This window comes from Xiphophorus maculatus, chromosome 6, assembly GCF_002775205.1.
Source record: "Xiphophorus maculatus strain JP 163 A chromosome 6, X_maculatus-5.0-male, whole genome shotgun sequence".
NCBI lineage: Eukaryota > Metazoa > Chordata > Actinopteri > Cyprinodontiformes > Poeciliidae > Xiphophorus > Xiphophorus maculatus.
In genome coordinates, this window is record NC_036448.1 from 25,371,008 (window position 1) to 25,868,640 (window position 497,633).

The following is a 497,633-nucleotide window of genomic DNA, read 5'->3' on the forward strand; positions in this document are numbered from 1 at the left end:
CCAAAGGGATGAATGCTTTTAATGGCCACTACTGATTTTTGGTCTTCAATATTGTGGAAGTGTATGTAAATAAATGATTGATTAATCAAGAGTGTCGACAGGTGGTCATAATGTTATGCCTTATTGGTCTCTAAAGTCAGAAGTTTAAAAATGATGTGGGAAACTAATTTGGAAACATTCTTAACAGACAAGATTCATCCTTTTTTTTTAAAAAAAACGAATGCAGAAAACAACTTTATTGTTGAAAGAAAAATCAAACCCACACATGCTCCCCCAAAATGTTTTACTTTGAGGCCATTTTTTAATCAGGAGGCACAAAAACAAAAGTTAACTTGGTTCACTTCATTATGACCCATGTCATAAGTGTGTAAACATTTGCTTCTCAGCTGCATTGACAGACATTTGTCCAGTTTCACTCAGTCTTATCTACAAAGCTGATCAAAAGAAAGACACTGAACCAACCTGAACTTTATCAACTTGTTATTAAATTCACTTCAGAGTTAAGGATGGAGATAGTGTTACAAACTCCGATAATTGACACACTTCTCATCTTTTGCATTGTTTACACATGAGCTGCACTTGAGAAAATTCATTTTGATTAGAAGGATGTCTGCTTGGAAAATGTCTGATGTGCAGGTAGATGTGGACAAAGCGCCAAACTGTGAGAGGAGACGAGTCAGACAGGAACAGAATCAAAGCAGACTGGTGTCTAAAAATGGTCTCTGTGTGAAGCAAATGAGGCGACGGCGTTAAGAGTGCGCTGCTGCTGCTGCTACTCAGAAACCTCACAGCTGAAATGCATTAAGAAATCGAGGAAGGAAAGTTCCCTGCAAGCAGTTACTGTTTTTAGAGAAGTGAACAACCTCATACTTCAGAATCGGGGTGGGAGAGATGGACTTAGGATATTAAGAAACAGCAGTAAAATGGGCCTGGTCGTCAACATAACAAGCAGATTTCTAAATTGCTTGTCATGTTTGTGATTTTGTCTGTTTTATCAAACAGTCTCTGTTGTAAATGTGATCTCGGATCTCACAGAGACAACTTGTATAAATACAGGTAAAATAATAATAATAATAATAATAATAATAATAATAATAATAATAATAATAATAATAATAATAATAATAATAATAATAATAATAATAATAAAGAAAATGCTGGTCAGAACAGGAGCAGAAATGGTTTTGGTTTGAATTCTGCCAGACTTTCAGTGTTTCAAATCAGCTTTGTCACATGCAGTCATTTATCAAAATGGTGATTTAAAGGATGACTTGGCTCAACAATGTGCTCTTAAGTCCCTTCAAAGGGTGTAGGTTTGCTATGTCTCCTAACTACTGCTCTTGAAGAAAATGTATCCTTTCTCTTCCTCATTGCATAAATTAACCTTTCGGTTTCTAAACATAACATCATTCTAAGCTCTCACTTATTATCGTTTATGCTTTTCAATATTTCTTTCTTTTTTTCCTCTACAACCAGAAATGAAAAGTAAATGTAAAAATAATCAAAGCCTTTGACTATACCCCTTGGTCCATTGCTAGTTTTCAAAAGATACCTCATGCTTCAGACATCCAGGCTCAGGGGAAACTGCCCAGTTTTACAAAAAGATTTTCAAACATTGGAATGTATTAGGAGACTTCTTCCCCGTCTGCAGTGCAAAAACAGGCGTCCTTCACACTCACCAGATTAGTTTTGCTGCTCCAGGCACAGAGTTTCAATGGAACCTTTAGCAAAGTGTTTTAGGATCATTAGCTCGAGGCTGATGAGACTTTTCCTCATTAGCTTCGAGCTAAATCTTAAAATGTCTGAGCCTGGAAATGACGTACTAAGTCATGACTGACCATTAGATGCAATGTACATAATAGCGAATTTGGTCACTTTTAATGAAACCTTTTCCCCATATAACTTCTGAAACTGTCATTCTTCATGGGCTTTAACAAGATGCAAAACGGATCCCAACACAAAATGCAGAAATTCATTTCGCCTTTGCGAAAACAACCATAAAGATGTCAGTTACTGATACTTTTGCATTATTTGAAATTCTCAACCTATTTTAACTTCATGTGACATACTGCGATCCATCTTCTTGCAAAACACTTGTTTCTGTTTTTACTAAGCAGTTTAACCAATGCTTGCTGCATCAACTGAACCAGATCTGTGGTTACAAATGTTAATTACACATCAAAAGACTCAGAGTTGTGTTTTGTCTCCACAGTCTCTTAAGGACAATATCTCAAAGATCAGAAGCATTTTTGTCTCAGTTTGTCCAAAAAAAAAGAAGATGGAATGGAGTTGCTAAGGCAACTAAGATAAGCCTAACGCTTCACAAAGTCCATAATAACCTTTTTACATTGTGTTTTGGTACGATGTTTTTTAAAACAATACAAAATTTATATTCTACAGAATGTGTGCTTAAGTCAGGGGTGTCCAAAGTGCGGCTCGGGGGCCATTTGTGACCCTTGAATTGATTCTTTGTGGCCCGGCCAGCAAACGTGGTTGATGCAGATGGAGACTTTTTTTTTAATCTTTAACTTCTAGCAAATTAAAATGTTTCAATGGAAAATCTTACATAAAACACAAAGTATGTATTTAATAAAAACACTTTTTGATTTCTCTGACTCTGTTAATGAAACCAGATTTGCTTCTTTGTAGACTTTAGATAACCCAGATTTGCTTTTAATTAATTGATTAAACTTGGCTTAATATAGAAAACATTTTTAAATAAAATCCTGTTCTTGTTGCAGATAATAGGTTTAATATTTATCTTTTTTTTATCCAAGCCCAAAGAATTTTCAAACTGGATGCCATAAAACGTAAAACCCTTTTTAAATGTTGGATTTACAAAGATTTAAACTTATATTTCCTACAAAAAAACGACTTATTTATTTAATTAAAATTATTGTAAGTTTATTGTTGAGCAGTAAAATACATAAGATAAAACGATAAAAATTATAGGTTTTTTTCCCTGCTAATTTTTTTTACTTGGCCCATGTGACAAAAAGTTTGGACACCCCTGGCATAACTTGTGGAATAAATTTGGCAGCTGGTATAAAAAAACCAAAATATGCATTAAGGGAATTAAAATATGCACCTGAAAATTGGAGAAAAGTAAAACATTAATGAATATTTTGTGAACTCCCTTTAAACCCAAAAACATGAATCTGGAAATCGTCTTTACATGTTGCCACAAGGGGGCAGCACTTCACATTTTCTCCCTAGTACTTCAATAAAAGATTGACAACTTCAACACTGAAAAAGTAACAAAGTGAAAGCAGACGAAACTTGTGGCCAAGACACAAATCCCACATTTCAGTTTCTGTAAAAATGCATATTACCACCTTGAAGTCAAACACTGTTGCCTGTTTTTATCAGAATATCCACAATTTTACAGTAAAGCAACAGAAACACAACACCAAACTGTTTGCTTTTGCCTTCGCCTTGAAGTTGAGCCACTTTTGGTAACAAAGAGTCCAGGAGGCTCTTCAGTCGACCGACGAGTCCAGAGGGTCTTCAAGTCGTCTTCTTCACCTTCGACCCTGTAAAACAATGGCAACGTATCGGTTCGGTTCGGCAGAACTCCTGTTAGATAAAATACTCCTTTGGGTTTTCAGAAGACAGGTTCTGGGAGTCAGTCTGGTTGTTGAAAGGGAAATCTGGACTGTCTTCCTGTTTGACTGCGTTCCCCTCCTGGTTTCGATACGTGTCCTTCCTCCGGTAGAGGTACCGCGCGGCGACGGCCAAACCGGTCAGAACCACGAAGATGACGATCGCTATGATACCTGGAATTAGAATATCATGAAAATGTTTGTTTAATTCAATAAATAGTGTTTATTTCATGGTAATCTGACTGATTGTGGGAACAAATTAAAAAAGACAAAATACTGAAAAGTTTACAGTACAGATTCAAGAGTTCCTTCACTGCAAAAACACAAAATCTTACCAAGTAATTTTGGCCTACTTGGATTAAGTTAAGTTTACTTTTAAGTCAATAATTCCTTAATATTAATTTTAAAAAAGTACATGTTCTATTGGCAGATTGTTTCACTTCCAACAAGACATTTTTCCCATGATACAAGTGAAAAAATCTACCAATGGAACAAATAATTGATCAATATTGAGGAATTATTGACTTAAAACGTATATCATATTTCTTGCTGAAAGTTGCTTGTAAGTTAGTTTGTCTAATTTCAAGAGTATTGAGATATTTGCACTAGAAACTAAACATAAATGACTTGGTAGATTTTGTGTTTTTACAGTGTTCAGGAAGGAAAGGTTAAATTATCAGCTTCTCTGTTTTCTTCTGCGTTTACATTACAAATGTGCACCAAAATGTTGTCAATATATAAAACAACACAATTTTCTAACTGTGTTGTTATAAGAAATATGATTAAAATCCTACATAAATAAGTTTGTTTATGCAATAAGTCGTTAAAAACATGCTGCGCTATCATTGTCTAACTACTTCCTGTCGTCTCCATGGTTTCCGCCAGTGGAAACATCTGATTCATGATCATGTGATTAAATTCACATCTGTGGTGTGAAAGAAAAAAAGGGGTTTTCACTGCAGTTTTGTCAAATAAACCAATGTCAATTCAGAAAAACAAAACAAAACAAAAAAACATCTCAATCTAGCACCAAAAAGTGAAATTGCCATGATTCTCTTGAGCAACTTTATTTTTAAAATGTCAAATTGCACGATTATATGCAATGAACACATTAAAGCCATACATGAAATGCAGCTACTAGTTCATAAATCTTTTCAAAGTGGAAGCCACCAGGGGGCGCTAGAGTTTTGGAAGGAAGATGAGGAAAAAATATGCAAAAACATATATATTTTTTTAAATAATAAATTTATAATTACATCTATTTTTTTTAATGAAATATAACCAATTAGTATGAATCTCTCTCGGCTGTAGATTAACCATGTTGCTTATGCACATTTTTCCAAGTACAGTTTTTCCTTCCACTCAACTTTCCATTAACATACAGCCCTCTGAAAGTCTATCGTCTTTAGCAGTGACCTGGACTGTCAAACAAGTTGTCTTCCTGTATGAGCCATAACATTATACATTAAAACCATTTTTTATTAGTCGAATACTTTCTGAGAAACTGAAACTTGTTTTTTATTAGTTGTAAGCTATAATTATGAAAAGGAAAAGAAACACTTGAAATAAATGAGTCTGTGGGTTGAACCTATACAGGTTTAACTTATTGAATTGAGTTCTCTATTCTAATTTACATGGAGAAACTCTGGAATAACAGAACCGCAGCACATTTCTTTTATGCACAGCTGATTGAATTGCTAATCTAAAAAACACTTTAAAAAGTTTTCCATCAGTTAAGCTCAAACCTGAGCACTTTAGGGAAAACTAAATAGAGTTTAATAGTTGAAGCAGAATTTAAAATCAGTTTAATAATGCATTAAAAAATGACCATGTTTTGTGATAATGACAGAGGACGCTTCCTCAGCAGATTCCTGTAGTTCGATTAGGTTTTCTGCCCTTTGTGTACAACAGGATTGAATGGACAGTTTTAAATGACTTCCACAGTTCCCACCTCGTATAGTCTCCACTTTGAATCAATTAATGCTGGCAGAGAACCAAAGTTTAAATTGGTTTTAAATCGAGTCATGTCTTGCACATCTCTCGCTCCAAACGTTTTAAATGTCGCCTGAACAAACACATTAAAGCCAAGTTTTATAAAAGATGCTGTGCCTGATCTGAAACCGATAGTGTGAGCAAAGATAAACAGATCCCAGTGCAGTGAGAGAAATGGTTTAGTACCTCCAATCAGAGCCGAGTCGGTCCTGATGGCATTGACTAAAGGTTGACCTGAGCCCACTGAGCCGGACCGGTCTACAACAGAGACGGAAAAGTCAGGAGGAACAAATCAGAGCAAGAGAGAAGTTAGAAAGACCAAAATAAAAAGCCAGAAGTCATCACAGAACTGAGGAGGAAAATGAGAGAAGCAGAAATTATGTACAGACAGCAAAACCAGAGAAATACTGACGCATCAAGTTAGCTTTAAACTGACTCAAACTGGATTTACCTACTGGAAAGATGAACACAGAAAGATAAACGCCTCATTTCCCCCTTTAAAATGCACCAAAACTGAAAATAGTTTGTATTCTCATTGTTTTATGTTTAATAAAAGTACGATAAAGGTTTTTGTTTCCCGACACAAAAACCATACCGCCGTACCAGTACTCCACCTATCTTTGTGACAGTTACTTATAACTTGTATTAAGATATTTGCACTAGAAACTTGACCAAACTTTTGTGTTGTTGCAGAATGTGAAAAGAGGAGAAAGAAAATCCAATCAACAAAACAACTACCTAGAAAATATAGAAAAAAGAAGAAGAAGAAAATATGAACCAGAAAATTATGGCTAAAATGTCTCTCCGGAGAAATAAATGAAAATCGCATTTCATTGTTCTTCTAGATGTTCTGTATTTGACCCTGAATGAAATACTTTATTTCTTAAGTTTAATTGATAGGACCAGACACACAATAACAGACAAACCAAATAAAGCAGCACAAGGAAACACAAATCAAACTTCCATTGATAACAGAAATCTCAAAGTTTGATCAGTAACTCCATGTTTTACCTGATATATGGTGAATGTTTTCAGCTGCATAGGGATTGGCTGAGGCTGCAGAGCCACAGTTGGACCGAACCAAAGGTCCGGTGATGATGATGGGGCTGGTGTCTGGGTGGAGCAGAGCAGCTTTCAGAGGATTGATGGAGTTGAACTGAACTACTGACAGGCAGCCGGTGAAACCCAGAGACGCTAGCCGTGCCAGATGAGAGTCCAAATCACCAGACTCTGCAAAACAAAGTCAAAATATACATTATTCTGTACATCTGTGCAAAATAGGTAGCAGGTGGTGCGTAGTCAGACAACATTGCTACACTGATATCTAAATTAGCATGCACCTGACTTTCTGTTATATGTTTCTACTTATATGAATTCCTTAATATTCATGAAAAAAGTTCTAGTGAAATAATCTGTCAGTGAAACAGTACAAGTTAAAATATATTATTCCACTGGCAAACTATTCAGCAGCATTGTTAATAATAAGGGTAGTTTGCCACCGATGACGGTGAGCTGTTTCTCTACCTTTACAAATTTAGCAGCACATTCACAAGCTTGATTGACAGCGCTAAGATCCTCCTCCTGGCTCTGATTGATTGTTTTTGACTGGTGGCCGTGGATTTCTTCAGCACAGGGAGGAAGGAGGTCAATTCTTTCACATATTACCTGTCTCATATTCCACTGTCACAACATGGTGACAGTTTTAATAAATTTGTAGAAACATTTTTTTTTTAATTAAAATTGCATGCTGCAGTTTTAAGTGGTTGTAACATTACTTTTTTTAAAAGTTAAAGTGGTACGAATGCTTTTGAAATGCACAGAATATTCCTGGTTTTTAGTTTCTGCTGTTCCTCTGCATTGTGGAAATAATGGATGTTATATTAACTGAAAACTGGAAAAGTACCTGTAGATTATTTAGCTGCTCCTGGACAGAGTTCCCAAAAATTGTACTCAAGTAAGAGTAGCTGTACTTCTACATATTTTTACTCAAGTAAAAGTAAAAAGTAACTGTCCAAGAAATGACTGAGGTAAGAGTAAAACAGCATTTGGTAAAAAGTATACACTAATGCTAAGTAACTGATCAAATAAATCATTCAATATTTAAAAATTACATAATCAGATGGACCAAAATAAGTGAAAAATTTTGGTTTTATGAGAACAAAAATGACAATAATAAAATCAGGCTAAAGAAAATATTTCTTTCAATATTTCAATTTCTTTCAATATAAAATTTATGAAACTTTAACAAAAACTGCAGGTGTGTGTCTGTGTCTGGTGAAGTTTTGGTCAAAACATGCTTGTTTTTCATTCAGCGGGTAGAAAATCCAGAAATTTTACTCAAGGAAGAGAAGAAATACTTCATAATAAAATTACTCAATTAAAAATACCCCCAGAAAAAAAAAAAGTTACTCAAGTAAAAGTAATTGAGTAAATGTAACTAGTTAGTACCCAACTCTGCTCCTGGAACATAAATGAGACAATCACCAATGCTGACAGATCGTTAATTCATCATCGGCCTTCAATTCTTCCAATTTCCACCTGTATTCATCATATGTTGAGACAAATCTTCTCTCTCTGCCTTTATCTGTTAATTCCACCGACTCCATCCTCTCCATCACTCATCTGAACTCCTCACTGCAGCGTAAACAGCAGCTGCTAAAGCCGACACAAACAGCTGCATCAGATGAGTGAGAGCTGACTGTTACCTGAACACATCTGCATGTTGATGAGGAAACATTACAGCCGTCTTTCAGCTGTTGCTCTGCTCGCTACATCACGTCTCTCCCAGCCTCCCTGTGTTCCTTCTGGCTCCATTAGTTAGCCTGATGGATGACGAGGCTGGGGGGAAGCGACGGGAAATCCACTTCGCCGCTGCTTTTTCTGATTCTGATCAGAGTCTCTGCCTCTGTCGGTTTGACAGAGTGGACAGCAGGTTATGCGTCGACATGACAGGGTTGAAACGCGGCGCACTCGTTCAGCTGTGTGACAACAAACCTGAGCTTTACACCAGACTGCAATAAAATGAGGATTTGTTAAGTTACCTGAAATAGAGCTGTTGTAAATTTTATTAATAATTTACATCTTAGGGTGTTTCAAAGGACAAATTATTTCAACGATGTGGCATGAAAATCCTGTTGAAAACACACAATCTGACTATGTATATTTGTCTAGTTTCTAGTGCATATATTAGTACACCTAAATTAAGATAAAACTAACTTAAAAGTAACTTTTCAGTATGATGTAGTAGCTTCTTTTAAATCAATAATTCCTTAATTTTGATCAAGAAAAAATACTAGCTCCACTGGCAGATTGATTAATTTAAAGCAAGACATTTTTCCGATGCTAGAAGTGAAACAATCTGCCAGTAGAATTAGATCATTTTAATCAATATTAAGGAATTATTTTCTTAAAACAAGCTCTTGTATCTTGCTGAAAACAAACTTGTCAGTTAGTTTTGTCTTATTTAACTTAACTGTACTAAGATGTTTGTACTAGAAATTAGACCAAAATGTAACTATATAAAATGCAAGTTATTACACAGCTCTGCAAAAACAGCCGTACATACACTCAAACCTAAAAGCAGTTAGAGCAACCAGTTAACCTAACTGTGTTTTTGGACTGTGGGAGGAAGTCGGAGTACTCGGAGAAAACCCACATACTCATGGGGACTAAAAGCAAATTTCATGCAGAAAAAACCCAAGGCAGGGAATTGAACCCACAACTTTCTTGCTACCAGGCAACAGTGCGAAGAACGACACAACCATGTAGCCTACTAGGTCTTTTTTCAGTCTGTTCTGCAAGAAAAACAATCATAATTTCACATTCAACTCAGACAAACTAGTGAAATGTATAATTCTTCAACTATAATGACAGTCTCTTCAGACAAAGCTAAAATAAATACCCTTTAAAGTGGCAGTCTGGCTGAAGGCTGGGGCCTCTCAGCCCCTCATGTTATTTGCAACTTATATTTCAGACGCTCTTTGAAGGAGCCGCTTAAAAGAAACATGAATAAATCATGACGTGCTCCCTATTACTCTTGTCACCCTGAGCCTTTTACAATTCCCTGTCTACAAATGCGCATTTAGGTGGATAAATCATAGCAATGAAACGCCACACATTCCCAACTCTTTCCAATAATGCATAGAAATAAACACTTATGCACATGTGAGGAGTACAAAAATCCAAATTCTGTAAATACATCACCCAGAGGCTACGAGGCTTTTTATTTTTTTTTATTTTGGAAGGGCAAGAAGTGCAAAACGAAGCGGCATAAAGATTTCACCGGCAAAAAAAACGAGGCCCAAGCCTGCTTTTAAAAGTCCATTATGAAATACATTATAGCATTTTGCTAAACCTAGATCGTGTGGCAATGTTTCAGCTGACACATGGATTGTTGCTTTTAAAAAGCATTTAAACAGCTTTCATCAAAAACTGTTTACTCAAACAGTGATCCAACAGACCCAATGCATTTTCAGCATGTGGAAATGGATGACAACCTCACATTTTTACTTCCTGTGTCACGATTTTCATTCAGCTTGGCACCGATATGCTAAAACAAACTTTAGAAATACAAAATCTCACCAAATATTTGGTGTTTGAGTCCACCAGAAAAAAAACAAAACTAATTTATATGTAACTTTTTGTGAAGATATATGAAGTTGTTTTAAGTCAATATTGATGAAAAAGTACTAGTCATAAGTAAAATAATCTGCCAGTGGAACAATACTATAATTTAAAAAATTTAAAATGTTTAACTTATAGTATGTTTCAACAATAAACTAATTTCTTGCTGAAAAGTTACTTGTAAGTTGTTTTTGTCTTATTTCAAGTGTACTAAGATATTTGCACTAGAAATTAACAACAAATACTTGGTAAGATTTTGTGTTTTTTCAGTGCATAGAATAGAAGCGCCATGTTTCTACAATGTGGCATGTAAGCGGTAAAAATGGGGGTAAAATCAGACTCATCTGCTGCCAGTTTCACAATGACTAAAATCTATAGAAGCACCATCTTTTATTAATCTGGGACGCATCAATTTTCACCCTAAACTGCAGGGATTTAAGCATTCCTGTATTCATTATGAATGCATTTTAAATTGTTTCTTTATTTAACCTCAGACATAAATTCTGTTTTTTCTCCTATACTGGATAAACTCTACTGGCTAAGATCTTTTGCTACCAACATACAGTCTCTCTTTTAGCCATGTGATTCCTTCTGCAACATGGGGAGTTGAGGTCTGCCTGTAGTTTGCAAGAACAACGAGAAATGATCTTTTAATTTAAGACTAACGCAATGCATTTTGTAGAACTCAAGTGCAGAACTCCCAGAAAGTCCTCATAGGTCCGTCCCAGTGCAGTAACCAGGCCCATGTTAAGTCCTGACAAGTCATCAAATATTTGCTGGACATGACACAAAAAGAAAAGTTTTGTACAGAGCAGAACACAGCTGCCAGAACAGGATGAGAACTTTTTCTTGTTCTTTCATAAAATGAATCAGCTTTCACTGAAGATTAATTAGTTAAAATTTACCCATTAAGGGAAAAAAGCTAAAAAAAATAAAAAATTGATCTCTGTTAAATATGTTTATTTTCTCTCATCATTCTTCTTTTGAGCTAATTTCAACCTATAGAAGTGGTTTTCAGCTTGATTGAACAAACGCAGAAAAGTTTTTGAGGGTATTGGAAAATTGTGGTGAAAAAAAAAAGTTTTTCCATTGCAGTTTTGCAAAAGCCGCAAACCTCTTATAACCCAAAAACTTGCAATGGAAAAAAAAAAATTCATTTTAAAATTGCCGTGTTTCCATTAAGCAAATTTATCATTGTGATTCCAATTAGTGCAATTTTAAGGTCAAAGGAAACACAGAGATGAACTGGGACTCAGAGAAATTACAAACCAGGTGAAAACTAACAAACTACTCAAAGAAAACAAAATCCTATAAAGGAGTAACTAATAAATAAACTAACAAAAAATGAACTAACATGGCAAGATCTAAGAAAGTTAAAAAAATGACAAAATCAGCAAAAATTTTGCTTTCTGTCATTTTTACTGCATTTTTGTTCACTGTTGTAAAAACATCAGAACAAAGAAGGAAGGACTGAGTTAAGAAGAGAGAAATGTTCTCTATAAATCATGTTTAGAGGGTTTTTCTGCCACAGAATGACTTAACACACTCCCTCCTCACACTCTCCAGTGACTCCAGCATGGAGTTTATGACACGCTGTTGCCGGGTAGATAATCTTGTTGCTTCGTGACCAGAGTGTTAAACCGTTCTAAGGACTGGTCCCCAGGTGAGAGAGGGGTTTTATGTGACCCTGTCTTTTGATATGTTGTGTTTTTCTTTTTAGGAAAATATCCTGTGTTTTTTTTAAAACTTGTATGTATTTGTTTGGTCAAGGATTGCACACGCAGTCCAGGATGGGGAGAGACACCTCAGGAAATCTGGTCGTTTAGCAGAAGTTAAATTATCTGCATAATCTACACTGCAAAAACACAAAATCTTACCAAGTATTTTTAGTCTAACATCTAGTGTAGATATCTTATTTCACATAGAACAGGACAAAACTAACCTATAAGTAATGTTTCAGCAAGATATAAGATATATTTCCAGTAAATAATTCTTGAATATTGATATTTTTTCCACTTATAGCAAGACATTTTTCCACTTGGCCAGTTTTTAAAATTAAAATTCACATTACAACCACATACCTGAGTGTGATTTACAGCTTTGAGTGTTACACTGTCAGTACACTGCAAAAACGCACAAATCACACCAAGTATTTTAGTCTAGTTTCTAGTGCAAATGTCTTTGTTCACTTGAAATAAGACAAAAACCAACTTACAAGTTACTTTCAGGAAGATATGGGTGTTTGTTTTAAGTCAATAATTCATTAATATTGATAATAAAGTTGCACTGGAAAAAAAAAACACTTGAAAGACTTTTCCCAAGTTCTGCCAATGGAAGCAGAACTTTTCCATCAATATTTAAAAATTATTGACTTAAAACAAGCTCCTATTTCTTGCTGAAACATTACTTACAGATAATTTTTTTATATTTTAAGTGTTAAGTGATAAGATATTTGAGCTAAAAACTAAGCAAAAATACTTCATAATATTATGTGTTTTTACAGTGTAGGACTTTAATCAGGCATTTTGGATTGGTAATCAGTTCAGGAAGCAGGAGTTTTTTTATTATAGTATTATAATCTTGACTCAAACCATTTTATGTGCCTTCCTGTACATTAGTACTTCACATATGTCCTACTCTAGTCGCCTTCCCCACCTGCTCTGAACCCATAATGCAGCAGTTTTGTTCTGAAGGCAGCAACTCCCTTATCAACCCAGACTTGAGCGTTATCTAATAATATGGAGCAGAAATGTACTTTTTAACTCCAACTTTGCTTTTTAAAGACGCTGAAAGGTCTGAGCTGCGACTCTGCTGTAACTTTTGGAAAAGCACAACAAATTTGACCATTTTCATTTCTGTTGCACCAGGCGGTTTATTCAAAGACTCTTTATTAGGGACTGGTTGTAGCGATAAGGATGGAAGTTGATTCACAACAAAAGTTTCTTCAGAACAAAAAGAAATTTCTGAACAACTATGTTTTTTTAAATCAAACTGCAAGAAATTATTCAATATTGTTGATTTTTAATCAACAGAGAAAATATAATGTAAAAGAAATCAGTACCAGCTGCTCTAAAGTAGACTTTTGAGTATTTTTTTTGTGTGCAGTAACAATGCATTTAGTCCAGATTTTTCCTTTTATTCTTGTGAAATTGTACCTGCTGAGTGTTGGAGGAGAGCGAACAAGTCTGAGTGCTTTAAAGCCAAAAATATCTATTTTCTGCTCTCACTGCCTCCTCACTTACCATGCACTTTGCCCAACACCAGCGACTTGATGGCATTAAACTCTCCGTCAGACGTGAGGTTGAAGTCTTCTCTGGCATTTTGGTCAACCTAATGAATAAAAAAAGAGATTTGAATTCAGTTTTTATGGGTATTTTTCATAAGCTTTTCTGTATGTGGACACTGCAAAAACACAAAATCTTGTCCAATGTTTCTGATCTTGTTTTGGTGCTACCCAACTCTTTCAAGTTTACTAGGATATTGGCACTGGAAACTAAATAAAATAAAATAAAAAACTTGAAAAGATTTTGTATTTTTGCAGTGCAGTTTAATAGCCTCGACTCAACAAAACCAAATTTATAATTAATAATTATTCCAGAGGTTTCCTGGGAAAATTATCTGGAGAAAATGCTTCTAAAGAGTTTCATGTTGTTAAGTTAAAAAAAGAAGTATAATTTTATCTTCCCCTTTTTAACTGTGGAAATCAAACATTCATAATTTTCCAGCAAGATGAGTAAATTAACATTTAATTAGGTTATCAAAGTTTGAAAGTACTTTAACTGAAAATTTGCTTTTTGTGAGAATGCAAAGAAATTTTACTGACATTTATTTTTTGGTTTCTTTAACTTGACTTGAAATCTTAAGATTCTCAGCTGTAAAAAGATCCATAAAGAGTTTTAAAAATCAACTTTCAGATGTGATGTGGAGCACAGAAAGCATTGTACTTTGATTTAACGAATTCCCAGTCATACCTGCATTGTAAGAGCTGTCAGAAAATAAAAAGTGTATTTCAGGTGAAGCCATTACTGTCAAGGCTAATGACACTTTTTGATTTGTGCTTCTTCAAAATGACCCATAAGTCTTTTAACAACCATTAAAACAAACATCTAAATACCAACATGACATGTTTAGCACACATGTCAGGACAAAGCTTGTTTTTTCTATCAACACAAACTTTAAAATATGAACTTTTCTATAATCTACTTCAGCTTTTTGTTAACAAAAAAAAATCCCAGACTGGTCTGGACTAAAACAAAGGATCAATGTCTGGGAAAGCACCTTATGCCCACTGCTGAGTATAGTGATGGAGGTGTGATGCTGTGGGCCTGTTTCTTCTGGACCTATTGTTTTTTTTGCTATCTGACATAACGTCTCATGTGAAATGGCTTCATCTTTGTAGATAAAAGTCTGTACTAAATTCTTTAATATCAAACCATCAAACAGCAAGTCCTGAAGCTCACTTCTGATTCTTTGCTGAAATGCTTTTTTATTTTTTCATGGTGGTTCATACTAACAATTACAATAGGAACATTTTAAAGTGCAGTTTTTCTTTTGCTGTGCTTGTTTTTCTTTTATTTTGTTGTTGTTTTTGCTTTTCTTCTAATTCATGCAAAGCACTTTGCCTTGTTGCTGAAAAAGTGCTATATAAATGAAACTTCTTCATAATAATAATAAATGAAGAAGTCATTTCACATTTTGATGTGAAAAGATTTCACTTGCCGAAATGTAATTTTTGTGTTTTTATCATGTAAAGCACTATGAACTGCCATGTTGCTGAAATGAGCGATACAAGTAAACGTGATTAATTGATTAACTCATGCAGTAAATGTGTTAAATCCTGCTTAAAGTTTGACTATATTATTACAAGCAATGCCACTTTTGCCAGTTGAATGAAGCTTGTTTTACTTTACCGTTACCGGATTTATTTGACCATCTCCATGTTTCCTGGTTTGTTTATATTTAGCAGTCTGAACATGAAGCGCTCCTTACGTTGAGGCCAGGACTTTATTTTTCGCTGCCTGTCAGCCTGATCTACCGCTTTCCAGCCGTAATGAAACACCGTCTGTAAAACCCAAAAGAATCGAGAACAAAGGGAGCCCCGATAAGAGCCAGAACCCTGCGATCCGGCATACTGCTGGAGCGATTTCGCCTTTACTGGGTCATTTTTCATGAGGTCAGGGTGGCGGAGATGATTATGTCCACTTGAGAGACTGCTGGCCATCAGGAAATGGCTGCATGAAACCCTCACTAAAACCCGCCATGCTTCCGCAGAGCGTGTTGATAACAAAGCAATGATTCATGATGATGGAAGCAGACACAATGAAGCGCACTTCATATTTTATTGCAGCCTCACACGCAGCGAATCAGGATGAGGTCACCTTGTATTTTATCTCACATTGTTTATAATTAAAGAGACATTCAGGCTACTGACTCCTGGTTGTAAGTGCTGTCCTCATAGATCAAACCCGGCTGCTGTGAACAAGCTGGGAGAGTTGTTGGATCCAGATAAGATTACCGTGCTTCATATTTCATTTGAAGTGTAATTTAATTAGTTGGTTGATGTATTTTGTTCCCTTAGGGCCTGCAGTCATAACATAAAACGATTCTATGCTGGTTTTGGGGATTGCCAAGAAGGACTTCCATCCAAGAAGGCAGTTGCTTTTTACCAACTCAGACAGAAACATCATGTCACTACGCTGCAAAAATACAAAATATTACCAAGTATTTTTGTCTCGGGCTGCACAGTGGCACAGTTGGTCGCACTGTTGCCTTGCAGCAAGAAGGTCCTGGGTTCGATTCCTGGCCCGGGGTCTTTCTGCATGGAGTTTGCATGTTCTCCCTGTGCATGGTGGATTTTCTCTGGGTACTCCGGCTTCCTCCCACAGTCCAAAAACATGACTGTCAAGTTAACTGGTCTCTCAAAATTCTCCCTAGGTGTGTGTGTGTGTGTGTGTGTGTGTGTGTGTGTGTGTGAATGGTTGTTTGTCCTGTCTGTCTTTGTGTTGCCCTGCGACAGACTGGCGACCTGTCCAGGGTGACCCCGCCTCTCGCCTGAAACGTTAGCTGGAGATAGACAGCAGCACCTCCCGACCCCATTAGGGACAAGGGTGCACAGAAAATGGATGGATGGATTTTTGTCTAGTTTCTAGTATCAAATATCTTGATACAGTTGAATTAAGATAAAGCTAACTAACAAATAACTGTTCTAAAAGATATAGAAGATTTTATTAAGCAAATAATTCTTTAATATTCATAAAAAGTTGTAGTTTCACTAGCAGATTATTTACCGTAATCTACAACGAAACATTTTCCCATCTTGTAAATGAAATAATCTGCCAATGAAACAAGTACTTTTCATCAATATTAAGAATTTATTGACCATAAACAAGCTCCTGTATCTTCCTGAAAATATACTTATAAGTTAGTTTAGTCTTATTTCAAATGTATTAAGATATTTGCACAACAAATTAGACAAAAAATGTAAGATTTTGTGTTTCAGCAAGATTTAGGTGCTTGATTTAAGTAAATAATTCCTTTATATTGATGAAAACAGATTTGTTCAAGAAAACAAATATTTTTTGTGATTATATAACGACCAGATATCTGCATTAAGCACAAGAGATAAGCGTGATACAAAATGTTATATGGAAAAAAAATTCATAGAAATCTTAAGAGTATTTCATGTTTATTATGAAAAATAAACAGCAACATAAATTTAGATCGCTATTTTCTTTAAAGAAATGTCATTCGCATCTTAAAGAATAGAAAAAAATGTTTGTTTACCAAATCCTCTGTCCTCCCACCAAACCACCCACACTATATATTATTTAAGCTAAGAGTATTTTATTATTCTCAACTTTAAAAAACACACATCACTAATATCTTTGTGAGGTAAACATCTTATTTTGCATAATATAAAGGTCAGAAACATGCATTAATGATAAAGTACCTCCTCTCTCACACATGCATAGACTTCATGTATATAAACATATTTTACTGTCGTACGTTTTAAGAAATTCTTTACAAACGTTCTAATTTAACAATCTCTGATGTTCTAGGCATATTAAATGGTGTGTTTTCCTCTACCCGTATTTGTGAAAGGGCAAAATGTGGATTTTCATTTTTTTTCAACAATAAAGTGAAACTCTTGTCTCGTTGCCATGGAGACCACATCATATATTTTCCCGTCTCATCTCGTCTGAATGCCTTATAGCACTCCAACCCCACACTAACGATGAAGCTGATGGCAACAATTAAGCCTGTCGTTTAGTTTGCTGGGTGTAAATGCACTGAGCTTCGACTGGTTTTATTCCATATGTTTCTTTATATTAAAAACAGATGCAAAATCTAATCATCTTCCATATTTTTTTAATCAAATTTGACATTTTAAGACAACCTTTCAATGGAGGGATATTCACCACAAAATGACAATAGTTCATCGCTGTGTGCAGATTATTAAAAAGATCAGAGCTACGGGCCACAGCTGCCAATAGCACCAGTGCTACTGGCAGATTATTTCTCCTTTAATTGGGAAAAATGTCTGGTTAAAAGTGAAATAAACTGCTAACAAGCAGAGTTCTTAATGTTCATCAACATTATTGACTTAAAATAAGCTACTATGTTTTGCTGAAAAGTTACTTGTAAGTTAATTTCGTCTTATTTTAAGTATCATAGGATATTTGCACTAGAAACCAGACCAAAACTACTCGGTGGGATGTTGTGTTTTTGCAGTGTAAGTCTCTCCTGTGTGCACAGCTACCTGCACAGACACCGTGTGTGTCAGTCTCCTGATGGTAACGCTGTGCAGCTGTCCATTGGCCAGGTTCCTCGCGCTGCTGCTCCTCAACACTTCAGCGTCTCGGTTGCCCTCCAGCTTGTATCTCACCTCCAGCTTATCTAAACACACAAAAAAGTTTATTTTTTCCACCTCAATTTAAACTTCTTGGTGAAAATAGCCTCGTCTTTGTTCCTTAATCTCTACACCTCTGTTTGCAGACGCCCTTTTCACCTCAGCAATGAATCAGAACGATGAGTATCTGAGGTAATAACGCTTTTCATGTTAAGAGGATTAGTTGTAAGTCCCTATTTATGAAAATAACTCTAAATCTAATAAAAAAAATTATAATATTGAGAGCATTAGGAGTGAACTCAATGGAAGAATCATTTCTGGAGGCTTTAAGATTAGAAAGGATGAATTGCATCTTGTCCTTGTAATGCGCACATGTTTATTTTATTACAATTTTTATTATGATTAATCCCATTACGAACAGTTCAAGATTAAGATTTACTGAAGTTTTTCTTCACAGTTTAGAGAGAAGAAATCACTGTTTGCCACAGAGAAGGGAAAAAAAGGGAGAAATTCTTTGTCCTGGACTAAAAATGGTTAAAAACGGTGCAGAGGAAGTGAAAGAAAGCGCTTAGGGATTTACATGGACACTTTCTATTAAAAGCCTTTACCTGGTGAATCCGCGGCCAGCGCAGAACCTTAATGCCCTGCTTCCTATTAGCTTTCTGAGTCATTAGGACCACAGAAAGAATCTATTTAAAGCTAATCTAGGTGCAAAGTGCCAATTTTCCAAGACTCCTGGATGCTGAAAATGTAATTCTAAGTTCAAAGTTTCACTACTTCAACTCTTAAAAGGCACAACTTAATTATCCAACAAAGTTTGTGGCTGTTTTATTCAACATTTCCCTGCTCTATCACCTATTAGCAGCAGAACAAAGTCCCATTTCTGCAGCACTGTTTATGGTGTCTCTGTGATAAAAGCACAACATAACAGCTGGTGAAGCTGTACTGATGAAAACCAGCGGGGGTTAATGAGGTAAACCCAGATGGGGGGGAAGATCTGAAAGATTCTTGAGGAAATAACAAAGGTGCAGAAAGAGGGTAAGACATTAATGGAGGAGATGAGGAAACTTGAGTGGGAGAAAAGGAGAGGAAACTGAGAAATTCAGAAAATCAGCTGTTGGACGACGAGCATCTTATGGTGAAAAGGATGCAAAGGTTTATCCACTAAAATCAAATTTTATTCAGACATAAATACAACACCACAAAAACAAATTCCTACCAAGTATTTTTGGTCTACTACTTAGTACAATGTATTCGAGTGTATTAGTACACTTGAAATAAGACAAAAAAGACAGAAATACTAGTTCCATTGGCAGATTATTTCACTTATAACATGGGGAAAATGTCCTGTTATGAGTGAAATACGGTAATTTGCCAGTGCAACTAATACTTTTTCATCAATATTAAGGAATTATTGACATAAACAAGCTCCTATATTTTGCTGAAAATACTTTTAAGATACTACACTTGAAAAAAGACTAAACTAAGAGTATGAGTAAGAGTGCACTGATTGCAGTTTTCTGGCTGATTGCAGATTACCGATTTTTAAAAAGCCCTATCAGCCTATTGTGATTTTGGCCTATATCAAGTTTTTTTCTCTTAAATGTTGCTCAAAATAGCAAGAAAGAAACTGAGTTGACAACAGTTGTCTATTGTCAACAGCAAACGTGCAGACATGACCTGGTCGGCCGGTCGGTCAGTCAAACCTCTCTCACCGCAGAGCAAGAGGACAATAATTTTTAAACCTTTGCTGAGGTAGATGAGATCTGCTTCACATGTGAGTATCAGCCGATCATCATTCTCCCAAAATTAAAGAAATTGTTGCATCCGCTTACTACCAATACATTTTCAGAGGAAACTAGACCAAAAATCCTTGGAAATATTTTGTGTTTTTGCAGAGGAAGCTTTCCCACCGTGCTTGTTGATGAGCACGGCCATGTACTCTCTGTAGTAAGAGCCAACGTAAAGCAGCAGAGCCGGACTCTGAGCCGTCCTGAAACTCATGGAGACATTTTCTCCTCTCAGCGTTGTGTCGGAGTAGATGGAGGACGGCAGAGCGCTGCTGTTTCTAGTCAACTCATACGGCTCCTTGAAGGTGTATCTGACCGACGTTCCAGGTTTGAAACCGGCTGACAGCTCTGCAAAGGAAACAGTCAGATTATAATCCATCACTGTTGGTGAGAAGAAAGTTGTCATGAAACTCTGGCAGTGACTGAACCTGTTGAACCCAAACAGAGTTCACTGTGGTGGCATTTTTCTTCTGAAACAGGATTATGATTCACTGAACCTTTGATTTCATGTGGTATCCAAATGCTTTCAAATGAGTGTTAAGTGTTGCAAACACAGAAAAAGGCCTTGTGGAAATATATAGATGCTTAACCTTTAAAACACCCACACTGAAGCTGAGAACAAAACCTGCCGTGGTTTAAAAACATGAAACACTGCTCAAGTTTTCCTCATGATTTATAACACAAAATGTTTACTATCCTGTCAAATGTGGGAGAGCCCAGAAGTTAACTTTAGACTTCTAATTAGGTTATTTGATGTAAACAGAGAAAGCTGTGGGTCAGTTTAAGAAAACATATCAAATGCAGTGTTTCCTTGTGTGACATCATGGGAAAATCAGCCAAAACAACAAAACCAGTCAGTTTTATCCTTGGTTCCAACTTCCAGGAAGCTCAATTATTTCTTCACATTTAATGTTAACAAAAACAAACAGATATAGTTTCAACTGCAAACTTTCTTATCCACAGCAAGTGCAAAAAAATGAAAGATGCCTTCTGTGCTGGAGACACTTTACAGCAGTGGTCCCCAAAAATTTTCTGGGCGCCCTTATGGATTACAATAAAATCCCTCCACCACCCCAAAAATTAAAATAAAACTACTGGGCACACACATTGTTCAACCAGACATAAACCTATACACATATTTTGTTTTCTCCACTGAAGTTTATTTCACACTTCAGGTCACAATAAAACTACAAACCATCTTTACAGTGAAACACTTTTGTGTAACTGTTGTTTTCTTTTATTCATCCATACCGCTTCCCGCGCCCCCCAGTGGGGGCGCGCCCCACACTTTGGGAACCACTGCTTTACAGGAACATAACAAGCTATAAATATTTGCACAATAATCTAAATGTTGATTTACAGGCTAGTTTCTAATGAACATTAAGTGCTCAAAACGAAGTTCAATCAAGAATTTCTTAGTTTAAGTGTGTGGAGTCTTTTGTTGCACCTTTTTCATGCATTTTCTTTTGATTTTATGTTGAATTGTACACAATGAATATCAGCAGACACTTGGAAAATGTTTGTAAATGATTAAGAGTTTATATTTTAACCAGTCTTGTGAGAGTTGGTGTGGCTGAAGTATTTTCTCCAATATGAGTGTCTGAGTTGTTTTCAAACTATCAATGTTCCTTACTGATCAACAAAAAGATAAAGCCTATAGGTGTAATAAGAGCAGCTCAGTGCATCGAGGAGTGTTCAGATCTCTGCATAAGATGCGAATAATTATCCAGTTAACTAAATATACAGACTCAAAAGGAATGTGTTTGAGCCCCTTTAACATTTCAAAGCCTTTAGTTTTCTAAAGAATTTAATAAAATGGTGGAGTTTTTCTGATTTGGTGCAGCTTCAGGCTGCAGCGTGAACATAGTCAAAATGGTCTGGTGCAAAATGCTTTAAAATATAAAAAACCATAAAAGCAGTAATTTAATAAATAAAAAAGACAAAACAAATAAAAAGACACTGACTCAAATACAATAACCTACAGACAAAATTTTAAAATAATTTAAATTAAAACTATGCTAAATTGAATTGTGGAGGCTTACGGCAACTAATTAGTCTTTATATGTTTTAGTTTTGTTCCAGTTAGAAAGCAGATCAACACATTTATTCCCAGTTTTATTTAACATGGGTCTCACCAGTCTGGCAGAAGACTCCAGTGTAAGCCGACAGGCTGCAGTCGCAGTGGAACCCAGCAGCTCTCTCCACACAGCGGCCCTGGTTCTGGCACAACGAGCCGTAGCTGCTGCAGTGACCCGGGCAGCCGGGCCGAACGCCCGGCGTCATCTCTGCCCTTTCCTCCAGGTCCAGAGTAACACCGTTCAGCTGCAGAGCGCGGATGCAGCCTCTGAAACCCCTCTGCCTGGACGCCGTGCCTCCTGAAAACACGGGAGGAGAGAAGCCTGTGTAAGTGGCTCAGCCTGTGAAATTGGAAAATAAGGACAAAAGCATGTTAGAGCTACTTTTCCCGTCTGTCATCTTTGCTCAAGAGTCTCAATTATTGCTACCTGAGCTGAAAAGCCTGCATTTTTCTTTCCCTGTGGTTTTCTATTTATTCCACCTGACATTTACAACAAACCCACATGTCACATCAGCTCCTCCAGAAGCATCAAATTGTCAAATATAAACACAGAAATAGCAAAAGGCTGTAGGTGGAAAGGCGCATTCAAAGACAACACTAATCTGCTTTCCTTATGTCTGTCTATCGCATCTTTTCAGCTGCAGACGGGTTCATCAGGGAATGGAAACCACCAAGAATTAATGTGTTCTGCTTTTTTACCAGTTCACTCATTTTCTACGGTTTACATTTGTTTCAGAACTGACACAAATCATTAAGCACATTTTCAAACTTGACAAATTTCAGGTTAGAACTGAATGCATCTAAAGGCTCATATTTTTAGTGGGAAATAACAGATTAATGGTCCTAACAATAATGAGAATGTTCTATTTTGCAGAAGTTGAACGAACTTAATGAAAAATAGGGTTATGATAAGGAAATAGGACAATAATGCTTTCGATTAGTGTATAGTTTTGCCATTCATTGCAAAATCACAAAATCTTACAAAGTATTTTTGTCTCGATTTTAGTGTAAAACACAAAACTAACGTACAAGTAACTTTTCTGCAAGATAAACGAGCTTGTTTTAAATCAATAATTATTTAATATTGATGAAAAAGTTCTATTTATACTAGCAGATTATTTCATTTATAACATTGTGTCTTGTTTTAAGTGAAATAATTTGCCTGTAATCTAAAACTTTTTCATTACCGTACATTTCATTATTTGTACATAAATTTTGTCTTATTTCAAGTGTACTAAAAAATTAGACCAAAAATATTTGGTATGATCTTGTGTTTTGCAGTGTTCTTTAAACAAAAATGTTTATTTTTACTTTGTTGAACAAGTTAAACTGCTACAGATGAGCTAGTAAGATAGCTTCCATGAAAACAAACATTTAAACATTTAATTCACAAAAATGTATTTACATACCAGCTTCTTGCTGGTTACAATTGTAAATATTTAAGTGTTTAAAGTAAATATTTAAGCATCCAATGTTTTAAAAGCATCATTTACTTTTTCATTTACTTCTTTATTTGCTTATGTGAAATAAGGCCAATAAAAAGGTGAAATTTATCTGGAAAGGGGGACGTTATGACAAATAGACATTAATAAAAACAGGTATAAAAATCACAGCAATATGCAGATCAGTCTAACTCTGATGAAAGAAGGATGTGAGAGAATTTCACAGGTGAACAATTTATGATTTATGAGAAGCTCAGTTACTGTCCATGAGTTTATGACGGAGAATTCCTGCTCTGGAAAGCGAAACTGGAGTGAAACTGAAAAGGAAAACAAAACGGCAAACAAAATGAAGGCCAAAGTATCAACAGAGTTACCCTTCAAAAGCAAACAACCTCCACCTGCAGATTTAGAAAGTATAAAACTGAGGAATGAACTGAGTGAAAATCAATGGAGGGAAAAAAAACCTCATGTTTTGCTCAGAGCAAAACATGAGTCACTAAAGCAACAAAATATCTAGAACAGCATACAGCGAACAAATTGTTGAGACAAATCTACATGGTGTGGGTGAAAGTAACTTGTTTTGTTAAAAAAAAACATTAAGCACAGTTTTAGAAAGAATGTTTCATAAAACCTGCTTTTAGTTTTAAATGTAAAAGTTGTTTAAAAGGTTTGAAAAGTTGTCAACTTTAGATAATGACAAAAATAATCAAGTAGCAAAAGGTTAAGACCTAAACTATTCATACCCCACATGAATCTGGATTTATGGTGATTATCATCAAACAAGGAGTTTTTATTTGAAAATTATTTAATAGGAAAGTCTTTATCAGCACTACAGCAAAGAAACTTCTTATACTGTATTTTCTGGAAAGCTGTTTGATTGTTTGCACAAGAAGTTTAATTATTATTTTTTTTTTAGATGAGCTCAGAGTTATTGAGGTCTGGACTGAGAATTGGCAGCTCCAAAACATAAACATTACAGTTTCAGTCAGAAAAAGAAACAGCTTAGTAAAATTAAAACTAATTTTAGCCAAAATCAGCCAGGTGCTTGGAAAAAAAACAGGCATTGCCCGTGGCTGAAGAGAAAAGCAAAAAGTACATTTTTACCTCATACATGCAGCCAGACATAATCACAGCTGCATAATATAAGTAGAAACAACACATTTAATAAATGATCACATGACAGCATAAGTTTTAATCAGCACAAGTTTGACTAAAAGCATGTTTAAATGTGTGAATAAAAGAAATTATTTGGATGTTTTCTTCCTGCTAAAACAAAGACGAGATGAAATGATATTTAAAGATTAGATTAGACATTTACCATTAAGTATCATTTACTACTACTAATAAAAATATTACTTTTGTTGTTTACACCTTTTCTAAGTACTTTGTACGCTTTACAGGAGAACAGAAATACAAAATCCAATAATGCAACATATCACATAAAAACTCATTTATGTACATTTTTGTTTTTCGTTTGTTACAAAAGTAAAGTAAAGTAAAAAAATATATATAAATATGAAAGCTGACATTCATATAGCTTACCTATAATAGCGTCTAGTAGTGTGCAATAATAGCAAACCTGTCAAATTTTAAACCTGTATTTTTGATATTTTAAACCAAATATTATATTGTTTTAATTGACACAAAGTTCAAGAATCAAATCAAAGTCAGAGTAATGTTGCAGATCCAGATTTAGCTCTTTTATTTCTAGTCTGAGGAAAGCGTGCAGCACTAAATATTTATTATTAAGGTTTACAAATACTAGAGGTTGAAAACAGAAGTTAACATTTCACCACCTAAAATGTGCCTGTTAAATGTTTTACAGAAATACAAGCTGCTCTAATCCTGTTAAAGGTAGAATTATGGCTCATGAATGCGAATGCATACAATGGAGGCCTGGTTAAGCATTAATATGGGTTATAAATATGTAAACACTGAGCTCTAAACGCTGCAATAAAACCCCAAAAAACATCTCACTCAACTTGATATCCAGACACATTTTCTTTCAAAGCAGATCTGATGAAGTCGTTAAATTGTCTTTTTTTTCGGTTGCTGGCAACCTGCTGAATGTCCTATAAATACGTTAATATTCCTCCACAATTTCACTGCTGCTCCCTTGTCCAATTCCACTGTTTGGTCCTTTTGCTTCAAGTTTGGATTCACTGAGAAGAAGTGATGCCCAAAATATTTACTGATTGATTAAAACTGATAACGAATGATGGATTTTCATTACTTTTCGCTCCAAATCTATCAGCAGGATTGGAGAGCTCATGCAGAATGTGAAATGAACTGAGATAACCTGCAGTCCTCGTAAACCATGCAGCATCTCAGCGTCTTTGTAAGGAATTTACATAACCATAAAAATACTGTAAACAACACGCAGGCTCCGATTTGTTTTCATCCTGATGCGGTTTCCAGGCGGTAGGTTTTACTGCTGATATGCTTGCACAGCTAATGAATCTGGATGTCATTTAGAAATCAGAAAGCTTCACCTCAGCATTTTCCTATTCACTGCGAACAGTTTCTGCTGCAAGCCAAACCACAGAATAGCTCTAAAGTATTAACAGGCTTAAACAGCACATTCAAACAAAATGATTCAACTCCCCAAGAAACATTTGTAATCCTTTCAGAAACTCCTCTTGTCGGCTTGATATTGTTGGCTAGATTATATTTGCTCAATAGAAATACAGGAAATTCTGATTTTTCATCATAATGTCAGAAACCTTTAAAAATAAGTTTAAAAGCTATTAAACCTGTAGGCTTTGGTAAATAAAAATCAACAATAGTGAGTGAAGTTGCAGCTGCATGACAAAGTGGTAAATTGTTCTCCTCATAGTTTTTGACCAAAAATATGAGGACCAAACTAGTAAAAGAGCAATAAAAATTATAATCCTTTTCTGATGGAGCATATAATTTAAATCTTTATGCAGATTCATTTTTTAAAACAAACTTTAAAAATTACTTATCTACTGTTTCTTCAACTAGTAAAGTCTAACATCTGTTTTTTACGGTAATCTTTGTCCTCTAATAAAAGTACACAAACACACAAAATGTTTAAAATAAGACCATTTTAAAAGGAATATCGCAGAATACAAAACAGGGAAGAATGTAAGCCTGTCATGATAATAAATCTTTTGGGCTTTTGTCTTTATTTTTCTTTGAATTTTATCATGTACTCACTAATAATGTAATATTTTAAATCATTGTAGATGCAAAACATAAAAAATGGTTTTGCATTATCATAAGACAGACCCACAGTTCCTGACTTTTGAACTGAATGCGTTACGTTTGAGTAAAAGTAGGTCGATGTTTGTTGTTCTGGTTACTCCAAACCCAAGATGAAAGAAAAAAAGTTATTAAATGGGTGATTTATATTTCTGTACTCCTGTAAAGTGTACCTCATTTTTTTATTTGTCTGTAAAAAGTCTTTCAGTATAAGAAGATGGTGGTTGATACAAAAGTGTCCATTTGCATCAACCACATATGGTTGCATTGAGGTCAGGGGTCAAACAAAATCCTTCAGAGGGCCAGGAATGGCCCCAGGGCTGCACTTTGAACAACCCTGTTCTATGATTACATTAAAGCATACAGGCTAAATCAAAGATAATTTCAAAAGAAATGAATAAAGAAAACCATTGAGTTTGTCTTGTGACTAAAAATCCTGTTACCTATAATAGACTTAAATCAAACTGAATAGGAAAACATTTCAGTGTGCAGGAAGCCTGAGAGGACAAACCTAAAAGACATTTGTCTGTAAATTAATAGAAGCAACGCTCCTCACCAATGAACAGCTGGCTGTTGAGCTGCAGGTGGACGTGTCCGTCAGCCGGCGCCTCCTGCGTCGCCACAGGCAGGTCGTCCAGTCGCAGCGACGCCTCCTTGATGTTTCGCTCGGCTCGGACTCGATGCCATCGGTTGTCATTCAACGGGACCGTCGACTCGACTTTAACTTCCAGTGGGCCGTTACCAACATCGAAGGAGAAAACCACCCGAGCAGACGCTTGAGAAAGAAAAAAACGGACAGAAATATCAGACAGAATCTGTTATTTGGTTCTACAGAACATCTTACTGCTTGAAGAAGTTGAACATAACACAAAGCAATCTGATGAGAAGTCAAACATTTGACATGTCAGCTTCGTGTCAAACTTTAAAGAACAATCAGCATTTTGTTTATTCAAACAGCAAACATCAATCTCAGTCAATGAGAATTGGACTTCTGGGTTAAATCTCTATGATTCTGTTAAAAGAGACAGATGGTTCTTTCCAAATACAGCTGTAATTAAGCCTCACTCATGTTTCCATATGGTTCCCTGTGCAGGCCTGAAATGAGCCAATGAAACGAATGGGGAATTGAGACAGGAGCTGCAGCATCCAGCGTAGAGAGACGAACAAGCAGACAGGGGGAGCGTCGGCCTCTCTGGAATGAAATTTAATTACTCTACCACAACAAAGCAACAATGAAGCCAACATGGCTTCTAACTAAGCAGAGTGGGAACAGTCCTCAAAGGATAGCAAACAAAAGAAGACCAATTTGGGGCCATGAGCTGATTACATAAAAAATAAATAACAAACGGTCTCATTTTTTCCAGCCTGCCGCAATATTTGCCATATACTGCCAAGGTTAGCAGATCTGTTGGGATAAATTTCTCAGCTGACAAAGGAAGAAAAATTAGCAGGTAGTGAAAACGAAACCATATTTGAAACTTTTTCCCTGTGGCATTTCACATTAATATTCAGTACTTAATTTCTGAACTTTTTTGTTTTAGTTTCTTTACATGTGTCGATTAATTGGGTTGTTAAAAACACCTGGTGAACATTTCATGTCAACAGCATCTTTGGTATGGAATCAATTTGTAAAGTAGTAAAACAGGTTTATTAGTCTGAGTGTTCATTTCTCAAAGTCATATTGTCGTCTCACTATTCCTATATTTATTAATGTCAGAGTTCCAAATTAAATATTTCATTGATAAGTCAAATATTTAGTTTAGAACATAATGTTTAGCTTTCAAACTAAATATTTAGTTCCCAACTAAATGTTTAACTTTGAACTAAGTTTATTTATTTTGAAAACTAAATATTTACCTCCAAATAAAAGATTAGAGGACGCAATATTTATTTTATAGTTTGTAAATATTTAGTTTTTGCAAACTACATATTTGTTAAATACAAATATATAATTTGAAGTAGTTTAAACTAAAACTGAAACTACTTCAATATAAATAAATATGTATTTAAAAAAATAAATATTTAGTTTGGAAGCTAAATATTTAGTTTCAAATATTTAAATGTTTGAGTCTGTGCTAAATAGTTTGAAAACTAAATATTGAGTTGTAAAACTAAATATTGAGTTGTAAAACTAAATATTGAGCTCCAAATTATATATTTATTTGGGAAGTAAATGTTTATTTTTCAATGTTAATGTTTAGCTTCCTAACCAAATATTAAATTTTCAAGTTAAATCTTTAGTTTGTAAAATAAATATTTAGCTTTTGAATTAAACATTTAGTTTGGAACTCTGACATTCATGAATACAGGAAAAATATGGTGAAAATATGACTGAAAAAATGAACGCCTACATTTATTCTTTATGGCAGGCTAATTAAACCAAATTATTACTGTTAATTTTTTTTTACTGTGTAGTTTAGATATACGTTTACTATGAGAAACTGTGACGTATTCAATACTAATTTAACCCGTTTTATGTCCATTACAATAATAAGAAGAAACAATAGAAGTGAGAATAGGAAAGAGGACTGGCAATAATGATTTTAAAAGTGCAGAAGAAAGAGAATATGGTGTCCAAATCTCAATCTTATTTTTTCTTGAATACTTAAAGTATAATTTAAACATTTGTAATGTGAAAAATGTAATGTTTCATCCATTAGATTTAAAGCAGGCGCTGAATCTAATCTGTGTTGCTGAGTTTTCCTCTGCAGTCGGATTTCAGGACCACGGCCAGCTCCCCAGCCATCCTGCCCAGTCTCAGCACCGCGGACAGCTCCGCTCGGCTACAAGTCTTTATTTACTTCCTCCAGGGTGTCTGCTGCACTCTATTTGTTTCCCCTATCAAAAGGGAGAAGATTTAAGAGAGTGCAGAGGAAGCGCAGCGCCATCCCTCATGTTTTGCTGCTGGAAGTTGGGGATGTATTGCTTTGGGAGCGCAGAACAAGATGAAAAAAATACCCCGGCATCCAGCGGTAACTTCATTTAGAAATTTGTTCCTTGGCCCCAGCTACAATGTTACGGAGCAATCTGCTGGTGATGGAGAGGGAGGGGTTGGTATACAGAGGTGGAACAGCCAGACAGACAATGATTTCCCCTGAGAGGGATGTTAGGGGGTTGGTTTCCCTTTGCTGGATTTTTCTTCTTCTTCTGTTTGTCCTTTAAAGTCAACGACTTCCTCCAAAGTGGAACAAAAACAACTGCAAAATCTAACCCAGGCAGCCAAAAATGAAACCCCAAAAAAACAGTCAATCCATAACTGAAAAAAAATAATCCACCACACAAGTCTGTAGTAGTGACACACCTTTACCATAAACCTGAGTCATGATGCACTAAAACACATAAAACAGGCCGTGTCAGGTAACGCTGTACATCTTCTTATATGCTAACATTTGCAGTTGGATATACTTTTTATTTCCTGCTTGCTACTTTCCCACTCTGTCCTCTCTGTGTAATCCATCTTTGTCTAATTTTCTAGCAATTTAACATTTCTTTTATCTGATATTAACACGTCTAAAGCTACATTTAAATTGGTTACTATCTCCTTTGCAGTTTTTCCTTTTATCTTTGGTGTATCAGTGGAATAATTAGTAATTAAAAACATTAATTATTGTCACTATTAGTAGTGCAACTCTTAGAAGGTTGGTATTTATGTAGCTCATTAGCTATTCAGGGTTTGACAATGCCAAAAACTCACAAGAAAGAGATTTTAAAATTACTTTAAAAAACTTCAAAGATCAAATTTAGGCTGCCAAAAGTTATTTACTCTGCATTTTTTACTTATTTCTGCCACAAACTCAAACTGAAATCTCGTTTTTTCCCAAATTCCTTGTATCTCTTCATACCTTTATGCATTGTTTCTATGAAGCATGGTCTGCAATTCAACATTTATCATTTCGCAGCTGCTAATGATAGCATACCTGCAGCCATCGGTCGTCATAGCGATGCTTTCTGCCCCCTTCAACATCTGAACAATTTGCAATGCTAATGTTCATGTCTCGTCTGTCATAGACTTTGGATTAAAATAATATCTAATTTGTGAAATATTACATGAGCTTGACTTTTTCAGTCGAGTAAAACATGATTATTCATTCAGATGTCAAACTTATAAATACATTTCTTCATGGTTCGGTTCCAGCAGTGCTAAAATAATTTAAACAATTACAGTTACTAGATAATCAAACTTGTACTTGTGTAATTATTATTAAATAATTCTTATTTTATTCTTTTTGAGGTTTTAATTAGAAAGGTTTCCTGTAAATTGCACTACTTTTAGCTATACATTGAAGTCTGTCATAAATCAAAGGTCATGTATTTTGTTTTGCATTTTAATTAAAATCTTTTTAGTCTCCTCCATCAACCTGCCAGGTGATTACAGATTAAATTTGGCTCTGGCATATTTACACAATGTATTCATGTTGATTAATATGTATTGTCCCCTTTATAAAAACAAATAAATCAATCTAAAGTTATTGTTCCTACTGGAAACACAAAATGCTCCCAAACAAATGATTTAAGAGTAGTTGGCGTCTTCTATAAGAACTTCATGAGTTATATTCAGCCCTCTGGTTTCTCTCCCAGCTGTTGTCAGTCTCTACTCTTACCTAAACTACGACTTTTTTCCGTCTTACTGAGTCACATCGTTACATCTTATGTCTTCAGAAAACCTTTGAGAGAAATCTTAGCAATATTGATCCTTGCGTAACTAAAACTGAAACTACTTCATACTGTTACATGCTATCTGTACATTTACCTTTTATTCTCAGATCGAAGAAAATGCTGTTTAACGTCACAAATTGACCAGAACATATTTCAATCTGGATATTTTATGAGCTCTCCGGTTTATAGACTGGATCATTTTTATCTTTGTAGACCCAAAATGATGCAACACCATGCACAGATGGCAACATTAATAATGACAAAATGTTCGATTGATTAAATAATTTGTCTTTGGTGTTAAGAGGATTGATTTGCACATTCATTTGCTTTTTTTTTATTTCCCTTTTTTGACGAGATTTGCTTTTCTCTCTGTGAGTCAGCAATACTGGATTGATTTACTGAGTTGATAAACAGCTTCATAGCATCGTCTGATCCAGCCATCCATTGTCAGGCCCACTCATCCTTGCAGGGTCGTGGGAGGCTGCTGCTTATCTCCAGCGGTCGTTGGGCAAGAGGGGCCACACACTGTAGTGTCTGAGAGCTCATTAGATCTCATTAGATCTCAAGGCCTCAGGAGAATATTTCTACACCAGAGCCAGACTCTGAAAGTGAGCAAAAAAGGTGAGGAATCCTTGAACCTCTTGAAGAGAGTCAACGCTACAGGCTACAGCTTACATGAGTGATGTATTAACATGTTTATGTCTTCATATTAGTTCATTCCTTTATAAGAAGAAAAATTTGTTGCTATTTGAACAAAAACAGATGTTGGATATTTTTGGGGGTTTTGTGTGATGCGGAAAATTGACACATTTTTAGTGGAAATGCAGCTATTCTCCACTCTCCCCTCAGTAAAGAAGCTCACTGGTTTTCATTCTTCTTTGCTAGTTTATCATGTTAATCTACATCCTGTTCAACTTTTTCCATCTCTGGATGTTTTGTGTTTAATGATTAAACATTTATCCTGACATCCCATCTAAACCTGAAACATGACATATTGAGCCAAGGTCAGGTCCACAGTAGCATCTTTCTGAAGTATTTATTTCTCTGGTCCAGTCATTTATTCTTAATTCCTGTTGTTGCTTTATTGTTCTGGTCCAGCAACTGGTTTTTGATTTGTTTCAGTTCATCTAATTATTTATGGATTTTTGTCTCTTTTTCTGGATATTAAGCTTCCATTATCATTGAAATAATGGTGTGTTCCCATCATGATTAATCACCATCCCGTGTACTATTGACAGAAAATATGATAATTCTTTATTTATTTGTTCCTCAGTGAGGACATTTCTGTATATCAGCAGCAAAAGGACAGAAAGCAAACAGATAGATGCACTACCTCTCACTCCTCATTTTAAATAAGTACAAGTGTGCTGTGATGCAATGTGACAATTTAATTATAAGAAACACAAAAAGAAATCTGTTTTCGAGATTAAGTTAGCTGGGTGAGTCGTCCACAGATTTACAGCTACAAAAAAGAAAAGTTTGATTTATTAAATTCTGTTTTGTATCTTTCTGCATCTCCCCTTCAAGCAGACTAGTTACTGTTTTTCAGAGTGTAAAACATTTTTTAAGAAGAAGCAATTTAAAAACTTTAAATATGGAGTCTAAGATTTTTCTTTCTTTCTTTTTTCAATTTAAATAAATGCACATTTTGCAAACATTGTACTTCATATAAAACTCATAGGCTCAATCCTATCAGCTCATGTGAGTTATAAAAACATTTTAGGATTTTTATCAATATAAATAAGAATCGAGTATTTGAAAATTATGACGTCATAGTTTAGTTTTTATGGAACAACATGAAGCTAACGGCCGACGAACATATTTTACAGTCATATACAAAATATAAATACTTACTGAAAAGTTCATTCATTTCAGCAGCTCAATTCCCTAAGTGAACCATATTATACAGATTAACAGATTTATGTTTTCAAGCCTTTATTTCTGTTAATTATGATAATTTTCTGCTTATAGCTAATAAAAACAACATTTAAAATTTGATTAGATCAGACCATTAAAAAACTAAATTTTTAATAAAGAATTTGGCACTTAATTAGAATTAGGTTTAAGACCTACAGACAAAACTAATCTGAATTCATACTCTAATTTATGAAATATGACTGTATATCTGTAGTATTCTGTAATTTACATTCATAAAATAATGTTTCTTTAGTGGATAAGACACCAAATCTGACTCCATCCCAGAAATTTGCATTCAATCCTTGGAAATCCAACCTAAGTGTTGGATTTAGCAATTGCAAAATGGTGCTAAATGATACACAACTGCCATCTAAGTTTAAAAAAACTGTAATGTATAACTTTAGAGTTTTGACTCCAAGGTTTGGCCTGTAGTCGGTAACATTTCATACAGAAATTGCTCACTGATTGGTCGTTGTTTTGCTAAGGTGCCTGGCTTTAAATGAGTGGAAAAACTTCCAGCTTTAAATCCAGTTTTAGAAGTTTAGCTCAGAAAAATAAGGTTACACATAATGTACCGCGTGATGTAAAGCTGTACAGTCTTAAACAAACAGGTGAATTGAATTAAACTGCTTAGGCAATATCTGACCGAAGAGAAAAATGGTTTTAGGCAAAACAACATGGGACAAATTTACACAAAAACGTCAAAATTTGCACAAAAACTTAAAGATAGAACCATAAATAACCTATTTAGACAGTTTGTCAGCATACAAAGTTGATTTGGGGGCTAATTATACTTTAAAGGCAGTAAATCTTTTCTAATTCTTTTCTTTTGCCATCGCTCTCCTTGTTTCCAGTGCTGTCCATCACACTGAATTTGCTCGTAAGGGACTTCATTCTGGTAAAGATTCATACTAATCCATTAATTTCCTTCTGCTTGACTAATTTGTCAAATTAGAATTACATAACACAATCATACTGAGTTAGAAAGGCTGGAATCTGTAATTAATTTTATTTTTTTAAAAATAATTACATAATTGATTGATTTGGACCAGTTTTCAGTCGATCTAAATGAATTACTGTGCATAATGGCTTCAGATAATTTCTAAAAACAAAAAAAACTTATCTAAATTAGATAAAACATCTGACATCAGGTGCAATCACCCACAAACTACACAAGTTTACCACAGTTGTGATGTGAATGATCTGTTGCATATTACTCAAGGGAAAATACTTAATGAAGGGTTAGAGAGGGGAACATGATGGAACATCTCTAAAATTAAAAACATGGGCTAAGGTAATTATTAGCTTTGTTTTAATGGTTTTAATAATCCCCAATTTTCTGCTTGGGCTGTCAGAATACATTTTGGATGACAAACAATAAACAGGTAAACAAAACATTTTATTCTTCTCTGAAGAATAAAAAAAACAAATTTTTTCTGACATTTTAAAAGTACAAAGATCAAAGTTCAGACTCATTATAAACACAAAGAAATGTAACTAATTCCCTCCTGCATTCGTGTGATATTCAGTTTTATATTCCAGTTTCTACTCACTGCTTAGTTCGATCCGGATGAAGTCCTTAATGCCAAGATTTTCCAGGAATACTCCAGAGGAAGAAGTGGTCTTAAAAAAGAAGGAGATGTCTGCGCTCAGCTCACCGTGGAAGGTGGGGAAGTGGAGGTACGATGTCTCCTTGTCAAAAAATGCAGCGTTCCAGAAGTTCTCTGTGAAAAAGTGGGAAAAACAAATAAATTCACTGTCAAGATCTTCAGAATAAAACCAAAAAAACCAAACCACGACGGCAAACAGAGCTGAAAGTGTTTTATAATTATAATTGTTTATGGAAAATGTGGCTTAAATTACAAAACAGTAAATGAAATCCATGCAATCTTATTCAGCAAGTAGATTTAAAACTTTTTATTACCATTTTGGCTGTTTGTCTAATTTTTAGACATATTTGTGGAAGATTTATTGCATGGAGAATTAATTCCTGTTATGTATAAAGTGTTTTTAGTAGGAGGCAACTGGATTTATTGGGATATTTACGGAGGTTCACCTCTCATACAAAAGGCTTTTTCAGTTCTTTTTGCATGAGAGTGAAACCTCCTCAAGAAACAAGAAAAGAAGTGAAAATTCCAGTTTTTTTTTTTTTTTTTTACATTTTGCAGAGTTTTGTTTCTATTTGGGTCTCAACTGCTTCTAAAAAAAAAGACACCCAGTTGTTTTTTGGCAGTAAGCTAATTGTGGGGTTTTTTTGGTGTCTGGAAAATGAGCCAATTCCAAAACCTCCTGGTTGTTGAGTCAAACTGCACCATTACTTAGAAACCCCAGCAAAGCCCAGACTGTGAGTGGTAAAACCATTATACAGCTGGTTTTACCACTGTATAATGGCTGCTGGAAAAGGCAAATGTTTTGTTGTTGACTCATCCTCCAGAAACCACTTGCTGAATTCTTGTTGGTTGTACAGAAGGCTCTACTTCTGCTTTTCAAAGATGTACAATTGCATGATCGTGCATATTTTTGCAGCTATTTGCACCTGAGTGTAAACGTTGATTTGGCGAGTGTGGCCAGCAGCAGCTTATCTGGATTTAAAGTGACAGAGTCCCTAAAACCGCTCATTCTAAAACAAAGAAAAGAAAAGAAAAGCTCAAAATAGGAAGGATAGACCAGACTGAAGTCTGATTAAGAATGATTTTGTGCAACAAATATAATAAACATGTTTTGTATAGATCATAGTCCTATCAAGGAAGCATAATAGATCTCCTTTAAGCACTTGTAGATGTAAACCAGGGGTGTCAAACTCCAGTCCTCAAGGGCCACTGTCCTGCAACGTTTAGATGTGCCTCTGCTGCACCACAGCTGAATAGAATAATTAGGTCATTAAGGCTCTGGAGAACTGATCTACACAAGGAGGAGGTAATTAAGCCATTTCATTCCAGTGTTTTGTACCTGTGGCACATCTAAAAACTGCAGGACAGCGGCCCTCGAGGACTGGAGTTTGACACCTGTGATGTAAACTATAAGAAATGAGAAAATTCAAAAATTCAATTTGTTTAAAGGAAACAAACAATTATAGAAATAAATGCCTTTGCTTTTGGCTATAAGCTGCAAATAAATTTAACATAAACTATTTAAATTTAACTGGCTGTCCAGGATTTATGACCTTATATAGAAATCAGATTTTTAGGACCCTTGCTAGAGACCATGTTTAAGAAAAATAAGTTAGAGAGGTTTATGTTTTGTTGTGTGCAGGGTGAGTCTGATAGGAGAAAATGTTTAGGAACCACTGATTTAGAGGAACTTACTGTCTCCGTAGCAACGGAGTGGTCCCACGCTGTACGCTGCCTCTGACCCCGGCCTCTGGAGGTCACCCAATACCAGAGATCTGACTGGGAGGCTTTCCTTATGGGTAACCAGGCCTGAGTCCTCAGTCCTAAAAAAGAAAACATAAAAAAAGAGGGAAAAATAAGCAGAAAAAAATGCCAAAACTGCTCCTTCGTTGATAGCTTGCAGATTCACATGGATGTACAACACATTTAGCCTCAACATTATATGACAGGGTTTCCCCCAGTGCATTGTAAGCCTGGCAGCCCGCCATGCTTTCCTAACCTGCTGGAGCTGCTGACTTAACTTGGATTAAACAGAAGTCCAAATAATTAATATTCATTTTAATTGGATTTTTTGATTTGTTGTTTTTAACACTAGTTGTGGGTTTAGATAGCATTTCACTGGCGTTTTCCCGTAGCATATAATTAGTAAAACAAGCTTATATTTCTTGTTGAAAAGTTACTTTTAAGTTAGTTTCATGTGTACTAAGATATTTGCACTAGAAACAAGACAAAATACTTGGTAAGTTATTGTATTTTTGCAGTGTTGTTTCAAAATTAAACTTTTACGGGCATCTTCATCTTTATATTTGCTATCATTTTTGCAGAGTAAAAATTCAGGATTACAAAAAACAATGACCAGGACTGAAAGCAGAGATGCACAGAATATTTTATGCCTGATAAAATATCGAGGCGCAGCAGTAGTAGCTCTTTTCTGTGAAAAAAACATTGTAATGGACTTCAGGATTTGTAGGTGGGTGTCGCTCTGTGCTTACAACATGATCAAAGGTTAAAGCAGTTTCTTTTGTTTTTGCCTTGTCAGTTTATTCCAGATGATTTGGTGTTTGCTAAACTACTGAAGTTGCAAATGGTGCGTTGCCAGTCATTCGTGTGAAGCGGAGCGAGGTGAAAGGTTCAGATGTGGCAAGCGGCTCGTTTGTTTTCTGCGTGTTGATTTTGGCTGAGCGTTCGTATAACTTCATTCTGATTTTGACATGTTTTCTTCGCTGATCGTTAATCATTTCTGTGTGGCAAGCTGCACCGTGAGGCAGATGGGGTCAGAAAGTGCTGCTGTTTTTAGTCTGTATCAGCAGTTAGATGAAGAATATAACAGAATAGCGTCCATATTGTTTATTACTGGTCAAAAGATCAATGATGCTGATACAGCAGGGCATTTCAAGTCACTCCACAGTATCTCAGAAGGATATGGATCTGGCCTTTGACCTCATTTTGCAAGTTTATATTTATCAATAAGTCTTTGCACTACAAAAACAAAATCTTACCAAGTAGTTTCTGTCTAATTTATAATGCAAATACCTTAGAAAACTTAAATTAAGACTAAACTAACTAATAAGTAACTTTTCAGCAAGACACAGATGCTTGTTTTAGGTCAATAATTCCTTAATTTAGACAGAAAGGTACTAGTTCCAATGGCAGATTATTTCCCTTATGACATTGAAAAAATGTCTTGTTATAGGTGAAATAATCTGCCAAGAGAACAGATACATTTTCATTAATATTAATTAATTATTTACTTAAAACAAGCTCGTATTTCTTGCTGAAAAGTTATTTGTAAGTTAGTTTGTCTTACTTCAAGTGTACTAATATACTAGCACTAGAAACTGGACAGAAACTACTTGGTAAGATTTTGTGTTCTTGCAGCATATCCTGTAGATGGTCTCAAACCTAATGACAAGAAAAAGAGATATAAAATAATATTACTGACACCTATTGACATTTTTTTTTGGAAATGTACAATTATTATTTCATAGAAGTATTTCAAAACTGCTAAAATAGAGCTTGCTTTATGTCGATAATTTTGCAATTTAAAAAAGAAACTAGTTTCACTTGTAGATTATTTCACTGGAGTTTGAAATTTCTCCCTCTGCTTGCATGGGTCCTCAAGTTAATAGACTATAATAAATTATCTTTACATAAGAGTGTGTGTGTGTGTTTTTTGTTGTGTGTGTTTGTGTTGCTCTGTGATGGACTGGCAATCTGTCCAGGATGGTCCCCGCCTCTCGAATGATGGCTGCTGGAGAAAGGCACCATTAACTCCCCTGCAACCTTGCGAGGATAAGCGAGCGTAGATAGATGGTTGGATGGATGGATGTCCAAATATGATTGGAAAACCACATGAGAGACGTATATGTCTGTAATAGTCAGTACCACTCCAATCTGTCCGCGTCACAGTTGCAGTAGTGTTGTGGATCCACGCAGTCGCCCCGCAGGCCGCAGCCACACTGCTGGCTGCCTGGATGAGCTCCTCCCCAGTACGTCTGCTCACGGCCGGGGGCGCGGCCGCCGAGCCACCAGCTGAACGGAGAACCCTCTGAAACACACACACACAATGGACAGATGAAAATTTTGACAGAAATCAACTCTTTATCAATGTTTTTTAGGACCAGTTTACTCCAAATGTCCACGTGGACTTCAGGTTACTTTACACATAATTATAATTAACCAACATAAAAATCAAATATCAAACACCTGGTGAAGCTAGTTGTTAGTTTAGATGTTAATTATATATAGGGGTCTTTTGTTGACTAATTATAATTCACATCATTAAAGAAAATCAACTTGTTGAAATAACCCAGACTTGCCTTAAAATTCCCCACTAAGAATTTGATTTTATTATCAAGTCTAGCAGAAATTTAAACCTGTAAACAAGCTGTAGCACAGCAAACAGGGCAGAAAATTAAGATACTAATTCAATCAAAAGAACGGCGTATTGAAAGAATGTAGACCAAGGACATCCTCCAGAATAACATATTTTTCTTAACTGCACAAAACAAAGAGCTTGCTTCTTGATCAAACTAACCACAGTCTAATTAAACATAATATTTTAATACTCCTGATGAAAATTCTTAGTTTTTTTCCTTCTGTAAGTACATTTGTCTCCCACTTGAAGTGAACAATAAAGAGATATTTTGGCTACATTTACCAGTTTTATCCATCTCCTGGTTCATAATACCACTTTTAAATGTTCTGCCTTCAAATAATAAAGAAAACACAAGAGCATCTCTACCTGGGGTGTTGAGAAGGCGGGACTTCCTGCAGTGGTAGGATAGTTCCTGTTCACAGTGCTCTGATTGGCCGATGGAGCCTAAAAGCTGCTCCTCTTCAGATGAGTAGCTGAAGTGGAGCGATTGTTGGTCCACACCAGAAACCGGTCGCAGTCTGGTCAGCTCAGTGTTGTTGTGCTGGATAATCATCCATGTGTCGCTTTCTGGAAACATAAAAATGTGTTGGTTTAATTATTACTTTCTAATTTTTTTCGACAGAGAAAGCAATGGAGTGTAAATAATTCAGTGAAATTCATCTTTAAATTCAACTTCAACCTTATTTTTAATCATTTTAACCAGATCAATTCACTCCACACTGCAAATAAACAAAATCTTATTATTTTTGGTTTGGATTATAGTTCAAATATCTTAGTATACCTGAAATAACACAAAACTAATTCACAAGTAACTTTTCAGTAAGATATAGGAGCTTGTTTTATGTTTAGAATTTCTTAATGTTGATGAAGAAGTACCATTTACTTTTAAGACATTTGATCTATGACAAAATATCCTTTTCTATTGGCAAACTGTTTCACTTGTAATAAATAATTTTAAATAATATTAAGGAATTATTAACCTAAAACAAAAGCTGAGAAGTTACTTGTAAGTTAGTTTAGTTTAGAACCAAGTGTTTTAGTTAAACACTTGGTAATATGTTGTGTTTCTGAATCAGCAAATAATTAATTATGTAAGCTTGTTACAATTAACCAAATAAGAAGATAAGAGTTGAGTGGAAACACTTGCTGCTGTCAGAAATTAATCTACAGCAATGACTTTGAAATGCAACGTACCGGACTAAATTAGGTTCTAGATTATTGTATATCTTGTGAATTACTTTAATATTGTGAGTCGTACAAAACAAACATGTAATTAAACATAACTGAACTGACCTATAGATGAAAATATAACAGAAAAACACAAAACTCTTTCCATGTGGGTCCATTGTAGAAAATATGGATAAACCCTTTTTTTTGTGTACGCTGGCTGGGTGGTTCTTCTTTTGTTTTGTTTGTTTGGAACAGAATCACAAAGTTTTTGTATGTTTCTCCTTCTTTTTAAGTGTAAAATAATTCCAGATGTTCCGTCTTTTTGTTTTATCGAAACATAAAACCTGTTAAAGACAAGAGAGTGACAAGAATTTTCACAGATTTTATCCCTAACATAAAGTCTTTGCCCTCGGTCAGGTTAATATACATGATTGTGATCAATTCCCTCCAGACATATAAGCTACAACAATTTGAGTTTCACCAAAACTGCTGCATGTTATGAAACAACTGTCCTATCACTGTTTATATCATAATGTAAGCAGGTAAGAGGCTGGAAGGATGGATGACTGAATGATGTTATAATGGAGATTTAAAAAAAGCACAAGAAACATCAATGCTATCATAATAAAGATGATCGTGCACCAAGGGAGAAAAAGCATTTCAGGCAGGCAGGTAGAAAATAAAGTGAATCAGACTGAGATGAGTGAAGAATCATCACTTGCAATTATGCAAATTCCAAGAATTCAAAACAAAGTTACGACTTAATAGAGAGTTGGGGTGTGTGTGTGTGTGTGTGTGATACCTGTCATGTTGCAGTAGACCAGCTGTGGTTTGATGGGTCCGCTGCCGTCCACGTCAATGTAAAAATATCCCGACGTGTTGCCGCTGTGTTTGTACGCTTCACAGGACTGCTCATACACAGCTGGGAGGAAAAATAATGAGAACATCGTCAGGAAGTCGCCTAGAGGAGCAGAGACAGGGATGGAGACCAAACACTGCTGGAAAAAATTATGATTGCTGCTTCACATGGAAGCACACTGGACAAGAAATGTCTCTGACTAGAGTTTGCAAATAACCTCCTTTCGGATAATTGCTACATCAAAGATTAACTTTCAGCAGGCAACAAGTTGTTTAACTCCAACTGACTTCTTTAAAAAACATGTAGACAGACACATCCCAGGGTCCTAAAAAGATGTTTGTTTATTTAAAATGGGTCAAATCATTGAGAAAACATCTGAAGAAATTGCAGAAGCTACTAAAACTTGATTAAAAGTTGTGCAACACGTTATTAAAAACTGGAAGGAAAGTGAGGAAGATATGTGACCGGAAAAAAATCATAAATGGTCGGAGATCATTTAAACTTTTTGTGAACTGCAAAAACACTAAATCCTACCAAGTATTTTTAGTCTAATTTCTAGTGTAAATATCTTAGTACACTTGAAAAAACGAATTTTTCAGCAAGATTTAGGACCTTGTTTTAGGTCAATAATTCATTAACATTGATGAAAAAGTACTAATTCCATTGGCTGATTATTTAACTTATAACATGGGAAATATTTGTTCTTATAAGTGAAATAATCTGCCAATGTAACAAGAACTGTTTTGTGAATATTAATGAATTATTCACTTCAGCTCCTATGTCTTACTAAAGGTTACTTGTAACTTAGATTTGTCTTATTCAAGTGTTCTAAGATAATTGCATTAGAAACTAAGATTTTTTTGTTTTTGTAGTGCAATGTTTATACAGTTAAACTTATTGAAAATTGGAGTACAATATTTCAGAAATGATACACAGCCAATACATTATTTTAACCAAACAACAAGCAAAACAGATTTGTAAAAACAGAAAGCGAATAATTAAAAGGAACCGAGATTAAAAAAAAAATTTTTAAAAAGTCAGATAAAGTGTAAAAGTCTAAAAACACACCATGTAAGTTTAAAAATAAACTTTTACGGTTTATTCATAGGAATAATGGTCCAATCTCTCTGACTCACAGCTGTGGCAGGTGGCGCCGCTGTAGCCGCTGTCGGAGCAGTTGCAGTGGAAAACGGTCCAGGTCTGACTGCAGTAGCCGCCATGTTCACAGCGACTCAGAGAGCACCTAAAACACAAATACGGAAAGATTCTTCACGATTTTAACATTTCTTCAGTCCGCTGGTGCCTGTAATTAGTCTGAGTTTGGGGTTTATCAGATGTTTGCCCACTCAAAATTGATTTATTTCGCAAAACCGCGATGAAAACACTTTTGTTTAACATGATTAACAACCGGATGTTGACGCCGGTAAAAACAACGAAGAAGAAGATGACAGGAAGTTATTGGAGGATGATGTTTTTTAAAGACTTATTGCGTGAATAAACTTATTCGAATATTGAATATGGAAATAGGTTTTAATAAGGAACTGAAATTTGAAAATGTGGTTGCTTCATAGTAATGAAGGAAAGGGAAATATATCTTTATATATATATTTTTTAAAATACTGGTCTCATTAGGAGAAATTGACGAAAGGCAATGAGTAATAAAATCCAAGATAGGGCAGTAGTCCAACAGTGGATGCAAGGTACCGTTAAAATCTAAAGAAGAAGAAGAAACACAGTCACGTGATTTTAATGAAAACACCGAAATTGTTTTGGTTTTTTTTCATAATTTGCGGATTACGGCCAAAATTTTGCGCACATTTGCAATGAAAGCGCAGCAACTGATGACGATCAGACAGTCAGGTGCGTCTGATTAGCAGCAGCAGGCTTTTGTTTTGATCACTTTTCTTATTGATCTCAATTATTTAACTCTCTGCCTTTTGCTTGTTGAGCACCGCAAACGTGCACAAGTCTTTTCTGTGACCATAAAATATTTAAGTTGGCATAAAAATAGTCGAACAAATCTACAGTTCAGTAAAAAAAAAAAAACAACGCTTTCTGTATAGTGCTGATTCCTTTTATGATGGACTTCTGAAGAAATGTTCTTTTTTGTTCTGATGTTTTGAACAGACCTGTTTGTTAAGGTAGAAAAAGCTAAATGTGTGGAGTTGTGGGGTACAGAGGTGACGCAGAGCTCCCTCCGGATTGCATTCAATTTGGGCTGTTAATGGACTGTTTGTCTAATAATACTCTTTGCTGGTTGCAGCAGCACTAACCTGCCTCAGCCCTCCCCCTGCAGAAAATACAGTAATAACCTGCTGAGGAATATAAGGTACCATGCTGAAACAGTGTTGCTGAGTTCATTTTCCACCTGACATTCCTGCAGAAATTGTCCCAGGTGGCTCATATCAAATCAGCAGGGTAACACAGAGGGAGCACACTGTATATTTTTCTGTTTTTACAGGAAAACAGATTCTTTTTTTCTCTTTGTTCCAACTGAAAAGTCAGATCTGTGGAGGAGCTGTAGTCTGATGAATTGTGATGCAAAACCTGAGAGACATTTAATTAAAATCATTCAAGCAGTTTCTCCCTATCTGCCAAGGATTTGTGGATACTAGTGTCTGAGTCCATGTTCACATCCTGTGGTTGTTTATGTGGAGAGCAGCTGAATGTGTGTTTGGGTTTTTTTAGTGACTGTCTTGTTTCCTCTCAGGCTCTAAAATCGGGTTTATAATTGCTGCAATTGTCTCATTAATCGTGCCGCTGTTTGGTGTAAAGCCAAAACAGAAAAACGATTAGCTTTCCTTCGCATTTCTGCATCTTTCTAACCTCTGAGATTTGAGATAATTCTGAACAGTCATAAAATATGATACTTTCATTTTGTCACTTGGTAATAACTGTAAATGCAAAATATTATCCTGAGGTAAATACAAAAAATTCAGAAAGTAGAATTTGCATAACCTAATTATTTGTTGACTACAAACATGTGACCACAGTCGCCTGAACACTGTGGATTATGAATGATCAGAGAAAAGTCTTGGGGCTGCATATCTTTGATGAGATTTCACTTACAGATCCAACAATAAAATATCTTAAAAATGTAAAATGCTGAATTTGAGGAAGGAAGGAAAGAGCTAAGGAAGGGACAAAGGAGAACATGAATGGATGGATGGATGGAAATGGAAAGAAGGATGGAAGGAAATCAAAGCAAAGAAGGAAGGAAGGGGGAAATTAAGAAAGAAAGAAGTGGAAGGATAGATTTGTTTTCTGACTTATGTATAAAAACTGCATCTTAAAGGTTCAAATAAAGCTTTTTTTTTTAGGTGTCACACTTTCTGTGTCATGTCAGTGTAATCAACATTGTTTAAACTACAAACCTGTCAATTATTCCACACATGTCAATCTGCAGGTTGCTGTAATTTCCCAGCTGTTGCACCGCGATCAGGTCCATAATGCTGCCGTCCAGACTGAGTAAACGCATGCAGCCCTGGAAGGAAGTGAAGTGATTTCTACATCCTGGAGCATCTCCAGCAGGACAACCTGAGGAGAAGACAAGACCGTTATGATGCTGAAGTTTAATTTAGACTGATCTGCTCAGTTAGGATCTGTTTCAGCTCTTACCACCGAAGAAGACGTGACTTTCTACTGCGACAGGAAATGACAGGCTGGCCTGAGCGCTGCCGCCTTCATCTTTATCCACACAGACACTCAGATGACTTCGACCGGAGGTCAGTGCCACTGAATGCCACTGGCCGTCACTGAGTGCAGAACCTTAAAGACAGATTCCCATTTAAAATCCTTTATTACACTGCAAAAACATCAAATCTGGCAAGTCTTTTTGGTCTAATTTCTAGGACAAACATCTTGAAATAAGACAAAATTAACCTACAAGTAACTTTTCAGCAAGATACAGGAGCTTTTAATTCCTTAATATTGATGAAAAAAATTAGTTCCATCGGCAGATTATATCACTTTATAACAATAATTTTTTTCCCATGTTACAAGTGAAATAATCTGCCAGTGGAACAAAAATCTTTTCATCAATTTTAATGATTTTATTTTACTTAAAACAAGCTCTCATATCTTACTAAAAGGTTATTTATACATTAGTTTTGTCTTATTTTAAATGTGCTACAATATTTGCACTAGAAACTAGAAAAAAAACTTGGTATGATTTAGTTTTTTTGCAGTGTGGTAACTAATCCATACTGCAAAGACATAAAATCTTACAAGGTATTTTTGCCTAGTTTCTAGTGCAAATACCTTAGTTCATTTAAAATAAGACAAAATGAACTTTTCAGCATGAAATAGGACCTTTTTAAGTCAGTAAACCCTTAATGTTGATTTAAATCAGTTCCACTGGCAGATTATTTCAAACATGGGGAAAATGTCCTGTTATAATTATACTTAAAATAATTTACTTAAAATAAGGTCCTATATCTTGCTGAAAAATTACTTGCGAGTTTGTTTTGTCTTATTTCAAATGTATTAAGATATGTACACTAGAAACTTGTCAAAAACACTCTGTGGGATTTAGAGTTTTTACAGTGCAAGCCTATCACCAGCTTTTTGGAAATCATGTCTCATAATTAAGAAAGTATTTCAAGGCGCATTCATACATATTGACAGCAGAAACAGCAGCAGCAGGTTAGTTGCACTCTTTCTGTGATTGACTTGTTCCAAACCCACGCAGAGCTTCGTCAGCCCTCAGTATCTGTTTGTTGTTGAAGTGCATCAATATCTCATTATGTCCTTTGTCAATTTTTTTCCTCTGGCAACGATTTGGCAACATAATTTCAACATCTTGGGGTATTGTGCACAGCGTCCTCTTCCAGGGACCAAACAACATGTGTAATCTAATATTTATTCATAAAGCTATAGTCGTTGCTAATAAGGTAAAATTGTATATAGATTTTGTATGTACATTCTTCACCAAACGGTAAATGATAGAACAACTTTGCAAATCCATATACATTTACATAGAGTAACTAAATAGTAGTGGCTCTCAGAAGTTTATTTTTTTGTGTATAATCGGTGGGTGAAATGTGTTTGTATTTGGAAAGTTGTTTCTTATCTAGCCGCTCTTAAATTGCTTTAATAACATTTGATATGGTTAAAAGGAATGTAATTGAATTTTAATGTACCATCAGTAACTGAAATCTATTATGACAACCACAAATCAAAATTCTTATCATGATAAAATAAAATTTCATGATAAATGATAAACTGTATGATAAAATACCATCCCTAGGTAGGGGTCCTTCACACTGGATAGTAATGAAAGGATACAACCTAATCACATTTACAGCAGACTAAATAAAGTAGCATATTAAAGCAACACTTTGCAACATGGCTGCTGTGCGCTTGACTTTTATCCATTGTTCTGGCTGCAACACATGGGATCTCACAAAACAGCTGAACAATCCCACTCTACAAGCAAAAGTAAATAAATGCTGTGCTAAGGCCCCTGACAGAGAGGTCAGTCACCTCTGAAGATCCCAATGGGGGCAAAAGTATGCACCCTTGTAAATTGGGCAGGTTTCTGAGGGACAAAACCCATTTGTCATGCAGTCAAAGAGAAGCGCTGGCGCCGAGTTTAGGGACAAGATGACGTGAGGAAGAGGAAAATCAGTTGCTCGAAAGGTTTTTAACAGTTTTTGTGCTACTCAGACTAACCTCATACTTCAGGGTCACCATGTGATCAACTACCAGCAATCAGTAAAAAACATATGTTCAGATTATAATGCAACAGCAACATTGTCAATATGCATATTTGTTGGTGCGCTACATCTTTTTAAAATCCCCTTTAAAGTTGCAGTATATAACTTTTACAAAAAAAATGTTTTTTACATATTTATTCAGACTATGTCATATGAGTTATAAAAAAATCTAGCTCTTGGCAGTGCTACTATTGCAGTTTGCAGAAATGCATCACTCCCGGTCAAAAACAACCAATCAGATCCAGGAGGCGGGTCTTCGCGCTGTTAATCATGCTTGTGTATGAATTGTTCCAGGCGCTAATGGTGAAGAAACAACATACAAAGAGAATGGAGTTCCAACTGTAAAAATATTGAGTTAATTTGTTACGTGTAGTGAAATTAAGTTTGTCAAACTTAATTTATTTATGTTTAACATGAGAACTTAATAAATAAAATATATTGACCTGATATCAAAGTTGGAAAAAAAAATAGGTTCTGTAAAACATGCTTGTCTAACAAGATGGCCATTGTGGGGTGGATCAATGGAAATTGGACTGCATTAGAGAAAAAAATCCAGAATCTCCACAAATGAAATGTTTGAAAACAGACAATTTGATTACTCCATGAAATCAATTTATCGCCCAGCCTTGGCCTAGGGAAGATTGGGGTACGTTGAGCCATCCCTTGATGCTAGGAATCAGTAAAAAACATTGATCTTGTGGCTAAATAGTTAGGAGGAAGGCCTCATTAAACAAAGTTTCTAAATGTAAGAAACTAATGGGGAAAGTGCTTCGATTTCTACAGTTTTCACTTTTCAAAGTAAATTTATTCCATCATAAGTTTTATAGCAATTATGTGTAGACGATATTATATATTTTTTAATTTGTTTTATATATCAATCATGCTATGTATGAGCTGCAACATAAACCGAAGATAAAAGTGTAGCATTTTAGATGTGGGTACAAACAAAGTTGAAATTGTAGCTTTGGGGTAAGTTGAATCATGAGACAATTTATCTTGGAATCGTGGTAAGACTTTATTTGAAGGGGTTTGCATAACTGACATGACAGTGTCATAAGCATGAAGGAGTCTTCATGAATGTTTATCACTGTTGTCATGAAGTGTCATTTGGTAAATAATGACATTTTAATGCAAAATTGACACTTTTCATGCAGGTTTTAGTTAAATTTTGCATTAAAAGTGTAAGTATTTACAGAATAATGCAAAACTGACACATTTAATGAATTTCCAATGCAACGTTTAGTGCAACTTTACATTAAGGGTAATTATTTACCAGATAACACTTAAAACAGACATTCATGAAGACTCCTTCATGTTTATGACAGGTGTTATGTGAGTCTTATGCACTCCCCTTCAAATAAAGTGTTGCTGGAGTGGCTATATAATGGAAACAATTATGTTTACACTCGTTCCGATTGTTTTAAGGGATGCACAACATCCTGAAACATATGCAGATATATAACTGTGACCAAACTTTGCTACTTGTTTATGGTTTCTTATGACAATAGACTACTGATTAAATTGTAGTCTAGAAGTGGTGTTTAGCTGACCTGCACTGAGCTCCAGCAGAACCCGTCCTCCTTTCTGGATCTGGAGGCGGAGTTTCGCCTCGCTCAGAAATAACCAGGCCACACCTCCCTGTTGAGGGAGCTCAAAGGTGAGCAGAAGCCCCGCCTTGTTCCAGGTCCGAAACTGAAACCCAATCGACATGCTCCCCGAAGACAATGGCGTTGTCCATGGCAACTGGAGGAAGCTCTGGAGGCCGGGAAACGTCACGGCAACAGGAACTGGCTCAGCACAGGAAAAGGTCACATTGCCCTTGAAAAACAAAAAAGAAAAAAAAAAACTTAGAGTGAACTAAATGATTACTGGAGAGATAAAGCATTAGAAAACATGAATATTAATCAGCTGCAGAGGGCGCGTTGATGTGGCCTCTGTCACGGTGATCTCATCAGCGAGTCTCCTTTAGGAGGACAACTGTATTTCCATATTGATAACAGCAAAGCTTGGGATAAGATTAGAAACGAATACTTAAAAATACCAAAGTCACCTCACGCAATGGTAAAAGAGATAAAAAAAATCAAAAACAGAAAAAAGAGAGCGCCCTGCATCATCAGATTGTTGTTTTCAGTAGTGATGATGAAACTGTCCATTGCTCAGGCTGCAGCAGTAAACTATAACAGTGCCAGATATACGGGAAATTTTATCCCCAGTTGCTTTTACAATGCAATGGAAGCACCGATGACATGTAAAAACTCTTTGTGGTGCACTTAAAATGACGTGCAATGATTCAAGTCTCAGTAGGCTTCATTGCCTCATGAAAATGTTACCTTAAAAACCCTGGGAAATGACAAGATATCTCCTCCACCTCTTTTCTTATTAGGCGTCCTCCGCAGAACGTTAAAAAGCACTTTGTAGTTTTCTGCAGCGGAAGTGGCCGTAAGTTTGCTGACAGTCCCTTTCAGAGTTAGAGCCTCATTACAACACCTGACTTCAAGAGTCTGAACATGTTCGTCCACAGTCTGAATTTGCTTTTAATAACCCCAGCAGGAGTTCCTCACATTTTCTCCTAAGAGCGATGGCTCCTTTAATGTCTGTAGAAACATTAAAGGCTCTGATACAAGAAAATTAAACGGGAAAAACACTATTAGGACACTTTAAATGTCGAGTTTCTCTTTCTGCTGTTCTTAATGTTTTTGTTTCTTTACCATTTTATTTATGAAGAACCATCTTCATCTCAAGATGAAGCGAAAAAGTGTGAGCAGGTAACCAAAATTAACCCCAGCTACAAAAAAATAATAAACGATTCTAACTGGAACCTGGTAAATTATTTCTAATCATTTACAACAATGAAAGCATATAAAGAAATAGTTACACTGAAAAAAAACAAAATTTTACCAATTTCAAGTTCAAATATCTTAGTACACTTGAAATAAGACAAAACTAACTTATAAGTAACTTTTCAAACAACATATGAGTTTGTTTTACACCAATTCCTTAATATTAATGAAAAAGTACTTATATCTTATATAAAGTACTATTTCACTTATGTCTAATACTTTCTCATCAATATTAAGGAATTATAGACTTAAAACAAACTCCTATGTTGTGCTGAAAACTTACTTATAAGTTAGTTTTGTCAATATACTAAGATAGATACTAGACCTAACAGATTTGTGTCCCTGCAGATCTTTTCACCGAAAAACAATTCTGATGTGGATTTGATTGTTTTCAAAATGTCTGCCATGTCAATAGGCATGTCACATTTTACCCGGCTTTTATTCCTATGAGACATGTGTCATAATTCTGCACCAGAAGAAGCCAGACGCAGTAAATCAGGATGTAAACAATGACTGAAAATTATAACTATAAAATTATAAAAATTAATCGAATTGACCCTCAAGACCTGCTGTGTGAACGTAGCCACAGATCTACTTTTAAAACCACTCTGAATAGATACTCCTAGCAGAGGAGTAAGTCCTGGTGGTTGATTAAACTTACCACTAGAGAAACTTTGTGGTCCTTGACTTTAGCGAGTTCGATCAGGTTGAGACCGTTGAACAGCAAGTTTTCCAGGCAGCCATGGAAGTTCCTCTTGGAGTGAAATGGCTTGTGAGACCCGAGAGCCTGAACTGCCCCCACGCTCAGCTGTGATCCCAAACACAGATTATTAGCAACGCAGAACCGTGGATTTATGCTGTAAACTGAGGCAGCTTTTCAGTTCATCAAACCTCTTGTATGTCGAGGTGGTGGAACTGTGGTGGGATTTTAACCCTCAGTGTGTGTTTATCCACTGTGAGGTTGAGGTGAAGGCCGTGTAGCTCCACTGCCACATGGTGCCAATGCTGATCATCCAAAAGGCTTCCAAGAGCTGCAAGACGTTGAGGTTCAGCAGATAAAGTCCTACCTAAAATTACATAGACAAAAAAATGTAAGTTATTAAGTTTTCAATAGAGTAAAAGTTTCTTTTCTGCTCTGAATGTTTTCATTCAGTTCAGACTACTGGGGGGGATCACGGCGAGGTCACCTTCTCCAAATTCGCTGGAGACTCCTGTCAACATCTATATACCAGCAGCGAAAAACAGAAGCCAAATATGTTATGAAGCCTAATTTGAAAGACTACAGAGGGAACGCATCATTAATCATAAATGAGCACCAGCAGACCCGAATTAGTGAATGCATTCCAGAATCCCCAAAGAACGGAGAGAAAAAAAAACTTGTTTCTGCTGTAAGACGGAAGAGTAGAAAGAACTGAATACAATATAGCATTAAAAATGCATAAGATATTAGCAAGGCAACATCAATTTTAACTTCAGAGAGAAAATGTAAAGTTTGGTAAAAAAAACAGAAGAACATGTTTTAATATTTTGTGAGTTTACACTGCAAAAACAAAATCTTACTAAGTATTTTTTTTAAATAAGACAAAACTCACTTGGTTACTTGGTTCATGTAAATAATTCCTTTGTTACAAGTAAAATAGTACTTGATTAAAAGAGTTTTATTTCCACTATTTATAACATGGAAAAATGTGTTGCTATAAGTGAAAAATCTGCCAATCTAGCAAGTACGTTTACATCAATATTAAGGAATAACTGACTTAAAACAAGCTCACATATCTTGCTGAAAAGTTCCTTGTAAGTTAATTTTGTCTTATTTCAATTGTAGTAAGCTATTTAGACTAGAAACTGGACTGAAGTACTTTGTAAGACTTTGTGTTGTTTGCAGTGCAAAGTATTTCACTAAAAGTTTAAAGTAAAAAAATGCAACTTCACTTACATGGGGGAAAAATGCTGTGAAAGTTTTAGTATATTAAAAACAAAAAGAAGCAGCAGTCAATAAAAGACGACAGCACAACATGAAAGCAAATTAGATTTCTTGACTTGCATTGATTAATGGAACAGTTATTAGTTTGTATGAAATAGTGAGACCAGGAAGATGACTGCATGATAGAATCTCTCCAGAGGGAAGATTTCATTACAACTTGAATAATTGAAAAGAAAAAGTAAAAACGGGAATCAATATGAGAGTGCAAACAAGGAGAATGAATTGATATTCATTTATGAAGTAGTTTCTGTCTTTGCTCTTCCATATCACAGTCTGCAGCTCCACCCACCCATTACTGAACATTTTGCAAGTTGAAACAAAGGGTCATTTATTTTAGGCATCAACAAATGTACAGTTTGCAAAAAAAAAAACCTCGCACTATTTCAATTTCAGTACGCTTTATATATATATATATATATATATGCATATATCACAGTTGCAATAAAGTAGTGCATAACCATGAATTGAAAGGAAAATGATGAGGATAAATATGTGTGATTACAATATCGACTATGATTAACATACACTTTCAAGAATTTTCTTCATCAAAATGTCACTAACAAACTTTGTGAGATTCTGCAACTGAAATTATGCGTTAATGTGATGATTGACGGCAGTAAAAGTCAGTCCAATTAGCTAAATATATTATTAACGTGCAAAATTGGGAAGCTTTGCACTTAAACTGTCACAAGTTTTCTTCTTAAGTGTTATCTGTCCATATTTTAGCCCCTGAATCAGGTTTTTTGATTGTGGATATGAATGTTTTTTGACGCTGCCATCACAAGGATTGACAGTGATGTTTCAGAAAACGGATTGAATAATCGGCGAACAATTGTATTTATTTATACAAATATTGATTTACACAAAAATGGACTCCATTCACCAATAGGTGCATGACAAAACATTTTGAAAATTACTTTCTTTCCACTCTTATACACACAATTGCATTGGTCCATTACAGAAAATCTAAATAAAATGCATTGAAGATATTTTGTGGTATTGTGACAAAAAAAAAAAAATCAAGGATTATGTATACGCATCATGTTATGACAAGCATATCAGGGCTATTGTAGGTAGAAAAAAATAGTAGTAAATTTCCTCCAAAAGAAATCTGAAATTGTGATTTCGGAATTTCTTTTTAGAAAAAACAAGAACATTTCTGAGTTCCAACAGTCAAAAATTTGCCAAGAAAAAAAATTGAGATTAATCTCAGAAATGATCTAGGAAAGAAAAAATATGTTGAAATTTCTGAGTTTGAAAAGGGAAAAACGTTCTAGAAAAACTCTGGGAAATCTTTCCAAAATTTTGTAAGAAAAAAAAAGGAAATTTCTGAGTTTCAAAAGTTTAAAAATTTTGACTTTTGGAAAATTTCTGATTTTTTTCCTGTAAAATTTCTGAGATTAATCTGAAAATCTCTGATTTTTTGCTGGAAATGTACTACTCTTTTTTTTGTATCTACAATTGTCCTTATACTCCAATAATGAAGTGCTTTGAATTTGAAAAATTGAGGTGCAGAATATAAAAGCCAAATATTGCTCCAAGCAAATGAGTCCTTGCACCAGACTGTGATCTGAATTGTAATAGAGGTCACTGTAATCAATGAGCTCCTTGCTGATGGGATCGTAAATATTGAATATTGAGAAAGAGTCGGCAACCAGACATGAAAAGATGAAACATTGGTGTCTGTTTTATATCATCAGTTTTGTCCACTGTGTGGGGAGGAACTAAAAGAATTAAGATGCTAAATAAAATTAATTACTTCCTGGCTGTAAAACTGTCCCAACTTACTCAGCATAACTTTCACTAAAAAGCATATTTATAAATGAATAGATGCTAATAACCATGGGATGTTTTATTAAAGTTGCAGGTGGTCGGATTGGCTGTTTAATTGATTCCTGAAAGTTCTCCTAAATACTTTCAGTGAAGTAGCTGTAAATCACGTCCCACCATAAATTTCATTAGGCCGAGCAGGAGGTCTGATTATGCTGCAGCATTATTCCTCATACTCTAATATAGCCATTTTAATCACCTCCAACCTTAATTATCAAACACTGGAAAGGAAAATGTTGTGTGTGCAATGAGAAGGGTAAGCCATTTGGGTTTTTATTACATCACTTATCAAAAAGTAAATAAATAAATAGATCATCATAATTATTGGCCACAGCAGAGGACGTGAATATTAGTGTTGAAAATTTGGCAAACATACATTTCAGATGCATATCAGCATTAATTTGTTTTTCTAGCTTGATTAAAATAAAATGAATAAAATTGATATGAATTGTGAGTTGGTGTTTATGGGTAAACGTAACACACCAGGCTGATATATCAATGAATTTTACCATAACAAAAAATACAAAAATCATCCCTAAGAGGATCATAATAGTTAATTTATTTGTAACCTACTATTTCAGAAAACTTAACTCATGCAGATGATAACAGTGACTTTTATGACCAGTGTCTTGAATAACAAAAGATTTACTTTTTAAAAACTGTGGTTTGTATGTTTTAAAATAAATGTTGTATTAGGTCGTACTGTAGCTTTTTAAAGTAAAGTATATCTTCTCTGAAGGAGAATGAGTCGTCGTTAGCGCAGCAAAGTGGAGCATGACTGAGCTCCAGGCCAATGTACAAATCAGATGAACGAAATTACAAAGTCTGAAACCAAGACTTCTGATCCGTGGATGAAGGGTTTCCAAAGTAAAACAAAGAGAAAGGCAGAAACTGAAATAATGAGGATCAGAAATATAAAAATCATTCAACCAAGAGACCCAAATACAAAGTAATGTAAGAGGGAGACAGGATAATAGATAAAAAGCAGATCGGAAGATGGTATATCTGGAGATTAAAAAGACGAATTACCGCTTGTTATCAAGGAGACAACAAAGACTAATAATAATCAAAGAAAACAGGAAACTAAAAGAGAAACGTGAAGGCAGAGAGGAAGTAGTCAGAAGAAAGTATCTTCAGAACCGTCTTCTGCCTTTGTACTGTGATTTTAATGGATGGGTTTAATTCCCACTCACTCAGCCATAGTGTCTCTTTAATGATGTGGGCTTTAAAGAGGATTCTTTTGCCTGAAAATTCCTAAAAAAAAATAAACACAAAGTAGAGTTGTGCACTGCAAAAACAGAAAATCTTACAGTGTTTTTTGTCTTGTTTCTAATGCAAATATTTTAATACACTTGAAATAAGGTAAAACTAACTTACAAGTATCTTGTCAGCAAGATATGTCAGCTTGTTTAAGTCAAGAATTTCATAAAATTAATGAAAAAGTATTAGTTCCTTTGGCAGATAATTTCAGTTATAATAAAACATTTTTTAAATGTTATAAGTGAAATAATCTGCCAATGAAACAATTACTTTATCATCAATCTTAAGTAAATATTTACTTAAGACAAGCGCCTACATCGTGCTTAAAAGTTACTTATATGTAAGTAACTTTTTGTTGTGTCCTCTTTCAAGTGTGCAGAGATATTTGCACTAGAAACTAGACAAACACCTGGTAAGATTTTCTGTTGTTGCTATGTACCAACATAAAACTTTATCTGCAACATCTTGTTGTTGACCCCATGACTTGTGTGATGGAAATAAAAAGTTTACGTTGTAGTTCTGCCTCCCCCCCCCAAACAAACACCTCATCCTACCACAAAAAAACTTTTTTAGCAAAAAACATGAGTTTTGTCAAAATTGGCATGTTTCCATTAAACAAATTTGCATAATTCAAATTTGTGAAATTTTAAGGCAAATGGAAACACAGCTGGTGGTGAAAGAAACAGCTCTGTATCTGGTTGCTGTTTGTGAGACAGCATTGTTTCATTTCACATTTTGTTGTGAAAACAGTTAAAATTCTTGATTGTAGAAAAATATTTAGTTTGATTATAATTGCAGGGTTGCAGGGTTAAATTAAACGGGTTGAAATTAAAGTGGGCAAATAAAGAGATCTGAAACTTTCATGCAATCTTTATTGCTAATTCTGGAGTTTGTTGAAATCAGGAGAAAATCCAGGAAAAGATCTGGAAAAAAAGAAAAAGGGTTCAAAAACAAAAAGGCAGGAGGAGAAGCTGGATGTGAGGATGAAGTATTTTTGTGGTCAGCAAGGGTTTCTGGTGAGAGAGGTGCCAGATGGTGATGATTCAGCATGGGCAACATGACAACTGCTGGTGTAATCCTATTCAAACACACACACACACACACACAGAGACACACCAGGCATGCATCGAGACCAGAAGAGTCCAGCCCTAACACATGCTGCAGCAAATGGGCGCCATCAATCAAGGCTTTAACCAGAAAAAGTGCTGCATCCCAGCAGCACCTTACTTCCTGATTCAATCAGGAGTAAGGTGTGTGTTTTCCTCATCATCTATTTAAAAGGTAATCAAAGGTCTGAAAGATGTGCCAAATGACTGAAATGGAAATGCTCCTCATCAGAAGAAATGCCATCATGGATAGATTACACCAACTCTGCAGATTAAATTCTCTGCTATATTGGAATCAATGTAAATAGGTCATGATCTCTCTGCATCTGTCAATAGACATGAGCACCTTGTCTAAACAGCAGCAGCAGCTTTCCTCTGTCTAACTCCAGACGGAGGCCGAGTCCTTCCCTCCCCTCTGCCTGCAGCAGCATCCCGGAGTTTCTCAAGGTTTTGAGCTTCAATGCGATGACATCTCTCTGAGCCCGCCTTGACCCAGGATTTAGTCTGTACACCAAACTGCTGCTGCCATCCAAAGTCACCACATCAGAGGCTGAAAAATAAAACAAAGAGAGATAACAGCATGTTCGTGTGTGTAGAAGTGAGCCGTGTAGCCAAAGTTTGAGGACAATTTCTGACTGTTCATGACAAAAGAATGAACAAGTCCATTTTGGGGTGTTTTGGGTTATTTACAGTTTCTAAAAGCGTGGGTTCAAAGCATTCCAATGATGTTAAAAAAGGTATTTAGAAGATATGGCCATTTGAATGTTGGCACTCAGAAAACAAGATTTCAGAGAAATCAGCTCTGAAAGTTTCTCTCAAAGTTTTTAATGTGAACCAAACCTTCGGGATCATTTCATCTTAAAAAGCTGCTAAAAAGATAATTTTTTGAACATCTATATTCTTCTAACAAGAGGACATTTTTATCCCTAAGGAAGTTTTTGATATTCAAAATAAAAGTAAACTCATCTTTATTAAGTAAAATGTGTTCAAACTTGTAAACAAGCTGAATTCAAACACAAAATTCACACTGCAAAAACAAATCTTACCATGTATATTAAATAATGTAATATACTAAAACAAGCTCCTATTTTTTGCTGAATAAGTTATTTTAAGAAAATTTAAGTCATTTTTGTCTTATTTCAAATGTACTAAGACATTTGCACTAGAAACTAGAACAAAAATACTTGGTAATATTTTATGTTTTTGCAGTGTTAAAACCCTCCAAAACGTCTATTTAAAGTGTGGAGTGGTTTCTTCATGACTTGAACAAGTACATTTTACAAATTCCCCCCAAAAAACAAAAGTCACTTTTTACTCAGAAAATATTTTCTCCATTTCTGCTCCACCGATTTGCTCATACATTTGCCGTGGTGCATCACATTTGTATTTGTTTTTGCTGTTGTTTTCCTCTGCCATAAAATTTCCTCATATGGTATAGATTAAGATGTGAAATAAACTTTTGTTTGTTTGTTTGAAGCACCTGAAATATAAACACACAAACAATAATCAACAAGTTCATTAGTTCAGCCATTATTTGTTTCACCATAAAATTTAGAATCACTCAACAGCAATGCATTTAAAGATCCCTTAATTGTTTATTATCACCTGCAGCTCTGACCATTAAATCAATTAAAACCACTTATAACGCTCAATAGGATCCGCTATGTGTTAGACTAACGAGTAATTCTACAAGTGTGAGATACTGTGTGATTTTTTTCTTTGTTAAACCCCAGAGGCTCTAATGAGAGCAGTGAAGGATGCAGCACTCACTGTACGGACATCCGTAGGTCTCCAGGCGCAGTCCGATCCGCCCGTTGGGATTCCAGTCCAGAGGAATGAGGCGCAGGAAGCGGGCCACGACCGGCTGCTGCAGTTTGTACTGAACCACGCTGTCTGCATTAGAGTTACCTGGAAAAGACTGAAAACACACAACAGGGACATGATAAACTACCTACAGTTACTCAGGAATATCTTCTTGCCCCCTTACCCACTAGTGCATATCTCAGCAATCAGGAGCCTTGGGTAATCTGAAAATCTTTTCATATTTAGGATCAATACATGGAGGCAACTTTAGTTTGGTCGCCAACTTAAATATCTGCATATATTTCAGGATATTCAAACCATCAGAACAAGTGAAAACATAAAGGTTTTCTGACAAAAACTTGTCCTGCAGAAGTATTTTGAATAATTAGCTGTAGCAATTTGCTGATTTCTATCTGTTTTGTGCTTCTGTAAGCCTAAATCAACCAATTTTAATACTTTCAAATGTTTTGTAAAGTTTATTCGTATATGGTTTTTAATGGATTTTTCAAAATTATGCTGACTCAGTCATGCAAAGTCACATAGTTCTACATATTTTATCTGTACAGCATAAGTGTTGTCTATATTATCTACCACTCATGAGTGTTTTTTTTACACTAAATATAAAAATTATTAAAATTCAGACAAAACGGTAGTAACTGAAGGCACTCCAGTTGTACAGTTCAGAAAAATGAAGCAATCAACTTTACAGAAAAATGTGTTCCAGTACGTCCTATTTTTACTCTCTAAGCTCTGAGTTCACAGGAGTTCCTAAACACTCTGAAATGTCAGAGAGATTGTGAGAGTTTATGCAGAGTGTCAGGTCAAAATGCTTTTAATCCGTAAGAAGCACTTTCCTGGTCCGCCTGAGAAGATCCTTAGTACTTAGCTTAGCTGGATTCTCCCCGCATGAGCGAAGTTCCTCGACTCAAACTCTAGTCAAAATCCCCTCTCCTTAGCCCTGTAGCCTGCAGCGTTTTGACTCCGGATAAATGTCCTCCTTCACCTAAATGTACAATACAGCATGGTTCCTACCTGCTAGCTGTTGATGTACTGGAAATATATTTTAAACAGAAGATACTGTCCCAGTTAGACTGATCGGGCATGTTAAAGGGACCTATTAAGAAAAATTCACATTTTGCATAACAGGTCATAAACAGCCCAAATGCTTAAAACATAGATTATTATAGATAACTTATAATAATTAACATTATAAGTTAATAGCATTAACTTATTTAACTTAATCCAAAATGACTTGAAAACCAGCCGTTTCAAAAAACCTCCAAACTGTCGAGTCACAAACTGTGCCGTTACCTAGCAACCCCAGCCATGTCCAGTCCGTCACTTAGCAACCCAAGCAGTGCTCCAGCACGTTTGGTCAGCTGGTTTTACCACTGTACAATGGCTGCTGGAAAAGACAAGTGTTTTGTTCACTTACCAAACGGAAGCCACGTGCAGCATTCTTGTTGGTTGTGCAGAAGGCGCTACTTCTGCTTTTCAAAGATGTACAATTGTAGAGTTGCGCATCTGTTTGCAGCCATTTACATGTGCGAGTATAAATGTTGAGTTAGGGGCGCCACCAGCAGCAACTTATATAGATTTAAAGTGACAAGAGGCCCTAAAATGGCTCATTGTCAATAATTCTGGCTTTTTTAAACGATTCTGAGAAAAAAAAGTCAAAATTTTGAGTGCCAAGTCAGAATTTTACTTAATTTCCTAACCCTCTTCCCTAATCCTCTTTCATATAGAAATGTTTTGTATTAAACACAAATTTGATGCAGATTTTGTACAACAAACGCAACATCACAGCATAAATGCTCAGCCACATAGAGGTGTTGTTTGTCTTCCCTCTTTTCACCTCTGTTATAATTTCAACTGACTTCATTTGTACTTTTGACAGACTGAACATGAGGAAGTTCAGCTATGGAGTTTCTTCCAAATTCACAACAAAACACACAGAGTGAGCGAGCCAACGCTTCAGGCTGGTCTCAGCTCTCTCTGCAAACGTCAACAGGAGCTTCAAGTGTTTTGGCAGCAGGTCAGGACCATCAGCGGAGCTCTTTCATTGGTTCATCCATTATTAATGAAGAGTCAAAGAGTCCTGATGACTGTGATAATTTACTCAGGAAGGGCTGATCCCTGCAGACTAGCATTGTTAAACACTAAGTACTACATAAATACTAGGAGAGTTAAATTGAACTGAAATTTTTTATTCTTTTTTTATTACTTTATGGACTCACCCCTATGCTGTCCTCCTGTCTGTACTGCTTCCAGTTGTGTCCCGTGTCGCTGAACATCAGCTGGTAAGACGTCAGCCAATCAGAGCTGCCGTAGCGGCCCTGTGTGGCGACAGCTGTAATCTTGGTCCGCTCGCCCAGGTTCACCTCCAGCCACTGATGCCGGTCTGAGGTGAGGGGGGACCAGCCTCCAGCTCCTGCAGAAGAAAAAGTGTTTTATAGATGTCAGACTTTAAGGAATAACTGAAATACTTAAAGTAAATTATGTAGATGAGGGGAATAAATCACTTTGTATGGTCTATATTAAAAGTCTATCCTCATTTTTTTTTTTAGAACCTGGACTTCTGTAATTTATTTTTCTTATTGACTTGTTGATAAAACTGATTATGGTAATTTCAGACAAAAGTAAACAGTACTTTACATCTGAAGTATGTAACTTTTATTTAAAAATATATGTTTTTTAGATATTTGTTAAAACTATCATTATGTCATGATGATTTGTGAAATCTCCTCCTGCCAGTGCTGCTATTTTCGTCTGAAGAAATGAACCACTCTCTGCTAAAACAACCAATCAGAGCGGTGCACACACAGGCATGATTGACAGCGCAGAGACCCACCTCCTGGCTCTGATTGGTTGCTTCTAGTTAGCACTGTGAGAAGGCAGAGGAACTTGATTTTTTCACACATCATTTATCTTATATTGTATTGTCACAACATAATGATAATTTCAACAAATATAAAAAAATATTTTTTACAAAAGTTACATACTGCAGCTTTAAGAGTCCAAAACTCAAAGCTTTACCGTATATTTATTACTTATTTCATATTTCACTTAGTTCATTTAGCACTTATGCAGACTTCTACTGTAGTAAAGGCATCAATTTCTACCATATTGAAAGTCTACTTTTGTTTATTGGTCATGAAAATACCTGTAAAACTGTCGATTATACTGAATTTTAAACATTTTGCAGCTATTGTGAAAGGTTTTTTTAGATTTACTTCAAATATTGTACAGTCATGTGGCAAACAATTTACACTCCGTGATTCAGAAGATTTTAAGACCACATTTAGCAGCATTGACTCAATATTTGGTTTCTGTATAATTCAATCATTCATATTGTTGTGGAGGACCTTCGATCCTGTCTTCTTTAAACATTTCTTCAGGTTATTGATATACAGCTCAAAAAAATCGATTTTGCTTAATACTCCCTGTTCAGATCTACATTTTCAAAATATATGCTTACAATAAGGCAAGCTTATTTGCAATGTAAAATTCAAACAAGTTAATTTAAAGGAAATTAAAACATAAAGCTTAAAAGAAATTGATATTAAAAACTAGAAATAGATTTAAAAAATAACACCAAAGTTTCAAAACTCAATTTTTTTTACCTTCACCTATATGATTAGTTTGTCATTTAATGCTGAATTTGCACCTTCCTGAAGATTAAGAGGAACTCCCCAAACAAAGCATTACCTATAAAAGTTTAAATAGTAACATATTGAACAGTTGTAATGAATGTCAAACTGTCTGCATGCCTCCCCTGATATGGCTGTGCTGAAAAGCTGCACAGCGGTACATTGATTAGTGCTGCTACTTCTCTGTGAGATTGGTTCCTTATCCATTTAAAATCTCATCAATAAAGGGTTGTAATGTCAAGCTTTGAGTAGTTTCACAACCAACATAAAGGTTTGTTTCTTCAATTGAACATCACTACTAATAAGGAAAGCTTTATTTTCTGCATCGAGATGTTAATGTTTTGGCTTGTTCTTTGGTAAGGGTTGTCAGCTAAATCATTCATTTAGTTTCTCATTTGTTTGCTTTATTTTACCCGTTTCTGGCAAAAGAATTTACCATTTCACATATGACATTAGTGGAGAAATAAAACAAGCTAACCAAGAGAAAACAATTACTGTTTGATTTGAATGGATATACTTCCCCAATTTGTAAAAATAAAATAAAAATTACTTTAAACAAATTTATTTAGTACAGAAGAGGATTAGGGCCACTGAAAAAAAAACTGACTTTAATCTCAAAAATCTTAATTTTGATCTCGGAAGATGATAGTCGTGAAAAATGTCCGAATTCTGAGAAAAAAAGCCCAAATCCTGAGATTAAAGTCAGAATTTTGAGAAAAGACAGAATCCTGATTTTAAAATAATCTGAATTTTGTAAAAAAAAACAAAGAAAAACAAATCTGAATTCTGAGATTGTCAGAATTTTGAGAAAAGAACAAAAAACAAAAACAGTACTTACCTTACTAACAGCACCTATAAGGCCACACATTTAAATTTTTAATCCAAATACTGGCTGCTTTTTCTTCAATATTATATTATATGTATGCAGTGCAAAATCATTTAAAGTTTCTGTATTTCCTTTTTGTTTTAGGGGTTCAGAATCATGTTGAACATCTGAACATAAAAACACTGTGTAAAAATGAATCAGTGTCGATCGGGTGGTGGTTCAGGCTGATCTTTTCAGAGCTATAGGCCAGAGCTAATAAGCGCTTCACTACCAGAGGTGTCCAACGACAGCAGAACAGAAAAGTGCAGACATCCTGACCTTTACTTGTGACAATTAGACGGCAGAGAAAGAGAGCGGGATCTGAGACAAATGTGTCGGTGACTAAGAGGCGTTGCAAAGATTTACTGGGTCCTCCTGTCAGACGTAATTGAAACAGAGACAAAATGATGGCTGAATATTTTCTGTCATGGTGGCTCCTTCATATCAAACACAACGCCATGGATTCTGCTGCTCAGTGACAGAAACCAGTTATAATAAAAGAATATATTTCACATGATTGGATTTAGAAGTGAACTTTTGACTTACACTAGTTACACTTACAAAGCAAAATACATACATATTCAAAAATACATCGATTAAAGTATTTTGTACATTTTTGTTTTGTTCTGTCAAGTAATTTTAATACCTTGGAATGTATTTTGCTATCCGATGCACCATTAGATTTATGTGGATGAAGTGGCTCAAGGCAACCTCATGCAACCCAATTCTAAGTACAAAGCAATTTTAAAAACCTAACTAATTTCTTTGTTTTATTAATGTAATGTTTCCAAAAAATAAATAAAAAAGACCCCTGAGGTTCAGCTTGTAATAATTGGATTTGATTAGCTGGAATTATTCTAATTGACCACTGTGCTATTTTCTCCAGTTGGTACCCATTTACAAGGAAAATTGGTTTCCTGAAAACTTCTCTTTGGATTTGTAAAATGCAGTTAATTTAACCTTATTTTATCCTCCGATGCCTGATGACATTTAGTGAACACTGGTGTTAAAACATGTTGCAGGATTTAAGGGAGATTTGAGCCAACAATAAAACTTTGTAAATTAGCTTTACAACATATTATAATGTTTTTCTCTCATCAAAAACAAGCCCAAAGTGTTGCTTTGATTCTTTCATGCATGTTTGTGAAAAACTTAAATCTATATGGCAACTATTTAGCTGTGTAAAATGACTGGGTGAACCTAGATCCGAGTTAGAGACACAGCTTCCCCTTGGAGCTGCAGTTTCCAAGCAACTCCCCACTCAGCTCCTTCAGACTAGTCAGCAGCAATTAGCAAACAGCTGGTAGAACTGCACATTTGCTGAGCTCATTGTAGGAGCAGTTTCAAAAAGAGCAGAAGATTTTAAAGAGACAGAGGCCCAATTTCAGGGTCTTAAATTAGCAAATAGAATTTATTTTAAGTCACACTTGATATATACAGAATTTTTAAAACAACTTAAGCTCACGTATTTATTTAATTGTGCTATAAAATGACCTTGAAAACACATTGTACTACTTAAACCTGAAACCAAGAGGACTTTTGTCATTTGAGCAGTGCACGCTGTGTATGCAGCAGATAAGGAAGAAAGCCAGTCAAGGTGCAGTGGGAATTTTCTGCTCCACCTTTGGAGAAGAGATCAAGCCTGACAAAGTTGCTGTGGTCAGATGCATCACTGTACTAAGCAGGCAGGTAAACAAAAGACTGCTGAATCATTAATACCACCATGATATTCCACCTGACAAGAAAATATGAGAGGCTATAAAATTCAAAGAGACATGAGTTAAATGAAGAGCTAGTTACAGTGTGAGACAGGTGAGAGGAGACCGGTGGCGCTGCAGACAGCCAAGCAGCCGAAAAGGAAAGAGCGCTGGAGTGAGAGCTCATCATTTGCATTAGAATAGCAGGACTGGATGGTAATTTCAGCAGCCTGATAACATGTCATCCGGACGGAGAGACTAATAGGCTCGATACTGGCCAACACTGACTGTTTCCTGCAGACATGACATTTCCATTCAAGCTTCAAGTGCAGCATTGGAACTTTGAACACTCAACACACACAGTGATGTGAATAAGCACCTAATTAGTTGGCCATCCTCACACACCAAACATGTTCCAATTTAAGGTACAGCCTCCATTTTATATCAAATTAATTTGGAAATTGATTAAAAGCAACACAGTATTTTTTTTTTAAAAGGCTGTTCCAGAATAGTTGAACCAGAATTGCTGATAACCTCCCCACCAACCAGAATAAAAAAAGAAAATATTTGAACACAGAGAACACGATGAGCTTTTGGCAAGTTCACTCCATTCATTTTCACTGATAGATGGAGCGAAAACTAATGATTAAAATGTGAAAATGATTGCACAGAAAGGAGAAAATTAAAAAGATAATCTATGGAACAGAGACTGGAGATGGAACATTTTAGTAACAAGATAAAGAATGGATTGGGAAGAAATTAAACAAAAGCATTGAGAACTGGAAATCAAAATCTCACCAGATAGACATAAAGCCTAGAGTGATTCATGCTGCATCTGCTGAATATTAAAATAATCTTGAGGGCTGATTGGCTAAGCTCTTAAGCCATGGATGAAAGTAAAAGAAAAAAAAGACATGGGAATTCTGCAAACCAGTTTAATATTCACTACAAATAAAGTGTTAAATCAAAACGCCAGTCTGCAAATGCTGCATATTTCTGGGCTGAAAATGCATGATGCAACTCTTCCAGTTCATCACATCCTGAACGTTCTCTACTGATTTGAGTTCTGGAGACTGTAGAGGCCGTAGGAGAACGGTAAACTTGTTTAAACTTGTGAAATGTTGAATTATCCTGCTGGAAAGAGAAACAGAAGATGATAACTTAGTGCTCACAAAGGGATGAAACTGCTTAATTTGAGCCAAATACTGCAGGAACAAGCCTGCAAAAAATGAAGTTATGAACAGATTTGACCACCTGGAACCAACAAAACGTAACAACACTGAATATATAAAGTAAGCATTTAAAGTAAGCATTTCCGTTTCTATCTTAAAAGTCCAAAGTCAGGATATTTTGATTAAAAATAACACAAATTACAAATCAATTTTAAAGTTATGTGGTCATTAATAAAAATCTTGTTCATATATTTATCAAAGTTACAACAAAAAGAGAAATGTTTGATGGGTAAGAACATTACCCATCATTTACTTACTTATTAAGTAAATGACACCAGTTTATCAAAATATCAATCAAAATGTCAAAAGGATTAAGCCTGAGTATAATAAAACTAAATGAATAAAATTATGAGAAGACAAAATAATATGAAAATAAAGTCAAAGTATTATGAGAATGAAGCCATAATATTTAAAAAATAAAGTAAAAGTTATGCAAAAATAAAGTCATAATAATGAGAGTCATAATATTTTGAAAACAAAAATCTATTATTTATTATGAGAAGTTATAAAGTTACAAAGTGAGTATAATATTAAAGTCAAAATAATACAAAACACATTTACGTTATAATGTTAAAATTATTCCAAAATAAAGTCATAATAATATGAGAATTAAGTCACAATATCACAAGAAAAATGCTGTAATATTGTAACATTAAAAAAAATCAGTCATCCAACTGCTGTAAAATGAGAAATGTTGAGCAACTTGTGAAGTTATACTTCAGTATTAGTTTTGATCTCAGTTGTATTGTTTTCTATTTTAGATTATGGAGACCTGTTGTGTATGACAGCCTCAGCTCAATGTTTTCAAAAGAAAACGATTGACTCTGTTTAGTATTCTTCTCTGAGGTTACTAACTGCAAAACCTCGACCAGCTGAAATTGGGTGGAAATCACTTGACAAACTTTCTATTTTTGCAATATAGTTATTTTCCAGTCAGTAGATTTTCACATCTTCTCTCACCTTGATCCTGTTCCACCATCAACAAAGACAGAATGTTATGGAAAAAAACAAAACATATGCACATGTATAAATACAAATGCATGTGTTTTGTTGTTGCTATTGTGGGAAGTGAATCATTTCCATTCATTGAGGAAATAAGTGAACTGAAAGCAAAGCTGCTCCTCGGGTAACTAACAGCATTAACAGTGGCAGCAGCAATGGGAAATGAGACGGAGGCTTTCATTTATTCATTGATTTCCTCAGCAAACAGATGGGATCTTTTGGACATGGCACCAGTAAGTCAGGAGGGAAGAAACAGTGACACTCTTCTGACCTGCCAAGACATAAAGTTCTGAAGTGACACATCCACCCAATTTACGAGTCCGCTATGGGTTTGCAGTAATCCATTATTATTTACCTTTTAAACCTAAATGTATCACTTCACCTTAGCTGGTAATTGCTGGTTAGTCAGAATATCACAACTATAGCTAGATTTAAAAAAAAAAAACTAAACTTAAAACTTATTTAGTATAGAAATTACCCAGGTTTCATTGTGTGGAATTCTAGGCAAAAATACTGAGTTTCCAATAACTTAGCCATCCATTTTTCTCATTTTTCTAGTTTCAACTGAATCTCTACTGTTTCTAAAAACAAACCAAGTGCTTAAAAAATCTGCTCAGTTGTTTTTTCGTAACAAGTTAATGTTTTTTGGTTTTTTTTTTTTTTTGGCGTCTGGAATATGAGCCGTTTCAAAAACCTTCCGAATGTAAAGTCACAAATCAGAATCTCCAGCGAAACCAAGTCTGTTACTTAGCAACCCCAGTGGAGCTCAGCCCGTTACCTAGCAACCCAAGCTGTATGTGTTGTCCAATAGCTGCTGTAAAAGACAAGTGTTCTGTTGATGACTAAGCATCCAGAAACCACTTGCTGCATTGAGGAGGAGGCTCCACTTCTGCTTTTCAAAGATTTACAGTTGTATAATTGTGCATCTATTTGAAGACATTGTCACAAGTTTAAACGTTGAGTAATGGAGTGTGGCCAGCAGCAGTTTTATGAATAAAAACTGACCTTATACAAGCCCTAAGTTGATCACTTTTTCTTGAGAAACTAAATAACTAACCATTTATATTATGTTTATGGGGACTGTATTGTAAATACAACTCTACTTTACTCTTAGCAGCTTAGCCTTTTAAAAGGTACATAGGAAATTAATTATTGTAAAAAGTTCTTGCATTAATCCAGCTGTAGATCTAATTGAGGTCAGAGGAATCACTACAAAGCAGATTAGAAACTAAAATGTCTGCAGCAGTAAAAGAACAGATAATATGGAGAAAGTTTTGTTCATTTCCAATCAGCAATCATGATTCCAATCTGTCAACATTAAAGCACAGTTTTTAAATTACACGTGTATCAATTTAGCTTTTAAATGCAATATGCTAAATTTCTGACAGTATAAAAAATATTAATTTTAACCACTTGTGTCGAGCAAATGTGTTTTACAAATATGTTCACTATTTGAACAGTTTTTCAAGTCCTGCTTGTTCACATGTGAACAAACAAAGGCAGCAGATGGGCTGCTGCTGAATTTCTTCATGCTCAGCTTCCTTTGCCTTCCCAGGTGGTGAGAATCAGTCAGAACCAGATTAAACCCGCCTTGCACTCCCGGCTGATTCTGGGCTTTGATGTCGAGATAAAGCAGCGATCCCAAAATCTCAATTTTTGTCAAAGCCTCAAATCAGATTTCTGCACGAGACTTCCAGCTGGTGGAACAAACACCATTCACATTCCTGATACAAGCATCTGGTGCAAAAAAAACAAAACAAAACATCAGCTACAGCAGAGAATAAAGACAAAGAAAGCTTAATCTTGTTTTGTCTTGTCTCAAAATACATTCTGATCCTCTATATATTTCTACATCTCACTGCTGCTGTGATGTTTATCTGAGAGGTTATAAAAACAGATTTAGATTTTGATGTTTTGGCTTTTGTGCTGAAGGGTTTAAAGACTTATTCAGCCACTGTAGCATGGATTTTGTGCCTAAGTGTGTTTACTTTAAATAAATCTTGTTTGTGCAGTTTATTTTCGATGTTGCCTTCAGCCTGAAAGCTAAAAGTAAAGCTTTCAAATGACCATAAAATAGTTGAACAGGACAATCTACTCTAAAAGAGTTTTCTTGTTTCTGTCTGTTTGGCAGAGAATGAGTTTGTACTTTGAGAACTAAACTCTGTAGTTTCAATCCAATTATGGTGAAGAAGTAAAGTTAAGATCTAAAGTTAAGATCCAACTGGCTCTGTGTCAGAAACTGATACAAAGAGAAGAAAAAGCAATGAAAAAATAAATCCTGTCATTAGGAAATGGTGGGAAAAACATGATAAGGAAAATCTGCAAAGTATTTCTCACATGTAACCGTCAAAGTTAGCCATGTGTTGTCTAATGTTATACAGGTGGAGAATTACTCATCTCCACCTGTAGACAGAACAATATTTAAAGCCAATCAGTGAATGATTATCACTTATTACCAGATTAGGTCACAGACTGAGCTTTTCCTCACCGTCTCTCCGGTTGAGTTTAGCGAATCCCGGTGCGTGGCTGCTGGACAGCTGGGAGGAGCTCCTGAAGGATGAAGGCAGCAGGTTGGACACCAAAGGGCTGTCACACTCTTCTACAAAACAAAAAACACAAAAAACATGGTTAAAACTATGGCTTAAAATGGATTAAGTTTTAATTTCAGTGGTCAAACAGCTAAAAGTTGCTTCTGCTCTATTTTTATCCACTTATGACAGATCTTTCAAAGTCATTTACCAGAGTACACAAAATTTGACCAGAAAAATTATGAATATTCAGATTTTCTCTTCTTAATCATGCTGGATGTGGATTCATTCCAGTTGTGTTTAATACCCAATAAAATCTCCAGCCCCCTTCAAACTGTGATTCAGAAAGATGGCCACAGAGATAATCTCTATCTTTAGGTGTGAACCCATGTGAGAAAAGTTTGTCTCCCTAAAGTTGACTGGCAGCTTGTCCTTGACTTACCATGCTTCTTGTTTCCTGTTCGCTGCCATTGGATCCAGACTTTCATCTCAAACAGAGTGAAAACTTTCAGCAGCATTTATATCCAGTTGTCTAAGCAAAACCCAAACATGCCTCCGTCTAACACCTTCAAGCTAATAGATCTTGTATTTCTCCACTGAGACAAGAGCCAATTACTATGATTCATGCAGCAGAGAGATCCAGGCCTACAACTCTGACAACGAGGCTTTGGCTTCGATTTCTGTGTCAGCCTCAGCGATCACGTCATCCCAGCAGCACAGGTCTCTAATTTGAGTCCTCATAACCAGAAAATGCTTGATCAGTTTAATTGCGCAGAAACACAAAAATTGGGTTTATTGTATATTTTTGTTTTTGAAAGAAATGCTCCAGTCGTAACAGCAATTGGGTTTTGCCATATGCTGTTCATCTCTCCGTGTTCATTTTTGTCTGGAAGATGTTATCATATTAGTTCATTCTTTTGATTTTTGTTTATTTGTTTGTTATTGTTTTCTATTCTGTTCTGACACTAATTTTCTTAAATGAAATTATAACACACTAGGAGAAACCTTGTCTGCAAGCTAATAAAATCTATTTTGAAAGAACAAAAAGATTAAAAAGTTAAACACTGTCGATTAATTCCTTTTAATTTCACTTCATGTGAATAAATCAGAGCCTAGTGGCATTATAATTTCAATATGTTCAAACCATCAGTGTTTTAAAAAGGATATAAGTTTAGGAATGTTGACTTTTAAATTTGAGTTGCTTAATTATAAAAACTATACATTTCAACATATTCTGAAAATGTCCTAAACAGCTTAAAATAAAACATCAAGGATTTTAATTTTCACAATTTATGCTGAACTGCTTTTATGTAAAGAATAAGGGGATTGTGTGAGTAGAAAACTGTTTAATAAGCTTTAAGGTTATGACGCTGAACAGGGTGTTAATGTTAACATCATAATTTTATTTTTCTTTCTAATCCTATCACAATGTCCCAAACTCGATTCCTCAAAAACTTTAATGCATGACACCTGAAATGATACAGCCTACCAAATATTTCACTCGAGCAGTACTGCGATGCTGCGGATACTGTGAAGATGACGGGATTTAAAATACTGTGAAGCTCAAATGATGAGATAAGCAAAGTAAACTGTATCAGACAAAGTTCTTACATCTTTCATTACTGCTCCAGTTTTATCCAATTTGACTCACACAGCTTGGGTTATCCCACAGAGCTCGATCACAGCTGCCAAAAAACAGAAGTGCCAAATTTTTAGCAGAAGTCATTAAAAACCAGAGCAGCATAAAAATCTACATAATTGACAAAATGCATAGTTCAGCTTGCTGTTAAGTAAAGACACACAACATTTTCCTGTTTAGTTTGACACTTGCAGAACGTATTAAGGGAATTTTAATACATTTCTCAAACTGAGGAAGAAGAAAATGTTCCCAAATATTGTTGTTGGATTTTAACTGGGTGGAATTGGCAGAAAAGACAAAGAAGACGACAGGAAGTGGATGTCGACTTATCGCATGAACAAATTTATTCATGTGTGATTTTAATTACGTTTCTTTTTTAATGGAAACACTGTGATTGTAAAATTGTGTTTTTTTTAACATTACGTCAAATATCGACAAAGTTTTTGGCACATTTAACATGGAAACGCAGGTAGTGAAGACGGATAGTAAACACAAAACAACTGGGGACGTACTAAAACTGATCCAAGAGAAATAAATCCAAATGCACAAAGAGCAAAACCCAAATTTTATATCTAAATCATAAACAGAGAAACAAATCACAAAGGAATTAGCTAGTATGGCAACACCATTCTAGCAGTAATGAAAACAGAGCACTAACGTATCACAGCACAGGTTCTGTCATAATCTTGCAGATGATAAGGAAAATGGTTTTTGGCCATGGTTTGTTTTGTTGCAGTCATTTCTGATAAATACCATCAGTACTCAATCTGTCTGATTCTAGATTACTGGCGTCAAAACTGTATTCAGATGCTAAATGGGTTGTTTTCTAATAATATCAGAAATAATAGTTCTTACTTTTTACAAACGTATTTTGGGAAGAGAGCTTTCCAAAACTTCCAAATAAATTTAACAATTTTTTTTTCTCTTTCGAATAAATTCTCTCAAATTTACAGACTTTTAATCTTTTCCCAACTTTAAATTTAAACATTAATCCTGTCAGATTAAACTTTTTCTTCAACGTTATAATATGTACAAACTAGAACAGTTTGAACTCTCATGCATATTTAATTCCACCGGGTTCCTCTGAATAGATGGGGGATTTTAATCCCTGCAGGCTTTGCCCTGACACTCACTTGTTACAGTGGGTGGTGGGGAGAACAGAGTGTAAAAAGCAGGTGAATTACAGCCGTCTGAAAAGGTAAAATAAGAGGGACGGCTCTCCAGCGTGGAGTGCTATAATCCCCGAGGAGATAATGTGCGATGAGAGCACAGCCTCGCTGAGGTAGCGTTCAAAGAGAGGGCAGCGGAGTTAAAAACACACTGTGGGCTTTCCTCAGCGGAGCGTTGGCATTTAAGAGCCAACGTCTGGATCTTAAATGGAGTGACCCGGTGGAGCAAAAAACAGGCAGCTCAGAGGACTCACCAGCTTTGTGGAGGGTTTAACTCTCAAACCAACAGTTTCTATTCTTATTCACACAATTTTCAAGTTTTCTGAGAAACAAATGAATAACTAAATTATATAGCTCCGTGTGGATCTCCAGTTTGTTTGTCTAGAAAGTTTGGTTCGCTTGGGGAGATGTGAGTGTGTAAGCAAACTCTGATGCGGACCAAAAACTTTAAACTCTGATCTGCCTAAAAAACTAGCTCTCGGTTTGGTTGAAGTGAACCCTGGACCGGTTTGAATGATTATGTGAACATCAAGCCGACCATAAACCACTCCAAAAGCAAGAAGAGGACTACAGTGAAGGCATTATTTAACATAATAATTGACAAAGGAAAATAAAACTAAAGTGCAATGCTCTTCCAACAGTTTCAGGACTAATAAATTGTGATGTTTCTTTCATAAGACGAAGTTAAATTTGGCAATGCCAGCTACACAGTACAGTGGAGTATTTATGGACTCTTGGAACCACAGCCGCCTGCGAATATTTAAAATCCCCAAATACTTAAGACCTCCGTTAGAAACACTTTTTTTAAAAGTTAAAAAACCAAAGCTACTTTAATATGCATCAATACACACTGGAAACCATCTTAGCGCTACAATTGAAGCTAACATCTACAGTCCATCACCAAAGAAATGGTGATCAAGGATCGGTTGCTTTAAAAACACTAATCAATAGCATGTCGAGTAGCATTGCAGATAGATATTCCAGTTTCCCAAGCTGCAAATTGAAATTTTGAATTTATTTTTAAAAAGTCAGAGAAAAGCTAAATTTTCCATGAATAATTTGTAGCAGATTCCATGAATGAGTGAATCCGGGAATATTGAACGGCAAACAGGCAGGGCTCCAAAAAAAATAATTTTCTCTCTACCATTAGTTGTTAAGCTAAAACACTTTGTTGTCAGTTAAATGTACAGAATCTACCAAGAAAAGATCATAAAAATAAGCCTTTAAATCCACACTGCACATAAGAAAACCACATAAACCTATTTCCAAAAAGGAAAAAAAGCAGGCAATGTTATAAAAGCTCAGACTGGGAATGACAATAGAGACCTAAAACACTGTTATGAGTCGAGATAAGGGCACTTTAGAGCTGGGGGACCTTACAAAAAAAGGAAATCCACTTGAACTTCACAATAGTGAAATTTTTGATTTGTTCTGTGATACAAAGCTATAGGAGAAAAACTTGTTTTTTCCAAAAGTTTACTCTTTATCGAAAACACAGGTATATTTGACATATTGAGCTATCTCTAAAAAAAAAATAAAGTATCCCCCACCCCATCACATGAATATTTGAACACATCTGCTGTCACAGGAGGATTTAGGGGTAATGAGGTTTTTCTTGAAACAAATCAACCCATCCAAACTGTCCCTTTGATTAGTCAGAGTAAAGAAAGTGTGATTCTGACAGCACAGAAACTTGCAAAAGATTTTTTTTGTTTAAAAAAAACTCTGGGGAGCAGAAGCCTTGGCACTGTCAAGGTTGATTCATCTCCTCTAACACGACAGGCTCGCTAATACCCACTTCGGAGGAGAAAGGGAGGAAAATACGCTCATTCACGTGCGCTTTTCCACTTTTATGCTATTTCACTGAATTAAAAAAACTAGCCAGAGTCCGTGACAGAGGCTGAGACCCTGAATACCAATGAGCTCCATCCATCACCCCAGAAACTGCAATGAAGTGAAGGTTTTTACTCTTCTGAGCTATGCAAACCCTCTGCCCCCCTCCATCCATCCACAAGCCCAGAGTTCAGCAGTCCGCTGTTCGAGACGAGCCGGCTCACTTAGCCATTCAGGGAATGGAGCAGAGAACAGGATAATGAGGCTCCAGCAGAGCTTGTTTTTGCAGCTCACAACTAACAATCATCCTCCAGCATAAAACGTCAAAGTTCATTTTACTAATGCGCACAGCTCTACCTAAAGTTTCGCCCAAAGGGGTTGAGCCTTTGGGCAAACAGCGCACTTTTTCAAGTTCAGAGTGAAGCCAAAGTGAAAACGTAGGTAAATCACAACATGGGTTTATGCAGACAGGAGGGAAGTCAGAAAACATTGGGTGCAGGGTAAATCTTAAACTTTCAGAATCATTTTCTTGTTTTATTCGTTATCAGTTTTCTATCCACAGCAGAACATATTCAAGCTACTTCTATTTAGGGCTTAATTTTTTATTAAAACAGGAAGGTTTTCATCAAAAATTCAGACTCAGATGCACACCTGCAGTTTTTTTAAAGTTTCTTAAGTTTTTTCATTGAAAGGAACTGATCTGGAAAAATTTTCTATGGGATGATTGTTTTTTGTTAATTTAATGAATTATCATCACTTTTGTCCTTAAAGTAACAAAATATCCACTTATCTTTATATTGTGGTCCATCTGATTAAATCATTTTTAGATATTAAACCACTGATAATTTGATCAGTTACTCAGTACTTGTGTAGACTTTTTACCAAATACAGTTTTTCTCTTGAGTAATTTCTTGGACGGATACTTTGTACTCTTACTTAAGTACAACTTTTGCATTCTCAGCCGACCTGTGACTATTAGTCAGTTTACCTCAGCAATACTGTAAATAGTATTTTTACACTTTTTATTTTGAGGTCTGCTTTTTAGAGTCTCAGTTTAGATTAACAACTTGGGCCTCGGACCTCATTGTATATTTTAGTAATTGTTTTCAATGCACCTTCAATAATCAGTAAATTCAAGCTTCATTTTAAAAAAAGACTGATATCTTTCAATGAAGTTCCCCCAAACTAAATGAAATACAACACTTCGCTACTATTGGATTTGCTGGCTTAAGGGATGTGAAAGTCTACCTTTAATTTTCAATTTGCGTTACACAGTTTTAGATTTATATTCTGGCCTTGATAGATAGAGAAAGCTGATTAAAACTGCTGAATTATTCAACAAGAGTCAATGTCTGTTCCAAGCCGCCTGCGGCCCGAGTTGTTAATTGATTAATTGAAATTCAGAGGAGTGTAGTGAGCTAACTAATACCCTGAAGGTAAGGACATGGCAGGAGCGCCCCTATCATAGTTTAATTAGCATAGCTTTGACATGTAGTTAATAGTACAAGATGAGAGAATCTGATCAGACTTCAGACCAGCATATGGCACCAACTGCACCACCTACTGCGCTGAATAACTAAAGCTGCAAATACCTGATTAGTTTCAGTTCGTTTACTCAGTACAGACGACTCTGACTGACTAATTCAAACCCAAAAAGTGAGAAAAGAGAAGAACAGCTTTAATAAGCTTTATTTTTTTCAGAGTGATCTTGGGTAACAGGCCAACACCAACCATTACTGGATGTATTCATGTTACACAAAATATATGTAATAATTCCAGAGTCAAAGAACTGTTAAATTTTTTTTTAGTCACATTTTATAACTTCAAGGTGAAGCTATTTTAGAACTGGATGGATATTTGGTTTAATTAATTAAGAGTAATCAGGAATAGCCACAGGCTTGATGACAACAATAAATAAATACCACCTGAAGATGGTGAACATTTTGTGAGAATAAAAAGTGTTTACCTTACTTTGGAGTTGTTTTGACACAGAGACAACTGTCATGAGTAAAACATGACTGATGATGTGCAGAAAAGTGAGACTTTCGGGTGATTGTGCTATTATGTTTTATCAACAACTGGACAATTTGCTAATGTAAAATTTTGTCAGCAATGTAGTAATCCCAGTGAAAATCTGGGAAAGAGTGACCGGTGAAGGCTCAATATTTTAAAGGGAGGGATGACAATGAAATGGAGCTCTTGAATAAATAAATCCAAAAACCTGGATTTGTTCAAGGTCCATTACACATTAGCTGTGTTTCCATTAGCCATTTAATTGCGAGATTTGACATTTCTAAAGTAAATTTGCTTAATAGGAACGAACCTGTTTAGAGTTGCTCTTAACCATAATCAATAAAACACTGATTTTACGTTTTAACAATTTGACTTTACAAAATGTTATGTCTGTTACTGGTTTTCACAACTGTTGACTATATGATGTGTTTATTTTTATGATGTAAAGCAGTTTGAACTGCCGTGTTGATTAAATCTTCTTTACAAACAAACTTGATTGATTGATTTGCCATAGAGAACTTTTAATTTCTCTATTAAACAACTTTTAATTGAAAGGTGATGGTCTTTTTTTGGTCTCCAAGCTTCTGGCTCTCAGAAAATGTTTCTCTTCACGATTTCCTGCAGTAAGAATAGTTACATTTTTAGTGCGGTAAATCAGACAAGCCTGCATGTCTGTGAATGAATGAATTAAACATGTTCATTGGTTGATATGATTCTTTTCACGCGTGAATAAAATGATCCAACATAAAATTACTGCAACACAAGATTTGACGTCTTTGATAAGACGTCAAATCACAAAACAGCACAGTTTTCTTTGGAGACTAAGTACTCCAGAGAAGGCAAAGTGCCATAATAGCTTTTTCCCCTTTATCTCAAAATATCTGTCAGCATCACATAAAACAGAATCCCACATAAACCGATCGCTCATATTACCCTAATCTACTGTTGGCTTTAACAGCAGAATCCAATCCTCGTCCCGTCTGAGGGTGTCACAGCGAAAAGACATGTAGGTGGCAGCGTGGGAGACAGAAATGATCAAAACGGCACCAAGGCAACATTTTGAATTTCTTCATCTTCAAACTGCCAGGTCTAACTTGTTTACAAGCCCACGGAGTGGCGAACGAAGCTGCTGAGCTACATGACTTTTTTACAGGGTTCAGTTCAAACACCACTGCTGAAAGCCAAAACATGGCAGTGAATCATAATGGCAGAATTAAGCTTACATTGAAGGAACGCTGCTGGCAACATCCTCTGTACTAATGGCTCCAGCAGGAGATGTGCATAGTAAAATACAACTAATCTGCCGGCAGCAGTAAGTTAATGATTTGAATATATTTACCTCTTAATTGAAGACATCAACATATTTATGCAAAAAAAAAAACGCAACTTGAGTCAGTCTGGCAAAAAGTGAACAGATATTCAAATGATCCAGAGCTCTCAGACAAATTCATTTATATAAAAACAGAGATGTTAAATTGAATTGGACACAAGAGGCTCTCACTTTAACACAAAGCTTTTTTTGCACTCCAGTGAGCTACAACCTTTACTTTTAATAAAGAGAGTGAACTCATTTAAAAGTACTTAGAGGGTTTAAACTGCAAACAACTGGCAAAAGGTCATGTTGGGCGGTGATGGATCAACGTAAATGAAGAGCTGGCACAGGCGGAGAGTTGATGGTGAATTTTTACGGAAAGAATAATGAACAAGAAATCACAATACAAAAGAGAACACAGATAGAGAGAGCAGGCACAAATAAAACATCGTTAAAGAGGCTAACTAGCTTTAGCATTCACAGAAGGCTCTGCTGTAACATAGCAAAGAGCAAGCAGGGAGTAGCAGGTAGGGTTGTGAGCGGCGTACACACTACCATGATTGACAGCACTGCCTCCTGGCTCTGATTGCTTGTGTCTAGTTAGCACTGGGAGAAGGCATTTTTGTCTCACACTGTCACGACATTGTGTCAGTTTCAACAAATATGTCAACAAATATTTTGTATAAAAGTTACATACTGCATTTTTAATGTAAGGACAGAACACCCTCTGCAGTAAATGGCGTTCCTGCATGCTGGTTAATTATGTACCAAAGTATCCATTTTCTGAAAAGAAATTACTGATACATAATTGATTAATAAATATGCTGTACAGTAGTAAATAGCACTGTTCACTTCCAGCAGGAAGGTCTATGCGGAAGTTCTTTTCTGGTCCAACTTCCTCCCACAGTCCAGAAACATGACTGTCAGGTTAATTGGTCTCTCCAAATTGGCCCTAGGTGTGAATATCTGTCCCTGTAATAAACTGCCAACCAGTCCACGATGTACTCCGCCAGTCGCCCAGTGACAGCTGAAGATTGGCACCAATCCTCCCAATAAGTGGGTATAAATAATGGATGGATGGATGGATAAAATTTTTTATCTGTTTATACCTGATGACCTTGGATGACAAAAATAAAACCTGTTGCTTCAACATGTGTTGAAGAAATTAATTGCTTTTGGCACAAAGGACTGTTTTGTCCATTTTTCGGAAAGGTCTGGGTAGCAGTACCTTAAAGAAAGGATGCTTCTGATCAGCAAGAACACTTTTCCTCCTGTTGAGAGATTTTTGTTTATAGATATGTTCAAAGGTATCCAACCTATTGCTCTGCACCTTACTGGCAGTAATCACTATTTTCCTCAGTGTGTTCCTTTGTTTTTCCTTTATGCTACCCAAACAGCATGTAATGCAATTAAGTTAAAACATCTTTAGCACATTAATATCAAATAAAGCCAGCTTTTTCAGAAAGTAAAACCTTTGCTGTCCTTTTTTCTAAAACAATTCAACTTCAGTCTGTTGTCCAGAGATACTGATGCTCATTAACAGACTGTATTGAATATTCTCTGATAGTCGTCAGACTTGAAGCTGTGACAGTCTGATTTGGTTTAAAATCAATCAGCATCTTTTTTGTTTTTGAAGTATCTAAACACATGAAGACACACACAAATTTAAAGGCTCATCTGACTTACACCAAAACAAGAAACAAAAGAAACCATCTTTGTCAGGTCCAAACTGGTGTCAAGATTAAATCCGCAGACTTTCATTATTCATCTTCATTATTTCTGCTCACAATCAGTGCAGATACTTTTTGACTCAGAGTAATTTGACTCTGTACTGCTGCGTTTCTTCTTAATGATTTAGATCAGAGAAACTACGAAACACTGAAAATGAAGTGAGAGTGAGTGAGATGGTAAATAAACTCGACTTTATTACTCGACAACAGCTTTCAAGCATCTACAATAAGTCTTAAGTCAATTTTTTTGCCTTTGTTGTTCTTTGTTTTGTTTAGATCCACCTTTTTCTGTTTAACTTCTGAGTGTTCATTTAGTAAACATATATTTGTTATTTCTGTCATGTGTTCAGTTTTGATTAGATTTATGTATTATGCTGAAGACGAACTGTCGGAAAGAGCAGGAGATTTTATAAAAGGCAGAAGCCTATTTCAAAGTCAAAGTACTCATAAGTTATGTTTGATATATACAACATTTTTATAACAACTGAAGATAACATAATTATTTGACTGTTATATGTCCCTGAATATACCTAAAACCGCCCCTTTAAACATTACCCAAACCTTCAGCCCTGTGTTGTATCTATGTTGTTTCCAACATTGTTACTGTTTTATTTAAGTGTTAAGTGCTAAGAAAATGGTTCTCCAGCACTAACAATATCAGAATAAACACAAAAACATGCACAGTTCAAGTACGGCCATCTTTGATGTCTTTGATGGACAAAACAGCGCCTTCTGGTGGACTAAAACTTATCTCACAATCCTTTTATTACACTTCTCCCAATATGTGAGCTTACATCAACACCAACAAAGAGATAACACCTGCAGCGAGTGGAAATATCATCACCTTCCTAAAATAATGGCCAAAGTCATATTTTCCCAAAGAAGGTGGTGATTTGTTTTTGTTACAAAAATCCTTTTTGGTAAAAGATGACTTGGGTCAATATTTTAAGAAGGTGACGATATGCAAGTCTATTGTAATCAAACTAATGAAATGAACCTTTCTATCCTCTCTTCTGATGTAACTACTTTGCATAACAAGCTCCATTGCAAATAGAGTTTATATGTAAATGTCCTTTAGGTTCAGGAAAGCAAATCTTGTCTTAGAAATAATTCAACAGACTAGAAAAAGTCTGTCCCAATAGTTAAAATAAGCAGATTAATAATAAGAGAGTTTTTATCGACCAATCTTTCTTTAGCTTCGATTCGTGAAGGTGAAGGTGGAAGAAAGTGGAACTGTTCTTTTTTAAAAAGTTGCTGCAGATTAAAATTAAATTAGCAGAACTGGAACAGAAGCAAACTCAATGTCAAACAGGATTAGAGTCACTTCTGAATCATTCATAGAGGCATTTTGTGCAGTCTTGCAAAACTGAACGCTGGACATTAAAACACAGGCAGCCTTGGCCACTGGGGAGTGAAATTATGGAGGCAGTTAGGAATGTCGCAGCAGAAAACAGATAGGAGGGGGTGCTGAGAAAATCATCTTCTCATTACTCTAAATCAAATCCAGCTTTTTTCTTTTCCAACACTGCTAGAAATCCTGCTTCTCCTCCATCCTTCCTTCCTTCCTTCATTTGCCCATTCAGCTCCTCCTCTGTCTTCTCGGTCGCCTCAGTGGTGTGAAATGAGGCGCTCAGAGTGAGCACATGTTGGCCCACAAAAACAGAGGAGTCAATCTGGAAATGGATTGGCCAAAATAAATAACCCTGCAGCAGAGGTGTGAATTACTCTGGCAATACGACCACAGGTTATGTGTGGACTCTGACCCTTTAAATGTACCTTTTTCTGGTTCCACACTCCACTTCCCTCCTCCTCATATACCCAGTGTGCTGTTCAGTGGTTTCTCATGTTGAAATTCAGTCTTACCTCTCCACCTTTAATGGCTACTGACTCAGCTCTGCCGTCCCCTCTAACACAAACTGAGCGGCCCCGTTTCTTCTCATCAACACATGCTGCAGAGCATTACGGCAGCAGGCTGTAGAGTCGTGGTCACACTTCTGACCTCATAAAAAATACACCACTGTGACAGAATTAAGCTGTGACCAGCATCTATTTTAGTAATGAGGGCACATTAGAACCTGACTGTGAAGCGTGAACCAATCTTGATGCACTCATGTCGAACACTCATGTTGGGGCACTGAAGTATTGCTCAAGACAGGAGTACAATATGGAGGCCACCTTCTAGACCTTCAAGGACCTTCAAGGTTATACTTGTTATTCTAGTATAGAAAAGACATATGGGAATGTGAGGGTAAAACTCCCAAAGCTGCTTCTCAGAGACACCAGCTTCATGGTATAAAAACATTAAGTCATCATTTTTACTGGAGATCTGTAACCTAACATGATAATTGGCAAAGGCAAATGCAAAGCACTTCAATAGTTTTAGGACAAATTTGTCTTTAATATAGCTTTTCTATTGATAAGAAATGGAAGTTTAGGTGTCTGTAGATGTGTGGAAATATTAGCCACTGATATGTGTGGGTTAGAAAACTCGAATACTCGAGTCCTCGTCTAAAATCACCAATTTAATAGTCAAAACCCTTAATATGCATTAATATGCGCAGTGTAAACTGTCTTAGTTCTGCAGAGGTTAAAATAAACAGTCTCCGGTCTTGGGGTTACAGCCAAGGAAAATGATAGCCGCTCCTGGATTACCTGCTTCGCAAACTCCAGCCAATAGTTGGTCAAACAGCATTTGATCTATTATTTTATTTTCCTTAGTCAGTCCCAACTAGATTCATTTCCGTTTGCAGATCCTGGATGGTTTCGCTCCATGGTAAAATGGTTATACTAGTCAGACCTCTCCAAATTGTGCACAAGCGATTTGAATGACAACAGACTGCGTTTGTTGATAAGAACCTGCAAAGAGGTTTCAGTAGTAGTTGGTGAGATATCAAGCAACAAATCAATAATTCTTAGGCTTGAGGTTCAAAACTTTTTATCAATTGTGGTGGAAGAGTGCATACTTAACTGAATGGGTTAAAACAACACACAAATATACTGAGAGATTTTGGAAAAACTGCACAAAATGACATCATCGGAGCATTTAGCACAGTTTCAGCTCGCTCACAGTCTGCCAACCGCGTTTAGATGCTGTGTTTCTTATTCTTTTCATTTAAACTACAACTTTTACTCAAGACAGCTTGGGGATATTCATTCATTTCACTTTGCTACAGTAAGTGTTTTTAAAGCAGCTCACATCCTAAAATATCCAGACCAAGAAAATTGAAAAATTGACCAATAAAGTGTTTCAGATATTTTATGACTTTCTTTTAATAAGGCAAACATGTAAGACTGCTTATCATGTAGCGTATTTTTGACACGACAGCAGGCAAAACTAGAGGTGGAAGATGAAGTGACGAGTCTTTTAATGACAATGGGGCATAGGAAGAGATCATGGGCATGATACCAAGATAATCCAATGAGCTTATATATTAAACCAGAGGTGGAAATGACAGAGCAACCAGAAAGACTAATCAGAGAAAAATGGGAGCAGCTGAGGGAGAATCAGATGACAGAAAACAGCTGTGGAAGGAGAAAACTGGCAGGCAAATGGAAAATTAAAAATGAATACAGAGAAGCTGAACTAGGACTCAAATGACAACAAAACAGGGGGGAAGCCTGACTGCACTCAAACAACAGGGTGTATAAAACACAAGCCCAAATGATTTGAGCCTGCAAGGCAAATGGTTTGGAAACCACTGGTTGAGAAGAACATCTTCAAACTGTGGAAAAAATGAAGAGTTTTGATGACTTTCAACACAGTCATCAGAAAGCTAAGCAACATTCTTCTCCTTAAAAGGAAAAGTAGTAGCCACCCTTCTTAAAGCAGATGCTTTGGCATATTGCTGCTCTCCAGAGCATGAAGATTTGTGATAGCGCAGCAAAGACCTTAAAGAAGAAATTGTTGCTTACCAATAGTCTGAAAAAGGCTATATGGACATTTCCAAACAATTTAAAATCTATCATGCAGCAGGTTGCCAGCGGCAAATTTGCCTTAAGGTCAGACCCTGCAATGTTTACAGATTATGCTAAAAAAGCCTCTGTTACCATGCTAAAAGCTAAAGCAGATGTCAACACAATTAGAAAAAAAAGAGCAAATGTGTCTTGTTTAGAAGATCTCTGACTTTTAATACTGCTGGAGAGACTTTCTTCATAGAGTGTATTGCAATGTCAATTGATTGCAAAGAAGAGTGGGCCACAGTCCATCAATATTTAAATTGAATTAGAATTTTGCAGAAAAAAAGTTGTTTTAGAAGGTACTGAAGTATGAATTACTTTGTTCTCTCATGGCTGTAGATCATTAAAAGTGGACCACTGTGGTACTTTTGGAAAAAAGGTAAATTTGTAAATAAAGTCATTATTAAAAAACAAGACTATAAATAAATACCCAACAGTCAGGTTAATATTATCATGGTTAGAAACTATAACACTAGTATGTGTTCACAGTTTTTTATATGCAACAAAGTATAAATGACTCATCAGTTTCTCAAAATTATCACATTATAGTTTTAGTGGTTACTTACTAACTTTAAAAAGCAGAATATGCAGCTGTGAGTTTTGATTTCATCTTTGTGTCCTTCGATCCCCATATACCAGCTGCTCAAATGTTTAAAAACAAACAGCCAATTGAAGAACTGCATGGAAATAACCTGAAGACTTAGAGAGGGGAATCTACTCGTCCTTGAGATAGTCGCCCACATCCCACAGCTCATGCTACTCAAGGTCAACTACATAACACTTTGGAAGGTTCCTGATGGCTCCATAACATTAACTTTGATAGCTCAGGCTGATGGCAGTGAAGACTTGCACTTCACACCACTAAGAATTTATCACATCCAACAAATGTATAAGGAGGAATAGTGGAGAAGGGTGAATTTTGATTTTATGTTTATGGGGAATCAAACATTAACCTCAAAGTTAAGAGGTGCTGCCTGCACAGAGCTGCCACTCAATCATAGATAAGATAAGATAGAATAGTTCTGTTTTGTGATATATTAGAGGATGAGATATTGCGTAAAATAATGGAGTCCATAAGTCGCTGGGAAACTATTTTCGAAACAATTTTACTACAATACAAAGCATTTTGTTTCCTTAACAGGTGAAGATGTTCAGCTGTTAACTTTTTATATTTTAGTTTTGTGAGATGTTGAAACATGCCTTTAAAAATAGGCTACTTCAGGACATCTTACATAACCATTTTTATCTATATTTTTAAATATGTTGACAGTGGTGGCACATTTCTGCTAATTGCAGCAATTGTGGATTTTTTTGTTTAGCGCTTTTGCTAACTTTTAAAATGGTTAGCGCGCTTTGCTTCCCCTTAGTTTTTTTATGTTATCTTTTTAAATCTAAAATGCTAATTTAAATGTTTAATTTAGATGTTTTGTAAACCTTCAGTTCAATAAAGTACGACGTGTGTTGAAGTTTTGGTAATCGCCTCTTTCAGTAGTTAGATGTTTATGCTCTTATTTTGAAGTGGAACTATTTTGAACTGTTTATGCATCACTTCCGTTTCCTGTTTTCATTCTTTTTCTTTTTCTTCAATAACTTTAATTAAAACAAGAAACATACACTAACAAAATAAAACGTGGACAGTAAAGAACAAGATATAAACGTGAATACATTATCTAAGGGTATTATAAAACAAAGGCAGGTATAATTTGAATTGAAGTTAGCCCTTTAGCATTAGCATGAGCTAACCACCATGTTGGTGTACTGCTTTAGTGTTAGCAGAACTAATATTTTATGATTATTGCTTCAGGATTAGCACAACTAACGTTTTAGCTAGCAACTCCAATCACTATGTATTGATCTATTTATTTAATGGAAACAACAGTGGAAAAATATTAAAAGTAGGAATCATAACAATGGTTATTGGGGATTTTCAAAACAACTTCTATTGGAATTTTTCATCGTCTTAATAGATTCCAATTCTTATAACAATGAGAGATTTTGAGGATAGAAATAAATGATACAATAAATGCCCAGGTACTGTTAGTGATAAAGTAACAAGAGAAAGCAAAAACTATTCCAGAAATGAATGATCTTATACAAAATGTAAACTTAAGGCACTCTTGTGAAACCTGGAGTTCGGTCACTATGTTTTAAAATTAGCTTCCTTATTGTGTCAAGGGCAAAGAAAACCACAGATTACTGCTAAATAACCTGTTAGTAAAACCATATTTAATGATTAGCCCCTATGCGAATATGACGAGTTCTTCAACAGTTATTGCATGATGATATATTGCCCCTCTGTGGGCATTTACCTTGATGATTTGTAGCTAATTGCTTACCCATTAGCTAACATTTTTTCACTTGCACGTCTCATTAACTGTAGATTACCTTGCTGTTTCTTGTCAGTTCAGGTAATCAGTAATGCATCAGCAGTTCATAAATAAAACAAGTGACAAGTGTATTCTAACTGGAACACACACTGACCTTAATACAATAATGAGTACAATTAGGAAATGTGCTGTGGTGGCCGGACCAAGTTTCTGCTCTCATAAAAGGCAGAAACATCCATCAGAAAATGCTTTTTTTTTGGTCCATTTTCATAAACAAATACAGTTCTTTTCTCAAAATGTTTAGAAAATTTTATATATTTTTGATATCACTTGTAAAAAAGGTTGAGCTTTCATGTAACCTTAACTCATGGGGAAAAGTCCACTTTCAATTTTTTCTAAAAGCACACAGCTCTATAACAAAGAACCTCAGGCCAGTTTCAGGTTATAAAATAATATCTCAAGCTTTGAACATCTCACAGAGCACAGTTCATCACTCAAACGCAGAAAAAGTAAAACACAAACCCACCAAAACATGGCAGTGAACCTAAACTGACAGAAGATTAATCAGAGAAGGAGCCAATAGGCTCCTGGTGAAACTGCAGAGATTCGCAGCTCAGGAGACAGAATCTGTTGACAGGCCAGTTTTTAGTTTTACACACAGGAGCAGCCTTTCTGGACTTCCCTATTAACAACTTAAAGTATTTCTTAATTAGAAACAGAAGCTAAATCTTCAAGGTCAGTCAAAATATAAATACATCATGCCTCAACCAGCAGCACATGATCCTGGGCCTGTAAACCATCTTGGATGGGGCCAATATTCACTTAATATCTGGACATTTCAGCACCAAAGAAATTTACATATTTACTTCCATTCAGAACAATTTCTAGAAAATAATAGACTTTCACAAAATAAATCACCATCTTTCTTATTTGTTCTGATGGTCGCTCAAACTGTGTATGCTGTGTTGATCACATCCCTTCTCAAAGAAATTTGAATTTTTGCTATTTTCTTTTCACTTTCTGCTTTGCTTCTGTCTTTTCTGCTCTTTTGTAGTTTTTCTTTCTTTACTTTTCCTTCTGTCTGTCTTTATTTTTGTCTCCATCTTTGTTTTTCTCTCCTTTTTCTTCCTTCACTGTCTTTTCTCTTTTTTGGGAGAGATAACTTTACTTTGCTTCTTGCTCCTCTTGCTGTTGCTAAACAAATCTAAGTGGAGCCGACTAAGTCCAGGTGTGGAACAAATAGTTTTGCACATTTTCAAAGGAGCCTTTATTGCTGTTAATGCAACGTTGCTTTTTATTATGACATAAATAATTTGGGGCCTCCTCTCTGCAGTGGAACTATTTCCCCTTATAGTCTAAATCCCGAAGAGTTAGGATCATTTATAATACTAACATCCTTTATAACGAATGCTGAAAAAGACGCAGAAAAAGACTAAATTAATATTAGGCAGTCATGGTTGCCAAATATTCCATTGAGTATTAATGAACAAGCATATTTTTGACAAGATATCAGAGTTATCTAACCAATTTCTAAAAGTCGCGCCCCACAGGATAGATTAGTTTTATTGCTTTCAGAGAGTAGGCGTTGCAAAGGAAACATATACTCTCAAATGCATGAATCAACTGCTGTCCTTTCTGTGTTCCTCATTAACATATGTTTGTGATTCCTAATCCACTTTTATGACTGTTGGTTTTTCGTAACCTTGCCCTCATGAGACCCATTCCTGCTCCATGCTGCCAGCACAGATTTCCATAACTGACACTAAAAGAGAAATATGGAAAGATTTTATTCTGAGTTAATCTTTTCTTTTCCTCTTCTTGGTTCACTCGTATGTTGCTCGCACGTGAATCACAATCACAGGGGAGGCTTAAAAGACGTTTTGTTGGATATTGGCTCCGAAAGTTTCCAGTGAAAGCGTGAAAATGCCCTTGAGAGGCGAAACGGGCTGTTGAATTTAGACTGTCCTCTAAATTTTCTTCACTAGATCAACCCTGAAACGGATTGCATTGCGTGGACATAATTCCCAACAAAGGCCTCCGAGGACTAAATAAGATATTTTTTGTCTTTTGTAAGCTTGAAATGATTGCACTGAATTCACAATGTAGCCTTCAGGATTTTCAGATTTTATATGCAGAATCAAAGCGGACTCTTAGGTTGACGTAATTCATAATAACATTTGCCTAAAGGTAAAAAGAAAAGTAAAGCTGTTCACTGTATCTTTGCTTCTGTGCTTTGAATAATTTTTTTAATTAGCTTTCCTGGTATTCTTGAGTCTATTCCAGGTTAACTGGTATTTACTGGAAGCGTTAATATATTTAGCAAGCTTTTGCTTAAAGGTGACCTATTTTGCTTACTTTGCTTACTATCATTACTTGAACAAATTATGATAGGTCTATGTAATATACAAAACATGTTTGTTACAGTTTTTGCACAAAATAATTCCTATATAATGAGACTTTATTCTGGTCAGAGATCTTTTCAGAACGAGATATTTTAGGGGCTCTTGTCACTTTAAATCCAAAACGTTGCACCTCCAAACTCAGCGTTTATACTCGCACATGAAATTGCCTGCAGACAGATGTGCAAATATACAACCATACTACTTTGACAAGCAGAAGTGGAGTCTCCTGCACAACAGACGTAAACACAACAAGTGGTTTCTGACTGGTAAGTCAACAACAAAATGCTTATTTTTTCCAGCAAGCACTAAACCAGCACATACAGCGGTAAAACCAGCCGACCAAACATGGTGGAACTCAGCTTTGGTTGCTAGGTAACAGGCAACGCTCCAATGGGGTTGCTAGGTAATGGGCTAGGCTTCGCTGAAGTTGGTGATTCGTGATGTTACATTTGGAAGGTTTTTGAAACACTTCATCTTTTATAAGCAGTGTTGACCCAAATGGAAGTACATTTTTCATAATAAGTGCTTGTTAAATTTCTCTAAAAGCTGTATTTCTATTGTGTGGGCCCAAGTTGTTGATCCCAGTCTGTTTCAGGCCAACATCCCTGAGTTTTGTGACAATTTTACCAGCTGTTATCCTCTCCATGCTTCCACTCAGAGTGTTTTTCCCAGACCCAACAGTCCCTGATTACCAAAATCTCACAGGAACATCACATCACAAAAATACAGAAAAAGTAAATAATTTGTACAAACACATTCCCTAGTGTCTTATATACTGACATCTATTTCCAATTTGTCTTTCAAGTTGAACTAAGAGTAGGGTAAAATCACTCTAAATGCTAAATAAAACAGTACTTTGTTCTACTTTATTCCAAACTTCTTAGATAATTTGAATTATTACTATAATTTGAGGCATTTTGTGGCTTTTTAGATGTCCTTCACTGAAGTCAAACAAAATGCTCTTTTTGTTCTGATGCATTTAAGTATTAGGGGGAAAAATCTGATTTTAACCAATCGTAGCCAATAAATGGAAAATTATTTTTGCTTAATGCCACATCACTAATTATGTCAATGATTCTAATCTGAACTGCAAAGCTACAAAGAAAATCAGCCAGAAGCCTTGAAAACCACAAAGCATCTGACATTTACACAAATAGTTGGATAACTCTGCAGTTCAGGCAGAAATTTAAAAAATACTTAAAGCAAAATTTAAGAGACATTTCATCCTCCCTTTAGGGAGGGATTTCTGAAACTAAAGGAGAACTTTTTTCTGAGGACTTAAGCAACCTCAGAGCAAAGTGATGAGATCTAAATAACATTACCAACATAATTCAATCCTGAGGAAATTGGAAATCATTACACACAAGGGTGCATCCATCACTGGGGCTGGATTAAACCAATTAATTTTACCACAAATTATCTGTTATTAGGCAAAGATTAAAGAAATGTCTTATATGCCATGTCTGTCACTGTTTTTTTATTTTTACATAAGCTGTTACTTGTCAAATCTGAAGTGAAAAGAGCAAAAATGAATCTCAGATCTGTCATTTATTATACAACACACTGATGGAATCAGTGAAAGTTAAAACAGTGCCAACCACTGCGCTCAGAGGAGGGGACCGGAGCCAAAACAACTTAACAAAATATTGCCCGGGGCCTTAATTTGACCAGAACCAGTCCTGATGACAGCAACACACCAAGCGCTCAGGAGGAAGAAATGAAACAGAACAACAAATGAGACGGACTGAGAACATACCTGAGGTTGACAGCTGAAAAACGAGCCCAAAAATCAGTTAGGAGCAGCAGAAGAGTGATTGATGCAATACTCAAAAACCATTTCACTCCTGCTAAGCAGCGCCTGTTGGAAGATTCAACTCTGTATGAATAAATGATGGCTCATCTATTGATTGCAACTTGACTCCGTTTAGCCCACAGCAAGTCAGCAGATTAAAGAGCAACTCTCGACTGGAACTACAGACATTGAAGTAAAGTTGTTTATTGTTTCCTGATGTTCACAAATCTGCATTGATGAGATTTTTACACAGTCAGTGACGCAGTAAAACTCTGAAGGCTTCCTTATTGACTGAATTAATTTAACTTTTTATATTTAAATAAATATCACACTTTTGTAGTCATTTAAAAACACTTAAATCTGTAGAGTTACTGACCACTAACTTAAACCAGACGAGAGAAATCTTGTAAAGAGTGGCCGACTGGGCTGTTCAAAGTCTAACAAAATTACAAGCAAATCTTCAACAAGAAAAAGAAAAAGATCAAAATGCTCCCCTAATTATTATGACTAAAAGTAGTGATATTGTTATTGATTTATTGTCCAGTCCTATTAAAATCTAACAAATCCATAAAGCAAGACTGTCTAGTTTTTCCTATGATTTTATTTTAAAATGTCTGTACATGGATGTTTTATCTCTCTTGTTTTGCAACAAGCAAGCAATAAATAAAGAAATAAACTAAAAGTTCTGATATATTTATTAAAAACAGAAAAAGAGTTATAATTACAGAGAGGCAGGAAAAGCCCATCAGTACGGTAGCCTGCCACTTTGCTCTTTTTAAAAGCTGCAGCCAGACCTTGCCTCTGGCTATAGGAGAACCCTGAGACAGACAACATATGGTTTATTAAATGAATGATGAATGATGGGTGGGCTCTCTGAGGAATAAATGGCTAAAGGGAAACTTAATGGGTTTGAGTGAACTGTGGGTTATATTTTTTCTTTCCTTTACTCTGATTCTTTTTAAAATCCCTCTCATGTAAAGCAGTGTTGTTTTCATTCTGGGAATAATAACAGAGGTAATTTCTTCCTGATGCTATTATTAATATTCTTTATAACAAATAACTGCATTAATAATGTTTCTTACAAAAAGGAAATGTAATATTATTGAAAGGTTACTTTATTTCAGTAAGTGAAATAAATAAACATTCAAGACAGCATGATATATTACAAGGGTTTATTTGTAATCATTTTAATTAGTAGTGCTTATAGCAAACTGAATCTGAGAATTTTATTTTTGTAGAAAATTATAGTTTTATTACAAAAGACCAATAAAACAGAAATAACCTTTGGAATATTGCTGATTTGACATTTGTCCAACAGTCCCATTCACAAGGAAAGCACATTCTTTATACATCTTTACTTTCTACTAACAAGGTTTGTGTTTTCTTAAGTCTCTGCTGGTTATCTGGTTGCATAAATACACACTAAGGAGCTCTAATGGGCTTTTCTTCCCATTGTTTCTGACCACTAAAGCAGTAAAGCAAGCATTTAGACTGAAAACACTCAATAATTTACTGCCTCAGCACTAGGAGGCAGAGACACTGAGTATTAGCTTATCCTCAGAGAAACATTGTTGTTCTTAACAGGTCAGATGAGTCTAATTCAGGCAGCTGGATCTTGACATTAGTGTGTTTTCAGGTCTGAAATGCAATCTCAAAAGAGTTTTCCAAGTACAAACAGAAAGATGTGCTGATGTATCTCATTGGAAAACTGGAAAACTTGGATGAACCAATTCAGTCCCTGCTGTGAAGCAATAAAAGCCCAATATTGTCTAAAATGGGTTTTTACTTATTCATAGTTTGATATTCAGGGTTTCAAAAGGCCAGAGAGAAAGATTACAGTATGCAAGCACCAGCTAAATCCTTGTCTAACAGAAAGGTACAACAAATTTAAGCCATGATGCCATATTGATGTGCAAAAAGCCTGAAAACCAAAGCAAGCACAAGGAGAACAGACTTCACATGGAGAAGACTTGGACAATTACAGAGTTAGTTACACAAACCCTAAAGCACAAATCATAAACATTAAAGCGTTACATCAGGCATTATTTGCCCTTGAAAGACTGAAGCACCAATTTAATTTTTAATTTTATTCCCCCTAGATATTGTATTTATATATACAGTATATATATATTGTGTTCTCTGGTGTCTGTGTTTTATTTTGTTCCTGTATGTTTCTTGTTTGAAATGAAGAGAGGGGGAAAAAAGAGAGAGAACATTCAGAGAAGAGACGGAACTACAGCGTAAACAGTCTTCGACCCCTTCAAGTAAAGAGCGTGAACATAAACATGTAATTACTTGTTCTTACTGCTCAATAATCACCACTTCAACACAGATGTTTACAAAACTGATGAATTAGAATTTATCTAGAAAAATTAATTTAGGTGAAGCCAAGTGTGCTTAACGTTTTTAAAGTTAGCAAAAGCGTGAAATGAAAAATTAACTCAGCTGTTAGCAAACATTGGTGGAAAGTGTGCCTACTTTCTGACAACCAACGTCTTCAAAACCAAAACCTTTATGTTTTGCAACTCAATCATTATCCGACAGTCAGACAGAAATCTTTCCCTTGAGAATCTTTGACTGTTAATGAGAAGGTTAATAACTGAAAGTAGGGTTGTTGTTTTTCTTAAATGAAATAAATTGACTCTTAACCCTGTAAGCTCAGTGTAAATCAAAAAAGGTCCAGGGAAATATGAAAAAATTGAGCTTGGTGTTTTACTGGCCCGTTCAGATATCTGACCCAAGAGGGCAACTTTTGAATGAACTAAAGTGGAGATTGCACCAGGTATTCTCATCCTACATCAGTGCCTGACCTCACACACGTGTGAAGAACAGTTTTGAAAAATCCCCCCCAAAAATCCCAAAGTAACCCTTGTTGAAATCCTTCCCAGATGAGTTAGCTGCAAAGCACTTAAATTCATATGTATCTAAGGCAATTGAGCAAATATTTTTCTGCTAATACCAAGCCTGCATTATAAATTGCAGGTACATTTTTAACAATGATATAAAAATTATTTATTTCCTAAAAGCAAATAGCAAAGTCAGGTCTGTTTTACAATGATTCTTCAGGTAAAGAAATAATCTCTTTTGGTAAACTAGTAAAATATAAATATATATTAATACAACTGACATAAAAGCTGTATTACATGTTAAAACTTTTAGCAATGATTCATTGACTTAATTTACAGCTAACGTGTTTCCCACTGTCCTGCAGCAAAACCCATCTTTAAATAACAATAGCTTTATTAATAGTGCATAAACTCCATGAGGAAATCAGGTTATGTTGATCAATAATAATGTTTACTGCACTTGTACACATTTCTCTGTTTTCCCCTCCAGGCTCAATAAAAGAACAACAAAAAGATCTGTAATAATGAAAAAAAACTCTGATGTATTTACAGTAAAAAAAATAGCAACTACAATTTAAATGTAATCAAGAAAACAAACTGAACAACCAAGCAAATAATTTGTAAAATCAATCTTTGGCCAATGATGTTTTGCTTTAATCACAGTTAAGAAAACAGCAAATTATGGCCAACAGGAAGAAGAAAACACAATTAGTCACAGGACATGAAAAATTTCTGAGGGAACAATTAAAGTCAGCTGGTGAACAAAGAAACAAAAACACCAGAATTAAGATGATTTTTAGCTGTTTTATCAAACCAAAATGTTGTCGATTCATAATCCCTGCAAAAACACCTGGAAAAGTAATAAATCTCTCATACACTGGATTATGAAGTCAGATTAGACACTGAAAATCTCTAGAAACCAAATTTAAAATGACCGCCAGTGGAGCCCATGCAGTAATAAATGCTGATTTTTTTTGCTCTCTAATATATTCTTACATTTTAAGGGTATTGGAAACCATTTCAAACAGAAGAAAGTTCAATCAATAATCAATCCATTTATTAATCCATGATCCTCTCCCTCATCCAAGATCATGTTGCAAAGACTGAAAAAAATCCCAGAAGGGAAGGAAAACATTAATGCCTCTGATACTTTCCAGCTTCTAAAGGTGGATCCCAAGGCATACCTGGGCTGGAAGGGAAATAATCCCTAAAGGAAGTTGGAGGTGAGCCCTGGGGTGTTTTTTCACTGGGATTCCCCAGGAACCTGCAACAGGAGGCATCCAGCATGCATCCTAATCAGAGAACTGATTCCTTTCCACTGTGGCGTCCTGACCATTGTTTCTTTAACCCTTTCATGCATAGTGGTCACTACAGTGGACAGCTATCTAAAAGCCATTTTCTTGTGCTTCCTGTGGATTTTTATGTTATAAATGCACACAGACCACTGAAGTGGACACTAATGCATCATAAAATATACCATCAACTACTGGCCATCAGCTGCAAATGCAAGAAATTATTTTTGTTAAATACAATATGGCCGACAGACAAAAAAGCATGAGAACCGACCCGGTCCCTCCTTCTACTGTAGACGACTCTTGCAAGTAAAAAAAATATTGTGACATCAGATAACCCCTAAGGAACAATACTACTGATGTATTTTTCAAATAACAACTTTGTATTTGGACAAAATTACAATTGATCATATAAAAATAAAAAATAAAAAAAAAATTCTTTTTACAAAAAATTTTTCCTACCTTCTTTATGCCTTAAGAAAAGAATTTTAAAAAATGGAAAAAAAATTCTGACACAAAGGATCATAATTCATGCATGAGAGGGTTAATTTCCCAAAGCCTGTCTCTTTGCCTACACCACTTCTTGTTTGTGTTTTCACATAGATTACAACCCTGCAGCTCCTCCTGCTGCAGTGGTGCTACTGCGATCTGGGAAAAGTGTTTTACAGAAGTTATGGGTAAAAAGTCACAGACCGATACTCCCAACTGTCTGGAAAACTATTATTAGAGAGAATTTTAAATGAACTGAACCTGACATTTTGATATTTCATTGCTTGTTTTATAGGAGTGGTAATGTTACGGAGCCGTCATATTTCTCTCAACTGTTGAACTTTAATACTCCATCCAGACCTTTAAGGTCCACAAACCAACAGTTTTTAGGGACTTTCAGAGGGTTACTCAAAATTAGAGTAGCAATCTGACCAAAGCAGTGGAACAACCTGTCCTTGCACTGCAAAAACATGAAGTCCTACAAAGTATTTTTGGTTTAGTTTCTAGATCAAATAACTTTGTACACTTGAAATAAAACAAAACTAACTACAAGTAATTTTTCAGCAAGGTATATGAGCTTGTTTTAAGTCACTAGCTTCCTAATATTGATGAAAAGTTACTAGTTATAAGTGAAATAATCTGCAAATTCATTTTCATGAATTTTTCCCAAAGTGCTGCAAAGAATAAATGAAAAATATAAAGGTGTGTATGAAAATTTTTATTGATAATGTCACTTATAATTCGTACCTTTTCATCAACATTAAGGAATTATTCACGTTAAACAAACTCTTATATCTTGCTGAGAAGTCTTTCATAAGTTTGTTTTGTTTTATTTCAAGTATACTAAGATATTCGTATTAAAACTAGACCAAAACTACTTGGTAAGATTCTTTCAAAATTTCACTTTCACACTTTGGTTTTTAGTTCTGTTTGTACAAACTATTTTTAGCTTTTAGTGTGAAAATCCTCATACTTAATTGATATATTTTTCTACTTTTTGCTTGTTCTTTTACCGTTTTTATTTGACTGTTTATGCAGCTAATGATTTTTACCTTGAGCACCACTTTGATCAACTACGCTTGTTTTAAATGCACTATAGAAATAAACCTTGGCTTAAATTTGCTTACTAGTCTGAGATTTCTAGGAACAGCAACCAAACATGCATATGAAGGAGCAGCCACTGCTGCAGCATGTCTGCTCCATTCGAGCTTAAAATCGGTAAATCATCACCAAACCTGGGCAGATGTGATTGCTTTATATCTGCAGCTCAGCATATAATCTGTTAAATATTTCTACTTTGTCCGCTCAAATCTCTCCTTGATTAGAAAGTTACTTTCTCTCTCTTCACAGCAGCGGAATCTCTCCATTTAATTGCAAATAGATTTTAATTAAGGATGGATTATTTTATTATTTATTTGAATGCAAACTGAAGGTGGTTCTATTTAGATGTATGGTAGCATCAAAAATTCAGAATTCCTGTTTATCTTTTTAAATTTAGCATAAAATGTGAACTGCAGGGGAGTATAAAATAGGAGATTACTGAATATAAAATGTAATGACTTGTTGAACAGCAACAAATATTTAAGAACTTCCTACTACAGCACCACCTTTAGTTCAGGGTCCATCCAAAAGCTCTACCTCAGTTTTAGAGACATTTCTAGGATACCGTCTCTCAGGCTAGCAGCATGTTGGAGTAGCAGCTCTGATTTGTTCATCATTTTGAGTTTAGTTTTTCTAAGTTGAGGCAATGCTTATTGGACAATTATTCGCTACAGTTTGAAAGATTTTTGCTTTTACTGTTTATCTTTTAAACAGTTGCTATGCCTGTTGCAAAAAGCAGTTAATTTATTGTATGATAAATTAAAATGAGTTTTGTAATTTTCTTTCCGATTATTAATATTTCTGAAGGGCAATTTTGTTTGCAGAGACTTTATGATCCGTTTTATTCTTGGTTTTGGTTGTATGTAGGTTTTAATTTCTGTTTTATTTATTATTTTTGTTTATTGCATTTTATTTTGAATATTTAAAATATTTTCCAGCTCCAGCGTTAAGTGACCTTTACAAAATTAGTGTGTTGGTATTCGAGAGGAAAAACTTGCATTATTATGCCATTGTCAACATATTAAAAATGATCTCAAAGCAACAATATTATCATTTATCACAATCATTACAGGGAGAATTAATCATGACAGGCCTGACAGTCAGATTGTCATAAAACAGCAGTCTTCAGTCAGAGGTCTTTTCAGATTTGCTGCAAGGCTGACTGCTACTGGAGATCCTTCCTGCTCCCAGCCTCACCATCCACATCAACTCTTTGAAAACACTTGAATTATACCAGCTACAACAGTTAATTTCCCTTTGGCATAAATTAAGGTTTTTAAAAAAATTTGAATCTAATTTTCTGGTGCTTACTTCTGTTCTGCTCGATTTCACTCTGGTTCTGTAGAGGGAATGATGGCGGGGAGAAAAATGGCCCCAATAGTTGAGTTCAGTTAAACTTTATTGCCCCCAAAGGGCAATTTGCTGCACAGTCAGCAGTCACTCACATAAAAAACATCTGACAACCTACTCAACAACAATCTTTCAGCACAGAGAGGGAAGTCAGTAAAGTCCTCTTGTGCTGTGATTTATCAGTCTGACAGCAGTGGCATTGAAACATTTCCTCCGTCCATCGGCTTTACAGTGTGTCACTCTGTATCTCCGTCCTGATGACAAAAGTTGAAACTCAACTCATGATTTGGTGAAAATTAAAGCCTCTTGTCCAAGACCCCAGAGTAAAATACCAGGGAAACTGAAAAGAGGGATTCCCCTTTTCAAAGGAGCTAATTATGACTTACACTGTAAAAATTTCAAGGTGGTTTAACTTGAAAATTAAAGTCCAAATGCTGCCAAGAAAATTGCAATGCTTTTAACTCAGAAATTAAAGTTCATAAAGTTGATTTAACAACAAGAGACAAGTTGTCTAAACATTGATTTTTAAGCTCATTAATCTAGAATTGTGAGTTTTAACTTAGTGCTGCAATTTGCAATAATTATTTCACAATATGCAAGAAAAAGGTGCCTTCACCCAGTTGCAGATCAAACATTTCTCTATTACTTTTACTCATAATATCAAGTTAAAATAACTACTTACTTTACTTCAGAATAATTTAAATTCTTGTTTCAAATTGCATTAACAAAACTTCTGATCTGATAAAGTTTATTAAGCCTCACAATGAATTAAAGCTCATAAACATTTAGTGTGAACAGGACATTGTCCTCAAGATTTGCAAACTGTCAGTTGCATTAAAAGAAACATTTGCTTTAGTAACACACAAGAGTCAGTTCAATGTAACGCACTTCAAACTCAGGATACAAAAACATGCCGCTAAGCACTCTGGGAAATAGTTCCCATGCCCGTCTTTATATTCTCTCAGTTTTTTTAAGTGCTAACCTAAAAACTCTTGGAGGAATGACAAACATAATTAAAAGTTAACACAACTTATGAGTGCAAGTTAATCTTTTACAAACTCACACATTTAGGTTCAAAATTTAAAACTTGCTAAATTTATTTGACTTGAAGCGCAAAAGACAGTAGGCACAATTAAGTGTGGCTCAGTTGTTTTAAAGTGTAAAAAAGTATTAAGTTTATCACCAGTAATTGAATTAAAAGTTGTGTTTTTGAACTGGTCGACAAAATGCTTGCAAAAAAGAAAAAAAGAAAGAAAACAACAAATCCAAATCAATTAAAAAGTCTTTTCCAGTTGTACATTACATTGAGCAGGTGGAGTGCAGCTGAAATCCTGCCAAAATTAATTTGTTCAACATATGGGATTAAGACGTTTTCAGGAGTCATCAGTTACTTTCTGTAGTCTTCATGACTTTACAGCAAAACTTTTTATAGCTGAGTTGTGAGGAAACAAGGTACAAGTCAGCAAAATAACACAGCAGTGCCTCCAATCCTTCAGATTCATGCATCCACCCATTCATCTAGTTTACCCACTTAAAGGCACGGTTGGTAAAGACGTGCAAAAACAACCCCAAAATAAGCAGCAGCATGGCCTCCAATTCCTATTGAACAATGAAGAAATTTATCAAAATAAAGGTTTTTTTGTGTTTCTGTTTAGTTGATCAGAGTGAAGCGGAACATTTAGGTAGCAGTCCATCAATTGCAGAATAGGTCTGCAACAATATTTTGATGCCATCCACAAGCCAACTAATTATTTAAATGCTATAATAGGCAGATATGGAGTAAAACTAATATGTTTGGTAGAGATCTGTGATTCTCTGGGCCTGTTTCTCTTCCAGTGACATGGACTCTGCCCGAAAAGTAAGAATTTATCATTATTAGGTCTTTCAGCATGATGATGAGCATGAACATATCGTACAATCAACACAGAGATACTTAACCAGATACTAAATTAACCTTCCTCCACTGACGTCTCGATCCTCAGACCATCTTCCTGTAGAGCCATTTTTCCCGCCCTTGTTCCTCAGATCCCACTAAACATCCTGGATTTTTAGATATTTACCAAAACCAAGATATGAGGGGAATCCCAGAAAGCAAGCATAAAGAGAACATATTAACACCAAACATGAAACAAGAGCAACAATTAAACCTGGGATTATTTTTAAAATAAATCCAAATAAGAAAAATATGAAACACATTTAAAAAGGGGAAATATTATGCAAAATTCACATCTTGCACATTTTTGTACTTTCATTTGAGTCTCTGCCGCTTCTAAAAACAGCCCACACTCTTTAAAAATAGAGAAAGAAAAAAACATCCACTTAATGTTTATTGGTGTCTCGTAAATGAGCCGTTTCAAAAACTTCCAGAATGTAACGTCACAAATCAGCAGGCACTGCCCTCACCTAGCAATCCAAGCGGAGCTCCAGCATGTTTGGTCAGCTGCTTTTACCGCTGTACAATGGCTGCTGGAAAAGATAAGTGTCTTGTTGTTGACGTACTGCCCATAAACCACTTCCTGCGTTCTTGTTGATTGTGCAGGAGGCTCCACTTCTGCTTTTCAAAGATGTGCGGATGTATAATTGCATATTTGTTTGCAGCCATTTTCAGGTGCGAGTGTAAACGTTGAGTTGGGGGGCGTGGCCAGCATTTGGATTTAAAGTGACAGACACCTTAAAGCAGGTCATTCTGACAAGAGCTCAAAATACTCACAAGACTAAAATCTCATTGATTTTGTACAAGAAAGGCTATGAACATGATGTTTTGTATAGCCCATAGATCTATTTTAATCTGTTCAAGGAACCTATGTAGGCACTTTAAGAGGAAATATGAAGCCCAGATATAACAACATAATTAAAAGATCCTGGCATAACAATAAGTTCCAATATTTCAAAACCATAATGTGAAACCACACGTCCTATTTTTCAACAAACCCAGAAATAACAGTGTGTAGCAAATTACCACTTCATAGCAATAAAAATGATACAATCTATGAAAATACAAAGTTTTTATTATACATTTTCTGCTGCATAGCTACAAAACCTTGCAAACCATTTTTACAACTTAACCATTCTAAAAGATTTATCAGTTTCACCACTTCTACTGTTTTTTTTAGGTCAGACTATCTGCACAGGATTTATTTAACCACTTTTAGGTCACACATCACCGGTTTTTGAGCTGACGCATTTACTGTGAAGCTAAGATCTCTGCACTGCAAATGCAGGGGCAGCAAGTATAACCACTTCAACGATGCTGCAGCTCAGCAAGACTTGTTTTAAAACCAAAGTTGCTGTTTCTCCAACTTTTCCTTTTAAATGCACATATAGTTTTGTTTTGGGTTTTTTTCTTAAGAAATAAAAGTAGTTTCCTTTCCTTTGTACCGTCAGAGTTGAAATATTGGCTTTATTGTTAAATCAGAAAAAATATGAAAGCATTTGAAATATTAAAAAAAAAAATTTTTGAATATTTTTTAAATCGCTTTTTACTACTTTTATTGAGCTTGGACAAACTATACAGAACATTCAAGTACACCAACAATACCCTCATAGTTTTAATGCAAAACACAAATTTAAAAGGTTTCTTTGGGTCTTTTGTGGAGTTTTACTCTCCACATTTTGAGTATTTCTGCAGAACCAAATGCTTAACTCACTTTCTGATCCACTTTCTGCCAAAAACCAGCCTCTCTTTCTCAATATCTTCCTAACTGACAAATACTCTCCAGTCTTGTGTTTTCATGATTGACAAAAGCATGTCTTAGGGCTGTTTCTGTTGACACTGATATCTCTGTCCTCAATGAATAATATCACTGGAAACATATAAATATATCTATTTTATTCTCTGTATACTTGCTTTTCTTGTTCTCCATCTGGCCACCAGATGTCTTCAAACTCTCCTGTCTGACATCCATCTATTAACCTACAGGTGTTCACAGATTTTTCTAAATATAGGTTATATTTATTATTTTACCAATGTAGTTGGTGACTTTGTGTTTTAGCGTATTATATTTATGCTTAATTTAGCTAACTTGTAGCCATTTGAACAAATATGGTCATCCTGAAACAGCCTGTGTGATTATAATGCTGTAAAATTTCTAGTAAAACGTAATGAAAATGTAATTTCTGGCGGAGGATGAATTAGGGGACAAACATTCATTCAAACTTACATCACTTCAAGTATACATGATGAGAACATGATTAATCTGCATTATGAGGGAGATTTAAACATTTAATATGTTGCTCCTGTCTTTCTGGAATAATGTTCTTTAGACAGATGATTATAAAGCAGAATTAGATTAACATAAAACAGAAAAGGAACCCTAACCTACAACCTAAACCAGGATTAAGATGGATTTAATCAATCAAAAAGTTTTTTTATGATCGGATATGTGTCTGGTATTTCAATAAAACAACGTAAATGGAGGATTAATTTTTTAAATAAAATAAACTAAATAATCTGTTTGTATATACAATGTATTTAATTATTTATCCCCTTGTTGATTATTTACAGAAACCTTTTCACTGGCATTGTAGCAGTTTTAAAGTTCCTGACCTGCTTTTTGTCCTTCTCAACTGGAAACTGTTTATATTTAGTGTTTGGAAAGCCTCATTGCCATCACCCTAATGTTTGCTGCCAACACAGATTCTCTGTCAGACTCAAGTTGACCCTGGCCAAAATGTTAAGATTCTTTCTAGTCATTTCTGGACAAAATAAAGGATTTCTTCAAATCTAAGTCTGTCAGAAATGTGTTAATTTTAGGCTTATCTGTATAATTTTACACAAAACAATACACTGAAACCTGTACACTTGACTTATGTTTCAATAAATCTCCTTAAGTTGTTGTCCAATCATTCCACTTATGAAAACAAGCCGATAAATAAACCATTAAATCCATTAACATGTCGATATGCGTTCCGCCTTTTGATCAGAGTTGTACTTTAAAGAAATGTTGTTGCTGCAGATGCTAATGAAGCTTAAATTTCCCCCTTTTTCATCATCAGCCTAATCAAAAATCTACTCTAATATTCTTTTTTTCTGTACATTGAAATAAGAAGTTTCTCAACACTCAAAGACTCCATCAGGCTGTAAATATCAAAAGGTAATTACATGCACAGTGGCTTTGAAGCCCTGGAGGCGGATGTGTCAAAGAGCAACCTTCCTGAAATTTATCGCTTTAAAACGCACTCCAGTCTTCTCCGTCTAACGCGCCACCATCTGTGGCTCTTAAAATATGGATTTCTACTGTGTTGCCATTTAGCAACAATAATGAACACTGAACTGTCTTTCAGGACGACAGAGATGTGAGCTTTGCTCTGAAATCTGCAGCTGGGCTTCTTTCCCTTTTGCAGCCTTGTTTTATTGCGCTGCCTGCTGAGGTCTATGATCCTTGCAGGATTCGTCTGCCGCTGCGACACAAAAGGGGAAGCAAAAAAAAAATGTCCCTGTGACAATTTAAAGCGGGACAAAAATACACACGGATACAACTAAATTATCAGGATTTAAATGCTGCTGCAGCTTGACAGAAGGGGAGAAACAAAATCTGAGAATTGATTTTAGAAAAACAAACACACAACGAAAAAAAAAGTAGCAGGAAGGATTATAGGGAGGGAGGTATGAAGATGAACAGTAGTAAAGAAAAAAGAGGAACATGACAGCTCCTCTCTCTGATATACAGATGCAGCAGGGGAGCGGAGGGACAAAGGGATGGCAAACCTAGAAAGAGGAACAGGGTAGGAGAAAATAAAACCAAGGAATATGTGTTGATGACCGAATGGGAACTGGCAACAGGACCAGCAGGACAGAGAAAAATCAGCATCGAACAGAGAGAGGAGTTGGTTGTGGGCAGGAGGGGGGGTAAGGGATAGTTAAAGGCTCGTCTGAGTCAGAAGCAGCAGGAGGAGAGGAGAAACAACTGAAGCACAGAAACAGCAGGAGGTAAACAGACAGAGAGGAAAAGATTCACAAATCAAATCCTTCTGGAAACTAGTTTCTTGTGGGAAATGACATCAACCAGAAGATGTCTCCCTTCATCTCTTTCTCTGTGTCAATTGATTTACGCAGGGGAGAATTATTTTTTAAATTATCTAAAGTTGGCCTATTGTGTTTCCTTGAACAGGTTAGGATAGCTCAGCGGTCTATACAAAACACGTTCACATTTTTTTACAAAATCATTCTTCGATAAGGTTTTAGTCTATTCAGATTAGATTGTTTTTAACGTTTTTTATGGCTTCTTATCACTTTAAATCCAAACATGCTGCTGGCCACGCCTCAAACTCAGTGTTTACACTTGCACCTGAAAATGGCTGCACAATTATACAACCGTACATCTTTGAAAAGCAGAAGTAGGGCCTTCTGCAAAACCAATACGAATGCAGGAAGAGGTTTCTGGATGGTAAGTCAAGAACAAAACACTTGTCTTTTCCAGTGTACAGCACATACAGCAAAAAAACCAGCTGACCAAACGACATGTTTGGTCAGCTGCACTAGCAACCCTAGTGTAGCTTCACTAGGTTGCTAGGTAACGGACTGGGCTTCACTAGGGTTGCTAGGTAACGGGCTAGGCTCGGCTGATTTGTGACATTATATTCCAAATGTTTTTGGAAACAGCTCATTTTGCAGTCACTAGAAACCTTAAACTTATTGTTAAACAATGTCTGGGTGATTTGTTTTAAACTTTTGGCTGTTTTTAGAAGCAGCAGACACCCAAACGGAGTGCAAAATGTGAATTTCACATAATAGATCCTCTTTAAAACATTTTCTGTCACCACTATTGTTGCCTTGCAGCAAGAAAGTCCTGAGTTCCTGGTTCCTCCCACAGTTGAAAACACAACTCTTAGGTTGATTGTTCTCTCTAGATTGCTATTTGTGATGAATGTGTCCTTGGTTGTCTCACGTCAATGACGTAAAAGTCAAGTAAGATGCAACATGGTGGTTCACACTTCTTTGATAATCAGATATGTAGCCACATTTGTTCCACATATGGAAGTGGCGCAAGCCTCGTTTTGTCACATTATAAAAAGAAAGTAAAATATCTTTTATTGGATAACAATAGTGAACACAGCAGACAGGTAAGAGAAATGGAAAGAGTGGGAAAACTGCAAACTGACCAAGGAAAAAACATCAACCAGAAAAGAAGCCAAGACATGCAAAGCCAGGCATGGGAAACTGTGACAAAGTGGTTAAGTTTGTGTTTATTTACCACTTATCCCTTAAATATGTTTCTGATTTATTTGATCTTTCTATAGTTGGTCATTTTTTCACTTAAACACCGCTGTTGTAACTTTGCTTCAGTCAATGTACCAGGTTTGTTTGTGGTTCCATTATGTTGCTGTTCACATCTGAGCATATGTTGTTGTTTTTTAGGTTAACACTACCAAACCATTATGCTTTTGTCATAAAGGTAAATTTCCAGTAAATTATTTGTTTCTTTTTTTACTCACCATTTTTTGTCTCTTTTGAGGCTACAACCCGAGCAGGTGAATGGGCGGGGCCTGCACAGCATTTCCTGTTTAAGTTTATGATGTCACTGGTTGCATCAACCAAATGGAGGGTTTTCTTTTCTGTATCATATTGTTTGTTTCCTTCAAACTAACCTGTTGAGTTGCCCTGTACTAAATGTTTTATTTTGCAGACCGTTTATATATGTAGATGAGTTTGTAAATTAGATTAATAATTATATTCTTGTTTCTTTGTTTAGATTTTGTTGTTTGGTTTGACCTCTTCTTTCATGGTATGGTCTAATGAAATGTAGCTGTGTTGCCATTTTTGTATAAAATCTGTAAGATTTTGGCTACTTGAGATGAATGTCAGAAAACAAAGATGTTAAATAATAAATGACACTACCTCATTTAATATAGCAGGGGTCTTCAACCTGCGGCTCCGGAGCTGCAAGTGGCTCTTTGATTCTTCCACAATGGCTTAGATGATAAAGAAGCAACTGTTTCTAATTATGAATACAATAACAACAACATGCAGGTTTTGTATTTGTTAACAACGTGATATCTTTCTCATCATGAAGTTGGAATATATGGGTTTTTTTTTCTTTTACACAATTATCCATAAATATCACCATCCTATAGAGAGCAATGTATCCATCTTCTTTTTGCAAAGGTTTTATGTTGGTTTTTACTGTATTTTCATTTTAAGACCTTGGAATAAAAGTAAAATGTTGGTTCTTTAAAAATAACACCAGATTTTTTGTAAATTCATCAAAACTTAAAAGGTAATGTAGACTGCAGCTCTAAATGAGTTGGTTTTTTTTTGTTTGTTTGTTTGTTTCAGAGGGTAAAATTGGCTCTTTGAGCTGTAAAGGTTGCAGACTGCTGTTCTAGAATGAAATACAGCAAAATCCTGAATCCTAACCTAACAAAGGAGGCAAAAAAAATGACACTGGGTTGGAAATTTGACTTTCAGGACAATGCACGAAACATACAGCCAGAGTTACTGAGGTTAAGATTAAAGTACATGTCTTAAAATGGCCCAGTCAAAGTCCTCAGTCCAGGGCTAAGTCCAACTGAAAAACTGCAAGTGGCAAGATTTGGAAATAAATCTTCAAAGTCATCAGGAGGAGAAAAATAAAAGGTTCAGTCTCTAGAGGAGCAAAGCATGTGAAAACGTATCCCATCAGAATCACCATCCTTTGTATCTGCAAAGAATATTTATACAAAATATTGACTTAATAAGGCTGAATATATTCACAAAACACACCTTTTAGGTTTATTTTTGTAAACAGAGAAGTAAATTGTGTCTCCTTTTCTCTTCATGTCACAATTTACTTTTTTTTTACTCTAAGTTCATCCCGTAATGCGTTCTGTGAGCCCCGCTCCTTTAAATCAGAGAAACTTGACAACAGCAGGAATGCCTCTACATTTTCATGGTATGCTGAACACAGAGAAAGTTAACAGAATGAGATTATCTCGCCTCTTTCCCTTAAACATTTCCCACAGTGGCGCAGGACGCTTAAAACGCTGCGCTCTGCAGCAACACATCGCCCAAACACCGCGCTGTACTGTTGACATGCATGAGAATAAACCAACCACCACACTCTGCAAGTGATCTGGAAACCTTTGCTACCAGAACAACACTTCTATAGCTAAGGATCTTTTGTTTTCTTTACCCAAAAAGCGTCAAAAAGTGCAACAAACTGCGCTTCTCTTAGTGACTAATTAACAGGCGCGCAAAATGTTGCTGCACATTTCACAATTAAACTCAGGTGCATGCATTTCAAACAACTATTTGTAGGCTGTTTGCATTTTAAAACGCTCGTAATTCAAATCGAGGAGGAACTAGTAACCTCCACTCAGCGCCTGGATGCGCAATCTCATCCGGGAAGAGAAAAGTAGTAAAAAGAAAAGAGCACATCTGCCTCACCTTCTGCGGTTGTCCCGAACAAGCCAAGAAGGAGAAGAAGCCGGGCAACCCGAGGAATAATCCCAGCGACTCTTTTAGACTCCATATCCTTGGTAGAAGGGGAAAACCCCGGAGGCTGCTGAGAGTCAGAGCCTGCTTTCTGTTGCAGGAGGAGAGAAACGCGCACGACCTCTGTTCTCCTGCTCCGAAAAGGATCTGCTCCAACCCGACGGAGGGAGGAGAGGAAATACTGATGGAGAGGCAGCGGGGAGAGGGTGGAGGGCTTGGCTTTGCGAGTTGTACCGGAATGTGCTCAGAAATGGAAGGAATTTTTTGGCGAGTAGCTAGAAGGCTGTGTAGATTTTGCACCAAAAAAAAAATTAATGTTTATTTCTGTAAGTGAAACAGTAAGGCTAAGGGGTCATTGATAGAAAAAGACAAGGAGTAAATTTCTGCCAAAAATACTTGAAACTTGAACATTTCTGAGCGCCAAAAGTCGACAATTTGCTTGGAAAACCTCTGAAACTTTGAGATTAATCTCATAAATCTTCTACAAGAAACATGGAAATTCCTGAGTTTCAAATGTTTGTGTTTTTAAACTGGGCTGCATGGTTTCTGCCCAATTTGGATTCTTTGAACACGGTGGGCTGTGGGGAAAAAGTCATATTTGGAGAGTTTTTCTAAAAACGTGTTCATAGGGAATTCTACAGAAATAGTTGTCATTGTGTTGCATAAAAGCAAAAAACACGTATGTCTTTATAAACTGGTACTAGTTCATTTATTTCGAAATGTCTGGAATCTGTTGAATATGACATCATTGATGATTAATAGTCATTGGTTAATAGTAGTAGTGTGATAAAACCAAAATCCAAGTACAGCTTTGATTTAAAAGGACAAAGGCACCACAGAAAATTCTCATTCTGTTTCCAGAACCAAGTATATCACTTATATACAGACCTGGTGCCATTAAGATGAGTTTCAATAGAGGCTTAGATTTGGCCTGGGGTTTTTTTTAGTGTTGGACTGGAAACTGTCAGATCTGCCATCCCTGCTCCTAGCCTTTATTTACAGCTTTTCTTTTTCTCCGATTCTTTTGTCTTTTTTCCCAGGCTTCTTCAGTTTTATCAGCTTATTCTTGGTCCCATTTCTAGTTGTCATCACTTACTGGTTTCCACCCAAACACTCCTGGTTTCTGTTACCCTCCCAGCTGTCATAGTGGCTTTTTTCTTGATCTTCCGCTATGGTGCCTTCATTTCTCGGTTACAAGTTCATTAACTTCAGTTTGGTTATTTCTACCTTCAAATGTGACAAAGGACAGAGCTGTTATTGATTAAACTTAAATTCTAGCACATATTCATACTAGAAAACGTTCTTTTTTTGATATACTTGAAAGATATAAAAAAATAGATAAAGCTTTGCAACGACTGGTTGCATTTCTAGAAACCATGTAGTCATCCTTGTCAGTTCTGGCTCTTTTTGTATCAAAAATCACATTTTCAAATTACTTTGCTTTAAAAAAAAAAGAGCAAAGATTTATTGGGATTTGACATCTGATGACTTTCAAAGATTTTTAACTGAGATATGAAACACTCCATTTATTTTTGGTTATGAAAAAGAAAGACGGTAAAGACTTTTGATGAAGAGTTTATTCTTTTCCTTTAAAAAAAGTGTGTTTATACCAAATAAGGAACCAGGTATAGCGTTGCCAATTTGCTTCATTTATTATTTTGTATATACAGTAAATTACTTGTTTTTCCACATTAATGAGAAACTATGTGGACTCACCAGCTTGAGTGTCTCCCACTTCCTTTTTGTGTTGCCCACTTTTTCTGTCTTTTGTTTCTTCACAATTTATGCAGACGTGTACCTTAAAACATTTCCTCAGTCTTACATGCACGGCTGAAAAAAAGTCCAACAGATGTTGCACAAATTATGGTAGAAAATGAGATGGAAAAGAGCAAAGACAATCTCCTACTGAGATGAAGAAAACCATAAATTAGCCTTCCTTTGACGATGTAAATACACTGAAAAGCATTAGTTAATTGACCATTGTTACAAAACACCACTCACTGAAAAGTCAGCCACAAACCACAGGTTGAGTGTTTGAAATAAAAACAGTCTGAATGTAGCATTTACTCTGCAGGCTCAAGTTGGACATGCAGATTCTTTCAATCACCACAGATTTTCCATCAAGCAAGAAACGCAACACGCTAAAAGGATTTAAACCCTAATTTCAACTGGAGGAAAAAAAGGAGATGCACAGATGTGCTGCTATGCCTCTCATTGGCTGAGGATTTATGTCTGTTTATAAAATACATGGATTTAGTTTGTGGCAGATATGAGTGGCAGTATTCCATTAAAAATCAGGAGGCTGCAGTGTTTTAAAGCAGATAGATTGCAGAGGAAATGTATGACTGCATTGCCCCAGGGTAAATGTGACACGTTCAGCGTTTACTGTAGAATGGCAGGCGATAAACAAATAAATAGCAGGGAGATTGTATTCAGGCTTTACAGGATATAGAGAAACCCAGAACAGACTTGAGAGATTTTAATACTTGAGACTCAAGAGAGTCAGGATGTCATATTTAATAGAAGGAAATCCAGGAAAAACAAACCTTAACCCCAATTGGCAACCAGCTGAACAGCGACAGACTATTATGTAGAGCGAAGCGTAAAAACAAAACATTGTGTAAATTCAAGAGCAGAAAATCTTATTTTTGGTCTGGTGTCTAGTGCAAATATCTTAGTACACTTGAAATAAGACAAAACTAACCTAAACGTAACTTTTTAGCACGATTGTTACGGCCCCTGGCCTCCTGAGGCTGTGCAGGCTTTGTTTTTTTCTATTATGCAGGATCAGCTGTGCGGGCACAGTTTTCTTACTTATGTTACGCCCCCAAGGTCTAGGGGTCCAGGGGCGGTAACATAAAAATGTGTTCAGAGAAAAAAGTGGAATGAAAGAATGATTTATTACAAAAGAAGGTTTTCACAGAACCAAAACACAATACAACTTAAGCCAATTAAACAAAAGTAAAGAACCAACAAATTCAGAAATCACTGAGTGCTAATTAAATAACAAGAGGTGCAAACACATCAGTCTAAAGTAACTCAAATCAACCAAAAAGAAGGAACAAAGGGGAGCACCAAAAACCTCCCAAACACAAGCCTCTAGCTTGTTCAAAGTTTATCTAAAGCAGATTCACTACTTAACAAAAGAAACAAGAACAAAATTGCTCAAACTGTCCACAAACAGTCACAAAACACGGAAGGTGGGGGTCAGCTGTACACAACCTCTTCCTGCTAGCTGCCCCACTGGAGGAATGAACTCGGACGTCTTTTATATGATGCAGGTGGGTCTCATCAACGTCTGATTGGCTTTGCTGCTCCAATGGGGTGGCTGCTCTCCTGCAGCTCCTAGGCAGCCAATCAGAAAACTGTGCCCGCACAGCTGATCCTGCATAATAGAAAAAAACAAAGCCTGCACAGCCTCAGGAGGCCAGGGGCCGTAACAACGATATAGAGGAAAACGTATTGATTCTATTGGCAGATTTTTTTCACTTATAGCAAGAAATTTTTCCCAGGTTATGAGTCAATTTATCTGCCAATGGAGCAGATAAATTAAGTACATTCTGGTCAAAAGTCCGTTTTCGTTTTTGACCAGAATCAGTCACTAAGAGAATATCAGGCGGCATTTATGGCAGATTTTAATTCATGTTTTCACAAAATATTTGATCCTGTAGAATTTAAAAAAAAAAAACATTGTTTTGACAGGAATGTCCTCAAGAGATCTGTAAATAGGAAAAAATTTGAGATGGTTAGAAAAGTAAAAAAATTTCAGGGGGAAGAGCTGCTGATATGAGAATAGGTTACAAGACTGTAATTATGAAGCTTGATGAGATGATTATTCAGAAATGGAAGAAATATGAAATGACCATTAACTGTCCTCAGCCTGGTGCTCCATTAGGGGTGAGGGATGATTATAAAGAGAAATCAGTTCACAACTGCAAGTTAGTAGCTTATTAATGATCTGAAGACAGCTGGGACCAAAAGCATCAATCGTAACGCGACACCTTGCAGCCGTTTGCTGTAGAAGGTGCTAATGTTCGACGAATTTTAGGTATAATTCTGAACAACAAACTCATTTAGAAGCCTAACTTTGAATATTTTAGAGATAGAATTGCAAAAATTATTGGAATATTGTTTAAAGTAAAATATTTAATAAATGTAAATACTTGTATGTCATATGCACTATTTGTCAAATTGCTTAGAAATATGGTGACATGCAAATAAAACAACTATTGACATATTAGTAAAGTTACAAAGAAAGCTATTAGGCTTGTTAATAAAGTGGGATATTGTGAACCAATTAATTAGTAACGCTTTAAACTTTTAAAATAATAAAATTAATATATAGAATTTATTTCAGTAGATTGTTGAATCTATGAAAAGCATAAGGCTTGGCTTATACTGTTAGAAAATGTTGGTTTGTTAAACATTGTTTTATTTAGTTTCTCTTCTTGTATTGTAAATTTTCCTAAATAAAGCCAATCTGAATCTAAATCTGATGTACGGGTTCAGCTTGTGAACATTATGCAGAAAAAGCTTCTAAGAACTCTTTGTAACAATTAAAACGAGCTTTGGAGTAGGAGAAACACTGAATGTGACTTAAATGCTTTTACTGGCACAAAAGCATAAAAAATACCCAAATGAAAAATGTTTCTGTTAACATGAAATAATAATTTAAGTATCAGATTTCAGTGTGAGACTGATTGATACAGAATTAACCAAATTCTCATGTTTTTAGGTTTGTTTTTCTTTGAAATGATCTTTTAGTTTAATCTTTGTGTCTAGTATTTGTGGCCAAAATTGTATTTGTTCATAACCAAAAAATTGGATTTTAGTTGTGGTTTGGTCGATATGTATAAAAAAAACTGAACAAACCATCAGAAAACATCTGAAAATGATTTTCTGCGTCAGTTTCTAAGATGCAGAAAAGCATTTTCTACATCTTAAGAATGCAGAAAACATTTTTAAGATGTTCTCGCTGAGCACACAAAAAAAATGAACAAAAAGATTCTCGGCTGAGATCAGCTATTTTGCTGACTTTGTCTCCAGAATCAGTTCTTGAATGAGTTTTTCCTTAAAATGTGGCTATTATTTATTTAAGTAAAGACTGCACAACTTAGAAAACTAACAGAAAAGCCCACAAAAGCCATATTGCTTCATTTTAGGAAGCATGTTTTGGAGCAGAATGAGAATGCACTCTGGTGCTTTTTGTGATAAAACTAATTGACACTTGGAAAAAGAAAACACCACTCTACTTTGCATTCCAGCTCCTGAACAATTATTGTGCTCCTAGGGCCACTTTTTCATGCAGATTTGCTGGCAACCTAAGCGCTCAAATCTAAATTTAACTGTTTTATGCTAAATGAAAACTCTGCATATGAAAACAATAATCATAAAGAGTTCCACATTTTCTCTGGAATAAATTAAAACTGCAGGTACCAGCATCGGGTAATATGGAGCATTTTAAGAGAGAGGAAAAAGGAAAAATAAAGGAGGGTTTTCATGCTGCTCACGTAGTCGGCCGTGTAGAATAAAACAGCTCAGTGTTACCTCAGATTCACGCCCCTTTTAGGGGACGAAAGGGGCAACTGTGAACCCTCATGGGAGAGGAGCTCATGAAGGCATTCAGTTGGGTTTTATACCTTGAAATAAAAAGCCAGAAAACAAAAAGGGGAGAGGAGATTTTGCAGAGAAGAAGGGATAATGAACACCCACCAAGGGACAGACAGAGAGGGGAATCAGCAGAGAGTTGGTGCAGTTTGGAAGATCATATTTCGTCGATGGTGAAGTCTACAGGAAACATGAGAAATGTGCGTGTGCACATCTAAAATGCATGTTGCAAACCAGCTGGGTGTTTGATTCTGATGCTAGATGAAGAAACTGTTCAGGTGTGAATGTGTTGTAGCCCTCATGTTGATTTAAACCCGAGGGATACAACTTACAGTTTGATTACTAAAACAAAATGCAAGTTTTTGATTGGATTTTTCCAACATTCATTCATTTAACCATTTCTGTTTTTTTCTCCCTTTAAAAATAAAGTATTTCAAATGTTTGACAAAAATCAACCTGTGGCCTTCAAACTGGGCTACAATGGGAGATGTGAGAAAAGCAATTAATTTTATTTCAAAGAGAAACATCTTCTACCTCTTCGCCAACTGAGCTGAGGTTTCACAGATATGTGTGTAAAATGGAATCATGACCAAAACAGTGTATTTGTCACAGCTCAGCCCAGAGTAATGACTTTCTCAATTCATTCACTTTAATTTGTCCATGATATTTTCTTGGCTACTTTCAGCTTGGCCTCTGTTTTGTTGCAGAACAAAAACAGCCCCAGTGAGCTTCTTTCTAAATGAATAGGTTTACTTGTTTAGCAGAGCTATTCAGAAAGCAGAAGCCTCGGTGGATCAAATGCACAACTTCAACCAAACATTTAAATCATGAAAAGGTAGAAGCTAATTTAAATGGTGAAGGTTGTAAGTTAAGTGGCAGATCAAGTCTCTGGTAATAAAAGCAGGTCTCCCTAAGTAACCGGATCCTGTTACAATTAGCTGCAGAAACTCAATAACGCTTTGATCATTGCATCTTTACAGCGCATTCAACAGAACAATAAAGAGTTTTTTTCTTTTATGTTTAAACACTTCATGGAATCTGCACCAGATACAAGAACCAAAAACAGTATTGAGAAAGAAGTTACTGAATTAAAGGCGATGCACTGCACATTTTGCATGTTTTTATACTTCCATTTGAGTTTCTGATGGTTCTAAAAAAAAGCCCAAGAGCATAAAGACTCCATACAGGGTGTCGTGGTGGCGCAGTGGCAAAGCACGACCCACATATTGAGGCCTTAGTCCTCCTGGCAGTGGTTGCAGCTTCAATTCCCGATCTGGGGACATCTGCCGCATGTCTTCCTCCTCTTTCCTGTTAAACTACTTTCCAATAAAGGGCACTGGAGCCAACAAAATCTTTAAAAAAGATCCACACAGACAGTTTTTGTCAGTAAGTTAATGTTGTGGGGGGTCTGGAAAATTAGCCATTTCAAAAACCTCCGGAATGTAACGTCACGAATATTCCATCCAGAAACCACTTGTTACATTCCTATTGGTTGTGCAGGAGGCCACGCTTCTGCTTTTCGAAGATGTACAATTGTGTAATTGCACGTCTGTTTGCAGCCATTTTTATGTGCCAGTGTAAATGTTGAATTTGGTGGCCGAGCCAACAGCAGCTTATTTAGATTTAAACAGACAAGAGTCCCTAAAATATCTCATTCTGAAAGCAGAACTTTCTACATCTAGAAGCACAAAAAGTTAAATCTTCCCCTCCTCCAGCTTCTCTGGATGCACAGAAGTATGCAGGAATGTTCACTTTGGAGGCTGAGTTACTCCAATTTCTGTATAATGATTGTGAACAATTAAAAAAGCAATACTTATTCAAAGCAAATACAGGATTAAAAACATTAGCAACAACATAAAATTTCCAGCTAAAAATGATGTAAAATAAAACAAAAACAGTTTGAAAAGAGAGCAGGAAGAAGCAGTGGCTTATCCAGTCCTGTTCCTAAATCCTCTTACAAATTCTTAATCAATCTAGTGATTCAATATATACATAATTATACATGCATATGCAAATATGCACAAACCTATGTATGTATACGTATACCTACATTTACAATAAAAATTTACAAATCTAGAGAGCTTAATATTTTATTTAAGTTGTAAATTACATCTTTTATTTGATTGTTTGATTTAATTTAATGTTTTATATAATGTTTGTCCAGCACTTTGGTCAGTTTGCTGTTTTAAAAGCGCTTATAAATAAACTTGGCTTGGCATAATATACAAACACACAAAAATTAGAAATAAAATAACATTTTATCTCATTCATTTTATACATTATTTACGTACTCTTTATATATCCTCTTGAATTGTGCAATATTTTAACCTTGCAAACGTTCATCATCTAAGCCATTCGACAAAATCCACAGACTGATATGAACACTTTTAAGAGTGCTGAATTTATGAAATTATGAATTTTCTTTGTTAGCATGTTTATTGTAGCGTTAAACATTACATGTGTGGTTTTAAATTGTACCAAATCTTTGAATTTCACAAGCTGTGATTTGAAAACAAACATTGTGCATTATTCTTATTGCTCTTTTTTACATTGTTTGGATGCAGTTTTCTCAACATCACTCAATGAACCAAATTGTAAGGATAAATATCTTGATTACTTAAACAGAAGACTCCTGCTTAAATAATAAATTACATAAAATGGAGTAAACATAAAGTATGTATTTCTCCCTTAAACCAGCCAACTCCTGCTGCTTTGCTACTTCCACAAACTCCACCAAGCATGTCAAACATTGCTTGCGGAAATGTGCGGTCCGTTGAAGCCGCAACCCTTCTGCATCAGTCTGCATGCCATGTCACGTTGCTGCTGCCTACCTGATGTCTGCTTCTTTTCAACCCATCATCGACCCGCTGGGCTCTGAGGTCAGAAACCGTCTCCTGGTTCCCTGACATACTGGGAGTCGTTCTCAGGGGGTTGAGATACTCATCACTCCATGACATGCTGAGGAACATATGGCATGGATGGACGAGGTCAGAGTCTGGACGCCAAACCCAAACCCTGAAAAGAAGGCATGTATTTTACATAAATTGCCGTTTTATTATTAGGGGGTGCACGTTATCAATTAATGAGTTAATCTAATGTTGATTGATCTTATAATGATTAGTTGATAAATGGCCATTTTCTTAAAAACCTGAGTTTTGTCTTGTCACGAATATTATGATGATGATCAGCAGTGCCCTCTGCTGGATGGAGGCCAAACTACAACATTAAAACAAATTTTAATCTAAAATTAATCAATATTCTCTTTAACCCTAACTATTTTTGTATTAAATTGAAGAATTTGGAGTCTCAGGCGAACGTGGGTAGTAATATCTGAGATAAAGATGAGCAAACACGAATTTGTGACCTTTTGCACTACTCAGTACTTCATGAACAGCCTATAGAGGACAAAAATTTCTGATACACTGTGCCTTTCCATCGTGGACAGAAAAAAACATGAACGTAAAGCTCCGCGTGGATGAATGACAGAATTCCATCAGTTTATTGGACAGAGAGCTGCAATGTTGCGTGCTGCATGTATGAAAAGGGCGTCAGTGTGCAGGTTGCTCCTGGGAGCTGATTAGTTTCAGGCTGACAGCCACAGGTTAAAAGGCCAACATCGTCCAGGTCCGGTGGGGTTTTCTGTCGGCTTTCAGTCAGTCAGATAATATGCTGTAGTGAGCACATTTGGAGAAACATTGTAAATAAAGGGACAGCATCTCGTACCTCCTAAGAGGTTTTTTAGTTTCTGATCTGTCTCATGCTGTTTTTCCACAAGTAAATTAACATTTTCTTTCTTACTTTCTAAAATGTAATTCAGAATTTTAGCTTGCTAGGTCTTTTTGTAATAATTTTTTTAATATAATTTCCACTTTGCTCACCAAGAACCAACGTGTACGCTGGTGAACATGACAATCCTGAGTGACTTCTTCTCTTGTTTCTTGAGGACATTTCGCCTCTCATCCAAAGGTTTCATCAGATAACCAAGGTGAAGGAAATCGATATCTGGATATTATTCCTGTCGATACTTTTGTTAGACCTGCAAGGAGGAAGCATCTTTTTCTTGCCAAAAACATGTTTGGTGGCATTGATTATTGTATTTTGTACTGGATTCCTGCACCATATGATAAATAAATATTAAGTATCTTTCAAGTTGACAGATGAAAATATACAAGAAAGATTCTGCTGTTTTGATTTTGATAATACTGTGTATGAAAAAGTGAAGGTTTAATAAGCTTATTCTTCCGCCTACACTTTTTTCAGGCTACGCTTTGTGTTCTTACCATTGACAGGAATTTAAATATTACCTATTTCTGTATTAGGTTTCTCTTGTTTGTTTGTTTTTCATTCTTTTCAGCACTGTGAGTGTTTTTGACTTGTGTATGGAAAGGTTAAAAGTGTTCGTGGGAGATTTATGCACCACCAATATAAACATTATTATTATTTCTAATAATGGAATATATAATAATGCAGTTACAAAAATAATGAATCCTATTTCACTCTACTATATTCTGTTATGAAGGACCAAACTTCCCCTTATCACTAAGTAGAATTACTGGTAGCCTGAATGACTTCCTTCAGTCTCCAAGTAACCTGTGCAATTTGGAGGTGTGTGCATTTCTTCACAGATGGGACACTATTCAATAGCAGGCACAGGGTTTACAGATGTGTGTGGCACTGTAGGTTTTAGTTTGTTCACTTTATTGACAAGATTATTTTAGTTACAGTCAGAGCAGTGGTGGGTTAAAATGTCAATTTACGCCAGGAATAGAAAACCTAACAGAATATGCCTAAGCATTGAAGTTAATTGCAGAGGGTTCAATAAAATAAATTCTGTTTAAATTTCTATATTTCCAGAATTTCACTACCTACTTTGTAGGTAGCTAAACCTGAAGTATGGCTAAGATGGAGGAGAAAAGAGAAAATTCAAGAAAAATCACTAAAGAAAAACTCAGGTGGTCACAGATAGAAACAATAATTCACTGAAATATCTGTCTTAAATCATTGTAAATTGAACTAATAATTAAAGATAAATAAATAAATATTTGCTTTGCAAGAGGGATTAAATTAATTGAAGTGGCCATTCTAATTAATTTTAAATTGATTTCACCCACCAAACGAGGAAATTGCAATAATGTCTAAAGAGCTGGATTCTCTTTAACAGCAAGATTTCAGGTTTTAAGTCACAAACACCACTTGAGTTTTGATAAAGAGAAAATTAACTTGAAATTGCAGCTCTTTGTGTTAATTGCTGCCCTTTAAAGTCCGAAGGCTTCCAGTCTCACTTTGCTAAATGAAGTAAACTACAAAGGTAAATGACTCAGACACCGACTAAACCTCTGGTCTATTGACTTACTTCATCAAGCATAAAGGGCTATTTTAGTGCCTGAGGATGAGGTTCATTTGAGCGTCCAGGAGAAAAGATTTTAGCAGACAATTAAATGAACTGAATCTGTAAAAGTACAGATTGTCTCTGGTAAATCTGTCCACATGTGATTATGGTGGAGAGCATACAGAGTAAGCTGACGATCAATGCTCTCTGACTCTGTTTTATATTCACAGCAGCAGGAGCAGGTGTTGGTACAATGATTTATTAGGGCCAAAGAAGAAAAAGAGTAAATATCTTCCTTTAAAGCTCACATATTTTCTCAAAAAATCAAGGACAATTCTAAGTTTGAAAAGTTGAAAATTTGCTATCAAAAGATTCTGAAATTTTGAGATTAATCTCAGAGATTTTCTAGAAAACAATTTGAAATTTGACTTTTGAAACTTAGAAACTTCCAAGTTTTTCTTCTAGGGAATTTCTAGGAAATTTTTTTTAATAAAAAAAAAAAAAACCTTTAAAAAAGTTTTTCTTTTAGTAAATTTCTTAGATTAATTAAAACTAAATTTCAGCTTTTTCTAGCAAATTTATGACTTTTAAAACTCCAAAATGTCCATGTTTTTTCTAGAAAATTTCAGATTTTTTTTCTAGCAGATTTTTGACTTTTCAAACTCAGAAATTTCCCTGTTTTTGTTTTTTCCTCAATTTTGAGATTTATCCAAAAGTTTCTAGCAATTATCTTGCTTTTCAAGCACAGACATTTTTGTATAGTTTTCTAGCAAATTTCTGACATTTCAAGGCCAGGAATTTCCTTGTTTGTTTGTTTGTTTGTTTGTTTTTTCAAGAAAAAATTATGAGGTTGATCTCAAAATTTCTGAGTTGTTACTAGCAAATGTTTGGCTTTTCCTTTTGTCTTCTAGAAAATGTCTGATATTAATCTCAACTTTTTTCTAGCAAATTTCTGACTTTTCAAGCTTAAAAATGTTCTTGTTTTTTATATATATTTCTAAGTTTTCTGGCTGAAATTTAATCCTTTTTTCTGTCTACAGTGGCCCTGCACAAAGTTGTAAAACCGTGTTGTTGATCCTTTGCCTTCTTGCTTTGTCCACACATGTGATTACGCTGGAGAGCATACAGAGTAAGCTGGCGATCAATGCTCTCTGACTCTGTTTTATATTCACAGCTGCAGAAGCAGGTTGTTGGAGGCCTGCTGCCTGCAGACTGCCCAGTTGGCTGAAACTAAAAAGACACTCGAAGTTTCTTTGAGAGCGGAGCGGAGATCAAACACTCCAAGGCCAACGAGAAGAAGAGACGTCGGTTTCACCGAGACTTCAAGACACCGGTCTGATCAATTTACTGCAGCAGGATGGTTTTAATCTCAGTTTAGGAAATTAAGATGACTTTAAGTGTAAAACGCTGATGGTTGTCACTGGCTGCTTTTTCAGTTTCATTTCTATCCCTTTCTACAAGAAAAGAGCATTGCACCACAGAAAGCTTAACACACTAAAATAAAGGAGAAGTAAAAATAAATTTCTACACTACAAAATCCCAGCAGATTGCATCGAGTCATTGATTAAAGTAATCCCTCATACAGATCAAAGCATGTAGCAACAGTGGAGAGGAAAAACTCAATTTTAACAGAAAGAAACTCCATCATTAATATTTTTAGATCCTTTATATGACCTTTGTTTACAATTATGTGATACAAGCCAAAAGTTATTAACTCTTTATGCCGTTAAAATATGTTTAAACTCTGAAACTGTGGCTGAACAAAAGATACCAACACTTATTAATGTAATACAAAATGTGTAAAAAGTAAAAATATATAATCTTTCATCAACAAGTTTTTCACTGGGGTTACAGGAGAACAATTATGTATTGAAACAAAAGAAATTAAAGTTAAAAAGACTTAAGTAAAACAGAAAATGTGAATCCCAGATTTATAACAATAAAGTCGCTAATTTTACTAATAAATAGAACCAAATTGTGCCTTTTTTTAAAGAATAGGAACATAAGCAGATCATTTTAGATTTTCAAGGACATTGAAAGCATAATCCACAGATCTGGGGAAGTATGTAGATGTTAAACAAAAAGATGCTATTAATCTATCGATTTGTATGTTATTTATTAACTGAACCAAATGCTGCAGTAAGGACAACCATCACAGACATTTTTAGGAACAACATTCTGCTTCTGCCACAGTATTACCCACCAATAGAGATTTCTCTGTGCATGCTAAAAGCAGCAAGTGCAAAAGCTGTGCTAAATACAGGCTGTCATACATTCAAAGGCCGTCGCAGACAGCACAGTGGCATTTTAAATTTCCCAGGCAGAAAATGAACAGCTGACAGCTGCCACTCTCCCGTGAAAAGAGACAGGTAATGAGATGCTGTAGACCTATTTAAGGCAATATAAGTGACGCCTGCATGCGGTTTAAGCCGTGACCGAGGAATGACGCAAATGGTAGAACACATTTCTGGATTTGCAGCGACTGATACTCCCTACCGCAGCGACACACAGCATCACAGACAGTCATGAAGACAGAAACAAAAATCTTTTTAACCATCCAGATGGACAAAATTGATTTTTTTTTTCTTACGAACACAAAACCAACAAAAGAAAAAGAAGGAAGCAACAGCAGTTAATTGTTAAACACTTTTTTAGAATCAGACGAGTCACTTAATGAACAACTGGATGTTACTACTGGCGGAAATGATGAAGAAGACAACAGGAAGTGGTCGGAGGATGATTGAACGGCATGATTTTTAATGACTTATTGCGTGAACAAACTCATTCATATGTGATTTTAATTGTGTTTTGTATTTAATGGAAACACTCATATTGCAAAATTGTGTTTTTTCTATATCAGTGGAATAACTGCAAAGTTTTGCACACATAATGGAAAAACAGTTTAAGGCAACGAAAAGACAAAGCCTTAAAACAATACTTAAAATACTTGTGTCTCTACATATTTTGCAAGGTAAAATTTAATTAAAATTAATATGTGTGACTTTCAAATGGTGCTATAAGTTAAAATGCAACAAATATGAGAGCAAACATAATTTTTTATTCATTTTAAATTTTCCTGCTGCAGGAAGTTGTTGATTCACCTTGCATCAAAAGTAATACTCAGCTTCTAGATAAGATTATGTTGACTCATCCAAATGTACAATGGCTCTTCAGTTTTTTTCCACTGATGATGACCATTTTTATCCAATAATGACCTTGTTTAAAAAGGGAAATAAGAGTTACATTAATCCTGAAAATAGGATTTCAATTCACCGTCCCTGATTAAAAATGTTGTCAAAGGAAATTCATCCCAGAACAAATTGTCCGTAGTTAAAGAACAGCAGCTCAGCTATGATAAGAACATCAATCACGTGGAAAATAATTACCATCCAGGCTGAATCAGTGCATAAGGAAGTGAATGATTTCTCCATCTTTTCAGACACGTGGAACATGAATAACCTGCAGTTTTGTGTTGTTTTTCTTGTGATCCAGCAGTTTTCATTAAGGTCTTTGTTCATTTCAGCAGCATTGTGTCTGCTGTCAGTCAGCATAAATGTGCCTCAGAGAAATGGAGCCTCCATAAAGACTTCAGCTAGTCAGCACATCGCCAATGCTCAATTTATTTGGATTTTTGACGTATCCAAATGATCACTGTAAGGTGTAACAAAGAAAAACAGAATACTTTCCTTTTGGAACATTATCATGTCTTTATTCAACCAGCAAAGCTGTGCTTAAACATGGTTATTTGCCTGTTTATTTTCTTCATCCGTGTGTGATAGTACCTTTCCTGCTTTTGGAGAAAATGGGAAAAATGTGGCGCTTTAAGTGCTGTTATCTGCCAGCGGAACACATACTTTTTTTATCAATATTAAGGAATTATTTATTTAAAACAACCTCTTCTGTCTTGCTCTATAGTTACATGTCAGTTAATTTGGTCTGATTTCAGATGTATTAAAACATTAGCAATAGAAACTAAATTACTAGGTAAGATTTTGTGTTTTTGATTCACGTATCAGTTACAGCTTGATCGTTCCTCACTGATGACCAAAAATGAGAAATTATTCACACAGGTGCTTACTTTGCCAATACCAGGTGGTTTCTATGGTACCACCAAGTTCTAGGACAATATTCAATGTTTCTCTTATGAACAAAAACTTGTTTCATGGCTGCAGACAAACAAGTGCTTTTGAAGTCTCAAAGAACTATGACCTTGTGCTCAGACGACTGATTAATCATTTGATTTACAGACATAAAAACACTTGTTATTCCATGTTTCCCTTAGAAAGCCATCCTTTGACTGTTAGTTTACAGTGCTGTAAAGTTTGAGGTCTGAAATATTAAAATATTCAATGCCTAATTCTCTGTTTAGATGTTTTTGGGTCTTCACTAAATGTCCAAGTGAGTAATATTTACACTTTTACTCGTAGAGTTCCACTCAAGTTTACGAATTCATCGCTGGAAAAAAAGTTGTAATTTATTTGAATCCTTCTTTTTGCAGGATGGATATGAAGGTGAAACAAAAAAACCTTCAGGGACTTTTAAAGCAAGAACTTGAGGAATTGGCTTACAGTAACAAAAATGGTCCATTATGGTGCAAATATATACTTAAATCTGAACCTTTTGTTTGGACTTCCAGTTTCTTTCATGTTTTGTTTATTTTCTTACACCTTAACAGTTTTGGTTTATCCATTGTCTCAGTTCATTTATTAGTTTTATTGTTTTAGCAGTTTTTTTTTTGTTTTTTTTTAGATTAGTGTTTCTTCTGTTTACTTTTTATTTTAGTTTAAGGTTTATTTCCTTCTTTTTTCATTCTGTTTTGCTTCGTTTATTTTACACCTCACCCTTCGCTTCCCAGCTATTAATCATTTCCTTATTTGCTCCTCAGTCCAGCTGCACCCACTCACCTCTAATTAGCTCCTCTCATTCTTTTTGTCACTTCCTCAATACTTAATCTATTGATTGATTTAATCCTCGCTGGTTCCTCCATCTATATTTCTTTTATTTACCTATTCTCATTTCTAGCCCCTGAGTCTTTGTTTATTTTTAGACTGCTTTGCTGCATAACTCTCTCTGCATTTGGGTCCTTCCTTATTTCAACCATGACATTAGAAACATTGCTGAAAAATTGTAGGTTGTACTTTAAGTCCAGGTTTGTACCACAAATCAAGTGAATTCTATTAATTTCGCCATGAAAAGTGGTCAAATATGTAAGCAGAATAATTCAAGAAACTTTGTTGATGCATACAAAATGTTTGCTGTTAAGATGAGAGACATTCAACCAAATGATAGTAGAGGATGTACGGATAAACTACAGCCTATATGTATCATTTTGATCCTGCTTGCATTACAGAAAATACCAAATAAATTCAATTTCTTGAGTTTATAAATCCTCAAATGAGTAGGTTAATAAACAAAAGCTTAAAAAATTTTATGTGCTTCCACCTCTATCATTTTTCTCTTTGCTTGCTATTTACACACATTCCCTGATAAGATAAAAAAAAAACATACTCATGAATATGGTGTAAATTGCTTTCACATAAGAAACAGTGTTTGGTTTATCTCTCTCAAAACACTATAAGCTTCAAAAGTGAAAACAATTTATTTTAAGATCAGAGACAGTTCAGAAGATTTTCTTCTTATCTTACATAGACAATGTGGTGAAGTGTCTTGCATTTGTGCTTGAAACATCTAGTTGATGCGAACACGACTTTCATTTCTCTTGGACTGAAAGCAACTTATATCTTAACCAAGATTGAAAACCATCTAAATGCCATCTTTGAACTGTATATCATTTATTTATGGGGCAATAGTTTGTATTTATATTGTTTTCCGTGGAAAAAAAACACCATGCTAACTCAAATTCTTTGTTAGCAAACCGTCTGCAGAAAAAACAAGATGTTGCAACAGTTACCCAGCATATCTCACTGAAATCCATGGTCAGGCATTAGCCAGCACTGCATCTTTCAGCAGAAGATTAAAGCAGGTGATGTAACCAGAACTGTAGTAGCATCTCTGAGTTCAGCTGCTCATGAAAAGTAAGTTAAATGTAGATCAAAGTGGAGTGGGATTTCTTTTAGCCAGCTGCTGTTACTAGGAGAAATCGTACGTATGAAATCTCATCCATGTTCCATCATCCAAAGTCGTGTTGAAGGTCAATCATTGCCTTAGCTCATCTCGTCCACACAACCTTGTGCAAGACATCCAATCCTGTTGCTATTGGTGGTTCATTAAAAATCTAAAATGTGTTGCTTGCATCAGTATTCATCCCCCCACCGCGCCCAAATCAATACTTTCTAGACCTACCCATTGCTGTATTTACAACTCCTAGTCTAGCTATGTGTTACTTTACCAGTTTCCAACATCTAATGTCTAAACTTTCTGACTCATTTGGATTTATTTGTGTTTTGATTGGACCATTCTAACTTTATAAGCATTCTATGCTACACTGGATGTTTTGGGTTGTTGTCTTCTCAAGGCTTTTGCAGCTGTGCTGTGCTTAGCTGTGTTCTGCACTACATACTGGACATCTGTTCTGCATAAACCCACCAATAACGGAACAAGCCTCACTATACAATCATGATGGGGAAACCGAGCCATTTTTAAGGGTGCATTTATAGTTTAGTCTGGTATAATCAAACTCTGGCTCATTTGTTTTTAAAGTCCGGTTCGTTTGGGGAGATGTGAGTGCATAATCGAATTCTGATGCGGACCAGAAAAGTGAAATTTGGTCTGCCTAAAAGCCTAGATCCAGGTGTGGTTGAAGTGAACTCTGATACGGTCTGAATGCACATGTGAAGGCCAAGTGGACTGCAGACTGCTCCAAAAGCAGGAAATGGACTACAGTGCAGGGAATCGTGGGTAAATACAACCAAAACGAACACGAGTCAAGCACTAGCAGGAGAATCAGACAAAAAAGAAATCCTACAATCGCTAAAATCTGACACCATTCCATTCTTGTTCGCATTTCGTTAAGGAGGAAGCTGAGCTCACTGTCTTTTTCAGAGGTGTTTGTGTCGTTTCCTTCAGTGGTCCATGGGGCAGCGCCCCCATATGTGAGGAGGGGAACAAGTTTTGGGTTTGGTTCATTTCACACAGCTCAGTGTGAAAGTGAACTGCAGCAGATGAAAATGTAACAAATGTTGGATGCAGATAATCAGAATTCTTAGGTTCTCCATTTTTGCAGTATGGATTCCCATTGCTATGATTTGTAAAATCCTCATTGATATGTATGCATTTGCATCACATTGATTGAGCTACTAAAGCCATCGTCTTCAAATCAAGAAAAGTAGCATTTCAGTGCATTATGTTAATCCTCTGAGCATTTGAACCTTCACTTCTTTACTTACTGATGAGCTAAGTGGCTATTTTAGGGGCTGCAGGGTGCTGAGAGTCTTGCAGAGCATGACATGAGCCCCGAGCTTCACCACAGGACTGAATGAAAGTTTGAGCGGGTTGCTGCCAGTTTGACTGACTGATTTTTGAGATTCGAATGCAGCAGGGGAGACCCTGAGGAGGGCCATGAAGCATGATATTAGACCCCGAGGTTCACAGCGGGAAGCTTCAGAGTCCTAACAACCTCTCAGCTTCCCTGACCCATCAGAGTCTGACAGCTGCTCTCATCTGGAACAAAACGCTGCGGAAAGAAAGAAAGAAGTTGAATCAGCAGCATGGAAAGCAGACAGCAGACTGAACCCACTACTAGGACAGGGTGTCTGTCAACACATTACAGAGTGCTTTGAAAACACTGATGGGATTGGTCTGCCCCGAGATTCTGAGCTGCTAATCCCACACTGAACTGTCACAGATCACTGGATGGCATAAGTTTAACTTACTGCTGGTTTTGTCAAATTATAAATTGCCCATGTTTCTGAACAGATCTAGTAGTACATAAGATGACATAGGCCATTATTTTATGAAAGTGACGATATGCAAGCACTCAAGAAATTTAATCTAAGTTTATGTGTGAGTTTGTACAGCTCCAAGAATAGTCTTATTGTAATGTTGTCACATCCTTCTGCCAGTGCACGATGCTACCAGTTGTCCTTGTGGAAACACTGGTATGTACTGTAAGTCTTTTATAAGTTTTTAAGTATTGTTGTTGTGTATCATGTCCTTGTTATTTTTTTATGTCTATGTAGACCATCAGCCTGACAAATCAATCAATCAATATGCAGATTTCTGTGGCAGCATGAAAGAACTCCTTTATACCCACAACAATCAGGTCAGTAAGTTTGTCACGCAATTTGAAATTGTGAAAATAAATTAGTTTAATGGAAACACGGCAACTTTGAAAAAAACTTTTTTGATTTTAAAAAAACATTTTTCACTAGGAAGAGGTAGTTTTTCAGCCATATAAAAACACTTTTTTTTTTGCACCACATGAGTCACGTGACCAACTACCAAAATGGACGGAGAAGAGGACAGGAAGTGGTAGGAGGATGGTGGTTTGTTTTTGCTTTTTTCGGACAATGTGCAGCTCGCTCCACCAGAACTCTTACAGCATCGTACAGTTCGTAAAAAGTTGTGTGTCATTCCAAGGTGCTCCACAGCTCTTCTGTAAAATGGTCGATTACAATTTCCCTTGAATTGCCGCTCCCAAGTATAAGAAACGTGTCACTCCAGCGCCGCCAACCTCTCCTCTGATTGACTGATAGATGATGAGCGGTATCTTCGTGGCTGAATTATAAATATATCTCTTGTAATTGTTACATCCATCACTGAGATAATTTTTAACGACATGAACAAACTTATTCACGTGATTTTAATTTCATTTTTCATTTAATGAAAGCACCACAATTGCAAAACTGTGATTTTTGAGATTAGTAGAATATGGACAAAGATCTGTGCACATTTGTAATGGAAATACAGATAGTTATCTTTTTTGTTGTTGTTGTTATATTTATAAATTGAGGAACTCAATGTTTACACTTACATGTGAAAATGGTTGCAAACAGATGCACAATTATACAACTTTTCCTCTTTGAAAAGCAGAAGTAGAGCCTCCTGCAAATCCAACAAGAAAGCAGCAAGTGGATTCTTTGTTTGTGTACTTTTATGTTGTTCTTGTGTACTTTTATGTTTGAAATGCCTGGTTGAAAGCAAATTTCCCCCTTGGGAGACAATAAAGGAACTGAACTGAATTACAAAACTACTGATTTGATTGTTCATATGTGCAAACTTTACGTCAGCTGCATCATTTGCACTCTGCAAACGTTTGAAAAAAGAAACTTGATAGCTATCTTTTACACTATAAGTACTTCTGATTACATTTATAATAAATGGCAAGGGAATTAAAATGTAGGGCGATGCAGAGGTTAGATGTCAGCGTTGTCAGGGATTTGATTGATCGATGTCAGTTTATTCCAGCAGCATACTGCTGCACTGTTCTTTGGGCTTTAACCTTGACAAAAAAAAGCCAGTTCATCTACAAATATACTTGGACAATTATTCATTCTAATAACCTGTTTTGCACTCCTTGCTAATAACATAATTTCCTGCTGTTCTCTAAATCCTAATGCATTTAGCACTGCCCCAGGCTCCGTTTTCCATTCAAATTAAGTTTCTGCTTCATATTTTCTCCTCTGCCTTTTTTTACGTGCTCATGCCATCTTCGCCCTGCATATTCCTTCAGCTGCCTTTTCTTCTTTCTCCGTTTCCCTCTCTCCCCATATTTCCATCAGTCTTTGACATTTTCTCTGAACAGTCCCTCCTGTCAAAACTGACACTTGTTTACCTTCCACCAATCTCCTGCTGACAGCAGCAGCGCTGATCTGAGCAAGCTATTTTTCCTTACGTGTAAACATCCATTACGGACCACCGACGGAGAGGGGAGGGGTGGGTGGGGGGGGCATGTGAGATCACAAAAGGTGTTCTTGCACAGCTGATACATTTCAGGTGTCTTCAACTAAAACCAGCCTTGTAAAAAAAACTCTGACCTCAATTTCCCAACAGGTGCAAACGCTTCTGCTGCCGCCACAAAAGTTCAGCGTTTTGCTGGTTTTAGCAGAAGGAATGCTCATGTGTGCAGCAAATGAAAGGAGAAGATAAAGATGAAGCAGAATTGTAAAACACTGACAGTAGCTGTTTTTCCATTACAAATATGTGAAAACTCGGTCTATATTCTGTTAATGTCAAAAAACACCATTTTGCAACTGCTGTGTTTTCATTAAATAAGAAATTAAATTAAAAACACGTGTGAATGAGCTTGTTCACGTGATAAGTCATTAAAAATCACAGCAGCAATTGACATAAACAATTATATGAGATATAGTTATAATTCAGCCATCAGAGAAGATGCCAGTGTTTTATTCAGGCATTGGAGAAACAAGCCCCTTAAACTTAGGAACGACTACGTATTTGGCGTTTTGGGGAAATTGTAGTCTGCGATTTTACAGAGGAGCTTTGGATTCAAACACATTGGAATGACACACAGCTTTTTATGAACTGAGTGATGCTGTGAGAGCTCTGGTGGAACCAGCTGTACATTGTCCGAAAAAAAAAAGACAACAGCAAAAATACCCATCATCCTCCTACGACTTCCTCTTGTCTTCTTCTGCGTTTTAGACAGTAGTATTATCTGTCAGTTGATTATGTGACTTGTGATGTGAAAAATGTGCTTCTATGTAGCTAAAAAACCATCTCGTTCTAGCATCTAGACTTTTTAACAAAAAACCTGAGTTTTTCTAAATTGCTCTGTGTCCAGTGAACAAATTTGTTTGTGGAAATTTCAAATTGTGCAATTATATGGTCAATGCAAACATAGCTACGCCCCTCCAACTCAATGTTTACACTCACATGTGAAAATGGTTGCAAACAGATGCACAGTTATACAACCTTACCTCTTTGAAAAGCAGAAGTAGAGCCTCCTGCAAAACCAACAAGAAAGCAGTAAGTGGATTCTAAATGGTGAGTCAACAACAAAACACTTGTCTTTTCCAGCAGCCATTGTAAAGTGCACACAGCAGTAAAACCAGTTGACCAAACATGATGGAGCTCTGCTTGGGTTGCTAGGTGATGGGTTGGGTCTCTCTGGGGTTGCTAAGTAACAACGTAGTTCCAGTCAAATGTGGCTCTACAATATAAAAGTTTTTGAAATGGCTTATTTTCCAGACACCAAAACACTTTAGTTTACTGCCAAAAAACAGCTGTGTTTTTTGTTTTTGTTTTAGATCTTTGGCTATTTTTAGAAGCAATAGAAACTCAAATGGAAGTGCACAAGCATCTGTTATGCAAAATGTGGATTTTGCATAACAGATCCCCTTTAAGAAAATCACTTACAACATTGTGCTAACTAGTCGATCCATCAGCTGGTGTTGATTAGAAAAGAAAAATTCTGATTCTGAACTTTTAGCATGGGTGTGTTTTTTGTTTGCTTAGTTTTTGTTTTTTCTTCTTTGTGTCACATTCCTGCTCCGTCCCATCAAAGGTCAGACTCAATCTGTGCTGACACTAATGCTCATACTTGACAGAATATAAGTTAAACACCTCATCTCCCATCAGCACTTTACCACAAAAGGTCAAGCAATCATTGAACAATTCAGCGTTTTTGTTGCAGAGCTGCTGCATTCCTCTGAGCCCTCGACCATCCCAGCAGTCGCCACCAAAATGCCACCAATGGTCACCATCCCGATGCTTGACCTTTACAGCTATATCTAAATTGTGAGCTGAACATTTCTGAAGAGCTCAATTACAGCGCTGTAATAATCCTTCTTGCTGTTTATTTAGTCCACTGGCTGTTTGAGTTGTTTGAACTGTTGAGCGTAACGTGGAAATAATGGGGTTTTGAACTGAATCAGAGTGAAACTGTTTGTCCTTCAGTGGCTGCAGGTTCAACTGGTTAATTGATTATTTCTGCTTTGGTGCCACTGAGGTAAATTAGGACCTGAAATAGTGATGTAATGAGGTGAGCTGCAGATTCAACATGACGATGATGAAGTTTTAAGTCTCCCAAAAGGTGTACATAGGGAGAGAGATGCAGAAGCCATTTATTCATAATTACAGTCATTTGCGTACTGCCTCGAATAATTACCTGCTTAATATTCTCTTTCTGTCACAGCTGAGCTAATTAATGCTATGACCTCAGCTGAAAGGGGGAAAAGGCTCACTTTGTCATCTGTTTCTTCTTGTAATGGATAAATATTTAAATAAAATCTGACACCACAAATGTTGACATTCAGCAGACCTGAATTTAATTGTGATTGAATGACTGTTGTACTATAATTAAGGATTTTTTTTTAGCCTTTGGCTTTTAACAAACATTAGGAACCAAGTTTACCAAAATCACATTAAGTGTAATTTGCATATTTTGTTCTACTAGTCAGGAAAAAATTCCCCATGAATTTATTTTAAAATTAGAATATTTAATTGGGATTAAAGTATTTGTGGAGTTAATTAAGATAAACTGCACTCAGTTGCAAATTTAATCAGTTCTTTAATTTGGATAAATTACTTCCAATTTTTAAAAACGTGGTAGTTAGAATAACTATTGCTTAAACATTATTGTTCTCAGTATTTCCAAGGTAACTTGGATAGATAATTTTTACACACTAGGTACATCAGGCTTTGCATAAACTCCAAAAGTATCTTTGCTGACGTTAACATCACGTATCAAAAAATGGAGGTGAAAATATTGGTAATATCAATACCAAGTTGATATCAGCATCACATTGATACTTTAGTTTCAGATTCACACTGGAGATTTTACTTTAATTTCAATATTTTAATTTCTGAGCACTACCTTAGCAAAGATTTTATGATTTGCTCTCTCAGATTACTTTTTTTTTTACTTTTTTATGCAAAAAGCTATGCTCATACATATATTTAATTTTTATGTTGTTTTGTTTTTTGTGTTAATATATTAACACAAAACTCTTTGCAGCTGTTCTTTATCCCATGATTGAACTCACCTGTTTTGCAAACACAGATAAACTTAGTCCTAATTCTGTTGTAGATTTAACAAAACATTTAAAAAGAAAAACAACAAAAACTCCTGAAGGTTGATGATATATCAAACTTGAAAAAAAAGTATCGGTATCGGTATCGGTAATACTGGTGTTGTATTTACTTGGTATTGAATTGATACCAAAATATGCAGCAACAATTGAAGCCTCAACAATGTGCTATACAGATATCAGTAAATTTTAAATAAAAAGAAGACAATCATAAAATAATTTACAACAATCACAAAGACTTAAATACCATTAAATAAAAAGTGCAAGATGTGTTCACTAGTTTAATCAATACTTTTACCATAATGTCTCGATCTCTTTGCAGCTGTTCTTTATCTAATGATTGAACTCACCTGTGCAGCATTCCCGTAAATAGCATCACTAACATAAATGCTTCACAGTCCAATCAGACTTTTTTTTCAGATTTGTTGTTGTTGTTAGCAGCTTTTATGAAATTGCCTGCCCTGTTTCCTCTGAATTACATAATTCATAAAATCTTAATTCATGTTCTACTGGGAGATTAGCATATGCAAAAGAGCTGTAATACAGACAAACACATTGATGAATATGTTAAGTAAAAATCTAAATAATAAGAGGTGTCTATATTTTCTAACTTTCAGGAACATAAATAAATGAATCTGCAAAACCTTAAAAAAAGTGGTAATGGGGAATTTTAGATGGTGCTCTTTTTGTTATTATGATTCACTTCTTTCACCCACCAAATGATTAATTCAGGTTTATTCTGAGGACAAAATATAAAGCAGCCCTTTTTTGCAAAGTAGTTTATCATTGTACTCCTGTTGCTAGATGGCCAACCTTGGATTTTTGGATTTCTGTGGCAGCGTTTCAGGCGTCCTTACATTTCTTCCATTACCAGAGCTTAACTGGGTTTAGTTTTGTTGTTTGTAGAAGTGCGAGTCCATCAGCTCTGTGTAATTACCGGCCATTTGACACAGTCCAAGGCTTTCGTCTGGAATATGAATGAGCAAATAAACATACAGAGGATAGAATTAAAGAGACACCTCGAGTCCCATCTGTGTCTCAAACACAACATTAACCTAATTTATGAATTATTTCATATTCAGGTATGTAATCTACTTCCTCCAAGAGGGAAATTCCTGCTCTGATTTATTCATACTAACCGTCATACCACTGATGTTTTTGATGCGTTGAAGAACCCTACTAATACCAGTTTAATTGTAAGTTTCTTTTAAGAATATTTTAGTTAGACATTAATGGTTTTTTCCAGGCAATTGTACATCACATCCTGTTTATCAACTTTTCATGAACCTAAGAAGAAATCAGGCCTTTCAAGCTTACTTGGTACTGACCTCCATCTGGTATGCTAACCCTAAACTCACAAAGACTTGCTTGTGAATTAAAGCCTTTCATTGAAGTTCTCTCAAAAAGACTCGGCAGTGACAAAAGGAAGAAAATCACTTTTGAGATAGCTGACGAAAAGCGTGTTAATTGCTGAGTGTCTTGGCAGTGAAATTGGAAAGACATGAATAACAGACAGAATAGCTCTTATCCCTGGTATTTAAAAATGGATAAATTACCTTCCCTGCCTAAAATCATGCTCTAAATTTGACTCCAATTACACCCTGTAATGAAAATCAGAAGCAAGAAGGTAAAATAAATTGGGAAAGTTACCCATGACATGTTATCCTTATTGCATCTTTTAAAAAGAAAATAGGTTTCCCATGTGAGCTGCGCGGTCTTTCAGCTCAGATGAGCGCCATTAAGCCCTGCAGTGAAAGGCAACCAAAGACCCCCAGCAGCTCGTCAAGTCCCAAATGGCAGACTAATGGGCCTGCTGACTAATTGTATCTCATAAGCTTCAACTAGAGAGCCTAGAAATCATGTTGTAGGGCTCCTACACATCCCAGCAAACAGGCAAAACACATTTTAAAGTGGTACACTACAGATCCAGACCACAAAACAACCCAGTGCATCAACACACTTACAGTTAAATTGGAGGTATTCTGAAAAATTCACTTTATGCACATTTTGGTACCTCCATTTTGGTCTCTACTGCGTCTAAGAACATCCAAAGTGCTTCTTTTACAACATCAACTCTAAAATCCTTATGAAATAAATGCACATCACCTTTGGCATGTTTTTATACTTCCATTTGAGTCTTAACTTTTTCTAAAAAAAAACATTCCAACCTCTTTAAATAGAACACCCAGCTGTTTTTTCAACAATAAGTTGATGCTTTTTGGTGTTCCACACGCATTCCGCCGTTAGCAACCCCAGAAGAGTTCCAGCACATTTGGTCAGCTGGTTTTACCGCTGTATGTGTTGTACAATGGCTGCTGGAAAAGACAAGTGTTTTGTTGTTGACTTACTGTCCAGAAACCACTTGCTGCATTTTTTTTTTTATTGTGCAGGAGGCTCTGCTTCGATAAATTGTCCCTGTAATTATTGCAATGAATGATAAATGTTGGTGGGGGGGTTGAGTCTGTTTTCAAGAAATAATGTTGTGAGTTCTCAAAGACTAATAAACTTTAATTTTTGTAAAGAACACCTGGAAAATATTTCAAATATCCAAAATGAAGCACAACACCCAAAGAATTCATAATACATTAATTAAATTAATTAAACTTTCAGTAAACTGCCCTTCAAAAATATTAATAATCAGGACAGAAATTGAGCTCATTTAATTTATCATGTGATTAATTGATTAATTGCTTATCTTTTTTTTTAATCCAACTGACTGATTTTCAATTGTTCCTGAGGTAACAGGTCAAATTTATTTATGTCCTTTCTGTGACTAACAAAACTTTTACTAAACTGACCTGATATTATAAAAGAAATAATTGTCAAAAACAGATTGGGCTGCAAAGGAAACGAGTGCTTATGCAAAAAATCAAAATGAGTGACTGAAACTAAATTTAAATGACAGTCAAAGCCCATGTTATGAAAACTAATGGTGTAAATAAAAACTGCAACTAAAGTCAGAGAGAGAAAAAAGTTTCATTGCATCTAATTAAGCTGCTATAAAGTTTCCACCGATGCTGACATTACAGTGACATTCCTCACAGAGACATTCTTCTCTGTGAGGAATTAAAGTAAAGAAAATTGAGATGGGATGTGGTGCAAAAGGGATTAATTCTCATCTGACCTTTGACCCTTCAACCTCCATGCTACACAGCATCTATCTGAGGGGCAGAAGAGATTGAACTTGACTCTGAAAGTCTTCCTGTGTCACTCAGTCTGATTGAGAACAGAACTCGACCCACACAAAGAGCAGAAAATCAATTTAAAGCAAATTCAGATTCAGAAACTTCCTTCCCTTTTCGGCTTTTGAGCGAGAACTTCTTTTTTTCTGATTTAATGCAGAGGTAGAAAATTGCACATTTAATTTAAGTGGCACAAATGTTTAACAAGTCCTAAAATACATTTTATTTCTGTACAGTAATATCATTTAGATTCGAGTGTTTTCAATAATGTTCCTGCTGAAAAACTTAATGAGGATCAATTTCCAGATCATTATGGTTCCTCCAAAGTGTTTCACCTTTCAAAGTTTTATAGCAGATGTAAATAGACTCACAGCTTCCAAGACATTCCAGTTTCGTCTTGTCAATTCACAGAAGATGATCCCCAGTCTTAGTGATCAAAATGGTTTTGAGGTTTTATTTGCAGATTATTTTTGCTGTTTGGGTCAACGGTTGTTATAATTTCTGGTTAGAAATTACTCAGAAAAAAAAAACTGTGATCCAAAATTGATTGCTTTTAAAAACTATTGAAAACTTACAAAGGATGTTTTCACGCCTGAAAGTCTGGTTCTTATATTTTCAGCAGCAAAATCAGAAACATAGTAACCAACAGGTTTGAATTATCTGACAAATAGAAAAGTGTTCAAAGGATGATTTAAACATTTTGGAAAATGAGTCCCTCTGATTTCTCTACAAGCACAACAACAGAGTAACGCATCTCTTAGCAACAACCCTTTCAGTACGCAGATGTCTGCAGCTAATGGGGAAAATTCTTTTGTTAAATTACTCTGGAAACATGAGTACAGAAACGAAAACACCAGACTAAAAGCAAAACAATAATCTACTTAACCAGAACAATAAATAAAAATGTTATTAATATCCTAAAAATGTTTGAAAAACAAACAGTTAAGATTGTGTGTCCTGAATTAAAGTAAGCAATGCATTTGTTTAATTATCTGCAGACTAACCAAGAAAAATATGTTAGTGATTCAATCAGTAGGCCCTGCTACGACTGCGTATTAGGGTTATTGTAGATAGGTGGGGGGATGAAGAGGTAAACTTCAGCTAAACGAATTCTGAAATTTTGAGTTTAATCCCCAATTTGTTTTTGAAAATATTCTGAAGTTTCTCAGCTTGAAAAGTCAAAAACTTTAATTTTTCCACAAATCTCAGAAATTTTCTAGAAAAAATGGAAATTTGAAGCAAACATGGGATTGCTGTTCTGTTCAGTTTGTCTATGTCGATGTGGGTCTGTCCCTATCAAATAAACTTAAATAAATACATTTCAAACATGGAAATATTGGTACTTTTGAATTTTTAAAAGATGAAAAATGTCAAATTTTGAAGGTTTTTTTAGAAACCATCTGAATTAATTTAAAACCATCTTTTTTGTCCATATTTTATCAGAAAAAAACTCAAACTCAAAAGTGAAAAATTTTGACTTAAAAATTTTCTGTTAAAAGGTTTTTTTTTTATTACTTTTGAAACATAGACATTTTCACATTTTCTCTAGAAAATATCTGAGATTAATCTCAAAATTTCTCTTTTTTTTTCTCAGAAAAAAATTGTGTCAAACATTTCTGTGTCAAAGATTCAACATTTTTGGCTTTTGAAAAGTAAAAAAAAATCCCAGAGATAAATCTCAACATTTCTGAGTTGGTTGGCAGAAATCTTTTTCTACCTAGAATGGCCATAATACACCGTTGTACGTGCTGTCTGTAGAAACATATGGGTTTATTTTTAGTGGGACAAATGAAAGATTTCAATATAACTTCTTTTGTGAGGTTATTATGAGTCCATCTGTGCCACAACAATCTTAATGAGACAGCAGAGACCTTCAGCACATTCAGCTGCTGTCAGGTACAATAATGGTCTTCAGCCAAGAGCCACAGAAAGAGGAAGAGAAGAAAAAAGATAAGAGGACAGATTGCAGGTAATCGGAGAAGGAGACGGGGAGCGAGAGCAACAACATTCAGTCAACTTTTCTGAAACGTGCTACAAAAAAAATACAACTAAAGAGCATCGAATAAAGAGAGGAAATAGAAGATGGGAAAATAAAGGGTGTTTTTGTGAAGGAATAAAGGTTGTTTTTGTGTCGCACATCAGCCTTTAAGGTGCCAATGTGGAAATAAAAGACAGATTTCATCTGCTGGCATGAGGTCAACGAACTGAGACGAGACACAGAAGGTGTGTGTTCAAGTGGTGAATGGAGCTCACCGGGGAGATCAAACAAACACACACAGACACATTTATTCTGAATCTCACGTATATCAAGGTCAAATCTCAGTCATCTAATCTGCTGATGAGCTATTCATGAAGCCGGGAGGCGGACAGGCTTTGTGCCGATGTGAAAGACCGAGTCTAGACAGTCGGCAAGCATAAAGACTCTTACAGTAAGATGCTGAGCAGTCTGCGGTAACGTGAGAGATTCGTCCTCTGAAAACGATTCTCAATTAACAGAAAAACAACATCAAAGCGGAGGCACTGGTTTGATGTGTAACGTTTGACACAAAACATATTAAAGATACATAACGTATTCAGGTTCTGGATGATCTGCATCCCCAGAACCAGAACCAAACATGGAGAAGCAGCATTCAGTTTTATGCTCTAATCTCATACAAACTTTCAAAAACCTGCAAAGTAGCTGAAACACAGACTTCCTCTAAGTCAAAGCTAAAAGCCCACCTGTTTTATATGTAGCCATGTTTCCTCTGAAAACAAAACTGCACAAATTGGAATTACAAAAATTAATTTGCTTAATGAAAACACACCAATTTTTAAAAAGCTCATATTTTCCAATAAAAGGTTTTTGCGCAATGTTTTTCAGCCATATCAAAATTGGTGTATTTTGCAAAACTACATCTGAAAACCATCTTTACCATCTTTACAGCACGCAAGTTTGTGTTCAGCAGCAAGACACTCATTTGTAGCCACTTTGCTCTTTGGACAATGTGCAGCTGTAGTGATTTGGGTTCTCTGTGTTTATTTAGGTCTCTGTGTTCTGTTGAGTCTCTGTGTTGTCCCGTCTACCGCTGGATTAGTTACACCTGTTCCTCATTTCCCCTGATTGTCTCCCGGTGTATTTAAACCCATCTGTGTTCCTTGTTCTTTGTCGGGTCTAGTCTGTTCTTTTGTCTGCTGCTGTCGGATGTTTTTCCAGTTGCTACCAGTTCTGAGCCATTAGCCTTCTGCTCATCTGTGCTGCCTGGATTTTTGTGCTTTTTTTTTTCATTAAATCATCATTTTCTTCATTTCAACCTGGGTCCACAGCATCTTCCTCACCATCTCTAACCGCACTTTATGGCAGCAGCTGGCTCCACCAGAGCTCTCATAACATCGCAGGGTTCATCTGAAGTTAAGTTTGTCAATCAAAGGTATCCAATCCAAAGGGCTTGTCGCTCGAAGAAGAAGACGATGCCAATATGAACATCTCGTGTTTACATCCATGATTTTTAATGACTTATCACATTAACTAGCTAATGTGATTTTAATTTCCTTTATTAGTTTTTGGAAACATCGCAACTGCAAAATAGTTTTTTGACCATAGCAGAATATTGAAAGAGATATACGCACATTTGTAACAAAAACGCAGATAGTCTCACTGTCGGGTGTTTTAAGGTCACAGTAGACCTTCAATGTTCCAATAATATTTTACTGACAAATATTAAACAATAGTCTCCAATAACATAAAGTTATTTGTCATTAGAATTAACCCCAGATTTTGGGCGGATCCATCAGTCGACTTCCTTTCCACTGTGGCTGATGTTCAAGCTTCTGCAGAGATTAATAAGATCATTTTCACATATTAGTATCGACTGATCACCAAAAATCAAGAAATCCATCCACCAGTCTGCCGGTCCAAAATGCTTCCTACACAGGAATCCAAATTGAAATCATACATTTTAGGAAACACTTAATGTAATGTTGAATGAGTTTATAATTTTACGGAACAGATGAAAAGCTAAAGTGATCACAAATTGACTTTAAATAACAAAAACAGCTGTTATGTTTTGATTAACATGTTTAATTGCTTCCATCACTTCCTGGATTCACTTAGAGAAAGAAGTTCAGTTTGTGTCTCGTAGGAATTTTCAGTCTGAATGACAAAAATAACCTCCAAAATGTTAATTGGTTAAGTGGAGCGAGTTCAATTTGTCTCCTACAACTTCAATGGTAAGAGAGGATTAAAGACATTTAACACACAAAAGGACCTACAATAAATGAGACAGCTGCTTTGCAAAATTGGAAATGTGGGATAATTAGCATTTCTCAGAACTAATAGGAAGGATAATTCAAGATATGTTGGCATTTCTTGGTTTTGCTCTTGCTGAATTGTTCATTGTGGAAGTTTTGTCACAGCTTTTATGAACACTAATTTTTATTTCTGATATACCAAGAGAAAGAGCTCCAGTAAAATCATACATACGTTCACAAAATATCTGCAGCAGCCACAAACATTGACACTAAAACTATAAACTTGCTTAGTGATATATTTGTTTACCAGGATTCTTGAAGAGTAATTTATCAGAGAAGGAAAAAAACTTAATTTTGTTTTCCGTTTTCTAAAATATTTATCCACTATAACTGTCTGTTCTTTCATCCAGTCCATCTGTTCATTCATCCTTTCATCCAGATCTCATGGGGGCTTAAACAGAATTTAATTTAGACCTGGTGGAATCTGTAAGAAAGGGCCAAGTTTTTTTGGCTGAGCTTAAAAGCAATCAGGGATAATTGATGATTATTATTCGCTGAGACGTTTTTGTGACCAAGCGGAGCTCAAACACAAAGAAAAGATTAAACTTGTGCTGTCAGATTGTAACTATAGTAACACCTCCACCAACTAATGAGTATTATTTCATTGTTCTTTTACAACATAAACTCAAAAATCCTTATTACAGTTTAAGCATTATGCACATCACCTTTTGCATGTTTTTATTCTTCCATTTGAGTCTCAACTTCTTCTAAAAACATTCCAAGCACTTTAAAAAAAAACACAAAGCTGCTTTTTGGTAAAATAGTTTTTGAAATAAGGCGTTTCACAAACCTCCATAATCCTAAGTCACATTCAACAGGGTCTCTGGCGTTACCTAGCAACCTCAGCTGATCCCTGGCCATTACATAGCAACCCATGCACATTCCAGTACATTTGGTCAGCTGGTTTTATTGCTCTACGCAATGTACAATGCCTGCTGGAAAAGGCGAGTGTTTTTTTTTGTTGATTTACCATCCAGAAACCACGTGCTACATTGTTGTTGGTTGTCCAGGAGGCTCTACTTCTACTTTTCAAAGATGTACGATTGTATAATTGTGCTTCTGTTTGCAGCCATTTTCATATGTGAATGTAAACATTAAGTTGGGGGGGGGGCTTGACCAGCAGCAGCAGCGTCTTGTCATTTAAAGTGACAAGACGCAATAAAACAGCTCAAAATAGACAGAACTGGCCAGAGTAAAATCTCATTATCTAAGAATGAGTTTGTATAAAACACGTAATAAAAAAAATTGTCTAGCCTATAGACGTATCCTAACCCGTTCAAGTAAGTAGGAGGTCATCTTTAACTTATTTATGCTGAAATTTTCAAATCCAACTTAACAGTATTCTCATTCTCAATGCCCAAAAGGCATGCATATTTTTTTTTATCTGTGGTTTGTGTTAAAACTCAAACCTTTTTGAAAATCCTACATTTGGGGATTCTGTCAAAGTTAGAAACAATTGGATCTCATTTCACCAAACACTAACATTTAACTATGAAAATGCATGTCTCAAATATTCCTGTTGCTCTGACCTGAATTGCTCAATATTTGGATGTGCGACCAACACGGACTGACAGACTTTGTTCTCTTCTTCTGCTTCACTAAAACGACAGGCAGACTTCAATTCAGGAACAGAAACTCAATGTTATCAATCACAAATCCTCCTTTTGTTTGCTGATGATTCTTATAACAACACATAAATGGCACCAAGATTTAAATAAAACAGAAGGAATGTTGTTTCTTTCTTTGCTTTTCAGCTTAATCCCAGTTTTTATTGTCACATTAACAGAATATCGGTGAATTAATGCTGAGTGGAACGACACATTTCCTTTAGCTAAGCTGTAATCTAGTCATATGTTCCGGTTAATGATCATGACTGTGGCCTGTGGAAATGTTTTAATGATTATTCCCTTCCTAATTCTTTTTTCTCAGAATTTCCACTTTTGTCTCAAATTTTCAACATTTTTCTCAGAATTCTGACTTTGTTTCTTAGAAATCTGGCATCTTTTCTCACAATTCTCACAGTCCTCTGAGATCAAAACTTCTTTTTGATCTCAGAAGATTTTTATTTTCTTTTTCAGTGGCCCTACTACTCTTCTATGCCCAAACATCGGAGGAAAAGGAACAAGTTGAACTGAAATATACGACTTGAAAAGGACCTTCACTAAAACTAAACCAAAATGTAAAATTTTCTTAGAGAACGGCTTAGAAATGTCGTAAAATATTAAGTTAAAATATGATGCATAAACATTACATTTTTAAAATTTCTTATCCAGATTGCAGTTTGGATGTGAAAAACCATGAATCTTGATTATTCTCCCTGCCTGTGGTCAGTGCAGTGGAGCCGCCTGTGTTTTTGTTATGTATTCAGAAATGGGGGCTCTGTCATGTTTACTTCAACTCAGTGTAAAATAAATCAATTCCCTTTTCCCCACTGAGACCATCAGCTGGCTTTGAACACCAAAGCTCAACAAGGAGGCCTTTTTGTGTATTCGGAGCTGCAGGGCACAGAGCACACACACGCAGAGAGAAAGCAGCACACACACTGGGCTCTGTGGGATCAAGTTTGATGCTGGCTTAATTAATGATTTTATAACTGTTGAGGCGTTAAACGGGCTGCAGGGAAACGCATCGCAGACGAGCGGCGTGATCATAGCGGAGCTGGATGGATGCGTAATATGATGGGAACGTTTTCTCAATGCAACACATGCTGCTCGTCTGTCATCAGCAAAGCTTTTTGTGATAATTTAATCTAATCTGTCCTTTATACTTTGGTTTGACTTTATTAAATGTAGAATAAACAAAGTTGTATACAAAGAAAATCAATTTAAAGCAAGAAATTAAGTATATAAACGTTCAAAGAAGTGGGTAGAAGTATGAAGTTATTTTTACAGCCACCGCTCTTTCATCTGTGGCATCATTATTTCTCATATTGGTGTGCAGTGATGACCATCTTCTTCAATGACGTTTTAAACTGTTTTATGTTTAAATAATGCTTGATTTCTCTGTTTAAATTATTCAATGTACTGATATAAAAAAAAAAAAAGCTTGTTCTCGTGGCTCTGAAATTTAAATTTTTTTAATTCACATTTTTCCCTTAAATAATCCTTTCTTTAAGAAGAGCTTTTGAATGTTTCCTGATTCTGAAGTATATTGTCCCAAACATTAGCAATAAAACCTGAGCTCTAGACAACGGCTGAAACGATTAATCAACTAATCATTATGAATCAAACATTTAACACATTTAATAATCGATGGAACATACGGACTAAAAACACAAAAACATTTGCTGAAATAAGCACACCCAAAACAAAACTGCGCAAAAATATACATTTTCCATTTTAGATAAAAAACAAAACATTTTTGTCAGTAAATATTTTAAGTCTCATAGTTTTAGCTTCACCTGGTTCAAATTCAAATCAGTAAATTTCTCCCATTAAGCAATTTTGCTTTCTAATTATTAATTGGTTAATTGGAAACAAGTAATCATCAGATCAGCCCTACACTGTAGTAATGCTAAGTAAAGCATTTATTTACCTGCAGATGCATCCTTTGCTACATATGTTATTGTATTTTAGGCAATAAAATGTTCTTTTATCTAGAAAAAGGAATTAAGCTATTAGTTTATTTGCATTTTCACATATTTTTATGTATAAAATGGTTAAATAAAAAATTAGCACAATTTGAATTTTTATTTTTTTACTAAAATAATAACTGAAGCCCTACTCCAGATGTTTTAACTTTGAATTATCTTCTGTTGTACAGTGTTTTAATGTTTTCATTGTTGAAAATGAGAATTTATTAATGAACTTACCTATTTAAATAAAACTGACCTGGACATCTGTCTATTGTCTATGCTCTCTTTTCCATGCATGGTTCAGGAAAGATGATGCTTATCTCCAGCAATCATTGGATGAGAATCACGGCACTTATCTGCTTTTATGGGGTTTTTAAGCTCCTAGTTTCTGACCTTTAAATAATTGACTTTAAACAAGCTGGCCAGGATATGACTAAAAGTCAAACTCATTTAACATATGCTTCACCTTCTGCAAAAGGAAATATCCCTGGTTGTAAATTGTGATTAAACTAAATAAAGCTTCCCATTAAAGTAAATTTATTGCTAAAAGCAGCAAATGCACTCCTTGTGTTTTAACGTGTTTAATTCACACTTGTTCTGCGTTTTGGTTTATTTGAATTTCTAAGTGGTTGGAAAAAACACTGCCAGGTTTCTAGATAATGTGGAGAAATTAAAATGAGAGCAGATGATGAAAAGTCCCAACTAGTGGACTAGTAAACCAAATTATGGGTGGCTTTACAACTTTTGCACATTGTTTCTCAATTTATTTCTCATATACTGTAGGTGATTATTTTTGACAAGTTTTACTTCTAAGACATGTATAGAGACAGTTAGTGACAGAGGTAATAATGAAAATATTAAAATGTGCTCATATCTGCTCATCTAAAAAGGACATTATAGGAATAAATCGCCACATATTACAATTCACCAAAGTATAAAATGGACTTTGAGATGCTTCCAGAACCATTTTCTCTGTGAGATTCCTGAACTTCCAGTCTGTTCTCTGAATTATGATTACTTGATGTGTTTTCCAAGCTGCAGGCAAAGTCAGCCAATAAAGAAACGGGACAATTACGCACATAATGAACGCTGCAGAGAGGAGAAATTAAAATTTTAACTGAGCCAGGTGCAACACTGAAAGACAGAGTCATGCAAGCTGATAAAAATTAGACAAAAGGATGTCGGGGAGCAGCTATGGATGAATGAATGGATGAATAATGAAATGGAAAGAGAGGGAAAATTAGTGAAACATTTTATGAATTTAGATTTTCTTCCATCGGCTGCTGATTTCAGATCAAACAATTGACAAAAAATAAATAATACAGCTTTTTCTCCCGCAGATATTTGTTGTAGTAAAGACCTTTTAATCAAACATTTGTTTAATTAGCTTTTGTAGATTTTATTTCTTTGAGAAAGTCAAAAAACTCTTAAGAAACAAATATTGTTCAGGGAGAAAATCTTCACTCGCTGCAGTGAGAGAGCCAGTTAATTAACTCTCTGCCTTTCCTTCCTTTGACCTTAATTTCTCCCAATTATAATTCAAAGTTCTTGAGTTAAGCAGCCTTTATATCCAAATGATGTTAAGTAGCTCTTTAAAGAGAGGACAAGAATGACCTTCATGATAGGAGGGTCAGAGTTCAACATGCAGCCTCTTCGCTTCTTTGACATTTCCTGCTGTGCAGCTTTCTTCCTCTGATGTTGCTTTTTAACCCCGTCTCCTCCTCATTTGCCTTGTTTTTCACTTTTTCTCCTGAATGTTCAGCACATTTTCACTGGATTATTCCTCAGTTCATTCTGCTTTGTTCAGCTCTCTAGCTCAATAAAACACAAATTCACCACAAAAACTGAACAAAAGCAGCCTTTTTTAATTGCTATTCATTTGAACATCTCAAGTCAACAGGTATGAAGTCATGAATAAGTAGCTCTGGTGGAAGTGGCATTTTCAGCTTAAACCATCTGCTGGTCTGTTTTGATCCCTGACAAAGAAGGAACTTTTATTTTAATGAAATGTGGCGTGATTAAACTACTTTAAGCTGCATTAAAAGGGGACCAATTATGAAAAATTGATATTTTGCACATTTTTATGCTTCCATTTTGGTCACAATTCCTCATAAAAACAGACCAAGAACTCAGAAAAAACCACCCAGTAAATTTTTGGCAATAAGTTCATGTTTTTTGGTGTCTGGAAAATGAGCCGTTTTACAAACCTCTCGATTGGTGAGTCACATTCCATGGGCATAGCAACGTCATTGGAGCTCAAACGTGATTGGTCAGCTGGTTTTGCCACTGTTTACGCTCTACAATGGCTGCTGGAAAAGACAACTGTTTTGTCGTTGGCTTACTACACAGAAACCACTTTCTGCAATCTTGTTGGTTGTGCAAGAGGTTCTACTTTTGCTTTTCAAAGATGTACGGTTGTATAATTGCACATCTGTTTGCAGCCATTTTCACGTGCGAGTGTAAACGTGAGTTTTGGGGGGTTACTTGGATTTAAAGTGAACAACTCAATCTGAACTGACCAGACTAAAATCTCGTTATGTAAGAATTCTTTTGTGGAAAAAAAATTGAATGAACGTGTATTATATAGACATATCCTAACCTGATCAAAGAATCATAATAGGTCACCTTTAATACCAATAAATCAATCAGCCTATCACAATTAGTTTGAGGGATGAATGCTTGACCTTTCCATTAAGACCAGGCGCCCTGAATTCAGAGGCTATTAGTTTTCAATGCAGCCATCAGGGTTGAACTCCTGACCTCCTGACCTTTCCTGCTTCTCTTCCCCTCTAATCTCTCTCCGCCTGTTTCCTTATTGGCACAAAAACCTTTAAAAAATCTCTGAATATATTTTCAGGATTTGTTCAGACTGAACATTAAAATTAACAAGAATGGCAAGTAAATAATATCAAGAAATAAACGTGTAACAATAAAAATAATGTTGTACGGTCAGTTTAATATTCCTTGTTGGATTGGGTAAATTTTAAGTTTGACATGTATGACATCATGTGTAATTTCAGCTCTATAAACCTCTAAACCTTCACATGTGACTCTCTTAGATCATCCTAATGAGATGAACATGACTTGAATGGATTTGTTAAGTGGTGCATGCTGCAAAAATACATACGTTTCTGATCCTTCCACTAAAAACCATCACGCAGAGCTTGAAATTTATGTCAAGATAAAAATTATTCCTTCAGTTGTAAAATATTTTCTCCATTACATAAATTAAAGGAATAAAATACAATAACATTGTAAAGTTTTCAACGCACGTCATTTTTGAAGCAGGAAAGATGTGACAGGCTTTATATTGGATCCTTTCTCATGTTTTTCATTTATTCAAAGAAGTTTATTGTTCTTCATTTGTAAGTAAATGCATATAAATTGATTCTTTGCTGCATTGTTTTGTCTACAACAGCAAATTAAATGCACATTTACCTGTTTATCTTCGTTTCTGCTGCTTAGAGAGGTGGACAGGTGGGAGAGAGAGAGTGCAACGAGGGAGAATCATACTGCTGTCTCTTCTTTTTTCTCTTTTCCACCCCCGAGTCTTGACACCGTTTCAAGACCATGTCCAAACACAGGTGTCTGCTAAACATGAGGAAAACTTGAGGGTGAAACCACAGGGGAGTCTGAAAAGAAAAAACTGCACAGGAGATTCATCTTTTTCTCACTCAAATATGTTATTTTTGTATTGCTTATATTTATTAACATGCTTTACACTTTTTTTATTCTGAATATGTCGTTATTATAATTACTGTAATTATAATGGTTTTTCACAAGCCTAATTTTTTTTGTGCACGATCCGACAACGCCAGCACCGGTTATTAAGATTCAAGAAGGAATGAAATCATAAAATCATAATTAGAGCCTTCCAAAGACAGAAAAATGAGACGGTAGCAAACCGGTCAATCAGAGCAGCAGCCTGTAACTTTTGCTGCATAGGTGAGATTTTTACAGAAACCATTCCTGATTAAATTAGTTTTCAGGCTGCAAAAACATCAGAGTTGATAACCAAACCATTTCATTATTATTAATAAAACAATTCTGCTGATGTACGCAACACACAGCTTTGCAAGATTTAACACAACAAGCAAACTGGTTGCACATATGCAAGCTCTTGATTTTAATACATTAAATATTATTCGTTTTTCACGAGTTCCTTTACAGCATTTTCTGTGATTCACTTTCTAACTTGTAAAGACAATCATAACTCAGAGGAGAAATGGAAATACTAGAAGACATGAAGGAAAACCATCTCTAGCAATAATTTTAACAGTCAATATACTTATTAAAATGCTCATATGATGAGTATTGGTTACACATTTACATTTCTCTGCTTGATTCTCTGCTAAATGTTGTTAATGTGCCATCTTCCTGTTCATGACAGATAAGTGATTTCCATCCCACACAGGACAACATGGATCAAGAAGATATAAATGTAGGTGGGAAACTTCGCCTGGAGGCTGAAAACATAAATGAATCTGAGATTAAGGCACAAATTCAGCTCCATGTATCTGTGGTCTTTTTTTACTCAAAGGTTAGATCAGAGTGAAGACAGGGAGGAGTGGGTTATTTTTTTTGGATGTTTTGTCCTCTGCTGGCTTCCTCTCCGGTGAAATAAAAAGTAATCTGCCACCACAAAGGAAGAAGACGGGGGGCTGAGATTCTGTTTTTCCTTTCTCTCCTCGGTTTTCATGAAAACGGAGGAAGCCGGTGTCCTGCCCAAAATTTCTGAACAGAAAAACCTGAGATAAGATTAAACTATTGCGGATGCTGTTACGAGATAAAAAGCTTGTCTGAAATTGCTGCTGTTAGCAGATGGAAGGGTACTTCTAAAAATGTTGGAGAAAACTGATTGTTCATTAGATCAAATCAGAAAACAAATGTAAATTCTTCCATTTTTATCATCCAAAACAATTTCTGCATCAAATCTGTTCCATTTTCTTAAGTTGTTTATTGTTTTCCATTAAGATGAACATCAATTATTAGTGATTTCTTCCTCCTCAGTTCTGACAGAGCAGTTTGTGCTATCCTGGAAAAAATAATATTTAAGGTTAAAAAATATTTACTATCTTGATAAAAAAAAATGTTTATAGATTTTCACATAGTTTATTATCTTGCCACATATGCTAATGTGTCTAAAAACATTTTTGCAGGTATAAACATGAAGAAATTGTGCATATTTTGGATCAAATTAAGTTTAGTCAACTATGTTAATATGTTTATTGTCTATGATGCAGCCTAACGACATCAGATAGTCCTTGTAGATTTTGTTTTTTCTGTTCTCTGCTTTAAAATGTGTCTCCTGGTTTCTAGTTTTGTAAACTGTTCTGTTAAATCCTCAATCTGTCTCTGTTTCAGGATGTTTTGCTCCAACGTTGCTTCACGCTGTTTCAATAGATAAACATTTTAAACATGCGTTTGCATAAAGACAGAGTGAGTTATTTTTGCTATGGCATCACTGTTGATATTTTTTTCTGTATTTAATAATCCTCTGACTATTTTGTGGTGAAAGTTATTTATTTAAGTTAGTTAGAATTACCAAAATGAAGCTGATCCTTACAGAAACGTGCACAAAATTTGTCTTATGTCAAATGTACTAAGATATTAGCATTAGAAACTACACAAAAAATGGTTGGTAAGATTTTGTGTTTTTGCAATGAAGTAGCCATCCAAGAACTTACTCAAGAGTAAAAAAGTATTTGGTAAAATATCTACTCAAGTACTGAGTAACTAATCAAATTGTCAATCATTTAATATTTAAAAAACATATAGACTGACTAAAATATAAAGTGGAAAAGTTGGTATGGGCCAAAATGACACCAAAAAAATTTACATTAAAAAAAAAGTTACTCAAGTAAATGTAACTAGTTACTACCCAACTTATTTTAATATTTAGCGTGGTGCCACATCAGTCTTTGTCTAATATCCCATTTTAACATGAGTTGTTTGAATAAACCAGAGTATCTTGATACTGTAGACTCGGCTCACCTTTCCTCTGCAAAATTACTTCAAACAAGCAGCCAAGACGACATTAAAGCGGCTTTGAAGAACGTCTCTGACTGCCATCCAAAACCCAAACGTGAAGCTCACACACCATCTGTGGAGGGATCAGAAAATGGCAGCACCCAGTCTCTCCCCATCCAATCTGCGGACGTGAGTGACAGGACCTGCCAGGAAGAGCAGGACAGACTGTAAAACTTCAAGAGTACAAAGCTGTTAAAAAGGTTTGGAGGAAATCATTCTGGGCTGATTTTATGGAACTGCAAACTTGAAGCGTGTGGTATTTTTGTTCTAGTTTATAGTATACAGTTAATATAAGATAACACTAACTTACAGGTAACTTTCCAGCAATAAATGTCAGCTTGTTTTAAGTCAGTAATTCCTGAATGAAAAAGTTCTAGTTCACTGGCAGATTTTTTCACTTGTAACATTGACATTTTTCCCTTGTTTTAAGTGAAATAATCTGAAATGGAACAAGAACTTTTTCATCAATATTAAGGAATTAAGTGATTTCAAACAAGCTCGTATATCAGGAGTGTCAATTTTAGGCAACACGCTGAATGTTCTTAAAGGGCCGGTTGCATCAGGATGTATTGATAAAACCCACTAAACTGTTAAAATATGAATATATAGCTGTTCCTCCAGGATTTTAATTGTTTTTGTGTTTTTTGCTATCAAAATCACAGATTTTGTGGCGCTAATTTAGAAATATGTGCAAAAAATCTTTTACAATATTTGCGCTAATTTTGATGTTATATGTAATTTTTTTATTATTATTCACCGTTCTGATCTGATTAACTTTATATCAAGAGCTTTTAACTTATTGCATAAAAAAACTAATAAGTTATTATTTTTAACTTAAAACAAGTTTCTGAAAAATGCTTGGTAAGATTTTGTGTTTTGCCGCGGGGGTGAAAATCTGCTGGAAAATATTGATGAACAAATAATCACAGATCTTTATCCTGTTTTATCAACAGCATGAAGTTTTCTAGTTTAGGTTATAAACCTTTAACCCCACAAATTAAAATGTTATTTTATAAATTTAAACAAACCCAGAATTTTAAACTGCTTAATGAACTAGTTATGATTAGAGTTGGAAAATGTTCATATTATCATTTATCATAATAAAAAGTTTGACTCATTGTTGTCACAATAAATTTCAGTTAATTATTTTAAACCTCCAAAACTATCCATGTTTTCAACCGTTTTCTATTCATTGAGGTTATCAATCCATATGAATACATTTGAAGGTATGATTAAATGCAGTTACTGTGTGCAGTTTACTGACTAAAGTCACACTCTTTATGTGACTGTTGCCCTAAACCAACATATTATAAATTTGTTTGTTTTTAAACAGAAATGTTTTTGTTTGTGGAGCTATGATTGCTGTGACATTCAGTCACCTAGTTACCTAGAAAAGAAGAAATGAACAGATCCTATTCTCATTTTTATTATTGTCACAATAGTACTATAAAATATTGTGATAAAACTTTTAAGTCCATATTGCCCACCTCAAGTTATGATAACATTTCTTTGCTCTAATCAACCATAAAACGCCTCTAGCTAGCTTCAGGCAGCTCTTTTCCCGTTAACTTTAACTGCTTCATTCTGCTATAAACCTAAAAGGACAAACAGGTTTGGATGAACATAAAACTCCACAAAAAGGCTTGAATATGGATTAAAGTAATCCTTGGTTCAGATTTTCCTCAAAGCAAATGCAAAGTGACTTGTGGAGTTGTCAAGTAGACAAGGACGTCCGTCCACTTCAGAACAACTGCAGCTGAATGAAAACGCCTCCTGCTGTTTCTTTTGATGCTGCTGGTGAGAACTGACCTTGGACTTCCTGTGTTGGGAAAATTTAAAACGTGAAAACGAGGCTTTTTGAGGCTCGCTGTTGAGCTGTGACAGATAAGGATACCACTGAGAGGCACGCATTGTTTAGGGCTTTTTTTATGCCAAAGTTGCATATTATTTAAGATTAAACAGATGTTTCATTCACTCTTTATATTTATCCCATATTATGGACAAGGTAGATGTGTCTCTGTCCATGGTGCTGAAACAGTGGTAACATATTCCCTAAAACTGGAAAAAGGTTCTTGTTATATCGGAAAAAAATCTCTGTTTAATCATGGAGTACATTTAATAACATTTTCTACTTTTCCAGACATTTTCAGACCAATTTGCTCATGTGAAATCTTTTGTTGTTATTTTACAATAATACACTGCAAAAACTCAAAATCTTAAGTATTTCAGGTCTAGTTTAAAGTGCAAATATCTGAGCACACTTTCAATATGACAAACTAACTTACAAGGAAGTTTTCAGCAAAATATGGAAGCTTGTTTTAAGTCAATAATTCTTGAATATAAATAAAAAGTACTAGTTCCATTGGCACAATTTTAAAACTTATTTTAACTTATTACATGAAAAGAAAAAAAAAAGAATCAACAATCAATTGTTGTACTTAAAACAAGTTTCGATATCTTGATGAAAAGTTACTTGTAAGTTCAATTTACTTTATTTCAAAGATATTTGCAAGAGAAACAATCCAAAAACACTTAAGATCTTGTGTTTTTGCAGTGATTATATCTTAAGAGGGTGTGTCAACTTCTGAGAATCACACAATGTCAACAATAATGTGTTATTTATTGTGCACAGCTTCTGTTTGACAAAGGAAACACTCCATTAATATAATTGTTAATAATTATCCTGCAGAACAATATTTATCAGCCAAAAATCAATCCTCTATTTTCTACAAAATCTACTTCTTTCTTTTTTTTTTAAGCGGCAGGATTGAACACACCAACGTTGGGCTGTGGCTGAGATTACAAACTAGTTTGTCCATTAATCCACTTCCCACTCTTTACTCAAACTGAAGTGTCCTTGTCCGAGACACTGAGTACACTCCCAGTGGGAGGGAAGCTTCTTGCATGTCAAACAAGCGTAAATAAAGCTAAAGAAGATTTATACCTTAAAGCTCTTCACTTCTCAGGCTGAAAGAGAAAGATTAAGTTCTGCCCAACTATTTAATCCAGAACTAATTTTATGTTTTAAAAGTCAAATTGCTTTAATGTAAATATTGTGGACATACGAGAAACAAGAAATACATTTACACAATGTTTTATAAGTTGAATTACCTTAGTCATAGTAAGTTTAGTTTTGACCTTCTGAAAGTTTACAGGACGGACAGAGAGGCCTGTTTGCAACGTTTGCTGGACAATAAATTGTCCCAGAAGTCATTGCGATAAATGATAATATTTTTGATTGGTGACCATTTACAAGTAATATACTGGTAATGGAATAATAATGGAAGTACACTCCCTCAAAGATCAATAAACTTTATTTATTATTTATTCTGGCATCCTTTTCCCCCCTCACTTTCTCACATCTAACCCAAATATATCTGCCTGACTAGGAATATTAAAAACAGGAAAACAATTTTTTTAAATCAAAAAATGACTGCCAAGATGAAAAAATACAGTATATATATATATATATATATATATATATATATATATATATATATATATATATATATATATATCCCCGCCCACATTTGTAAAATAATTCCATTTTTGTTGTTTTGTGTTTTATCTTTTTCTTAAATCCACCCATTTTAATTTTTACACTTTTTTTTTTCTTTGTTGTTTGTTCTCACATCTAATTTGTTATTTTCTAGGTTAATATCTCTTGGTTTCTAGTCTGTAATGTTTGTTTTGTATAGACTAGTTGGTGAATTGGAAAAAAACAACTTTAATTTCTAACAAACATTTAACACTGGAACTGGCAGACATGTTAAATATCTAAAATATATAAACAAAACAACTAAAACAGATACAAAAACAAAACTGCCCTTCAAAAATAGGGATAGTGGAAACCAAAGAACCAGACTGAAGACTTATTTCATCCAGTTTTTGGTAAAAAGAGAGAAAAGAGAAAAACAATCATGCAAATGAAAATTATCAAGCCTGTTCTAACTTATCATGCAATTAATTTACTTATTGCAACATGTTTACAGATGGATGACTTGAACTGAAGTGATCTAAATGCTCTGAATTAGCATAAAAATGTTGCAGTTTGCGTCCATCACCATTTTGCTCTTACATTCCAACTACATTACTTCTTGCCACTTGAGATCAATGTTACAATTTAAATGTAACTTACACTTGAATGAAAAGCTGTATTTTATCACAGATGCTGTTTGGATCCAAATGTGAGAACCATGAACAGTCTGAGCACTAATATCTCAGGTTATTTGCTTTTTATAGTGTTTTATTTAATTTCGGTCTCAAATTCTGAGACTGGTGATCTGCTGGGATGTTTCCCACCTTTCACCCTCCAGTCCAGTCATATGGAGCCACATGAAAGGAATGAATGAGTGAATAGAAACTGAAGAGCCTCCAAAAATATAAAAGGTTGGGCAGTTAGACATGTTTCCATGAGGTAATGCATTTTTTGCTCATTATTTTGTAAGGTGACATGCAGAAATGTTCATTTTGCATTCAAGCATGATCAACTATGACAAGCTGACAAAAGTAGCACAGCTCTTCACTTTTAAAGTCCACAATTATTATTATTATTATAAATACATACAATTTGTACAATTTTCTGTCTAGTTCTAATATTTACTGAACCCCTGCCTTGGCCTCCATGGATATTACAACCATAGAGTCTAACATTTGCGTGAACTCATCCTTTCAGATTCATTACAGAAGGTGAAGTGAACCTTTAAATCTTAAACAATTATAAATACTTCTGAATGTGTTCTGCATGCTTTCGCTTTAAATGCCCAGAGTAATAATGATTAGGAAAAGGTAAGAGACTGAAAACCTGAATGGGTTTATGAGCTGTGTTAAATTACAACCAATTAAGCTGTTAAAGTGTCACATTTTAGTAGCTTCTGTGCCACTGAAATTGGCTGCTTTTAATCAAACTCAAACAGAAATACTCACTGTAATATCCTGAGCCTTTTGTCAGTCCTTTCAGAAAACCGCTTGACTTTTAAAGCTGAGAAATATTAAAGCAGCTCTTTGTTAGACAAATTCATCGGATTAAGAGAGCAGCTGTTAAAATGCCCTTACAAAGCAGCAAACAGTTAGTTGAAGCTGCTGGTGCCTCTGGAACCTCAAGGTGGAGGATCCTCAGAGGCTTGAGGTGCATCAACCTACTATTGGGCCCCTAACCAGAGCTCACAAGCAAAAACGGTGGCAGTGGGCCCAGCCGGACATGTACATTGATTTTCAAACAGACTTGTTCACTGATGACCGCTGTGCAACCCTGGCTGGTCCAGATGGATGCAGTAGTGGATTGGTGGTGGATGGCCACCACGTCCTAATGTGACGTCAGCAAGGAGGTGGTGGAGTCATGCTGTGGGCAGAAATCATGAGGAGAGAATCATTGGTCGGCCCCTTCAGAGTCCCTGAAGGTGTGAAAATGACCTCAGCACTATGACTGATCACTTTCTTTCATGGTTCAAAACGAAGAGTAGCAAAATTATCTTCATGCATGACAATGCACCATCTCATGCTGCAAGGAATACCACTGTGTCCCTGGCTGCTATGGGCAGGAAAGGGGAGAAACTCATGGTGTGGTCACCATCCTCCTCTGACCTCTGACCTCAACCCTCTTGAGAACCTTTGGAATTTCCTCAAGCAGAAGATCTGAGGGTGGAATGCAGTTCATATCAAAACAGCAGCTCTGGGAAGGTTTTCTGACATCCTGCAAAGAAATTCAAGCAGAAACTTTCCACAAACTCACAAGTTCAATGGATCAAGAATTGTGCAGGTGATATCAAAGAAGGTTCTATGTTAACATGTAACTCGGTCTGTTAGGATGTTTTTGATTGAAATAGCTTTTGATTTTAGTATATGTGACCACTTAATGCTGCACATTCAAAGAATGACAATTTGTAGTTCTTTATAATCCATAAAATGTTTAGAAAATCTGCTGTGCATAATCATTTGGAACAGTGCATTTTGAGTTTTTTATTTTTGAAATAAATGCTGTTTTGATGGGGAGCTTTGTTCAGTAAAATTTGATTTATATTGTAATAGTTTATGACTTGAAAATTATACTGACCATCATTCGCATTGACCATTTAATAAAATCTGAGAAATTATCACTTGCATAATAATTTGGAACACGATGTATATTTTTTTCTATGTATAAATGTGAACATTGTGTATGCAATGACAAAATAAAAAATAAAAAAACTGAAAATATATTTAAAAATTTCCTATTTTTCCACCAGAACATCAATTATTTAACACACTTTTCCTTCAGCCCCTGAGGCAACTATCTGGTGATCTGCACCAGCCTAATTTTGGATTTTTTTTTTCTTTTAATTATTACTCTAAACGTCTTCGTTTTATTTCTTTTTCAGTGTCTGTTCATGCATTATGTAAAGCACATTAAGCTGCCTTAAGGCATGAAATGTTGAAATTACCGTACTTCATTCTTTCTTAGTGTTCGACTACTTTTCTATTTGGTTTCACCGAGCTGCATCGCTTTCTTTTCTTTAATTCAGTGAACTAAATCCTCTGAGTTTGTATTTCTGAAAAGCTGAACGTCCTCTTGTGATTATCCTCATTTCAGTTCCTTTCATAAATCTACCTTTAGTCCTGTGGAGTAATTATAAATATTAATTCTGAATGGCTTAAAGCCACCAAGTCACCGCGCCTGAGTTACTTTATTTAGAGAGAGACGGATTTTCTTTTCTTTTCTAAAAACCATTGATCAAAGCAAGTTGGAATAAAAATAACTGGTAGTAGACTGAGAGGATGATTCAAATCAGGGAGTTAAATGCCAGTTATTTCACATTTTCAGGTTTGTTGCGGTTTATAAAAGTAGTGTTGTTCTATTATGACATTTTTCAATTGCTGAGTTTTCGCGTTATAATTATATTACTTACTAGACCTAACCCTGCCTTAATTTATGAATATTTATTCATTTTTAGAAAACATATCCAATGTTAAAATGTAAGTAGCTTACCAATAGCAAACTAATTGGGACTCCAGTGTTTATTAGACTTTATAGGAACATCTGGATGATGTAATGCAAATGTGATGTAATGGTCGACTTTTTCCATCAGATTAAAATTTTACAAATTTAAGATTTACTGGAAAAATTGACAGGATTTTATGTTATTGTGGGAAGATGCTTCTTACATTTTTTGTACAAAATAATTTTTCATTAATGACAATTTAGTTTCCTCGGTTGTGTCTTTTTTAAGCTGTTTTAGGGCATTTTGTCATTTTAAATCCAAATATGCTGCTTCTGGCCACGTCCCCAACTCAACATTTACACTCGCGTGAAAATGGCTGTAAACAGATGGTTAATTATATAACCGTACATCTTTGAAAAGCACAACCAACTAGAATGCAGCAAGTAGTTTCTGAATGGTAAATCAACAACAAAGTTGATGGCTGCTGTCTTTTCCAGCAGCCATTGTACAGTACAGTGCATACAGCAGTAAACCCAGATAACCAAATGTGCTAGAGCTGTTTGCGTTGTCAGGTAATGGGGCTGGGCTTGTCCAGGGTTGCTTGGTAACGGCATAGTGCCCATCAAATGTAATTTATCAATTCAAAGGTTTTTGAAATGGCTCATTTTCCAGACACCAAAAGCATTAACTCTTTGCTAGAAAACATCCAGGTCTTTTTTAAAGAGTTTAGGGTGTTTTTAGAAGGAATTCAGACCCAAACGGAAATATAGAAATGTGAAAAAAATTTATTTGGAATAATAGATTCTCCTTAACAATGGAATGAGGTGCTGTACTGTGCCAAAAGAACTCTCCACAAAAAAGTGTTTGTTCAAAGTAAAATCTTTGAACACTTTCATTGACATTTACTCCAGCAAAGATAACAGACAGATTTAAAAAACTCTATTTTTACCTTCACTGATCCCCTTCATACATCAGAGAGCCAACTGTCAGAAAAGTTTCAGATGAGTCTGCTGACAGGTTCACAGATCTTAACGAGTGGCAGAGCAGATCCACGGTCAGTGGGTTTTTTATTTCCACTGGGATGATCTTACTGTTGGTACCAGCTGCTAAAGATAAGAGCGTACAACATGCTGCATGTACGTATTTGTACAAATAAGGTGTGGATATCTGTCTCAGTCTGCTGCCTCTGTCGTCTTCTTACATGCTGCGTCACCTTGTTGCTGCAGAGACAAAGGCGACAGAGTGCAGATGCTAAAGCAGCCAACATTTTCAGCCTGACTGTTTCCTGATAGAATCCAGAGGAGACTGGACTCTTCCCCACGTTTATCAGCAGCAAGCAGCAGAGCAATTACACCACAAACTACAATGGAGAAGATTACTGGAAACAGCTTCTGGAAATTAACATAACTCAGAGTGAAAGCTTCTCTCTCTCTCGCTCTCTGTGAGAAACATCCCTGCATTATCCCCGACTCCTCGGCTAAACCTGTTAAGTTGAATTACATGCAGTCAAAGGAATTCCCCTCTTTGATTCATTCTGGTGACTTTCAGGAGTGTTTTGTTGCTGTCTGGCGGGTTTTAGTTTGCAGAGATTTATGATGAAAAACAATGTTCTTTCCAAATCAATACACCCACTGCAAAAGTACAACATCGTACCAAGTAATTTTGGTCTAGTTTCTAGTGCAAATATCTTTGTACATATGAATTAAGACTAAACTGACTTGAAACTAACTTTCCAACAAGAAATAGCAGCTTGTTTTAAGTAAATAATTCCTTATTATTGATTTTAAAAGAGTACTAGTTCCATAGGCAGATAATTTCTCTTATAACAAGATATTTTTCCTACTTTAAAAGTGAAATAATCTGCCAGTGAAACTAGTATTTTTCATCAATATTAAATAATTATTTACTTAAATCAAGCTCCAATATATTGATGAAAAGTTACTTGCAAGTTTGTTTTCTCTTATTCTGTGTTAATATAGACCAAAAATACAAAATAATAATAAAATTTGTAGTGCTTTTTTGGACACTCAAAGATGTTTCACAAGAAAAAAATAACATATGAATTAATATATATAAATAAGTGTGTGAAGGCAGAAAAGGATTCAAACTTTTACTTGGTAAAATTGTGTGTTTTTACAGTGAAATTCTCACATTAATCACATCGACAACACTGCAAAACACAAAATCTTACAAAGGATTTTAGGTAAAGTTACTAGTACACAACAAATAAGACAAAACAAACATGTTGAAAAGTTACTTCTAAGTTAATTCTGCCTGATTTCAAGTGTACTGAGATATTTACACTGGGGTCTAGACCAAAAATGCTTGGTCAGATTTAATGTTTCTGCAGTGCACAAACATTTCGTGCCTCCAAACTCTACTTCTCCTGCTGTTAGACAATTTCTTGTCTCATTTACGAATCGTTTCAAGTTTTGAAGCTCCAAAGAAGAAGTAAGCGCTGATATGGATGTCTGAAAGTGATGTATTTGAAAACATCCTGGGAAAGCATCTTAAGCTGGGGTTAAAAAGGAAAGGTGGCAGTGTTTCTGCAAATGATGTTTTCCGCTGGAACTTGTCGACACCAAATGACTGGAGAAGTGGAACTTGTTGGAGGTAATCAGGCAAGACAGCGAGGCTCAAAGCCGACACGGTGGACAAACTTAACAGAGCATGTAAAATCACAGCGTTTGTTCGACAGTCTCCCAGTGGAGCAGGAAGCTCAACGATCTAACAGAACATGCTGCGCTAGCAGATGCTGCTTCGCTCTGTGTCGGATTTATTCATAGATTTTAAAGTCAAGGATCTGCTGCCAGTGAGTCTCAAAACAAAACCCAAAGCAACTATTCAGCTTCAAAGTTCATTTTATGGGAACACGCTCAGTCTTCTTGTACTAGTTGGAATATTTCACCACAGTCAGCAGAAGCGTTGAAAAGTTCCTGCAAAGACTCTTGACATTTTATGCTAATCGTCACTTATTTGCCTCCATTTGCCCTTGATGGAGACAGCAGCACCCTCAGGCCTGCAGGAGAAGAGTTGCCACTGATATGATTCCAGCACAGATGTGCAGCACAACTGCATTCTGCACAGATTTCAGAGCAGAGATATGCTCTCATTAAGGTGGATTTTATTTTTAGAACATATCCAAAACATAATGAATGAGCATAAAAGCTAGTAATGTGGAACAAAAAGGGACCAGCAAGCATTGCAAGAGTTTAAAAGCTCCAATATGGCAAAAATGTTGTGACAAAGATCCTTACTTCACTGCAAAAACACAAAATCTAACCAAGTATTTTTGGTCTAGTTTCTAGTGTAAATATCTTAGTTCTCTTGAAATAAGTGAACCAAGTGAAATAGTTTCTGAAACTATTTCTGTTTCAGAAAGACACAGGAGCTTGTTAAAGTCAATACTTCTTTAATATTGAATTTAAAAAGTCCTAGTTCCACTTGCAGATTATTTCACTTGTAACATGGGAAAACTGTCTTGTTCTAAGTTAAATAATCTACTAATAGTACTTTTTTTAGCGATATTACAAATTACTGACTTAGAACAAGCTCTTATACCTTACTGAAAAGTTACTTAAAAGTTAGTTTTGTCGTATTTCAAGCGTACTAGAAACTCAACCAAGATATAGGTATGATTGTGTTTTTGCAATATTTTGACCATTTGATTAAGGCTGCAAAAACATAAATCCTACCAAGTATTTTTGGTGTAGTTCTACTGCAAATATCTTAATACACTTGAAATAAGACAAGACTAACTTATCAGTAACTTTAATCAAGATGTAGGAGCTTGTTTAATATCCATAAAGTCTTAATATTGATCAAAATATATTTGTTCCACTGGCAGATTATTTCTCTTAACATGGGAAAAATGTCTTGATATAAGTGAAATGATCTGCCAGTGGAACAAGTACTTTTTTAAATCAACATAAAGGAATTATTTGTTTAAAACAAGCTCCTATATCTTGCTGAGGAGATGCTTATAAATTAGTTACAAAAAAATACTTAGTAAGATTGCATGTTTTTCAACCCTTTCTTTTTAACGTGATTCAAAAAAAAAAACGCTTCACTTCAGATGTTGTGTTTACAAGAATTTAAGCAACAGATTTTTCACCCTGAGTGTGTTTGTCCATCTGTTGGTTGCACAAGTTTAAGACATTTTTTGTAACCAGAAAAGCTAAAAGCAACTCCAGCAGCAAAATCAAACCAAAACTGAAGGTGAAATAAAACGAAACAACAAACTGCCAGCTGCAGATTTAACTGACCGTAGATGCCTGTGCAGTCATGCATTCAATAACAGAGTAATTCCTACTCTAGGATGTAATTTAAAGAACTGAAAGTTGAAGTTAAATTTAGTTGACTAAATTTACAACCAATGTCATCTCAAGCCTCTTCACAAGACAAACAAAAGAGGACCAGAAGTGGTTACTCTTGGGTATTTACCATAAAATCAGAGGCAATAAACTGGAATAATTTCATGGGAAAAGAAAACAACCAAACAATTTTTTGCAGGGTTGTTTGGAGAAATGTTTCTTTGAATTGATGGGTGAAACCTGAGTACTGATGTAAGTTTGTGGAAAAATGTTATCACAAGGTTTCTTGGATCGTTCCCAGCATGTAAATTAAAGCAAAACGGGAAACTATTGCCAACCTTGGTGCCCATCAAACCCTGGCACTCAGACGCGAGGTCAGAATGAATGAGGTTTCATTCTGATCTCCCTCACAGAATAAAATATAAACCCGACACTGTCACCTGGTACACAAAACCACCTCTGTGATGTTTCTGCGACAGTAGGATGACATTTTGCCATGATGGCTGCCAAACCCACACAGCCGTATTCACCTGAAGAAAACAATACCAGTCACGCTGGCAATAAATCACAGTATTGACATAGAAAAGTCCCCCAGCTCCTGCAACCTGTCCTCCTCCTCTGTCTTTTGTTGGAGTGTGGTAACACCCACCTTCTCGTCCTCTGACAGGCGATCATTTAGCTCATTGACAGCTTGTCGCCATAACAACAGAAACACAACGGAAAAAGACTGGGGAGGTTTTCTCTCCCCGTTCCTCTCTAAGTGGGTGTGTAAATATTGTTTTTTGGTGGCTTGTTGACAGTTGGTTTGGGCAGTTTCAAAGAAAGAAAAGCTAAGTCTCATTATAGCTTTGCTAATTGTGGCAGCTGTGACAGAAAGCTTTTCATAAAATATTTAAAATGAATGGAGTATTTTAATTGCTTCCAAAACTTCAGTATTTTCTTTAAAACGTGTGGTTGTTTGCCATCTTTTATCAACTTGCGGTCACATGTACTCCTTTTGATAAAAAAAATCCCTTAAACTCCTTCAAACTGCATTGGAAAGTTTTTTAAAGTATATTTTAAGAACTAATAGATTCTGGTAGAGGACTTTGTAAAACTGATTCTAGTCTTACTTGGCAGATAGAAACTACTTTGTATTATTTTTCAATTATAAGGATGAGTAAACAAAAGATCACAAGGCTCCAGGAGCAGGAAACAGATACAGAGAAGGGCATTGCGGGTAAATTAAAAAAAAATATGTTATCACAGGAAATGGCTCTCGCTATTTTACAAAAAACAAAACAAAAATCCTACAACCACTAACATCTGACGCCACTCCACTTTTATTTATATTTTGTCAAGAAGGAAGTTGTGCTCGTGTCTTCTTCTGTGGTTTTTGTGTTGTTTCCTTCAGTAGTCCTTGGTGCAGCGCCCCCACAGGTGAGGTGGAGAACTGGTTTTTGATTAGTTTAGTTCATTTGACACAGTCCAGTGTGAAACACAGCAGCTGGAAACTTAAGAAATCTTACAACTTTGGTCCCCAAATGACTCGGGTCAGGTGTAAACAAATATCACAAGACTCCAGACGCAGGAAGCGGACTATAGAGCAGGGCACTGTGGGTAAATTCAACCAAAACAAGCAGTGGGAAAGAAGTTTAAAAATGTTACAATTTTTGTCGCCAATTCAACCAAGTCTACTAGACTATCAGATGTAAACAATAGTTTTCCTGTCAACATTTATGTATTAAAATCTGAGGCCAAATGAAAAGCATTCATGTAGATTTTCTAAGATTTTATCCATTTGCAGAACATTTTAGCTTTCTGCTGCCTCCCCACCCATCATATGAAATTATTTGTGTCATGCACTCTGAAAAAAAGGTTTTAAGAAATAGTATTAGTAGCCAAAAATAACCAAGTCAACTTTGAAAGTTATATTATTTAGCTCTACTGAAAGAATTATCATGCATCTGCAAGTAAAAACACAAAAGCAATATTCTAAAATAATTTTTTTATTACTTCTTTAAAGCCAATGGATATAAAAACTTTTCTAATTTCTTTCCAAGACTGAGAATTTTATTTTAAATATGACTGCCCTCTAAAGACAAGTGATAGTATTCAGCGTCTTTTTTAATATTTTCTTTAAATCTGTAAATGTAAGCAAGGACGAATAAATGACGCAGCAGAGATTACATTTTTATCTCCCTTCTAAATGTCATTCCAGAGAAGCAGCCAAGGTTAAAATGTTCACCTCCCTCCGCTATCTCTCCGAGTTCCTCAAAGCGCATCATTCCTGAAAGCAAAGCCGGAAAAACGCTACAACCGAGAGCAGCCAGGAGGTCATCGGATTTCACGGGGAACTAAGTTCAGCTGTGAAGATGGGAGCGCAGCGCTACGCTGAGCATTAAATTTCCATTCATTAAAGAGTGAATTGAGACCCAGCATTTCACAGACTGTGAGCCAGTTTAGTCAGGCTCAATTTAGTTTTTATTAATCCCTTCATAAAATGAATATTCACACCGACACGCCGCACCCAAGTAAATTTCTACAGGGATTTAAATGAAAGAACTGCAGATGTGTCAACCAGTGAGGAATCTCCAATTTAGGTTATGTAGTTTATACAATAGCAGCTATAATATAGATGATTAAAATTCAGCCTAATGTGCTAAACATTATCTTTTCTAACAACAACTTTTTGTTTACAGGTAACCGGTATAAACTGTTGACAGACTATACCTGTTATAATCTGTCAACAGGTAGTTTTTCTTTACTACTGTTTATTACTGTACTACTGTTGACAGATTATAACAGCACTCATGGTGTCGAGGTCTACAGGTGTTTGCGCTTTTATAATTTCCGGAGATTAAAGTTCTTGGAAAAAAATTGATTTAATTGCTACTTAAGTTCTGAGTAACTGAGTAAAACATCCATCATTTTATATTTAAAAATGATTCAGACCGACCAAAGTATAAAGTTAAGTGGAAATTTAGGTAATTTAAAGACTAAAATGAAAATAATTTAAATAACATAATTACAAAATAACATAATTAGGCAAAATAAAAATGTTTGCAAATCAGTTTGTACATCTTTGCAAAGCAGAAGTGGCGCCTCCTGCGCCACCACCAAATATGTAGCAAGTGGTTTCTAAATGGTAAGTCAGCAATAATAATAATAATAATAATAATAATAATAATAATAATAGCACTTGTCTTTTCCAGCAGCCATTGTACAGTGAATACAGCGGTAAAACATGTTGGGCTAGTTTGAGGTTGCTAGGTAACGGCAGTGTGACTTAATCTTAACAGCTCATTTAAAACATTAACTTATTGCCAAAAAACAATAAGTTAATGTTTTTGTTAAGCACTTGGCTGTTTCTAGAAGCTTTTGAAATCCAAATGCATAATAGATCCCCTTTAATTTAAAATATTTTCTATTTTGGATTTTATAGATATGGATGACTTCAGTAATCTCATTTCTACTTTATAGATATCAGATCTGAATGCCTTATTTGTGCAAACAAGACGCATAATGCATGGTAGGTTACTATTGTGTAGTCCTCTGTAGTGCAGTGGGGGCAAGTCGTGTTCTGACAAATCTGAGGTTCAGATTCTCCATGAGTGTTTTGATGAGGCTTCAGGATGACTGAGCTGCACGCTGACATGCAGGGTATTGACATGCAGCTCACTGTGAGGGCTGTGATCATCATGCAGATCTGGTAGTAGAAGTCTACAGAAACCTGTTGAGTTCTAAGTGTTGGTTTTTAATGATTAAGAAGAGTACAATTACCATTCAGACCTGGTAGCAAGAAGCCAGAGAACAGGGTTTGTGTTTGAGTGTGCAGAGGAGAGCGAGAGTGTTTGCTAATAAGCTTTAAATGTGAGCGTTTTATTCTTTCCGAGGATGTTTTGCGCTTGGAAGCTTAAAGAGAAAAAAAATAATCAAAACAAATGCAAAAACATACCATAATAGACAAGCAGAAAGCCGACTTCATTAGAAAAAGCTATTAGCATTCATGGGGAAATAATGTTAATAATGATTTTTGTTTGAGTCGGTGAAGCTAGAGACTAAAACGTCATGGTTGGAGCGCCGAGAGGTAATGACATGAAGAGAATATCTGCCAGATCCGCCAGAGATGAGCTTCGTTATCTTTAGCAGTAAACAAACTACTTGGCAGAATCTGACTTTTCTCACTAATAAGAGACATTTAAACAAATCTCCTTTTGAAGATTTAAATATTATTTCTTTTACATTAAATTCACAGATGCAAAATGTAAAAAGGCAGCTGCTTTTGCTTCGTACTTTTGTGACTGGATTTATTTTCTGACTTTTACCATTGTGTTGAATTCTGACACTTTCTTAAAGTAACAGATTTTATTTACATCAATACTGATAAAAGGAAATATGGTCAATGTTTTATGATTGCATAGTTAAAAAAGATGAGAGTGACTGAGAACTTATTCAAACATCTTTAAAAAAAACTTTACTTATGTTGTTTGTAATTTTCTATTTGACATGTTTTTCAATCATGCTAGTCTCTGACTTGTGGAAGAAACAGCTAAAATCTGACGATGTCCCATTTCTCTTTACATTTTGTGAAAAGGTTGCGCTCAGTGTCTTCTTAAAAGGTTTTTATGTCATCTCCTTCAGTGGTTCCTGGTGCAGCGCCCCCACAGGCGAGGAGGGGAACAGGTTTTCAATTAGTTTTGATTGACACAATGCAGTGTGAAAGTGAACCGCAGCAGCTGAAAATATAACAAATGCTGCAACTTTCATCCCAAATCGAACCAAGTCTACCGAACTACAAAATGTGAAAACACCCTAAAAATCTTCCAGCAACTGCCAATAATTTATGCCTCTTTAATGGAATGAACTATTAAAGAGGCATAAATTATCAGGAGCGTAAATAAAAAAAACATTATTTTAACTTTGATTATCTCAAAGTTTTCAATACAAGTCAGTACTGTTGGATTTGGGAGTTAATAAGAAAACGCTGCTCTCCCACTTGAAACACCAACTTCCAGGGATTTTATTGTAATTGTTTCAACTTGAAGACAGAGAGTTTGTAATGTAAAGATGCAGGTATAAACTTAGGCTGAACTTGAAAAAAAGTGAAATAAGCTTCAGGTTGTAATGTGGCAAGAACTAAAAGACTTCAAGGAATATGAAGGCATACATCTATAAATGTGATTGCAGTCATATCTGTATACCCATCTGTATTTCTTGTGTGCTTTGACCCATCTAATCTAAAATCTAAATCTAAATCTAGCAGAACTTTGTGGGTGCTTTGTGCAGACATGAAAAAGATGCAATAAAGCAACTTTCAGAGAGAAAAAATCTGATTGTCAGATGTGAAACGAGCAACAGAAATGTTTCTTTGACCTGAGTTAAACCTTGATGATGGATTCTTTTGTTAGTTATATATTTTATAAGAAAAGAAATGCAAACCATCTGGAAAAGGCAAAGGGCCCCTTTTATTCATCTGTGAAAATATCCCTGCAATGCTGAGCCTGCCAACATTTTGAGGTACCATGCTCATTTCCTCTGATAACACATTCTGGCTGCTATGGTGCTTCAGATCCCTCAAAGATATCTCCTCCTAGAAAGATCTATAATGAATGTATTAGATATCCCCCGAGCCGCCTTTTTTCACAAACTTGATTGCTTTTCTGATTTAAGATGTCTGATAGCTCAGCGGAGAAGTAAAGCGCCTAAATCCAACTTCCTAAATGTTCCACAGAAGTCGTGCCCTCCTTCGTGTCTCTCGGGGAAGCGGACACATGTGAAATAAGACGCACAGATCAGACAGATCCACAAAGAAACGCAAGAAACAGACTGCACTACCTGCTATATGTATCTGCTTCAAAAGCTCTGATGCCTTTTCATGTCAGGAACCCCACGAAGAAGCTCCAGAGCAAAGAAGAACATTTTCACAACATGTTTTCCTCACAAAGACAAGCTAAGGGCATTGTTGTCTCTACACATGATGCTGAATATGAAGCATAACGGTCTGTGCTGCTGGAGGGGAAGGACTGTAACCGTAGTAGAGATTAAATTCATTATCCAAAGTGTTTTGGTCTCAGCATGATGCTTCAAAGCCACAGAATGATGAAACTGACTGTGGTTTGTGAGGAGGCCTTTTGCTTTGCTTGTCTCTGTTGTCGATGGTTCACTTCAATGAAACATTTTGACAAGATATTTCCCTTTAGTTGAGAAAGATGTCCAGATTGTCAGAGCACTTTGGAGAGTTCCTGCAGAAAAGAATTTACCGCTTTAAAGTTGTGACAGCTGCAGAAACTTTGCTTTCAGCTCTGAGATCACCGCACAAACAAAATCTTACCAAGTATTTTTGCTCTTGTAGTTTCTAGTGCAAATATGTTAGTACACTTGAAATAAGACAAAACTAATGTACAGGCAAATTTTCAGCAAGATACAGCAGCTAATAATTCCTTAATACCGGTGAAATGTACTAACTATATGTGAAATTATCTTGGAACAATAAAAAAAGGAAGAGTAAATTTCCACCAATAAAACAGAAATTTTGACATTAATTTATCTTAAATTTTCTAGATAAAGAAAATTTCTTAGTTTGAAGAGTCAAAAATTTACAAGAACTCAAATTTTGAGACTAATGTCAGAAATTTCTGAGTTTAAAAAGTAAAAAAATATTACAAGAAAGACAGAATTTTCACATTAATTAATCTGAGACATTTTTTGAAAAACACTAGAAACATTTCTGAGGGTTAAATGCTGACAATTTTATAGTTTTGTAAATGTCCAGCTTTTTTCTGGAAATTTTCAGAGCTTAATCTCAAAATGTCCTTGTTTTTTATAGCAAATTTTCAACTTTTGATACTCAGAAATTTTTTTGTGCTTTCTAGGAAGCTTCTGTGCTCAATCCCACAATTTCAGATTTTTTTCTAGTAAATTTTCAACTTCTCAAACTCAAAGATTTCCTAGTTTTTTCTAGAAATTTCTGAGATTATTTCCAAAATTTCTGAGTTTTTTTTTTTTGTGAAGATTTACTCACTTTTTCAATCTACAACCGTTTTATGAAGAAGTGGCTGTGAGGCCCAGGAAATACCTTTGTTATTTAAACAATCATTCTGATGTGGTCACAGTTCTCTCTGAGTGTTCAGAGTAACTTCACTAACTAATTACCAGCAGACGTCATCAGACTGACAGCAGCCATCATTCATGTGTGCAGCTGTCATTTCCCCCTGCCAGTTTGATCCAGTGACCTTCCAGTCATTTGTCTCATTTTAAAGCCCCTCAGCTTCTTTCACCCTGAATTTTAATGACTTAGTTTGTCACTCACTCTGTGTACTTTATGTGGTGATTTTTATTGAAATTACACGCTAGCTGTTGCTATTGGTTTTACCCAGACAGGCAGTTGTAGCTGTGCCTCGGGCCCAGTGTTGGGCTCAGTGAGCGAGGAGGATCATTAGCCGCCTCCCCGAGGATCTGGTCCCCGCTCCGCTTCACCCTCAGCCCTTTGTGGTGCCTGCTGATAAGGCCAAGCTAATATCTGCTCAGTCTCAGAGTGCACTGGAAATGATTAGCACAGGCTGAGCCGCTGTCCACTCCATCAGGACAATAGGAACTGGAATCTAGCCGCAGGGCTGTTGTTATTCTGAGAGAGAGCATGTACAGCACAAATCCCAACCAGGTGCTCAAAACAAAGAACAAAACACTGAAAGCGTGAAAGATAAACCTAACAGCTGCGTTGTAAACAAAGTGCAACGATTTCAACCGCTCACACAGTCTATGCCCAGACTGTCGAAATGCCCTTGAGAGAAATAATTTTAATGGTCGCTTATATTGACAGGTGACAAAATGAAGAAAGAATTCTCTAAAACAAAAAAAAAGAAAAATAGCTACTGTGAATAGGATAATAGAACATTATCCTCTCAGAATATATTCAGTCTTAAGCAGAGCTGGGCAGTAACTAGTGCTGGACAATAAATCAATAACAGTATATATTGAAAAAGGCACATGATCAATATCGGTAGATAACACAATATATAGCCCGCTGTGTTCCGTCTGTTGCATGATTCTCCACCTGTATGCACACACCTACCGCGCACTTCACCGCCATTCGCAGCCACAAGGCAGTAGATCCGAGAGAAGAAAGGTTGTGGTACTCCATGTGTGACCTCTGTGTTTCTGATGGCTTCTCTTGGTGTGGAAAAGAAACACAAGGAGCTGCTCAAGCTGCGGCATCAGTTCTCTTTAATTCTCCATCTGTATTTTCATACAATGAGAAAAAAGGTAAGGTCAGTCTGGTAGTAAAACAAGCTCTCCTTCTCGCCAGTGATCATCATGGCTTTTTAAAAAAAATAAAATAAATCAGAATTAAAATGACAATAACCACCATAAAATTTGGGGGGATTACAGTGATCGTATAGTGGGTTTCTTTTACAATAAAGAAACAAGTGAGTGTCGAGCTCAAAGAAAATAAAGCAATTAATTAAAATCTTCTGAAAATACTGACATTTTATTTACCGGATGCCTTTTTTGTTGTTGTTTTAGATTTCATAGACTTAAATTACTGAAAATTTTAAAAAAATAATAATAAATAATTAATTCAATCTTAGTCCTAACCATCTGCTGCATTAATAAAGCGATTTGGTAAAAACATACCTGCATTTTCACACAATGAGCGCCGATGTCAGGTCCGTCTCTGGCAGGAAAACAAGCGTTCCTGCAAGGGAAGCCATAGTGTTACAGCGTGGGAATTTCCCACCATACTTTCACACGAGCTAAACGATTCTAAAATACGAGAATAACAGCAGAACAGCAGAACTATCATGACCTTCAATAAACATATTTCAATGATATGCAAAAATGAAAACCATAAACATACTTCATTAGCACAATAATAATGTTTCTTTTCCAGACAGCAGTCATCTTACCTCGTCAGTAATCGTCATGGCTTTGAGGATTACCCATAATACCTTGCTTTCTAAGGGTGATTGCAGTATAACTTTTGACCAGCAGACGGAGCATTTTAGCAGGATTTAAAATTGGACGTTATGCTGCTAGCACCATGGCTAGCACTTTGTCAACAACTCATAGGCGGAAGTGAGAACGTTGCGTAACCCAAACACCCGACCGGAACACGGTGCGCTAAATAGTAAAAGATCATTTAACGAAGCATTGAGGCAAATAATTTGTCTCGAGGAATAAAAATAATCGCGGTACTCTCTCTTGATTTGGAAAAATGTTTCCTTTTGCCTGTATTTTGTAATTATGTTATTTATATTAATAATTTTTATCTGTGTCTTTAAAATACTCAAATTTCCACATAGTTTTATATTTTTGTTCATCTGATGATGTAATTTTTTAATTTAAATGATTGATGTTTTGGTCAGATATTCAGAACTTGAGGAGCCTTTTTCACCAAATACTATTTTTACTCTTACTTGAATATTTTTATTTATTCATTTATTTATTTATTTATTTATTTATTTATTTATTTATTTATTTATTTATTTATTTATTGAGTAGCTACTTACTTGAGTAAAAATATATTCAAGTATTGCTATCCTTTCTTGAGTACAATCTTTGGTTGTCTACCCACCTCAAATCTTAAGACGTTTGTTTTTACAAACAGGCATTAAGCAATATTAAAATTTAAGACTTATTTAAACTTTTGTGTGTTTTATTGAGACTTATATGTGACCAACACTATGTAGTGCATAATTGCACACTGGGAAATTATTCATTCTGTTTTACAAATAAAAGTCTGAAAAGTGTTGCATGGAATTGTATTCAGACTCGTTTTTATTGTGCACTCCACACAAAATACATTTTGATCGACATGACATAAGCAATTTAAAATGTAGGAAAAAGCAGAAAATTGCACACAAACACTTGCATAATGTACAAAAGCATTGCATTTTGCACAAAGGAATGAAAAACTGCTTGTTTTTGCTTTGCACAAGTGACACAATGATTTGAAGACTGAACAAATAGTTTTAAAAATTCAATTTTGTACTGAGGAATACATCAAAGCGACTGAGAAAAACTGTATTAAACTTTTATTTCACTAAGCAAAACATTAAGAACAATTCCTATTTCATTAAAGACAGATTTTCATGTGCATGTCTGAAAATAATGGAAGGATTTTTTTTATACTTCACAACAAGGACGGAAAACCAACAGAATAACCAGGCAGCATGAGTCACTTTGGTAAAACTCATTATTTGCATCACTAATTCCTGCAGCTGTTTGGCATGTTTCCCTGAAAAACTACGTCTGATTTATGCAGAGTTGAATGTGTTAGAGCCAGAAATCAGATGATGGATAGTTTCCACATTGAGAAGGCGTTATCTTATTGCGCTTTGGAGGAAATGACATCTGAATCTGTGTTCGATACGACTCAGATCACGTACAACTGTGACTCATCCTCATGTTTGTGTGAAGGAGCAGGTTAAAAACAGCTCAGATATTGAGTTTCTTTGGTAACTTAACAAAGAGATTAGATCTGTAATTAAAAACTGTAGACTGATGTTCTTATCTAGACATAGAAGTTCTATACTGGCTGTTTGTTCAGCAAGCACAGCAGGGAAAGTAAAACCCATAATTAATCTCCACATTGACATATTTCAATTCAATTACAGTGGAGATGGTACTTCTTTATATCTTTTTAATGTTTTCACCCTTTATTAAGTTGAAACACACACAGTTAAGGAACTTTCAAACAATTTATTTTCAAATATATACATGACAAGCAATGCATGTATGTTTATATTCCATCACTTTAACTGTGATACCCCTAAATAAAACCCACTGCAGGCAAATAAATCATGTTAAAGAGTGAGTATTATGTAAAATCAGTTTTTTTTAGCTTTATTTGCCTTTATTTACCTGGCAAACCCTCCCCTACATAGCTCCTCTAGACTAGCAACAGCGGCAATTATGAACTACTTCATTGTCCAACTACTGTAAACGGCTGTAAACGGGATAATGGAGGTGCATTGTTGTGATGACGTGTTGAAGGCAAAGTGTCGGAAAGAGTAGGAGCTTCTTAGAGAGACAGAGGCCTAATTCCAAGACATCAAATTAGAAAGTTAAATTTCTTTTAAGTTATTTTTGGTATATGCAGCATTTATAGAACAACTGAAGATAACATAGTGCTGAAGATTGCACTATATGCTTGGAAAATAAATAATACCGCCCCTTTAAGATACAACCATGAAGAAATGTAGCTGTAATTGCAACAAAAATGTTGATTAAATGTAGATTAAAAACAAACGCATGCCACACTTACACTATAGATTTATAGATAATTTTATTTATGACATGATAAAATGCTATGAGAACACAAGTACTTCTGCAAACCTCATATGTTTGGTTTGCAAACCAAACCACTTTAAACAACTTGTATTCCTCAGACAACTTGAGGAATACGACTTGTATTCCTCAAGTTGTATTCCAACTTGAATACAACTTGTGGAGGAAATATTTGGTGGGTACTTTAATCTGGTGAATCAATTTTCATTAAATGTAAAAGAAAAAGGTTCTTAATGATACAAAATAACTTGAAGACCATCATCTGAATCGAGACAGATCCACTTGAGGATTTTGGTCTGCTCTGCATCTTCAAGGTCAGACAATTAGTCTTGTTCCTCGTCATCATTAGGGGAATATTTTTCCCGCCTCTGCAGCACGTCTTTGCCCTTCTGTTTGACATTTCTGTTGGAAGTGGTCACGCAGCAGCCAACATCACAGCAGCAGCATGAATAGAAGATTATCTTTAAATATTGCATCGCATCTTCTGAGCGCAGAAACAAACAGGCATCAAACAAATTCATCACTCTGCGTCATGCAGGCTGGGGAAAACACGTTCCTCCAGTTAGCTGAAATTTCTATAAAATAGTCTCAAAAATGTCAATTTTCCTCAAGTTGATTTTTAAAGCAACATAAATGTGACATAACTTCAATTCATGCTCTTCCATTTCAAACTAAGATGAGTGAATCAAGTGAACATATAACTGTCCACTAAATCTGTTAGCATCACCAGCAGCCAGTACATCACGGTATAGAATATTTAGACAATTTTTCCAAGAATAATATTAATCTCACAATATCTAATTTGGATTTAGGTGTAAACTTTGACTAGAGAACTACAAAAACAACAAACAGATTTTCCATTGCTTTTGTTTGTTTGTTCCCATTAAACAAACTGAAATGATTGCTTAATGTCAAGTTGTTGTAGTAGCAGCAGTAAATTGTTTACCTGTATAATCGAACATTTGTGTTAGTTAGTCATTTCACTGTTCTGTCCTCTTTTTAGGAGAATCTGTTATTTTTATCATGGGGCGAACCTTAAATCAATGTGTGGCTGGCTGCATTGGCGCCTGTCGGCCTGTAGAGGGCAGTCTACAGCTTCACGTTGCGCCGGAACACGATGCAATCACGTGACTGTAGGCGGAAGTAAATAAACTGCTTTCCCGCGCAGTCAAATAACTACAAGCTAGGTGTTTGTGGAAAATCCGACACAATGGACGAGCTTTATTTGGATAATATTGACGAATATGTCAACGATCACAACAAAATAGTGAGGATATTTTAAATTTGTGACGTGTTCCGTCATATTTAATGTTTGATTTTAGCTTTCGAATTGTGCAAACATGTAGCCGCGGAATTACGTTGAATAATATAACAGTTAAATGTCGTATAGCTTTCAAAACAAAAGACTTCCTTTTTCTAGGGGAGTTAATTGTACAGCATGGAAGGTTTAAGTCGTCTGACTCATTCGGCTTTAATATTACAGTATAAATTTCGCTAACAGTCGACAGTTTTTTTTTTCTAACGGTTGAGTTGTTTCACTGAATGCATTGAAACCCCAACAGCTACTTTAGAACAAGACTCAACAGCAGATAGCTATACAATATAACGGTTAAATAAACTGCTTTTCACAGCTTCTCATCTGAACACAAAGTAATCATATATTTTCTTATTTCTCAGGTAACCTATAAGTGGCTCAGTCTGACTCTCGGAGTCCATGTTAACACAGCTAAACAGTAAGTAGTACTGGTTTTCTCAAAGAGAGAAAGAAGTATTGAAAAACATTACTGTGTCTGTCTTCATCTTCCTCAGGGATTTCTAGCAATAAATCCCCCATCTGATCAGGAACTGCAAATTCATGTGAATACTAAAGACAAAAATATACATGGTATAATCAATACTAAATGTTATAGTTTTATAACTTGTGCTTTTAGTTATTATGGGGGGGGTTATCTGATAACTATTTTTGTATCGAGTTAAATTCTAAAGCGTTTTTAAAAGGGATATTTTATTTTATTTTAAAAAGGAGATTCTTAGTTGTGTTCATAAGGTTTGACTTTTTTCCAGAAAATTACAGGAGAAAGCTTATTACACCACACAGAATAACAGGAAATGTTAACTTCTAGTTATTGATCTCATTGTTTTTCAATCCCACCACAATTATGTACTTTTGGGTTAATAAATTTGGTTAAAATGGGAAAAAGTGGAATTCAGAGGCGGAAAAGGTGGGATTGGGAAAATAATAAAACATATTTCATATGTCTTGAGTTAAATGCATGTAAAATGTGTTTTCAGGATGCTTTACCATTACTTGGAGCACAAGAGGAAGGAGAGCTCACCTCAGCTCCACGCCACATACCTCGTGTCTGGGAAACTTGAGGACAAAGGTCAAATGGTGAGTAACAGGAGTTCCTCTGACTCTCACATCATCTTTTTTTTTTAAAACAGAAAATGTCAAGTTGATTTTATTTTATGATATTTTTAGTGTCACAAGGTGTCTGTTGTCAGAGAAGACCAATTGGAAGGTAAATATCCCATTCTTGTTTTCGTGTAGTTTCAGTCCTAAGTAGTCTTTACAAAGTTTATTATAGTTGACTAAAACTAACGAAATAAACAATCAATTTACGTCAGCAGTGTGCAAATTATGGCACTTTTTAGTAGCGACACTTACACTAGTCTGCAAAATGGAGACAGCAAATGTCAGTTGGTTCAACAGTAATTGAATAATTTTTTTTGAAAATGGTGTCTTGTGTTAACAATCAATTAACCAATTGATGTGTACATAATCATAATACAATAGTTTGGAAATTTTTAAAAGTTGCAAAATTTAAAAAGGTCAAAGTGTGAAAAAAACTAAAACTACTACTATAACTTATAAAAACTAAACCTATAAACTAAACAATATTTAATGAATAAAAACAACAACAAAATAAACACAATTCGTTTTAATTGCAATTTTCACTAATAAAGCACAAAAGAAACCAAAATTTGTCTTTAAAATTTGTTTTCTTCTGCAGATTTCAAATCCAAAATGAGTTTGATAGTGAGCGTTCATGTCTACAGCGTCCAGAAAGCTTTGCTCAAAGACAGCGGCCCCCTCTACAGCGTCGACTACGATGCCATTAAAGACAACCTGAAGAATTGCAGCAGGTTTTAAGATTTATTAATAAAAAATATGCTGGTTCTAATGCATTTAGCTGATAAAAACCGTTTGGCTTCCTGTAGATACAGCGCGATCCGATGTGCCGGAGCGGTGCCCATGTCTGCAGCGGAGCTGCAGCAGGTCCAGGAAATCCAGCGAGCTCCTCCATCGGCGCCTGAAAATAAAAAGTCCGCCATGAACGGAGACGCCAACATTGCCTCCAAACCATCAAGCAAGCCGCAGAAAGGCATCATGGGAATGTTTGCAAATAAATCTGCACCCAAAAATCAGGATAACAGCAAAGAAGTCAAGCCTGAACCCAAAGAAAAATCTCCTGTGGTAGGAGTTTTTGTTGTTGGGCATAGTTGGTTGTTATTACAGAAAAGTAGAGATTTAGATTTCTGTTTTGTCTTTTAGCCAGAGGCTCCAAAAACCAAACCAGCAGCGAAGTCCAGTCCGATGGCCAACTTCTTTGGAACTCAAACAAGTGAGTTACAGTATATTATTATTAAAATGCAGGAATCATCTGTAGTCTGGAAAGTTTTTTCATTTAACGTCTTACGCCTTGATAAATTGATTTGATCAATTAATTGTATTTTTTATTTTTGAAGATTTAACTTTTGGAGAATCTGGGTTTTTATTTTTACCAACACACTTTTTGGGTTTCCATAATTCAAAGTTATGTTATCACACCAAAGAACTACCATCTTGTTTCACAACTGTGTTTTGCAGCTTGGTCTTTAAAGTCAGGTCAACTCACAGAAGGGATGGTACAAATAGCGTTGTTTTGTTCCACAATTGCCACTGCTTGATGAGTGTAAGGGATTAGCATTGTGTGATGTACAAAAGCATATCATACTTTATTGGAAAGCTACGATTCTCGAGATTCCAAGGATTTATGCCAATCACTGATACAATCAGAAATGTAGACACTGTAAACACTTTTGTCAAGCCACTTGGAAATGCAAAATAATGTCCAACTCACCGTTCAAAACCTCGTATTATTGACAGGACAGAAGCCCTGCAAAAACTGTATTTTCTGCATCCAGAAGAGTCCAATTAATGTACTAAATTAAAATAATTAGTCCACAGCAAGTCTTATATCTGCAATCCAACAAAATCTGCTGCTGAAAACTTTTCAAATTTCTTTCAGATGTGTCCATTTTTGACCATTTCTTTGTAGCATCTATAAGCAGGATTTTTTTGGGAGGGTAAAAATTGCAGGAAATTTAAGGGATTATGGTATTACTTCAAAGTTATTGACTTAATGGATTGTATTATTACTAGAATTGACCTAAGTTTATATGGTTTTATGATTGGATTGATTGTTTTTCTGTACATAAACCAAATACCTGTCGTCTTGTAATGCACTGAGATTATATTTGTTCTGAATTGGAGTTGTAGAAATAAACTGAATTGATTTGTCACCTCCAGAAAAACCAGAGAAACCTGTGGAGAAGCAGCAGGAGGCTCAGTTGGCCATTGCATCAGAGCAGCAGCATCAGAGAACGACAGCGGAGGAACCTGCAGCCGTGCAGCTGCACAAAGAAACCAAAGCAGACTCCAGGAGGTTTGATTCACAGCCATAAATGTATATTTTTAATTATGAATTAAAGTGTGGCTGCAGTATGTATTAAAATATAAATGTTTTGAATTTGTTTTTAACAAAAAAGCAAATCAAAGCGAATGGAAGAGTCTGATAGCGAGGAGGAGAAAATGGAGAAAAAGAAGAGGCGAAGGATCAAGAAACCACAACCAGACAGCAGCGATGAAGACGGTCAGTGTTTTACTGCTACTTTCTTTAATTCTGATATTGGATGAGGGGAAGAGAAAAATCTTCATATTTACAATTTCTTAAAGTCTATGTTCATATTTAAAACTCTGATGAATTAATTTTAATTGGAAAGGTTGACATCACCTGTCAGATTTATCTAGAAAACTGTCTGAAGTTCATCTCTTTTTTTTACCAGTTATTCCAGATTCTCCACCTCAGATGAAAACAAGCGAGCCGAGTCCTAAAAAGGAGCCTGAGACTGTCCAACATTCACATGTGAGTGAACAGAATCAGGTCATTCATGTAGCAACAAATACATTTTTCTGATGGACCTGGATTGTTTCCTGTTGCATTCAGACGAGCTCTGGAACCAAAATAAGGAGGAGGAGAAAAGTCCTGAAGTCACGTACCTTTAAGGATGAGGAAGGATGCATTGGTAGGAACAAAATTATGAAATTAAATTTGATCTTTTTTACTTTTTTTAACATCCTTTGATTTTTACCTATACATCCATCAGTTCATCCATTCATTTATCAATTCTTCCATTAATCTTTATGTCTTCTTGGCCAACAGTTCAGTATTTTTCAGTTCATCCAGGAATCAATCATCTTTCCATACATCTATTTAGTTTTGTCCATCAATCCATCTCTTCATTTATACCTGTTCATTAAGACTAATTAATTGATTATTTACATAACCAGCAACATTCAAAGTGATTTTTTGCATCAATACTTTGGGACATAACTAGTTGATTTGAGAAAATTTGGATTATAAATATGAAAATAACTTTTAATCAAATGACTGTATTATTGTTGCTTTGTTTAGATAATTTACACATCTTCCTGGTTCAAGAAATAAATCCATAAACAAGATATTTGCCATTTTAGTCTGAAACATTTTTATTAGGGATAATAACTATACATTCATCTCCCACTCTGTTCTTTTTTAACACAGTAACAGAAAAAGATTACGTGAGCGAATCTTACTCTGAGACAGAGGATGACTTTCAGAGCACCAAACAAGCTCCACGTAACAACAATAAAGCAAAGCCAACGTCGAGCAGCAAAGACGACGACAAAAAGACTCAGAAGAAATCATCAGCAAGCTCAAATAAAGGAAGTAAACAAGCTTCCATTATGGGATTCTTCCAAAAGAAATGAGACATTTCTGTTGGCACTGAGGGACAACACCGAACTGTTGGCAGACATCCTACGAGGACGTTTAGATAAACTGAATTAGTTCACTTAAACGGACATAGTTGAATGGCAGAAAAACACGTCTCAAATGGACTTGAGCCTTTAAACATGTTTAATTCAGGAAGATCAAGTTTTTATGACACTTTGCTGATTAATTCAATAAACATGGAAATTAAACAAAGTGTGTTTTTATGTGATTAAAGGGGAAGGCTTCTGTGATTATTGTGAACAAAAAAAAGTTACAAAACAGACTGATAATATTGGGCCATAACAAGTCTAGTTAACAAGTGTTTGTGTGTTTTTAGCAAATGGAACCAAATTGCATTGAAGGTTTGGAGTTTCTAATGCGTTACTTTACATTACTGTTCTAAAATAAGTAGCGCTGAAATGATTGATCGGATAAATTGTGATGAGTCAATTATTGAAATGATTGTCAACCAAGTTAGTAATCAGTAACTGGAGTATACAGACTCAGAAAGACAATTTACTAAAAAAAAAAAAAACATTCAAAGAAGTAATAAAGTGAAAACTGCATAAAAATATGCATTTTGCCTTTAAACAATCTAATTAAAGCGCTTTATACTTTACACAATTGGTCATGTTGTGCTTTACCACCACAACAAATAATTTAATTGGGGTTTTATTAAATATGTCAACATTGTGACTAGCTTAATTTATTGTTTGTGAAACATGTCCGCCTGGAATAAATGTGTGCGAAAACATCCTTGCTGATGCTCTCGATCCATCGAGATACAATGTCTAACATCTTATTTCAGAGGACGATAGTAGAAGCAATTGAAACTAATGCAGAATTTTTGTTAAAGAAAATGGTTTGTTGCTTTCCAGTGGCCATACATACCTTGTTTTGTTTCAAACTTATGTAGACGGTTTTATATTGTTTAGGTTTAAGGCAGGCTTGCAGTACTAAATACGAGGAGACTCCAGGAAAGAAAATCATTCACACATCAGATGTGACCTCCACCACATTTAGCTGAAGAGACCAATTGTTCAGGATGTAAGATTAAAGAAATCTGAATACTTTCCCAGAGACTTTACATAAAGGAAAGGAAGACAGGTTGCAGGAGTTTTCTTAGAGTTCAAAGTTGGCTCAGAAGCCCTTCAGGAATGTGTACTCAGTTTACTTTATCTGTCACATGACTGTACTGTCAAAGTCAGCACAAGACAAGTGGTGGGAAATTGTGCATTATGACTTGGCAGTACACCTGTATTAGCCACAGAAAATATTCAATGATTTTCATGATTTTATAATATACATGCAAATGTTTACATGCAAATTTTGACATTTGAAAACACCTCTGGCAAAAGAACCACAGCAATAATAGTTTTAATAAAGTCACAACTGACTTATTTATTAATTTTGTTTTCCAATTTGAAAGACCTTTATTGTTAAGGCCACAGAAGAAGGACATGGTTATATTGTCATCTCTTTTCACTAAGTCTCATTGATGCCCACGGCCTAACGCTTTCACAATGAAAATAAATCTCCAGTACAAGCTACATGACTGTAATGAGCGAGACACAGCTGTCGACTAAGAGGCTTAGCTGGATGCTGAGCTGTATCGTACACAGAGTGGAGGGGGGCTCAAATAAATATGTAACTGTGTGGTAAATAAATCTATCAGTTGTTTTCTTTTCTACCATTTTGTTTAAAGTGGCAGAAAATTTAATACGGGATGAGACAAGAGCCTGGAAAGTAGAGCTTTCCTTTTATCCCAGAGCACCAGGCTGACAGATGAGATGCAGCAGGCAGTGCGGTCTGCAGGGATGTGTTGTTCTGTAATGTTTAGGCTGCCCAGTTACCCCACCCTCTCACTCTTTCTGTGAACACACAAGTGGGCCAGTTGAACTGGTATTTGGATTAGCTAGGCACTGTTACATGAAAAAGGATATCCTGTGGTGTTTCTGGGAGTGGTCTGCAAATGTGAGCAGACACTGGTGGTTTACTGTGGCTTTCTGCTCCATAATGGCATCCGTTGAATGAGGTCAGACATGATTCATATATTTTTTCTGTACTGGAAGAGGAGCTTACACAGCTGCAGCCAAAAAGACAGCTGATTCACAGGCTGAAGTTACTGTGCATCCCACGTTGGGTGTAACAAAGACTAGTGCTGTTCCTAATATTTCCCTTAAAGCAAATTAGACAAACTCAACTTTTACACAAGCTGAACGTATCAGAAATGTGTTAAATTATCCAACGTGTCACTGAGAATTCAGGAGAGCATTTAAGTTAAAGGGGACTTATTGGGGTGCTGTGGTGGCGCATGGGCAAAGCACGACCCAAGTATTGAGGCCTTTGTCCTCGTGACGGTGGTCGCAGGTTCAATTCCCAGCCTGGCGACATTTGCTGCATGTCTTCCCCCTTTCTCATTAACCTGTTTCCTGTCAAACTACTTTCAATTAAAGGCCACTAGAGCAAACAAAACCTTTAAAAAAGGGAGGGGGGGGACCTATTATGTTTTTTAAAATAAATCAGGATAGGTCCATGGGCTACATAAAACATATTCATTACATTTTTTGTTCAAACTCATTGTTAGATAATGAGATTTCATCTGCTCAGTTCTGTTGATTTTGAGCTCCTTTGAGAATGAGCTGTTTTAGGGCTTTATCACTTTTAGGCAAATGAACTGCTACTGGCCATGACCCCACGCATCAATATTTACAATTGCACTTTATACAAAAAGCAAAAAGATGCACAATGGTCAACAACAAAACACTTCTCTTTTCCAGCAGCTGTTGTAGATCCCATACAGTGGTAAAATCAGACTACCAAATGTCTAACAATGAAGTGGGTGGAGCTTTGGTTGTTTGGTAACTGGGCACTACCCGCCCATGGACCTTACCAGAGGGGCCGCTTTTCATTGGCTGATGCCCATTCTACGTGGTCACGTGCGTGGCCGTCTGACAAACACACTTAGCTTCCCGTTAGCTAAGTACAGCATAATGGCAGAACTGATACAACTTCTACACCTTGAAGCCTGTCTGCTACACAGTCTTACGTTAGCTAAACAGATCAATATGCAATGTGTACTGTATCTGACATACACTAAAGATTTTATTTTAGCAGAAAAGGCATTGGACTAAACTGTTCCTCGTGTTAGCCACGTTAGCACCAAGTACAGCTAGTCAATCAACCATCGCTGTGTTCAGGGAAGCGCTGATTAATAATCGAGAAATAAATATCAAGCCTGGAAACTTGATATCGTAACGGACTGAATGTTATGTTTTTTGGGGGGGTTTTTTCTCCGAAGAGTTTTTGCGGCGCTAGTGGCTCGTATTTCTTTGACAGTGGGCAGACAAGAAGGAGGGTGAGGAGACGGGGGGGGGGGCAAAGGTCGCCGGGACCGGGAGTCGAACCAGTGACGTCCGCGTCGAGGACTAAGGCCTCCAAACGTGGGGCGTGCTAACCCCCTGCGCCACCACAGCACGCCCCTGAATGTTATGTTTTTAACGTAATCTTTGCTCGTCTTGCCGCCTTGAAATGTTCGGTTCGTTTGCGGAGGTGTGAAAGCGTAATCAAACTCTGATGCGGACCAAAAAACCGAACTCTGGTCCACCTAAAAACCTAGATCTCAGTTCGGTTGAAGTGAACTCTGGTGCAGCTCGGACACGTCTCTGCCTGCCAAGTGGATCGAAAACCGCTCCAGAAGCAGACTATAGAGCAGGGGATTCTGGGTAAATACAACCAAAACAAACACGCAAGTCTAGCAGGAGAAATGGTTCAACAACAAAATCCAAAAAACGCCCAAATCTAATTTTTGATTACATTTTGTGAAGAAGAAAATTACACTTATGTCTTCTTCAGAGGTTTTGTGTTGTTTCATCCAGTAGTTCTTGGAGCAGCACCACCACAGGCGATGGAAGGAACTAGTTTTTCAAAGGTTTCCATCCGTCCGTCCGTCCATCCATCCATCCATCCATCCATCCATCCATCCATCCATCCATCCATCCATCCATCCATCCATCCATCCATCCATCCATCCATCTATCTATCTATCTATCTATCTATCTATCTATCTATCTATCTATCTATCTATCTATCTATCTATCTATCTATCTATCTATCTATCTATAACAGAGTAGAGGGTGGAGTTATGGTGAAAAAAGTCTGGTCAGGAATTGCTACCATAGCTTTAAGGCTGCTTTGTGTTTTTGTTGAGGGGAGCGCCCTTCGGGATGATGTCATTGTGATCCAGAGCAGGAGGGGCAAGGCGGACAGCCGCTCATCCACCGGTATCATGGCTTCCTAACCGGTGGGGGAAGTGACTGAGAGGAAAACAAGGACTTTTCTCTGTTGAATGCCCGAATTACCACTGCCCTTTCCAGAACCCGAGATTTAGGACAGAGGGGTTCGGCCTCCCGACTCTCCGCCACCGGCCGCCCCTGGGATCCAGGCACTTACTTTAGTTTTCGTATCGGTGAATTTCCATTCGTAAACCGTGGAAGATGGCCGACCCGGCGGAGTGCACCATCAAAGTGATGTGCCGTTTCAGGCCCCTGAACAGCTCCGAGGTTACCAGAGGCGACAGATACATTCCCAAGTTTCAAGGGGAAGATACTGTCGTTATCGCGGTGAGTTGTTTTATTCTGAGTGCCCGCAGGCGGTTACTTGACAGAACGCTCTGACACATCTCGCCATTTCCGATTGTCCTGTAGCTACCGCGGTTAGCACCTTAGCTTGTTAGCTCCAGCTAGCAGCGCTGAGCTGTCATTCAACAAAGCCACAAGCTGCAACAGGCTAAATTATTAACAATGCCAGTCCACCAAATTAGTATGTAGATTATTTATCAAGATATAATATATTTCGTTTCTATGCACCTGTAACTGTAAAGCTGACGGTTATGAACCGTTTGCGTCAGCATGAAGGGTAAACCAGCTTTGATATGGTGATGGCTAGCAAACAGTTAGCTAACAGGCTAGGCTAGCTTCTTCATTGAAGATTAACTGGCCCATGCTAGCAGGCTAGTTTTAATGCTGTAGCTTAATTAAAGCTAACATGAGCTATCTGGCCAGCTGGACACGTAGCGGACCCTCCTATAAACCGTGTCGTAAAGGAGGTCTGGCTATCACAAAGAAGTGTGTTGTCATTAGAGATAAGAGAACAGCTTTGGAGATGTAGTATTTGTCGTGGTAATTAGATGTAGTGTTGATCTAATTTCATGCATTTAAAAAGCCAATTCTCAACATGCGTCACTGTACAGTAACAATTCATTGCCAGTGATGTTCAGTTTTGTCAGATTTTTCCAACCTTTTACATTTAGAATGGGGAAAATTATGACAAGTAGTTCAATTCCATCCAATTATATTTACTACCATAGATATTCACTCATGTTTTTCCCAACTGGTACCATGTCTGATCTTCTGACCTGCCAATTTATTTATTTTTTTATCGATTTTTTGGGGATTCTTCCCCTCTCGAAGGACTATAACTATGAAGTACTGTGTAGATGAAGTACTGTGTAGATGATACTAAATCAATTTCTTATGATATGCCTGGCACAGAAACCAATGCTAATTGCTCCCTTGGACCAATTTAATTCCTTACCTTCACAGTTTTACTTTAACAGTGAATCAGAAATTAAGATGGTGCACTTTTAGTTTCAGCCTTTTTGAGATCTGATTTCAGTTTTCGTGTTTCTGCAACGTTCAGCTCGAGAGCCGTGACTAGTTCTTTGGCTCTGTGGCTCACTTAATATATTAAACAAATGAAATATTGCTCTATTTTCATGAAAAGCTTTCTGAAATATGCCGCCCATTCAATTATTATATAATACGATAAAGCACGCTTTCATTAAAGACAAGGAAACTCATTCAATTCGTGTTTAATTTAAACAGGATTTTATTCATAGAGTTCATGCAACAACATATTAAGTACTGCGTGAAATTAGGAAACATGACATTGTTATATTATTCATGCATTTCATAGTGAAAATATTGATTGGGGCTGACCCACCTCAGTATGTCTTTTTTTATCATTGCAATGTCTCCACCACTCTTCCTTTGCTTTATGATCGAGGTCACATCATGCCCAAGAAATCCAGTTGCATTTTTTGCTCTCATTAAGATTGATGTTGATGATGGTTGTGATTCAGTGTACTAACATTTCTGGCTTTACTTTAAGAGTGTTGACTTTATATGAGTTGTGTGGTTGGGACTCAATCAGCCGTGTGCTGTCAGCGCTGTCATTCGCTTCCTGGTGATACAAACCCTTATCACGTTTGGTCAAGATAAAAAGCTTTTATGTAAAGAGGAAGTTTTATTTTCATTGGCCTGTACAGAAGAATATAAATATCCTCGTTTACACAAATTTACTCTGGCATGCATCAGTCCAGATTACGCCTGTAGCCCCTTGTCTGGATGATAAATTGTCCCAGAAATTATTGTAAAAACAATAACATTGTTGTTTTGAGACTGTTTCAAGTAATATGTTGATAATGACCTAATAATGCAAGATCTTTGATCTTTTATTGATCTAAGATAAATAAACTTACATTTTTTACAGAACACAACACCATGCTGGAACTGGAAGATATTTTAAAAATAAAACACATTAACCCAAAACGATAAATAAATAAAAAAAATAAAAACCACACACAGCTAGGTTTGGGTGATATGTACTTAGAAATTTGTCACAAAACTTTGTGGGACTATTGTGATAACAATAAAAAATTATAATAGATCAGGTAACTGCTTTTGAAAAACATTCCTATTTAAAATTGACTTCTTCAGAATGCTAGTTATTTAAAAAGTGATGTCTCTAAGCTGCACACACTGTATAATCATACTTTCTATTTTACTGATAGTCATTGACTGTCTTATGAAACAAACGGGGGAGAAAATAGTAAAAATTCAGATGATGGTGTCAAGTCATTAATTGAAATTTATCTAGACAATAAATCCTAAATCTTATGATTCCAAAAATTCAGGATAATTGATAAACAATATGAAAAATGGCTACACAAAACCAGAAATAAAATGAAGTCTCTGTAAGCAAAATTGCCCTTCAGAAAATATTAATCGTAAGAATGGAAATTATCACTCATTTTGATTTTTTTATTAGATTAATTGATTGATTGTTTATTGCCTCAGATTTAATCCAGATGTGTATGGATGAAATGAACCTTTTAAAAAATATATTTAGTTTGTTTCGTCTCATCCTTTTAGCCGTCTAAAACTGTGTGTATATTATGCCATAAAAACATGGTTAAATATTAGAATTGCCTTGTGGACTTTGACTGCAATATGCTAAGTCATGCAAACTCATATAATCTCATGTTAAACAGAGTACAAAGCCTTAGAATTTTTCCTGTTGGGCTGATCAGATATTCATCCCATTCCTCTTTTATTTAAACTTTAGTTGTTAAATGTTGAACACAACAGAGTTATTCATTTGTTTCATAACAAACAAAGGCGACTGTTGTAACTGCAGCCACTTCCTGAGCAGCCGTGCCGACTCTGGCTGCAGGCCTTTGGCTCTCAGAGCTCCTAAGGCGTGGTGCAGCCCTGCCCAGCTCAGAGTGCCAGTCATGCTGCTGGAACAGCAGTGCACGTTGGTGGAAACGCATGTGTTTCAAAGCAGCAGCCTGTTCCCTCTGATGGTGCATCTGCTTTGGCGAGTACAGCACTCATAGGTAGCAGCAGCATTGCCTCCTGGGTAATCTCCTTGTTTTCTCTCCTGGTTACCAGCTGTTAGACCAATCAGGGTAGGCTGCTGGCCTGGCGCTGGGCAATCTCTCGGGGTGGGGAGGATAATTATTATTATGGTGATGTACTTTGTTTTGCTGATGCTCTAGAGTGAGTTTGCGTTTATTTTTGGTTCATTTTTAGAAAGCTGAGGTTGTGGCTGGGCAATATGGCTTAAAAATTAAATCAGTTTTTTCATAACAGATTCAATTTCCAATTTTAATGGGTTATTTAAAAAAACAAATTCTAAAGACAAAAAATATTCACAAAAAGTGAATTTTTATTTACTTCTGTGAGTTGTAGGACGGAGTATCAGGGAAAAGCTACGAGAAGGTTTTTATTGCAAGAATATAGATATAATATTAACAGAATAAATATGCAATTATACGAGAAGAATATCTTCTTCTCGTATAAAGAAGAATTACAAGAAAAAGTTGTTTTAATGAGAAAAAAGCTTCAATAGTTATCAAAATCTGACGTGACCAACTCTGTTGTTCTTTCTTTGAAAAAGATACAGTAGTTTGTTCAGTTCTTTAAAAATAATTTGGTGAGTTGAGTTGACTTGAAAACATTTTTTTTAACACAGACAAAAATGTAAAGAGTTACAAATATATTTAATAACTCTGCACCAGTAAAGCACACTTAAACACTCCAATAGCTTCACAAGTTTGGTCAAACATATAAAAAACAACCAAACTTTAATTTGTTCAGTTACTGTAATTAACTGACAAACTTTGTCCACTGATACTCAAACTAGAGTTATTGTCAATATTGGCACCGATGCAGATATTATCAAATCGGTGCGGCTTTATATATGTATGTATGTATATAAAAATAATATATATATATATATATATATATATATATATATATATATATATATATATATATATATACAGTACAGACCAAAAGTTTGGACACACCTTTTAATTCAATGAGTTTCCTTTATTTTCATGACTATTGACATTGTAGATTCACACTGAAGGCATCAAAACTATGAATAACATGTGGAAATATGCACTAGACAAAAAAGTGTAAAACAACTGAAAATACCCCTTATATTCTAGTTTCTTCAAAGTAGCAACCTTTTGCTGTGATTACTGCTTTGCACACACTCTGCATTTTCTTGATGAACTTCAAGAGGTAGTCACCTGAAATGGTTTTCACTTCATAGGTCAACCTGCCCTGTCAGGTTAATAAGTGGGATTTCTTGCCTTATAAATAGTCATGAAAATAAAGAAAACCCATTGAATTAGAAGGTGTGTCCAAACTTTTGGTCTGTTCTGTATATATATATATATATATATGAAGTTCTATTCTATTAAAATCTTATTCTCATAATACTATGACTGTAATCCTGTAATAACATGACTTTATTCTTGGAATTAAACATAATAAACATAGCCTTTCCCTAACATTTCGTCATAGAGTTGATGTGAGTTCAAAATCTAGATATATAAAAACTGTAAAACATGTCTGTGAAACAAGATGACGTTGGGTGGGTTGACTTTGGTGAACACAAATTCAGATTTGGGTTCACCAAAAATTTGATTAATTGATAAGATGTATTTATCGCCTAGCCCCTACTTGAGGTTTTGCCTTTACCACATTGATATCACTTGTATCTGAGTGAATATTTCTGCTACAAACTTTTGTTTATAAGAATCTCATTACAACATTCTGCTACTTTTTTTGCCTGAAAGGTAGAAAGATTAAATTTTCAGATGAGGTTGTACTGGTGGTGGAGTTACAAGCTTGATTTGCTGCTAAAGGCAAACACGTTTGTGAATTATTCATTCTGCTGCTTCTCCATTCACTTGTAGGCTAAAATATCAGATTATTATCCTATGGTTTGCTGTCATTTTCCTGGTTTCCATTCAGGAACCCAGGGAAGTCCTATCGAACAGAAATGAGCTATTTTTAGAGCATGACAGATAACCTTGTGCACTGCAGGATGGCCTAATTAGAGTCTGATTTCTGTTATTCAAGAAGCAAAGATTTTACCTGAAAACAAATTGAGTGATTTCAATTGATTTGGAGGACAACATTAGACTATGCCATGAGCAAAAGGAAGAGGGTGATCAATCTCTTATCACTCCAACAATACATTCCAGTGTAATTGCAATTTACAACAGTAACCCAATTAGTGAAAAGTGTAAGTAACGAGGCCAATAGCTGCAGTGACAGTGAGGACGTTAAACCTCCCATTGTTTGCGCCCAACCTTTTGTCACTTTGGATATCAGCCGCCTGCTGCGGTTAATGACCAGGATGTAGATAGATAAATCTTTATTGTCATTGTCACAAGGACAACGAAATTTAAAAGGTGCCATCAGTCAGTGCATATGCTTAAAAACAAAAAATAACTGTCTCACAGTTCACACACAATGTAAGAATTAACAAATAACTGGTAAAAAAAAAAAAAAAAGTAGATCTCTGGAGGGAATTACTGCTGTTTCAAAATTGTGCTAGGCGATACAGTAAAAAAAAAAAATAATACAATGACGTCTTTTTTTCTTTTAGCTCAAATTAGGAGTGTGTTATTATCCCCAAACCTGTAAGCAACGATAAGTGGCAACTTCAGTGTGACTGTATTTTTATGGCTGCCTGTACAGAAGGCATGGGCTGAAATGTAATTTCTACAGCGCAACAATATAACCTCACATTTTTTTATTTGGGTTGATATTGATATCGGATATTAATATTGCTGCTATGGCGGATAGTGATATTTACCGCTATTAAATATATACATTTTACTACTGTTTTAACACCTTTTTGGGAAAAAAACAACCAGAAATGGACGGAAACAAGATATAAATAAATACAGATTCTTTATATCAGCCCAGTTTTATTTATTGGACTGATAATATTTTTTAAAATGACTAATATTGGCCAACACTTGGATGTAGCCCTGTCACAATAAGCAATAAATCAATTAATTGTATGGTAAATAAAATTTCCATTTGTATGATTTATTGTTTTTCTCTTTTTACCAAAAACTGGATGACAAAAGTCTTCAGTTTGGTGTTTTGGTCTCAACCAAGCACACCTTTGTTTATAGAGACTAAATAATTAATTTTATTTATTTTTTCAGTTTTATTTAGTTTGGATATTTAAAATGTCTTCCAGTTCCAGTGAATTTAAAGTTTATTGATCTTTGAGATTGTGTTCTCGCATTATTATTACATTTATGTGACTTGAAAATGGTCTCAAAACCACAAGATTATCGTTCATTACAATAATTTCTGAGATAATTTATCGTCAAGCAGAGTTTGTCGTGACAGGCCTACTTGGATACTTTTCCAAGTTGTCATGCATCACTCCGACAACCACACCTCTTCACAGCCAAAGATGAGATGAGTCAACTGGAAATGCGAATCCCCTAAACAAGACAAACCTCAGAGTTGCTTATAACAACAGATTCATTGCCCTTCGCTTTCCATCTTAAATGCAGCTGCATCGATCGTTTCTTCCTGGAATTGTGCCTCAAAGTTTTGATTGGCTCACAGGTTGCCAACATCAGCTACACTGTCCTCGATCCAATAGACTGTCTTCTAAACTGCTGCTTAAAGCTCATTAGCTGGTTTTGGGTTTTAGGTCCTTTTGCAGAATTTAGGTTTAAAATAATCATTAATGTCAAAGCTTTATCACTTACAACAACTTCTTGTATCACAACAGTGACAGAGATTAGCTGAAGTAAAACAGTCTACTCCCAATTTCTCTACTGTACTCAACTTTGCCAGAAATATTTTAAATATTCATTAATAAAATACTTTTTATATATATATATAAGTTGTGGTATAGTTTAAGCTTTGGCATAGTTAGCTGAGTTATGTCCCAGAAGAATTCAACATATATTTGTCAGGTTTATGTTAAACACACACCATAAAACGGGTAGAAAATATGGGTGTTCATTTACTGCATTGTTTGTCATTTATTGTGATAAATTTCTTATAAGATTTTTGATTTATTGTTGTCATAATATAATTCTAATTATATTTAAAAAAACAAAACTGTCCACAGTGTTGGGATTATTTTGACTATTTTTTCACAATTTGTTCGAGAGCATGAACAAATACATAAATATTGTGTGGAGTTTTGTCATAAAAATCACACTTTAAGAGGCTGGTGTCCTGAAGAAGCGCATTAGACATGGATATGGTTTTCAAAAGCAGGATTTGTATGTTTATGATTTATTTACCATTCAGCCAGGACCATACAGTTTGCTAAAAAATAGTAAAATGGTTGTTGTTGTCATTTTTACCACTATCACAGGAGTGATAATGATATCAAAATATCACTCACCCCCAAATGAAAATCATCCTGTTTTAATGTGTTGTCAAATACAAAAAGTCAACTATTTGAAACAATAATCCTTGAGTCAATAAGAGGACAGGTCAGATAAACTGTTGCTCATGGTATTTTCCTATTTATTTCAGGGTAAACCCTACATGTTTGACAGAGTGTTTCAGTCAAATACAACACAAGAACAAGTCTACAACGCTTGTGCCCAAAAGATTGTAAAAGGTGAGATTTACAGCTTCAGCTAAAGCCAAAGCCAATTGAATTGTCGTTTCACCGTTTTATTTTTGACCATTCTTCTAATAGATGTTCTTGAGGGATACAATGGGACAATTTTTGCTTATGGACAGACGTCATCTGGGAAAACACACACCATGGAGGTAAGAAGTAACTTAATACTTTCAGGTCATCATATTTAAGATTCTTCTCTTTAAATTGTTTTTGTTTTCTGTTTTTAGGGGAATCTCCATGACACAGACTCAATGGGCATCATCCCCAGGATAGTACAGGATATCTTCAACTACATATATTCCATGGATGAAAACCTGGAGTTTCATATTAAAGTAAGGATATTATTTTGATGACACATTTTCAGAGACCCCCAATAGAACTGGAAGTAAAGTTTTGTAACAATGTGGCTTTTCTTCATGGTTTGGTTTTTCATTTTAAGAGATGACATGCAGTTTTGTTCTGCTGCATCATGTTTCCTGTGTTTCTCAGTTTATTTTTTATAGTCATTTCTGTTTTTTGTCTTGCCGCTCATAGTGTAACAAACAGTGTCTTGACAAAATATAAAAAAAAATTCTGACATTACAAACACAAACCTTAAAGTATTTTATTGGGATTTTCTGCAATCGACAAACAGAAAATAACATTTAATTGCAGTTTGCCAAAAGGAGACCAAAATGTAACTTTATGATCAATATGGAAAACCTTGTGTGTAGCACAAAATTAGCATTGCATGTGGCAGCATCATGCTGTGTGGATAGGATAAATGCAGGGCAATGATGTGAGAAAACAGTTCAGAGGCTGTAAAAGCTTTGACTATGCAGTTGAGGTTCATCTTCCAGCAGGACACCTAAACGTAATGCGGGACTAAAGCATATTCATGACTTTTAACGGCTCAGTCAAAGTCCAGGCCTAAATTTAAATCAGAATCTGTGGCAATACTTGAACATTGATGTTCACAGATTTTTTCCATCCAAGAACAGGACAGAAGAAAAAACTCAGAAATTTTGAGGATAAACAAAAAAAAAATTGGAAATTTCCAAAATTTGAAAATTTTCACTCTATGATCTCAGACAATTTTCATGTTTTTTTTTCTAGAAAATTTCTTAGATTAATCCAAAAATTCTTTTTGACTATTTTTCACTATTTTTTTTTAATTTTGGGGCTTAGAAATTTATTTATTTTTCTAGAAAATCTGAGATTAAATTGAAAATGTTAGTTTTTTGGTAGATATTTACACTTTTATTCTCCAAAGGCCTGCTATGCTGTCGTATTAATATAAATACACACCATCCAATCAGTTTTTTATTTAAAATGAAAGGCAATCCAGGTTTTCTCTCCTTCCTGTTAAAATACATCATAATTAATGGTTGTAATGTAAAAGTTTATTAGTATTCATGAAAATTACTGTATCTGAAATAAAAATGAAACCAAAATGAAAGAAAACCCACTTTTCTTCATCTCAGATCTTGATTATGTATAATTTTTTAGAAGATGCAAATACTTTATCAACAATAAACAAAACAACCAGTAAGCTATTGTTTATTCTCTCTGCTGAATAACTAAATAATGTGGATCTTTCTCTGTTTGCAGGTTTCATATTTTGAAATCTACTTAGACAAAATCCGAGACCTTTTGGATGGTAGGTCAATCCCTCGCCATTCCTTAATTATTCCAAACTGTGGCAGAGAAAACTGCCAACAGCCTAAAAATATTGGAACAGAGTGAATAGTTATTATAATCACTTGGAGGCAGACTGTTTGAGCAATAAATGCGCTTAACTTTAATTGTCAGTATTCCACGTATGTGGCTCTTACTGAAAACAGGGTGTGGAAAATGTTTGGTAGTTTCATATTAGGTGGAGTTCAGTTGTTTGGTTTTTTGTTAGCTTTTTTATTAGAACAAACATTCTAGGAAAAGGTCAGAGATTCATAAATGGTGTGCAGATATTTAGGAGAATCAAAGAGAAATGCACTGATGCAAATAAAAATTGTTTGTTTGACTTCATATCACCTTTATTTTTGTTATAAAACAACAGTTTTTACTTTCTTTCCAGTGTCGAAGACCAATTTATCAGTGCATGAAGATAAAAACAGAGTACCCTATGTCAAGGTGAGACCTGCTTTTCTGTGAAATATCTGGTGAAACCAGCTAAGGGAGCTGAATAAACTTGTTTTATTTCCTGTTTTCTTTTTTTAAAGGGCTGTACTGAGAGGTTCGTGTGCAGCCCAGAGGAAGTCATGGACACGATTGATGAAGGCAAATCTAACAGACATGTAGCAGTCACAAGTAAGAAGCCATTCTGATCTTTGCAGCAACTCAAACTATTTATTTTCAGGCTTATTTGGTTTTATTGCAGATGGCCTTCTGATATAAACCGTTTTTGCTCCTTAGACATGAACGAGCACAGCTCCAGGAGTCACAGCATCTTCCTGATAAACGTTAAGCAGGAGAACACTCAGACGGAGCAGAAGCTCAGTGGGAAACTCTACCTGGTGGATCTGGCTGGTAGTGAAAAGGTAACAGAAACGTCTGAGATAATGAGCCGTATTTGTTGCACTCCAACTGCGTTGCTTGAATTTGTGATTATGTTTGCAGTGCCACTTCTGTGCTTTGGGTTTTTTATGTGGTTTTGGTGTTTTTCGGTGGTCTGCAGGTTAGTAAAACCGGTGCAGAGGGAGCCGTGCTTGATGAAGCCAAGAACATCAACAAGTCTCTGTCATCTCTGGGAAACGTCATCTCTGCGTTGGCTGAAGGAACGGTGAGTTGCTTTGTTTTGTTTTAATTCACCACAGAGCCTGGAAAAGTCAGGATAACTCAGGAAAAGATATTTAAATTTCCAGATTCCATACACCCCATCTTTAATCTATCCCTCCATAGAGCCATCATCCTTCTAGGTTTTGATTTATACATCCATCTGTCCAGGCTTCTATCCATCCGTCCAGTCTTTGATCCATCTATTCAATTTGTATCTGTTCAGTCAAACACATGAAACATTGCATATTCCCAATTATTGACATTTACAAGCAAGATAGATGAGTCAAGAATGTACAAACTTGGTTTTAAAGAATATGTATTTAGTGGAGGATAATGCTGCTCTGGAAACCTACCTCAGCAGTCTGTCACTTTATGATTTGTTGAACATGCAGATAATGGAGAGTAATTTTGTTTTTTAATACTCAAATGTCCAGAACGTCTTCAACATTGGACTTTGGATAAGATAATTTGAAAGAAAAATCTGTACTAACATTAATGGGTATAACGCTTCCTGACAACTCAGATTTGATCAGTAAAATTAATACGAACTGTTACTCCAAACGAATGAACATGTTTTGAGGTAATTATTCTGCTGAGCACTGAATCTCTTCCATCCTGAGGCAGTGATTTTTATTTAAATTGTTTTTATTTAAATTACATGTTAAACGTCTTAATATGAGACGTTGCTACTTATATGAGCGGAAAGAACAGGAGCACAGACCGTTTGCCAGCTGCACAGCCTGGAGCTTGAGCTTCCATGATGAAAACAGACATGTTTTCTGTGTTCTTTGTGCTGAGTTTCCATTTTAAGACATCTACAGGTCCTTTGTGTCGCAGAAATAACTCTGCACAGATAAAAACTCTCCTCCTAGCAACGCCTCGCTCGAGCTTTTCTTTCTCATTTCACCCTTTTCACTTTGATCAAGTGTAGGTTTGTTCTGCGGCTCATTCGCTTTGTGAACAACCTGCGGCAGACAGCTGCTGAGATATTTATGATGCTCTGAAACAAATTAGCTATTGTCCGGAGATGTCTCCTTCCCCGCTGAGCAGAATATGTTGTAAGGAGTGATGGCGGCCCGCTGCAGCTTGGCTGTTTTTACTCAAAGTAATCATATATCAGGTGATTTGGTTTTGACCAGGTAGTTGTGAGAACAGGAACATAACCTGCTAAAGCTCAGCGTTTCAGACTGGAACATCTCAGTTCAAGAAATGCCAGCTGTGTTTGAGTTTTTGTTCTCTTTTCTAACTTTGGTTTTTGCTATTTATAATGTATAAATGGTATGAATTAGTCATTCAGCTCTGTAACAATCCAATCTTCTGTGCGTGTTTTCAGGCCTACATTCCTTACCGAGACAGCAAGATGACCCGTATCCTGCAGGACTCTCTGGGTGGTAACTGTCGAACCACCATAGTGATCTGCTGCTCACCTTCTTCCTATAATGAGGCTGAAACCAAATCTACATTGATGTTTGGACAAAGGTAACCCAGAAGAACAGACTGAACAGCTTTACTTTTTGGCACAAAAGAGCGACTGAATGTTGGGTTTCTTAATTTGTTTGGAAGTCAAATTTATTTGAATGTCACATTTCATGGATTGTTCAAAGTGCTCTGCACGTTAAATGCATCACATGTGACAATCGAGGAAATACACATTAGATATTTTAATCAATTTCAATTATGAGTCCAAATAAACTCTAAACATGTGGGTTTTTAGCCTTAATTTACAGGTACTCAGTGTTTCGGCTGGTTTGCAGTTTTCTGGAAGTTTGGTCCACATTTGTAGTGTCCTGGAAATGTGTTTCAGGTGATAGAAGGCTGATTTTGTAATGGTCTTTGTGTCTCTGAAGGTCTGTCACTACGCCCAGATTTTGATGATTAGTTTCTATCTGTAGTAACTGAAGCTGTGATCTGACTCTAGATCATTTTTCTTTAGGAGAACCTCAATATTGTGAATTAGTTTCAAAAACATCTAAAAATAAATTAGTCTTTTTTTATTTTGTTACTTTCTTGTGATCCTACACTGAAAAACAGCAATTCAACTTTAATTTGAGTATAATTTGGAATTCAGTCTGTAGGAATGCCAGTTAAGGGAATAATTAACTGTTATTGGTTTGTTCAGCTCTCTTTTACCAGTAAAACAGCTCTTTAATTTTTCACAAGGTTGGACCATATAAAAAGAGGGATCTTTCTTCATTCCTCTTTGCACAATCTCTCTCAATCATCCACAATCGAATTTGGGTCGTTTTTGCCTGTTGTGTAAATGTAACCAATGTTGTTAGAATCACCGTACCAGTCCAAATAGTTTAGCAAACTTAAAATGCATTTACTGTTGTAGTGGTTGGACTACAAAAGTAAAGTAAGACATTGTGTTTTTTCCAGGATAAATTAGCCTTTCTGTAGCATCATTTATAACCCCAGGGAAACCAAAAGATAAGGATTACTAATTAAAAACTTGCATTATTACAGTAAAGTATGAAATTTTGCTCTCGAATTGAGATATTAGGAGCTTACCTTGGGGTGCCACTTTGCTGATTACATTCATTCCAGTTTCCTGGTTTTTATTTTTTTCTTATTTATTTATTTTTTTCAAACATCCAGAGCGAAGACTATTAAGAACACGGTGACGGTGAACATCGAGCTGACGGCAGAGCAGTGGAAGCAGAAATACGAGAGGGAGAAGGAGAAGAACAAAACTCTGAGGAACACCATCACCTGGCTGGAGAACGAGCTCAACCGCTGGAGAAACGGTGAGGCAGAACCCGCTCCGGGTCACTGGTTCTGGCCTAAATCGCCTCTCCGCAAACCTCAATGGTTTTTTTTTTGTTTGTTTTCTTTCCTCTACACCAGGAGAGAGCGTTCCCGTGGAGGAGCAGTTCGACAAAGAGAAGGCCAACGCTGAGGTGCTGGCTCTGGACAACATCATCAACGAAAAGTCGGCCTCTACACCCAACGTGCCCGGCGTTCGTCTCACCGACGTAGAAAAGGACAAGTGTGAGGCGGAGCTGACGAAGCTTTACAAACAGCTGGACGATAAGGTGAGGCAGAGCAAACTGCAGCAGTCTGTAACGTAGATGAATATAGTTTAGGTTTTCATTCAAGTCTTAAAGAAGTGTGGAGCTGTGCTGCTCTGCTGCAAAAACCACAGGAATCAACATTTGGTTTAGTGGTTCAATGAAAGCAAGTATTAAAATAATTGGAATTCAGCTGCAAATTTTGGTGTTTTTCAGGCTCTAATGTTCCCTTTAGTGATAGAGTTTATTCTTAGACTCATATATATATGCTTCAAGTATCAGTTAAGTATTTCTGGGTTGCTTGAAGGGATCGATTATGTAAAATTTTAATTTTTTGTATTTCCATTTGGATCTGTACTTCTTCTACAAATAGCCCAAGCACTTAAAAATACCCAGCCATTTTTTCGCAGTAAGCAATAAGTTAATAAGTTTTTTGACGTCTAGAAAGTGAGCCGTGTCAAACACCTCCTGATTAAGACGCATTCACAGGCACTGTGCCGTTACCTAGCAACCTCAACCGGGCCCAGCGACATCACCTAGTATCCCAAATGGAATTCCAGCATGTTTGGTCAGCTGTTTTTACTACTGTACAATGGCTGCTGGAAAAGGTGATAGAGTTGATGATGAAGAAGAAAAGCTTTGTTTGTGTTATTTATGTTAGTCGGGGTTGTTGTTACGTCAATCTTGTAATTTAAATTTGTTTTAAAAAAAAAATCTTTTTAATATTCAGGATGAAGAAATCAACCAGCAGAGCCAGCTGGCGGAGAAGCTGAAGCAGCAGATGCTCGACCAGGAGGAGGTGAGATCTGGAGGTCCAACAGAAGGGAGGGACGAAATGATCAATGTAGTTTAACAGATACTGGGGGTTGCAGGCAACAAGTCAGTGAATTAAACTGAGCTAAAATGGATTTATTTAATATTTCTGACCTGTAAGAACAGTAAAAATGTTTTATTATTTCTCTCTTACTGAGAAGTTTAAAACCTAATGATCCGTGTTGTTCAGCTGCTGGCTTCCTCCCGGAGGGATCACGAGAACCTGCAGGCGGAGCTCAACCGCCTTCAGACGGAGAACGAGGCCTCCAAGGAGGAGGTGAAGGAGGTGCTGCAGGCCCTGGAGGAGCTGGCTGTCAACTACGACCAGAAGAGCCAGGAGGTGGAGGACAAGACCAAGGAGTTTGAGTCCATCAGTGAGGAGCTCAGCCAAAAATCTGTAAGGATGGCACAGAAAAAGTCCCTTCAAATTAGTTGTTTTTACTCACAGATACCTTACAGTAGCAGAGCTACAGTAGATGCTTCATTTATTAATTTTATTTACGGTTTAAAATTGAACATAACGAAAGTTTTGAATGAAAAGAAGTAGTTGGAACAAATAAATCTTAGTCAGTTGGCGATTCCATAAGCAACTAAGCAGCAATCAACCATCCATATAGATGCAAAATAGTCAATATGTTTATGTGCAAATAACAAAGAAAAGAAAAACATATCTTTTGTAATGATACAACACGTCTCAGTCTAACATTTAAAATTTTAACTTGTAAGAAACTTTTAAATCGATCTGTCAAAACATTAATGGGTCAGTTTAAGGCTTTTTTTTGTTTTGTTTTGAATTAACACTATATCTAGTCATGTATAATGGCCACAAATATAACCTGGAGTGAAATGTTTAGAAACTCTTAACTTGTGAAGGAAATAACTATCCATGATACTATTATTCGCAAGTCTGAAGTCAATTGTCCCTTAAAATATATATATTTTCAATGTGGTTTCAGTTTCAAACCAAAGCAAATCCTTTTCAGACAATGTAGCAGTGGAGACAGGAAGTAATAAGTTCATCAGACATAGCTGAGTATTTTAATTTTCAGGTGACTTAGTTTTTTTATTGTCACGAGAAACTGTCAAAAGGTTAAACTTTAACTCTGGATGGGCCAGATTATTTATTTTTCAAACAGACAGTTTCACTATGTGTCGGTCATAAATACACTGCAAAAACACAAAACCTTACCAGGTATTTTTATCTAGTTTCTAGTGCAAATATCTTTGTACACTTGAAATAAGACAAAACTACCTTACAGGTAACTTTTCAGCAATATACAGGAGCTTGTTTTAAGTCAGTAATTCATTAATATTGATGAAAATTTGCTAGTTTCATCGGCAGATATTTCACTTGTAAGAAAACATTTTTCCTTTGTTATAAGTGAAATAATCTGCCAGGGGAACTAGTACCTTTTTGTCAGTATTATATTGCTGAAAATTTACTTGTAAGGTAGTTTTGTCTTTTTTTAAGTGTACAAAGACATTTAGAAACTAGAGCACAAATACTTGGTAAGACTTTGTAATTTTGCAGTGTAATGAATAATGTTTAAATGTTTTATCATCTCTTGTTGGCTTGCAGTCCATCTTGTCCTCTCTGGACTCTGAGCTCCAGAAGCTGAAGGAAATGTCCAATCACCAGAAGAAGAGAGTGACTGAGATGATGTCATCTCTGCTCAAAGATTTGGCTGAAATTGGAATAGCTGTGGGCAGCAATGACATCAAGGTACCAGGACTGTTTCTGCATTTTTTTCTTTCTCATGTTTGACTTTTTCTTCCGTCCATTTAATTTAATCTCATCCTTTTTGATTCTTGGGGCGATTTCGTAGCAACACGAGGGCGGCAGCGGCCTGATAGATGAGGAGTTCACAGTGGCTCGTCTCTACATCAGCAAGCTGAAGTCGGAGGTGAAGACGATGGTGAAGCGCTGCAAGCAGCTGGAGGGTATCCAGTCTGAGAGCAACAAGAAGATGGATGAGAACGAGAAAGAACTGGCTGCCTGTCAGCTGCGCATCTCGCAGGTATTTAAAACTTTAAAAACATCTATATGGAGGTACAAATACCTCTGTTTCTGAATGTTCTTGATTGTTATCTTTGTTTTAAGTATGAGGAATGTTGTCTGTCCACAGCATGAGGCTAAAATCAAGTCCCTGACTGAGTATCTTCAGAATGTGGAGCAGAAGAAGAGGCAGCTGGAGGAGAACGTCGACTCGCTCAATGAGGAGCTTGTGAAGCTCAGCGCTCAGGGTATGGCTGTTTATTATCGAGTCAGCGTCTACAAGCATCCTTCAAAACTCTTACATTTATCTATTTGTCAATTAAGGCCTTAAAATGTCTTAAAGTTGCACTATGTAACTTTTTAAAAGAATTTTAGATATTTGTTAAAACTGTCGCCATGTTGTAATAGTGTAATATGAGACAGATTATCTGTGGAAAGGTTGATCTCCTCATAAGTTTGAGTTGCACTGCGTACGCTGTTTATTTATTCAGAGATGGACAACATTTCACTAACGTTTTAAAAGGAGAGATGATTTTACCAAGTTACTAAGACATCTTCATTGTGTTCTGTGACTTGAGATGTTTGAGGTTATCGCTGTCTGCTAACATAACCTTGCTAGCTAGCCAACAAGCTTTTTTTTTTTTTACATCTGTCATGGGTTAGTGAAAATTTATCGACAGTTTGCGTTAAATTGACTATGACCTAACATAATCTGGAGTTAATTAAAGAACCTGGCAACCAGAGTTGTGTTATGGAAACAAGCCACCTGTTATTTTTATTTGGAATATTATTAGGTACTTGGGAATGTTTTTTGCTTGTAAAACGGTTAAAAAGGTCAATTAAAACTTTGTTTCACTGCATTTGATTATTTCAATATGTTGACCTTTTTTAACCAGTGGGAATCTTTTCTTTTACAGAGAAAGTTCATGCAATGGAGAAGGAAAATGAGATCCAGACTGCTAATGAAGTTAAGGTAAGTCTCAATTAAATCACAGCTTTATGGGAACTGAAGTTAAATCTGCCTCTAAAATGTCTAAAATTATACTTATGTTTGTGTTCAGGAAGCGGTGGAAAAGCAGATTCACTCCCACCGTGAAGCCCACCAGAAACAGATCAGCAGCCTGAGAGACGAGCTGGACAACAAGGAGAAACTCATCACCGAGATGCAGGAGTAAGACGTCTTTTAATTTTTAATAAAATGAATTGCAGGCTCTGTAATTAATCGTAATTAATTGAAAACTATATGTTGACTAAATAAGCAACATTTTCAATCCAATAACCTTTTTTGCTGCTAGATTATTGAATAAATGGACAGATAGGCTCAACAAAGAGGAAACATTAAAGAAAACTGATTATTCACTTTTTCACTTTGGGTACTTCCATTTGGGTCTGAACTAGGGCTATTGTAAATGAATATTTTAGTAATTGAGTAATCTATCGATTATTCTTATGATTAATCGGATAAAAAAATTTTATAAATTAAAATATTGGTAAATCTCACTCAGAAACTCATCTACCAGCCATGTACCGCCACGATAATTTCCGAAACCCGTTTGTTCTGACCGAGATTACATTAAATTTATTGTGTGGTTTGTGCATAAAGTTACACTTACACTGTAAGCATCAACTGCTCAGCCGCTCGCCGTGTTCAGTCTATCTGCTCACCTGAATAAATACTCCCGCATCGCTCTTCTCGCCGTTCGCTCTGAACCAGCAGCTCCCGAAGGAGAAAGGCTGCCATGAAAACGATGAAAACCCAGGGATTATCATCAGTCAATAAAATCCCCATGGGCCGAACTTGAAAATTGGCGTTATGCCGCTAACACTTAGCTTTCGTCAACAACTCGGAGGCGGAAGTCAGAGCGCCGCGCAACGCAAGTAATGTTGCGACTGGAACACGGTGCGTTAAATAATAAAACATAAATTAACGAAGCTTCCAGGCAGGTAAATTTTCCTCGAGGAATCTTTTTTTTTTTTTTTACCCCTCCAGGGGGTCTTTTTGTGGGCTCTAGTGTCCCTTATATGACAGTGGGCTGACAGGAAACAGGGAAGGAGAGTGGGGAAGACATGCGGCAAATATCGTCGAGTCCGGGAGTCGAACTCGCAACGGCCGCGTTGAGGACTGAAGGCCTCCAAATATGGGTCGCGCTAACCCCTACGCCACCACAGCACGCCCCTCCTCGGGGAATTTTAATAATCTAGGTACTCGAATTATTCGAGGAATCGTTTCAGCCCTAGTCTGAACTAAAAATCTAAAACAGCCCAAGTGTGTTTAAAAATAACACCAAGCCATTTTTGGCGTTAATGTTTTTTGGTGTCACATTTGATCGGCATTGCGTTGTTGCCTGGCAACCCCAGCAGAGATCCAGCACGTTTGGTCAGCTGTATGCGCTGTACAGTGGCTGCTGGAAAAGACAAATGTTTTGTTGTTGAATCACTAGCTAGAAACCACTTGCTGCATTCTTGTTGGTTGTGCAGGAGGCTCTACTAATGCTTCTCAAAGATGTGCACTTGTATAATTACGCATCTGTTTGCTGCCATTTTCATGTGTGAGTGTAAACGTTGAGTTGGGTTGGCATAGGCAGCTGCAACTTATTTGGATTTAAATTGACAAGGCACCCTAAAACAACTGAAACCAAGCAGACAAAAATCATTGTCTAAGAAAGATTGTGTGAAAAAACTGTAATGAACATGCTTCGTTTACCCACAGATCTATTCTTACATGTTCAAGAAAAAATAGATCACCTTTAATTAATCAGAATTAACGTGTTAAAGTTCCAACCCTACTGTAGTTTGTCTTAGTGCTGCTTTACTCATATGAATATAAAAGGAGTATTAAACTTTAGATTTACTCTTAATAATTGAGTTGAGATGGTAACTCCATTTTGTTTCCCCCCAGCATGAACCAGAAGATCATGCTGGAGCAGGAGAGGCTCAAAGTGGAGCACGAGAAGCTGAAGTCTACCGACCAGGAGAAGAGCCGCAAGCTGCACGAGCTCACGTATGTTTCACAGACGTACAAAAAGCCCAGCATGGTGCAGATTCATCAGTTTGACTGCTGGTCTGCATGTGACTGCTGACGTCTTGACACTCTGTTACTTTTTCTGATTCGCTTCCTATTATTCAGGGTGATGCAGGACAGACGGGAGCAGGCCAGACAGGACCTGAAGGGGCTTGAAGAGACAGTGGTGCGTTCAGTAATGAGTTAGGTTGCATTACTTCTACTTGTTTTGAGTTTATACCTCATTTTATCTTTTTCTGTTGCAGGCAAAAGAGCTGCAGACTCTCCATAACCTGAGGAAACTCTTTGTTCAGGATTTGGCCACCAGAGTGAAGAAGGTGATTACTTTTTATCTCATATATGTTTATGTGACACTGATTTATTTCGGGCTGCAACTGTTTATTTTAACAATTAATTGGATCAAAATAATTGCCACATTCTGCAAATTTTTTATGCAGCATTAGAAACGCATTAAAAAGTGCAAGTAAACATAATTTAGTCCCTAAATAATCCATTAAAATAAAGATTTTATTGCTTAAAATGCAGTAACAGCGTTTCTTTAGTGAACGTACGATCATTTGTAGGATTCTTCTGCAGCTAAAAATACTTCAGTGTGTGATGTTGATTATTTTTTTCAGCTAGTAAATTAGCAATTGGACAGCAAAAGGTGCTTAATATGTTGTTTTTTTTAACAGAATTTGATGCAGGTGAACCTAAAAATAGCAACTGAGTTCTGGGTAGAACATATTTACAGACAAATGAATTTTTTTATTTTAAATTTAACATATATATGTATTTATGTACTTTTTTGGCTTTATTATTCCTCTGAGTGTGTAGTTCTCCCAACATGTTTTTTATTTTAGTTTTTTTGTATAATCCAGTTAGCGATTAATCAATTATTAAGTTAGTTGATGATTATTGCAATAATCGATTTATTAATCCGATTAATCGTTTCACCCCGACACTCACTGATTTTTATTTATTTGTGTCTGTAACTCGTACTTTATTGATCTTTTCAGAGTGCTGAGATGGACTCTGATGACACAGGAGGCAGCGCGGCACAAAAACAGAAAATCTCCTTTCTTGAGAACAATCTTGAGCAACTCACCAAGGTTCACAAACAGGTAGGACTCATATTTTTAAACGCTTCTACCATCTTGGTTGTCACGGTAACCACTTCTCTGCTGCTCAGTTAGCTTTATTTACCAACCTGATTTTTTTTTTCCTGTCATCCTTTTCTTTTCTGATGAACTGAATTTGTTTCCCCAGCTGGTTCGTGATAATGCAGACCTGCGCTGTGAGCTTCCAAAACTGGAAAAACGTCTTCGCGCTACGGCTGAGCGGGTCAAGGCGTTGGAATCTGCACTGAAGGAGGCCAAGGAGAACGCCGCACGCGACCGCAAGCGCTACCAGCAGGAGGTGGACCGCATCAAGGAAGCCGTCCGGGCCAAGAACATGGCCCGGAGGGGACACTCGGCCCAGATCGGTTAGTAGGCGGACGAGCTGGGAAGCTCCTCTATTCATGTTTTCTGGAGCTGTAATAAAAGAGGAATCTGTTCTTGTTCACCACTTCACTAGCCAAACCCATCCGGCCCGGACAGCCGCCAGTTGCATCTCCAACCCACCCCAACATCAACCGCAGTGCAGGCGGATTCTACCAGAACAGTCAGCCGGTGGCCATCAGGGGAGGAGGCAGCAAGCCGGACAAGAAGTGAGTGCAGAAGACATTTTGTTTGCTGTTCTTACACATGAATTCCCACATTTACCACTGCAGTATTTAACTTTTATAAAAATATGTATATTTTTACATAGTTTTGGAAACCAACACCATGTCATGACAGTGTAGTATGAGGCAGATAATCTGTGAAAAGAATAACGCTCCTCTGCCTTTTCCCAGTGCTGGCTAGCAACAACCAATCTGATCCAGGAGGCGGGTCTCAGTGCTGTCAATCATGCCCATGTGCGCTTCTCATCCTATCTCTCACTTTCTTCCTCTATGATACTTTTAGCCATCAACAGAGCCTGTCATGAATGCTAATGCTAGTTAGCATAACCACCGATGCATTCAGGAGATTCATTGACAGCACTAAGACCCGCCTCCTGGCTGTGATTTTGGTTTTTTGGTCTTCAGAGGGCAGCAGCAGCTCAGAGAGGAGGTGGAAAAGATTTTCACAAAATATCTGTCTTATTACATACTGTCACAACATGGTGACTGGCCTATCAAATATTAAAATAACATTTTCTAAAAGTTACATGCTGAAACTTTAAAGTATACATTCATGTGCTTTTTTTTGTTGGTTTATCACATAAATACCAAATAAGATACATTGAATATTTTGGTTGTAACAAAGTTAGTAAAAAGTTCAGCAGTGCTTCTTTCAAGCTGAAACAACCAGCAGCTTGATGGTTTTTCATTCTTTAAGTGTGATGTTTTATGGACGCCATCTTGTTTTTTTATACTCCACAGCTGAAGAGCCGCAGAACAGAAGAATGACACCACAGAAGAAGAGCAACGTCACCCACCTGCCCACCCACCCGACAACCTGTCATTCCATTACAGCAAACTGGCGCCGCTGCAGAGCCACGAAGGAGTTTCGGATTTATAAATATATATATATAAATATTCCCGGCCTGTACAGCTCCCCAAACACTTCCACCCACCCCTCACTCCTCCAGTTCTCAATATGAATATCTCTCTTTCTCTTATGGGATATAATAATTTAAATAAATGGAAAGAAACAGCAATTTTAATTTACAAGAAGCAGGATAATATTCTTATTCAGCAAACCAAACGGATTCTCGAGCGCAGCCTTTTTTGTTTGTTTTTTGTTTTTTTTGAAGTTTTGTTTGGCGAGCGAAACCGTGCACGATCTCGAATGTTTAGCTTCGGTTTCGTTTTTGTTTTGCACAGTCTGTCGTCACCCGTCGTCTTTGTGCGAGTAGTTCTGCACTGTGCCAAGCTGAATGTAAACGGTAGCAAGAAAACAAACTCCTAAAAAAGAAAAAAAAAGACCAAAAAAAAGAAGAAAAGAGCTCGACGTTATAGGCTAACTTCTGTACATTTTATTACGACTTCTGAGTTAACCACAGTTTTCTCTGTATAGATTTTACATGCTTCATAAAGGAGGAAATTAAACTTATTTTGCGTCAAGTAGAAGGTGTCGAACACTACTGTTTCTGTGCTTGTACAGATGTAAAATCGGCACTACTGCACACGTTTCCCCGGAGAGAAAACTGCAAGGAAACGGCTAAAAAAAATTTTAAAAAGAAGGATTTAAAAATAAAAAATATAATAATAATAATGATGATGAAAAATAAAGCCGTGCAACAGTTGTACTGTAGATGTATTTAACTAAATACCTGTGGAGGCCATTTGTTTTTATCATTAAGTTAAATTAAAACTATACTTGTTGGTGGCTTCGTTGGAAGGATTTGAAAAATGCAGAGGGATGAAGTGGGAAAATGAGAATGATCCGGTTAACACAGCAAACTTCCACCCTTTTAGCTTACACAAAGTTGCTAAATGTAATGTTTTTAACTAATATAAGTGGATATTGTCGCTGTTAATAGACTATTTATGTATCTCGGCACACAAACTGCAGCCGATTAGACAGAAATTGACACTCACAATCGTCACACAATCGTCGTCGTCCAGGAGCTAAAAAAAATAATTTCTCTACAAGGGTGCCTCGCTTCTTCAATCATCTTCTTCCCTACTTTTTCTTCTTTTTTTTTGTAGATGTAAGACCGGTTCTATGCTGGGTTTTATGTGCTGTTATTGTTCAATAGATGGTGTAGATGTTTGATCGATAAGTTTGGGAAATGAGTTGATGGATCGGATCCTCGCTGCTGATCAGCCAGTCAGGAAAAGCGGGGTCAAAGGAAGGAAAAACACAAATTGCACATTAATCTTATGTCGTCACATGGGTAAAAAAAAAGGGTTTATTTAACTAAAACTAACCAGCGGGTGTAGGATTTTTATTCAGTGTTGTATTTGTTGTATATTTTTTTTATTTTAGTTTCCACCACGTTTGTTTTTTTTGTGTTAATCCTTTAAAGCCCCAGTGCATTGGCGAGAAAGCTGAACCCCAGCATGAGAACACTAACACCTTGCATAAGTGCAATATACTGTAAGATACACTGTATGTCGGTCAGTTTGCTCCTGCCACTCCTCTTTTTGTTTCTCATTGAAGACTTCTTTCATCATTAGAAACCTGAAACAGCTGTTTTTAATGCTGAGACGAAGAAAAAAGAAAGCTCCTTTCCTGTCGTTTAATTATGAAAACAGATGAAAGAATCCTCAATGGAGAGGAAAAAGTGAGAGCACTGGAGCAAATCCAGCTCCAAAGGGAGGATGGTGTCACGTTAAGGCAGGAAAGTCAGGTTTTCTTCGCACTATTCTGACAAGAAAACGAATAAAAATAAAAAGAATTAAAAAGCACTCCATTATGCGGCTGTTTTAGCTTGGCGGTGTAAAGAAGCTTCCAAAGCCCTGTGAAGAGAATAAATGACTGTCATTGTGTTTCACCAAGTGCAGAGAGGAATATCTAGACGTCTGTGATAATCTGGACTACACTGCAAAAACACAAAATGTTAAATATTTTTGGTCTAGTTTCTAGTGCAAATATTTTAGGACACTTGGAATGACTCAAAATTAATTTAAAAGTAACTGTTCAGCAGGATACAGGAGCTTGTTTTAAGTTCATAATCTCTTAATATCGACAAAAAAGTACTAATTCCATTGGCAGATTATTTCACTTCTAACAAATGAAAAATGTACTATAAATGAAATAATCTGTCAATGGAACTAGTATATTTTCATCAATATAAAGGAATTATTGACTTAAAACAAGCCGCTATATCTTGCTAAAAAGTTGTCTATAAGTTGTTTTTGTCTTATTTCAAGTGTATTAAAATATTTGCACTAGGAACTAGACCAAAAATTCTTGGTAATATTTTGTTTTTGCATTGTAGATAAAACTTCTGAATCGTTAACCTTAAAAAAATGTTTATCCTATGATCTTCCACCAAAAACTGGATATGAAATGGGTTGCAGAGATCACTTACGGTGTTTGCCGAAATTAAGTTTTTGCATTGATTCTAAATTAAAACAAAAGTGTAGCCTTTTTTTATTACTGTGTAATAGTTGGTCGATTTTTAAAGGACAGTAGTTTGGTTTTTTTTTTGCGGGGGGGTGGGGTTTGGGTCAGACGCGGTACTGGATCATTCCTGGAGAACTGGGACACAAGTCTAACAGGGCTCTGATGATATGGACAGAGACAGGAAGTTTAATGAGATCACAGTTTTGGATTGACTGCATGATGTAAATGTATGTGTGATTAAATAATTATGAGAAAATCTGTCACTTTTCCTGTCTGGTTACTACAATTTCAGTTGTCAACAGTTTTATGGTTTCTATTTTTTGTTTAAATTCAACAATCTTGTTCAAAAACGAACAGGAAGATGAGTTTATGGGCAAGGCAGTTTTATTTGTAAACTATGTAAATGAGAGCTTTATGATAAGGAAATGAAACAAGCTATGATTACAATACAGTGGAAAAGTAGAAAAACTGACACTTTATGACTAGTTCTGGTTTGCTCTGCATCTCCAGAACCAAAAAGGGAGAAGCAGCATTCAGATTCTATCCACCACAAATCTGGAACAAACTCCTGAAAACTGCAAAACAGCCGAAACCCTGAGTTCCTTTAAATCTAGACTAAAACCCCACCTGTTTAGAGTTGCTATTGAACGATAATTAATTAAAAATTGATCAACATGTTTAATGTCTATGATGGCACTTGATAAAGTGTAATGTTTGTTCTTTAATTGGTGACTATAATATTTTGGTCACTTTTTGTGTTTTTATGATGCAAAGCACTTTGAATTGCCTTATTACTGATATTAGCAATACAAATAAATGTGATTAATTGATTTATGATGGTCCAGATATGATTCAAAAGCAACTCTGAACAGGTGGGTTTTGGCCTGGATTTAAAAGAACTCTGTTTCGGCTGTTTTGCAGTTTTCTGTAAGTTTGTTTCAGATTTGTGGAGCATATAAACTGAATGCTGCTTCCCCATATTTGGTCTGGGACAGTTGCTATGACAACAGCAGATTTTTAATGTATTGTGATTCTAAGCCGTTCAGTGATTTATAAAAGGGAGTATTTTAAAGTGTTGTCTGAGTACAGGAAGCGGGTGGACAGAGTTCTTTTTAGGTAGACCTGTGAAGACAATTGCACAATGAAACTAAAGATGAACTTGTAGATGAGTTTTTCTACTAGTCCGACTCCTTTAGTCCTAGAAATGTTTTTCACGTGTTAGAAGACTGATTTTGTAATTGTCTTTATGTGACTCTGAAAGTTCACCCAGATTCAGGCCGGATCACTAGTTTCTAGCTGTAATAACTGAAGTTGTGCTGACTGAAGATTCATGTTTAGGTCCAAAATTAACTCCAGTTTTGTTTTTGTTCAGTTGGAGAAACTAATGGCACCTGCGTGTTTTGTTTTTAAGCATCTATCTAGCACTTGTAGTTTCACATTATTACCGCGAGAGAGCGCTTATTCCCTGTTTGCATCTTTAACACCTGAGGGGCTCGAACCATGTGCATTCCTTATAAAGACGATGCCTCACTCTCACCGTATTTCAGTGACAAATATCTGTAAAGAGCCTCTTGGGAAAACACACACACTTAGTCAACTGGTAATCCGTTGTGCAATGGACGCGCAATATCACACAGTTAGCGAAATAATGACATCTTAGCACAGCGGAAAATAAATCCTCTTTTCGTTTCCGCTGAAAGGTCTTCACCGTGAGATGTCGCGTGAGTAGACGATCTTTGCTGAAAGGTGGTTGCCGAAGTTGTCAGAAGCAGGCGAGAGTGCACGAGAACGGGAACTGTTGTGGATTACCCACCCCACACATACCGAGCAGGGAAGGACGGGATTGTCCGAGAAACTTTTTAAAAAAACATACGAAAAAGACAACCGTTCAGTTGGACACGGTTGGCAGCTCCAAGGGGAAAAGTTTTGCGGGATTTAAGTTCACAGAGGAGCGCCGGAGTTTGCCGTCCTTTCCCGGAGGACTCACAAGCGGAGACACGTTCAGGTGCGGATCTTTGGCTGGGACACTCAGGAATGTTTTAGCCACAAAGCTAATTAGCTAGGCTAATGTTAGCGACAGATTAAGGCAGGACGGTTGACATTTAAGACGAAACTTTGCTTTAAAATTCATGAACATGAACTACAATTAAATCTGTAGCCTGTTCTTAAAGCGCATAGATTAATTTGAACATTTTGTAAATATAAGAACAGGAGCAGGAAATGTAATTTTCTCACTATATTTGGCGAACTCGTAACATTAAGTCAAAAATAAATAATACAAGTCAAGACATATGTTTATGTCTTTTTGAAAAAGTAAAACTGATAGAAACTGTATAGTTTTGTGACAGTAAGTAAATAAAGCTGTTTAAATCTGTTTAAAGCAAACATCCATTTATACTCCCTAAAGGTTCAGTTTGCGTCACAATACATCAGATTTATGTATAGTGTATTTTTATCTCACATTGACAGTCAAATTATAACGGCAAACTCACTTCATAAATCATAGTTTTACATTTAAATGGTTGGTTGATAGTCAAAACTGGAGCACAAAACCTTCACTTAGAAAAATGATTATTGGTTTTGGCTCAAAATAACTGTGGTAACAGTTCAAACTAAACTGATAATCACAGTTCAGTCTGTCCTGTCCATTTTAGTCCAGAAAGAACAATATATATAGATACATATTGATATATCAGCAGAAGGTTGTGCTTTAAAAAAAATATATTTACAATTAGTAAAACTGGGTCGATAACATGCGGTGTTTATTTATTTCATGTTGCAATCTGTGTTAACCGAAGCAGAGAAGCGATGTAGGCAGTATATTTGTTTATTTCACTTTGTAGACATCTATAATTTAAATAATATATAATATCATTAAATATTGGTTATCAGCAACAACAGCAATATTAATATCAGATATTGTTATTGGCCCAAATGTTGTATTCATATTTATTATACTTTTTATGTAATGATGCATCAATCAAGCTTTTGTGGGCTGATACTCTCTATTTTTTTTAGATCTGATCTACCAGTTTGAATGAATCTTTTCACACTATGACACATATAATTTACTTGTGTGAATAAGTTTTAGTTTAATTAAAGTTGAAAATAAAATAAAAACATGTTTCAGGTTCTTTGATATTTTAGAATCCAGTGAAAATTAGGTAAAGCAAACAAACATGCAAAAAGTACTTGCCCATAATTAGACTTAGCTGAATGATCGGTGCATTGCGAGATTTGTAGGTTTAAGTTTTTCATAAATCACAATTTAAACTTTGTCCATCATTGTTTTTCAGTTTTCTTTTCTATGTGTCAAATAAATAATGCATTATTTGCCCTAGATTGTAAAAAATTGTCAACGTTCTACTGCTGTAGTTTTTCAATTTTCTCCCAATGACACATTCCTATCAAACTATTATGGCAAATCATAACTTTACTTTCTAATGCTTGTGCTCCAACCTAGTCAGATTTATGCTAAATTCAGAGTTGGGCCGATAATCTGCAATATAATTGAAATTGAACACTGAAACCAATATTTTCCAGTTTTCAAATAATGATTCCTGTCGTTAACAATAATTTACATCTGTGAGCATTTTAGCATTTGCTTTGGTTGTGAGGATGTAAAGAAGAAAAAAAACACTCTAAGCTCAATAAAATATAACAGAGCTGGTTTGAATATTGGCAAATCAGCTGCACAAATTTCATAAAATCTTCGCCATCAAACAGATTTTTGAAAAATTCTGTATGCTAAAAACATTATATGAAGAGATCATGTGTTTTTCAATTTATTTTTTCTGCTTTTCAACTTTAAAGCTTAAGCTCAGGGAACAATAAGATAGTATATATAGCACATTTTCCAAATAATCCCAAGGATAACTGACATTAAGGACCATTTTTCCGTTGAGATATTGGTTGAAGTAACAGTGTGTGGGAGGAGAAATGTGGGAGAACCTGCTCCAATGCCTCCTCCAGATACGGCCTTCCTGCTTGTGCGCTGGCAGGTTGTGTGTGTTCCCGTTTAAGTGGGCTGCAGCTGACTGTGTGACAGATTGTGGTTATACTCGTCCTAATGAACCTCGGGGAGCTGGGTCTCCTGGAAAGTGGTGGTGTGACGATCCTAACTGGGGCGGTTTGTGCGTAAACAGAGCTGTTTGGGGCAACTTGGGGCCTATATTTGGTGTGGCTGCATGCATGCATGCAGAGGTCACAGCTGGACTGGCTCTGCTAATTCCTAATGTTCGTCATTTTCCATCCAGGGTGTCAAAGAAACATAAAAAGTCTTAAATTTATTTTAAAAAAGTAATTTGGTCTTGGGCTTTCTTTGTAATCTCTGTGACTGGAGACAGTTGAGGCTACACTAACTAGCTGCTAACATACCCTTGCTAGCTAAGCAGTTTTTTTTGCGTCTAACATGTATAAAGTGCTCATTTATTGCCAGTTATCTGGATGAAGTTTATCCATTTCTATGGAAATAGAGGTCTTAAATTTTATTCATAATGGTCTTTAAAAGTCTTAAATCTGAGTTGGTGAAACCTGCAGGAACCTCGGTTAACCACCTTAAAGGAAGCGGTTAGGCATGAGTTAATACCAGTTCTGACTCTCTCTAGGTTTTTTGTGAGAGGTCATGAATAACAATGCCGAATCCCCCACAAAATGATCCTGAAACTGAAACTCCAAAACCAGCAACTTTGAAATGAGTTGAAATCAAATGTTTATTTGGTGCATGTAAATGTATGTTAATTAAATCACAAGCTTTGTGCCAAACCAGTTTTCCTTGAGGAGATAAAAACCATGTCGCTAAAAAGTCTAGACTCAGAAAAGTGTCTGTTTAAAAATATTATAGCAACAATGTGACAATTAATATAATACAATAGATTTTAAAAACTTCAAACTGTTGATTTAATTTTGTTTGGGTCAAATGTAGGGCAATTAAAACCAAGGAGTTCCCATTGGGTAGAAGTTAGTAATTATTTAATATTGTTGACCTAACTGATAAAATGTAATTAAATTCTACTTAGTATTTTTGATAGCATGATAAATAATTTAAAAAAAATTAAATCAACACATTCTACAACAGTAATTTTGTTATGAATAGGCTACTATTTATTTTGTAAAGTTAATTTAGCCCCGTCTCATGTTTTTTTAAGTGTAGTGTTATGCATAGATGTATATTAAAGAGGAAGTTCAGATTTTTTTTTTATTTTTATTTTTTAGTGCAAAATCATTGTCTTCTGTCTTCTCCACTTAGATAAAATATAAATAATTTCCCAGGTAAATATAGTCATAAAAGTGGTTTTCCACCACCTTTAACACCTTTATTTTCTGTAACACCAATGCATCAAGAAACCTTTTATCTGCTGTTATGTTCGCTTTAAAGAGTTATTTACCAGAAATCAACCAATCCTAGCAGACGCTTACTTCCTACTGCCTTTCTTTTCTGTCCAAGAATTGCAGCAAATTATGGAAAAAAGCTGCTTCAGGTGATGATAGTTCTGAATCAGATGATGAAATAAGATTATCTCAATTTATGCATCAAAAAATATGTTTACAACCTTTATCTGACTTCTATCTGTTAAACTCAGAAAAGTACATCAAGGGAAAAATGGATGATTGTTTGATGCTTTATGTGTTATTTATATAAAATTCTGGTAATAGCCATTGATGTAAGCATGTTAAGAAAATGTTTTAAGTGTATCCAGCAACTTGTAGTCTATTAAACAAAGGATGCACCGAAATGATGATTTAGGCCGATACCAATATCTGATATTAATTCTGCTGTTTTGGTTGACAACTGATATTTACTAGGGTTGCACAGATGAATTGTTCAGCTGATAAATCTGCCTTGATTTCGGTAATCAACCAATATTTTCATGAGAAACTGATCTCATCCACCGATATTATCGACCTCTACAAAGGTCTGAAAATCAGCCACCTTGTCACCTTTTGACAACTGTGCAACTTTGTCAATATATCAAGCGACAAATCAGTATCAGAATTAGGAAGTCATGGTTTTCAAAGGTCAGTGATCAGCCAGAAAACTGCAATTGGTGCATCTGTATGTGATTCCCAATCTGGAGACCTTTGCTGCATCTCATCCTCACAACAAAACTTTAAAACATAAAACATTTTTTTTTCTTGTTTTGGACATTGTGATCACCTGTCAGAGCCGGTCATGGGAAGATTGGCTGAACCTGAAGGAAATGCAATTAAAAGGAAATGAATTAATGTAGTTTAAGAAAAAAAAAATTATTTGGTATGGAAAAAAAATCTGTGATTTTTATTTTTAAACAATACTGCCTGGCCTTATCTAGTATTTAAACTTCTGCTTTTAGGAAATGTTTTTACAGTTTCTTTCCCTTAAACTATGCAAGTCTGTTTTCATTCTGTCATGATAAAATTATTCACATTGGCCCTCATGATTAGAGACTTTTTAACACTCCTAAGAACTTCCCATCATTATAAATAGATTATTATAATGCAAATGTCCAACTATTGCTCTCGCTGTAACAAAAGTCCAGTGTTACTTCCCTTCTCTCAGATTTCACCACAATGGGTGAGTGATTTCCTCTGTGTGATGAAAGCAACCAAATCAGAGTAATCAGTGGCATCCCGGCCTCAGAGCGCCGCAAACAGGAATCATGTGAATCAGCTGAGACGGGCGTGCTTTTTTTTTTCTACATGTTTCTTCACTCTGTTGTTCATGTCTCAAACCTTCAGACCACGCCTCTCTGTAAAGCTTATTACCATCACTTTAAATTAACGTACCGCCTCTGATTTTGCTGATTGGACTCTGGGAAGATTTGTGCGGTTTGCTAAATACCGACGCAGAAGCCGAGGCTTAGTCTAGGTGGGGATAAGTAAAAAAGGCAAGCAGCCTGAGGGTATTTAATCTTCCTAACGCCTTTCTTTATGAAGAATAGAGGCTGGGAAGTATCCATTATTTTATCTGTACATCTCAAATTATTTTCAAAACTTTCTATAATTTGCTTTAGAGAGAGAGAAAAAAAAAGCAAACTACATTGTTGAAAGTGTTTGTAATGGTCCATTTTTTAAAACTTTTTTTATCACTTGCCTATTCACAATTTTCTTCCAATGCTGTGGAAAACTTGCATTTCTCACATTAGATCCTTAAGTCTGAACACATTTCCGTTTGTCCAATAATTAAAGTGAATCAAAGCACTTTTCCAGTTACAAAAAATAACTGTACTAAAAATATTTATTATTTTGAAAACTTGACTCAATTGTATATTTGTTATACAGATGGATTTCAACCATCTGTATAAAATGAGGCGTCTTCTTCTGTTTCCTTTAAATAAGAGGTCTCCAAAGGGAGGTCTGAGGGCCATTTGTGGCCTTTGAATTGATTTTGTTTGGTCCCTGACCACAAATCAAGAATGGCAAAAAAAAAAATTTGGTCAACAAATTAGAAAAGATCAGTGACATAGAAAAGTAGGAAATTGTCTGTTTTTCTTTTAGTAAGGCGATTTTTATGTTTCGGATTACATACAAATTTTATAAAACTTTTGTTTATTGTTAAACAGGTAAGTCTAAAAAAGGAAAAAAGTCAAAATAAACAAATTTTAGCATTTTTAATGAATGAATTTTGTGTCTCATCAGTAGTTTAAATTTGCCAGTTTTGGGCCCAGGAAACAAACTTTGGACATCACTGATGTAGATCAAGAAACAGCTGGAAAATAAGCTTTTTTCCCCCCAATATTTATTCTCTTTGATTACAATGCATCTCTAATTTCCATCCAGAAGTGTCAAAGTCTGACATGTTTCTGTTTTTGCATTAGGAAAGAATTTGATTGCTTCGGCACAAATAGACATTGTCTTGCTTTATTTAATCGGATGTATTCAAGTAAACAATTTAAACCTAACTCATCAAGACAAAGACAAAAATAAATTGTTACTATTGATGTGCTCAAACAAATTGAATTTATTAAAATTTTTTGGTCTTCCTCTATCTAGTGCAGCTGGTTGAAATATTAAAAGGTAAAAGGTGAACAAGGAAAGCTTCCTCTTGTTCGTTGTATTTTTCATTTGGTTAATGGATTTCTGTCCAGACCAGCCATTTAATCTGTGGGGAAATTATCCAGCGGATCGGGAGTAATCCTGGCACTTTTAGCCTAATCACACCTAATCACTGATCCTCATAAAGCTACTGTCTAGCAGCTGATCGAAAATGCTGCTTAATAACTAGAAACATTTTACTTTTTCACTGCAGTAGCTTTTAAATTCTGTTGGGGGGCCACATGAAACCAGTTTTGGGGCCCACAAATGGCCCACGCGCCGCACTTTGGACACCACTGGCATAAAGTGCGTGCATTGCAAGTTAGCTACGGCTAATGAAACCTGGAGATGTAAGTATTATTAAATCAGTGCAGTGCCCACAGCAATGGGAAAAATAACACAGAAGAACCATTGAAGAACAACAAAACCATTCATATTCTTCTTTTTTTCTTGCGCTCTGTGTTGGCTGCAATACACGCAGACTTGTTGCCATAGCAACTGACTGACAACAATGCTACTAATGTATCAGGATTCAACACCCAAAAAACACGCAAACATTTTCCACATAAGGAACAGAACATTCAGTCCGTTAAAAATTTTACGTTTTCAGGCTCGATTTTTATTAATACAATTATTAATTACTGATCACTGTGGTTGATTAGCTAATTTAAACCCCTGCTCTACTGATGATGTGTCAGAGTTATTGTGTGGGTCGCCTCTATGTTTTTTACCTGAACCGAAACAGCAAAATTCTGCAGCACATCTACATGGTTGTAGATTTTGTCAAAGTCAAGCTAGCAAAAGTGACCTACTTCCCTTCTTGCCATTGTTTTGTAAATCAAACTTTTTCCTCACCTTGTTTTTTAGTTGCTGAAGTGTTGAAAATTGGTAGCAAAGCACGACGTCCCTTTATCTTTTTATATATCACACGTACATTTCAGATTTAGCGTGTTGACAACTTGACAGCTAAAATCAATGGTAGTCATCATCAGCAAGCAGGTTTTCTTCCTTTCGCCACTAGTATCTTTGGACGTCACATTGCAACGGGTCCATAGAAATGTTACGATTTGGTTGTTGATATCACCTGCTAGAATGACTTTAGTTTTACTTTTTTAGCTTAAACTTCTGCTGCTGATTGTGTTTTTGTTTTCATTTCTTTCAAATAGGGGAAAAAAGCTGAGTAAACTTTTGCCGCTTTGACAATTTTGGTTTTGCAAAAAGGAGGGAAAGCACAGGCTGTACAGGAAGTAGCGCTCTGAATTTACGACACAAGACAACATGAGATCACCACCGAGAAACAGATTGCGGCACAACAAATTTTTTCTCTCATTCTTTGGAAACTCAAGTTGTATTTAGAAAGAAAATGCCTCATATTAAAGCTTGTATATTTTATTCAATCTGCTGCTAAGTGTAGATAAATAGTTGAAACAATGGCTTATACTTAAATGGCCTACACACAAAAGGTGTGTTTGTGTGTTTATAAAAGTGACTTCAGCAGAAAGCTATGTGAATGACTCTACTGATCTTCCCGCTCAGCATCAACATGCCTGAGTTGTTACTGTATCTACTGTCCTTTAGCTCAGCGCAGAGCAAAGTAAATGAAGACTGCATGACTCGCCTCTGTCTCCTTCTGGCTAATCTCATGTGATGATTTCAAGTTCTGAGCTGGACGGTGCATTCAGCCTTTTAAGAGGATTAAATCTTCTCTATTTGTTCACTGTGATTGGTTTCCCTGAGTATTAGGCTTCAGAAACCGATTGCGCCTTTGTTAAACATTTGTTGCATAAGAGATTAAAAATAGAAATTATTTCTGATTTCTTCTTTTTTTCCCAGAGCATCAAAGTTTTAACATTTCTCCACCTTAAATTTTGAACTTTCTTTACACATGGCCACATTTTTTAAATTTTCTTTAAGTTAAAGTTTCTCAAAGTGACTAATTTAATAAATGTTTTGCTATTTTATGAAGGTAAAACATCTTCACAGCTAGATCAAAAGAATCAGGAAAATAACAAGAAACTGCTCCTAAGTTTCTTGTTATTTTTTGCAATAATCAGGTGCATTTATTATATTCATCCTGTTGTTTATAAATGTGGGATCTAAAATCTTCTATTCAAAACTCCTAAGGACAACAAAATGGCATTAAATAGGAATGTCATGATAACAATTTTTTTGCTGTGCAATAAATTGTTTTTATCTGATTTTGTGTTTTCTCTGTTTCCAGGTCTGCTGCTGAGCCATGCTAGTAAATATTTTCCTCTTATGCTGAGCCGCCTTGTGGGACAGTCGGAGGCATCATGGCGGATCTGCCCATCGCGCCGGGCGAGGTCTACATCGAAGTCGAGTACGACTATGAGTACAAGTCCAAGGACCGTGTCATCACTATTCGGGAAGGGGAATGTTACATGCTGATCAAGAAATCTAACGAGGACTGGTGGCAGGTGAGGAAAGACGAAACCGCAAAGCCGTTTTACGTACCGGCTCAGTATGTGCGTGAGGTGCGGAAAGCCCTCATGCCGCCACCTAAACCCATCTCACACTCCCTCACTGCATCTGGAAACTCCAACCCGCGCAGCGCTGCTGCCCTCTGGGTGAAACCAACCACTCTGGACCTGGGGAACCAAGTCACTGACGCCCTTCACCGACATGAGTCCAAAGCCCGGCGCTCTCCTTCCGCACAAACTGCCTCTTCGTCCCACTTCAGTCCCCCGATCCACCGCAGGAACAGTAACCACCACCACACTCCCAGTACGCCCACCGAGCAGGAGCGCTGTCTTGCAGAAATCCTTGTTCAGGGCGGCTTCCCCCAAAAAGGCTCGTCCAGCACCCTGCCTCGCACCCGGGCCCGGTCGCCGGACTCGCTTAAGGTGCCGCCGGACGTCACGCAGCACTGCGACTCGGCAGGAGAGGAGAGACGCACCAACGATTCAGAGTCGGGAGATGAACTGAGCAGCTCTTCGACTGAACATCTCCAGGTCAGAATCGTCTTCTTCTGTTGCTTTAAGCACATTAGTCAGCAGTAGGGATGCCGGGTTTCCTGCAGTGTTTTATAAGCCTAGCGTTGGGTTTTATAAGCTTGGCATGGGTTGTTAATTTATTTTAGTTTTGTCAATGTTAGCATTACAGTTGTTTAGATTTTGTTAATAATGTCTTCCATTAGTGCATAATTACTAGTGATATTTTAACATTTTCTGTCAATATAGTAGATTGCCGAATGATTGCCCTAGCGCCCCGACCACCGGGCTTAGAACATTTTTATGGGGAAACCCCGGGGATGCAAACAGTTAATCAACTTGGCATTAGATTAATGGTTTATTAGATTAAAATTTGTTCCAATCGATTAGCAACCTACTTTTAGTGTTGTAGTTTGGCCTCCATCCAGTAGAGGGCGCTGGTGGTTATGGGAATGAGAACCTTTCCAAACAGAAGAATTCTCTTTATGTGAATCTGTTTTGAAATGTAAATATTTGGCAAGCTCCTTAAAGCTACACTATGCAACTTTTATATTATTTTTTTCTTTTTTACATATTTGTTGACACTCTCACTGTTGTGACAATATAGCAGATAATCTGTGAAAACAATCTACCTCCTCCACCTTTGGCAATGTCCCAGTGCTAACTAGAAATAACCAAACAGAGCCAGGAGGGTCTTAGCGCTGTCAATCACCGTACATGTGGAGCTGCTGCTAACCCCCACCACCTTCCTTCTACTATCCTGTTGTAAATGCTCACGCTAGTCAGCATGGCCGGAAAAAATTATTTTCTCGTAACAGTAAGTTTTTTCTCCACCATTAGCACATTGAGGAGCACATACACATGGTTGGTTAACAGCACTAAGATTGTCCTCCTGGCTCTGATTGGTTGTTTTTGGTGCATTTCTTCAAATGGTAATCGTAGCTCAGGGAGGAGGTGAAGAAGATCGATCTATTCACAGATTATCCACCTCATAAGCTGTCACAAAACATATTTTAAAAAAATAAAAGTTACATACTGGAGCTTTAAATGTGCAGTATGTAACTTATTTTTAAAACGTGTCAAAGTTTTTAAATTAAGACACAAAACCTTTTCAAACATCTTAAAATGTCTCCTTAAAATAGTTTGAACAAGGTTGAAAATATTTAAGCAAGTAACACAACAAATACAAAAAAATACATATCTTATTGATATTTAAATTGAAGATGTGCAGTTTAGCTGAAAATACTGCATACAGTTTCCCACAGAAGTGTTAAAGTAACTCTGTAATATAAGGTTATTCTTAGTGTTTTATCTTGGAAATACTGAGCCAACTCTCTTTGTATTGACTAAAATACCAACTCCTTTGTTTTTGTTTTTGACCTTTTCTTTTTGCTGCGGTGTTCAGCATCATGTGTCCTCTCTCACCGGCGTCACGAAAGACTGTGTTTTTTCTGAAAGGTTATCAGAAACTCAACATATGCAGTTTCAGTACATAAAGCAGAGCTTGTTCCTTCCTCAACCTTTCTTTGTCTCAATTTAAATAGCAACAAAGGTCAAAGTAGTTACGCTCGTTCCAGTTTTGTCCTCAAGCAGTCCGGCTTTGGGTGTCAGCAACTCGTCTGTACTAGGCTCATTCCTGGGTCAGGTTAGTGTTAGGTTTAGCATTTTTAAAATTTTATAATTTATTGTTTTAGACTCTGAGCACTTAAAAGAAATCAGAGGTACTGTGAATGTGAACGCTGGATATCATTGCGTGTTTCCAGTCCTGCTGAAATGCTGCTGCAGCTAAAACTCCTGAAAGCAATCACCAGAAAGAGTAACGATGCTCAACTGTGTGCCAGTTTAATTACGTAATGGTTGAAGATGCAGTTGGTTTGAAAGTTTAAAACATGCAAATATTTATAGCTGTTTGACAACAAGGGCAATAAATTATTATTATATGGGGTTTTTTATGTTTTAGTTGAGTATTTTTGGGTTCAGAACAACCATTTATGAAGCAAATAAATTATTTATCGGTAGTATTTTGTTTTCTTTGAACCCGTTTGTCTAGAGCAGGGGTGTACAAACCTTTTGTCACTTTGGGCCAAGAAACTAATAAAAAACCCAATTATTATAAATATTATTATTTTGTAGTTAGGTGATGTTTTTCATTATGGATCCAAACCTTAAAAATGATTTAGCATGTTTGCTATATTAAAGAAAGATGTATAGTTTTCAGATGATTTTGGTCTTAATTGAACAAATTTATTCTCAGTTGTAAGAACAGGATTTGGGTCGCTTTCTTTCAAAATGCATGCTAATATTTCGCCAAGTTTAATTATTTAATTAGGAAAATGAGAACTTTATGGCCTATGGGATAATTTACCAAGAAATATAGTGTACTAAAAAAAATAAAGTGAACTGATCTAAATAAAAGCTGATTTTCAGTAAAAGTCTCTAGATAAACGAGGTTCTATTTATGATAAAATCTTGTGATAAAAAGATGAATACTTAAATTTTCTGGCCATGGAAAATGTTATTTTCTTATTTAAAAGCAGTAGAATTATGTTTATTTGAATCTTTTAATGTACTTCGAACGCTGCATAGAAAGACTTACATGGTAAAATGAAAAATTTGCAGAAAGTGATGATTTTCATCACAATAGGTGATAAAATAATCTTTAGTTTATGCTCTAATTTGTTGTATTTAAAACATCCAAATAAGCTTCATATTAGCGAAAAACAGGAGCATCTCTTTGTTATTTTTAATCTTGACTTTAGATTTTGAATTAATCTTTCCCTCTGTATTTTGTTTTGGAAAGTCTTCCATCATTGTGCAATCTTGGTGTCATGGAGGAGATTTATGAATGGTAAACAACACTAAACTCTAGATTGATTGTCGTTCAGTCAGTTTGGTCCGCAAAGCTTCATGTCAGACAAACATGGGAGTTTTCCACATCGACTTTCTGATGTGAAACCAGTCGAGTTTCATCTGCTTGCTTGTTCGGTTTTAATAACATCTGATTTCTTCTTCTTCTTCTTTCATGTATTACGGTAGCTTGCCAGCTTTCTAATGTCTCTTTCTTGATGGGGCAGTATTATGTAAAATCAACTTTTTGAGCTCTACGTTATGTAATAATGTTATTCCTTCGTCAAAAACATACCCGGAGTGTTGCCTTCATTATTTTATGCATGTTTGAGAAATCTTTTAATCTCCATGGCTCCATTCGCTTGTGCAAAGTGCCTGGGGGATCCTAGCCCCGCCTTCCAGGACAAAGCTCCTCCTCATTGCTGTAGTTTCCAAACTACTGAGTTTCGGTAACACAGAGCAGCCCTCTCCCACTCTGCTCCTTTAGACTAGCCAGCAGCAATTAGCAAACAACTGGTGGAACTGCGCATCTGCTGAGATGATTATATCAGCTATTTCTCAGTGAAATCTTGGTAAAAATGTTGCTAAAGGGTTAATAGAGGAGTTGGAGTTGTGATGACTTCCTGAAGGTGGAGTTTCAGAAAGAGCAGGAGTTTTTAAAGAGACAGAGGCCCAATTTCAAAGCATTCAGTTAAGAAGTAAAATTTATTTTAAGCCACATTTGATATAACAACTGAAGCTAACAGATAGTTGATTATGTTATGAAATGACACTATATATATGGAAAAAACATAATACTGCCCCTTTACAGGAATTAAGAACAAATTTAAGGCAAGGAAACCCAAAAGAAGTATGAAAATGTTCTAAACCAGAACCACAATGTAAATGGAACAGAGTAGAGACGTGTGTGTTTGTCCGGCGGTTGGGTTGCACTCCTTTTGTCAAGCTTCTCCAGCTCCTGCTGACATGCTGCTCAAGTGGAGAGTTAAGAGTGGGATGTGCCGAGGTTGCCAAGCTCTTATCTGCTGGTTGGAGCAAACACAGAGAACCACTTTGTCAACAAGCACTTGCCTCTGCTCTTTCATTGTTTAATCCCCTAGCTGTTGTCTCAAACGACTCAACTGATTTCAATTAGTTACGGCCAGTAAAAAGAGAGAGGTTTGGTTTGTTTTTCAAAAATATGGAATATGAAAAAATTCTATATTTTTTGTCACTTACGTCAATTCGATGCTGCATTAATGCAGTAAATAACACAAAAAAACGCCCAACCAAATATGGAGTGCATGGAAAAAATAATAATTTTTCTGACATTTCTTACTTAGAAAATCCTTTTTTGATCTTATGTAATATTGTAAATGTCCATGACCCAAATTTTCTAAAACAAGTGTCAAAAATTGACATTTTCAATAAGGTTGAAATTTTTAATCGGTTTAATCGTGATTAATCAATTATTGAATTCATTGTCAGCTAATATAGTAATCATTAACTGGAGTATACAGACTCAAAAAAAGGACATTTGCTGAAAAAACAACACATTTAGAACAGTAATTAAGAGAAAACTACAAGGTAAATATATACATTTTGCATGCAAGATGAAAACAACTTGATTTGTAAAAATGTTTTACTCAAAACTTCTCAAGTGGCATAGTTTTAGCTTCACTTGGTTCAGATTCACGTTTATTTAAAACAAAACTGAGTTATATTCTTATTTTAATGCAGTTTTGTATGAAAAGGGCTAACTGGTTAAATGAAAAATCTACACAAAATGCTAATTTGTTTATGCAATTAATCGATAAATCGTCAGTTTCAAAATCTTTTTTTAAAATCTTTTGTAATATTCTTAATATCTGAAACACAAAATGTTGCATTTTCACTACTTATAAGTCATAATCATCAAAATTACTAGAAATATTTCACTGGATATATACTGAATCTTTTATAAAACAAGTGACTTTCTCACAATGTTCTACTTTGTTTTTGCTGTTTCTGCATGTCAAACATAAAACATTAATGAAGTGATGCCTGTAAACAAGCCAGTCATGATATTTCTATTCCGGTTGACCATAAATTTTAAATATTTCAAACTCACCATCTGATGCATCACTGTACCAACGTGCTTTCGCCACCTGAAAAAGCTTCCAGCCGCCTTGGATTGGACAGTGAACTCAGTGAAGCAGACGCTCCCCTGTAGCCACTTAATAGAATAGCTGTCAAGGTCTCAGTGTGTTTTAATTTGCTGCTTCGCTGCACTTTCTCGTCCGCTGCTTTTCATCATTCCGCTGCCTCCGGGATCATAATAATCCTTCGTCATTTGCTGTAAAATGTTTGTAAGAACCCAACATGATGAGTTGAAGCTAAAAGTCACTTTTCCTCTATAAAGCATTCTGTTTAGAGCCGTCTCTGCTGGAGCCGACTGCAGGACAAGGCATCAGTTTTAAAAAGTAAACTTTAGGTGACGGATAACTCTGCATCGTTTGTTTTAGTGTGATTCACCATGCAGAGTTCAAATATTACATGTTTCATATGAATGTTAGAGGCATCGGTTTTGATGATTTACACCCACTTAAAGTGGAGGTATCTGTGGAGAGAATGGTCTGACTTTTGGGTGTTAAAATTGTGGTTGCTTGAAGAAAAAATCAGATTCCTGTTTGTTTCTTCCAACTAGTTCCCAGTTGCCTGAGGTGGCATAAACCCTGAAAAAGGCTGACCCAAAAAATGAGGTCAAGGGGGTGGGGAGTTGAGTGCGTCTCGTTGGACTGTCAAATTTGTTTTAGGATGTATTCCCACCTGATAGTCCAGTCTGATTGGTAACCAAAATTGCAACATTTGTTACATTTTCAACTGCTGTGTTTTGCTTTCACACTGCACTGTCAAACAAACCAAACTAATTGAGAAACCTATTCCCCTCCTCACCTGTGGTGGTGCTGTACCAATAACTACTAAAGAAAACAACAACAAAACTTCTGAAGAAGACACTGAGCGCAACTTCCTTCTTAAAGAAAAGCGTAAACAATAATGGAGTAGCGTCTTTTATCTTTGGTGAAAAACCATGAGCCATTTCTCCCACTGGCCCTAGACGTACGTGTTTATTTGGTTAAATTTACCCAGAATGCCCAGTGCTGTAGTTCGGAGCAGTCTGCGGTCCATTTGGCATTCACATATGCATTTGAACCGCACCAAAGTTCCCTTCAACCGAACCGAGACTGAGATTTGTAAGTGGACCAGAGTTTGCTTTTTTGGTCCTCACCAGAATTTGATTGTGTATTCATACATAAATTTTTAAATGCAGCTTAAAAATTGGGTGCAACATCAACAAGCTTACTCGCAATTTGGAGTTGTGTGTTGCTTGCAGACCCTGCACCCTTGGTTTAACTGAAATCTAATGTCGTTGTAGCTGGGTGTGCAATACATCTTTTATCTTTTGGACAATTAATCATAAATATTAAATCTGATATTCTATAAATCAGTTGCTTCATGGCACTTTTAACTTCTGTCTCACCATTTGAAGTAGTTTGAGACTTCACTTATCCCTTCTGAACCTTGATTGTCACAGTTAATAACACCTCTCCACCCTGATGAGTCCCATTGCTCTTTATGAAATGAAATATAATCAGCTTAAAACCTCCAACTACTCCCAGACACAAGATTGATTGGAGGAAGCAATTACTCGTGCATTTGATTGCCTCCTTATAGTCACACAGCTTCTCGTGGCCTACTTAGATCTTTTTCAATTGATTTGCAAAAAGTGACACAAGAAATAAGTTGAGCCAAGTAAAAACACTGATTCTGGGAACACCTGAGTGGTTTGCATTCTCTGTTGATTCTCCGTTTATTGAGATGTCCGATGGTAGCAGCAACCTGTCGATCCCAAATGTCTTTAAGCTGAAGACCTTCAGATGGAAACGCAACAAAGCTCAGGTCGTAATTTGGAAAATGCAAGATTGTTGTTGTTTTTTTATCCGTAGACTGTTTTTTTGGTAATCTTTTAGTATACTTTGTATTAAAAGAAGATTGTGACTTTGACCTAAACTAGGCCACCACCAGTTTTCTAAGTTCATCCCGGATCTCATCTTAGTTTGAAACAGTGTTGATTTTTCAGGTCCCAATTGGTTTTAATTTAAAGTTTCCGTATGATTTCTGTTGTGGGTTTTATATTATTAATAGGGCTGAAACGATTAATCACAATTAATCGTGATTAATCGCCAACTAATTTTGCAATTGATTAATCATTTACAAACTCAAAACTCTTTCAGTAAATGGAATGTTTTGAGTTTGTAAACATGCCAGAGCAGTAGTTAAGCCAAAACTGTGAAAAAATACCTACATTTTCCATTTTAGATTAATAAAACCTCTTTTGTAAAAATAATTCTCCCCAGACCTCTTCAAGTCTTCAAGAGGCACAGTTTTAGCTTCACCTGGTACAAATTCTTAAAAAAATTAAAGAAAAAGAAATCTCCTGGATTAACCAAATATTAATTCCTTAATCTAAAACATAGTCAACAGATAATCCGTTTATCTGTTGACTATGTTTTATCATCAATATGTGAAAAGCTTAGAAACCTGAGCTTTTCACATATTAATGATATAAGTATTTTTTTCAGCTGCAGATGCATCTGTTGCTACAAATGCACTGCAAAACCACTAAATCTTCCTAAGTTATTTTGGTCTAGTTTCTGGTGGAAGTATCTTAGCGCACTTGAAATAAGACAAAACTAACTCACAAGTAAATTTTTAGCAAAAAATAAAAACTTTTTTAAGCGTCGGCGAGAGCATCGGCGGTGGCGAGAGCGTGGCGTTGCTGGAACCCACGCGGTCGCCACGGGGCCGGAGGCGCGCTTCACTGCGAGGCCTCCAAAGCCGCTTGCGGCTTGATTACTGTAGTACTTACTAGCAAAATTAGCTTAACTAACGTAGTTTTTATCTGCTAACTAAGTAGCCTACGTTTTTGTTCTTACATGTGCTCACTCTGCCAGTCACCAGAACCTTGTTATTCATTCAGAGTTCAAACGTCTTTTACTTGTAATTGTCTTGTATGGTGAGACAATCCGAAAGCAGCCATTTTGTCCATGCATCTTTCTCTCGCACATTGCTTGAGAGTGTTCACATATTTTCTTTTTGTCTGTATCGAAGCCATGTGTCTGCTATGCATTGTGCTCCACTTACCTACCAAGATGGCGCCACTCACTTCCGGTTCAGACTTGTGGGAACCAGAAGCTGTACACTTACCTAAATTACCATAATTTTTGTCCCATTATCACAGTACTACCGCAGCATATCCTGATAGAATAAGTCCATATCTGTCCTGTTTACTAGTAATTAGGTATGATCTAGTTTAAAAATTTTACCGTTTCCAGTGATTTAAGGAACAGATCTATGTGTGGTAGTCTTTCTGTCTTTCTGGAGATTTTTGTAATCCCAATGGGAGCTTTACAGCAATATGTGTGTGTGTGCACATGTTGGTTATTATGTCAGCTGCTGCGTGTGTGTCAGGGCAGCATTTTGGCATTATGAAAGGACAGGTCAAGCTACGTTTGTTGTGGCAGGGCACCACTGATTTTCCCCTCTCCCTCTCTGTTTATGTAAGAACCAGTGTGTTAGAGTCTATGTATAAGAGGAGGGTTTGAGGGGTTTCTCATAGAGGGATCATCTGGTTTGCCACAGGGACAAGTCAGACACACACACACGCACACACCGAGAGAGAGAGTTTGTGAATAGGCAGGAACGGCTGTGTTCCTCTGCATCAGCAGCATCCTTCGTCAGTGCTGCTGGCTGCAAAGCTTATTGTTTCTCTGCAGCTTTGACTCTGCTGTTGGACAGTATGTACCCAGACGAGAATGAGACGGTAAGCCACCTTCTTTATCTCTGCTTTTATTCGCTGCTGCAAATTTATCTGCTTGTTTGCACAGCAATTTTTTTCTGCAAAGTCAGTGCAACCTTAACTTTTGTTGTGTGACATTTTAGTTCATGTAGGTGATATGGCTGATTCATACTTTTTCGTTGCACACAAAGACTTAGTTTTAATTTTGTGCTCTTTTTGTTTTCATTGATGATTCTGCTGCCAGTACAGTAGAGAATATTTACCACTGAAGTTTGCCTCAGAGAAGATTTTTGAGTGTAAAGACATTGATTTAATATGTATTTCAGAAGTTTTGAGTTGACCTGAAATGCTTTATCTGAGTGTGGGAAGCGGCAGGGCAGCCCAAAGGATGCACTCAGCGTTTGACTCGATGCATTACATAACCGCCAGCTACGTAACGTTTGTTTGGACAGCTGCCTGGTGAGATGAGCTCTGGGCAGAACCGATGATGACACAGGAGTTTCAGTGAGGACAGATCATTCTGTGGTATTAATTTTGGGATTTTCAATGAACTCTGCAGGTCATTCAATAAATAATATGAAAGACGGAACAATTACTTCTCTGAATTGCAAATGAAATTCTCAGCACCAACTCTCTTGCTGATATTCTACCAACATAAGTGTGTTTTGATGATGTATAGAAGCTGGACCAAATTACTTTATGTGTTTGGGTTGTTTCTTTACAGATTCATCTCAATAAATTATTTTATAATTGAAAAGTTAATTTATTTCACAAACTAAAATACATTATATAGGCTAACTATACACAAGCTGATGTTTTCAAACCTTTATTTCTGTTTTTATAATTATGCTAAAATTAATAAAAACATGACTAATCAAATATAAAAAAACCAACATTTTTATTCTGGAATTAGGGCTTGATAAAAAGTATGTTTAATATCTGTTTAAAGATTATTTTCAAATGTTACTTTTAATCTGAACTAGGAATAATCGGATTGATTGCTATGAATCGATTAATTATCAACTAATTTAGTAATTGATTAATCACTAACTGGAGGAAAGAGACTCAAAAAAGGCATTTGCAGAAAAAAACAACACAATCAGAGCAGTAATTAAGATAAAACTGTACAAAAAATATCAAAATTTTAAATTTAAGATTTAAAAAATTAATGTTTGTTTCCTTAATTGGTCATTTTAGCATCACCAGGTTTAGTTTAAAATAAGAAAATACTGCTAAGCACCTTTTTCTACCAATTATTAGGTTTATCCAAAAAATAACAGAGGGATTGATGTTAAGTCATGCAGAAAGTCCTGAGTTTTTCACATGTTGATTTAGAAGTATTTTTTTAGCTGCAGCTGCATCCTTTGCTACAAATGATCAAACGTCACCAAAAGGAATGCTATGTTACTGCACTTTAGGCAACACATTGATTATTTATTCGCGTTTCTTGGCATTTTTAATGAATAAATAATGTTGTATAAACAGGCATAAGTGGTTAAATCTCCAGAATTTCTAAATTATTTGTATTCGATTAACTGTCAAGAAAATTGATTACTAAAATAATCATTAAATCTGACAAATGAGCCTCATCTGAACACAAAATTCAGATTTGCTGAGACGTAGCATTCATGAAACCTTCTTTATCTCTACAGCCATTCTGACATTGCACAAGACCAGATCAGTTCAAAGCCTAAACAAAACGATCAGTTTCCTCTTAACAGACTTGTACATCTGTGCAGCTGCTAAGCGATTAACGATTAACTGCAGCTCCATACAGTAAAATCCTCTAATGTAAATAAAGGTGTGCTTCCTGCCCAGCCCATGTATACTCTTGCTTCTCTAGCTGACACTGCATGCATTACGGTTTCCTTTATCCAGCCGAAGTGATTGTCCTGGTGCACTTTGTTCTTTGTCAAGTCGGAAAATCGGATAATTATTTAACACGCTAACTTGGAAGCTGGTTTTTAAATGAGTGTAAATTTCTCTTTCAGAGTGTCTGTGTGTTGCTGAAAATCTCTTAAATAAAAATTATTGCTCTTGAGGCATTAGTAAAGTTAAAACATGAGGTCTTGCAGAAATAACCCTCTTCACAGATTTATTGCACTTATTTTTATTCACACTTTATCAAAATGGACGTTTTCTAGCTTCTCTGCATGAAATAAATTAAGTGTTTTTCAGTTTGTGTTGTGGCTGTGTCAGCAAATTCAAGACGCAGAGAAACGTTTTTTGGTGGAAAAACAAAGTATCTCAAGTTTTTCCAAACTTTTACTCATCTGAGTTCTTCTTTCTAACAACATTTTTCTGTTTTGGGTTTGCAATCCCCTATTTTCTGTATACAAGTTTTTAAAAAGTTATGGTTTCTAAGCTACAAAATATTTCCGTGATTTTGTTTAAGCTGTTTAAAATCCTTTGATTGTTGCAGTTCAGAAACACTATCAGCCAGCTGACTGTACAGTGTTTTTGCAGCATTATGGATGATTATTACTTTTTCTGTTTCAAACTGAAACAAACAGACATTTTGGTTTAAAATTTTGCATAATTACATGAACTGCCATGCCATTAAAATTTGGAGGTTGTTTCGTGTGATTGAAAAGTAGATTTAAGTTGTGATTCACACCTCTAGAATTGGTTAAACTTTTGGTTTTATTTAAATCACATTTATGTGACTTTAAGTGAATTTCAAAACAGTAAATGTTGATTCTAAAAAAAATTTCTGTTTGCCTACTTTTAATGCCTTTCTTAATGTCTTTATTGCAAAGATTTTTAGTTTGTTTCTCCTTCTGGCACAAGCATAACTGCAACTTAAGATATATAGAATGGATGGTTCATATCCGAGGGTCTGCAGCCTGCAGCTTTAGCTCGCATCTGCTGTGCTTTTATAAAACCAAATAAAAAATGTTTTTGATTTAAGAGGCAGTAAAAAATTGTGCTTTTATCAATTTTTCTCTATCTGCATAAAATATCTACCAAGGAGCACCAATAGAACAAGGTTTTTAAATTAATATTTTTTGAGCAACTTCTCTTTCTTCACTAAAGATCTTTCTTTAGTTTGCAGATCTGAAAGTGCTTAAGACTGAAATGCGAATGCTTTATTGTAAGTTTATCTTTTGTTTTGTTTTTCCATCTCTTTAAATGCAGACAGTCTTCAACAGATTTCTCTTGTAAAAGAGATTTTTTCACCTCAATGAGACAAACCTGGTTAAATAAAGATTATTATCATAGAAAGGGCTCACTCAGATGGCGTTATTCTACAAAACAGTTATTTTTCATCATTATGTAAGTTAGAAGACTCATGTTGTTAAAATAAAACTATGAAATTATAATATGTTTTGGCTCTAGCAGGTTGATTTTCATTTCCTACTATGCAAAAGCTTAATTTTAGTTTCTAGATTTGTTGTTAATTGTTGATATAGCCTTATGGATCAGAGGTCAAAGGTTGGAGAAACCAGTTTACACATGGCAGCAAACTGAAATGGTCAGATCATCCCAGCTTGAGCCTTTTCAATCTCTTTTTCTGACACCGGTCTGGTTAATGTGTTCTGCAACACAAGGTTACAGAAACAAGATGTGGACCCACCCAGCTGGAGTTACGGGAGTGGCTAAGATAATGTGCAACCTCTTTTATTTCCAGTAGCGTTTCTGCTTGCACAAAAGTTTCAAAGCCTCTCTGTGTGTGAAACTTGATTGCCTCATTTTTGATGAGTTGTGGCGCCCTCAAGACAAAACGGGTTCCAACATTTCCTCGTAGCTGTAGCCCTCCTTATTTGGAATTTAACCATAGATTTACTCGGACATGCCAGGGCAGGTGTTCATAGGCATGATGGCAGCAGCTTGCAATGTGAAGTAATGGCTGGCTGATTCATCTTTTAACTAGACTGCTACAAAACCAAAACCCTGGTGTCTCTTTAAGACCTAGCTTAAGTATAAAATGCTATCATTTTGAATTTGATCACAACCAGCAAGAAACTAAATTAGTTTTTAACAGACTTACACAGTCGTAGGACACATTGTTTCGAATAAGGCCTAAACATATTTTGTGCTGATGTGTTCTTAGTTTACTAAAGTGATATTATAGCTAATTAATTAGCTGGTTTAGCTAGTTAGCTTACAGAAAGACACAGTATTTTTTTAGGTAGTTACCTGTGTTTCCCTTTTGTAAACATAAGTAACTACATTACTGTGATCCTGCTAGTTCAGATTATTACAAGAAAAAAATATAAGTTATCCTAGTTATGCAGATGATACTCTGCTCTATATTGCAATGTCTCAACATGACTGTGAACCCATTAAAGCAACAAATAAATGTGTGGATGGGCCATAACTTTCTTCAACTGAACAGAAAGAAAACTGAAGTTATTATATTTGGACCTATTAATGGACGATCACTAATCGAGAAACCTCTGTTAGTTTATTAATTGTGGAAGTACTCAGCAACCCAGAACAAGAATCAAACATGGGGAACCAACATTTAGCTTTTTCTTTTTTCTTTTTGTGGTTGTTACCCTTGCATTTTTGTCTTTCTATTGGTTTTGTTGTTTTGTTTATATTTTCTTTTCATTAATGTAAAGCACTTTGGACTGTGTTGTTGCTAAAAACGAGCTATTTATATATATATATAACACCTCTACCTCTACAACTGAAAACTAATGATCAGGCTTGAAATCTGGATGTAGGGATGGACTTTGACCTGAACCTTCAAAGTCACATAAAGAAGGTTACAAAGTCAGCTTTCTATCACCTGAAGAACATTTCCAGGATTTAAAGACTAAAGTCTAGAGAAACTCCTCCATACCGTTAGTCACATTGATTACAAATAAAATCTTTTGTTTTTTTGTAATCACTGAATGTCAGGCACCATGTAGCCACCACTGTTACTGGTGATTTAGAAAAGCATTTAAAATAGGGCTGCACCGATCGCCAATTACCGATCTTTTATAACGCCTGACCGATTTTGGCAGATACTGATTTCTTTTTGTCTGAAATGCCGCTAAATATAGAAAGAAAGTCAGTGAGTTGGTAACTGTGGGTGACTATTGATAATTGCAAACGTGTCAGTCAAACCTCTCTCTTTGGAGAGCAGAAGAGGGCAGTAGCTGATTTTTACACCTTTGCTGAGGTAGATAAGATTGGCTTCGTGTAAGTATCGGCCAATCACGGATCCCCCAAAATTAAGAAAATTGGCAGCGATAAATCAGTGCACCCCTAATTTAAATTAATGAACACTTTGACTGGCGGGCGGCAGGCTGTATTATCAGCCTGGTGGCCCTCCAGGCTGATAATACACTGGGGGAAACCCTGAGTCCATATTGCCCAACATTATCTCCTGTAGTCACACCAAACTCTCTGTTTTCATGAAAACAGCCTCATATCAAACTGACTTTTCTTAAAAAATTGACTAAATTGTCTCCAATTTAAATAAATGCATAGACTGGAAGTATACTGGAGGCTTGAGCTGTGAAAAAAACCTCCAAAATGAGCCAGTGCTGAATGTAAAACAGCCTTTGAAGTATCCGTGTCACATAGTCGATAGTGTTAGCAGGATAAGTCGGTCCATCATGCGTAGAGTCTTCTCTCCAAAGCTCTTGTGTTCACCTGCCAAGCTGACAGCGGCTGTACAACCTTGAATGTCTGCCGGCTCCCAGCGTGTCAGCCTTAGTTTGCACATTTCACAGTGATCTGTGCAGAAATTCCCTTCCTATGGGAGGCAGCGATTGAATTGACTTGACAAAAGATTAAAAGAATGGACATTATAGAGTGAATATAGTGCTGAGTCATTGTGGGAAAATGGATGCACACTGACAGCTTTCTCTTCTGTACTTTCCGTTTTGAGGAGATTACTTTATTTTGGATTCGATTAGCAGATTCATAAGATCTTTACTCTTTCTTTTTCTTCTTTTGCTTGATTTCTCTATGGAGTTAAAGTGTTCACATGATCCTTGGTTTTCTGTCGTTTTGCACAGCTTTTCCTCTTGATCTTGTTCAACCGGTTGGACCTGAACAGGTTTCTGTGCCTTGCATCTTTACGTCTCAGAAACCAGAAATGTGATTTCAGTGTTTTACAGTTTGTGTTGTAGCTGTGTCCGCAAATTCAAGACGCAGAGAAACATTTTTGGTGGAAAAACTGAGTATCTCAAGTTTTTCCAAACTTTTACTCATCTGAGTTCTTCTTTCTAACAACATTTTTCTGTTTTGGGTTTGCAATCCCCTATTTTCTGTATACAAGTTTTTAAAAAGTTATGGTTTCAAAAATAATTTGGATATAAAACCAAAATTACAATTTAAAGCCAGGAAAATTATGGTTGATCTAAATGGGAAACAGATTTTTCTCATCAATAAAAAATAGAGTTTATAAATCTAAAGTTAATGCTTATGGTTACCTGCGCTTTGCCAAGTCATGTTTAGATCTGTCATAACAAATTTTGCTGGACGATAAATTGTCCCAGAAGTTATTGAGATAAATGATAATATTGTTTAGAGACCATTTTCAAGTAGTATAATGGCAACAATAATGCAAGAACACACTTTGAAAGATCAATGAACTTTGAATTCTGATGAACAGTTAATACTGGAACTGGAAGACATTTAAAATATGCAAAAAAACAACAGAAATGATGAATAAACAAAACATTTCCTTAAAAAATGGCTAGTTGAGACCAAAGCAACAGACTGAAGACTTTTGTTGTTCAGTTTTTGGTCAAAATAGACGAAAGAGAAAAATGATAAATCATGCAAATGGGAATTATTGAGTTTGTTTTAATTTATCATGCTACTTATTTTATTTATTGCGACAGGTCTAGTCAGGTTCTCACTGGGTTTACGTTGTAATTTAAATTGAGCCCATCTGATGTTTTGGTTCGCTGCTCTTCACAATTTAGTTTAGTAAATGTATCTTGGTTGGATATAAAAGGTCTACAAACATATTATCTAACACACTTCTGTGTGAGAAATGATTATAGTTTGTTTTTTAAACCGAGTGAAAATTATTTCAGTTTTTTTTTTTTATCTCTAAAGCTCCCATTAGAATGACCTTGCAGGTTTTTGCTTTGCTACCAGAGGCAATCACAGCCTGTTTCTATCTCTAGCTGCTTTTCTCCGCTCTGCTTCAACCCCGACTGGAAGCTATGAGATGGAAAACTGCCTGCAGTCATTTTGAAGTCAGGTTACAGCAGCACCTGTGCAGTGCGGTTTTCTCTATTTGTGGATTTTCTTCAACCTTTTCTGTTGTACATTTTATACAGCTTTGCAACCCAACTTCCTGCATTTAAACATATTTATTATGATTTACATTATTAAAAATCCTCTGAATCTGATTACTAGATCATTTCTTTTGCATTGCTCCTCCTTAAGAGATGGTAATCCTTTTATTTTAGTGTTTAACTTTAATTGGCAGTGTTGATCACCGCTAACTAAAAAATTTGTATCGCTAACCCTGAAGCACTAATCATAAACATTAGTTCTGCTAACATGAAAGTGCTACATAAATGCACTATTTAGAAGAAGCTAATGCTAAAGCAATAACTTGAATCCAAATTATATATGCCATTGAAACACTCCAACTCTAGAGAACCAATTTAATGTTTACTTAACAATTTACATGTTCATTAAAGCCTTCAGATATTGTATTTATGTTTATATCTCGTTCTCTACTGTCTGTGTTTTACTTTATTCCTGTATGTTTCTTGTTTGAAATAAAGTTAATGGACAAAAATGAGAGAGAACTTGAAGAGAGGAAGCTGAACTGCATCGTAAACAGTCGTAAACCCTTTCAAAATAAGAGCATGTATATAAATGCCTAACTACTTCAAAAATTCTTAAAAGTCGATAACCAAAACATCAACGCAAATGTTAAACTTGTTTCAACTGCAATTTTAGAAAACAGCCAAGTAAATTAGTGCTTTAGAAGTTATCTGATTAAATTAGTTTAGGGGAAGCTAAGTGCGCTAAACGTTTTCAAAGATTAGCTCTTTTATTAGCAGAAGTGCCCACCACTATTAGTTAGCATTATTGGTACCAATGAGCTCTTAATTTGCTAATCAGTCAATTTTAAGGTTTTTTTCTACATATTTCTTTTTTCCTAAACAAAATATAAATTAAAAACAGAGTTAAAAAATGTATTTGGAAAAATATCTTTGAATCACATTTTGAGCCGGATGGTGAAAATATTTTTCCAATTAACATTTTGATTTAAAAGGGCATTTATCATTTATCGTATAAACTTATAAGAATTTTTGATTTATCGTTTTATCAATACATTTCAATTACTTAAAAAATTATGTTTACTATTTTCTCCACTGCAATATATTACCTGAAGTGTGGTTTTTCTAGAAAAATGGGAATATTTTTCTAGAACACTGTTTGTGGTGCTATAAATATTTTTCCATGCAGTCTAAGAAAGAAGTTATAGATTTTAACCTGATTTTTATTGTTATCACAATAGTACCACAGAATATCACAATAAAAGTCTTGCCATCTATAGTACTAAAAAGCAATACATCTGTGACCAATACAATAAATTTATATTCAATTCAGTTGTTTACCTGTTTTTTGTCAATACTGTCCTGTTAACTAGCAGAAGTCCTTGCATATTTCATGCTAGCCATACTTCTAGAGAGATTTTTTTCCTCTTTATCGTTCTCCTCCTTATCTACGAAAAGCTTCACTGTCGGGGCATGTGGCTGCAAGGAAGCCAAGATTTCTCTTCTGTGTAGCCAGTGGAGAGAAATATTTGAGGATGGTGGAAAAAAAAACAAAAAACTTTTTTTCCCCTCCTTCACCTCCGCTGCATTCTTTAAGGTGTGCAGAAACAAGTCAATACAGGATTCTGCTGTGAATAAATCTTGTATCTGCTAGAATGAGCTGCACAAATGACGAAGAGATGAAAACAAAAGTGTTGACTTCTGATAGTCTACATTTCACTCACTCTGATTTTGATTCGACAAGAAAAATGGCATAAAATAATAACCACTGCTAACTGATAAAGGTTTCCGCAGCAGCGACCGTGAATTATTAATGACTTAAATATCTAACTTAGTTTTACAAGGAAATCTGCTGACTGTGGTTCTGTTTAAAAGAGAAAACTTTGCTGTTTTTGCCATCTAACGACATAAAAGTTTTCTTTAAATGTTGCAGCTGAAAGTATTTTAAAAAGATGATGATCATCATTTGGGTCTGGTAGGAAGACCAGATGATTCTGGTAAAAGTAGTCAACAGAAAAAGCTTTTATTGTAAAACTACATTTCACAATTTCCCAGAAAAACAGGTAAATCTGGTTGTGTTTGTCTTTTTTGCAGTTCATTACTCTCAACCAGTTCCTCTGCTCTGCTTCAAACTAAATATTGTGAACTTTTTGTGCTTTGTGTCATTTCATTCAGCAGCTGCTGACCTCTTGACTTGTATTGTTTTTGCTAGAGTTTAGTTGCTTTTAAATCCACAGATAAAGAAAAGATTAATTCATGCACTTCTCATATTTTATGTGGACAACAAGTGTAAAATTACTATTCGATGCTCTGATCTCCAGTTTTTAAAATTTTTTTGACCTTCATATGCTAACTTTAGCCCATTTCAAAGCTGTAACAAAAGAGGATTTAACGTTATTCAAAAATAACTTGAGTAATTCATAATTGATATTAGGGGGAGGTGAAGTAGCTGTAAAACAGGGTTTTACTGTTATTTTAAAACAGATTATTTAATAGCGGGGTTCTCATTTTAAACGGTCTCTAGCAGTTGGCATGATTAGCACAGTTAGCATTTTCCCTCTGCATTTCTCAGAGATGTTGATTAATAATCATAACTAACTGTAACTGATAGACTTCCAAAGTGTTTGAAATCTGTCTATTCATCCTTCTTATGTTCTGGAAGTCTTGCTCTCTCTCCCCCCACCCCGCAGTTTGAATGAATCGCAGCGATGTCTGAGGAAATTAAGTTTCCTTTTAAAGACCATATTCCAGCTGACTTCCTGGTTTGACTACTATTTTTAAAGAAAAAGATAAATACTTTTGTTTTGCAAAATTAATTTCTCAGTACCAAAACTAGAACTTTTATATTCCCCAAGTTATAAAATAGGACTTTCATCCATTAGACATGAGGAATGGGATCTAAAAAATTTATAAATCAAATTAAAACATTAAACTTTTTTTAATGTTTTACAAAAAGATTCTAAACATCTAATATTTCTCCATCTAAGCTGGAGAAATGTTTGCAGTCTGTCAGACATGGTGTTCTTCTGAAAGAGTATATTTAATGTCTGAGAAGCCGCTAAGTTGGCAACAGTAGCTGCATTTCCATTACAAATGTACTGAAAAAACACAATTTTGCAATTGCAGTGTTGCCATCACATAAGAAACACAATTAAAATCACACGTTAATAAGTTTATTAGATAAGTCATTTAAAAGAAGCATGCCATGCTGTCAACATCCTACCACTTCCTCTCCTCTTCTTCGTTTCCACCAGTAGAAACATCCTGTTGATCATGTCACTCGAGTGATGAAAAAAAGTGTTTCCATTTCAGTTTTGCCAAGTACACTGATTTCTGTGCAACCAAAGAAGTCACCTCATCCCAGCCCAAAAAACAAGTTGTTTTTTTTAAAATGAGCGTTTCCATTAAACTAATTTATTTTTGTCATTCAGACATGTGTAACTATATGCTCAAAGGAAGCACAGCCAGTCTAGTGAATAATTAGTTTTTAAATGATTATTAAGGATATCATTAATTCTGACTTGCCATTTTTAAAAATAAAATGTAAATAACATCAGACTTTTTTTCTATTGTCTTATCACTGAAAAATGCCTGTTTTATTTTATTGCAGAAACAAGCCTCTTGGTTAAAGATGATTTTGAATAAAAAACATGCTAAAGGAATTAATAATTTAGAGTTTTATCTGTATCTACATAATAATGCAGTGATTTGTGATTTGGCAGCACAAACCACCATCTGAGCCCCAGTTACAGATTTACTGGTTTTCCTTCCTGTAAATACATTTCCAAAGCACTATTTAAAGCTTTAGTTGTTCAGATGCTAAAACTGAGCCATTGTTGTGTCACAGCTTCCCTTTTGCACAGTTGCAGTAATCCTTACTTTGTATTTCTTTTATTTCTCCTTCCAAAAATAAAGTTTCCTCTGATTCAGATGCAGCTGAAATTGTTCCATATTTTCTCTCTTTAAATTACAATATTCACGATTGACTAAAAAACATCATTCAAAAGTTGTTTTTGTTTGCTTTTCTGAAGTTAAACTAGTAGTAAAAATGTATACACCCGTCTGAACTGGGTCCATCTGTAAGTAGGTCCTATTCAAAGCATACGTCAGACCAGTAACCCAGTTAGCCCAATTAGGCCAGCACTGTATCGCCCTCATAAATCTGGACTGGTTTACGATCATTTCTCCCTAAAGGAGCGTCATAACCTCCGGGAATTTAAAGTTGAATTTGGTTTGATTAGTGGAGTAAACTGGCCTCATTAAAGCCAATATAAATAGAAAAAAGAGAAAGTTTTTGTTATTTTTAGTGTTGTAATATTTGTCTCGCTCTGCTTCACTTACAGTAATCATCTAATTTCTGGGTTTGGTTGTTATTTTTGGTCAAGTTTCTTGTGTTTTTGCCTGAAGTGTGACTCGTTGTTTTTCCACAGCCCACTCATCAGTGTGATCCATTCGCCCACTTTGGGTTTCTGGTACTTTCACAGTTTTTTTTCTCTGATTTTCTGTAATTTTTCTGGTTTCTTTTTGTCTTTCAACCAGGTGGTGAAACTTTTCTTCACAGACATCTGGATAAATACATTCCCACTTCACTTATAATTTTATTAATTTTTTGTCACTTTGTATTTTTTTCTTGTTGAAGCCCACATTGCATCTGAGAAAAAGCTAAAAGTGACATGAAGCAGAGAAGTTTTGCTCATTAATCTTAGTTTTGTTATTTTTAAAGGAAGCATTTAAGTAGGCGATGTTTTGCTTTTCTATGAAGATGAAACTGTTAAATTGTTTTAGCATATTATCATCATTATTAATTTTAAATGTGTTATGTGGTTTCTTAGATATTAAAAGATAGAAAAAAATGTATTTATGAGGCAAAATAATGCTTCAACTTTTGACATGCAGTTAGGTCTTGATAATTACATTTAACTGATTAAATTATTTGATATTTAGGGTGTTTTAACACGGTTTGATTGCAACACTTGTTGCATTTCAGCTGCTGTGGTTCCCTTTCACATTGCACTGTTCCCCTCCTCACCTGTACCAAGAACCACTGAAGAAAATGACACTGAAAAGAAGGCACTAAACACAACTTCCTTCTTCACGAAATGTAAACAAAGATGGAGTGCCATTAGATTTTAGCGGTTGTAGGATTTCTTTTTTGTTTTTGGTAAAAGACGAGTCATTTCTCTCGCTAGCGCTAGGCTTATGCATTTGTTTTGGTTGTATTTACCCAGAATGCCCTGCACTGTAGTGCACTTCCTGCTTTTGGAGCGGTCTCCCGTCAGCTTGGCATTCACTTATGCATTTGAATTGAACTGAATTGAAATTGAAAGAGTTCACTTCAACCAAACCGAACCCGAGGTTTTGTAGATCAGTGTTTCCCAACCCTGGTCCTCAATGCACACTGTCCTACATGTTTTAGAGGTTTCTCTGCTTTAATGTGCCTGATTCAACAGATTGCAGTTCAACAAACACCTGTTAATCAGTCATCAATTGAAATCAGCTGGACTGAAGCAAGGCAATACCTAAAACATGTAGGACAGTGTGCCTTGAGTATCAGGGTTGGGAAACACTTGTAGATGGACGAGAGTTTTTTCTCATGTTCACTCCACCCTAAACTGACATTCTCGACAAACAAACTAGAGTTTGATTAAAGCGAACTAATCAGGGCGGGTGCAAATGCACCCATAAATTTTAAACTATGTTCCTCAATGAAAATGTGTGAAATTAAACAGGATATACTGCAATAATACAAAATCTTACCAAGTATTTTTGCCTAGTTTGTATTGTAAATGTCTTGGTACTTTTGAAATTAGACAAAACTAACTGACAAGTAACTTTTCAGCAAGATAATGGAGCTTGTTCTAAGTAAATAATTTATTAATATTGATGAAAAAGTATGAGTTCTATTTGCAGATTGTTTCACTTATAACAAGACATTTTCCAGTGTAATAAGTGAAATAATCTGCCAGTGGAAATAGTACTTTTTCATGAATCTTAATGAATCTGATTCATTAAGATTCATTAAGAAAAAGCTCCTATTTTTGCCTGAAAGTTACGTATAGGTTAGTTTTAAATTATTTCAAGAATAGTAAGATATTTGCACTAGAAGCCAAACAAAGGTAAGCTTTTGTGTTTTTACACTGTAGAGGAATAGACGAAGATTTTCACATAATTTTTTTATATTGTTTGCAGCCACTCACTCATTCTGGAGGCCATTTTTAATGCCTGCACTGATAATCTGCGGTCAGTAACTTATTTCCAGAGAACGATGTAATCCTTGAGGACATTCTTTCTTATTTAATTGAGATTATTGCTGCAGACATTTTGGTTTCTATAAGGATTTGTTCAGAAAGCAGCGAGCATTTAATTAAATTAAGATATTTTCTCACTCGCTCTTGTCCCCTTTTAAGTCAAGAAAGCCTTCTTTGGTAGCTGCAGCTCCCTCTGAGCCGTCTTTCATCTGGTCGTTGATACTGTGCTAAGCTAAAGGCAGCGCGTCTGTGTTGTGGCTCTGTTCTCTGGGTCAACATGGCCTCATTCATGTTCCTGAATACACAAACGCCACATTGGGTCTCCAAAAGACCTTCGTCTGCATCATGAAAAATAGTTGCCAGTCCTGTTTACAGCTGCTGGTTTTGGTCGTCAGGCACATCTGGATCTAACAGCTCTGTATTGAAACTGTGTGTCATTATATGACCCCAAACATTAGAGAAAAACAGAAATGGTTGCTTGTTCTTATCGTTGTTTGGACGCTCAGTTTCTGCTTTAGTCTGTGATTTGAAAACAGCATTTTTGTAAGTTTTTATAACAAACTTTTTGTTTAATTAAAAACTAACAAAATTGTTATGAATCGCATAATAAATCAAAACAAAATCAATCATTTCTATTTGGATAATTGATCGTTTTTCTCTTTTCTATCTTTTCCTTCCCATTATTGAAACTACTGTCAACTAATTTAGGAATGAATTAATTGTTAACTTGAGTAGACTGACTTAAGAAAAGGCCCCTTATTACTATTCAGAGTAGTAATTGAACCCAAACTGTGCAGAAGATTTATAAATATCGCATTTTACATAAAATAACCTGCTATTTTGGTAAACATGTTCTACACAGAACTACTCAGATATCATAGTTTGTTTCTCCTCCTTTAAACTCTGTACAAAAAGAAAGTAAGAAAAAGAAAATCTCAAATTATAAATCAATTTATCAAAAAACCCCCCATAAAGAAACAGATCAGCCCTTCACTGTTACAAGTTGAGTATAAAAGTTGAGCTTTTCACATGTTGTTAGAAGTATTTTTGTTGCTACAGATGCATCAAATGAATGATATGTTGTTGCATTTTAATCAATAAAACAATTATTTTCTTTAAATCATTGAATTGCTTATTTTTATCTTTTTACACATATTTCTAATGGTACATAAAATAAGCTTAAGTAGTTAAATGAAAAATCTTCTAGATGTGCCATATTTTTAATCTGATTAATCAATTAATCATCAGAATAATCAATTTCTAAAATAATCATTAGTTGCAGCCCTACTAAGAAGTACTCATTATTTACAAGATTAAATATACATTCTAGTCAATCTTGTAAAGTAGCTTCACTTGCTGCTGAACCTGCAGGTCTAAAGTTTTTTTAGAGGATAAAACCAGGAATGCTTTGCAGCATTTGAGCTGAATGCGGCGCCATGCCTGCTGCAGGGGGATTATGCAGCATCGCAAATAAACACACAGCCATGTATGCAGCCATCTGCCTTATTATGCTCCACTCCAATCACTTTGGTGCTTTAAATTAGTCAGTACCTGACAGTGAGTTAAATGCTTTCTCACTCACAAAACCTTTTCTTTTATTCTCTAACTTTTACACTGTGTCAGCGCTGCGCTTGCAGTTTGGGGAGTTAAACTCTTAAGAGACGCTTAAATGCAGCCAAGAAAACTGCAAGTTGTGTAATTGTCCTGCCACTAATTGGTCGTTTTTTGGGACATAAAGCTGCAGGTGTTCTTCCTTTCAGTCAAGGTTTCTCCGTTTGCTATTTAGTGGGAAATGTTTGGCAAATTGTGTGAAGGTGTTTCTGTTGACGCGCTCTGCTGCAGGCGGAGAGAAGTAAACATCGCTATCTGGGTGACGCTAAAACCACCTGCGCTTGTTTTCCTTCTGACAGTTTTTATATTTGTTGTTTACACGTTAAAATCCCCACCGAGGAGGCTGAATGTGTCAAAAAAACATTGGCAAATTTATGGCTTTAAGAAAAAAATATCTTGTGTTTATGTCTTTAGATAACTGTGTGACTGTTTACTGTTTGCTGTTTGGTTTCCTAGGTGAGCTTGAAAGGTTCAAACTGGGGTCGAAAAAGTAAATCAGCTTCCTATTCTTGTTCTGTTTCAGCAGACAACCTTTGAGCAAGGCATTAATACCAACTACGAGAATAACCCAACAGTAGCTTGTGTTAGAACAGAAAAGCATGTTGCTGCCACATTTGTACCATGTCCAACATAAACGTTGGGATTCCTTTATATACATTTTCTTTAAGTATTTTCCAGATTAGTGTAAAAAGAAAAAAAGGAAATGCAGCAATGTTTGTTTCCAAATAATATTGTTTATTGTAGGTTATAAAAACATCAATCTGCATGATTTTCTCAACATGGACTCTCAATGGAGAAACAAAGAGAAGCATAAAAATCAAATGAGAAGGATTAGCAACGCTTGCTAACAACTGATGACGTCATTCAGAATATTACTATGAAATTAAATATAGTCTCTGGTGATCATATACAGTATATAGCAGCCAGCATGTTGCACAGCAACAAGCTTCAGTCAGAGACTTCTTCAGATTGGTTGGCACTGACTGCTACTGGAAACCATTTCTGCCTACAGTTTTACCACGCAAAACAATTTTTTGAAGACACTTGAATAATAAGAATTACGAAAACATTTAACTCTAAGTATTTTTGTAATTTAATTGTTTTTAACCTGATTAATTTTTTTATCTGTCTCTTACAGCGGCTCTTTAGTTTTAGGTTTATATTTAAGGCAATTTTCAGAAAACGCCTGGAATAAACTTATTCTAGATAAAACCCCTGATGAGTAGTTTGTGTAGCTATTAAATATTAAATGGTGTTTTATGAAGCTCAGTGTAAAGCGGGGCGTTGAACTCTTTTTCTGGATGGTGATTTTGTGAATAATGCTTATTTTATCAGAAAAATTGAACAAATCTGGAGAGTTTCTCTATCGTCACTTTAAATCTTTATCCTATTGTGCTGTGTTGGCACAGCAGAGACAAAAGATAACCATCCATCTGTGTAAAACATTCATTTTGAGATTGAATTTAAACAGTTTTAGCATTTAAAATGTTTTAAAACCATAAATAAAAGCTGAGATCCTTCTGTCTTCTTAAATCATCTTTATAAAGTAATAATTAGCTGCTTTCTGGTCCAGTGTCTGCATGTTCGGTGAAGCAATAAATCTTAAACTGAGCGCAGATTGGAGGTGAGAGCTACATGGATTATTTGTCTTGTCGAGTCACTTCCTGTTTCCTGATGTGACCTGAGCCGCCACCACACCTGACATAGCAGCTGCTCACATCTACCTGCATATCTACTGTTTTATTCACACCTCTGGCACTTAGTCAAACAAAACACGGTATTGTTAATTACACCCTGATGAAATTAAAGGATTAATGACACAATTCAAGCTTTCTGTTGGCCTGAAAAACAATGAAAGTTTACATCTATTACTACTAATGTTTTAAAGTTTATTTTAAAAAAAAATTAACTTTAAAACGAGCGAATATAGTTATTTGAAATCCTTGGATTTCAATCAGTTGTTTTGAGGGTTTGGAAAGTGCTTGATTTCTGCATAAAGTCTTTGAAAGTGCTTGATATTCAAACTGTACAGTTTTGTAATAAAGTGCAACTTAGCATTTGATTAATAGCCTAAGTTTGTAAAACATCATTTACAGCTGAAACCAGATATTTTCATTTTTGCTCACTCTCTTCAGTTTAAATCTGACCAAAAAAAATAATCCTGTTTTATGTCATGAATTATTTTTATTTGCTAAACGTGAGAAAACTTAACAAGAAAATTTTTAAGACATCTTTTTCCTAACTTTGATTATTATTGTGTTTTAGCATTTACCTCAACACGATGTGTTTGAATTGTTACAATGCAATGAATGTTTATTATTTCTAATGGCTCAATTATTACTCATTGATCTGCGTATTTGAAATAAAGTTTGGCTTTTATTTTAAATAAATTAGTGTTTTGTTCTCTGACCAGTCAGGTGGATAGGATGTTAGAGAAACACTTCAAAACAGTGTTTTGTTTTATTTTAGTTTATCCTCTCCTAAATTAGAGTATAGAATTCTATTAGACATTATTATTAAGAACTGTAGTAAAATATATCATTTAATAGTGAATTGAACTAAAAAGCTTCATTTTTAGTTATTTTGTATTATTTTTATCTCCAAAGCTGAAAAGGTTTGAAAACTTACCCTGAACAAGCTTGAAAGCGTTTGAATTTTACAATGGGAAACGTGTACAAACCCTGACATATACAGTTTCCGTAGCAACAGTTGTGACGCCGTCTTTGCTCTTCGGTGACTGTTGAAGGACTTCAGCGCATTCATAAGCTCGGCGGCCGCATGTTTGCGTCCACGCCTGCTGGGAATGTCCCAGACAGCTGCCGCTCCAGACTCCTTAAGCGTGACGTAACTCACATCTGGAGAATTACGCCTCCGCTGCGCATCTGTTCAGCGCCGACGTTAATCACTCCGGCTGCCACACTCCTGTTTAGTCATGCTGATCTCATGATGTTCTCCACGGATGTGAGAAATCACCGTAAACAGCTCAAAATGTCAAATATTCTCAGGCTTTACTTATTGAAGAGATGCGGGAAGTAAACAAAAACAAAAACTTTTTACTTTGATGGAGGAAGATGATGATATCTTCGCTCTTTTTTTGTTATTATTTACTTGAGCTCTCGATGTTGAGTGCTTTAAACTGTTCCCTTGTGCAGTTTCTAATTTGATTCCAGTATTTTTCAAGTTATGAAATGGATAAAAACAAAGCCAAAGATTTCAAACCTTTCATACAAAACCTAAAATCCAACGTGTTCGTTAAAGGATGAGAACAGCAATATCTTAATTTATGACGTTACTTTGCAAAAGATGGTTTTATATTTATTATCGAATATTTTATAATACTTTGACAAACATAAGTAACATTTAGACCAGCAGTGTCCAAACTTTTTGCACCGAGGGCCAAAATCAACAAGTTTAAAATATTCAGGGGCCAAATTTTAATCTGTTTTGCCCAATTAAAAAAAATATTTGAAAGATAATATTCTCTTTCTTACCTGGAAAATAATAAATAAAACATAATATTTTACGCTTGACTTAATTTTTAGACTCGCTTAACTTTTTTGGGCTTATTATTTTCCATTTTTCAGTACATGAAACGTTTTTACTTTATTCTCAGCAACAAAAATAAGAATTTTCTACTACAAACTTTGCTGTTTTTAAAACTCGCTACATGTTTTGTGGCACAACTTATGAGAAAAAAATAAAAACAACCAGGCTAAGCGAAATGCTAACTTTTTGTTGAATCTTCTGTTTAAGAAAATATGAACTTGCCACAGAAAATCTCACCCTGAATAAAGTGTTGGAGGGCTAAATTTGTGCCGTTCTTGCATTGTGGTCATGGACCACACAAAACTAATCCAGGGGCCACAAATGGCTGCACTTGGCCCCCCTGGTTTAGACCGCTTTCTGTCCTCTTTTTATACAAACAGTCATATTTTTTCCCTGGTTTTCTCTTTCATTCAGTTTCTTCTCTTTCCTTCACTTTTATTGTTTCCGACGTTTGACTCATTTGTGACTCATTGAGAAACAGAAGCTAGTCAGTGTTGGAGTAAAAACAAGAACACGAGTCACATTTTGGGACCGTTTCTGACAGAGTTTGGTACTGTGACAAGTCTACTTAAAAAATAAACTCCACATTGATCTTGATTTACAACATATTGTCAATGTCTCGTCTTTTGTAGACAAACTACAGTAGTTTGTTGTCTTGCAGCCTGTTGGGTTGTTGCCTTTTCCTGATTTCAGCTCCATAGAGTCACTTGGAGTTCAGACTTCCTGCAGGCTGGTCATTGTTTTTTCTCTGCTTCATTTAGCTAAAACCAGCCAACAGAAGTTTTGTTTTGTTTCTAATCGTCCTCGCTTTTCGACCCAGGCGGATTTACTGACGTCACTGCATGGAAAAGACATAAACGGGTCTGAACTAATTCAGGTTCTCTTTGGGACTTCTCTGTAACCTTTCTGTTCAGTTTGTTTCTGCTACTTTCCTTTGAATGTTTTCCATTTTATGCAGTCAGTGTTTTTGACGTCCAAGTGTACTGGGGTATGGCAAGCTGTTCTAGCATAAAATCCATAATTACATTCGAGAGATCTAAAAATGAAATAAATCTGTGTTTTGTTTTTACTAATTCAGGATGTCAGTAGTGTTATTCTGACTGTAGTTAAACTATTAATTCAATATATCTGAAATGCAAAAACCATCGAATTGCAGACAAAAATACGTCTGTATTCATATTCTGACCAATAATTCAAGATTATCTTAAATTACATTATGATGAATCAAAACTCCATTCAAGATATTTTATAGAATAATATAGACATTTTATTCTCTTCATTCAAACACAATTCAATTAAAAACGCCTTTGAAAAACTAAAAATGATACTGACAACCCAGTTCCAAGCTGAAAATGGATGCATTTTAAAAAACCTTTATTTAAATTTCTTTTTGAGTTTTTTATTGTTTAATTTAATTTCACAATGTTAAGTAAATCTGTGGTGATTATTTCTTTTACTAATTCAAGATATCAGTAATGTTATTCTCTAATTCATTTGGAGATATCTTAAAAGAAATTTTCACTAGTCAAATTTATAATTTCAGATATCTCTCATTTATGTTTGCCTTGTCATTATTTGCTTTCAAGATATTTGCAATTTAATTTGCACTAGTCAAATCTATGTACATCTTACCTAAAAATACATTTAAGATAGCTTTAATTAGAATTATGACTAGCCAGAACAAAAAGTGAGAACTTAAAATCACTATATGACTATAGTCATAATTTTATAGTGACTGAAATATATGTTTCAGATAACCAATAATTAATTGAGATATCTTGAATTAGAGTTTAGGTACAAATTAATAGTAAATCTGATGTCATTTATACTAGTATTAGAGATATCGCAAATAGGTATTTTGTCTAGTCAAAATATAATTAGAGACATCTTAATTTACTAATTAGTCTAGTCATAAACCAACTTCAGATCTCTAGAGTGCAAGTGTGGTGGATTTGATTTTATGCTTAAACAGCTTGCCATACTGGGAAACATTTAGTCAAATATAATAGAAAACCCAGCTAATACATTTTCCAGCAGTTTGCAGAAGTTTTTCTCTCCTGTTGTAGGTTACTTCAGAGAACACAGCCTGGGTGTGTTTGATGTGTGTGATCAGCTGATCTGATAAAAAACCTGACTTCCCGTTTCAGGCTGGTGATGTCACAGCTCCATTCTGGTTTCACTGGTCGGATAAAAACTCGTAGAGTTTGGCAGCAACTACTTCCCAACATTTAGAGAGAAACTAATGACGCAAAAAGTGACTTCTTGTAGCTCAAGATACTTCAATAATTTAAATTATATCTTTGAAATCTGGAGAAATTAATTTCTAGAGATTCGATTTCATGCATTTTATTTAAAAAATAAATTTTTGTAACTGGTGTGATGTCTTTTCCAACAAGAGGAATGCTAAAAGGAGGAAATCCCACCAGAGTTATAAAGGTTTTGGGTTTTCATTGTAGTTTTATTTCATTTTTGTCTAATTTAGTTAATTTTGATTACTTTGTAGAGTGTTTTTAATCGTTTTTATTAGTTAAATATTGTTACATTTTTATTAGTTTGTAGTTTTTCCATACTTTGGGTAATTTACTTTAATATATACTTCAATACATTTTTACTCTAGTAAAAATAAAACATAACCATCAAAGAAATTACTCAAGTAAGAGTAAAAACGTATTTGGTAAAAAAAAAAAAAAAAAGAAGTTTCCTCTAGTTCTGAGTAACTGATCAAATTATCAATCATTTAATGTTTTAAAATTACATAAGATACGATTAAAATATAAAGTTAAGTGGAAATTTTGGTATTTTAAGGACAGAATTACAATAATACAAAGTAAAAATAAAATCAGGCTAAAGGACATTTTTCCAAATTAGTTGCTTTCAGTAAAAAAACTGCAGTGTGATTTTTGTTTTTCATTCAGAGAGTCCAGAAATTTTACTGAAGTAAAATTACAAATACTTCATAATAAATTTACTCGAGTACAAGTAAAAAAGTACAGAGTAGTAAAAGTATTTTTTTTTTTTTTCAAAAAAAGTTAGTAGATGTAAGTAGTACTCTGTTCCTGGTGGGATTAGCAGCTCTGCGTTTATCAGGGGGAAATGTTTTCTCTGACTTGTTGTGGCTTGCAGAAACGGTTCATGTGTCGCTCGGCGGAGCTGCAGGATTGCTGTGTTTGTTTGCTTGTGTCCTTTTTGTCCCTGCGGTATGCAGCAGAGCAGGTTTTTCTGGGTCAAACAGAAAACAGGAGGGACGATGACAAACGCCGCCTCTTCCTCTTCCTCTTGGGTCACCAGCATGTCCTGCTGAGGGCTGATTTTGTTGTCAGTCTGCCCCCTACAGGAAAAACATGACATTTCTTCTCAAGTGAATCAGTGATGAAGGATTCATGTTGCAGATGAAACAAACGGGAGTTTCAGTCATTACTCTGGACTTTTATTAAACCTTTTCTTGTGATTTTCTGTCATCTTGTATTTAGAGATGCACTGATTTTACCGATTGATGCCAATTTCTACTTTTCTGAGAACCGTGACAGGATTTTAGGTCCAGTTTTAAACTGGACTTTATCCATCCATCCATCCATCATCCATCTGTCTAATCATCCATCCCTCCATCCATCCAGTGTTGTTCCCAGTTTGATCCAGTGCCCAGTTAAATCCTTTGCAACCTTTTTACAGCAGCAGGCATTTAGCAGCTCTGACTGAAGCGAAGCTGCATCTGAATTCACTGTCTCACTTCAGAGCCACGTTTAATGAGCAGAGCAAAAAATACCAGCAGAGATGAAACTGCTGACTTTTCTGAATGAAGAGCAATTGTCTTATCAGTACAGCCTGCAGCGCTGCATAATAATCAAGTGGTTCAGAACAAAAAAACTGACAAATTGGAGGGTTTTTTTAAAAATAAAAAAAATTAAAATGGTACTATTATTAGACTGAGTACAGATTTAGTATTTCATCAAGTCTGTAATTTTTACAGTAAATGTTGAGTCTAATTGTTTAAATCTGTGCCCATGTTTCAGTTTTTACTGCAGCACAAAATGCAGTCATCCTGGTGTTTTCAGTTGTGGTTCCTGTGGATCTTTCAGTTGTGTTTGGTTACCTTGGTTTCCTTTTCTGTCCTCAGTTTGCTCATTTTATTTGTCCAAAGATTAAACAAAGAAGACACAGAGAGGCGCTTGAGCGTATTAATAATACTTTTTTTAACTGAGCAAAACTAAACATTTTGTAGTTTGTGCTGGAGATGCATTGATCAGGTTTTCATTCCCTGAGACTGATTAAGTTTTTTTACTCTGAAGTCTGATCAGATTCTGGAATAATTTAATTTCTGCTCTAGAGCAAGAAAAAAAGGAGCTAGTGTTATTTTCTAATTTATATATTTTTGATGGATGGATGGAACATTGGATGATGGATGGATGGATGAATGGACGGATGGGTGGGCGGATGGATGGATGGATGGATTAATGATTGGATGGATGGATTGATAGATAGATGGATTAATGATTGGACCAATGGATGGATGGATGATGGATGGATGGACAGATGAATGGGTGGATGGATGGACGGGTGGATTAATGATTTTACCGATGGATGGATGGATGGATGGATGGATGGATGGATTCAGAACTAATCTGCAGAATGTGTCTTTTTTTCATTGGACTTAGTCAGAATATTCAATGAAATAACCGATTACTAAAATAAGTGTTAGCTGCAGAGACTCTTATGTAGGAGTTGAGTAACTTTCTTTTAAAGTGGTATTTTATGTTTATTTGCAGAAATTATTTGCTTCTAGTTGGCAGAAATTTGCAGCTTCAGGGTTGAATAGTTTTAGGTGGAACTGTAAATACAGCACAGATTTATTGGGACAGAAGTTGAACACGTGTCCAAACAGTGTTTTCCACATCTTGAGACATAATGTGGTTCTGCGGGTCACCGCCCCTCTGCCCACCATGACTTCCCCTTCGACACATCCACTCTAAGTCACATGCTAAAGGAAGACGGAGTCAGTACGGTGTCATCACGGTTTCACGATGGACTTCCTGACATGAAGTCAAAACAAAAAGCAGGAGCAAATGGCAGCGACGCGTTTCAGGAGAAGTCTGTTGCGAGCCATCTCGATGCACAGAGAGGACGATGAGGCGTTTGCTAGTTTATCACCAGCAGAGCCGGAGGTAACCTTTTACTTTGTTTGATTTCTCCAGCAGGAACGGCTGTAAATCCTCCGATATACTGTACATGCAGCGTGTGCTTCCTGAGGCCGGGTGCCTCATTAAGCCGTGGCTGAGACCACCAGGCGTTTCATTCTCATATGTTCCTCCAGGCTGTTTGTTCGGCTCCTGCATATTTCATTTCTATTGATCTCCATGCAATAAAAATCATCACAGGACCCAGTGTTAGCGCCTTGGAGCTCTGGTATTATTTATGGCTCCTAGTCACTGTGACCAGGCGACTTTAAATAATTTTGAGACGTCCCTCATTGAATTAATCAGATTTAGTTTTTTATATTTTATTTTTTACATTTATTTTTTTTTATCAACAGAAGAATGAGTCTGTTATTTTGTTTTTATTTAAAAAATTTTTTTAATAAAAACATTAGTTTTTATTTTTAATCTATTTGTTATTTTTTTAATCCAGTTAATAGTATGAATATAATATTTTAGATTTTATTTTTGTTTGAGTAGAATTCATTTTTATCACAAAAAATCAATTTTAAAAAAATTATTTAAAATTTTATTTATGTCAAAAATGGAATAAATCTTTAGTTCTTTCTTTATTTTATTTTATTTATTAATTGTATTTTTTTTTGTCTATTTTTCTCCAAAATATGTAATGAAACAACAACAAATCTGCTGTTTTTGTGGGTTGTGGCTGATCTCTGGCCACAGATAGTCCTTGTTTGTGTCATTCATTTATGATGCAAGAAGTTCATTTAACTGATTAATAATAACTGCATTTGTTACCCCAAAGCATTTATTAATGACATCTGTGGAGAAACTGAACTGATAAAACTAAATAAAACTAAAAGCTTGCAGAATCTCCAACTTATCTGAATAGCGACCTTCACTCACCAGCTGTCCAACCTTTAACTTTTACTAACCTACAGTTTAAATCTAGTTAATTTGATCTATTTTAGCTTTCATAGCTTATAAATTTATATTACCGGTTAAAAAAAGATGAGTCTGAATTATGTTTTATTGACCCAGAAAGGTTTCCTCAGACAGTGTGGCAGACACTGTTTGCCACAAGTTAAATTTAAAACAGGATCTGAAACGTAAATAATATCTATCTTTGTAATCCTGAAAGGACAGCAAGTAATGTTTCTTTCAGTGAAGTTTCAGTGAAGTTTCCTGATTTTATAAAAAGAAAAATCTATTTTAGCTTAGCATAAGCTGGCAAACAATTTAAATTCCTAGTTTCCTAATTTGTAATTTTTGTTCTTTGTTTTGCCTTAAGATATTTAAGTAATTGTGGGTGTTTAGCTGGCAGATCAAATAAATCTTTATATACAGATTTTTTATGAATGGCAGCTTTATAAATTTTAAATCTCAGGCTCAAAAAGACGTCGTCAGGTTTTACGGTAACAGATTTAAAGTTTTTCTGTTTCTAGCTGCAGGGATCAGTGTGTCTAAACTGTCTTCCTAATGTTCTGCACACGTCTTGAGTTTTACTTCCTCTTTTCCAAACCTCACTTACGTCTGTGGCATCCAGAGTTATACAAAAGCAGCTTCTCTTCTTTCTTCCTGCTCTGTGCTCAAATTATTACTGATCCCTACAAAAAAATCTCATAGTGTAATTTTTCTCTAATATTTTACCACTTAAGTATACAATAAAGGAGACACTATTTTTTTTTTAACTTTTTTTATGTTTATGGGATTTAGCAGCCAAAACTTCTTTCCATGAGAGATGAAATTTTAAACACAATTTGTTGGGGCCAAAAAGGTGGGGGAGTTTTTCAGCATAAATAAAAATGATTACAATTTGTTTTACAAATTTATACAGTTTATATTATCTTTTTTATAGCAAGCTAAGTATGCAAGATTTTATTTAAAACAACACGAAAAGGGCTGCAACTATCAATTATTTTTGACGATTAATCGGATTAAAAACTGGCACAATTTAACCACTTAAACCTTTTTATTCAATATTACAAATGTATACTGCATATCTTTGTACAGTTTTTTTTAATTACTCCTCTGAATTAGTTGTTTTTTCCATTAAATGGCCCTACACCAGTTAATGATTGTTCTATTACTAAATTAGTTGAAGATTATTTCCGTAATCGAGTAATCATGCTTAATATATGGTTATTCGTCATTATTTGATTTTAGTCATGATTAAAACATGATTAATCACCATTAATGTGATTAATTGTTTCAGTCCCAAAGTGACATGTAGATTGTATGATTTTGTTTTAACAAATACACATTTTACAATTTTTTTTAGGTTGGTTTTTGTTTTTCAGTTGCTGTTACCTCAGAAAACGTTCACATTATGTATTGATACTGAGATCAAATTACACTCAACTGGACTCTTAATTACTAATTATTGAGCTTCTGATGATGATTGGTTTCACTGAATTTTGTTTTTAGTTATCAGAATAAAATGGTGCCTTCTGCATTTTTCCGGTTGTTATTGATTAATGAATAAATAAATACACAGAGACCCATTTATCATTCTCTTTCCACTTCATGTTTACTCTCTATCAGATCAAATCCCATTTAAATTTAACATTTCGGTTCGTAGAAAATGGGGAAAATATTTATTTTCAGATAAGTTTCCACAGGCTCACTTCTACACATTTTGAATTAGTTTAATTGTAGAAATCTCATTCAGTTTCCAGAAACGTATTCATAACCAATTTGCTTCCTTTTTTAATCCTCAGACTGGATCTACGTCGGGCCAAGGCGTCTCCGAATCTCCGGTCTACACCAACCTCCAGGAGCTGAAAATCAGCAAAAAGAGCCAACCACCCCTGCCGTCCGGCTCGCCTCTTCACGTCACCGGCGACTGGGAGACGTACACGGACCACAGCGGCAGACATTACTACTGCAACCGATCCACCCACGAGAGGACCTGGAAGCCCCCGCGGACCAAAGATGGCGTCGTCGGGAATGACAAACACAGCGCTGGGGAAAGCTCTGAGGTAAAGTTCACGTCCATCAGGACAATAATAACCAGTGTACGGCATAGTAAGGATCATTGACTGGCTTTTAGTTGTTGTGAAGAAATTTATAAATGATGGAACTGCAAAAACACAAGATTTTACCAAGTATTTTTGGTCTAATTTCTAGTGCAAATAACTTTGTACACTTGAAATAAGAGAAAAATAAGCTAAAAGTAACTTCTCAGAAAAATGTAGGAGCTTGTTTTAAGTCAATAATTCCTTAATACTGATAAAAAGATCCGTCATATTATTTCACTTATAACTAGAAATGTTTCAATATTAAGAAATTGTTGACCTAAAATAAACTGCTCTATCTTACCAAAAAGTTGCTTGTAAGTTAGTTTTGTCATATTTGGACTAGAAACTAGAATACTTGGTGCTTGTGTTTTTGTAGCGCAGTTCCTGTAATAATAATCATATTATACTCTTAAGTTGAGGGAAAGTCTGAGAAAGCTATTTATGTTCCCTCAACCTGGATCCAAATGGATTTGGAACCATTTTAAAAGCTTCACAACAATCTTTTAAAACTTCACAATCTGTGTATTTTATTATATAGTAAGGAACACCTATAGTACCATAGGCAGTATGCTGTATGTATGTATGCTCTTCCAAACGCTTATTTTTGTTAACTTGTTGGACTTTGTAGAAGCTTAAAACTACCTGGATTTCTTCACACTTTCCATAAATCTTTTAAAGTTCTCTTTAGAGCTGCTTTACGTTTTTAGTCAACGATTTTCCAGCGTTTCACTGCGAAGTATCTCACGTAACAAGCGCAACTGATGCGCAGTTCCACCAGGTGTTTGCTAATTGCTGCTGGCTAGCCTAAAGGAGCAGAGTGGGAGCGTCGCGTGTGTGAGACGGAAACTTGGTAGCTTGGAAACTGCAGCTTTGAGGAGGAGCTGCGCCTTGAAGGCGGGGCTAGGTCCACCCAAGCGTTTTGCATAGCTAAATGGTTGCCATGGAGATTAAATGATTTCTCAGACATGCCAGAAAGAATTAAAGCAACACTCCAAGTACGTTTTTGTTGAGGAAATAGCATTATAACATGATGTAAAGCTAAAAAGAGCTGATTTTGCAAAATACTGCTCCTTTAAGTCCCTGTAGGATCGTTGTCATACAGGAACTCTGATTTAAAGAGATCAGGCCTTTTCTGTTGTTGCACCTCAATAGTGGAACAACTGTTAGATAAACGTCTTCTGTTGCTGCTTTTAAATCTCTCTTTAAAAAAGCACGCTTTCAGTTACTTTTGTTGTATTCTATTTTGTAATTTTCTGGTCTTTTTAATACGTCTTATTCTGTGCTTGATGTTTTATTTTATCAATATTTATTTCATCCTATTGCATAGCACTTTGGGTAAACATATTGTCTTTTTAATGTACTTTATAAATAAAATGAAATGGTTTGTTTTTATGTTTCTAACAGTTAAATAGCTTTACCAAATATTTAAAAATGTGTCTGAAAATGAACTCAAAACACAGGTAAGAAATAAAAATAAACCTTGTGGGATACCACTGATCACAGCGGAAGAAAAACCAGCTGCTTTAAGTAAAAAACAGAATAAAATAACAGAAGATTCAAGATTTTTTCACAGTACTGTAAAACTGTGAGGCTCGGTGAAAACGCAATGCTAGCATAAACCAAACAGAAAGTGACAAAGTAACGTCCTTTGTTGATTAGTTTCCATGGTTACCTCTTTGCTGCAGATTTGTACGATTGCAAGGATCGCTTCCTCTCGTTCTGTGTTGCTAAACACGCACAGAATAATTTTTCTCCATCTGTAGAGTTTGCAGAACTTAGTGCAGAATAGTTTAAAGAGTTAACAGCCGATTTATTACATAATTATTTTAGTTATCAATCATTCTATGGGTTATTCTGACAATTAATCAGATAAAAACAGACATTCGTTTTTTTTTTTTTCAACTAATCACTTAAGATTATTTTATGTAATATTAAAAATAAAACTTAAATAAGCCCTTAACATCAGTACAGTGTTGGGCAGATTTTTTTTTAAATTAACCAATTCATAAAAGGATAGCAAAAGTTTCTTAATTGGATAATTTTACAGAATTTGAACCATTTGAAGCTAAAACACTGGATGAGTTGGAGGTAGAAAATACTTACAAATAATGTTTTTTATCTAAAATGCTTAACTTATTTATATATATCTATATATAGATATATATATAGAGAGAGATATCTATGTACTGTATATATAGATATATAGATAACTATATATATATACTGTATCTATATATATATAGATATACGGTATATATACTGTATATAGATATATATAGTACAGTTTCCGATTAATTACTGCTTTGACAATATTGTTGTTTCAGTAACTGCCTTTTTTTTAGCCTGTGTCCTCCTAAATTAGTTGATGATCATACAAATAATCGATTATTCATGATTAATCCGATTAATCTTTTCAGCCCTAGTGACTGCCATGTTAAATTGTGTGCAGTATTTGTCACATAACTGCTTTCTGAAAACAACTAGCATATCTTATAAATACTTTCTACCCTCTACTCCAAATTATGCCTAAATACAAGCTGGATGAAATCAAGATTTTATTGTTCATACCATTAATCTGACAGAATGAAGTTGCTGTCAGCTCTGACTATTAGTTATTTGGCTCATCAGAAGGAAAAAATAATAATCTGACAGAGTAGAAATTTCTTTTTTTCTCTCTCTTTTTGACAAGCATCTCATTAAATCCTTGCAGCAGCGTAATTAGTTCCTAAACTGATCTGAAATTGGACTGCTGCGTTTTCCTTCTAACGAGCTGACTGCAGCTCATCAGCAGCGAGTGTGATTACAATCAAAACACACTTTCTGGTTTTTTTTCTCAAAACGCACTGTGGAGTGACATCCCATCAAATAAGTTTGCTTCCCTTGACTGTAAGATCACTGCAAAAACACACAAATTAAGTATTTAGGTCTACTTTCTAGTGCAAGTATCTTATTACTCTTCAAATAGGACGAAAATAGCCTGATAAATAAAATATGTCTACATGACACTTTTGAAAAAAAAACTGAACAAACCTTTAAAAATACACACCTTATAGAATCAGTCTATAAGGTTTCTTCTTTTAGGTTTAAGAAAATGAAAAACAGAAGTTTGTGAAAGAGAGAATGTAGAACAATTAAAAGTTAAGGATAAAAATATGCCATAATTTGTGGTAAGATAGCAAAACACACAGAGAAACTATTATTATTATTATTATTATTATTATTTAACTTCCTAATAGTTTTATATATTGTTTAGAAAAGACTATGTAGGAAAAAATGTTGCAAATTAACTTACTATGTAAGCTCCATGATATAGACATGGGACTGCTGTTTTATTCAATTTGACTGTTATTGTGTGTCTATTAAATAAACCTAATAAATAAATAAATAAAACATAAAATCCCAAAACAAGTAAATGTGAAAATTACAGCATAGTAAAAACCCTCCTAAAAGTACATTTTCAAGTAAATGTCCCTGAGTAAATGTAACCAGTTTCTACCCACACAGAATTTAGATGTGTGCACTAGAAACTAGACAAAATACTTTGGTGTTTTTGCAGTGATAAGTTCTGATTCCTCAAACGACTGCACCACACTGCCACCTACAGGCCAAAAGCATAAACTTTACTCAGTGTCAGTGCCTCCGGTTTACACTTCCTCCTCTGTTTTAATGGTGGTGGGCTGTTTCTGCTAAATCACTGCATGACTGTCCTCTGTCCCTCTGGTGAAAGATGCTCTCTGTTTTCCCTCTGATGGTAGACTACTCCTCTCTCGCTCTCGCCATCTTTCCTTCCCTTCCTGTCGCTGTCCGTCGGAGGACTCCAGCCTCTGTCCTCAGAGGACGCCTGCTTCAGCGCCTACTCTAGCCAGTCGGACAGCCTGTACGGCTCGCCGCTGAGCGGCTGGTCAGAGGAGATGGACGAACACGGACACACGCTGTACGTCAGCGACTATACGAACGAGAAGGTACCGCCGAGCTGCTGTCTCTGCTGGGTGTTTGGTACTGCATGCTGGACCTGGTTCCTCTGGTTAATTAGAGTAAAAAACTTCCTCTTACAGGGTGGGATTCTGACTTTTTTAAAATTCTGCATTGCTTTGACATTACAAGAGGGTTAGGACCGCTGGAAAAGAATTTTGACTTTTTGTCTCTCCAAATTCTGACTTAAATCTGAGATCAAAAGTCAGAAGCCTGAGAAATAATCCTGAAAAAAGGTCAGAATTCTGACAGAAAAAGCAGAATACTGAGAATTAAAGTCGGAATTCTGCAAAAAATTATAACAGAATTTAATTTTCAGATTAAAATAGAATTCTGCGAAAGAGTCAGAATTTTGAGAATTAGTTGGAATTCTGCAAAAAAAAAAAAAAAAAAAATTTAGAGATTAAAGTCAGAATTCTGCAAAAAAAAAAAAAAAAGTCGGAATTCTGAGAGTTAAAGTTGGAATTTTGAGAATTAAAATTGGAATTCTGGGAATAGAATTAGAATGATTAATTTCAGTCAAAAATTAATCTGTGAAAATTCTGAGATTAAATTTGAAATTCTGTGAAACAAAGTCAAAATTCTGTGGAAAAAAAGTCAACATTCTGAGATTAAAGTTGGAGTGTTTTTTATTTTTAATTTTTTTTAGCGGCCCTAGTCCTTTTCCATTAGGGCAACACAAAAGAAATGACAACCAAATTTCTATTTCTACCAGAAAACTTAGCAAAACGATTTTTGTAGGTTTTTTTTGTAACATCCTCTGTATATTGTGCATTTAATTTGAGCAGGAAGGTCATTTATCCTTAACACAACTTGCTTCAATGTAATGAGTATTTATTATTCCTAATGGCTCAGTTGCTTATTGATTGTATCATATTTTAAACAAAGTTATTGAAATAGCTTTTTTTGTTTATTTGTTTTTGTTAAATTTGTGGTTTGTTCTTGGACCAATCAGGTTTATAGTGTGTGTGTGTGAGACATTTACAAACCACAAAATGTTATATTTTAGTTTCCTTTGACTCTATCGCAGAATGTAGAATACTATTACAAGATATGGTCAATAACGGTATTAAATGATATTGTATAATAGTAAATTGAAACTTCTTTTTTTGGTTAATTTGTATAGATTTTATCTCCAGTGTGGTGCTGGAAAGGTTTTAAAGCTTACCTTGAAAGTGCTTGAAAAGTGCTGATTGACCTAGTTTTTGTGGTTATTATAGTAAATTTCCTCTTGCAGTGTAACTGATTTTTTTTTTTTTTTTGCACTGGCTCGACCATCCTGGGACAATATTACAAAACAACAAAGTTGCAAAATAGAAAACAGGAAATTATTTTCTCTTCCGTGTCTGTTTTATTATAATTTTCTTTATATATTTTATTTTTTCTTTACTTTTTGCGCTGCTAGTGGTTAAAACATGTCGATGACCAGGGAAGGCCTTATTTCTACAGCGCTGACGGCTCCAGGTCAGAATGGGAGCTGCCGAAGGTAAGACGCTGGGAAATAAAAGTTAAAAAATAATAAAAAATTTAAAAAAAAGATGAAACACCAAGTTTTAACTTTGCTGATGATTTTTCTAAATATTAATTAATTTAATAGTTTTAGTTTTTATTAATAGTTTGGTGAAAAAAGCAGGAAAAGGTGGCGACTAATTTAATGTTTTGTAGTTTGTCGGAGGAAAAAATTTAGTTTTTTATTTTTTGGTTAGATTTTTATTTGCAGGGTGAAAAAATATTTTCTTCTCTAAACTGAAATTGTTGGAAAAAAATATTTTTAATGACCTTCGTTCAGTAGATGCACAGACTGATCATCGTATCTTTTTTACATCAACTTTTCAAAAGATTTAAAGTTAATTAACAAGAAGTGATCATTTAATTTTTTTTAGTGTTTATCCATTTTTCAGTGCATCTGTCCATCCAACTGTTCATTCATCCGTTTATCAGTCCATTCGTTAATTTTTCCATCCATCCATCCATCCGTCCATCCATCCAGCCATCCATCCATCCATCCGTCCATCCATCTTTCTGTTGATGGATGGATGCATCCTCTCATCTTTGTTTTTCTCTTAATCCATCCATCTGTTTATCCTTCTATTCATCCATCATCCTCCCATCCCTTCATTTTTAAATCCATCCATCCATCTAAAATTGATTTTTTTCCCCATCTATCTATCCTTTCATGCGTCTTTCTGTTCATCATTCTGTCATCCCTTCATTTTTCAATGTATCCATCCATTTGTCCATTTTTCTCTTCACCATCATCCTCTCATCTCCTTGTTCTTCCATCCGTCCATCATATTTTTAATACTTGAAGGTAATTCTGTCATTCCTTAGAAACTCTGGGAACAGAAAATTTACCAATTTGCTGAAAAATCTTCACATTTTCAGTTTCATTCTTTAATTAATATCTCATCATATTCAGAAGAAAAATAATTTCAGTTTGGTTTTTGTTTTTCTTTTTTCCTCCTCTCCTGCAGTACAACCTGTCGCCACCTCAGCCGACCGGAGACGGACCGAAGAGCCGCAGTTTGGACCGGAACAACGTCGAGCCCATCGTCTTGACAAAATGGAGGCACAGCGCCTACGTCCTGGAGTCGAACGAAAAGGTCTCTGCCTTCAAAAATATAACCCAGAAAACGCCGTAGAGAACAAAACAAATTAAGCTTTGACACAACCAGATCTTAGCTGCAGACTCATTCCTTTGCAGCAGCTGTTAAAAAGCAGGCGGGCCCGCTCGGCCCGCTCCGGTTCTGCTCGCCAACACCCGTACAAACAGCAAGTCAGTAGTCGGCCCCTTTGGGGAGGAACAGTTCCCCATTCATCTGTTCAAACACAATCAGCTTGCATGAAGATGATCGAACAACTAAAGTGACAATTTGATCTGTTCACTGCAAAAACACAAAATATTAAAAAAGTATTTTTATCTAGTTTCTAGTGCAAATGTCTCAGTTTTGTCTTATTTCAGGCATACTAGCTTGCAAGTAATTTTTCAGCAAGATATAAGAGTAAAAACTCCTGTAAATTGATGAAGAAGTTCTAGTTCTACTGTCGGATTACTTCACTTATTACATGGTAGAAATGTCTCGTTAGAAGTGAAATCAATATAAAGGAATTATTGACGTAAAAAGCTCCTGTATCTTAGTGAAAAGTTACTTGCAAGTTAGATTTATCTTATTTTAAGTGCACTAAAATATTTGCACTATATACTGCACCAGAAATACTTCAGATTTTGTGTTTTTGTAGTGTTCTGCTGTTACCTGATACACACACTGCAAAAACACAAAATCTTACCCATAATTTTTGTCAATTTTGTGGTGCGGATATTTTAGTACACTTGAATTAACTTAAAAGTAACTTTGCAGCAAGATGTAGGAGCATTTTTAAGTGAATAATTCCTTGATAAAGTTCTACTGGCAGATTATTTCACTTATGGGAAAAATGTCTTGTTATAAATGAAATAATCTGCCAGGTTTCATCAATAGAAAGGAATTATTGACATAAAAAAGCTCCTTTATCTTGGTGAAAAGTTACTTGCAAGTTAATTTTTTCTTATTTCAAGTGAACTAAGATACTTGCACTTGAAACGACAAAAATACTTGGTAGGATCTTTTTGTTTTTACAGTGCAGAGTAAATCAAGTCAAATTGAATCAAAAGTATTTTAGTGATCCCAATGTTTTTGCAGCTCATATTAATTCAAAGTTTTTGTAGATGGTGATTTTTCAGCTGGATTAAATTTTACATGGATTCTACATGCTGGGTTAATATAAAAGTGTTTCTCTGAAGAGCATGAACAGATTTATTAATAATCCATTTCTGCTTTTTACTCAGAGCTTCTTGACACTCTGCAGTTTTATAATCTCACTCCTGATTACCATCGGTCTCTTTCAGCCGCCTCCGTCTTCTTTAGCTCACATCGTTTTCCATTAACCTGCTTTTCTTTAAACCTTGTGAAACTGCTTCTGTGTGTGTTTTTTACCCATGTTTGTTCACTAGGAAGCTCCTCAGATCCCCAAGTCTTCCTCTTCTGACCCTGATCTGAGCCCTACGTCTCCCCCCGCCTCTGTTAGTACTCACCACTAACCTCACGGGCCGCGGCGCCGCGTCAGCCAGCTTCAGCGGTGACATGCATCGCAGCTTTTCCTACAGAGTTCCTACACAGGAAACCTCATTGAATATAAAAATATTGGACGTTTAAGACTTAAAAGTAAACTGGAAGAATATCCTGTGTAGGAATTGGTTTGATTCTTGTTGAAAGAAATTGGTTTAATTTAATTTTTAGTTGGATATTCTGTGCAGGAATTGTTATTTTGTGTAGATGGGTTTAATTTAATTTGCATGTTGAAAACATAATCGAAAATCTGAAATTGCTGGTCTGAATCAATTCCTACATGGATTTCAAGAGAGATGTTTGCAGAATTCAAGATTTTTGTGAAAGCACAACACAAAGACATTAAAATAAATATTTTGATATCTAAATATTCAGTTTAAAGATAAATATTTAGCCTAAAACTAAATATTTATCTAACTAAATATTTTGCTTACAAGTTGTGGTTGTAACAAACTGAATATTTAATCTGAAGCTACATTTGTATCTCTAATCTAAATATGTAGTTTAAAGCTAACTAGATATTTAGCTTCAAACTAAATATTTACTTAGGAAACTAAATAACTTTGAAGCTAAATATTCAGCTCTGAACTAGATATTTAGTTTGAAGCAAAAATATCTCTAATCTAAATATGTAGCTTGAAGCTATAATTTGGCTGTAAAATCATTTAGTTTGATGCTAACTTGCTAACTAAATATTTAGCTTGCTAACCTTACTTACGAAGCTAAATAATACAATTGAAGCTAAATATTTAGCTCTAAGCTAAATAATATGATGCTCAACATTTAGCTCTAATCTTATTAGTTTGTTAGCATGTTAGCCTCAAACTAAATAATTAACTCTAGCTTGGAGTTAAATATTTAACTTCAAACTGAAAATATTTACCACGCTAACTAAATATTTAGTTTGGAGCAAACTGTGACTTTGCAAACAGCAACCTATATCTAATCTGGTAGAGGCACAATAATAAAGAGTTGCAGCTGTAGTTGCAGTGAAAAGTGATTTTTTCTTTACAAAGTATTGACTGCAGGGAGTTTTAATAGAAATCCACATCACATGTTTTGTAGTTATTTTTGAAAATAGGGAGGAAAAATCCATTAATCATTTTTTATGGTTAAGTTTTGCTTTGTGTTGGTCTGTCACATAAAATCTCTAAAATACACACAAGTTGTGCTTGTAACAAATTAGAGGAATTAAACTTCACCAAAGCATCGTATATTGATTTAATATATATTGATTTAATGTATATATATTGATTGCGTTTATTTAAATACATATGGACATTTTGATTGGTTTTTGGACTAATCTGAGTGTAGGTGTGCTGTGGTGGCTTGGTGCTTACTGGGTTTTGTTTTCATGAGGGAGCTGCAGAAAGCTTTTTGTTTGTGAAGGTTTTTGTTTTCCTGTGATCCAGCTGTGGGTGTCAATCAGAGCTGCTTGTGGAAATGTTTAATTCTCTGAAACTCTGCACCGCTGCCTGTTTTCTTCCTCTGCAGCCGTCTGAAAAGTGTGGCGTTCTGAACGTGACGAAGATCACTGAGAACGGGAAGAGAGTGCGGTGAGTATCACTGCCGTTAAAGACAGACGATGAGGATTTTATATTTTTTATCAATCAGCTCACTTTATTTTGGTAAATTGTCAACATTAAACACGGGAAGCAAAAAAATAAACCCATAATTTACCAATAAAGGAATAGGCTGAAGCCATAGCTTTTACTTGTCTATTTATATACTTAGCATCCTACCAAGATATCTTCACAAAACATATATACATCTACATAAGAGCGTAAGATTTTATCATTTTACATTTTAAGGCTCTTTTAAAGCCCACCAAAAAAAGGACAAAATTTAAAGTCATCATTCAATTCATTCCACAGTTTCACACCAATAACTGAAACACATCTAGACTTTACCTGGCTCTTCTGTTCAAATATAAACAAACCTTCAAATTATATGTATTCTCTCTTAGCTTAAATGGTTTCTGAATATCAGAAGGAAGACTTTTATTCAGTCCTTTATACATTATTTCCAATAAAATATCTTTAAACTTTAAAGTATTGCTTTGAATAAAGAGTTTATTAGTTGGTTCACGATATCCCACTTTATTAATAAGCCTTATAGCTTTTTTTAAAACTAATATATCAATGTTTGTTTTACTTGCATTTCCCCAGATTTCTGAGCAGTAAGACAAATAAGGCGCAACCAAAGAGGAATATATAATATGCAATAATAATATGACTTCTTTTACTTTGTTTAAAAATCCTAAAAAAAAAAAACTGTTTTCCACATTGTTGGATATTAAAATTTATTTTTCTAATTTTTTCTGCATGCTGTAACTCAGTATTTGCTAAATTAAGAGTAAGAATGTACAATAATAATGTAGGTAATTCCAACTTATCTAAAAGTAGACGTTTCCTCTGGTCTAAGTCTCCCCCCGCCCCAAATAAAGCTCTGATATTTTATGCCTAACCCCATTTTGTAAGCTGTAGAAATAGATTTAACCTTATTTGTTAACTTTAGGTGTTTTTTTAGTGTCGTTTGAATCAATCTGTGCGTTTTGCAGGAAGAACTGGACGTCCTCGTGGACAGTCCTGCAAGGTTCATCACTGCTGTTCGCCAAAGGACAGGGAGGCGGAACGAGCTGGGTGAGCTTTTCTTAATTCAAATTATTTCAAAATTATGCAGTTATCAGAGATGTCAGTATAATTCAGACTTATTTGTACTGATGAATTGATAAAGTTATAAAAATATGTTGCATCTGCGAAACCAAGATTTCAGCTAATTGCTCTTTTTAGTGCAAGAATATTCATATTATGTGTATAAAACTATCATAGTTGATATTTTTCATTGATTCAACTAAGAAAATTGGTATAATGTGTTTTGACAGAATGATAAGTTAAGAAAGTTCAAAGTTCACCTCTGAAAAATCTTCAGACAGTGACAAAGTCAGACCTTTTTGCACACAGAAACGTGGAGATTTTTATATAAATCTTTCTATTTTGATTTACCATAATTTTTAAAAGGCAAAATTGCTGCAAAAAAACAGAAATAAATCAGAATATCCTGATTGAAATAGATGATGGTATTGACACTTTTACAGTGGAGGATGTTTATCTGCATGACAGCTGCATTCAGATAAATATTTTATTGTTTTTCATCCATAAATATCAAACTCTGACAGCAGAACAGTGACTTTGATGCTACAAACTCTAGTTTTTCTCCATATTTATTCATGCTTTTTTCATATTTTTTTCATATTACTCCATATTTTCTCCATATTTCTTTGTATGTTCTCAATTTTTCTTGATATTTTCTCCATTTTTCTCCATATTTTCTCCACATTCTCCATCTTTATTCATATTTCTTCATATTTTCTTCTCCATGTTTGTTTATATTTTCTACACATTTATCTATATTTTCTCCATCTTTTTTCATATTTTGTCCATATTTTCTTCATATTTATGTCTTCCCCGCCCAGTTTGGTGGCAGTCAGTCCAAACCAGAGTTCACTGTGGATCTGAGGGGAGCGTCAGTGGAATGGGCCCCAAAGGACAAGTCCAGCAAGAAGCACGTTTTAGAGGTGAAAACCCAAAAATATTCCATCTACTTCTGAGCTCTGCCTTTATTTTTATGCAAAATTAACTCAACTACAGACACATCAAGTCAAAAAGTGAACGATCTGATCTTTACCAGGTTTTAAAATATTTTAATTCAATCCAAAGTTTACAAAAACACAGCAGATTTCATACCAGCTGTAATTACTAGACAAAGATGAAACCAAAGCAGAAAAGTTTTATTTAATATTGTAATTTTCTAAGAAACCATTTTAGGTCTTCAGTAGCCGTGAGCCATGATGATGAAAATATACTGTTCAATAATATTTTACATCATTGGGATGCTGGCTTTTATAGTATGAATTTTACTTAAGATGATTAATGCCACTGAAATTCTGACTTTAATTTCAGAATTCTGACTTTTCCTGTGAGAATTTTTAATTTTTCTCAGAATTTTAATCATTTTATTCTCAAAAGTTCAGCTTTTTCTTTCAGAATTTAGTCATTTTTCTCATAATTTTGACTTTTTTCTCAAAATGCTGACTTTAATCTATACATTCTGACTCTAATCTCAATTTTGCCTGCAATTTCAGAAATCTGATTTTATGTTCTGATTTTAATCTGCTGATTTTAACTTCAGAATTGAAACTTTTTTATTATTAAGATTTTTAGTTTTTTTCTCAGAAAGCTGATTTTACTCTCAGAATTCTTTTTTATGCTAATTTTGACTTTTATTCCTTACAATTGAAACTTTTTATTTCAGAATTTTAACCTTTTAATCTCAGAATACTGACTTTAATCAAACATTGTAACCCTTTGTGAGATTAAAATTTTATTTTTTTCTGTGACCCTACACTCAGGACACTTTTACTATTTCACAATAGTATTTATTATTTGTAAAAAAAAATAAATTAGGAAAAAAGAAAGTTTTAAAACAGGTTCAGATAAAAACAAGATATTTACAGGTAAATCAGACATTTTGTAACGTTACAGAAAATGTATGTTAGGAGTGTTTTTTAAAGTTGATTTATAAAATTAACTAACATTTTCCCTTTTTTTTGTCTGCCGCCTGCAGCTGAAGATCCGTCAGGGCACGGAGCTGCTGCTCTGGTCTGAAAACGACACCGTGGTGAACGAGTGGCTCAGAGCTCTGCAGGAAGCCATCAGCGCACATGTGAGTGTTTGACCCCGCCGCTGCACCGTCCGTCTGCTTCACCCACAAACAAGATGGCCGCAGCCGAACGAGTGCACACAAAGAGGAAGAGTTTGAGACTGTAGATGGACAATAAGAGGAACAAATGGAAACGATTTGGTTCCTGCTGCAAACTGAACTTTATTAGATCAGAGAATTCAGACCCTGCACTGCAAAAACATTAAACATTACCAAGTAATTCTGGTCTAGTTTCTAGCACAAATATCTTGGTGTGCTTTAAATAAGATAAAACTAACTTACAAGTAACTTTTCAGCATGATAAAGGAGCTTGTGTTAGTCTATAATTCCAGTCAGTGGCAGATTATTTCACTTATAAAAATGTTTGTTTTAAGTGAATTAATCTGCCAGTGGAACTTTTTCATCCATATTGAACCTTTTTCACTTAAAACAAGCTCCTTTATCTTGCTAAAAAGTTACTAGCAAATCAGTTTTGTTTTATTTCAAATGTGCTAAGATTCGAATCGTGTCTAGCAATTTGATTCTGATTTTTAGAGTTACAATTCAATTCAGAAGCAATTTTTAATTGAGAAACCAATTTTTTCTGTTCAAGCGGTTTTGAGATTCTGTTTACACACAGCGTAAACAAACATTTATTTAATTCATACTGTATCAAATTCCATCAGTTTATATTTAAACATAAATATGTGCATAAAATGCTGCAACTTAAATTACTGCCTGTTTTTCCCCCATAAAAAAAGCAAAAAAACTTCCTAAATATTGCTGAAAAGTTACTTGTAATTTAGTTTTGTCATATTTCAAGTGTACTAAGATTTTCACTAGAAACAAGTCCAAAAATACTCTTTTCTGTTTTTGCAGTGCAGTTAGTTAAATAAAACATCATATTTTACCCTCTACTTACAAATTAAAACCCTCAAAGATAATTGCTGAAATGAAACAAAACAACATCTTTAAACAACTCGAGAATAAACTTCCTGATTTCCTGTAGAGAGAAGCCAAAGAGCAAACAGTTGGACCTTTACAGCCCCTCGTATCTTATTTCCTCCTCCGTGTTTCAGGCCTGGGAGTCCGACGAGGCCATCGAGGAGGACATGCCCGAGTCCCCCGGCGTGGAGAAGCTCGAAAAGGACAAAGACCACAGACCCCCCAAGAAAGACAAAGGTCAGAGTAAAAGTTAAACCTGAAGGCGACTGAAAGTGAAAATCGAATATTTCTGTTTGATTCCTTTGCCTTATTGGACCGTAAATAGGCTTTATAGGAAAAGAAACGAAAGACCAAAGTCCAAAAACTTTATGAATCCGGAACACTTGCTTTATCAGTTTCAGTCTGAGGAAAACATTGAGACATGGCGCCCAAAGTGCTGAGGCGAGCGGTGAGTAACGGCGTCTTCTCCCATTTTTCCTCCTCAGCCATGAAGCCGGCGGCCAACGTTGAGGCCACCGACACCAAGAAGACCCGACACAAGCTGAAGAAGCTGCTGAGCCGCCGGCCCACCATGCAGTCCGTCAGGGACAAGGGATACATCAAAGGTCTCCAGTCCTTCACTGTTTGGGCCGTTTTATCCATTACATGTTAAATCTACTTCCTGTTTAATCATCAAGCAGCTTTATTAAGGGATCCATCATGAAAAATCAAAGCATCAACAATTCAACTTTTTTCTCTCTTTCTAATTTGGCTGAACAAAATATCTAAGGACAATGCTACTTTCTGTTTTCTTATGATTTTTGTATATTTTTGATGGCGAATTGTGACTTTTTTGGTGTTTTCAACACTGAAAACTCTTTAGCTGCGCAGACATTTCCATTTAAAAACTACATGCAAAACATTAGATTTTTATAAAACTATAATATATAAAATAAGGGATCTGTTTGCTAAAGCTGCTTAAATGAAGACAGTTTTCTCACAGTTGAGACAGAAGTACAAATAATTTAATTCAAAACTGTTCCTACTGGTTCTAATTTAAACATATTTATGATATTTAAATAAATGCATCTTAGCATCCACACACTCTTTGTTATGGAGAAGGATTAGGGACAATAGTAAAAAAAAAAAATATGACTTTAATTTCAGATTCTGACTTTTGTCTTGAAATTAGGACTTTACTCTCAAAATGATTATTTTTTCCCTCAGAATTATGACTTTAATCTCCTAATTATGACTTTAAATACATCTGTAAACATATCTGTTAGTACAGTTTTGCAAATTCATACTACTGCAGCAAATTCCTTAAAGTTATAGGATGTAAAATTATGCAAAGACAAAGATCCATTTAAATAAATCACAAAAAGCTCCAGATCAATTTGCATTCATACCCAAGATGAGTGAATTTAAAATTTAAAATGCTTAAAGAACATTTTCAGCTGACGGTTTTTGCATTAAAGGAGAGAAGTGACCCATTTCCTGTCATTTGTTTCCTCAGATCAGGTTTTCGGCTGCAGTCTGTCCAGCTTGTGTCAGCAGGAGAACACCACGGTGCCGAACTTCGTCAGGATGTGCATCGATCACGTGGAGAACAACGGTGAGTGTCGAGGTGGAACGAATCTGGCTGCTGTTTACCTGCAGATTGTTTCCTGATGAGCTTCATAAAAGTCACTGACCCATTTTTTCGTGTTTGGTTCCTCCGCAGGTCTGTATGTAGACGGGCTGTATAGAGTTAGCGGGAATCTGGCGATCATACAGAAGCTGCGATTTGCTGTCTGTCATGGTGAGTTGCTGTGAAACACTTTGTCCTGTTAGTTGTTAAACACTGCAAGTATTTTTGGTCTAGTTTCTAGTGCAAATATCTTAGTTCACTTTAAATAAGATCAAATTAACTGACAAGTAACTTGTCAGCAAGATATAGGAGCTTGTTTTAAGTCAGTATTTCCTTAATATTGATTTTTAAAAGTTCTAGTTCCACTTAATTCACATTCAACAGTCACTGCGCCGTTACCTAGCAACCCCAGCCCAGCCCAGCCCGTTACTTAGCAACCCAGTTCTAGTTCCACTGGCAGTTTATTTTACTTACAACATGGGAGGAATGTCTTGTTATAACTGAAATAACAAGACATGACTGGAACTAATCATTTTTTAAAACAATATTAAGAAATTATTTACTCAAAAGAAGCTTATATATACATGCAGCTCTGGAGAAAATGAAGAGCCCAGTGCACTGACCCCCATTGAAAACCTTCTGGTTTTTCCACCAAATATTGATTTCTTAACTCTTCCTGGGTTAAAACATTAGTATTGTTATTTCTAAATGAATATGTACTTGTTTTTTTTTTTTTTTGCATTATTTGAGGTCTGAAAGCATTTTTTTTGTGCATTTTTTTCATTATTTTGACCATTTCTGATTCTCTGAAAATAAATACTAAATTTTTGCTTGGAATTTTGGAGACATGTTGTCAGTAGTTCATAGAATAAAAGAACAATGTTCCTTTTGCTCAAACATGTATCTAGAAAAAGTAAAATCAGAGAAATTTATAACTTTAAAAGGTTTCTTAATTTTTTCCATAACTGTATTGCTGAAATGTTTTAACTTATTTCAGATGTACTAAGATATTTGCACTAAAAACTAGACCAAAAATACTTGATAAGATTTTGTGTTTTGGCAGCAAAGGAGGCTTTGAAAAGTGGTTTTTTTTATTCAGATGAGAAGTTGAGCCTCTCGGACTCGAAGTGGGAGGACATCCATGTGACGACCGGAGCTCTGAAGATGTTCTTCAGGGAGCTGCCCGAGCCGCTCTTCACCTACGCTCTGTTCCACGACTTCGTCACCGCCATCAGTACGCGTCACACAGCTACACTGCAAAAACACACAATCTTACCGAGTATTTTTGACTAGTTTCTAGTTCAAATATCTTTGTACACTCCAAATCAGACAAAACTAACTTACAAATAACTTTTCAGCAAGAAATAGAAGCTTGTTTTAAGGTGATAATTCCCTAACGTTGATGAAAATATGCTAGTTTCAATGGTAGATCGCTAAACTTATAACTTTTTGAAAATGTCTTATTATAAGTGAATTAATATGCTAGTGGAACTAGTTTATTAATATCAATATTAAGGACTTGAAACAAGCACCTCTATTTGGCTAAAGAGTTACTTGTCAGTTATTTTTGTCTTATTTGAAGTGTAATACAAGATGTAAGATTTGCACTAGAAACTAGACCAAAATGTTTGGTAAGATTTTCTGCTTTTGATATGAATATCAATAAATTGTATCATACAATAGTGAATTGGAGCTCCTTTTTATTATTATATTTGTATTGTTTTTATCTCCAAAGGGTAGTGCTGGAAAAATTTTAAAACTTCCACTGGACATGTTTGCATCTTACTGCTGTCATTCCTCTGTTGTTAAATGAGTTTTCTGTTCATGTTTTAGATGTGTTTGTACTGCATGAGTGAGAGAAACTCATCAGAAACATTTTGTTTGTGCTGCAACCAGAATAACTCTGCGGTGGATCCAGGTTTTGATGTTGTTTTTCTTCTTTTTCTGCAGAAATCTCGGACTACAGGCAGCGGGTGCAGGCCATCAAAGAGCTGGTGCGGCAGCTGCCCAGGCCCAACCACGACACCATGCAGGCTCTCTTCAAACACCTCAGGAAGTAAGAAAGTCACATGTTTTACAGTTTATTCTTGTTTTATTACCCCACAGCAACAAGTGGATGAAAGAATGTGGAAAGACTTCAAAAGTTGGATCTTATTTGATAAAGTCGTACATCTGCAGTGATGAGGAGGCGACATTTTTGATTAGCGTGTGAATAAAATTCAGAGTTTGATTCTGGTATGAAAACAGTGAAAATATTTGTTTTTCCAAACGTGATTCGGTATTTTTCTTTCTCTGAATGCTGCATTATTTTTTGATCTTCCTTGTTTACATCCTTCAATCCTTCCTTCCATTTGTCCTTTATTTTTTCTTTATTTCCCTCAATGTGTTCTTCTCTCCTCATTTTTCTTCATTCTGTCATTTTTCTTCCATCCTTTTTCCCCCTTTTGTTGTTTTTCCAATCTGCCTACATTCCTTTCCTTTCCTATACCTTTCATTCCTTTTTTTGTGCTTGTTCCCTTATTGTGTCCTTCCTCATTTAATGTTTCTGTCCATCATTTTTGTATTTCCTTCCTCCCGCTCCCTTCCATCCTTTCTTCTTTCATCTTTGTTCCTTCCTTTTTGATCCTTTTTTTCTTTCTGTTTTCTGTTCTGTTTCTTCCTTATGGCCTTTCTTCCCCACATCCTATCTTCCTTCCTCTTCATTTGTTCCTTCTTTTTTCCTTCCTTTCTTTTTCCCTTCCTTCTCTGTACCCTGTTTTCCTTCCTCTTTTTTTGTTTCTTCCTTCCTTCCTCACTTCTTTCCTTCCTTTGCTTGTTCTTTCTTTGTATCCTGTTTTCCTTCCTTCTCTTTCCTTTCTTCCTTGTACCCTGTTTCATTCTTCCTATCTTTCCTTTCAGATTAGAAACAGAAACTGGAATGTTAGAGATTTAAAGCTTTCTGTGTTGAAATCTCTGCTATAAATTCACATTTTTATTTTTATTTTGCATTGTTAAACAATCATGAGACTTTTTGAAACACATCTTCAGAAACTCTGGAGGCCAATTGTGTCAGAACCCTGAAGTTATCATTATATGAACCACTAATAAAAGTTCTGTCTCCACGTTTCTTCCCGTTTTCTTTCCTAGAGTGATCGATCATGGGGAGGAAAACCGTATGACCACTCAGAGCGTGGCCATCGTCTTCGGTCCCACGCTGCTGCGGCCCGAAACGGAGACCCTGAACATGGCTTTCAACATGGTTTACCAGAACCAGATAGTGGAGCTCATATTGCTGGAGTATGAGAACATTTTTGGCAGGTAGATGCCAGAATCGTTTCTCCTAATGCAGAGCTCTTCCCAACCCGGCGTCGCTGCTCACTGCAAAACATCGCAGAGCGACCAACCGACTGACCGTGTTCCTTCAGAGAAACGACCAAATAAACTTTTGACTCTTTGCACTTTTCAGTATCTCACTTTGTCCTGCAGCTGCATTTGTGCCACTTCACTTCGAAGGCGACGTCTTCCTAGTCCCGTCACTGGATTTCTTCTTAATGTGCAACAAACTGCACAGGCTGAGCGTAAAAGGAGGAAGCAGCTTAAGTTGACTGTATTACAGATGAGGCGTCAGTGTTGGAGATGTACGATGCTGAACGGGATCTGTACGCGCTGCGCTGTAAATCTCATCACTTATACTCACTCCTGTCATGAATCAAAACCAGACGGTGGTTTCACCTCAGCTTGGCTTTAGATGTTTATCAAATTAAGCAGAAATAAACCAGAAAGTGATGGAGTGGGGAGAACATGTTTTGGCTGTTTTTATTGTATTTTTTTTATTATTATTTTTGAATGTTTTTTGTCTCTTTTATTTCCCCCTGAATGTGCTTCTCTTTATGCTCCTGAGAAACAGAAGAAAGAATGTTCTCTGTATTAAATCTGTTAGAAGAAATCATCTCACACTACAAAAACACAAATTCTAAACTATTTTTGTCTCCTTTCTTTTGCAAATCTCTTAGTACACTTAAAATAAGACAAAACTAACGTTCTAGTAACTTTTTGCAAAGATATAGGAGCTTGTTTTAAGAAAATAATCCTTGAATATTGATTTAAGAAAAACAACTGGCAGATTATTTCATTTATGACATAGGAAAAATGTATTATAACTGAAATAATCTGCCAATGGAACCAGTACATTTTTTAATATTAAGGAATTATTTACCTGAAAAGTTGTTAAAAAGTTAATTGTAAGTTAGTTTTGTCTTACACTTCACTGAAATGTAGACAAAAACACTTTAAGTTTTTGTGTTTTGCAGTGCACGGCCTCGGCTTAAAACAAGGGTACTCATCTGCTTCTTTAAGACTTAATAGACTAAAATATTTCAGCCTCTGAACACTGTACAGTGTTTATGTGTGTATGTGAACCAGGTTTGGATGGATAGAGTGGAGATCGAATGGACTTACTGACAATAAATTGTACAAATAGCAAATGTAAGTTTGTATGCCTTGAGTGTTTATAACGTGGAGAGGAAGAAATCACTGTTTAGTGGTTCATGTTGAAGCAACAGATGAGAGGGATGAGTCCATAAACTGGGAATGATGGTTTACATGCGAGTCAGTGACTGTTGGATGCATCAAACTGGAATAAATACCTCTAAAAAGAGATGTCACGTTGTAGGTTTGTGTTTTCTTAATGTTTGCATTCGCACCAGACCCAGTTTAATCCACTGTAACCCAACTCTAGTTTGTTTGTCTAGATCAGGGGTGGGCACTCCTGGTCCTCGAGGGCCGGTGTCCTGCAACTCTTAGATGTCTCCCTGGTCCAACACACCTGAATCCAACAGCTGAATCTCCTCCTAAGTGCAGTCAAGTTCTCCAGAGTCCTGTTAACGACCTCATTATTTGACTCAGGTGTGTTGAAGTAGAGATGCATCTAAAAGTTGCAGGACACCGGCCCTCGAGGACCAGGAGTGCCCACCCCTGGTCTAGATGGTCTGGTTCATTTGGCGAGGTGTGAATTCGCATTTAAACTCTGATCCGCCTAAAAACTGAGGTTTCGGTTCGGTTGGAATGCATATGTGAATGTCAAGCGGACCGATACCTCTTCAAAAGCAGGAAGCAAACTACAGCGCAAAGCATTCTGGGTAAATAATCAAAACAAAAGAGTCTAGGCTAGCTAGCGGGAAAAATGGCTTATGACAAAAGAAAAATCATCAAGCGATAAAGCATAATTAATAAATTATAAAACTAAGAAAAACATTTCCAAATTATGTATATGTGATGCAGAACACCAGTTCTTGAAATAAACTGAAGTAGCTTTTCATTGTTAAGAGTATGAGTGGATATAGAACTGGGGCACGAAACAGGTTGCACATCCTCCAATCAGCAGCAGTTGGCTGTTACCCAGCAACAGAACAACCAATCACAGCATACCCATCGAAGCCGTCTCTCTTACAACCGTTACGGTTTAGGAAGCTGACAGTTTGTTATTTCGGCCTTGTAAAAACTGGTTAATTAAAGCTGTTATAAAACGTAGCCATAGCTTCAGGTAGTGATTTAGTATTGATCAGTTTGTTAGTTTAATAATTATAGAAGCCCGTTTCCGCCACTCTGTTAAAAAAAATAAAAATAAATTATCAAAATAATGAGATACTATCTCATTATAATGAGATAATTTTTTTTTTTTACAGAGTGGCAGAAACGGGCTTCCATACAAATCAGACTGTCACTCAAGGATTACATACTATTAATAAATAACCGTTCATTTTAAATAATCAACACAGATAGTCTGATGAATTTTACTTTTTGAATTATTCCTAAATAAAATCAACTAAATCCAATTGAACTCATATTTCTGCAAATTTCAGCAAGAGCATTCAATGAATGCAACATGTGCCCTTTTAACATACAGTTACGAAGCTACTTGTTAAAGACACTTCCATTTTTATAGAAAATGCAGTTGTTCTTGTTACGTTCTAAGACTTTAAACATATATCTATAAAAGAATCTTTAAAAGAAGACAGCATCAGAAATGAGAAAAATTATACAATTAAGATGGGAGACACCAAATTATTGAAGACAATAATCACACATTCTTTGTACAATCAAGAATAATAAATGCATGCAAATAGTTTACAGATGGTATTACATTTCTTGTAATGGACAAAGGTATCTTAATGTATTAGAAAAGCTTGTAGACAGCTAAAAATAAGACTGTTTAATATAATTTGAAACAAATGACAGCATCGGTTTCAATCTCATTTTGCATTTAAGACAAACCTGTCAACACTTCCTACCCCCTCCCCTCATCCCTTACCCCCCCTAATTATTCATATTCATAACCTGTCATATTGAAGTTTGACGAGAGGCTTTACCTACTGTACATGTTGGTTCCACAGCTTCCCCTTAAAATATGGATAAAATCAATCATTACAGAGTAAAAGTAATTTGAAGAGCGAGAAGCATATAAACAAGTCAAGTCAATGACGAGTCAATGACATGATGCAATCTGCATTTTTAACTCGGATAACTTAATTTTTTTTTTGTGTGACTTGTATTATACATTTAAATTGCTGCACTATATAAAAAGTAGAATAGAAATTACTTTGTTTTGGTAAATTGTCTTGAGATTACCTATTGTAAATTAGTGTTATACAAATCAACTGAATTGAATTTAGAAATGTGACTGGACTTAAGAGAAATTATACAGTGTTTTATAGGTTGATGAAAGCAAAGATTGGTATTTTTTTCTGCAGAGCCATCCTCTCAGCAGCAGTGCAGCTGCTGTGCCACAAGTGATGCAGACAGAGAAAGCTCTCCACCCCACAGCCATAATAGCTGCTAACCGTAACAGGTTAATTTACTGTTAGCCAACATGATGTAGCATTTAACGTAACATTAGCTTTTGTTTAATTGGGACAAAAAAGCTAAGCTAAACTTACTCAATGGATTGAGTTAATGTTATGCTAACATACCGCAACATGGTAACCAAAGAATTTAAGCTAACATTAATGTTTTTTAACTAAAACCTAAACCATCCGTATTTAATGTGTTAAGTCGTGTTAACCAACACGCTAGCGTAAGCCAACATAATATTAATATTTAAGCTAACAGCTTTCTTTTTGACTAATGTTAGCTTATACACTCTTGTTACTGGAGTATGGGTTAAAAGTTGTTACTCTCTTTAATACTGAAATACTTCAAAATATATTATACTTTACCTTTGTAAGCATGATCATGCACTTAAACTCAAATATTTATGCAAATTACAGCAGTAGCGTTCAGCACTCACTACATTTTCAAGGGAAATGCAAGTGATCATGTGACTTTGTAAGGAATTAATCAAACATATATCTATGTGTAGAGATTAAATTAGTTTCAACTTTAAGAAAAGATAGTGATCTTTAATAGAAAACAGCCACAGCAGAAAATAGAAAAATTATACAACTACGACAAGCTACACACCAAATTATTGGAGAGAATAATCACACATACTTTGTACAATCAAGCACAATCAATGAAGGAAAATATGTATATTGCATTTTCTAAGCAAAAGGACATATTAATTTATTTGAAAAGCTTTTATATAGACTGGTTAATATAATTTGAAACAAATAACAGCATCAGTTTCAGTCTAGTTTTGCTTTAAAGACAAACCTATCAAAGATTTTTTTTTAATACAGTAAATTTCAAAGTGCAAAACAATTACCGTAATGAAAATCTACAAAGAATGCACAACAGCACATTTTATTTTGGATTAAAAATTTATTAAAGTAAACCTCATTCACCCCACTCATTCTTTCCACACAGAATAATGCAAATCAATACTTCAAATTCATATTGTACATCTCTAAGTATCCAAATGCCAAGATCCAAATTATCACATTTTACAAATTAGAAACTTAAACCATTTTCCCACTTTATAAACAAGAAAGCCCTCCAGTTTTCATCTAAATGACTGTTATAATGAACCTCAACATAGGACAAATATGGAAAATAGTTCTACGGCTTTTCACCTGTGTGACACCTCATGTGCTGAGTTAAATTCAGCTTTCGACTAAAACTTTGTCCACAGTTCCCACATGAAAACGGCTTTTCACCAGTGTGAATCATCATGTGCTGAGTTAAATTCTGTTTTCGACTAAAACTTTGTCCACAGTTCCCACATGAAAACGGCTTTTCACCAGTGTGAATCATCATGTGCTGAGTTAAATTCTGTTTTCGACTAAAACTTTGTCCACAGTTCCCACATGAAAACGGCTTTTCACCAGTGTGAATCATCATGTGCCGAGTTAAATTCTGTTTTCGACTAAAACTTTGTCCACAGTTCCCACATGAAAACGGCTTTTCACCAGTGTGAATCATCATGTGCTGAGTTAAATCCTGTTTTTGACTAAAACTTTGTCCACAGTTCCCACATGAAAACGGCTTTTCACCAGTGTGAATCATCATGTGCCGAGTTAAATCCTGTTTATGACTAAAACTTTTTCCACAGTTCCCACATAGAAACGGCTTTTCACCAGTGTGAATCCTCATGTGCCGAGTTAAATTCTGTTCTTGACTAAAACTTTGTCCACAGTTCCCACATGAAACCGGCTTTTCACCAGTGTGAATCATCATGTGCTCAGTTAAATGATGCTTTTGACTAAAACTTTTTCCACAGTTCCCACATAGAAACGGCTTTTCACCAGTGTGAATCATCATGTGCTGAGTTAAATTCTGTTTTCGACTAAAACTTTTTCCACAGTTCCCACATGAAAACGGCTTTTCACCAGTGTGAATCATCATGTGCTCAGTTAAATTCTGTTTTCGACTAAAACTTTTTCCACAGTTCCCACATGAAAACGGCTTTTCACCAGTGTGAATCATCATGTGCTCAGTTAAATTCTGTTTTCGACTAAAACTTTTTCCACAGTTCCCACATGGAAACGGCTTTTCACCAGTGTGAATCATCATGTGCCGAGTTAAATCCTGTTTTTGACTAAAACTTTTTCCACAGTTCCCACATGGAAACGGCTTTTCACCAGTGTGAATTCTAATATGATCATTGAGAGCATATTTGGCAGTGAAACGTTTTTCACAGATGACACATGAGAAAGGTTTGCTTCTTTCCTGGTTTTTCTTCTCAGCTGCAGCAGCTTCCTGGAAGTTTGCTTGGTTCCCGTTTGGTTCTGATTCAGAGTCTTGTGTTTGCTCATAAACAGTAGCCCCCATGCAGGTATCAGTCTCCTGTTTTGATGCAACCTGTTCTTCACTCTGACTGCAGTAAACGTCTTTCTTTTCCACTTTTTTCTGCTGATGTTTTAGATCCTCCTGCTCTTCTTTTCTCTGTTGATCATCTGGCTCTTCCTGTTCTTGTTTCCCCTGCAGAGGTTCTAACTCCTCCTGGTCCAGAGTGGAGCTCCTCTCCAGGTCACATAGCTTCTTATAAACGTTATGTCGTTGGCGATCTAGAGAATAAAACAGAAAAAAGAGGAATTGTTAACTTTATTTATTGAAGTAAATGAGAGAAGACTTTAATTTAATCCCAAATTTGTAATTGGACATTTTTAATTAAGTGCAAGTTATAATTATTTCTGTTATTTAGGAATTATTACATTTTATGTTGGTTATGTTAGTTAAATGTCAGTTTTATATTCAGGATTTATTGTTGCCAGTGGGAAACTACGTAAACTAATTTACACTAATCTAATCTATTTATACATACAATAGATTAGATTGTATGTATAAATAGATACATACCTTTTAAAGATACTGAAGACCTTTAAAAGGTCAGTAGAAGACCTTTAAAGAACATATGTACAAGATATTTTACTTATAGTTGATTACTAAAGTATTTTATGGACCTTACCAAGCTCCGCCCACAACCGACCCAGGTGACCGCAAGTCTCACAAGCAAAGCCTCACAGCGCGTTGTTTCTATGTAAACATGACTAATTAGTGCATCATTTCTACTGGATTTTCACAATATATCAGCTACTACAATGGACAGAGGAACTAACAAGTTCATGTCATCATCTGGGAGGAGGTTACTGGTTTCTCAGTCACAAGCTGGTTGCAAACCTGAGGCCAGCAGGTGTCAGTCAGTTATGGTAGATCTGAACTTTGACCTCAATATGAGAAGCTACAGACTGATAGGAGGAACCAAAGAGCTCTGTAAAGGTAAAGGCAAATCTTCTGAAGTTAGGATATAATTAATTTAATTTCACATAATTACCACGGTAGAAGCCTTTTGTTTGTTATAATTTTATGAAATATATTTGTTCTATTTGATGTTTGTTGTGAATGACGTAAACTCATAAACAAACGAGGTAATTAGTCCAACGTTTAGAAACTACAGCGGCTGTAATGCCACAGCAAAGGGAAACAAAGGTAAAATAACCCGAACAGGTGATCAACTCAAAACTACTCATACCTTTTTACTCTCTCTCTCTTTGTAGTTTAAGCAAACCTGTTACCGTGGCAACCGCCTGCGCCCCGCAAGATGAGCAAAGATTACTTTAAAAACATAACATTCAGTCCGTTACCATATCAAGTAACAGTTTAGTCCAAAGCCTTTTCTGCTAAAATAAAATCTTTAGTGTATGTCAGATACAGACACATTGCATATTGATCTGTTTAGCTAACCTAAGACTGTGTAGCAGACAGGCTTCAAGGTGTAGAAGTTGGATCAGTTCTGTCATTATGCTGTACTTAGCTAACGGGAAGCTAAGTGTGTTTGTGAGACGGCCGCGCACGTGACCACGTAGAATGGGCATCAGCCAATGAAAAGCTGCTCCTCTGGTAAGGTCCATTGACTTGCTCCTGTACAGGCAAAACGTAAAGATGCCTGGTCATGCGACGATTCGCCGTAGCTAAATGAAACTGATATAACTTAAGAGTAGAGAACCCATTATATTATTTTAAAACTTTAACCAGGACCCAAAATGTCAAAGCAACATTTCTAGATTCCGAAAGTTAGAAAAAATGTCTGGCCACAATCGTTGCCGGCGAGACGGAACACCAAACGTTGGTGTTTCCTACCTATTCGGTGTAAGATTATCTGGGGAGTCCGGAAAAAAGCCAGCAGTCTGCGCTGATCGTCCATCTCTTCCTCCGACTCGACGGTTACTTCGTTAAACTCTGTGAATGTTTCTTCCGCAGCACTTAACCACTTGTTCATGAACTTGTTTAAGCTGGACCGAAGGAATTTTTAAACATTCACACGGTAAACAAAACAGACCATGTGCCCTCCGTCTTCTGCTTCTTCTTCTTCTTCGATTTTTTTTGGCGGTTGGCAAATCTATGGAAGCCCGTTTCCGCCACTCTGTTAAAAAAAATGATCTCAAAATAATGAGATAGATACTATCTCATTATTTTGAGATACTATCTCATTATTTTGAGATACTATCTCATAATGAGATTTTTTTTAACAGAGTGGCGGAAACGGGCTTCCATAAATAATGTTCCAAGGTTCAAAATTAACCGGCAAATAAGATTCGGAAGGGATACCACCCGGCTAAGCTAACTTAGCTAAGCTAATTAGCAGTTGTGGGTGAGCTACAACCTTCTCAGCAACTCTTGTTATACCAAAGAAGAAGGTGAGTGTTTCATTTTGTACACATTTAATTTAATAGTAATAACAATACAATATGTTACAATTTTATTAATATTACCAACACATTGGCTTCTTCATCCGGTTTCTAACAACAGGAAGCTGAAGCCATCCTTTTTATAAAGCCATTTGTATCAGACATTGTTATACACCTGAATGGATAAATCGAGTAAATGTAGTTCCCAGTGACTAACTGAACTTCTATAATCAATCAGTTAATTTGAATTACAGTTTTCAGCCTCTGAAAGTAAATTGTCATTACGCAACTTAAAATGACATTTGTTGACATACTGTATATGTGTGCTTAAACAAAACATTCATGTTTAAATATATTACAATGTGGCAGAAGTGTGCTTAGTACGTACACGTTTTTGCATCATAGTTATAAATATTTAATATGAAAATATTCCCAGATAAAATGGCTTTATTGTCAGTGTTTTCTTTTTCCTACATTTTAAGCTATATCAGCATTTGCACAATAGATATATAAACCCACCTTGTTAATAAATAAAAAAATATATTTAAGAGTATACATGGGATTGATTTATGATTTAAATGTAACATTTTTTCTTTAAGTGTGGGAAAAGAGTAGAGAGTAATATTGAAGTTTACGTTAACTAGTTCTGTCTTTTTATCCACTTTGGTGCAATGTTTTGAAGGTTAAACTCACAAGTAGATTCAATACCAGTTTCTATTTAAAAAAAACACATTACAGGCATAAAACCATGGAAGAAATGTAGCTCATGAAATCTTTGATGTCGGGTCAGTGTTAAACCGTGATAATAAATTCTTTTATCTGTGAATACAAAGCGTTTTCAGAAGGCTAAGGGCTTTCTTCTTTATTCAGCTGTGCAAATATCTTCTGTGTTGTAGAAATTTTCAACATTTCACTGCAGCTTTTATGCGGCCTCTAGCTTCACATCTGACTGCTCAATTCCACAGAAAAGAAATTTCTGCTCTTCACAAAATGCACATGAAATGTAATCATAGAAAATCTGCATCAAGTATATAATTTAAACTCTCCAGAAACAGGAGCTGTGAAAGAGAGGTATCTACTCAACGTAAAAGCTGAGGTCACACCCTCCTTCCAGAGAGTTCAGAGGAGCAGACGTGTGTGAAATTACATGCAGTGGTCACATGAATTCAGGCTTCTCAGACAGCAAAGGGCAGCTGATATGATGTGGAGAGCAGCATTGAACATTAAAAACGCACTGCATGTCAGACTTCGCTTCAGACAGACTGAAAAACACCATATGAGACTTTTTGTTCCAAAAAGGTTCCAACCTTTTATTTACACTTTTGTTCTCTGGTGCCAGTTAGCTAGAAAGTTGTTTTTCCTCTTTAAAGCTGCAGTAGTTCTACAAAAATTATTCTTTTTTAATGCATTTGTTAAAATTGTCACTCTGTCCTGACACTATAACATCAGACTAGTGCTGGACTATTTGTCTGAAAAACGTACCACAATATAATCGTTTCAGATCAGTTGATATCTGATTGATTAGTTTTTTTGTTTGTTTTAAAAATCTGAAATACTATCAAACTAGTAACGTGACCTTCCCTCTTTCATCCAGTTTTCACTTCATGCCGTTTTTTTATTTTTAAGCAGCTATGTAGCACAGTAGTGAAACCTTAAACTGCTGCTGCACAAGTAGTTGCTAACCAGAGAATGAGAGTTGCTAGGAAACCAAAGAGTGAGTGAGTAAGTTGATTCCACCAACCGGCTGAAGGTTTTCCTCTGCTTAGATCGCCCAGAATGCTGTGCGGTTCTGAAACCACCGTGGTCGAGTGAAATTATTGAAAATTCTATCAAACGTATTAGCTATTGATATTGATAACATCTATTGCGATACATGTTATTAATTTATTAGTAATAAATTAATACATTTCTGACTTCCCCCTCTGAGTTGTTGACGAAAGCTAAATGTTAGTAGCATAATGTCCAATTTTCAAGTTTGGCCCGTGGGGATTTTATTGACTGATGATAATCCCCGGGTTTTTATCGTTTTTAGGGGACCAATAAGCATCCTTAAAATGACTGGCGCAATGTCTGGAGGGAGTATGGCAGCCTTTCTTCTCCGGGAGCTGCTGGTTCAGAGCGAACGGCGGGAAGAGCGCTGCGAGAATATTTATACAGGTGAGCAGATAGACTGAACACGGCGAGCGGCTGAGTAGTTGATGCTTACAGTGTAAGTGTAGCTTTACGGACGAACCGCACAATAAATTTCATGTTATCCCGGTCTCACTGGTAGATGAGTTTCTGAGTGTGATGAACCCATATCCCGTATTGCTCCCCCCTGTTCTTACTTTCGTCCCCTGGTCTACCGGTCGTACATTAGCTTTGTTCGTTCGTCTTTCCCTCACTGACTTTTTTAAAATGTTTCTTTTTTTCTCTCCGAAGAGTTTTTGCGGTGCTAGTGGCGCGACAGTGCGACAGTAGGCAGACAGGTAAGAGGGCGAGGAGAGGGGGGAGGACATGCGGCAAAGGTCGCCGGGATCGGGAGTCGAACCCGCGACGTCCGCGTCGAGGACGAAGGCCTCCAAACGGGGGGCGTGCTAACCCCCTGCACCACCACAGCATGTCCCCCGCACCCCCGACTTGTACGTTTGTCTGTTCCCCCTTCACCCCATTTTACGTTCGTTCGCTCGCCTGCCCCCCACTCCCCACCCTAAGCCCCCCTACTCCAGGTGACATTTCCCATATTCCAAAGCTTGACAGGTATGGGGCAAGGTGAGAATTCATCTATTAGACTGACTGAAGATGAATACATAAACTAAAAGCTGGAGCTGGAGACATTTTTTATAAGCATATTTGTGAGCCTGCCTCTTTATTGTTAAATTGAATATAATTTCAGATTTTGTATTACTTCAGGTTAACTTAGATAGTGAGCTATTATTGTTACAGGTTAGTTTTCTAAACTACAAAAAAGTTACTGTTAGAGATGCTCAAAAATGAAAAATTGGACTGATATTGATATCTGATAGTATTACCGGTATTATGCCAGATTTACCAATATTTTATTTTATACATTTTTTATCCGATTACTTGATTAATCGTAAGAATAATCAATAGATTACTCGATTACTAAAATATTAGTTTACAAAAGCCCTAATAGAAACCAGACCAAAAATACTCTGTAAGATTTTGTTTTTGGAGTGGGTAGTTGAATAGTGGGTTTATAGTGCAGTATAGTGTGCTTAGAAAAATGGATAAAGAACAAAGTGGATTGTTAAGATCCAACAAATGGCTGATACAGAATATTTTCCCAAGTGTCAGGAAATGTTCAGGCCACTTTAAAATGAAGGAATATTAAAGTTTGGGAAAATATCTTTTATTTAATGAACGGCAAAGTCGTGTTTCGGACATCGAGGTTGATCTCTTTTGTCTCAAGGTCTGCATGGACTTCTTTTTTCCCATTAACAGAGTTGTGCTGAGCATGCAGGCTCTTTTAAGCTCTGCCCTACTTTAAACTGTTCCAGTTACAGAGTCACATCTGCAAAGAAGAGGTCACACGGCTACTTTTCCCTCAGTGTCGCTCTGCTGACTGAATACAGATTTACAGAGTTTGGGACGTCATTGGAGAAGCGAAGGACTTTCTCTGCACTATAATCACAGAATGGTGTTATACAGATGAAAAGCTCCTTTTATATAAATGTATTCATCATTTCCATTTATTGCAAGTAAATCTGCAAAGACTACATTATCAACATAATATTAGGAATTCCAGTTTTATGGACTATTGTGATTACTTTTAACTCATTACAAGAGAAATAATCACAACTATTCTTAAAATTAATTAAACAAACAAATGAGTTAATAGTTGAAGTTTAGAAGAGGGGTTACCAAACTTTTTTGTGCCGCAGCATTAGCCTGTTTGCAAACCAGGAGATAATTCTACAAAATATGAAAAGAAACATAAACTTAGGGAAGCAAAACAGCTTGATAAATTTGACTGGAAGCCAATCAGAAAGCTGAGGATGGCAAATAACATTTCAGTAAATTAGTTTAATTTATATTTTATAATAATAATTGAAAAATAGATTAGATTTTTTTTATTAAAATATTGATTCCTTTGTGATTAAAAATGTATTGGATATTTTTTTCCCCCATCTTCCTTGATGTTTTCTGAGGCGCCCTCTGGTGGCACCCCATGGGTCCCCGGCCCCCACTTTGAGAAACACTGGCTTAGAAGATTGCAACAGAGAAAACTTTAAGGATGCAAACTCGGTTCTAAAGAACTTAATCCACGATTTGAGCACTGACTTTGCAGAGTGTCCTGTGAAATATATTTAGCTGAATTTTGAACATTATTACCAATACTCTTCAACTCGGACCGTTCAGAATGAGCAGATTGTGTGCCGTCTTTGAAATTAGATAGCGACAGTTGCTATTGGTCGTCCACAGAGACGCTTCAGGCCCGGCGTCAGCCTCCATCAGTGGGGAGCATCATTAACCGGCTCTCTGAGGAGCTGCTTCCCTCCCAGCACCCGCTCCGCTTCACCCTCAGCGCTTTGTGGCCTTCGCTGATAAGGCCGGGCTAATATCTGTTCAGTCGCTGACTGCAAAGGAATGATAAGCACAGGCTGAACCGCCGTTCGCTTCCTCACAACAGGAACGGGGATGCAGCTTAAAAATCCACTTAAACTTAAACCTTTTAGGAACTAATTAATCACGTCCGTCCTGTTAGAGTTAGTGCAGTAAGAAAGTTTACTGTAAATGCATCTGTTCCAGAAAGTAATTAGATCATTTGGACAATATCAGCTGTTGTTTTAAATATTCACTAAAATACATTTAGGTTAGTTAGATTATAAATTCAATGTTCAAAACTATTCATGAGCTATAAATACACTGCAAAAACACAAAATGTTACCAAATAATTTTTGTCTAGTTTCAATTGCAAATATCCTAGTTCACTTTAGATGAGACAAAACTAACTTAAAAGTAACTTTGCAGCAAGATATAGGAGCTTGTTTTAATTAAATAATTCTTTGATATTAATAAAATAAAGTCATTATAGCAAAATAATTCTCCCATGTTATAAATGAAATAATCTGCCAATGAAACGAAGCCTGCCACAATAAGAAATAAATCAATTAATTGCATGATAAATTAAAATGAAATTGATAATTTCTGTTTGCTTTATTTATAGTTTTTCTCATTTCTCTACCAAAAACTGGATGTTTTGGTCTCAACTAGCACCTTGTTTTAAGTTCAATTTTGTTCATGAGAATTCAGAATTCAATCTATGTGTTGTTTCTGTTGTTTTGTTTATTTATTTTGGATATATAAAATATCTTCCAGTGTTAAATGTTTGTTAGAAATGAAAGTTTATTGATCTTTGAGAATGTATTCTCGCATCATTATGCCATGGGCATTATTGAAAATGGTTTTAAAACAACAATATTATCAATTATCATACTAACGTCTGGGGCAATTTATCATCCAGCAAAATTTGGTAATGTCATATTCATTCACTCATTTCATAAGCTAATGAAACTGATTCTATCGTTGGGATTTTTAACAATATTATTATCATATTTTCATAACTCTGCAGCTCTGCTATTTACATAATGAGGCATTTCACACTGTAGTGATTTCTGCCGGCAGTGTTTATATATGATGGCAATAAGAATACCGACCATAGGTCATCCACATATCTGCAGATTCAGGTCAACATATCTTGTTTGCTATCTTGAACTGCAAAATATCAGGAAAATATGTAATCTCTGCTGCTAAAATTGTCCAGCTACATTTCTGTTATCTATTCTCTATTGAAAACAACCTTTGACATCATCTACCATGTGTGCATTCATATGTTAAAAAGAGTTATTATTGTCCTTTTAAACAGCTAACTGAGGGTTTGACCAGGCGATGTTTGGAGTGACCCGATGATCCAACGGCGGAGGAAGAGTGTGAAATCAACTGTTTACGGTACTTTGCTGAAACCCAACACATAAAATCCAACAAGTGCCCCCCAGGGTCTTTTTTCTTTTTACCACATTTGCCAAGTAAATATGTTTTTCTTTCAATATTTAAATGCAGCACATGTGTGCAGCCTTTCATGATGATTACAGTGCCTGTGCAGCCTAACAGGCGGGTTGCTCACTGAATGAAACCCACTGAGAGAAGTCTGGCTTTACATGCACCCCAGCCATATTGACTTATTGAATTTACCTTGAAGATCTGTCAACTGCAGAGTTTGTGCAAACCAAACATATTCTGTTGTTTACCATTTTCATTATTCAGTGAGGGCCGCGCGCCCTTAAAATGTCTTAAATTTATTTGTTAAAACTAAGTTGGCCTTTAATATGTTAAATATGTTATTCACAAGTCTTAAATTTAGTCTTGACAACTATTTAATCTTAAATATTCTATTTATTAAAAAATTTTTGTCATTCGCACTCATGCATTTTCACTGAGGTTGAGGCTACCGCTAACTAGCTGCTATTATACCACTGCTAGCTAGCCAGCTTTTTTGCATGTATCATGGGTAAGTGCAAATTTTCTCCCCAGCTGCCTGGATGAGGTCCATACATTTTTGTGGAGATTTATTGTTAAATCCATTCATAATAATCTTGAAAAGGTTTTAAAAAGTATTTAAGTTGAGTTGGTAAAATCGGCAGAAACTCCGTCTGTTTACATTTATGAAAATACCTGAAAATCATCCGCCATTTTGAAAGATTAAAACAACACATTAACTTTTAAATGACACAATTCACAACAACACTGGTATTTGCACAACATACTGCCTATTTGCTGGTTTTAGGTCCTACAACAGAATTTCAGTAAGACTTTGACTAGACCGTGTAACACCTTCTTTACTTTTCCAGCCAGTTTCTTGTAGATTTAACATTTGTTGCTGAGTTTGGTATCATTGTCTTGTTAAAGCATCGCTACGCCCTCAGACACATTTTGGACAATTCCATCAAAGTGGTCGGAGCCAAGAAACTCTGGTGGGCGTGGCCAAGTGTGGGGATGAGTGGGTGGGCTTTAGTGGGGCTTTGGACAGGATGAAGGAAGCCCTGTTGCCAACCTATTGACTTATTCTCTATATTTAGCAACTTTTCAGGCCCTTTGAGCGATTTTTGTTTCTCATAAAGCGAATAGCAACAATTTTGCCGCTTTTAAAAATTTTATTGGAGACTTTCATGCTGTGCCTCTCAGTTTGCACATAAATCACAAGTTGAATACTGAGAAAATAATTTTTTCAATGCTCGCTATTCGAACTCCTGTCTCGCCACTGTTGGTGTGTTTCTGAGTGAGATGGTTTTACTCTCCAATGTGGCTGAACTAAAGTTACCAATAGAAAAATTCAGCTGCAGTAACCACCATTCAACCCAAAGAGGGCAGCACTGAGACAGTTTTAGGAAAAACATAGCAGAATTAAACAAATTCACATGAAAATGTCCACAAATTTGACCAGAAGCATAAAGGCAACACTCTTAAGAACTTATTCAGACAGTTTATATGCAAAAAATAAAGTTTATTTGGGTTTTAGTCACTGACCAAATTTAAATAAAGCTTCAGCTGTAGGACAGTCGGCATCACCTTTAACTCAACAAAACTATGGGTGACCAACAGTGACATGCAGAGGTCCAATGCTGAGGAACAAGAGGTGTGTGGCTACAATCTTTTCCCAAATGTCATAAGCTTTATTATTTAACATTCTGGCTGAAGCCTTTTAGGCTGTGTTCACACTGCAGGCTGAAGTGACCCAATTCCAATTATATTTTGACGTAATGCGACCTGTATCTGATCTTTTCATGACAGTCTGAACAACACAGGTCAGATTCTTTTCGAATGTGACCAAGGCCACTTGGGTATCCGATATGTATCCAATTCAAATGCGACCTAACATCCATGTCGCATTCATATGACCTGAGTGTCATTGATACTCGTCAAATATCACTATTCTGCGCCCTGATACTTGCAAGCGGGAAGAAAAACAACCACTATGACGGACTATAATAAGGATTGTTGTTACTATACTGCTCCGGTTGGACAACAACTTCAAATGTGTAAGCTATGCTCCACCGTTAGCCTCCATGTTTACTTCTACAAACACTGAGCACTTCTTTTTATGGTGGTTGGCAAAACACTGTGAATGCTGCTGACGTTATTGCACCCACTACTGCACATGCAGGACACTTTCAGGTCATTTGCCCATTCACACTGGAGGACACATACAGGTTGCATTTATTTGGAAGTGTGAACGGCCACGGCAAAAAAATGCAATTTGACAAAAAAATTGGAATTGGGTCGCTTCAGGCTGCAGTGAGAACTCAGCCTTAGAGTCTGAGATGTCGCTCTTTCTGTAATTGCTGCATGGTTTGACTATGTGGTGAATTGCTGGGATTTCCATTGATGGGAAGTTAAACCTTCTTGCTGTAAAACAATCCTTCAAACTTCAGACTGTTTGGAAATGATCTGATAATGCTTTTAAAAATTCATGGGCATCAACCTTTGCTTCTCTAAGTTCACTTCTGATGTCTTTCTGCCTTGACGTTGTGTTAGCCGTACATCAAGCTGCCAAACCTCCTGCATTTTACAGATTCAAACCACTGCAGATCTGAGTATCGGGGTTCTTTGTTAGCAATTGTTTCCACAAGGCTTTGAGGTTTAACGGTTACTGCAAACTGTGTGGGGGATCTCTTTATAGATTGACCTGAGTGGCAGCAGCTCCAGGTTGTTAGCAATACGTGTCTGTCTCCTGCTGGTTGGCAGAGATCGGACAGAATCAGCCTTTCAGAAGAAAGAAACTGTGAAACATCGGGATAAAGCCTCTCAAAAACATTATGAGTTGCCTCTGTGTGTTTATTTCCCGTAGAGGGCTAACTCTTGTCTGTCAGAATGCACTGGAAACTTATAAAAGATTAATTTCCCACTTTTCCACCTGGATTTATCTCCCTGTCATCTGTTGTTTTCTGACAGAGAATGCGTAAAGATGCTGTGCTCCGAGTTGATGCTTTAAAAGAATCACAGTTGTTTTTGTTTTTTGTTGTTTTTTTAAAAAAATAGCAGTTAGATGTTCATAAAAGTCTGTTACAACATAAAAAACAAATCAGTTTCAGGAGGATTTTATTTAGTTAAATTTGCATACTTCAGAACTGTTAAAGTTGCAATACTTTGGAATAAGAAATAGTGGGAAGAGTTAAACTTCTGGTTTTTATTTTTATATAGATTCTTAATTCCATTCATTATCATATACTTTAAGACTTAGACTTAAACTTAGACTGACTTTATTGTCATTTTGCATGCACAAGGTATATACAGAACGAAATTTCGTTGCATTTAAAATTGTTAACTTCCAAAAAAAACTACCTGCAGTCTCTCTTTGTATCAAATTACATGCAGGTTAATTTCATATGCATCAAAAGTTTTATTTATTTCAGTAATTCAGTACAAAAGGTGAAACTAATATGTAATGTGTCTATATTTGTTTATATGAGTTTATTGTACTTGTAACCCATGACTCGCCTGATAGCAGAATTAGATGGAGTTGAAGGATTTACTCTGCCAAATTAAAATTTTGGGAGTTAATTGATATTTTAAAGATGCAGCTTAATTCTCTAAGCAGGATTGGTGATTTTAATACTAAACAAGCTTTAACAGGATTTTTTAATAAGAAACCGTTATTGAGTCAGACTTCTCTACAGACAAAGCCCAAAATTGCTAAACGATTCGGCTTAACCAGAGCAAAAACGACGAGGTTCATGTCTCCTAACCATTTGACTCCCTTGTTTGGTATTTCTCTCTGCTCGGAGCAAAGGTCCCAGCTTTCTTTTTGGCATTTTGGTTTGTTGACTGACAGCAGAATGGCAATGTTGCAAAGTTAATGAGATTTATCCTCAAAGGCCAGTCTGCTGATCCACAGCGATGCTGTGACATTTCTCCCACTGTAGATTGATCGATAAGTGGTCACACCGTCCTCACAGGACAAACACTGAAAACAAAACTCAAACTCCAGAAGCTTTTACTCCTGTGAAAGGAAACAAAGAGCGACAATAGAAATGGAGCGTACCAGAGCAGGTTATTTTGTTCTTATGCCTCCAGACACATGTAGATTTTTATAACTTCTGGGAGGCGTTTGTCTTCCTTTTCAAATTATTATCCCGTCAAAGAGGAAAAGTAGACCTGTGATCTTATTCCGCAGTGGTGGGAGAGTTTTGCTTAATTTGGTATCTTTGAGCTTCCTCAGAGTCATTTCACAACAAAGTTTTCCGTTTTGAAATGGACACAAATGTTGAAAGTAGGCCTGGATGATACGATGTTTTATCACAATAGCATTTTTCTATCATTCAATATCAATATATATAATGATTAGGCCAATTGGGCCGGTATAAGAAATTTAGGTAAAAATATTACAGTACGGTATTTTGATTACAGTTGTAAAATGTGTTCTTTTCTTTAGAATGCTTTGATGTAAACCTTTCGCAATAACAAATTTCGCTGGTCGATAAATTGTCTCAGAAGTTATTTCGATAAATTATAATATTGTTGTTTAGAAATCATTTTATAATTCAAGAACCCATTCTCAAAGATGAATAAACTTTAAATTCTAATGAACATTTAACACTGGAGGTGTAAGACATTTTAAATATCCAAAATAAACAAACAAAACGACAGAAACAACAAACAGAATGAATTAGTCTAAAGAAAAGTCATTCTTCAAGAAAACGGGAAAGTTGAGACCAAAACACCAGACTGAAGACTTTTATCATCCAGTTTTTAGTAGAAAAAGAGAAAAACAATAAATCATGCAAATGAAAATTATTGAGCTTAATTTATAATGTGATTAATTGATTTATTATTTATTGCAACAGGTTGATCTTCACCCATTAACCTTTTCTTGCCAGAGCCTCCGCACAACTTTTTCATACCTTGAAACCAGTATAAATATATATTATAATCATCGAGAAAGATTCCAGCACTGAGGATTCAACAACTAACAATAGAAACCATATTATCAGTGTCTGCTAGCTGAGGTAGTGATACAGATCAGTGCTGAAAAATATATTCAGCTGTGTGTGTGTGTGTGTGTGTGTGTGCGTGTGTGTGTGTGTGTGTGTGTGTGTGTGTGTGTGTGTTAGGCATTAATCCAGACAGTTTCTCCAGCATGCCTGAGGCTGCAGCTGTCTCCATCAAGGACAAATCGAGGCAAATAATAGCAGATTAGCATAAAGCGTCAGGAATCTGCTCTGCCGTTTGTCTCCACATTTTGCAAAAGGAGAAATATGCATTTAATGAAAGAAATCACTGCTGCAAATGCTTATGAACGCCATTTAACCCTGAATAGGTATTATGTTGTGTTTTTTTACTTTGCTTATAAGAGACTGGCAGTACCTGGACCTTGACTTTTAAAACCTATGACTAAATCATGCAGCATCTGCTAACACAGCATGCTGGATTAGATCACTGAGCTTCCTGCTCCGCTGGGAGAGCGTCGAACGCTGTGATTTTACATGCTCTGTTAAGTTTGTCCACCCTGTCAGTTTTAAGCTTCGCTGCCTTGCCTGATTACCTCCAACAAGTTCCACTTCTTTGGTCATTTGGTGTTCCGTTGAAAAACATCTCACGCTTTGATTTTCTCTCTCATTTACATAAATGCTTCCTATTTAATCCCGTTAGCGTTCTGTTTGAAGTTCTACTTTGATTAAAATGTTGTACTTTTTTAAGTACGGTCCAAAGTCCAACGTAGAAAATCCGAGGAAATATAGATGGGTCACATCTGTTTGCAGAGACAGAAGATGTTTCTGTTGTTGTCGTTTAAAAGAAAATTACATTGTTCTCTGTCAGTAATCTGTGTTTGACTGAATCCTGCCAGACAAGCAACATAACACTCCTGAAAATCACCAGAGTGTGAATTCAAGCAAGGGATTCCTTTGACTGCATGTTAACAGGTTTAGCTGAGGAGACGGGGAGAGAGAGAGAAGCTTTCACTCTGAGTTATGTTAATTTGCAGAAGCTGTTTCCAGTAATCTTCTCCATTGTAGTTTGTGGTGTAATTGCTCTGCTGCTTGCTGCTGATAAACGTGGGGAAGAGTCCAGTCTCCTCTGGATTCTATCAGGAAACCGTCAGGCTGAAAATGTTGGCTGCTTTAGCATCTGCACTTTGTCGCCCTTGTCTCTGCAGCAACAAGATGACGCAGCATGTAAGAAGACGACAGAGGCACGGTGTACATTTAGGACATCCTCAAACATTAGAACGAATGGCCTCAGATGTCAGATGACAAACAAAAAGCCATAAGACCTCTGATGAAAAAATCTCAGAAAGAAAGGCATCAGACAAGAAGATCTCAGCAAAAACAGTTTGAGACAAAAAAGTCTCAGGAAGAAAGGCATCAAATGAAAACGTCCCAGAAAGAAAGGCATCAGATGAAAAAGTCCCAGAAAGAAAGGCATCAGATGAAAACGTCCCAGAAAGAAAGGCATCAAATGAAAACGTCCCAGAAAGAAAGGCATCAGATGAAAACGTCCCAGAAAGAAAGGCATCAGATTAAAAGCTTTCAGCAAAAACAGTTTCTGACGAAAAGGTCTCAGCAAAAACGGCTTCAGAAAAAACAGCTTCTAAGGAAAAGCGGCTTTGGACGAAAAGGTCTAAGAAAGAAAGATATCATATTAAAAACTTTCAGCAAAAACAACTTCAGACGAAAAGGTCTCAGAAAGAAAGGCGTCAGAAAAAAACATCTTAAGAAAGAACAACTTCAGCAAAAATGGCTTTGAATGAAAAAGTCTCAGCAAAAACGACTTCAGACAAAGAAGTCTCTGGTCTTTTTTTTCCTTTTCCATTTTGTCATATCTATTATTACTTCTGGAAGAATCCAAGGTGGTAAAACTGTTATAGGTATTGATTGGCTTTCTTTCTGAGACCTTTTCGTCTGAAGCCGTTTTTGCTAAGACTTCATTCTGATGCTGTTTAGTGAGAGGTCTGATGGCTTTTTATCTTTGCTCTGACATCTGAATCCATTTGTGTGAGGATAAGGATCTAAAATATACACCGTACTGAAGCAGCAGACTGAAATAGACATCCACACCTTATTTGTCCAAATACGTCCATGCAGCAGCTAGCTGTACCAACAGTAAGATCATCCCAGTGGAAGTAAAAGCCACTAAATGACGTAGATCTGCTCCTCTGCTAGTTCAGATTAGTGAAACTCTCTTTGGTCACTTTAAGACCCTTCTCTGGTCCACCTACAAACCTTGGTCTCAGTTTGGTTGAAGTGAACTCTGGCACAGTTTGAATGCATATATGTACGCCAAGCGGACCGTAGACCGCTCCAAAAGCAGGAAGTGGACTATAATGCAGGGCATTCTGGGTATATACAGCCCAAACAAATACGCTAGTCTAGCACTAGAGGGGGAAATAGTTTGTGTCCTATTACCAAAGACAATCGAGTAATCCTACAACCACTAAAATTTATTGGTAGTCTATTTTTGTTTACATTTTGGTAACAATGTCTTCTACAAAGGTTTTTGTGTTGTTTCCTTCAGTTGTTTGTGGTGCAGCACCCCAACTGGCGAGGAGGGGAACAATTCAAAGTAATTAAAAATATGGAGGCTTTCTCCTGGAAAAGCTTTGTGTCTTTTTAATTGTACTTACAAAGTTTTCTTAGAAAGTTGGACTTCTACAAAAATTCAAAGTTAAAACTATGACCTGAAAGTTGATAAGAAAGATATCACAAAGTGATAGCAAAAACCATTTTTGTCAGCCTGTAATTGACTGTTTTGATGCTTGGTTGGCACAATTTGCTAAGCTGCTTAGCTCACAAAATCCATTATTGCTCCTTATCAGTGCAGAAAATATTCAGTAACCAAGTAAGCAGTATAAAGTTGTGTGCCCAGTCAGTGCAGGAATAAAGCAACGAGATTTGTGTACTAGGATAATAAACATGTCTGAAATAATCCAGGTCAGCTCTTGAAATTGTAAATCAGAAATTAGTCTTGTGTTTGCAAACTGTCAGTTACTTTATTTAACGTCCTTGATTGTTTTGGGGCAAATCTTAGAAAATATTAGATTTCCAGGTACCACTATTATTACTAACAAACCAAATACCTTATCGCCATGACTACACATCATAGCAACCAAGAGCAAAAATCCTTTTAGCTGCACAGCGTCCAAAACCAGAGGAAATTGTTATCCAAACATGCTAGACCTTAACCAAAACAGTTATGAACAAAAGTCAACAAAAAGAACAAACTGACAGAGCTACTCCAACAGACTGCCATAATACTTGAATTGGCCTAACCAAACTCCTGACCTAAATTCAGTTGAGTATGTTGTGGCATGACCTGAACTGATTAAAATTATTATTTATAATTGAAAAACCCTCCAATGTGGCTGAATGAAAACAATCCTGCAGAAAAGAATGGGCCAGAAACCCCACAAAATGTTTTTGTCACCATATATTTTTCACAAAGTCTCAGATTAGTTTGATTGGCTTCTTTTTCTTTACTGAAATTCTAATTTCAAAACTGATTATCATATTTAGTCACTGCATATTGATCTGATACTAAAGTGTTTTGATGATCTGACCATTCTCACTTTATTTGTCCAGTATCTGATACTTAGGCAGATACTGGCGTAAGTATCAGATATAAAATATAAATGGGCAGTATAAGTTGCCCATTTATATTTTATAAATGAGCAGATATCGGCCTAATTCATCATCCTACCTTCAAAGTTTGATCAAAACATATAAAAACAGTTACATGGAGGGAAATAAGTTTAAAATAATGTTCTGATTTTGTAGGGGTTTTTTTTTATTTGCAGAAAATACTATGAAATGTACAGAGATTAAATACAGACCACTGTAGAATAATTATATCTAAACCAGTTGAACAAACTAACCCATTTCTCCTGGTAGAAGAGAGAAAACCTAACAGCAAAATGTGGCTTAATTACATTTTGCATAGTCTTTGATCGACAATTAAACCTATTTTTTAAGATTCTGTGAAGTTTTATTTTCCTGTCAAGTTGTGTTGATCAAAACTTTAAATTATTTCAGTAAATCATAAATATTTTTAAGATGAAAGGGTGCAGAAACCTTCTGCAGATAGTTCAAAGGGAAGCTGGTGTGTTTTTATGGAGTGCTTCTGTAAATATATCATAAGTAAAATCCTCACACCTGTGAAGCTGCTGCTAAAACTGCAGTAATTGATATCTACAAGTTTTAGAGCTTCATATTTTAGGGACAAACTGTCACCCACTGAAGATCAGAGTAGCAGCCTGAACCTTCAGTTGTTTAAAATTATATAAAGTAAAAAGAAAAAGTGACTCGTTCAATGATCGAGAAAAATAAAGAATAAAAAACTTGTTGGTGTAAAAAGTCCAAGTTATGTTAAAGTGCTCTTAAAATTTTTTTTATTTTAATTATGGAAGACACTACCAAACTGTATTCAGTATGTACTACAGAGTGTTCATTTTAATTCAAATTCAAAAACACTTTGTTGATCCCAAAGGGAAAATTAAATCAGATTAGTGCATAAAAACAGAATATGAAACATTTATAAATAGATATGAGTCTCATTGAGTAAAATTAGGTTTTTAATGTCCAGTACCGTGCAGTTTTTCGTGCACTGTAAAACTGCACGGTAGTTTTACCATCTGATGCAACAGGTGTCTGCAAAATCAACAGACACCTGCATTTTTTTTCAACTAATAAACAATTGTGGGTATTTTGATAGTTTTCTGCAAATATAGTGAAAAACATTGGGTTTAAGTGACTGCTAATACTCACCTGCAACAATTTATTGTCTAGTGACAAGCACAAGTGGAAGTAGTACTTTTTGAAAGTATTAAGGAATTACTGACTTAAAACAAGCTTCCATTTTTGCTGAAAGGTTCCTTGTAAGTTAGTTTTGTCTTATTTCAAGTGAACCAGAAACTAGACCAAAAATACGTGGTAAGATTTTGTGTTTTTGCAGTGCAGTTCATAAAACTTGCTTACCCTGAACCAAGTGTTTTTTCTTGTTTTTTCTGGGGGGGATGTCAAAGTTTCAGGATGTTTTATCACCCTGACTGACCATTTTTTCCCCTTGAGACCTCAGCTAAATTGACCATCACCTTATCAGGTGAGGACATGTACGGGAGCTGCAGTGACCAAAATACTACACAAACTACTATATAGTCTTTGCTGCTTCCCGACATCAAAAATTCAATGAATGCACAGAAGTGTAAGAAGCTACTTACCAGCAAAACGTTGGTAAATAAAGACAAAGGATATTAAAATAATGAAGCAGCTTAGCTTGTCTCCAGATCTCAATCGTACAGAAATGTGAAGGAAGGAAGTTGCCTCAAAGAAATTCTAGGTTTTGTAGGTTTTGTAACGTCGTGACCCGCTCGCCCTCCTGAGCTGAGTTCAAACTTTGTGTCCAACTTTAAGAAACTTCCCTGCTGTGCTTGTAAACAAACATTTCTCCACCAAGTACTAGGTCAAGTTTTGCTTTGAGGTCAAATTCCGCTTTCACTCACGGATATGCAACTGGATTTGTTTGTGAAATTAAAATGATACAGATGTTTTTTTCAAACGGAGCAAACTTAAAAGGTCAGATATTCATTTCCCCCGTTATACAAAACGCAGCAAAAACAGCTGTGAACTGTTGAACCTGAAACAGACAACATCTCCCCTGTGAAACTAACTAAATTCGCAGTCTGAATTTATCATGCTCTGAAAATGTGATTTTCAAATAAGAGATGATGCAAAACAAAAGCAAACAAATCCACCCAAACACTTTTCTCCAACAAGGGGCAAACTCTCGCTGTGCATAGAGTTCACTCTAAAAGCAAAAAATATATATTTATATAACTTGACTAAATACAGGGTTATGGTTTTGCTGTTTCTTTTATGTCATTATACAGAACTATAGACGACTTTAGGTAGTTGTATGAGATGTCTGTTGTGTTGGAAATTTAGTGATTTAGGAAGTTTGTGCAGTGATTGATTTGGTTTATTCTTATCTTAGTTCCTTATCTGTAAAACTGATACTAAGGTATAATTTCACAAGATGCTCAATTAGGCCTGTCGAAATAAGCAATAAGTCAATTAATCGCATGATAAATCAAAACAAGCTCAAAAATTTTCAAAATGATTTATCGTTTTGCTCTTTTCCTTCTTTTTTCTGCTAAAAACAGAATGACAAAAAAAAAAATTCAAAAACAAGATAATTTTTTTTTTGAAGGAGTCCAAATAATTACAAGCTGTAAAACCAGTTTGTCAAACAAGATAGCGGCTTTGTCGCGTTTACATTGCTAGTCTATGGAAACCCCAGGAGAGAATTGGTGAAAATTTATTTTTTTTTTAAAAACTTAGATGTTCAAAAAAAAAGTTTGATTAATCAATAAAAGTTGGTCTATAGCCAGCAGTCTGCTTCACTCAGTTGTTTTAAAGGATATCCAACCTTTCTTTTCTCCCTTTTCCACTATCTGCTCCGTCACATAGGCAGGACTAATAATCTCTCCTCTGGAGAATCAAATTTTTTTCTTAAATCTTTTCATTCTTGAATGTCTGATATGAAGAATCTTCTTCCATCGCTGATGCTACACACTTCATCGACATATTTATCCTAGATAATGCAGGCACACACTCAAATCTGATAGCTATCACTCTGGGAAATTATCAGCAACTAATGAAGCATCTGTGTGCTGTACAATTAAACAATAAGCAGCTCCACTAATGAAAGGCTTCCTGGAGTCCCAGACAAATTTGCTGTGACAGAGGATGGCCATCTCTAAGGACTTCTCGTTATTGGAAAACAAAACTTTTGCAAAGATTCAAAATGTCCCAGAACAGGAAGTCCAAGGTCATTTCATCCCGGTAACAACAAAACAACACGAGGTGTTTGGATCCGATGGGACGGGGATTTGTTCCATGATTTGAGCCCGTTGAGGTGGACGTGTGTCCTTGGCTAGACTCCCGTTTCTTTGTCTTAGCAGGATGAACAGTGAGCTCAGCTGCTGAAACTCTGGCTGGATTTGCGGAGACTCTTGGGAATTAAAACTACTTTGTGTTGCTGTAGCTGTGGATTATAAGTAACTGCTCTGAATTGCAGATTGTCTTAATCTAAATTCAGTGTGTTTTTTGGGAACAGTCCAGGGTTGCCTCTCAGTTTTCTGCTGCAGCAGATTAAAACAATTTGTTGCTCTGTTGAACAGAAGAAGGATGATAACTTATGCAATCCTGCTTTCTGCCTATTGAAAAGAAGGCTTATATCAATAGTTATTACAAACTTTACATAATACATAAAATCTCAGGCTGTAACTTTCTAGGAACTTATTGCAATTCAAAGTTAAAGAAACACTAAATCTCTAACTAAAAGCCTTTTCATTTTAGTAAAAGAATAGTATCAAGTCATTTGGACTCAAGTCAGATCCCTCCAAACACTTTGAACTTCTTTTTTGTTTGTCCAATGCTAGATAAGAACTTTGTTGTCCAAAGTTTTCAAGGTTTTTGATACTTATGTTGAAACTTTTACTTTTAGGGTGTTTCTTTCCTGATAGTCTCGTTGGCTCGGTTCAATTGGGGACCAAAATTGCAACGTTTGCTACATTTTCAGCTGCTGAGGTTCTCTTTCACTCTGGACTATGTCAAACCTGTTCCCCTCCTCACCTGTGGTGGCGCTACACCAAGAACCACTGAAGGAAGCAACACTGAAACTGAGACACTGAGCGCACCCTCCTTCACAAAATGTAAACAAAAATGGAGTAGTGTCAGATTTTAGTGGTTGTAGGATTTCTCTTTAGTCTTTGGCAAAAAACCTCAAGCCATTTCTCTTGCTAGCGCTAGTTAGCCCATTTGTTTTGGATGCATTTACCCAGAGTGCCCTGCACTCTAGTCCATTTCCTTTCCTCCAGGTTTGAGTCCGGCTGACACTCGCATGTTCACCCCAACCAAACCAGAGTTCACTAGATACTGACTTGAATATTGATGCAATATCCGCCATTTTATTCACTTATAATGTTACATATTTTATTTCTCATTTGTGTTGTTTTCTTGATAATATTTTTGCATAAACAAAAGGAAAACAAATTATGGTGATCATTATTGATTTGTAAAAGTAATAAAAATCCAAACGAGTGAATACTTTTTATAGAAACTGCATATCTCTGGGAAAAAAAACTTTATTTGGATGTAAATTTACAGGACAGTTCCTGCAGAACTTGCACTAATTATGAGTAAAACAAAATGGACTTTCAGTCCCAGTTAATTAGCTCCTTTTGATTGTTAGTGTAACCCAGTGAGTCATTCAGCTGCAGCATAGCAGCACCACACAGCATGCAAATGCCTTCAGGCAAACCCTTAGTTGAGTCAAAACTTTCCCGTAATAGAATAAACAAATCTTTGCTTACGGCTTAAATAGGCGAATCCACATGATCCTGCAAGGTCTCCAAACACTAACACTAAATGTATACAGTCAGTACTAAATGTTACTGGATATTTTAAAAACTGAAAACCCTGCTGGGGACTGTCATTTCTGAAAAGTTTTACAATAAATACACATTGTTAGCTGCTGTTGTCTACATGTAAATGTCACTTTTTTCCACCTGAAAAGAAATACCTTAAAAAATTCAAGACACTTTTCACTTACAAATTTACAAACTTTCTTCTGCATCAACAATAAGCTTGAAGCATTCTGGGCTCAAAACAAAAAATAATCTAAAATGGACAATAAAAGACTAATTCAACAAATCAGGATTTGAGACCTTTGCTGAATGAGACTTTGTGTCCATGCAGCACAGGCTGAATCAGAGATTCACACTTCAAGGATGGTCGTATCTGTGTGGAAAGGTACTTTAGAAACATTCGCTGCTTTCAAGGTGACATCTTTCCCTAACGTGGCTCTGCATTTTTACAAGAACAAAATGCAGAAACACATTTGGCAAATATTACAAGTCCATGCTGAGAAAGAAGAAGGCAAGAGTAGTGGGCAGTCGTAGCCTTGATGATGTGAATATGAACGTGGTGAGACTACTTAGACTGCGATGTGTTTCCCTACACACTATGATGCAATTTATGGTATTAACTGGTACTTTAAATTCATTTTTAAATAAAACTCCTGTTCTCCAAAGTTTCCAGCACTGAAATTTTCTGGTCACTGAGAACAAAAATTAAATTATTGTAATTGTTTTCTAGCTTAAAACAGACATCATTCTGAGCTCTGATCTTATATCAGTTTTAATATCAATACTATTAATTTTACTGCATCTGTTTTGACATTTGGTGTTTCCCTCCGAACCAGAGACATCCTGTTGTCCCATCTGTTTAATGAAGTCTACTGAGAAACATGGGATTGTCTCATTTGAATCTTTTTGTAGAGAAAATCTGCTTCTGACACTAAGGAAATCTGACTCACCACAGTTTGCTGAAGTGATCAGGACTCACAAAAAGATCAGACTTCCAAGACAAATGGATGCAGTATCTTTACCAGTTCTGTATTTTTATTTTTATTTTTGTTTTGTCCTTCGTTTGTCCTTCCATTGAATCTCTGAACTAGAAATGAAACATGGAGAACCAACATCTAGCTTTATCAGAACAACAATGCAGAGAAACCCTACTAGTTTATAAATTATGAACTACTTATTATTATTCTTATTAAACATGGGGAACCAATATACTTTTATCTTTTTGTCTTTCTTGTAAAGCGCTTTTAACTGCCTTGTTGCTGAAAATGTGCTATATAAATAAAATGACCTTATCTTTAATGAGTATATTTTTCTTTTTCACTTTTTAAAATTTTATCAGACAACATATTATGTTTGGATCATCTAAAAACACTGCAAAAACACAAAACCTTGCCAAGTAATTTTGGTCTAGTTCATAGTGCACTTTATTTTATTACACTTGAAATAAGACAAAACTAACTTACAAATATCTTTTCAGCAAGATACTGAAAACAAACAAAGAAGTTTGTTTTAAGTAAATAATTCCTTAATATTGATGAAAAAGTACTGGTTCATTTGGCAGATAAAATTACCGGTAACAACATGTTAAAAGATTAATTAGATTAATTTTATCTGAAAAAAGATATAATAAATAAAATAATAATTAAAATTCTTGTAAACGAGACCTTGGATCTCAACCTCTATAAATAAAAGTCAAATAATAAAAAAGACAGTATAATAATAATTTCTCAAATATAATTTATCTTGTTTTGCACTGGCTGCTAGAATGCACTAAGACTCTCTGAAGTTAGGAAGGCTGAGGGATTTCTCTGCTGGGATTTTCTACCTACTGGGAACATGTGTTCTACAAAATGTACAAAAACTTTAGATGAAAGCATCCGAAAAACATTATTTTTTTGGTTCTGTTTTCTTGTTCACTTCCAAATCTCCCATCAGGCGAGTAGAGAAAGTGGAGGAGAGACAGAAACGAGGGCAGAGAAAGAAGAATCCACTGAGGGGTATGAGCGCGAGGCAGGAGGTGGGAGAAGGAGAAAAGCAGCATGTTGAGCACGACTCTCTCATTATAAAGGTCGTTTATGGTTCTAGCCTCCAGACGCTGATTAATAACATCATTTAGATCAAAAAGCAGCTTAACTGGGGACCTGTGCATTAAAGCTGAGTACAAAATAAGGTCGTCAAGGAGAGGAAAAAGTTTGTGCAGTTAAATTCAAATCTTATCTTTAAACATTCAGACTAGAAAAAGTCTAGATTAGTTGTATAATTAGTAAAAGCTTGTATGAGGCTTCAGAAACTAATTGTAAAACTGTTGGATCTTTATCTTCTGTTGTGGGAAAATTAATGTTCTGTTTTAGTTTCTGTATTATTCGCTTCGCTCTCTGATCTGGAAATATAAATCCCGGCTGTTTATTCAGTCCCAACTTTTCCCAATATCGTTTGTCTGATTTAATAAACCTGCTTGACTCTTTTCTCATTCAGCGGTGCACCTGGCTCAGTTTAAAATTTAATTTCTCCTCTCGGCAGCATTCATTATGTTGGTAATTGGCCTGCTTCTTTATTAGCTGACTTTGCCTGCAGCTCAGAGAGCGGAACAGAGCTGCGGCTGGCCTTTTAATAGGAGTTCAGACCGAGGGATCAGCAGACTGTTGCTGCTGCTCTGCTCGGTTCACTCATGACGTCAGAGACATGTCGCTTCACAGCAGGAAACTCGTATGTCACCGTTTGTCAGTAGTCAACCTCTTTCATACTGCGAGACTTAGCATGACTCAGTGCTGTAATTGTTTTATCAACTTCCACGTTGGTTTGCAGGAATCGACGGAGAACACGCCTGAGGATTCCTGCTCTGTTTACTTAGAGAATTAATGGATAGCTTCAAAAAACATGACATTAAATGATAATGCACATCTTTTATGCTAAAAATACCACAATTCAGTGTGATTTAGATGTTACTTTGTGCACTTAACGGTTAAAGTGTGTGAATACCCTAAGACGTGTTAATATGTGGAAGCTGTCTTAGAACTACTGTAAAAGCTAACATTACCGGTCCTCCAGTATGTAGTTCTCATGATTTTTTTAAACTTTATTTCAAGCAAATAACATTGACATATATAAAGGATCCTTAACACAAAGACAAAAATAAGGAATAACCTCAGACAATGACAGTGTTGGTGTTTAGGCCTTGCAGTCTTCAAATGAATAAAGTAAAAGAATAATAAATAAGTAAATATATACCGTACATAAACTGGTAAAATAAAATAATGTATACTTTTTCATCTATACTATTTTCTTAACAAAAAGTGTCAACAATACATTCAAATACATATATTAAAGGGTCTATCACAGCAAAAGAAACTACATTTTTTGTTGTGTTGTCTTTTCTCAGTTGGAAAACTTCCAGTCAAAGTAGCTAAGTTTCATCAGCAGGTTCTGTTACGTAGTTCTCCTGTGACTTCACATTTCCATGAACTTTGTAACTGATAGCCATCTTGGCAGACAGTTGCTATGACAACAATAAACAATCCACAAGCTTAAAATTAGCTCTCGCCTCATTCCTATTTAACTTATAAACAGTATAAGTGCAGGGTTTACCCCAGTTTATCATAAGCCTGGCAGGCAAGAAACTCAGTGTTTTGTTGTAGATTTGTGGTATATAGAAGCTGAATGCTGCTTCTCCGTGTTTGGTTCTAGTTCTGGAGATGCGGAGCAGAACCAGAACCAGAAGACCTGAGAGGTGACCTGTCGTCATAGGTTGCTATGACAACAGCAAATCTGTAATGTATTGTGGTGCTACGCCGTTCAGTAATTTATAAACTAACAACAGCAATTTAAAGTCTATTGTCTGAGCTACAGGGAGCCAGTGCAAGGACTTTAGGACTGGGATGAACCAAAACCCCAGTTCTAAATCAAAACACAAACGCTCTAAGAAAAAGCAAAGAGCTAAATGACGGAGTGATAACTAACAACTCAAACTCCCAACAGATTACGACGAGATGATGGTGAAAGTGAAGCATAGAGCAGAGGAAAAACTGCATACTGAGTCCTTAAATGCAACAACCAAAGTATTGATTGATGTTGCTTCCATTCTGTTATGGCTTTTACTTTTCAATTTCAGCTCATAACTGTGCCTCGTCAAACAATTGGCTCGGTCGCTTTTACACTTAATGAATTATTGATGGTTTTTCTGTTGTTTTGAGCACTGAACTTGACTTTTTCTGTCCTTAAAGCCTTAAAAGCTGTACGACCAGTCACCTTCAGCCGGCTGCATTAACGACGTCTTTTAAAAAGTTTCTGCAGTGGCCGGTGTCAGGACGGACCTTCCCCCTCTGAAACTGCTAGAAGAGCTTTTCTTTGAAGTTTTTCATTGAAATGATTTCATTAAAAACCCGACCCTGTCCAGGTGAAAGCGCCGCCGCTGCTTTCTAATGAAACAGTCTGAGAGAGCGCCGAGTCTGCAGAGACAAGAGCTCTCCTCCTCCACTTTAGCTGTATCACCAGCAGCGCGCTGCAGGCGTCCTGCTCGCCTCTCTGACTCAGAGATCAAGCAGAAAGAAAGGAGGGAGCCACAGATAGATTGATTCAAACCAGGGAGAAATGTGTGATTCAGCAAGCGGTGAGAAACACTTCGCTTTATATTAAAACTCATTTCTGCCTTCACATCTCATGTGGGGGTCCCTCTTTTCCCCACGCCCCGTTTAATGCCTCATGAGTTATCAAATCATTAATTAAGACTCCATCAAATCTGCTCCCAAAGAGCCCATTATGTGTGGGAGTGTGACCTGCAAGCGGTTACTCCCCCCTCCTGACTTTCAAATAGAGAAATTATCGTTTTGTCAGCGCTGTTATCGTCTCCTCAAGGAAAACATGTTGCCATCAAATTAACATAATTTTCTGTGATTTAAATGAAAAGAAGGAATGTTTTGATTTCCTTGAATTTCCGTCCCAGTTATCCACATTTTTTCAGTTTCATGATGTGTTTGTGTTGATAGATAGTCCAGTTTAAAAAAAACTGTTTAAAATAAATGAATACAACAATATATTAGAGGTGCACCGATTTCAGTTTTCCGGTTGATCGCAGATTACCGATCTTTAAAAAGCCTGACTTACCGATTCCGATTTTGGTCAAATTCGAAATTCTCCAATAAATCCAGTAGAACTAGCACTTTTTCATCAATATTAAGACATTATTGACTCAAACTAAGCTATTTTGCAAGCTCATTTTATCATATTTTAAGTGTAATAAAATATTTGCATTAGAAACTACCAAAAATGCTTGGTGAGATTTTGTTTTTTTGCAGTGCTCCATTTGACTATTTTCCATACAGCAGAAATGGCTGATTTCAAATTCATGTTCCTACAATCTTGTTTCTGAAAACCTCAAACTTGTATTCACTCTGACTTTAACAATCAGGCGGGCACCGAACTAGATGTCTGAGGTTAATCTTCAAAATGCCAAATTATCATGTTCTCATCATGTGCATCTTATGTTTATGCCTGTGTGCAATTTTGATCATTTTAAGTGGCAGTAAATGTGTGGAAGTTCAATTTATTCCTCACCAGAAATTGTTTTTTATTATTACATATCACATAAAATTGTTTTTGTTAATGTTTAAGTAATTTCTCCAACCTCTGTTGTGTAATTATGCTGCTTGAATTGTTCATTATTGTTTAAATGCATATCAAATATGTTAAAAAACAAATACAGCTGAGTGTTTATTCAGCATTAAACCTTGAGCTCTGGATGTGAAATGTCATCTGAAAGGGCCAGAGTCCTGGTTGTGTGTGTGAGTGTGTGTGTGAGCACAATTTTCTGTCCTCTTGAAGATGATGATAAGTTGAAATTGTCCTAATCAGACTCTTTGGAAAGGAATCTCAAGATGACACTCAGAGTATCCTTTCCGTAAGCCAGACATGGTGAAGATTTTTTGTTTCTGAGGAGTAATCAGAGCAGACTGAAGGGCGCTGATTGGATGAGCATCTAAACTGACAAAGAGGCTCTTCTCTCTCCAAAGACACACGCTGAATGTTAAGATGCCTTTAGAGGACTTCCGTGACCGTTTGCCAAGGATAGAAAAGGAATTAATCTGAGCTGCATCAGGGAATTTCAAGTCTACTCAGTTTACTCTCACTATCATTTGTGTAAGCATCTATCCGACTTTCAAGAACGCATTGTTTAATCAACACAAGAAATGGAAATAGTCACCCCAAGTGACAGAGAAACAAATTTAAAGGATCATCACTGATTTATCTATAATTTCTCCATATTCCCTGTCTTTTATTTTAATAAAAACAGCTGACATCTCTTTCAGCATCATCTCGCCATCATACTATCGCTTTCCACTCTGGTCTGTGTAGCTTTATTTCTCTGCTTTGTTTTCAATGAAACCCTCTACCGTACCTGACGGCAGTGTTTTGGAGGTCCGTTAACTCCTGAATGGAGCCGCGTTAACCTCCGATTCAAGGAGTTCAGCCAGACATCTGCAGCGCCAAACAGCAACAGGGTTCATTGATTAACCTTCAGTTAGACTCAGGAGGTTATTGAAGGATGGCCATCTGTTTCAGTTCATCACAAAAGCAACAAGATAAAAAGTAAATTGGTCACAAAGATATCCAAAAAGAGTGAAATAAAATACCTAAATTGGTGTTTGCAGAAATGCTAAATATTTGTGGAAAAACACCCAAATACACAATGTGTCTTATACCTTTGAGCAAAAATATCTATGTAGAAAAACACATTGAAGCCTGTAAAGGGGACCAATTATGCAAAATTTACATTTTACACGTTTTTATACTTTGGTTTTCAACTGCTTAAAACAATAGCCAGATGTTTTTTTGGCAATAAGTTCATGTTTTTTGGTGCCTGGAAAACAAGCAGTTTCAAAAACCTCCGATTGTTGAGTCAAATTCGATTTAACATGCACTGCACAATTACTTAGCAACCCAGGCTGTTGGAGAATATAACTGGTTAGTTGTTGTACTACCATCCAGAAACCGCTTGCTGCATAATTGTTGATTGTGAAGTAGGCCCCACTTTTGCTTTTGAAAGATGTACAGTGTAAATCTTTAAAATGACTTTAAAATGTAAATCAGTGTAAAATGACTTTCTGTTTAAAGTCATTTTCATGTGCAAGTGTAAATATTGAGTCGGGGGGCCGTGGCCAGCAGCAGCTAATTTGGTTTTAAAGTGACAAGACGCCCTAAAACAGGTCAAAATATTCAGAACTGAGCAAACTAAAATGTATTTATGTTGCTGTTTAGTTTAAAACTCCAAATGGGAAAATATTCAGTATTGTTTTATAGCCCCTTTTCTACATTTAAAACTAATATGTTTGTTTTTTATGGAGTTTTTGTAGATTGTCAACACTAAGCATTTTATACTGCAAATCACCACATTGCTGTGACTTTTCCAAGCATTTAATGAAAAGATTTAACCATTAAACACTTTAGATAATCTAAAGTCAGTGTATTTTCTACCTTTCTAATTCAAAAAGTGTGCAAACATTTACCATATTTCTTCTATGTTATTTTACACCCCATCAGCTTTTTAAAAGGCTTAAGTTGGACATTTGGATTTATTAACACAGATGTTGTTTAGATCTGGATAAATTAGGATTGATAAAGTTGTGCAAAGGCTTAATATTTTTATGATTCATCAAAGGTCAGAAAAATGACAAACTGCTCATTCAGCCTCCTCATAAATGGGACAAACATTCCCAGCTGAGCAAACATTGAAACGCTAAACATACAACATCAGAAATCGTTAAACTGTGATTAGATGCATCACTAAAACCTACACACATCAATAGCATGGCTGGGCTTCATGCCAAGCAGACTCTACAAACCTGCAGTGGTGGCAAATATTTTCCATTTGCAGCCGGGATTCACGTTCAAAAGAAGCCAGAAGATGGAGGGAGGCAAAGTGGCCACAGATGAGCTAATTGTTTGTTAGCAGGCATTTGATGAGAACACTAATGGGAATTGGGGTGCCGCTAATTCCTTTAGGTATGAGGCTTTAGTTTACTGTGATCTCTTTATTTTTAGCTTCTCATTTATATTTCAGACAGGATGCTCTGACTGTGTCTAATGGGCGATAATAACACCGAGCTGAGAGAGTTCACCTTAAAGAGACAGGCATGAGAACGTGATGGGAGGATATCACGATCATCATCTAATTTCAAATCTAGTTTAGTGTCATTAAGTAGGAGGTTATGGGGTAAACTAAGTGCACCCTTGCTGAGTAATATTTATGAGGAAATGTAGCAGCTAAATGCTGCTAATCAAATGTAATTGATTAATTGACCATCATCAGTGGTCAATTCAATAAAACTGGGTTTGGTTAGGAGGCCATTTAAAACAATCTAACATTTGTTGTAATTAAATAGAATGGATGGAATATTCTTTATTGCCCAACAGTGGTGAAATTCAGGTGTACCAGCAGCAAGTTGAAGCATATTTTCCTTAGGTAAAAATATAAAAACAAGACTGTATGGACATGATGCAGTGCTCCCATCTCCCTGATGGAGGGTAAAAAACTGCTTACCGATGATGACTAGCATTGGTTGTAGCTGTCAAGTTGTCAACATAACAAGCTGAATCTTAAATGTATCCATGATAAATATAAAAGAAAAAGGGACGCAGTGTTTTGCTCCTTATTGTTGACACTACAACTGCTTGATAACAAGGTCAGAAAAAAGTTTTAATGTAGAAAAAATAGCAAAGGAGAGGAAAGTACGTTAGTTATGCTAGCTTGACTTTGAAAACCATAACATGTAGATGTGCTGTGGAATTTGTTGTGTTTTGGTTCAGTTAAAAAATAAAGCAAAGGCGACCTAAACACCAACTGTGACAGATCATCAGTAGAGCAGGGGTTTAAATCAACCATTGCTGTGTTAGATTAGCAATACAGCTCACTCATTCACTTATTAAGAATTGCAAAATAAACATAAAGCCTGAAAACATAATACTGTAACTTAATAATGTAATGCTTTCAAATTGGACCTTTGTCTCTGTAAAAACTCCTGCTCTTTCTGAAACTGCCTCCAGGAAGTCATCACAAAATGGCTCCTCTATTATCCCCTATTATCCTCTATTTAGTAACATTTTTACTAGCGTTACACTGAGAAGTGTCTCATAGAACGAGCTCAGCAGATGCGCAGTTCCACCTGGTGTTTGCTAATTGCTGCTGGTTAGTCTGAAGGAGCTGAGGGGCGGAGTCACGGGGGAGGACTGCTCTGTGAGGCGGAAGCTCAGAAACTTAGAATCTAGAGCTCTGAGGAGGAGCTGCGTCTTGGAGGCGGGGCTAGGTCTGTCCAGCTGAATGATTGCCATGGAGATTAAAGGATTTCTCAAACATGCATGAAAGAATCAAGATAACAGTCCAGGTGTGTTTTTGATGAGTGGAAAACATAACATGGTGTAAAGCTCAAAAAAGTCAATTTTACACAATACTCCCCCTTTAAAATGCACTATTAAACAATTTAAAATAAATGACCAGCTGCATTCCGGCTATTTAACACCTTGAAGAAAATCAAGAGGCCGCTTAACCTTTGGATGGAGAGTAAAAGAGTGAGAAATAAATGAAGTGGAAGCTCTCCTTTCTTCGAATTATTTCACTACATGATTTGCCTTCCTGACCCTGAAGCAGAAATGATCCATTAACCCTTTGTACCGGCAGCTACTGAAGCACAAAAAGCTTCACTCCGAGTCATTAGTGTTCCCATTAATCACACCCTCAGCAGTTCAGCTCCTGCAGACAACAGTTTAAACAGCCTGTGGACTAAATACGCCGGTCCACAGCAGAGTCATTCCTTCACACTGGGAGCAAAAGTAATAATTCAAACAAAACAGCACGGGACAAGCATCAGGTACCGAATGGAAAGATGATCAGTGACATTTTGAAGGTGGCTGCTGTGTTTGTGCAGAGCTTTAAAACATGCAGCAGCATGCCAGGGAAAATGCTGAATTCTTCCATAGATTACATTTTAAAGTGCTTCTGGGAAATGAGCTATCGACTTATTTTTGAGCTTGTTTTGAAACCTCAGTGTTGGCAAATGATTTTATTCACCTGAAAAATGACTTGACAATTTCATGTTAGCACGTAGATCATAAGGGAATGACTAAGCCTGCACAATATTAAACATCCAACTTCAATATTAATGTTGACTATTGCAGTTACTGTAACAAGTGTGATTATGGAACATTTTACTAAATCTTTCTCTCCCATCATAACAACACTGAACCAATCTTTAGTTACCAAAAAGCAGGAATTGCAGGCGGCCAAGTGCAGCTCTGGTAAAAACTAAGAGCCCATTGCACTGAATCCCATTGAAAACCTCCTGGTTATTCCACCAAATATTGATTTCTGAACTCTTACTGAGTTTAAACATTATTATTATTATTTCTAAATCAATATGAACTTATTTTCTTTGCATTATTTGAGGTCTGAAAGCACTGTATCTTTCTCATTATTTTGACTGTTTCTCATTTTCAGCAAATAAATAAAAATTTTTACTTGGAATTCCGGAGACATGTTGTCAGTAGTTCATAGAATAAAAGAACAATGTTTATTTTATCCAAACATATAAATATAAAAAGTTAAATCAAAGAACTGATAACTTTGCAGTGGTCTCTGAATTTTTTCCAGAGCTGTGTGGAAGTCTTTCAATAAACTGAAGGCATTAATGTCTGCAAGATGCGCACCATGCTGACTAACTGCATCTAGCAGCTGTAGCACATAAAATAAAATTACCATCTATCTCAGGGGTTCTTGGATTGAAATAAAACATAGTCCAACTAATGTATTTTTTATTATCCTCCTTTTGTCTTGGGTTGGGCTACAGGACTTCATGTGATGTTCACGAATGATCCAGTTGTTTTGAACGGCTGTTTACCCTGAAAGAGTCTCAGATAGTGTCAGCCGTTCTTTGTGCTTTACTGCTTTGCTGTCTTGTTGGGCTCTGCACATACATCAACTGTTTTTTTCATCTAACATATTTATTTAATCAGTGAATGAAAAAAATACAAGAAAATGGTTTACCTTTTATCCCAAGGCCAGCCGAGAAACGTAGTGTATTTAAGCTTGGTTTAATTCCACCGAAGTTAAGGGTTAAAAAATGACTGTGAGAAAAACTCACAAGACAAATATGGCAAAAGCGGAAAACTTTCAATATATATTTATTTCTGAGTCAGACAGAAGCTCACTTTTGTCTGCACACCTTCCTAGTCTGCTGTGGTTGGAGCAAAGTAATATAAATAAAAAGTCTTTGTTCACATCGCCAAGTTGCTAATCAGGTTTATTGACATCTTTCTGAAACGATGAGAGCTGCTTTCTTGCTGATCTTGCTTGATGAGTGCCAACATTCAAATAACAATATCTTCTTTTTTATGTGTTTAAAATCTTTAGAAAGCTTAGAATCTACACTTTCAGAAACGTTAAACAATTCAGTCACAAATACATTATCTTACGAATGAAAAATTTAAAATGTGGCATCTATGAACGCCCTTTACTTTAATACCTGTAAATAAAATCTAGTTTTTTGAGTCAGTTGGTAAAGAAGAGTAGGAAAATTTAGTAGAGATGTATCCTTTGGTAAAAATTTCAAATACGTTTAACATAATGCGATTAAACTGCATATCATACTATGCGGTATGAATACTGACATTGTGATTACCCCTGTCGAAATAAGACATTAATTAATCAATTAATCTCATGATGAATTAAAATGAGCTCAATCATTTCCATTTGCATGATTTATTGTTTTTCTCTTTTCTCTCTTTCTACCAAAAACTAAATGACAAAAGTTTTCAGTCTGGTGTTTTGGTCTCAACTATCCCTTTGCTTGAAGGACAGTTTTGTTTACAGAGACTTCATAATTCACTTTTTGTGTTGTTTCTGTTTTGTTTATTTATTTTGGATATTTAAAATGTCTTCCAGTTCCAGTGTTAAATGTTCATTAAAATTTAAAGTTTATTTATCTTTTAGGATTGTATTATCGTACCAATACCAACATATTACTTGAAAATGGTTTCAAAACAACAATATTATCGTTTATCTCAATAACTCCTGGGACAATTTATCATCCACTAACATTTGTTATCGTGACAGGCCTCCCTGTAATCCTCTGCTTTAACAACAGCTTTTTTAATGTTTTTCTGTTAATTGCACACCAAAAGGAGAGGCTGATATTTGAGCGTAAGCTGGTAAAGTGTTAATATTTTGAAGAAAAATAGTTGAATTTATGCAGGTTTTACTCATCTCATTTCAGTTTCTGCCTCCAATGTATGTTTTTGGTAAAGTGCTGCTGCAGCCAACTGAACCTCAGAGTTTTAGTAATAGAATCAGGCGTCTGCAAAATGCCACTCTCACCTGTTGCAAAATTGAGGTCAAAGCTTTCAGCGGGTTTGTTTTGTTGCCGATGCAAACGCCTCGTGGCATCTTACATCCTCTCCCCACCTGTGACTGGCTCGCCGCTGGTGGTCAGTAATGGATGTTTACAATGGAGGAGAAATAGTTTGCTCAGATCAGCGCTAGGGCTGTCAGCAGGAGATTGGTGGGGGGGAGAGACAAGTGTCAGCCATGACATGAAGAGACCCTGCAGAGAAAAATGACTGACAGAAAGACGGAGAGAGGAGGGGAAGAGGGAGAGACGAAATCGGGCTGACTGATGAGAGACGGGGAGAAATAAAAACGGATGAAGACAGGGATGGGGAAGGAGGGAGCTATACATGAAACAGAAACTTAATGTGAATGGACGATGCCGCCTCAGGCTCTTCTGAACATATCGAGTTCTAGCGAAGAGCAGGAAAGGTTTTTAGAAATTAATGTTTGTTCAAATAGTTATGTAAGAAAGTTTGTTTGAATGGATTAGAGCCCAATCACCAGCACAAAACCATTCAAACCAACATGTGCAACAATCCAATCCAGTAAAGCAACCAAATGTTCCTTATTTTATGTTGTATGACACTTTTTCACAAAGATACTTGTGGTTGGTAAATATAGGGATCTGTATCTGGGCGAGTCACAACAAGAAACTTTGTTGGATGATAAATTGTCCTGATAAATTGACCTTTTTCTCGTTCTGCTTTTTTTGCAGCTCTACTATTCTCTACTAATTAAATTTAGTGGTATGGTGTAAATTAAGTTTTGGTAAAAGTTAGGAATAGGCTAGTAATGGTTAGGGTTGGGAAAAATGTCTGGATTAGGCATAGATTCAATTATTAAAATGAATGGAAATCAATGCAAGAAGTCAAAATTAACTATTAATATGTAACTAATGTCACATATTAGAGGTGCTCCTTTGTTTTCCACTTTTAAAACTTTTTCTTAAGAAACATTTTTATTCTTTGGCTTTTAACAAATGTTAAGACTTTTGCTCTTTGTTATCACATTTTGTTGTTTCTCTTGTTGTCTTTTGTCTTTTCTATATTCAAAATGTTTATTTTTTTCTGTACATCACTTTGTCTCACCTATTGTTGTTTTAAAGTTATTTATAATAGAGGTGGACTGATTTATCTGCACCGATTTTCTTACTTTTAGGAGATCGGTGATCGGCCAGTATTTAGATGTGAAGTACATTTCACACAAAAAATTGACATCAGCCAAAATGGGAATCAGCAGGTTAGACTTTTTAAAGATTAGTAATCTACTAGAAAACTGCAATCGGTGCAGTTTGTAAATAAAGTAGTAGTAATACCACTGGGAGCTGTTGGAAATAAAGCTGGACATATAAGTCAATATAAGTCTATATATAACAGAGATCTAAATATGCATGAAAATGTGAATGTCATGGCTGTTCTTGCAGAGTTTTCTGGTTTTCAGAAGATCGTTTAGCTTTACTTATAAAAATAACTAAATATTATCCGAGCTGACTTCACACAAAATTTAGTGGTTTAAAAACTGTTTCACTCCTCACTCCTTCACTGCAAACAATCAACCACAGCAGCTGCCTTTTCTGGTTAATCCCAGCAGGAGGCTGATCTGAAAAGGATCAACAAAATAAAATAGATCTACCATTTGTAATCATTAGCATATCTTTTGCCACATGTAGAAACATATAATGTATTTTCTTTACATTTCATTGAAGAACATTTTATGACATCAAGATATCAACCAATAACAGTAAAAATCTCTAAGAGTGTATCATATGTTTTTACAGATAAATAGAAAGGAAATCATCAGTTTCATCCTTTCAATGAAGCCATGATTCTCCACATCTCCAGACGCAGTGGGGCGTCTCTCCCCGTCGGTTTTACTCTGAGCAGCGCTACCACACTGTCCACCGATCTGTGTCCACTGTTCCAACAACTCCGCTCAGCACCATTTAAAGCAGACAGCGGTGTCAGTTTGTTCAACAACCTGCAGACAGTCTCTCCTAAAGGTATGTTCGGTCTGCCGACCTCCTGCCCTTCATTTCACGTGATTGGAGCAATGTTTTGTTCCAGCTGCCAGTCAGTGCTGATGGGTCGCAGATGCTTATAGATCGTTAGGACTCCTGAGCCTCCTGGTGTGAACTTCGGGGTCCAATATCACGCTTCATAAGTCCCTTTAGGGCGGCCCAGCTGGATACAAACTGCACAATACAGTAGTCCTGACAGTCAGGAGGGTTTTTTTTTCTTCAATTGGCATTTTAGAAATTGAAGAGCTGATCCAAAAATACAAAAATGAGCTGAAAATTTGTAAAGTCCTGGAAGAAGTCAGTTGTAAATTAGGAATGGAAAGAATTAAAGTTGTAATAAGTGTCTGAATTTTATTATTGAAGTGCTTTTCTACACAAATAACTTACATTTTTTTCTATAATTTTAATCCACTGAATTACTGAAACTACATTATGATCTGAAGCATTCTGTGCAAAAAAGAAATATTAGTTTATTGTGTGACGTCCTTTATGACTTTGTATTTGTGTTTTTTGACGTAAGGCACATTGGTTGAAATTTGCGATACAAATAAATGATTGATGGATAGTAAAGCCTAAGCCTGCAACAATAAAAAATAAACCAGCTATTTGCATGATAAATTAAAACAAGCTCAATAATTTTCATTTAAGGGATTTATTGATTTTCTCTTTCTACCAAAAAACTTGAAAGTCTTCGAATTATGTTTTTTTAAGGACACTTTTGCTTGCAAAGATTTCATAATTCATTTTATTTGTTATTTCAGTTGATTTGGTTATTTATTTTGGATCTTTAAAATGTTTTCCAGTCCTGTGTTAAATGTTCATTAGTGATCTTTGAGAATGTGTTCTTGCATTATTATTACCATTATAATATTTAAAAATGGTCTCAAAACAACAATATTATTGTTTATCGTAATAACTTCTGGGACGGGTTTTTTCTCTCATAATATGCTGCCTAAGTATATATTAATAAAAGTTCATAGAGATCAGATTGTCTAAAATAAACAGGTTTAATAAACTGGTTGAATAAGTATGAACCAGTACTTCTATTTGATGGGATGCCTAACAAATATTTGTTCTCTAGGTGATTATAAGCAGCTACAGTCATTGTAATGATATTTAGCTGTTTTCTTTTTTAACGTTATAATAAAAACACTGCAGCACTAAACAGATGCAGCTGCTGTTGTTCTGTATTCTCAAGCCGTCTCGTGTCGTTTAAGAAGCATATGTGACCTGACATGACAAATCACATTTCACTTCTCAGCTTTCAAGGTGAAATTAGTTTTTCTGGCAGATTTTCAGCTATTTTTATTTAGAAACGCTCCAGCATTACGAATGTTAACCCACATTCATGACCGACGGGTCTGCAGCTTCTTAAGATATTTGATCTTTAACATGTTGTCATATAAACTCACTAAGTAGTTAGTAATGAACGTTAGGCATGTCTGAGCGATGTGCTCTGCAAAACCATGAAATCTTACCAAGTATTTTTGGCCTAGTTTCTGTTGTGAATATCTTAGTACACTTGAAATAAAACTAACTCACAAGTAACTTTTCAGCCAGAAATACGGACTTGTTTTACGTAAATTTTCCTTAATGTTGATGAAAAATGTATTTTTCCATTGAAGATTGTTTCACTTATAACGGGAAAAATGTCTTGCTATAAATGAAATAAACTGCCAGTGTAACTAGCACTTTCTCTTCAATATTAAGGAATTTTTACGTAAAACTAGCTCCAATATATTGCTGAAAAATTTCTTGTTAGTTAATTTTGTCTTATTTCAAGTGTACTAAGATATTTGCACTACAAACTAGACATAAATACTTTCCTATTTTTTCCTATACTTTTTTACGTTATCTAAGTAAGATGATAATAAAAAATAGCCTTTTTATTGCTGAAACAGCTCAAATTAAAACCTGTTCAGGAATCGTGACACCATAATAATTATAATTTTCAATCAGATTTGCCGTTTCTGCAGAAAAATATCACATTTTGTTCAACAAACTGTCACTACTTCCAGTGGCATCTGTTTGCCCCTCACCACCCCAGGCAGAGAGAAGAAACTAATCGATAGTCCACATTAATGTAATGATCAGATTACAGCATATGTCCCTAATTTAAGGAGCTAATTAATCCTAATGTGATGGCTGACAGCGCTGTCTGTTCCCTTAGTGCATTTTTTAATGTTACAAATCTTCACTTCAAACAAAAGTCATGGAAATACTTACTGTTGAAACCAGATATTTACATATAGAAATTAGCTCTGGGACTTTAACAAGTTAATTTTGATTAATTAATTAGATATGTTTTAACATTCAATAACATTGAAATTACACTTTGACCAAAGTATAATTATGAGAATAATTATTCAATAAAATAAATGAGGAAATTGTTGTGTTTTATATCCTCATCCTCTTTAGTTTCTTCTTTTCACTTGGAGGAGATTATTTTCTGCAAAACCACAAAATCTTATCAAGTGTTTTTGGTCCAGTTTCTAGTGCAAATATCCTAATACACTTGAAATAAGAGGAAACTGACTTACAAGTAATTTATCAGCAATAGATAGAAGCTTGTTTTAAGTCAATAATTCCTTAATATTGATGAAAATGTTCTAGTTTCATTGGCAAATTATTTAACTGAAAACATGGAAAAAATATTGTTATAAGTGAAATAATCTGCCAATAGAACTAGTAATTTTTCATCAATATTATGAAATTATTGGCTTAACAAAGCTCATATGTATTGCTGAAATATTATTTGTAAGTTAGTTTTGTGTTAATTTAAGTGTATTCAGGTATTTGCACAGAAAACTAGACAAAAACTACTTGGTAAGACTTTGTGTTTTTGCAGTGTACAAGCTGGTCTTGTAAAATGTTTTTTTTTTTAAATGATTAGTCATTCTTATCTTTCTTGCTTTGGTTGTTCCCCAGCCATCCATCACAAAAATCAGTTTGACTTCTTTTCATGCCGTTCTCTCTTGCTGCCTGTCTGCACACTTTGTTCTCTTGCCAATACTCCGGATAATTGAGTCATTTTGGATGAAGCTATTCTCCATCTTTGTACAGATACATGCAGTCATACTGATGCAGAGGGAGAACGACACATGGCAGCTGTGACTGGACCAATCAGCTCCACAGAAATACACAACCCAAGCAAATTCATGCAAAACTCTTAGAGATTATTAATTTACTCCTTGTAATTGAGTTGATAATTCAGGCTAAGACACGGTTTTGTCTTGAATGCATTTTGTTTTACGGCGGGTCTTTGAAATATTTAGGTCTATGGATGCTGTGGAATCCATTTAAACTGCAAAATCACAACATTTTTGCAAGTATATTTAGTTTCAACTGCAAATATCTTTGTACACTTGAAATAAGAAAATAAACTTACAAGTAACAGCAAGAAATTAAATTACAGCAGAAAAATAGAAGCTTGTTTTGATTTAATAAATCCTTAACATTAATTTAAAAAGAAGTACTTAGTACATTGGCAGATTATTTCACTTACAATAAGACATTTTCCCAAGATGTAAGTAAAACAATCTGCCACCGAAAGAAATACTTCTTAATCAGTATTAAGGAATTATTGACTTAAAATAAATATTTGATGAAAAGTTACTCATAAGTTATAAGTAACTTCTTTTAAATCTCAACTAAAAGCCCACCTGTTGAGAATTGTATTTGAAATGTAATCAATTACAAATTTATTGATGGAACTTGACTTAATGCTGTGTTTTGATTATTGATTCTATGTTGCTTTGTGTTTCTGTGTTTGTAATGATGTAAAGCACTTTGAAATGCCTTGCTGCTGAAATGTGCTATACAAATAAAACTTGATTGATTGATCGATAAGTTATTTTTGTTTTATTTCAAGTGTACTCTGTTTACCCTAGAAATTAGACCGAAATACTTGGTGAAATTTTGAGCTTTTGCAGTGTACTTTGTAAATAAATAACCAAATAATGAGTTTCTTTAAATATAGACTAAAAACCCACATGTTTAGAGTTGCTTTTGAAACATAATAAATAAAACATTAATCAACAATTTGATGCGTAACGATGACACAAAATGCAATGCTTCATTTACATTTTGTTTGTACTATGACTGTATTTTTATGACGTAAAGCTCTTTGAAATGCCTTGTTGCTGAAAGGTGCTACACAGATAAACTTTGATTTATTTGATAATTTGGCTATCTGCAGATTTAATCCAGAGCACCAAGCTAACCGAATTTCCAAACTCTGCAGCCCTCTTATTAAACACTAAGTGATTTTATTTTTAGCTGAGCTAAAACGTGACTGTTCCAGTAAGAGTTGGTCATTTGATTACATTTAAGGATATCATCTTACTTTAGTAAGTGGAATTATAAGCAAAGGATGATACAATCTATAGAAAATAAATTATCCGCCCACCTCTTTCACAACAGCATTGACCTTGGTTAATAATAATCTTGAATTTTCCATCTATTTGCTATTTTTACCAAATAAATGTACTGGATCCTTGCAAGTTCACAAACAAAAATAACACTGGAAGAAAAGCATATTTTTGATTAGTTTTCTAATTTAATTATAGCCTCCAGCTTAATGTACAAGGAAAAACACAAAATGAAAATTTAATTTAGTATGGTGTTATTCATTTTGCTGGGGAATTGCATGGTTGCAAGGTGGAGATACAGAGAGATGAGCTCTGATTTAATCTTCCAGAAAGCCTCAGGTTAGATCAGCTTTGTTTGAAAAACAAGAGAGACCCAAAGTATTGAGAAATCAGACGGATCAGTTAGACAGTTGTGCAACAGTCCATCACCGGTAAAGTAGATGAAAGTTACAGAAAGTTGGCTTTTAATCCTGTTTTCATTTCTTCTTGTTTCTTCAGCCTCTGGGTGTTTTTGAGTCTGGCTTCACAAAATGTAAAAACAGCAAAACTATTGTCGAACCAAACAGCTTGGGTAACAAAGAATCATTCATATTTATGGAATCGGACAAAGTCTGAATCGATACAATGAGATGAAGGCAAGGTCAGACAAGAGAGCTCAGTTTTAAATAGTCCTTTGAATACTAATTTAAAAACGACACAGTGGGTAATATTTAAGTAAGTCAATAAATTGGGAATTAAACGTTTTACTACAGTGTCTGGTAAGCATTTGAAAAAAATATATCTGCAACTAATTGTTGCAATCAGTCAATCAAGTTTATTTGTATTGCACATTTCAGCAAAAATGCAGTTCAAAGTGCTTTGAATCATAAAAACACAAAAGCAGCATACAGCCAACAATTGAGAAACCAGTAAACATTACATTTTGACGAAATCATCAATACACGCCAAATATGTTGGCCAATGTCCATTAATTATGGTTCAAAAGAATCTAAACAGGTGGAACTCAGTGTTCCAGCTGTTTTGCAGCTGGAACACTGAGTTCCAGCTGCAAAACTGGAATCAATTTTTATAATCAATAAAAATTGATTGATTATAATCAATATAAAATAATCAATAATAGTAATGATTATTTTCTGGAAAACAATCATTACTAACTTACTTTTTCAGACAGATTAAACGCACAAAGTCCTGGAGACAATCTTCATGTAAACGCTATTGACCCTGGCTGTAAATGAACATCTATTCATTGAAAATATTTTATTACGTTGCCTTCACACTTCATTGGCGTATCCAATAGACAGTAAACACATACAGTGGCCTTTTTGCAAAAAGAACTTGCATTTCCATTTTTACAATATAGATTTTTCTTGTGAGAATCAACTGTATTGATCAACCTTCACATGGTTCTGTGCTTCTACTGATAACTATCCACTGAGAGCGTTTGACCAGATAGTGAATTTATATTTAGAGGTAACAAGGTTTGTGTTTGACGAGCCGTTTTAACACAACTTTAGATAAGAACTTGTGTGATAGTACTGTGATCATACTTATATGTTTTTAAACTCAGAAACACAGATTGACAATCCAACAAAGGTCTGGTGTTATGTCTTTATTTTCCATTACATTCAGTAAGTTTCCTAACTGAGTGAAGACTGAACTCAGTACTGAATAGTCGCTCTGTGTTTATTCTTTGGGTTTCCAATCCTTTTAATTAATTATTTTTGGGATTTTGTTTCTAATGTCCTGTTTTTCTGATGGAATGAATATTATAAGGCATCTGTGAAGTCCCATTCAAAGGACTTATCTGTTTTATTAGCTAAGAAAATGTAATTTTGGTGTTTCAGACTCACATTGTAGCATGAGTGCTGAGAACCTTTTAATCTCACCTTAACCTCTTGTTGTCTTCAAATAACATCAACAACAAAAGTCTAAAAAAAAAGACAAAATAATAAAGTATGGCTTCATATTAGAAAATCATGCAACATTTGATAATATTGGTGAATTTTGTCATGTTAGCATTTGCAGTAAATAACACCTAGAAAACATTTGTTTTCATAGCAAACGTAAACCTGACAAAAAAATAATTAATTTCACCAATTCACTTGTGAGACAAATACAACAGATACATTAGGCCCAATTAAATCAGGCCTAAAGTTTAAATTTGATTAAAACTTTCAAAAATTGCCTTCCTTTACGAAACCAATTATTTTATATACATTGCAATAACACAAATTCTCACCAACTATTTTTGCCTGAGTTTTAGTGAAAATATCTTAGTACACTTGAAATAAAACTAAATTAACGTACAACTAACTTTTCAGAAAAATATAAGGGCTTGTTTTAAGTCAGTAATTTCTTAATCCTGATGAAAAAGTTCTAGTTTCTTTAGCAAATTATTTAACTTATAACAAGACAATTTTTCCATAAGTGAAATAATCTGCCATTGGAATAAGTACTTTTTTATTAACACTGAGGAATTATTGACTTTAAACAAACTGACATGTTACCTATAAGTTAGTTTTTTATTTAATTCAAGTGTATTTGCACTAGAACCTAGACCAAAAATCCTTGATGAGACTTTGTGGCTTTCTATTAACAGCACATGTAAACTTAAAACACTAAGCCTGACATCACTCCATGTTAGATGAGATGATAAGGAGCCATTAAACATGTTCTGTCATGCAATATAAGCCAATTACTGGACTCCGTTCCTTCTGAACTGAGAGCTAGAGAAAGAAGCTAGCTTTAATCTTTGATAAAGGAGGGTTTTGGAGCTGAGACGAAGCTTTTCTAATCATCATCTGCTGCATTTAAATTAGAAATATGGAGAAAATTTGGTTATGGCTCAGAGATATAATCAATCTGTCGTCTCGTTCTTCAAAAGTAACTTCAAAGACAAACTAAAAGCTGAAAAAGAAAAATGGATTAAGTTTTGACCGACAAAAACAGGAGTGCAATCTCAGAGGGAAACTTTCTGTGTTGCTGTGCCAAATCTAAATGTGTTAGATTAATTATTTACCCCAAATAAAACTGGAACAAAACAAGCTGCTGGAGAATGGGAGGCAAAGCCTTGACTGAATCGAAGCTGAGAATGTTTTTGGTTTTTTAAAATCTTTTTTACAAGCTTATAAAGCAGAAACCCAAGAAACAACCTTTAATTGAATTCCGGCTGTGAAAACACGATTTAAAACATTTGTTAGATTTTAAACATTCACTCTCAGTAATTCACAAGTTAGACATGTGGCGTGTAAAGTTTGTAAAGGCTGCAGGAATGTTTTTGATCTACCTAAATATCAAGGATAAGGACTCTGAAAACACATTACTACACCTCCAGCCTGCACCTCCGTCCTAATGTGTTATTTATAAGGCGGTGTGCCAAAGCAAAGGCTTTTACTGGATTTCTGAAGGTTATGACTGCAGCTCCTTCACCCACTAACTTGATAATGAAGCAAGCTCCTGGGAAAATCACCTCTGCTTGAAAACATGTAAGAAAACATATGATACTTGGCAATGCTTTGTACCAACACCAGAGTCAAATAAATAATAAAAAAGAAACCCTTGAAGCCAGGTTTCAAAAGACGTTTGGAAAAAAAACCAGCATGAGGTTAAGAAAATAAATAAACAACCAAGTAAAGACCTGTTATTCTATGTTAAATTTAACAAACACAATTAAATCCAATTACATACTTAGGCTATAAAAAGACACAACATTTTCTTTCTCGCTGCCTGACATTTTCTGGTTTTGGATTTTGAATTATCTAAATAATCTTTATTTCATAGATGCTAGAAATATTAACAATATTAGATTATTTCATTAATCGATTTGGTAACACTTTATTTGAAGGGATGTGCATAAGACTGAGGTTACATTGTCATAAACATGACACAAGAGTCATTATCATGAAGGAGTCTTCGTGAATGTTTATGATTGGTGCCATGAAATGTCATTTGGTAAATAATGACACTTCCAATGCAACTTTGACTCTTTTAATTGATTTTTAAAATAAGTTTTAACTTTGCATATCATTGTAATTATTTATCAAATAATGATAAATTGACATATTTGATGCACTTTTAATGCAACCTTTAATGTATATTTGCATTAAAGGTTCATCATTTACCGAATGACACTTCATGACAACAGCCATAAACGTTCATGAAGTTTAATCTTTCTAATCCTTCAATCTTTGTCATCTTTGGTTATGTACAAGTCTTGGTGTAAAACTTCACTATCTATCTATCTATCTATCTATCTATCTATCTATCTATCTATCTATCTATCTATCTATCTATCTATCTATCTATCTATCTATCTATCTATCTATCTATCTATCTATCTATCTATCTATCTATCTATCTATCTATCTATCTATCTATCTATCTATCTATCTATCTATCTATCTATCTATCTATCTATCTATCTATCTATTACAAATTGGCACAAATCTTTGTCTATGCTCTGCTAATGTCGAAAAAAACCCCACAATTTTGCAATTGAAGTGTTTCCATTAAATGAGAAATTAAATTAAAATCACTCGTGAATAAACTCGTTCATGCAATAAGTCATTAGTACTGATTGTTAATGCTATTTGACTGTAAGCGGTTTTTAATGATTATAATGATTTTTGGCTTAATTCAACTATTTTTGATACTTTTTAAGGACATTTTATTAAACACAGGGTCTCTAAGTCCTTTTCTGCTGTGGGCGGTGTAACAAACTGCAAACACCCAAAAGCCTGCTGCAACAACAAATGTTGCTGGACGATAAATTGTCCCAGAAGTTATTGCAATAAATGATAATGTTCTTTTGAGACCAGTTTGAGTATTGTTATGGTATGGCAAGAACGCATTCTCAAAGACAAATGCATTTTAAATTCTAATGAATGTTTAATGCTGGAACTGGGAAACATTTTAAATATCCAAAATAAATAAACCAAACAACAGACATGGCAAATGAAATCAATCATTAAGTCTCTGTAAACAAAAGAGCTAGTTGAGACCAAAACACCAGACTGAAGACTTTTGTCATCCAGTGTTTGGTAGAAAGAAAGAAAAGAGAAATCATGCAAATGGAAATTATTCATCTCCTTTCAATTTATCATGTGATTAATTGATTTATTGTTTATTTTGACAGGCCTAAACACCACATAGCTTTATATGTGGCAAACCTTTGTATATGTAGAAATACACAGAAAACTCAGTTGTTTCTTCTTCTTCTCTGGATCCTCAAAGCTTCATCTTCTCTTTTACTATGAAAAGCAAAACACAAAAATCTCTTCATCGCTTTTTTCTTTCATGCCATTGGCTGAGTGGTTGGGCAGCCCGAGCCGATCATCCAAGCTCGCGGTGATTCTGCCGGTGTCCGAGCACCAAAGAACTAATAAATCTTTCTAACTGATGCTTTTTCTCTGTGTGAGTCTCTCCAGAATGAAATGAAAACTAGCAAACACACCCTAAAAACTACTTAAAACTAACTGAGCTGTTTAGTTTTAACAAAATAAAACTAAACTACAAAGAAAACCCCACAAACTATTATAACCTTTCTAAACACCCAACCAGACCAGATTAATAAAAACTTAAAAACTGATACTTTTAGGCACATTCACTCCTCTTTCTCTCTCTCACCTCATTTCTATGCAGCTCTTCTCTCTGCTTTTCAGACGTCCACTCTGGATCTCCTTGTAGCTGTTCCCTTTCTTTTCTCTTTTCTTTTTTTTTTTTTAGATGTTTCTATGGCAAAGCAAAAACACACCATCAGTGACAAATGTGTCGCTTCACCACGGGGATCATTTGAATCGCCTGTTTGCAACCTAAAAGAGGGTTTTGACCGGCAAACTTGGCAGGCCTGAAACAGAAATTCCTCCTCAGTGGCTGAGATAGAGGAGGATAGACTTTAGTGATGCTTGGTCCAGCAGAGCTGAATGAGCGTTCAAATATAAACAACTTGGAAGGAGTTTGTCCACTGCTGCAGTTTGGCTGTTTCACTTAATAAACTGTCGAAATGTTTACAAACATCTAAATAAGCTGGAGGTTTTTCAGGGAATACTTCGCAGGGTTCATCCGTAGTCTGGAAAAGAATATTAATTAGGGCAGGATAATTATCGGAAAATGTTGCCAGAGAAGCAGCATTCAGCTTCTGTCTGGAACAAACACCAGAAAACTAAAGGCTGAAAACTCACCTTTGAGTTTTGAGTCATATCGGATGTGTAAATGATTTAGATGATGGTGAAATGTACAGTTTGCTGCTTTATTGCCACTATTATCTGAAGTCTTAAAGTTTATAAAACGCTATTCACTATTCACCTGGCTGTTCATTCATTGTTTGGCTGTTTAGCAAATCCCTCCTCTTTAAAAAACAAATCAGTGGGGTTTAGTTTGGCTCCGTTCCTGCAATCTGCACGCCTCCAGTCTGGACAGCAGGTTGTTGAATCACTAAACCACTTATTAAACCTCTGCTGTCACATTTTTCCTGCTTACACCGTGTTCCAAATTATTATGCAAATTGTATTAAGTGTCATAAAGATTAAATTTGTTGCTGTGCTATTAAATTAATAGATGGTATTGTGTGTCAGGGCCCTTTGAATCACTATAATTAATTTCAGAGAGCTGGTTGATTAGTTTGTCTGGTGAGCTCAATTAAAGGAAATCTACTAAAGAAGGATGTTCCACATTATGAAGCAGGCCACAGGTTTCAAGCAATATGGGAAAGAGAAAGGATCTCTGCTGATGAAAATCATCAGATAGTGTAGTGTCGTATGACAAGGTATGAAAACATTAGATATTTAACGAAAACTGAAGCTTTATTGTACTGTGAAGAGAATAGTGGCTGATTCAGAACAAAGATGGGTTTGTGCAGATAAAGGCAGAATGAGGAAAGTTTCTGTTAGATAAATTCATCAGATTAAGAGAGCAGCTGTTAAATGATGGGCCGCTGGATGAATGACTGCCCTACTACCCAACCACCGGGCTTAGCAAGTTTTCTGGGGGAAACCTTGATGTCTGAACCCGTTTATCAGCTTTTCAGTAAAAATTGAATGACAGGTTACTTTGGAAACATTCTCTCTCAAATGAAATAAATTACATCAAACTTGTACTGTATAACTCTTTATTAGGACTCTTTACATGAAATAATTTCACTTTGTTTCAAGTGCGTCCTTTATTCTCTCTAAATGTAACATGTTTCATTTGGATCTACACAATTTGTCGCTTAATAATTGGAGCACATTTTCCAAAGAAATCCCGACATGTAAAGAAATAATCTTTGTGTCTCGGTTCAGATTCTCTGACTTTACGCGTCGCCGTCTGTATCTGAACTAATCCGTCACATTTTCCCCGGCGCCGTGAAGCCTGCTGTTTGATCGCATCTCATTCTTCTGTTTCTTTGTTTCGTTTTCAGAACATTGCTTTCTCTGTGTGCGAAACATCTGCAGACCGTCTAAGTGTGTGATGGCCATGTTGAGTGTGTGTTATCTGATTCCCATGCTGCGCTTGCTCTCAACAAGTTTTTTTTTTATCATCTCATTGCATTTGCCATCCACACTCTCAGTGGCACTTCATTATCTAATCCCCCTGCTAACTCTCGGCATGCCCCCCTCGCCTTTCTCTCCATCTTCACGACTCTTTTCTTGCCCGTGTATTATCGACTCCAGGCCTTTTCTCTCCAAATGCGTTCACTTGATATTCTGCCCCAGACCTGATGTGTTGAATGTGACTCCTTCACCTCATCCCCGGCTATTTCTGTGTTACATAAATTGGTCCAAAGCCCCCGCTGCATGGAGAACGGCGGCTGCTTCGATCAGAGAATATTCAGTTATGACTCGCACAAAGCCGGCCGCCAGCTGTGCGGCACGACTTTAACCGAGTTTCCAGAAAATCTAAGATTTTTCCGTCTGTTATCGTTGGTGTTAGAGAAAAAGAGGTCGCAAACTAACGCCTAAAAATTTTTTACCTTGACAAACAGAACGTTTAGTTCTTTAATTCACTTGTAACAAGCTTTATGTCATCTGGAGAAAGAAAAAAGTATTTTAACGGTATATCAGGGACAGTTTGGGAGAACAAGTTTGGTTTCAGACGTTTGTAAACATCAGAACACTCTACAAAGGAAACCTTTAAGCTTCTTCTACAGTTGTTTCATCTTTCAGAGTAGGTAAGTATTTACTTTTTATTTATAGAAATGTAGAAATAACAGCCTGAAATCATCCTTAAATCATATTTTGCTATGTTAAATCTGAATAGGAGAAATTAGTTCACAGTTATCTAATAAATGTATGGCACTGATTGCAAATGACGTCAAACCATGGCTATTCTACTATCAGACAAACGAGAGCGGTAAGTTGTGTTTTGGGGAAAACTTTTGTCCATTTGAACAGCTGATTTTGTTTGTGATCGCTTGATTTAGGTTATTAATAATATGCCCAATTTAATGCCCAACTCAAGATGAAAAACTGTTTTATACAATGTCGAGCTGATATATAGCTATAGTGACAATCTGAGCTGCTTATGACGGTGTTGCTCACCATGGTGGCAGAGGAGATCTAATCGATTCTCAGGCTTTTAAGAATTGATATTTAATTGGAGAAATGAACTGTAAAGCCTGGGTTAATCAATGTTTTTACCTATACAGATTGCTGAGCAGGAATTTAGCAAGGTAGGCCCAGATAACGTAGTGCTAGCATGTACTAGCTACCACACCGTCTGTAGCCAGAAGAAATCAACGCTGCCTTCTTTCTGCTCACTTTGAGGTTTCAGCCATCGTTTAAGTTTGTCCACTCTGAGCTTCTGTATCAAAGAGTATTTAAATGAAGTTCCCAAGAAGTCCTCATCTTCCAACATTTTACTCTCTTGAGATGTTGTCTGAACAGCCTCTGGCAACAGTGACGTCATTTGCAATCATTGAGGATTTTAGCTTTTTCTGTTGACTTTGTACTTATTTTAAAATCCTTGGACATACCAGTGAGAAAAACACAAACCCTTCTAGCACAGTTGGCTGGTAAGTAGTTAAATCTACTCAATTACATTTACCTTTTATTATTATTATTATTATTATTATTATTATTATTATTATTATTATTATTATTATTATTATTATTATTATTATTACTTTTAGGAGTATTTTTACTGTGCTGCACTTTTTATTTTTATTTGAGTAATTTTATTGTGAAGTATTTCTACTCTTACTTGAGTAAAATTTCTGGGCACTGAATAAAAAACAAACATGTTTTAACCAAAAATTCACCAGACTTGGACACACACCTGCAGTTTTTGTTAAAGTATCATTAGTTTGTAAACATTTTCTTTTGCCTGATTTTGTTATTTTTTTTACTTATATGAATTATTGTCATTTTCATCCTTAAACAAACAAAATGTCCACTAAACTTTGTATTTTGCTCTGTCTGTTAATGTAATTTTAAAATATTAAATGATTGACAAGTGGATCAGTTATTCAGCACTTGAGTAGACCAAATACTTTTTTACTTTTACTTGAGTAATTTATTGGACGGCTACCTTTTACATTTACTTGAGTAAAATATGATAAAATAGTGCTACTTTTACTTGAGTACAATCTTTGGGTACTCTGCCCATATCTGCCTTCTCGCAGCATCAAAAAACAGCTAAATGTAATAAAACTGATTTTGTTTTTCTGCCTTATTCATCTTTGCAAATGTATTAAATGTTACAAAGAGGTTTTTTCCCAAGTTACTATTTTCCTTTTTGTTGTTTTTTTTTTACAGCAGCTTAAAGAACACCAGTTTTCTATTCAGAGGAAAACGAAACATTGATACAGAAATCTGCTGAACGCAGATAACAGATTAACTCCACAGATTAGTGAACAGCAGCGCAATTTGGAAGACCATTCATCTGAGACACATAATGGAGTTTCTAGGCAACTTCATATTTCTAACACAAAGAATTAATCTGTTTTTTTAATTTGCCATTCCCTGCTAACAAACGATGCAATAAATTATATTTCTCTGGCAGAGTTTTAATCACATATCCTTACTCTGAATGCCTAATGCATGTTGCAGATGTTATTTAAAACCTGAGTTTTAAATTAGTTTTTTTTAGTTTTTACTGTTGATTTGGTGAACTTACAGTGCAGAAAAAGTGATTATTTTTAAAAAAGTTAGAGCTGGTTGAAGTTTATTCATTGATTGATTTTTCATCTCCTTCTTGTCTCCATGGGCTTCATCTGACGCATCCTGATGTTCCTCAGAAATGTATCTGAAAGATGCAAATTAAAGTATTATTTGTTATGAATCTTTGAGATTTTCTAATTCTTTCCATGATGTTCAAGTAAAACATTTAACTTCTTTTTAAGCTGTTTTATTGGACTACATTCATAGTGCAGCCTGAAGTGACTCAAATACAATTTTTGTGTGTGTGTGTTTGTTCACACTTCCAAATAAATGTGACTAGTATGTGATCTCCTGTGTGAACCACAAATAACATGAAAGTGTCTCGTATGCGCAGTAGAGGGCGCAATAATGTCATACGTAGAGAGCATGATCGATGGATAATTTCAAAATCTCACAATTTTGAAATTGTTGTCCGATCGGAGCCTGCATATTAACAACATGATCCTCATTATTTATCGTCCACATTATTGTCCACCATGGTTGTTGTTTTTCTTCCTGCTTGCGTGTTATTGTAACGCAGAATAATGACGCGTGTCGTGTATCGACGATGTTCAAGTCCTGGCTGTTCAGACTCAGGTCACATTTCAAAGATTCGATACAAGTGCTGGGTATCCAAGTGCTGAAAAAAATCTAACCTGTGCTGTTCAGACTGTCATGAAAAGATCAGATACAGGTCACATTAAGTCAAAAAAATTGGAATTGGGTCACTTCCGCTTGCAGTGTGAACGTAGTCTTTGTTTGACATTATTGCGCCCTCTATTGCGCATGCCGGGAGACTTTCAGGACGTTTGCGGTTCACTCAGTAGATCACACACAAGTTGGACATTTTTTAAAATCTGAACAACCACGCCACAAAACCCTTGTTAGATTTCACAAAAAAATCTGAATTGAGCATTAAAGGCTACAGTGTGAACATAGCCTTAGAGAAAGTTTGATTCTTTGTTGTTTTTTGTTTTGTTTTGAAAACACACTAGCAGGATTTTAATAAGTTAAGATAATAATTGGTGAGGTTGGGGAAACTTTGCCAACCTTTAGATTGGAAGGTACATCAGAAAACATCCCGTTTTATTTGAGTTGTAAGTTGATGAACTCCTGTTGGTGATTTCATCAAAGCTGCTGGGTTTTTTTTTACCATCAGAATCTACTTACTGCACTGGTTCTTCGCCGAGTCCTGCATCATTTCAAGCAGCTCAAACTCCTTCAGCCTGATGCACAGCTCGCAGATTTCGTCCTCGTCGCTCCACGAAGCCGAGCTGGGATCCTCTGTTGTCACGACGAAGGCGTCCAGAGGCCGGTAATCAGGAACCTTCAGGAGCAGGTTCGATGCCTGGCAGGCGGACGGGGCTTCGGCCCGCTGACCCGTCGAGCAGATCCAGTTAATGGAGCCGGTTTTATTCCGGGCGTCTCGCCTGGCGTTGATGGGCAGTGAGTTGATCTGTTTCAGTTTGGTGTCGAAAACAGACCGAATGCTGTGGATCTCCATCTTGTCATGGATGGAGGGGAAGTAATTGCCAGCAGCCATTTTCCTCAAGGTGCATTTGTTTTGTTTGGATTTAAACTGGACTGAGCCCAGCTTCAGATGTTCTAGAACCAGGAAGGTTTCCAACCCTCAACAACAAAATACCAAATGATGGTGAATTTCAGAAATTCCCCCAAAATAATCTTTTATTTTTACTTTTTTACTGCTAAAAACTAAATGTACAGAACATTTACCAGATTCAAATGAAATAAATATCAATAATTTCTATTCAAGTGATTTTATTATTTTATTGTAGTGTCTTTTAATTGATTTTTGTGTATTTTATACGGAGTTCTTGAGTGAAAAGGCGCCTAAGAATAAAATGCATTGTTATTATTATTTATTAAAAAAACTAAAGGTCAGGATGAATATTAAAAACAATGGTACTCCAATTACAGGGATTCAAGTGTGGAAAAATTGTTGTGATGAGTAAAATCTGTTTTTTACTCTTTAAAAAAAAATTACAAAAATAATTTGCTAAATAAATACACTACACTGAAAAAAGAGAATGGATTGCCAACTTAAAAAAGCTCAATTAATTTGTTACATTGAGTTTGGCAAACTTACTTTAGTTACATTTGTTAAACATGACAACTTAATGAACCTTGTATCGTTGCTCGGATAATCTTAATTTTATTACTTGTGGCAATTTTTTTTATTTGGATCACCTGTTTTCTTTTTTCAGTGTAAGGTTTGATTTAGTTTTCTTTCATGAGTTTTTCTACACACTTTGCTGGAATTCCCTTGGAAATATGTTTTAGAAAATATACATAACAAAGTATAATAAAAACCTTTTTCGTTCTTACCATTGGCAGGAATCTAAATATTGTTTATTTATGTACTAGTTTGGTTTTGTGTTTTTTTCAATGCTGTGTGTTCTTTCTTTTTTGACTTGTGTATGGAAAGGTAAAAAATGATAGACACATAAAATAAACTATTATAAACACATGAAAAATTATGTGATGAAGTTTTTTGGCTTGTAAAATGTAATAAATACATTAAACCACTATATTTTCTGTATAGTGGTTTGAAATTGAAATAAATCAGTGTCTGTGCTCTGTATATTTTCCTCCTTTTGTTGGTCTTTATAGTTTTGGTCAGGCTTGCTTAAATATTGTATTATTTATTACATAAATAAGTAAACACTGTGGCTCACGCTTAGCAAAGCAGGAGGGGATCTTCATGTTGAGTTAGTTAGAAGTCGAAGCAATGCTTTTTAAAACTAGATTTCTTCCTTCCTCCTGTGTTAACTCGAGGACTGAATGCTGAAGTAAATCAAAACAAAAATTAACATTGATAATTTGCATTATGTAACCCTCGTTAGCAAGCTAAACATTTAATTTACAAACCAAATATTTAGTTTCAAACTATTTTGTTAGCAAACTAAATATTTATTTAGTGTAATATTCCATTTGACATTAAATATTAGGTCTCAACTATTTATCTCGGAGCAAAACAAAAAAGTAGCTAATACACAAATTCACTTGCCGATAACCGGAAATGTACTATCCGACTGGCTCTCCATAAAAACCAGCTGGTAAACTGGCGCAGTCTCTGACGCTGTACATCCGGGAGTAAACGTTTATATTGCCATTAAAATGCCTCATCATTTGTTTTAAGCTGTAATATTCAGCATGTCGAGAGGAAAAGAAAGAATTATGAAGAGGTGACACTAGCAACATAAGTTAAAGGTTCGCTAGACCCGTCTTTTATTTCGGTAGTCCACTTCCGCTTATCGACAAGCCAATTAGCATATTAGCTTAGGTTAAAGCTAACGAAATTAGCTAACTAAATATTTCATTTCAAGCTCAATATTTAGCTCCAAATTATACATTTAGTTTGAAGGTAAATGTTATTGTGCTAGCTAAGTATTTTTTGAAGCCACATGTTTAACTTGCTAACTAAATAGTTTGAAACTAAATATTTAGCTTGCTAGTTAAATGTTTATTCGGAAACTGTCACGTTCATAAATGAGTTAGCAACATAGGGAAAATATAACTTTAAGAATTAAACCGCCGTTTTTTCTGTTATGAAATCCTAAATAACCCAAATTATTACTGCTAACCTTTGACTGTTACTTTACAAACTGAACCTCGAACCTGAGAGGAGTTTAAAATGAACAAATATGTGTCCTAAGCAGCCTCTACTGCCTTTTTATACCTAACTCGGCTGTTTTTCAGTTGTTAATACACGTTAGCAATGAAAAGATTCACCAAGGAGGGTTATTTTTCCTGTAAGCACATCTTTCCAGGCTTTTATTGCCCCCAACTGTTTGAACATATGTTTACAGCCACATTATTAAAAAAAAAAAAGAAAAGAAACGTAAATAAAACTTTTCCAGCTTTTATAAGTGGGTTTATAGGTTTTGTCACGCAGTTCTTCAACTTTAAGACTGTTGTTTCTGAGAAGTAAAGTTTTAATTATTTTTTGTAATTAAAGGGCGCATTCCTGCAAAGCTCCGTATTTTCTCCGGTGGAGGAGGCGTTTCACCCTCTCTCTCTTCCTCTCTCTGTCCGTCGCTCTCCTCCCTCCCTGGCTGTCCTCCTCCAGCTGGATCAGAGGAGATCTCAGTCGGAACCAGAGAGGAGAGGCGGTCTGTCGGCATCTCTGCTGCCTCCCCCCACCCCGCTTCACCATGGATCTGCGGACTATAAGGGTGTTTGGGATTACCGCTCGGGTCGCCCTGCTGCTGTGCGGGGTGAGCGGGACATCAGCGCAAGGTGAGTCCGAGCTCTGCACGTCTTTGTTTTTATTTTTATTTTTTATTTTTTACTTAGTTTCTGGATGGAGGCAAACCGGACTGAAAGAGATTTATTCAGGAGAGTTTTCAGTGCGCAGATTGCAGCACATTTTGCGCAGCTGGGAGTTTTGACTTCGAGGACAAATCGCATTGATTATCCCGCTAAAACTCATTTGTGTCCTGCAATTACCAGAGTTGCAGTTGTGGTGCAAAGGAGTGCTCTAATCCCTTCCTAGGATCTAATTCCTGCGCGTAAAATTTGTTTAATCTGTTCGCTTTCTGGTTAGTTTTGTGCTCACTGCAGCATGAGGAGCATCTTGGGTTTTGCTCCACAAAGCAGGTTGGTGAGGTGAGGCTTCAGGCAATGGCTGTGAATTTGACACAGAGTCCTGTTTGACCTGCTGATGAATCTGAGGCGAAGTGGTGCTGTTATGATTAACCCTGTCACTATAAGCACGAAGTGGTGCTGTTATGATTAACCCTGTCACTATAAGCAATAAATTGGTTAAAACGTATGATAAATTAAAACAAGCTCAATAATTTCCATTTGCATTATTTATGGTTTTTTTTGTATTTTCTATCTTTGTTTCAACAAAAGACTGGATGATAAAAGCCTTCAGTTCGGTGCTTTTGTTTCAACAAGCCCTTTTTTCTGAAGGTCAAGTTTGTTTATAAAGACTTCATAATTCATTTTATTTCTTGTTTCTGTTCTTTTGTTTATTTATTTTTGAATATTTAAAATAACTTCCCTTTCCAGTGTTAAATGCTTATTAGAACTTGAGAATGTCTTCTTGCATTATGATTGTTTGAAAATGGTCTCAAAAACAGCAATATTGTCCTTTATCGTGATAACTTCTGGGACAAAGCCTAGTTGTGATGATGATGATCCGAAGGGTTTATGTTCAAACTCATCTGTTTTTGCTCCCTTGAATATCCCATGCAGCTCATTTCTTCCTCTGTCGTGATTCTCACCCAGCAGCCGCTCTGCATCTCCTTTTCCTGCTCAACCTAAAGCATGGGAGTCAAACTCGTTTTCATTTTGGGCCACATCAAGATCACAAATATTCCCAAAGGCCCAGTTGTGCCGGAATGCATTTATAAAAACATCAACAAGCTAATAAAATATTAATAAATAGCTGTCGCTACATTTGATAAGTTTTTCTTTTCACATTGATCAGTCGCAGGAAGTCAGTGCTCAGGTTAACTATGAGGGGGACGAACAGTAAAAGCTGAAGGACGCCAATAAAACCTGCTGCTGTCCTACAGAGTGAAGGCTACAAAGCAACTTATGCTGTGTTCACACAGCAGATCTTAATTCTCAATTCCGATTTTGTTGCTGAAATCCTACTAATTAAATGCGACTAATGTCAGATTTCTGTGCGAACGATTTACGACCCCAAAGTGACCCGCATGCGCAGAAGAAGAACGTTGATGTCACACAGCAGCGTAATGTTTTCAAAAGCAATAACAGACGCCGCCATTGTTGGATCGATTTTTAAAGTTTTTTAGCAACGCAAGCCGACAGTATCATCATAAGATAACAAAACGAAGGAAGAAAAATGAAATAGAAATAATAGAAACAGCCTTTTATGGAGCTGTGACTTCAGCGTTAGTTACATTTACTTGAATAACTTTTGGGAAACAATTTACTTTTAGGAATATTTTTACTACGCTTTACTTTTTACTTTTATCGCTACTCTTACTTGAATAAAACTTTTCGATTTTCTTCCCACTGAATGAAAAACAAACGTGTTTTAACCAAAATGGGTTTTTTTTTAAAGAAACTTATTTGCAAAAATGTTTATTTGATCTGATTTTAAGGTTGTTATTTACATGAATCATATTGATCTTTAAAACACCAAAATTTCCACATAATTTTCAAATTTTAAATGATTGACATTTTGATCAGTTACTCATTACTTTTTGCCAAATACTTTCTTTAGGCTTACTTGAGTCATTTCTTGGACTGCTACTTTTTACTTTTACCTGAGTAAAAATATGTGGTAGTAGTGCTACTTTTACTTGAGTACAATTTTAAGTACTCTACTCTCATCTGAGTGATTGTAACTTTTGTAGAGAAGTCTGTTTGGATGCATAGTCACAACCAAGACTGGTGGGTTCGTTATGTGATGCGCTTCACTGATGCAGACTTCCTTCATAATTTCGTAATTATAATTTTTAGTCATTGTTTACATGTGGATTAACCACGTCTGGCTTCTTCTGGTGCAGAATTCTGACGCACATCTCATGTCAATGATGTAAAAGTTGAATAAAATTGTTTGAAAACATCAGATACGCATCACTTCCAGTGATACAACTGGAAGTATCACAATCCAAAAAAGGTGGATATTGGCACAAAAAAAAATTGCCTGCAGTTTGAACATGGCTTTAGGAACCTGCTCTCTGATGCTTGAATTAGATTTAGAAAGTCCAGCTGCTGTATCTGCAACAATCAGCGATTTTACATGTCTATTATCAACTTACTGTAGCTCTGTTACAGTGTTGCATCGGTCTGACCTCCAACATTTACGTGTTTCCTCACTATGAGCAGGTGCCTTTTCATAACGGGTACAAAATAATCATTAGTTGAGATTGAACCAATTTGCCAGTAGGAACAGGCCAAGGCGGAGAGGCTGAATACAAATGCACACTACAGTTTTTAGATTATTTTTTGTTGAAAATGTTGAAAACTAGTTCATCCTTCACTCTGAAAACACAAAATTTTACCAAGTATTTTTTAGGGTGCACTGATTTAATTCCTTAATTCTGGAAGATTGGTGATCGGTTGAGACTTGCATGTGAAGCCGATCTTATCCACCGATCTTATCTGCCTCAGCAAAGCTCTAAAAATCAGCCTCTGTCCTCTTCTGCTCTGCGGTGAGAGGTTTGACTGTTAGCTCGGCCCACCAGGTCATGTCGGCACGTTTGCTGTGAACAATGAATCCACTGTTGCCAACTGACAAACTTTCTTGCTATATTCAGCGACATTTCAAACGAAAAAAAAATGGTATCGGCCAAAATCGGAATTGCCAGGCCGGGCTTTTTAAAGATCGGCAATCGGTGCACCTGTAGTTTTTTGGTCTAGTTTCATTCACTTTAACTTTATTTTGGTAAATAAACAAATTAACACTAATAAAACAAAAACAAAATTCTGCTTTATAAACACATAATTTACCTAAAAAGGATTCCTGAAAAGGAATGACTGACTTGTCTAACCTGTAAGTTATTAGTTCAAATATCTTAGTGGGCTTAAAATAATACAAAACTTAACTTATAACTAACTTTTTAGATCTTATTTAAGTCAATAATTCCTTAAAATTTATCAAAAAGTTTAACTGCCAGATTATTTCACTTATAAAAGGGAAAAATGTCTTAAAGGTAAATAATCTGCCAGTGGAACAAGTACTTTTTCAATCAATATTATGGTACCATTGACTTAAAACAAGTTTTTATAGCTTGCTGAAAAGTTACTTGTAAGTTAGTTTTTGTCTCATTTCAAGTGTAATAAAATATTTGCACTAGAAAAAAGACCAAAATTACTATATAAGATTTTGTGTTTTTGGAGTGTTGCCCTTCCACTCCTCAATTATCCACTACTTTATGTTGTCCTATCATGTAAAATCCTAATATTTCAATGAGCATTGAAATTTGTGTAAATTAAATAAATTAGAGACTTTTTAAGGCATTACTTCCTGACACTATCGGTGTTAAATCCCTAAACTTAGAGGATCATGAAGTGAAACCTGAACTTGAGTTAAGGAGCGGCTCTGGATTAGAAAGGATTTGTCACTTCTCTGTTTGATTGTCTGCTGCTTTCCCCTCAGAGTGGAGCATCTTCACCTTGATAGATGATCTTGGTGAATGTAGTCAAAGCTGTCTGGAGACTCTCAGAGTTGATTTCTGTCTGTTTCCTCATCCTTCATCTCTCTGTTCTTCCTCTGTGAATAAAACATCTCCAGCTCCAGCTGAAATGTCGCCTCCTTTCTCCTTCTTTTCCACCGGATATTTCTCCTCCCTTCCTGCTTTTTATTAATTTTTTTATTCTCTTCCTGCTGCATTTCCTTCAAACTGTTTTTGAAGGAAAGCTCCATCCTTCTTCCCAGCTCCATCCTTCTTCTCCTTTGACCTCTGAGACACTGTGTCTCTCCGTGTCTCAGATCTGTACATCACAAAACCTCTTCTCTGTTGTCTCTAATTCAAAAAGTCCCCTCTGGTTTTTACTTATGTTGCTTTTTTTATATATAAAAAACATATTTCCCTTTCTCCTGTTTGGATCTTATTTTTCTGGTTTCTTTTCATTTTAAGCTGGTCAGAAATTAAATCTGATGATGAATAAGTGAGGAAAAAACTCAAGTTGATATAAACAGTGGAGTCCACCTGTTTTATATTTGATTTGTTCCTTTTATTATGTTTTTAATGTTTTTACTCCAGTATTTATGAATAGTTTGATGTATGCAAGAAACTTTTCTCCCTCACTTACTTTCCTCCTTCCACCTTTTCTTCCTTAATTCCTTCCTCTCTTCCTGCCTTCTATATTTCCTTTCTTCTTTCCTTCTAAAGTTCCTTCATCTTCTCTTTATTTCCTTCTTTCCTCCCTTTTTTCATTTTTTCCTTCATTCTTTTCTTCTTTCTTTCCTTCCTTTTTTCCAGTTTTCCTTTCTTCCTCCTTCACTTCCTTCATCCCTTCTTTCCTTCCACCCATCAGCTTTTCCTTTCTTCTTTCTTTCCCTCTTTCCTTCCTCCCTCCCTCACTTCTTACCTTCCTTGCTTTCTCCCTTTTTTCCTTCCCAATATCAGCCTTTTTTTCTTCCCTTCCTTTCGTTCTTCTTTTCTTCCTTCCTTCCTTCCTTGTCTCTGCGTTTAATCTCGTTCCAGTAAATCAACGTTTCAGACTCCCTCTTGGATCAGCGACCAAATGGCAAAACATCTGAAACAAAGTGAAACTTAAAGCTGCCAAGATTTATTGTTCACTCACTTTTTTTGGCAGAAAAGTTTTGTTGCCAAGTTTTAATCTGTTTCTGCTTGAAGGAACAAGAAATATTTTATGTTTGCTTAAAAAGATAATTTGGTGTTTCATTATCCCAGTTTAACATTCTTGATTCAAATAAATCTGAATAAACACAGAATGTTGGAGATCAATGAAAGGCATAAAAATGTAAGATTTAGAAGAAGGAAAATATAAAATACTCAATTTTCCCTGAATTGCATTGAGACAAACAACTCCATGTGTTCTTTGTCACGTTGTGTTTTTTATATATATATATTTCATTAGCTACAAAAGTGAACGGAAAATAAAATATAAGCTCACTTTTTTAACACTCCCTCCAGTTTTTCACAATTGTGAAAAATCACTTAGAATCATCACAGCCCTGCAGTTCTTTGTGCTAATGTTTAATTGTGAGTTTAGTTCAAGTTTTCCTCAAAATGTTCAAAGACTTCAGGTTTAAGTGAGTAACTCCCACCTGCAGGTGGCAGTATTTCTTACCTGATTTGAAGTTATAGACTGTAAATAACAAAAATGTAGCCATTTAAATTCAATTTTGCTTATTTTTGCCATTTTTTTCTTCTGTATGTAGATTTTGGAAGTTGTTTAATTGGGAAGTAACAGGTAAGGCCATAAATAAATAAAAAATATCAATAATCTGTCTTGGTAGCCGCCAGATATTTAGTAATCTTTGTAACTATTTCACAGTGGGACTGCAATATTAATATGTCAGTTTTTCTGATGTGGTCAGTAATTAATTCACGAATCAAGTTTCTCTCCAGATACTCTCAAAACATAGCCAACGTCTTTATAAAGACAAAAAAAATTATACAAACTAATCCAAAAGCCAAATTCCTTTATAAGGAACTGAAGTTAAGCTTAAAAAAAACACTCTACTGAGCCGCTGCTTTAATATCAAAGGATTCTTTTTTTTTTTTTTTTTGCAAAGCTGACAGTGTATAAATGATGCAAAATGAAGCAATGCAGCCAGAGAGGTATGCAGTTCTCCTCTGAATGATAATAACAGCATCATTAAAGTTTTCCGTCTTTATTCTTCACCTTGACTACCTTCCTTCTCTCTGGGTCTCTAACAACGGCCTCCAAAGGCTCGTTTTGTTCTGGTCGGCTTTATACCCGCCCACATCCTGCAGTGGTCTGCATGTTGAACAATTTGGATTATTTTCTGAATTTAATTAGCTTTTCTGAGTTGAAGAAGTCTTCATTTCACTGAAATTTAAAACGTCTGTCATTCTAAATATGCTTCTGTCAAAGATGTTAGCTTTGTTAGCTATTGTTAGCTGGCTAGCTAACTTATTTGTGTAATGGCGCCATTACACAAAAAACAAAACAAACATGAGTCTAGTGCTAGTGGGAAAAAATGTTACCAAAGACAAGAGAGAAATCCTGCAATCGTTAAAATCTCAGCTTTGTTTACATTTTGTGAAGAAGGAAGTTGCGCTCAGTGTCTTCTTCAGAGGTTTTTGTGTTGTTTTCTTCAGTGGTTCTTGATGCAGTGCCCCCACAGGCAAGGAGGGGAACAGGTTACTCAAAGGGTTTGGTCTGTTTGACACGTTGCAGTGTGAAAACAAACTGTCCCAGCTGAAACTGTAACAAATGAGTTTACCGGAAAATCAGGTGTGAAAACACCCTAAGAATTTAATGATATGTTCAGTCAATCTCACAAGTTAACATATTTATATTTGCATGCCATTTCCTTTTGTGCAGTTCTGTCTTGATACAGGTCTTAAGTTTAATTCATAATGGTCCTGGAAGATTTTAAATATGAGTTAGTGAAACCTGGAGAAACCTTGAAAGTGTTTGCAAATTTAAGATATTTGCTAGCGGCTGCGGTTCCTGTCCACAGCGAATACCACCGGTTCGCCGTAAATAAATAACACCAGGTCGCTGAATTAATTCTAATACAAACACTATCACTTTACACCACCACAGTTTGCCATTAGACGCTATAATTATAAAACAGTTGTTAATTTTTAAGCGGTTAAGGACTAAAAGAGTTGATGGAATGCTAAAGAAGAGGAATGAAACTAAGTATACCTGGAAAAAGCAGCTTTCACAGAGGAGTCTGGTTTACCTTCTTGTTAAAGACATGAATAAAAGAAAAAGACTGTTTTAATGGAGCTTTAAGGTTGTTACTCTGACTCAGTTTCCTGATTACAGTCTGGGTTATGATGCTGTGAAACGTAGCTCTATCCTGGCTCAGTCAGCGCCGTATATCAGTGCAGGATCGAGTTTAATGGACAAGTAGCAAAAGCTGTGATTAAATCTGCAGTGAGTCATGTGAAAACCAAAAGCCTCTCCGTTGTGCGGCGAAAAGCTCTCAGACCCAGAGGAGTTTTTGCCATTTGAAAGCTACGACCAAAAAGAAATCCACAAACCTCGGCTCCCTCACACCAATAAGTTGTCTTTCAGCTATTTGCTCCTCAGAGAGCCCACCTATAGAACATCGCTCACTTAATAATCATCCTCGCCAAGTTTTCCACTCTATTTTTCATTTGTTTCAGCGCTCCAACAGAGCCAGGGGCAAGGTCTGACTAGAGCTGTTTATCAGAGAGCCAGAACGGGTCTCAAACACGTCCGGAGAGGTTTGGTGTTCATGTTCCTCTCCTCTCAATCGTTCAGCACCTCGGTAGCTTAAATTACTTCTAAGTTGGATTACTTTTGAAACTACTTCAAAACTATATGTCCAGCTCATTCTGCTGTTGGGTTTTAGACCATTGATTTAGTTTGTTTACTGCGCAAAGAACCTTCTAGAATGCTGAAATTGCCCTCTGTCCTCTTACAGTTGATAAAATGTAATATCCCCCCTTCAAACGCAGTGATTTAAGCAAACTAGTTTAAATTGCAGCCTTGTGAGTGATAAGCACTTTGATGCAGAGGGACAGAGAAACCCTGAAAATTGCACACAGCTGTTGGGTTTAGTTTAACATAAAGTAGGAGTTCAGTGAGCTTTGACACAGGATATTTAAATCTTAAAATTGGCTCCGGTTTAGATGCTGAAAGCTGTTGATGACTTGTAAATTGCAAATAGTTAATTTTTTAGAGTATTTGGGTCCAGTGAGGCGTTTATGTGTATAAACGAATCAGTAAATGGTCACTTCAGATGTAAAAAAGTGGATATTTTCTTATTATATTACTCCCACAGTACAAATACATGTATGTTTTCATGTACGTATGTTTATTGTTTTGTTTAAAAAGCTATTTCTATACAAAAGTGTATGTGTTTTATATATGTTAAATTGTTCTTTCAAAAACAATAGGCAGTCAATGAGTAGTTTCATGTTAACTCACATTGATGCATAACTACTTAAAACTAAAAGAGATCAAGGTGGCATAAAAGGAGAAAATAAGTATGGCAAGTCAAGAGGAAGTTGTTCATAAAGTAGTTTGGCAGTATTTTGAATATTTAAAACAAATAACGAATTAATTATTATCAATATGGACTGATATTAAATATTGTGATGTGTTTTTTTAGCCATATTGCCCTACCCTATGGCATGCTACATGTTGCTACAACTTACCTACTATTCTTGCACATTTTTATACTTCCATACTTCTTATGCAAACAAACCAAGCCCTTAAAAAATCCCCAGACATTTTTGGCAATAAGTTAATGCTTTTTGGTGTTTAGAAAATGAGCCGTTTCAAAAACCTCCTGATTGTTAAGTCACATTTAACAGGCGCTGCAGACGTTTGGTGGTTTATCACTGCATGCGCTGTACAATGGCTGCTGAAAAAGACAGTTGTCTAGTTGTTGGCTTACCATCCAGAAACTACTTGCTACATTCTTGTTGGTTGTGCAGGAGGCTCTACTAATGCTTTTAAAGATGTACAGTTATATAATTGCTCATCTGTTTGCAGCCATTTTCACATGTGAGGGTAAACGTTGAGTTGGAGGGCGTGGCCAAAAGCAGCTTAATTGGATTTAAAGTGACAAGAAGCCATAAAACAGCTCAAAATAGGCAGAAATGACCAGATTATATTCTCATCATCTTAGAACGATTTTGTGCAAAAAATCTAATAAACATGTTTTGTGTAGCCCATAAACCTATCCTAACCTGTTCAAGGAAGAACAATAGGTCACCTTGAACAGTTGCCTGACCATCTTGGGCTGAAAGTTCAATGTTTTAAGCACATTTAAAGATTGCTCCCTAGTGGTGAAAGAAATGTTACATTTACTTTTTGATTTAATTCTATTGCTGTCAGCTGTTCAACATGACTTAAGGAAGTCTTCATTGGTGCAGACAGAATGTCTGCAGATTGTGCAGTACGGTAATATCAGGTCAGAGGAACAATCTAGAGTCAATGCACAGCTTCAGTAATTACTACTGAAAACCAGCGATCAGGCCCGAAACCTGGGAGTAGTGATGGACTCTGACCTGAACCTCCAGAGCCACATAAAGACAGTTACAAAGTCGGCCTTCTATCACCTGAAGAACATTTCCAGGATTAAAGGACTAATGTCTCAGCCAGATCTAGAGAAACTCATCCATGAGTTCATCTTCAGTCGTATTGATTATTGCAACAGCGTCTTCACAGGTCTGTCCAACAAATCAATCAAACAGCTGCAGCTGATCCAGAACGCTGCTGCTCGCGTTCTCACTAAAACCAGGAAGATAGAGCACATAACACCAGTTTTAAGGTCCCTCCACTGGCTCCCTGTAGCTCAAAGAATAGACTTTAAAATACTGTTGTTAGTTTATAAATCACTGAACGGCTTAGCACCACAATACATTAAAGATCTGCTTTTATTGTATCAACCTTCCAGACCTTTCAGGTTCTGGTTCTGCTCTGCATCCCCAGAACCAGAACCAAACGAGGAGAAGCAGCTTTCAGCATCTATGCACCACAAATTTGGAACAAACTTCCAGAAAACTGTAAAACAGCTGAAACACTGACTTCTTTTAAATCTCAACTGAAAACCCACCTGTTTAGAATTGTATTTGAAATGTAATCAATTACAATTTTATTGATGGAACTTGACTTAATGATTGATTCTATATTGCATTGTGATTCTGTGTTTGTAATAATGTAAAGCACTTTGAAATGTCTTGCTGCTGAAATGTGCTATACAAATAAAATTTGATTGATTGATTGATTGGTCATAGCTGTAATCTGTGATGCATACATGTTGTTGCACACATTCACGCTACTTTCTTTCCTAAAAAAAATAAACCTGTGTCTCCTCTGAATAATAATAACAACATCATTAAAGCTTTCACCTACACCTAGCCTGGTGTAGGTGAAAATCATACCTATCTATTTCCAGAAAGTATTTCATACGCTATAGAGTCTATAGAGATTCAGGACTTATTTACACACTGAATAAATGTAAGGATTTTCACACATCTGTTCAGGGAAAGACAACACATCTGTTAACACTTATATTTTTGCGGCAGGATTGTTAAAAAGTATATATACTGTATATATATATATACATATATATATATAACCTGCCAACAAAAAGAGAAAGCATTACTCCTGAATCATTCAGCTGTAAGCGACGGTTTCATTACTTGTCGTCATCATAACGAAAACTCTGAGAGATTCATCAGTCTTCCTCGAGGTTTTTATCTCCCCTCTTAGCCGCTTCAGAGCCACTGGAGTGTGTGCTGTAATCATAGCCTAATGACAGATTATCTCTCGAATACTAAATGACTTTAATCCTGTTTTAATGACAGCTAATACCACCACACTCCAACTGTGGGTGCATGTGTGTTTTGCATGCTGATTTGCGTTTTCACCCCTTTTTTTCCCCGGCTGTTTAAACGTTAACGGCTCACTGGTCGAGGTGATTCATTGTGCTCACAGTTGGAGTAATAAAACCAAAAGTTTTTAGTCGTTTTTCTCCCAGAATGGATCAGACACACACTGTCCTGTCTGAAGCTGTATACAGGGTTCGTTCGGGTGCTTGAAATCCTTGAAAATGCTTGAATTTTAATTAGGTTTCTTCAATGTTTGGGAAGTGTTTGATATTCAAATAATAAAATGCAATCTAATGTTTGATTTGGAAAACATTATTTACAGTTGAAATGAGACATTTTTATACACCTAATCAAAAGACACAAGTGGAATTTCTTTCCCGTTAACTGAAGTTAAATTATATTAAAATGTTTTTGTTTCAGGTTAGAATCACCAAAAATATTTCTATTTGCTAAATGCCAGAGAAAACGTAGCAAGAAAATTATTTAGAGATTATTTTTGTATGTATCTTTTTTAAAATATTGTGTGTAAGGATTTAATTTGAGCAATTGAATAATCTTGTTTCTCCATATATTTCAGACGTATTTCATCTGTTGATCAGTTGATTTTGTCCCAAAAATTTGGCGGAAACTGAAAGGAGATCAAGATTTCTCTGTTGTGGCTCCTAAACCTTGGAATTTGTTCACAGGTATCTTTATCACTTCCTGTTTTTTAATCTCATTTTCAATATTTACTCAATAGCGTTTGGCCTAGTGTGAGTTGATAAGCTCTTTTTATTGTTTTGTTTGATTTTATGTGTATGTTTTTAATATTTTATTGTTGTTTTATGTCTTGACATTTATTCCTCAATTCGCCTTGATTTTGTACAGGACTTTGGGCAAAGGTCTTTTTTAAAATGTGCTTTATAAATAAATTGGATTTGGATTTATATTTTATACGTTAAGCAACATAATTGAAATCTGCAGATTTTTTTTGTTGTTAAATTTGTGGGTTTTTTTTTTTACTTGAACCAGTCAGTAGTAAAGAGACATTTCAAATCATAAAATTGTTATATTTTAGTCTACCTTGTCCTTTCCAGATATTGAATGCTGTCACAGAAAAAAGATTATTAACTCTACTAACTGATATTACATAACAATGAACTGAAACAGTCTTTTTTAGTTAATTTGTATTGTTTTTATCTCTAAGTTGAGGTGCTGGAAAAGTTTGAAAGTTTGCCTTGAAAGTGCTTGAATTTTACTGCGGGAAAGCAGTACAGTCTTTGTGTAGAGCCGTAAAGATGATCGAGTTTAGTTAGTTTCCATTCAGCTGTGCCACAATTAAACTCCAAATTGGTGGTTATGATAGATAGAGTGTCTAAGTTAATTATGCTGTAAAACCTGCATGGTTTGGCCATCTACATGCTCAGTGTGGCAGCACAAAGTTTTATTATTCCGCTGCTTCAGGCTGCAGGGACCTAATATGAGTTGCAGTAAATTATTGAGATGTTGGAGGCTGAATGGCAAAGTCAGAGGTGTTATTACTCACCCACTGAAGGCTATTGGGTGCCTTTAGAAAGAGTTGGTTATTTAAGCTGCGGAGGCTCCCGGGGAATATTAGGACGGCTTGATTAAATCTCCCTGCTCCTGAAGTATCCCTCATCTGCTCCGAGATTAATCTGGTAAACGCTGAGGGTGGAAAGTGTAAATCTGAACTCATTTTTGAGTGTTGCAGAGTCCCGTCTTGTGGGAATTTATGGCTTTTTGGCGCTCTGGCCGAGAGGAACAATACCACAGCTATTTTGTGTTAATATGTGTTGAAGTTTCCTTTTGAACCCCTGGGCTGTTTATGATTCATGAGAGGACTGCATGGCAGAGAAAGGAAAGTAACTGAGGATAAATCCCCTTTACACTTTTCTTTTAGTGTCATTTATGGAAATGAACAGAGGAAAACTGGAGTCACGAACTGGATGTGGGGAGGTCAAGGTTACAGACCAAAGGAGAAACCACCCATCATGAACTGAACCAGGGATCTACATGACTTCCATCCATTCATTTAATATCAGGAACCGGTGTGTTTGTTCAAGGCCAGCCCCACAACGATTGGCACCTGGAAAAACAACAAAGCCATTTATCAAACGTCATCTTCGAAGATGAGTTGCTGTTGCTCCACATATCAGTTTTCATGTGTGCAGGTCATCGTACTTCATCACTGGGGGTGACGAGAGTCTCACACCGTAAATGGATTTTACCCTCACAGCTCTATTTGCAGCAGCTCATGTGTTAGTTATGACTGGCATTATTTGGGGATGTTAAACTTACCAAGTGAATCGGCATTAGTCACTGAGGTGACCGTGCTGCTACATTTATTCTCCATTACATTAGAGATTAGTCTTTGATGGATGGCAACACACTCAAGCATTACATGTTATTCTGGTGAATGAAACATGATTACGCTGAATAAAACAATGCAAACAAATTAAAAATGAATTATTTCATGGTGGGGAACCTGCCAGAAGAGTGCTTCAAGCCAATATCTTAATGCTAATGTTTAGTGCTAAATGTTTACAAACCTGAGTTTGCACATGCTCCCAAATCTAAACAAAATGGATGATCTGCTCCCAAAATATCTCAATCAAACTCTGATTCAGACCAATAAAGGGAACTCTGGTGTGGTTTGAATGCATATGTGAACACCAAGCGGACCGGAGACTGCTGCAGAAGCAGAAAGCAGACTACAGTACTTGACATTGTGGGTAAATACAAACAAAACAAACACAATAGTCTAGCGCTACCAGAAGAAATGGCTTGCGATCTTTTGCCAAAAACAAAAGAGAAATTCTTCAACTGCTAAAATTTGGCGTTACACCATTTTTGTTTACATTTCATGAAGAAGATGTTTGTGCTCAGTGTCTTCTTCAATGGTTTTCCTGTTGTTTCTTTCAGTGGTTTTTGGTCCAGTGCCCCCACAGGCGAGGAGGGGAGCAAGGTTTTCAATTGGTTTGGATCGTTTGACAGTGCAGTGTGAAACCGAGCCGCAATAGCTGAAAATGTAACAAATGTTTCACTTTTGGTCCCAAGTCGAACCGAGGCTGCCGGACTATCAGGTGTTAAAACACCCTAAAATCCATTTCAGCATCTGTTAATTATTCATCAACTTTGTGTAGCATAGAATATAAAAACAGTAATATATTCTGCCTCAGTTGCAGCGTTGGAGCAGCTGGTGTGTCTTCAACACTTTATGTGCTGCTCCAAGCTTTATGGTGTGCCTCCTCCTACACATGCAGATAGACGCTGATCACACTATGATTTTCTGTTGTGTAATTCTCATGAACCGAGTGACCACAGCTCCCCAACGACTGCTAATGAGGAGAAGCAAAACGAGTCAGTTTCTGTAGCGGAGAAGGACAGAACTGAGCCGGTGGTCATTAAAATCAGAGGAGAGGGATTAAAATTTTAACAGAACAAGGAGGCATAAAGTTCTGAGCCGAGCAGTGAAGTAAAACAGAGCAGAACCAGCAGAGGAAGTGGGCAAAAGAGAAAAATGGACAGGAAGCAGAGTAATATCAAGTGTTGAGGCTCAAACCTCCAGGCTTTTTAGTTGTATTACTCCCTCTGTGTTGCTCACAGACTCAGTGACATTTTCTTCTGCCAAGTTTGTGTCGCAGCCACCATCCGCTCTTAAGATGCACTGCCTCACATCCCTGAGATGATTCGCTTTAATGAGATGAAGGAGGAGGATGACAGAGGATAGCAGTTATGATGAAGACGAGCAGAAAGAGGCTAAGTGAAGAGGAACCAGGTGGGAGAAGAGGATTAGGCTGAGGCAAGGGAAGAAGAGGAAAATGGGAAGATAAGACTCTGTGTCTAGCTAATAGTTCCCCATGTCTTTTTTCCCTCCTGTCACATTCTACAATTTCACCCCTGCTGGCTTTTAAGGGAGCGTAAATTTCTTCTTTCCTGTTCACCGTTCGATGCAGAAAAGGAACATGAATTTTGCAAAGCAGCAATGCTAAAAATATCAGTGTATGGAAAGAAAATATAGTTTTCTCCAAGTGGTTTGATCTCTGATATTGCTGTCACTGTCACCACTAGGTTTAGAGTTTATTTCTGATGCAAAAATAAGTCATGGTTTTATTTTTTTTCTGTTCTCAAAGTTAAATCCAGACTGTATAGTTTCTGAGGACATGAACATGAACATGAGTCATGCATCAATATTCAGGCCCATTCACAAAAGATTAAGATTGAATCTTTGCTGGATGATGGGGAGAGCTTTCGGGGAGTATTGTGAATGCAAATGAAAATAGAAAAAGAAAAAGTCGCATATATTTGCTTTCTACATGAAATCGAGTTAAAATACTTCAGAAATCATCGAATTATTAAATACTTTGAAACCTACAAACCTGACCTCTACGAAAGAACGACAGGAAGAAAGTCATTGTTTGAAGAAAGCCATAAGAAATACAGTTAGATCAAGACTTGTTGATATGTTAGAATGGCCAAGTCAAAGTCTAGACCTTGGTCTAATTGATTGACTGTGGGAATGTGTTGACATTCCCACATGTTGTTGACATCGCTGTTAACGTGCACTCTGCAAAGATGTGCAAAGCTGGCAGAGACATAGCCCAAAGGACTTGGCACTGCAAATGGAGCAAAATGTGGTACTTAAAAATATTTCTTTGCACTGAAGGAGATTTTCTTCCAAATTTGCAACATTCTAATGGGTCATGCAGGTAAAAGTTCTCAAAGTGTTGTCTTCATCTACTTTAAAGACGAGTGGTAGCACTTTATTTGAAGGGGTGTGCATAAGACTGACATGAAACTGTCATAAACATGACATAACACGTCATCAACATGAATGTCTCTTCATAAATGTTTACGACTGTTGTCATAAAGTATCATTCTGTAAATAATGGCACTTTTAATGCAAAGTTCCATTAAAACCTGCATTAAAAGTCCATTAAAAATGTCAACTTTTGCATTAAAAGTGTCATCTTTTACCGAATGACACTTTATGACAACAGTCATAAACATTCATGAAGACTCCTTCATATTCATGACAAGAGTTATCTGATGTTTGATAGTCTCATTTCAGTCTTATGCAGTCAAATAAAGTGTTAATAGACAAGTTTATCATAACTACTCAAACTCACTGATGCAGAAAGTAACAGAGGGCAAATGTGTAAACCAGAGTTTGCACATCAGTCTCAGGGTGTATTCACACCAGAAATGATCAAAAACATAACATTTCTGTCCTGGTATGATTGAGCTGGAGATTTTTTTCTACCGTCTGAAATTATCCATGGCAGCTGCTGGAACATTTTATTGTCCCTAATTTCATAACTTGCTGTACTTTTTCCCACCATATTCCAAAAACTATTATCCTCGCGGACAACGCCATATAGCTGCAGGAGGTCCAGGAGCCAATCAGTTATATTGCAACAGCGTGATAAATTCTCACCCCCTGCAACCAAACAGCAAAAAATTGAATTCTTGTATGGAGCCTTATTATCAACTCGAAGATAAAACACTTTGAGTCCCAGCAGGAGATTAAATTTTAGCGAGGCAGAGAACAAATGTGTGTAATACTGGTCTGGAGCGATGCCATCTGCAATCCTCTGCCCCATAACCTCCAGCAACACCATCAGCAAGATTGTCCTGGAGAGGAACTGGAGTGAAACTTTGGTCCAAAGACTCCCGCTTATCAGCTTATGGCTCAACCGGATGTAAAATGTTGTTAAAATGTGTGTTGCTTTAGAACAATTCTTGTTCAAAGCACATTTTATGAAGTAAAAATCTGTAATTTTATGTGCTTTTTTTTTTTTTACAGTAAATCTACAATTTGACCCACTTATAAAATTTGTATCTTGAGATATCATTAATTTTGATGAAAAGCAGTTTAAGTATCAAGTTCTTGGGGGGAAAACACAACTTAGATAGAAAAATCAAATAAGAAGGTTTAAACAGACAAGACTTATTTAAAAGTGCCAATTAATTAAAAAAACATTTAAAAAACTTACATTTGTCCAATAAAGACAGAAAAGATGCTAGATGAGAGCAGCTAGAATGGATCTAATTTCTTTGATAGCATAAGAAATCTGAAGAGACAATCTGACCGGACTGTTAATTAAAAGTTTGTAGACAAAATGAGGAAGAACAGGTCGTCCTTACTGAACTTTCTCCATTATTACATACAATTAAAATCATCTCTGTCAAATCGACTGCCATCTAACAGACTGACAATTTATTCTCACTGCATCATTGTTACTGAGAAAAATTCTGATTTTTACATGGAGAAAGCGCCGCACCAAGGTAAAAGAAGTAATCACAAAAGGTCAAGTCACCAGTTTGTCAGTGTTTGGGATATGTAAAAAAACAAAATCAATAATTATTGATGTCGACTAATATGAAACACATATGTCATGATACGTTTTCAGCCATATCATCCAGCCCTAGCTGGTCTGTTTGCCTATTGACCCTTTGCATGTGACGTTACGCTCTGCTAGCGCCGCCATGATGGACGTCAAAACAACTAATGCACTCCTATAAAGCCTGTCAAACACAGATACCTGGTAGCCTAATATTGCTTCTATTTAGTTGATTTCACTTAAGAAATGGTCATAGGGTGCTGTGTGGTCGGCTGCACCAACAGACAAGGATAGAAACCAAACTTGTATTCTTGTTTTCCTTTTAATACTCGGCGATAGCAGCCGTTAATCATAATGACTGTCAGCCCTCGGTGTAATTGCGAATTTGCAGTGAACACTTTTACAAGGTAAGAAGACTAACGTTCATACAGTTTATAAGTAAGTATAATTAGAAAGATATCAAGTATTGCATTGTGGAAAAGGTACGCATCTAACCATTAGTAACCATGGAGACAATGCCACACCATAATGTAGAATAGCATGTATAAAAAAAATGGTTAGCATCTCGTTTTTTCCCCATGTTTTTAAGGCTGCTCTGATGAAAGGGGAAACGCCATTTATGACAGTGATATAAATCATGTGGTGTGAACTCACGCCACATGATTTGGTGGTGTGGAAGGCAAAATTGGTCAAGTTTGGGTCGGTTTCTAAGCTAGCTATTTCAAACTTTTACGTTCACAGACAAATTAGCTCGACTTGAACAAGTAGAAACCATGAAGGGGAAAAACAACTTGGAAAACAATTTCAGTTGCTCTGTTCAATACTCCCGTCCCTCATTTCAGACGTCCATCATGGTGCCTAGAATGATGAAGTGACGTAGTTGCAAAGGGTCAATAAGTTGGCTCGGTGCTTTCCAGACACTGCTAACTTATCAGACCGATAACTCTCTGAAAGGACTATATGTTCTTTCTAGGATCATCTGTAATAAGATCTAAAGAGTTGTTTAAAGAGATGTCTGGGTTCCTCTCCTGGATCTGTTTGGACGGAGGAATCCCAGATCAATCACCTGAAGAAAAAGGAGACCATATCCAAGCACAAAATCTGCGACTCACTTTTAACAATTTTAAAAACGTCCGTTTTCTTTTTCTGGATAAATCCAGCAGATAACCTGCGTTTCCCTAAGAGATTCATACTCACCCTGTCCTTCTGACAGAATATCTATAATTTAAAGGAGAATTTGGCCAGCATGCTATGACAGCACATTTCCTCTTTTTCTTAGCGGTTTCCTGAACAGAGACAGGATTTTAACCCTATATCCTACCCAATTATTGCTTCCTGCGAAGGCTTACATGTTCAGCCAAAAGTTCTGCTTCGGTTCTCGTCACCATTAGTTTTTGAAAATCCCAAGTATTCCTTTGTGAATCAAAGAAATCCGCAGATTTTACTTCAGCCTCCAGGCGAGCTAAGCTGGGATTGTTGGAGAGGGGGAGGAAGGCGGAGAGCATCAAATTATCTGCAGAGAAGGTTTTTTAAGGAGCACTTATCTTTTAATATTTCCTGAGGGAGGACGGCTGCAGATGAATTCAGCTGATGCCGCGGCGGCTGCCGTTGTGGTTCAGGAGAGGTCTGGAAGCCGTGCACACAAACACACGAGGGCACAGACTGTGATTCATGCATTCCCTCAGTCAGTCACAACATCCCATTTTTCTTCTGCACAGCTATTTCTTATTAGAGTCTCAGTGCTGTTGGGGCTTCTGGTCTCTGTGGAGCAGACTGATCTACAAACCGCTCCTTATCTTAACAAGAGTTTCCACGCAGGCCACTTCCCAAGACTTCCAACAGCTCCTACTAATGGATGTGTGTTGCTCCTGATAAATCCAAAAATAGGCTCATGGTGCTTGAAATCCTTGAAAATGCTTGAACTTCATAAAGGTGTTTAGAGCTGAAACGATTAATCGTGATGATCGTCGACAAATTTAGTAATCGATTCATCGTTAACTTGACTCTAAAAAAGACAATTGGTTAACAAATAAAACAATTTCAAAGCAGTAATTAAGCCAAACTGTACAAACTATATACATTGAAGATAAAAAATATCTTTCTCTGTAAATATGTTTTAGCCAGAGTTCCACAAGAAGTAAACTTTTAGCTTCACCCTGTTCAAATTCACTGAAGGAAGAAAGTTGGACTAACTTTGTCTGGCTAATTGTTCTTTTCTGCTCACTTAACCGTGACGATATTTTCAACATTAATGCGCATGCTGTCGTACCAAATTTCAAGGACATTATTGCAGTGACAGGGCCCTTTCCGACAGACTAAAATGCATAATCTGGGTCAAAGGTTTTACATTTAATGTGCTAATTTCAACTCTGAGTCCAAATTCACTTCCAACAAGCCACCATCATGTTGTCAGGGTCGCTTTGCGTCAAGCTGCAGCTCATTAAGCATCGTTTTTAGCATCATTATTAAAAAAAAGTTCCTTTAAAGCAAACAAAGATGCTTCTGTCCCCCCAAACAAATTATCTGCATCTAAATATTAACAAGTGAAGAAGATGAAGAGAACATTTCTGAAACAATTATTAATATTTTAGGTTAGGATTTAGGTTAATCCACCACTGCTGTTAGGCAGGGCAAATTGCTCAATTTAAAGTGCTTAACTGGAAACAGAATTATATTAAAGACAGAAAACACAATAAAACTATTGAGGTAATATTAAAGCATTGTAAAAAAGGAGAGAAATAAAATCAAGCATGTTACAAATCTATGTTTGACATAAGTAATTGACCAAAACTGACGTTCTCTTGATTATATTGACACTGCAGATGCAATCGCTATTATAACCCCTACAACAAGGTTTACGGTTTCCCTATCAAAATATGCAGAAACTGAAGGTTTGAAAAAAGAAATGAAATAACTTTTAGCAGTTCAGACGGCTGATGAAACAGTCTGCTGGATCTTTATGCATGATTTTGCAAACCAATTAGCAAAATGGGCTCATTATACAAATGTTGAGGAATATGCATAAAAGGAATCACGACGAGCGTTGTACTATGGAAAATCTCTGCTGTGCAAGTTAGAGTTGCCAATTAACCTACTATCCCTCCCACACTGCGACACGTCTGATGAGTAAAGCAGCTTCAAGTACAAAACCCTCCAGGTTTGCTTTTACATCACATCTCGTACGTCGTTTGATCCCCAGCTAAGACCAGATGGTTGAGGATTTTTTTTGTACGTCGAAGCGATCCGTGTCGTGACGAAGAAGCCCTGCAGACTGCAGATAGGCGATACTGATATGAGTGTTGAGGAGTTAGCAGAAGTGGCTCAGTGAAAATGTTGCTTTATCTCATGCTGCACCATGCAGATGCTCTGTCTGCGCCGATGAAGATTCATTCAGCTCTGACAGCCATCCAGCTCTCTGTCCATTCATCAATCCCAACAATGTTTGTCTATCCATCCATCCATCTATCCACCTATCCATCCATTGTTTGTCCATCCACTCATTGTCTTTCGTCCGTCCATCCATCTATCCATCCATTAATGTTTGTCTGTCCATCCATCCATCCGACGATGCATCCCTCTTTCCCTCCCTCCCAACAATGTTTGTCTGTCCATCCAGTCATCCAACCCTCTATCTATCCATTGTTTGTCCATCCATCCATCCATCCATCCATCCATCCATCCATCCATGGTTTAAAAAAAATAATAGTTATTATTGCAAACCAAAGACTTTTTTAAAGGTAAAACAGATTTTGGAAACGTTTCCAAAAATGAAACCTTGATTTTGTGTGAGGGAAGGACATGGAAGTTAGTAGAAGTTCTTCAGGCAGCAAACAGATAATCTTGACCTGCTGTTTTTGCATTTTTTTTGTTTTGTTTCCTTCAGATTAATCCCGGCAGATGAAGACTTTGTGAAAATTTTATACAAAATGTCCATATTTAAAACCTTGGGAATAGCAACAAGTTTTATTTCCATCGCATCATTGTCTCTGCATTAAAATACTGTTTCACTTTATTTGGAATATCCCCATAAATTCTAAATCTCTGAAGCGTTGCTGTTTAATTAGTTCACAGATGTTTACAGTAAGTTAAAACCAATCCCAGAACAAAAAAAGGTAAAATGCTGAATCTGCACTTAATAAATGATGCAGCTCAGATACAAAACAACACTGGATCTGGTCTCACATTGCAACATAAGCATTACATTGATGGCTGCAGACCCTTTACAAACACGCCATGCAGCCCCTAGAGCTCATTTGCATAAAAATAGTTTGTAGTATAAGCTTTTCTGCTGCTGCAATGCAGAGTTTTCCATTTTATGAATCCCCAGCATCCAATTTCGTGTTTCCTTTCCAAAATAAATTACATTTGCAGAGGTGCTTGGGTGATGTGTGCCTGTATTTTCATATGAATAAGGAAAAAGAAAACAGTTTTCTGTTTCCCACTGAACCTTGTTGGCCTGCTGCCCTCCATTAAGAGAAATTTATGTCAACTATGTTAGCAGCATTTACTTCCCGGGGCTTGTGAATTAGCAGATATTTTATCGTTTGTAACTCCTGGTGGGTTCATTGGTATGGATGCTGCAGCGCACAGCGTTCCCTCCACATCTGCATATTTCTGGCTCCATGGTTCTTGGATTGTTGTGCGTCTCTGCAGTGAAAGCGAGCGTTTCGCCGTGTCTCCCGGCTTCTCTCCGCTCCTCCGTCAGTCACGCCTGGCAGTTTAAGGATGAAGTGATTTAAGATAACCACAGAAACGCAGCTTGTTGTTGTTTTGATCATATCATTTAGCTGATGTCTGTCTCCCACGCAGACGCCCACGCTGCTGATCAGTGTGATTATTTTCAATAAGAAGGAGAATTTTCTTTCTGCTTCCAGGGGCAGTGACAGATTGGTGAATGCGTGGATTACTGAACATTCTCATATCTGGATATTCTGATGAGCATAATGGGCTTGTTATTGACTGTCAGAAGAAGAAATCAGGGTGATTTAGCAGTGTGTTTGACTTAAGGATGCAGAACAGAATAGTTCTTTTTGTTACTCTGAGTCTGAAAGACAAAGTGCTGAACCACTCAGTTTAGTAGCTGTCAGACAGGCAGACTGTTATCTGGCCAGTGGTGTCAGCTCTCCTGAGGAAAAGACTGTCAGAGAGGAGGAGAAGGTCAGGGCTGAAGTATTGAGGTTTCACAACCGAGCGAGTGCCTCGGAGCAGAAGCAAACACTGAACAATGTTTTTAAATCTGAGTGTGTGTAAGAGAGCAAAATCGTCTGAAACAAGAGATAGAAAGCTTTGGAGGTGAAAAACCCTTTTTATTTTCACTTCACAGGACGTTCCCACCTTTTGGTCCCTACATTGTAAGAACTGTGGTACGGTAAATAACCAATGCCTTCAAATAAGCAGCAAAGCGCCCTGTGGTGACTGGAAGAGCTGCAGAGATCTACAACTCAGATGAGTATTGGCAACAGGGTTTCCCCCAGAAAACTAGCTAAACTCAGTGATAGAGGTGCTATCGTAGTCCACTAGATTATTCTTATGTTAAAAAGTGTTAAATGTAGACTGGAAATGTTAAAGTACGACTAAATATTATTGACAATACTAAGGTTAGATTTACACCTGTCATAAGGTGCGGTGTGAGGTGGAGAGGCAGACGCTGAGGATCCAGGTTTAAGTGAAAAAACGGAGTTTAATGATGATAATGTCTGAATATTCAAACCAGTCCAAAACCCTGTCAGCACAGCAGAACGGGAAAACAAAGCTCAGCACTGGTAGCACAGGTACACGAATGGACATGAATGAAAAAACAAACGACTGACTGTTGGTAGACAAGGACCCGACAAAGACACAGACACACAGGTGACACTAAATACACAGGAGGTAATCAGGGAATGAGAAACACTTGGGAGTAATCAAAGGGAGACAGGACAACACGAGACACAGGAAACTCAAAATAAACACACAGAAAAACACGGAACATGACAACACCATCCCAGCTTAGTCCACTTAGTCTAGTTCGTTTGTAAAGATGTGAACGCTGCTATCGCTAGCAGTAGAATAGAAATGGCTCATGGCCTTCAGCCAAAGACAAAAGAGAAATTCTGCAACTGCTAAAATTTTATGCTACTCCATTTTTGTTTACATTTTGTGAAGAAGGAAGTTACGCTCAGTGTCTTCTGAGGTTTTTGTGTCGTTTCCTTCTGTAGTTCTTGGTATAGCACCACCGCAGGCGAGGAGGGGAACAGGTTTTTCACAGAGCCCAGATTCAATGAAGTTTTTAGCATGTGTACTGATAGAGAGAGGCAGTACAGCGTTCTGGTGATTAAAAAAAGACTCCAGAGTTTGTTTTTGTTCACGTACAGACCATAATATGTCGCCATTACGCTTTCAGCTTTACCAAAGATACTCTTTAAAGGGGGATCATTATGTAAAACCATCTTTTTGAACTTTATGTCATGTTGTAATGTTATTCCCTCATCAAACACATACCAGGAGAGTTGCTTTGATTCTTTCATGCTTGTTTGAGAAATCCTTTAATCTCCCTTTCAGTCATCCAGGGATGCCTTAGAGCCTGCTAAACAGAACAGATTTTTAAAACTATGTATCATTCTTTTCTTTCACTTCAATCATTTGAATCTTATAAGACCTGCAGTGTTTTATAATGATGTGGTTTAATTGGCTTTTTGTCTATTATCCCAGTAAGGAGGAGACTTGAACTCTTGCAGGTCAAACTGGATTTAAATTTGCCCAGATTAGTTAAACGCACTGGGATGTTTTCTGCTTGAAGAAATCTTATTGGCCCCAGACAGAAAACAGCCGTTCCTGGGTCTCATTATTGTTTACTGCGATGAGCTCTGAGCCGATAAATAAGCCGAGCGACGTTCATACGGAGAAGCTCAGAAATCTGTGTTTGTGGGGCTTACAGGTTCCCAAATGCATGACTTCATGTTCTCTGCTGTTTGCTGGGTGATGGATGGCGCTCATCAGTATTCAGGGTTTCCCAATCTGTCATGGACTCTGTGGACACGTTGTTATTCAGTGAGAAAATGTGGGAAGAGCTCATGAATAAGGCCAGATCTTCCTCCTTATCTGTAAGGGTAGCCTGCCTCTTCAGGTTGAATTAAATGGACTTGGCTTCTTCTCTCCAAATATTGTTTCAAATATTCTTCTGGACTTCTTAATGCAGTCAAACTTACCATTTGTCACCTCAGCAAAAAGATAAACTTGACACTGTGCCAGCCGACGAAATGTCAAGAGGCTGAGTGATGGATGTCCAGGTGGAAATTTGAATGTACAAAAAAAATATTCCCCATCAATCAAATGTCACTGCAACTTTATTTGGCTGGCAGAAATGATCTTTTAAAATTTCTATAAGAAAAATAATATTTTTAAAAACTGAGAAAATGTTTTGTGTTTTTTCTAACTAAAAAATAAGAAAAAAAAAACTGCAAACCATTTAAATTTTAATGTAACTTAAATGTCCCAAATCAAGTAGTGTGCCATTAACATTTTTAATAAATGTCAAAAGTATTTACTCTCTTCCATTTTTCCTTTTTGTCAGATCATCTAAAAGTTTTATTATTACATAAAGATAACTTGAGTTTATAAATGATGAGTTGACTTACAAATGGCAACAAATTGTGTTGTGTAACTATGTTTTTAGTTGGAGATGCAGGTTGTAAATGCCACGGAGGACGCGTTATTCTCCTCAACATCACATGAACAGTATTGTTTGCTCAAAGGACCTATTTTTGTTTGAGTCAAAAGGCTTAATATTCAGGGACGCTCTTGATTCAGCATCGCCAGGGTCAGCGTTGAGGTTGGTTGGCTGCAGAGGCCAGCAGGTATTCAACATTTACCTCCATTTTCCTCTGAGCTGTCTGTGTTTGTGCTCCACTGGTCACACCGTCAGGGCCATCGGCTTCTAAATGCCAAAAGAGAAAAACATCTCTGTGCTTTTTAACTCCACTGCCCCCTCTCTCTCTCTCTCTCTCTGAGTTTCCTCGTCAAGGCTTACCACATGTTATCTCCTTAGGGATTACAGCTCTCCTGGTTGGAGAGCCAACCTCTTATTTTCCTCTTTAGGCCACTGTAATTCACCTGCTTTTCACAATAAGAGCTCCCCACCGCCTGCTTTAACAAGTATCTGTCAGATCAGTAGCTCCAGGGATAGAAACTATAAAAAGGACCATCAGAGAACCACATAGTTGAGGGTGAAACAAGAGGAAATAATCTTCAACCTAGTATTTTAACAATTTATTGTAAGTTTAACCATAAGGAAATATGTGGTTACACATTCTGGAAACTGCAAACTTGAAGTTTAACCATTTTGTAGGAATATTTGCATCCTGCAAACATTTTCCTTCAACTATTAGCTGCTGCAGGAACTTTTTTTTTCTCAGTGTCTGAGCCAAGTGACAGAGGACACTTCTCTTTAGCTGCTCTCTATCAACATTTGTACATGTAGCACCTGTTTGGAGTGACTTTTTAAGGCAAAATGAAATGTTTCCAAATGGACTTAGAAAGTTTGAGTGTGTTGACAATATTTTGACACCTGCATTACTATAGAGCAGTGAAACCCACATACACTGTAAAAACATCTTACTGAGTATTTTAGATCTAGTTTCTAGTGTAGGTATGTTACACTTGAAATAAGACAAAACTAACTTACAAGATCTAGGAGTTTGTTTTAAGTCAATAATTCCTTAATATTGGTGACATACTAGTTCGACTGGCAGATTATTTCACTTTTAGCTAGATTTTGTGTTTTTGCAGGGTAGCTATAGAGGTGAGGCTTGCATCTGCTTTAACTTACCACCACAAAATTTTCCACAACTTAGAATTAGAATTAGAATTCAACTTTATTGTCATTGCACTGTCACAAGTACAAGCAACGAGATGTAGTTTGCATCTATCCAGAAGTGCTCTACGAGATATAAATATTTATTTACAGATGTACAAGACTATGTATGTATGGACTATAAGGGGTTATAGCAAAGAGATATACAGTAGATATTGTGTATAAATATAAATATGGGAGCTATATGCACAGATTATACAGAATATACAAGAATGTTAGGCTTGGCAGAACCTGCTAATGAAAAGTACTCAGCTGTATTGAATTCCTACTTCCTCTGAGTTTTGAGAAATGCACGTACTGATGGTCACAAACACTGATTTCAAACATCTACAGTCAATTCAGGACAATGATGCACAGATTGTTTCGGTCTGTACATTTTGACTGATGTAAGTCATGACTGGTGATCTAATTAAATAAATCAAACCATATTAAGGTGTCAAATAACGCTGGAAAACTATGGAGTTTTGACGGAAAATGTTGTGGAAATCCTGCTGTGTTTTACAACATAAACTCTTAACCTTAAGTTAATTGTGCTGCTTTGATATAATGTTAATTTTGGTCCTTTCAAATGTGAGTGTGCATATTTGATGCTCTGAGGCCTAAGGAAATCTGGAAACAACTTCTGGATGTAAAGTCTTAAAACATTTTTTAAGATGGTGTGATATTATGCTTTAGTTTTCCAAATGATCAGGTGGCAGGGATTATTTATTAATACATATAAAATATGTATACATGTAAAATGTGTATTAATGCTTGTAAGTGCCTTGATGTTGACAGAGTTATCAAACCCTGAAGCTTTGTTGTCAGAGTTGTGAACCCAATTCGCTCTGCAGGGTGAGTCATGTTAATTAGCTGTTATATCAGTAGAGAGGCATTGTTCTTTTGAATGTAGCTTAAGGATAGCAGCGTGAGAGCAAAAACAAATATTCACGGTGCTGAAGGTCGCTTTTCACACATTCTATCTTTGATCCAATCAAACACAAAAACAGACAAAGCATAATCCAACAGAACAGATCTTTCCTGCTGACAAAATCTAGAAAAATGTTTAAACAACTCAATGAGACATGTTCTGTGGCAGCAAGTGAAACAAAATGGTGAAAACAAGTTTGGCAATTTTTGTAATTTTTAAAATGTGCAGCTTCTACTTTTCATTTCAAACTGTTATAATTTACATCACTGTCATTCTCTGTGTTTTCAATCTAGCCTTTGTTTTTATTGTTTTTTATCATTTAATGATTCATTTTCTCCACTAATATTTCTCCTTTTAAAAAAACAACAGTGAATGCAATAATTCATTACCAAAACAAATACAAGAGTAAAGAAATAACATACTTATGTTTTAAGTTTTATATTCAGAAAGATTTAATGAGTCAATTTTTTATTACATTTTACTGACTAAACCTTTATTACATTTGTTAGCAAAGTGATTTTTGAACCTAACAATTTCTATATTTCAACATTTACTTCCAACTTTGGCACTCCTGGTTTTCCATATTTTCCTTTATGTTTTTGTAACTGGACACTCCTGAAAATCCTCTTTCCTTTCCCCCTTTATATTTCCTTATTTTCAGGGAGTAAAGGCTTGAGAAACAGATTAAACCCAAACCTATTGGAATAAAACTATTTTCATTTAAAAAGCTGATGGTTTGGAGATAAACGTGTCTGACTTCTCAGCACTAGTGAGCTCCCATCATGCTGCGTTTAACAACCTAACTGTCTTTCTCCTCGGCTGGGAAAAAGACCATAATCCATCTCCAGCTGTGTCACATTTTGCGAAGTCTTCACTTTCATGACTTTGAACAATGGGACTGTTTATATTCCTGCTAAGAGAAACAACAGGGATTGTTTTCATTTAGCTGGCATTAACCAAAACTCAGATTCTGGGTTGTTTAAAAGGACTTCTGGAAGCTGAAATATTCATTGACTTCTGAGAACTTGACTTAGATCAAAATATTGATACATTTGAACTCACCTTTGGGGGTAGGGCGAGAGGGTTTTGCTCTTCAGGGAAAGCTCTGGGGAAGTTCAGGTATTTGATAAGGATGCCTGTCTTAGACATTTCCCATTAAGAGGAAGCCTGAGGAGGCTGACCCAGGACTGCTAGAGAGATTTTAACTCATGGCTGGCTTCATTATGTCATACAGGGTCACCGATTTTCTTAATTTTGCCACCAAGTCACACGATAGTCACCTCATTGTTGCTAACTCAGCAAGTTTGTTGCTGTATTTAGCTACTTTTTTAGTCAAAAATGCATTTAGTGACTTTTTTCTGTGCTATTGGGGACTTTGGCAACAACACCTGACCGTATTAATTATACACAAGATTGTTATTGACCAAAATCAGAATCGGCAGGTCAGGGTTTTTAAAGATCAGCTGGAAAAATGCAATTGATCCGCCTCAAGAATACCAAAGAGTCCCTCTTTATCAGATTATCAGATGGAAGTGGAGCTGTTAAAGTTTTGAGTGGCAAGGATGCACTAGAGTGCTGATTGAACCTGTGCAGTGATGTTAGATTTAGGGATGCAACAGTTAAATGACTTAAGATTAACTATAAATCAATGGTTTATTATATTGAAATTAGTCCTAATCTGGCCGGGACTACAGTGAAATGGGATGCAAACAATTAATTGACTTACGATTGTCGATTAACGGTTTAATAGATTAAAATTAGGTTTGTTCAGTTTAATAACATCGACTTAGACCTTATTGTAGTGTTGTGGTGTGACAACCATCCAGCAGAGGGCGACACTGGTTATCAGAGCCAGTTAATACAGAAATAATAATGGCGGTGCAATACTTGAACAGGAAAGAGAAACGGTCCAAACAAAGTCTGATGGGGGATGCGGAATGCACTTTATGCGGTTCTCTTCTCAGAATTTTAAGAAAATCTCCACTTATCAATGAATCGCTACTCGACTTGTAAGATCAATCAACTTTAGATTTACTCCTTCATCACTAACTTTAATCCCTTGTTGGATCGTTGGTTTATGTTTACACCTGAAGTAACACAGGCAGTTCTGTTGTTTTCCTCCAGGAAAGAACTTGTATTGATATTTAAAGAAAAAAATTCTTATAAACTTTCTAGTTAGAAGGTATCATGAAGTGTTGATGTCTGGAAAAAGATTTTTCATGATTTCTACTCTTCAGTTTCAAGCATGGGTTAACCAGTTTGAATATTCCTCTGCAAAACTCCTAGTTTAATGAACAAATGAACTAACTTTTAACATCACCTGTATGGAATCCGGGAAGGCTTTAAACAAACTCTTTGTATAAGGATCACATGAGAAACATCCTCACAGTCTCTGCTTCATCCTTCTTGTTTTGCAGAGGTGTGTGACAGCGCGCTGGTTTCCAATCTGCCGCCGTCATCCTTCAGAAGCTCCTCCCAGCTGTCCAGCAGCCATGCACCGGGTTTCGCCAAGCTCAACCGGAGAGACGGTGAGCCCCAACAGTCGCTTGATGATGCATGTCTGCCTGTGTGTGTCTGGTGTGTGTTTCTAAGTGGGCTGAAAGCTGAAAGCACTGTAATTGCTTTGAGTATTAGAGCCTGACGCATTGTTGTGTTTCTGAGAGGAAATGTGTGGAAGTGGAGAACATGTAACTAATAGAGACAACAGTCTGGAGGTATTAGAACCGATCTATATGTCTCCTACTGAAATTCTGCTCTTTCTAAATGGAAACCTGTCATGAAGTTTGGTTTTGTGGTTGGGCCAAAATGCAGACTGGAGTTGGGAACGAAAATGATGAAAGTTTATTAAAACCAACAAAAACTCGCATAAAAAACCCCAGCAGAGGTCAATGGTAGGTCGTAATGGCCAGTGCAGAACTTTATTAAAACCAATTTCTCCACAATCCGATTTCTCCACATCGGATAAATATTAATTTTGGTCACATGGGATTTGTTTGAGATAAGCTTTTACTAAGCCTATCGCAGCAAGCAATAAATCAATTCATCGCATGATAAATTAAAACGTGCTCAATTGTTTGTACTTCCATAATTGTTTTCTTGAGTTTCTATCTCTTTCTATCAAACACTGTATAATAAAAATGTTCAGTCTGGTGCTTTGGTCTCAACTAAACCCTTTTTTGAAGGACAATTTTGTTTACAGAGACTTCATAATTAATTTTATTAGTTTTTTTGGTTGTTTTGTTCATTTATTTTGGATATTTAAAATGTCTTCCAATTACAGTGTTAAATATTCATTAGTATTTAAAGTTTTTTGATCTTTTAGAATTGCATTATTATACCATTACCATTATAGTACTTGAAAATGGCCTCAAAGGGTTAGGATTGATTGGGAATAATGTCAAAGAAGTATGTGGATATATTGGCAGACTAGTACGCAGGACCCTAAATTTTGGTTTAAATAAATTATCTTTTTTAGTGATATTATACGGAGATTTCATGTGGGTGAAAACCCAAAACATATAAAAATGTATTGGTTTCTCAGATATCCGGCTATGTGTGAAGGAGCAGGTTGTGACAAATGAAGAAATAATTAACAGTTGGGATGGTAAGGTGAAAAAATAAACAAACAAGAATAAAAGGGGAAAGAAACCCTGAAATAAATACAATTCTAACAAAATAAATCGTTAAATATGTCAAGATATAAACAACAAAGAAATGATCAAAAGATAAAAATAACACCAAAGGGTCATAAGAAAACCTCTCCAATTAATCATAATGAAGGAGATTCTTCTTGAGTTTATAAAAGTTGAAAGGTGAGTTTTAAAACAACATAAAAGAAAACCCAACACTGTATTGCTTCTGTCTGTATTGAAGGCTTATATAAGGAGGATAAATGTGGATAGTATTTGCCCGTCCAGCATGAAATCCCGACTGAGAGCGGGAATGCGGCTTTGACAAAATAAAGATTGTTGTTTCACTGCTTCATCCTGACATCAAAACCCAGAACCAGCTGGGAAGGAAAGACAAGTTTATCCTGGATCAGAAACATTCCCACCACACGGGACACAAAAACCTGGTGAACATGAAGAAGACTGACACCATTTCAAGCTTTTTAAAGTTTGGCCTCTTAGTGGCAGAAAGTATCAACCTGATATCTGTGAACCGTTTAACTTTGAATAGTTTTGTATTTTACTGAGCATTAAATAACCTTCAATTTCAGTTTAAATCTCCAATGCTTCTGTTAGCAGTAAATTAAATGAGGTCACAGCGGTCCTTCCTGTACTTTCTTAGCTTGAAAACCTCATTTTTATAGTTGCCCTTTCTTGACACTTGCTGCTTTAAAGCCTAATGCTATAATGAAGCTAGCATTTTCTCGTCTTTGATTAACCAAGACTGGTCAAAAATGTTCTACATCTGAAAAGATTCGTACATCTACTGACTGGGTTGCTAAAGTTCAAATCAATTCAATTCAGTTCAGCTGTAATTGACAGAAAATGTCATCACAAGCACAATAGATGTACAATTACATTACAGCTTAGATCCATTCAACCAATAAGATCTGATCGAAGGCCACAGATTGTATTGCTATTTGCCAGCCACATGGAGCTGACATCAATGTCTGTCTGTCTGTCTATTCATCTATATCTGTAGATCTGTATATTTATCTGGCTTTACATTTTTAGATTACTTATGGGTTTATTTTTACCCACGTAAGCTTTATTTCAATTACATTTTCTCAGTAATTTTACAGAAAATACAAAGTACTTCAAAATTTTAAGAATTGCAACAAACAGTAGAGTATAAAACAGTAATCTTTAAAGGTCGTACTTCTCAACAAAAGATAATACCTGGAAAACATGCGAATTGTACCTGAAACGTGTCTGTGAGCTGTAAAATCCAACAGACGGAGGATCTCCAGGACGTCTAGCTGGATCTGAATCTGGCTCTTCTGATTTGAAGTCAGCAGATAAGGAAGTTACTGATGCAGGATCCCAGGGAGCAAGCCCTGCTGTTTGTTGAGGAAGCTGATGAATAGATGAATTTCTCTCTTTTTATTTCCGTTTCCTTCTGCTGCTGCTGTTTCTGTCAACGCTCAGATTTCACCAGTTGTTCTCTGAGGAACGCCCTCTGAGTTCACTAAGGCTACAAACATTAGAAGAGTTTTGTTATCAGTGTTAGTACGGATGTTTGAAATCCTTGAAAATGCTTGAATTTCAATCAGGTGTTTTCAATGTTTTGAAAGTGCTTGATTTCTATATAAAGTCCCTAGAATTTCTTAATCCAATCTGCACAGTTTTGTAATAAAGTGCAAACTAACGCTTGAATAATGTTTTGTCCTTGGTGTGTGAGACATTTCAAGACATACAATTTTGTTATATTTTAGTTTACTCTGTCTCTTATATGTAGAATACTGTCACAGTATGTTATGTTATTATTGTCTTTAACTCCAAAGTGTGCACTGTAAAAAAAAAGCAACCACAGCTACTGGTATTTACCATAAATTAGAGACATTGTTTTCTTTTCTTTTTTTTACAGTGTGGTGCTGGAAACGTTTGAAAACTTACCTTGAAAATGCTTGAAAAGTGCTTGAATTTTACTGTGAGAAAAGTGTACAAACTCTGTGTTATGTAATCCACGCATGAAAATGATATCTCTAAATGATTTACCCTTTTAAACCAAACTGCCTGAGACATTAAAACAGCTTTACTTCACCTCCAGTTTTTATTTTTTTACTTTTATCCCTATATCTCTCGTTCGTGTCAATCTTCTGCTTCTTGTACGCTAAGTTTCATTTTCTTTAGCAGGAACTAATTTAGTTCCGCCGTCCTCTTGCCAAATGTTAATAGCACTCTTCATGTTTAAACATTTTCTTTCTTCTGTAGGCAAAGCTGACAGTTATCAGTGACTCTGCAACAATTATGCTGAAATGTGACTTGAAAAGAATTGCTGCGGCAGAGTTATCTTTTTTCCCTCAGAGATTTGAAGGCTGAATTAAAGTTTAATTGAAGCCTGTGTATTGGGGCTGTGTAAGAACAGCCGACGAATCGGTTGTTGATGTTCATATTCAGTTATCCTTTCTGACCTCCACGGCGGCTCATTGTGCAGCATGATTAACATTTCATATCTGTAAAATATATCTGCATCTATTTCACATGTTTACAATAACAATAAGCAGAATAAATAGTTTCAATTCATCCAAAGCTGAATGTTTGCAGTTTGGTACTGAATTGACAACCGTTTCATTCAAAATAAAATAAATACTGTTGTTAATGTATACAAAATAAAACACCGTTATGAAATTAATTAAGAAATAAACCACAAAATAAATACATAAAACCATGACAAAATAACCTCACCCTTAAAAAATGTTAGTAAAATATTAATTTTGTTTTTTTTTTTTCATGGGGAATTTTTTTATTTGGAATAATTATGGATGGATGGACAGATGGAATGATGGATGGATGGATGATGAAACAATGGATGGACGATGGAACAGTGGGTGGATGGATGGAATGATGGATGGATGGATGATGAAACAATGGATGGATGGATGGATGGATGGATGGATGATGAAACAATGGATGGATGGATGGATGGATGGATGGATGATGAAACAATGGATGGATGGATGGATGGATTGATGGATGGATGATGAAACAATGGATGGACGATGGAACAGTGGATGGATTGATGGATGGATGATGAAACAATGGATGGATGGATGATGAAACGATGGATGGATGGATGTATGGATGGATGGATGGATGGATGGATGATGAAACAATGGATGGATGGATGGAATGATGGATGATGAAACAATGGATGGATGGATGGATGATGAAATGATGGATGGATGGATGGATGGATGGATGATGAAACAATGGATGGACGATGGAACAGTGGGTGGATGGATGGAATGATGGATGGATGATGAAACAATGGATGGATGGATGGAATGATGGATGGATGGATGATGAAACAATGGATGGATGGATGGATGGATGGATGGATGGATGGATGGATGGATGGATGGATGATGAAACAATGGATGGACGATGGAACAGTGGGTGGATGGATGGAATGATGGATGGATGGATGATGAAACAATGGATGGATGGATGGATGGATGGATGGATGGATGATGAAACAATGGATGGATGGATGGATGGATTGATGGATGGATGATGAAACAATGGATGGACGATGGAACAGTGGATGGATTGATGGATGGATGATGAAACAATGGATGGATGGATGGATGATGAAATGATGGATGGATGGATGTATGGATGGATGGATGGATGGATGATGAAACAATGGATGGATGGATGGATGGAATGATGGATGATGAAACAATGGATGGATGGATGGATGATGAAACGATGGATGGATGGATGGATGGATGGATGATGAAACAATGGATGGACGATGGAACAGTGGGTGGATGGATGGAATGATGGATGGATGATGAAACAATGGATGGATGGAATGATGGATGGATGGAATGATGGATGGATGGATGATGAAACAATGGATGGATGGATGGATGGATTGATGGATGGATGATGAAACAATGGATGGACGATGGAACAGTGGATGGATGGATGGAATGATGGAACAGTGGATGGATGGATGGGTGGATGATGAAACAATGGATGGATGGAATGATGGATGGATGGATGGATGAAGGATGGAATGATGGATCGGTGATAGAGATGGAATGATGGATGAGTGGATTAATGGATGGATGGATGGATGGATGAAGGATGGAATGATGGATGAGTGGATTAATGGATGGATGGATGGATGGATGAAGGATGGAATGATGGATGAGTGGATTAATGGAGGAACGGATGGAGGGATGATGAAACGATGGATGGACAGATTTTTCAGATTACACGTATCACCAGCTCTCTTCATGTTGTCATAGCAACATTGTAGCTCAGTGCTCTACAGTGGAATAATGCAGAATGTAGTTTTAAATCCTAAAACCATTTTAAAATGTAACATTCTTCTCGCAGGCTGTCAGTGAAACATCCTGAAGAAAAAATCAGTTAAAGTTTGAACCGGTTTGATATTCTAAAAACTGAGTGAGTGAATTGAAACTATTGTGTTTGAGGTGGCAGGATTTTTCAGGCTGCAGTTCGGCCCTCTGAGTAGTGATGTCACAGTCCCGACCTCCATTAATCTTCACTTTCAGCTGTGGGTGGTTGCATCTGCCACCTTGACAGACACATGGGAGAAAGGAGCCAAAGATATCTCTCTGATTTAAAGTGACAGCCGTGACTTGAAGTGTTCAGACCATCTACCGGAGGTTCACCTCCATTATATTAGTCGCAGTTATTCTGACGGCGAGGACACAGAGTCTCTGTACGCCTCTCATTCCCCAAGTTGTTTTTCTTTAATCTCCTTCTCCTTTCCTCTACAGTCTAATCGCCATGTGGAAAGGTCAAAGTGTCTGCCCTTTTCTTCTCTGCTGCCACCGAACATGTCTTTTAGTCAAGTGGTTATTAGCTCTGGCCTTTAGCTCTTTAGAGATCGGCTACTCGACCGACGCTGATTCATTTTCACTGCTTTTTGTTCTCTGCCTGTCACACAGCGATCGCAGTTATGTCTCACTGGCAGAAACATCAGTAGTTCAACCTGTTGCTGCCTTCAGCTTTACATGACACACAAGCTGAGAGTTCCTGCATCAGCAAATGCAGATTTAGCAATAGATAAACAAAAACAACCATTATATTTTACTCAGTCTGTCCTGTCTGTTAAAGACCTATTATGCTTTCTTGAACAGGTCAGAATAGGTCTGCAGACAGTGCAAAACATGTTAATTATGAGTTTTTTGCACAAAATCATTCTTAGATATACGGTTTTACTCTGGTCAGTTCTGTCTATTTTGAGGTGCTTCAGGGTGTCTTGTCCCTTTAAATCCAAATAAGCTGCTGCTGCCCCCCCCTTAACGTTTACAGTCACACTAATTACTCAAACAGATGTGCAATTATGCAACTTTACAGCTTTGAAAAGTATTAGTAGAGACTTTTGCACAACCAACAAGAATGCATTAAGTGGTTTCTGGATGGCAAGTCAACAACAAAGCACTTGTCTGTTCCAGCAGCCATTGTACAGTGCAGACAGCAGTAAAACCAGCTGGAGCTCAGTTTGGGTTACTAGGGAATGGGCGGAACTTCACTGGGGTTGCTAGGTAACAGGTAGTGCCTGCTGACTGGTGGCGTTACATTTGGAAGGTTTTTGAAATGGCTCATTGTCCAGACACCAAAAAACAATAACTTATTGCCAAATAAAGAGCTGGGTGGAGTTTTTTTTTTAAGCGTTTGTGCTGTTTTTAGATGCAGTAGAGACCCAAATGGAAGTACAAAAATGTACAAAATGTACATTATGCATAATAGATCCCCTTTAAAAAGACAGAATTATGGATGTAAACCACAAGTTTCCCCTAGTAGAAATCAAAACCAGATTCAATATAGATCTTCAGTGTCCAACCAAAGAGCTAATGTTGTTATTGTAAGACAAAATATATTTTCATAATATATTCCCTTTTTTCATTAGGTTTGCAAGTCAGGCTCCCTTGCAGTAATCATTTTCTCTTCATTTTTCTCTTATTAAAGATTCAGTTATGGGGGGGTGACACTTTGTTTATCAAGATCATGCATATCAGTACTAAAAATCTATTTAAAATATGTAATCTTTGGCTGTTCAGAACTTATGATGTTTCGTATGAGTAATATATTAAAAGGAAACCTGAAATCGACTGGAGATAATGTGTTAAATTATCTAAAAACAGGTTGTCACTAAAACAGGTTCATAGCCAGTAGATTGCCTCCAGTCCTCAAAAGAGTTAAAGATTGTAATTTCAGGCGCAGCAGTTGGTTTGTGGCCATCTGGGTACATAAATGTAGACTCATACTGATCTATGGTGGTCTAGATATTCCTATCAAGTTGCCAAATATTGTTTAAATACAAATAAAAAAAAAATATAGTTTTTCATCTATTTTATCACTTTTTGAGGGATTTTTTTTATCATGTTCTTGCAGGTAAAGAGCAGCAGGTTGTCAGAGAACTGGCTCCACGTTGGAAAAAACGAAAGAAGTCCCTCTGAGTGTGTTTGTGCTCTGTACAGCTTTCTGCCACTCGTTTTATGAGCCTGTGTGTGTGCATGTATGTGGGCTCAGTGGGTTTCTGGTCTGCAGAATCCGTCCATCTGGTGTTTAAGCTCTGTGTGTCATCGTTTTGGCCCGACTAAATATTTTCCACGCACGCGCTCACATTTTGCATTTAGATTTATTTATTTCCAACAGGTTTTGAAAAACAAGAAAACAAGTAATCACTAGGATGAGAAAAAACGTGTATACATAACCAAGAACAAAATAATTAGCTTACCACTACTTTTCTGTTTGAAAAAGACAATGAAGCTAAGAAGTGAACACTTATTTAATCCTATTTCAATTTAATAAGATATATCACTCAGTAATTACCAGAAACTTGTAATTAAAACCATGCTATGGTATTCATATGCCTGTATAATATACTGCCCTAAGGAACAAACAAATAAATGAGATTACATAAACAACATTATTGCAAACTAACTCTGAATCTACTGACCCATAATAATAATAATAATAATAATAATAATAATAGCAGTTGTAAATAACAACTCCTTGCCAAAGTGCACCCTGCAATTCTTCATAATCTGTTATATAACAACAAATACAATAGCAATAATATAAAAACAGAAACAACTAATGTTAATAATGTTAATAAAATAGCAGTAATAATCTGCTAACGAAGGTAATAATAACAAATAACAACAAACCAACTGTTTTTGTTTTATTTTTTTAGACTTTACTGCCCTGCAGCAAACATGCTCAGCTAACCTGAACTGAACCAACCTGCATCCTGTTTTATTCATGCTTATCTGGTTTTATTGCTGCCTTTTCAGCAGGTTGCTGGGAGAAGTTGGTTCAAAACTCCTGCAAATCTGTTTCTCACATCTCAATAATTCACACTCTTATCTCGGTTTTTATTTGTGTGGGAAAACTTCTCATCCTGGGAAATCCAGCATGAAAGCAGTCAGCATGAATCGCAGCACAGCTTCTTTATAGATGACATTCAACATGAGGAAGGATACACACGTTAGGAGGTACTGTAAAACTAATCAATGCTTCTCATTGATTTTCATGAGAAATTAAATCACCTAGCTGCTGCAAGCTGTAAGGTTTTCAGGTCACTGTCAGTGTGTTGGTGAAATGGATCTACATCAGTACCTTTAACTTGATGCTTCTTGTACGTTTCGACTCAGTTTATAAGTTAACAAAATGTTTCGCTTAGCTATTAATCTTTATGCAACCCAGCAGACTACATACCAGCGCTATTTCAATCCTGTTTCTACTTGAACAGTACTGAAGAAGTTGAAGAAGCTTTATTTTTCTATGTTTTCTTTTTGTTATAAAAAGCACAATTTCTTGGGGCTTATTGGTGTTTATTCATCTCCCCAAGAAATGCTCAAATAAAACAAGAATCTAAAGACATGATTTTCTTTCAACTTTTGTACAACGTTATACTGTTTTTTCTTCCTGCTAACATGCTAACTAGTCACATACCTAGCGTTTTAGCATACCTGAAGTGACCAAAATGGAACAAATTCCAGTTGGTGTTGTGGTTTTAAAGCACTACTTGTTGTTTGTTATAGACACAAAATGAATTTTAAGGTTTTCGCTGAAGTTTTATTTCGATTTTCATTGTTCTGGTTGTAGTGTAGGAGTTTGAATTTAGCTGAGAGGCTGCGCCAGATGATTTATTATTTTAGTTTTTTACACGAACATATTTCATGTCCTCCTGCGCAGATAAACCTAATAAATCACACGTCTCCTGCTATTTTCTCCTCCTCTCTGCAGGTGCTGGAGGCTGGTCTCCTCTTAGTTCAGACAGGTATCAGTGGCTGCAGGTCGACTTGGGTGAGCGAACCAAGATCACAGCTGTCGCCACACAGGGCCGCTACGGCAGCTCTGATTGGCTGACGTCTTACCAACTGATGTTCAGCGACACGGGACACAACTGGAAGCAGTACAGACAGGAGGACAGCATAGGGGTTGGTTTATTATTTTATTCATTAAAAACTATGAATGTAATCATGAGATGTGATTTTATTTTTATAGCTTTGCATTCTTATAGACTCCATTTCCTTTCTGGCATCTGCTGTGCTATGCATAAAGATAAACTCAGTCATCAGGAGTTTATCTTTTCATTTGTAATGTGTCAGCAGGTATAAGGGAGCTCTGCTGACAAAACATTTGGCTGAACACAACAAACTCAGACGCAGTCAAGTGGGACAATTTGTTCCTTTTTTTACGTCTTGTTTGTTGCTCTCTGTCATTTTTGTCAAGGGTTTAGCTGGCGTCTTAAGTTCAAGAGATGATTTTGCCAAAGCCTCAGATCACTGCTTTACATTTTCCCTTTTGATTTTGTGAAGACAGAGTGAAGAGAAACAGACACGGAGGTAAACAGATAAGACATAAACTGAAAAAAGATGCTCCATACGCAGTTAATAGACAAGCTGTTACATATGCAAATATAGCTATTTATCAGGAAAATGCTTATTAAAACCAGGGCTGCACAGTGGAGCAGTTGGTAGCAATGTGCCTTGCAACAAGAAGGTTGTGCGTACAAATCCCAGCCTGGGGTTTGTGCATGGACTTTGTGTGCTCCCCTTGTGAAAAAGCACAACTGTTTAGTTAATTGGTTGGTATCTAAATTGGTGAGTGTGTGTGTTGTTGTGAGTTGCCAGGCACACACAACAACACACACTGATCTAGCAACCTGTCCAGGGTGCATCTCACTTTTTAAACTATTTTAAAATACCTAATGCACGGCTAAATAATATTGTAATCCCTTGATTCTGATGTCCTTTTTCTGTTTCCATAACAAGTGGAGTCCTGCAAGGGTCAATTCTTGGTCTTGCACTTTTATTTTTCCCCTACAAGATTCTAGTTGGATCTTGCTCTACACAGGCATAATCTTTCAATTCCTGGTTCCTAAATCTATCCTCCTCTCAAAAGGTATTTACATGAGAAATCAGTCTTATCCATCACATTATCAATAGTCTCCCAACTGTTGCCAACTTGGTGACTTTTTTGCTATATTTAGTGACTTTTCAGACAAAAAAAAGTTTTGTATTGGCCAAAATCTGAATCAGCAGGTTAGGCTGTTTTAAAAATTATTGATCTGGGCGTGCTGTGGTGGCGTAGGGGATAGCGTGACCCACGTTTGGAGGCCTTGAGTCGGTTCGATTCCCGGACCCGGCGATATTTGCCGCATGTCTTCCCCCCTTTCCTGTCAGCCTACTTTCATCTAAGGGACACTAGAGCCCACAAAAGATCCACTGGAGGGGAGAAAAAAAAATTATTGATCTACCAGAAACCTGCAATCAGTGCACCTCTACACCGAAGTCTGAAAGACCTTTGCTATGCTGTGGTATTTAAAAAGCATTTATGTCTAAAAACTTTCCTAAAGTCAAAGAACAGTGAAAGAGTTGTACTTTATAGCTTTATGACTTTCCCTCTTTTCTTTGTGGTGAACTTGGCCATTTGGAAATGTTCAGAAATTATCCTTTGGAGTAATTTTTGAATGTTCAAATTATTTTTTCATTCAGATATTGTCAATAGTCAAAACTAGTCTTTTTAAATTACTATTTAATCCAAACTGTAATAATTAAGCCAGCCCATGTTTTCTCAACAAGGACCGCAGCTCATCTATCTTAGCTTCTTTGCATTGGTTGTTATCATTATAGAATGGATCTTTTAGGTCTTATTAGTTGGTTTTAAGTCAAAACATGTATTAGCAGCGTTGCATCCCTTTGGCCTTTTGATTTCTTAAAAGGTCAGTCCAGTGACAGGATGCTACTGATGTACAAAAGAGCTTATTAAAGCTTTTCCAATAGCAATTCAAATTCTTTTTCTGTTCCTCAAGTTCAGGTTGTGCTCCGTACTAATCCTTACTAAGCTTAATTACATGCAAATGTTCCTATTGTTATATGGACGTGATTTGAGGACCCAAATGCAGACGCAGAGAGAAGTTCATATGCACAATAAATCAAGTGGAATGGCTCAGTGGAAACAACCCAGGCATGCATAAACAAACAGGAAACTTCATCCTCCAGGGTATTCTAACTCTTGGAGCTGTTCTTGCACATCTCTACATCTTTAATTGATATTATTCCTTAGAATAATATCAGTTATTCTAATTATTAATCGATTGACCTGATAAAATATCAGTTCTTCAGATTTTTCATTTTATTGCTTAATCAATTTTGTATACAGTATTAGAAATACATGAAACGATGCAAATAAACAAGCAATTCAGTTCCCTTTTTAAATAGGAAATAAATATTTTTTTGCATAAAAAGAAACAATACCTTGCCAATGATGCATTTGCAGATAAAGAATTACTTCTAACATCAACAAGATAAAAGTTCACCACTTTCTGCTTGATTTAACATTAACAGAGTGTAGAGCCGATCTGTTGATATTAGTAATTGAGTAGTAAAATGTGCTTAAAATGAGATTTTCTCACAAAATCTTAACCAGTTAATGATTACTAAATCATTTGATGATTACTTCAATAATCAATTAATCACAATTAATCTGATTAGTCGTTTCAGTGCTAATATTTTTGGATTACTAATTGGATTGGAAAGGTGTTTAATAGAAGATTTCTTTGACAGATTTTGCACCAGGTCAAGGTAAAGTTCTTCCACTTAAGGAGATATGGGCAGAAAAGATTTATAAAAAAAATTTATTTTAGATGTAATACAGTATATAAAAATATTTTGTACAGTTTTGGCTTAATTACTGCTCTGTGTATGTTGCTCTTCAGTAAATGGCCTTTTTTGAGTTTGTGTACTCCAGTTAACGATTAATCGATTGTTAAATCATTTGATGATCGTTTAAATAACCAATTAATCCGATTAATCGTTTCCATCCTGTCACAGACTGTGAAGTTTCTGCCTTCTTCTCGCCACATTTCTCCTTATTTGTGTTTTGTGGGTGCGTCTCTCATGCTTGTCGTGTATGTCCTCTGCTGTAGCGTTGCTGCTGTTTATCGTCCAGGAATGCCAACTAGCTTTGATGTCATAGCAAAACACAGCGGTGCATCCATCAGCCCAGTGAGCCCGCCTCAGATTTGTGGAGTTCTGCATCTCGTTTTCTGCAGAAACTCCAAATAATGAAACAAACTTACATTCCCCCCCCCCCCCCCCCCCCCCCCCCACTCTGAGCATGAACATTAACCCAGGTTGAAGCCACATTTGTCACACTGCTGCACGGAGGAGTTTTCTGATTAGAAGCCCAGCCGAGGCAATTTCCTGTGTGGAGGGAATCCGGCTAATCTCAGCGCTGGGGATCCAGCTTTAAACATGTTGATCTGGCACTATACATAAATTCTGCAGCAGCCCAGCCGCATTTCAAAGTGTCTCTGAACTTCTCTGAAGGAGTCAGCTTAGGGAGTCTGTCAGAGGGGAAAAAAATCATTTCAGAGCCGCTGGATCAAGCACAACACATTACCTACTGGGCTTCAGATCTCAGAATGGTGGGATGTGGACCAGAGGAGGCAATATGTTGTTTTCCTCTCTGTGTTAGAGGATGTCTTCCTCCCTCCTCTTCCTTCCTTGGAAGCCTGTTGGTGTTTGAAAATGCTGCAATCCATCTTTCCTTTACTTTTGCTCCTCTATCTGTTTGTTTCTTTCCTCCTGGAGGGCTCAGGAAGTGAGAGCGGAGTCCTGATTGTTTTACTTCTCCCCTCTTTCTCAAATTTCCTTCATCACTTCCTTTGAAAATTGAATTTCTCGGCAGTTCATTTCCATCTATTTTCTTAACATGCGATGTTCTGTTTTAGTTTATTTTTGTGACATATTTTCAGCAATCCATCTCTGCAACCTGCTGGTTGACTGAGGTCCAGTTACCATCTGCACTGCAAAAACACAAATATTTTTGTCCAGTTTCTAGTGCAAATATAATAGTACACTTAAAATAAGATAAAACTTACTTTTCAGCACAGTATAGAAGGTTGTTTTAAGTCAATAATTCCTTAATATTGTAGACAAAGTCTCGTTCCATTGGCAGATTGTTTCACTTACAGCCTTTTTTATCAATATTAAGGAATGATTGAGTTAAAATAAGTGCCTATACTTTGCTGATTAATTATTTGTAAGTCAGTTTTGTCTTATTTTAAGTGTATTTTACTAATACTAGATACAAATACTTGGTAAAATTTTGTGTTCTTTCATTGTAAAAGTAACTAATCTCTGAATCAGCTCTAAATTGGGTTTCTATGGTGCTAGCTTTATGTGACATGTTTGTATAAGTTAGTTTTAGATATTTGCACTAAAAATGAGTGCAAATTAATAATTAATATTTTCAAGCAAGAAATTAATATTTTCAAGCATTAAAAAAGAAATCTGATGTTTTCCCATATGAAAACATATGAAAGTAGCAAGTATATGTTTTTATTTTTGTACATAAGATGTAGTGTTTATATAATTAGCTGCAACCTCATGAAAGCTATAAAGTTTTCATTAATTTACTCATCGATTTGCTGCTGCAGAGCAAATTAGACATAATTTGTTCTTTCAATTGTTTTCTAAGAACATGTAAAGCGAATCAGGAGGATTATTCATGTGAAAGAGTGAATCAGAACGAGGAAGAACGGGAATGTTGGGTGTGAACGACATGAAGAAAAGGGGAGCAAACATTTTATTGCTTCAAACATCACTTTAAGTCTCAAGTTTAAAGTATGAAAAATTGGTTTTAAGTTTAAAAACAGATGAGAAACATAACTTTTTAAAAGAAAACTTAAATTGAGGTTTTAGTAAACATTATGTTTCACTTTCAGTCTCAAGTTTGAAATATGAAAAAAACTTTTATGAAATATATATTTCATGTTATTACTGTTCTTGACCAGCATCTGCATATAATGTTAGCTAAAATGTATTTCATTGTCCATGTACAACATGTCAGATTCTGTTCTGATTCTATTCTGCTCTGAAAAATGATCATTTTTTATGTAGTTTAAAGTGATCAATCAGTTTTGAAACTTTTTCTCTATTTCTTGGCGCCATTTTTTTTGTCCCTCCTCATTTCGCTTCATAGATGCTAATAGCAATTAGCATTCATCATCGGACCATTGCCAGAAGTGAGAGCATTGTGCAACACAAATAATCATCTGACCCGAACACAGTCCGCTATATAGTAAAGCATACATTTTAACAAAGCATTGAGGCAGATGATTTGCCTTGAGGAATGTTAAATCATTCAATGAATCATTTCAGCCTGTATTTATATAATGCCAATGGACAACAAATAATGTCTCGGAGCAGTTTACACTCATTTGATTTACAAAAATATGCTGAAAAATTCAATCTGATCATATTTATTCCAATTATAAATATTGGAGTTCTGTCTAAGGAAGCATATTATCCACTGAAATTTGTACGAAGTTTGTGCATCAAGGGCTCTGAAGGTCCATTTATCTGGTCATATACATGTATATTGAAATAAACTGACCTATTTAATGTTGCCCCAAGGTTACAGTTATGACATTGCACTCATCGATATTTTTTGTCAGTCAGTATATTGTGAAAAGTTGATTAAGCACAAGAAAGAGGAGAAATAAAACATTTCACCTTTAAAAAAATTGTGCTTTAGTCCCACTTTGCAAACTTTCTAAATCCCAGTCGGCGTAAAATGATAAATTAGTTTGATTTTTTTGGCTCAAATTAATTTATTTGGTGATTTAAAAACCAGTCGATTGAGTCTCAAACTGATTTGAAGTAACTAAAAACTAATTTGCGATCGCGGTAAAATTCTCTTCATTATCAGACGAATCAACTCTGCTGTCATTATTATGAGGGGAATAAATGAGTTAATTATGTGTTTAGGCTTGTATTCAGCAGTGGGGAGATAGTTAACCTGCATGTCAACGTCAAGGGAGCTGAGCAATTAGGACAGATTTCCAGATGAAGAAGTCTGAATGAGCTAAGAAAGAGACAGAAAGCAATCCATCAGACATTCAGCTCGTCATTTCAGAGATCAGTTTCTAACTTGTGCTCATAATTCTTTGTGTTTAGAAGCATTGTGTTAGTAGTTAAGCAATGTGAAAAGTGAAATATTATGCATCGTTGAACATGTTAGGTCTATAGGTTTTTACAAAACATGAACTGTACATTTTTTGCACAAAATCATTCATAGATAGTGAGATTTTATGCTGGTCATTTCTGACTATTTTGAGCTGATTTAGGGCGTCTTGTCACTTTAAATTCAAATGAGCTGCCGCTGGCCACGCCCCCACAAATCAACATTTACACTCACACATGAAAATAACTGCAAATTGAAGCACAGTTATATAGACATACAAATTTGAAAAGCAGAAGTAGAGGCTCCTGCACAACCAACAAGAATGCAGCAAGTGGTTTCTGCAACAAAACACATGAATTTTCCAGCAGCCATTATACAGCAGTAAAACCAACTGACCAAACATGCTGAAGCTCAGCTTGGGTTGCTGGGAAACGGGCAGAACTTTGCTGAGGTTGCTAGGTAACGGTGCAGTATCCTCAATTGTGACTTAACAATCAATAGGTTTTTGAAATGACTCACTTTCCAGACACTCAAAAACATGAACTTATTGCCAAAAAACAGCTTTCTTAAGCATTTGTGCTGTTTTTGGAATCTATAGAAACCTAAATGGAAGTACAAAAACATACCAAGTGTGAATTTTCACTATAGGTCTCTTTCAAAGGAAAGGTAGCCATAAAAAAACCAGAAATTAAGAACTCTAGTTTTGTTAGTTTGTTGAGTTTGAGGAAAATATGCAAACATCTTTTAAATAAATGGTGATTATTTAAATTATATTTTGCAAAAAGACCAATTTTTTCATTTCATTTTTGTCATGTCTGCAATGTTTCTCTAACCCACCTGAATCCAACAAATGGATTGTTTCCACGCCTCTTCATCCTGATAAGGGAATTTAACCATTTGACTCAGATCTCTTACAGAAGGAATGCATCTAAAAGTAATACAGTGTTTAATATTAACAGGAGGAGTCATGTTTGAAGCTTATTTAATGATGTGGTTTTTATTATAAAAATATTTAATGTGTCTGTACATGTGTGTGGGTTTCCAGTCTTTTCCAGGTAACTCTAATGCAGACAGCGTGGTTCAGTACAAGCTGCAGCAGCCTGCAGTCGCTCGCTTCCTGCGCCTCATTCCTCTGGACTGGAATTCTGCCGGGCGGATCGGACTGCGCCTGGAGGCCTACGGATGTCCTTACAGTGAGTCTCAAACCATCTCGACTTCAGCTACTGCAATATTCAGCAGCTCAGTGATCAGAATTAGCATCTCTTTTTGTTCAATCTATTCCTATTGATAACATCCATCTTTCTGCAAAAAATTTTCACTACATGCATATGCAAATAAGTTTATTTAAAAATGGCATATATCAAGTTTTATTGTTATTCTTATGCATGTTAAATGAGATTTCTGAAGGTTTTTACCATTTTGTACAGAATATATGAGTCAAACAGGAGCAGTTTACCACCCTAAGGTTCGATTTGAACAGAAGTATGAGGTAAACCAGCTTTTATGACACTACAACCCGGCGCTGAACATGAAGTTACTTCACTGAGCCTTTAATCCTGCTTTGTAGTAAAAGCCCCAGGTTTATGTCTGCTGCCAAGCACTCAACTCGAGGTGATGTTCCTCTCTGTCACCCGCTGAACGGCGGAGAGAATTGCACCTGCAGGGGGGAGAGTGAGACCTCATGCTGACACTGTAGCGCTGCTTGCTGAATTTCACTGGAAAGCTGCAGCATTTATCTGCAGATGCATGCTTTGTTTTTCCTAGAAGGTATTAAAAAGTATTACAAAGGGCTAAAAGTAACTACATTTCATGTATATAAAATTTTGGAATGTTTCTAATGTTTGCATGAAGGTAGTACAATGCTAAAGCAGTCTTTTTAATCTGTTCTCAGACCTACTACTTAAAAATTTTTGATGAATATACTCTGATAAAAATATTCAAATTGTTCACCCTCTGCGGACCAACTATAAATCAGATTTTTGCTCAGTTCATTTTTTATTTTTTTTTTTTATTTGCGTTTTTGCGTAATTAAATGCCACCTCAATGGGACTTCTGTGTGAACAGTTTGCAACCCCAAAGCAAAAAAATGTCTTATTGCAAGTGAAATAATCAGCCAGATGAACTAGTACTTTTTCATCAATATTGAGGAATTATTCACTTAATAATAAGTGAATAATTGTTATGTTGCAGTTTTGCTTGTCAGTTACTTTTCTCTTATTTCAAATGTACTAAGTTCTTTGTACGAGAAATGACACAAAAATGCAGTGTAAGTAAATAATTCCTTAAGATTAATTTTAAAAGATTACCAGTTAACTAACAGATTATCTCAGCTATTACAAGACATTTTTCCATGTTATATGTGAAATAAACTTCCAATGGAACTAGAATTGGGTTGCTAGGCAACGGGCTGGGCTTGTCTGGCGTTGCTAGGTAACGGCGCAGTGACCGTTGATTGTGAAATAAGTGGAACTAGAACTTTTTCATCAATATTAAGGAATTATTGAATTTAAATAAGCTCCTGAGTTACTTGAAATTATTTGAATAAGACAGGTTTGCTTGTCTTATTCAAACGTACTGATATGTTTGTTCAAGAAACTAGATCAAAAATACTTTTTCAGATTTGGGGGTTTTGCAGTGTAGGTCAATAATTTCTTAAGATTAATAAAAGAAAAATTACTAGTTTTATTGGCAGATTATTTCATGTATACCAATACATTTTCCCCATGTAATAAGTGAAATAATCTGTCAGTGGGACAGGGACTTTTTCATCAATATTAATTAATTATTGACTTCAAACAAGCACCCATATTTTGCTGAAATGTTGCTTGTAAGTTAGTTTTGTCTTATTTCAAGTGCGCTAAAAACAAGATCAAAAATACTTGGTAAGACTTTGTGTTTTTACAGTGCACAGACTGAGATTCAGCTAGAAAAAATCTGTTGTTTTGAATAATTACAGGGTTGGACCTTACTGCAGTTGAATAAAACAAAAACCTTATCTAGGGGCTGGATGAACATGTTCGGTTGTACATAAAGGAAGCTGGAAACAGCATTTTCAGCTCCACACAAAGGATGAGTCGGGCAGTCGGAGCTGCTCTGTAATCAGCAGGAAATGCACTGTACAGTGCAATAAGCACATTACTGCAAGCTAAGTGAGGTCAAAGACTTGCCAACTTCATTAAAAAAGAGAAAGGGAAATTAGTTGTACAACTGAAGAGGAAACTGATGCTGAGCTCAGCAGCTCTTTTTAACAGCAGTCCATTCTTTCCCATCTACACCGTTCGTCTCGCCTCAGTCTAAATCCCCAGCCGGCAGAGGACACCGGCAGAGAAAGTGCTTGATAAACAGAAAACAGATTTGTAACCCAGTAACAAGCTGAACTCACTGCAAGCGTTAAGGCTGAGAATCACAGCTGAAGATGCTTCTGTCTTATTTTTATTTTCAGCCTCAGATGTGATGAGCTTCGACGGCGGCAGCAGCCTGACGTACCGACCGGGTCCGGTGCCGAGGCAGGGGTCGAAACAGGTCATCTCCCTGAAGTTCAAAACCCTGAGGAACTCCGGGACGCTGCTGCACGCCGAAGGGCGGGAAGGGTCGGGCCTCAGCCTGCAGCTGGAGAGGGGGAAGCTACAGCTGCTGCTCAGAGAAGGTAAAGCACTTAATATTAGTGCTGGGAATTTAAAGTTTATTTGTTTTTGCTGCTAAATTATTGAATAAATTAACATATAAGCTTAACAGGTAAGATATTTATTGTTTTTAATCTGCTATTTAGGACAACGGTTCCCAAAATTTTCCATGCCACAAACCCGCAAACAGCGTTAGCTTCTGACCGGGATCCCCCTTTACAAAAATCCAAAGATAATGCTACAAAATATGTAAAAAAATATCAGCTTTTAGAGTGTTTTTTTTATACTTTTATCCACTATTAAATAATTTCTACATTCTTTTAGCATAAATGCTGCCTCGTACTTTCCAGTTTTAAAGTCTCGTGAATTGCTAGGTGTTTTTCGACAGAGTCCTTCTGTCTTTTTCTTCTCTGAAACGTTTTCATTTCATGCTTGCTGGCTATGCTGTCTATGCTAGCTGTACTGTCAGGTAAACAGAAAAAGGAGCCTGCCAAATAACATTTTTAAGTTACATTTCATAATAGTAATCGAAAAACAGGACAGATTTTATGAAGGAAAACAATAAAAAAATTATTTAAAGAAAGTTGTAAATATTTTTACAGTATTTTCCAGACTATGTCTATTTGGCTGGTATTACAGGTTATACATGTTTTTCCTCTTCATAATAATTTCTTGACATAATTCTAACAAACGACTAATTCTGGGGTGACTAATAGTCCAGAAAATACATTACTATTTATAAAAAAAATAAGCCAAAAAATGCATTCAGCCAAGTCGGAACAGAGCATACTTTAACATTCTTGGAGGCTAATTAGCAGCCAACGCATCAACCGCTCACACAAACAGGACGCAGTGAGACGGCCAGAGCTCCTCAGGTGTTCTCCTTTGACTGACGGCTCTCTCTGGTGATTGGTCGGTTTGAAACCACGGGAATCCAATTAGCAGCCAGACCATCTGAGCAGAAAGTAATCAAGTTGTTAACACCTGAAAAGAAACCAGAGAAACAGAGAGGAAGGAATAAAGTGGTTTTCCTCCAGAGAAAGATTTCCTCTGTGTGTTGTTGGGTTCGCCCATACAGAAACAAAGACAGAATCAGCAATTTACCCCAACCCTGTCAAAGTTGGTGAGCTAAATGGAGTACCTCAGCACTTTTTCTATCATGCCAAAATATTAGACATTTTATTACTAAGAATTAAGACATAATGGTCCATATTTGACCAGCCAGGACTACAGTGAGATGGGTTAGAACTATGGATGAAAACAATTAATCCAATTATGATTGTTGATTAGTAGTTTATTAGATTAAAATGAGTTCAATTTGATTAACTAGTGACATCCACTTAAGAGCTTCTTTTAATGTTGTAGATTGGCCGCCATCCAGTGGAGGGCATCACTGGTCATCCTTAAGTGGAGCCAGTTCATATAGAAATAAAGGTGGGGGGACCATAGCAGAACAGGAAAGAGAAATGGTCCAAACAGATTCTGATGTGGAATGAAAAGCAAACTTTAAGTGGTTCTGTTTTTTTTCCCTTAATAGCTGCATGACGGAGCAGCGTCAACTTCTCAACCAAACATTACTGATTTTCTCTGAAAGCAAGGATGTGATGATGACAGAAAAGCTGAAAATAACGGAGCAAAATTGGAAAAAATATGCCAATAAGCAAGGTTGATTTTGAGGGGTGTCGTTAGTTAAAACACTTCCTGAAGTGAAGTTTTAACATTGATTTAAGATCCACTGCAGACAGCACTTCTGTATGAATATCTCTCTGTTAATGAGAAATTAAGTATTTCACATATTTTATTCTTTTCAGTGGTAATACTACAGAATGTAATACAGCTGACACAAAATATTGTTAAAATTTAATGATTTTTCTTTCCAATTCAGGAAATTCAGAAAAATTAAACCCTTTATGTTATAGAGAGATGGCTGGTCCTCTTGAAATAAGAGAAATCTCATCTGTAAAGCTAGTGGATATGCACCCTAGAAGCCTTACAAGCCGCACTTTTCAGATTTGTTTTTGCGTAGTTTTACTTACAAAATAGCATTTATGCGCTATTTTATGTTGGACAACCAGATAAAACCCCAATATGCCACTCTAAAGTTTGAGGTTAGAGCAGCTAGGGAGGTGCTATATGTGTAAGTTAGCAAGATGCTGAAAAATCTTGCTAAAGGTAAATAAATATTTACCTGATCCAGGAAGAAACTGGACTTCCAGGTCCAGATTAAGACCATATCTGATACAAATAGTTTCAGGCATTTGTTATAAAAATACACAGTCTGTGTTTGTACTAGAAACAAAAATAAAACAAGCTGAAAACCTTTAAAATATTAGTCTATAACAGGAGGGTGTAGAAAGGAACTTCAAAAGTGAGACTGTAAAAGAAAAGAAAACAGCTTTGGCTTTTTTGAATCATCAGGAAGAAACAGTTTATATATGAAAGGCAGATCTATTGTTTGATTCATCGTCACAGAGGTCCGTGAACAAAGCAGAACGAGATCCTGTGATGTACGTTTAAGTGAGAGTTACTGCCTGCCAGCTAACATGCTGGCCTCTGATTGGTTAATTCCCGGCTCTCTCTCGGCGGCTGCATCGCCGTCTCGTTTCTGCCATGATGGATGGTTCTGGTTCGTGGCACCATGTGTTACGTCTGGACTCACCAAGACTTTCTGCTCTGGTTGTTGTCTGTACAAAACCATTTGTTTATATGAGCGGCGGACATTTTGAGTTTAAACCAGTTTCCAACTGGCATTAACATTAATTTTCATCTTCCAAGGGTTGTTTTTGCTCAGTTTCTTCCTTTTTAAAATTTTGTTTTACATTTTCAAGCGCTATGGAGCATCTAAAAAGACATAAAAGTTTCTAAACAAAGGTTCTGACATTGTGGAAATAACTAATTTATGTCACCTTGAGCGCTCTCTGTAGGACCTTTATCCCCTGCATCTGTGTCACCTTTAAAAAAAAATGACCCAAGTACTGTTTTGGAAAGTCTCTGTTTCTGTAACGAGTAGATCACCTTGGAAAACTGTCCAATTAGGAAGATGAACTGCATAGCCTTGGGATGAGAAATAGATTTTTCTACATCCATCTACTAGAGTTAGAAAATAATTACCAGAAAAATAAATGTTCAAGTTTTGGTCCATCCAACAAACAACAAAAAAAAACATTTTGTCTTTTGTCTTTTCGTCGGCTCTTTTTTTACCTCCTCCACAAATTAAAAAACATTCAGCAGGCAGCAAAACTTTATGAGGTTAACTCTCATATTAAACATCAAACTCTGGAGTGTTTCTTCTTTTAAATGGTTTCCTGCTGTTACATTTTAGATTTATTGTTTCTTTTCACATATCTAAATATTTAACCCAGATGGTTCACGGTGGAGGAAAGTTTTTCCTCCTATTCATTTCTAGCTGCGTTTTCTTTTACAACTTTATATCGAAAATAAACGTAATAATATATCGACTTTATTCTTGTACAGCATTGCTCTCATAATATTCTGAAATTTTTCTTGTATTATTTTATTTAATTTCCCTTTGGGATCAATAAAATCTTTTTAAATTTGGATCAAATTTTGACTTAATTCTCGTACTACTTTCTCACAATATAATGAATTTTTTCTTATAATATTATGACGTAAATCTTATAATATTTCTTCTTACTATCATGCGACTTTATTCATGTAATATTGTGACTTTAATATTACCTAATTCTCTTAAATATTTCTCACACTTTTGACATTTTTCTTGTAATATTTCAACTTATGATTGTCCACCTTTATTCTTGTTATATTAAAATATTTTTCCTCACAATATTATGACTTTTTTTTTCTCATAATCACTTTTTTCTTGTAACATTTATTTTTTTAATATTTTGACTTAATTCTCGTATGATTTGCTCACAATATAGACTTTTTTTTCATAATTTTTGACTTACTATCATGCGACTGTAATATTTGACTTAATTCTTTTACAATTATTTTTCTCGCAATATTATTACATTTTTCCTGTAATATTGTAACTTTAATCGAGTGACATTATTCTCATAATATGACGTTTTTCTCGCAAAATAACGTTATTCTTGTATTATTATGACTTTTTCTTGTGTTATTACAGATTTATTCTCATTTTATTTTGATTCATTATTGTACGACTTTATTCTCGTAACATTGTGACTTTATTTTTCGATGCTCCATCATAAGACTCACAGCCCATTAAACTCTTATCTTATCTTAATTTCTTGGGTTTTCTTCTTCTCTCATTGCTTCTCAGAAGCAGCTTTCTGCTTTTTGTATATCTTTCAGCTCTCTGCTTCACATTACCTGCTTTATTTATCACCCGTGTTACTGTTTTGCTCATAATTCAGGTCATCTGCCGACCCTGAGTTCATGCCTGCTGTTCTCTGCAGCGCCAGCACATCCAGGCCTCTTTTCTCCTCCCACCGTTCACTTCAGATCTTGCTCCTCTCTTTATGAGGCAACACTGAGCAACAGCCCAGAAACTGCAACATGATCCTGAATAACGGCGGCACCAAGATCTCCAATTAGAAACTTCAGAGCTGATTCATTTGGAGCAGAAGCAAATATCTTGCAGAGCCTTTCTGTCATCTGAAGTTATCTGCCTCGTAAACTCAGTTCTCACCCTGTTATTTTTGGTTCATTTGTTCGTTTTCAGCTTTAGGGCATGTATTATAATTATTATTATTCAACCTTGTCAAGCCGAATCTGATCCTTCTTTTTAAAAATAGAAGTGAGTCCTTTCTGTCGGGGAATAAAAAGAAACGGATCCAGCTGCAAGCCTCCCACTATGTGATCTGAATTGAATCGTTAGAGGCCATCTTTGACGGAGGTTGAGCTTTACGAGAGTCAGCCGGTGAAGCGATGTAACACCAAGCGGTTTTCCCGATAAGAGCGATCAAATTTAGAGGCGTTTTAATAGGAAGGCAGAAGAAATACGATGAAGCGATTTTCCCTCGAGGTCAGGCGCAGAATGATAAAACAAACGGCATCGACTGTAACAAAGAGGCAGCGCAGTCAATCCTAATGTCCTTCAGATCAGCATTCAATCTGAAAAGCACTTATACTTTCACTTAGTCCAAAATTACTTTTGAGATTCATTAAAATGGATTCAGATTTTAAAAGTAAACATTCAGTTTTCAAAGGAAGACAGGAATGATCTTGAGTCCTGCACTTTCTGAAGGACTTTGTCAGTAAATCAGGAAGTTTCAACAAGTAGCATATCTTTATTAAAATGATTTTCATTGTTTGTTTTCATCAAAAAGCCTCAATTACATATGTTTTGGTTTATTTGTTTATTTAAGGATCCCCGTTAGTCTCTACTGTAGTAGAGTCCACACCAGACATTACTTTAAGAATCCTTTACAAACATTCCTAAAAACACACAAAATATTTTTTAAGAAAAAACAAAAATAGAAATTGTCAGTTTCTGTCTGTTTATTTAGTGGAGATTTTCTTTGGTGAGTTTTTGTCGTGATACAGGTCTAATATCATTTATCATTTTCATTAAAAGTCTTAAACTTGATCTTGTAAAATCTGCAGAAACCCTGGTTCTGTCGAATATGTAGACATACTCAGAACATATTAAAGTACTTCTTCAATAAATGTTAAATGTATGTTTTGTTCTTTTAATGACAATCAGTTCTTCTACAGAGTGATTGCTGAAAGTAGGGGTACACCGATTCCAATTTTGGCATTAAAAATGTATATAAATGGACTGTAAACAAATATGTGTATTTTGTATATTGTGTGATTAAAAAGTATTTATTTATATACCTTATCTTTGATGATAAACTCTAAATCCTTGTTGTCTGAACGCCTCTTTGCCATCACCCTAATTTTTAGCTTCATCCACAGATTTTGCATCCGATTAAAACAAACAAATGGACCAGACCTAAAATTATGATACGCACTGAAGAGAACATAACCTGTTTCCAGAGGCATTAAAAACAGATTTATTTCATTTTTATTCATTCTTGCATAACTCTGCCTGTAAGTGTTATAATCCTGTTTACACATGGCTCATTTGAGATTAAGATTCCGCTAAATTACATAGTTTGGTTGATTTTCTGCTTGACCAATCAGGACTTCTCAAAACGAGTTAAAACTGCTGAATTTTGACGTCTGAAAAAGGTCCCAGCATTCATATTCAGTGTTATCATGAGGGAAATTTTCTCAGTTTGAACATTTAATATGTGAGCTCGATCTCTGTCTTTCCCTTCACTTATGAAGTAATCCAATCATCCATTTGATAAAACATCCATCCAGGGAGGTCTCCCTCTTTAAAACCTGCAGCATATTAATTGTCCTATTAATCAATGCCAGAGAAGATATCTAATTTGTTTTGTCTTTCCTCTCATATTGATTACTTTTGTCTCTTTCTGCTCATTCACACTGAAATCAAATAAATCATCACAATAGTTGCGCTGACAGTACAGCGGTTCCTCTCTATCATGAGGTGAAAATCATAACTTTCTCTGTCTGGATGAAGTTGTTTTTCTGAGGAAAATCTATCTTCTCCTGGAATGAGCTCAAATATCAAAGGTACATTTGTCCGTCATCCTTCGAGCTGCCGGCTCGTCTCTTTCTCTCTCTTTCTTCTCCGTCTCTGACGTTGGGATTGCCTCCCCCCCAGAAGAATGCACGATGCATTTTTAATGCGCCTTCTCGCCAGTTTCTTCTCTCAGCAGAACCGCAAAGTTTTCTCTCACATCCCAAGTGGAGATCCACTTATTAGGACCGGCTGCTGCTCATTCATCATTAATGATGTCTCACCATGTTCCTTTGTATTCACATATTTAGCTTCGGCTTCCAGACAAGTATGCAGATGTACTCAAGGGTTTCTAATGAGATGGCCTTGCAGTGACCCTCCCTGCTCTAATCGAAGAAAAAAATTATTTCTTTATTTATCTTAAAGGATTTTTTTCGTTGCTCTGACTTCAGGTCAGATTGTCAGAGAGCAGCAGATGAACAGGTCAAATAACGAGGATGAAAACAAACATGGAGGTCAGGTAACCTCTATCTCTGATCTCAGATCAGAGATAGACAGAAAACATGTTACATAAAAGGAACAGAGGATAAAAACTACACATCCAAACAACAAACCTGGATGGAAACCTGAAAAAAAAAAAGTAAAGTTATAATTTTTACTGTTATGCTTAAGAGGACAAAATAACACGAGAAAAAGTGGATCAAAACATAAAAATAAATCAGAATTTGAGTTTGGTTTCACACGCTCGAGTAAAAATAGTATTATTTACTATGTAACAAGACCTTTTCAGTTAAACATTTCAAGAAAATTTTCATTCAAAAGATGTTAATGCTGATATTTAAAACTTGAAAAAAAAAACCATAAAAATAAGTCATTTTTATTTTTACCAGCTAAGCTCAGCATTTACGTTAAGAGTTACAGTTAGCGGTGACGTGCTAATAGCGAAGCTAATATTTCTTTTAGCACCTTTGCTAATTCTAATGTTTAGCACACTTAGTTTCCCCAAATTTAATTTCTAAAGCATTAATTTGCTTTGCTGTTTTGTAACATGTCAATTGAATAAAGTTTGATATCTATGTTGAAGTTTCGTTTTTCGACTGTTAAGAATCCTTTTTAGTAGTTAGACATTTATATTCATGTATTTTATATATATATACCGGTATGTATTTTGAAGGGGGTAAAACTTATTAGACTGCAGCAGTTTAGAGCTTCAGCATTAGGTTCCACTAGATAGCATGTTAGCATAGCACTTTAGCTTTAGTGGAACTAATGCTATAATTAGCGCTTTAGAGTTAGCGCAACTAACTTTTTATTTACTTACAGTGAAAAGAGTGAAACTTGTTCTCCGAAGCTACAATTTGACTTTAAATTGTCAGACTGTAAAAATTTAAGTTAAATAAATAAAAAGATTCAGTTGTCAGTGATGTGGCTCATAGTTTGGTTTTCCCACATTCTCCTCACCACGTGGTTTCTATCTTCTTTTTTGGTGCTCTGTTTTTTCCAGTCACCTCTTCGTTCTCTGAGCCCCGTCTGCTGATGTCCCTCGGCAGCCTGCTGGACGACCAGCACTGGCACCTCGTCATCCTGAGACAGAGAAATTCCCAACTCAACCTCACTGTGGACAAACACACACAGACGGTCCAAACCGCTGAAGAGTTCAGCCTCTGGGACGTCAAACTGGTGCGTAGGAACCAGGAAACATCCACATAAACCTGATTTGAACTCACTAAATCCACATTATGTTCAGCTGATTGTAGGAGCGTCGCAGAATCCAGGCACCACCAGGAAAAACTTCCAAGGCTGCCTGGAAAACCTGATGTACAACGGTGTTAACGTAACAGAACTAGCTAAAAACAACGACCAGCAGGTTAGCATGAAGGTAGGTAAAGTTTACATTTATTTATTTTTCAAAAATAAAGAAAACAATGCCGAAAAAAAATACGGTGCTAGTATAGAAACAGATAAACAATACTTAAATTCCTGCCAGTGACAAGAACACAAAGTGTGCACTGAAAAAAAATGAAAATAGAAACAAACTTATTATTTCACTTTTTTTACATAACGCAGCAGAATCTCTACTGTATATTTTCTAAAACATCTCAAGGAATTCCAGCTAGATCTGCATACAACCTCCTAAAAGAAAACCAACAAACTTTAGTGCATTTGTTTAGTAGTTTATTTCTATAACTTTTTTTTATAATTTTAAGAGTGAAAAACAGTTTTAACTCCTCACAATTATTCTGCACCTGAATCCCTCTAACTGAAGTACAATTTTTTTCAATATTTGTCCTGACATTTGTTGTTTTTTTTTTAAAATAAATTCTTCTCTCCTAATTCATAGTTTGTTTAAACCACTTTTTATACACCTTGGAAGATTTTATTAAAGACTTTCTACATAGTGAGTGCTGTTCTGGGCTCTACTGCATCATAAAAAGTTGTGTCAAAATAATCATAGTTATAAGCGTAAGGTTTTGTGTTGGTTTTATAAAAGTTTCCCCAGATCTCCACACAATAATTTATGTATGAAAGTATTAAAAAGCAGTACAATATGTATAGTTTTTATTATTAAGTACACTTTATTTAAAAAATCTCTGATTTTATTTTTATTTTAACCCTCCACACATCAATGTTTCCATCTGACTGGCCTTCATTTAATTCTTCTAGTCACTTTTTCAGTTTTGAAGTGTTGCTGCTTGTTAAATAACTCATTTCTATATGAAACTTTTTGACTCCTAGTTTGTTTCTTCTTTTATATAAATCCATCCAGTACGGAAGAGAAAGACCTGTGTAGACAGACGTCCAACACAGGGGACACACGTCCAACACAGGTTACAGACATCCAACACAGGGGACAGACGTCCTACACAGGTTACAGACGTCCAACACAGGGGACAGACGTCCAACACAGGTTACAGACGTCCAACACAGGGGACAGACGTCCTACACAGGTTACAGACGTCCAACACAGGGGACAGACGTCCAACACAGGTTACAGACGTCCAACACAGGGGACAGACGTCCAACACAGGTTACAGACGTCCAACACAGGGGACAGACGTCCTACACAGGTTACAGACGTCCAACACAGGGGACACACGTCCAACACAGGTTACAGACGTCCAACACAGGGGACACACGTCCAACACAGGTTACAGACGTCCAACACAGGGGACACACGTCCAACACAGGTTACAGACGTCCAACACAGGGGACACACGTCCAACACAGGTTACAGACGTCCAACACAGGGGACACACGTCCAACACAGGCTACAAATATTTTCCAGTCTTTATCTTGTGACAACAAGATACTTATCTTTTTCTTTCAGACTAAGACATTTTCTTCTGATAATCAGATCATTGACTAGGAACCTTTTTTTAATCTTATTATCTGATTACAGTTTAAATCCAGTGTTTTTTTGTCTTCAGTGTCTCTTAATTTAGAACCAGCTAGTTTTTGTTTTTGCTCCTAGAGACATTTTTGTGCTATTTTTCTGAAACCAAAGGTTACATATTGAGTCCATTCGCTGCTGGAGAGGATCTTATTCATGTTGGTTCTGTTTTTATTTTACCTTTTTGCTTAAATTGGGAGTTTGTGATCAAAACTGAAATATACTTTTGTGGTAAAAATGAAAAATGTGTTTATTCTAGTCAGTTTAGTTGGTTAATTTTTTCTCTGACAGTACTGTAGGACCACAAAAATGGATGAACCAGGCCAAAAGATGGAGAAAGTGAGGGACTAATTTAAAAAGATTGAAATTTATTAACCTATAATCAAAGCATTTCCCATCAGAAAACTATCACAACTAGATAACTTTTTTATCCAAAGAGAATTTTCCTGCCATCGGAAAATAATGCAACAACAGTGAATACAGTTATTATAAAATATCTTAAAAATTTAAAATAACTAAAAACTGGAATCTTATAGATGTTGGAGAAAATTACTTTATTTATTGATGCTGTAATTTTGTATTAGGGATTCTAGAATTGTGGAAAAGTTTGGAATATTGCCATGAAAAATCTTGAAGATTTATTAACCCTAGTGTCACAACATTAAAAAATACTCAATTACATGTAAATGAGTACTAACGAAGTTAGTCAAGTTTGCTGACATCTTCACTGCAAAAACACAAAATAATACCAAGAATTTTTGGTGAAATAATCTGCCAGTGCAGCAAGTACTTTTTTATTAATATTAAGAAAATATTGACCTAAAACAAGTTCTTATTTCTTGCAAGTATAGCTATAACGATTCCTCGAATGATTCAAGTACCTCGATTATTAAAATTCCTCAAGGAAAATTACCTGCCTAGAAGCTTCGTTAAACTATGTTTTATTTTTTAGCACACCCTGTTCTGACTCTGTGATTATTTGTGTTACGCAACGCCTATGAGTTGTTGACGAAAGCTAAGTGCTACTAGCATAATGTACAATTTTTACATTCAGTCCTAAATTAATAATTTACAACAGCCCTACTTGTAAGTTAGTTTTGTCTTATTTCAAATGCACTAAGATATTTGCACTTGAATTTATACCAAAATGACTTGATAAGATTTTGTGTTTTTGGGGTGATTAATCCAGATCTCCGTCTTTATCTCCATCTTTTAGAAGGAGATAAAGTTTTATTTCTCTGTTGTGAGGCGGACACATCACATATAAACCATCTGTAGAGGCAGCTTTGATGTTCATCTCCTCAACTCCCTGAGCGCTGAGCTTTCATAACAGACAGTGAAGGCAGAAAGAATCAATCGCAGCAACCGAACCTTCTGAAAATAAATAATACAGGCTGAAAATGACTCTTCACAGAGTCAGCACATGAAACGAGGTGCTCCTTGTTCCTTCAGTTGTTTTCAGCAAAAAACAAAAACTCGACACCAACGGATTTCCAGATATTTTCAGGAACAACTGCACTTTGTTAAACATTTGAGCTGCATCTAACTTCTGTTTAAGCTTCAGATTTTGAACTTAAATGTTTGTCTTTTCGAAAGATACACTCACAGCAGTAAGTTGTGTTAACTTTTTCAAATCTCCAAGAGTTGAACAAATGAAGGTTTTTAAGTTAGCGTTAGGATGAGGTAGTTTCTCGTCTGTAGCAAAATTAGTATATTTCGCAAAACAGCAATGGAAACACTTTCTTCAAATCATACAAGTCACATGATCAAAAACCGGTTGTTACTATTGGCCGAATAAGAAACAGGAAGTGCTAGGAGGATGATGGAACAACATAAGTTTTGGTGACTTGAACAAACTTATTAACATCTAATTTCTTAATTTATGGAAACATTACAATTGCGAGATTGTGATTTTTCAACATTAGTGGAATATAGACAAAGTTTTGCACATATTTGTAAGGGAAACGCAGCTACTAGCAAGATCATTCAAGTTTATTAATTTAAACCCAGAAATGTACCATGTCCATTCCAGTGGACATGAGCTTCCAGAACTAAAAAACAAACAATGTTTACATGACTTGCCTTGTAGTTAAATCAAATTTATTAACTAATTTCTGAGTAAAAACCACAATTTTCCTGTTGACTTTACTTCCAAGGCAGCACCTTGACTTTCAAGTTAAACCACCTTCAAATGTTTTACAGTGCAGCTGTTAGCTGGTTCAGACTCTCTGTTTCTGTGTTAATGGCAGAAAAACAGGGAGCAGCAGCAGCAGTAAGTGTGAGCTGCTTTTCCTTTCAAAGTGCAGAGCAGCATTATTCCTGACAGAAGCTGTTGCTCTCTCAGTGATGGCGTGTTAACTCAGTTACTGCCTAATTTAAGACACACCTCTAATGCAGAACCCTCATAGGTGCTAACATGCAGAAGTGCATGCCGTTCTGCAGGTTTAGTGAGAGGTGAGTAGCTTTGCCGGGTTTTTATGGTCCAATTTTTACTTTATATTTTGCCGTGATGATGCATTCTGCAGCACACGCGTCCATATATCACTTTAACAGCTCTACAAAGGGCTTTTAGATGTCATCTCTGTTTCCAGAGCATTATAAAGATAGCTGGGTGATATTCCCAGCAGAGAGCCGGCGCAGTAATATATTACAGCTGCAGCTTTAGCGGCGGCTGCTGTGTCATTACGCCTCAGAACAATGGACTGCAATGAAGTGACGGCCGAGTCCACACACTCCGCCCTGCCGCCGATGAAACGTTTCAGTTTGTGCTTCTGTTCTCAAGGAGACTCGCTGATGAGACACGCCCCCTGCAGCTGATTAATATTCATGTTTTCTGTTGTTTTATCCCTTCAGTAATCAGTTTTTATTCTTTACTGTCAGGGCAACGTGACCTTTTCTTGTACCGAGCCAGTTCACGTTGCCGCGACGTTCCCGGGACCCAACAGCTTCCTCCGGTTGCCGTGGACGATGCCGTCCACGTCATCTGGGATGTCCGTAGGGTTTCAGTTCAGGACGTGGAACAAGGCTGGGCTCCTGCTCACCTTTGACCTAACAAGGCAAGGAGGCGAGGTGTGGCTGTTCCTGGCGGAGGCGAGACTCCGCCTGCACATCCAGAGAGGAGGCAGAGCGCTGCTGGAGCTCAGCGCCGGTCAGTCTGCAGGATGCATCAACTTTGTCACTTTATAACCACAAACTTCCATGTATTTCCTCCTCTGAAGCAATTGGACTGCACTGTAAAAACACAAAATATCACATCTCAGTTTTAAAAAAAACTAAAATTCAGGCAGCTGTCATGCATGCATTAAAATCCGTACCATCGATATTTGCCCTTGTGTATTTTTCCTAGGATCTGGGTTGAATGATGGTCAGTGGCATTCGGTGGATCTGACCTCCAGGCCCGGCCGCCTCACCATCTCTGTGGACAAACAGGAAACTGGTGTCGCTCACACATCTCCCTCGTTTCCTGTCTTGGTGTCAAACCAGATCTTCTTTGGAGGTAAATGTGAAACACTGCGGGAACCGACCAAACCCAAACCTGAATCCTGCTGCTGTTTATATTTTACTCTTAACAAATCCAGGCTCATATTTCTGATGTTCCTTACAATAGAATAGAATTGTGTTCACTATTAGATTGTATTCAGGTAAGTAAAACACAAATGGAAACATTCATATTCACATACGAAGATAAAAATATAAACAAGACACTCTACAGCAAAGGCAAAGTTACCAAATAAGAAATGTTTTAGTTTTTCCTTTACAAATTAGTGATGGTTATCAACACAGATATAAATATAGCAAGCTAAATAATCTTTATTTTCCTGAAAATGTGATGCACATCTTCTTATGTATGTTAAATGAAAGCAAACATAATTAACAATTTGTACTGTTTTCATTTTTCCTCTCTGATATGTTTTTTATTAAGCTTTTGAAAAAGTTTTTTTACATCTGACCTAATATGTTAAGTATTAACATATTCTCCTATCTATCAATATGTAATCATACAGATTTTTTCCTTTTTGTCTTTCGTACAGTTTGAAGTTGTTAGTCAACAACAGTCCTGCACTTTATATTTTATATTCATATTTATATTCATATTTTATACTGTATTTTATTTTATTCTGGAGTAACCTCACAACATTGGAACCTCAAACATTGTCCTGAGCCGTATGCAACAAAATTTCGTTCTGTATACACCCTGTGCATGCAAAATGACAATAAAGTCAGTCTAAGTCTATGTCTAATATTTCACTTGAGAAGAAACTACCGCTGCTACTAAGCTGCAGCCAATGAACTTAAAACATTTAATAAAATGCTGCAAAGAGAATGCATGAAAACACTTTGAAAGCTGATGAATCAATCACAAACAATATTTTACCATTTTTCAAAATGATTTGTTGCTTTTAAATTGAACAAATTGTTCATTGTTTATGCTCCAGGAGTAAATATGTAAAAAAAGAAAAGCTAGTACTAGCTTAGCATCATTACCAGCTCATCTGTATCCCAGTAAACCAACATGAACCCACTGGCTTCATCAAAACAAACATTTACACTAAACATTCTCACAAAAGTCTGAATTAAACTTTTACTCCTAAATATTAAGCAGAACTTACAGACAGTGGTGATGATGCAGATGGATGGAAGAGCTTCATACTGAGAGCTAAACAAGATGGCTGACTTCCAGCTACATGCCCAAACAGACAAATAAAATACATCACTAAATTAACATAAAGTACTTAGCCTACCACAAATTTAAGGCAGTCTACCTTCTCTTGTAAGTCAGGGAGCAATTAAAGTTTGAGTTGAACATCATTATTCCTCATGATGCTTACCAGGAGTGGGGATCGAACCCACGAGGACATCTGTCCATCAGATCTTAAGTCCAACGCCTTAACCACTCGGCCATCCTGGTGGTTGTAGTTTCTGTCTCTCAGGTAGATTTTGTTTGGCTCCCAACTCCAACTGATGACAAATTTAGCCTGTTTGCTCAGGCGGTTGATGCATATTTAGACATTTTATTTTTAATTAGGTACAGTATTTGTCATTTAATAATCATGTAGAGTAAATAGAACCACATCCATCTAATGATACCCAAACGTTTTTTTTGGCAATAAGTTAATGGTTTTTGATGTGTGAATAACAAGCCGTTTCAAAAACCTCCTGATTGTTGAGTGACGATCTGTGGATACTGCCCCATTACCCAGCAACCTCAACCCTGTTACTTAGCAACAGAAACTGAGCCCCTGCACATTTGGTCAGCTGGTCGTACCGCGGTATGTCGCTGTACAATGGCTGCTGGAAATGACAAGCGTTTTGTTGTTGTCTTACCATTAAGAAACCACTTGCTGTATTATTGTTGATTGTGCAGGAGGCTCTACTAATCCTTTTCAAAGATGTACGGTTGCATAATTGCGCTTCTGAGTGTAAACGTTGAGTAAGGGAGCGTGGTCAGCAGCAGCTTAATTAGATTTAAAGTGACAAGAGGCCCTGAAACATCTCAAAATAGGCAGAACTGACCAGATTAAAAACTCTTGATCTCAGAATGATAAAAACCAATTAGCTCATAAACTTATTACAACCTGTTCAAGGAAACATAATAGGTCACCTTGAAAATATTAATGTTTTGTAGAATTTTTTTTTTTTTTTGTGTGATATTAAGTCAGGTTAGGTTTGAATATCAGTGCTTTTGACTTGGTGTCTTTAGCCCAAAGGTTTGGGCTCGAGAACTGATTGTTCATTTCCCATAACATGAATATCTGATACGCTTCCACTGGTACCCTTATTACAGTTATTAAAGTTAAAGGTTTACCTAATTTTTCTCCCTTTTAATCTTCCTTTTCTTAATTTTAAGCCAATTTTCTTTCTCCTGCTTCCTTCCTATTATCATATTCCACCCTTTTGTTCGCTCTGTTCTTCCATTGTTTCATTTTTCACTGCCTAAACAGCCGTCCTATTTTCGCCCACTAAGCAAGATTCTAGTCCAGACATATTCTTATATCTGCCTTGGAGCTCTTCATCATCTCGCACATGCAGATTCACAAGTTTAAACACTATCTCCTTCTCCATATTTAATGGACTACAGAAGGAGAAAGTAGTTCCTCTTGTTAGAACGGTATCAACTTCAACATGATAAGAACCAAATCAGAGGGTTACTCCAACTTAGAGCATGTCTATCAATTTAATTTCATGTTAGTTTTGTATATAATTTTACTTGGTATTTACTTCCATTACGTTTAATCGATATAATCTTTCCTGCTGCATTTTAATTTCCTCTCTGCTGCTTTTTCAAGGTTGTCCTGCTGAAGATTATAATCAGGAATGTAAAAACCCTCACGACACTTTCCAGGGCTGCATGCGTCTCCTCGCTTTGGACAACCAGCCAGTCGACCTCATCGTGGTGCAGCAAAGGCTTCTGGGAAACTACAGCCAACTCCAGATCGACATGTGCGGCATCATCGACAGGTCAGGGTCTCCAGAATGCTTCCTGTCGGTCTGTAGTTTGAACGGGATTTTCCAGATGGTTTCAGTAAATCTGTGTTTGCTGCAATGATTTTCTGGGAAGTATGGTTATGGATTCTGTTTATATTTGGTACATAGTTAATGTACTATTTCTGCTGGAAAATTATTTACTGTCCAGCAGTAGTGGACGGTTTGGCAGAAAACCTTAGAGATACATTTCCTCCTGGTTACAACGATTCACAAAATCAATTAATACGATTGTATTTGCCTTCATTTTTGATGTTATCTGAAAAATTATAATTCCTTTCTAATTATTGATGTACAATCAATGAGTAATAATTCATATCATGACCAACATGTGATCAAAATCAATAGTTTGATAGAATATTCAATATATAAAATATTCACTGGACTCTGATCCAAACCCAGCTGCTAACCTGCTGAGTAGCTGGCGCAGCAGCAGTTTCAGGTTTCCCAACCTGCCTCCTAACTGCTTAAAAACATAAAACAGAGGCCAGGAGAGAAGGTCACGCCACCATTTTAAAACATAAAATTAATCAATAATATATCAACTCATATGAAACACTTAGATCGCTTTAATTATCTTGTCCAGCCCTAATACTAATGTAATTTAAGAAGGTGGACCATCAAAAGTGTCCAAGAATTATTTTAACTCAAATTCAGTCTTGTTTCAACTGCCTCTGCTAGGAAGACTGGAATACAGTTTATCCTTTAAAGATGGTAGCAGGAGTTGGGTTCAAACCCATGAGGACATCTGTCCATTGGATCTTAAGTCCAACACCTTAACCACTCAGCCATCCTGATTGCTATAATTCAATTAACTTGTTACACAGTTAATTGACACCAGATTCATTTGATTTTGTTAAAGTTGCGGAGCTTGTTAACATTCGATGACTTCTTGAAACATGTATCAATATCTTTAAAAAATAGCAAACGTCTGACACCAATTTTGTTTGATTTCACTCAGGTTTATCCCTCTACACATACTATCTAGTAACTCTATATAGATTATAAATGCAGGCTCAAAATTTACCTTTGGTAACTTTCAACAACGTTATCCAGGTTGCTTTAGTACTATATTTAACATCTTTTGGTTCCCATTGCCCCTACCAGAAGAACTGGATACAGTTAATCAAATACCAGGAGTGGGGATCGAACCCACGAGGACATCTGTCCATTGGATCTTAAGTCCAACGCCTTAACCACTCGGCCATCCTGGTGCATAGTATGGTCATTGCAAAAACACAATTATTTTTGGTCTAGTTTCCAGCAAGTATTTTAGAACACTTGAACAGTACATTTTCAGCAAGGTACTTTAAAATGATGTACTAGTTCCTCTGAAAGATTATTATTATAAGACCTCGATATCCTCCAGTTCTGTTTACTTCTAGTACAACATAGACCTCAACACGTTTCAGGAGATAACCGGTGAGGATTTACCGCAGGAGTGGGGATCAAACCCACAAGGACATCTGTCCATTGGAGCTTAAGTCCAACGCCTTAACCACTCGGCCATCCTGGTGCTCTGATGATATAAGCTCACTTGAAACCTGACATTAAAAAAAAGATTAATTTTAAAAGCTGATCCTGAAAACCTTCAACAAAATTGAAGGACATTGACTGAACATCTTTATTTACCATTAAAGTAAAATGTTTAGGAGTTACCCCTCACCTGAGTGAAGTTGGCCAACTCACCTTCTTCAAATTAAACAAAGTTTGTGTCAAATTGCCATCACACATAAGCGCAACACTCCCATATAGTGGGAGAAAAATGTCCACACCTTAAAATAAGATCCTTTTGGAATGGAAAAAATATTAGCAAAAATATTTTTTATTGCTAAATGATGATAAGAAAAAGCTTGTGCAATTTTATTGTTTGTCAAGTTTTATCCTGACTTTTTTGGTTATGTCCCAACCCTAAGAATGTCAGATATAATAGCTGAGTACCTTCTTTGCTCTGGATTATCTGAATTGCTTTGACCTTAAATCTTTTTTTCTGGAGCCTTTAAGGCCAAAAAGTTAAGAAACAAAAGTACAAGAATGTCACCGCTGTGATGTTCAGCTCCCACACACAGATCTGACTGCTCACTGAAACAGAAAAAGAGAAATAAAATCACAGCTCTCCACACTCCCACTCTGATTAAATTCAGGGTCCATGAGATATGAAGTTATGAGGAAAATTGAGTTGCGGACCCACCTTCCGTACGCTTGTCTGACCTCAGATCAAACTATTACATCTGTGTTTGCGTGTCTGTGTCCAGTCTAAAGGGCAAAGCAACCCCCACAATAAGCAACACACAAAAGCAGCCACGCGTTTAATTGATCAGAGCGATCAGTCTGATGACAGGAACTGGATCAGCAGCTCTGCTCTTATTGCAAAACTTCTGACAGAAATGCTTTGCTTAGCTTCTTTGATGCATTCTTTGGAGAACCTAAAAACTTAAAATTTTTGTCTCATTCTAAAGAGCTTGGTAAGTAACTTTACTGTATTTTAACTGTAGTATGTGCTGCACTCGCTTTAGTGTATCTTTATGAAAAATAAGCCTTGCAACATCTACTTTTTTTAATGAAATCACAGGTTATAGAAGGAAGGAAGATGCACTCAGTGTCTTCTTCAGAGGTTTTCATGTTCTTTCCTTCAGTGATTCTGGGTGCAGTGCCCCCGCAGGTGAGGAGGGGAACAGGTTGCTCAATGAGTTTGATCGTTTGACACAGTGCAGTGCGAAAGAGAACTGCACCTGCTGAAAATGTAACAAATGTTGCAGTTTTGGTCCCCAGACAAACCGAATCTACCGAACTAGCAGGTGGTAAAACAGCCTTAACCTCTTTAGGCTTAATTTTCATCCGATATAAGAAGTTAACTCCACTCTTCCGCATGTCAGAAGTTGCTGATAGTATGTGTGATAAAATTCTAACAGTTCTACCAGGAGTGGGGTTCGAACCCACGTGGACTTTTGCCCATTGGATCTTAAGTCCAACGCCTTAACCACTCGGCCATCCTGGTTATACAGGCCAAAGGTCATGTTGATTATCAAGCCTTTGATTGTTCTGTTTTGATATTGTGAAGGCCTTCAATCCATTTATAGTTGTCTGCAACAGAGTGATTTTAGTAGATGAGTCTATTTTGCTGATTATTTGATTAATTTGCTTGTCAGGTTTGGTTGCAGTGTGAAAGAGAACCATAGCAGCTGAAAATATAGCAAATATTGGATTTTTGGACCTCAGTCGAACCGAATCTACCCGACTATCAGGTGTTCCTTCGAATCGCACTTAAAGCATCAGCATGCAGTCAAACAAGCAAATTTATCTGCTTTCAAAAAGCACGGTTATAGAGGAAAAAGAAACTTCTGAAAATTTCTGTTTTCTACACCCATCTGTGCCCTTTGCATCTTCTTTACTCACCTCTAAATATAAAGCTACGGCTTTTCATCATTAGAACCATCATTGCTAAACTTTCAGTGCATGTGGAGCGTTGAGTTTTCAGTGATGAAGGTAGTTTCTTTAGGTACAAAGCAGCAAAATGCCTCTGTTCTTTGCCATGATTTTCTGTCTGTGATGTTGAAAGCTTGTCAGATCTTTTGATCAAACATTTGAACGCTAGAAGTTTCCATTGAGCCCATTTGTTTGATTGTATTAACTGTCTTTTACTCTCAGAAGCTTTCTGAGTTTCTTGAGACTTTCTTCAGCTCTCTGAGACAATTTACTCTAATCAGAGTCACATTTGCACATGAAACAGAGAAACTTCTAATTATTTTATAGCTGTAACTAAACTTTAAATGTGGTATTTTACTATTTTTTGGATACGAATGATGCGTAAACTGTCTTCATCAAAACAAGAGCATCGATGTAAAGGTCTAACTAATGAAGGAATTCTCAAAAGTCAAACTGATGTCGAACTTTATTCAACTGAAAGTTTACAAAATAGGCAAGTAAATTAGCACTTTAAAATTTATTTAGAAAAAATCTTTTAGGGAAACTAAGTGGGCTAAACATTTTCAAAGTTAGCCATAGTGCTAAACAAAAAACGTAGCTCTGCTATCAGTGGATTAGCGGTTTAGGAGACTGATACTGTGAATCACGTGATGAGCATTTTATAGATATTTGAGATACCGTCTGTTTGACACCAAGGACGTCTTCCTCTGTTTCTCTTCCATGCGGCGTCACACAGGGCTCAGTTCTTGAGCCTCTACTTTTTTTCACTGTATCTTCATCCGTTTAGCTCCATTTTTAGGAAGCACAAATGAGCATTTATTGTTTTGATTATGACTGCAAACAAAAAAAGTAATGAGAGAATGACACTTTGAAACTCTAATTTTATATGTTTAAGTAGATTTATAGTGTCTTTTCTGCGTCTTCCTGTATTTGTGCTTTCATAATTCTATCTGTTCATCATTTTTGGATGATTTAAATGCACTTTGCTCCACATAATATTTTAGAGTTAATGAGAATGTCTCTCGGTAAAAAGATAATCTTCTCCTGTTTTAGGTGCTCTCCCAGTCACTGTGAACATGGCGGCCTCTGCAGTCAGACCTGGACCGTCTTCCACTGTAACTGCTCCGACAGCGGCTACAGCGGCGCCACCTGCCACAGCTGTGAGTCATGTTATTTCATCCCAGATTGGCGCAAAGTGCCTTTCTGGAGCTTCTTCAGCTGTAGAAGCTGATATTATCGTGCGTCATATTAATGGGTGTACCAGAAACACACAAATTCAAAGGTTCCAGCTGGAATTTTCTAACTCTTCATTGTGTGTGTTGAATAAAAGTATTTTATAAACTGATTTGGTTTACTGATGTTCCTCAGACATAAAACCTCAGATTATTTTTCTTGCTGTGATCTCTACATATGAAGTAACCCCTGTGTTGAGCCGTTTACTTCCTCCTTTTCCAGCCTTCTGACGATGTTCTCATTATTTTTCCTCCCAGCGGCGTATGAGGAGTCCTGTGAAGCGTACAAACACAGCGGTAACACGCCGGGATATTTTTACATCGACGTGGATGGCAGCGGACCCATCAAACCACAGCTGGTCTACTGCAACATGACAGGTGACACACACACACACACACACTCAGTCCGTCATTCCTCATTAATGTTTTACAGGATTTTATAATTACAGCTGATCTTCCTCATCTTTTATTCTACATAACCACGTCTGTCCTGTTTGTTTATTGGTTGTATAAACAGATTGGTGTTGTATGTTTGATATTTGTTATCTCCTCAATCGAAGCAATTTTTAATTGCTTTGATTGTCTTCGATTTGTCCCAGAACATATTTAATATAATGTCAGATCGTTGACATGTTTAACAGAGTCAACATTTATTTGACACACTTTTAGATAAATAGTTATTTCATACAAATTTAATGGATAAAGTTATAAACTACTTTTATTTCAACTCTTCAGAAGCACAGAGTTAATGTTCGGAAACAAAAAGAAGAATGATTTTCAAAGCAGGAAGTTTTTCTCCCTCCACATTTGTCTATGATGAGGTCACTTCATTGTTTATATATTTCTGACTTCCTCTGCTTCTGTTGGACATAAGTTTTACGCTGTAATGTTTCTTTCAGTGATAATCATTAATATTTATCACCTTATCGTCACCAGATGAGAACACCTGGATGGTGGTCCAGCACAACAACACAGAGCTCACCAAAGTTCGATCCTCTCCGGGGGAAAACCAGCATTTGGTTCACTTTGACTACATGTCTGAAGAGGAGCAACTAGTTGCCATCATCCACCAATCAGAGCATTGCCAACAGGAACTGTCCTATCAGTGCAGGAAGTCCCGCCTACTCAACACTCAAGGTAGATTTGATGTAATCAATTATGCATGTTGGCAGTGATTGGCACCACAAACTATAAGGTTAGTTATGCTAACACCATATTTAGCAGAAACTAATGCTAAAGTGCTAACTTCAATTTAGCTTATATCGGCCAAGGAAAGACTACAATTCTCAAGCACCAATTTAACTCTGACATTACAATTTACATATTTTATAACACCCTTAAATATTGTATTTATGTTTATATATTTATGTTGTTCCTGCAAGTTTCAGAATAAGAGCATGAATCTAAACAGCTAGCTACTTGATGAATTCTTAACAGCTGGTAACCAAACCTTCAACACAGATGACAAACTTTATTCAGCTGAAAGCTTACAAAACAGATGAGTAAGTTAGTGCTTAAGAGTTTTCCCTAAAAAAATATATGAGGGGAAACTAACACATAACAATTTTAAAGAAAATTAGCACCACTATTAGAGCATTAGCAGATTACTGGTGTGCCCACCACTCCATGTTGGTTGTCTAGGTTAATTAAACTTTTTCTAAAACTTAAATGGTAAAGCCTTTAAAACAGACACTTAAAAGAGCAACAACTGTAACACAACAAGTTAAAGTAAAAGTGATTGTTATGATCATGTTAAAAGAAATAAGTATTACGAAGCAGGTTATGATCAGAATGAACTGTTCTTTGCTAAATAGGAAAAAAATTAAAGAGGGAAAGTAGCTGTCAGCAGCTGCTAATCATATGCAAATGCTCTTCATTAAGTCATGATTAATGGTGTCGCCACCTCAGTAAAAGTCTGAGTTTTTGCAGCTTGCTACTTTGAGTCACACAGACATGCTAACGCAATGTTAGCTAAGAAAAGCATCAGCAATAATAAAGTTTCTGCTCATCCCATCTGGGAGAATCAATGTCCAGCTGTGATCTCCATGTTGTTGTGTGATTAAAGGTGTGATCATTAACTACGTTTAAGGTTTTTTGCTAAATTAGTTGATTATTTTAATTAATATTGAGCAACTTAACAGTTATTTATTATACAATTTTGATTATGTTTGTAAATCAGTTGACCAGGTGCTGAATATTAACTTTGAATCAACCAGGTTCCCTTCAGGTGCTTTTATTTGTTTGTATTTCAGTTTGTGTATGAGGTCATATTTTAATTATTCAAAGGTTGATCTCACTACTCAACCATATAATTCTAATCCCTTTAATCTCCTAATCTTATCTGGGGGCGATAAATAATCTTATTTCACAGCTTTTCCTTCAGTTTGCCCAAAGTCTGGCCTCAAATATTAAACGATGGTCATGTTTGAAACAGAAATAAAATCTCTTTGATCATCAGGTAGCTTCAGATTTCTGAATTAACAACACAGATCGCTAAAAAACAGATTTTGTTCAAATTGACAGATTTTACTCCTTCAGCAGTATCTTGTTTGGTATTTTAGCATCTTGTTTATTATTTTAAAGCTTTTATTGAATGAAAAATGCCAAGTCTTTTCTAAAGATGATGAGCTAAACTTAAAAGTGTCAGGATCTCAGGTTGTTTGAGTTGGTTTTGAGGTTTTTTTATTTCTTTGATTTGATCAGTCATGTTTCTGTTTTACTTTAGTTCAATCCTTTGTCAGAGATTACAGTTTATTATGTTTATTTCTTGTCTTTTTTATTCTTTGTCAATTAAGTTTCTTAGGTCTAATTAATCTTTAGTGTTAGATTTATTTCCCTCTCTCCCCTCATACCTGCAGACTGTTTGTAATCAGAAACAGTACTGATCCTTGTTCAGTAATCAATACACCCAGTTTGTGCACAACTTATTCTCTGTTATTCCCTGCTGATTCCTCCCTTCACACCCTGTTATTTGCCCTGGTTCTTCCCAGGTTCCCTGTTGTCTTTTTGCTTGGATTTATGATTTTTGTTCTGCTCTGGCTCCCTGTGATTTGTGGATGTTTATCCATCATTTATGCAAAGTCTTTCTGCATATGGATCCACCATCAAAACATACATCATGACAAGAAGGGCAGAATTTACTTTTTCTAGGCACATTTATAGCACAATCAAGTAACTATGTTACCTTCAGTTGTTTTGAAAATGCTGTAGGTATACAGCGTTTTAAAAATAGAAATCTGACTTTACAATTCAACAACTCTGTCTCTTTAAGAACTGTTCTTACCAGAGTTTCACTGAGAAGTAGCTCGTATAATGAGATGAGCTGATGCGCGGTTCCACCAGGTGTTTGCTAACTGGTGCTGGCTAGTCTGAAGGAGCTGAGCAGGGGAGCATTTTAGGTCTAGTATCTAAGTATATGTGAAATAAAATGAAACTAACTTTTAAGTAATTAATTCCTTAATATTGATGAACTATGACTAGTTCCACTGGCAGATTATTTCACCGTACAAAATATTTTTCTCATTTTATAAGTTATGTAATCAAAATTTTTCATTAATATTAATAGATTATAGACTTAAAACAAGCTCTGAAACTCCTGTTATGATCGTCAGAAGTGATGATGATCTGCTCTTTGTTTCTGCTCTTATTTACGCCTCTGAGATTTGGGGTCATAGTTCAAGCATTATCTGAGCTTTTTAGATGCTAATCAGCTGTTAAAAAAACAACACCTTGTTGCCACAGTTATTATGCATCACAGCATCTGTCCAAAAGTAAGAAATTATAAGAGAGAACGTTACAGAAATATGTGAGGCAAAGCAACGTTTTCTCTGTCATGTAATAGAAACGTTGGTTGAAAGCTTAGCAGACAGTGATATATGAGTAAGAAAGAGACGAGGAATAGAAGTCTCAATATAACCTCCTTGCTGCTTGCTGGAAAACAAAAGAAGCGCCGACTGAGCGCCTTCACAGTGTGTATTCTGTCATCATCTGCTGTATCGCAGCATTATTTTCAGGAGCTGGCAAACATCCCTCTGTTTCAACTTCATATAGACTTAGAGATGAGGACGGCTGCCTGGTCCAGTCCAGATCCTTCCAAAGGGTTCTTCAGTATTCCTACTGTTACGTTTTACTGTAAATCACTTTAGATGGCAAACATAAGCAGAGTTTAAAGCCAAAGTTTGAGTTAAAAAGCCTCTGGATGATGAATAATGAGGTGAAGGGTGCTGTTTGTGTTCCAGAGGGGTCTCCATTCAGCTGGTGGCTCGGCGGGCCCGGTACCGGACTGGTCCAGACCTACTGGGGAGGAGCTCATCCAGGCAGCCAGCAGTGTGCCTGCGGCCTGCAGGGCGACTGTGTGGATCCACAGCTTTACTGCAACTGTGACGCCGACCGGATGGAGTGGTACTAACAACCTTTAACACAAAAAAGTGGCACATTCTGTAGAAACTTTATGTAACAATTTTTTTAAAATTACATAATTTTTAAATAAATAAATAAAAAATTAATTAATTAAAGTAAAATATTTATAGTTTGCAGAATTTGATAAATTTTTCTGCAACCATTTAAGGGTTTTATTATATTAAAATTTTTTGTAATTAATTAAATTATAACATTCTTAATATTAGAATTTAATTAAAACATTTATGTTGTAATTCAATTTTTAAAAATATTTTTAAAATATATGTGTAATAAACATAATTAAATTTTTGTTCCTCTATGTTTTATTGCCTGAAATGTTTTTGTGCCCTTTCTGTTTTTATCTTAACATTAATACAACAAAGAGCTAATATGTTGAATATCTTTTAGATTAACTGGTCAATAATTAGTTGGAAAATGTGCTTAATAAGATATTTTATTTAGTGAATTTGAACCAGACGAAGCTAAAACTGACACTTGAGCAGTTCTGAGTAGAATATATTTAAATAAATATATTTTTTTGTACAGTTTTGACTTAATTACTGCTCTCACTGTGTTTTTGAGTCTGTATGCTCCAGTTAACGATTAACCGATCACTAAATTAGTTGACATTACAGTCCAAATAATTGTCCCTTTTATTAGTAGAGTCATATTTCTCCTACCATACTTCACTATAAAACCTGTCCTGCTCTCAGGTAGATTCTCACCTGACACCTGAACACAGGTGTAAATGCACAGAGCCGCTTGCTCGGCTGAGACGGAGAATTAACTGTCAGATCTGACTCAATCTGGCTGGCTAGTAAGATTGTCATCCTTAGGAGAAAAAGCTGAACAAAAAGCCAAATCAAGCTGTTGCTGCTGTAGTTTTGTTCAAACTAATTAGACTAATTAGGAAACATGTGAAAGCATGAGACAGTAATTTATCCTGCGGCTTCATTTCATTTTACTCCCATCTTCCTGCTTCTCATCTCCTCTTTTGTTCCTCCATGTTTGACTCATTTTTTTCTTTAATCTTTTACTTTCCAACATCTCCCTTTGTCATCATGCTTTCATGCCTTCATCTCTTTTTACCTAATTTAGCATTTCTCTCTCTTACTTCCATCAGTTCTTGGGATTTATATTCTATACAGGTGCTTGAAATCCTTTGAAAATGCCTGAATTTCATTCATGTGTTTTCATTGAAAGTGCTTGATATTCAAACTGCTCAGTTTTGTAATGAAGTGCAATCAAATGTTTGACTAAAAGCCTAAATTTGGAAAATGTTATTTACAGTTAGTTCCACTTTTTTCTCACTCTCTAAAGTCAAGTCAGACTAAACTTTTGTTGTTGTTTTTTGTTGGTTAGAATCACCGAAATAATTTTTATTTACTAGAAGCCAGAAAACATAGCAAAAGCCTTTTTTAGATTGATCATTTACCATAGCGTGACTTGTTTGGATTGTTTCACTGTAATATTTATTATTACTAATGGATCAATGACTTATTGGCATTTTTACATTGAACAACACTATTTAAATTGTTAAGTTAGTGTTTTGTTCTCCGACCATAAAGTGCATAAAGTGAAAGAGACATTTCAAAGCATAAAATGTTGGTATATTTTAGTTTATTTTTTGCCTGCTGTACATGTATAATACTATAACAAGACATTATTAATAACAGCAATTAATAAATAACATCACATAATCATAAATTGAAACTCTTTTTTTGTTCATTTGTATTGTTTTTATCTCCAAAGTTTTGCTGAAAAAGTTTGAAAACTTACCTAAAAAAGCCTGAAGTGTGCTTTAATTTTACTGTGGGAAAAAAATACAAAAGCTCTGTTTACAGCGATTCTTCTTATCTGTACCAGATGTACCGTGTCAGTTTATCTCATCCTATCTGATCTTTTTCTCCTATTCCTCTCAAAGGAGCGAAGATTCGGGTTTTATTTCCCATAAGGAGAGCCTGCCGGTCCGATCGCTGGTGCTCGGTGACGTTCAGAGGCCCGGTTCAGAAGCTGCTTACAGGGTGGGGTCGCTCCAGTGTCATGGCGACAGTAAGTCCATCACTGGTTTAATCACTGGTATTATAGCTTTTTGGCAGCCCATTTAAGTTTAATGTTCTGTCTTGTGAATTTACTGGGGGAGTAATTAATTGTCTGGACAAAAATACAGAGTCATATAAAACGCCATACAGCCAACAATTGAGAAAAACATTACATTTTGATAAGTGCCATCATCAAACTCATAAAATATGTTGGTCAATGTTTTATTTATTATTAATCAAAAGCAACTCTAAACAGGTCAGTTTTTAGTCTTGATCTAAAGAAAGTCAGTGTTTCAGCTGTTTTGCTGTTTTCTGGAAGTTTACTCCAGATTTATGGTGCATAGAAGCTGAATGCTGCTTCTCCATGTTTGGTCCTGGTTTTGGATGCAGAGCAGAACCAGAACCAGAAGACCTGAGAGGTCTGGAAGGTTGATACAACAACAGATCTTTAATGTATTGTGGTGCTAAGACGGCCAGAGATTTATAAACTAACAACAGTATTTTAAAGTCCATTTTCTGAACTACAGAGAGCCAGGGGAAGGACTTTAAAACTGCGTTATGTGCTCTATCTTCCTGGTTTTAGTCAGAACACCAGCAGCAGCGTTATGGAACTGATTGATTTTTTAGTCAGACCCGTGAAGACACTGTTGCAGTAATCAATGCGACTAAAGATAAGCACATCTGGACATCGAGATCTAGAGTTTCTCTAGATCTCGCTGAGACTTTAGTCCTCTAATTCTGGAAATGTTCTTCAGCTGATAGAAGGCCGACTTTGTAACTGTCTTAATGTGGCTCAGATGGTTCTGACCTGAACATGAGCCTTAATGTTCTGGCATGAAGGTACAGTAGGTATCATGTCGGATCAGATGAAAACCTGATCCCTAGTTTCCGGCTGTAATAAAATCTGAATAATTATCAATGTAACTCTGAGCTATTTTGTCAGATATGGCTGCTCTGTTGGTAGTTGTGTGATAGCCATATTTCTGTTCTACAGAAAACTTCTGGAATGCGGCATTTTTCGACCAGGAGACGTCGTACCTCCACTTTCCCACCTTCCACGGAGAGCTGAGCGCAGACGTCTCTTTCTTCTTTAAGACCACTGCTTCCTTCGGGGTGTTCTTGGAAAACCTGGGCATCAAAGACTTCATACGCATCGAGTTGAGCTGTGAGTGCGGCAGAAGCCCAAGGGCACGGATTTGACGCGGATTAGGATGATGTGCCAGTAAAACCTGGAAGCTTTAATCTGCTCACACCCAGGGAATGCAGTGTGGTTGGAAAAATCCAGCAGAGAAGGAAATGTTGTTTTTTGATTTGAAATTCCCTGAATGAGACGGACTAAGGGGCCTGGACTTTATTTGGGTTCTTTTAATTGAGATTGATTTCACGCCGGATAGTCTAGTAGATCTGGTTCAATTAGAGACCAAATTTGCAACATTTGTTAAATTTTCAGCTGCTGTGGTTCTCTTTCTCACTGCACTGCATTGAAAAACCTGTTCCCCTCCTCACCTGTGGGGGCGCTGCTCCAAGAAACACTGAAGGAAGCAACACAAAAACCTCTTCAGAAGACACTGAGAGCAACTTCTCAAAATGTAAACAAAAATTTGAATAGCATCAGATTTTGTCTTTGCTAAAAGACAAAATGAGCCTTTTCTGCCGCTAGCGTTAGACTTACATGTTGTTTTGGTTGTATTTACCCAGAATTCCCTCTTCTGTAGTCCACTTTCTGCTTTTGGAGCGGGAAAGGTGTGAATATGCAATCTAGCTCTGTTGTGGACCAATAAATAAGGTTTCATTTTGGTTAAAGTAAACTCTGGTGCAGTCTGAATGCGTATGTGAATGCCAAGTGGACTGGAGATCGCTCCAAAAGCAGGAAGTGCACTACAGTGAAGGGCATTCTGGGTAAATTCAACCAAAACAACCTTGAGAGTCTAGCGCTTGCGGGAGAAATGACTCTTGGCCTTTTGAGTATAACTACGAAAATCTGATGCTGCATTTTTGTTTATGTTTTGTGAAGAAGAAAGTTGTGCTAAGTATCTTATTCTGAGGCTTTCCTTCCATTATTTTTGGTGCAGCGCCCCCACAGGAGAGGAGGGGAACAGGTTTTTCAAAGTGTTTGGTTCTTTTGACAGGACATTGTGAAACAAACCGCAGCAGCTGAAAATATAACAAATGTTGCAACTTTGGTCCCCAATTGAACCAAATCTACTGAACTATCACGTGTGAAAACACCCTAAATAAAACCCATGTGGTCAAGTAATCTTTCTGTAGATCTAAGCTGAAGTAGAAGATGATACCTTTCTTTTCACATAGACTTAAATAATTCAAGCCGTTATTTCTTGTAATTTTGATGATAGTGGCTTGAAATTTAGTGTGTAAAAGTTATATCGAATTCATAGAAAGTTGAGTGGAAGGAGAACTCTGGTAGGAAAAGATGCAAGAACAGAGATAACCACAACCATGAAACATGCAAACTCCATGCAGAAAGATTCAGTCCCAGGACTTTCTTACTGCAAGGCAACAATGCTGCCAACTGTTCAGCTCTTAGAAGTGATTCACAAGGGGAAAACATTGGGCCCATGTTTCATTATTGTTTTTCTTTTTTAGCTCATTATGTGAACCTTTTTATCTGTTGCTTTTGGCGGCACCTCCTGACTAGGCGCATTATTTGTCCCTGCTAGTGTTCTGCATTTCTTTCCTTTTAGATTCCCTCTGTCTCTGTTCTCAGTTATTCACTCAGCTGCTCTCACTCTATCTCGGTCCATTAATCATCTCTCCTCAGGATAAATTGCCCTCTGGTTCATTCAGTCTCTGCTAGTTCTTTCTCTTACTCTCACTTCACTCTCTGTTCTCTTTCATGTCTTGTATTGTTGGATTTCATCTAATAGTTTTACTTTTGGAGGTCAGGATGACAGTAGAATGTGTAGAATACTTTAATTTAACAAAATTACTTGATTTCAATCATGAGTTATTGTCACAAATTGTTCTATTACAGCAAAGAATATTAGAATAAATGTATTTTATGTCTCTGCTGCTGATAAAAATGAAGGAATTAGATCTTCATTTCCTATATTTGTTAAATTTAAACTGTTTATGTGACTGTAAAGTGACTATTTTAACATCTAATTTAAAATAAAAACATTAAGTATTGTGCCAAATTATGATAAATAACACTTATCAAATAATTATTTAATTGTGTCATTAATCTAGTAGAACTGGATATAAAAAAGAATTGATTAAATATGGAATTAATTACATGTGCTTCAGTTAAACATATTGATCTAATTTGAAAATCTAGTTTTAATTATTTTATGATTTAATACATTATTTCATGTTCCTGAAAAAGTTAGAACCAACCAATCAGAGCCAAGAGGCGGGTCTTATTGCTGTCAATCACCCTCCATGTGGCACAGCTTTTTATGAGTACCAATTAGCATGGCCAATGACGACAATGATGAAACGGGTTTTCTGTGACAGTAAGTTGATTTTCTGCCATTAGCACATTTAGCAGCGAGTACATGAAATTGATTGACAGCACTAAGACCGTCCTCCTGGTTTTTATTGGTTGTTTTTGGAGCATTTCTTTAGATTATCTGTCTCATATTATACTGCCACGACATGGCGACAGTTTTGACAAAAATGTAAAACACATATTCTTTATGAACGTTACGTACTGCAGTTTTAATGCGGGATTCCACAGGGTTCAGTTCCTGAGCCTTTGCTTCTTTGCTTCTTTAGCTTTAACATCTCTTTTTTCATTATCATTTCAGCCTCCACTCAGGTTGTTTTCTCCTTCGATGTTGGAAACGGCCCACTGGAGGTTAGCGTTGAGTCGAGTTACCCGCTCAACGACGACCGGTGGCATCGCATCCGAGCCGAGCGGAACGTGAAGGAGGCGTCGCTCCGTCTGGACGACCTTCCAGTCGCCACCCAGGAGGCTCCAGCTGACGGACACATCCACCTGCAGCTCAACAGCCAGCTCTTTATAGGTGAGGACGGCTCGTTTGTCCCCTCATTTCTCTTCCTCAGCTGTAGCGTCTGTGGCTTTTGATCTCTTTATCCTTTAATTCTCTCGAGCTTTTCACCGTCTCATATCTCTCCACTGAACGCTTCCTGGATATAAATCTAATCTACTGTTTATTTTCTCACACAATATCTTCTGTGATCTCCAGGAAATTTGAGGTTCACCACATCTGCTGAAAGCTTTTAGCCTGTTTTTCCCAACAGTAAATTTCTCTGTTTCACATACATGTTAACAGCAGGAGTCACTTTATGAAAAAATCCCTTGTACCATGTAGAACAGATCAGCTTCATGGCAGTTCATGCAAAGATTTTTCTAAAACAAACCGACTGGTTTTACCAAGTTTTCAAATGTTTGTTGTATATTTAAGGTCACTTTGGTTACTCAGATGTGGAAAGTTAATTTTTTGTAGTTAATAAGGCACTGGTTTATTTTAAAGGGTTCCTATTATGAAAAATTCACGTTTTGCATGATTTTGTACTTCCGTTTGGGTCTATGCTGCTTCTAAAACCAGCCTAAGCGTCGTAAGAGAACACCCAGCCAGTTTTTGGCAAAATGTTAACATAACTTAAACATAAGATAATGTTTTTGGCAGCATAAGTTGCTAAAAATCCAATATAAGTTAACCGTAGGTCACAAGCCAGCAGCTACTGCCCTTCACCTAGTGACCCCAGCGAACTTTCGGCCGTTACCTAGCAACCCAAGGAACTCTAGCACTACTAATCAGCTGGTTTTATTGCTGATGCAATTCTTTTCTAAATACTTTAAAAAAATATTTATTAATATCAATAGTTACAGTTGGTAGAAAGGAAAAGTACTTCCGGTAACAATATTTGGTGTTTACTGTATAGTATAATATAAAAAACTGAAAAGATGTGAAGAGATTATAACATGATAAATACGTATATTTTTATTTTATTCTTAGTCTTTCCAGGTCAGATGCAGCTCTGTTTTTCTTTTGCTGGGTTAACAGATGTAAGCGTCCGCAGATCCGTTAACCCTGCACACACTTACGAACAGATGGAGCCCGAAAAAAATTTACTGAAACCAGAAGAAATTAGCATCAGTGTTGTAAACAAGCAGACGCTGCAATTAAATTATTAACTTGTTACTCGAGGCTACCACACTGAAGTTAACCCTAATCACTCCTCCTTATGTTATTCTAAGTACGATAGCTGGGCTAATACGAGATTGTTTGGGTTTCATTTTATTACAATCCTACTTCACCAAAAGTTGTTCAATTCTCAACTTATAAGCATTTGAGTTGATAATTTTACCACATTCTCATATGTTCACATAAGATTATTTAAAATTATTACAGGCTAATAATAAAGTTTAGTAAAATGGTGTGAACTTTACTTATACTGCAGTCTTAAGGGCAAACTCAGTTCCTAAAATTTGGTTAAATGCCTGAAAATCCCTTCTGTTTTGCTTGTGAGAAGAACGTTTTACAGCTCACTCATTAGCAGTGGTTAAGACGATGCTGCGAATGCTGGGAAATTGAGTCCAGATAAACATGAAGACCTGTATATGGAGGCCCTATACTGTATATGGAGTGCTTTGCTAAAATATTCTCTCCACTTGATTTTTTTTTCTCATTTTGTCACTTTGGAACTACAAATTTCAGTCCATATTGTAAGGGTTGGTTCTCTTACATTTAAAGGAAATTGGTTACACTGTATTTTATTTAGGGGTATCATAATAAAAGGGTCTACATATCTTTGATTTAATTCTCAGATTTTTATTTGAACTAATTAATTGCTTAAAAACTTTGCTAGATTTTGTGTTGGTTTGTCACCTGTCATACTAAAGGAAATGGTTTGAATACTTAACAACAACAATAAGGGAACAATAAGAAAGAGACAGCAGTTTCTGACCACAAAAACTTTATAATACCAATATGTTGTCAATTGTTTTATTCTGTTAAATCTCATCACAGTAATCTTAAAGATAAGTAAAAAAAAACAAATCTAAGTGATCAATATTTCCAAATTTCAAGTCAGAAAACTTGGATAAATGGAGAAACTAATTGTTTTTTAAGTGTTCTTATTGTTTTCTTTAAATGAAGACCATTGAACATTTCCTGTATTGTAACTTTGGAGCAAATCCCCTCCCAAAAAATTAAAACATAAGTTGCACCTTGCGTGGTTTCACAAAATGTTTCCAAACACACAAACCGCAGTCTGAACCAAAATCTCCTAAACTTTTCTGAAACAACTTAGTTTATGATTCACCAAAAAAAGATTCACATCGAATGAACTGTCCTGCTAAACAAGCCACTCCTGGGAGAACAGGCATTTCTCTCTGTGCAACTAATTAATCTGCAGGCTGTTCCTCCCCACTGACATGAGTTATGTAAAACTAAACGTTGGGTTATTTAAGTTTGGTCTCCTTAATGCTGTTGTTTAAATATATTTCAGTACATGAGTTGTATTTACAAGACTGCAAACTATTCCATTGTTTGAGTTATAAGATGCTGTGTCTTCTTGTGTTTATTCATCAGCTGTATTTATAGGCCGTAATCCTGCTCTGTTTTACATGGCGGTGTAGTCTATTGTTTTGATTAATAAGCCGTGTTATTGCCTTGCATGGATTCAGAACCGACATTGCACCGCTGCTTCTGATTGGTGCTAAAATCTGCCGCAGTAAGAAATGAGCTCAGTATTGTTTCCACTGTGAAGCTTTCCAGACAATCCTCCAGCTTTGTTTTGGTGTTTTAAAATGTTTTTATAGAGTTTATGCTCTTTAAAAAAAAACTAAACAGCATCAAATTCTGGGATTCTTAAGCTTAAAATACTGAAAAACATCTAGCAATTGTTTATTTAATCTATTAGTCAGACAATGAATCAGTTAATTGACTAAAAATTGGCACAATTTACAGAATTTTTATTTAATCACTTTAGCATTTTTTATACAATATTATAGGTATATTAAAAATGCACATAAACTAATAATTATTGGCTAAAATGCAGTAACTTAGCATTCCCTTTGAGAACACTTTATCACTTGTAGATTATTTGACAAATTAACTGATAATTAAGTGGACAGGTAATGGTGCTTAATAAGAGATTTTATTTTTTACAGAATTTGGACCAGGTTAAGCTAAATCTGTTCCACCTGTTGAGTTCTGAGTAAAATATGTTTACAAACGCGGATATGGTTCAACCTGATCACAGTTTTTAATCACGTCATTTTCAGAGTCTGTAATTAATTTATTAATCGCAATGAATCACATTTTAATCAAAAACTGTGTATCATAAAAATAAACTACATTTTCAATTCTAAGGCAGTTTTTGCTCTCAAATTATTGAATAAGTAGACATATGAGCTCAACAACATAGATAGTTATTGTTTTTAATCTTTTGTTTATGTTATTCAGCCATCAGATTGGTGCACAGTGTTATTAATCAGCTGGTTATTTTCTTCTCTGGATATCTACCAACTTTAGTTTCATCCTTCATAATAACAAATGTGCTCCCACTGCAGACACGGTTATCTCTGTCTGTCCAGAACTGCAGCTCTGATCACTCACAGACGTTTTATCTGTATTTTCTTCACTCCTTTCTCTGCTTTGCTTTATTCCCACAATGCTTCTTGGCTTTAAATTCCTTCTTTTAGTTGCATATTCACTATTGTCGCTGTCATTTTCATTTTACCAACAGATTTCTGGTTTGATCGTCCGGTAATGTATGCAGACTGACTGAGATCGTTGGCGGTGCATTTAATCACACGTTTATCCTTTCGGCTCTGCTAAAAGATTCTTTACTGACAGAAAATGAGATGAGATATTTCTTGGTTCTTGAACAACATTAACAAGGTCAAGTGAAGAGTTTCTGAGGCTTCAAAGCCTTGCAGTTTCCTCGAGTGGATTGTTGTATGAAATATGAGCAGCTGTGTTAAAAGGTATGTGGCTATTGATGAAATTGCACACGTTCAACAAAAACACAGCTGCAGCTGTGATCTGATGCTAACTACAATCATCTGCAGACATCTGATATGTTCAGCCTCAGGGTTGATTTTCAATGACTTTTTATATCTCAGCTTCATGGTTTTTACTGGTGAAATCTAAAATAAATCATTTAAATGTAAAAGGCACTCCAAGGCAATTAGCCAGCCATGTGCCATCATTTAATTTGCACAGAAAAAATATGTAAAACAGAACAAAGATTCCTGTCATTCCCTCACTTTTCCTACTGATGCACTAGAAATTTCATCTTAATGTAGAAATCCACCCGTATAAGCAAATAAATTAACCTCAGGTTGATTTTTTATGGTCCTAAAAGCTGAAAAAGTCATATGGTAATGTAAATGTATATCAGAGGACTTGTTTATTAAATCTTCCTTTTTAATTTCTACATTAGGTAAAACATCTATGAGGCATAAAGGGGCGGTATTACACATTTTCCAACCACTAAGTGCCATTTTGTAGCACAATCAAGTAACAATATTACCTTCAGTTGTTGTAGAAATATATGCTAAACATATATTTTTTTAAATTTGACTTTGCAATTTAGCGCCTAGAAATTGGGCCTCTGTCTCTTTAAGAAGCTCTTACTCGTCAGAACATTGTTTCTCCATTCTTTGTGGAAATAAATGTTTAGTCATCTTGAATGATTGCCACAAAAAAATTTAAGATTCCTAAAACATGCATGAAAGAATCAAGACAAAAATCCAGTTATGTTTTTGATCAGGAAATAACATTACAACAAAGATAACAAAAATATATAAAACATAAAGCCTTCCCTTAAAAAATTGAAAGGTTCATTTGTAGCCATTAAACCACTTATGTGTAGTTAAAATTTGTCAAGCTGTGTCTCCATTGACTATAAAATCGCCCCAATTTGAATTATAAGAAAGATTCTCTTGTAAAAGTCTTTAACTTTTACAAAAATATGTTTTATTACATATTTGTTAAAACTATTGCGACAGTATAATATGAGAGAGATAATCTGTGAAAACATTTGTCTCCTCCTCCTTTTCCCTGAGCTGCAATGGACCTTACGAAGCTCCGCCCACAACCGACCCACGTGACCGCAAGTCTCACAAGCAAAGCCTCGCTGCTCGTTGTTTCTATGTAAACATGACTGATTAGTGCATCATTTCTACCGGATTTTCACAATATATCAGCTACTACAATGGACAGAGGAACTAACAAGTTCATGTCATCATCTGGGAGGAGGTTACTGGTTTCTCAGTCACAAGCTGGTTGCAAACCTGAGGCCAGCAGGTGTCAGTCAGTTATGGTAGATCTGAACTTTGACCTCAATATGAGAAGCTACAGCCTGATAGGAGGAACCAAAGAGCTCTGTAAAGGTAAAGGCAAATCTTCTGAAGCTGTGATATAATTCATTTAATTTCACATAATTATCGCGGTAGAAGCCATTTGTTTGTTAAAATTTTATGAAATATATTTGTTCTATTTGATGTTTGTTGTGAATGACATAAACTCACAAACGAACGAGGTAATCAGTCCAACGTTTAGAAACTACAGCGGCTGTAATGAGCCACAGCAAAGGTAAACAAAGGTAAAATAACCTGAACAGGTGATCAACTCAAAACCACTCCTACCTTTTTACTCTCTCTCTCTTTGTAGTTTAAGCACACCTGTTACCGTGGCAACCGCCTGCGCCCCGCAAGACGAGCAAAGATTACGTTAAAAACAAAACATTCAGTCCGTTACGATATCAAGTTTCCAGGCTTGATATTTATTTCTCGCTTATTAATCAGCGCTTCCCTGAACACAGCGACGGCTAATTGACTAGCTGTACTTGGTGCTAACGTGGCTAACACGAGTAACAGTTTAGTCCAAAGCCATTTCTGCTAAAATAAAACCTTTAGTGTATGTCAGATACAGACACATTGCATATTGATCTATTTAGCTAACGTAAGACTGTGTAGCAGACAGGCTTCAGGGTGTAGAAGTTGTATCAGTTCTGCCTTTATGCTGTACTTAGCTAACGGGAAGCTAAGTGTGTTTGTGAGACGGCCACGCACGTGACCACGTAGAATGGGCATCAGCCAATGAAAAGCGGCTCCTCTGGTAAGGTCCATTGCCATCTGCATGTGGAGGGGGGGAGGAATGGCGGAAGTATCGAGTCCGATGCTGTTGGGGGGCGGGGGGTGCGCGCGCAGTACTCCGATGTCGTTTTGTTACTCATTCTGCTGGCTCAAGTAGCTTCAATTTTGACGCGCAAGACGTAACCGGTAAAATCCGGTTTAGGATTTTCAAAACAATAGATCCGGAAGTAGTTCATTATTTCTTGCGTGGCCAGGTACCGGTCGGCGGACCAATTGGTACCGGGCGCGGCCCGGTGGTTGGGGACCACTGCTCTACGGTGTTGAATCCATCTGATTTTTGATTAATTACTGCATGGACGAACATATTCACCTGTGGTTTTAATTACATTCATTTAATGGAAGTTTCAAAATTGTTTTTTTCCCAACATTAACAGAATATCGAAAAAGTTTTGCGCATATTTGTGTTGTGTTGTTTCAGCAAGACCATAAAAACCATCCATCCATCCATCCATCCATCCATCTTCTTCCGCTTATCCGAGGTCGGGTCGCGGGGGTAGCAGCTTCAGAAGGGAGGCCCAGACTTCCCTCTCCCCAGCCACTTCTTCTAGCTCCTCCGGGGGAATCCCGAGGCGTTCCCAGGCCAGCCGAGAGACATAGTCCCTCCAGCGTGTCCTGGGTCTTCCCCGGGGCCTCCTCCCGGTGGGACGTGCCCGGAACACCTCACCAGGGAGGCGTCCAGGAGGCATCCTGACCAGATGCCCGAGCCACCTCAACTGGCTCCTCTCGATGTGAAGGAGCAGCGGCTCTACTCTGAGTCCCTCCCGGATGACTGAGCTTCTCACCCTATCTCTAAGGGAGAGCCCAGCCACCCTACGGAGAAAACCCATTTCGGCCGCTTGTATCCGCGATCTCGTTCTTTCGGTCATGACCCAAAGCTCATGACCATAGATGAGGGTGGGAACGTAGATCGACCGGTAAATCAAGAGCTTCGCTTTTTGGCTCAGCTCTCTCTTCACCACGACGGACCGGTACAGCGCCCGCTTGACAGCAGACGCTGCGCCAATCCGCCTGTCGATCTCTCGCTCCCTTCTTCCCCCATTCGTGAACAAGATCCCGAGATACTTAAACTCCTCCACTTGGGGCAGGACACCCCCCCTGACCCGGAGAAGGCACTCTACCCTTTTCCGGCTCAAGACCATGGCCTCGGATTTGGAGGCACTGATCCCCATCCCGGCCGCTTCACACTCGGCTGCGAACCGCTCCAGCGAGAGCTGCAGATCACGATCTGATGAAGCCAAAAGGACCACATCGTCTGCGAAAAGCAGAGATGAGATCCTAAGGCCACCAAATCGGATCCCCTCAACACCTTGGCTGCGCCTAGAAATTCTGTCCATGAAAGTGATGAACAGAATCGGTGACAAAGGGCAGCCCTGGCGGAGTCCAACTCTCACCGGAAACGAGCCCGACTTACTGCCGGCAATGCGGACCAGACTCTGACACCGGTCATACAGGGACCTGACAGCCCGTATCAAAGGGCCCGGTACCCCATACTCCCGGAGAAAACCCCACAGGGCTCCCCGAGGGACACGGTCGAACGCCTTCTCCAAGTCCACAAAACACATGTAGACTGGTTGGGCGAACTCCCATGCACCCTCCAGGACCCTGCCGAGGGTGTAGAGCTGGTCCAGTGTTCCACGACCAGGACGAAAACCACACTGCTCTTCCTGAATCCGAGGTTCGACTATCCGACGGACCCTCCTCTCCAGGACCCCTGAATAGACCTTGCCAGGGAGGCTTAAGAGTGTGACCCCTCTATAATTGGAGCACACCCTCCGGTCCCCCTTTTTGAACAGGGGGACCACCACCCCAGTCTGCCAATCCAGGGGAACTGCCCCCGATGTCCATGCGACATTGCAGAGTCGCGTCAACCAACACAACCCCACAACATCCAGAGCCTTAAGGAACTCCGGGCGGATCTCATCCACCCCCGGGGCCCTGCCACCGAGGAGCTTTTTAACCACCTCGGTGACCTCGTCCCCAGAGATTGGAGAGCCCAACCCAGAGTCCCCCGGCTCCGCTTCCTCAGTGGAAGGCATGTTGGTGGGATTGAGGAGGTCTTCGAAGTACTCTGCCCACCGGCCCACAACGTCCCGAGTAGAAGTCAGCAGCACACCATCCCCACTATAAACAGTGTTGGTGCTGCACCGCTTCCCCCCCCCGAGACGCCAGATGGTGGACCAGAATCGCCTCGAAGCCGTACGGAAGTCTTTCTCCATGGCCTCTCCAAACTCCTCCCACGCCCGAGTTTTTGCCTCAGCAACCGCCCGAGCCGCATGCCGCTTCGCCCGCCGGTACCCATCAGCTGCTTCCGGAGTCCCACAGGCCAAAAAGGCCCGATAGGACTCCTTCTTCAGCCTGACGGCATCCCTCACCGAAGGTGTCCACCAGCGGGTTCGAGGGTTGCCGCCGCGACAGGCACCGACAACCTTGCGGCCACAGCTCCGATCGGCCGCCTCGACAATGGAGGCACGGAACACAGTCCACTCAGACTCCATGTCCCCCACCTCCCCCGGGACGTGTTCGAAGTTTTGCCGGAGATGGGAGTTAAAGCTCCGTCTCACAGGGGATTCCGCCAGACGTTCCCAGCAGACCCTCACAACACGTTTGGGCCTGCCAGGTCTGACCGGCTTTCGCCCCCACCACCGGAGCCAACTCACCACCAGGTAGTGGTCAGTGGACAGCTCCGCACCTCTCTTCACCCGAGTGTCCAAGACATACGGCCGCAGATCCGATGAAACGATGACAAAGTCGATCATCGAACTGCGGCCTAGGGTGTCCTGGTGCCAAGTGCACATATGGACACCCTTATGCTTGAACATGGTGTTCGTTATGGACAATCCATGGCGAGCACAGAAGTCCAGCAACAGAACACCGCTCGAGTTCAGGTCGGGCGGGCCGTTCCTCCCAACCACGCCCCTCCAGGTCTCACTGTCATTGCCCACGTGAGCGTTGAAGTCCCCCAGCAGAACAAGGGAGTCCCCAGGAGGAGCACTCTCCAGTACCCCCTCTAAGGACTCCAAAAAGGGTGGGTAATCTGAACTGTCGTTCGGCCCGTAAGCACAAACGACAGTCAGAACCCGTCCCCCCACCCGTAGGCGGAGGGATGCTACCCTCTCGTTCACCGGGGTAAACCCCAACGTACAGGCGCCGAGATGGGGAGCAACAAGTATGCCCACTCCTGCCCGACGCCTCTCACCTTGGGCAACTCCAGAGTGGAAGTATGTCCAGCCCCTCTCAAGGAGACTGGTTCCAGAACCAGAGCCGTGCGTCGAGGTGAGACCGACTATTTCTAGCCGGAACCTCTCGACCTCACGCACTAGCTCCGGCTCCTTCCCCACCAGAGAGGTGACATTCCACGTCCCAAGAGCCAGTTTCTGCAACCGAGGATCGGACCGCCAGGGTCCCCTCCCTCTGCTGCCACCCATCCCACACTGCACCCGACCCCTTTGGCCCCTCCCACGGGTGGTGGGCCCATGGGAGGGGGGGCCCATGTTTCCTCTTCGGGCTGAGCCCGGCCGGGCTCCATGGGTAAAAGCCCGGCCACCAGACGCTCGCCATCGTGCCCCCCCTCCAGGCCTGGCTCCAGAGTGGGGCCCCGGTGACCCGCGTCCGGGCGAGGGAACACCAAGTCCAAAGTTCTTGTCCATCATAAGGGGTCTTCGGGCTGCTCTTTGTCTGGTCCCTCACCTAGGACCTGTCTGCCTTGGGTGACCCTACCAGGGGCATGAAGCCCCAGACAGCATAGCTCCTAGGATCATTGGGACACTCAAACCCCTCCACCACGATAAGGTGGCAGCCCATGGAGGAGGACCATAAAAACATTATTTTTAAACATCTAAATGAAAAGTTCTAATTTAAATTCTAATTCTAATTTAAAACCCTTTAAAGCCAGATTGTTTTTTTTGTTTTTTTATATCCTGGTACGTTAAACCCTAGAATTGAAAGAAATGTTTCATTAAATCTGTAAATATGAATTTTTTTGCATGTGTTAGAAACTGTGTTAGTTGCTCTTCTGGGAACAGTGGAAGTGAGCAGGTGAATTTGCAGCTTAATTATCTGAATAATTATGCAGAAAGCTGGATAACGGTAGCTGTGATTCTGACACTGATGAAATTCTGTTGATATTTGCATAAAAAGCCTGATTGGTGCACGTTAAAGAGGATCAGTGTCACAACAATTTATCTTTCCATGCATTAATGCTGGTCATTTTGTAATAAACTGCTTTCATTGTGTTTTCTCAGACAAGATGTTGAAGGAGGTTTTCTGTCTGCGGCTTTGCTGCTTTAATAATTTATGAGTAATATCAGAGCGCAGACTGTGGGAGAGTCGCTCTGTGATTTATTGGTGTGAAAATAAGAAGCTGTCATGTTGAACCTCAGGGAGCAAACAGCTGCTTCATGAGTTTGTACTTCGAGGACAATAAAAGCTTCAGCTCCTGATCTCTGCTTTGAAAGGTTGCCATGTTTGAACAACAACAACAACAGAAACCCATCTGAATGAAAAGGAAAACTTCCTCACTTTTCTGATTGCTACATTTTCAGCTGCGAAAGTTTTTCTCTGAGCAAAATGAAACTTTTTGAGTCGCTTTTGCAAACAAAGCAGAAACAAAATCTGCTTCTTTTTGCATTTATTGGCGAATCTGTGAAAGTTTGCTGCTTCTTTGAATGTGCTCAAATAAAACCAAGGGGACATTTTAATTTTATTCACTTGCATAACAGCCAGTATTATCCAAAACTCTTCAACCATTACCGTCTTATTTTGCTTGTAAGACTTTCTTTTAGGCTTATTAAAAGTCTCTTAATGTTTTGGGGAGTTTTCCTTACAGTTTTTTTTTATCTCTGTTTTTAATCATACAGCCAATCAGCTGCAAGGAAAATAAATGCAGCTCTTGGATTGGCTGCTTTGCAAACACTAGCCAATAGCGTGTCAACAGCTTTCCGTCTAAGTGGTTCAACTTTATACTCTGTAGCTGTGTTTCTATTCCTAATTTGCGCAAAAAATGTGTCAATATTCCACTACTGTTGAAAACACAAGTTCATAATTGCTGTGTTTTTAGTAAATAAGAAATGTGATTAAAATCATTGAATAAGTTTGTTCATATGATAAATTATTAAAAGCCATGCCACAATATTGTCCTCCAACTACTGCCTGTTGCCTACCTCTTTGTGGTTTGCGTCAGCGGCAACATCCGGTTGTCGATCATCTGGCTTGAGTGTTTCCATTGCAGTTTTTCGAACCAATTTCGATACGGCCAAAATAACACCTCCTACTATCAAGAAAACTTTCTATCAACATTCCCTTAAGCAATTTTTTTTTGCTTAAGGGGAAAAATGTATTTTATATTTTTTTCAAAATATCAAATTGTGCAATTATCTTGTCGATGGGACTGCAACTTATGAAAAAGATCTACGAATAGGCGAATTTACCAAAAATAATTTTGAATTAAATTCCACAGAAACATCTGAGAAAAGACGTTAGTTCGCTGAATCTTTAATTTCAACAACCTGTAGTTTTATTTTCTGAATATTTTTTGTTTTCAGGAGGCACGGCGTCCAGGCAGAGGGGTTTCAGAGGCTGCATCCGCGCTCTGCAGCTGAACGGTATTACTCTGGACCTGGAGGAAAGGGCAAAGATTACGCCCGGCGTTCGGCCCGGCTGCCCGGGTCACTGCAGCAGCTACGGCTCGCTGTGCCAGAACCAGGGCCGCTGTGTGGAGAGAGCTGCTGGGTTCCACTGCGACTGCAGCCTGTCGGCTTACACTGGAGTCTTCTGCCAAACTGGTATAAATCTATGTATAAATAATAAGTGCAGAAAATGCTTTGGACATGTGATATCTGTGCTAAAGTACATGTAATCTGCTATATTTATTTATATTAGATATTTTCAGATATACAGTACATGGCCCCAAGCAAAGCTTGGCTGTCACAGTCATATTCAATAAATTAGAAAATGCATTCTGGTGAGGCTAATTTTGTCAGATTAAAATTTTGAAAATTATTTTTAAGCAGGTCTTAAACATACTTCTCATTGTCTGTATTAAAATGTCTTTTTTTCCTTAGGAAATATTATAATTCATTAACTTTAAGCTGAAAATCATAAATTCAGCTAATTAGCTGATGTGCAAATAACAGAGCTAATTTTTCATTTAGCTCTTTAGCGCATATGCTAACTATGAAAACATAAAGTGCTAATTTATTTGGCTGTTTTGTAAACTGTCAGTTGAATAAACTTCAACATTTGCGTTGACGTTTTGGTTATCATCAGTTAAGAACTCATCAAGTAGTTAGATGTTTTATATTCTACCTCTTAATTTGAAGGGAGTGAAGAATGCTAATGCAGCAGTTCCATTTCCTCTCCTCATGTTCTTTCCCCATCATTCCCATCCAATAACTTCATTTAAAAAAAGAAACATACATGAACAAATTAAAACAGGGACAGTAGAAAACATGATATAAACATGATTACATGTACATTATAAAGTCAAAATGACATTGGTACTCGAGGGTTGTAGTCTTTCAAAGGCAGGTATGATTTGAATTGAAGTTAGCGCTTTAGCATTAGCTTCTGCTAAATACTGTGTAAATGTTGCACTTTACTATTAGAAGTAATTTTTATAATGAGCGCAACTAACTTTTTATTTAGCCGCACCCCCAACAGATCATAACTAATTGTAATAAAGACTTGAAATCATTAATCTGTGTTTAAACAATTTATGTTTTACTTAGTGATGAAGTTACTGAGATAAATGAGCTTTTTGATAATAACCTAATTGATTTATTTATTTTGCACTAATTTGGCATTTATCTCCTGAGAAAAAAAACTCATAAAATCCCTCTTAAAGCTTCCTTAAATGTGTCAACTCCCCACCTGTAAAGCCGAATGAATTAACACAGATTCTCTGAATAGAAGAAACGTGTGAAAACCATAAAGATGTGAAACCAGCCAACTGGTTTCGGTTGGAGCTGATAGAACAGATTTTATATTCACAGAACAGATTTTTGGTCGACTTCACCTCTGTTTCAGAAGGTGGGTGGTGGTGCGTCTCTGCTGCTACACCCACTGAGAGCAAAGAGAATAACAATGCATTGTTATTCTGACCGTCCGTAAATCCTTTAACTGGAGAGTTGAGCCGTCTCTGCGCTTTGAAAGGACCCTCTTAACCCCCCGCCCACCGACTATTGACATGCTGATGCACACCCAGTGTGAGTCACACTGACGCACTCACTGCTTAATATTTCACACAGAAAACACAGTTTTATGCTTAAAAAGCTTTCAAATAGCCTTAAGAAAACTTTCTTTCACTCAACAGTCACACTTCGTATTCCTACAAGCTGCGTTAAACTGCTTAAACTATTTTGACTTTTTGTCAAATGTACATGTTTCAGATCATCAAACTGAATTTTATATCAGACTAAGACAAGTCGTGTAAATTTAATGGGTAGTTTTTATGCAATGGTTTCATTTTACATTACTAAAGGCAAAAATATATCAATCAAACCCTACTGACCTGTTTTACCTCCCTGAAAACATGATATAAACATGATTACATGTACATTATAAAGTCAAAATGACATCTTAGCACAGGATCTATGGGGATACAAGACTTGTTTATCATATTTTTTGCACAAAATCATTCTTGGATGAAGTGATTTTAGTCATTTCTGCTGATTTTGAGATGTTCTTGGGTCTCTATCACTTTAGATCCAAATGAATTGCTGCTGGCCACGCCCCCTAACTCAACGTTTGCACTCCTATGTGAAAATGGCTGTACATGTACACGACAGTGCATGTTAGAAAAGCAGAAGTGGAGCTTTCTGCACATAAACAAGAATGCAGAAAACAGTTTCTAGAGGCTACATGTCTGCAGCCATTTTCAAGTGCATGTGTAAAAATTGTGCATTTATATCTAGTCTAGAAACTGCTTTCTGCATTCTTGTTGGTTGTGCAGAGGGCTCGAGTTCTGCTTTTCTAACAAGTACGGGTGTATAGTTTCAAATCTGCTTACAGCCATATTCAAGTGTGAGTGTAAACGTTGAACATGGACATAATTAATTAATTTCATACTGTATTCTCTTTACTGATTTTAAAGGGATTATTTTTAAACTAAATGTTGGTTTTATACTTCGATTTTATTTCGACCTATACCTGCAGGCCCCAGTGTCCTTATTTTAGAAATGGTAGTCTGAAGAAAATATGATTGCAATATCATATTTCATATATTAAAACAACTGAATCCACATGTATTAAAGGGTCTTGTATTAAGTCATCCCTAGCAAGCACGAGAGAGGTTTTTAAAAATCTAATAAACAACATGACCTTTTTAGTTAATTTACGTTTAATTACTGCCTGGCCAGAACTGTAAATTAGAGGCTGAATAACAGCACTGAACAATGAGTCAGAGACACTGAGGTTATTAAACCTGTTCTCAAAATGTCAGCGATACCTCAGCTAAACGTTTTGCAGGAGGAACACTGCTTCTGAAAATCTTGGAAAATTAACTTTTCTCCTATTAAAGAGAGAAATTGATAAAAATCTAAATTAAATTTGACCTGTTACAGGTTAGGATGCGTCTTTCATCGATACAAAACATGTTCATTACACTTTTTGGATGAAATCATTCTTAGATAATGAGATTTTTGTGACGTTTAAGTAAAGTCAGCCAGAACCCAATACGTAGCCAAGACAAATGACCCGTTTTATTAGAAATAATGAGATGGTGTTGAAGGGGTTCCGCAGGCTGTGGTTACACTGGCGGGTCAGGAATGGGGAATCCACAGGGGCTGAGAATCCAGCCTTGAGGAGGTTGGGCGGGTGGACAATGGGACGAATATCCAACCAGAGGCTCAGTAGTCAAAACGGTCCAGGGTCAGGCAAGGAAAATCCGATATTCAGTAAACTGGAGGCAGGGTCAGAGGCAGGCAAGGTTCAGCAACAGGAGGTCAGAAACTCTTCTCAAGGTTGTAAGGACTAGGCAAAAGCAGTGGTCAAAAACAGGCAGGATCAGAAAACCAGAAACTCCTCGGACTTGAATCAGGGCTTGAGAGCTGTGACAGAGCAACAGACAATCTCGCACTGAGCTGGTGACGGGCTGCTGTTTAAATAGAGAGCAGCACAGTACAGGTGAGGATAATGAGTAATCAGCCTGAGGGAGGGAAAGTAAGCAGCACAGTTAAGGTAGAGCTGAAATTATCACAATTTTTGTCTGGTCAGTTCAGAATTAGCTGTTTTAGGGCCTCTTGTCACTTTAAATTTAAATAAACTGCTGCTGGTCACGCCCCCGTTCCCCCAACTCAACGTTTACACTCACACGTGAAAATGTCTGCAAACAGACACACAATTATACAACGATACGTCTTTGAAAAGCAGTAGTGGAGCCTCCTGCATGACCAACAAGAATGCAGTAAACGATTCCTGAATGGTAAGTCAACAACAAAACACTTGTCATTTCCAGCAGCATATGTATTGGTAAAACGTGCTTGAGCTCAACTTGGGTTGCTAGGTAACGGGCGGAACTCCACTGCACTGGGGTTGCTAGGTAACCACTCAGTGCGACTTAACAATTGGGAGGTTTTTGAAAATGCCACTAAACAGCTGGATTTATATTTTTAGATGCTTAGGATGTTTTTTTAGAAGCCGTTGAGACCCAAAAGAAGTATAAAAACCTCCAAATTGTGAATTTTGCATAATAGGTCCCCTTTAAACATCAAACATTAAATCTTTGTATGTTGAAATAAAATCTGACATTAAGCTGGCTGTTTTTCTGTGGGGCATCAGGAAACCAGACGCCTCCCTCTGAAGGGATCTCCTCTCTCTTTTCCAGAGGTGTCAGCCGACTTTAAATCTGGGACGTCGATCAGCTACGCCTTCAAAGAGCCCGACGAGCTGAGCAGAAACAGCAGCGACCTGCCCTCCTCCATCTACTCTGACCCGCTTCCCAGAGGAGAAAACGTCTCTCTGAGCTTCAGGACGACTCAGAGTCCAGCGCTGCTGCTCCACGTCAGCTCCCACTTCAACGAGTATCTAGCTCTGCTCATCAACAGGCACGGTAAGGGTCAGGAGGTCATTCCAACAGAGGGCCACGGTCGAATGTAAAGGATAAATTATACAAAATACAGTTATACAGTGAATAAATTGTTACATCATAAATTAAATAATTTTTTTCTAAACATTTGGCATTTAAACATGTTCTTCATTAAATTTCTTAAGCAGTAAATAAAATTTTGGACAAAATCTAATTAAAGAATGTTATTGGAAAGTCTGAAGGATTTTCTTCATGTTGTTTTTATTACTTTTGACTCTATAAGTGATCTAGAAACTGCTTTCTGCATTCTTGTTGGTTGTGCAGAGGGCTCGAGTTCTGCTTTTCTAACAAGTACGGGTGTATAGTTTCAAATCTGCTTACAGCCATATTCAAGTGTGAGTGTAAACGTTGAACATGGACATAATTAATTAATTTCATACTGTATTCTCTTTACTGATTTTAAAGGGATTATTTTTAAACTAAATGTTGGTTTTATACTTTGATTTTATTTCGACCTATACCTGCAGGCCCCAGTGTCCTTATTTTAGAAATGGTAGTCTGAAGAAAATATGATTGCAATATCATATTTCATATATTAAAACAACTGAATCCATGAAGTAAATTAATAACTTATTCAGAAATAATTCGTAAACTTCAAGTTCTGTAAAAGTAACCTGTAAATACTTGTACTTATTTTCACTGTGTATTTTAATATTGTCTGTGATTGTCCTCCAAGTTTTGTGAAAGTTTTCTGTAGGTTCTAGAAAACCGCCTGTAAATAATGAAACATAAAGTGTAAATTTTCTAAAGTAAATTTCAGAATGGATTCTGTAATTTCCGGGCTTGTGGATTCTGTGAATGTAATGCAGTTTCTGTGTACCTGCTAAATCTTTGCATTTTCTTTCAGTTTTGACAAAAGTTACAAAAATTGGTTAGTACTTTTAAGATAACTTTCATATTTGAGGTCAGTTCCAGAAAGTAACCTGTATATTATTGAAAATTATATAAATTATATACATAATATAAATTATGTGGAGTTAACCTTAAAACTAGCCTTTGAGTACCAGAAATTACTATTTTAGTTGTTAAAAATATTGTGTAAATTCTTGAAAATTGTTTATCCCTGAAAACCTCTTCAAAGCTAGCATGAAGTCCTGAGAAAGCTCTGTGAAATACGTAAAACTAAACATATAAAAACATGGTAAATTCCAGAATATAACCTGGGTTTTTTACAGAAATAAGTACAGTCTGGAAAGCAACCTATAATCTCTAGAAAGTAACTTTTAAGTTCTTAAAAAGTAACTTGTTTTTGCTCTTTTTTGTAATTTTCTTTCCTTTGTAACGTTCTGATAGTAACCCGTAAGTTTTAGAAAGCAATTGTTTAGTTCACATATTTCATAGAAACGGTTTTTGTTCTTTTTTCATGAAGTCAAATGCTGTAGAAAAGAGAAGCCACTTAAAGAAACGACTGGAAACTTGTTTTATCTGTAAAATATGTCCAGAAGTTCAACTTCAGCCTTTCATTATTCAGGAGTCTAACACGGATGGCAGTTTGCAGCTTCATTTGCTGTTAGTGGATTTTTTTCCTGTTGTTAATCACTTAAGGAAGCTGATAGGAAGTGAGGCATTACGATTTTGTGCTGACATCCTAAAAGTAAAACAACCAATTAGGAGCTTTTTCCTTGTTTTGCCTTCAGATAACCAAGACTCCAGATAAAAACACTGGAGCTCAAACACAAGAGTTTTACTGATTATCTATTCATTTTAAATTAATGTAGCAGCATCAGGTAGGTTGATCATTATCTAATACTTTTCAGGCAGAGAACCACTTAACCCATTTAACAAACAATAACACAACATCTTCATATATACAACCTGAAGTTAGAATATTACTCTCTTAATGCGCTTATTGTTGTTTTTTTATTTGTTCATCCTAAAGACAACGGTGATGCTGCTTGGTAAATGTGACCGGCTGCAACAAAACCATGAACAAGTCTGGGACGTTTCCAGATTCTGAAAGTTTTTAATTCTAAGATTTCCAATGATGTCAAACACATGGAAATCAAAAAAAGAAGTTGTGCTGTGTGCATTAATAATGTTTTAGGACTATTTGCACAGTAAAAGAAAGGTAAACTTGACTGGCTTTGGCAGAAACAAAAATCTTCTGCTCTTTTAAATATAAAAATTATCCACACATTTCTGTCAATTGTATTTAATCACCAATTAAATCACTTTGAATTAGATAAAAATAACAATAGGTCCTAACACGTGATCAGCACATGCTGATTATGTTTTCTTATAAGCAAGAAAAGTTGTAAAAAACTAAAGAACAGTTCTCACCAACTGAGACTCGTTCAAAAGAATCGAATTGTTCATGAACGACAAAGCAAAACTCTCAGCAGGTCTGAATTGGTTTCCTCCGATCTTATAAGTAATTCTGACTTTGTTTTCTTTCCGTTTTCTTTGGAATGACCCAGTTCTAACCTAGCTATCCATTATTATTATTAACCACAGCCATTTTGTAATCAGCCATTTATTTGCCGCATTTTGAGCTCAAGTCGCAGCAAATAAATTGTCATTTACATTCAGTCCCATGCTGACCACTAGGGGGCAGTTGGAGAAAGACTGTTGTAGAGAAATATTCTCTTGAAAGTATTTGGTTTCAGCTAACACTCTCAGTAATGACCAAAGTGTTTTTGTTAAATCTCCACTTTAGAAGAAATAAATCCACTCTGATATTGAGAGGGAATTATCCTCCTAATCCAGCAGTTATCAAACAAATTAAACACATAATCCTAGTCTGTTGGCGAAAAGACTCAAAGAACAACAAGGCCGCCTTCTCACAGAAGAGAAAACATCTCTGGTTTTGGAGATTTAAATTGTTTCTTTGTTTTGTCTTGCTTGTGAAGATGAGCTGGAGCTGAGGTACAAGCTTGACAGCAGCAGAGCTGCAGAGGTGCTGAGGAGCAGCATGAGGGGGCTGGCCAACGGGCTGCTGCACGCCGTTACCATCAGGAGGTCGGCTGACTCTGTGTCCATGCAGGTAAAACCGCCTCATTAGTGTGCAACGCACTGACACCGAGCAGCACCTGGATCCCCGTAGAGCTTCCTCTCTTTCTGCTTCTACGCCACAAACTCTGCAAAACACATCAAAGCTTCGCTGAGATAATTTACCCGGAAACCAGAAGTTGGACTAGATCAAAGGTCTGCAACCGGCGTCTCTTTGGACCTTCCACAATGGCTTCTAAAAACAAAATTATAAAAACTAACTAGTGTTTTAAAAAAAAAAAAAAAGGTTGGTATCATGTAAAACAGATATTTTATTAGCTTTACATCATGTTATATTATTACATCAAAAACATAGCTGCAGAGGGCAGCATAGTATTAACTGTTATTTAAAAATAATATGTATGTTATTGTTGTTGTTGAACATATGAAGAAGTGCTAAAAATCTTGGTTCATCTCAGCTTTCCAAAGTAAAATATCTGGAAAGTTTTTACGCTTGGATGAGGTAATTTTCTTTATGCATTTCACACGATAAACTACCGGATTACTGAGGCAAAGGATGGAAAAGATGTATTATGGCGCAACATGTTTTTTAATGACTTATCACATGAAGTAAATTTCCGTTCTGTTTTTAACATTCAGATGAGGTGGAGGACGAATCGTTGTTAACGAGATATAAGGCTAATTAATGTTAAACCTGTTCAGCCTTCGTTTGGCAGTGAGATTCATATCTCAAGGACACTTAAAATTATGCAAAAGTCCAATGGAGAACCAAGGTGCGTTTTATTCCTGAAGCTCCGCTCAGTACTAACGTGTCACTTCCTGGAAGAAACTCCGACAGAGCAGCCGAAAGCCATGAAATATGAAGCTTCCTAATCATATCTGGGCTTACTGAATCACAGATCTTGTTAACAACCTCGGATGATATACGAGGGGAAATGCATCTAAGCAGCAGCCAGTGTGTGTGTATAATTATAAACATAGTGAGATAAATAAGAAGGTGACCTCGTCTTGCTCTGGTGCAGCCTCCTGATTCATGCCGTTTGTAAGGAATCGGTGAAATATGAGCCCCTTCTTATCCGTTTATATCATTGTGAATTGTTTTTATCTTTAGTGTTCTGCAATAGAAAGCAGGAGGCTTGAAGTGGTTGTGGAGAAAATTATCTCCTACAGCAGATTTACTTTTAAATCTCCTCATGTTTGAGGTGTTTTTCTCTCCTTTCAGATAAAAATGATCTTCAACCTTTTTCTTTACCATAAATACTGAGCATTATTCTTTTTATTTTCCATCAGGTCGACGATAACGCCAGAGAGGACTTCAACCTGAGCTTCGCTGGAGAACTTGGCAGGCTCAGGTCTCTCGTTCTGGGCCGAGTGCCGGGTAAGTCGGGATGGATGAAGATCCATTTGGTTAAAAAACACTTTGACTCGTTAGCTCAAACTCTGGGCTGCTTGGCCTTGTTTTTCTCTCAGCTCTGAGAGGTAAATATATACGTTACCAGCAGGACTAATCCAGATGATTTGAGAGAAAAGTTTGAGGTTGAAACAAGAAGTGAAGATAAATCCACCCACACAAATTCATTTTCTATGAGTTTTGTGTTTGCTTCTAGATTCTTCCTGCTGAGCAATGAAACGCAGATTCTAGTATAATTTTAGACTTTTGTTGCCTAAATCCACTAAAAGTTTTCAACCTCATTCTGCAGCAAATTATCCTTTTTAGATTTTTCTTCCAAGAAGCCAAACTGTGTTATATTTTAAAATAGTATTTTGAGAGTTTCATTTTCTATTAGCTATTTCTTAAAATTGTTTATAGTCCACTTTTTTGTTACTAAATATTACAGCATATGCACACACACACCTAGTGGAACTGCATATCTGCTGAGTTCATTATATGAGCTACTTCTCAATGAAACACTGGTAAAAATGTAAAAATGTAGTTAGATGGTTAATGTGAGGATTTTCTAAAGGTGGAGTTTCAGAATGATTTGGAGTTTTTAAAGAGACAAAGGCCCAATTTCAAAGAAATTGGGCCTTTGTCAATTGGGTCAAATTTCTTTTAAGTCATATTTGATTTTTGTAGTTGTTACAATATGTCTTAAAAATACATTATACTGCCTCTTTAATGGAAACGCTGCAATTGTGTTTTTAAACATCAGCTGAATATCGATAAAATTTTGCGCACATTTGTAGCGAGTGACAGACCTAATGATATTTTGTAGATAATCTGCCTGCACAGCACTTTCGCCACCCCAGCTGGTATAAATTTTATCTCCTCTGATGTAAAGTTCCTCCGAGCTCAGTGCTGTCCGTAGGGTTTAACCGCCTTCATGTCAAAATGTGACCCACAATCCCCTCTGTCGAACCAGAGCGGGTGCAAAGTCAAATCGGAATCAGAAAAAGCAGCGGCGAAGTGGATTTCCCGTCGCTTCCCCCCAGCCTCGTCATCCATCAGGCTAACTAATGGAGCCAGAAGGAACACAGGGAGGCTGGGAGAGACGTGATGTAGCGAGCAGAGCAACAGCTGAAAGACGGCTGTAATGTTTCCTCATCAACATGCAGATGTGTTCAGGTAACAGTCAGCTCTCAGTCATCTGATGCAGCTGTTTGTGTCGGCTTTAGCAGCTGCTGTTTACGCTGCAGTGAGGAGTTCAGATGAGTGATGGAGAGGATGGAGTCGGTGGAATTAACAGATAAAGGCAGAGAGGGAAGATTTGTCCCATGGAGTGATGGATGCAGACGTTAAAGCTGCATATTTGGCAGCTTGTCAGCTGGATTGAATGTTTTTATGAGCTGAAGTGAGTAATAACACGAAGCAATGAGCTTTGGTGACAGCCTAATGTTTGTGCGTATCATGATTAACAAGACCAAAGGGGTTTTCAAACAACCTTTTTGAATTCTCTGTCTAAAAAAAAAGATGCATTCAGACCTGAACCTTCAGAGACACATAAAGACGGTTACAGAATCAGCCTTCTATCAACAGAAATAAAACTAATGTTATTATCTTTGGACCTAAGAACAATCTAGAGTCAAACAGCTTCAGTTATTACAACTAGAAACTAGAGATCAGGCTGAAATCTGGGTGTAGTGATGGACTCGGACCTGAACCTTCAGAGCCACATAAAGACAGTTACAAAGTCGGCCTTCTATCACCTGAAGAACATCTCCAGGATTAGAGGACTAAAGTCTCAGAAAGATCTAGAGAAACTCATCCATGTGTTTATCTTTAGTTGCATTGATTACTGCAACAGTGTCTTCACGGGTCTGACTGAAAAATCAATCAGATCCATAACGCTGCTGCTGGCGTTCTGACTAAAACCAGGAAGACATTACCCAGTTTTAAAGTCCTTACACTGGCTCTCTGTTGCTCAGAGAATAGACTTTAAAATACTGTTGTTAGTTTACAAATCACTGAACGACTCAGTGACCACCACAATAAATTAAAGATCTGCTGTTGTTGTATCAACCTTCCAGACCTCTCGGGTTCTGGTTCTGGTTCTGCTCTGCATCCCCAGAACCAGAACCAAACATGGAGAAGCAGCATTCAGCTTCTATGCACCACAAATTTGGAATAGACATCCAGAAAACTGCAAAACAGCCGAAACACTGAGTTCATCTAGATCAAGGCTAAAAACCCACCAGGTTTGAGTTTTGATGACAATTATAGAAAATTGATCAACATATATGATGATTGTAACGATGGCACTCATGTAAAGCACTTTGAACTGCCTTGTTGCTGAAATGTTCTACACAAATAAACTTGATTGACTGATTCTCAGATTCGGACTCCTTGGATCCGGACCTGGCCCGGCTCGGCGCGCTCGGCTTCGCCGGCTGTCTTTCTGTGGTTCGGTATAACTCCGTCAGCCCTCTGAAAGCAGCTCTGCTCCACCCAGGCACCAGCCCAGTCGTCGTCCTCGGACCTTTGGTCCGGTCCAGCTGCGGCTCGTCGGCTTCAGCCAATCCCTACTCAGCTGAGAACACGCACCACCTGTCAGGTAAAGTGTGACTTCAGTGTTATCAGCTGCAAATAGCTAAAATCTCTAAAATACTTATGACTGCACCCTCTCTCTCGCTAAATAAAGGCCACTAGAGCCAACACGGCCTTTAATAAACAAAACTCTATCCAGTCCCTCCAGTTCTTCCCAGTTCCTCCATCATGGAAATTCATGAAAAATGAATATATATCATTTTTTCAAGCTAATTCACAATTGTAAGTTTACCGTAAATTTTCTGTAAAAACTGTCGAAATCATCGGATTTAAGTGGTGCAAACTCCCACCTGCAGGTGGCAGCATTTCTTTCTTCTACCACACTGCTGCCTCAGCCGTACTTGAAGTCAAATTATAGTTTGTGATCAATGTGGAGAGTCAGAAAAATCGAGCTACTTAAGTACTTAGTAAAATAAATATGATGGTGTATTCAGTCTGTCTGCTTGTTACTTTTTCAAGCTATTTTTTTCTACATGCAGGTTTTAGAAGAAAAAAATATTGCAAATTTTCATGCAAATATTTGTAAAGTAATGGCATTCTGATTGCTAAATAAATCACAAATAAATTGCGAAATCCTGGAGGGAACAATTATCATACCAGAGAAACTTTATGCTCACAAACAACATCCACAGTCATCTCTATGGTCTGGCTGTTGACTCCAAACATTGCATGATTTGTGTCATAAACAATTATTATATGACCGTGCAGAAACAAACATTTTGGACAGAGAAACTTTTATTTTGCCGAGGGGGAAGGTACTCATGAAATTTATATTTTGAGTTTTTCCAACTCTTACTGCAGAGAGAATCTGACATAAAAGTTAAAACGCTCACTCCGTCTTTTTCTGTGTCCTAATAAGTGACCACACACCTTTTTCTATCAGGAAATTGTGTCTTAAAATCTCTTATCTGCTTTGGGAAACAATAGAAAGTTGGATTGTGACGTTCGTGTTTTATACAAGCAACATTAAATGTTTTCTGGTTCCAGTTGAAACCAGTTAGAATGACAAATTAGATTTTCCCCTGCCTGATTTAATGTACTTTAATGTTCAGAGTATTTCATTTTCTCAAATGCCTGCATTTAAATTGTCTTCTTTCTGTTTATGTTAAAAATAACCCTAAATGACGGATCGATCTGTGCATAAACAACGCGTCTTTGGACAGGGTTCTGTTAAACAGCAGATGGGCCTCAGTAGGATCTCAGTGGAGAGTTTTTATCCTCAGGCCGCAGCTGTAAATATGATTCAAAAACAAGCACAGGCCCTTTTTCCTTGTTATATATTGCCCAGCCTTATGCTCTCTTGATTCACAGATGGTGTTTAAGTTATCAGCAGATGGGCAATACGTTAATATTTACTGAGGAAACAACAAAACAAATGTTTCTTAGACAATATTTTCATCGTCTTCTTAGAGATTGTTCTGCTCTGATCCCAAAAGGTTTGAGATTTTCAGGCTTGGAATGATTTTTAACTAGACGCACACACTTCAATGTATTTAAAACGTTCTTTAATCGACACAGGATTATAATTATACAGGATGTAAATACAGTAACTATAAAACGTATTACAGCCACTGAAGGGCTTTATCCTTTCTACTGTTTTTACAAATCTATTACGATCAACAATATTAGGCATTAATACACACACTGGAAACCATCTTAGCAGTAGAATAGAACAGAATAGAATAGAATAGAATAGAATAGAATAGAATAGAATAGAATAGAATAGAATAGAATAGAATAGAATAGAATAGAATAGAATAGAATAGAATAGCCGCTGCCCAAACGGACAATAAATATACATGCAATTCATATACACATCTAGAATTGTAGACGATGTACACAACAGTTTAGAAAACAACAGAACACCAAAGTTATTTCACACCTTCCAGATCTCAACATATTGAATCAAAACATATTAAAGTTTAGATTCAGAAGCTAATATCTACAGTTTTTCTTCTCTCTGTTCTTGGAGCTACAGCCAATCAGCACAAAGGCAAATGAAACACTCTATAAATAAAGTGACTAATTTAAAGTCAAGTTCCTCAAGAAAATCTGCAAATATATAAATGCAACTAGACGGGGATCAACTGTATTTAAAATTACTTTTACTTATAAGCCGGTAGTTTTTTTATGAAGTTCTTGTTTGCCTTTATGTTGCGGTTTTAGTAGCATAATCTGGACCTGTGATCATCACTTCTGCTGGCATTTCTTTGTCCTGCTCTTATTCTCATTAAAAATTCTCTCTTTTGTAGATCTCTAAATCTTGTTTCTTCTAACTCTTCTTTAATGCCTCTCTGCCTTCCCTCTCTGTTGCAGACCAGTCTGGTTCTGTTGGTTCTGGTCAGCCTCTGGTGAACGCCATGAAGTCGGACTCGGCATTAATCGGAGGTAGGTTCTCCGTAAACTATCAAACTTTCCCCACAGCGGTGATAGAGAAATATTCCATCAGAAATGCATTTAATTTCTCCTCCTCTGCCTCGGTTGGAACCATGACCGCGCGAATCGAGTCACTTAAAATCCACTAAATCTTTGAGACTTTGGCACTCGACACACAAAGAGCTCAAAACTAATTAAAGCTGAGCTGACTGGAGAAACTTCTTTCTTTTCCTCTGTTATCTTCAAATGTTTCAGGGCTTTAAAACCAAAGATACTGAGAGAAATTGATTTCAGACGTATTCTGGAATTCCAATTAATATAAAGTTGGAGAAATGAGTGAACTGAAGGGCCTGACTTACAGTTAGCTGAAGAAACAGACTGCAGGGCAAAAGGAGACGATTTGACCACGACATGCTGAGACCACACTGCTGGATTCACGGAGAATCAGCCGAGTTCAGGCGATTTTTACATTTTATGCGTTTGGAGAATAATTGCCTGCCCTCTCTTTAACCTCAACGTATCTCACTTTTCTTTCTTTGAAAGTTTAATTGACCACAAAAAAGATTACAAGGCATTCATATTCATGATGTGGAGTTAGTGTTCAGCGTGTGAAAATGTCAGAAAGATTTCTTCTTTTCAAGTGTTTTTTCACACATAAATACTTCAAATTATCAATTATTCTAGTAATCTACTGATAGTCTGACGATTAATTGATTAATCGAATAAAAACTCATTCCGTTTTCTACTTAAGCTAGTAGAAATATATAAAGAGTAAAAAACTGTAATAGAAGAAAATTCTGCGTAAAAAACAAAAATACTTCAAATCATCAAACAATTATTCTAGTAATCTAGTAATCTATTGACAATTGATTAATTGAATTGGTAGCTATTTTGGTAGTAAAATAAATTTAAAACAGAGGTAAGAAAAATTAATAAGGAAATATTTTATTCCTTTGAATGCAAAAAACTATTGAAACATCACTTTAAGACGCAAGTTTGAAGTATGAAAAAACATTTTTTAAGTGTTGATGAGAAGTGAATGGTAACCTTAATAAGACCAAACATACTACATAAAAAATAACAACAAACTTGCTATACCGGTGCTTGAAGTCCTTGAAAATTCAGGTGCAAAGTTAATAATTTCTTTGTGGTCTCACATTAACATTTACTTTCATATTTCATAAATCAGAATATATTTTCAGACGAGGCTCGTTGATTTTCATTTTTCATGTTAAAATGTCACAGAGGGATTCTTATCGATAATGGAACCAGTATTCCTATCAGTTCCATCCCCGTCCATAAATAATGAAGGATTTTTGACGTTGTCGGTTCTGTCTGTCCGGGCTGCACAACCCAAACATCGTCTCTGTGTTTGCGAATGCTCTCTGCCCCGCAGGTGTCATAGCGGTCGCCATCTTTGTGATCGTTACCGTCTTCGCCATAACCGCCAGATTCCTCTACAGGAGAAAAGAGACGTATCGGAGTCGTGAGGTCAAGGCGGCCAAACAGGAAGAGAGCCAAGATTTCCACTACAACAACCAGACTGACGGCCGGAAAAACGCCTCTGGTGAAAACTCAAAGGAGTTTTTCATGTGAGCGGAGGCCGGCTGGGACGATGCGCTGGTGTTCATCCAGGAGGAGGCTGCGGACAGAACCGCGCCTCCGGACTTCACGCTGCACTACGAGCCAGTTACTCTCTTCCATGGATGCAAAAATGGACTCGGAAAAACATGGAACAGCACACAGTCTTGACCTTTACTGTATATTGTGTAAATATGGAGCAGAGGTGTTCAAATCCTTGTTTAAGCAACTGTAAATATTAAAAATGTAAATGTGAACATTGGTGAAAGGTGGTTTCATGGATTGTTTTAACTTTGTGTTTGTAATGTTCCTGATGTACGACGGAGCGTTAAGGCCATGCTACAAAATAAAAGCATATACAGTTACGAGAATAAAGTCAGAAAACTGAAATGTATGAAAAAAAGTTATAACATTAAGACTTTATTCTTGAAATATTATGACTTCATTCTTCAATTATTTTGACTTTATTCTCTGATTACTTTGTATGAAATAATTTGTTTATATCAGTGTGTTTTGTTTTTTACATAAAAGTAATTTTATGACTTTAATCTCCAAAAATGATTTAATTGTGCATTATTTGACTTATTTGTCACACTGTCAAAAATAATTTCATTTAAGAAAAGGAACTTTGCGACAAATTATTTCAACTTTATCCTTGTATTATTTCCACTTATATAATTTGTATATCTTACAGTGGAAAACATTTTAAATAAAAAAACAGTAATTTTATGTATTCATTCTCGTAATATTACACCTTTCTATACTTTGACTTGTTTAAAACACAATGGAAGAACAAAAATAATTTTGACATTCTCAAAATATTTCAACTTTATTCTCAAATTATGATGATTTTATCCTTTCAATTTCATTTTTAAATATAATCTTAGTGTGGCCTTAATACTCCGTCGTAGTCATGGCATTGTTTCTGTAGGAAAAGAATGAATGTTTGCGTACGTAAAGAGATTTTTTTTCTTTAATCGGTTTCTCGAGGAGTTTGTCTGAGCTGCTGTTTGCTCAAATGCAAACCTTTTTATCGTGTGTGCTGCTTTGTGGAACAACAATGTCAACTCTTCAAATGTTTTGAACCCTGTTTGAATATCTTAAGAGAACATTTGGGGTTGTGTTGAGTAATTACGAATAGTCACTACTTTACCTGCAGTAGCCAGCGGTCAGCATGAGCTAGGTTTAGAGATTCAGGGCGCATTGCAAAAACACAAAATCTTACCAAGTATTTTTCTTTTTATCTAGTTTCTAGTGAGAATATGTTAGTACGCTTAAAATAAGACAGAACTAACAAGTTCAAGCAAGATAAAGGAGCTTGTTTTAAGTAAATAATTCCTTAATATTGATTATTGCATTTACAACATGGAAAAAATATGTTGTTAAACAGAATTTAGCAAAAACATTAAATTGAACATCAAGACCTGCTGAGTTAACCTGAGAGGAGCCGTTAGCTTGAATCGATGTTGCTCTTAGCTTCCCTGTGAGTAGCTGTTAGCTTGGTTCCAAATAGCTGCTAACATTACTAGCACATGAGAATTTAACATTGTGGCGGCCGACTGCAGGTAGGATACTTTCTGCTCATTACTAACTCAGCAACCCCACTTCAACTATCGAACTATATCTTTAAGATTTCTTGAATCACCTATCCATTAAGAAATCTGAGCAAAAGATCAAACAAACATGTTTCTTTAGGCAACATTTCGAAATGCAGAAATATTTCCCTTTCTTTTTATCAGGCCAAAGGAGGATTTTAAAAACGCACAAAAAAATGTATGTTTATTATTAAAACTGTACATTAATTTAATAAAAGTCTCATCATGAGGTCACTAGGAGATCAGTTGGAGTCTGGTGTCTGTTTTTTATCCATCATTTGTTTTTGCTTTTTGTGCAGATCACAATTTCACTAATTATTTTCCAAATGATATCCAAGAAAGAAAACATTTAAAACACTAAATGTTTTTAGTGGAAAAAAACAGTGGAAATGTTGATTACATGTTGGATTTTAGCCATAAAATATTAAAGAATCCCTATTTATTTTTTAATTAATTTAACAAAAAATTGAAGCTGTGCTCAAACGTTTAGTTCACCTTTAACCTTAACTTCCAATTCACAGACTGAAACTTGTAGATCTGTGAGCAAATCATAGTGCAGTTACATCCGCCTCCATATTTTATGTTTTAATGTCAAAGAAACTTGAAAGTAATAATTTGGTTGCTACTTGTTGCCACACGTGTTGTGTGTTGACCGTTCAGATCACTAATGGACGCACTTCCTTGTTCTTTTCCAGATATTAAAAACAGAAAGTAGTGCATGGAGTTGAGCGTGAACCAGATGAGCAGGATCCAAGGTGCAGAAACTCAGGTAGATAAGAAACAAAGAGAGCAAATTCAAAGTTTTTAACGGATACAGATATTTTAACACACAAAATGTCATTTTTGTGAAAAGGAGCAAAAACTTTTACCACTTTGCTGAAAAGGATCCACGACTACTTGAACATTTTGGCCTAAATATGTTGTAATTTTATGTTGTGATCTACTGTTTACAATATTAGCTGGAGCTAACAGCATTAGCAGGAGCTAACAGCATTAGAAGTAGCTAACACAAAATCTAAACAAACAGGAAGATAATAAATGGATGTTTTACACGGACCATGAAGCATCTTTTTATTTTTAACACACCATTCTAATATATTTGAGGAAATGTTTTGATTTTTACTGTAAACAGCTTGAGTTAAAAACTGAAGCTAGTTGCAGCAAACAACAATCTCCTTCTATGTTAGCATTTCCAAACACCAGCTTTTTCGGCAAAATGTCTTGTCTTCCTCCATTTGATCGCTGTCTTCTTCATTTCCTCTTGCCTTCTATTTGAACGCGCTCCGATTCAAATTTTGTTACTTTTATTGGGCAATAATTACTGTTCTGGTTGGATGAAGCTAGGGCTGTAGCACCTAGCATATGTCATCTACCCAGAATGCCTTGCAGCGTAAACAATTTAAAATGTTATTTACATTTATAAAAACTAAACAGCCTACTGCATTTTTATTGTATTGTTTTTACACCTGAAGTAAATGTTTTCAGATAAAATCTGTTGCTATCGCTAATTGTAGCTCCCTTTAGCATCGCGTCTTTTAGTAATATGTAGAATATGTAGTTAATATATCAAAATTGGATTTATGTTTTATACTCAGATGTTCAGAATGTTATTAGAAACACATGGATAAATCTAGATTAATATTGAAATTTGTTTGATAAAAGAGAGCAAATACGTTTCAGAAAACAGCTTAAGCTAGCACTAGCTTAGCAATGAGACAATTTTGTTGGGGAAAATCTTTGCCGTTATATAGAGTATTATTTCTGGACTAAATTAGCACTTTCCACATAAAAAACTAAACTCCTGGGGTTTTTTATTATTTCTACCTGGTGAGTCGTCCTTGTTTGCCAAAACTGCCATTTTATGCAGATGATAGTGAGATCTGAAACATGAATGAATCACAGCATCTTTCACATTCACATCAATAAAAGTTGAGATTTTTACTTACTTTCCTTGGAAGCTTTTTAAAAATATCTGTACTTGATGTTTTTTATACAAACAGTAGTGAGATCAAGAGCAGTGGGCCTGGAGGAGGAAGAGGTCTTTAAAGAAAAAACATTTCTAAGGATCGTTCAGCCAGAAAATCTCCATAAAATACCAACACATTAGATAGTTCTTCTAACTGAAGTCGGCACATGAATTAAACATTTTCATAAGTGATTTTCTTCCAGCGACTTTTTGCTGCTGTGCTGTTTTTTTTTTCAGTTATCAAAAGGCATCTTCAAAGTCCTTCGCTCTCCAATCATGCAAATGAGCAAAACGGACATTTGTTTTGAGGGTACTGCGCTCTTCTTCGGCTATTTGTGAATATATTTTCTTATAAGTAAGGGTTTGTTTTCCTTTTTTTTTATTTTTTAGCTTTTTAGGAACTCCTTGCACAGGATGTTCGTTCTGTTGTGATTTTCTTCGCCTCTGCGCCTGCAGGGAGCTTCACATTCAGGCCTGCTAATGGCTCTGAAGAGCAAAGCTTTTAACACCGACAGCTGACTGCATGCAGAGCTGGTTAATGTGCTTCTGAACCCCTAATCTACTTCAATCTTGACAGGTGGTTTGTTTGCTCTCGTGATGAAATGAGACAGGACGATAACCTGAAAGGCTTTCTGAAGCAATCATGGTACAACAAGGAAAAAAACGTGATGAAAAATGAGGAAATGTGACTTAACTCCACCAGCTGAGAATCACACTCTAATGACAAACGTTGGTAAATCCATAAAGTGAATAATTCATGTCGCAGTTTGAGTTTTTACCACTGCAGATTTGGTATGATTTGTCTTTTTTTCAGAGTTTGATCTTTAAAGAAGAGAATATTTTACTGTCTCTGTCAGTTCCACCAAAGATTTATCACATATGAGTCAATCAAATTTTATTTGTATAGCACATTTCAGCAGCAAGGCATTTCAAAGAGCTTTACATCATGTCAAACGCAGAAACACAAAGTCATCAAGTGGGGGGTTCTTGCTTTTGCATCCATAAAAGGTTTACCGGTTGCACTCCTACTGTGTTATATGGAACGAATTACCTATTGGTATTTTTATTCCCACATATGAGTCAAACTCAAGGTTTGAGGGCAAAATCTGGCCCGCCATAACCTTTTATGTGTCCCTGTAGACTCATAAAAGATAACAGTTATTCTTATCAAACAAAAGCAGATTTTATCTGTTTACTGTCAAACTACATCAGTCAGTCGCGATGGTAAAAAAAAGTGATGCAAAATCAACAAAATTCAATACTTTTCCACGCTAATGCGTAACTGTTGGTTTGTTGCAAATTTTCTGCAAAAATTGTCAAAACATATTGCATCAAAGTGATGCTGACTCCGACCTACAGGTGGCAGTGTTTCTTCATCTACTGCCTCAGCCTCACTAGATGTCAAATTATACTCTATAACAGTTTCTGTTACAAATGTCCACAAAGTTTTGTCAATGCCCAGCTAATGTACATTTTTATTAAATAAGAAATGCAATTAAAATCACAAAGATTAAATTTGTTCATGCGGTAAGTCGTTAAAAACATGCAACTCTTTTATCCTCAAGCTACTTCCTGTCATCTTCTTTGTAGCTTCTTCCAGTAGTAACATCCGGGTTTTGATCATGCGACTCGTGTGATGTGGAAAACGTTTTTCCATTGTGCAAAATAAACCAATTTTGATTCAATCATAAAACCAATTGACGTGTTTCCATTAAGTGAATTTATTTTCAAAATGTCAAATTGCACAATTATATAGTCAATCGAAACACAATTTGTGATTGTTATGGAGAGTAACAAAAAGTCACATTTACTGCCATATATAAGGAAAAATATGGCAAAATATTTCTAAGTTAGCGTCACAAAATCAATGATTTTGACTACAAAAATAATCACAAATAGTGGAGGGACTGATCGATGTGAAAAGATTATTAGATATTATTATGATTGAGTATTATTTTGTTTTAAGTAGTACTTATCAAATTCTGACGCAACTTTTGATTAATATTTTAACAATTTAATGAGTTTTATCAGCACATTCTGGCTCAACTGGTCCTTTGAGAGCATTCATGAAAATGAGTGTCATACCAAATATTGTAATCTACTCTATTTCTAAACTTATTTGCTGGTTTGTGTTCAATTTGAGTGACAGGATAATGCTAAAAAGCTCTTTATTTGGACACCATTGAAGAAAACAAAAAGATAAGACATTCCACTGTTGGGAATTGTAAGCTTTTCCCATCAAAGTTTCACCTTTTGCATTGATAGCAGCTATTTAGCCTCCACAGACGAAAAACACAAGACATAGAAATTAAGTTCAAGGTAAAACACTTGAACCAATGAGCTCTTTGGTTAACTAGTTAAATGAGCCTGATGCTCGTTTAAGTCTGATCCTCATTTACTTACTTTCACATTTACAGTATGTGAATGTGAAAGTACACATTTACAGTATGTGTTCCTTCCAGTCGTACCGTGGGAGGAAGCACATCCTTCAGTGCTGACATTTCTGACGGCTGTTAACATCCTAGAGATGAGAGGAAAGATGTAGATGCGCCGCGTTGAGGAGCAGTGGGTGTCGGAGTGATTCTCTGTGAAGAGCCACTTATCCTCTCTGCCTGTTTTAATGTTCAGACGCCTGAGGATACGAGATGATTCACTAATCCCCACTCAGTTTATCTAAATCTCACTGGATGAGATCAGAGACCAGATGTGAGGATGATAACTGGCTTCTTAAGCATATGTGGAAATATCATTACGATCAGATAAACTCTGATTTTTGGACTCATTTGTGTTGAGTGCAGCAAACAGAAGCGGAAAATATTCTGAAAATGCTGATGTTTCATCTGCAGCTGAAACATGACACAGAGTTTTATGTTTCTCATTGATTCATGAAGAGATTTTATTGCTACGTCTTTGTTCCTCTGACATTCTGCAAACTCTGCACCATGTTCTCTACATACATACGTATATGCTATTGTGTTCATTTGTGTGTTCAAAAGTAGCATTTATCCTATATTAAGATGATTTATGTCTATCACTAAATCATATTGCACTCTTTCATACCGTTATTCTTCAATCTATAGTTGATAAAATATGTTGTTTCGTAATTCTCAGGGTGATTTCACACCTGATAGTTCAGTGGACTCAGTTTGATTTGGAACCAAAATTACAACATTTGTTACATTTTAAGCTGCTGACACATCAAATAAACCAAACCCTTTGGAAAACCTGTTCCCCTCCTCGCCTTTGGGGGCACTACACCAAAAACTAGTGAAGGAAATGACATGAAAACCTCTGAAGAAGACACTGAGTGCACTTTTTTCTTAACAAAATCTAAACAAAAAGTGGAGTAGCAATCACATTTTAGTGATTGTAGAATTTCTCTTCTGTCTTTTGCTAAAAATCACGAGTCATTTCTCCTGCTAGCGCTAGGCTAGCATGTTTGTTTTGGTTGTATTTACCCAGATTGCTTTGCGTTACAGTTCACTTCCTGCTTTTGCAGCGGTCTCCAGTCCACTATGGAAAATCAGCCCTAATTCATCAAATGAGAGGAACTGGGAATTCACACAAGCCCTGTTTTGCCCACTTTACTCCGACTCTAGTTGGTTTGCCTAGAAAGTTTGGTTCATTTGGTTTGAATGCATATGTGAACGCCAAGCTGTCAGCTATCCACACCAGAGATCATCAATGTACAAATTCCTCTTCTCTATAACATCTACAACACACCCATAATGGCTGCTGAAAAAGACAAAGTGTTTTGTTGTTGACTTATCATCCAGAAACCCCTTTCTGTTTTCTTGTTGGATGTGCAGGAGGCTCCAGTTCTGCTTTTCAAAGATCTGTGGTTGTATAATTGTGCATCTGTTTGCAGCTTACTTGGATTTAAAGTGACAAGACTCCATAAAACTGCTGAAAATAAGAATTATTTTATGAAAAACATTTAATAAACATGTTTAGTCCTGTCCTAATCTATTCAAGGAAGCATAACAGGTGCTTTAAATAGGCCGCCCCAGATTCTTCTGAGTGAGAAAGATCACATGTGAATCAGCTGCAGCTCATTAATTGCAACACTGGAGCTTTGGGAGTAACTGCTGATTGACGAAATCTCTTCCTGGGCCAAACAAGCTACTTATAGCTATTCAGATGACTGGCTGTTCATCCATTCAATGGTGTTTAATTGAAATTACACCAGTGATGTTTCTGGATGACGTGCATGAGCAACAACCCAGCTGCTTGCATCTTCCTGTATGACAGGATGGCCTTTTAATTACAGCAGCCTCGCCTTTCCTGCCTCAGCTTCCCTCATTACCATGCAGATCCATCTCTGTAAACCCATCCTCACCTCTCTATTACCTGAGCAGATACTAATACAGCTGGATGTGGTGGTAATTACAGTGCAGGCTGCTGTTTACATGACTGTCCAGGCGTGGAGGTGAATAACGCAGAGATTTACGGCAGGAAAATGACCCAAATGCCATAAGGTGGAAAGACCAGAAGCAGAACATACGGGTAAAGATGAAAGAACAGGATGAATGTTTCCTGTATGACATTTAAAGAGAGAATTTATGGAAATTGACTTTTTGATCATGTTAAAATATTAATACCTACTCAAAAAGAAACCAACAGTGTTGATTTGACTCATTCATGCACATTTAAGTTTATTTCTTTATTTATTTTGGCCATTTTTAATCTTTACATACACAAGCCAGAAAAAAAGACAGAAAATGGTCCTTGAATTTATCATAACTATTCATGATACCTTGATGTATGCGTATACAAAGCTCCGCCCATTTACCCAAAGCTCCGCCCATTTACCCAAAGCTCCGCCCATTTACCCAAAGCTCTGCCTTCACTACAAACCACAAAATCTTAAGTATTTTTGTCTAGTTTCTACTGCAAATATCTTTCTACATTTGAAATGAAACAAAACTAACATGCAAGTAAATCTTCAGAAAGATATAGTATCTTGTTTTAAGTAAATAACTTCTTAATATTGATTAAAAACATGTCACTAAACAGAATTACAAATCGGAAAAACACACCTACATATTCGAAACATTACAAATTAAGAAAATGCGACAGCATTGTTGACTTTTTCAATTTATAGTATTGTTTAGTGATTTGCACTATGCAGATGTCACTGCAGATGTCTTGCTCCATATATGTTGGTTGTACAAGATCCAGATCTCATAATTATGAGATAAGGCGTATTGTTTTCTTTTTCTTCTTTGTTGAATGCAATAAACTTCCGTAGTTTTTGGTTTTGGTGAAAAAGAGTTAATGCAAAATAGGGGAAATGGAAATTTACAGAATACGTACTGACGTAGGGAAATTTCCTCTCCACTGGTTGGTCTGTGCCTTACCAGAGCCACGGAACTCCATGCTACTTCCTGTTTGTTACAGTCATAGCGTGGCATCACATTTTAGCCTGGTTGGTTTGCGTCAAACCAGTAGAAGGAAACACCAATTTACATTCTATATGTGCAAAATTTTAAAAGTTCACTCAAATGACCTTTCGAATAACTGAGCTTCACTTTTGCAGTAAGTGACAAAGTTGGAGGCAGAGAATTAATAATCTTTGCTCCAGTTTGGATCCTTATTGCAGATAACGATGCGCCTCCTGAGGGACCAGATCCATCTTTACCTCAGAGAAAAATAACATTTTGGACTCTTCTCACCAGCTCATTTTTAGAATATCGCTGCACACCTGCAAAGCGTTTGTGATCTTCCTACTGGCTATAAATACAGCCAGGCTCCTTTGTTCTGTGACAGTTTGTGCCGGTTTGTGTCGGGCCTGTTTCCTGCAGGATCCTGGGATTTGGATGTTTGGACAAGCTGCCATCGCAGCTCTTTGAATCTGTTGTAAGCAAACAGTTTTATTTACTTATCGTCGTCCTTCAGTGTGCGAGTCTGTTTGGGTTATTTTCATTTCTTCCATTACAGCAGCAACAATTCCCAAAGAAAGAGAGGTGAAGCTGACCCAACAAAGTAGAAAGGGTTGACTTTTTAATGTGTTTTTGTTTCTTACTCAAGTAAGATGTTTTTTATCGTTTTGTTTGGTGTGATTGCAAATTGCACTCATCATCCTTTCCTGTAGTTGCTGGAAACAGCTTGTATCTGCAGAAAGCAGATACTGTCAACACCAGGAAAATGCTTGTCTTCTTGCAGCAGAAAACTTTCTAAAATTTTTAATTTCCTGACTTTGAAGTTATTTTCTAACCCATAAAACTTTGAGTTTATTTCCACATCCAGCTCACTATTTATGTTTTGAAGCCTAGACAGCAAATAATCAGTGATGGGCACACTTCTGCTAATCCGCTAATAGCAGAGCTAATTTTTGGATTAGCGCCTTAGCTAACTTTGAAAACTTTTAGCACACTTAGCTTTCACTTCCTGTCCTCACCTTCTCTCTTTCTTTTCTCTACCTTTATTTCAAACAAGGAACGTACAGAAACAAAATTAAACAGAGAACAAAATATAAGCATGAAAATATGTAAGGGCATTAGAGAACATAAATTATTATTAAATTAATGACTTAGGGTTGTAGTCTTTTAAGGCCCGATATCATTTGAATTGAATTGAATTATCATCACAGGTATTTCATTTCAGCATTTGGTGATGGAAACCAATATTATTTTCCCAAACGCGACCTCTGATTTGACCACAGAAGGCGTGTCCTCTGACTTTTTGTGTGAACCTGATGGAGTAATTGAGTGGAGCTGCTGTGGTTTCTTCCTTCAGCGATACGGTTTCTGGTTGGATTTCAGCAGCAGGCTGTTGATCCAGTTTCTGAAGCCCAGGGGGTTCAATATCGATCAGGATCAGGCTGCAGCCTCAAATGTCCAACTGTGGATTTACAGACCGTCAACGTTACCCCAAAGATGGGTCAACTTTCTGTCCTAAAGAGCTGGAAACGCTGTCTGCTTCACGTGAATGGCCTGCTCTCTACTCCTTCCCATAGTGTCGTATAGAAATACGTAAATTAGCAACCAGAATGGAGAACTGGGCGATCAATAGATTTTATTGATTGAATTTTTGGTTTTTGAAGATTTCATTTTTGGAAAACCTGTTTTTTTTCACGAATGAACTCCGTGGGTTTCATAGTTCAGAGTGATGACAGCGCCGAGGGCGGCCATCTTGTTTCACAACTGTGTTTTACAGCTTATATTTATTTGGGTTTTGAATTCAGAACAACTGCGACTAAATATTAGTGTTAGACTAAGATTTTTTTCTTCTTTTTTTTTTTTTTTTACAAAAATAGCCATAATGTCACAAGAATAATGTAATATGGCAATAAAATTAAAATAATACAAGAATAAAGTCATAATATGAGGAGAATTAAGTAATTATTTTTTGTGAACCCCCAATAAATAACACATTTTTCAAGCTGCTTTCTCATTAAAATAACTTTTTTTTCTTTCTTCTTCATTCTGCTAATATTATGACAATAATCTCTTAATTAATCAATATTACTCCATCTTACAACTCACAGAAGGGACGACTGAAATAAAAGCCAGTTTTTGAAAATATTTTTTATCATTTGCAACTTTTTTTTATGAAAGAAAGCGATAAATTCCGATTTGCTATAAATTTGTTTTAATTTTTGTCGTCCATCCAGCTGTACTAGAACGCTACAGATTCAATGTTTCTAGACGTAAGACAGGATAAGTAAATTATATGTTCCCAAAATTCTCAGTTGTTGCACCTGTGATTTAAAATAAATGGAAATATTGTGTTTTTCTCCTTTGTTTATTATTTTGCCCTTTGGGAAACCTCCTGCAATGGAAGATTAATGTTTTAAGGTTTATACATCTTTACCAGAGGTGCTCATGAATAGGAAGGCTGCTGTATAATTTTTTTATTTTAGTACATTTGAGGATTTGTTCCTTTTTTGAAGCCAGCAGCAGTATAACACCTTTCCAGCTCAAACCGTAGCAATAAAAATCCCAAACTTCCTGTATATTTTAAATCTTCTGCTGCTGCGTCCTCATGATTTGATGCAACCTAAATAAATCTCCTCACCTGCCTAGATGCCAATTTCTCCATGTTTTCCCTAAACGAGTTGGAGCGTTAGGTGACATGCAGCGCGCGTCGCCACACCAACTCTTTATGAGAGTGACACCAGCCCATATAATTATCCCAGTGGGACGCCTCCATTTCCCTGCAGGTATCACCCGAAATGTCCCATTACTGTAAATATCATGAAGCTTTTTCCAGCTAAACACTCTCATTTACCCTGTGGCACACCTGCCATTACCCTCGCCCACAAACTGACATTTACAGAAGCTCTTTATTCATTATCTCGCAGAGGGAAATGGGGAGCTATTTTCTGCCCAGCTGAGGCCTTTTCTTTCTTTTTCTTTCTTTATTATCCTTCAAATTACCGTCGTACATCCTGAGCTTCGTGTTACGGCTCCGTCTCGCTATCAACTTTCTCTGAGCTGCCTGAAAATAACTCCAACGTGAGCACAGGCTGCTACGGCGGCATACCAGTGCAATTCTAGATAAAAAAAAATTAAAAGCAGGAGGAGTAAATTTCTGCCAAAAACAAATCTGGATTTTTGACATTGATCTCTGGACTTTTCCAGAAAAAAACTAGGAAATTTCAGAAAAATGGAAAATTTGTGAGAGAAAAAGTTGAAATATTGAGATTAGACTCAGAAAATTTCTAGAAAAAACAAAAAAAAATTATTTTAAAATTCAAAGATTTGCTAATAAAAAGTAGGAAATTTGTGATCAAACTCAGAAATTTCCGAGGTTTTTCTAGAAAATTTCGTAGTTAGAAAAGTCAAACATCTGTGAGAAGAAAATTCTGAAATATTGAGTTTAATCTCAGAAACTTTCTAGAAAAAACAAAAAAAAAATCAGAGTTTCAAAGTAAAAAATAATGTAGAAAATGTGTGATCAGACATAGGAATTTTGTTGATAAAACTTAGAAGTTTCTGGTTTTCAAAAGTAAAAAATTTGACATTTGAAACGCAAAAACTTTCCAGAAAGTTGAAAATTTCAACTTTTAATAATTCCTGAGATTAATCACAAAACCTCTTAGTTTTCCCTCTCAGATTTTCCACTTCAGAAATTCAACAAATGTCCTAGAAATTTTCTAAGATTAATCTCTTAAATTTCTGATTTTTTTTCTAATACATTTGTGACTTTTCAGACTCAGAAATTCCCAAGTTTTTTTACTAGAAATTTTCTGTGATTAGTCGTCAAATTTCTGAGATTTTTCTGGCAAAGTTTCAACTTTTCAAACTCAGAAATTTAAAAGTTTTTTCTAGAAAATTTCTGAGATCAATCTCAAAATTTCAGTTTTCTCCTTTCTGTTTATAATGGCCCTAATGCGCCTTTGTAAGCTGCTGATATTGTCCGATTCATCTATTTATTTATATTTTTAATCCCGGTGGAATGTAAGAGAGGGGATGAGGAAGTTATTCTGACACTCTTGTGTTTTCCTTGTGATGCACGGAGAACCGTTTCAATGAGCCGAGGTTCACGGAAATACACAAATCTCCTCTCACCTTTCCCTGTTGTGACAGTTGGATTTATTCTCCGAACCGACGGATACGTAAAGTAGGTTATAGTCAGCTGTAGCCAGAATCATTAGTGTCAGCAGGGCCTGCTGATGCTTTAAAAGGGCAATATATTCACCCTGCAACGAGGCAAGAGAAATGTTTTCCAGCTATAATTTAAAGCCATGTCTGCTGAAGGGCACATGAATAATGCATCCGTAAAGAGATCTATTTAAGCTGAGATAGGGGTTTCTGTATTTATTTGTTTTGCTTACAGAGAGCAGCACAGCCGACTTCCAAACGCTGTTTAATTTTCTCCAACAGGCGGATTTTACAGTTTAAAAATAGTTACCGTTTCTTAGTTTTATTTTATTTTGCTGTTTGAGTCGCAGTGAGAGAGCAGCTTTGATTAAAGTCGGTGCAAATTAAAGTGACTCAGCGTGCAGAAAAAACTGAATTGTGTTTAATGCTGAATCAGGAAAGATGTTTGATACAAGCTGCAAAGATTAAACCTTCAATGTGTTTAATTTGATTTCTATGTAATAAACACAACATATTTACGGCGGTTTGCACATTTCTGCTTTTACGCTAATAGCAGAGCTATTTTTACACTTAGCACTTTTGCTAACTTTTGCTAAACGTTTAGCGCACTTAGCTTCACCTGTATGAATATTTCCAGATAAATTGTAAAAGTGCTAATTTACTTAGCAGAGCCAGTTTTTGAATTAGTGCATTTGTTAACTTTGAACATGTTTAGCACTCTTAGTTTCCTCTACATTAATTTTTCTGAATTAAGAGCGCTAAATGTTTTGAAAGTTAGCAAAAACTCTAAACAAAGAAATTAGTTCTGCTGTTAGCGTATTAGCATGAGAGCGCTGACAACTGCTCAGTATAAATGCTGCTTTTTGTATAAGCAGGGATACAATAGTTTTGTGTCTTAGTTTAGTTTTATTTCATTGTGACTTCTGGTTTGTTCAGTTAGTTTTTATTCGTTTTTAGAATGTGTTTGCTAGTTTTTATTAGTTCTTAGTTACGTAATGTTTTGTTCTAGTTTAGTCCTTCTTATTAAAATGAGTTCAATAATTTTCATTTGCATGATTTATCATTTTCCTCTTTCTACCAAAAACTGGATATTAAAAGTCTCCAGTCTGGTGAAGCCTAGCTCTTTATTTTGAACGATAATTTTGTTTACAGACTTCATAACTTATTTTATTTATTGTTTTTGTTCTTTTGTTTATTTATTTGGATATTTAAAATGTTTATTGATAGTTGGGAATGTGTTCTGGCATTATTATTACCATTATATTACTAGAAAATGGTTTCAAAACAACAATATTATCGTTTAAGACAATTTAACGTCCAGCAACCATGCGTCTCTTTCCTCCTTAGTCTCATCCTCTGCTTTGCCTGAAATCTCCGAAATCTAGTTAAAGTTTGTGGCTACAACATGACAAATTGTCCAAGAAAAAAGTTGAAAGAGTTAAACAACTTTTAAAAGCCTCTATAGTTGCTCTAAAATGCCAAAGGCGGATAAGGTGAACCTCAAGATCCTGATTGAAATTCAAGAGTCTTGTGAGAAATCCTCCGCCGTACCGGTGACAAATTGAAACTTAAAGAGAGGAAAGGAAAACAGCTGTGATTGAGCGTTGCGTCCGGTGCAGACGGTGTTTTTTATTCGCCTCTCGTCCCGTAAGTTTCACTCACTTCCTCCCTCCGATCAGACGAGCTGGTATTTAAACCGCAGAACTCACTCTGAATGTTTTAGTCACGCAGTGAAACTATTCCACCTGAAAGCAGCATCCATGTTCCTGCCCATCCGGTCGGAGCGGCTGTTAGAGTTCAGCCCCGCCGCCGCGATGCTGTCCATGTCCCAAGGTCAGGGCCGCGGTGATGGATTACCGCTCCGCGCGGCTCTGGACTCTGTTGGACAGAGACGGATTTGGGTGAATACGGGAGAAATTGTGATTTTTCTGCAGACGGTTTCTCTTGGGAGGATCAAGGAGCGTGAATGAAAAATGACCTGCGTGTTTTTTCCTGAGTGTGACAATAAACAACAATCAGAATCACTTGGATCAGTTTTTACATCGAAGAAACGAGAGTTTATCATCTTTTTTTGACATTTTTGCAGATAATTTATAAGGCCAACAAAGCAGCAGTTTTGGATGTTTTCCTGAATCGGTTTTCTGTATGTAGCTGTATCAGGTTCAAAAATGGCAAATAATCCTGTATTAAAGGTGATCTATTAGGCAAAATTCACATTTTGTATGTTTTTGTTCTTCCTTTTGAGTTTCTTCTGCTTCTAAAAAAAAAAAAACAGTCAAAACACTTAAAAAAAAACACCTGGCTGTTTTTTGGCAATAAATCAATTGCCAAAAAATTGGTGTCTGGAAAATGAGCTGTTTCGAAAACGTCCAGATTGTGGAGTTACTCTGCACTGTTACCTGGCAACCCCTTGAGCTCAGGCCCGTTGCCTAGCAGCCAAGTTGAGTTCCAGGACGTTTGTTCAGCTGGTTTTACCGCTGTATGTGCTGCACAATGGCTGCTGGAAAAGACGAGTGTTTTGTTATCAACTTACCATCCAGAAACCTCTTGCTGCATTCTTGTTGATTGTGCTTTTCTACGGTAGCCCATTTTTGCCATAAAATACAACATATAATGGGAAACACAGCAATTTAAAAAAAAAAAGATTTTCAAAATCAATTAATGATTATTAGGTTCAAAGTCACAATTACAAGTTTTAATATAATAAATACAAGAATAGTAATCACAATTTTGAGTTTGAAAGTCATTACAAGATTTTAAAAACTAGAAATAGAAAGTCGTTTCTCTAAGGAGGCTTGTCTGCGTTATTAGACAACTGGGATCAAATTGGAATTGACTTTGAATCTTCACATTTGTTGTGAATTGGTGCCATAGAAATAAACTGATCTGCACTGCAAAAACACAAAATCTTAACAAGTTTATTTGTCTAGTTTCTAGTGTAAATATCTGAGTTCACTTGAAATAAGACAAAACTAACTTAGAAGTAAATTACAGCAATAAATAGAAGCTTGTTTTAGATCATTCATTCCTTAATACTGATGAAAAACTGCTGGTTCCACTGGTTGGTTGGTTGATTATTCCATTTATAACATGGAAAAAATGTCGTTAGAAATGAAATAAACTGCCAATGTAACTGGTAATTTTTCATCAATATTAAGGAATGAATTTATAAAACCAACCGAGTCCAAAATTAAACTCTTGATGATGTTTTACCTTTCAGATGGCCGCTGTGTTCTCCCTCTCAAGCCCATTTAAATATCCTTATTTTTATCTCCAGTCCTGGAGATTTGTTGATCTAATTATCTGCCGTACCATAGGAACAGCAGCTTTGCCCCCAGTGTGACCCGTCGGAGCCTCACAGATTCTGGATAATCCACCTGCCTGAACGCCACGATCTGCCCGTTTGCTCAGCAGAGGCATAAAAACTACAGATTTGCCACCTCGGGGTATTTCTTCCCTGTGGTGCAGGAATGACAGCTTTATCTTTATTGTATAAATTCACAATCAAGCAACACATGAAACGACTTCAGACTTCCTGCGGTTATTTCCTGACTGGATGGAGTTGCTCTGGGAGGAAGAGTTGTGTCAGGAGGAAACCTGCACTCAGCATTCTGCAGGATTCTGATTATAATGTCAGAACTGTCAGACCCAACATAAAAGACAATGCTCTGTTTTTCTGGGGGGCTTTTTTTATTTTTTGGCTTGAACTTTGCAAAATCTCCACGTTTGTTGGCTTATTTTCATTTGTTTGTGTTCTTTTACAGTATGCAGCTGTCAGATTCGCAACAAAGCGAGTGTTTCTTTGTTCAGACAAGCAGCTTCTGTCAGATGAGAGACCGCACGGTGCTTCAGGTTCAAAACAACCTTAGGTTTCAAACACAGCTCTTCTTTTTGAACCAAATTCAGAAGCTTTCTTCATCCGTTGCTTCAACAATCTGACACTGATCAACTCTGAGACTCCATGTACCACATGGAAATAGTTTCTCTGTAAATGCTTAAGTTTAAGCTAGTTAAGTTAAGTAAACAAGCAATGTTTACGTAATGTTTAGTGTTTTTACATCCAGTTTGGTTGCTTTTTTGGCTCAAGAAATGTCCTTACTGGCTTAATTTCATACTTTACTGTAAGTTCATGCATTTCAAACCTGTACAACAAACCATCTTTGTAGTTAAAGATGTTCATTATTTATGGAAGTAATCATAAAAATTCTAAATTCTCACTTTTTTATATTATCGTACGTTTGGCTTATTACTCTGAAGAAATATGACATCAGTGGCCGACACCGCTAACTAAAAAGTTAGCTTTGCTAAGTCTAAAGCACTTATAATAAACATTAGTTCTGCTATTGCTAATGTGCTACACTAACCTAATATTTAGCAGAAGCTAATGCTAAAGCGCTAACTTCAATTTAATTTATTGTATTTGTGTTCATATTTTGTTCTCTACTGTCCGTTCTTTATTTTTTTCTGGTATGTTGATTGGAATAAAGTTTTTAGGTAATTAAAAAAAGAACAGGAAGAGAGAAAATGGAACTGCCCTTCAAAATAAGAGCATTAATATAAACATGAGGAATTCTTAATGGTAGATAACCAAAACTTCAACACTTTTGTAAACTTTCAGTACAATGAACTGCAAAATAAATAAAATTTAGAGTTTATTTAGGTGAAGCGAAGTGTGCTAAATGTTTTCAAAGTTAGCTATACAGCTAAACAAAACATTAGTATGTTCGCATTAGCTCATTAGTGGAAGTGTGTTCACCATTTACAATAATTTTCCACATAAAACTAATGAATTAGGAAATTAAGACCAATAAAAAAATTTTTTGTTTGAAATAAAGTTATTGAGGGGAAAAAGACACAACATGAGTAGAGAAAATGGATCTGTTTCACCCACTTCAAAATAAGAGCATGACTATAGATATCTACAGTAAGTACTTGAAGAACCCTTAGCACTCCCACATTAGCAGAAGTTTCCAAACACTTCGTACTGAAAATAAAAGCAACTCTTGCTGCTTTCAGTTTAAAAAACATTTCATTCATTCATCTCATCCAAACTGAAAACATTTCCACTAATAAAATAAAACGTTTTTCCATCAAACTTCTCCGTCTTTGTTCTCTGGCAGCTTTGAGCAGAAAAGTAGCAAATCCATTTTACTGTCGGCTTCTCGTGTTCAGCTACGTGTCTGCCGAGTGAACGCCTGCACAACGAGTCCGGCTGCATCATCATCCTCCCGATTGTTGAATCGGTCCTGCTGCCGTCTGACTGTCAGCCTCTGTCTCTGGAGCTCTTCATCGCTCCTCATCGCTCTTCATCGCTCCTCATCGCTCCTCATCGCTCCTCAGAGCCTCCACAGCAGAAAAGTGGCTGAAAGATCAGAAGTGGAGGAATATTTAAAAATTTTTTACAAAGGGAGCTGTTGAAGAGGATACTATCCATCCTGCAAACGTTGTGTTGTATAGATGAGCGCAGAACCTTTTCATCAGAATCAGATTCTTCACATGCTGCAGCTTTCAAAAACTTTCTCTGTAGTTTTTTTATTCTCCAGGAGAGGAATTGATGTGAAAGCCGATGTGAAGTCTTTCCTGTGTGGGCGACTGCATTCAGTGAACTGATTTCTCTCTGAGATGTTCGAGGCGGTTTCCTGTGTACCGTATCTATAAAGCAGTGAAAGCTTTGTCGCTAAACTGAGCTTTTTAAACTCAGTAATTTACGCCTTAAAGGTGCAGTATTATGTGTTTTACAAGCACTTATTTATACCATAAGTAACTATGTTACCTCAGTTGTTATAAAAATGCTATTTATGTCAAACATAACTTAAACTAAATCTGACTTTGTGATTTAACATTTTAAAATTGGGCTTCTGTCTCCTTAAAAACTCTTTCTGAAACTTTGCCTTGAGGAAGTCGTCACAACATGGCTCCTCTTTTAACACTTCAGCCATGTTTTTACCAGCTGAGAAGTATAATGAGTTCAGCAGATGAACAGTTTCACCAGGTCTTTGCTAGTTGCTGCTGGGGGAGGAGCTTTGTCCTCGAAGGCGGAGCTAGGTCCACCCAGGCTTTTTGAACAGCTGAATGGTTGCCATGGAGATTAAAGCATTTCTCAAACTTGCAGAAAGGAATCAAAGCAACACTTCAGATATGTTTTTGATGAGGGAATAATATTATTTAATAATGTAAAGTTCAAAAAAGTAAATTTTACACAATACTGCCCGTTTTGCAGTTTTTAAGTGACAAAATGTGACTTTTGGCACAGTTTTCATATAATTTAGCACCTTTGTAACTTGCTGACATGCTAAAAGCGGAGCCTCCTATTGAGAGTGAGTTTTATTTGTTGCCTTTTGTGGCTGTAGCACATTGTGTTTTTCAAATTATACTAATTTCTCCAATCCTGATAACTTTCCTGTTTGTTTGCATCAAACATTTTACCTGATAACCTTCTGGGAGATTTTCAGAGCAGCTGATAATAAATGAATTACCGCCATCTGTAGTCGTTGCTCCTCTAAAATTCAGCTTCTCAAAGCGTTTTCCAAAAACGAACAGCGGCGTCACTCTTAATCATTGCGTTATGCGCTGACATGTTAGCGGGAAATGATCGGCCCAGTCGGTGAGAATTAATGCAGATCTGCTCTCATCCATTTTCTCCCTCTGGAGATGAGGAAGCGATGATTGCATTCTGTCCGAAAATTTTATGTAGATTAAAGAAAAATGCTGATTTCTGAAAGATTATTGAAAGTGGCGTGTCAACAAAACAACGGCTGGTTGGAAACTTCATTTCAGCTGCAGTCCTGTTCTTCCAGTTGGCCGCGCCGCAGTAACTGCGGCCTTGATTGTGCGCAGAACAGCTAATTAGGGCCGAGTGGGAGTGGATTTGTGTTCTTGGCGAGCGATGAGACAGGACCACTCGCAGAAGGTGGAAGACAGATTACCCATGAGCCTCTAGGGCCCGGCAGAGGCATGCGGGCGGAGCCGTGGGTGGTCAGCGGCTCCACACGGTAACAGACTGCGAGCCGAACGGCCTTCTGGGAAAAGACGGCAACATAAACCGCAGCATGAATGGGAAGTGTTCAAACTCGTGATTTATGACGCTTTGTGTTGTTTTCGCATCAAGCCGGGATATAAAAGTAAATGATATAGTAAGAGAATAAGGAAAAACGGCTGGCGTTGTGAGAGTATTATTGACAAAGAGCAAATGGAGGTGCAGACTCATTTGTTCAGCCTTTTTATTTTTGCTGCAGAGAAATGAGAAGGAATCACAATTCAGGCAGGAATGACCGAACAGGGACGGAGCTGAGAGGAAGCGAAGCTCCTGGGAAATGGAAATAATAAAAGCGCTTCACCTGGAAAAAGTCCTGGATTGATTGTCTTTGGTTGCAGTGATGACTGTGTGGATAAACACAGAGACTTCTGAGTGAGGAGGATGGAAAAACTCCACCGGTGCAGCAGGATACACGACAACGGTTCATTTATTTAAGGAATATTTTTTAATAAATCTTACATTATTTTGCTGAAATGCAATAAAATAGTGAAAAACATGGAACATTCTCTGCCTATTTATTTTGAGAGTGATTATGTTAAATCTGTGGTTTAATATAATTACCGAGTTACCAATTGTTCATCTCTTGTTGCCTTCATACAGGCAAATACAATCATATCCTGTTTATTTGTCTTTTTCCATGTTGTGACGCAGATCTGACTTTTTCACGGCAGTTTGACTGAAAAAAATTTCCAAGCCCCAGAAATCCAATTTGTGCCACTTACAGATGTTGTCCTAAATCGCATACCTAGCCAGTATTTTCAAAATGTCTCAGTCTCAAAAAAGAAATTTTTGAAGTTAAAAATTCCAATATTTTGCCTCAAAATAAATAATTATCTTTCTTTAGCCTGTTAACTAGTTTGGAGGCAAATATTTAGTCAGCAAGATAAATATTTAGCTTCAAATTAAATACTTAGCTTTTTTAGCTAGCTAACTAAATATTTAGTCTTGAGCTAAATATTGAATTTGCTAACTAATTATGTTTTGGTCTAAATATTTAGCTCCAAACACCAAATATCTAGCAAGCAAGTTATATACTTAGTTTGCAAACTAAATAATTAAAAAAACAAACTAAATATTAACATCTGCTTGAAATATTTAGTTTGAAGCTAAACATTTAAATGTTTTGCCTCAAATTACATAAACCTTTGTAGCTTGCTAAATATTTGTTTGACCTTATTGTACAAAATTCCTACTTTGCAAATTTTTGTACTTCCATTTGGGTTCTTACTCCTAAAAAAGCATAAGTTGAAAAAAAGAAAGGCACCCAGCCATTTTTTTTGCAATTTGTTTATGTTTTTTGGTCTCTGGAAAATGAGCCGTTACCTAGCAACCCCAGAGGAGTTCCGCTCGTAACCTAGCAACCGCGGCGAAGCTCCAGCATGTTTGGCTAGCTTGCTTCACCACTGCCTAATCCTGCTGGAAAAGACAAGTGTTTTGTAGCTGATTTGTTATTCACAAACCACTTGTGTTCTTGATGGTTGTGCAGGAGGCTCCACTTCTGCTTTTCAAAAATCTGGTTGTATAATTGTGCATCTGTTTGCAGCCATTTTTACATGTGAGCGTAAACGTTGAGTTGGGGAACGTTGGGTCCAGCCAGCAGCAGCTAAAATCTCATTATCTAAGGATAATTTTGTGCAGAAAATGATATGAATGTTTTGTTTAGGCCATAGATCTATCCTAACCTTTGCAAGGAAGCATAATATGTCACCTTTTAATATCCAAGAAGGTGAATACTTCTCATCTGCACTGTATCCTTTAAAATTAAAATCTAAAATAAAGAAAATGTTTAAATTTGTTCACTGATAGAAATGATTTCTCTGGTTTCTCGACTCTTTGGTAAAATAGAAAGTCACCCTGGGCCTAAAATAGAAACCTGAGCTACAGATGGGACGCCTCGGCTGCAACTCCGCTTCACTTATTTTCCTCCTCAGGCTGCTGCAGGTTGCTGATAGCAGGTCTTCAGTCAGAGCAGAGATGTTTTTATCATCAGGCAGATGAATGAACAGACTGTGACTGAAGCTGCATCGGCCCGTTTTCTCTTTGTAAGCCTTCACCTTGCTGACAGAAGAAAAGGAAACCTAAAATACACATGTGGGTGTCTGAGAACCTTGAAAACACAAATAAACTCCGGCTCTCCACCTCCGTAGAAGCGAATATGAATCCTTACATCTTCATCATTTAGGCAGAGCTTTGTTTTAACTGGGAAATACAAACCTTTACTCTACAATAAGTGGGTAAAAATGACACTTAAAACAGATTAATTTCTTCAATCAGGGCACAAGATTTTAAGACGCAAAAGAAAAACCAAAACTATTTTGTTTTCCTTTGTCTTTATTCGCATTTAGTACTTTAATGTGGTGAATAAGCATCACTAATTTGGAAGAAACTTCTGGAAAACTGCTGGAACAGTAGTTGTATTTCCATTAACCATATAATTGCACAAAGTGTTTATGTCAACAAGAAGTCAGCAAAATCGTCCTGAGAGTTTATGTGCTCGTGTCAGCCTTTGTAGTTTAAAGATATTTTTACGGAACTAATTTGGGGCAAAATTGAAAAGGACAAAAAAAATTTAAACTGAAAAAAATTTATTTTTTTTCAAAACTGCTTTTCAGATTCAAGGGTGGGTTTTTTTTCAGTTCTATTTTCTTTGTTTCGAATAAAACTTTATGGCCTCAATTTAGTTCCATATATTTTGTCCTTATCCTATCTGACTTTTGAAATCCTCTGACATTGGTTCACCTGAAAGTTCAAAGTTCACCAACCAGAAACCTAAAGGGTTTGTTGTTCAAACCCAAAAAAACTCTGTATTTTGGGGAAATCTTGCACTGAAACTTTTGCTTCTCCTTTTTTTCCTCCTTAGTCTCCTTGGTTTTTCACTAGACATCTCTAAGCTGGCAAAGACAATTTTCAGTTCTATAGACACAGTTTTCTCAAAGACAAAAAAATGACCTTTTCTGACCTTCAGTTGATTAATGAAATGTTTTTCTTTCAGGGTGTTGAATGTCAGATCTAAATCTCTCTTTGACTCTTGGTAAGTTGGTGATATTTTATAACTATTAAGAAACACAACTAAAGTGTGAAGATGTTCATTTGTCATGATTTCAGCTCAAAATTACAATACAACAAAGAGTAACAATAGTTTTGAAGGCAAAAACACTAAAAGGTCGTACTAACTGCAGAAACTTACATATGGAATGTCAAATTAAATATTTTATAGAAATCTAAACATCAGACTTTGTTGTAGTTAAACAAAATTCTTTCCTGCCCTGAAAGACAAACAAACTACCTCTGCCAGGAGTTGGATTCAAACCGACGAGGGTTTTGGCCCATTGGATCTTAAGTCCAACACCTTAACCACTCGGCCATCCTGGTTTGTACACGTTTAAATTTTGGATAGCTGGTGGACAAGATTAGAAAATATAGAACCTTGAATGATACATCCATGAGGGAATATGAGGACTTTCAGAAAACAAAGAGTATGTGAGAGGAAATTGCTCAGACTCTAGGTACAGATGAGGCACAATGTGTTGAAATAGTCATACTACAGGAATTTGTCACAAATATAGAAACTCCTGAGTGATTTCATTGCCTAGAAAGCTCAACAGTGAAACCTCAACCATCCACAAGTCTGATAAAACTTACCCAATACCTCCACGTATGTGGAAGACAGGGATGGAAGTGACTTTTCTGCAAATAAGTTGTGTTTTCAGTCCTCAAACCATTTAGCTCTACCAGGAGTGGGGTTCGAACCCACGTGGGCTGTTGCCCATTGGATCTTAAGTCCAACGCCTTAACCACTCGGCCATCCTGGTTGCTGTTCTGCTTCAGACTCACGTTGAACTGTTTTATATACGTGTTCTTAGAAGGTTGAATCAGTGCTATTTGTGCATCAATTATGGCAAAATCTCTAAGCGCATCTGACAGAAGCGATTAGAAAATATCTAAACTCATATGATGAAGAAAGAGAAAGCCCAGCTCCTGGGTAAGGATGAGACATATACACCATACTTGGGTGTATAAACAACAGTGCATTGTAGAAGCTGAGCATCTAAGCCTTCACCGTCAGATTAAGATGTAGTTTGCCTATGAAGACTCTACCAGGAGTGGGGTTCAAACTCACAACCACTCCTTAACGCCTTAACCACTCGGCCATCCTGGTTTGTACGCGTTTAAATTTTGGATAGCTGGTGGACAAGATTAGAAAATATAGAACCTTGAATGATACATCCATGAGGGAATATGAGGACTTTCAGAAAACAAAGAGTATGTGAGAGGAAATTGCTCAGACTCTAGGTACAGATGAGGCACAATGTGTTGAAATAGTCATACTACAGGAATTTGTCACAAATATAGAAACTCCTGAGTGATTTCATTGCCTAGAAAGCTCAACAGTGAAACCTCAACCATCCACAAGTCTGATAAAACTTACCCAATACCTCCACGTATGTGGAAGACAGGGATGGAAGTGACTTTTCAGCAAATAAGTTGTGTTTTCAGTCCTCAAACCATTTAGTTCTACCAGGAGTGGGGTTCGAACCCACGTGAGCTGTTGCCCATTGGATCTTAAGTCCAACGCCTTAACCACTCGGCCATCCTGGTTTGTCCACAGTTGCTCGCTCACATTGAACCATTTTTGTACTTGACTCAGTTATATTTTGGAAAGCTTATGGAAAAGATTAGAAAATATGGAACCTTGAATGATACATCCATGAGGGAATATGAGGACTTTCAGGGAACAAAAAGTATGTGAGAGGAAATTGCTCAGACTCTAGGTACGGATGAGGCGCAATGTGTTGAAATAGTCATACTACAGGAATTTGTCACAAATATAGAAACTCCTGAGTGATTTCATTGCCTAGAAAGCTCAACAGTGAAACCTCAACCATCCACAAGTCTGATAAAACTTGCCCAATACCTCCACGTATGTGGAAGACAGGGATGGAAGTGACTTTTCAGCAAATAAGCTGTGTTTTCAGTCCTCAAACCATTTAGTTCTACCAGGAGTGGGGTTCGAACCCACGTGAGCTGTTGCCCATTGGATCTTAAGTCCAACGCCTTAACCACTCGGCCATCCTGGTATGTGTACAGTTGCCTGAGAGTAGGGCTTTCAGAGAACAAAAAGTACGTGGAGGAGAACCGTAATAAACTGGTTTCATACCACCATGAAATCTGATCCAGCCACAATACCTCAAAGTACATGGAAGTTAGGAGTATAAGTTATTGGTCATGATTCACGGTTTCCATCAGTAGTTAACTTGCATTTTGACCATAAATTCTTTTGATGGAGACCAACTAAGTTCCCTGTACCAGGAGTGGGGCTCGAACCCACGTGGGCTGGTGCCCATTGGATCTTAAGTCCAACGCCTTAACCACTCGGCCATCCTGGTTTGTCCACAGTTGCTTGTTCACATTGAACCATTTTTGTACTTGACTCAGTTAAATTTTGGAGAGCTTATGGAAAAGATTAGAAAATATGGATCCTTGCATGAGAAAATATGAGGACTTTCAGAGAACAAAAAGCAAGGGGGAGGAAATTGCTCAGACAGGTTAAGGATGTGTTGAAACAGTCATATTATGGGCATTTGTCAATGTAGAAAACTGGTGAGCAAGGTCAGCAATGAATTTCATCTACAGCAGGGGTGTTAAACTCCAGTCCTCAAGAGCCGCAGTCCTGCAACTTTTAGATGTATCTCTGCTGCATCACACCTGAATAGAATAATTAGGTCATTAAGGCTCGGAGAACTGATCTACACAAGGAGGAGGTGATGAAGCCATTTCATTCCAGTGTTTTGTACCTGTGGCACATCTAAAAACTGCAGGACACTGCAGTTTGACACTTGTGATCTACAGGCTCAGAGAACATGCACAATACCTCCAAGTACCTGGGAGTTACGAGTGTAAGTCTATTTGTCATGATTCATGGTTTCCTTGAGTACTTAACTTGTATTTTTGTGCATATTTTGACCAGGAACACTCATGAATTAAATATTTATCCTCTACCAGCAGTGGGATATAAACCCATGTGGGCTGGCTCCCATTGGATGTTAAGTCCAATACCGTAACCACTCGGCCATCCTAGTGGATGGCATTGTTTAAGGCATCAATCTCATTCCTGAGTCTTCAAGAGCTCTAGAGAAAAAGCCTCCATGATGTCCCAGAAGATCCAGTAACCTGAGTCCAATGTACTCTGACACTCCCCTTACCTTGACTCCCATATTTTATGTATAAACATGACTGATTTTGCCTGCATTTAATGAATAGACGCTTAAAAAACAAGAAAAAAAAAAGCATGTGGAGATGGCTTAAGGAAGTAAATAGATGAAGGAAAATTCCCCGAAAAGCAGGAAGCTGTCAAGGTGAGGATGGGCAACATGTTTTGCTTCTCTGTGTTAACTTCCCATCGGATCTTCATCCATCTTTTTTTTCTCTTTTCCGCCTCAAAGGCTAGATTCCCTCGTGACGTTGCTGCTGCTACAATTCTCTCCACTTCCCTGTTAGGTCCATGGAGATGCTGAAAAGCTGAATATTTCTCTTTAACCTGAGCTTGATTCTGATGTGCCAATGTGTCCTTTCCAGTCTCTGCTCCCTGATATCACCTCCTAAAGCTTTTTCATGTCTCACCACTGCAACACAAAATAAATTATCTTCCGGTTGTGTTACTCAACGCCTTCGGGACGGACTGAAACAAGAAACCCTCTCATCCGACAAAAGTGGCTGACCTCATTGCTGTTCTTGTTGATTCCAGCTTTAAAATCAGGTGGAAAAACTGAACCCAGAAGAATTGAGGCTGTTATAGCAGCAGATTGAAGGTTTGTTTTTTATTACACTCTGGGAACTTTGATAAGAACTTTGCCCCAGAGGTTGAATCCTACCAGCATTGTTGATCTTCAGTGTTTTCACTGGATAAAAACACCAGAGATTCCGGTTTTACTTTGTTTGCTGAGAAGAAGCAGCGGTTTACAGCATGTTTCGGCCTAAAGCTCTGCTGTATTTTCAACACTACAGAGCTGCCTATATATTTGTATCAAATTATGTCAAATAAGAAAGAGAAAATAGCTTTTTAGCTATTTAGTCTGAGCGTTTGAAGGGGTTTTAATATCATCTCTTTGTTTAATGCAGCAACAAAACACAATATGTTTTCTTGTTGCACAGATCAATAGAATGTTAGTGATTAATAAATGAACTGTCACAGGAGCCCTTGATTGTGTCTTTAGTAGATTTATTCTATATTCACTGAACATGTTCTGCATTTTTGCATTTCTTACCAGGATGATGTGATTCTTTCCTCAGGCTATTAAAAAAATTCACTGGCTGAAGTATGCAAACAGTTTCAGAGGCATAATTAACATGCTGATTTTGTTTTGTTTTATTTGTAGCATTCAGGACGAAAATGTGCTGTTAGCATTCATTTTTGCTCGGCATTAGCAGTGATGCTGCAACAATAAGTAGGAATAGACAGCATGCGAAATGAACAAATCCTAACATTTCAAGCTAAAGTAAAATTGTTAGTCTGTTGTATATTTTCTGCAAAATGGCCAAAAACATTAAGTTTAAGTGACTTCTAGATCCTACCTGCAGGTGGCAGGTCAGCCTTACTTGATGCCCAAGTTGTAGTCTGTGATCAATATGGTAAATAACAAAAATTTAGATATTTAAGTTTTTTTAAAGAATGAAAGTAGCACCACAAGTCAAGCAAAAAATCACAACAAAAATCTAAGATCAAATGTTTTGGGGAATGTAAAGCAAGAAAAGCAAAACTCCCAACTTACCGGTTTGTCAAATCTCATCAATGGTCATAATAGTGACCAAAAAATAGCAATTTCCTTGTTACCAACTGCTTAAATAAGCTTTTTCTTCTTCAGCTTGAGCCTTTCAAAGATGGCTGACCTCCGCCTTATCTCCCTCTACCTTCTTTGTCCCTCAGGAGGTTTTTCAGTCATGCCTCACGGAGCCTGAGGCAAAACAGAACTTGCTGAAGGTAAGAGATATTTCTTTTGGCATGGGAATGTTGAGATCTTCTTGAATCAGCTGGAGAGAGGAATGTGTGCGTTTCCCATCTGAACCTGATCTTATATAGGTAACTTTGGTCGCCAGCTACGTGTTGTTTATAACTTTGATTATTTTTACAATACTGGCTTGTTTGCGTGAACAAAAGGTTGTAAATGTTCCTGTTTTGTATGAATAAAAATACGTTTATTCACATACACACACGGTGGAGAAAGCTGGACTCATAATCTTATTTTCCCAACAGACAAAGCTGATTTGAGAATCTATGAGGCATTAATTTGCTAATTTTGCAGTCTTTTCCAAACACTATCAAGCGTTACATATAGTCACCATGTCCGCAGTTGTGCTGTGGTGTGTTTGCCTCATGGGATCCACTTGTAAAAATGTTGTTTTCTAAATGCCACAGAGCTGAATGTCCCATCAGGGAACAATAAAACTGATTTCAAAAGCAAACGAAACAGCCTCACGCTGCTGAAGAAAATTAACAGTCCCACCAGGGTCACTTTGGCCCGGTCACGGATACGCTGCTGGAAACTTTGTCGTGTCTCAAACATTGTCTCGGGGATTCATGGGATGTGTGAAATTTTAAGTTAGAAGACGCAAAGTTGCCATCAGGGGTGATTACAAACTGCCTCAGAGACTCCAAACAAGGACAAACAATCTGATCTGGACAGTAGGGAGACCAGAGAATCGCATCAAAGCGGAGGAACTCCGGCGGCGAATTCCCTCTGTCTGACCTGCAGAGTCACGGGTCAATGAGTGAGATGGCGCTGTGGCTGAGGAAAATCAAAACAGAGTTTGAAATGTTTTCAAGGAACTCTGCAGCAAACTGTCAAACAATGATTAGTTTTGCTGCCTGAAGTGCAAGGCAGAGTGACCAGACAGCTGAGTAGTAAAACTGCAAATGTTGGTGATTGTCTGTAGATCGTAAGATATGGAATTCCAACTGGTTCAGGAGAAAAGAAATGGTGGATAGATGGATAAGGTCTGGAGTCAGTGTGTTTTAACCTCTAAAATAGAGAGTTGTTACTGATTTGTATTGCCAGTAGCACAACAATCCCACTGATTTAACAACTTTTAGCTAGAATGTCTTCAACTGCATTGGTGGTATTTCCAAATTCCAGTTCCAATTGTAGTTAGACGATTCAAAGCATAATTAAGGGTAGACCAACCTAACAGTTAGCAAAACAAGCCAATAATAGTGTATTTATTCAAAATGTTATACAACATTTCAATCACTAACGTCACATATTCATAAGAGAAATTGTAGTGTATTAGCTAAAAAGTATCTGGGGACAAAATCTATCAACAAAAAGTGTTTATTTTTGTACCTTTTACTATATTTTATACATGTTAACAGTCATTTAGAATTTTTACCTGATATAGTTTATCAAGCTCTCAATTGGGATACGTTTAACTAACTTCTCTTTTGTCAGTCCGAAGTGATTTGAAGTAGTTATGTTAATTAATTAATTTCATTTTATAAGGTCATAACATCAGATTATTATATCTTTTTTGCTATAAACAAAATACAATTATGTAGAACCTGTTGAAAAGAAAAAAAAATGTTGTCAATGATTCAATTTTTGAGTGCATATTTTCTTGTTTTTCTCTACATTCTATGCATTACTGAAGGTACACTGAAGATATCAAACAGTACCGTATATTTAAAAATATATATTTTGTAGTTTCTATCTAAAATAAACTAGAAGATAGCTATCATAGATTTAATTATATGGCAGATGCTCCCAACAAAAGTAATTACATTTTAAATTTGGAAATTCAGCCTTTAGATAACAGATGAGTTATCTAAAGGCTGAATGAACAATGAATGAGTATTTGAATTATTCCCAAATCTTTATTGTTGTTTTATTATTATTATTATATTTTGTAAATTTTATTTCTGAAGCACACCGTTTTTTCCCCTTTTGGTTTTAATATTTTTTGAATGTATTTATTCTGAAGGTTTTTTTACACTTTTATTGAAGAACAATACATTACAACATTGTTCTAAAGTAGGACAAAAAGTACATTTATGATTGCAACTTTTTTTTTTTTCCAAAATTTATTTATGCTTTAACATGAGGTACAGTGTAAAGGCAATGCAATGGTTATATAGTTACAGTGTACCTTTAAATACAAACGTAATTGTGCTAGAACAAGCCCAATTATACCCACATATATACACCTACACAAAATACATAAAATGGATCAAGTCAAAGTAAACATATCGCGTTAGCGGACAGAAACAGATATATCATAAGATAAACAAAATAAAAAAGGACCACAGTACTAAATTTCTTTCCCTCAACCCATACAAACACACACTCGAAAAACGAGAAAAAAAATAAAATAAATACAATAAAATAAAAAATAAAAATAGATAAAAAATAAATAAATAAAATAAAAAATAAATAAAAAATCAGGTGCCAGGGGATACTTCTGTTAATGTATCAACCAAACTTAACTCAAGAAAGAAGATGAAAGAGAGAAATATTGATAAGAATAATAAGCATCAGCTACATAAAGTAGGTACTACCTTATCAGTCCGGAATATTAGGGAAATTAATCTTTCTAAGGGTTCTTAATAAGGAGCTCCACAAACCCAAAAATCTCGTGGAAGAGCCTCTTAAAGTAAAACGGATTTTCTCAAGTTTAATGAAATACAGTGTATCTCTAAGCCAGTGGGTATATGCTGGAGGTTGAGGCGACTTCCATTTTATTATAATCACTCTCCGTGCCAAAAAAGTCAAGAAAGCCAAGGAGGATTTCTGAAAGGAGGACAGGGTGGACTGTGGAGGTTCAACTCCAAACAAAGCAGTCAAGGGGTCAAGCTCCAATTTCTTGTCAAAAATATCTGACAGAATAGCAAAAACTTTGGACCAATAGTTAGAAAGCTGAGGGCAAAGCCAGATAGTGTGGATCAAATTGGCTGGAGAATGTTGGCATCTATCGCAGGCAGGAGAAACGTTGGTGTAAAACTTGGCCAGACGTGCTTTAGTATAATAAGTGCGATACACAAGTTTGCATTGAATTAAATTATGTCTGGCACAAATAGAAGACTTATGCACCAATGACAGGATTAGTGTCCAAAGATCCTCTGAAATGGTCTGTCCAAGGTCTTCCTCCCAAAGTGATCTATAGGAATTCAGGGTTTGTGGGCGTAGAAGCGTGATTTGATTGTAAAAAAAAGATATGGCTCCTTTCAATTTGACAGTAGGTTTAAGAAAAATGTCTAAAGGTGAATCTTTGGGAAGGTTGGGAAAATCTGAATAAGTAGAGCGGACAAAGCTGCGCACTTGCAAGTATCTAAAAAAATGATGGCGCGGGATACCAAACTTTCCAGAGATTTGTTGGAATGAGGCAAAAGTATTATCAATATACATATCATGAAAAGTTAAAATTCCTGTTCTCCGCCACGACAGGAAGATACCATCTGTGAGAGACGGCTGAAAGGTATGATTTGAAGCTATAGGGGAATAGACAGAAAGAGATTGCAAGCCAAAATGCCGTCTGAATTGTATCCACAGCCTCAAGGATGCATCAACTAGTTTATTGGAAGTATAAGGTTTAGTTGAGGACTGTAATGGTGAATGTAGTAAGGCTGCCAAGGACACAGGTTTTACAGAGTTGGCCTCCATAACAAGCCAAGCTGGAGAAGAAGGGCTATCTGACTGGAGCCAATATCTAAAAAGTCTAATATTTGAAGCCCAATAATAATATCTAAAATTTGGCAAGGCCATCCCCCCAAGCCTTTTAGGTCTTTGTAAGAATTGAGTGCGTATACGAGGGGCCTTCCCATTCCAGAGAAATTTGGTAATTATACTATCGAGTTTGCTAAAAAAGGACCGTGAGAGAAAGATAGGAATGCACTGAAATAGGTAGAAAAAACGTGGAAGGATGTTCATTTTGATTGAGTTAACCCGAGCAACCAACGAGAGGCCAAGCATCGACCAACGATCAAAGTCCTCCTTAACATGCACTAATAAAGGAGAAAAGTTAGCTTTAAAAAGATCCTCGTATTTAGATGTAACCTGGATTCCTAAATAGGTAAAGCTCTGATCTATGACCTTAAATGGTAATGTGTGCAGTGGGTAACTCTTGGCTAAGGCATTAGCTGGGAGTAATTCACTTTTGCTGAGGTTTAATTTATAGCCTGACAGCTGCCCAAATTTATCAAGTGTGGCAAGTACAGCAGGAATAGAAATATTCAAATTAGAAATGTACAAAAGAAGATCATCAGCATATAAAGAGACCTTTGTTTCCGTATCATTCCTCTTAATACCTATAATACTTGTATTACATCTAAGCGCAATTGCGAGGGGTTCAATTGCCAAAGCAAATAATAAGGGACTCAGTGGGCAGCCTTGGCGAGTAGAGCGACTGAGGCGAAAATAGTCAGATTGAGTATTATTTGTCCTAATCGATGCATATGGGTCAGAGTAAAGTAACTTAATCCACGACAGAAAATTTTCCCCAAAGCCAAATTTCTTAATCGAGTAGAATAAATATGGCCACTCCACTCTGTCAAAGGCCTTTTCAGCATCTAAAGATATCACAACTTCTTGAGTACTGACAGAGGGTGGGCTGTAAATTACATTAAAGAGTTGTCTTATGTTGGAAAAGGAGTTCCTATTTTGTACAAAGCCGGTCTGATCTATCCCAACCACAGTGGGAAGCACTGTTTCTAGTCTTAGAGCTATTGTTTTTGCTAGCAATTTAAAGTCAACATTAAGTAAACTTATCGGGCGATAGGAAGAGCAGAGTTGAGGGTCTTGGCCTTTTTTAGCCAGCAGAGTAATAACTGCCTGATTAAGGGTCTGAGGTAGACACCCAGAGGTTAAAGATTCGTTGTATACCTCTAAAAGTAGTGGAGAAAGCTTGTCCCAAAATATTCTATAAAACTCACAAGGGTACCCATCAGGGCCTGGACATTTACCCCCCTGCAGGGCCTTAACTGCCTCAGTGAGTTCAGAGATTACAATAGGTCTCTCAAGATCGTCGGCTACACCCTGATTGATGGTGGGAACTTCCAAATTGTTAAAAAAGTTATCAAAGTCGGTTACAGAAGGAGTACATTCTGAGGAGTATAATGACCTATAGAAATCCTTGAAGGCCAAATTAATTTCCATTGGGTCAGTTGTGATGCCTTGGGTAGTTTGGATCTGAGAGATGTGGCGAGAGGCTGACACTCGTCGAATTTGGTGAGCCAGGAGTTTACCAGCCTTATCTCCATGTTCGTAAAACTGGGCACCAGATTGAAGTAGCAGCTCAGTAGTATGTTGTGTCATGAGCACATCAAACTCAGCTTGCAACACGAGGCGATCCTTGTACAAAGTGGGAGAAGGTGATATTGCATACAAGTTGTCAATTTGAGAAATGTGGCGTGTCAAAGTATTAATTCTCTCTCTTCGCAGCTTATTTTCATACTTTACATAGGAAATAATTTCCCCTCTGATGAAGGCTTTAAGCGTCTCCCAGAGTAGTGAGGCCGACACCTCAGGTCCTCTATTATTTTCTATAAAAAAATCTATTTGTCGTGCTACAAAAGATACAAATTTTTCATTTGATAGCAGACGGGTGCCTAGCCTCCATGGAGGCCGCTCAATGGGGTGAGAGTCAAATCTAATAGATATAGAAACTGGGGCATGATCTGATAGGACAATAGCATCATATTTGCACCCAGTGAGACAGGACAGCAATCTATTATCAATCAAGAAAAAATCAATACGCGTAAAGGTGTGGTGGACTGGGGAAAAGAATGAGTAAACCTTCTGGGAGGGGTGAAGAAAACGCCAGGCATCATGAACATTAAATTCAGACATAAAGGAGTTAATCATTTTAGATGAGCGCGAAGGCATGGTTATGTTTGTTGAGGAGCGATCCAACTGAGGATCAAGCCAGCAGTTAAAATCACCTCCCAATATTAACTGATAAGTGGACAGATTGGGAAGTGACTGGAAAACATGTTTAAAAAAGTATTCGTTGTCATAATTGGGAGCATATATATTAGCCAATGCCACCGGGATATTGCAAATGGTACCAGTGATAATAACGTATCTACCACAAGAATCAGAAATGGTTTGAGAGTGCACATAGGGGACAGATTTACTGATAAGGATAGCCACTCCTCTAGATTTAGTGTTAAAAGAGGAATGATAAACTTGACTAACCCAGGTGCGCTTCAGTTTCACGTGGTCCACGTTCTTTAGGTGCGTCTCTTGAAGGAAAGCTATTTGTGCCCCCAATCGTTGCATATGATGTAATACCTTACTGCGCTTCACAGGATTGTTGAGCCCCCTGCAGTTAAAGCTGGTGAAATGGATCTCTCGTCCTACCGCTGTAGCTGGTGTCAAGTGAAGATCAGCCATAGGTCAAAGTAAAACACAAAAGTAAACGAGAATCACCCTGGTCACCCGAAAAAAAAAGAGACATACACAGACAAAAAGACAAAAAGAACAACGCAACGCACACACCCCTGCCACCTGAAACCCTCCCTAAACCAACCCATTCGCTGAAGCATTCCCCCAAACGGGATGCGCGAAACCCCATCAAAAAGAAAACAAAAAATAGCATCCAGCTTACTAGAGGCTGAAAAATGAAAGTAGTCTTAACTACTGACTACTCTCCTGGGAATGTGATGCAAATATAACAATATGCGAAAAATGCACCATCTAGAGAACAACAGGTTTGTAGAAACATGAAATATATTATAAGGCATGTAAAACTAATGTGCAATCGGACACACAAATGCCCCCTTGTATCAACAAGAACCAAGAAAATAAAAATACATCTCCAAACTAGGAGTTAAATCCACAGTGTATCCAGAGTACTCGAAAGGCACTGTAGAGAACCACAATGCATTAAATAATGATTGTATTGTACAGAGTATTACAGTTCCCAAACAAAATGTTATCCCATCACTGGGTAGCGGCCCCTCTGGGATTCAACTGTGGCCGGAACAGCCGCATTTCAAACTGTGGCCGGATCAACCACATTTTTAATGTTTTTCTCAACAAAGTCTGCAGCAAGGGCTGGGTCCTCGAACTTACGGATCTGCCCGTTGGGAAGAGTGATCCGTAGTATTGCAGGGAAAAGAAGCCCAAACTTGATTCCAGGGCAAGAGTGGAGTTCCTTCTTCACTTTCGTAAACGATGCGCGTTTTTTAGCAACTGAGGTTGAATAATCAGGGAAAATGAACACACGTTTTCCTTCATAGAGTAAGGGAGACGACTCACGAGCCCTCCGTAGAATCTCATTCCGTTCTTGAAACAGGTTGACACGGACAACGAACGGGCGCGGTGGGTCCCCCTCTGCTGGCTTGGCCCGCGATGTGCGATGAGCCCGGTCAAGGGCAGGCTTAGCGTCGAGGCCGAGCAGATCCTGAAGCAGCTTCGATACAAACTTCGTCGGCTGTTGACCTTCGGATCCCTCCGGTACGCCCACAAGGCGGATGTTATTTAGTCTGGAGCGACCCTCCAAGTCTTCACATTTCTTGGACAGTGTGTCCACTAATACATTTAACGATTTGACCGAGGCCTCCATGGTAGCTAGCCTCCCATCCTGATCGTTAGCAGCCCGCTCCAAATCGTGAATGGCAGTCCCAAACGAGGCAATTTTAGCTTCTAGCGGTGCCAGCGCGGCTGAGATCTCCGTCTTAACGACATTCGAAACAATGTTCTCAAACCTGTTGATGAGATCAGTGCGGGAGTCGTTCAGCATCTCTTGCATCTTGGATAGCAGTATGCTATTAGCATCTGGTTCAGCAGGAGCCTCGTGGTCAGCCTTGCTGCGAGTAGCCTTGTCGTTTTTCCCCATATTCAACTGCGGTACTTACAAGTTGCACATCAGATATGTATTTTCGTTCACTAATAGTCCAGTATGTTCCAAAAAAGTGTGTAAAGAGGTGCAAAAATTTACATTAAAACACATATCCCATCGGAGCACCCGCAAAACACGTCCTACATAGTCGGTGCTCAGCAGCGCCCCTGATTGCAACTTTTAAACTTACATAAACATGTTTCTACAGACATAAATGTACTTCCGTATAAATGCTATTGGAGAGAAGTAAATTATTAAGGCAGTGTGAATTTATTAAAAGAAAAAGAAGAAAATAAAGAATTATTCTGAGTGATTTTTTTCACTTTTATCTCAAGCAGCAAGAGTTTTAAAATTGTTTTAATGGCGGAGCTTCCGTCCTCACCTCCCACTGAACTGTTAGCTATAATCTTCCACACCCACAGTAAGTGAAACCCACCCACTCCCACGCTTTCCATCGTATTCAAAATCCTTTTTTTTGTGAATAATTTTTCGCCCCAGCAAATTGAAAAGTATTTGCTGAGCTAACAGACGAAGCAGACGTTAGCAACAGGCGTTAGCTACTGCTAACAAACTGACGCAGCTAATTAACAAGCTAACATGAATGCCGAAGTTCCGTTAATGGAGGAAGATGTACTGAAGTTCTTGCTCAGCAAGTACTTTTACTTTGAGACGCAGTTAAAATGTATAATAAAAAATGTATGTCTAATGTTCGTTTTATATTTTAATCGTCCCGTTGGCCATAAAGTGTCTAAAAGGTGTTTAAACATACAGGTTAAAACATCATATTTGCATTTTTCTGTAAAACGTAATTATCAGTATCGTAGAAATATAATTTGTTAAATGTCTAGCATGTTTTGTTTTTAAAAAAACAAAACGAATAATAAATATAAGATTTTTAGATTTGACTTTCAGCATTGTGATTATGGGAATTTCGACTCTTCTGAGATCCGGGTCATTTGGCTCTGCTCACCTGAAAGAACCGGCTGTTACTACTGTTGATTTTATATGAGCAAAATGAAAGATCTCATTAATAGTAAGAAAAAATAAATTTCTCACTGCATCTAAACAATCTGACAGCAATATGAATACAGTTGAAACCAGTTATTTATGTTACAGTTTTCTTATTATAACCATAAATTAACAAGTTAAGCTCTTTTTCTGGACTTTGATCATTAAAATTCTAAATTTGTTTTTGTGACAGGCCTACTCATCTTTTCTATGAGTAGGCCTGTCATGCTCCATAGAGCATGATCTCTATGGAGATCATGCTTCTTTAAATTATTCAAATGTTGTGTTAGTTGTGCTGATAAAAGTTTTACATTTAAAAATCTCTCGTGGCCCTCAGCTACTTTCTACTTGACAGTTTTCACTGTTATCAAAGTATTAAATTTCCCTGCTTTACATCTGACAGGTTTACTTATTTTTTGCAGAGCTGTGAGGAAATAAATCCCTGCTGGACCGTTGTTGGTGAGTTAGATTTCAAACTCACCATTTCTGTTTCTTTTTGTCATATTAAATAAGCGTCTGAGTCGGTGTTGCTCAATGTTTTCTTCAGTAACTCGTCTTTCCTGCGGCTACTATGGGATGTTTGGCGCCACCCAACCCGGCAAACTTTTGATCGCTTCAATAATTCAATAGGTTCACTACAAGTTCAAACTGGAAACAGGTTTTTCTAAATCGAGGTGCATCGGGCAAATTGCTCATAACACATGAATTAGAAGTGGGGAAACTTGACTTATTTTAAATTAAAGCCTCGATAGAAATCGGTGTTTTACTCTGTGAACGGCTAATGAAGTAGAACAACAGGAAACTGCAGCACTCAGTGAGCCGTCATGGTTTTGTTAAATGATGCAAATAAACTGCATGTTGCTTTAGAGCTGCTCTATAGCAGGAAGCAGGTATCCGAGTTAAAACAGCAAGATTCAGATGTTTTCTGTTGGAAAATATTATTATCTCTACAGCTAAAGCTAAATAGATAAGAATATCTGGGAAAATGTTATTTATTTCTGTAGTTCAGCTTTAAAAGAGAAATTCCCATATTTTACAGATTTATTCCACACACTGGCATTTTTCAGTCATTTATTTCTGTTTATTTTGATGAATCTCACTTGCTGAAAATTATGTTTGTATACTGTACACAGTTATAATGAGTAAAGTAGAATATAAATCCATATGAGTCACATTAAAAGTACTGTCTAAAATAACATAAATACTTTCACTTAATCCCATATTTCTGTTTTTAAAAGTACTTTTTTATTAGTTTGATATAATATTCTAGTTTTAAAATAATGATTAAGAAAACTAAAGGTATCAACTTTGTCTAATTAGTCTATATAATGTTTATATGTTGGTGATGGAGTTAGTAAAATAAATAGGATTTTCAATAATAATAATTCTAACTCTTTGAAAGGGTCTGTAGTATAGAAGTATTAATTACAAATAATTAAATTATTGAACTAAATTAGTCATCAAGTTAAAGCTATTTGCATTAATTTAATCTCAGAATTCTGACTGTAATCAAATTCTGACTTTTTTTCTTGGATTTTTAACTTTTTTCTCAGAATTCCGAAAAATTGTGACTTTTTTCTTTTGAACGGGAGTTGAGCTAATTTCGTAATATTTCCACATGTTTTATTTTGTTTCTGGTGTTTCTTATTTAGAAATCATTAAATAAGATGGTAATCTCAAAATTCTGACAAATTTTGACTTTAGCCTCAAATCTGTGATTTTTTTTCCTGAGAATTTTTACTCTAATCTCAGATTTCTGCTTTTTTTCCTCAGAAAAAAGTCTTATTTTTTCAGTGGCCTTAATTCTTTCTGTAATTTAAAAGAAAAAAAAGCAAGTTTTTTTTTCCCAGTGCCAAACAATTGTTAGCATTAAGTTTGGATACTGAAAAAGAAAATGTGAAATACTTCATGAAAAATGTCGTCCACATTGTCCACGTCAGCCTGTTCTCGTCTCAGAAACTGTCTCTAAGAATTTTTATAATTTAAGAGGAAATTTATTCCTTTAAAGCAGTTCGACTTTTTTTCTTTTTCCTGACGGAGACGAAAAATGACATGTAAGTCAGGAGCTTTTCAGCAGAGCATCAAGATGAAGGAACGACTGCGATTAGGAAAACTTTCTATTTTCACATATTTTTATAATTATTAATCAATCAATAAGCCAATATTTTTATTTTTGCGTTTTGCTGCTATTGCAGCTTTACACGCTTTACATTTTATCCATTTGTCTTCGCAAAACTGTTCAAGCTCGATCAGGTTTGATGTAGGGCATCTGTAAACATCAGTTTTCAAACTTTGGTACATATTCTCAGTTGGATTAAGTTCGGGACTTTGACTAGGCCATTCTAACCATACAGTTGTGTTTGCTGGAAGGTGAACCTCCACACCAGTCTCTAACTGGTTTTGTCCATTTTCTCATCAACTATGACCAGCTTCCTTGATTGATGTGCAGATTGATCAAAGGGAACAATCTGAAAATGCCCAGTGGCGCCACCAGAAAATTTACCTAAAGCTGTTTGAACCAAGCCAGTAAAACTTTCAGAGGGCACAGCAGAATAAATGAATAAAAAATAAATAAATCATAAATTTTTTTATATAATAAAAAATACATATTTTATTTTTATTCAATAAAAAATACATTTTGTTAAATGTATTTTGAAATGTAATAACATTTAATTAATTTATTTTAATTATTTTTAATATAGAATTAATTTAGATTTTATATATTTTTTAAAAAAAATCTTTTTAGGAAATACATATATAGACATTTATTGGATTTTATATTTATGTCTTGATGGAAGAAAATGACTGTATATTTCTCTATGATCATGATTTTCTAGGGTAGTTAACATTTTTCAAAGGGGGTCGTGGTCCCTCTTGATCCCCCGTTTAGGGTTGGCACTGCCAATATCTTTACCTTATTCCTGATGTCAAGTATTGATTTCTTTCATTAAATTCATACAGTTTTCATATACAAATTGCTTTAAATCACCTTAAGGCAGTAAACTCTTGACATAGATCGGCCTCTAATTTAAATATTCAGGTTCAAATCTTTAACAGTGGCTAACTGGATGAAGTCCCGCCGCTGTTTCATGATAAATATTTGTGTCTTTAAAGACCAAACTGTGTCGTTCTGATGAATTCGTTTCTTCCGGCGTTCCCAGAAGAAGGAAAACATCTCGATGACTTTTCTTTTCTTCTTGGACGATTCCTGGCACAAGACAATCTCGGGCTGCTACTTTTACAGTCCTGTTGCGATCGTTGTAAAATTGATTTGAGTCTCTGCAGAACAATAACAATGCAAACATACATATAGACTGACAGCTTGATTAGCTAGCAGCGGCAGTGTCGCTCCCCCATCTCATCTTGTCCTTTAAAGAAAGGACCATTATGGCGACGGCTCAGGCTGTCGGATCAGCGCAGAGGATCGCGTTTCCACCGGGATTATTCAGAGGGAAGGAAGAGAAATAAACAGGTTTATTACGGACTGGGCTGCCAGTGATCCACATATCCTATAAATGGGATGTGAGGAGCTGGAGGATTCTGATAAAGGTAATAACACAACTACAGTCTAAGCCGAAGGCGTATGCATGAGATGGTAAAACTCGTTCCCAAAGCAGTGTGAGCAATCTGCGGCGGGCTCCAGGGAATGCTGCGTGTTGATGCACTTCCTGCACATTCGAATGCCGACTGTACTCGCTCCTGCAGAGCAAATTCATGCTGCAGGGACACACTGAGACCGACAGGAAAACACGTCAGAGCCGCGTGAAGCTGTGATCTTCAACCAGGTTTTGGATACATCACATTAGAAAAGGTTTGACGGAAACGGCAAAATTAGAAATAAGTTCCTCAATTTTCCCCCCTAAAATGAGACGTTTTTGTTTGGCTTTTCCGAAAAAGAGTTAAAGCGCCAAAACGGAGATTAAAACACCTTCTGAAACAATTAATCGTGATTAATCGATCATTGCAATAATCGTCAACTAATTTTGTAATCGATTAATCATTAAATACAACATATAGACTCTACAAAGGTCATTTGCTGAAAGAGCAACACACTCAGAGCAATAAATAAGCCAAAAATATATAAGTTTTTCATTTAATTTATTTATTAAATTTCATTTAATAGTGGTATGTTCTGCTGAGTATCCACGGACCAAAAAAGACGAATACTTTGTGTCGTAATCAGAGGCAGGCAGAGTACCCAAAAATTATACTCAAATAAGAGTAGCACTACTAAAATATATTTTTACTCAAGTAAAAATAAAATTGGCCGTCCAAGAAATTACTCAAGTAAGAGTAAAAAAAAGTACTTGGTAAAAAGTACTGAGTAACTGATCAAATTATCAATCATTTAATATTTAAAAATTACATCATCAGATGGAAAATTAAGTGGAAATTTAAAATGACTAATTTATAAGTAACAAAAAATAACAAAATGAGGCAAAGGAAAATTTTTCCAAATCAGTTTCTTTCAATAAAAAACTTTTGAAACTTTAACAAAAACTGCAGGTGTGTCTGAATTTCTGGTTAAGATACGTTTGTTTTTCATTCAGTGGGTAGAAAATTGTACTTCAGAAAAAGTAGAGATACTTCATAATAAAATTTACAGCATTGAAAAATGCTCCTAAAAATAATTTTTTTTCCAAAACGTTACTCAAGTAAATGTAACTAGTTACTACCAAACTTTGGTCTTAACATTTTCAGTTGCAAGAAAATAATGTCAGAAATAATTTTAACCTGATTACTGGTCAAAGTTGTATCATTCGAAGGGCCACACATGGCCCCCGCGCCACACTTTGAACACCCCTGACTTGGCCTGTTCTTTATAAGTAACAGCTCCAGCTTTGCCTCTGTTTCTGAGCTTTTATTGCGTGGCTGCAGAGCGTCGCTCCGTCGTAATGATGAAGAAGTTACAGATATTACGAGCTGCTCTGGATGACTCCATCAGCGTGACGCCGGTAGTTTAGACGGAGCGGCGGTGATGCGGGCGGAGAGACAAACAGAGACGGATACAGACGGAGCGGAGCCGGAGGGGGGAGCGCTGAACTCGGAGCAGCCTCACGGGGGCCGTGACAGACAAACTGCTCCTCTCTGCATGGCTGCTTTAATGACAGGCAGCAAACTCATTCAGCAGGACAAACAAATCACCGAGAAGAGCCGCAGCGCCATGCTCACACAGGAAAACACTGCCCCCTGCTGGCCAGGCTGAAACTCTTTGATTTAAAAGAGAAGGAGGCACTGGTTGGATTTGATTTTATGGGATTTAAGTAAACTTTAAATTTCTTATTTTTGGCATGATTTTACACAAAGTTTTTCCTTTCTTTTTGTGATTTATTTCTGTTCTCTGTACTCTGAAACAGGTGTCATTTGCTTCAGTGCCTGTCAGCTCAGAATGACAAACCACTTGTAGTTAGCTAAAACAAACAAAATAACGAAACTGAAATTGAGAAAACATTCATTAACTGAAATAAATAAAGGGGGAAAACTACAACTATATGTGCATTTATAAATCCAAACATACTGAAAAGTAGGGTTTGAACTAGGACTGGAACTTTGGTTTGAAGTGAGGTTGGGGTTAGGGTATTATGGAGGGTTGGAACTAGGGTTGCAATGTTAGAGTTGGGGTTGGAAAGAGGTTTTATGAGGGTGGAATTAAGATTAGAACTAAGGTTGAAACTGGGATTAGAAATAGGGTTAGAACGTGTTGGAACTGGAATTGGAACTGGAACGAGGGTTGGGTTAGTTCCAACCCTCGTTTCAACCTTGCAGTTAGGGTTAGTGTTTGGGTTGGAAGCAGGGCTGTAATTAGCTGAAGGATCTGTCTACATTCAAAGGCTGAATGAGGTTTGTAACTGAAAGTAAGTTTAAATATTTACCTGTGAAAGAGTACAATGTTTTCAGCAGAATTACGCAAAAATTATGAGATGTTCCATTTCTTTCAATGGTACCCAAGATGATCACAAAAAGCTGAATATTTCATAAACTGTAGAAGATGGCAAGGCCAAAACACATCGCCGTAATGTTCTGAATGAGCAGAATATCGTTGAAAAAGCACAAAGTATGCAGAAGTAAGGCGGTGAAAAGTGTACAGAAAAAAAGTGGAGGAACTCAAGAGTGTAAATGCTTTACAGTATTCACAGTGGTAACTAACAAAAAATAGCAAACACGCTCAAAAAACTAATTACAACGTACTAAATTATATAAACAAAAACTGAAGTATAACAAAGAATCCAAAGGTTCTTCATTATTCCACTGGAACCTCAGAGGTATAAAATAAGCTTTAATTACAACTTGTTAGCACAGCTTTGTGGTTTTGATGAACCCGATTGCTGTCAATGCTGAACCTGTAGTTGTTTGTGGGGGCAGTTGCATCGGTTACCATGGAGACAGACAAAAGTCATTGTTTCGGCCCGTCCTCGACCTTCTCTGGTCTGTAATTGGGCTGAAGAGAACAAAGAGGACGTAATGAGACGTTTACAGACAACTGGCACAGACATCACATTAAGAGTTGTTTGGTTTGTTCAGAGTTCCTGCAGTCTGGAAAATCCTGACAAGTTTAGAAAAAGAAAAACAGTCTGGAAAGTAGTTTCACCTCCGTCCAGTCGTTTGTCAATCATCCATCCATCCATCCAGCTCCGTCTGTATTTATGCTTTCAAACGCTGCAGACAAACTGGGTGATAAATGTTTTGCTCTGGTCTTGTTACAAGTAGAGTTAGTCTGTAATGTCATTATAATTATAAATTGATTTTAAACACTTGTGTATTTTGTTTCGTCTCTAAAAATCCCAAATATGTATGTTCATTTAGGACAACTTTAGCTTTACCAACTTGATTAAATTGTAATTCAGTTTGAAGTCATAAAATTAAGCATAAAATGTTTAGCAAAACTTTCCAAAGTTTATTTTGGAGAATTGGATAATTTCTGGGTTCTACTGTATTAAGCCAAGACTAAGTTAATTTTGTCTTTTGAAATTACAAGAATAGTCATAATATTACCATAATAAAGTCGTAATAATATGAGACTAAAGTGATATGACAAGAATTAAGTGGTAATATGAGAATAGTCATAATGTTTCCAGTAAAGTAGAAAGATAACCAGAAGAATAAAGTTATAATAACAAGAATAAAGTTGTAATTTATATTTTCATATCAGTTTTACAAACAACAAAATATATATTTTTTTACACATTAGCATCAAATTATTATCAGGACTTGGAAACAATTGTGGAAATCATTTCAAAGAAAGAACTACATGGACTTTCCCATGTTTGGTCAGATCTTCATATTTAAGATTTCTTTTTTATTAAATACATTTTTGTTCTATTAATTTGACATTTTTCTGTTAATATTGTGTCTTTATTCTGTTGTTATGACTTTATTTTCATAGTCTGGTTTTAATAATTTGCCGCGAGACTTAAGGCCATTTAAGAAGGGAGATAAACGTGCGATGTTTGAAGCATATTGTTCTAGAAATACTTTTAAACCATAAATACCTCATAGTAAGGATGAATATTTTCATTTTTGCGCCATCTCCCTCCAGCGTAGTAATTTAACACGCCGGCTTCTTTATTAGCCTCTGATTCAGTTTTTAAAAAAAGACAATTAATTTATTTCAGTTCCCACTTTTATCCTCATTAATGTGTTTTTTTTTTTCATGCAAATGCAGCCGTCAGCAAACTGGTGAAAATCTATAATAGCTGCAGCAGAAAATTACTGTAGAACAGGTTAATTTGCACAGAAATGCCCCACAGTTCATATTAACTGCCTCAATGTGCAACACTGCTTTGGGTTATGAACGCTCACTTTCATTAGCTGCAGATTACAACAGCAGTTTCCATAAAAGCAGCCTCACCTCTGGGGGATGAGCGTTCAATAGCTTTTCCAACAAATCTGCTGATTTAAGGTAGAAAGCGTCGAATTGTAAAGCTCTGGTGCTGCTGCGTGTCGCTGTGTCCCATCAGGCCGTCCGCCTGTACTGACACAATCGTCGCTCCGCATCAAAATCACTCACAGCAGCGATTTCCCATTCATCTCAGTGAAAAAATATCAGATTTCACAGATTAATGTTTTTGTATGGAGGACGGTTTAATTTACAGAATGTTTTTCCGCTTTTTAACTCGTCACAAACTGAAGCAACATAAACAGTAAAATGTCTGTTTTCAGCTACATGAGAACAATGTAGACATAATAACTTCATCACCTGCTACAGAAACTCCTTCTGCATTTATTACTGGCATAGAGAATTATAATATTTATTGAGACAGCACACAAGGAATCAGTTTTAAAGAAAAAAACACTTTAATAGGTGAAACAACAGAAGAAATAATTACAGGAGTGTCAGACGTCCATGTAACAGTCACTGGTCTGATCTCCAGTCATATGAACGATTTGGAAAATGTAAATATACTCTGGCAATAATCTGAACGATCAAATTGTCAACATGGTTTTACTTCAGGAATTAAAGCTTTTGGGAAACGTAAACACATTCCACTGTCTTTAGGGAAAGTGTTTATACTTTGCTAATTTAAAAACATTTTACAGAAGCATTATGAACCTCTAGAACCTGAACTGTCAATATTATATAAATATATCTATTTATTGTGGCAACTATTGTTCACAGGTTTTATCTCAGTAAAACTGAAATGTAGTGGATTACTAATGTACTCTGTTTATTAACTATAAACTCTATGTAACAAAGGAAAAAGTCCCCAGTAACAGAAAAATGAAACAGAAATTCACAGCTTTAGACTAAACACCCTGAACAACACACATCAAAACTTAAACCGTTTCACAGTTTGATCCCTTAAAGATAATTTTAACTCAAACATTAATACTAAATAATATAAAACCTGCTTCATGTTTTACTTTTACTGCCATGTTTTATTATCCAAATATGATCCAATTACCTTTTCAACATTAGTATCATCTTCTTAAAAAAGATGAAGGTAAATTATCTCTTAACTTGTTAAAAGTAAGTGAAAAATATCCAAAGCTACTCACCATAATTTAAAGTTTTCTTGTAATTGTTTCCAAGGCTCGTTAAACTGCTACACTGTAGTTTTATTGCTGAAATACACAAACGTTTTGGGTTATTTTTAGCTCTTTGAATCCCCACCAGCGATATTAAACCCATCACCAGTTTGTCTGAGAACAACTCCAGAAATCAGAGTAACCAAGGATGAAAAAGGCACATCTTGAGTTTTCAGGTCCAAAGATGCATCCGTTGGTGTGTGAGGAGAAAATCCTGGGAGGAAACCAGAAAAATGGTTAAAAATATTAAAGCTTCCAGTGATATCTGGGGAAAAAAAGAAAAGAAATACTGGATATTTATCCTCACTTCCATCTTAAGCTGTAAAAGTCTGGATAATGATACTCACCAAGATTATTCAGTTTTTCTGCTTTTTGTGGGATTTTTTCTTTTTCTGGAAATGTGACAAAAGCAGAATAATTTGTTAAAGAGAGCAGATGATGGAGGCTTTCATAAATACCAATCCATATGTTACTCTTGCAACATTTGGATTATTTAGCTTTCAAAACAACATGAATAAAACGCTTTATAGTAAAAATGTCTGCAGCATCTGTTGTATTGTAATTTTACATCGATTGGATAATGAATATTCAACAGAAGATACTATTTTCAAAAAATATATTCAACTGTTGAACAACCAACTAACTGCCGTTTTATCTCAACTTTTTGAGGATTATGGAGTGCCGTAATTTGCAGACAGCTGACATAAACTGTGTGGAAAAAATGTTTTAATTTCACATCAATTTAAAAGGATATTAAATAAACACAAAAACAAAGTATATTATATCTATAATTTCAGTATGTTTTAGTTTTAAACACACACAATATAGTTCCAGTTAGTTATAGTTTTTCCACATTAATAACGTTTTGTATTGATTTCAGTTTACAAAAATGTTTTCAGTCCCTTTGAGCCGAAAAATTAACTGAGATGAAAAGACTTCTGGGTCTGCCGTTAGATAATAAACTTTTTTTTTCTGATAAATTGTCTTAATAAAAAGTTGCTGCAGTTGTTGCCACCATAAAATTCTCAAACAGAAAAAAAGTCGCTAGATTTGCCACCAGTTGGGTTAATTTGATTAAAAGTCGCCAGAGATTTCTGGAACGTAAATAAATATAGCGCCAAAGTTGTTGAGTTGGCAGCAGTGCTTCTTTTATTTTGGCCACGCCCCTCAGTGGCTCTTGGCTCCGCCCACTTTGAAGGAATGTTGCTAAGTTTATCAGGTGGACAGAGTTATGCCTTCACTTTAAGGTTAATGATAGTAAACATCATGATTCTCTAATTTTAAGTGAAAGCATTGATACTTCAATAACCGTCCAATTGTCTTCCAAATTTTGAGTGAATTTTTAAAAACAAAATGCAAATTACACACATTTCCATCTACTGATTGGGAGAGAATCAAGAACAGTTTGTTTTTTTTTTCCAGATATTGACATTATGTATGGCTGTAAAGAAATGGAGGTAGCGGCTGCAAATTAGCAAGACAACAATTTGGATTTTTGGGGGTTTTATGCCTCTGGTAAGGCACAGACCAACCAGTGGATGGGAAAGTTCGACAAACCCGTTTCCATCTCCCCTTCAGCCATTACCTCCGGAGCAGCTTCTGGTTTCATCTTCAACGTTTCCTTCTCTGTGGATATTTTTATAAAAAAATTGCTTAAAAAACAAATCAGTAAAGTTTTTAAACGGAAACTCTAGTAAAGTGAATCTTACTCTTCTTCTTTGCAGGTGGAAGTTGGGTCACAGCAGCAGGAGGTGAGATTTCTCCCGTCTTTACTTTCTTCTTCTTGGGTTCTTTAGCGATTGTGGATTGGTCCTCAGGAGCCTCCAGGATGTTCTTGACTGATTTCTTCTTCTTCTTCTTCTTCTTCTTCTTCCACAGAAGCTGGTTTTCCTTCAATGAATTTTCTTCTTGTTCTGCGTTTATTTGCGTCTTTAGCGATTTCACACTTTGTTTTTGCTTTTGTCTGGAAATAAACATTGTAAAAGCCTGTTTTATTATTTCTCAGGTAGGAGAGAGATTATGAGGTTTAAAAGCAAACAAACCTTTTCCTTGCTGCGACGATCCGGTTGGTACTCTGGGCGTTCTGCGTCATCCTCATCACTTTCTTGCAAAGCTGTAACCTCCTCTTCTTGCTCAGCATCCTCCTCTGAAATCTCCTTTTCTTCTTTCCAGACGAGAGCAGAGACGAGTCTAAAACATTTTCAGATGGAAACTTACTTTATCTGCACCAACAGGAAGATTTTAACTTCCTGTTTCTACTCACCAGTTGTGGCGTTCATCTCCTCTTTCTCGCCCTCTGTTGGTGCATCTTTAAACTGCAGCTCCTCCCTTTTTCTCTTCTTCTGTGCTGACAGATTCCCTTCATCCATTCCTTTCATCTTAGCATCATCTATCAGTTTTTTCTTCTTTTTTCCTGTGTTTTCTAAAGGAAACACAACCTCCTCTTGTTTTTCCTCCATCTCTTTTCTCTCTCTTTTCCTCTTCTTTTCTTCCTTCTTTGGTGAAACAACTTCAGACTCTTCCTCCGTTTTATCCTCCTCTTCTCTATTCTTTCTGCTCTTCTTTTTCTTCTTTTTTGTCCGGCTGGTCAGCGCGTCTCTGTCAGTCGTCGGTGTTTCTGCGATCTCCACCTGAAATGTCTCATCAGAACTTTTTTTGGACTTCTTCTTCTTCTTTTTCTTGGGAGTGATGGAGTCGCCACAGATTACTACTGGTTCCTGATTGGCTGATTTGTCGCCGCCCTTCTGGATTTTGATAATAATGCAGTCATCTTCATCTTCTGCAGCTTCTTCTTTTTCAATAAAAACATGAAAGGAGCTTTTGTTATTGGAGGCATTTATCTATAAATAACTTCATGTTACGTTTTCACAGGTTCTGGCGACTTTCTAAAGCCTCATGGATATTTTTGACATGAAAAAGCACCAGGAATTAAGAATAGTTTTGTTTTTACGCCACTGTTCAGACACTATTTTCTCCTTTTGTTCCAGACAAGCAACCTTATAAATCCCAAAAAGAGCCATAAAATCTTAATGACCCTTTAAATTTACATTTATGAAGCTTTTGTGTTGGTTTTAAGTATTTGTGACAACAAATGTCAAACTTCTTTCTTATAGTTGCCATCTTGTTTTGAAATGCCAATGTAAAAATAGCATGACAATAAATGCTAAAACCAGACTCCTGTTGGTTCTTTACCGACTTCCCGTTGTGCATTAGGCCCGGACTACGAGGTTTGTTCATATTCTCAGAATAAACCTTTTCTCATCAAGAGATGAACAATCAAGGAACCAGAGGTCCAGTGTTGACCAAAACCATTGGTTTTTTGGGGGCTTTCATCTTACCAGTTTAGCTTGAATTAGTACATAAAGAATATTTAAGTTACCTTTAGCTGGTGGATCAGCACCGTTTTGGTCCTCTGCAGCCGCCTTCAGCTCGTCTTCTGGCTTCGTCTCTGACCGAGACTCTTCGTCTTCGGTCCACTGATGAAACACAGATTATCATGTAGCTCTAAAACCAACGTGTTTAAACAGCAACAGATGGTAAAAATGCAGCTTTTTATTACCTCAGTTTTCATCTCCGGTGGATTTTTCAAATCTGCATCTGAAAAAGATTTTAAAAAGACTTAAAAACCAGGTTGTAAAATCTACCACTTCACCAGAAAACGATTTACTTTTAAAATTATTTTAAATAATTTTAAAATACTTTTTTTTTTTTTTAGTATTTTAAAATACTTTTAAAATTATTCCTCCACACAACCAGAAGCTTCAATCTACGGTGCCATCTTCAAAGCTCAGAAATTTCAATGATTTTTCTAGAATTTTTTTTTAGATTAATCTCAAAATTTCAGGGGTTTTTTGGGGCAAAAACATACTTTTTTCTCTCCTTTTATCTACAATGTCCCTAATGTGCCGTCATAACATGGTAGCGCCTGCAACTGAAAAGTTAAAGTGGTGTTTGGATGCGAAACGTGCATCATAAACGATGTTTCCAAGACGTTCTACGAACAACGGCTCCATGTTGGATCCCGACTTCTTCGACTTGGAACGATTTTAGCACAGAGTTCGATTTTGAGGTAAAAGCAACAGCAACAAGATCTAGAGAAATGAGTTGCCTGACTAACAATATCTGGATCCTCTGCAGTTTTGGTCTGGATTATAATTTAATTTTCATTGCTTTTTGTTTTGCCACAGTAATGTTTTTCATTGTCGTTTCATGTTTTCATGGCTTTGAATTGTCATTTTGCTGAAATGTACTGAACAAACTTTTCTCTCACGTCACAATTAACCACTGCGTTGTGTTGGTTGAATTACAGACCAAAGTTTATAGTCAGAACATGGAAAAATGTTTAAAGGATACAAGTTTTTAAACGTTGCTGACCTCATTTAAGGACAGCCAGCGGCGGACAATTGAGCCCAACTCAACAGAACCGTAACAATGGAGAGATACTGGTAAAAACAGACAAACTGGACAATTTAGTTTGTATGAGTGCCAATTAGGGACATTTTGTCCCCATAAAGACATGGATTAAGGAGGTTTCAGCAGATGAGACTGTGAGGGATTATAAAAACAACCAACACAGAGAAACGACCCGATCCTTTGAGAAGTTACACAATGTTTCTGTCACTCTGTAGGCGTTTCTGCTTCACGGTTTGGTGATAAATGCGAATACCAAGAGGTAAAATAAAAGATCCTGCTTCATGTCTTCCTGTGATTTTTCTTCCGTTTTCCTCCCGTAAAAATCAAACTTCTGAACTTTACCAGCTGGAGATGGAGTGAAGCCAAAGAAAAGAAAAGGGAAAATATGTTTTCTTCCCCTGTCTGGAGTAAACCGCTCTCTAATTGTTTATAGACTGCCGTTTGTCCAGATGATCATTCTTTACAAAATAAAAGCTCAAATCCGTGTCGCATCTTAAAGGCTGAATCGATTAGTCGATTATTTAAGTAACAGTCATCTAATTTAGTGATTGATTAATGGTTAACTGGAGCACAGACTCAAAAAGGTATTTGCTGAAAGAGCAACACAGAGCAGTAATTTAGCCAAAACCGGACAAAATATGTAAATTTAGTATTTGAAATAAAAAATATGGTCTAACAGAAACTCCCATAGTATGGCAGCATTAACTTCACCTGACTCAGATTTTGAAAAAAAATCTATTAAGCCCCTTTTGGTTTCCAGTTATTAATAAATTAATTCAAAAGTAACCAACAGATCAGCCTATCACTGTATTGATCCGAGATCAAGAACATATTAATGCTGTAAGCATTTTTAGCTGCAGATTAATATTTTACAACAAATAATGAAGCGTCACTGAAACAATGCTGTGTTAATTTTCTTATTTAACAAAGGAATTTAATCTTTTAATGTTTCCTGATGTCTAATAAAGACTTGTGTGGTTAAGTGAAAAATCTGCAAAATGTGGTCATTTTTATCCGATTAATTGATTAATCATCAGAAAAAATTATAATCAATTACAAAAATAATATTTAGCTGCAGCTCTAGTTTAAGTGGGTATTTTGTAAAACAAAGTGAGAAGCGTGTGAAGTGACAAAACTTTCTCCAGCTGAACAGAAACAAAACTGAAGTTATTATTTTGGGACCTAACGAGGAACGATCTAGAGTTATAGATCTAGAGTTACAGATCTAGAGTTACAGATCTAGAGTCAACGCACAGCTTCAGTTATTACAACTAAAAACCAGCAATCAACCCGAAACCTGGGAGTAGTGATGGACTCTGACCTGAACCTCCAGAGCCACATAAAGACAGTTACAAAGTCGGCCTTCTATCACCTGAAGAACATTTCCAGGATTAAAGGACTAATGTCTCAGCCAGATCTAGAGAAACTCATCCATGAGTTCATCTTCAGTCGTATTGATTATTGCAACAGCGTCTTCACAGGTCTGTCCAACAAATCAATCAAAGCGTTTGAAACGTAATCAATTACGAATTTAATGATGACACTTGACTTAATGTCATGTTTTGATTGTTGATCCTGTTGCATGACTTTGTGTTTGTTGAAATGCCTTGCTGCTGAAATGTGCTACACAAATAAAATTTGATTTGATGGATTGAAGTGTTAGAGTTTAGATTGTATAAATCTCCACAGCGTTGCCTTGAAAAATGCTTAACTTAATTAGATTGTATGTAACCGATCAATAGTAGTAATTAATAATCACAATTAATTAATTGTGATTATTAATTAATTGTGATTATTAATTGATTGTATTTTCTTAATGCATGCCTAATATTGTATTAAAAGTTTAAATATTTAAATAAAAAATCTTTATCTGATTAATCGTAAAAATAAACGATTACTAAAATAATTGTTAGTTGCAGCCCTATTACAAAGTAGAAATTAATTGTGAAAAGGTGGTTTTGTACTCTGATACCCCTAAATAAATTCCAAAATGCCTCTAATTAGTAAATAATCCACCTGACACTCAGCATTTCACACAGTGTGAAACATGGTGGCGGCAGCATCATGCTGTGGGAATGCTTTTCTGCAGGAGGTACTTGTCAGAGTTGATCAGAAAGTGGAAGCATATAAATACAACTACACTGAAATTATCTAAATTACATAATATCATTGTTTTAAGAATGGCCTAGTCAAAGTCCAGACCTAAATCCAATTGCAAATTAAAGATTTGATCGATGTGTGTAAACATGAGGTTGTATGAACCATGATGGGTCTGAGAAGCCTTGAACATGCCGTGCATCACAGAATCAGGTGACCTCGTTGTGGTACCTGGAGGGGGCGGAGCCTCTCCGGGGGCGTCGTCAACGGAGATGGACTCGGCCTGAACGGGTCTCTGCAGGGAGATTCAACATGTCAGCGCCAGACCTGAAGAGTTTGAGTCAGATGTTTGTTTTTCCTGTCGTACCTCTGCAGCTGCGTGCTCCTCCTCCTCCTCCTCCACTTCCTCCTCCTCCTCCTCTTCCTCCTCCTCCACCTCCTCCTCCTCCTCCTCCTCCACTTCCTCCTCTTCCTCCTCCACCTCTTCCTCCTCCTCCTCCTCCTCCACCTCCTCCTCCTCCTCCACTTCCTCCTCCTCCTCCTCTTCCTCCTCCTCCTCCTCAGCTGCGGCCGTCTCCTCATAGGAGCGGACCGCGGCTCCTTGAACAGCATCGATCGGTTCTGGAGTTTCCTCTGTGACTTTGGGGGAGTTTCTGGCAGCTTGACGATCCTGCAGGAAAACAGAAAAACTCAGACTGGATTTCAAAACGCAGCTTCCTGTTCAGACAAAGTAAAAGCTGCTCAATAATTCAGCCTCTGGTCAATTTTGCTGCTCATGATTTTAAAAAAATTTAAATTAAATTTTAAAATTAAAAATTTTATGCCTCAAATTTACAGGATTTCTATATTAGATTTTAGATTGTTGTGTTTTTTTTCCAGATTTATACCAAATGTTTAACTTTGAAATGTAAAATAAAGTTCAATGTGAATTTATGGCAAATTTTCTGCAGTAGTAAAAGATTCAATGGACGGACGGATGAGTTAAAGTTCTATTCAGGAACCACCAACCTGCTCCTCCTCTTCATCACCTCTTTGCTGCTCCTCTTCGTCACTCTCAGAGGTTCTGGTTCCAGTCCGTCGGGTCGGGGCGGGGTCGCCCTGAACGGGTCCAGATGTCCCGTCAGAACCGGAGGAGACGCAGCTTTTCCCCTCAGCTGGAACCAGCTGCAACATAAATAGGAGAGAATAAAAGCAAACAGGAAGTAGTTCACAGCTGGAATGAGTTCCTTTCCTGTTGCTGTTTATCCAACAGCTAAACTTTAATTCACAAATATAAACGAACCAGGAGATTTTATTATTATTCTAGCTTAGAGCCAAATTCTGTTTAGTTCTGCAGCAGAGTTAGTGTTAACCGATCTCCATGCTGGAGAAGATTTAGCTATTTAAGAATTTTATCTTTAGTTAATCTCAACATTTATTCCTGAATAGATTAACTGGCTTCTGTTCTGAGTTACTCAATGGAAGAGATGAAGCAAAGGAAACCAAACAAGAGAGAGCAGCTACAATTACAACTAGGAAAGTTAGAGTTGTGTATTAATTAGGGCTGAACAAAATGGCGGACAAATATATCACAATATCAGCATTTCATATGAACTGATATTGATAATTATTGATTAGTTTTAAATATCTGAAATATTGCCAAACTGTTGATGTGACCTCTCCTGTTTTATCCAGTTTTCACTCCACACTGTTTTTTTTAATTAATTTTTTAAGTGGAAAAACCTGAAACTGCTCCTGCGCCAGTTACTAGGTAGGTTGTTGCTAGGTAACCACAGAGTGAGAGAGTGAGTTGATTTCACCAATCTTACTTAGTTTGGTAAAGAAATTCTTAATACTGATTACAAAGTACTAGCTCCACTTTTTCACTTATAATATTGGAAACATATATTTTTTCACAGGTAAATTATTTCACTAGAACATTTTCATGAAAATGAAGGAACATTTGAGTTAAAACAAGCTCTTACTGAAAAGTTAATACCAGACTTACTGTCTTTGGTTGTAGCTAAAGATCCTCAAAATGTTTTGCTAACAGAAAAACACTTGATGGTATAAATTTCTACATCTTTATAAATCAATACCAGAAGCTTTGTGTGTTTTGCAGGTTTCGCCCTGTGGATGTTTGGCTTTATTTGGAGAAAAAACGGAAGCAACTTCATTATTACAGTGGCTGGACAGCAGATATGCGTCTGTTTTCATTACAGCTTTCTGCTGCAACAATGTGCTGAACTTACAGATATTTCCTCACTGACTTAATTCTGGCTTGTTTGGATTAAAGGCAGTTTCATTCTGGTGATAAAGTATTTATGAAGGTTGTGAAAAGATTTTCTGTAAATGTTTGATTTGTCAGTGTGAGTTTAAAAGTGTTTCACCAGTTAATGACTGAAACTCCTTCCTTCTGTCCAACAATCAAATAAACTCAGTTTGATTGTTGCTGAAATGCGTAATACTAATAATCCTTATTGATAAAATAATAGATAACCAATAAGTAATTAATGAGAAAGAACATCATTCGTTTTCACAGGGAGGGACGGATGGAGGGATGGAGGGATGGATGGATGGATGTCATTAGATGTTTTCGTTTTCAACTGCTGTGTTGAAAAAAATCTATTTTATTTCTTTATGGACGCTTCAGACCTCTGTTTCTCTCCTTGTTTCCTCTTCCTGTTCTTCCTCTTCCTCCTCCTCTTCCTGTTCTTCTTCCTCCTCTTCCTGTTCGGCGCCGTCTGATTTCCCAGTCTGGGTTTCATCAGCGGCGTCCCAGCGTTCAGAATCGTCCTCCGGTTTCGTCTCTGCAGTGGACGGCGCGGCGACCTCCATCTTACACTCTGCAAGAATGAATCCCAGTAAAAACTGAAACCAGTTCTGTGATCCAGTAAATAAAAACAGAAACGCACCAGTCAGAGTTCTGTCGTCTGAAATCTTCTCTCCTCCGTTGAGTTCGACGCCTGCAGCCTCGTCTTGCTTCGTGATTCCCGTCTTCAAGCCGATTCCTGGCTGGTTGGCGCGCTGAGCCAGAGAGCAAAGCCTGCACAGCGGATCAGACATTTTCATTTAAACTGCAACAGGAAGAAAATCTCATAAAATCTGAAATTAATAAGAGAATAAAAATAAATGAGGTTAAAATCAGGAATCTTTGCATTTGGGTAATATCTGACAGAAATATTAACATTCGCCCAGGATGCAGAATTCAATCCACCATGCGATTCGATTTTTGCTCGTATTTTTTGACATGTTTCCAGATGTGGTTTGTGGATTGAATTATGAGATTGAAAAAGAGCAATAAGTGTGAAAATGTCTCTTACCACTGAGACCAGTTGAGGAATGATAATGGTGGAAAACAAAATGGTTTGTTCAGTTTTTACTTTGTGTGCATTAACTTACTTCATCCATCCAGTGTAGATGTCATGAAGGTTTAAGTTCTCCATTGGCATCTCCACCTACACACACAAAAAAAACAAAATTAACTAACGAATATTTGAGTAATCGATTATTCTAATGATTAATCGATTAATAAGATTTTTTTTAATGACACATTCTGAACATTTTTCATTTAAGTCTTCTTTGTACAATCTTATTAATGCATTAAAAGATACACATAAATATTTAAATTCATTTTAAATGAGAAAATAAAAATTTTATTTCCTAAAATACAACAATACATCATATCTTTAGTGAACGCTTGATCATTTTTAGCAAAAGATGCATCTGCAGCTAAAAACGTATTCTAACATGATCTGGTGACTATTTTTTTATTAACCAATTAATAATTTGATAGTAAAAGATGATAACAGGAGATTTTGTTTTATGAAAATATGAACCAGGTGAATTTAAAACTACTCCACATGGGTTTAGGGTGGAACATATTTACAGACAAAGATTGTTTTTTATCATATGACATAAATGAATATATTGTCTTATTTACTGCTGTAACGGTGTCCTTCTTTCAGCAAATGCCCTTTTTTGTTAACGATTAATCGATTGCTAAACGAGTTGACGATCATTTCAAAAACTGCATCGTGTCAGCTCAAACATTTCTTAATGACATTTATTGAATCTACTTAATAAAAATGACACAGGTGATGAAACTGCAACAAAAGAAGCGTGAGTTTTAGATTTACATGTTGAATAATAACATGTGGAATATTAACATGTGGAATATTAACATGTGGAATAATAACATGTGGAATAATAACATGTGGAATAATAACATTTAGTTTAAAGATTGTTGACGTTGCTGTGAATCTGTTGGACGTTTTTTCACTGATATTTTTAGGATTCTGAAACGTGAAGCTGGTTGGTGACCAAAGATTAAGTTTCCTCCAGGCGTAAACAGAAAAAGTGCAGTAAAAAAAATAATGTAAATAACGGTGTTTAAATGCTGAGGACAGATTTAGTTCGGTAATGTTGAAGCGAGCAGCCAGCTGAATGTGAGGAGAGGCTGGAAATGCAGCTGCAGCTCCGGTAACATTCTGTTCTCTGGCTCGGCCTGAACCAGGAGCCGCAGGCTGCAGAGCCGCTTCCTGACGGCAGAAACCTGCTGCAGCCGCATCCCACCGATCCTATTATATAACCTGCATGACGCGCATGTCAGCTCATAAAACACCAACTAAACGCCCGCTGTGGTCACATTTAATCCGAATTCAGGAACAGAAACCCCAGTTGGTGTTGGTGAGCTTAAATGAGGAGGACCCGGAGTAAGTTCTCACCTGAGTGACGTGTGGCTCCAGCAGCTCGGCGGCCTCTCGGTAGCCGCTCACCTGCAGGTGTTGCTGGATTAAAACCAGCAGCGCGGCGTCCTGCTCCAACTCCATGGTGGGAAAACACGCAGCCGGAAAATACAGCCGCAAAATCCATCCAGGAATTAATAACACTTCACTTCATGCTTGCTATCCAGCAGCAGCACGTGTGCGGGACGACTCCTACCTCGAACTGCATCATGGGAAGTGGAGTCCTGTTTCCTAAGGGAAGATTACAAAACATTTTCATGGCGTTACGAAGCAAAACTGATTTTTTGCTAGAATGTTGTTGCCGATAAAATGTCATAAGAAAGTACATTTTAGATTTAATGAATAAGCAAATATAAAATAAATATTTTAGATCTATTCCATAATTAGTTTCTGCATTCATCTCTCATTGTAAATATTAAATAAATGAAGAAATAGAAGTTTAAAATGTTTTAGTTATTTGCCAAAACATGTATAGCATTATTTTTTCACTGAAATGAATCTCTAATCGCTTGAATAACAACAATATAGTATGAGAAGAGCAGGAAACCATCAAATTTACACTGTAACAAATTGCCCTGTATTTTTACAGTAAAATGCTGGCAGCAGGGTTGCCAGCATTTTACTGTTAATTATACAGTACCCTTACTGTAATCAACTTTACAGTATATTACTGTCACAAAAGAAATCTTTTGATTACAGCACATTGCTGTTTTTATCAGATTTACAGTAGACTACTTCAGCTGTGTTGCCGGTATATTACAGTTTTTCTGTGGTATCATTACTGTTGAATTCACATACAGCTTACTACTGTAAATTTCCAATAAAAATAGAAACATAAAAAAAACATTTAGAAAATGTAAGTTCCATCATGTCAACCAACATTTACTTGGGGAAAAAAAAGAAGCAACTCAAACATTGACTCATATACAGTCTTTAGTGGGCCACATAATATAGAAGAAGGTTTTGAAACGACAACGTATGTGTGCCTTTAACCTAAACCTTTTCTACAAGAATGTTGAGGATAAACTGTCCAAAGTAAGTCGTATTCTGGAAAAACAGTAAGAAAATCACCATCTATTTTGTAAAATAAATTTCTTAATAACTGATTTAAAGAGTTTTTGAATAAAGCATGAATTGTGGCCTTTTGATTAGTCTGAAATAAAATAAGTATGAAAGAAATTATGAAATAATGCAGTGTACAACTCAGCACACTACTTTTTCAATACAAAATACTACTTTTAGTGGAAGTGAGGAACAATATGATGCAACATAAAACAAATGAAACATTTAACTTTCAATCTAAAGCATAGAAAAAAATTGCAAATTTTAGTTTGATAAAAATTTAAATGAAACATTTAGACTTGAATTTCCTTTAGGGCAAAATCAGAGCTCCAACATCAAATGATAAAACAATGAAACAATATTTGACAACACACTGCCAAGATAAGTTAAACATTGTGCCTGTACAGTCAAAATTACAAATTACATCTGAAGAACAGAAAGTGGGAGCCTTGACAAAATTTATGCTATAAATTAAAAGAGATATCTAAGATTATGCTGACCTTTAAACCAAAAAAAATCTCTCAAGAACACTCCTGTTCAGGAATATTATTCTTTTATTTTAAAAACAAAACAAATAAATTGGTGCTGGGGGCCCCCTGGTGGCCGCGGTAGGTACTGCATGCTTCGCCGGAAACACGAGCTGCCGTGCAATGAGCGTCCAAACGTCCAAAGCTCCGGTCTGAAGTTAAATAAGCAAAACAATGTCTCAAAAAAGGACTTGTCCTTCTGGGAGGAGGAAAAGAAAAAAGCCAAGATAAAGGTTTGTTTTAATGTGCCTTGGTAATGTGATGTAATGTAAAAGATTTGTAAAGCTGCTAATAGAAAATTAGCTTGAACAGCCCAGTTCAACAGCCAAACATTTATACTAGGGTCTTTGTGTTTGTGTGAAACTGAGTTTAAACTTTAAATGTTGCTAAATATAGTAAGAAAGTGGCTGAGTTGGTAATAGTGAGGTGAATATTGTTAACTATAAACGTTCAGACGTGACCTGGTGGGCCGGTCAGTCAGTCAAACCTCTCACTGTGAGGACAGAGGCTGATTTTTAAAACTTTGCTGACAAAGATAAGATTAGGGGATAAGATCAGCTTCACATGTAAGTATCAGCAGATCACGATGCCCCAAAATTAAGGAAATCGGCATCCAGAAATCAGCTGGCCAATAAATGTATCCTATATTATACATGTAATGTAAGCAGCGCTGCCAGAGAAGCAATAAGTTTATAGCAGGTGTGTGACCGATCTAATGATCAGACTGCTGGTTGCAGCCGGTCCAGATTGTTAGCAGAATTAGAGGGCCCCAAAACTGAATTTCGCTCTGGGCCCCATGGAGGCTTGGACCGGCCCTGGCTGCAGAGCATTCCTCAGCATCATTTAATCATATAAACTCAAGGAAATAAAAACAATTCATAACAAGTTTCTTACTCAGCGCCAGTGATTCAGGCTGTAATGAATCGTTTCCAGGCTCTGCAACAGAAAAATAAATGATTTCCATTTATTTAGAAACGACTGGACGAGTCAAATGTGAAATATTTCGCTCATGTATATATTCATAACTTCTAGAATGTGCGTTGTTTTCCTGGAGTTATTGCTGAATAAATATTCTGCATGTTTTTCATTACTGCAATGAAAGTTGCGTAAAGCAGCAGGAACATTCCTGGATTCCTCCGGAGCGCCAGCTGCTCCCCTCCCTGCCCGGCAGCCCGGCCTCCCCGGCAGCCCGGCCTCCCCGCCGGCGAACCGGGCGGCTCAACGTGTTCCGGCCGGTTCATGTCACAAAAAGTGACAAAACCCACAACATAACAAGCACATGACGTAACAAACAAACAAACAAACAAACAAACAAAAAAAAACAGTAATAAAAGTAAAAGTTACGTTGTTGTTGGTAAACGGTCCATCTCGTAAAGTTACACAAAATGGCGGATGTGTAGTAGCGTATCCTTCAAATTAGAGCAGTAAAAGTGCATAAAAACTATTTCAATGAAACAAGTCACGTATAACCTAAATTAACACGTTTAAGATCTGTTGTTGTTGTTTGAATACAGTTTTATTATTTATTTTGGGGGAAATCATGTTTTCTCGAAGGGCTGGATTCCTCAGCAATATAAATCTAAAAATAAACTTAATACAGTCATATTTTATTTAAAAAGTATCTAAAACTGATTACTGCTTTAATGTTTAATCTAAAACATAAATAAAATATATTTTCTGAACTTTGTCTATCCATGCGTAGCCTAGCTTATCTGCCTAGCTAGTTCTACACAGGCTAATTTCTGACTGCTACCATAAAATAGAAATCAATTTTATTTCTATGGGAGCAGAGAGTGGACATTTTCCCCATACGCTTTTTCCAGATGGTTTTCTCGAGAGAAATTAATTTTCCAATGAATTTCTCACGATTAACTTGTTCTCTCCAGAAAATCATGCGCTCTTAGCTTCTGTATATTTCAATTGATCTTGTTCCAGTTTAACCAACCAAAACCAACGTTAACTCAAGCCAAGTTTAAAAAACCAACTAA

General features: G+C 36.3%; 7 protein-coding genes, 1 long non-coding RNA gene and 8 other non-coding genes across 23 annotated transcripts; 5 read left to right on the forward strand and 11 right to left on the reverse strand.

Annotated features, from left to right (window-relative positions):
* Positions 1–239: 239 nt before the first annotated feature.
* LOC102224048 (contactin-associated protein-like 4) lies at positions 240–105,499 on the reverse strand. Its single transcript, XM_014474803.2, has 24 exons — positions 105,321–105,499; positions 68,665–68,775; positions 59,968–60,161; positions 57,698–57,845; positions 56,274–56,477; positions 50,639–50,814; positions 50,409–50,555; positions 48,458–48,725; positions 44,809–44,958; positions 44,565–44,727; positions 42,327–42,433; positions 41,134–41,253; positions 39,528–39,728; positions 38,669–38,831; positions 36,479–36,606; positions 34,727–34,897; positions 27,157–27,375; positions 21,992–22,231; positions 19,980–20,204; positions 17,977–18,113; positions 13,460–13,547; positions 6,606–6,824; positions 5,781–5,852; positions 240–3,776 (listed from the first exon to the last, which is right to left on the reverse strand). The coding sequence occupies exons 1-24, from the start codon at positions 105,403–105,405 to the stop codon at positions 3,580–3,582; spliced, it is 3,933 nt and encodes a 1,310-aa protein (XP_014330289.1). The 5' UTR covers positions 105,406–105,499; the 3' UTR covers positions 240–3,579.
* A 64,465-nt stretch (positions 105,500–169,964) lies between these two features.
* On the forward strand, positions 169,965–175,142 carry pold3 (DNA polymerase delta 3, accessory subunit). Its single transcript, XM_005796571.3, has 12 exons — positions 169,965–170,098; positions 170,509–170,564; positions 171,124–171,223; positions 171,314–171,353; positions 171,846–171,978; positions 172,054–172,309; positions 172,388–172,457; positions 173,405–173,540; positions 173,644–173,747; positions 173,941–174,020; positions 174,102–174,180; positions 174,699–175,142. The coding sequence occupies exons 1-12, from the start codon at positions 170,042–170,044 to the stop codon at positions 174,902–174,904; spliced, it is 1,317 nt and encodes a 438-aa protein (XP_005796628.1). The 5' UTR covers positions 169,965–170,041; the 3' UTR covers positions 174,905–175,142.
* Positions 175,143–179,148: 4,006 nt separating this feature from the next.
* Positions 179,149–202,893, forward strand: LOC102235968 (kinesin-1 heavy chain). The gene is made up of 26 exons (XM_005796572.2): positions 179,149–179,530; positions 187,079–187,166; positions 187,248–187,321; positions 187,400–187,504; positions 188,763–188,811; positions 189,226–189,281; positions 189,371–189,458; positions 189,564–189,688; positions 189,826–189,930; positions 191,260–191,405; positions 192,525–192,673; positions 192,774–192,961; positions 193,668–193,736; positions 193,941–194,147; positions 195,330–195,473; positions 195,577–195,768; positions 195,877–195,994; positions 196,664–196,719; positions 196,808–196,917; positions 198,646–198,747; positions 198,874–198,934; positions 199,014–199,085; positions 199,767–199,871; positions 200,017–200,233; positions 200,326–200,458; positions 201,215–202,893. The coding sequence occupies exons 1-26, from the start codon at positions 179,405–179,407 to the stop codon at positions 201,216–201,218; spliced, it is 2,889 nt and encodes a 962-aa protein (XP_005796629.1). The 5' UTR covers positions 179,149–179,404; the 3' UTR covers positions 201,219–202,893.
* Positions 202,894–205,578: 2,685 nt separating this feature from the next.
* On the forward strand, positions 205,579–269,645 carry LOC102236227 (rho GTPase-activating protein 12-like). 8 transcript variants are annotated; one of them, XM_023335248.1, is made up of 19 exons: positions 205,579–205,854; positions 214,084–214,834; positions 249,950–250,210; positions 254,005–254,211; positions 255,627–255,707; positions 256,696–256,824; positions 256,926–256,997; positions 258,213–258,281; positions 259,822–259,883; positions 260,888–260,969; positions 261,803–261,904; positions 262,954–263,052; positions 264,108–264,210; positions 264,459–264,578; positions 265,469–265,567; positions 265,676–265,753; positions 266,682–266,816; positions 267,533–267,638; positions 268,709–269,645. In XM_023335248.1, the coding sequence occupies exons 2-19, from the start codon at positions 214,157–214,159 to the stop codon at positions 268,881–268,883; spliced, it is 2,658 nt and encodes an 885-aa protein (XP_023191016.1). In that variant the 5' UTR covers positions 205,579–205,854; positions 214,084–214,156; the 3' UTR covers positions 268,884–269,645. The 8 variants fall into 8 exon arrangements, with proteins under 8 accessions (XP_023191016.1, XP_014330384.1, XP_023191017.1 ...); XM_014474898.2 differs by lacking the exon at positions 256,926–256,997; XM_023335249.1 differs by lacking the exon at positions 255,627–255,707.
* A 3,923-nt stretch (positions 269,646–273,568) lies between these two features.
* LOC111608848 (gastrula zinc finger protein XlCGF57.1-like) lies at positions 273,569–276,641 on the reverse strand (the record flags this gene model as incomplete). The annotated part of the gene is made up of 2 exons (XM_023335235.1): positions 276,578–276,641; positions 273,569–275,004 (listed from the first exon to the last, which is right to left on the reverse strand). Coding segments are annotated over exons 1-2 (1,500 nt in total), but the record flags the coding sequence as incomplete, so codon positions are not given.
* Positions 276,642–279,171: 2,530 nt separating this feature from the next.
* Positions 279,172–314,291, forward strand: LOC111608962. Its single transcript, XR_002752929.1, has 4 exons — positions 279,172–279,282; positions 282,995–283,077; positions 310,693–310,914; positions 313,996–314,291. It is a non-coding gene; the product is annotated as an uncharacterized LOC111608962 (long non-coding RNA).
* A 15,215-nt stretch (positions 314,292–329,506) lies between these two features.
* LOC102224303 (contactin-associated protein-like 4) lies at positions 329,507–437,223 on the forward strand. The gene is made up of 24 exons (XM_023335797.1): positions 329,507–329,677; positions 358,927–359,037; positions 368,419–368,612; positions 375,695–375,842; positions 378,092–378,295; positions 386,276–386,451; positions 386,519–386,650; positions 391,043–391,310; positions 391,509–391,658; positions 394,450–394,621; positions 399,125–399,231; positions 399,562–399,681; positions 400,240–400,440; positions 403,542–403,704; positions 405,626–405,753; positions 406,738–406,908; positions 409,511–409,729; positions 421,380–421,619; positions 425,660–425,884; positions 428,770–428,903; positions 430,160–430,247; positions 432,643–432,861; positions 435,171–435,242; positions 436,627–437,223. Exons 1-24 carry the CDS (start codon positions 329,593–329,595, stop codon positions 436,824–436,826), a joined length of 3,927 nt encoding a protein of 1,308 aa, XP_023191565.1. The 5' UTR covers positions 329,507–329,592; the 3' UTR covers positions 436,827–437,223.
* On the reverse strand, positions 392,989–393,071 carry trnal-uaa. Its single transcript has one exon. It is a non-coding gene; the product is annotated as a tRNA-Leu (tRNA).
* On the reverse strand, positions 395,777–395,859 carry trnal-uaa. Its single transcript has one exon. It is a non-coding gene; the product is annotated as a tRNA-Leu (tRNA).
* Positions 397,561–397,643, reverse strand: trnal-uaa. Its single transcript has one exon. It is a non-coding gene; the product is annotated as a tRNA-Leu (tRNA).
* A 23,022-nt stretch (positions 437,224–460,245) lies between the features above and the next one.
* trnal-uaa lies at positions 460,246–460,328 on the reverse strand. Its single transcript has one exon. It is a non-coding gene; the product is annotated as a tRNA-Leu (tRNA).
* A 357-nt stretch (positions 460,329–460,685) lies between these two features.
* Positions 460,686–460,768, reverse strand: trnal-uaa. The gene has a single exon. It is a non-coding gene; the product is annotated as a tRNA-Leu (tRNA).
* Positions 460,769–461,472: 704 nt separating this feature from the next.
* trnal-uaa lies at positions 461,473–461,555 on the reverse strand. Its single transcript has one exon. It is a non-coding gene; the product is annotated as a tRNA-Leu (tRNA).
* A 396-nt stretch (positions 461,556–461,951) lies between these two features.
* On the reverse strand, positions 461,952–462,034 carry trnal-uaa. Its single transcript has one exon. It is a non-coding gene; the product is annotated as a tRNA-Leu (tRNA).
* A 226-nt stretch (positions 462,035–462,260) lies between these two features.
* trnal-uaa lies at positions 462,261–462,343 on the reverse strand. The gene has a single exon. It is a non-coding gene; the product is annotated as a tRNA-Leu (tRNA).
* A 19,721-nt stretch (positions 462,344–482,064) lies between these two features.
* Positions 482,065–489,732, reverse strand: LOC106700168 (transcriptional regulator ATRX homolog). Its single transcript, XM_023334805.1, has 10 exons — positions 489,697–489,732; positions 489,561–489,624; positions 486,379–486,416; positions 486,199–486,295; positions 485,083–485,610; positions 484,862–485,009; positions 484,529–484,782; positions 484,405–484,445; positions 483,167–483,211; positions 482,065–483,033 (listed from the first exon to the last, which is right to left on the reverse strand). Exons 3-9 carry the CDS (start codon positions 486,388–486,390, stop codon positions 483,176–483,178), a joined length of 1,116 nt encoding a protein of 371 aa, XP_023190573.1. The 5' UTR covers positions 486,391–486,416; positions 489,561–489,624; positions 489,697–489,732; the 3' UTR covers positions 482,065–483,033; positions 483,167–483,175.
* Positions 489,733–497,633: the final 7,901 nt, after the last annotated feature.

What these genes read in the sequence shown, in the direction of transcription:
- LOC102235968 (XM_005796572.2), top strand. Translation starts at nt 179,405, where the DNA reads ATGGCCGACCCGGCGGAGTGCACCATCAAAGTGATGTGCCGTTTCAGG. An exon ending in ACAGAGTACCCTATGTCAAG is followed by an intron (nt 189,282 to 189,370) that starts GTGAGACCTGCT and finishes CTTTTTTTAAAG; the next exon opens with GGCTGTACTGAGAGGTTCGT. An exon ending in CAGACATGTAGCAGTCACAA is followed by an intron (nt 189,459 to 189,563) that starts GTAAGAAGCCAT and finishes TTTGCTCCTTAG; the next exon opens with ACATGAACGAGCACAGCTCC.
- LOC102224303 (XM_023335797.1), top strand. Translation starts at nt 329,593, where the DNA reads ATGGATCTGCGGACTATAAGGGTGTTTGGGATTACCGCTCGGGTCGCC. An exon ending in GGCCTACGGATGTCCTTACA is followed by an intron (nt 375,843 to 378,091) that starts GTGAGTCTCAAA and finishes TTTTATTTTCAG; the next exon opens with CCTCAGATGTGATGAGCTTC. An exon ending in GGACTCGGCATTAATCGGAG is followed by an intron (nt 435,243 to 436,626) that starts GTAGGTTCTCCG and finishes TCTGCCCCGCAG; the next exon opens with GTGTCATAGCGGTCGCCATC.
- LOC102224048 (XM_014474803.2), bottom strand. Translation starts at nt 105,405, where the DNA reads ATGGAGTCTAAAAGAGTCGCTGGGATTATTCCTCGGGTTGCCCGGCTT. An exon ending in ACCACAAAGTTTCTCTAGTG is followed by an intron (nt 48,726 to 50,408) that starts GTAAGTTTAATC and finishes TTGTTTTTCAAG; the next exon opens with GGCAATGTGACCTTTTCCTG. An exon ending in CCGCCTTCTCAACACCCCAG is followed by an intron (nt 38,832 to 39,527) that starts GTAGAGATGCTC and finishes TGTGTGTTTCAG; the next exon opens with AGGGTTCTCCGTTCAGCTGG.
- LOC102236227 (XM_023335248.1), top strand. Translation starts at nt 214,157, where the DNA reads ATGGCGGATCTGCCCATCGCGCCGGGCGAGGTCTACATCGAAGTCGAG. An exon ending in AGGAAGCCATCAGCGCACAT is followed by an intron (nt 263,053 to 264,107) that starts GTGAGTGTTTGA and finishes TCCGTGTTTCAG; the next exon opens with GCCTGGGAGTCCGACGAGGC. An exon ending in CTCTTCAAACACCTCAGGAA is followed by an intron (nt 267,639 to 268,708) that starts GTAAGAAAGTCA and finishes TTTCTTTCCTAG; the next exon opens with AGTGATCGATCATGGGGAGG.
- pold3 (XM_005796571.3), top strand. Translation starts at nt 170,042, where the DNA reads ATGGACGAGCTTTATTTGGATAATATTGACGAATATGTCAACGATCAC. An exon ending in TTGAGGACAAAGGTCAAATG is followed by an intron (nt 171,224 to 171,313) that starts GTGAGTAACAGG and finishes TGATATTTTTAG; the next exon opens with TGTCACAAGGTGTCTGTTGT. An exon ending in AGACTGTCCAACATTCACAT is followed by an intron (nt 174,021 to 174,101) that starts GTGAGTGAACAG and finishes TGTTGCATTCAG; the next exon opens with ACGAGCTCTGGAACCAAAAT.
- LOC106700168 (XM_023334805.1), bottom strand. An exon ending in TCCACCTGCAAAGAAGAAGA is followed by an intron (nt 484,446 to 484,528) that starts GTAAGATTCACT and finishes AAATATCCACAG; the next exon opens with AGAAGGAAACGTTGAAGATG. An exon ending in AACCAGAAGCTGCTCCGGAG is followed by an intron (nt 483,212 to 484,404) that starts GTAATGGCTGAA and finishes TCACATTTCCAG; the next exon opens with AAAAAGAAAAAATCCCACAA.